Consider the following 576,716-nt stretch of genomic DNA (forward strand, 5'->3'; position numbering starts at 1 on the left):
GGAGCAGAGTGACACAGACAGAGTGGGAGCAGAGTGACACAGAGTGGGAGCAGAGTGACACAGAGTGTGAGCAGAGTGACACAGAGTGGGAGCAGAGAGACAGAGTGGGAGCAGAGAGACAGAGTGGGAGCAGTGTGGGAACAGAGAGACCCAGAGTGGGAGCAGAGTGGGAGCAGAGTGACACAGAGTGGTAGCAGAGTGGGAGCAGGGTGACACAGAGTGGGAGCAGAGTGACACAGAGTGGGAGCAGAGTGACACAGAGTGGGAGCAGAGTGACACAGAGTGGGAGCAGAGTGACACACAGTGGGAGCACAGTGACACACAGTGGGAGCACAGTGGGAGCAGAGTGACACAGAGTGGGAGCAGAGAGACACAGAGTGGGAGCAGAGTGGGAGCAGAGTGACACAGAGTGGGAGCAGAGTGACACAGAATGGGAGCAGAGTGACACGGAGTGGGAGCAGAGTGACACAGAGTGGGAGCAGAGTGGGAGCAGAGTGACACAGAGTGGGTGCAGAGTGACACAGAGTGGGAGCAGAGTGACACAGAGTGGGAGCAGAGTGACACAGAGTGGGAGCAGAGTGACACAGACAGAGTGGGAGCAGAGTGACGCAGAGTGGGAGCAGAGTGACACAGAGTGGGAGCAGAGTGACACAGAGTGGGAGCAGAGTGGGAGCAGAGTGACACAGAGTGGGAGCAGATTGACACACAGAGGGAATAGAGAGACCCAGAGAGGGAGCAGAGTGGGAGCAGAGTGACACAGAGTGGGTGCAGAGTGACACAGAGTGGGAGCAGAGTGACACAGAGTGGGAGCAGAGTGACACAGAGTGGGAGCAGAGTGGGAGCAGAGTGACACAGAGTGGGAGCAGAGTGACACACAGTGGGAATAGAGAGACCCAGAGTGGGAGCAGAGTGGGAGCAGAGTGACACAGAGTGGGTGCAGAGTGACACAGAGTGGGAGCAGAGTGACACAGAGTGGGAGCAGTGTGGGAGCAGAGAGACACTGAGTGGGAGCAGAGTGACACAGAGTGGGAGCAGAGTGACACACAGTGGGAATAGAGAGACCCAGAGTGGGAGCAGAGTGGGAGCAGAGTGACACAGAGTGGGTGCAGAGTGACACCGACTGGGAGCAGAGAGACACAGAGTGGGAGCAGAGTGACACAGAGTGGGAGCAGAGTGACTCAGAGTGGGAGCAGAGTGGGAGCAGAGTGACACGGAGTGGGTGCAGAGTGGGAGCAGAGTGACACAGAGTGGGAGCAGAGAGACCCAGAGTGGGAGCAGAGTTTGAGCAGAGTGACACCGAGTGGGAGCAGAGGGACACTGAGTGGGAGCAGAGTGACACACAGTGGGAATAGAGAGACCCTGAGTGGGAGCAGAGTGGGAGCAGAGTGACACAGAGTGGGTGCAGAGTGACACAGAGTGGGAGCAGAGTGACACAGAGTGGGAGCAGAGTGGGAGCAGAGTGACACAGAGTGGGAGAAAAGTGACACACAGTGGGAATAGAGAGACCCAGAGTGGGTGCAGAGTGGGAGCAGAGTGACACAGAGTGGGTGCAGAGTGACACAGAGAGGGAGCAGAGTGTGAGCAGAGTGACACAGAGTGTGAGCAGAGTGACACAGAGTGGGAGAAGAGAGACAGAGTGGGAGCAGTGTGGGAATAGAGAGACCCTGAGTGGGAGCAGACTGGGAGCAGAGTGATACAGAGTGGGAGCAGAGTGGGAGCAGAGTGACACAGAGTGGGAGCAGAGTGGGAGCAGAGTGACACAGAGTGGGAGCAGAGTGACACAGAGTGGGAGCAGAGTGGGAGCAGAGTGACACAGAGTGGGAGCAGAGTGACACAGAGTGGGGGCACAGTGGGAGCAGAATGAAACACAGTGGGAGCAGAGTGGGAGCAGAGAGACACAGAGTGGGAGCAGAGTGGGAGCAGAGTGACACAGAGTGGGAGCAGAGTGACACAGAGTGGGAGCAGAGTGACACGGAGTGGGAGCTGAGTGACACAGGGTGGGAGCAGAGTGGGAGCAGAGTGACACAGAGTGGGAGCAGAGTGGGAGCAGAGTGACACAGAGTGGGTGCAGAGTGACACAGAGTGGGAGCAGAGTGACACAGAGTGGGAGCAGAGTGACACAGAGTGGGAGCAGAGTGACACAGAGTGGGAGCAGAGTGGGAGCAGAGTGACACAGAGTGGGAGCAGAGTGGGAGCAGAGTGACACAGAGTGGGAGCAGAGTGGGAGCAGAGTGACACGGAGTGGGAACAGAGTGGGAGCAGAGTGATACAGAGTGGGAGCAGAGTGACACAGAGTTGGAGAAGTGTGGGAGCAGAGTGATATAGAGTGGGAGCAGAGAATGGGCAGTGACACAGAGTGGGAGAAGAGTGGGAGCAGAGTGACACAGAGTGGGTGCAGAGTGACACAGAGTGGGAGCAGAGTGACAATGAGTGGGAGCAGAGTGGGAGCAGAGTAACACAGAGTGGGAGCAGAGTGACACAGAGTGGGAGCAGAGTGACACAGAGCGGGAGCAGAGTGGGAGCAGAGTGACACAGAGTGGGAGCAGAGTGACACACAGTGGGAATAGAGAGACCCAGAGTGGGAGCAGAGTGGGAGCAGAAAGACACAGAGTGGGTGCAGAGTGACACAGAGTGGGAGCAGAGTGACACAGAGTGGGAGCAGAGTGACACCGAGTGGGAGCAGAGTGACACAGAGTGGGAGCAGAGTGACACAGAGTGGGAGCAGAGTGACACACAGTGGGAATAGAGAGACCCAGAGTGGGAGCAGAGTGGGAGCAGAGTGACACAGAGTGGGTGCAGAGTGACACAGAATGGGAGCAGAGTGACCCCGAGTGGGAGCAGAGTGACACAGAGTGGGAGCAGAGTGACACAGAGTGGGAGCAGAGTGACACACAGTGGGAGCGGAGGGGGAGCAGAGTGACATGGAGTGGGTGCAGAGTGGGAGCAGAGTGACACAGAGTGGGAGCAGAGAGACACACAGTGGGAGCAGAGTGGGAGCAGAGTGACACAGAGTGGGAGCAGAGTGGGAGCAGAGTGACCCACAGTGGGAATAGAGAGACCCAGAGTGGGAGCAGAGTGGGAGCAGTGTGACACAGAGTGGGTGCAGAGTGACACAGAGTGGGAGCAGAGTGACACAGAGTGGGAGCAGAGTGACACAGAATGGGAGCAGAGTGACCCCGAGTGGGAGCAGAGTGACACAGAGTGGGAGCAGAGTGACACAGAGTGGGAGCAGAGTGACACACAGTGGGAGCGGAGGGGGAGCAGAGTGACATGGAGTGGGTGCAGAGTGGGAGCAGAGTGACACAGAGTGGGAGCAGAGAGACACACAGTGGGAGCAGAGTGGGAGCAGAGTGACACAGAGTGGGAGCAGAGTGGGAGCAGAGTGACCCACAGTGGGAATAGAGAGACCCAGAGTGGGAGCAGAGTGGGAGCAGTGTGACACAGAGTGGGTGCAGAGTGACACAGAGTGGGAGCAGAGTGACACAGAGTGGGAGCAGAGTGACACAGAGTGGGAGCAGAGAGACAGAGTGGGAGCAGAGAGACAGAGTGGGAGCAGAGTGACACACAGTGGGAATAGAGAGACCCAGAGTGGGAGCAGAGTGGGAGCAGAGTGACACAGAGTGGGTGCAGAGTGACACAGAGTGGGAGCAGAGTGACACAGAGTGGGAGCAGAGTGACACCGAGTGGGAGCAGAGTGACACAGAGTGGGAGCAGTGTGGGAGCAGAGTGACACTGAGTGGGAGCAGAGTGACACAGAGTGGGAGCAGAGTGACACAGAGTGGGAGCAGAGTGACACACAGTGGGAATAGAGAGACCCAGAGTGGGAGCAGAGTGGGAGCAGAGTGACACAGAGTGGGTGCAGAGTGACACAGAGTGGGAGTAGAGTGACACCGAGTGGGAGCAGAGTGACACAGAGTGGGAGCAGAGTGACACAGAGTGGGAGCAGAGTGACACAGAGTGGGAGCAGGGTGGGAGCAGAGTGACACGGAGTGGGTGCAGAGTGGGAGCAGAGTGACACAGTGTGGGAGCAGAGAGACACACAGTGGGAATAGAGAGACCCAGAGTGGGAGCAGAGTGGGAGCAGAGTGACACCGAGTGGGAGCAGAGTGACACAGAGTGGGAGCAGAGTGACACACAGTGGGAATAGAGAGACCCAGAGTGAGAGCAGAGTGGGAGCAGAGTGACACAGAGTGGGTGCAGAGTGACACAGAGTGGGAGCAGAGTGACACAGGGTGGGAGCAGAGTGGGAGCAGAGTGACACAGAGTGGGAGCAGAGTGACACACAGTGGGAGCAGAGTGACACAGAGTGGGAGCAGAATGACACAGACAGAGTGGGAGCAGAGAGACAAAGAGTGGTAGCAGAGTGACACAGAGAGGGAGCAGAGTGTGAGCAGAGTGACACAGAGTGTGAGCAGAGTGACACAGAGTGGGAGCAGAGAGACAGAGTGGGAGCAGTGTGGGAGCAGAGTGACACAGAGTGGGAGCAGAGTGACACACAGTGGGAATAAAGAGACCCAGAGTGGGAGCAGAGTGGGAGCAGAGTGACACAGAGTGGGTGCAGAGTGACACAGAGTGCGAGCAGAGTGACACAGAGTGGGAGCAGAGTGACACCGAGTGGGAGCAGAGTGACACAGAGTGGGAGCAGAGTGACACAGAGTGGGAGCAGAGTGACACACAGTGGGAATAGAGAGACCCAGAATGGGAGCAGAGTGGGAGCAGCGTGACACAGAGTGGGAGCAGAGTGACACAGAGTGGGAGCAGAGTGGGAGCAGAGTGACACAGAGTGGGAGCAGAGTGACACAGAGTGGGGGCACAGTGGGAGCAGAATGAAACACAGTGGGAGCAGAGTGGGAGCAGAGAGACACAGAGTGGGAGCAGAGTGGGAGCAGAGTGACACAGAGTGGGAGCAGAGTGACACAGAGTGGGAGCAGAGTGACACGGAGTGGGAGCTGAGTGACACAGGGTGGGAGCAGAGTGGGAGCAGAGTGACACAGAGTGGGAGCAGAGTGGGAGCAGAGTGACACAGAGTGGGTGCAGAGTGACACAGAGTGGGAGCAGAGTGACACAGAGTGGGAGCAGAGTGACACAGAGTGGGAGCAGAGTGACACAGAGTGGGAGCAGAGTGGGAGCAGAGTGACACAGAGTGGGAGCAGAGTGGGAGCAGAGTGACACAGAGTGGGAGCAGAGTGGGAGCAGAGTGACACGGAGTGGGAACAGAGTGGGAGCAGAGTGATACAGAATGGGAGCAGAGTGACACAGAGTTGGAGAAGTGTGGGAGCAGAGTGATATAGAGTGGGAGCAGAGAATGGGCAGTGACACAGAGTGGGAGAAGAGTGGGAGCAGAGTGACACAGAGTGGGTGCAGAGTGACACAGAGTGGGAGCAGAGTGACAATGAGTGGGAGCAGAGTGGGAGCAGAGTAACACAGAGTGGGAGCAGAGTGACACAGAGTGGGAGCAGAGTGACACAGAGCGGGAGCAGAGTGGGAGCAGAGTGACACAGAGTGGGAGCAGAGTGACACACAGTGGGAATAGAGAGACCCAGAGTGGGAGCAGAGTGGGAGCAGAAAGACACAGAGTGGGTGCAGAGTGACACAGAGTGGGAGCAGAGTGACACAGAGTGGGAGCAGAGTGACACCGAGTGGGAGCAGAGTGACACAGAGTGGGAGCAGAGTGACACAGAGTGGGAGCAGAGTGACACACAGTGGGAATAGAGAGACCCAGAGTGGGAGCAGAGTGGGAGCAGAGTGACACAGAGTGGGTGCAGAGTGACACAGAATGGGAGCAGAGTGACCCCGAGTGGGAGCAGAGTGACACAGAGTGGGAGCAGAGTGACACAGAGTGGGAGCAGAGTGACACACAGTGGGAGCGGAGGGGGAGCAGAGTGACATGGAGTGGGTGCAGAGTGGGAGCAGAGTGACACAGAGTGGGAGCAGAGAGACACACAGTGGGAGCAGAGTGGGAGCAGAGTGACACAGAGTGGGAGCAGAGTGGGAGCAGAGTGACCCACAGTGGGAATAGAGAGACCCAGAGTGGGAGCAGAGTGGGAGCAGTGTGACACAGAGTGGGTGCAGAGTGACACAGAGTGGGAGCAGAGTGACACAGAGTGGGAGCAGAGTGACACAGAGTGGGAGCAGAGTGACACAGAGTGTGAGCAGAGTGACACAGAGTGGGAGCAGAGAGACAGAGTGGGAGCAGAGAGACAGAGTGGGAGCAGAGTGACACACAGTGGGAATAGAGAGACCCAGAGTGGGAGCAGAGTGGGAGCAGAGTGACACAGAGTGGGTGCAGAGTGACACAGAGTGGGAGCAGAGTGGGAGCAGAGTGATATAGGGTGGGAGCAGAGAATGGGCAGTGACACAGAGTGGGAGCAGAGTGACACAGAGTGGTAGCAGAGTGGGAGCAGAGTGATATAGAGTGGGAGCAGAGAATGGGCAGTGACACAGAGTGGGAGCAGAGGGGGAGCAGAGTGACACACAGTGGGTGCAGAGTGACACAGAGTGGGAGCAGAGTGACACCGAGTGGGAGCAGAGTGGGAGCAGAGTGACACAGAGTGGGAGCAGAGTGACACAGAGTGGGAGCAGAGTGTCACAGCGTGGGAGCAGAGTGGGAGCAGAGTGACACAGAGTGGGAGCAGAGTGACACAGAGTGTGAGCAGAGTGGGAGCAGAGTGACACAGAGTGGGAGCAGAGTGACGCAGAGTGGGAGCAGAGTGACACAGAGTGGGAGCAGAGGGGGAGCAGAGTGACACAGAGTGCGAGCAGAGTGACACAGAGTGGTAGCAGAGTGACACGGAGTGGGAGCAGAGTGACACAAAGTGGGAGCAGAGTGGGAGCAGAGTGACACAGCGTGGGAGCAGAGTGGGAGCAGAGTGACACAGAGTGGGAGCAGAGTGACACAGAGTGGGAGCAGAGTGACACAGAGTGGGAGCAGGGTGGGAGCAGAGTGACACAGAGTGGGAGCAGAGTGACGCAGAGTGGGAGCAGAGTGACACAGAGTGGGAGCAGAGTGACACAGAGTGGGAGCAGAGTGGGAGCAGAGTGACACAGAGTGGGAGCAGAGTGGGAGCAGAGTGACACAGAGTCGGAGCAGAGTGACACGGAGTGGGAACAGAGTGGGAGCAGAGTGATACAGAGTAGGAGCAGAGTGACACAGAGTGTGAGCAGAGTGACACAGAGTGGGAGCAGAGTGACACAGAGTGGGCGCAGAGTGACACAGAGTGGGACCATAGTGACACAGAGTGGGAGCAGAGTGACACAGAGTGGGAGCAGAGTGGGAGCAGAGTGACACAGAGTGGGAGCAGAGTGGGAACAGAGTGACACAGAGTGGGAGCAGAGTGGGAGCAGAGTGATGCAGAGTGGGAGCAGAGTGACACAGAGTGTGAGCAGAGTGGGAGCAGAGTAATATAGAGTGGGAGCAGAGAATGGGCAGTGACACAGAGTGGGAGCAGAGTGGGAGCAGAGTGACACACAGTGGGTGCAGAGTGACACAGAGTGGGAGCAGAGTGACACCGAGTGGGAGCAGAGTGGGAGCAGAGTGACACAGAGTGGGAGCAGAGTGACACAGAGTGGGAGCAGAGTGGGAGCAGAGTGATATAGGGTGGGAGCAGAGAATGGGCAGTGACACAGAGTGGGAGCAGAGTGACACAGAGTGGTAGCAGAGTGGGAGCAGAGTGATATAGAGTGGGAGCAGAGAATGGGCAGTGACACAGAGTGGGAGCAGAGGGGGAGCAGAGTGACACACAGTGGGTGCAGAGTGACACAGAGTGGGAGCAGAGTGACACCGAGTGGGAGCAGAGTGGGAGCAGAGTGACACAGAGTGGGAGCAGAGTGACACAGAGTGGGAGCAGAGTGACACACAGTGGGAATAGAGAGATCAGAGTGGGAGCAGAGTGGGAGCAGAGTGACACAGAGTGGGAGCAGAGTGGGAGCAGAGTGACACAGAGGGGGAGCAGAGCGACACAGAGTGGGAGCAGAGTGGCACAGAGTGGGAGCAGAGTGACACAGAGTGGGAGCAGAGTGGGAGCAGAGTGACACAGAGTGGGAGCAAAGTGACACCGAGTGGGAGCAGAGTGACACAGAGTGGGAGCAGAGTGACACAGAGTGGGAGTAGAGTGACACACAGTGGGAATAGAGAGACCCAGAATGGGAGCAGAGTGGGAGCAGAGTGACACAGAGTGGGTGCAGAGTGACACAGAGTGGGAGCAGAGTGACACCGAGTGGGAGCAGAGTGACACAGAGTGGGAGCAGAGTGGGAGCAGAGTGACACAGAGTGGGAGCAGAGTGACACAGAGTGGGAGCAGAATGACATGGAGTGGGTGCAGAGTGGGAGCAGAGTGACACAGAGTTGGAGTAGAGAGAGACACAGTGGGAGCAGAGTGGGAGCAGAGTGACACCGAGTGGGAGCAGAGTGACACAGAGTGGGAGCAGAGTGGGAGCAGTGTGACACAGAGTGGGTGCAGAGTGACACAGAGTGGGAGCAGAGTGGGAGCAGAGTGGGAGCAGAGTGACACAGACAGAGTGGGAGCAGAGTGACACAGAGTGGGAGCAGAGTGACACAGAGTGTGAGCAGAGTGACACAGAGTGGGAGCAGAGAGACAGAGTGGGAGCAGAGAGACAGAGTGGGAGCAGTGTGGGAACAGAGAGACCCAGAGTGGGAGCAGAGTGGGAGCAGAGTGACACAGAGTGGTAGCAGAGTGGGAGCAGGGTGACACAGAGTGGGAGCAGAGTGACACAGAGTGGGAGCAGAGTGACACAGAGTGGGAGCAGAGTGACACAGAGTGGGAGCAGAGTGACACACAGTGGGAGCACAGTGACACACAGTGGGAGCACAGTGGGAGCAGAGTGACACAGAGTGGGAGCAGAGAGACACAGAGTGGGAGCAGAGTGGGAGCAGAGTGACACAGAGTGGGAGCAGAGTGACACAGAATGGGAGCAGAGTGACACGGAGTGGGAGCAGAGTGACACAGAGTGGGAGCAGAGTGGGAGCAGAGTGACACAGAGTGGGTGCAGAGTGACACAGAGTGGGAGCAGAGTGACACAGAGTGGGAGCAGAGTGACACAGAGTGGGAGCAGAGTGACACAGACAGAGTGGGAGCAGAGTGACGCAGAGTGGGAGCAGAGTGACACAGAGTGGGAGCAGAGTGACACAGAGTGGGAGCAGAGTGGGAGCAGAGTGACACAGAGTGGGAGCAGATTGACACACAGAGGGAATAGAGAGACCCAGAGAGGGAGCAGAGTGGGAGCAGAGTGACACAGAGTGGGTGCAGAGTGACACAGAGTGGGAGCAGAGTGACACAGAGTGGGAGCAGAGTGACACAGAGTGGGAGCAGAGTGGGAGCAGAGAGACACAGAGTGGGAGCAGAGTGACACACAGTGGGAATAGAGAGACCCAGAGTGGGAGCAGAGTGGGAGCAGAGTGACACAGAGTGGGTGCAGAGTGACACAGAGTGGGAGCAGAGTGACACAGAGTGGGAGCAGTGTGGGAGCAGAGAGACACTGAGTGGGAGCAGAGTGACACAGAGTGGGAGCAGAGTGACACACAGTGGGAATAGAGAGACCCAGAGTGGGAGCAGAGTGGGAGCAGAGTGACACAGAGTGGGTGCAGAGTGACACCGACTGGGAGCAGAGAGACACAGAGTGGGAGCAGAGTGACACAGAGTGGGAGCAGAGTGACTCAGAGTGGGAGCAGAGTGGGAGCAGAGTGACACGGAGTGGGTGCAGAGTGGGAGCAGAGTGACACAGAGTGGGAGCAGAGAGACCCAGAGTGGGAGCAGAGTTTGAGCAGAGTGACACCGAGTGGGAGCAGAGGGACACTGAGTGGGAGCAGAGTGACACACAGTGGGAATAGAGAGACCCTGAGTGGGAGCAGAGTGGGAGCAGAGTGACACAGAGTGGGTGCAGAGTGACACAGAGTGGGAGCAGAGTGACACAGAGTGGGAGCAGAGTGGGAGCAGAGTGACACAGAGTGGGAGAAAAGTGACACACAGTGGGAATAGAGAGACCCAGAGTGGGTGCAGAGTGGGAGCAGAGTGACACAGAGTGGGTGCAGAGTGACACAGAGAGGGAGCAGAGTGTGAGCAGAGTGACACAGAGTGTGAGCAGAGTGACACAGAGTGGGAGAAGAGAGACAGAGTGGGAGCAGTGTGGGAATAGAGAGACCCTGAGTGGGAGCAGACTGGGAGCAGAGTGATACAGAGTGGGAGCAGAGTGGGAGCAGAGTGACACAGAGTGGGAGCAGAGTGGGAGCAGAGTGACACAGAGTGGGAGCAGAGTGACACAGAGTGGGAGCAGAGTGGGAGCAGAGTGACACAGAGTGGGAGCAGAGTGACACAGAGTGGGGGCACAGTGGGAGCAGAATGAAACACAGTGGGAGCAGAGTGGGAGCAGAGAGACACAGAGTGGGAGCAGAGTGGGAGCAGAGTGACACAGAGTGGGAGCAGAGTGACACAGAGTGGGAGCAGAGTGACACGGAGTGGGAGCTGAGTGACACAGGGTGGGAGCAGAGTGGGAGCAGAGTGACACAGAGTGGGAGCAGAGTGGGAGCAGAGTGACACAGAGTGGGTGCAGAGTGACACAGAGTGGGAGCAGAGTGACACAGAGTGGGAGCAGAGTGACACAGAGTGGGAGCAGAGTGACACAGAGTGGGAGCAGAGTGGGAGCAGAGTGACACAGAGTGGGAGCAGAGTGGGAGCAGAGTGACACAGAGTGGGAGCAGAGTGGGAGCAGAGTGACACGGAGTGGGAACAGAGTGGGAGCAGAGTGATACAGAGTGGGAGCAGAGTGACACAGAGTTGGAGAAGTGTGGGAGCAGAGTGATATAGAGTGGGAGCAGAGAATGGGCAGTGACACAGAGTGGGAGAAGAGTGGGAGCAGAGTGACACAGAGTGGGTGCAGAGTGACACAGAGTGGGAGCAGAGTGACAATGAGTGGGAGCAGAGTGGGAGCAGAGTAACACAGAGTGGGAGCAGAGTGACACAGAGTGGGAGCAGAGTGACACAGAGCGGGAGCAGAGTGGGAGCAGAGTGACACAGAGTGGGAGCAGAGTGACACACAGTGGGAATAGAGAGACCCAGAGTGGGAGCAGAGTGGGAGCAGAAAGACACAGAGTGGGTGCAGAGTGACACAGAGTGGGAGCAGAGTGACACAGAGTGGGAGCAGAGTGACACCGAGTGGGAGCAGAGTGACACAGAGTGGGAGCAGAGTGACACAGAGTGGGAGCAGAGTGACACACAGTGGGAATAGAGAGACCCAGAGTGGGAGCAGAGTGGGAGCAGAGTGACACAGAGTGGGTGCAGAGTGACACAGAATGGGAGCAGAGTGACCCCGAGTGGGAGCAGAGTGACACAGAGTGGGAGCAGAGTGACACAGAGTGGGAGCAGAGTGACACACAGTGGGAGCGGAGGGGGAGCAGAGTGACATGGAGTGGGTGCAGAGTGGGAGCAGAGTGACACAGAGTGGGAGCAGAGAGACACACAGTGGGAGCAGAGTGGGAGCAGAGTGACACAGAGTGGGAGCAGAGTGGGAGCAGAGTGACCCACAGTGGGAATAGAGAGACCCAGAGTGGGAGCAGAGTGGGAGCAGTGTGACACAGAGTGGGTGCAGAGTGACACAGAGTGGGAGCAGAGTGACACAGAGTGGGAGCAGAGTGACACAGAGTGGGAGCAGAGTGACACAGAGTGTGAGCAGAGTGACACAGAGTGGGAGCAGAGAGACAGAGTGGGAGCAGAGAGACAGAGTGGGAGCAGAGTGACACACAGTGGGAATAGAGAGACCCAGAGTGGGAGCAGAGTGGGAGCAGAGTGACACAGAGTGGGTGCAGAGTGACACAGAGTGGGAGCAGAGTGACACAGAGTGGGAGCAGAGTGACACCGAGTGGGAGCAGAGTGACACAGAGTGGGAGCAGTGTGGGAGCAGAGTGACACTGAGTGGGAGCAGAGTGACACAGAGTGGGAGCAGAGTGACACAGAGTGGGAGCAGAGTGACACACAGTGGGAATAGAGAGACCCAGAGTGGGAGCAGAGTGGGAGCAGAGTGACACAGAGTGGGTGCAGAGTGACACAGAGTGGGAGTAGAGTGACACCGAGTGGGAGCAGAGTGACACAGAGTGGGAGCAGAGTGACACAGAGTGGGAGCAGAGTGACACAGAGTGGGAGCAGGGTGGGAGCAGAGTGACACGGAGTGGGTGCAGAGTGGGAGCAGAGTGACACAGTGTGGGAGCAGAGAGACACACAGTGGGAATAGAGAGACCCAGAGTGGGAGCAGAGTGGGAGCAGAGTGACACCGAGTGGGAGCAGAGTGACACAGAGTGGGAGCAGAGTGACACACAGTGGGAATAGAGAGACCCAGAGTGAGAGCAGAGTGGGAGCAGAGTGACACAGAGTGGGTGCAGAGTGACACAGAGTGGGAGCAGAGTGACACAGGGTGGGAGCAGAGTGGGAGCAGAGTGACACAGAGTGGGAGCAGAGTGACACACAGTGGGAGCAGAGTGACACAGAGTGGGAGCAGAATGACACAGACAGAGTGGGAGCAGAGAGACAAAGAGTGGTAGCAGAGTGACACAGAGAGGGAGCAGAGTGTGAGCAGAGTGACACAGAGTGTGAGCAGAGTGACACAGAGTGGGAGCAGAGAGACAGAGTGGGAGCAGTGTGGGAGCAGAGTAACACAGAGTGGGAGCAGAGTGACACACAGTGGGAATAAAGAGACCCAGAGTGGGAGCAGAGTGGGAGCAGAGTGACACAGAGTGGGTGCAGAGTGACACAGAGTGCGAGCAGAGTGACACAGAGTGGGAGCAGAGTGACACCGAGTGGGAGCAGAGTGACACAGAGTGGGAGCAGAGTGACACAGAGTGGGAGCAGAGTGACACACAGTGGGAATAGAGAGACCCAGAATGGGAGCAGAGTGGGAGCAGCGTGACACAGAGTGGGAGCAGAGTGACACAGAGTGGGAGCAGAGTGGGAGCAGAGTGACACAGAGTGGGAGCAGAGTGACACAGAGTGGGGGCACAGTGGGAGCAGAATGAAACACAGTGGGAGCAGAGTGGGAGCAGAGAGACACAGAGTGGGAGCAGAGTGGGAGCAGAGTGACACAGAGTGGGAGCAGAGTGACACAGAGTGGGAGCAGAGTGACACGGAGTGGGAGCTGAGTGACACAGGGTGGGAGCAGAGTGGGAGCAGAGTGACACAGAGTGGGAGCAGAGTGGGAGCAGAGTGACACAGAGTGGGTGCAGAGTGACACAGAGTGGGAGCAGAGTGACACAGAGTGGGAGCAGAGTGACACAGAGTGGGAGCAGAGTGACACAGAGTGGGAGCAGAGTGGGAGCAGAGTGACACAGAGTGGGAGCAGAGTGGGAGCAGAGTGACACAGAGTGGGAGCAGAGTGGGAGCAGAGTGACACGGAGTGGGAACAGAGTGGGAGCAGAGTGATACAGAGTGGGAGCAGAGTGACACAGAGTTGGAGAAGTGTGGGAGCAGAGTGATATAGAGTGGGAGCAGAGAATGGGCAGTGACACAGAGTGGGAGAAGAGTGGGAGCAGAGTGACACAGAGTGGGTGCAGAGTGACACAGAGTGGGAGCAGAGTGACAATGAGTGGGAGCAGAGTGGGAGCAGAGTAACACAGAGTGGGAGCAGAGTGACACAGAGTGGGAGCAGAGTGACACAGAGCGGGAGCAGAGTGGGAGCAGAGTGACACAGAGTGGGAGCAGAGTGACACACAGTGGGAATAGAGAGACCCAGAGTGGGAGCAGAGTGGGAGCAGAAAGACACAGAGTGGGTGCAGAGTGACACAGAGTGGGAGCAGAGTGACACAGAGTGGGAGCAGAGTGACACCGAGTGGGAGCAGAGTGACACAGAGTGGGAGCAGAGTGACACAGAGTGGGAGCAGAGTGACACACAGTGGGAATAGAGAGACCCAGAGTGGGAGCAGAGTGGGAGCAGAGTGACACAGAGTGGGTGCAGAGTGACACAGAATGGGAGCAGAGTGACCCCGAGTGGGAGCAGAGTGACACAGAGTGGGAGCAGAGTGACACAGAGTGGGAGCAGAGTGACACACAGTGGGAGCGGAGGGGGAGCAGAGTGACATGGAGTGGGTGCAGAGTGGGAGCAGAGTGACACAGAGTGGGAGCAGAGAGACACACAGTGGGAGCAGAGTGGGAGCAGAGTGACACAGAGTGGGAGCAGAGTGGGAGCAGAGTGACCCACAGTGGGAATAGAGAGACCCAGAGTGGGAGCAGAGTGGGAGCAGTGTGACACAGAGTGGGTGCAGAGTGACACAGAGTGGGAGCAGAGTGACACAGAGTGGGAGCAGAGTGACACAGAGTGGGAGCAGAGTGACACAGAGTGTGAGCAGAGTGACACAGAGTGGGAGCAGAGAGACAGAGTGGGAGCAGAGAGACAGAGTGGGAGCAGAGTGACACACAGTGGGAATAGAGAGACCCAGAGTGGGAGCAGAGTGGGAGCAGAGTGACACAGAGTGGGTGCAGAGTGACACAGAGTGGGAGCAGAGTGACACAGAGTGGGAGCAGAGTGACACCGAGTGGGAGCAGAGTGACACAGAGTGGGAGCAGTGTGGGAGCAGAGTGACACTGAGTGGGAGCAGAGTGACACAGAGTGGGAGCAGAGTGACACAGAGTGGGAGCAGAGTGACACACAGTGGGAATAGAGAGACCCAGAGTGGGAGCAGAGTGGGAGCAGAGTGACACAGAGTGGGTGCAGAGTGACACAGAGTGGGAGTAGAGTGACACCGAGTGGGAGCAGAGTGACACAGAGTGGGAGCAGAGTGACACAGAGTGGGAGCAGAGTGACACAGAGTGGAAGCAGGGTGGGAGCAGAGTGACACGGAGTGGGTGCAGAGTGGGAGCAGAGTGACACAGTGTGGGAGCAGAGAGACACACAGTGGGAATAGAGAGACCCAGAGTGGGAGCAGAGTGGGAGCAGAGTGACACCGAGTGGGAGCAGAGTGACACAGAGTGGGAGCAGAGTGACACACAGTGGGAATAGAGAGACCCAGAGTGAGAGCAGAGTGGGAGCAGAGTGACACAGAGTGGGTGCAGAGTGACACAGAGTGGGAGCAGAGTGACACAGGGTGGGAGCAGAGTGGGAGCAGAGTGACACAGAGTGGGAGCAGAGTGACACACAGTGGGAGCAGAGTGACACAGAGTGGGAGCAGAATGACACAGACAGAGTGGGAGCAGAGAGACAAAGAGTGGTAGCAGAGTGACACAGAGAGGGAGCAGAGTGTGAGCAGAGTGACACAGATTGTGAGCAGAGTGACACAGAGTGGGAGCAGAGAGACAGAGTGGGAGCAGTGTGGGAGCAGAGTGACACAGAGTGGGAGCAGAGTGACACACAGTGGGAATAAAGAGACCCAGAGTGGGAGCAGAGTGGGAGCAGAGTGACACAGAGTGGGTGCAGAGTGACACAGAGTGCGAGCAGAGTGACACAGAGTGGGAGCAGAGTGACACCGAGTGGGAGCAGAGTGACACAGAGTGGGAGCAGAGTGACACAGAGTGGGAGCAGAGTGACACACAGTGGGAATAGAGAGACCCAGAATGGGAGCAGAGTGGGAGCAGCGTGACACAGAGTGGGTGCAGAGTGACACAGAGTGGGAGCAGAGTGACCCCGAGTGGGAGCAGAGTGACACAGAGTGGGAGCAGAGTGACACAGAGTGGGAGCAGAGTGACACAGAGTGGGAGCGGAGAGGGAGCAGAGTGACATGGAGTGGGTGCAGAGTGGGAGCAGAGTGACACAGAGTGGGAGCAGAGAGACACACAGTGGGAGCAGAGTGGGAGCAGAGTGACACAGAGTGGGAGCAGAGTGGGAGCAGAGTGACACAGAGTGGGAGCAGAGTGACCCACAGTGGGAATAGAGAGACACAGAGTGGGAGCAGAGTGACACAGAGTGGGAGCAGAGTGACACAGAGTGGGAGCAGAGTGTGAGCAGAGTGACACAGAGTGGGAGCAGAGAGACAGAGTGGGAGCAGAGAGACAGAGTGGGAGCAGTGTGGGAATAGAGAGACCCAGAGTTGGAGCAGACTGGGAGCAGAGTGATACAGAGTGGGAGCAGAGTGGGAGCAGAGTGACACAGAGTGGGAGCAGAGTGACACAGAGTTGGAGCAGAGTGGGAGCAGAGTGACACAGAGTGGGAGCAGAGTGACACAGAGTGGGAGCACAGTGGGAGCAGAGTGACACAGAGTGGGAGCAGAGAGACACAGAGTGATACAGAGTGGGAGCAGAGTGGGAGCAGAGTGACACAGAATGGGAGCAGAGTGACACAGAGTGGGAGCAAAGTGACACGGAGTGGGAGCAAAGTGACACAGAGTGGGAGCAGAGTGGGAGCAGTGTGACACAGAGTGGGTGCAGAGTGACACAGAGTGGGAGCAGAGTGACACAGAGTGGGAGCAGAGTGACACAGAGTGGGAGCAGAGTGACACAGAGTGTGAGCAGAGTGACACAGAGTGGGAGCAGAGAGACAGAGTGGGAGCAGAGAGACAGAGTGGGAGCAGAGTGACACACAGTGGGAATAGAGAGACCCAGAGTGGGAGCAGAGTGGGAGCAGAGTGACACAGAGTGGGTGCAGAGTGACACAGAGTGGGAGCAGAGTGACACCGAGTGGGAGCAGAGTGACACAGAGTGGGAGCAGTGTGGGAGCAGAGTGACACTGAGTGGGAGCAGAGTGACACAGAGTGGGAGCAGAGTGACACAGAGTGGGAGCAGAGTGACACACAGTGGGAATAGAGAGACCCAGAGTGGGAGCAGAGTGGGAGCAGAGTGACACAGAGTGGGTGCAGAGTGACACAGAGTGGGAGTAGAGTGACACCGAGTGGGAGCAGAGTGACACAGAGTGGGAGCAGAGTGACACAGAGTGGGAGCAGAGTGACACCGAGTGGGAGCAGGGTGGGAGCAGAGTGACACGGAGTGGGTGCAGAGTGGGAGCAGAGTGACACAGTGTGGGAGCAGAGAGACACACAGTGGGAATAGAGAGACCCAGAGTGGGAGCAGAGTGGGAGCAGAGTGACACCGAGTGGGAGCAGAGTGACACAGAGTGGGAGCAGAGTGACACACAGTGGGAATAGAGAGACCCAGAGTGAGAGCAGAGTGGGAGCAGAGTGACACAGAGTGGGTGCAGAGTGACACAGAGTGGGAGCAGAGTGACACAGGGTGGGAGCAGAGTGGGAGCAGAGTGACACAGAGTGGGAGCAGAGTGACACACAGTGGGAGCAGAGTGACACAGAGTGGGAGCAGAATGACACAGACAGAGTGGGAGCAGAGAGACAAAGAGTGGTAGCAGAGTGACACAGAGAGGGAGCAGAGTGACACACAGTGGGAATAAAGAGACCCAGAGTGGGAGCAGAGTGACACAGAGTGGGAGCAGAGTGACACACAGTGGGAATAGAGAGACCCAGAATGGGAGCAGAGTGGGAGCAGCGTGACACAGAGTGGGTGCAGAGTGACACAGAGTGGGAGCAGAGTGACCCCGAGTGGGAGCAGAGTGACACAGAGTGGGAGCAGAGTGACACAGAGTGGGAGCAGAGTGACACAGAGTAGGAGCGGAGAGGGAGCAGAGTGACATGGAGTGGGTGCAGAGTGGGAGCAGAGTGACACAGAGTGGGAGCAGAGAGACACACAGTGGGAGCAGAGTGGGAGCAGAGTGACACAGAGTGGGAGCAGAGTGGGAGCAGAGTGACACAGAGTGGGAGCAGAGTGACCCACAGTGGGAATAGAGAGACCCAGAGTGGGAGCAGAGTGACACAGAGTGGGAGCAGAGTGACACAGAGTGGGAGCAGAGTGACACAGAGTGTGAGCAGAGTGACACAGAGTGGGAGCAGAGAGACAGAGTGGGAGCAGAGAGACAGAGTGGGAGCAGTGTGGGAATAGAGAGAACCAGAGTTGGAGCAGACTGGGAGCAGAGTGATACAGAGTGGGAGCAGAGTGGGAGCAGAGTGACACAGAGTGGGAGCAGGGTGACACAGAGTTGGAGCAGAGTGGGAGCAGAGTGACACAGTGTGGGAGCAGAGTGACACAGAGTGGGAGCAGAGTGTCACAGAGTGGGAGCACAGTGGGAGCAGAGTGACACAGAGTGGGAGCAGAGAGACACAGAGTGGGAGCAGAGTGGGAGCAGAGTGACACAGAATGGGAGCAGAGTGACACAGAGTGGGAGCAAAGTGACACGGAGTGGGAGCAAAGTGACACAGAGTGGGAGCAGAGTGGGAGCAGAGTGACACAGAGTGGGAGCAGAGTGGGTGCAGAGGGACACAGAGTGGGAGCAGAGTGACACAGAGTGGGAGCAGAGTGACACAGAGTGGGAGCAGAGTGGGAGCAGAGTGACACAGAGTGGGAGCAGAGTGGGAGCAGTGTGACACAGAGTGGGAGCAGAGTGACATAGAGTGGGAGCAGAGTGGGAGCAGAATGACACAGAGTGGGAGCAGAGTGACACCGAGTGGGAGCAGAGTGACACAGAGTGGGAGCAGAGTGACACACAGTGGGAATAGAGAGACCCAGAGTGAGAGCAGAGTGGGAGCAGAGTGACACAGAGTGGGTGCAGAGTGACACAGAGTGGGAGCAGAGTGACACAGGGTGGGAGCAGAGTGGGAGCAGAGTGACACAGAGTGGGAGCAGAGTGACACACAGTGGGAGCAGAGTGACACAGAGTGGGAGCAGAATGACACAGACAGAGTGGGAGCAGAGAGACAAAGAGTGGTAGCAGAGTGACACAGAGAGGGAGCAGAGTGTGAGCAGAGTGACACAGAGTGTGAGCAGAGTGACACAGAGTGGGAGCAGAGAGACAGAGTGGGAGCAGTGTGGGAGCAGAGTGACACAGAGTGGGAGCAGAGTGACACACAGTGGGAATAAAGAGACCCAGAGTGGGAGCAGAGTGGGAGCAGAGTGACACAGAGTGGGTGCAGAGTGACACAGAGTGGGAGCAGAGTGACACAGAGTGGGAGCAGAGTGACACACAGTGGGAATAGAGAGACCCAGAATGGGAGCAGAGTGGGAGCAGCGTGACACAGAGTGGGTGCAGAGTGACACAGAGTGGGAGCAGAGTGACCCCGAGTGGGAGCAGAGTGACACAGAGTGGGAGCAGAGTGACACAGAGTGGGAGCAGAGTGACACAGAGTGGGAGCAGAGTGACACACAGTGGGAATAGAGAGACCCAGAATGGGAGCAGAGTGGGAGCAGCGTGACACAGAGTGGGTGCAGAGTGACACAGAGTGGGAGCAGAGTGACCCCGAGTGGGAGCAGAGTGACACAGAGTGGGAGCAGAGTGACCCCGAGTGGGAGCAGAGTGACACAGAGTGGGAGCAGCGTGACACAGAGTGGGTGCAGAGTGACACAGAGTGGGAGCAGAGTGACCCCGAGTGGGAGCAGAGTGACACAGAGTGGGAGCAGAGTGACACAGAGTGGGTGCAGAGTGACACCGAGTGGGAGCAGAGTGACACAGAGTGACACAGAGTGGGAGCAGAGTGACACCGAGTGGGAGCAGAGTGACACAGAGTGGGAGCAGAGTGACACAGAGTGGGAGCAGAGTGACACACAGTGGGAATAGAGAGACCCAGAATGGGAGCAGAGTGGGAGCAGCGTGACACAGAGTGGGTGCAGAGTGACACAGAGTGGGAGCAGAGTGACCCCGAGTGGGAGCAGAGTGACACAGAGTGGGAGCAGAGTGACACAGAGTGGGAGCAGAGTGACACAGAGTAGGAGCGGAGAGGGAGCAGAGTGACATGGAGTGGGTGCAGAGTGGGAGCAGAGTGACACAGAGTGGGAGCAGAGAGACACACAGTGGGAGCAGAGTGGGAGCAGAGTGACACAGAGTGGGAGCAGAGTGGGAGCAGAGTGACACAGAGTGGGAGCAGAGTGACCCACAGTGGGAATAGAGAGACCCAGAGTGGGAGCAGAGTGACACAGAGTGGGAGCAGAGTGACACAGAGTGGGAGCAGAGAGACAGAGTGGGAGCAGAGAGACAGAGTGGGAGCAGTGTGGGAATAGAGAGACCCAGAGTTGGAGCAGACTGGGAGCAGAGTGATACAGAGTGGGAGCAGAGTGGGAGCAGAGTGACACAGAGTGGGAGCAGAGTGACACAGAGTTGGAGCAGAGTGGGAGCAGAGTGACACAGTGTGGGAGCAGAGTGACACAGAGTGGGAGCAGAGTGACACAGAGTGGGAGCACAGTGGGAGCAGAGTGACACAGAGTGGGAGCAGAGAGACACAGAGTGGGAGCAGAGTGGGAGCAGAGTGACACAGAATGGGAGCAGAGTGACACAGAGTGGGAGCAAAGTGACACGGAGTGGGAGCAAAGTGACACAGAGTGGGAGCAGAGTGGGAGCAGAGTGACACAGAGTGGGAGCAGAGTGGGTGCAGAGTGACACAGAGTGGGAGCAGAGTGACGCAGAGTGGGAGCAGAGTGACACAGAGTGGGAGCAGAGTGGGAGCAGAGTGACACAGAGTGGGAGCAGAGTGGGAGCAGTGTGACACAGAGTGGGAGCAGAGTGACATAGAGTGGGAGCAGAGTGGGAGCAGAATGACACAGAGTGGGAGCAGAGTGGGAGCAGAGTGACACAGAGTGGGAGCAGAGTGACACCGAGTGGGAGCAGAGTGACACAGAGTGGGAGCAGTGTGGGAGCAGAGTGACACTGAGTGGGAGCAGAGTGACACAGAGTGGGAGCAGAGTGACACAGAGTGGGAGCAGAGTGACACACAGTGGGAATAGAGAGACCCAGAGTGGGAGCAGAGTGGGAGCAGAGTGACACAGAGTGGGTGCAGAGTGACACAGATTGGGAGTAGAGTGACACCGAGTGGGAGCAGAGTGACACAGAGTGGGAGCAGAGTGACACAGAGTGGGAGCAGAGTGACACAGAGTGGGAGCAGGGTGGGAGCAGAGTGACACGGAGTGGGTGCAGAGTGGGAGCAGAGTGACACAGTGTGGGAGCAGAGAGACACACAGTGGGAATAGAGAGACCCAGAGTGGGAGCCGAGTGGGAGCAGAGTGACACCGAGTGGGAGCAGAGTGACACCGAGTGGGAGCAGAGTGACACACAGTGGGAATAGAGAGACCCAGAGTGAGAGCAGAGTGGGAGCAGAGTGACACAGAGTGGGTGCAGAGTGACACAGAGTGGGAGCAGAGTGACACAGGGTGGGAGCAGAGTGGGAGCAGAGTGACACAGAGTGGGAGCAGAGTGACACACAGTGGGAGCAGAGTGACACAGAGTGGGAGCAGAATGACACAGACAGAGTGGGAGCAGAGAGACAAAGAGTGGTAGCAGAGTGACACAGAGAGGGAGCAGAGTGTGAGCAGAGTGACACAGAGTGTGAGCAGAGTGACACAGAGTGGGAGCAGAGAGACAGAGTGGGAGCAGTGTGGGAGCAGAGTGACACAGAGTGGGAGCAGAGTGACACACAGTGGGAATAAAGAGACCCAGAGTGGGAGCAGAGTGGGAGCAGAGTGACACAGAGTGGGTGCAGAGTGACACAGAGTGCGAGCAGAGTGACACAGAGTGGGAGCAGAGTGACACCGAGTGGGAGCAGAGTGACACAGAGTGGGAGCAGAGTGACAGAGAGTGGGAGCAGAGTGACACACAGTGGGAATAGAGAGACCCAGAATGGGAGCAGAGTGGGAGCAGCGTGACACAGAGTGGGTGCAGAGTGACACAGAGTGGGAGCAGAGTGACCCCGAGTGGGAGCAGAGTGACACAGAGTGGGAGCAGAGTGACACAGAGTGGGAGCAGAGTGACACAGAGTGGGAGCGGAGAGGGAGCAGAGTGACATGGAGTGGGTGCAGAGTGGGAGCAGAGTGACACAGAGTGGGAGCAGAGAGACACACAGTGGGAGCAGAGTGGGAGCAGAGTGACACAGAGTGGGAGCAGAGTGGGAGCAGAGTGACACAGAGTGGGAGCAGAGTGACCCACAGTGGGAATAGAGAGACCCAGAGTGGGAGCAGAGTGACACAGAGTGGGAGCAGAGTGACACAGAGTGGGAGCAGAGTGACACAGAGTGTGAGCAGAGTGACACAGAGTGGGAGCAGAGAGACAGAGTGGGAGCAGAGAGACAGAGTGGGAGCAGTGTGGGAATAGAGAGACCCAGAGTTGGAGCAGACTGGGAGCAGAGTGATACAGAGTGGGAGCAGAGTGGGAGCAGAGTGACACAGAGTGGGAGCAGAGTGACACAGAGTTGGAGCAGAGTGGGAGCAGAGTGACACAGTGTGGGAGCAGAGTGACACAGAGTGGGAGCAGAGTGACACAGAGTGGGAGCACAGTGGGAGCAGAGTGACACAGAGTGGGAGCAGAGAGACACAGAGTGGGAGCAGAGTGGGAGCAGAGTGACACAGAATGGGAGCAGAGTGACACAGAGTGGGAGCAAAGTGACACGGAGTGGGAGCAAAGTGACACAGAGTGGGAGCAGAGTGGGAGCAGAGTGACACAGAGTGGGAGCAGAGTGGGTGCAGAGTGACACAGAGTGGGAGCAGAGTGACACAGAGTGGGAGCAGAGTGACACAGAGTGGGAGCAGAGTGGGAGCAGAGTGACACAGAGTGGGAGCAGAGTGGGTGCAGTGTGACACAGAGTGGGAGCAGAGTGACACAGAGTGGGAGCAGAGTGGGAGCAGAATGACACAGAGTGGGAGCAGAGTGGGAGCAGAGTGACACAGAGTGGGAGCAGAGTGACACCGAGTGGGAGCAGAGTGACACAGAGTGGGAGCAGATTGGGAGCAGAGTGACACGGAGTGGGAACAGAGTGGGAGCAGAGTGACACAGAGTGGGAGCAGAGTGACACAGACAGAGTGGGAGCAGAGTGACACAGAGTGGGAGCAGAGAGACACAGAGTGGGAGCAGAGTGACACAGAGTGGGAGCAGAGTGACACGGAGTGGGAGCAGAGTGACACAGAGTGGGAGCGGATTGGGAGCAGAGTGACACGGAGTGAGAACAGAGTTGGAGCAGAGTGACACAGAGTGGGAGCAGAGTGACACAGACAGAGTGGGAGCAGAGTGACACAGCGTGGGAGCAGAGAGACACAGAGTGGGAGCAGAGTGACACAGAGTGGGAGCAGAGAGTCACAGAGTAGGAGCAGAGTGACACAGAGTGGGAGCAGAGAGTCACAGAGTGGGCGCAGAGTGACACAGACAGAGTGGGAGCAGAGTGACACAGAGTGGGAGCAGAGGGGGAGCAGAGTGACACGGAGTGGGAGCAGAGTGGGAGCAGAGGGGGAGCAGTGAGATACAGAGTGGGAGCAGAGGGGGAGCAGAGTGACACGGAGTGGGAGCAGGGGGGGAGCAGAGAGACCCAGAGTGTGAACAGAGTGGGAGCAGAGTGGGAGTGGATTATATTTTGATCTGAGAGTCTGATCTGAACAGGAGAATTGAAAAGGAAATCGAAACTGAAAGTGATATCACATGGCAACGAGTCGGTAGGGGTGAATACACGTGTAAGCTTTCAGTTAATTTGAATTATTCAGACACAAAATAAGACTTGATCAATTAATGAATATAAAAACTAAAAATTAAAGGCAATCTGATGATATTACATAATTCAAAGCCGTACTCCATTAATCCATCAGATTGAGGGGCTAAATTCCTTAATAGGAGATATTCAAACGAAAGGTGACTGAATTTTTCTGTAGTTGAAATCTAAAGTTCATAGATAATAAGTTAATTAAAAAATAATTTCAGTTAACTACTCTGTAAAATAAAGAAACATCAGTACAGGAACAGCAGCTGATTAGTGAGTAAAAGTTTTTTATTTTTTAGTAAGTGTAATAGTCCAATAAATAAAGGCATTGCAGCACATCTCATACCTGTGGAGTGAACACCCTGTTCCGTATGAGAACTCCAGGACACTTCATGGGTCCTGGACAACTGCATGTAGAGCAAGCGTTGTTAGCTGGGCGAGCTCAGGATTCTGTCCTCGGGGCTTAGCAGCAGCTTGTGTCACTGCAGTGTCTCTGCAAGAATTACATTTTGGTGGATAGCACGTTTATCGTTGTGGTTTTCAGGGTATGCAGGCAGAATGAATGGGCATCCGCCCGACAGTCAAGAATGATCAGGCAAGGAGACAGGTGACCTCTGGGTGCATCTCACGCTCCAACCAGTATTTTGCTCTGAATACTGCTGGGAGCGACAGTTCCTCTGAGGTGTGCAGCCAGGGCCTTGTCCTTGGCACCCCGGCTGGCTGAACAGTACAGGGATTAGAAGGCAGGCTGGAAAAACATTAAAGATAGGAGATTTGAGAGCGGCATGTGGCGCAGTGGTTAGCACTGGGACTACGGCACTGAGGACCTGGGTTCAAATCCCGGCCGTGGGTCACTGTCCGTGTGAAGTTTGCACATTCTCCCCATGTTGCGTGGGTTTCATCCACACAACCAAAGGATGTGGACATTAGGTGGATTGGCCACGCTAAATTGCCCCTTAATTGGAGAAAAAATTATTGGGTACTCTAAATTAAAAAAAAAGAAAGATATGAGATTTGATAGTTAGAGGAAGAGACAGACATTTCTGCAGTCACAGGCACAAATCCAGGGTGGTATATTTCCTCTCTGTTGTCATGGTCAAGAATGTCACGGTGCAGCTCCAGAGGACTTTAGTGGGTGGATGAAACATCAGTGGCCATGGTCCATATTGGTACAATGACATAGATAGAAAGAGGGAAGGGGTCCTGCAGGCAAAGTTTAGTCAGCTAGGGAAGAAACTCTGGAGACATTTGCCTGAAAGTTAGGGGTCGGGATTCTCCGACCCTGCGCCGGGTCGGAGAATCCCCGGGGGGCGGGAGAATCGCACCACGCTGCCCCAACGCCAGCTCGCCGATTCTCCGGCGCCTGCGGAATCGCCGCGCGCCAGTCGGGGCCGTTGAAAGCGGCCCCCCGGTGATTCTCCGGCCCTCGACAGGCCCAGTGCCCGCCGGGTTCGGCGGAGTCCCACCGGCGTGGGTTACTCTGGTCCCACTTCCAGGCGGGACCTGGAAGTTCTGTCTGCGGGGGCCATCCTGGAGGGGGGGGGATCCAACCTGGGGGGGGGGGGAGCCTCCACGGTGGCCTGGCCCGCGATCGGGGCCTAGGGATCGGCGGGTAGGCTGGTCCCGTGTGGGCCTATGTTCCTCCGCTCTGGGCCCCTGTCGGGCTCCGCCATATTGCCCGGGGGCCAGCGCGGAGACGGGAATCCATGCACATGCGCGAACTCGTGCCGGTCGCGGTGTGCATGCGCGAACTTGCGCCGGCCGTAGAGTGCATGCGCGGACTCGCGCCGGCTGTGCCGCGCCGGCTGGAGCAGCGGAGACCACTCCGGCACCGACCTAGCCCCCTAGGAACGGGTGAATATCTGATAATCAAGGACTGTTGATACCGGAGTGGTTCGCGCCGCTTTTCACGCCAGCGTCAGAACTTGGCTACGGGATTGGAGAGTCCCGGCTAGAATATCTGGACTACTCCCAGTACCACGTTCTAGAAATAGGAGGAGAGACCGGGTGGAGGCAAGGCTGGAGTATGATCCAGGAGGGAGGGCTTTACCATGAGGTAAAATTAAAGAGGATGATGCACAGAGAATTAGGAAAGACAGATGACACTAGAGTAGAAAATAACAAGAGTGCATGTAATAAGATGTAAATTAAGTTTACTGTGCATGTATGTGAATGCATAGAGTATGGCTAGTAAGGCTGGTGAGTTGCAGGTGCAAATTGCCTCATAGATATTTGATGTCAAAGTATTAGTAGAGGCCTGGCTCAAAAAAGGGCAGCACTTGCTGTTAAATATCCCTGGAAACAAGATGTTCAGGAAAGCTAGGGCAAAAAAAAAAAGTGGTAGCAATATTGATTTGGAAGAACGTTATAGTGCTGGAGGGAGAGGATATTCTAGAGGAGCCAAGGACAGAGTCTATTTGGTTAGAGCTAAAAAACAACAGTGGTACCATTACGCTACAGGGTGCATTCTAAAGGGAAAGATATAGAGGAATTAATTTGCAAAGAAATTAGAGAAAAGAGCAACAATTATTTTGTAATTACAGAGTGGTAGACTTCATTAGCCTTATATAGACTGGAATTGTAATAGTGCAAAGAGTAGAGAGGAGGAAAGCGTCCCAGAGTATGTTCAGAAGAACTTTCTAAGTCAGTATGTTTCCAGTCCAAAGAGGAAAAAAGCATTACTGGATCTGGTTTGAGGGAATAAGGTGGATCAGGTGGCTGTGCCTGTATGGAAACCTGAAGGAGTCAATGATCGTAATATCATAAGGTTTAAGTAGGGATTTGAAAAGGATAAAGAGCAATCCACCATAAAAAGAAGAGGACCAACCCCAATGGGGTGGGAATGGATCTGGACCAGGTAGATTGGAACCAAAGACTGGCAGGCACAACTGTCATGGAATAATGGGTTGGCTTTCATGAGGGATTGGTTCATGTACCATCAAGGTACATTCCCATATGGGGGAAAGGCTGGGTAAACAAATCCAGAACTCCATGGATGATAAGAGAGATAGTAAGATGAAGCAGAAAAGGGTGCATATTACAGGTGAGAACGACGCTGTATATAGAAGCTTCAGAGGGGAAGTGAAATAAACAATAAGAGAAACAAATGGAGAGTATGAGAAGAAACTGGCAGCTAACATAAAAAGAAATCGGAAAGTCTTCTTTAGGCAAATGAATAGTGTAAAGATTGTAAAAGGAGTAGTAGAGGTGATGAGAAACCATAATCTTACAAACCTTCTTAGATACATGGATGGAACCAAATGACTGGAGAATTGCAAATATTACACACTTGTTTAAGAAAGGGCATCAAGATAAATCCAGTAACTACTGGCCAGTCAGTTTTACCTCAGTGGAAGGTAAGATTTTAGAAATGATAATTCAGGACAAAATTCATGGACAAACGTGGATTAATTAATGAAAGCCAACATGGATTTGTTGAGGGCAGATTGTGTTTAACCAACTTGATTTTTTGATGAGATAATGTTGAGGGTTGATAAGATTGGATTGGATTTGTTTATTGTCATGTGTACCGAGGTACAGTGAAAATTATTTTTCTGCGAGCAGCTCAACAGATCATTAAATACATGGGAAGAAAAGGGAAGAAAAGAAAATACATAATAGGGCAACACAACATATACAATGTAACTACATAAGCACTGGCATCGGATGAAGCACACAGGGTGTAGTGTTAATGAGGTCAGTCCATAAGAGGGTCATTTAGGAGTCTGGTGACAGTGGGGAAGAAGCTGTTTTTGAGTCTGTTCGTGCGTGTTCTCAGACTTCTGTATCTCCTGCCCGATGGAAGAAGTTGGAAGAGTGAGTAAACCGGGTGGGAGGGATCTTTGATTATGCTGCCCGCTTTCCCCAGGCAGCGGGAGATGTAGATGGAGTCAATGGATGGGAGGCAGTTTCGTGTGATGGACTGGGTGGTGTTCACAACTCTCTGAAGTTTCTTGCGGTCCTGGGCCAAGCAGTTGCCATACCAGGCTATGATGCAGCCCGATAGGATGTTTTCTATGGTGCATCTGTAAACGTTGGTAAGGGTTAATGTGGACCTGCCGAATTTCCTTCGTTTCCTGAGGAAGTATAGGCGCTGTTGTGCTTTCTTGGTGGTAGCGTCGACGTGGGTGGATCAGGACAGATTTTTGGAGATGTGAAACTGTAATGTGTAAGAGTAATGTGGTGTACATGGACTTCCAAAAGGCATTTGATAAAGTGCCACATAACAGGCTTGTCAGAAAAATTAGAGCCCATGGAATAAAAAGGTCAGTATCAGCAAGGATGCAAAATTAGTTTTTTTTAAAAAAATATATTTTATTGGAAATTTTTTCCCCAAACGACAATTTTTCCCCTCTTACAAAGCAAACGTAACAATAAAGAAATTTTTAACAATACACAAATAACAAAACCCCATTATCTTTTGACATAAACTAAACTAACCCCCCCCCCCCCCACTGCCCCCTCCCCCCCCCCCTCCCCCCTGGGTTGCTGCTGCTGGTCATCTGTCTTCCCTCTAATGTTCCCCTAGGTAGTCGAGAAATGGCTGCCACCTCCTGGTGAACCCTTGAGCCGACCCTCTCAGGGCAAACTTTATCTGCTCCAATTTAATGAACCCCGCCATATCATTTACCCAAGCCTCCAGTCCGGGGGGTTTCGCCTCCTTCCACATGAGTAGGATCCTGCGCCGGGCTACTAGGGAAGCAAAGGCCACAACGTCAGCCTCTTTCGCCTCCTGCACTCCCGGCTCATCCGCAACTCCAAATAGAGCTAACCCCCAGCCTGGTTTGACCCGGGCCTTCACCACCTTCGAAATCACTCCCGTCACTCCCTTCCAATACCCTTCTAGTGCCGGGCACGCCCAAAACATATGTGCGTGGTTTGCCGGGCTCCCGCCACACCTCCCACATCTGTCCTCCACTCCAAAGAACCTGCTCAGTCTTGCTCCCGTTATGTGTGCTCTATGTAGCACCTTAAATTGAATCAGGCTAAGCCTGGTGCATGAGGAAGAGGAATTTACCCTGCTTAGGGCATCAGCCCACATACCCTCCTCTATCTCCTCCCCTAGTTCTTCTTCCCACTTTCCTTTTAGTTCGCCCACCGACTCCTCCCCCTCTTCCCTCATCCCTCGGTATATCTCTGACACCTTGCCCTCTCCGACCCACACCCGTGAAAGCACTCTGTCCTGAATCCCCTGTGTCGGGAGCAACGGAAATTCCCTCACCTGTTGTCTAGTAAACGCCCTCACCTGCATATATCTCAAGAAATTTCCCCGGGGCAACCCATACTTTTCCTCCAATGCTCCCAAGCTCGCAAAAGTTCCATCTATAAACAAATCTCCCACCCTCCTAATTCCCAACTGGTGCCAGCTCTGAAATCCTCCATCCATTCTTCCTGGGACAAACCTATGGTTGTTCCTGATAAGGGACCCCACCAGGGCTCCCCACACCCCTCTCTGTCACCTCCACTGTCCCCAGATATTCAATGTTGCCGCCACCACCGGATTCGTGGTAAACTTTTTAGGTGAGAACGGTAGCGGCGCCGTCACCAGCGCCTCTAAACTCATCCCTTTACAGGACTTTCTCTCCAGTCTTTTCCACGCCGCTCCTCACCCTCCATCATCCATTTACATATCATTGCCACATTGGCGGCCCAATAGTAATCGCCCAAGTTCGGTAGTGCCAATCCTCCTCTGTCCCTACTACGCTGAAGGAACCCCCTCCTTACTCTCGGAACTTTCCCTGCCCACACGAAGCTCGTTATGCTCCTGTCTATTTTATTAAAAAAGGTCTTAGTGATTAGTATAGGGAGACATTGAAATACAAATATGAACCTCGGGAGGACCATCATCTTGATTGCTTGCACCCTGCCCGCCAGCGACAGAGGCTGCATGTCCCACCTCTTGAAGTCCTCCTCCATTTGTTCTACCAGCCGTGTCAGATTAAGTCTGTGCAAGGTTCCCCAGCTCCTAGCGATCTGAATCCCCAGGTATCGGAAGTTTCTTTCCACTTTCCTTAGAGGCAAGCCTTCTATCTCTCTACTCTGGTCCCCTGGGCAAAATTAGTTAAGTAACAAGAAACAGAAAGTGGTGAAAAGTTTTCAAACTGGGCTTCCCAGAGATCAGCGCTAGGACCTCTGCTTTTACTGATATATATTAAGACCTTGACATGGGTAGAGGGTACAATTTCAAAATTTGCAGACAACACAAAACTTGGGAGCATTGTGAACTGTGAGGAGAATAGTATTACAGTTCAAGAGGTTATAGCCAGGCTGCTGGACTGGGCGGACAAGTGGCAAATTAAATTTAGTGCAGAGAAGTGTAATGTGACTTATTTTGGTAAGGCAATATAAAATAAAGGTACAATTCTAAAGGGGGGAGACAGGAGCAGAAGGATCTGTGGGGAGATTATATGTGTACAAACCATTAAAGGTGGAAGAACAGGTTTAGAGAGTGGATAATAAAGCATACGACATCCTGGGCTTTATAAATAAGGGCACAGTTTGCAAAAGCAAGGCAGTTATGATAAACCTGTATCATAACCTGGTTCGGCCTCAACTGTGTCCAGTTCTGGGCATCACACTTTCAGAAGGATATGAAGACATTACTTAGAGAGGGTGCAGAGAAGATTCACCAGATTGGTTCCAGGGATGAGGAATGTCCGTTAGATAGATAGATTGGAGATGCTGGTACTGGTCTCCTTGGGAAGAGAAGACTAAGAGGAAATTTGATGGAGGTGTTCAAAATTATGAGGGGTCTGGATAGAGTAGATAGGGAGAAACTGTTCCCATATTTGCAGCAGAATTGATAACAAGAGGGCATTGATTTATTGGGTGGCAAAAGAAGCAAAGGTGACATAGGGGGGGTGGAAACATTTTTACACACTGAGTGGTTAGGATCTGTGATGCACTTCCTGAGAATATGGTGGAGGCCAGGCCAATCATGGCTTAGAAAAGATAATTGGACAATTACCTGAATAGAAAGGAAATTGCAGGACAAGGTAAAAAAGCAAGTGAGTGGAATTAGTTGAGTTGCTCTTGTAGAGAATCGGCATAACACAATGGGCAAAATAGCCTACTTCTGTACTGGAACCACTCTAGGATTCTAGTCAGCCATTTCAAAGCTATTTATAAGACCTTCACTGTGTGCAATTGAAAAATGCACTTGCCTAAAAAACAATAGTAACTGCACTCTTAAAGTAAATTGTTTGCTTAGGAAGTGGTTCAGGACAGCCTGATAAGAAACTACAACTTCCAAGTTTTGTGCAGCAGCCTGTCTGCATTGCAGAGACCTGCTACAAACTCCACATTGTGACATGTGAGGACCCACTATCATTCCATGTGAACTGGTGCTATGCATTAGAGAGGAGGCAACACGTTTGAATAAAACTAATTACCTTCAAGTAAGCTTTAAAATACAATTGTGCAAAGTATATATAAAACCTCTCGGGAGCAATTGTACGAAGAAATGTTTCAAATGGGAATGAATCCATTGTGAATGAACAAGTCAAATTCAGATTTACGCCTGTCTTCTCGATAGGCGTTCAAACTCATCAAAACCAATCTCAGTGGCCGTATGAAAATACAGCATGCTAATCGTGTATGCAGGTTATGCGTATATCATAGAAAGCAATGTTTGAATTCTACTTGTCTCCTCTCTACAATTAGTTCCTCTGCTGGGGGCCATGCAATTGTTATAGTGACCTTTCCATTTCACTGATTTCATGCTGATTTGCACTTTGCCCTCTTATCCATCCCAGTGGACCATGAGCAAGCATTTTTCCATCGAGATTGATTACTTTAAAATTTAACCATGGAGTTGAATGTGCTGTGCACTCCATCAGGAACATAATCGTGGTATCTTTGATGTGCATTGAATGTGGTATTGGACTATTTGTTTCAACTATTTGAGATCAGTGCTGCTTTTAAACGGCAATTGAATTATTTTACTTTTGTTGAGGTCAGGAGCCGAATTCCCGGGACTACCCTGGACATGGTCCTTGATGTGTCAAAAGATCAATAGGTCATTACACTTCAAAGTGTCTCTCGTGAAAAAACTACTGATCAGCTCAAATTGCTCATTGGCAAACGTGTGGAGATATTAAAAAGATGTATTTTCATTGGTCAGAGAGATAAGAAAGCTACCACTCAGAAATGAACAAGTGTCGCAAAGCAACCAGTGATACTATTCATAAAATAAAAGCAGAAATCACTGGAAATAGTCAGCATGTCCTGCAATATTTTATTGGGCAACTTTTCTGACAATTTTTCAAAGTGTCGGTACCAGCCAGAAAACCGAGATCCCCACCGGCGACGTCAGGAATGTCGCTGTATATACAGCCTCTTTAAAAATGATTGTTTTCCACGAGCTACACGCCGCGCACGTGGGGGTCTGCCTCTGATTCACCCGCCCCACCTTGACTTAATGGCTTCAATCAGTAGGCCTCACCAGTGCTTGTTCCAAGTCCAATCGGGGGGTGGCTGCGAGAAAGACTGCACTATGCTTCACCATGGGAGCCCTCAGCAAACCTCCCAATGGGGTCCAGCAGAGGTGGGAGACCCTCCGCACTCAAATCAGGCCGATGTCCTGCCAGCAATATCACCAACCCCACCTGTGGCCGTGATTGTGGGTGCCAGCTCACTCCATAAGAACATAAGAACATAAGAATTAGGAACAGGAGTAGGCCATCTGGCCCCTCGAGCCTGCGCCGCCATTTAATGAGATCATGGCTGATCTTTGTGGACTCAGCTCCACTCTCCGGCCCGAACACCATATCCCCGAATCCCTTTATTCTTTAGAAAGGCATCTATCTTTTCCTTAAAAATGTTTAAAGAAGGAGCCTCAACTGCTTCACTGGGCAAGGAATTCCATAGATTCACAACCCTTTGGGTGAAGAAGTTCCTCCTAGACTCCGTCCTAAATCTACCTCCCCTTATTTTGAGGCTATGCCCCCTAGTTCTGCTTTCCCCGACCAGTGGAAACAACCTGCCCGCACCTATCCTATCTATTCCCTTCATAATTTTATATGTCTCAATAAGATCCCCCCGCATCCTTCTAAACTCCAATGAGTACAGTCCCAGTCTACTCAACCTCTCGTCATAATCTAATCCCCTCAACTCTGGGATCAACCTAGTGAATCTCCTCTGCACTCCCTCCAGTGCCAATATGTCCTTTCTCAGGTAAGGAGACTAAAACTGAACACAATACTCCAGATGTGGCCTCACCAACACCTTATACAATTACAGCATAACCTCACTAGTCTTGAACTCCATCCCTCTAGCAATGAAAGACAAAACTCGATTAGCCTTCTTAATCACCTGTTGCACCAACTTTTTGCGACTCGAGCACGGGGCTGCAGTGCCGTAAGGAGATGAATGACCTTCTTCGTGCAGGCTGAGTAAGTCGACCTTCTCTCATGTCTGGCAGAAATCATAACAACATAAAATGTAATATTGTGTGCTATGGAAATGAAATAGGTGTCCAGAACAGATTAGAAAATAAGACAAGGGGCTGAATTCTCTGTTCCTGAGGCTAAGTGTTGACGCTGTCGTGGAAACGCGAGAGTTTCACAACGGCGTCAACGGGTCCACAGGTGGAGCGATTCAACCGCTCCCAAGGGGCTACCACGGGTGGATGGTGAAACACCCGTCGGACCGGCGGTTCTGTGATTGACGTGACGATGCGGCTGAACTTAATCATTCACCCCAGCTCACACACAGCATCGCAGGCAAGATGGCCGCAAGGCGAGCAACGCTGCGATTCCGGGACGGCAAACGGGAGACCCTCCTGGACGCCTCCTGGAGGAGAGGAGGCTGGTGTTGTACCCCGGGCTGGGACGGAGTTCAGCAGGCGCCATCGTTCACCGTGCCTGGGCAGAGGTGGCAGACGCCGTCAGCGCCTTCAGCGAGGTGGCCCGGACTGCAGACCAGTGCAGGAAAAAGCAGCACAACCTCCTCAGGGCAGCCAGGGTGAGTACCCAGCGCTGTGCTCCTGGCATCAACCACTTCACCCCCCACACTCACATGTGACCCCCCTACCCCCAGGGGCACGGTCAGACTCCCACCCTGACCCATATGACTGTACCCACCTATGCCAGCCGCAATGGCCGTGTGCCCTATGCACCAATGCCATCAGAGACCCAAGCCCTGGGTTGCATGCGCGAACTGTCTAATACGTATGTGTTTCCCCCCACTCCAGGAGACGTCCGCGCATAACTGCCGGGAGCGGGACAGGACTGGAGGGGGACCACCAGACCTGCATCCCCTCACTGTGCCCGAGGAGAGGGAGGTCACCGATGCCGAGATCAGAAAGCTACCACTCAGAAATGAGCAAGTGTCGCAAAGCAACCAGTGATACTATTCATAGAATAAAAGCAGAAATCACTGGAAATAGTCAGCATGTCCTTCAGTATTTGTGGAGAGAGGAACAGCCCTGTCCCATGGAGAAGCCTGGGGGCCATCGGGCTCCCAGAGGAAGGTGGAGGTGCTCGGGCCTGTGCCAGTGACTCCTGCAGGGGAGGTTCCAGAACATCACAGCACCTCGGACTTCCCCCCCTCCTGTCGCTGTAGCATCTGGTGGGCAGTCAGCAAAACAGGGCGGCACCACGCCAGCCGGGACACCTGAGGGGCAATCGGGCCCAGCCAGGCCGGGCCGCCCCAGGAGGCGTGCACCAATGGGGACCCTAGTCGCAGGGCAGGAGTCTCAGCAATCCGCCTCCACTCCTGCTGTACCGTCTGGGGAACCACAAAGACGTAGTGTTAGGGCCTGTAAGGCCAGAAAGTTAGACACCAGTTAAGTTGGCACGGGTGTAGGGCACAGTTTAGTTATAGGGGCTAGGGCACAGACTGTATATACCTCTTCACATTAAATACCTGTGAAAACCACTGAAACTGCCTCTGTCTGATGAATGTGGGGGTGGGTAGGCAGTGAAGGCCACTTGGAGTGAGGGGTGGTGGACGAGTGAGGCCCAGTGGGTGGAACGTGCAGCCACTCCCCTCCACCCTCCCCCAACCGTCCCCATCACCCTGTCCCCAGCGATTCAACGGGATCGTGTGATGGACTGGCCAGCTCGCATGCGATGGTCACCCAGGTGGAAGGTATTACTGTGGGCATGAGTCAGACATTGTTTAACGATGTGGAGCATGGAGCTCATCGCATAGCGGGCTGTCATCATCCTCCATCCCATGGACCAAACCCGCTGTCACCGCCAACTCAGTGCCCCCGGCTCTTGGTGCCGCAGGTATATATAATGGAGGGAGGTGTGCGTGCGGGTGTTTCGGTGGTGTGGGAGGTGAGGGTGGTCGGTGGTGTGGGTGGTGAGGGTGGTCGGTGGTGTGGGAGATGAGGGTGGTCGGTGGTGTGGGTGGTGAGGGTGGTCGGGGGTGTGGGAGGTGAGGATGGTCGGTGGTGAGGGTGGTCGGTGGTGTGGGAGGTGAGGGTGTCTGGTGGTGTGGGAGGTGAGGATGATCGGTGGTGAGGGTGTCTGGTGGTGTGGGTGGTGAGGCTGGTCGGTGGTGTGGGTGGTGAGGGTGGTCGGTGGTGTGGGGAGGTGAGGGTGTCTGGTGGTGTGGGAGGTGAGGATGGTCGGTGCTGAGGGTGGTCGGTGGTGTGGGAGGTGAGGGTGTCTGGTGGTGTGGGGTGTGAGGATGATCGGTGGTGTGGGGGGTGAGGATGGTCGGTGGTGTGGGGGGTGAGGATGGTCGGTGGTGTGGGTGGGTGAGGGTGGTCGGTGGTGTGGGTGGTGAGGGTGTCTGGTGGTGTGGGAGGTGAGGATGGTCGGTGGTGTGGGGGGTGAGGGTGTCTGGTGGTGTGGGTGGTGAGGGTGGTCGGTGGTGTGGGAGGTGAGGGTGGTCGGTGGTGTGGGAGGTGAGGATGGTCGGTGGTGGGGGAGGTGAGGGTGTCATGTGGTGTGGGTGCTGAGGGTGGTCGGTGGTGTGGGAGGTGAGGGTGTCTGGTGGTGTGGGTGGTGAGGGTGGTGTGGGTGGTGAGGGTGTCTGGTGGTGTGGGAGGTGAGGGTGGTCGGTGGTGTGGGAGGTGAGGATGGTCGGTGGTGTGGGAGGTGAGGGTGGTCGGTGGTGTGGGAGGTGAGGGTGTCTGGTGGTGTGGGGGGTGAGGATGGTCGGTGGTGTGGGAGGTGAGGGTGGTCGGTGGTGTGGGTGGTGAGGATGGTCGGTGGTGTGGGAGGTGAGGGTGGTCGGTGGTGTGGGGGGTGAGGATGGTCGGTGGTGTGGGAGGTGAGGGTGGTCGGTGGTGTGGGGGGTGAGGATGGTCGGTGGTGTGGGAGGTGAGGGTGGTGGGTGGTGTGGGAGGTGAGGGTGGTGGGTGGTGTGGGAGGTGAGGGTGGTTGGTGGTGTGGGGGGGTGAGGATGGAAGGTGGTGTGGGGGGCGAGGATGGTCGGTGATGAGGGTGTGTGGTATTGTCGCATCCGTGCCCCTGCCGAGCAACCCCCCTCCCCCCTAGTTGGTGAATCGTGTGTCGACTAATGTGTCCTGTGCTCGCTGGCCCTGCCAATAGCATAGTGCGACCTCCCGTGCCTTGCCAGCCCCCATTGTCCCCCTCACCCTCATCCTCCTCGTCTGGTGAGGCCTGCCCTTGCTCCTCATCCTTCTCCAGCATATCGGCCCCTCTGCTGGACTATATTGTGGAGGACGCAGCAGACCACAACGATGCGGCCGGCACTCTTTGCCTCGCACTGGAGGGTCCCTCCAGAGCGGTCCAGGCACCTCACCTCCCACACCACCAGACACCCTTCAGGACCCCGAAGCACCTCTCGCCCACATCCTTGGTCGCTGTATGGGCATCATTGTGTCAGGTCTCCGCGTTGGTCTGTGGCCTCCATATAGGTGTCATCAGCCACGACCGCAACGGGTAACCCCTGTCGCCCAGCAACCAGCCCCGCAGCCGGGGCGGGGGAGGGAAGGGGAGGGGGGTCCCTCAAACATGCCGGGGATCACAGATTGTACCAGTATGAAGGAGTCATGCATACTGCCCGGGTATCGGGTGCAGACGTGCACAAACCTCATCTGATGGTCACAGACCACCTGAATGTTCATGGAGTGGTAGCCCTTCCTGTTGGTGAACAGTGGCCTGTTATCCACCGGTGGCCGCAGGGCGACATGCACCCCATCGTTTACCCCCTGGACCTGGGGCATCCCAAATGGCAGCGAACCCTGCTGCCCGACCATCTTGGTGGGCCCGGCCCACAGGGAACTGGATGTATCGGTCCGCCAGGGCATACAGGGCGTCGGTGACGGCACAGATGCACCTGTGCGCCGATGCCTGGGAAATTCCAGGCAGGTCCCCACTCGCCGACTGGGAATACCCCATTGCGTAAAAGTTCAGGGCGACCTTGACGGTCCCCGGGAGCGGGTATCCCCCCCAATTCCCATACGGTTCCAGGTGAGTCATCATGTGGCAGATATGTCCGACAGTCGCCCTGCTCATCTGCAGTCTCCTCCTGCATGCCCAGTCCAGGAGTTCCTCAAAGGGCTTGTGGTGCCGGTACACACGGGCCTCACCCGGCGCCTCCTTTGCACCACCTCCTCCTCCTCCTCAGCCTGTCAGGCCCTCCATCCTGACCAGCTGCCACCTTCCCCTCTGCAGCCTGCTCCTCTGCTGCAGCCTCCGCCTCTCCGCTGACGTCGCCATAGGGCTGCATACAGGACGGCGGCCAACATTGCTGGTGGTGACCAAACATGATAATCTACAGGGAGTGAGGGGAAAACATGTCACCACGGCACATACACCCGTACACAACCAGGCCATGGGCTACATGGTGGCCCCGGTTGGCACCGCGCACCCCAGCGATGCATACCCCCCACCTCCGCCCCGTTGGTGCCCCAACTCCTGGTGCCCGACTCTGCTGCCAGGGCCACCGTTTGATGGCACTGCCCTCACTGGGGGCTGCCGTCAGTGTGGCCCTGGGTGGTCCTACAATTGGGTGGGGTGGCCGGGGAGGGGGAGGAGGCAGGCACCTACCTATACGGCTGTTAACCCTGCGTTCACCCAGGGGCCGGGGTGGGTGACCAACAAGATGGTCGGCGTAATGGAGCTTGGTGTGTGGGCACCGCCCTGTCATGTCGGGGGCTCCCTGACTGCTTGGCCTCTTAACCCCCCCCCCAACTTCCCTCCCCTCCCCCGGCTCTGGCAGGGTCCCCTCAACCCTCTCAACCCCGCAGAAAGCACGGCCGGTGTCCAATACGGGAGCCCGCAGTCCCCCCCATGCCAACTCCTACGTCCTCTTGCAGCCGCCACAACCACCACGCCAGCTCCACGATTTTTAAAAGGTGGTTAGAACCACAGCGTCGGGAAATCCGCCCATCTAGGCCGCAGAATCGCTGAGGCCCCGGAGAATTCGTTGTCAGGGCAGATAATGATATGCACACTGTACTTCCGGGATTTCGTCGACTTGGGGGGTCCAGAGAATCCAAAATCGGCCCAAAACCGTCATCAAACCTGATTTCGGCATCGGAGCTTTTAGAATTTAGAATTTACAATGCAGAAGGAGGCCTTTCGGCCCATCGAGTCTTCACCGGCTCTTGGAAAGAGCACCCTACCCAAGGTCAACACCTCCACCTTACCTCCATAACCCAGTAACCCCACCCAACACTGAGGGCAATTTTGGACGCTAAGGGCAATTTATCATGGCCAATCCACCTAACCCACACATCTTTCGACTGTGGGAGGAAACCGGAGCACCCGGAGGAAACCCACGCACACACAGGGAGGATGTGCAGACTCCGCACAGACAGTGACCCAAGCCGGAAACGAACCTGGGACCCTGGAGCTGATCCTCCGTCCGATCGTGTTTCGCGATTTCGGCGCAAAGTCACGAAGAATCCAGCCCTCGATGTTCAATTGATCTTCAGATAATTGGAAAATAAGATTATTGACTGAACGTAATACATATACATAATATAAGACATATATTAATGTATGGAATATATGTGGAATATTCTCCACTTGCCTGGATGAGTGCAGTTCCAACAATTCTCAAGAAGCTTGACCCCATCCAGGACAAACGAAGCCCGCTTGACTGGCACCACTTCCACAAACATTCAATCCCTCCATCACTGACGAACAGTGGCAGCCGTGTGTACCATCTACAAGATGCACTGCAGGAACTCGCCAAGGTTCCTTAGGCAGCACCTTCCAAACCCACGACCACTACAATCTAAAAGGACAAGAGTAGTAGATATCTGGGAATCCCACCACCAGGAGGCTCCCCTCTGAGTCACAAACCACGCCAACTTGGAAATATATCGTCCCTTCACTGTCGTTGGGGCAAATCCCTGGAACTCCCGCCCTAACAGTACTGTGGGTATACCCCTACACCTCAGGGACTGCAGGGATTCAAGAAGGCAACTCACCACCGCCTTTTCAAGGGCAACTAGGGATGGGAAATAAATGCTGGCCTAGCCAGTGACACCCACATCCCATAAATGAATTAAAAAACGAATATTATATTACATATATATTAATACATATTAACATATATATATATGCACACAGAGATGGATTGAGAACAGAGCTTCAGGGAAATTATGAAATACATAATTAATTGGAATATTGCTTGACTACTACTAATCAGCTGGAAGAATCAATACCATGGCAGCACAATGCATGAGAAACTTGGGGAGCGGGAGGGATGGTATATTAGGGCAATTCTAAGCTTTATCACAGGTGAAAAATGCTAAACCATTCTCCAGCCACGGTCCCAGGTTCGATTCTCGGCTTGGGTCACTGTCTGTGCGGAGTCTGCACATTCTCCCTGTGTCTGCGTGGGTTTCCTCCGGGTGCTCTGGTTTCCTCCCACAAGTCCCGAAAGATGTGCTGTTAGGTGAATTGGACATTCTGAATTCTCCCTCTGTGTACCCGAACAGGCGCCGGAGTGTGGCCACTAGGAGATTTTCGCAGTGACTTAATTTCAGTGTTAATGTAAGCCTACTTGTGACAATAATAAAGATTATGATTATTATTATGATCATATAGAATTTACAGTGCCATTGTCGCAGCGAGATTTGCAGATGGTTTAATAAGCAGGATTGCGGTGGTAAAATACATGGCATCTTATTAAAACAATGACATTCAAAAATACATTGTAGTCTGGGGCCACATGTCCATGAAGTAAAACATTTAATGTGAAAAAGACAACTTCCTCTTTGACTAAAAATCAACATAAAGGAATGTGGTGAAACTAAGGTTTTGTTGTAGAGCTGGGAAAGTCTGTGAGAGCTCCTTCATTAATTTGAAGATTGCTCATGCCAATGAACGCTATGTTTGTTTCCTGCTGTAAAGCAGAGTTAGTGAGAGCTTGTGGGAATTTCTGCTGTAATTATGACAAGTTTGTCCCAAGTCAGGTTCTGTGAGCAGGAATAAAATGGTTTGCTTGAAGAGTTCTTCGGAGAGTTTCAGAAAACCTTAAAAAGAAACATTGACAAAATGATGATTACCATCAGCGGTTAGAACAGAGCTAGCTACATCTAAAAAAGGCATTTAATCTATAGTATTTAGTCGATTGGTTCTGCTCATTAATCTATCATATTCTCCAGGGGAGATGCCTTTAATGCTTTTTAAATTCATCAATTTAATAAATGGGCTTTGCAATTGGAACAATACCGTATGATTTCTCAAAGGGCCCACAAGCCACAGTATGCACTCAATATTTCTCGAATTTTGAATAAAGGAATGATCTACTGACTAATGACTGCAATGAATGGTCCATCATGCTTGGTTCTGGATTGAGTGGCTTTGGGCTAATTAATACACTCCAATGTACTTTGTGCCCTAATCAGCTCTCCGACGAATAATACATTGCTTTGCAGTGTTTACATTTCCTTTGTCTTCCTAACATGACAGTAATTAGGAGCTAGGTTAATCCTAATCAGAGAACATCATGAATATTTATTTGAAATTTATGATAAGATATAGCGATCAACAATTTCCATCACAATATGGACTTTATTTGCTCAGTCTGGATATTTAAAGACATATCTCACTGCTTTGGTCAGGTCTGCTTGCTGCATTGCTTCTCGGCCTTTTGGCTAAGATCAAGTGTAGGCCTGCTTGCTGCATGCAAGTTACTTCCAGTTAGCCAGATTGGGGTGCAAATGGAATCCTTCAACCTTTTGAAATTGTGAATTTAATGGTGTCCATTTGAGAAATCTTGAAAATAGGAGGTGATCAGAATAAATGGGCACAGTTCTGGTAACAGAAGGGAATAGAAGAAAAATAACATTCATATAGCACCTTTCATGACCTCAAAATGCTTTGCAGCCAATTAAGCATTCTTGAAGTGCAGTCAATTTGGTAACGTGAAGATATCATTAACACATACAGGGAGCAGTAAAGCATCCTCTACATTGCAATTGTCATTAAAATTAATTAAACAACACTGAATTAAAAATCGCTTAATTATTCTGCTAAAAGGACTAGAACTACTCTAAGAACTGAAAACTGAGGGCTTTAACATCAATATATTTAATTTTCAAAGAAACCTCCTTGATTATCTCAATCAACTTGAGTGACAATCATATGAGCAGAGTTCTTTCAGCTCTTCCAGCAATGAGCACCTCACGGAGCCTTGTTGGCAACTCTGAAGATGAAATTGCAACACCTAGATGTGTCATGTCATTCGCTTAGTCAAGTCAGCAGCTTCTCAAATCTTTGCTAAGAATCATAGAATTTACAGTGCAGAAGGAGGCCATTCAACCCATCGGGTCTGCACTGGCCCTTGGAAAGAGCACCCTATTTAAGCACACACCTCCACCCTATCCCTGTAACCCAGTCACCCCACCTAACCTTTTTTGGACACTAAGGGAAATTTAGCATGGCCAATCCACCTAACCTGCACATGTTTGGACTGTGGGAGCAAACCGGAGCACCCGGAGGAAACCCACGCACACACAGGGAGAACGTGCAAACTCCGCACAGACAGTCACCCAAGCCTGGAATCGAACCTGGGATCCTGAAGCTGTGAAGCAACTGTGCTACCGTGCCGCCCAAAAGGGTAACACAGACATATCCCTGATTGAACCAGCTCCAGGACTATTGTCTTGAAGCTTGCTTTCTGCCTCTGGTAAGTAATGTTTTGTTTATATGAACCTTCATGCCTTCATCAGTGTTCGTCTTTCTCGTTCCCACCGTTCAATCAGATACCGACTCCATTTTGAGCTCACATTTAAGGTCATTCCTCTTACAAATACGCAATCAGCATCAAGGAGTAGAAGAAGGCTAACAGTGAATTTAACTTAAATAAAAACAGAAAATACTGGAAAAACTCAGCCTGTCTGGCAGCATCTGTGCATCTGTGGAGAGAGAAACAGAATTAACATTTGGAGTCCAATATGACTTTTCTTCAAGAATGTCAGCGATACTTGAGCAGATCCATAACCGATTGGAGGAGTCCCAGAGGCTACGGGCACAGGAGATGCCGCTGACAATGTGTGGCACCAAAGCCAACGCTGCTAGGGTGGCGACCACAATGGAGAGCCTGGCGCACGGTGTCAGCAACATAGTGAAGGTGTCCAAGGCGTCGCGCAGTCGGTGATGGCCATGGCTGACGGTCTCGACAGAATGTCCAACTCGCTGGGGGATGTCACCCTGTACCAAGCTGACCTTGATGAGGTGCTGGACATGCGCGGCTCTCAGATGGGAATGGCCGAGGCGATGCGGAGTTTGGCCCAGTCTCAGGTGGGCAATGCCGAGGCGCTGTAGAGCATGGCCCAATCACAGAAGAGCATCGACATGATGTTGCAGGCATCGGAGTGCCACCAAGGCTGGCAGAGCCTGATGATGCAGGGGCTCGAACCAGCTGTCCCTCCGCCCCAAGGTGAAACCCAGGGCCCTATGGGCACTGAGTGGGAGGAGCGGGTGCTGGGTGCCAACCCAGACGCGTCCCATGAAGTGGCAACGGTGGCCACCAGCTATCCCGAGTTCCACCCCTCTGATGAGGCCACATCTCGCAGCCAGCCGATGGGACAGGGCGGCGCGGCTGTGCATGTGCCACAGACAAGTGCCACCCTCCGGCCCCAGAGATGCCCGCCACGGGCATTGAAGGCCATGGGTTGAGGTAAGCAGCTGTCTGTCTCCACCTCTGATGTGCATCCTGGGGAGACAACTTGACATCGCGGTAGAGCTAGGAGAGCCAAGCACATCGAGGATCATTGAGGGCACCGGGGCAGGGGAGAGTGGGGTGGCCACAAGGGCCTTGTTGTACCAGATCTTGGCTTCAGTCTCCAGCCCCCATACTGGCGTCAGTAGCCAGGTTCTCAGCGCATACCCCTAATCCTCCAAGAGCCAGCCGCCCATCCTGGGGTGCTCCTCGAAGCGGCCGCGGATGACCGACTTTGTATTGAGTAATGCCAATGCTGTTAACTATAGATAAATTTTAATTGAGATATTTTTAAAAATCTATTTATTTTCTGTTCCCTTTCACTTCCTGATGCTTTGGTGCACCATGCACCTACCCTTGCTGAGAGGATGGAGGCCTCATCCAGACCTTTGCCGTGTTATAGTAACCTGCTAGGAGGCTCTCCACTATTATGTTTTCCAGTCCTTCTTGTAAGGAACCATTTGATATTGACTGGTATTCTGTGACAGTAAAACGTGCATGGTTAGGAACATGAATTTGTATTCCATAACCCCATATTGCAACATATGAATCTGCTCCTTCAAATTACTACACTGATGAATTACAGGTAATATTTTTAAAGTGAACATTTACCTCAGGCTGACCCATTAGAGCCCAGATTGCATCAATTATGATGAATAAAGAAAAGTATAATCAGAGAAAATCAACTTTTCCGTTCCCTCGGGAATGATTCTTCAAACAGTTTACATCCTAGATAGCCAATGTTCTGTGGGAAGCACTGAAATAACTAACTCACATGTTTTCATAGAATGTACAGTGCAGAAGGAGGCCATTCGGCCCATCGAGTCTGCACCGGCTCTTTGAAAGAGTGGAAAGCCCCACTATTAGAGATCCACATTTTTAATTGCTGAGGGTACGATCAATGTACCATTAATATTTAGTTTTCTATTAGACACCTCGGACCCGATGTAATTGTCAGAAGTGATACAATACAGGTCCTTCAAGTCATAAACGCTATTATCTTATTCTGATTATAATACCAGATCCCAATGAAAGTTTATCAATTTGAGCTGTTGGCTTTGTGTCTCGCTCCACAAATGCTGCGTATTTTCAGTATTTTCCACTTTCCAGATTTCCAGTATTTGACCCTTCCGCCACTGGATGGCAGCACAAACAAAGTTGTTTTCTTGAAGTCGCACCAAACATTGAAATTTCTCTCTTCAGCCTCAGAAATCCTTCAGTAATTTGAAAATTATTCAGCACTCTAATTGCACAGAGACCACACAGTAGCAACTTTCTCTCTCCCTTCCCTGTTTCAGCTGCAGCCTAGTTGTTCTGTTGCTTTAAATCATTGAGGTGGAAAAGTTATGATATATCTTCTAAATAATTGTTATTTGTTTCATGGCCGAGGCTGACTGAGGCCTGAATTTTTTCACAGGAACGGAGAGGCTGTCTGATGCAGCCAAAGTGGCGCTTGAACCACAATTCCGGAAATCCTGCCCCTGAACCTAGCACCTGCCGTTTTCAACAGGCGTAACGGGTTGGGCTTAGTTTGCACAATCTTGGCTCACGGAGGAAGCTGCACATGTAACAATGCAGCTGCCTTTAAACAGATCCAATGTTCGCTAGCAGGATGTCTAAAACATGACATGGAGACTTTAGACTCTTCAGGGGAAGGTCAAACCTACTGGAGTTTTTCAGAGAGGTAGGGTATCCTTTTGGGTAGGAAAAGGGACATCATTGGGAAAGGTCAAGTTCTCTTTGGGATTGTTTTAAGTAGACAGGAGTGTGCATAATAAGTGGATCAACTCATTCTAACTGTCAAACTGTCAAGCCATTTAAATATTCTGCCCTTTATGTTTTTAAAACAAAGCAGTCTGCAGTTTAGAAATAATCCACCCTTGCTAGTTCACTCTATCTGTTGACATAAGCCTGAAGGTTGTCGTTATAGAATTTGAGCTGCATAATTAATTTCATAATCTATCATTATCACAATGTGGTGTCTGTCAGTTCACAGTTTGATTGACCACTCCACGAGGTTACAAAGTCTTTGCTATGGGGCTATGAATCCAAATTATTGTTTCCATAAGAGACTAGACACTTAAAGTAAATGATTTATAAGGGATTATGTAGTTGAAGGAATTTAAATGTGGTGTATCAATTAGAGTTTTAAAAATAATTATGTAATTAATAGACACATAGAACATGAGATTATTTCATTTAATCTCATCTTGGGTGCTGAGGTTTGCCCATGGTGACTACTTGGTGAATTATTATGGATGGTGTAAGGGCAAAGGGTGAAGGGTGCTGATGGCATGAACTGTTACAAAGGTGGCATAGGGCTAAAATGGATGGTGGGTAGAGGGGCATAGGTTGGCATGGAGAATATGAGGGCCATAGGGGGTTTGGGAGAGGGACATCGATTGGCATAGACGGCATGAAGTGCCACAAGGGCATGAAGTGACATGCATTAGCATGGATGGGGCATGGGGAGTGTTTAGGGTTGCTGAATGAGTGCGAAGGGTGAGTGCTGGAGGGCTGCATTTTGTTTTATTATTTTTCTTGCATGTTCTGGAGCACCGAGACGGGCCTTTCACACAGCCCGCCTTCACATCCAGCAGCCACTGTGGCTTTCTCTGCATTGTTTGCCATTGTAACTGGTTGTTCACGACAGATGTGCCTCCAGTAATCAATCATTCCATTCTGCAGCTTATCTACCAGTTCCCTTAACTCTTTGCACTTCTTACTCAGTCGATAGGCACACCGAAGTGCACTGTAGAATAACTTATACCGGACTTTCTCCAACTGACTGTTTCCGTTCTGAAGCTCTTCAGAAAACCTATCTAGGATACACCCGCAATCTCCGTCACATTCGTCTCGAGCTCCCAGGGCATCGTTTGCTCCTGATGCTCCTATCTCTGTTTTTAAACCATCTATCAGTCAAATTCTAGTATATGTCAAAGAAATTATTAATCTTTTCTTTCATTACAATCTGGGGTGTAGTCCTGCTATAAACCTGGTGATGGAGCCCTCAGCTTCCCATTCAAAGTTCATGGTACTCTCTTCTTTGTTTCCTGACATCATTCTATCACTGCCTGTTTCTGTGCAGTTTGCTATTAAACCTGCGCGGTCCTTATCAACTTGTTTACATGCTGCTCACTGTCCTGAGAGCTGTTTCCCACCCTGGCTGAGACTCAGCCATTTCTCAGTTAATCAACACAATAATTAACAGGCTGGCAGTGCTGAGGTGCCCAGATGCCAGGGGGAATGCCAGGGGACTATTCTTCCCTGTCTCCAACCACCTGGGGGTTTCTAATGGCCTGCAAGACCGCTTGAGGTGTCATAATTTTATTCTCTATTTTATCTTCTATTTTCATTATTTTTTAAATAATTCATTTTAAAAGCTTATTTTTTAAAATTAAAAATAAATAAATTTAGAGTGCCCAATTAATTTTTTCCAATTAATGGGCAATTTGCCTAGCCTTTACATCTTTAGCTTGTGGGTGTGAAACCCACGCAAACACGGGGAGAATGTGCAAACTCCACATGGACAGTGATCCAGAGCTGGGATTGAACCTGGGACCTCGGGGCTGTGAGACAACAGTGCTAACCACTGCACCACCTTGCTGCCCAAAAACTTGTTTATGGTGTTTTATCTTCTATTTTAATCCAATTCTCATAATTTATTTTGAAATCTGAAATATTTAAATGAAAAGGTATTTGGTACTTTAACTTCCTGGTTTGCTGTCTGTGAGAATACCACAATGTCATTGACTGTTTAACTTGCGTTTATTTTTCATTTGTTCATGGGATGTGGGCATCGCTGGCTGGGTCAGCATTTATAGCCCATCTCTGAGGGCATTGAAGAGTCAGTTACATTGCTGTAGGTCTGGAATCACATGTATGCCAGATCAGGTAAGGATGACAATTTGTGAACCAGATGAGTTTTTATGCAATCGACAATGGTTTCACGGTCATCATGAAACTTTTAATTCCAGATTTTTACTGAATTCAATTTTACAATCTGCCCTGGTGGGATTTGAGCCTGGGTCCCCAGAGGATAAACCTGGGTCCCTGGATTACTAGTTCAGTGACAATACCACTATGTCACTGCGTGTTGGCAATACTGCTGCCGTTTGCCTGGTGATCCCCCTGGCACAAGATTTAAATTGCCATTGGGAAGTGGGGGGAGTTCTTTCACAGAGATCACTCGATCTTTCTGGGTAATTTTCGTCAAGGTCAATGCCCCCCAAATCCAGCTCATAATCTTTTTACTACACCACTGAATATGCAACAATGTTAGGATTAATATTATAAAATAGATGATAAAGTAGTATCAGCAAATATACATGGAGTTTTGCTTTTAACAATCTGACCTGAATATGCGCTTGGTTTAAAAATAACACCTGAACGTAACTAAAAAAAAATTTAAACCCAAATTAAAGAATTGACACATTTTCAGGCATTCAAAGGTAATATAAATAGTTCAATATTTTGCCTGGTATAAGTGCAGGAAACTTTAACAACCTATACCAGAAACCGGCGACAAGACTGTGCAATTCTATAATGGAGAAAATAATATTCACTGTGCCAAAAATATGTAGCAAGTAATGGAATCGGAGATTGTGAGTGAACACTAGAGGGCCCAGAGACTTACTCACATTCAAACTTCCATTTACTACATTATTAAAAATGGTTAAGTCGTTCATGACAGTACTGTGCATTTAAATATTATATTGCATTTAAATTATTAGGTTTTTCCCATGCAAATGACCTCAGATGTATCTACCAATATAATTCAGATATTACTACCAATATAATATTCTCACGATACTGTCCAAGACATTGAGAAGAGGATACAACACTGACTTGACACACAACACAGAGACGGTATCTGTAATTCTCATGCAATGGCACAGCCCGTTGATCCGATCTCTTCCCACCCTGTAGTTTCCCCACTCTCCTGCCTCGCTGAGGAGACCCACCTTTAACCCCTCAACCTACCTACCTGGCTCGCATGTTAGGTCATATTCTTTGTCATTCTCTCTTCTCAGGTACTGTTCCCCTCCCCTCTCCTTCAATTCTGCCATCATCGCACTTCTCCTCAAAATATCAACCAATGCTTCTACTGTCCTTGCAAATTACTATCCCATTTCCAACCCACCTTTCTTCTCAGCTTGTTGTTGTCGTCCATGTCCGTGCCCATTTCTGATCCCCTGCAACTAGGATTCCACCATGTCGTCAGTTCTGAAACAGCCCTTACCAAAGTCACAAGCAACATCTTACTTGAATGAGGTAAAGCTTAACCTATTTTTCCGCACTCTTCTCATCTATCTGCTGCATTTGGTATGCTCAACCACAAAATCCTCCTCTAATGCCTTCCCACCATTATCTGACTGGATGGTGCTGCCCTCACCCTCGTCCTATTATCTACTCTGTCACAGCCACATAATTGCCAGCAATGTTTTTTTACTCCTGCTGCTCCGCGGATACCTCTGGTATCCCCTAAGAACCTCTCCACTACTCCCCCCCCCCCCCCCCCCCCCCCATCCTCCTGTTTCTCACCTACGTGCTGTCCCTTGGCAACATTCTCTGAAAGATGTTCCACATATACACGTACCTAGCCTGACCCTACCACCCCCATTCTTGACCCCATCCACTGTCACTCTTTGTCTGACATCCAGTACTGGGTGAGCAGAAATTTCTCCCAAACTAGATAGAGGGAAGAGTGAGGCCATTGTCTTCAGTCCCTGTCACAAACTCCATTCCAAAAAACTGAGGGTGGGATTCTCCCTCACCGACGGCGAAATCGTGAATCCTGATCGGGCGGAGAAAACTGGCATCAGTCGAAAATCGAGGTTGACGCCGGGCAAGCGGAACGCCATGCTCCGGCGCCTCGATAGTGGCATGAATGCGATCCATGCCACACGCTGGCACATGCATGCAAATTGTACAGAAACGTCCTTTAGCATCTCAGTAACGGGCCTGGCCCGGTAGTCGCTGGCCTCCCCGGATGCTCCATCACAGCCAGGCAGAAGTAACAATGGTGAGGTTCACTTGTGGTATTTAAAAATGGGGACCGGGCACCTCGGCTGCTGAGGGAGAGAGAGGAGGTAAGTAAAATGACCAGGGTGCAACAGTGGGCTGCCCGTTGTGCCGCTGGGGGGGAGGGCATCCACCAGGGTCTGGGAGGAGTAGCAGGGGGGGCGACCAATAGAAGGGCCGTGGGGTCAGGGTGTCCCCCTGGGAATGGAGTGGCCAGGAATGAGGCATGGACCACCATTGCTGCAACCTCCAAGGCAACCATCTGGCTGCTCACCACACTGATTTCCCATCCCACTGATTTCCCACCCCACTGACTGCCCACCCGACTGTCTTCCCATCCCACTGACTGCCCACCCCACTGACTGCCCACCCCACTGACTGCCCACCCCACTGACTGCCCACCCCACTGACTGCCCACCCCACTGACTGCCCGCCCACTGACTTCCCACCCCACTGACTTCCCACCCCACTGACTGCCCACCCCACTGACTGCCCACCCCACTGACTGCCCGCCCACTGACTGCCCACCCCACTGACTTCCCACCCCACTTACTTCCCACCCCACTGACTTCCCACCCCACTGACTTCCCACCCCACTGACTTCCCAACCCACTGACTGCCCACCCCACTGACTGCCCACCCCACTGACTTCCCACCCCACTGACTGCCCACCCCACTGACTGCCCACCCCACTGACTGCCCACCCCACTGACTGCCCGCCCACTGACTTCCCAACCCACTGACTGCCCACCCCACTGACTGCCCACCCCACTGACTGCCCACCCCACTGACTTCCCACCCCACTGACTTCCCACCCCACTGACTTCCCACCCCACTGACTTCCCACCCCACTGACTTCCCACCCCACTGACTGCCCACCTCACTGACTGCCCACCTCACTTACTGCCCACCCCACTGACTGCCCACCCCACTGACTTCCCACCCCACTGACTTCCCACCTCACTGACTGCCCACCCCACTGACTGCCCGCCCACTGACTTCCCATCCCACTGACTTCCCATCCCACTGACTGCCCACCCCACTGACTGCCCGCCCACTGACTTCCCACCCCACTGACTTCCCATCCCACTGACTGCCCACCCTACTGACTTCCCACCCCACTGACTTCCCACCCCACTGACTTCCCATCCCACTGACTTTCCACCCCACTGACTGCCCGCCCACTGACTTCCCACCCCACTGACTTCCCACCCCACTGACTTCCCACCCCACTGACTTCCCATCCCACTGACTGCCCACCCCACTGACTGCCCGCCCACTGACTTCCCACCCCACTGACTTCCCATCCCACTGACTGCCCACCCTACTGACTTCCCACCCCACTGACTTCCCACCCCACTGACTTCCCATCCCACTGACTTTCCACCCCACTGACTGCCCGCCCACTGACTGCCCACCCCACTGACTGCCCGCCCCACTGACTTCCCACCCCACTGACTTCCAATCCCACTGACTTCCCACCCCACTGACTGCCCGCCCACTGACTTCCCACCCCACTGACTTCCCATCCCACTGACTTCCCACCCCACTGACTGCCCGCCCACTGACTTCCCACCCCACTGACTTCCCACCCCACTGACTTCCCACCTCACTGACTGCCCACCCCACTGACTTCCCACCCCACTGACTTCCCACCCCACTGACTTCCCACCCCACTGACTTCCCACCCCACTGACTGCCCGCCCCACTGACTGCCCACCCCACTGTCTTCCAATCCCACTGACTTCCCACCCCACTGACTTCCCACCCCACTGACTTCCCACCCCACTGACTTCCCACCTCACTGACTGCCCACCCCACTGACTGCCCGCCCACTGTCTTCCAATCCCACTGACTTCCCACCCCACTGACTGCCCACCCCACTGTCTTCCAATCCCACTGACTGCCCGTCCCACTGACTTCCCATCCCACTGACTTCCCATCCCACTGTCTTCCCATCCCACTGACTTCCCATCCCACTGTCTTCCCACCCCACTGACTGCCCATCCCACTGACTTCCCATCCCACTGACTTCCCATCCCACTGACTTCCCATCCCACTGACTGCCCATCCCACTGACTTCCCATCCCACTGACTTCCCATCCCACTGACTGCCCATCCCACTGACTGCCCATCCCACTGACTTCCCATCCCACTGACTGCCCATCCCACTGACTTCCCATCCCACTGACTTCCCATCCCACTGACTTCCCATCCCACTGTCTTCCCACCCCACTGACTGCCCATCCCACTGACTTCCCATCCCACTGACTTCCCATCCCACTGACTGCCCATCCCACTGACTGCCCATCCCACTGACTTCCCATCCCATTGACTGCCCATCCCACTGACTTCCCATCCCACTGACTTCCCATCCCACTGACTTCCCATCCCACTGTCTTCCCACCCCACTGACTGCCCATCCCACTGACTTCCCATCCCACTGACTGCCCAACCCACTGACTGCCCAACCCACTGACTTCCCACCCCACTGACTTCCCACCCCACTGACTTCCCATCCCACTGACTGCCCACCCCACTGACTGCCCATCCCACTGACTTTCCACCCCACTGACTGCCCAACCCACTGACTGCCCACCCCACTGACTTCCCATCCCACTGACTTCCCATCCCACTGACTTCCCATCCCACTGTCTTCCCACCCCACTGACTGCCCATCCCACTGACTTCCCATCCCACTGACTGCCCAACCCACTGACTGCCCAACCCACTGACTGCCCACCCCACTGACTTCCCACCCCACTGACTTCCCATCCCACTGACTTCCCATCCCACTGACTTCCCATCCCACTGACTTCCCATCCCACTGACTGCCACCCCACTGACTGCCCATCCCACTGACTGCCCACCCCACTGACTTCCCACCCCACTGACTGCCCACCCCACTGACTTCCCATCCCACTGACTTCCCATCCCACTGACTGCCCAACCCACTGACTGCCCATCCCACTGACTGCCCACCCCACTGACTTCCCACCCCACTGACTGCCCACCCCACTGACTTCCCATCCCACTGACTTCCCATCCCACTGACTGTCCAACCCACTGACTGCCCATCCCACTGACTGCCCACCCCACTGACTGCCCACCCCACTGACTTCCCATCCCACTGACTGCCCACCCCACTGACTTCCCATCCCACTGACTTCCCATCCCACTGACTTCCCATCCCACTGACTTCCCATCTCACTGGCTGCCCACCCCACCGACTTCCCATCCCACTGACTTCCCATCCCACTGACTGCCCAACCCACTGACTGCCCACCCCACTGACTGCCCACCCCACTGACTGCCCACCCCACTGACTGCCCATCCCACTGACTTCCCATCCCACTGACTTCCCATCCCACTGACTGCCCATCCCACTGACTTCCCACCCCACTGACTGCCCACCCCACTGACTTCCCATCCCACTGACTTCCCATCCCACTGACTTTCCACCCCACTGACTCCCCGTCCCACTGACTTCCCACCCCACTGACTTCCCATCCCACTGACTGCCCAACCCACTGACTTTCCACCCCACTGACTGCCCACCCACTGACTTCCCATCTCACTGACTTCCCATCCCACTGACTGCCCTTCCCACTGACTGCCCAACCCACTGACTTCCCATCCCACTGACTTCCCACCCCACTGACTGCCCACCCCACTGACTTCCCATCCCACTGACTGCCCACCCCACTGACTGCCCACCCCACTGACTTCCCACCCCACTGACTGCCCATCCCACTGACTGCCCACCCCACTGACTTTCCACCCCACTGACTGCCCACCCCACTGACTTCCCACCCCACTGACTTCCCATCCCACTGACTGCCCACCCCACTGACTGCCCACCCACTGACATCCCACCCCACCGACATCCCACCCCACTGACTTCCCATCCCACTGACTGCCCACCCCACTGACTGCCCACCCCACTGACTGCCCACCCCACTGACTGCCCATCCCACTGACTTCCCATCCCACTGACTTCCCACCCCACTGACTGCCCACCCCACTGACTTCCCACCCCACTGACTGCCCACCCCACTGACTGCCCACCCCACTGACTGTCCACCCCACTGACTTTCCACCCCACTGACTTCCCACCCCACTGACTATCCATCCCACTGACTTTCCACCCCACTGACTTCCCACCCCATTGACTTCCCACCCCACTGACTTCCCACCTCACTGACTTCCCGTCCCACTGACTTCCCATCCCACTGACTGCCCACCCCACTGACTGCCCACCCCACTGACTGCCCATCCCACTGACTGCCCATCCCACTGACTGCCCACCCCACTGACTTTCCACCCCACTGACTCCCACCCCACTGACTTTCCACCCCACTGACTGCTCATCCCACTGACTTTCCATCCCACTGACTTTCCACCCCACTGACTGCCCACCCCACTGACTGCCCACCCCACCGGCTTCCCACCCCACCGGCTTCCCACCCCACTGACTGCCCATTCCATTGACTTCCCACCCCACTGACTGCCCACCCCACTGACTGCCCATCCCACTGACTTCCCATCCCACTGACTTCCCATCCCACTGACTGCCCATCCCACTGACTTCCCACCCCACTGACTGCCCACCCCACTGACTTCCCATCCCACTGACTTCCCATCCCACTGACTTCCCACCCCACTGACTCCCCGTCCCACTGACTTCCCACCCCACTGACTTCCCATCCCACTGACTGCCCAACCCACTGACTGCCCACCCCACTGACTTCCCACCCCACTGACTTCCCATCCCACTGACTGCCCACCCCACTGACTGCCCACCCCACTGACTTCCCATCTCACTGACTTCCCATCCCACTGACTGCCCTTCCCACTGACTGCCCAACCCACTGACTTCCCATCCCACTGACTGCCCACCCCATTGACTGCCCACCCCACCAGCATCCCACCCCACTGACCTCCCTCCCCACTGACTTTCCACCCCACTGACTGCCCACCCACTGACATCCCACCCCATTGACATCCCACCCCACTGACCTCCCTCCCCACTGACTTTCCACCCCACTGGCTGCCCACCCACTGACATCCCACCCCACTGACATCCCACCCCACTGACTTCCCATCCCACTGACTGCCCACCCCACTGACTGCCCACCCCACTGACTTCCCACCCCACTGACTGCCCACCCCACTGACTTCCCATCCCACTGACTGCCCACCCCACTGACTGCCCACCCCACTGACTTCCCACCCCACTGACTTTCCACCCCACTGACTGCCCACCCCACTGACTTTCCACCCCACTGACTTCCCATCCCACTGACTGCCCACCCCACTGACTGCCCACCCACTGACATCCCACCCCACCGACATCCCACCCCACTGACTTCCCATCCCACTGACTGCCCACCCCACTGACTGCCCACCCCACTGACTTCCCACCCCACTGACTGCCCACCCCACTGACTGCCCACCCCACTGACTGTCCACCCCACTGACTTTCCACCCCACTGACTTCCCACCCCACTGACTTCCCACCCCACTGACTTCCCACCTCACTGACTTCCCGTCCCACTGACTTCCCATCCCACTGACTGCCCACCCCACTGACTGCCCACCCCACTGACTGCCCATCCCACTGACTGCCCACCCCACTGACTGCCCACCCCACTGACTTTCCACCCCACTGACTGCTCATCCCACTGACTTTCCATCCCACTGACTTTCCACCCCACTGACTGCCCACCCCACTGACTGCCCACCCCACCGGCTTCCCACCCCACCGGCTTCCCACCCCACTGACTGCCCATTCCATTGACTTCCCATTCCACTGACTTCCCACCCCACTGACTGCCCACCCCACTGACTGCCCACCCCACCGGCTTCCCACCCCACCGGCTTCCCACCCCACTGACTGCCCATTCCACTGACTTCCCATCCCACTGACTTCCCATCCCACTGATTTCCCCCCACTGACTGCCCACCCCACTGACTGCCCACCCCACTGACTGCCCATCCCACTGACTGCCCACCCCACTGACATCCCACCCCACTGACTGCCCATCGCACTGACTGCCCACCCCACCGGCTTCCCACCCCACCGGCTTCCCACCCCACTGACTGCCCATTCCACTGACTTCCCATTCCACTGACTTCCCACCCCACTGACTTCCCATTCCACTGACTTCCCACCCCACTGACTTCCCATCCCACTGACTTCCCACCCCACTGACTGCCCACCCCACTGACTTCCCATCCCACTGACTGCCCATCCCACTGACTGCCCACCCCACTGACTTCCCACCCCACTGACTGCCCACCCCACTGACTGCCCACCCCACTGACTGCCCACCCCACTGACTTCCCATCTCACTGACTGCCCACCCCACTGACTTCCCACCCCACTGACAGCCCATCCCACTGACTGCCCACCCCACTGACTTCCCACCCCACTGACTGCCCACCCCACTGACTGCCCACCCCACTGACTGCCCACCCCACTGACTGCCCACCCCATTGACTGCCCAACCCACTGATTTCCCACCCCACTGACTTCCCACCCCACTGACTTCCCACCCCACTGACTGCCCACCCCACTGACTGCCCACCCCACTGGCTGCCCACCCCACTGACTTCCCATCTCACTGACTGCCCGCCCCATTGACTGCCCACCCCACTGACTTCCCACCCCACTGACTGCCCACCCCACTGACTGCCCACCCCACTGACTTCCCATCTCACTGACTGCCCACCCCATTGCCTGCCCAACCCACTGATTTCCCACCCCACTGACTTCCCACCCCACTGACTGCCCACCCCACTGACTGCCCACCCCACTGACTTCCCACCCCACTGACTGCCCACCCCACTGACTGCCCACCCCACTGACTGCCCACCCCACTGACTGCCCAACCCACTGACTTCCCACCCCACTGACTGCCCACCCCACTGACTGCCCACCCCACTGACTGCCCAACCCACTGACTTCCCATCCCACTGACTTCCCATCCCAACGACTTCCCACCCCACCGGCTTCCCACCCCACTGACTGCCCATTCCACTGACTTCCCATTCCACTGACTTCCCACCCCACTGACTTCAGACCCCACTGACTTCCCATCCCACTGACTTCCCATCCCACTGATTTCCCCCCACTGACTGCCCACCCCACTGACTGCCCATCCCACTGACATCCCACCCCACTGACTTCCCACCCCACTGACTTCCCACCCCACTGACTGCCCACCCCACTGACTGCCCAACCCACTGACTTCCCACCCCACTGACTGCCCACCCCACTGACTGCCCACCCCACTGACTGCCCACCTCACTGACTGCCCAACCCACTGACTTCCCACCCCACTGACTGCCCACCCCACTGACTTCCCACCCCACTGACTGCCCACCCCACTGACTGCCCACCCCACTGACTGCCCACCCCACTGACTGCCCAACCCACTGACTTCCCATCTCACTGACTGCCCGCCCCATTGACTGCCCAACCCACTGACTTCCCATCCCACTGACTTCCCATCCCACTGACTGCCCAACCCACTGACTTCCCATCTCACTGACTGCCCGCCCCATTGACTGCCCAACCCACTGACTTCCCATCCCACTGACTTCCCACCCCACTGACTGCCCACCCCACTGACTGCCCAACCCACTGACTTCCCATCCCACTGACTGCCCACCCCACTGACTGCCCACCCCACTGACTGCCCAACCCACTGACTTCCCACCCCACTGACTTCCCATCCCACTGACTGCCCACCCCACTGACTGCCCAACCCACTGACTTCCCACCCCACTGACTTCCCACCCCACTGACTGCCCACCCCACTGACTTCCCATCCCACTGACTTCCCATCTCACTGACTGCCCGCCCCACTGACTGCCCAACCCACTGACTTCCCATCCCACTGACTTCCCACCCCACTGACTGCCCACCCCACTGACTGCCCAACGCACTGACTTCCCATCCCACTGACTGCCCACCCCACTGACTGCCATCCCCACTGACTGCCTACCCACTGACTTCCCACCCCACTGACTTCCCATCCCACTGACTGCCCACCCCACTGACTGCCCAACCCACTGACTTCCCACCCCACTGACTTCCCACCCCACTGACTGCCCACCCCACTGACTTCCCACCCCACTGACTTCCCATCCCACTGACTGCCCACCCGACTGACTGCCCAACCCACTGACTTCCCACCCCACTGACTTCCCATCCCACTGACTGCCCACCCCACTGACTGCCCAACCCACTGACTTCCCACCCCACTGACTGCCCACCCCACTGACTGCCCACCCCACTGACTTCCCACCCCACTGACTTCCCACCCCACTGACTGCCCACCCCACTGACGTCCCATCTCACTGAATGCCTGCCCCATTGACTGCCCAACCCACTGACTTCCCATCTCACTGACTGCCCGCCCCATTGACTGCCCAACCCACTGACTTCCCATCCCACTGACTTCCCACCCCACTGACTGCCCACCCCACTGACTGCCCAACCCATTGACTTCCCATCCCACTGACTGCCCACCCCACTGACTGCCCACCCCACTGACTGCCCAACCCACTGACTTCCCATCCCACTGACTTCCCATCTCACTGACTGCCCACCCCACTGACTGCCCACCCCACTGACTTCCCACCCCACTGACTGCCCACCCCACTGACTTCCCATCCGACTGACTTCCCATCCCACTGACTGCCCAACCCACTGATTTCCCACCCCACTGACTTCCCATCCCACTGACTTCCCACCCCATTGACTGCCCGCCCACTGACTGCCCACCCCACTGACTGCCCACCCCACTGACTGCCCACCCCACCGACTGCCCACTCCACTGACTGCCCACCCCACTGACTGCCCATCCCACTGACTTCCCATCCCACTGACTTCCCATCCCACTGACTGCCCATCCCACTGACTGCCCATCCCACTGACTTCCCATCCCACTGACTGCCCATCCCACTGACTTCCCATCCCACTGACTTCCCATCCCACTGACTTCCCATCCCACTGTCTTCCCACCCCACTGACTGCCCATCCCACTGACTTCCCATCCCACTGACTTCCCATCCCACTGACTGCCCATCCCACTGACTGCCCATCCCACTGACTTCCCATCCCATTGACTGCCCATCCCACTGACTTCCCATCCCACTGACTTCCCATCCCACTGACTTCCCATCCCACTGTCTTCCCACCCCACTGACTGCCCATCCCACTGACTTCCCATCCCACTGACTGCCCAACCCACTGACTGCCCAACCCACTGACTTCCCACCCCACTGACTTCCCACCCCACTGACTTCCCATCCCACTGACTGCCCACCCCACTGACTGCCCATCCCACTGACTTTCCACCCCACTGACTGCCCAACCCACTGACTGCCCACCCCACTGACTTCCCATCCCACTGACTTCCCATCCCACTGACTTTCCATCCCACTGTCTTCCCACCCCACTGACTGCCCATCCCACTGACTTCCCATCCCACTGACTGCCCAACCCACTGACTGCCCAACCCACTGACTGCCCACCCCACTGACTTCCCACCCCACTGACTTCCCATCCCACTGACTTCCCATCCCACTGACTTCCCATCCCACTGACTTCCCATCCCACTGACTGCCACCCCACTGACTGCCCATCCCACTGACTGCCCACCCCACTGACTTCCCACCCCACTGACTGCCCACCCCACTGACTTCCCATCCCACTGACTTCCCATCCCACTGACTGCCCAACCCACTGACTGCCCATCCCACTGACTGCCCACCCCACTGACTTCCCACCCCACTGACTGCCCATCCCACTGACTTCCCATCCCACTGACTTCCCATCCCACTGACTGCCCAACCCACTGACTGCCCATCCCACTGACTGCCCACCCCACTGACTGCCCACCCCACTGACTTCCCATCCCACTGACTGCCCACCCCACTGACTTCCCATCCCACTGACTTCCCATCCCACTGACTTCCCATCCCACTGACTTCCCATCCCACTGGCTGCCCACCCCACTGACTTCCCATCCCACTGACTTCCCATCCCACTGACTGCCCAACCCACTGACTGCCCACCCCACTGACTGCCCACCCCACTGACTGCCCACCCCACTGACTGCCCATCCCACTGACTTCCCATCCCACTGACTTCCCATCCCACTGACTGCCCATCCCACTGACTTCCCACCCCACTGACTGCCCACCCCACTGACTTCCCATCCCACTGACTTCCCATCCCACTGACTTCCCACCCCACTGACTCCCCGTCCCACTGACTTCCCACCCCACTGACTTCCCATCCCACTGACTGCCCAACCCACTGACTGCCCACCCCACTGACTGCCCACCCCACTGACTTCCCATCTCACTGACTTCCCATCCCACTGACTGCCCTTCCCACTGACTGCCCAACCCACTGACTTCCCATCCCACTGACTGCCCACCCCATTGACTGCCCACCCCACCAGCATCCCACCCCACTGACCTCCCTCCCCACTGACTTTCCACCCCACTGACTGCCCACCCACTGACATCCCACCCCATTGACATCCCACCCCACTGACCTCCCTCCCCACTGACTTTCCACCCCACTGACTGCCCACCCACTGACATCCCACCCCACTGACATCCCACCCCACTGACTTCCCATCCCACTGACTGCCCACCCCACTGACTGCCCACCCCACTGACTTCCCACCCCACTGACTGCCCACCCCACTGACTTCCCATCCCACTGACTGCCCACCCCACTGACTGCCCACCCCACTGACTTCCCACCCCACTGACTGCCCATCCCACTGACTGCCCACCCCACTGACTTTCCACCCCACTGACTGCCCACCCCACTGACTTTCCACCCCACTGACTTCCCATCCCACTGACTGCCCACCCCACTGACTGCCCACCCACTGACATCCCACCCCACCGACATCCCACCCCACTGACTTCCCATCCCACTGACTGCCCACCCCACTGACTGCCCACCCCACTGACTTCCCACCCCACTGACTGCCCACCCCACTGACTGCCCACCCCACTGACTGTCCACCCCACTGACTTTCCACCCCACTGACTTCCCACCCCACTGACTATCCATCCCACTGACTTTCCACCCCACTGACTTCCCACCCCACTGACTTCCCACCCCACTGACTTCCCACCTCACTGACTTCCCGTCCCACTGACTTCCCATCCCACTGACTGCCCACCCCACTGACTGCCCACCCCACTGACTGCCCATCCCACTGACTGCCCACCCCACTGACTGCCCATCCCACTGACTGCCCACCCCACTGACTGCCCACCCCACTGACTTTCCACCCCACTGACTGCCCACCCCACTGACTTTCCACCCCACTGACTGCTCATCCCACTGACTTTCCATCCCACTGACTTTCCACCCCACTGACTGCCCACCCCACTGACTGCCCACCCCACCGGCTTCCCACCCCACCGGCTTCCCACCCCACTGACTGCCCATTCCACTGACTTCCCATTCCACTGACTTCCCACCCCACTGACTGCCCACCCCACTGACTGCCCACCCCACCGGCGTCCCACCCCACCGGCTTCCCACCCCACTGACTGCCCATTCCACTGACTTCCCATCCCACTGACTTCCCATCCCACTGATTTCCCCCCACTGACTGCCCACCCCACTGACTGCCCACCCCACTGACTGCCCATCCCACTGACTGCCCACCCCACTGACATCCCACCCCACTGACTGCCCATCGCACTGACTGCCCACCCCACCGGCTTCCCACCCCACCGGCTTCCCACCCCACTGACTGCCCATTCCACTGACTTCCCATTCCACTGACTTCCCACCCCACTGACTTCCCATTCCACTGACTTCCCACCCCACTGACTTCCCATCCCACTGACTTCCCACCCCACTGACTGCCCACCCCACTGACTTCCCATCCCACTGACTGCCCATCCCACTGACTGCCCACCCCACTGACTTCCCACCCCACTGACTGCCCACCCCACTGACTGCCCACCCCACTGACTGCCCACCCCACTGACTTCCCATCTCACTGACTGCCCACCCCACTAACTTCCCACCCCACTGACAGCCCATCCCACTGACTGCCCACCCCACTGACTTCCCACCCCACTGACTGCCCACCCCACTGACTGCCCACCCCACTGACTGCCCACCCCACTGACTGCCCACCCCATTGACTGCCCAACCCACTGATTTCCCACCCCACTGACTTCCCACCCCACTGACTTCCCACCCCACTGACTGCCCACCCCACTGACTGCCCACCCCACTGGCTGCCCACCCCACTGACTTCCCATCTCACTGACTGCCCGCCCCATTGACTGCCCACCCCACTGACTTCCCACCCTACTGACTGCCCACCCCACTGACTGCCCACCCCACTGACTTCCCATCTCACTGACTGCCCACCCCATTGCCTGCCCAACCCACTGATTTCCCACCCCACTGACTTCCCACCCCACTGACTGCCCACCCCACTGACTGCCCACCCCACTGACTTCCCACCCCACTGACTGCCCACCCCACTGACTGCCCACCCCACTGACTGCCCACCCCACTGACTGCCCAACCCACTGACTTCCCACCCCACTGACTGCCCACCCCACTGACTGCCCACCCCACTGACTGCCCAACCCACTGACTTCCCATCCCACTGACTTCCCATCCCACCGGCTTCCCACCCCACCGGCTTCCCACCCCACTGACTGCCCATTCCACTGACTTCCCATTCCACTGACTTCCCACCCCACTGACTTCCCACCCCACTGACTTCCCATCCCACTGACTTCCCATCCCACTGATTTCCCCCCACTGACTGCCCACCCCACTGACTGCCCACCCCACTGACTGCCCATCCCACTGACATCCCACCCCACTGACTTCCCACCCCACTGACTTCCCACCCCACTGACTGCCCACCCCACTGACTGCCCAACCCACTGACTTCCCACCCCACTGACTGCCCACCCCACTGACTGCCCACCCCACTGACTGCCCACCTCACTGACTGCCCAACCCACTGACTGCCCACCCCACTGACTGCCCACCCCACTGACTTTCCACCCCACTGACTGCCCACCCCACTGACTTTCCACCCCACTGACTGCTCATCCCACTGACTTTCCATCCCACTGACTTTCCACCCCACTGACTGCCCACCCCACTGACTGCCCACCCCACCGGCTTCCCACCCCACCGGCTTCCCACCCCACTGACTGCCCATTCCACTGACTTCCCATTCCACTGACTTCCCACCCCACTGACTGCCCACCCCACTGACTGCCCACCCCACCGGCTTCCCACCCCACCGGCTTCCCACCCCACTGACTGCCCATTCCACTGACTTCCCATCCCACTGACTTCCCATCCCACTGATTTCCCCCCACTGACAGCCCACCCCACTGACTGCCCACCCCACTGACTGCCCATCCCACTGACTGCCCACCCCACTGACATCCTACCCCACTGACTGCCCATCGCACTGACTGCCCACCCCACCGGCTTCCCACCCCACCGGCTTCCCACCCCACTGACTGCCCATTCCACTGACTTCCCATTCCACTGACTTCCCACCCCACTGACTTCCCATTCCACTGACTTCCCACCCCACTGACTTCCCATCCCACTGACTTCCCACCCCACTGACTGCCCACCCCACTGACTTCCCATCCCACTGACTGCCCATCCCACTGACTGCCCACCCCACTGACTTCCCACCCCACTGACTGCCCACCCCACTGACTGCCCACCCCACTGACTGCCCACCCCACTGACTTCCCATCTCACTGTCTGCCCACCCCACTGACTTCCCACCCCACTGACAGCCCATCCCACTGACTGCCCACCCCACTGACTTCCCACCCCACTGACTGCCCACCCCACTGACTGCCCACCCCACTGACTGCCCACCCCACTGACTGCCCACCCCATTGACTGCCCAACCCACTGATTTCCCACCCCACTGACTTCCCACCCCACTGACTTCCCACCCCACTGACTGCCCACCCCACTGACTGCCCACCCCACTGGCTGCCCACCCCACTGACTTCCCATCTCACTGACTGCCCGCCCCATTGACTGCCCACCCCACTGACTTCCCACCCCACTGACTGCCCACCCCACTGACTGCCCACCCCACTGACTTCCCATCTCACTGACTGCCCACCCCATTGCCTGCCCAACCCACTGATTTCCCACCCCACTGACTTCCCACCCCACTGACTGCCCACCCCACTGACTGCCCACCCCACTGACTTCCCACCCCACTGACTGCCCACCCCACTGACTGCCCACCCCACTGACTGCCCACCCCACTGACTGCCCAACCCACTGACTTCCCACCCCACTGACTGCCCACCTCACTGACTGCCCACCCCACTGACTGCCCAACCCACTGACTTCCCATCCCACTGACTTCCCATCCCACCGGCTTCCCACCCCACCGGCTTCCCACCCCACTGACTGCCCATTCCACTGACTTCCCATTCCACTGACTTCCCACCCCACTGACTTCCCACCCCACTGACTTCCCATCCCACTGACTTCCCATCCCACTGATTTCCCCCCACTGACTGCCCACCCCACTGACTGCCCATCCCACTGACATCCCACCCCACTGACTTCCCACCCCACTGACTTCCCACCCCACTGACTGCCCACCCCACTGACTGCCCAACCCACTGACTTCCCACCCCACTGACTGCCCACCCCACTGACTGCCCACCCCACTGACTGCCCACCTCACTGACTGCCCAACCCACTGACTTCCCACCCCACTGACTGCCCACCCCACTGACTTCCCACCCCACTGACTGCCCACCCCACTGACTGCCCACCCCACTGACTGCCCACCCCACTGACTGCCCAACCCACTGACTTCCCACCCCACCGACTGCCCACTCCACTGACTGCCCACCCCACTGACTGCCCAACCCACTGACTGCCCAACCCACTGACTTCCCACCCCACCGACTGCCCACCCCACTGACTTCCCACCCCACTGACTGCCCACCCCACTGACTGCCCACCCCACTGACTGCCCAACCCACTGACTTCCCATCCCACTGACTGTCCACCCCACTGACTGCCCAACCCACTGACTGCCCACCCCACTGACTGCCCACCCCACTGACTGCCCACCCCACTGACTGCCCAACCCACTGACTTCCCATCCCACTGACTGCCCACCCCACTGACTGCCCACCCCACTGACTGCCCAACCCACTGACTTCCCACCCCACTGACTTCCCACCCCACTGACTGCCCACCCCACTGACTTCCCATCCCACTGACTTCCCATCCCACTGACTGCCCAACCCACTGACTTCCCATCTCACTGACTGCCCGCCCCATTGACTGCCCAACCCACTGACTTCCCATCCCACTGACTTCCCACTCCACTGACTGCCCACCCCACTGACTGCCCAACCCACTGACTTCCCATCCCACTGACTGCCCACCCCACTGACTGCCCACCCCACTGACTGCCCAACCCACTGACTTCCCACCCCACTGACTTCCCATCCCACTGACTGCCCACCCCACTGACTGCCCAACCCACTGACTTCCCACCCCACTGACTTCCCACCCCACTGACTGCCCACCCCACTGACTTCCCATCCCACTGACTTCCCATCTCACTGACTGCCCGCCCCACTGACTGCCCAACCCACTGACTTCCCATCCCACTGACTTCCCACCCCACTGACTGCCCACCCCACTGACTGCCCAACGCACTGACTTCCCATCCCACTGACTGCCCACCCCACTGACTGCCCACCCCACTGACTGCCCAACCCACTGACTTCCCACCCCACTGACTTCCCATCCCACTGACTGCCCACCCCACTGACTGCCCAACCCACTGACTTCCCACCCCACTGACTTCCCACCCCACTGACTGCCCACCCCACTGACTTCCCACCCCACTGACTTACCATCCCACTGACTGCCCACCCGACTGACTGCCCAACCCACTGACTTCCCACCCCACTGACTTGCCATCCCACTGACTGCCCACCCCACTGACTGCCCAACCCACTGACTTCCCACCCCACTGACTGCCCACCCCACTGACTGCCCACCCCACTGACTTCCCACCCCACTGACTTCCCACCCCACTGACTGCCCACCCCACTGACGTCCCATCTCACTGACTGCCTGCCCCATTGACTGCCCAACCCACTGACTTCCCATCTCACTGACTGCCCGCCCCATTGACTGCCCAACCCACTGACTTCCCATCCCACTGACTTCCCACCCCACTGACTGCCCACCCCACTGACTGCCCAACCCACTGACTTCCCATCCCACTGACTGCCCACCCCACTGACTGCCCACCCCACTGACTGCCCAACCCACTGACTTCCCATCCCACTGACTTCCCATCTCACTGACTGCCCACCCCACTGACTGCCCACCCCACTGACTTCCCACCCCACTGACTGCCCACCCCACTGACTTCCCATCCCACTGACTTCCCATCCCACTGACTGCCCAACCCACTGATTTCCCACCCCACTGACTTCCCATCCCACTGACTTCCCACCCCATTGACTGCCCGCCCACTGACTGCCCACCCCACTGACTGCCCACCCCACTGACTGCCCACCCCACCGACTGCCCACTCCACTGACTGCCCACCCCACTGACTGCCCATCCCACTGACTTCCCATCCCACTGACTTCCCATCCCACTGACTGCCCATCCCACTGACTGCCCATCCCACTGACTTCCCATCCCACTGACTGCCCATCCCACTGACTTCCCATCCCACTGACTTCCCATCCCACTGACTTCCCATCCCACTGTCTTCCCACCCCACTGACTGCCCATCCCACTGACTTCCCATCCCACTGACTTCCCATCCCACTGACTGCCCATCCCACTGACTGCCCATCCCACTGACTTCCCATCCCATTGACTGCCCATCCCACTGACTTCCCATCCCACTGACTTCCCATCCCACTGACTTCCCATCCCACTGTCTTCCCACCCCACTGACTGCCCATCCCACTGACTTCCCATCCCACTGACTGCCCAACCCACTGACTGCCCAACCCACTGACTTCCCACCCCACTGACTTCCCACCCCACTGACTTCCCATCCCACTGACTGCCCACCCCACTGACTGCCCATCCCACTGACTTTCCACCCCACTGACTGCCCAACCCACTGACTGCCCACCCCACTGACTTCCCATCCCACTGACTTCCCATCCCACTGACTTCCCATCCCACTGTCTTCCCACCCCACTGACTGCCCATCCCACTGACTTCCCATCCCACTGACTGCCCAACCCACTGACTGCCCAACCCACTGACTGCCCACCCCACTGACTTCCCACCCCACTGACTTCCCATCCCACTGACTTCCCATCCCACTGACTTCCCATCCCACTGACATCCCATCCCACTGACTGCCACCCCACTGACTGCCCATCCCACTGACTGCCCACCCCACTGACTTCCCACCCCACTGACTGCCCACCCCACTGACTTCCCATCCCACTGACTTCCCATCCCACTGACTGCCCAACCCACTGACTGCCCATCCCACTGACTGCCCACCCCACTGACTTCCCACCCCACTGACTGCCCACACCACTGACTTCCCATCCCACTGACTTCCCATCCCACTGACTGCCCAACCCACTGACTGCCCATCCCACTGACTGCCCACCCCACTGACTGCCCACCCCACTGACTTCCCATCCCACTGACTGCCCACCCCACTGACTTCCCATCCCACTGACTTCCCATCCCACTGACTTCCCATCCCACTGACTTCCCATCCCACTGGCTGCCCACCCCACTGACTTCCCATCCCACTGACTTCCCATCCCACTGACTGCCCAACCCACTGACTGCCCACCCCACTGACTGCCGACCCCACTGACTGCCCACCCCACTGACTGCCCATCCCACTGACTTCCCATCCCACTGACTTCCCATCCCACTGACTGCCCATCCCACTGACTTCCCACCCCACTGACTGCCCACCCCACTGACTTCCCATCCCACTGACATCCCATCCCACTGACTTCCCACCCCACTGACTCCCCGTCCCACTGACTTCCCACCCCACTGACTGCCCAACCCACTGACTGCCCACCCCACTGACTGCCCACCCCACTGACTTCCCATCTCACTGACTTCCCATCCCACTGACTGCCCTTCCCACTGACTGCCCAACCCACTGACTTCCCATCCCACTGACTGCCCACCCCATTGACTGCCCACCCCACCAGCATCCCACCCCACTGACCTCCCTCCCCACTGACTTTCCACCCCACTGACTGCCCACCCACTGACATCCCACCCCATTGACATCCCACCCCACTGACCTCCCTCCCCACTGACTTTCCACCCCACTGACTGCCCACCCACTGACATCCCACCCCACTGACATCCCACCCCACTGACTTCCCATCCCACTGACTGCCCACCCCACTGACTGCCCACCCCACTGACTTCCCACCCCACTGACTGCCCACCCCACTGACTTCCCATCCCACTGACTGCCCACCCCACTGACTGCCCACCCCACTGACTTCCCACCCCACTGACTGCCCATCCCACTGACTGCCCACCCCACTGACTTTCCACCCCACTGACTGCCCACCCCACTGACTTTCCACCCCACTGACTTCCCATCCCACTGACTGCCCACCCCACTGACTGCCCACCCACTGACATCCCACCCCACCGACATCCCACCCCACTGACTTCCCATCCCACTGACTGCCCACCCCACTGACTGCCCACCCCACTGACTTCCCACCCCACTGACTGCCCACCCCACTGACTGCCCACCCCACTGACTGTCCACCCCACTGACTTCCCACCCCACTGACTATCCATCCCACTGACTTTCCACCCCACTGACTTCCCACCCCACTGACTTCCCACCCCACTGACTTCCCACCTCACTGACTTCCCGTCCCACTGACTTCCCATCCCACTGACTGCCCACCCCACTGACTGCCCACCCCACTGACTGCCCATCCCACTGACTGCCCACCCCACTGACTGCCCACCCCACTGACTTTCCACCCCACTGACTGCCCACCCCACTGACTTTCCACCCCACTGACTGCTCATCCCACTGACTTTCCATCCCACTGACTTTCCACCCCACTGACTGCCCACCCCACTGACTGCCCACCCCACCGGCTTCCCACCCCACCGGCTTCCCACCCCACTGACTGCCCATTCCACTGACTTCCCATTCCACTGACTTCCCACCCCACTGACTGCCCACCCCACTGACTGCCCACCCCACCGGCTTCCCACCCCACCGGCTTCCCACCCCACTGACTGCCCATTCCACTGACTTCCCATCCCACTGACTTCCCATCCCACTGATTTCCCCCCACTGACTGCCCACCCCACTGACTGCCCACCCCACTGACTGCCCATCCCACTGACTGCCCACCCCACTGACATCCCACCCCACTGACTGCCCATCGCACTGACTGCCCACCCCACCGGCTTCCCACCCCACCGGCTTCCCACCCCACTGACTGCCCATTCCACTGACTTCCCATTCCACTGACTTCCCACCCCACTGACTTCCCATTCCACTGACTTCCCACCCCACTGACTTCCCATCCCACTGACTTCCCACCCCACTGACTGCCCACCCCACTGACTTCCCATCCCACTGACTGCCCATCCCACTGACTGCCCACCCCACTGACTTCCCACCCCACTGACTGCCCACCCCACTGACTGCCCACCCCACTGACTGCCCACCCCACTGACTTCCCAACTCACTGACTGCCCACCCCACTGACTTCCCACCCCACTGACAGCCCATCCCACTGACTGCCCACCCCACTGACTTCCCACCCCACTGACTGCCCACCCCACTGACTGCCCACCCCACTGACTGCCCACCCCACTGACTGCCCACCCCATTGACTGCCCAACCCACTGATTTCCCACCCCACTGACTTCCCACCCCACTGACTTCCCACCCCACTGACTGCCCACCCCACTGACTGCCCACCCCACTGGCTGCCCACCCCACTGACTTCCCATCTCACTGACTGCCCGCCCCATTGACTGCCCACCCCACTGACTTCCCACCCCACTGACTGCCCACCCCACTGACTGCCCACCCCACTGACTTCCCATCTCACTGACTGCCCACCCCATTGCCTGCCCAACCCACTGATTTCCCACCCCACTGACTTCCCACCCCACTGACTGCCCACCCCACTGACTGCCCACCCCACTGACTTCCCACCCCACTGACTGCCCACCCCACTGACTGCCCACCCCACTGACTGCCCACCCCACTGACTGCCCAACCCACTGACTTCCCACCCCACTGACTGCCCACCCCACTGACTGCCCACCCCACTGACTGCCCAACCCACTGACTTCCCATCCCACTGACTTCCCATCCCACCGGCTTCCCACCCCACCGGCTTCCCACCCCACTGACTGCCCATTCCACTGACTTCCCATTCCACTGACTTCCCACCCCACTGACTTCCCACCCCACTGACTTCCCATCCCACTGACTTCCCATCCCACTGATTTCCCCCCACTGACTGCCCACCCCACTGACTGCCCATCCCACTGACATCCCACCCCACTGACTTCCCACCCCACTGACTTCCCACCCCACTGACTGCCCACCCCACTGACTGCCCAACCCACTGACTTCCCACCCCACTGACTGCCCACCCCACTGACTGCCCACCCCACTGACTGCCCACCTCACTGACTGCCCAACCCACTGACTTCCCACCCCACTGACTGCCCACCCCACTGACTTCCCACCCCACTGACTGCCCACCCCACTGACTGCCCACCCCACTGACTGCCCACCCCACTGACTGCCCAACCCACTGACTTCCCATCTCACTGACTGCCCGCCCCATTGACTGCCCAACCCACTGACTTCCCATCCCACTGACTTCCCATCCCACCGGCTTCCCACCCCACCGGCTTCCCACCCCACTGACTGCCCATTCCACTGACTTCCCATTCCACTGACTTCCCACCCCACTGACTTCCCACCCCACTGACTTCCCATCCCACTGACTTCCCATCCCACTGATTTCCCCCCACTGACTGCCCACCCCACTGACTGCCCATCCCACTGACATCCCACCCCACTGACTTCCCACCCCACTGACTTCCCACCCCACTGACTGCCCACCCCACTGACTGCCCAACCCACTGACTTCCCACCCCACTGACTGCCCACCCCACTGACTGCCCACCCCACTGACTGCCCACCTCACTGACTGCCCAACCCACTGACTTCCCACCCCACTGACTGCCCACCCCACTGACTTCCCACCCCACTGACTGCCCACCCCACTGACTGCCCACCCCACTGACTGCCCACCCCACTGACTGCCCAACCCACTGACTTCCCATCTCACTGACTGCCCGCCCCATTGACTGCCCATCCCACTGACTTCCCATCCCACTGACTTCCCATCCCACTGACTGCCCAACCCACTGACTTCCCATCTCACTGACTGCCCGCCCCATTGACTGCCCAACCCACTGACTTCCCATCCCACTGACTTCCCACCCCACTGACTGCCCACCCCACTGACTGCCCAACCCACTGACTTCCCATCCCACTGACTGCCCACCCCACTGACTGCCCACCCCACTGACTGCCCAACCCACTGACTTCCCACCCCACTGACTTCCCATCCCACTGACTGCCCACCCCACTGACTGCCCAACCCACTGACTTCCCACCCCACTGACTTCCCACCCCACTGACTGCCCACCCCACTGACTTCCCATCCCACTGACTTCCCATCTCACTGACTGCCCGCCCCACTGACTGCCCAACCCACTGACTTCCCATCCCACTGACTTCCCACCCCACTGACTGCCCACCCCACTGACTGCCCAACGCACTGACTTCCCATCCCACTGACTGCCCACCCCACTGACTGCCCACCCCACTGACTGCCCAACCCACTGACTTCCCACCCCACTGACTTCCCATCCCACTGACTGCCCACCCCACTGACTGCCCAACCCACTGACTTCCCACCCCACTGACTTCCCACCCCACTGACTGCCCACCCCACTGACTTCCCACCCCACTGACTTCCCATCCCACTGACTGCCCACCCGACTGACTGCCCAACCCACTGACTTCCCACCCCACTGACTTCCCATCCCACTGACTGCCCACCCCACTGACTGCCCAACCCACTGACTTCCCACCCCACTGACTGCCCACCCCACTGACTGCCCACCCCACTGACTTCCCACCCCACTGACTTCCCACCCCACTGACTGCCCACCCCACTGACGTCCCATCTCACTGACTGCCTGCCCCATTGACTGCCCAACCCACTGACTTCCCATCTCACTGACTGCCCGCCCCATTGACTGCCCAACCCACTGACTTCCCATCCCACTGACTTCCCACCCCACTGACTGCCCACCCCACTGACTGCCCAACCCACTGACTTCCCATCCCACTGACTGCCCACCCCACTGACTGCCCACCCCACTGACTGCCCAACCCACTGACTTCCCATCCCACTGACTTCCCATCTCACTGACTGCCCACCCCACTGACTGCCCACCCCACTGACTTCCCACCCCACTGACTGCCCACCCCACTGACTTCCCATCCCACTGACTTCCCATCCCACTGACTGCCCAACCCACTGATTTCCCACCCCACTGACTTCCCATCCCACTGACTTCCCACCCCATTGACTGCCCGCCCACTGACTGCCCACCCCACTGACTGCCCACCCCACTGACTGCCCACCCCACCGACTGCCCACTCCACTGACTGCCCACCCCACTGACTGCCCAACCCACTGACTTCCCATCCCACTGACTTCCCATCCCACTGATTGCCCACCCCACTGACTGCCCAACCCACTGACTTCCCACCCCACCGACTGCCCACCCCACTGACTTCCCACCCCACTGACTGCCCACCCCACTGACTGCCCACCCCACTGACTGCCCAACCCACTGACTTCCCATCCCACTGACTGTCCACCCCACTGACTGCCCAACCCACTGACTGCCCACCCCACTGACTGCCCACCCCACTGACTGCCCACCCCACTGACTGCCCAACCCACTGACTTCCCATCCCACTGACTGCCCACCCCACTGACTGCCCACCCCACTGACTGCCCAACCCACTGACTTCCCACCCCACTGACTTCCCACCCCACTGACTGCCCACCCCACTGACTTCCCATCCCACTGACTTCCCATCCCACTGACTGCCCAACCCACTGACTTCCCATCTCACTGACTGCCCGCCCCATTGACTGCCCAACCCACTGACTTCCCATCCCACTGACTTCCCACTCCACTGACTGCCCACCCCACTGACTGCCCAACCCACTGACTTCCCATCCCACTGACTGCCCACCCCACTGACTGCCCACCCCACTGACTGCCCAACCCACTGACTTCCCACCCCACTGACTTCCCATCCCACTGACTGCCCACCCCACTGACTGCCCAACCCACTGACTTCCCACCCCACTGACTTCCCACCCCACTGACTGCCCACCCCACTGACTTCCCATCCCACTGACTTCCCATCTCACTGACTGCCCGCCCCACTGACTGCCCAACCCACTGACTTCCCATCCCACTGACTTCCCACCCCACTGACTGCCCACCCCACTGACTGCCCAACGCACTGACTTCCCATCCCACTGACTGCCCACCCCACTGACTGCCCACCCCACTGACTGCCCAACCCACTGACTTCCCACCCCACTGACTTCCCATCCCACTGACTGCCCACCCCACTGACTGCCCAACCCACTGACTTCCCACCCCACTGACTTCCCACCCCACTGACTGCCCACCCCACTGACTTCCCACCCCACTGACTTACCATCCCACTGACTGCCCACCCGACTGACTGCCCAACCCACTGACTTCCCACCCCACTGACTTCCCATCCCACTGACTGCCCACCCCACTGACTGCCCAACCCACTGACTTCCCACCCCACTGACTGCCCACCCCACTGACTGCCCACCCCACTGACTTCCCACCCCACTGACTTCCCACCCCACTGACTGCCCACCCCACTGACGTCCCATCTCACTGACTGCCTGCCCCATTGACTGCCCAACCCACTGACTTCCCATCTCACTGACTGCCCGCCCCATTGACTGCCCAACCCACTGACTTCCCATCCCACTGACTTCCCACCCCACTGACTGCCCACCCCACTGACTGCCCAACCCACTGACTTCCCATCCCACTGACTGCCCACCCCACTGACTGCCCACCCCACTGACTGCCCAACCCACTGACTTCCCATCCCACTGACTTCCCATCTCACTGACTGCCCACCCCACTGACTGCCCACCCCACTGACTTCCCACCCCACTGACTGCCCACCCCACTGACTTCCCATCCCACTGACTTCCCATCCCACTGACTGCCCAACCCACTGATTTCCCACCCCACTGACTTCCCATCCCACTGACTTCCCACCCCATTGACTGCCCGCCCACTGACTGCCCACCCCACTGACTGCCCACCCCACTGACTGCCCACCCCACCGACTGCCCACTCCACTGACTGCCCACCCCACTGACTGCCCATCCCACTGACTTCCCATCCCACTGACTTCCCATCCCACTGACTGCCCATCCCACTGACTGCCCATCCCACTGACTTCCCATCCCACTGACTGCCCATCCCACTGACTTCCCATCCCACTGACTTCCCATCCCACTGACTTCCCATCCCACTGTCTTCCCACCCCACTGACTGCCCATCCCACTGACTTCCCATCCCACTGACTTCCCATCCCACTGACTGCCCATCCCACTGACTGCCCATCCCACTGACTTCCCATCCCATTGACTGCCCATCCCACTGACTTCCCATCCCACTGACTTCCCATCCCACTGACTTCCCATCCCACTGTCTTCCCACCCCAATGACTGCCCATCCCACTGACTTCCCATCCCACTGACTGCCCAACCCACTGACTGCCCAACCCACTGACTTCCCACCCCACTGACTTCCCACCCCACTGACTTCCCATCCCACTGACTGCCCACCCCACTGACTGCCCATCCCACTGACTTTCCACCCCACTGACTGCCCAACCCACTGACTGCACACCCCACTGACTTCCCATCCCACTGACTTCCCATCCCACTGACTTCCCATCCCACTGTCTTCCCACCCCACTGACTGCCCATCCCACTGACTTCCCATCCCACTGACTGCCCAACCCACTGACTGCCCAACCCACTGACTGCCCACCCCACTGACTTCCCACCCCACTGACTTCCCATCCCACTGACTTCCCATCCCACTGACTTCCCATCCCACTGACATCCCATCCCACTGACTGCCACCCCACTGACTGCCCATCCCACTGACTGCCCACCCCACTGACTTCCCACCCCACTGACTGCCCACCCCACTGACTTCCCATCCCACTGACTTCCCATCCCAGTGACTGCCCAACCCACTGACTGCCCATCCCACTGACTGCCCACCCCACTGACTTCCCACCCCACTGACTGCCCACCCCACTGACTTCCCATCCCACTGACTTCCCATCCCACTGACTGCCCAACCCACTGACTGCCCATCCCACTGACTGCCCACCCCACTGACTGCCCACCCCACTGACTTCCCATCCCACTGACTGCCCACCCCACTGACTTCCCATCCCACTGACTTCCCATCCCACTGACTTCCCATCCCACTGACTTCCCATCCCACTGGCTGCCCACCCCACTGACTTCCCATCCCACTGACTTCCCATCCCACTGACTGCCCAACCCACTGACTGCCCACCCCACTGACTGCCGACCCCACTGACTGCCCACCCCACTGACTGCCCATCCCACTGACTTCCCATCCCACTGACTTCCCATCCCACTGACTGCCCATCCCACTGACTTCCCACCCCACTGACTGCCCACCCCACTGACTTCCCATCCCACTGACATCCCATCCCACTGACTTCCCACCCCACTGACTCCCCGTCCCACTGACTTCCCACCCCACTGACTGCCCAACCCACTGACTGCCCACCCCACTGACTGCCCACCCCACTGACTTCCCATCTCACTGACTTCCCATCCCACTGACTGCCCTTCCCACTGACTGCCCAACCCACTGACTTCCCATCCCACTGACTGCCCACCCCATTGACTGCCCACCCCACCAGCATCCCACCCCACTGACCTCCCTCCCCACTGACTTTCCACCCCACTGACTGCCCACCCACTGACATCCCACCCCATTGACATCCCACCCCACTGACCTCCCTCCCCACTGACTTTCCACCCCACTGACTGCCCACCCACTGACATCCCACCCCACTGACATCCCACCCCACTGACTTCCCATCCCACTGACTGCCCACCCCACTGACTGCCCACCCCACTGACTTCCCACCCCACTGACTGCCCACCCCACTGACTTCCCATCCCACTGACTGCCCACCCCACTGACTGCCCACCCCACTGACTTCCCACCCCACTGACTGCCCATCCCACTGACTGCCCACCCCACTGAGTTTCCACCCCACTGACTTCCCATCCCACTGACTGCCCACCCCACTGACTGCCCACCCACTGACATCCCACCCCACCGACATCCCACCCCACTGACTTCCCATCCCACTGACTGCCCACCCCACTGACTGCCCACCCCACTGACTTCCCACCCCACTGACTGCCCACCCCACTGACTGCCCACCCCACTGACTGTCCACCCCACTGACTTTCCACCCCACTGACTTCCCACCCCACTGACTATCCATCCCACTGACTTTCCACCCCACTGACTTCCCACCCCACTGACTTCCCACCCCACTGACTTCCCACCTCACTGACTTCCCGTCCCACTGACTTCCCATCCCACTGACTGCCCACCCCACTGACTGCCCACCCCACTGACTGCCCATCCCACTGACTGCCCACCCCACTGACTGCCCACCCCACTGACTTTCCACCCCACTGACTGCCCACCCCACTGACTTTCCACCCCACTGACTGCCCACCCCACTGACTGCCCACCCCACCGGCTTCCCACCCCACCGGCTTCCCACCCCACTGACTGCCCATTCCACTGACTTCCCATTCCACTGACTTCCCACCCCACTGACTGCCCACCCCACTGACTGCCCACCCCACCGGCTTCCCACCCCACCGGCTTCCCACCCCACTGACTGCCCATTCCACTGACTTCCCATCCCACTGACTTCCCATCCCACTGATTTCCCCCCACTGACTGCCCACCCCACTGACTGCCCACCCCACTGACTGCCCATCCCACTGACTGCCCACCCCACTGACATCCCACCCCACTGACTGCCCATCGCACTGACTGCCCACCCCACCGGCTTCCCACCCCACCGGCTTCCCACCCCACTGACTGCCCATTCCACTGACTTCCCATTCCACTGACTTCCCACCCCACTGACTTCCCATTCCACTGACTTCCCACCCCACTGACTTCCCATCCCACTGACTTCCCACCCCACTGACTGCCCACCCCACTGACTTCCCATCCCACTGACTGCCCATCCCACTGACTGCCCACCCCACTGACTTCCCACCCCACTGACTGCCCACCCCACTGACTGCCCACCCCACTGACTGCCCACCCCACTGACTTCCCAACTCACTGACTGCCCACCCCACTGACTTCCCACCCCACTGACAGCCCATCCCACTGACTGCCCACCCCACTGACTTCCCACCCCACTGACTGCCCACCCCACTGACTGCCCACCCCACTGACTGCCCACCCCACTGACTGCCCACCCCATTGACTGCCCAACCCACTGATTTCCCACCCCACTGACTTCCCACCCCACTGACTTCCCACCCCACTGACTGCCCACCCCACTGACTGCCCACCCCACTGGCTGCCCACCCCACTGACTTCCCATCTCACTGACTGCCCGCCCCATTGACTGCCCACCCCACTGACTTCCCACCCCACTGACTGCCCACCCCACTGACTGCCCACCCCACTGACTTCCCATCTCACTGACTGCCCACCCCATTGCCTGCCCAACCCACTGATTTCCCACCCCACTGACTTCCCACCCCACTGACTGCCCACCCCACTGACTGCCCACCCCACTGACTTCCCACCCCACTGACTGCCCACCCCACTGACTGCCCACCCCACTGACTGCCCACCCCACTGACTGCCCAACCCACTGACTTCCCACCCCACTGACTGCCCACCCCACTGACTGCCCACCCCACTGACTGCCCAACCCACTGACTTCCCATCCCACTGACTTCCCATCCCACCGGCTTCCCACCCCACCGGCTTCCCACCCCACTGACTGCCCATTCCACTGACTTCCCATTCCACTGACTTCCCACCCCACTGACTTCCCACCCCACTGACTTCCCATCCCACTGACTTCCCATCCCACTGATTTCCCCCCACTGACTGCCCACCCCACTGACTGCCCATCCCACTGACATCCCACCCCACTGACTTCCCACCCCACTGACTTCCCACCCCACTGACTGCCCACCCCACTGACTGCCCAACCCACTGACTTCCCACCCCACTGACTGCCCACCCCACTGACTGCCCACCCCACTGACTGCCCACCTCACTGACTGCCCAACCCACTGACTTCCCACCCCACTGACTGCCCACCCCACTGACTTCCCACCCCACTGACTGCCCACCCCACTGACTGCCCACCCCACTGACTGCCCACCCCACTGACTGCCCAACCCACTGACTTCCCATCTCACTGACTGCCCGCCCCATTGACTGCCCAACCCACTGACTTCCCATCCCACTGACTTCCCATCCCACTGACTGCCCAACCCACTGACTTCCCATCTCACTGACTGCCCGCCCCATTGACTGCCCAACCCACTGACTTCCCATCCCACTGACTTCCCACCCCACTGACTGCCCACCCCACTGACTGCCCAACCCACTGACTTCCCATCCCACTGACTGCCCACCCCACTGACTGCCCACCCCACTGACTGCCCAACCCACTGACTTCCCACCCCACTGACTTCCCATCCCACTGACTGCCCACCCCACTGACTGCCCAACCCACTGACTTCCCACCCCACTGACTTCCCACCCCACTGACTGCCCACCCCACTGACTTCCCATCCCACTGACTTCCCATCTCACTGACTGCCCGCCCCACTGACTGCCCAACCCACTGACTTCCCATCCCACTGACTTCCCACCCCACTGACTGCCCACCCCACTGACTGCCCAACGCACTGACTTCCCATCCCACTGACTGCCCACCCCACTGACTGCCCACCCCACTGACTGACCAACCCACTGACTTCCCACCCCACTGACTTCCCATCCCACTGACTGCCCACCCCACTGACTGCCCAACCCACTGACTTCCCACCCCACTGACTTCCCACCCCACTGACTGCCCACCCCACTGACTTCCCACCCCACTGACTTCCCATCCCACTGACTGCCCACCCGACTGACTGCCCAACCCACTGACTTCCCACCCCACTGACTTCCCATCCCACTGACTGCCCACCCCACTGACTGCCCAACCCACTGACTTCCCACCCCACTGACTGCCCACCCCACTGACTTCCGACCCCACTGACTTCCCACCCCACTGACTGCCCACCCCACTGACGTCCCATCTCACTGACTGCCTGCCCCATTGACTGCCCAACCCACTGACTTCCCATCTCACTGACTGCCCGCCCCATTGACTGCCCAACCCACTGACTTCCCATCCCACTGACTTCCCACCCCACTGACTGCCCACCCCACTGACTGCCCAACCCACTGACTTCCCATCCCACTGACTGCCCACCCCACTGACTGCCCACCCCACTGACTGCCCAACCCACTGACTTCCCATCCCACTGACTTCCCATCTCACTGACTGCCCACCCCACTGACTGCCCACCCCACTGACTTCCCACCCCACTGACTGCCCACCCCACTGACTTCCCATCCCACTGACTTCCCATCCCACTGACTGCCCAACCCACTGATTTCCCACCCCACTGACTTCCCATCCCACTGACTTCCCACCCCATTGACTGCCCGCCCACTGACTGCCCACCCCACTGACTGCCCACCCCACTGACTGCCCACCCCACCGACTGCCCACTCCACTGACTGCCCACCCCACTGACTGCCCAACCCACTGACTTCCCATCCCACTGACTTCCCATCCCACTGATTGCCCACCCCACTGACTGCCCAACCCACTGACTTCCCACCCCACCGACTGCCCACCCCACTGACTTCCCACCCCACTGACTGCCCACCCCACTGACTGCCCACCCCACTGACTGCCCAACCCACTGACTTCCCATCCCACTGACTGCCCACCCCACTGACTGCCCAACCCACTGACTGCCCACCCCACTGACTGCCCACCCCACTGACTGCCCACCCCACTGACTGCCCAACCCACTGACTTCCCATCCCACTGACTGCCCACCCCACTGACTTCCCATCCCACTGACTGCCCATCCCACTGACTTCCCATCCCACTGACTTCCCATCCCACTGACTTCCCACCCCACTGACTTCCCACCCCACTGACTTCCCACCCCACTGACTTCCCACCCCACTGACTGCCCACTGCCCACCCCACTGACTGCCCACCCCACTGACTTCCCATCCCACTGACTTCCCATCCCACTGACTGCCCACCCCACTGACTTCCCATCCCACTGACTGCCCATCCCACTGACTGCCCAACCCACTGACTGCCCATCCCACTGACTGCCCACCTCACTGACTTCCCATCCCACTGACTGCCGATCCCACTGACTGCCCACCCCACTGACTTCCCATCCCACTGACTGCCCATCCCACTGAATTCCCACCCCACTGACTGCCCACCCCACTGACTTCCCATCCCACTGACTGCCCATCCCACTGACTGCCAAACCCACTGACTGCCCACCCCACTGACTGCCCACCCCACTGACTTCCCATCTCACTGACTTCCCATCCCACTTACTTCCCACCCCACTGACTGCCCACCCCACTGACTTCCCATCTCACTGACTTCCCATCTCACTGACTTCCCATCCCACTGACTGCCCACCCCACTGACTTCCCACCCCACTGACTGCCCACCCCACTGACTTCCCATCTCACTGACTTCCCATCTCACTGACTTCCCATCTCACTGACTTCCCATCCCAGTGACTGCCCACCCCACTGACTTCCCACCCCACTGACTGCCCATCCCACTGACTTCCCATCCCACTGACTGCCCACCCCACTGACTTCCCATCCCACTGACTTCCCATCCCACTGACTTCCCATCCCACTGACTGCCCATCCCACTGACTGCCCACCCCACTGACTTCCCATCCCACTGACTTCCCATCTCACTGACTTCCCACCCCCACTGACTGCCCATCCCACTGACTTCCCATCCCACTGACTGCCCACCCCACTGACTTCCCACCCCACTGACTTCCCATCCCACTGACTGCCCATCCCACTGACTGCCCACCCCACTGACTTCCCATCCCACTGACTTCCCATCTCACTGACTTCCCACCCCACTGACTGCCCATCCCACTGACTTCCCATCCCACTGACTGCCCACCCCACTGACTGCCCACCCCACTGACTTCCCATCCCACTGACTGCCCCACCCCACTGACTTCCCATCCCACTGATTTCCCCCCACTGACTGCCCACCCCACTGACTTCCCCATCTCACTGACTTCCCATCTCACTGACTTCCCATCTCACTGACTTCCCATCTCACTGACTTCCCATCCCAGTGACTGCCCACCCCACTGACTTCCCACCCCACTGACTGCCCACCCCAAAGACTGCCCATCCCACTGACTTCTCACCCCACGGACTGCCCACTGCCCATCCCACTGACTTCCCACCCCACTTATTTCCCATCCCACTGACTGCCCCACCCCACTGACTGCCCACCCCACTGACTGCCCACCCCACTGACATCCCATCCCACTGACTGCCCACCCCACTGACTGCCCACCCCACTGACTGCCCACCGTGTCCCCTGAATTTGCAGAGTGCCTCCGGCCGTATGGATGCCCCCTCCCCCTGAACTCCCAGGTCACCCTCCCGGAACTCCCAGACTCCAGCCACCCCCATTAACAGGACATGTGTGGCCACCAGGCGTTGGTAACCCTCAGTGCACCCACCCACAGTGCTGCCCCACAGCAGAGGATGCAGGTGGAGGTTGGGAGTGTGCCAAGCAGCGGTCGCATGCACCATTGCCCTTGCTATAAACCCTGGCACACTGTACCCACAGAGTGGGTGCCCCACCAGTGGCACTACCAGCCAGCCCACCCCGCAGAAACACCGGCCATCACCTAGCTCTGCCTACTGCGCCCCTGCTACCATCCACCCTGCCTTCGGACGGATTGGCACAACCCGTGCGTCGCACAGAGGACCAACGGCACCACAGCCATGGTCTCATCAGTTGCCCAATTCGCCTGCCCCAGTCCTGTCCATGGTCCCTGCCACCACGCCGGCAGCACAGTCCACCCCCCCCCCCCCCCCCCTCCCCCACGGTTAGGTGGCATCCTGCTGGCGGGGGTAGCACAGGGCCTACCCATCCACAGTAGACCCCACAGAGGACACAGGACAGAGGCTGCAGAGCGTGATGCTGGCAAGGTTGGGCGGCAGGGCAGGAGGCACCCCGGTGACAGGCATCGGCAGAACCAGTGGGGCATTGCGGAGGGAAGTGTGTTGTGGGGAACAGCCGAGGTTGGGGGGGGGGGCGTTGGGCCAGGATCAGGAAAGGGACATGCCGGGACATGGACAGTGCAGCCCGTTGGACCTCGGTGGGCAGGGGAGTACTCACCATGCTAACATGGTGAGCGTGTCGTATACCCCCTGCAGAAAATGGAGTTGGAGGTATAGCCGAGTTGTGGTTGGCATCTCCCTGACCACCGCAGCCCTGGAGGATGCACAGAAGCTGCAAGAGCAGGGCCTGCTCTGGGTGGGTCTGCAAAACAGGAGCCTGCCCCAGAGGAACAGGAGCCAGCTGGTGAGAATGGAGATCCAGTCGTCCAGCAGGCCGAGGAGGAGGTGGGGAGGAGGCGTCGCATCAGGCCTCATGTATATCGACAGCGCCTGATGTACGAAGACCTGCTGGACTGGGTGTGTCCCTGCCAACTGTGGCTGAGCAGAGAGACCATGCAACATCTGTGCATGGGAGACCATGTGCATCTGGAAGTGGGGGGTATGGGAGAGGTCACACACTCCCAGTGGCCGTCAAGGTGAAGGTCGCCCTGAAAATTAATGCCAGGCGCCGAGCGAGAAAGGCCCAACCTCTCCAGTAAGTCCACGATTCTGGCCATCTTCCCAATGGGTCTGACATGAACAACAACATGTCATTGGCATACAAAGACACCTGGTGCTCCCAGCCCCCCACCCCCACAAACCCTGCTCGCTCAACTGAAGCCTGAACTGCCATCGCCAAGGACTCAATCAGCAACACAAACAACAACCAAACCCACACCAGCAACCTTGGCGCGAACACAAACCTCCCCAGAATCTCAAACAAATACCTCCACTCTACCCTATCAAAGGCCTTCTCCACATCCATGGACACTATCACCTCTGGCACCTGACGTGATCATAATTACATTCAGCAACCATTTAGCCTGTGGACATTCCACCGGAGGCTTCTGCCTCCCCATCCCCCTCGAGTCTGCTATCATCACTCTTATGCTCCGCCCCCATCCCCACTTTGAATCGGGCCCATCCAAGATGGCCACCACCCTGTCCATAACAAACCTCATCCTCCATAACTGCCTCATCACCCTTCTTCCCCCTCAAACTGGCTAATCACCGCAGCCACCCGCCACTTCACTTCCGTTCACTAACATTCCTTGCTAGCGTGGCGATTCCTACCCGAAGGCCCCCTAGAACTCTCCACACCCCCCGTTCCTATCCGAATTGCACCCCCCCCCAATCCTTCTCTCCAAACCTCATCCCTGCACCTTCCCATACCCCACACCCAACCCAAAACTAGAACCCTCATCCCAACATGGCATCCCTACAGAGCATTCTCAAACCTCCCCACCCCAATCCCCATCAATGCACAGAGCATAACCAACAGAGTGTTTTAAAGCTAAACACTATACCACCCCCCCCCCCCCCCCAACGCCTCCGAACCAAGCAGCAATCAAACTTCAGTTCAAAAATACCAAAATACAAGAAATACAAGTACCAACTATACAAAAGATATAAAAAACACAAAACCACAAAAAAGGTGGTAAGGTGGTTGGGGGGGGCGGGGGGGGGGGGGGGGGGGGCGGGGGAGGGGGGGGGGTTTGCAAACGCCCCCATTATAACTTTACCCCATCAGCAAACAGAAACAAATAAACTTTTGCAGAGACAACACCCAAGATCTCCCTTCAGCCCTTCCCCAGCTTACGTTCCTGAATAAAGTCATTTGCCTCCTGCAGCGCCCCAAAGTAATACTCCCGGCCCTCGAACGTTACCCAAACACTGGCCGGGTACAACATCCCAAACTGAATCTGGTGCCGATACAGCACTGCCTTGGCCTTGTTGAACTCCTGGTCAGCTCCACTCCAATGCCTTGATAGATTGGGATTTGTTTTTTTCCCACTCACAATCCTGCTCCACCGGGCCTACCTCAGAATCTTTTCCTTGTCCTGGAACTTGTGCAACAATCACCACCGGTGGCGGTTTCCCCTCTCTTGGCCTCTATCTCAGGGGCCTATGGGCCCGATCCACCTCTGGGGCCTTGTCCAGCACCTTCTCTTCCACCAACCTGGCCAGCATCCTCACGACATAGCCTATTGCACTCGTACCCCCCACTCCAACTGGTCAATCCGCAGATTGACTGGACCTATTTTCCTGGTCCTCCACCTTTGCTCGCGTCTTACACATGTCCCCCAGGATCGCCATCTCCTCAAGCGACACAACCCAATCACTCCGGCCCGACATCATCGTTGCCCCCTGCACCTTGAAGCTCTTCTCCGCCCATTCCAAAGTCCTACGAGGAGGAATCGACAATGGGACAGTTTATAGATGAGTCGACTTTTCCGGAGGTGGAGCACGATAGAAGGCAGGAGTTGGAGGCGTCAATTGGGCAGATTTGGAGTTGTATTCGTCTAATGCAGATGGGTAAGGCAGTGGTGTGAATGGATTTCCTGTCGAGTTTTATAAACAGTTTGCTGGGATACTGGTTCCATTTATGTTGGAGATATTTAACGATTCCTTGTCTCAGGAATGTTGCTGGCCACGCTGGCACAGGTATCGATCTCCTTGAACTTGAAAAAGGACAAGAATCCAGCAGAGTGAGGGCTGTACCGACTTATTTCTTTATTAACTGTTGGCTAAGGTGCTGGCAACTCGTTTGGAGACTTGTCTGCAGGGGGTAGTTTCAGAGGGGCAGACAGGGTTTGTTAAGGGCCGACAGCTGCCAACCAACATTAGGAGATTCTGGAATGTGGGGCGTAATTCTCCGACCCCCCGCCGTGTCGGAGAATCGCCGGGGGCTGGCGTGAATCCCGCCCCTGCTGGTTGCCGAAGTCTCCGGAACCGGATATTCGGCGGGGGCGGGAATCGGGCCGCGCCGGTTGGCGGGCCACCCCCCGCGATTCTCCAGCCCAGATAGGCCGAAGTCCCGCCGATAAATTGCCTGTCCCGCCGGCGTGGATTAAACCACCTTTTGAACGGCGGCGCGGGCGGGCTCCGGGGTCCTGGGGGGGGCGCGGGGCGATCTGGCCCCGGGGGGTGCCCCCACGGTGGCCTGGCCCGCGATCGGGGCCCACCGATCCGCGGTCGGGCCTGTGCTGTGGGGGCACTCTTTCCCTTCCGCCTCCGCCACGGTCTCCACCATGGCGGAGGCGGAAGAGACTCCCTCCACTGCGCATGCGTGGGAAACTGTCAGCGGCTGCTGACGCTCCCGCGCTTGCGCCGCCCCGAGATGTCATTTCCGCGCCAGCTGGCGGGCAACAAAGGCCGTTTCTGCCAGCTGGCGGTGCGGAAATTCCTCCGGCGTCGGCCTAGCCCCTCAATGTTGCGGCTCGGCCCCCAAAGATGCGGAGCATTCCGCACCTTTGGGGCGGCGCGATGCCCGTCTGATTGGCGCCGTTTTGGGCGCCAGTCAACGGACATCGTGCCGTTTCGGGAGAATTTCACCCGTGGTGCTGTTGCACTCCTCAGTGACCAAACCAGAGGTGGTTATCTCGATGAATGGGGAGAAATCATTTGATCGGGTTGAGTGGGGGTAACTTTTTGAGGTAATGGAGCAATTTGGTTTTGGGCCAAAATTTATATACTAGGTTAGGCTTTTGTAAAGGGCTCCCACTGCGAGAATCCGTACCAAGGCCCTGAGCTTGGAGTACTTTGGATTGAACAGGGGTATAAGGCAGGGGTACCCATCATCCCTGCTGTTGTTTGCGTTAGTAAAGAAACTGCTGGCCATTGCACTTAGATCATCTTTAAGTGGAGGAGGATAGAGCGAGGAGGGAAGGAGCATAGGTTATCCTTATATGCGGACGATTTGTTGTTGTACGTTACGGACTTTCTCTCCAATGTGGAGGCGATAATGGAGTTGCCAGGATGTTTGGTTCCTTCTCGGGGTATAACTTAAAACTTGGCAAAAGTGAATGTTTTCCAGAAAACCCCAGGAGCTGATCTGGGAAGGCTACATTTTGCCCAGCCAGGACTAGTTTCTGGTACCTGGTGTTTCGTGTGGCTTATGATTGGGCCTCGCTCCATAAACATAACTTTGCCAGTATGGTTGATGGGGTGAAGGCTGATTTGAAGATGTGGGTTGTCCTTCCTTTGACTTGGACAGGAAGAGCATAGGTTATCCTTATATGCGGACGATTTGTTGTTGTACATTACGGACTTTCTCTCCAATGTGGAGGCGATAATGGAGTTGCCAGGATGTTTGGTTCCTTCTCGGGGTATAACTTAAAACTTGGCAAAAGTGAATGTTTTCCAGAAAACCCCAGGAGCTGATCTGGGAAGGCTACATTTTGCCCAGCCAGGACTAGTTTCTGGTACCTGGTGTTTCGTGTGGCTTATGATTGGGCCTCGCTCCATAAACATAACTTTGCCAGTATGGTTGATGGGGTGAAGGCTGATTTGAAGATGTGGGTTGTCCTTCCTTTGACTTGGGCAGGAAGAGTCCAGACAGTGCAAATGAATATTCTTCCAAGGCTTTTGTTTAAATTCCAGTGTCTCCTAGTCTTTCTTTCTGAGGCTTTCTTTGGTAGGATCAATAAGTTAATATCTTCCTTTGTTTGGGCAGACAAGACCCCTTGGGTGCGTAGGGCTGTTTTTTATAGAGGGATAGACAGTCGGGGGAGGGGGGGGGAAGGAGTTTGGCACTATCTGATCTGCTGTGTTATTACTGGGAAGCAAACACTGATAAGGGGGTGGCTTAAGGATCCAGACTCTATATGGGGGCGGATGGAGGAGGCTACTTGTGTAAGATCACGCTTGAGGGCACTTGTTACCACCTCTCTCCTATTCTCTCCAGTAAAATTTTTGTCGAGCCTAGTGGTAATAGTTTCTTTGAGAATTTGGAACCAATTTTAATTAGGCACTATGTCTCTGTTGATGCAAATCTGAATAAATTGGTTTATGCCACCTGGTCTTGATTCAACATACAGGACATGGGAGAGGGAGGGGTTATAGAGGTTCAGAGACCTGGGGCGTGATTCTCCGACCCCCCGCCGGGTCGGAGAAACGCTGGGGAGTGTCGTGAATCCCGCCCCCGCCAGCCGCCGAATTCTCCGGCACCGGAGATTCGCCGACCGGCGCGCCCCTCCTAGCGATTCTCTGGCCCATGATGGGCCGAAGTCCCGCTGCTGTAATGCCGGTCCTGCCGGCGTGAATTAAACCACCTCCCTTACCGGCGGGACCAGGCGGCGAGAGCGGGCACCAGGGTCCTGGGGGGGGGGTACGATCTGGCCCCGGGGGGTGCCCCCACGGTGGCCTGGTCCACGATCGGGGCCCACCGATGCGCGGGCGGGCCTGTGCCGTGGGGGCACTCTTTCCCCTCCGTGTCGGCCATCGCCTCTGTGATGGCCAACGCGGAGGTGACCTCCCCTGCGCATGCACAGGGATGACGTCAGCAACCGCTGACATTCCCGCGCGTGCGCGGACTTCCACCAGCTGGCGGAGTCCCTTCGGCCCCGGCTAGCGTGGCGTCAAAGGCCTTCCACACCAGCCGGCGGGGTGGCAACCACTCCGGTGCGGGCCTAGCCCCTAAAGGTGAGGGCTTGGCCCCTAAAGGTGCGGAGAAATCCGCACCTTTGGGGCGGCCCGCTGCCGGAGTGGTTCACGCCACTCCATCCCGCCGGGACCCCCCGCCTCGCCGGGTAGGGGAGAATCCTGCCCCTGTTTTTCGAGGGTAGATTTGCAGGGTTAGAAGATATTTCAGAGAAGTTCCAGCTTCTGAGAGGAAATGTATTTAGATATCTGCAGGTGCGGTACTATTGTGCGTAAAGAGCTTTTTTCATTTCCCCCTCGCTGTTGGATAAGGTTCTGTTTTTGGATGAGCTAGGGAGGGAAGGATCTCAAACATTTCTGTACAGCTGTTGGCGATGGAGAGGGCTTCTTTGGAAGAAGTGAAAAGGAAGTGGGAAGACGAATTGGGGGTGGTGTTGAAGGGGAGGGGGTGAAACGAAGCTGTGCATAGGATCAACTCCATCTCCTCTTGTGCAAGGTTAAGTTTCATAAGGTTTAAGCTGGTGCACAGGACGCACTTGACTAAGGCGCGAACAAGTCGGTTCTTCTGGGAGGTGGAGGATAGGTGTGAGAGATGTTCTAGGCACTGGATAGCCATAAACACATGTTTTGTTTGATGATGCTACCAAGCATCTTTTATTATGTTAAAGATACTATAAAAATGCCAATTGTTCTTATCAGTGGCCAGTCCAAATTAATGTTATGTTCTATTTTGATTCTGGGCTGATAAAATGACATTCCAAAGTAGTCCAATGTTACTGGGACACACCTAATAAAGAAAGGCAGCAAACCCACCCAACTCTTGACTACTTACAATCTCGCGCCCACCCCACCTCTACCCACCACGACCGACAAACCTGCTAGTCAATCCAGCACACGGCAACGGCTTACAGTACGAGCGATACATGTCATTTTCCATGAGAAGTTTGCGTGAACCTACCAGATCAAAAGTCAATCCATCCCATGGGGAGATTTGGGATCTACACTATTCAACAGGTGGCTGGCCTGCAGGCTGACCGTGACTTTTCAGATTGGGAAGATGCTACACCATTAAAATCCAAATGAACAAACAACAGCTGCACGGCTCTGCCAAGTTGGCAACTGCAAGACATACACTTATTTAAAATAGGAACCACGTGAGCTGGTATCTGAACTCCTTTCCATTTGTGACAATTCATCGTGGGTGAGTCAGAGTAAAATTACATCTCACCAGCCGGAGGAAGGATAAGAGTATCAACCTTCACCAGGGACTACATTGTCATGTGAAAATCGTGCACTGTCAGCAGCAAGTAGAACATAGAACATAGAAAACATGACTGTGTTCTTTTGCTTTCAAATCTGCAGCCTGCATGGCTCCCAGAACGAACCATCGGAGGGTAAAATGACAACTTCACTGCCTTGCTAATGTGCTGCGCAGAGGGTTGTTCAATTTTCAGGTACCCAGGTGACAAGCAGCAGCCGACTTGCTAATGTTAGCTCCAGCCAGAGTTAGTATTGGTTCATGAAGCCAAACAAAGGATTGACAGAATAACACTAAATCAGTCAAACACAATCCAGTGAGCCAATTTTCCCTGTTGCTCGAAGCTGGAATCAGTCAATTGATTCTTGCTGATCTTTCTGACCTCCTGCTTCCCAACCACCAATCCCCCCCCCCCCCCCACACACACACACCTCCAATCCCCTCACCCCCACTGCTCTTTCAGTGACAGTTGCTAAATTGATAGATGGTGCGAGTCAGCATAAAAAATGGCATGGTTATCAGCAGCAACCTGTGTAATCAAATGGTGGAACGTGATATTATTTAACTGTCTGCAGTATGCTAGGAGCTAAAGCTGGGGTCACAAGTTTCATCCACTTGACTCTGGTCATTGTGTTTTTCCATTGGCACTTTCAGATACACCAAACCTGAATTCAATATCTTTGTGGGGATTTCACACTGGGATGTGCTCACTGTCTCTGTTAACATTGTAGACATAGATATCGAAATACGATTAGTACTGCATAAATAGTGTGGTTCTATACTTCTCAATACCAAACAAAGGTGCAGTTTTGTGTTGAACAACATTTCATCTTTATCTCACTTCATCTTTAAAATAATCAGCTTTATGAATAAGCAGTAAACTGCTTATGACTTGAAGACCATTTGCAGTAACCATTAAAATTAAAAAATATGTAATCTTAATATGTTTTGATTTTTAGTACATAAATAGCAGTATGAGCTTGGCTCTTGTGCCAAAGACAGTTATAGGTTTCAACCTCACTTCAAGGACTGGATTTTTGCAGAGTCGGGAAGATTCCATGGACCTTTCAAGATGGGGGTGGATCAGTGCCAAATCAGGCTGGTTACAAGACTCGCCTTTGTTCTATGAGGCTTTGTTTTGGAAGCTGTTAGCCCTCACACCCCACACACCCATGCCCTTCATACCTTTCATGACCCCTCTATGATTTCCGACAGATTCCATTTTTGATGGCAGTGGGAAGGCATCAATCATTCAGGTGGGAAACCTTAATCTTAATAATCTTTATTGTCACACGTAGGCTTACATTAACACTGCAATGAAGTTACTGCGAAAAAACCCTAGTCGCCGCACTCCGGCATCTGTTTGGGTACACAGAGGGAAAATTCGGAATGTCCAATTCACCTAATAGCACGTCTATCAGGACTTGAGGGAGAAAACCGGACCACGCGGAGAAAACCCACGCAGACACTGGGAGAACGTGCAGACTCAGCACAGACAGTGACCCAAGCCGGGACCCTGGTGCTGTGAAGCAACTGTGCTAACCACTGTGCTACCATGTTGCCAATTGAACTCAGTAGGACCATTTGAACCTCGTGCTGAGTCCAAGCAGACTCCATTTTGGCTGGTCCAAGGGTCTTAACCTGCAGTGTGGGTGTCAATAATTGATGGAGTATACATAAACACTCTTGAAGAACAGATAAAGTCTGTTTAACTGTCACAATATGAAGTTTTAAAAAAACAACCCTGCTCTTTAAACTTGAGCTTAAGCAGTTAGCAAGAATTAAAAAAAACACCTTTTGCTGAACTGCAGTGAGTGACAGGACATCTGGTGTAAATTAGAAAAACAAAATAACTTTGTGTAGTTTCATTGGAGCTCCCTACTGACCTTTCCCAATGGCTATTGTTAAGTCATCATGAATGCTTGGCTGATTTTCAAAAGCTACATTTATATCAGCAGGGGATTCCAAGGTCACAGATTGGCAGTTTAAAGAAGCCTTTAAAGGATTAACTGTCTTTGCTGTGGAGCATGAGTAAACAACTTTATAAACAATCAAACACTTTAGGAAATTTAACATTTTGAATGGTTTTCAGAAATGGGAGTTTTTTCAGTGTCTACTGTGTTAGAGCATTGTTCAAAGTTTATTGTTTTCATCTCCACATGGTCCCTGAGATCTGTCCATGATGAATATTGGGTGAGTGGCTATGAAGGTGGCATAGAGGTATGAATGGGCATGCATGTGGGGCATCTGTTGGAATAGAGGGCTCATGGAATGATGAAGGAGCATGGGTATGTGGGGTGTGAGGGCTAACAGCTTCCAAAACAAAGTTCCATAGAACAAAGGTGAATCTTCTAACCAGCCTGATTTGGCACTGATCCATCTCCATGACCACATAAGACCTGCTTCTGGGTTTGGTGGACCTGACTCATTTTCACCCTTACCTCCTCATAGCAATGGTCTGATCTAATGTGGGTCTGCCAATTTGGGAAATTTCCTGATGTGAGGTATCCACCTCAGTAGTGAAATTCTAACCCCTAGAATTCAGCATATAATCTTCAATTACAGAGGAAACGTTCAGCTCAGGCTCCAGTCAAGTAAATGGACTGGAATAAGTTCATGGCATTTTTCAAAAGGGAATTACTGGTGGCCTGGCCAACATCCATCCCCACACTCACACCGCTTGCTTGCAGAGGTTTTGTACACCCTAACAATGGTAATCCAATAGCCAGGAAGCACATTGAGATGTCTCAAGGGCATAAAAAGCACTGTCTAAATGTATGTTTTATTTCATGCAAATGCTTCTATATCCTTCAGATCTACCAAATGATGGTAGGACTGGGCATTTATACATGACATTATCTTTACAAACCGAACAGCAAAAGGCTCTCTGAAAATCCCCAAAGATTAATTCCTCTCTGGTGGATACGAATGCCAAAAATTTCATTTCATATGACAACAGAAAAATGGTTTTAAGCACATTTCCTCAATTATCCGCAGTCTTTCCACTGCAACGTTTGGGGGAGTCTGTACAAGAAACAATTGCATTAAGTTACTGTTTTCTGGTCCTGAAAACTATTTGTGCTTTGGCCCCATTCCTCAGTCCTCTGATTTATATCTACTGACATGTGGCACAGTTCCATTTTGCACATTTAGAATTGAGGTGGTTTGGAGATTATAGAGGTGACAACGTTTATTTACTTGATGGGATTTAGGTGTAAAAAGGGGTCATTTCATTTTCAATCGACCAGGCATTGGGATGTGTCAACCTCTCATGAATTATCAGTAGTTCCTGCAGATTTCAAATTGACTTTGCTGATCTATTCCCTGTAATTGAATCTATAAGGTAGATATTTCTTGGCCTGACATTTCTTCTCTGCATTTTCAAGAGTTGATTTTGCAAATAATCTTTACAGAAATATAAACGCTTGGGAGTCCCGAGAAGGTAAGTTTAACAGTATTTAATTAGTCAACATAAAATAAAGACCACAATGCGGTTTACAGCTCAAAACCCTAATCCTAGTCCAACCCAACCGAGACTAAAGAACACGTCGGTCCCAGTCCGGGCCGGCTTTTATAACGTGAATTTACGAGCCTGAGTTGGTGGGCGTCTGCCTGCTAGTAGGGGAGTTTGTATTCCATGAGTCCCATTAAGGTGTCCCTGTGGGTCTCATGAGGGTTACTATCAGGAAGTTGAGACGGAAATGGAAGTGCCCCAGTTAAGGGAAGTGATTTTGAGCCATCCTACATGCTTTGAACATTTGGAAGAGAATGACTTACTGGATCGGTGATTGTTTTGTTTCATAGGATACAACACGTGGGAAAAGAAAACCCTGAAAAGATTTCAACACCCTGATTTCTTTTCTGCCTGCTTACTGCCAGGGTACTGCCATCCTGGGTACTTTTGTAACACATTTATTAACTAACAATAAATGAAATGTTGAATGAAAGATTATACTTTTAAAATGTCAGTAATTGCAAGAGGTTAAAGTGGTAACTGTGATCCATAATTATATTAACGAAGAAATTGGATCTATCTCAATTTGTGCAATTATATGTGAAATTTCACAAAGTCACTTAGGTGAAAAAAATTACAATAATCGTAATAGTGAGGAAAAATTAATCATTTGATTGGCAGGAGCTCTCCTATCTGATTTACAGGAGGGTGTCTGTCATTTTGCTTCACATGCTCTTCGCATGATTTTTATTGAGTGATGCTTGATGAGATTCTTATTTATGCTTTACCGTATTACACTAGAGTTAAAGCAAGAAGGTGCCACTATATTGAGACAGAGGAGTCTCTGTAAATCTGCACTTTGCCATGTGGACAGATTCAGAAATTGTGGTGCCTTTTTTGCTCCGTTTGAATATAGCCTAGAGACAGTTTTATGATTAAAATGATATATTCACTTATTAAATCGTAAAATAAAAAATGCAATCTTTCCGTCTTTTTCTACCAATAAAAACTAAACAAAATTGTCATCTCCCTTAGCTCTTTCCATGGCAATAACTCTGGTCAATCAATTCACGTTACCTTGGAATTCACTGCTACTGTTGAAAAAAAGAGACATGTTGAATCTTTTCATCGTGCACTCATCAGGGAACTTCACAAGAATACTAGTATAAGGGGAAAACAACAATTTATACTGTATGAGAAGAGAGTGCTGATTAGTTGGCTATGGACTCTGATTGGCAGAGGGGTTGACATAGAAAATGCACCAGTTGATAGCTACCAAGGATTGTTTGAAATTTAAACCAGGCAGCTTAACTCTGATTGGTCAAAGGATTGCATGGGGAATGAATCAACAAATGGCTGTCACTTATTTTGTTTAACTGAAACAGGCACAAATGTGTGTACATGTTCTTTCTGTAGCTTACAGCACATGCAAGTGCACCGCACTGTGAGCTCTACTGACAATCTCAAGTTGGTTGTCAGCATGATTCTTAGCACACTGAGGATTATTGGCGAAAAAATTAATTTTGTCAAAGCTTTTATTTTGCACTCACCAGGACAATCGCAAGGATGCCAATGTCAAAGGAACAGCTGATTGGTTGGCAAGTGGACTTAGATCAATAGAGATGCTGCCATGGAGATGATATAATAATAATAATAGCTTATTATCACAAGTAGGCTTCAATGAAGTTACTGTGAAAAGCCCCTAGTTGCCACATTCCAGCACCTGTTCGGGGAGGCCGATACGGAAATTGAACCCACGCTGCTGGCATTACAAGCCAGCTGTTTACCCACTGTGCTAAACCAGCCCACTAATACATCAAGAAAGCTAAGTTTATTTGACTGGTCCATTTCAAATGTGAAGTTGAGCCCAGGATGAGCCCATTAAGACAGCTAAGGAAATTAGTGCATGTTGCTGCAGATTTAAGTATAGCAAACGTATCATCCACTTATTGTAAATATGCTAGGGATAGGGAGTTAGATGTCATTTCATTGAAGACACGTTTCTCGTGGAACACAATAAAGATGTTTGTGAGGGCTTGGCCTAAAGGAGGTCCCATGGCAACAACATCCACACATAGTGTCATTAAAATTGAATTTAACTGCAAATTGCCAATTTCAAAAGTTGAATGAGTATTGATGTTGATGGGTCTGGGGTGCGATGATATGGTACTGCAGTACAAATATATATGGCTTCCTTCAGTGGAACATTGGTGAATAGGCCAGCAATGTCAAATGAGCATATAGACACAGCATTGCTATTGATTTGCAAACCTCAATACACAGTATCCAATATTAGATGTGATTCTGCAATTAAACAACATTTACTATACCCTCAATGTGCTAAAATTATGCAGACAATGATGGCCAGTCAGGCTCACAGTCTGATGTATTTGCATGTTTTGGAAGTTACATATATTACATATATTGTTCTTTGCAGACAGAAAGAACATGTACACTGCACTTGTTTCAGCTAAATAAAATAAATGACAGCCATTTGCTGATTCATTCCCCAATGCCTTGATCATCAGAGTCAAGTGGCCTGGTTTAAATTTCAAACAGTTCTTGGCAGTTATCTGTCCGTCACGATCAACTTGTGCATTCTCCATGCAATGCCTCTACCAATCAGAGTACACTTGGCAACCAATCAGCATTCTATTATCATACATTATAAATTGTTTTTTCCCCTTAATTCTTGCGAATTGTCCTGACAATTTTGCAAGACAAAAAGCTTCAATGTGTCCCTTTAACCCAATAATACTCAAGTTCTATTCCATCAGGCGAATTCACTGTAACATTTATTAATTGTGAATCTGCAGAACCCACACTATAACACTAACTGCTTGCTGCTATAAAATGTTCCCTTAATCACAGATAAATATTTTATAATTTTGTTAAATTCATGTTATGTCCATGGGGGTAATGTACACGTCATTTATAAATGTTCCATTCATGTGAAATTGCACCATTATGATGCATAAAATGAAAAGGTTCAATGTAGACAACAATAGTTAGTCAATTGAAATTAACCAGCAGTTCATGCTAGATTTGTACCAGCATAGAGGCTGGAATACTATGTGTTAATCTTTCAAGGATTGCCAACATCATGTTAGATTTCAGATTACCTTTGCTGATATATTTTCCACCCTCAGTCATTCAATCTTTTTAAATGGGTCCCCTGAAGTCTAGTTCATTGCAAGTCTGGATGGCTCATTAATCACAGGAATAAGACCATGTATCTTTTACAAATAAAGTACAATTGATCCCTTTCAGTTTGGTACCCCAGCTATTTTGTCTTTGTTGAGGTGAGGAATTATTTCAGATTTTAACCCAAACAGTTCCAAAAAATTAAAACAGTTGATTAGCACATCAGTGCTGGAGCAATTATATACTTAATACAACTCCAGTGATAGGTTATTATAATGATTTCTGTTAAAATGAGTCTTTGTAATTAAATCCAGTATCCCAGTGCAGTACAAATTCACATAGCCACTGATGTAGTGAAACTTCTCCTTTTCATGGAATTTTGCCATAGCCAGTAGTGTTTCAGAGTAAAAGGGTTCCACTATACTCAATTAGATAGAGGGATAATTGTCATAAACGGTATTCCAGGCAAGGTTATTCAAGGTCCTTTGTTACAATTTTTGTGCAGTTGCTCCTCTAATCGAACGTGCAACCTTTAACTTTGAACTGAACAAATTGAGTGCAATTCAAAGTCTGAGAATTGGATTATTATTTGAATAAAGGAGTGATGATTAAGAAAGAAAATTGCCATTTGGTAGTACAGAACTTGAGTATACTGGAAAAAGAGAAATAATATTGAAGCTTTTCATTTTGCAGTTAGATGTCCCTGGCGCATTATCCATGCCATGCCTTTACGATCAGAGTCCACTTATCAACCAATCAGCACTCTCTTCTCATGCAGTAGTGTGGCCAGGGTGTGCACTAGCTGTCCATTTAAGGACAGAGGGCGAGCTCCAAAGGTTCAAGGGCTAAAGGATACCCTCCAGCACTGAAATATCACCACCAAAGGTGGGTGCTGACAATGTAAACATGTGAGAGAGGGCGGTACTTTCTCGAGAGGTTTAATACATTTTTAAGTTCAAACAGGCTAAAGCTGCCAAGTTGTCAACCTGAAGTGGTCATACAACTGTGCGCAATGGCTATGGTAGTTGCGGAGCATTTCCTAGCAGGCTGGAGTATTGGCACTGATGCCCACTTCCACATCGTGGTTCCCCCTCTCCCTCCATTTCCCCACTGGTGTGCCTCCGAGAGGCCGACTTTGTCGATCTGCCATGTTTTGACCTTAATGGGCAGCTGTACGCCAATTGGAAAATTCAAGCTGGCAAGTGCAGAGTATATGTCCATTAATTGGCCTAATGGCCCTACCCACTTGTGGGCAGGTAGTTGTCACCCACTCCACCGATCTTCTGCAATAATAATAACTTTGGCGTGGGTGATTTGCACGCCGGTTGGTCAAGGGACATTCCAGGCCCACCACCTCAGAAAAAATAAAAATTCTGTCCCTTGTGTCTCATTGATTTCCTGCCGGGGAGGTAAAATTCCCTCTTCAGGAATCGACTTGAGGACTCCACTCTGCGCTGCCTCTAGTCCTCCAATTGGATATAGTATATAGAAATAGTATATATTTCTATATACTCAGAAATATACCTTAAGACCTACCGATGCAATAGAATAACTAGATTGATGTCTAAGTGATCAGAACTACACAGGGTTCAAGGAGTGGTCTGAATACAGCAAGGTACAATTTAATTGAGTCTTTCTCGGATTTCTTTTCTGCCTGTTCTGACTATATAGTTCAGCATTTCATGAAGCACATGTTTTGTATTTTACCAGTATGACATCCCTATCATTGTGCAGGTTGGTTTAATCTTTTTGAAGTCAATGAAAAATTGTTGGAATCATATTAATATATCTCATATCACTGTGCTGTTCATTTTTAGGATTTTAAGACTCGCAGCTTATGCAAAACTGATTTGGAATATTTGTGTGTCTTCTTGTTTAGGGTTTTGTAAACCCATGAAATGTTTAAAACCGACATCTTGGGCATTACTTCATTGTGCCACCTTAAATGTACTGACACACTAAACCAGTGAGTGGCAGCATGTGATTTACCATTCATAGCCAGTGTGGCTGGGGAGAAAAGATAGATGGAGCTTCAGAGGAAGGAAAAGAGGGAGAGAGTAAACAAGTAAATGGGAAGCAGCCTCAATGCTGTATATTAGGTTCAAAGTAGCTTCTCTAAGACGGTGCATGTCATAGGATGAATTTCAGTTGGAGAAAAAAAGGAAGGTTTACGTTTTCTTACTCTTCAAACAATGGTTCATTTGGTTTACGGACAGCAGATATTATTTTGACTTAAGACCCTCTAGGAATAATTTTGAATACACACATGAATTGTACAAATTGTGGAAAATATTTTGTCTGCAGCCGGTGCTTACTTTTGAGAAAAAAGGCATGAATTGTACTCAAAGCGAATGCAAATTTCATCTGACCAGCAACCTTTTGCAATCACAATTGCCTCATCATTACTATATTTACTTTTGAGGCCTGGAAGACAGATACTGCAGATTGTGCACTTTATTACAATTTTCAGCGACATGGGTGATTGGCTGCATAGATAAACTGCAGATTTATTCCCGAGTAAATTAAGTTAAATCCCTATTTGATCAGTTAGACATTTGCATTCATTTTAGAGGAAATGGTGTGCAAGGCAAATATCATTTACCAGGTAGTTATTTTCCTAGATCAGATTTATTGTTAAACATGCGCTTTATTATTTTGTTTTCACTACATCTGATTTTCTGATAATAACTTACAGGCAGGAAAATATAATAGAATTCGATGCCGGCAGAAATATATCTTATGACCTACCGATGCAATAGAATAACTAGATTGGTTTATAACTTCATTTTATTATACCTTGAAGTGTGTGGATTGTACTGTATATCTCTGCATATATAAAAGGTGTATTTTCTCTAGAGTTTTAATTCTGTTGTATATTCTTTAACATTATAATTATCATAGAAAATAAACTCCATTCTGAGTATTTGCTCAGATATTCCTAAATAGGACCATGCGGGTAAGCATCCATGATAGCATTAAAATGAGACTCAAAGTGGATAAAATCTGTGATAAGACCTAGGTTTGCATACAGTTATGACACTGCTGTCTGAGTCTCAGAGGTTCTTTAGTTGTCAAAGAGAAAAATGGTGTTAAAATAGCTGTGGAGTGGGAAATGAGTGGTAAGCGTTACATGCACACATTCAATCTTAACAGCCATCCCGTCCTGTGTCTTCTAGGCAGAAGGAATTAAAATTCCCCTTCTGGCATCAGAAGCCTGCATTCTGAGGATGGATCAAAGAAACATGTGGTTTACAACCTTGAAGAGAAACGGCTGAGAGGTGATTTTAGCTAAGGTGGTTAAAGGCATGGAAAAAGAAAATGTGCAAAATGGCCTCAGTGTAACTGCATGAATGATACAGGCTTGGGTTAGTAAAGGGAAGATTTAGAGTTGATATCAGGAATTTCATCTCACAAAAATGATCAATGTGTGCAATGGACTATCAGATAGAGTGGAAAAGATGAAAACCACGGAATCATTTAAGAGCTAATTTCATGTCACAATATGGAAACTTTAGGATATTCTGGATACATTAATTAAAATGGGTTGAATGACTCCCTCATCTGTAATTATCTTGTGATAAATCACAAACTTGTTTTTTTAGTATCTGGTATAAATCACACTGGTGAACAATTACTCGGTTGTATAAATTGTTCCATTGCACTTAACTGGAGTAAAACACACATCAGCCATGAAATTGAATAACAGATGTTAAGATTTAATGGCTGTATTTAATGCAAGAATTTCCAAGATATTTTTTTTATTTTGTCATATTTGTACCTTGATATAAAAAAGTGAATTTTGTTTCTGCTCCCTTGATCGGTCAGGGAGAGAGTGAAATGCTCTTTCCCTGTCCTGCACATTCCTATCATCCTATCCTCCTTGTAATGGGAGTGATATGGATTTATGAGGAAGCAACTTGTTTTGAGTAACAATTTACCCTTCCAAGGATAATATATTGCAAAGTAATTACTGGTTAGACCTGAGCTACAAGGATGTAGTCAGTTCTGAATCACAGAAAGACCTGTGCAATTGGGTGAACATATGTTTATCTGTCGTACATTTCTTCAGCATTTATTTTGTATGTACTACACATTCTTCTTCTTGTAAAGGTCAGCCAGTGTTGCACCAGAGTGGACTAATACAGATATGAAGATTTTTTGTAGTGAACAATGCATTTGATGTTATTGGTACCAGCAAACACCTGATGCCACCTGAAGTGCAAACGACAGGAAAACCATTTGCACATTTTAACAGAAACAGGTCTTTCAGGAAGCATGGAGCCAATAGTTTTTGTGTATGTTTGGTGGACAATGGGCTGGATTCTCCGCACCCTGACGCAGAAATTGTGTCCAGCGCCGGGGCGGAGAATCCAGTTCCAAGCATGGAATCGGCGGCGGTTCCTCGATTCTCTGACCCCAGAAAGCAGCGTACTCGGGGAGTATGCCATGTATCCCCCAACTGTGGCCATTGCCAGAGGCCCGCCCCACTATTCTCCGCCCTCGATCGGCCGAAGTCCCGATGGCATGGATTTAATCTGGTTCTGCTGTTCTGGATATTCATGTGGCGGCTGCGGACTCAGTCCGGGGCTACCATGGTCGCGGGTGGGCCGATCGGAGGGCCGGGGGCCTCATACGGGACTGGGGTATTTTTGAGTGGGCGGTCTGGGTCGGGCGCACGGCTGATTGGGGCACTATTTCCACAATCCAGCTCCACGGTCTGAGTCCGACATGGAGCACTGCGTGGCCACTGACACGGAAGTGCGGGGGCCGTATCTGTAGCTGAAGCTGCGAGCTTCACGACGGCTCCCTGCTAGCCCCCTGCAGGACTGTGAATATGTGGCCTTTTGACGCCAGTTTTTCTGGTGTAAAAGGCCACAGTATTTACGACGGCGTCGGGACATAGTCCATGAAACAGAGAATCCAGACCAATGTTCTTGAGCTTTATTCTATCTGATAATTAACTTGCATGTTCTTATTTAGTCGCCTCTTATTCCACTTATGCCACAAAGTTAAAAGTTACTTATAGCAAACTCAGGCTCACTGACTCTCCAATGAAATGTTTGATTGCCATGACTTGCAATGCAATTTACTTCCCATAGAATCCCTACAGTGCAGAAGTCCCTACATTCAACACATCGAGTCTGCGAAAGAACACCCTACCTAGGCCCACTCCCACACCCTATCCCCATAACCCCATCTAATCTGCACATCTTTGGACTTATTACAATAAAATCATTAACTGTTTATCATGAAAAATATCAGTGCTAATAATCCATGGTTTAATACATCAGGATTAAGGAAGTGTTTCTCAAGATATCCAATGCTAAAGCCTTTAATCTCTATTCAGGCAATGGCTGAATCCTCTGAAATTCACATTTGAAAGTATTAATTTCAATTCATTTTTAGAAGAAAGTCAGTGTTCAGATTACATTCATTCTTACATAAAGTGTGCAGGCTAGTAACTTGAAAAGCCATAGGAGTGCAGCTTTCTTTTTGAGATTAGAAAGGAGACAAGTTCAAATTGGCTTGACTTTGCTCAAACCGATCTCCGCTTTCATCAATCAGAATGTATATTTGTGCAGAATGATTGCCTCCTCCTCATTTTCAAACCAGAGAACACAAAACAAGAAGACCTCATTAAAAAGGGTACCATATCATTCACAGCCTTTCCCCAAGAAAGCAGGAGATTTGGCATCAATATATACTGACCAGTCCCTGCACTATCACATGGAGCATGGAAGACTAGAAACCTGGATGTCATAAGCCAGACAAAAATGGAATAGCAAAATGGAAGAGGAGAGAAACAAGTGCCACTGAAATATCCAGGATAGGTAAAGGGTATAATTGAGTCATGGGCAGGTGAAGATGAACGTGCTTCCCAGAATGCCAAATGCATGATACAAAATTCCTAACAGGCACCAAAGTTTCTTGTCTTTAATATTTTATTTTTCATTTGTTCTCAGGATGTGTGCGATGCTATTCAGCCTGCCATTCACTGCCCATCAAACATTGTCCTGAGAATATAGAGGTGGAGTCTTCTCCTTGAATTGCCACAGCCCTTGTGATGATTGTAGTCCCACAATAGTATTAAAATGATCTGTTGCTGATAACATAACCCATTTTTCTTTTTATTGAACATTGTGGTGATTTTTTGCAACTGGGTAAATTTCGAAATAGTTTCAGAGGGCGCTAGGAGTCAATGACATGATGACTGGGTCTCATGTCAAATGTAGGCTATCAGTATGGATGGCAGACTACCTTCCCTGAAGCACCTTAGTGAACTAGTTGAGTTTTTGTAATAGCCTGTCAGTTTCATGGTTATTTTTATGTCACTGACCCACAAATTACAAGATTTATTGAATACAGTTTCACAAGAGTGGGATTGCAACACACTGGTGTACTAGTTCAGTACTATAATCACTGGGCAATCATGAGCATATAAAGTATTCAATAAAAAACAATGATCTGACTGTAGCAAATCTACAGGCCATGATTGTAGTTAAATTAACCATCTGTTTGGAATCGATAATTGCAGGCCATAGAACCATGCCAAACAAAGGAGGCCATTCAGTCCATTGTGCATATGCCAGCTCTTTGAAAGAGATGACATCCAAATAATCTCACTACCTCAACGGACATCTCAAAGTATTGTACAGCCAGTGAAATATTTTTGAAGTGAAGTTACTGTTGTAATAAAGGAAACACAGCAGCCAAATTGCACACCATAAACTCCCACAAACAATAATCACCAGAAAATCTATTTTAATGATGTTATTTTGGAGATAAATATTGGCCATAATACTGGGGAGAATAAGAACATAAGAACTAGGAGCAAGAGTAGGTAATTCAGCCCCTCGAGCCCGCTCCGCCATTCAATACAATCATAGTCGATTTAATCTCGCCCTCAGCTCAACTTTCCTCCCCGTTCTCTGGGGCTGGTTTAGCACAGTTGGCTAAACAGCTGGCTTGTAAAGCAGAACACGGCCAGCAGCGCGGGTTCAATTCCCGTAGTAGCCTCCCCGAACAGGTGCCGGAATGTGGTGACTAGGGGCTTTTCACAGTGACTTCATTTGAAGCCTACTTGTGACAATAAGCCATTTTAATTTCATTTCTCCATAACTCTTCAACCCATTACTAATTCAAAATCTGTCTGTCTACTCCTTAAATTTACTCAATGTCCCAGTATCCACTGCACTCTGGGGTAGTGAATTCCACAGATTCTCAACCTTTGAGTCTGGAGAAGGGTGTGTAGATAGCCTGGGTCACATTGAGATCCAAAAAGATGAGGTGTTGGGCGTCTTGAAAAAATATTAAGGTAGATAAGTCCCCAGAGCCTGATGGGATCTACCCCAGAATGCTGAAGGAGGCTAGAGAGGAAATTGCTGAGGCCTTGACAGAAATCTTTGGATCCTCACTGTCTTCAGGTGATGTCCCGGAGGACTGGAGAATAGCCAATGTTGTTCCTTTGTTTAAGAAGGGTAGCAAGGATAATCCAGGGAACCTTACGTCAGTGGTAGGGAAATTACTGGAGAGAATTCTTCGAGACAGGATCTACTCCCATTTGGAAGCAAATGGACGTATTAGTGAGAGGCAGCATGGTTTTGTGAATGGTTTTGTGAATGGGAGGTCGTGTCTCACTAACGTGATAGAGTTTTTCGAAGAGGTCACAAAGATGATTGATGCAGGTAGGGCAGTGGATGTTGTCTATATGGACTTCAGTAAGGCCTTTGACAAGGTCCCTCATGGTAGACTGGTACAAAAGGTGAAGACACATGGGATCAGAGGTGAGCTGGCAAGGTGGATACAGAACTGGCTAGGTCACAGAAGGTTGAGAGTAGCAATGGAAGGGTGCTTTTCTAATTGGAGGGCTGTGGCTAGTGGTGTTCCGCAGGGATCAGTGCTGGGACCTTTGCTGTTCGTAGTATATATAAATGATTTGGAGGAAAATGTAACTGGTCTGATTAGTAAGTTTGCAGACGACACAAAGGTTGGTGGAATTGCAGACAGCAATGAGGACTGGCAGAGGATACAGCAGAATTTAGATCGTTTGGAGACTTGGACGGAGAGATGGCAAATGGAGTTTAATCTGGACAAATGTGAGCTAATGCATTTTGGAAGGTCTAATGCAAGTAGGGAATATACAGTGAATGGTAGAACCCTCAAGAGTATTGAAAGTCAGAGAGATCCTGGTGTACAGGTTCACAGGTCACTGAAAGGGGCAACACAGGTGGAGAAGGTAGTCAAGAAGGCATACAGCATGCTTGCCTTCATTGGCCGGGGCATTGAGTATAAGAATTGGCAAGTCATTTGTAGCTGTTTAGAACCTTAGTTCAGCCACACTTGGAGTATAGTGTTCAATTCTGGTCGCCACATTACCAGAAGGATGTGGAGGCTTTAGAGAGGGTGCAGAAGAGATTTACCAGGATATTGCCTGGCATGGAGGGCATTAGCTATGAGGAGCGGTTGAATAAACTCGGTTTGTTCTCACTGGAACGACGGAGGTTGAGGGGCGACCTGATAGAAGTCTACTAAATTATGAGGGGCATAGACAGAGTGGATAGTCAGAGGCTTTTCACCAGGGTAGAGGGGTCAATTACTAGGGGGCATAGGTTTAAGGTGCGAGGGGCAAGGTTTAGAGGAGATGTACGAGGCAAGTTTTTTACACAGAGGGTAGTGGTGCCTGGAACTCGCTGCCGGAGGAGGTAGTGGAAGCAGGGACGATAGTGACATTTAAGGGGCATCTTGACAAATGCATGAATAGGATAGGAATAGAGGGATACGGACGCAGGAAGTGTAGAAGATTTTAGTTCAGACGGGCAGCATGTTCGGCATGGGCTTGGAGAGCCGAAGGGCCTGTTCCTGTGCTGTACTTTTCTTTGTTCTTTGTTCTTTAAGAGAATTAATTTCTCCTCATCTCTGTTATAAATCTGCTACCCCTTGTCCTAAAACTATGACCTCTTGGTCTAGATTTTCTCACAAGAGGAAACATCCATTCCATGTCTACTTTTTCAGTACTGTTTATCATCTTGTATACCTCAATTTGATCTCCCCTCATTTTTCTAAACTCGAGAAAGTATAGGTCTAAACTGTTCAATCTCACTTCATAAAACAAACGCCTCATCTCTAAAATCAATCTGGTAAACCTCCTCTGAACTGCCTCTAATGCAATTACATCCCTCCTCAAATAAGGGGGCCAAAATTGTATACCGTGCTCCAGGTGCGGTCTCACCTGTGCCTTGTTCAGTTGCACCAACATTTCCGTACTTTCTACTCTATTCCTTTAGCCATAAATGCCAAAGTTCCATTTGCCTTCCTTATTACTTGCTGTATCTGCAGACTAGTTTTCTGTGATTCATGCACAAGGACACCCAAATCCCTCTGCACTGAAGCACTCAAGTTTCTCTCCTTTAGACAATAAGTTGCCATTAATTTTTCCCACCAAAATGGAGAACCTCATATGTCAAACTCCATCTGCCAAATTTTGGCTCTGCTCTTCTTTGAAAGAGTGCCATGGGATCTTTTATGCCCATCTGAGAATTTAACATCTCATCCAAAGGACAGCACCTCTGACAGTGCTGCACTCTCTCAATAGGGCATTGGAGAGTCAGCTTTGATATTTGTGCTCAAGTCGTGGAGTGGGACTTGAACCCAAACCCTTAGGGTTGGTAAATGTTCAGACAGCATGTGGCACTTGATCCACAAGGTCACTGGAAATCTTTTAATCCTAACTTTATATTGGGAATGAGTTATACTGCACTCCTACCAAAGTGATGTGAAAAGGCAGCCTGGAAGGTGCTGATTATTTTTGGCTTTAGTTTGCTCAAGGATCAGAACAGGACCTTTACTTGTAGTTCGTCCTGCCTTTTGCCTGTCAATCTGGCCTTAATCCATTTCACATCAACAGGGGGAGTGGCAGAATAAACTGGACATTTTCTGAGATGGTCATTCAGCTGTTTGAGTTTGCTGCACCATTTAATCAGATTAGGGCTGATCTGTGCTTCTATTCTTGCTTTTGTTCCATAAACCCCAGCTAAACAAAAATATATCCACCTAAATCTAGAAAGTTCCAGTTACCCTAGAATCCATAAGGTTTTAGAGGAAATAATTTCTGAATCCTGCTATGGTGTGAAAAAGTATAGAATCCCTACAATGCAGAAGGAGGCCATTCAGCCCATCGAGTGTCCACTGACCCTCTGAAAGGGCACTCTACCCAGGTCCAAACCCCAATTTCAATACTCTTTTCCCTTTGTTCTGGATTCCCCCCATTAGAGGCAATAGTTCTATATCTAGCTTAAATATTTTAAACATCTTGATCAGCTCAACCATCAAACGTCAATGCCCTGGGGAATACAGTCGTCCTGTTTGGTGGCTAGCACTGCTGCCTTACAGCTCCAGGGTCCCAGGGTCAATTCCGGCCTCAGGTGGCTGTGTGGAGTTTGTACTTTCTCCCCTTGTGTGCATGGGTTTCCTCCGAGACCTCCGATTTCCTCTCAAAGTCCAAAGATGTGCAGACTAGGTGGAGTGGCCAGGCTAAATTGCCCAATAGTGTCCAAAAAGGTTAGGTGGGGTTACTGGGTTACATGGATAGTGTGGAGGCGTGGGTTTAAGTAGTGTACTCTTTTCAAGGGCCCGAGCAGACTCGATAGGCTGAATGGCCTCCTTCTGCACTGTAATTTCTATGATCCATGATCTTTATTGAATCCGTTAAACTCGGGGACCATTCTGGGCAACGGAGTGTTGACAATAATACCGTTTCTAACCCCCCACCCCCAACCTTGTATCATTATATCAGATGTGTTCTCATTTGATCACATAGTGCTTCTAAAGTCAGCTCTGCTGTAAAGCGCACAGATCACCACAAATGTAGTTCATTTGGAAACAACCTGTGAGGTATAAAAAACCCTAAAGTAATCTCATAAAGCAGGAATTCAGTTCTGCCTCTATTCTGTGGTGGGCGGCCATCTCTGCTGGCTGTATGTGTGTTTGGTGTGACGAAATGAGAAGGGGGTATTATTCCAGGGAATAAAATGGGATTCTAACGCCGAGATTCCCTTGTTAATCTCGTTGCTGAGTATTCTGGCTCCAGGGGCTGGATCAGAGGCACTCAGTGCTGCCTCGCACATTTGGAAGGATTCTTCGCGCACTTGCTGGGCGCGGGAGATTTTAGCTCCTGTGAGGAAGCCACCAGGGAATGGGATAGCGCTGAACTGCCAGTTGTTTTTGTTGTAATTGAACAGTGTCTCCCGCCAGCGCTGGTACAGCAAGTCTCCCCAGAGACTGGCACAGAACAGCTTCCCTCATTCATCCTCCAGCGAGTCACCGTCCCGGCTCCGAGACAGCGATCGGACCATCAAACTCCCAGCCAGCACTCCGGACCCGGGGCTCACCCGACTGCAAGCTGGGTTTGGCGCGGATGCTGTGAAGCCGGAGCCTTGGTGTGTGCGATGTGCTGGGGACCGGCTGGCTGCGGATGGTCGGCAGTGTCTCTCTCTCCTTCGGCCTGATCCGCGGCGCCACTTCAAACCCAACCCAACCCGCCCCCACCACTTTCTTTTTTGGAGGCAACCCTTTAATCCGAGGTGAAGGCGCCGGGATATTATGGACTAGGGAGTTTGGTTTCCCCTTCCCTCTCTCCACGATGGCATTCGCGATCTTCAGGACTGTCCTCGCACTTTTTCACATCACGCAAGGTAAAACGTCGCCCCATTTCCCCGGCTTTTAACAGCTTGTAGAACAAGGTGGGTTTGGTCGTGGGGTATGGGCGGTGGGTGCGGATGGAAAAGGGACTCAGCACCCTATAGATAGAGAAGGCGGTTAACACCCTGTAGATGGACAGAGCTTTTATAGCTACAGCCACACACAAAAAGCAGCTATAGATGCAGCAGGGGTTTTGACCAGCTGTAGGTGGACACGCTCCATATGGACGAGCAAAGGGCTTACGCATGGTATAGATTAACAATCATTTAACATGTATATGACCAAGGGCTGTAATATCCTGTCGATGAATCAAAACCCCAGCGTTTGCTAGTTAATCAAATTGAAGAGTAGACTTTTACTTGCGGGGGGTGGGGGGAGATTAGAAGGTTGGAAATGAGACAATGTGAGGTGGCTGATTGGGATTCCGAGTTTAATGCATGAACAATATAAACAAGATTTATTGAGTTGCAGTCGCTTCCTTTGCGCTCCTGAGATTGTTGGAACATGAAACGTGAATTTAAAAAAGCAGATTAAAAGAGGAGTTGTCACTTAAAAGCAGATAACAATAATAGAGTGTAACTTGAATCGCCAACTTGCTTTTGATTGAGTGGAGATGACTGTAAGTCTGGTAACATCTGGTTGATATCAGTTCTAGGATTCGGCGTCGATCCGGCCCTGGAAATTGACGTTTTCTCTGCATTGCAACTGAGTGATTCGACTGAGGGAATTGCCCAGGTCCAAGGGTTCCACAATGGAAGCAGAGCCTTTCTGTTCCAAGGTAAAAACACATCCCCTCTGCCTTCACCCCTTGAACATGTCCGGGCTGAATTCGGGGACCGTGCAGTAAGTCAGGGCTCTGGTAGAGGTACAGGGAGCAGGATAAGTGGTCCGACCCCCCCCCCCCCCCAGTGTGAATGGGACATGATTGAGAGTGCTGCTTTGCGTGGCGTGATTTCCACCACCAGTGACCAGTCTGCGTGTTTTAACACTGAGCTTCTTACAAGACAGGGCCACACCACCCCCCCCCCCCCCCGCCACTCTGCTCCGAGAGGAGCTACATGAATGAATGATTAATGGAAACTTTACTCAACGGGCAGTTAAACTAACCCGAGCGATAAGCCTGCTGGCTGGATAAAATGTAAACCAGGGCTGGTGGAAAAGGTTAAAAAGGATGACCGAGATCATCTGTCGCATTTTATCTCCCCAACAAAAGCTCAATGAACTGACAATCAGAGGATATACTGATTGGAAATAATTTCTAAAAACCCCATCTCTGCCCAGTATGTGACAGGAGCCGTTGCATCGCTGATACGGGGCTGCTGTAACCTTCCTGATGAATAGCTGGGGAGATCCAGAAGATTGAGTGTGAGGCGCTTCCTTTAGTGTTTAGAATGCAGTGGAGATACCGCCACGCAGCTCCGCTTGACTGAGGGCTACTTAAAATATGTGGCGTTGGCAATCCCTCCCCTGAGCGATGGTGCAGGATTTATTATGGGTCTTTTTTTTGCTTTAATGTTTGGAGCTTTGCGTTTCACATGTCGCGTGAAGGCAAACAAACCATGCTTCACAGAGATTTGTAACACAGACAGCTTTTGTTAGAAAAACCCGACTTCTGTAAACCTTGCTGTGTGCAAATTGGCTTCTGTGTTTCCTACATAACAACAGTGACAGCACTTCAGATGTACTGTCTGATGGTTTTAGGATAGAACCAGAGAATCACCGAAATGTTAAGCTGCAGAAGGAAGCCATTCAGTCCGTCGTGTTTGCCACCGCCACAAAAAAAACTAGCCGTTAATTTTAATCCCATTTTCCAGCACCCGGGCCTTCGCCTTCTGGGTGACACTACTTCAGATGCAGATCCAGGCACCTTTTACACGAATTGCGTGTTTCAGCCTCAACCACCAACTTAGGCAGTGAATTCCTGACACCCACCATCCTCATGTCCCCTCTAATCCTTCTACCAATCACCTTAAATCTATGCCCCCTGATAATTAACCCTTCACTAGGGGAAACGTCTTTCCTGCCTACCCTTATAGTATTGTACACCTCTATAGGTCACCCCTTAGCCTATCAATCTGTCCTCATGGCTGCAATTTTCACGCCCTGGCAACATTCTTCTACGTCTCTGCATCCTTCCGGAGCAATTCTGTGCTTCTCGTAATGTCATGAGGATGTGAAAGTTCTAACACCAATGCAAGCTCTTCATTTATTAAGCACTATGTTAGAGTAAGACTAACGCGTGTTGCTGTCCAGATGTCGGCCATCTAAACTCTATATACATTCTGGAGACTTCAGCAATTATTTCACATAAATTAACATTTAGAGCTATACTTGCCACAAGTGCCATAAAAATACAAGTTGTTGTTGCAGTTCGCCAGATTTAAATTAAAATGGTGGACCAGTGCGCTTTTGCTAAACAGGAACTAGTACAAACTCATTCTTGGGAGTGTGAACATCGCTGTCAAGGCCGGCATTTATCTCACATCACTGGTTGCCCATGAGAGAATGATGGGGGGGGGGGGGGGGTGGATAATAGGGGGGAGGAAATGGGCTGTATAATTCAGGCAGGATGATAGTGATGGTTGGGAAAGTGGCACTGAGCAGAGGTGAGGATAGTGAGAAGCAGGGAGTGCGGTGGAATGGGGGTAGAATAATGATGGTGATCTGGGGGATGGTAGCAGCGACCCAAGGAGAGCTATGGCCAGTTGCAGCTCACATGAAGCAGTCCTCCATTTCCCATTTCAGTAAGTACATTTTCCATTTTGGATGCAGCCTTCAGTTGCTTCTTTAAGGACAGGCTGATAGATCACATCTGGACCTGTTTTTGTTCCTGATGCAGCCAGTTCAGGTTAAACTGATATTGCAGAAGAAGCTGAAAACTGATCTATGTTCTCTTAATTGCACATGTAAAGGAACTAACACCTGTTTCAAGCACGGGCTTGGATGCAGGTATTTTATTTTAACCTTTAACAGGATGAGTGTGCACTGCCTGCGACTATTGTGGAAGCTGAAAAGTCCAGTTAGCTTAGAGAAATGGGCGATGCATGGTTTCATTTCTAGGCCACAGTCTTTGCGCTGTAATGATCCAAAAAGGAGTTGCTATTGTTCAATTGATGTCATTACATCATGTAAACATAGAAGTCCTTACTTTCTTATCAAATCTCACCATATCAGATTCTGTTAAAGAACAAAAGGCATATAGATTTGTGCCAGTTACCACATCTTCATGATTTTTAAATCATGAATTGTGGCGGCTATTATGTAGGTAGACGCCAGCATTTATTAAGACTTCACAGATAAAGTTGCAAAATCTAAATAACATTCAACCTTGGGCTGATAATTGGCAAGTAATGTCCGCACCACCCAAATGCACAGCATCGACCTTCACCAACAGGCGAGAGTGTAAACACTCCCGGTGACATTCATTGACATTACCATCATCAAAATCTCCACCATCAGCATCCTGGGAAGCTTAACATTGATCAGAAACTTCAATGGATCAACTACATAGTTACTGCGGCCACAAGAGCCGATAAGAAGCCGAGAGTTCTGCAGCAAATAACTCAACTCATTTCCTGGCTCCCCAATGCCTTCCCACCATCTACAAGGCACAATTCTGGAGTGCGGTAGAATTCTCTTCACTTGTCTGGATAAGTGCACGTTTAAGAAGCTCAACCATCCAAGATAAAGCAGCATGCATTGCTGCCGACCCCCAGTAGCCTTCCACCCCCTTGTTAATCAAGAATCTCTCTGCTCTAAAAATATTCAAAGACTCTGCTTCCACTGCCTTTTGGGGAAGAGAGTTTTACAGATTTACAACCCTCAGAGAGAAAACAATTTCTCCTCATCTGTCTTAAATAATTGACCACTTTATTTTAATTAGTGACCCTCAGTTCTAGATTCTCCAACAAGAGGAAACATTCTCTCCACATCCATCATGTCAAGATCCCTCAACCAAGTCACTTCTTATTCTTCTAAATTCTAGTGGATAAAAACCTAACCTCTCCAATTTTTCCTCATAAGGCAACCAATCCATTCCTGGTATGAGTCTAGTAAACCTCTGAATTGCTTTTAACAAATTTAAAACTTTCCTTAAATGAGGAGACCAGTGTTGGGGGAGTACACTGCACTCCAGATGTGGTTTCACCAATGCCCTGTATAACTGAAGCAAAACATTTCTATTTTTGTAGTCACCACATTAAAAATTCAGCATTGGCTGAAAGTGACAGCAGTGTGTACCATCTCCAAGATACATTGAAGGAAATTGCCTTCAACATTACCTCACAAACTTGCAACCTCTGTTATCCAGATGGACAAGGACAGCAGGCACTTGGGAACGCCACCACCTGTAAGTTCCTCTCCAAGTCACTCACCATCCTGACTTGGAGCTATATCGCCATTCCTTCACTGTCACTGGGTCAAAATCCTGAAACCTCTCTCTAACTGCACTGTTGGTGACTGCAGTTGTTCAAGAAGACAGCTCATCACCACCTTCTCAAGGGTAATTTGAGATGGGCAGTAAATGCTGGCGTAGCCAGTGACCAATAAAAGAATATAAAAAGCAAGATTCCACAATCAGCCATCTGAAAAATGATTAATTAAACTATGCTTTGCGTTGTTTGTTGAAGGAGGACTGTTGGTCACAGCATTTGGTGAATTCTGCCCTTCACTGAATACGCCTATAATGATCATGTGAATCAATAGACAGATGGGTCTCTTGAAGGACTGGGCATCCAACAATGCTGTATCCCTTCACTACTGACTGTTTAGCATTTATATTTAAGCTCTTGTGTGTGCCTTGAAGTATAATCTCATAATTTGAGAATATCACCAACTGAACCAAATTGACACTATGTTTAGTTGAAGGTATGAGTTAGACTAGGCCAGGTATTTATAGTTTGCCCTCTTGCACTCTCTCTCTCTTCTCCCCGCCCCCCCCCCCCCAATTATTAAGGGTGTTATGGAAAAATAGGAAATGCATGATCTTGCCAAAATTATGTTATCAGTTGATTAAGACAGAAAGCTCTGGGGGTGATTTTCAGCTACCATCAGCCCATTTCTCGTTTATCGCTGGAATAACAAGCAGCCAACAACTGAAAATTGGAGCTGGGCATCTCAGCAGCCTCATTGTTGCTCAAGACATTCCCAATGCAATTTTCAGGCTTACCTATAAGTTACCGAACAACCCAATCACCTGAAAAAAACTGAAGAATGGGGCTGCTAAAATATGCAAACTGGGGCCATGAAACCTGAAAAATAGACACTGCGTGTGTTCCTCATGTCCAGTTTAACCTAAGTCCAGGAAACTTGCAATTTCAAAAAAAGAGATCCTCCTAGATTTCCTAAAAAAATAAGACCACACTCCCTGTCCACTATTGGCTGCTTCTGGGTTAACTTCAGTGCCTAACCTGTACTAGAGTGGGAGATGGCCAATTTCCTGCCCTCCTGGCACCAATGTGTGGAGTTCAGTTGGTACCTGAAGCTTAATGGCCGCATGTTAATATGGACCAGGGCATCAAAATGGTTCAGAATTCATGTCGGCACTGAAATTGGTGGAGCCGCAACTCCACTGACCTTGTGTTTGCGACTAAAATTTCACTCCCCCTGCCTCATCCCCACATTTCATAATTATTTCATTGGAAAAGGTTATTACTCCCCAAACTGCTGGGGCTACGTCTAACATCTCTTAATATTCAGTTTCTGGGATGCACCATCAAAATGAAACTGCATTGCTGACTATTAGAATGGACTGTAACAGCAGCATGATTCTTTGTCTATGAAGTCTTTAAAGCAAATTGACTGCTTCTGTTTGTCAGAATGATTTGTAGAAATGGTGTTTTATTCAATAACCACTGATTATATAAGACGGAAAAAATATACTTCAGTATACAATTCAGTTTTCAATAAATGACTTATGAATATTGTACCAGCCAAGTTCCATAGAGACAGCTTTTAGGAGGCTTTGAATTCTGTTGCCAAGCCTCTGATATTCAGCTAAATTTGTTCTAGTGAATTAGGCCGAATTTAACCTTTCCCTTCGAAAAGAAATGCAGTTCTTCAGTTGTTATGGTCCCCATAGAGACTGATAACTGTTTTGCAAAGAACGCAATCCCCACGATGCCAATGGAAAGAAAACTGCAAGACAAGTTTAACTTTTTAAAACCCTTATTGTAACAAACCAACTAAAATCCACATAAAGTCAAACATTAATTGATAGGTGCAGGATATTTCAAAGAAAGAGGTAGATACAACAAAGTTACAACTCACAGAGTTACAGACACTTGCATTACTTCCCACATAAATGTGCAACCACCTGCACCTTACTCTTTCCAACTCAGTTTCTGCCATGTAAGTTCTCTCATTGCCCACTCAATCATTTCAGCCCTTGAGTTGCATTCACTAGCAGATCTTCCTCTTCAAATGTGGCAGATCTGGAGAGCCACCAAGGAAATCCACCCCTCATTATCACTAACAACATAAAACATACATTATTCAAGTCTTGTTTTGGTTTTGATTTTAACGTATTAGTGTACAATATTTATAAACCCTATCAGTGAAAATATTTCTCCCCTGTTAGACAGACAACATTAAGATGCAGATTCTAAATGCCCTGTGAATATTAATCATGATTCTAAGACCAGTGAACAACTATAAAAGTGGTAAATTCTGGATCCAGGCCTGGCATCATCTGTGGAGGGAGAAACAGAGTTCATGCTTCGAGTCCAATATGAGTCTTCTTAAGAACTCTGCAAGTTATTTGTTTTAAGCACTTTCCAGTGCAATTTTGTCTGCACCCTCTCCAAGACCTTGGCCTCCTTAAAATATGGTGCCTAGAACTGGCTGCAATATTCCAGTCATTATCATATCGGCTGGTGCTGGCATTTTCAGGCCCACCTGTTCCATGCCCGCTTGGCAGCGCAGGCACTGGGGTGCCTTATTGATGCTTTTAATCACATTTCCGTTTGATGTTAATTTTCATTTGTGCTTTATTTTTGTTTAAGGCAGTACCCATTTCAGGGGCTGCCCCTTTTAATTTGTCCCTCAGTTCTTTTAATTTAGTTTCATTGGTTTTACATAAAATAATTCAGCTGCCCTCCGTCTCCATGCCCGATCTCTGGGTTGTGGGTGGGGGAAGGAAACCTGAAAATTTAGCCCTGCAGCTTTGTTTCGAAAACCACTAATCTTTTTCACAGCCTTCTCAGCGAATCATCTCACCTTCAAAGACTTTTTCACATACATTCCCAGGTCTCCGCTCCTGCACCACTTTTAAAATAGTACCATCGGCGGGATTCTCCGTTGGCTGATGCTGAAATCGTGAAACACGATTGGGCAGAGAATAGGTTCCGACGCAAAAATCGCGCCAATTTGATGCCAAATCGCAATTCTCCATCACTTCGACAGTGGCGTCAGTGCAGTCCAGAACACATCTACAGTAAACACCATTTGCATGTCATTAGTGGGCCCAACGTGGTATTCTCTGGGGCCCCCGTGAAGCTCCGCCTCCGATGGACCCGGTTCCCGATGGTGCGGTTCATTTGTGCTTTTAAAAATTGTGAAACCAGCATCATGGTTGTTGAGGGAGAGAGAAAGGGTATGGAAAGTATCCAACATCGCCATAGTTTGCTGGCAGTTCTGCAGCTGGCCGGCGGGGACTTCTGCCAGGGCCGCGGGGAGTAGAGGGGGGGTGGCCAGGAGGTGGGCTGTGGGGTTGGGGTGGATGGGCATGGAACACCATTGCCGCAGCCGGCAAGGCAACCATGCAGCTGTACATGCCGCTAACAGCCCAATGTGAACTTAGGGCCACGGGTCGTATAGGTGTCCACCCAGGCCACCCCTTAGGAACCCTCTGGCCCAGCCGACCCATCAGCTGTCTGGGTGCGCTCCAGCACAGCCAGTGCCATCTTGCTGGCTGGAATGAGTGTGTGTGGGGATTGCAATGTGTATGTGCGGCTGCAGTTTGTCAGCCTCCCGAGTGTCATTCACAGACCTGGGGAATCCCACACCGGTTTCATTGGAATCGATTGTGTTCCACGTGGAGCCGGTGCTAGCCCCTCCACAGTTGCTGAATCGATCTAGGTTCGGTGGTAGTTTTGCTGTCGTGAAAGTCCACGAATTCTGCGTCGGCGTCAACAGTCACAGAAACGGAGAGTCCCGCCCCATTTCTTTTATATTACCACTCCTCGCTCTCCCTACCAAAATGAATCGCATCACACTTCTCTGTGCTACATTTCACCTGTCATGTGTCTGTGATTTCATCATGTTTGTGCCCCTCTGAATTTGTGTACATTATCAAGGGTAGTACACTTGCTGCCAGTCTGAGAAACAGCTGTTCACCACTACTCTGCCTTCTGGCTCCTAGTTAATTTCATATCCATGCAGTCGCTAATCCCAGGAGTTTCAATTTCGCTGAGAAGTTGATTATCTGAAAAGCCTTTTGAAAGTCCGTACATATATTTTTCCAGCATCCTCTGTTCTTGTTTATCATGTCTCCTTTTTTTCATTTTTAATCTCTATCTGTTTCCCAATCCTTGGAGTACAAGCTTTAGATGTACTTTCTTTCAGATCGTGGAATCTGTTTGGTCTGTACCTAAACTGCATCCTCTTTGAAGGCCTCCTTTTCATTTCACCTAGGCCAGATCCCTTAACAACTCACTGAAATTAGTCCTACTTCAGTTGAGTTTTTTCAAATCTAATTTTTACTTGTCCTTTTCCATAACTACCTCAAATCTAATGATTTTGTGATCACTGTTTCTTTAAAACTGTCCCACTAAAACATGGTTCACTTGCCTCATTCCATTCCCCAGAAAAAGATCCAGTGTTGTTTCCACCCTCATTTTGGCTGGAATCAAGGAAATACACTTGGGCACATTTCATGAATTCCTTCTTATCTTTGCTCTTTACACCATCATCTTTTCAGTCTCTATTAGGATAATGGAAGCCTCCATTATCACTGATCTAATGTTGTTGCATCTTTCTGCAATTTGCCTGCAAATTTTCCCTCTCTTCTTCCCATTATTAGGTGGCCTATACTCTATACCCTGCTCTGTAATAGCTTCACCATTGTTCCTCAATTCTGACCAAATAGATTTTGTCTTTGAACTCTCAAATCCCTTTCTAGTGCATAACAATATCTTTGATCAATGCTGCCATTTGCCATCCTCCTCCTCAGACTTTAAAAAAATTTCCTGCATTCCACGAAGCGGCGACAGTTAGCATAGTTGGCTAGATGGCCAGCATGTGCTTCAGAATAATGGCAGCATTATGGTTTGATTCCCATTCCGGCTGAGGTTGTTTGGGATCTCCCTTCCCGCCCTGCTGCTGAGAGTAGAAGTCAATGACAAACCACCACTGTCAAAAACTGCCAAGAACACTGCTCAGGATGAAACCTTAGCAGACAATGAGCCAAGGAACTGAATGAATGATCTTACATGAATATATTTTGGCCAGGAATATTCCTCTGCTAGCTTGAATATGGTCTCAGTCACTGTAACATGATGAAAATAAAGGTAGTTTAAAGGGATTTATATTTGCATTGATAAACATTAGAAATAAGATATAGTTTTAAGCGCATTTAATTTAATGTTTTTGTGCTTGGAAGGGTGAAAACTATAGTTAAATTCATGTTGGACAGTGGTGTTCTTTGTGGGGGTTAGTTTCAATTCCAACTGTAATTCTATTGTGCTTAGAGAGGGTTACGGGTGATGAGTAAATAAACCAGCAGTGGTTGATTAGCAACTGGGGCCTTGTCGGGGAGAGAGGCTTTTAAGTTTTACTTTCGATATTTTGATTGAAGTTGGAGATAGGCAGTGAGAGAAAAGACAGTTCTCACAGCTCTCCTAGAAGCAGTTGGTTTTATAATGTTAAAGAGGGAACATATCTTTCAGCCTTGCTAGAAGAAAAGCCATACTATAGAGAGTGCCCTGAGACTGCGATGGCGCAGGTGGTGGAGTGGGGGCAGTAGCTCTGGTGTCTTTAAGCAAGGTGAGAGTGAGAGTGGATCATCTGATGCCTGCAAGGGGGTTAGGGAATGGAGGGGGTCACCCGATGCCTGCAAGGGGGAGTGGGGGTAAGTGGGCATAGATCATAGAATTTACAGTGTAGAAGGAGGCCATTCAGCCCATCGAGTCTGCACCGGCCATTGGAAAGAGTACCCTACTTAAGCCCACACCACCACCTTATCCTCATAACTCAGTAACCCCACCTAACCTTTTGGACACTAAAGAGCAATTTAACACAGCCAATCCAACTAATCTGCACATCTTTACACTGTGGGAGGAAACCGGAGCACCCAGAGGAAACCCACACAGACACAGGGAAAAAGTGCAAACTCCACACAGACAGACACCCGAGGCTGGAATTGAACCCGGGGACCTGGGGCTGTAAGGCAGCAGTGCCTACCAATGTACCACCTGATGGCTGAAAGGGTGGTGTCGGTGAGAAGCGGCCTACCGATGCCTGCGAAGGGAGAGAGGGTGTCACAATATTGGCTTTGTGGGGATGGTGAGGGGGTTGGGGGGGGTTGGGGAAGAGCACCTTGTCGCGTTTGCTGTGTTGGGGAAGAGCCATGATGCTTGAAGGGGTCCTAACATTTATGTGGGGGTGAGTACTGGGGCCTGTTCAGTTTGTGCGCTGACCAAGGTGCCTTCCTGGCTCTTCGGCTCTATCAGGCCTCACCCGTCCAGACTGATGGCTCAAACCATGCCCACACATTGGGCAGGATTCTCCAATCCCGTGGCCAAGTTCTGACGCCGGCATGAAAAGCCGCGCCAACCACTCCGGCGTCAACGATCCCCGATTTTGAGGAATGCTCCCCTTCCTAGGGGGCTAGGTTGGCGCCAGAGTGGTCCCCGCAGCTCCAGCCGGCGAGTTTGCGCATGCACAGAATGGCTGACGTGATTTCGCGGCGTGGGTTCCTGTTTCCGCGCCGGCCTCTGGGCAATATGGCGGAGCCCTAAAGGGGTTTGGCGCGGAGGAACATAGTTCCCCACGGAACCAGCCCGCCCACCGATCGGTAGGCCCCGATCCCGGGCCAGGCCACCGTGGGGGGCCCCCCCCCTCCGGGGACGGATCCCCCCGCACACCCCCCCCCCCCCCCCCCCACCAGGACGGTCTCCACAGACACACGTTCCAGCTCCCGCCGTGTGGGACCTGAGTAACCCACGCCGGCGGGACTCGGCTGAACCCGGCCCGTCGGGGCCCAGAGAATCATCGGGGGGCAGGGGACGCTTTCAACGCGGCAGCGATCCCGCGGGCGCCCGAGAATTGGTGCCGGAGAATATGTAAGCTGGCGGCGGGGTGCGCCAGGGATCCTCCGACCCAGCGCGGGGTTGGAGAATCCCAGCCATTGTTTTTTTTACTCAGGGAGGCTCAAGGTCTGGAATGAAAACTGGCCTGCAGCTGGAGAGCTACGTGCTGGTTTTCAGTCAGAGTTTGACACTTGGAAAAAATATGATAAGTTTCACTGGAGTTAACAGAATAGAGAAACCTGGGAACCAGAACAGATTACTGTTCAGTAAAATCACAGATTAAAAAGACATTGGACTGTGAGAAGGCAGAAAGATATCTGCAGTAGTGCTTAGGTTTGTGAGCAATTACTACAGCTTGGGAGATGTTATTTGAAATAATTGTGGGAATCGGTGGCTGGATCTTGGAGTTTGTGTAAAAACCTTGAAGACAAAGGAAACCTGAAAGGAGAGGTGTAAAGCCTGAAAGTGAAACCTGGATTGGAGCAGCGAAGGGAAAGCATGATTAAAAAAAAAATTTGAAAGTGTGACTTTTGAAAGCGGCATTTGAAATCACTCGTGTGGAAACCAGAGTTCAGTGAGACAACGTATAAGAATCACCTAGGGGGACATAAGGGAAAATCCACAGACATTCACTTGGGTTAGAGTGGAGTGTGTCTTACCACAATCATCTTGAGTGCTTACAAGGGACTTTGTGCGTTGATGAGGCCATTGTAGCTTGAGACGTACTTTGTAATCCATGTTAACCTTAAAATCTGTGTGTAGTTGTGAAGATAGTGGAGGAGCAAAGGAGTATTGTATTATAATCCAATATTTTTACATTTAATAATTTTTTCTTCCTTGTTGGTAAAACTAATTAATGGAGCTGTGACTCTGTTCCTCCACGTTTTATAAAAATAAATAAAAGCTACGTTTTTTGAGCCAGGGTTCCATTCTGGAATCTTCTTATCCAGCTGTAACATCAACTGGAATCATAACAATACTGATATCATAATCTTATGTGACTATTTGTGCCTGCACCACACCAATCATCCATGCTCCATGCATTTTTGCACAATCAACCTAAATCTGTCTTAACCTGCCTTCCATCTGATCCAGGCTATTTCTGGACTATTCATCATTCTAATGATGTTTGGCTCTGTCAGTCCTCTGTGCACCTTGTACCTCCTCTATAATGACTCATCTTAGTGTTTTCCCCCCACCAAATTAGATTAAACCATTTCCTACAGTTCTAGTTAACCTCCCGGTGAGTTTGTTGAGGTGTGACCTGTTCATTTTGTATAGGCCTGACACAGATATGGTCTCATTGAATGCTCCAATGCTTTCGGTGGGATACTGCTAGTGCAGAGTGGCTGGTGAATTTGCCAACATCAGTGACGGCATTCCAAAAGAAATTAATTGGAGGTCGTTTTCACACCCTTGCTGGGACAGAGAAGGATCAGTAGCTGATCAATCATCAGTTATAAACCCTATTTTATGTTCATTCACTTTATGTTCAATCAATGGAAAACTAAGTTGGGCAGGATAATGACAACTGCCCCCATTGTGTAAAGCCCTTTGGGACTTTCCAACCTTGCAATAAGGCACTCAATGAATGCGAATCATTTGTGATAAGGCACTCTCTGAATATAAATCGTTTTCTTTCTCTGTGGAGGCCTTTGCTTAATTCTGCTGCCAAAAAACTTTGTGTTCTCTTTGCTTGTGGTGCTTGTGGTGTCTTTCCCTTTAAGACAATGTAGCCGAAAATGGTCATCTGACTTGAGGGGCCAATGGGAACCAAGAGTGAGTGATCACTCAAGAGGGTGGTGTCCTTGGGCAGAATACGTCTAGCAGCCATGTAGTAAGCATGGAAGGCTGTGCTCCAAGGCAACTTAGTGCTGCAAAATGCCCTGTACCAAGTTGCTCTTTGTTGATAAACACCATTTTATTCCTGACAAAATCTATTCCTAACAACTTTGTTAGAAATGGGATTTACTCTATTTAAAAAGATGGTGGTGTCTGGGGCTTTTGGATTGCCTGGATAAAGAAAATACAGGAATTTCAGGAAAGGTGGAGCACGTTCCTCCAATGGGCCTTGCTCAATTTTTCCGTCCATTAATTTAAATTTGCAGGGCCATGGGGAAAGAGACAGAGTATGGACCTATTGGATAAATAGTTGAGCCGTCACAGGCACAATGGACTGCATGGCCTCCTTCTGTGCTAAAAGATTCAATGATTCTGTGCTCCTTGCTGAGTGATTTCCCTGCATTTGCAGCACCCACTCAATCTTATAGCTAAGGACGCCGGAAGAGGAAATTCCCCCCACGTTCTTATTGAACTGCTCAAAATGTCTTTGGCTGCTCCTGTGTGGATACCAATATTTGTCAATGTTATAGAACTGGCACTGAAACTCCAGCAACAGAAGGGGTTATTGTCTTTTGCACTGGGTAACACTTCTGTACTTGAATTCAATCCAAGCCATGTGAGAAAAGAGCAAGACACTTGTATGTCTTGACTCAAATGGTTCTTCTGTTTAAGAATGAATATATGAGCATACAATATATTTTAAGAAAAATTTCCAATTAAGGAACAATTTATTTATTTCCAATTAAGGGGCAATTATCCACCTAACCTGCACATCTTTTGTTTGTGGGGATGACCCATGCAGACACGTGGAGAATGTGCAAATCCACATGGACAGTGACCTGGGGCAGGGATCACACCGGGTCCTCAACACTATGAGGCAGTGGTGCTAACCATTGTGCCACCATGGAGCCCCCATTAAGGGAAGATTTAGCGTGGCCAATCCACCTAACCAGAACATCTTTGGGTTGTGGGGGTGAGACACACGCAGACACGGGGGGAATGTAAAAACTCCACACGGACAGTGACCCGGGGCCGGGATCGAACCTGGGTCCTCGGCGTCGTGAGGCAGCAATGCTAACCACTGCACCACCGTGCCGCCAGAGCATACAAGATATAACATGGAAATGGGAATTTGACATGTGCAAATGATTATTCTTCTAAATGATGTATCTCTTCACAAGTAGATACTGTGCAATAATGATAAGGGGTGGTGGAGGTCAAATATACAAAACAGAAATTGGAAAGGGGAGGACAGTGAAGGCAGAAAATGAACACATTTTATGTGAAATTATTTACTTTGGAGCATCAGCAGGCACTACCATAAATCCCAAGAGGCTGTCTTTCTCTGGGGATGCATATTTTGCACATCAGTGACAGTGACAGAGAAAGAGATCGGGAGAGGATAAATAAAAGTAGAAAGTGGATATATGCAGTCCTTTAAAATATGAAAAAAAATAGAGAAGGGAAACTGTACTGCATTTCAACACCATGGGCAACTTTGCATTCGCAAAAGACAACAAATAAGAAATAGAAGACAGGGAGAAATTCCTTGTAAAGGGAACAAAGGAAATTGGGTGTGGATTAACCACATTAATATTTATAAACGCCAAAGCAATATTGTTTGAATTTTATTATTGATGTTACAATTTGGCAACAGGCAAATCAGAGCCACTGAGGTAATTGGATTTTTGAGGGCAGTCCTCCCTAGCTCAGTTCAAAGCATGTTATAAAGAATTCTGAAAGCTGATTAAAGTGAATTAAGGTAGTGTGAAGCTGGCGGGATGTATGTGTGTGTGTGTGTGGGGGGGGGGGGGGGGTGAAATGAAATTAAAGCTGAGAGAACCTAACCTTCAAAGAAGGCTAATACATTTAAACTGTGGCGTGCAATGTTAAGAACAAATGATTTTGCGAATTCATGTGAAATTCCTTTGTTAAAATAGTGAACAGAGAACTGACGACGGACATTGCTGAGCTCATTTTCAACCCTTTAGGTGAAGCTTATTAGCTGGCAAAAGATTAATATTCACTTGTTGGAAAAGCAGCGAAATAGGGTTTAAGTCAGTCAGAATAATAAGGGTAATATTGAGTAATGTAAAATAATAGACAACATTTCTCAAGAACATAAGCATAATTATTCCTATTTTCATCATCTATGAACATGCTTTTAAAGCAGAAATGTATTTTAATATATTTGCAATTTGCTTACTATTGTGACATGTAAATTGACTTTCTCAACCATTATGAAGCATTTTGTTTACCAAAGGAGCATCATAACTTAGGCTACGTTTGTTCAAATAGATACGTTTACAACTCAACAACTAGCAATCAGCCGCATTTGTTTAGAATACATATGTAAAGAAACTCAGCATCCTTAAACATTGAAGAATGAAGAGTGAGGAAACACTCTTGCTACTTTGCCACGGCCATCAAGTGACATCTAGCCGAGTCACAGGGATCGTGGCTGCATTTTTCTGCTCACTTTTGTTCAAGGAAGGCTTACTTGCTGCATCTATCATTACATCGGTCCTGAGAGAGCACAGTGACCACTCAGAGGGGCAGGCTGGAGTACAAAGCGTCCGAGCAGTCATAAAATTAAATTCTGTGGGTTAGCCCTGCAGCCTCACGGCGCTGAGGTCCCAGGTTCGATCCCGGCTCTGGATTACTGTCCATGTGGAGTTTGCACATTCTCCCCGTGTTTGCGTGGGTTTCGCCCCCACAACCCAAAGATGTGCAGGCTAGGTGGATTGGCCATGACAAATTGCCCCTTAATTGGAAAAAATGAATTGGGTACACTAAATTTATTTTAAAAAATTTAATTAAAAAAAATTCAATTAAATTCTGACGTAAATGAAAGATGCAACTTCCCATAATTTTTTTTGTGCTTTTGTTCAAAAACGCGGAATATTAAGATTTGGCAGAGTGCTGGAATTCTGCACATACAAAATAAGTTGCTGATTTATCTGGCCATTCATTGGTCTAGAAATACAGGCAAAAATCATGTTCGGCCTCTCACACATTTCACAGCTGGCTCAGCTATAGCATTGTCACAGGCCCGTAAGCGCATTGTCTGCTTCGCGCACTCGGCTGGGGAATCACTTCTTGTTAGGGAAGGAGAAGCACCTGAGAAGAGATGAGAAAAGCAATATTTAAAAAAAAAATTCATCTTTTAAAAAAAATTTAGAACGCCCAATGCATTTTTTCCAATTAAGGGGCAATTTTGCGTGGCCAACCCACCTAGCCTGCACATCTTTGGATTGTGGGGGCGAAACCCACACAAACATGGGGAGAACTCCACATGGACAGTGACCCAGAGCCGTGATTGAACCTGGGACGTGTGAGGCAGCAGTGCTAACCACTGAGCCACCATGCTGCCCCTTGAAAATAAATTAATCTTTAAATGGATTGATTTTATTAAAAGGAACATTTGAGCCTTGTGGATTATTATCCAACATGAAAATCCCCAATGAACGGAAGCTGCCCTGTTGTCATCCCTTTCCTTTCTGACCAATGGGCCTTCATTGTTCTTGAATTTGAAGCATTTCCTGATTGAAACACCTTGACATACAGCATCTTGTGTCATAGTATTCAGCACAAACGCAATGGCTGGGAGGTGAACACTTTGATATGATTGCTTCTGAACTGCTTCATCATTTATCGATGATTCTATTAAAGTACCTCGTGTGTTTGAATCATCTAAAAGACTTGCGCAGGCACTGCCAAGGAATGAATTAATATCCGCTCAGTGAAAATGCACAGTTGACTGTTACTATTGCAGCACATCTAAATAATGATCTGCCCGAGGAAAGATATGGGGTAGAAATGGGTCTGAGTTTGTGCTTGGGCCCACGCTTAGTAGTGAGGAATTAGTGTGATCCTGAAGCAGGAAGCTCAAAGGTCAATAGAAATCGTCCCATGGGTCTCATTGGTGTAGTTGGGATGAGTTTTCAGTGCTGGTCTTGTCCCATAGGCGGAGCAAACAATTTTTTGGCTGCCTATATTGCGAGCAGTTTAGGGACCCTTAATTAAGTTCTGAGGGAAGAACTGGAACAATTAGGTGTGGGCCTTGATGACAACTTGTTTGGAGTTGGGGCTGGATTTCGGCTTCTTTTGGTACGATAAGATAGCACTTTTATTAAAAATAAATCATAAAGTTGCCTTAGGTTGGGGGCCACGCAGAGGCTGAAGAATCCTGAAGGCCCAATACCTGCTCTGGTCACTGTATGACCAATTTGCCAAATAGCTTCTTTAGCAAGCATTTAGGCCTCAAATTTACATATTCAAGAGATCTAGGGTATAATCTACCCGAACTGGGACAAAGAACCGTAGCACGTGAGATTAGCCAGATGTTTCTCGGTGCTCGGCAAAATAGACACCAATGGTGAAGGCAATTTGAAGCATGAGCACTAGTGCACGGGTGTATCGGGGCCTCAGCGGGGAACTCCTGGACACGGCCGCACTTAGCCTAGCAAGTGGAGTTCCTCAGTGCAGCAAGAGATTGGGCTGCCACGCTACGACCCATAAACTCCTCCTCCAAGCCCCAACTCACTATAAGGGGGTCCTACACCTCCCTGCAACCCCCCCCCCCCCCCACACCTGTGCAGAGCACTCCCTGGCCCGATCACTGCCGTGCAGAAAATGCCAGCTTGGTACCCTGACAGTGCCCCTGCCAGCTGGCAGTGCCAAACGAGCACCTCAGTAGTGCCAGGCTGGCACCCAGGTGGCACTGCCAGGGTGCCACTGTCAGTGTGCCAGGCTGGGAGTGGCAGGGTTCTCAGGTGGCACCTGCAGTGTCAGAGTACCACACTGCCCAGAGGGCATGCACCTGGGGGCCTCGAATTGCTTGAGAGATCCCCATGAGTGCCATTCGATCTGGTGCCCGTTTGTGGAGACCAGCACTGAATAGTGCTTGCCCGAGGTCTCCAAAGCGAGGGGGGTTAGATCCCACACCTAGGTTATATCTCGGCGGCAATGCATATTAGAGTGAGACCAGCTGTCTCGTGATCTCGCCCACATTGGGTGGGATTCATATTGCGACGTATTGCGAGATTGCGTTGGGTGGCATGATGACGCAGTGGCTAGCACTGTTACCTACAGCGCTGAGGACCCAGGTTCGATCCCGGCCCCTGGTCTCTGTCCGAGTGGAGATTGCACATTCTCCCCGTGTCTGCGTGGGTTTCACCCCCATAACCCAAATATGTGGAAGGTAGGTGGATTGGGCCACACTAAATTACTCCTTAGTTGGAAAAAAAATGATTGGGTACTCGTGAAGCATGGTGAGCGGGATAGATCCTGGAAATGGGACCTCTTGACATCTACTGGTCGCATCGCGCCATGCTGCTTTTCAGGTGCAATGTGACTGGTAGATCCTGCCCCAAATGCTTAGTTGTTAGGTTTTGTACAGTTATTTTAACCCCTTCTGCCCTATTTCTGCTGGATGGACTGAGATCAAATGAGCTCCATAAAATCTGGCTGCATTCTGCTCTTAATTCCACATGATCTGATTTTAGCTATTTGTTAACTTCTTTGTTCACCATAAAATACTGTTTCAGGTCATTTGAGGATTTGTTACCTTTTAGGATTTGCGGTTATTCAGTTTTCCTTCTGCCCTTTGATTAATTGTTTTCTCTGACTATGCATCATTGGTTTTATCTGTTACGGAGCTAATGTTTCACTGAGGCTCTATGACCTTGATTTTTAGGTTTAAACCGTGGGATTTTGGATTAAGCGACAAAAATTCTCCATTCAGAAAAAAACGTCCCAAAAATTTACACAGGCAGTTAATTTAAGCTGTTTGTTGTCAAAGAGCTGGACATCATTATTGCATTCAACATCAAGCGTCAATAATGCTAACAGAACGTTTTAGTGATATGATGGCACTTTTGAGGCGTGAATTTCCATTACATATTTACAGACAATCAAAAATATTTTAAACAATTTTGCAATGTTAATAAATCCCCTTCTCAACACTGAATCGTCCATCTTGTTGCTTGCAGATATTTGAAGTGACTTTATTCTGTCTGGTGTTTGTGCAGCATATTAGACATGGGGGTCAGCTGTACACAGCCTTTTAAGTGACCTTTAGTCAATAAGGTCAAACCACAACTAAGTTGTAGTTTGACCTTGTCAAGGAGAAGCCTGTTCGTTCCGTGGAACTTAACAATTCCGCTTGTGACAGAAAGAATCCAATAAGGCTGGGAATTCAGAAGAGGTGCACAAAAGCTTTTGTAAGGAAAACAATCCGCAGAAAAGCAGATGCTTAGTTACTCTGTTTGATGATGTGTTAATGGCAAAATAGTTTAAAATTAAAAGTGTCCTGGATGCTCAATGTAATTTCTCGATTCAAATGTCCTAACATATTTTCACAATTAGTGAACTTGCTGTGGTAATTTTCTCCTTCACCACTTAATTGGCAATCTGGTGGAGGAGATCATCTGCCTGTCCACTGAAAAATCACTGGAAATGAAAATTGGGCTGGGTGCCAACACACGGGTAATCCCAATCCATTATCAACCGAGTGCTGAAAACAAAATGATCTCCTGTTTTCGTTCTGTCGCCATGTTGTTGCTTTGCTCTACTCTTTATGTGCTGTTCTGTTTCTGCCTCCTCCTCTCTCTGCCTTCCTCCATCGCTCTGCTTCATCACATAATAATCACCGGGCGCCAGCATGACATCATGCCAGCATCATTTACAACTCTACATAACCATGCACCTGGCAGCTTAATCTCTGAGGGGAATATTGGAGGTGAGCGCTCAGACACCCGTAATTCTCCAGGCTCTTCACAGCTCAGGGTGTACGGGATAGGATGTGGGAGACACAGATAAGTTCAACTCCAGTCCGGGACTGGAGGTCACTCACTCATTCTTTTCAGGAATGGTCGCTGGCAGGCCTTACCATCCATTCACTTCGGAGTGCCGTGCTTTAAAGGGGTCTGGATCCTGGCAAGCAGGCATCGCTTCCTGTATCCTCCTTGCTGGGCTTCTGCTCAATATTGAAGGAGTGCCCGTTCTGGGAGCTGGAAATTGGGTGGCAGGAGGTGAATACTGAGGGTCACCACTGGGGCAACTGTGAGGTAACGGGGTGGGGTTCCATTAGAGGCCAGGCGGAAAGGGCAGAGAGGGTTTTTCAGGAATGGGTTGCTTCCCTGCGTCATGAGGAATGAAGACCCTCTCACTTGGAGAGGCACAACTGAACTGTGAGTACAACCCCACACTCAGGCACAAATCTGCTTACCACGGGGTTGGACCCTCTTGACCTCTGGGGTTTGAATGGTCTGCATACTCAATGGCTGAAGTTACAAATTATCTCTCATACCTCCTGCGGGCAAATGAAGATGTAAATGACATAAACGAAGAACAGGATTTTCCACACACCCCTGCAGTGCGTTTTGTGGTGATGGAGGGGGCCTGCATTGGCCAGTGGCGGGATCTTGCCATTCCGCCGCTGTCAATGGGGTTTCCTCCTGTTCACATCCTCTACCTCAGGGGACCCGCAGCGGGGTGTTGTCGTTGGTGGAAAGAGAAGATCCCGCCAGCAGTAATGGCTGGAAAATTCCGGCCAAAGCTATGATTGACTCAAAGATAAAACTGTGACCAGTACTTAGTGCAGGTATGCTCCTTTAGATTACTCTGTTTTAATGCTAAAAACACGACTGGCAAAATTAACATCACTGGACCCAGTGGCACTGCCAGGGTGCCAGGCTCTCAGTGTCAAGGTGCCAGGGTGGCATCATCAGTGCCAGGGTACCACCCTGCCCAGAGGCCAACCATCCTGCCCAGATGCCACCCACCGGCCTCCAATCGCCTGGCAGACCGCCTGGGAGACCCTCCGAAATGCCTTTCCGCCTGTTCGCCATTTGTGGAGACCAGTGCTAAATGGCAGCTGGCTGGGAGCTCCTCGGTGAGGGGATTCGATCTCAGGCACTGGTTAAATCCAGCGAGTGCATATTCAAGTGTGCCTAACTGCACACTTATATATGCAAATTTAGGTCCCGCACATTGTGGGTGGGATCCAGTTCGCAATGTCACACGAGATCCCGTGAGATCTTGCGAGGTATAGCGATCTGGGTAAATCTCGCGAGAGGCTTCTTGCGAGATTTATCGGCTGTGCTGTGTCAGGTCCCGAGGCAGGCGGTTAGATTTCACTCAAAGTCTCTAAACAGCCTAGTCTTCTTCAGTGTTATGATAATACTCCTTTATTGTCACAAGTAGGCTTACATTAACACTGTATCGAAGTTAGAGTGAAAAGCCATGAGTCGCCACATTCCGGCACCTGTTCAGGTACACTGAGGGAAAATTCACGATGTCCAAATGACCTAACAGCACGTTTTCCAGGATGGGAGGAAACCGGAGCATCCGGAGGAAACCCATGCAGACACGGGGAGAACGTGCAGACTCCACACAGACGTGACCCAAGCCAGGAATCGCACCTGGGAGCCTGGCGCTGTGAAGCCACAGTGCTAACCACTGTGCTACCGTGCTGCCCACGGCACGGTAATTCCTAATCATTTAAACACCACGATAAACCAATAGGTCTTGGGCTGGATTCTCCGTGGGGGATCCTCCGTTTCACTGGCCTGCGGATTTCCGACGGCGTGAGGGTGCCCACAATAGGAAACACCATTGGCCAGCTACCGGGTGGGGGGCGGGCCGCACCAGAAAATGGGTGTGGCGGGAGGGAGAATCCCACCCCTTTTAAAATGAATTCTTTGAAGGTTTTTGATTATAAATCCTTTGGATTTCATGAGCTCTGTTAGCAGTCTAGCCAGTTGACCATTTTACTTTTCTCAGCACGGGTACAGGACCTTAAAGGGAACCATCATAATAAAGTTAGTATTGTAACCTCCTAGGGGCTGCTAACCTCAGTGCTGAGATCTGTAAAATTACAAAAACCACCTTAAAAGAGTACCAATTAGTTATTGATACAATACAACAGTTAGTTATTGACTAAGCCTGAGCCCATACCAAAAATATTTCTAAGTGTCACTTTGGGCGATTTTGGCAGGGTGTTTGTCCCCGGCCTTTTGGGTGAGATCCACACTGCTATTCAACTACACATCGCTGTCTCCCTCTAATATGCAGATTTGCTAAAATGTGAGCCATCCACTATGGGTGGGATTCACATTGCGACGTCTCACAAGGTTGCATTAGATCTCACGAGGCGTGGCAAGCCGGGTCGAGGATTCACCTAGCATCTACCGGCTATGCCATTCTGTCTTTTGGGCATAACACGGCCGGTATACTGCGCCCATAGTCATTTTTTGGGGCCTAGGGAAATTTCTACCTGGTTAAGCCCACACTTCGAATTTCTTTCAGCTCTGGGGATCTGAACTTGCTGGTGAGAACTTCTCCTCAGAGATCGGGCTGCTGTTTTGAAAGGGAGCCCCGGTTTCTAAGTGAGAATGTAGGTCCTCCACATCCCCCACCCATGAGCAATGCCCCCCCCCCCCGCACACATGGGCATTACCCTACATGCCCCCAAGTGAGGACACCACTCTATGCGGCCGCAGAGGGCCCCCTTTGCAGGCCTCCCCAACAACCTTTTGGGCCCCCCCTTTTCAGGACCCCCACCCTTGATGCCCAACCTTTACAAGGCCTCTTCATATCTGCCCTTTGTCCCCTACCCTTTATACCCCCCTCACACCCCCTTTCATGTGTATGGCTCCCTCAGGCCCTGAGCCTCGACAGTGCCACCCTGGCAATGCCACCGATGGCCATGTCCTTGACAGCCTGGTTGTGCCACCTGGGCACTTTAGCAATGGCAGGATTCAGTGCCAAAATGTCAGGCTGGCAGCACCAAGGTTCCCAGGTGCCAGAGGGAGAGCCAAGGTGCCACTCTGCCCTTTCCCCAACCACCCAGGGGTGCCCAATGGCATGGGAACCCCCACCCCCCCAACAGGTGCTATTGGGCCTGGTTCACGGTTTTGTGGACCACTACTAAACAGTATCTTGTCCAGGCCTCGCTGGGGAGGCCGCCAGTTCCTGGGCGCTGGTCGAATCTGGCGATGAGCTGTAAATATGTTGATCTGGATCTCACCCAGCGCGGATGAGATCCAGATCTCAAGGTTTTCGATACATTTCGTGAGATATTTCAGGGGTCGCGGATCTCATAAGAGGCCTTTTGTGGGATTCACCGGCCTCATCGCGTCACCAAGTCGGGTGCAATGGGGCCGGTAAATTGCGCCCAGAGTATTTACAGAATGTGGTGAGGCAAAGAAAAAGTTAACTTGGTTAAGAAACACATTATGATGGCTGCCTTGCCATGAAGTTTATAAGAAAGAGCAGGATTAAAGACATTACATCAGGCCCTGTGATGATGTACATGGTGCTCATTAGCATATCACATGATTAGAATTAACCCATCATACTACATTTCCCTCAAGTCTTTGATTTTGCCCAGTATAGTAAATCTACTCCCAAGCCTCTGACTTTCATTTATTTTTGGAATCATTTTGTGGCGATTTCACTAGTCTATCCAAATGGGTCCTCTGATCTTTTGGAGGAGATTATGGATTTGAGTCCTGTAGGTGACCTCTCAGACTCCGCTGGGCCGAAGGAGGATTAATGGATGAATCAGGTTCATCAGTCGGGCAAGTCATCTGAATCAGTAGGTGAATGAAGCATCTCTGGTTATATCTTGTAGATGTCTGATTTTATCTTCTAGATGTTTGCTTCTCTATGGCAACTCGTGTACATCTGTTCTCACAGTAATATTATCTATTAGGATGAGGTAAGGACTGTGGATGTGGTGCCTGTTCAATCACTTGTCCATAGTGAGCTTAATAACGGCTAAAGCAGGCATTGTCAAATTCGGGGGGCACGACCCGCGGGTGGGTTGCGGGTGGCCGTCGGGAAAGATGCGGAGGCGTCTGTCGCGACGCTCCTGATCACGCAAATCCACGCGCAACAGCCGGCTTTTAACTATACCGGCTGCAAGCGGCCTTCAAATATGCTGCGACCATATAAAAAAACTTTGGCTGCACTGCGCATGCGTGCCTGAATATCAGAGAAAATGGTGGGTCGTACAAGTCAGCCGGCGTGGGTCGTGAAGGTCGGCTGGCGTGGGCCGCGAAGGTCGGCTGGCGTTGGTCGCGAAGGTCGGCCGGCGTGGGTCGTGAAGGTCGGCCGGCGTGGGCCGCGAAGGTCGGCTGGCGTTGGTCGCGAAGGTCGGCCGGCGTGGGCCGCGAAGGTCGGCTGGCGTTGGTCGCGAAGGTCGGCCGGCGTGGGTCGTGAAGGTCGGCCGGCGTGGGCCACGAAGGTCGGCCGGCGTGGGTTGTGAAGGTCGGCCGGCTTGGGCCGCGAAGGTCGGCCGGCGTTGGTCGCGAAGGTCGGCTGGCGTAGGTCGCGAAGGTCGGCCGGGTTCGGTTGCGAAGGTTGGCCAGTTGGTAAAAATGGGAAAAAAAGTTTGAAAAACACTGAGCTAAAGGGCGTGAACCTGATCGTGTCATCGAGGAGGGCTCAGGAACATTGCACTCGGAAATCTCACTGGCTCAAATCCCGTTATGGCCCTCCTGAAAATCTTACCCTTGGTCTCTGTGGCAGGACAATTTTTGTGCTTAGGTTTTTCCCGCCACACCACTTACAGTTAGCTGGGGGTGGCTCATAGATGTTCTTCCTGCCTCTCCTTTTCTACGGTTACCTCTCTGCTTTTAAAATTAATTTACTCACTGAGTCAATTGTTTTTGGGATATGGCTCTCCCTGACACCCTGAATCACGAATCAATTCTTCGCCTTGACCTCAGTCTGTTTGCTCAGTTAAATACCTTTTTTGAGGTTAAATTACCTCTTGACTTCAAATGGCTATCCAAGATTTACTTCATCCAAGACTTAAACAACAATTCTGTCCCTGATTAGTTCATATTTCAAGTTGCCATATTCACATAACAACTATAAAGATTGTTGATGAATGTTTAATACTTTCCCCTTTTACTGAGTGTACTTGTTAAATATAGCCCGCTCGACAATTGTATTCTTTTGCAGATTGAAGCAGATACCACGAGTGGAATTCTCCGTTCCAACGGCTAAGTGCTGGAGTCAATGGAGAATCCGCAGGTGGTTCACGATGGGAAAATCGGCGCGAACCCCTCACCGATTCTGGTGAACCACCCGCAGATCATGTGGAAAACGGCTGGAGAATCGGCACATCCCGGGCCACGCATGCGCAGGGCTGATGGCCTGCCTTGGGAGCGCCGGAAAACATGATGCAGGCTGTGCTGAAATCCTAACTCTCCCATCCTGACCCCACAGCCCACCCCCTGTCCACCTCCCACCATTCCCCCAGCCCTAGCAGAAGCATCCAAGCTAGTGGCACGGATCCCGGATGCGTGTGGCTGTTCGCAGCTGGTTCCCGACCACTGAGACCACACGTAGCCCACGCTGTCGGGAACCAGGCCCATTGGGAGCGGGGCATCACAGGCCGGCCGATGACACACCAACGGCGTAGGTCGCGAAGGTTGGCCGGGTTGGGTCCCGAAGGTTGGCCGGTTGGTAAAAATGGGTCCCCGGAAAAAAAGTTTGAGAAACATTGAGCTAAAGGGGGTGAACCTGATCGTGTCATCGAGGAGGGCTCAGGAACATTGCACTTGGAAATCTCACCGGCACAAATCCCGTTATGGCCCTCTTGAAAATATTACCCTTGGTCTCTGTGGCAGGACACTGTGTGTGGAGCGCGTCACGGTGATACCGACCTGGAAGGGGCAGAGCATTGCGAACCGGCGTCAAACCGGCGCCTGCCCGAATCTGGCGTCAGAAGCCATTCTCTGCCCAACCTCCGACCCCGATTTTGGCGTCGGGCTACGGAGAATTCCACCCCACATTTTCTTATTACTTCATTGCATGCAGCTTTTCCTTCATTCATCCCCTGCCTGACTAGAATATTGTCCGCACAACCACCCTTCGCATGTAACAATGCTCATTGCTCAATTTCACAATGAGACCAGATGCAGTGTGATATCGCAGAATCTTTGGTGCCAATTTGGCCATGCTTGTAATTGATTGAGGCCTGTGATCTGGTTGAAGCTTTCCAGTAATGGCAGAGGCATTTGCATATTGTTCTTTCACTCGCTGCCATCGTATATTATTATTATTATTGTGTTATTATTATTTTTATTATTATTATTATATTCCTGGTCTCGTTATGCTAAAACAGAGTATTTACAGTGTCTGCTGACATAAGGAAAACGTTAACTTTATTAAAAAACACATCTTAATTTGATTTCCTTGTGGTCAGGTCGACCAGAGAGAGAGCAGGATTATGAGACGTTGCATTAATTCCTACGAAGGTGTATGCCATGTATCATTAGCATATCACATAGTTAGAACATTTTGAAGGTGGGTCTTTTTATTTTGTTTTTGATTTGTTTTTTGGTATCTCCCTGCCTGAATTTGCCTTTCGGTCAATCTCTCTCTGCATGCTTGTTTCTTTATTCTGTAATCAACAGTTATAGCGAATAGCTTAATTGGATATTTATATGAAAGAATGATTCTCTGACACCCTAGCTCAATCCGAATCCTCAATCCGAATGGTGAGTTCCATTTTGATATCAGCGAGCTAAATAAAACAAAGCTTTTCAACAGCTGTAACTTGCATTTAAATAGCACCTTTAACAGAGTAAACTGTCCCAAGGAGCTTCACAGGAGCATTATCAAACAAAACTTGGCACAGAGCCACATAAGAAGTTAACAGGTTGGCACAGTAGTTAGCACTGCTGCCTCACAACACCAGGGACCCCAGTTCAATTCTGGCCTTGGGTGACTGTCTGTGTGGAGTTTCACTTTCTCCCCATGTGCAGGTTAGGTGGATTGGCCGTTCTAAATTGCTCCTTAGTGTCCAAAAGATTGGATGGGGTTACTGGGTTATGGGGATAGGGTCGGGGCGTGGACCTAGGTAGGGTGCTCTTTCAGAGGGTCAGTGCAGACTTGATGGGTGGAATGGCCTCCTTCTGCACTGTAGACATTCTATGATTCTATGACCAAAAGGTGGGAAGGATGAGCGATAGAGATTGAAAGGTTTAAGAGGGGAATTTCAGAGTCTCGTCAGCCAATGGTGTAATGATTAAGAGTGTAGAATTGAAACATCCGTATGCTTAATTGCAAAGTGTACAGCAGCCAGCCATAACACCAGACTGCCAATCAGATTAGTGTTTTAATAGTCTGCTTTTATGGCTATTCATTGCTGTTCTTTTGGAACAAAGCATGTATCACCATATTAACAATGTAAATCAAAGAAATTTTACTATATAAACCTTTCCCATGCACATGAAACAACATTTAAAAAAATGCTTTGATACCCACGTATTTCCTGTAACTCACAATGTTCAGTACTTTGTATCTTTTATGGACCAGCACAGCTTTCCGCTTTACACACCGACTCGTCTATTACTTACGTCAGACTGTGTTTTATGTTGTTCAATTTTTTTGACACACCGTTTTCCTGCACGAAGTTCGAGAAGCAACTTTTTGACTAGTTCCTATTCTTTCAGCTTTTAATATTGTGTCTCTGGGAACATTAGTCGATAATGAACTCCAGCTTCCTGCAGAGTTTTGATAGAAAGGTTTCAGCGACCAGCAGATCCACAGCTGACAAGCACTGAGCTGCGGCAGCTCACTCTCTGCTTGCTGTTTGCTTTTAACTACACACAAGAAGCTCCCTGGGCGTGCGACAAAGGCTCAGCAAAATCATAGCAGCTGTTGGCGGGGGGTGGTGGTGGTGCAGGGGACGCGGTGATGTGAAATGACATAACCAGGCTATGAGCGCGATATATTACAGGTTATGAATATTGACAAGCTCAGGATTGGAATTTTGCAGGGCTACTGAGCTTTCTCACAGTTCTATATGCGTCCACTAATATTAATAAAGTAGGTCAGTCACTCCAGATTCATCCAAAACACTGTAACATAAAGTATTTAATAAGAATGTTGTCTGTTAGGTTATTTCTATGAATTCTATTAGCATGTGTGAAAGAATTTATAGCAGACATAATTTTAAAAATAAATTTAGAGTACCCAATTCATTTTTTCCAATTAAGAGGCAATTTAGCGTGGCCAATCCACCTACCCTGCACATCTTTGGGTTGTGGGGGCGAAACCCACGCAAACACAGGGAGAATGTGCAAACTCCACATGGACAGTGACCCAGAGCCGGGATCGAACTTGGGACCTCGGCGCCGAGAGGCAGCAGGGCTAACCCACTGTGCCATCGTGCTGCCCGAATAGCTTACATAAATAAATCTTCGGGATTTCGCAGCATGTTTTTAAATCCTAATTTATTTTTCTTTGAAGTGAAATGTTTCTCAAAACGTGAGTCATAATTGTACAATTTTATATGTTGATAACAAAATGTCTCAAGCCATTGTAATACTTATATACATTCTTTGACAGAGTAGGATTCAGTGTACATTGATGTAAATCAGCTGATGTGACACCCTGCAGTTTACGATTGTACAACGTTTGAATCAGCTAAGCATTTTTAACATGCCTTAATGTTTAAATATCTTCAGGAAAATAAATTCAGAAGCCTTGCAATTAAATGGCGTGATATTAGGTTACAATTGCGTTTTGTGCCTTTGTGAAATTCCTATTTTAACAGAGAATATGACTGAAAATAGGGCTGGTTTAGCACAGTGGGCTAAATAGCTGGCTTGTAAAGCAGACCAAGGCCAGCAGCGCGGGTACAATTCCTGTACCAGCCTCCCCGAACAGGCGCCGGAATGTGGCGACTAGGGGCTTTTCACAGTAACTTCATTTGAAGCCTACCTGTGACAATAAGCGATTTTCGTTTCATTTCATTTCATTGTTTACCTCAATTCAAATGACACTGAAAGGAATTTACAATTGTGATAAATGTTCAGGCATGACCATATTGTATTGCAATAAAAAGACCATAATTATACGGTACAAATTCACTTAATAAAATCAGATTGCTCGAAATTAGCTTCCTCAAAAATAAAACAAGAAATGGGAACTCACGAGCACTTGTAGATCGTGAGAGCAAACGGAGCAAAAGCGGTATGAGAGAAACATTTTCCACACAGCGAGTGGTTAAGGTCTGGAATTCGCTACTTGAGGATTTGGTGGAGGCAGGTTCAATCAGAAGCATTCAGAAGGGAATTGGACTGTCATCTGCAAAGGAAGAATGTGCAGGGTTATGGCGAGAAGGCTGGAGAATGGCACAAAGTGAGTTGCTAATTCGGAGAACTAGTGCAGACATGATGGGCTCCTTCTATGCTGTGACAATTCTGTAATTCTGTAAAAGCTTTTATTAAACATGAGTATTGTTTTGTAAAATATTGCAGCTGTTAAAACATAACAGAGGAAGAATTGATCTTGTTAACATTCAGCTGTTAGTCAACCATTTTTCCTCTGGTTCATATTGTTTTGAGTTAGTACAAGACATCTGTTGGCGCACTAAATGAAGCAGACTTTAGTCAATCTAGTGTCGGTGATTGACCTAAGTAAATACAGAGGACGATATTTAATACAGATGGAGGGTTGACCATTGTGCGTGTCACCTCCCCTGGGAAAGGACTGTCAGTATTAATTGCCGGCACTTAAGTGGTTAGTGGAGGGCTTTTCCTGGGATCATGGATCCGGGGGCAGAATTCCCACCTCTGAGAGCTGCTTGCCAGTCAGAGGCTGGCAGCTGTCCATTGCAGGCAGCACCAGCAGAAGCGTTGGCAGTGTTGTCAATGCATCCAAGGAGAGGCTTAGAATCACCAAGTCACCCAGGCAACAGATGAAGGAGAGTGAGATGGAGTTTGGGTGGAGATTGCGGGAGGGAGTTAATTTGGTTGCATGGGAAGAGCATCGCTCGCTGTGCCCACCCCCACCACCGCCTTCCTTACGTTCAGTCCCTTGATCAGGCATTGAGTGCCTTTGTACGAGGATATCCCTGACCCTGCTCCTGGCCAGGAACCTGCTAGCAAACAGGACAGGGTTAAATACCAGCGATGCTGGGACATGACAATTAAGTGGGTATTAATTGGCAAGAAGGTGGCAGGGTCCCCACCCAGCACTCTTCCACCCGATTAAATGCCCCCCTGCCTAACTCGCCTAGGGGAAGCGCACTAAATTTCATGCAGAGAGCGACTGGTTTAGCACACTGGGCTAAATCACTGGCTTTTAAAGCAGACCAAGGCAGGCCAGCAGCACGGTTCAATTCCCGTACCAGCCTCCCCGAACAGGCGCCGGAATGTGGCGACTAGGGGCTTTTCACAGTAACTTCATTTGAAGCCTACTTGTGACAATAAGCGATTTTCATTTTCATTTCATTTTCATTTCATTTTCACTTTCAGTTCCGCTGGAGGGATTCTCCATCCATTAACAGCAGCGAGATTCTCTGGTCCCACTGCAGATTCGGTTGAGCGCCAAATTCTCTTTCCTCGCCAGCAGCGGTAGCTGGGAGGACTCGCAATGGAGAATACCGGCCTCTACCTCAAAGAACTGTTGAAAACCATGCTCCCTCATACAACATATTTTGCCTGCATTAAAAGATCACAGATAAGGGCCGGGATTCTCCGTGATCGCGGCAATGACCTGAGGCCGGCGTCAAAAGTGATGCGAGCCACTCCGGCGTCGGGCCGACCGGAAGTTCTGGAATTCTCCATGCTGGAAGGGTCTAGCAGCGGCGTCATGCCAAGCTCCTCAGAAGACGCCCACCGGCGGAGAGACCCCCCAGCAACTTTGGAAGATGGCCGCACCGAGGTTCTGGATGCAGTGCAGCAGAGGAGGGAGGCCCTGTATCCCGGCCACGGCCGCAGGGTCGCACCAAATATCAGCAGGCGCCTGTGGAGGGAGGTGGCAAAGGCCGTCAGCGCTGTGGCCGTAACAGCCAGCATAGGCAGCCAGTGCCACAAGGAGGTCAATAACCTAGTCAGGGCAGCCAGGGTGAGTACCCCCCGCTGTGCCCATTGCACCAACCCCACCAACCCCCCATATATGTGGCAGCCCCCCCCCCCCTCCCCCCCAGGATGGGGCGGAACAGCCCTAGCTGAGACCTACATGACTGCACCCACCCATGCAAGCTGCATTGGCAGGATGGGCTGTGAACCTCTGCCAACATACACACAACCGCTGGTATGCAAGTATATCTAACACTGTTGACCTTTATCTCTGCCTCCCCTCTGACCCCCCCCCCCTTCCCGAGGAGCGTGCCCATAACAAAAGAACAAAGAACAAAGAAATGTACAGCACAGGAACAGACCCTTCGGCCCTCCAAGCCCGTGCCGACCATGCTGCCCGACTAAACTACAATCTTCTACACTTCCTGGGTCCGTATCCCTCTATTCCCATCCTATTCATGTATTTGTCAAGATGCCCCTTAAATGTCACTATCGTCCCTGCTTCCACCACCTCCTCCGGTAGCGAGTTCCAGGCACCCACTACCCTCTGCGTAAAAAACTTGCCTTGTACATGTACTCTAAACCTTGCCCCTCTCACCTTAAACCTATGCCCCCTAGTAATTGACCCCTCTACCCTGGGGAAAAGCCTCTGACTATCCACTCTGTCTATGCCCCTCATAATTTTGTATACCTCTATCAGGTCTCCCCTCAACCTCCTTCGTTCCAGTGAGAACAAACCGAGTTTATTCAACCGCTCCTCATAGCTAATGCCCTCCATACCAGGCAACATTCTGGTAAATCTCTTCTGCACCCTCTCTAAAGCCTCCACATCCTTCTGGTAGTGTTGCGACCAGAATTGAACACTATACTCCAAGTGTGGCCTAACTAAGGTTCTATACAGCTGCAACATGACTTGCCAATTCTTATACTCAATGCCCCGGCCAATGAAGGCAAGCATGCCGTATGCCTTCTTGACTACCTTCTCCACCTGTGTTGCCCCTTTCAATGACCTGTGGACCTGTACTCCTAGATCTCTTTGACTTTCAATACTCTTGAGGGTTCTACCATTCACTGTATATTCCCTACCTGCATTAGACCTTCCAAAATGCATTACCTCACATTTGTCCGGATTAAACTCCATCTGCCATCTCTCCGCCCAAGTCTCCAAACAATCTAAATCCTGCTGTATCCTCCGACAGTCCTCATCGCTATCCGCAATTCCACCAACCTTTGTGTCGTCTGCAACCTTACTAATCAGACCAGTTACATTTTCCTCCAAATCATTTATATATACTACAAAGAGCAAAGGTCCCAGCACTGATCCCTGTGGAACACCACTGGTCACAGCCCTCCAATTAGAAAAGCATCCTTCCATTGCTACTCTCTGCCTTCTATGGCCTAGCCAGTTCTGTATCCACCTTGCCAGCTCACCCCTGATCCCGTGTGACTTCACCTTTTGCACTAGTCTACCATGAGGGACCTTGTCAAAGGCCTTACTGAAGTCCATATAGACAACATCCACTGCCCTACCTGCATCAATCATCTTAATGACCTCCTCGAAAAACTCTATCAAGTTAGTGAGACACGACCTTCCCTTCACAAAACCGTGCTGCCTCTCACTAATACGTCCATTTGCTTCCAAATGGGAGTAGATCCTGTCTCGAAGAATTCTCTCCAGTAATTTCCCTACCACTGAAGTAAGGCTCACCGGCCTGTAGTTCCCGGGATTATCCTTGCTACCCTTCTTAAACAGAGGAACAACATTGGCTATTCTCCAGTCCTCCGGGACATCCCCTGAAGACAGCGAGGATCCAAAGATTTCTGTCAAGGCCTCAGCAATTTCCTCTCCAGCCTCCTTCAGTATTCTGGGGTAGATCCCATCAGGCCCTGGGGACTTATCTACCTCAATATTTTTTAAGACACCCAACACCTCGTCTTTTTGGATCTCAATGTGACCCAGGCTATCTACACACCCTTCTCCAGACTCAACATCTACCAATTTCTTCTCTTTGGTGAATACTGATGCAAAGTATTCATTTAGTACCTCGCCCATTTCCTCTGTCTCCACACATAGATTCCCTTGCCTATCCTTCAGTGGGCCAACCCTTTCCCTGGCTACCCTCTTGCTTTTTATGTACGTGTAAAAAGCCTTGGGATTTTCCTTAACCCTATTTGCCAATGACTTTTCGTGACCCCTTCTAGCCCTCCTGACTCCTTGCTTAAGTTCCTTCCTACTTTCCTTATATTCCACGCAGGCTTCGTCTGTTCCCAGCCTTTTAGCCCTGACAAATGCCTCCTTTTTCTTTTTGACGAGGCCTACAATATCTCTCGTCATCCAAGGTTCCCAAAATTGCCGTATTTATCCTTCTTCCTCACAGGAACATGCCGGTCCTGAATTCCTTTCAACTGCCACTTGAAAGCCTCCCACATGTCAGATGTTGATTTGCCCTCAAACATCCGCCCCCCAATCTATGTTCTTCAGTTCCCGCCTAATATTGTTATAATTAGCCTTCCCCCAATTTAGCACATTCATCCTAGGACCACTCTTATCCTTGTCCACCAGTACTTTAAAACTTACTGAATTGTGGTCACTGTTACCGAAATGTTCCCCTACTGAAACATCTACCACCTGGCCGGGCTCATTCCCCAATACCAGGTCCAGTACCGCCCCTTCCCTAGTTGGACTGTCTACATATTGTTTTAAGAAGCCCGCCTGGATGCTCCTTACAAACTCCGCCCCGTCTAAGCCCCTGGCACTAAGTGAGTCCCAGTCAATATTGGGGAAGTTGAAGTCTCCCATCACCACAACCCTGTTGTTTTTACTCTTTTCCAAAATCTGTCTACCTATCTGCTCCTCTATCTCCCGCCGGCTGTTGGGAGGCCTGTTGTAAACCCCCAACATTGTGACTGCACCCTTCTTATTCCTGATCTCTACCCATATAGCCTCACTGCCCTCTGAGGTGTCCTCCCGCAGTACAGCTGTGATATTCTTCCGAACCAGTAGCGCAACTCCGCCTCCCCTTTTACATCCCCCTCTATCCCGCCTGAAACATCTAAATCCTGGAACGTTTAGCTGCCAATCCTGCCCTTCCCTCAACCAGGTGTCTGTAATGGCAACAACATCATAGTTCCAAGTACTAATCCAAGCTCTAAGTTCATCTGCCTTACCCGTAATACTTCTTGCATTAAAACATATGCACTTCAGGCCACCAGACCCGCTGTGTTCAGCAACTTCTCCTTGTCTGCTCTGCCTCAGAGCCACACTGTCCCTATTCCCTAGTTCTCCCTCAATGCTCTCACCTTCTGACCTATTGCTCCCGTGCCCACTCCCCTGCCATACTAGTTTAAACCCTCCCGTGTGACACTAGCAAACCTCGCGGCCAGGATATTTATGCCTCTCCGGTTTAGATGCAACCCGTCCTTCTTATACAGGTCACACCTGCCCCGGAAGAGCTCCCAGTGGTCCAGATAATGGAAACCCTCCCTCCTACACCAGCTGTTTAGCCACGTGTTTAGCTGCTCTATCTTCCTATTTCTAGCCTCACTGGCACGTGGCACAGGGAGTAATCCCGAGATTACAACCCTCGAGGTCCTGTCTTTTAACTTTCTGCCTAGCTCCCTGAACTCCTGCTGCAGGACCTCATGCCCCTTCCTGCCTATGTCGTTAGTACCAATATGTACAACGACCTCTGCCTGTTTGCCCTCCCCCTTCAGGATGACCTCTACCCGTTCGGAGACATCCTGGACCCTGGCACTAGGGAGGCAACATACCATCCTGGAGTCTCTTTCACGTCCACAGAAGCGCCTATCTGTGCCCCTGACTATAGAGTCCCCTATTACTATTGCTCTTTTGCGCTTTGACCCTCCCTTCTGAACATCAGAGCCAGCCGTGGTGCCACTGCTCTGGCTGCTGCTGTTTTCCCCTGATAGGCTATCCCCCCCAACAGTATCCAAAGGGGTATACCTGTTCGAGAGGGGGACAACCACAGGGGATTCCTGCACTGACTGCCTGCCCTTTCTGGTGGTCACCCATTTCTCTGCCTGCACCTTGGGTGTGACCACATTTACATAACTGTGATCTATGACGCTTTCCGCCACCTGCATGCTCCTAAGTGCATCCAATTGCTGCTCCAACTGAACCATGCGGTCTGTGAGGAGCTCCAGTTGGGTGCACTTTCTGCAGATGAAGCCATCTGGGACGCTGGAAGCCTCCCGGACCTGCCACATCTCACAGTCAGAGCACTGCACCCCTCTAACTGACATTGCGTCAATTAATTAAAATTAAAATTAAATTTTTTTTTTTAATTAAAATTTTTTTTCAAAGTTACTGTTAACTATAACCGGGAGCATGGCAGGACTGGAGGGCGCCCACATGAATTGCGCCCCCTCACTGTTGATGAAGAGAGGGCCCTGGACTTTGTAGGCGGTCGCGGATGCAGAGATCGGGGGCGCACCACAAAATGGGACCCCCACTGCCTGCGCCCCTCCACCCCCTCCTCTGATCCACCCTCCCATTACCCCCTTCCCAAACCCCCTTCTCCCCATCCCCCTTCCCCCCCCCCCCTCCCTCATCCCCCCCATGGCTGCAAACTTCTAGACCCTTGTTGATACCTGGGCAGGCCTCCAGGCCTGGCAGTGCCAGGTGCTGGGGGTGACTCGGGTGCTGGATCCGTTCGCATCCTGACCCGTGGAGAGCCCCGGGGACCATCGGGCACCCCGCGGGAGGAGGAGGTGCTGGGCCTCCGCAACCTGGTGCCATGGCCGGCATGGTCGTCACTGCTGCCTGCTGGCACCTAGCCAGGCCACTCCCCCGGTCCCCACCTCACCATTATCCCCCCCGGCACCCCCGTCCCCTCGTCCCCACCTCCCCGGCACCCCCCGGTCCCCACCTCCCCGGCACCCCCGGTCCCTACCTCCCCGGCACCCCCGGTCTCCTCCCCGGTCCCCACCTCCCCAGCACCCCCGGTCCCCACCTCCCCGGCACCCCTGGTCCCCTCCCCGGTCCCCACCTCCCTGGCATCCCCGGTTCCCACCTCCCCGGCACCCCGTCCCACCCCACCACCCTCCACCCCGGCACCGCCCGTCCCCACCTCCCCGGCACCCCTGGTCCCCTCCCCGGTCCCCACCTCCCCGGGTCCCCCGGTCCCCACCTCCCTGGCACCCTCGGTTCCCACCTCCCCGGCACCCCCGGTTCCCACCTCCCTGGCACCACGGTCCCACCCCACCACCCTCCACCCCGGCATCGCTCGTCCTCACCTCCCCGGCACCCCTGGTCCCCTCCCCGGTCCCCACCACCCAGCACCCGCGGTCCCCTCCCCGGTCCCCACCCCCCGGCACCCGCGGTCCCCTCCCCGGTCCCCACCACCTTGGCACCCAACGGTCCCCTCCCCGGTCCCCACCACCTTGGCACTCACCGGTCCCATCCCCTGTTCCCACCTCCCCGGCACCGCCCCCCCCTCGCACCCACCCTGACACCGCCACGCACCCCCGGCCCTGGGGGACATCCGCCACCGACAGCCGCAACCCCGCCTCTCCCAGCCACCGCCGTGCCGTCTCTTCTGTGGTTGCACCCCACCCCTCCCCCCCCACGCCGACCCCTACCTCCTCATTCGCCAGCGTCAGCCAGCACGACTGACGCCGTTAAAAACCTACTTTGATTTACGCCGGCGTGACCTGTGGTCATGTCGGCAGGATTTTGGCTCATCTTGGCCGGAGATTTACAGGAGGGCCAAGGCCAGCATGCACCGTCGTCCGGTGATTCTCCGATCCGGCAGGGGGTCGGAAATTCCCGCCCACACAGTCGTGAGGTATATGTTCCTGAATCTCTGGTAAAAATATTTACAGTTGTAGATGTTTTTCAAAAGCATCTATTTTTTTTAACTAAATTTGCTTGAATTCTTTGATGAACAGGCTTTATTAACCATTACTGTTATACTATACCTCCACTTTTATCTATTACTCTAACCAGTAAAGTTATATCTTAATCAGTCATGCTGACTGATGTGTTGGGTGTTCTGGATCACAAACAGGTCACCAACACTGGAAGTGGTGCAACTCTATTTTATTATAAGGTTAACTATATTAACATACTTGAACTGTGGGTAAATGCAATACCAGCTTTACCTGTTGACCCGTGCCTAGTCCTAACCAGGTGATGCACTCAGCACATGGTGAATGTCTGTGTTGCAGGCTGTGAGCTCTGTGCTCCGAGCTGGCTGCTACTAGAATGAGCGGGAACTCTCCTGTCCCCTGTCTTTATAGTGCAGGGAAATGAGCTCTCACTGGTGATTGGCTGCGGTGTTGTGTATGCTGATTGGTCCCACTGCATGTCCATCAGTGTGTGTGTGTGTCTGCACCATGATATACTGGTGTATATTATGACACTGACATCATTATTGTCACTTTATATTTCCTTGAACACTTTTGAGTGCAACATTCAAGACACTAAAAGCAGAAGACATACATTCCTCTTATGAGACTACAAAATTATCCTGTTTATATTGAAATATCTGTTTCTCCAAGATACAAACATTGGGGGCAAGATACTCTCAGCCACGCCGGGCTGGAGAATTGGCGGGCCGGGCGCACATCATGCGATGCCGCCCCGACCCTGGCCATTGGCACCGGCGCGGTCGGTGCGGCGCTGGTCGGGGGCCGCTCTACGCGGCCCTCCCTGCCGATTCTCCACCCGGGATGGGCCGAGTGGCCGCATAAAAAATCTGAGTCCCGCCGGCGCCGTCCACGTGTGGTCTTACCTGGCAGGACCTCGGCGTGCATCCATCCGAGGGCGGCCTGGGGGGGAGGGTTCCGACCCCGGGGGGGGGGGGGGGGGGGGGGCGGTGGTGGGGGGGGGGGCGGGTGGCCTCTGCTGTGGCCTGCCCCACGATCAGGGCCTACCGATCGGCGGGCTGGCCTCTCAGGCTAGGGGCCTCTTTTGCTCCGCGCCGGCCCCTGTAGCCCTACGCTATGTTGCGTCGGGGCCGGTGCGGAGAAGGGAGCCACCGCGCGTGCGCGCAATGGAGCCGGTTGCACTGCGCATGCGCAGACCCGCGGCGCCCATTTGATGCCGGTGATGGCGTGGGTCGCTTCAGTGCCGTGCTGGCCCCCTGTAGTGGAATCGCTGCGCCTGGGGGCATGTTCACGCTTTCGTGAAACGCGACAGTGTTTACGACGGCGTCAATACTTAGCCTCAGGATCAGAGAATCCTGCCCTTAGTCTCTCCATGATGTCTAGCGTACAATTCTCCAGGATGACACACACCTCTTGTGTCCATTTCTGGGTGAAAAACTTGGGTAACCAATACCAATTTCATGGATGAATTTCCATGACCCATAGGAGCAAAGGAACATGGGACTTAGGAGTAAGCCATTCGGCCCTTTGTGCCTCCTCCACCATTCAATAAGATAATGGCTGATCCGGTTGTGATCTTGACTCTACTTTCCTGTATCTCGGCCCCCCCCCCCCCCCCCCCCCCCCCCCCACCCCCACCCCTGATGACAGGTGACTCCCAGGAATGGTTGAAATGTGTCCAGCTCATATATACTCAAATGATTTTATACAATTCTCTGGTAGCCACCTATAACAGTCCTTTGTACTCATTGTTATAACAGGTCCCCAGGCAAGGTTCCCCAATTCGATCCGGATGGGATATATCCCAGTTTTATGCCCCAGGTGAGGAGCGATGAACTGGCTCCCTTTCTTTATTCAACCCCCTCGGATTAATTGTAAAAGATTAATTTAAAAAGAATTCCTTCCCTTGTGGATACCTTTTCCCAGCCCAATATATTTATGTTTCATAAGGGGCTGACATTCTCAGGTTGAGTGAGTGGATTAGCTACTAAATGTGAGAAAATGATGAAACACATGCATATACGTGCACACAGATTAGAAATTAGAATTGTGTCCAAAAGTAAGTTTACAACAATGTATACAAAGCAGTCTTTGACTTGTCCATGAGGAGCAACGTGGAACGTTGATGATTCCAGTAGCGCTGACTTCAGCAGGTGAGATTGTGGTGGTCTGTGGTTTAGCTGAGATCTTTCCTCCTGTTTCACAAGCTGAAACACCCAGCACTAGTCGACATTGACCAGGTTTTGCAGCTGGCTTTTATCCCAATCTTTGTATATCCCTGGAAGGTGGAAATCCACAAACTGGGGCGGGAATCGCCGGGGGCTGGCGTGAATCCCGCCCCCGCCGGTTGCCGAATTCTCCTGCACTGGATATTCGGCGGGAGTGGGAATCGCGCCGCGCCGGTTGGCGGGCCCCCCCTGTGATTCTCCGGCCCGCGATGGGCCGAAGTCCCGCCGCTGTCAACCCACGCCAGCCGGCGTGGATTGAACCACCTTTGGGACGGCGGGACACGGCGGCGCAGGCGGGCTCCGGGGGGGGGGGCGCGGGGCGATCTGGCCCCCGGGGGGTGCTCCCACGGTGGCCTGGCCCGCGATCGGGGCCCACCGATCCGCGGGCGGGCCTGTGCCGTGGGGGCACTCTTTTCCTTCCGCCTTCGCCATGATCTCCACCATGGCGGAGGCGGAAGAGACCCCCTCCACTGCGCATGCGTGGAAATGCCGTGAGCGGCCGCTGACGCTCCCGTGCTTGCGCCGCCCCGCAAAGTCAGTTTCGCGCCAGCTGGCGGGGCACCAAAGGCCTTTCCCACCAGCTGGCGGGGCGGAAATCAGTCCGGCTCGGGCCTAGCCCCTCAAGGTGAGGGCTCGGCCGCTCAAGATGCGGAGGCTTCCGCACCTTTGGGGCGGTGCGATGCCGGACTGATTAGTGCCGTTTTTGGCGCCGGCCGGCGGACATCGCACCGATTGCGGAGAATCCCGCCCCAGGTCTGGGACATTGCTTACACGATATCATTCCTGCTGAGGTGATAATCAGCTCCCTTTATCACCACAGGAGATGGTACTGAGTTTCTGTATGGCTTTCGTGCTTTTGATGTATCCTTGCCTGGGTGTGATTCCATTGTCTCTCTCTTAGTATCACCCACCTGCAATTCAGTCAGTGAATGAATTTACATTCTCAGCCATCCTTGGTTTGTATGACCATTTTTAAAACTACAGGTCTGATGTAAAGTTCATTATTTCCGTACGTAATTCGGGGTTTTCCTCGATCATCGTGACAATATTAATGAGACGTGTGAGAGTCCCTTTGTCAATTTGGGTTACCCCAAATGGAGCGTGAGGAGGACCTGCTCAGCTCAGGTTTTATTCAGTTAGTGTCCTTACTGTGGTTAGAGGACCCTCCTGCTTTCATTTGTTATCCCAGCAACTAAAGTTTTCCTTAATCAGTCAGCTGGCCAAAGCACCAAACAGGAAAATAAAAATATATTCCTGACATCTGGGCCGAGATTCGCCGACCCCGCGCCGGGTCGGAGAATCCCTTGCGTTCCGCCGCCGCCTTACCTATACTCCGGTGTCGGTTCTCGGGCGCCTGTGGGATTGCCGCCCCGCCGGTCGGGGGCCGTTAAAAGCGCCCCCCCCCCACGGCGATTCTCCATGGGCCGACGGGCCAAGTGGCCGCCGAATTCATCCGAGTCCCGCCAGCGTGGGTTACTCAGGTGCCACATGGCGGGACCTGGAAGGTGTGTCTGGGGGGGCTGTCCTGGTTTCGGGGGGGCGCGGAATCACATCGGCCGTACCGCGTATGTGCGAACCTGCGCCGGCTGTTCCGTGCCAGCTGGAGCTGCGGGGAGCAATCCAGCACCGACCTAGCCCCCTAGAAAAAGGAGCATTCCTCAATATCGGGGACCGTTGACGCCGGAGTGGTTGGCGTCAGAACCTGGCCGCGGGATTGGAGAATCCCAGACCTGATGTGGAGCTAAGGAGACCAGGAATGCAAAAGAAGTTGCTCTCTGGTGATCACCGCGACCCCCTCTGTCATTGGCCTTCACCATCTTCTCCCAACAAGGTGGTTGACCCAAAATCAGTTCCTTGGAAATGAGTGATTTGCCTCTGGAGGCATGACAAGGAGCTGGACGCGAACAATTTCAGAACAACTTCAAGCTTTCAGATTTGGCATGAAAACAACCCGTAACTAATTTTTAGAGTCATAGAGTCATAGATGTCTACAGTATGGAAACAGGCCCTTCGGCGCAGCTTGTCCATGCCACCGAGTTTCTATCACTAAGCTAGCCCCACTTGCCCCTATTTGGCACATATCTCTCTATACCCACCCTGCCCGTGTAACTGTCTAACTTATTTTTAAAGGAAATAGAGTTTCCCCAGCATTTCCTGCTGATGAACGTGCAGGTAAAAATTACTGGAAATACTCAATAGTTTAGGCAACATCTGTGGAGAGAGAGAAGCAGAATGAATGGGCTGAATTACACAATGTGCTGGATTTCACCCCTCCCTCCACCACCGCTGCCCCGGTTAAATAATTGGCAAGTTTCCAGTTGAGTGCTGTTAATGAGCTGGAGGCTAGTCTCTGCCCCTCTGGATCAGGAATTCCCACCTCTGAGAGCCAATCAGAGGCTGGCAGCTCTGTGCATTTCAGGCCAGAGGCAAATTGGATTTGTGGATATGTTTGGGGGGTCTCAGTGAGTGATGGTGGGCCGAGGGAGGCCAGGTAAGGAGAGATGCCCCCCTGTCCTCCAGCTGCCTGTGTATGCAAACCTGCCAGGCTGGCTGGTTGGCATGGGCCTCTCCCACCATCGGCTAAATCCCAGTGGGATTCGGCCCTTAAGTGGGCATTGTTCATTGCCTCAGTCGGTCCACTGATGGGTGAGCCAACCCCCGCCACTGTATTAATTGTGATGGGGTCAGGGGCAGGTGGAAAGACAGCGGGCAACCTACCCGCTGGATTTAACGAGCCACCCTGTTGATCTTCAAACCTATCAGTTATGGAGCATTAAATCCAGCCCAATGCTTCATGTTGATGATCTTTCATCAGAACTATAGGAGCTAGAGATATACCAGGTTTTAAGCAAATACAGAGCCAACAGAGGATAAGGGAAGATCTGTAATAGGGTGGTGGGCAAGAGAATTAAATGACAAAAGGGTTAATGTCACAAGGCAAAAGGATCTTGTTTGTTTATTCACAGCTATGGGATGGGCATTCGTTTCAAGTCATCTAGTTTCTGCATCAGCCAATTATCAGTCTATTACAAGGGGCAGGATTGTCGAAGGCTGATGGGGTACTGGACTGGAGGTGGGCAGACAAGAGCTTTGTTCTGCTGGCCGGTTTTCCCAACACTCATTCCACCCCTGAACCATTTTATAGAAGGCTTAATGGTCCGGATACAGTTACGGTATATTGCCTTAAAAGGGAAAGGTAGGGCAAACAAATCCAGAGCTCCCTGAATGAAAAGGGAGATCAAAATTAAGATAAAGAAGTAAAAGTGTACTTAAGACAGGTGTCAGATAGAAAATACAGTTGAGAACCAAGAGGAATACAGAAATATCAGAGGGGAAGTGAAAACCACATTAGAGAAATGATGATGGATTATGAAAAAAGACTGGTATATTGTCATGTTCGCGACTTCCTGTAAGGTTTTTCCTTTCTTTCCTTTGGCATCACCTTCTTCCTTGATGAAGAAGATTCTGTCCCTGGCTCAGCCTGGCAAGGGGTCTTTTTCGGACCCATAGGCCATGTTCTCTCGTCGGATTCCTCTGCTACGCGGTGTGAGGGCGAGATGGGAAAGCCCTATACTTGCTAGTGAGGTTTGGAGAGAGGCTGCACCGATCCTCCGTCTGGTGGGGAGCTAGCAGGCACGCAGCGTAAAGTCCCCGGCTTTACTTACGGACACGGCCTGAGAATTGGCAGGTCCGTGACCGCGCATGTGCACGGCGGCGGCCTACAGTGACCGCGCCGTGCAACATGGCGCCAGCCGAGCGTGGACCTGGCATGCCACATACTTTCCCCCAGTAACCCCCCTCACCATCCCCACCAATGCCCCCCCTACCCGCGGACCGGCTCCCTCCTGACTGTGGCGGCGCTGGACTCAGTCCGCAACCGCTACGCCGGGTTCACGGTGTGGTAGTATGCATTAGGGGTCATGTGGGACTGTGAAGCCGTGATGTCATTGGCTGACAGATCCTGGGTCCTGGTTGGCTGTTGATCTCTAGCTCCGCCCTGAAGGCGGAGTATAAGAACCAGGAATTCTCCCCGCAGCTCCAGTCTGTTGCTGAACTGCGGGGAACGAGTCACGCTTAATAAAGCCTCATCGTCTTCACCTCTATTCGTCTCTCGGGAGTCTTTGTGCGCTACAATTTATTAAGCATGCTTAAAGGACTATGGAGCTCAGGATCGTCCCGGAATGCCTGAGGATGAGCCCCCACGCAGTGAACTCAGCAGCAGTTTTTAAACACTGGCAGACCTGTTTCGAAGCCTACCTCCGAACGGCCCCCGGCCGGGTCACAGAAGACCAGAAACTACAGGTCCTGCACTCGAGGGTAAGCCCGGAAATTTACCCTCTCATAGAAGACGCAGAGGATTTCCAGACGGCGTTCGCAGCACTAAAGAGCATCTATGTTCGCCCAGTGAACCAGATCTACACACGCTACCAACTCGCAACGAGACGGCAAAGTCCCGGAGAATCGCTAGACGAATTCAACGCCGCGCTGCTAATTTTGGGACGGGCCTGCAGCTGCCCGTCGGTAAACGCGATTGAACACACGGACATGTTAATTCGCGATGCGTTTGTGGCTGGTATGAACTCTCCCAAATCCGCCAAAGACTTTTAGAAAAAGAGTCGCTAGGACTCTCAGAGGCACGGGCCCTTGCAGCTTCCCGAGATGTGGCCGCGCAAAACGCCCGCGCGGACGGCCCCGACCGCGCGGCAGCCCCTTGGGCTCCGTGGACCCCCGTCGCGACAAACCCCCTCCCCCCCCACAGGCTTGCGCGGTTCAGACGCCAAGTCGTCCCGGGGGAGCCCGCTGCTATTTCTGCGGCCAGGCGAAACACCCCCGGCAGCGCTGCCCGGCCCGCGCAGCGATTTGCAAGAGCTGCGGGAAAAAGGGCCATTTCGTGGCTGTGTGCCGGTCCCGGGGGGTCACCGCTGTCCCCGGAGAAGAAGGAGTCCTGCCCGTTCCAAACGCTCCCCAAACCCCCCAGCGCCCCATGTGCGACCCGCAGGCGCCGCCATTTTGGGTCCCGGCCACCACGAGGGGAGGAGGGCGCCGCCATCTTGGGACCCCCCAGCCCTGCGCGACGCATGGGGGTGGCCATTTTGTCCACCCCTGCCGCCATCTTGTGACCCCCCAGCCATGTGCGATGCATGGGGGCGGTCATTTTGTTCACCCCCGCCGCCATCTTGGACGGCAACAATGGACCCCAGCATCGACGGCTCCACGGGGTTCGAGGAAGGCGCTGAAGCACTACGACCACGTCTGGCCTCAATGACGCTGGACCAAGCACGGCCCCGGACGCTCCAGACGACGACAACAACGGTGCTGATCAACGGACACGAGACACCATGCCTGGCCGACTCCGGGAGCACAGAAAGCTTCATCCACCCCGACACGGTAAGACGCTGTTTTTTGACCATCCGTCCCAGTGCGCAAAAGATTTCCCTAGCTGCAGGATCCCACTCCGTACAGATCAAAGGCTTCTGCATAGTGACCCTAACGGTGCAAGGGAGGGAGTTTAAAAACTACAGGCTCTACGTCCTTCCCCAACTCTGCGCGCCCACATTACTGGGATTAGACTTCCAGTGCAATCTGCAGAGCCTAACTTTCCAATTCGGCGGCCCAATACCCCCACTCACTATCTGCGGCCTCGCAACCCTCAAGGTTGAGCCCCCATCCTTGTTTGCAAACCTCACCCCGGATTGCAAACCCGTCACCACTAGGAGCAGACGGTACAACGCCCAGGACGGGACATTTATTCGGTCCGAAGTCCAGCGGCTACTGAAGGAAGGCATAATCCAGGCCAGCAATAGTCCCTGGAGAGCGCAGGTGGTAGTAGTAAAGACAGGGGAGAAGCAAAGGATGGTCATAGACTATAGCCAGACCATCAACTGGTACACACAGCTAGATGCGTACCCTCTCCCCCGCATATCCGACATGGTCAATCGGATTGCCCAATATAAGGTCTTCTCCACCGTGGACCTCAAGACCGCCTACCATCAGCTCCCCATCCGCCCAAGTGACCGCAAGTACACAGCCTTCGAGGCAGACGGGCGATTATACCACTTCCTAAGGGTCCCATTTGGCGTCACAAACGGGGTCTCGGTCTTCCAACGGGAGATGGACCGAATGGTTGATCAACACGGGTTGCAGGCCACGTTCCCGTATCTCGACAACGTAACCATCTGCGGCCACGATCAGCAGGACCACGACGCCAATCTCCAAAAATTCCTCCAGACCGCTAAAGCCTTGAACCTCACATACAACGAGGACAAGTGCGTTTTTAGCACAAACCGGCTAGCCATCTTGGGATATGTAGTGCGCAATGGGATAATAGGCCCCGACCCTGAACGTATGCGCCCCCTCATGGAATTTCCCCTCCCTCACTGCTCAAAAGCCCTAAAACGCTGCCTGGGGTTCTTTTCATATTACGCCCAGTGGGTCCCCCAGTACGCAGACAAGGCCCGCCCCCTAATACAGACCACGACCTTCCCTCTGTCGACAGAGGCTTGCCAGGCCTTCAGCCGCATCAAAGTGGATATCGCAAAGGCCACGATGCGCGCCATCGACGAGTCCCTCCCCTTCCAGGTCGAGAGCGACGCCTCCGATGTAGCTCTAGCGGCCACCCTTAACCAAGCGGGCAGACCCGTGGCCTTTTTCTCCCGAACCCTCCACGCCTCAGAAATCTGCCACTCCTCAGTGGAAAAGGAAGCCCAAGCCATAGTGGAAGCTGTGCGACATTGGAGGCATTACCTGGCCGGCAGGAGATTCACTCTCCTCACTGACCAACGGTCGGTAGCTTTCATGTTCGATAATGCACAGCGGGGCAAAATTAAAAATGACAAGGTCTTAAGGTGGAGGATCGAGCTCTCCACCTTCAACTATGAGATCTTGTACCGTCCCGGAAAGCTGAACGAGCCGTCCGATGCCCTATCCCGCGGCACATGTGCATCACAAAAGCGGTGCTGCCCCCCGATTTCGGCGCAACTTGGGATTCTCCGGCCAATCGCCGAACTCGATTTCGGGGTTGGCAACCGGAGAATCCCGGCCATGTTTTCTTTCTGATCCATTTGTTTCTGTCTATCACTTCTTTGTGCTATTTCTCTGCTTCTGAAAGTGCACAATTGACCTCCCTGAAGTCCTATGTTGTACTGTCTTTAAGCTGGTGAATTAGCACCTCGTGAGAATGGTATTTACTTGTGAAATCTTGGGAAGGGTTTTCCACATGGTCTTCAGAACCCCGATATCAGAAGCCTGTGCTGTATGGAAAATAGTCCTCTGGTTTGATTTTCCCCAAATTGCCCAATTGATGGCCAGAGGGCGAGCTCATCATACACTATTCAAGGACAGGCCGAGTTTCTTGTATGTAGAATGGAAGAGGTTGAGAGTGACTTGCAAATATTGGGCGAAATTCTCCAGAAACGGCACGATGTCCGCCGACTGGCGCCCAAAACGGCGCAAATCAGACGGGCATCGCGTCACCCCAAAGTTGCGGAATGCTCCGCATCTTTGGGGGCCGAGCCCCAACCTTAAGGGGCTAGGTCGGCGCCGGACGAATTTCCGCCCCGCCAGCTGGCGGAAAAGGCCTTTGGTGCCCCGCCAGCTGGCGCGGAAATGACATCTCCGGGCGGCGCATGCGCGGGAGCGTCAGCGGCCGCTGACGGCATTCCCGTGCATGCGCAGTGGAGGGAGTCTCTTCCGCCTCCGACATGGTGGAGGCGGAAGGGCAAGAGTGCCCCCACGGCACAGGCCCGCCCGCGGATCGGTGGGCCCCGTTCGCGGGCCAGGCCGCCGTGGGGGCATCCCCCGGGGCCAGATCGCCCCGCGCCCCCCCCCCAGGACCCTGGAGCCCGCCCACGCCGCCCTGTCCCGCCGGTAAGGTAGGTGGTTTAATTTACGCCGGCGGGACAGGCATTTTAGCGGCGGGACTTCGGCCCATCCGGGCCGGAGAATCGCGCGGGGGGGCCCGCCAACCGGCGCGGCGCGATTCCCACCCCCGCCGAATATCCGGTGCCGGAGACTTCGGCAACCGGCGGGGGCGGGATTCACGCCAGCCCCCGGCGATTCTCCGACCTGGCAGGGGGTCGGAGAATCTCGCCCATTGTACAAATTGGATGATGACACTGCGGTGATCCATAAACTGGATCATGTATGTCTATGGTCAGTAACGTTTTGGCATGGATGTGATTGAGGTTAAAGCGTTTTACATCCAGGCATTTTTCAATACTTGTACCAGAGGGCTGTTGATCCTTAATGAGGTGATCCGGTAGATTTTGAATGGTATGGGGTTTATCATACAGCCTTGCTTGACCCCGGTCTGGATTTTGAAGACATCTGTTTTAGATCTCCCACTCCGTGATATCTTTGGGAAGCAAGTGCAGGATTGTGATAAAGTATCTTGGACATTCGGTTATGACTCCCTCAAAGGTCACGGAGTGTGCACCATCCGTTTCCCCGTGTCCACCTTGCAATATGAACTTCCCCGATGAACAGGGCAGAACTTCCCCCTTTACAAGGGGAATCTCTCAGTATATAAACTTCGACCTGTGCGCAGGTCGATGAGGAGGAACCTTTGGGGAGTGGAGAGATTCCTGGATTAGAAATAAACCTGTGTTAATGTGATGAACGGTTACTGTATTACTGTACCCTTATCATCATGTAAGGTGATGTCCCCTTTAAGACCGGGCTTTGAACCCTGGGGGTCTCCGCCTCTGGCTCCGCCCACCTGGGAGTCGTATATAAGGGGCCGCCTTGTGGGCGGCACCCAGTTAGCACCCGTCTCGGCACCAGGCTAGTTCTTAACTTATTAAAGCCTTCTTTACTGTTTACTCTCTAAGCGTTGTTATTGAGGGTACAACAATTTAATAAGCTAAACTGCATCAGGATGGACGCTGGCCTAAAACCAGAGAAGCTCAATCTGGAAGCACGGACACCGGAGGCAAAAGAAAATGTTAACTACTGGCTCTGATGTTTCGAGGCCTACCTTGACTCCTCAGAGACTCCCATCCTGGGGCCACGCAAACTGCGCCTACTCCACGCCCGAGTGAGTCACAGAATTTCCGCCACGCTCGAAAAGGCGACTACCTATGAAGTGGCGGTTGTGGTGAACCACTGTAATAGGAGATGTAAGGTAGGACCTGCACTACAGGTTCGCCGATTGCTCGCTGGCTCCGCCCACGGAGAACTGTATAAATATGCATGACCTCCAGTGCCCTGCCATTTCACCAGCTGCAGCAGGAGGCCACGCATCTAACTGTAATAAAGCCACAGTTGTACCCAACTTTAGTCTTTGTGCAATTGATCGTGCATCAATTTAATACAGTCAGATGCGTGGCATCTGCAGCTGGATCCGCACTCGCCCGACGCCAGGAAAGACTTTACTCACTGGCTAGCATGTTTCGAGGCTTACCCCGCGCCAACGGAGGCTCAGAAGATAAACATCCTGTACTCCAGACTGAGCCCCGGCGTGTTCCCGTTGATCCAAGATGCCACGACTTACACAAAAGCAATGGAATTCCTCAAAGAACACTACGCGCAGAATGCGAACACGCTCTTCGCCAGGCATGTACTTGCCACCCGCTCGCAACTACCTGGTGAGTCCATCGAGGACTTCTGGCAGGCCCTAATTCCACTCGTCTGGGACTGTGACTGTCAGGCCGTCACGGCCGCCGAACACGCAAATCTCCTCATGCGCGATGCCTTTGTGACGGGGATTGCGTCGGACCGCATCCGTGAACGATTGCTGGAAGGGGCCACGCTCGAATTGGCGGAGACGCAAACCTTGGCGCTCTCCACGACGGTCGCATCCCGTAACGTACAATCGTACCTCTCCCGCCGTGCTGTCCACCCTTCCTACCCCTCCTGGACCCCGATGACGACCTCCTCAGCCGGGGCCCTGCCTTCGCAATATGCCTGCGCCGCACGCCAATCCGAGCACCCCGGGGGTCCCCGCTGCTACTTCTGCGGTCAGCAGAAGCACCCCCGCCAACACTGCCCGGCCTGCACCGCAGATTTTTAAAGCCTGCAGTAAAAAGGGCCACTTCGCGGCTGTGTGCCAGGCCCGCGCAGTCGCTGCGATCGAGCCCGCTATTGCCCCCTCCCACACGCCAGACGCACAATGGGAGCCGCCATCTTCTCCTCCCGGGTCCATGTGCGACCAATGGGTGCCGCCATCTTGTCCAGACTCCGCAGTGTGCGCACCATGGGCGCCGCCATCTTGTTCCCCACAGGGTCCCCGGACATCCCGACATCGGAACCACACATGCTCGCCACCCGAAGCATCCGATGGCTACCCGCAGCTCGCTTCGATGACGCTGAACCAATCTCGCCCACACAACCTGGCCACCGCGTCGACGATGGTTAAAATCAACGGCCACGCGACCTCATGCATGCTGGACTCCGGGAGCACCGAAAGCTTCGTTCACCCAGATACGGTAAGGCGCTGCTCCCTCGCGGTCCACCCTGCCAATCACAGGATCTCCCTAGCCTCCGGATCCCACTGCACCCCGATCCGAGGCTTTTGTACAGTCACCCTCACGGTCCAGGGCATAGAATTCAGTAACCTCCGCCTCTATGTCCTTCCTAATCTCTGTGCTGCACTCCTGTTGGGCCTGGACTTCCAGTGCAACCTCCAGAGCCGCACCCTCAAATGCAGACAAGGCCCGCCCACTCATCCAGTCCACCCAATTCCCCCTCGCGGCCGAGGCACAACACGCTTTCACCCGCATCAGAGCACACATCGCCAAGTAGTGTCGATGAGTACTCCAGATTCCCCTTCGCCATCCCATGCCCCGATATGACGTCTGCCACCGTCATCAAGGCCCTCAGCACCATCTTCGCTCTGTTCGGTTTCCCCGCCTACATCCACAGTGACAGGGGATCCTCATTCATGAGCGATGAGCTGCGTCAGTTCCTGCTCAGCAGGGGTATAGCCTCCAGCAGAATGACCAGCTACAACCCCCGGGGGAACGGGCAAGTAGAACGGGAGAATGGGACGGTTTGGAGGGCCGTTCAGCTGGCCCTACGGTCCAGGAACCTCCCATCCTCTCACTGGCAGGAGGTCCTCCCTGACGCTCTACACTCCATCCGGTCACTATTGTGCACCGCCACTAATAACACACCCCATGAACGTGTTTATACCTTCTCCAGGAAGTCCACATCCGGGGTATCTCTCCCGACTTGGCTCGCTGCTCCAGGACCACTCCTTCTCCGTAGGCACGTCCGACTCCACAAGGCAGACCCCTTGGTGGACAGTGTTCACTTGCTCGACGCCAACCCTCAATATGCCTACGTTGAGTTCCCCGACGGCCGGCAAGATACTGTCTCACTCGGGGACCTGGCACCGTCCCACCTCCCACCGCGCCACCAATATTGACCCCACCAGACCCCCCCCCCCTCCCCTTTACTGCACAAGAGGACGAAGAGGACGTCTGCACGCTCCCGTAGTTCCCCGAGGAGTGGCCAGCATCAGCACCGCCACCACCGCCATCGGTGACACCTCCGCCACCGCCAGCACCGACTTCGCCGCCACCGTTACGCCGCTCCCAACGAAGCACCAAAGCACCGGACCGGCTGAACCTTTGACGGACTCCAGACCGTCAACATGGACTTTTCTTTCCCTACCACTGTACATAATTGCACTAATTGTATAAAGTTTCACGTCACCCCCGTCGGACTCATTTTTAACAGGGGGGGAATGTGATGAACCACTGTAATAGAGATGTAAGGTAGGACCTGCACTACAGGCTCGCTGGTAGCTCCTGCCGGCTGGCTCCGCCCACGGAGAACTGTATAAATATGTATGACCTCCAGTGCCCTGCCATTTCGCCAGCTGCAGTAGGAGGCCACGCATCTGACTGTAATAAAACCACATTTGTACCCAACTTTAGTCTTTGTGCAATTGATCGTGCATCAGCGGTCGAGTTACTCCACAAGCGGTTTGTCAAATCCATCAATGAGGTACATCCCAGGCACCTGCTCTCTACCTGCCGGCAGCCCTCGGGGGAATCACTAGACAAATTCGTTGAAAAACTCACCGCGCCTGCCAGGGACTGTGACCATCAGGATGTGACAGGGGAAACCCATATGAACCTGCACATCAGCGAGGCGTTCGTGTCCGGCATCCGCTCGACCTACATCCGGCAGCGGCTACTCGAAAACGGGGCAAAGGACCTCTAGGACACGCTAACGCTCGTGTCCTCGCTGGAGGTGGCCCGACATAATTTGGGCATGTACCCCGCGGACTCTGCGAGCCCCCCTCGGACTTCCTCAGACTCAGCCACGTTACGGGCCTGCGCCGCGTGGCGACACGCTCAGACTGGGGGACACCGTGTTACTTCTGCGGGCAGGGCCAGCATCCACGCCCACGCTGCCCAGCCCGCTCCGCTATCTGCAGCGACTGCGGGAAGAAGGGGCATTTTGCGAGGGTTTGCCTGGCCAGGCCCAGGGGCCAGAAACACAAAGTACAGCAGGCCCGAAAATCAGGCTAACAGGCGCGCAGGCCTCGCAATGCGGTTGCGCATCGACGTGACACGCCCCCTTCTGACGGGTCATCCACCTCATGCGAATCATGGGAGCGGCCATCTTGTCGGCGGCCATCTTCTCGACCCTACACGTGCGACCGAAGGCGGCGGCCATTTTACGAGTCTGATTCGGCTGAGGACTCGGACTACCTGTGATTGGGAGCGATCACCCACGACCAAACTCAGCCAAAACATCTGCAGAACTCGATGATGAAGGTCCAAGTCAACGGGCGCGACACTTCATGCCTCTTCGACTCCGGGAGCACGGAGAGCTTTATTCATCCAGAAATGGTAAGGCGCTGCTCCTTGCGCAACCATCCCGCATCCCAAACCATAGCCCTCACATCCGGGTCCCACTCGGTACAAATCAAGGGGTACTGTATCGCGGATCTCTCAATCCAGGGCGCCAAATACACCCGTTTCAAACTTTATATCCTCCCTCACCTCTGCGCCCCCCTGCTGCTCGGACTGGATTTCCAGTGCAGCCACCGAAGCCTGACACTGAGGTTCGGCGGACCCTTGCCCCCCGCCCTCCCGGTATGCAGCCTTGCAACACTGAAAGTCGCATCCCCCTCTCTATTTGCGAACCTCACTCTCGACTGTAAGCCCGTCGCCACCAGGAGCCGGCGCTACAGTGCCCAAGACATGACTTTTATCAGAGGTCCAGTGTTTACTGGGAGAGGGGGTCATCGAGGCTAGCAACAGCCCCTAGAGAGCACAAGTGGTGGTAGTCCGGTCCGGGGATAAGAAACGGATGGTCGTGGATTATAGCCAGACCATAAACCGCTTCACGCAGCTCGATGCGTATCCCCTTCCTCGCATAGCAGAAACGGTAAATCGGATCGCCCAATACCGAGTATTTTCCACGGTAGATCTCAAATCCGCCTACCACCAGCTCCCCATCCGACTGAAAGACCGCCCCCATACTGCCTTCGAAGCAGCCGGCCGGCTCTCCCACTTCCTCAAGGTTCCCTTCGGCGTCACAAAAGGGGTCTCCATCTTCCAAAGGGCGATGGACCAAATGGTGGACCAGTACGGTTTGCGGGCTACATACCCCTACTTGGACAATGTCACCATCTGCGGCCATAACCAGCAGGACCATGACGCAAACCTCGAAAAGTTCCCCCAGACCGCCCGAGCCCCCTACCTGACCTATAACGAGGAAAAATGCGTTTTCCACACAACCCGGCTAGCCATCCTCGGCTGTGTCGTGGAAAACGGGATCCTAGGTCCCGGCCCCGACCGCATGCGCCCCCTAAAGGAACTCCCCCTTCCCCGCAGCCTAAGGCCCTCAAACGGTGCTTGCGGCTCTTCTCCTATTACGCCCAGTAGGTCCCCAAATATGCGGACAAAGCCTGACCACTCATAAAGACCACGATATTTCCCCCTTCGGCTGAAGCTCGATTGGTCTTCAACCACATCAAGGCCGATATCACCAAGGACGCAATGCGCGTGGTGGACATCGCCCTGGCTGCTACCCTCAACCAGGCAGGCAGACCAGTAGCGTTCTTCTCCCGGACTCTCACCGCCTCCGTGATTCGGCACTCTGCAGTCGAGAAGGAGGAACAAGCCATTGTGGAGGATGTACGGCACTGGAGGCACTACGTAGCCGGTAGGAGGTTCACCCTCGTCACCGACCAACGGTCGGTCGCCTTTATGTTCGATAACGCACAACGGGGCAAAATAAAAAACGATAATATTTTGAGGTGGAGGATCGAACTCCCCACTTACACGTACAATATCAAGTATCGTCCAGGGGAGCTCAACGAGCCCCCAGATACCCTGTCCTGCAGCACGTACGCTAACGCACAGGAGGACCGCCTGCAAGCCATCCACAATGGCCTCTGCCACCCGGGGGTTACCCGGCTCATCCACTTTATCAAGTCCCGCAACCTACCTTACTCAATCAAGGAGGTCAAGGCCATGATCAGGGCCTGCCAGATCTGTGCGGAGTGCAAACCGCACTTCTACCGGCCAGACAAGGCTCGGCTCGTGAAGGCCTCGGGGCCCTTTGAGCGACTAAGCGTGGACTTCAAGAGCCCCCTCCTGTCTACCAACCGCAATGCCTATTTCCTCACCATTATCGATGAGTTCTCCCGCTTCCCATTCGCCATTCCCTGCCCCGACATGACCTCTGCCACCGTGATAAAGGCACTGCACAGCATCTTCACCCTGTTTGGTTTCCCCGCTTATATCCACAGCGACCAGGGTACATCGTTCATGAGCGATGAACTGCGTCAGTATCTGCTCAGCAAAGGCATTGCCTCGAGCAGAACGACCAGTTATAACCCGTGGGGAAACGGGCAGGTGGAGAGGGAGAACGCAACATTTTGGAAGGCTGTCCTTCTGGCCCTACGGTCGAGAAGTCTCCCAACTACCCGCTGGCAGGAGGTCCTACGCCGGCACCACTACCCCCAGCCCCAACTATTCCCCCTGCCCCGACCCGGACGTACCCTCAACTAAGACGCCCGAGACCGCCGCCCCACCGCCTGAGCTGAGGCGGTTGATAAGGACGATCAGGCCGCCGAGACAAATGGACTTATGATGGCACTTCACCCCCCACTGGACTTATTTTTTTAAAAAGGGGTGAATGTGATGAACGGTTACTGTATTACTGTACCCTTATCATCATGTAAGGTGATGGCCCCTTTAAGACCGGGCTTGGAACCCTGGGGGACTCCCCCTCCGGCACCGCCCACCTGGGAGTCGGATATAAGGGGTCGACTTGTGGGCGGCACCCAGTAAGCACCCGTCTCGGCTCCAGGCTAGTTCTTAGCTTATTAAAGCCTTCTTTACCGTTTACTCTCTAAGCGTTGTTATTGAGGGTACAACAGTTAGTATTGTATCCAAGTGTGAGTTCATGTGTGGTCACTTCATCGGATTCTACAATCCAAATTATTAGAGCACAATCCACACAACCTTGTGCTTTACCGAGTCAAATGTTTTGGCCAGGTAGCTGAATGCAATGTAGAGTTCCTCTTGGAACTCTAAGGCAACAAAGACTATTTTGCAGGTTCACCTTGAAGGTTTGAAACTACACTGTGCCTCTCCCAGGATTTCTTCAGCCACAGGAAGCACAGGATTTTCCCTGCTTATGGGCATGAGGGAAATAGCTCAGCTGATTGCTTGGGGAAGCCTCGGGCGACGGGTGTCCAGGTTATCTGTCTGGGTACTGCTCCTCCTCCTGACCCACAAGGAACCATTGTAAAATATAAAAGTTTAACTTACCTGGATCACCGACTGGTGACTTTGAGATTTTGTGGCCTTTAGTCATGCCCACATTTAAAATAGTGCGCACATCCTGATGACACCTTTTATGTTCGGGCCTTACTCCCCTGATATGGGCAGTCTTCCCATGTGTGAATTCATGCATTTCAAAATTGGGGGCCTGGAAACATATCAGAAACATGATGGAATGCCCTTCCCCACACCCGCTGTCTCATGCCTACCTGCCAAAACATTTTCACTAAGCTGAGAAGAGGGGGGTGTGGCGAGAGGAGGGAATAAAATCAAGCCTTAAAACGAGCTGTAAGTGAGATCAGTGACAAGGAAATCAATATTACATTTGGAACAGTTTATACATCTTTTCCCAGTAAGAAATTGTTTGTATTTTGCTTGCTTGATTGGAAAACGATGTGTTGTAAGAAAAGAATCAATTTAAATTGTAACTGGCAGCTCAGACTGATTTTCCAGTGTGTGGGAATGCTAGAGGAACTACACTGCAATAAGTGTAAATTACACAAGTCAATTACTCACAGTAAAAGATCCAGTATAGGCACTCCCATTGATGTATAATATTGTGAGAAGGCACAGAGTTCACATGGAGCTGGAAGAGGGAGGAGGTGGAGGAGAAAGGCTTTCAACAAGAAGCAATCTCTGACTAGTGTGTTCAGGGACTAATTCCCTGACATGATTCTCAGTGAAGAACAATGGGAACTCCCTGTGGTGAGTTAAGTGGTGTGGTAGCACCTAATCGGGCATGAGGACGGTGGGTGGAGGTTGCCACAATCTACCAACTTCCATTCTGATTACATTCATCGCAGGAAGGCCTATGGGTGTTCTTCCCATCTCACTACAAACTACAGCCCTTAAGGGGACAATTTTAGTGTCCATTTACGAATCTCATCCCAACACCGCTGGGATTATCCCATCTTTGGCGACATCACCAAAGGGGATAGGGTGGAGGGGAATGTGACAAGCAAATCTTTGAGGAAACCAGCATCGGGAAACGGGTGGCTCACTGAGAGCCATCCCCTGCCCTTGTCACCGACCCATTTTATCCCACCCCCCACGAATCCCACCACTCAAAGCCTCACCCGCCATCGCATACCTGTCCACCTCAAACTATCCGCAGCCCTCGGCCTCAGGTGGGTGTTGTACCAGCAGCAGCCACCAACCACCCTTGTGGCACTGCCATTCAATAGAGCTGCTGGCCTCTAATTGGCAAGGAACTCTTGGTAGGCAAGACATCCACTGCCTTGATTCCGCTCTTGGTCTGTCAAGTGCCTGAATGGGACTTGATGTGGCAGCCCATGCCTAAAAGTGATCCCTCTCACATGCATTAAATCCAGCACAGTATGTGAGAGAGTTGGGCTTGAGTAAGGACGTTCTCACTGAACTCTACCTCTATTGGAGCAATAACTGTAAGCTCAAGGCTACCTCCTGATCCTTTCTGGCTGGAACTGGAGATATTTGTAACATCTGATAGTCTGCTGTTCACTGTTGTCTAAGGGAGTCCACTGAGGTTCTCTATTCAAAGACAGTTAATTACATTTCATTTTCATTCTCTCTGGCCAGGAACAAACAGCGGAGCAAACACACAGTTTCATTAGGATTTCAGTTTTCCCCATTGTTCAAGGTGCCATTGACTGTATGCACATCGGGCGCAATTCTCCCATCGGGAGTCTAAGTGCCGACACCGGAGTGAAAACCGGAGTGTTTCACTCCGGCGTCGGAGCCCGCTCCCAGCACCCTATTCTCCTGCCCCCTGGGGGATAAGAGCGGCGCCGCGTCATTTACACGCGCTGGGCCTTGGCGCCACGTAAAGGCGGCACCGCGTAAATGACGTGGCCGGCGCCGCGTAAATGACGTCACCCACGCATGAGCTCCCCGAGGCCGCCCCGCAAGAAGATGTCAGATGGATCTTGCGGTGCGGCGGAGGAAAGGAGGTCCTGCTTCAGAGAGGCCGTCCCGCCAATCGGTGGGCACCAATCGCGGGCCAGACCCCATTTGAGGCCCCCCCCCCTGGTGCAGGAACCCCCTCCCTCCCCCCCACAGGCCACCGCCCAGCGTTCCCACGCTGTTTCCGCCGGCTGCGACCAGGGGCGTCATTCTCCGACCCCCCAGCGGGTCGGAGAATGGCAGTTGGCCGCCGTGAATCCCGCCCCCGCCGGTTGCCGAAGTCTCCGAAGGGAGAAAAGTCGGCGGGGCGTTAATGGCGCCGCAGACGTCGGAGAATGGCACGGGTCTGCGCAAGGCAGCCGATTTTGGGCCTGCCGATATTCTCCCTTCCGGATGGGCCGAAGTCCCGTCGACGTGATGACCGTTCACGTCGACGTAAATCAAACCTCCTTTTCATCGGCGTGAACCTGTGCTCCAGGTTCACGCCGACCAGCGTGGAGGTGAATGACGGCCTGGGGGGTTGGCCGCTGGGCAGGCGATGACGTGGCCGCTGTCTGGATGTGTGGGGTGAGGTGTGTCTCGGGTTGTGTGTGTGTGCGCGGCGGGGGGGGTGGTTAGAGTGGGCTGGGCTCTGGGGGAGTGCCGGGAGGGGGGTCCGTGCCGGGGAGGAGGATGGGGGGTCCGTGCCGGGGAGGGGGATGGGGGGGCCCGTGCCGGGGAGGGGGATGGGGGGTCCGTGCCGGGGAGGAGGATAGGGGGTCCGTGCCGGGGAGGGGGATGGGGGGTCCGTGCCGGGGAGGGGGATGGGGGGTCCGTGCCGGGGAGGAGGATAGGGGGTCCGTGCCGGGGGGGGGATGGGGGGTCCGTGCCGGGGAGGAGGATAGGGGGTCCGTGCCGGGGAGGAGGATGGGGGGGTCCGTGCCGGGGAGGGGGATGGGGGGGGAGGGGATCCGTGCCGGGGAGGAAGATGGGGGGTCCGTGCCGGGGACGAGGTTGGGGTCCGTGCCGGGGAGGGGGATGGGGGTGGGGGGGTCCGTGCCGGGGAGGGGGATGCGGGGTCCGTGCCGGGGAGGAGGTTGGGGTCCGTGCCGGGGAGGGGGATGGGGGGCGTGGGGGGGTCCGTGCCGGGGAGGAGGATGGGGAGTCCGTGCCGGGGAGGAGGATAGGGGGTCCGTGCCGGGGAGGAGGATGGGGGGGGTCCTTGCCGGGGAGGTTGATGGGGGGGGGGTCCGTTCCGGGGAGGGGGATGGGGGGTCCGTGCCGGGGAGGAGGATGGGGGGTCCGTGCCGGGGAGGAGGATGGGGAGGTCCGTGCCGGGAGGAGGATGGGGGGGTCCTTGCCGGGGAGGTTGATGGGGGGGGGTCCGTGCCGGGGAGGGGGATGGGGGGTCCGTGCCGGGGAGGAGGATGGGGGGTCCGTGCCGGGGAGGAGGATGGGGAGGTCCGTGCCGGGAGGAGGATGGGGGGGGGGGGCCCGTGCCGGGGATGGGGATGGGGGGGGGGGGGTCCGTGCCGGGGAGGGGGATGGGGGGGCAAGTGAGTTGGTCCACCTGGCCAGGTGCCAGCCTCCAACAGTTGGACCCATGCGGTCCATGCCACCTGGCTGTGGGGAAGGAGGGGATATGGGCAATGATGACATGTCGTCGTTCCCCCCCCCCCCAACCAGGCCGTCATGTTTTCCGATCATCCAGCGATGTTGGCCGCCGTGGCGGCAGCCGCTAATGTCCATGTTGCCTTGGAGGAGGAGGAGCGTGCCAGAGAGGCGGCGCAGGCTGCCGCAGAGGGGCAGGCGGCAGCCGCCAAGGCTGGAGGGACACCTGACCGACAGGACGAGGAGGGGGAGGAGGACGTCGCGGCCCCACGGCAACGGAGGCACCCGAGGGTGCCCCGTGTGTACCGGCCCCGGCAGTCATACCAGGACCTCACGGACCGGGAATGCAGGAGGAGACTCCGGATGAGGCGGGAAACCGTGGCACACATCTGCCACCTGCTGGCACACCTGTCACCGCCTGGCACTGGCGGGGGACACCCTCTCCCCGTGTCCGTCAAGGTTACGGTTGCCCTGAACTTTTATGCAACGGGGTCATTCCAGGCACCGAGTGGGGACCTGTCCGGCATATCGCAGACATCGGTGCATCGGTGCATCCGGGCAGTGACAGATGCCCTACATGCCATGGCGCACCGCTACATCCGCTTCCCTGTGGACCGGGCCAGCCAAGGTGCCCGGTCCATGGGCTTCTCTGCCGTGGCCGGGTTCCCCATGATCCAGGGCGCGATCGATGGGATGCTCGTCGCCGTGCGGCCACCTGCAGATAACAGGGCCGTGTTCATCAATAGGAAGGGGACCTATTCGATGAACATACAGGTGGTCTGCGACCACTGCATGATGATCCTGCAAGTCTGCGCCCGTTACCCAGGCAGTGTACACGACTCATACATGTTGTCGCGGTCATCCATCACCGGCATGTACGAGGGACGCCATCCCCGGCTGAGGGGCTGGTTGCTGGGCGACAGGGGCTACCCATTGTGATCGTGGCTGATGACGCCTGTACGGAGGCCACGCAATGAGGCGGAGAACTGCTACAATGATGCCCATGTAGCGACAAGGGGAGTGATAGAGAGGTGCTTTGGCGTGCTGAAGATGCGTTTCAGGTGCCTGGACCTCTCTGGGGGCACCCTCCAGTATAGGTCAGATAGGGACGGATGCATCATTGTGGTGTGCTGCGTCCTGCACAACATAGCCCAGCAGAGGGGCGATGTGCCGCAGGCAGAGGAGGGCGGAGTGGAGGAGCAGCAGGAAGAGGCGCAGGCCTCCCCAGATGAGGGAGATGGGGGCAATGGTCAGGGCAGACGGGCTAGACACAGGCGGGTGGCTGTCCACCGTTACCGGCTGGCCCAGCGGGCACGGGACAGACTGATAGCCGCCCGCTTCACTGACTAGATGGGCGTGGGAATCGGGTAGTATGGCCACAGACCGCACACCATGGCAACACCCGACCACCCACACCCCCCACCCATCCACCCACCCAGCACCCTCACCCCCCTCCCCAACCCCACCCACCCCACCCGCATGCACTCCACCCCCCCATTGCCGATCCACCTGCGGCACAACGGGCCGGGCTCACACAGTTGCGGGTGGACGAGTGTCTATTGCAGGCCATGGAGGATGATGACAACCCGCCCTGCGGTGAGCTCCTGGCTCCACATCGTTGGACTATGTCTGACCCATGGCCACAGTACCACCATCCACCCGGACCATCCCTGCATGCGGCTGTGACACTGCAGCGCACGGTCCCGTCCTCTGCCCGGGGAGATGTTGATTGCGGCCCAGGGGGAAGGGGGCAGACTCACCTGGGGCTGAGGTAAGACCACCCCTCACACACACACTTGCGCTCAACGTACATGACACCCCCGCACACTTTGGACAGAGCACAAAGGCAGCTTCGGCAGGTGTAACATTGACTTTAATAACCAAAGGAGTTCATGCACGTGCCCTAGCCCCTAAAATTCATCTGTGCCCTGCACCCGTGCCAACTTACTCAGTGTCTAATTGTTTGGCCTTACGGGCCCTTTGACTACGTCTACGTGGTTCCCCAGACGGTACAGCAGAACTGGAGGTGGACTCCTGTGATTCCTGCCCTCTGACACTGGATCCGTTTGGCGGCCGTTTCCTGGGGCGTCCTGGCCTCGATGGGCCAGGCTGCGGCCCGGGCGACTGGGATGGCGAGCTGTCAGCCTGTCCTGCCCGTTGCCCACCCGATGCACCTGGGACGGAAGGGGGGGAGTCCGAGGTGTCGCGGTGTTCCCGGACCTCCCCTACAGGGGGACCCGGGATGGACCACACCACCTCCTCCTCCCTCGGGGTGCCCGATGGCCCCCAGGCCTCTACAGGGGTGGGGGATGCGAACGGACTGGCCATCCGACGCCCCCCCCGGCATCTGGCGCTGCCAGTCCTGGAGGCCCGTGCTGGTATCGACAGGGGTCTGCAGGTTTGCAGCCATGGAGCCCAGGGGGTTGGCAAACCCTGTCTGTGACGGTGCGACGCCGGATCGCACATGGCCACTGGCGCCGATGCCCTCAGCGATGGCCTGCAGAGACTGGACCATGGCCTGCTGAGACTGGGCTATGGCCTGCTGAGACTGGGCCATGGCCTGCTGAGACTGGGCTATGGCCTGCTGAGACTGGGCTATGGTGTTGAGCGCCTCTGCCATCTGGCGCTGGCTCATGGCCTCCTGTGAGAGGGCAGCCATGTCCTGGGCCACAGACGCCGCCTGCACGGAAAGCCCCAGGCCTCGCAAACCGTTCCCCATGTCTGACACCGTCGCACCCATTGCCTCCACCGCGGACGCCACCCGTGCGGTGTTGGCCTGGGTGGCACGCATGACCGGCACCACTTCCAGCTCCTGGACGCGGGTGGACTGCTCCACCTGCGACTGCAGCCGCCGCAAGCCGGCCGTCACCCTCTTCGCTCGTCTCCGGGTCGGTGGTTGCATCGGATCTATGTGTGGGTGTGGAAACTCCAGGAACCCGGGATCCATCTGGGCGGCAGATGTTCGCTTGGGCTGGGCTGCCCTCCGACCGCCCGGCCCCTCTGCTGCTCCTACCTCCACCTGCTGTACCGGGATGGCTGTGTTGTGCGCACCAGTGAGTGTACCAGACGCCTCATCACTAAAGTGCCCAACCGAGGTGAGTGTTTCTGCGATGGTGGAGGGTGTTGGTGACAGCAGTGGTGTTGTGTCGTGCTCTTCGTCCCACTCTGAGTCCATGGCACTTTGGGGTGGGGGTTCGTCTCCACCCATCCACTCTGAGTCACTGTCCGGTATTTCGTCTTCCTGGGTAGTGCTGTCCCGGGTAGGGGTGTCCTGGGTAGTGCTGTCCCGGGTAGGGGTGTCCTGGGTAGTAGTGTCCTGGGTAGGGGTGTCCTGGCTCGGATGTGACGGGGGCCTGTGGCTGCCCCTCTCGTCGCTGGGTGGCACACGCCTGCGTCGTCGCTCCCGCACGTGACGGGGGTGTCGTCTCCCTGTTGCTCCTGGTCTCTCCGTCTCCCGTGGTGTGCGAGGGGCATCCTGCGGGCGTCGCATGCCAGAGGGTCCGGGTCTCGCCGTCTCCCGTGGTGTGCGAGGGGCATCCTGCGGGCGTCGCATGCCGGAGGGTCCGGGTCTCTCCGCCTCCCATGGTGTGCGAGGGGCATCCTGCGGGCGTCGCATGCCGGTGGGTCCGGGTCTCTCCGTCTCCCGTGGCCTCCGAGGGGCATCCTGCAGGCGGTCTGCATCTGCGGGGATGGGTGCCTCGACGTTTGCTCCTGCGATACACAATGAAGCATGCATGGTTAGACACGCAGGCGGTGATCAGGTGATATGAGGAGGGGGGATATGGGGGAGGGGAGATATGGGGACGGGCTGTCGGTGGCTCACTTGCTAGTACGCCCCCGACCTCTGCATCAGCAACCTCCCGGTCGTCATGTCCGCCAGCCAGTTCCAGGGCCCTTTCCTCGTGTTCGGTCAGTGGCCTCTCATCACCGGGGCCTCCTCCAGTCCTCACATGCTCCCTATTGTTGTGTGCGCGCTTCTCCTGTGGCGGGGGGGTGGGTGGGGGTGGTGGCAGGGGTAAAAGGCAACAGTGTTAGGCAGGTATATGAATGCACACCATCGGTTGCGTGTGCATTGCAGAGGTTAAGGTTAGGGTTGGATTCACTTGGGGATATGGGGGATATGGGGGAGGGGGGATATTGGGGAAGGGGGGGTATGGGGGAGGGGGGATATGGGGAGGGGGATATGGAGAGGGGGGATATGGGGAGGGGGGATATGGGGAGGGGGGATATGGGGAGGGGCGATATGGGGGATATGGGGAGGGGGGATATGGGGAGGGGGGATATGGGGGAGGGGGGATATGGCGGAGGGGGTATGGGGGATATGGGGGAGGGGGGATATGGGGGAGGAGGGATATGGGGAGGGGGGGTTATGGGGAGAGGGGGATATGGGGATATGGGGGAGGGGGGTATGGGGGGATATGGGGGAGGGGGGATATGGGGAGGGGGAATATGGGGGAGGGGGGTATGGGGGAGAGGGGGATATGGGGGAGGGGAGTTATGGGCGATATGGGGGAGGGGGATATGGGGAGGGGGGATATGGGGGAGGGGGATATGGGGGAGGGGGGATATGGGGGAGGGGGGATATGGGGGATATGGGAGAGGGGGATATGGGAAATGGGGGATATGGGGGAGGGGGGATATGGGGAGGGGGATATGGGGGAGGGGTGATATGGGGGAGGGGGGATATGGGGGATATGGGGAGGGGGATATGGGGGAGGGGGGATATGGGGAGGGGGGATATGGGGGGGAGATATGGGTGATATGGGGAGGGGGGATATGGGGGATGGGGTATATGGGGGAGGGGGGATATGGGGGAGGGGGGATATGGGGAGGGGGATATGGGGGAGGGGGGATATGGGGGATATGGGGCAGGGGGATATGGGGGAGGGGGGATATGGGGAGGGGGATATGGGGGAGGGTGATATGGGGGATGGGGGATATGGATATCAGGCAGGGGGGGGAGGCTCACCCTACCTGCTCTGACGAGGTTGTTCACCTTCTTGTGGCACTGGGTGCCTGTCCGTGGTGTCAGGGCCGCAGCGGTGATGGCCTCTGCCACCTCCCTCCACAGACGCCGGCTGTGGCGTGGGACAACTCTGCGGCCGTGCCCGGGATACAGGGCGCCCCTCCTCTGCTCCACTGCATCCAGGAGCGCCTCCACATCCCGTGACTGGAACCTCGGGGCTGAGCGGCGGCCAGCCATCCAGTCAGGTGTTCCGGCCGGGTGGGGGTGAGCAGCGCGGCCTTATGAGCCGTCACGCCGTGCGGCGTGTATGACGCTGCGCAAGCGCGGATCCCGTCACGTCGCTGCTAGCCCATTTCGGGCCGGAGACTTTTGAACCATTTTCCCGGCGTGACGCAAGTCAGATTTGCGCCGTTTTTTGCGCCGATCGGCGGACTTTGCGCCGATAACGGAGAATTTCGCCCCAGGTGTGGATGGCGCCGGCGGGAACCTGTCATGTTGCGTAGGTTTTGTAAGGGCCACGAAGAATCCAGCACGAGTTTTAAGGATACAAAGTAATAACATTTATTTACTATAACATATATACATAACAGTAGCAGTAACTTCCCTTGCTACACACTTCTTCCTGCTGGTTCCTGAACTGGCCAGCTTTATTTATACTAGGAGTTGACTAGTGGTTTCTCCGCCCCCCCTCATTGGGGAAGCTCATACTCCCACAGGATTGTGGGATAGTCATTAGTCCCCAGCCAATGGTAAGTAGGCAGGTTATAACATCCCTCCCCTCCAAAGTCCAAGGAATCCACCGAAGACCCTGGCGAAGGAGGGCGTCAGACTCGTTTGGCCGCAGGCCGGACACCATTTGCACGTGGCGCTGGATCAGGCGGCGTGTAACGAGACGGAGACCGGCGCTTCCGTGATGAACGGCGCGGTTGTACATCCATGGCCCGTGGACCCGAGGATTCCCCCTCTGATGCATCCCGTGTCTCCATCTCGGAGTCAGAGTCTGCTGCCTCCGTCATGTCAGCGTCTCTATCTCCATTCGGTCCCGTAACGACCTGCGCAGGCTTCGAGTGAGGCACCAGTGGAAGATTGTGAGGACTACCTTCCCTTGTCTCTGGTCTCTACGGCTGTTGAAGTGAGCCCCGGGGGCGGGGAATCTTTTGAGGGGATGGTCTTCTGGACCGAACATGGTCTACATGCGTTCGCTGGAGATGGCCCTGGGCTTGCACTTGGTAAGGCATAGGGCCCGTTTGGTGAAAAATTACACCAGGAACCCATTGGGCACCACCAGCAAAATTCCGAACGAACACTGGGTCACCGGGCGCAAACTGCAGAATCGGCCGATGCCGAGAAAATCCCTGTCCCTGCCGTTCTTGTGTGCGGCGCACTTTTGCGCCAATGTCCGGGAAAACCATACTAAGGCGGGTGCGAAGTCTCTGGCCCATTAGGAGTTCTGCGGGAGCTACCCCAGTCACTGCATGGGGGGTGGTCCTGTACGTAAACAAAAAGCGAGCCAGTCTCGTGTCCATTGATCCGGAAGACTGCTTCTTTAGGCCTCTTCTGAATGTCTGCACTGCGCGCTCTGCCAACCCATTTGAAGCCGGGTGGTAAGGGGCAGTGCGAATATGGCGGATGCCGTTCATCTTCGTGAACCTTGCAAACTCCTCACTCGTGAATGGAGTGCCGTTATCCGTGACCAGCACCTCGGGGAGGCCATGCGTACTAAACGATAAACGCATCTTTTCAATTGTTGCGCAGGACGTTGTCCCCTGCATCTTATGCACCTCTAGCCGTTTGGACTGGGCGTCAATTAGTAGAAGGAACATGGATCCTTGAAAAGGGCCTGCGAAATCTGCATGCAAGCATGCCCAAGGCCGCCCTGGCCATTCCCAGTGATGTAGGGGCGCGGCCGGCGGAAGCTTCTTATACTGCTGGCAAATGGAGCAGTTTTGGGCCATCTTCTCAATGTCGGTGTCGAGGCCTGGCCACCAGACATAACTCCGGGCCAACATTTTCATTTTGGTCACGCTTGGATGCCCATTGTGCAAGTCTGATAGTGTCAGCTCCTGGCCTTTTTCCGGGACAATCACACGCTTCCCCCACAAGAGGATGCCGTCTTCCACGCTGAATTCTGACAGCTTGGAGGAAAATGCCCGCAACTCCCTTGGGAGCTGTCTATGCTGCCCACCATACAGGACTATGTGCCGAACCTTTGACAGGACTGGCTCCGTCTGGGTCCACTCACGGATCTGTGATGCCTTGACAGGCAAGGTGTCCATAAAATTTAAGGTTGCAACCACCTCACCGGTCGTGGGGGTCGACATGGGGCCGGTCGATAAAGGCAATCGGCTCAGTGCGTCAGCATTTGCTATCTGCGTTCCTGGTTTGTGCTCCAGAGAATACTCATATGCAGCAAGCAACAAAGCCCAGCGCTGGATCCGTGTGGAAGCAATGGGCGGTATTGGCTTATCCTCTCTGAAAAGTCCCAGCAGCGGCTTATGATCAGTCACGATAGTGAAATGGCGGCCGTACACGTACTGGTGGAAGCGTTTCACCGCAAAAACCATTGCCAGGCCCTCCTTCTCGATCTGCGCGTACTTTTTCTCCGCTGCAGTCAATGTGCGGGAGGCGAAAGCTATCGGTCGTTCAGCCCCGTTCTCCATCTTGTGGGACAGGACGGCCCCAATACCATACGGGGATGCATCACATGTGACGAGCAAAGGCTTCCCAGGATCATAGTGGGTAGTAAACCAGACGACGACAATTGTTGCTTTACCCGCCGGAAAGCGGTTTCTTGCGGCTGACCCCAAACCCAAGTGTGATTTTTCTTTAGCAGAAGGTGCAACGGGCCAGCGTAGTTGCCAGATTGGGGAGGAACTAATAGTAATAGTTTACGAGACCGAGAAAAGAACTAAGGTGCGAAGTGTCAGTCGGGGCGGGGGCATGTTGAATTGCACGCACCTTCTCTGCGACGGGGTGCAGACCTTCGCGGTCCACCCGATAACCTAGGTAGACTACTTCTTTTGCCTGAAATACGCACTTTGTGCGACGTAAACGGACTCCAGCCTCCGAAAGGCGTCTAAGGACAGCCTCCAGATTTTCCAAATGTTCCTGCTCCGACGTCCCTGTAATCAAAACGTCATCTAGGTAGACAGCCACACGTGGTAAACCTCTCAAAATGCCCTCCATAACACGTTGAAAAATTGCGCAGGCAGAGGATACTCCAAAGGGCAACCGTGTATATTCATACAGGCCCCGGTGTGTATTAATCGTTACATATGGTCGGGAGGCAGGGTCCAGCTCCAACTGCAGGTAGGCGTGACTCATATCTAATTTTGTGAACGAGAGTCCACCTGCAAGTTTCGCGTAGAGATCCTCTATGCGAGGCATTGGATATCGGTCGAGTCGGGAAACCGTATTCACTGTAAGTTTATAGTCGCCACACAAGCGAACTGTGGCATCTGGCTTCATTACAGGTACAATTGGTGCTGCCCAGTCAGCAAAACGGACGGGCCTGATAATACCCAAACTCTCCAAACGAGTGAGCTTCCCTTCTACCTTCTTGAGCAAGGCGTAAGGCACTGGGCGCGCCCGGAAATAGCTCCTGGTTCAACTTGGATACGGGCTACGGCCCCTTTTATTTTCCCCAAACCAGGCTGGAATACATCTGGGTATCGTCCTAGCATCTCAGTCAACCCTTCAGAAACTGTTTGGAGGATGTGCTGCCATTGCAATCGCAAATGGCGCAACCAGTCCCGACCCAACAGGCTGGGCCCATGGCCGCGCACCACGATAAGTGGGAAATGCCCCTCCTGGTGTCCATAGACAACAGGGGTCATTGTAGTTCCTGCAATGTCCAGTGGTTCCCCCATGTAGGTGGCCAACCTGGCCTGCGAGTCGGTTAATGTAAGGGTCTGTATACCCTGCTTGATGCGGTCGAATGTCCTCTGGGCGATCACGGAGACCGCTGCGCCAGTATCCAACTCCATCTCAAGCGGGTGGCCATTGATCCATACTGTCACCTTAATGGGGGCCACACGGGGAGCTGCCACACAATGCAGCTGCAGGCAGTCGTCCTCCGTCTCCACGTCCTCAGGAGTAGTCGCCGCAGGTTCATCCACATGGAAGATACGGCCTCTGGGCTGGTCCCAGTTACGGCCCCTGGGCTGGTCCCAGTTTCGGTCGGAACGACGGCGCCCCCAGGTCCGCCGTCTGCGACAGGGTCGGCCCCTACAAGTCTGACACGGACATGGCTCCTCATCCATTGGCTCTGGAGAAGGCTCCCTTCGGGGAGGAATGTCCGACGGCCACTGGCGTCGGTCCGGACGTTGCCTCGCCCAAGGTGCCGCAGGAGTGCGGGGGGACGTTTTCGGACGGAAGGGGTTGCGCCCCAAGGCATGCACTTCCATTCCCTGTAGCTCCTGTACTCCTCGCTCTGCGCTCTCTTGGGGCAATACTATTTGAATGGCCTGTTGAAAAGTCAATGTTGGCTCCGCTAACAACTTTCTCTGGGTGGCCGCATTGTTAATACCGCAAACCAAACGGTCGCGTAACATTTCTGACAAGGTCTCACCATAGTCACAGTACTCCGCAATCCTGCGTAGCCTGGATAGAAAATCGTCAAGGGATTCTCCAGGGGTCCTCTCAGCGGTATTAAACCGGTAACGCTGGACTATCGTGGACGGGGTTGGGTTAAAATGTTGCCCCACTATTCACAAGTTCATCAAACGTTTTGGTGTCCGGCGCAGCTGGGTACGTAAGGCTCCTAATCACCCCAAACGTATGTGGGCCGCAGGCGGTGAGCAATATGACCACCTGGCGCTCGTTTTCGGTGATATTGTTTGCCCGGAAATAGTAACGCATCCGTTGTGTGTACTGGTTCCAGCTTTCCAGCGCAGCATCAAAAACATCCAAACGTCCGTACAGAGGCATGGTATAATAGAAAACAACTTCCAACCTGTATCCAACAAAAATCCAGGGAGGTGGCTTCAGCAGTGTAGACAGCTATTCACTTTAACCCTCGTTGCCAGTTTTGTAAGGGCCACGAAGAATCCAGCATGAGTTTTAAGGATACAAAGTAATAACATTTATTTACTATAACATATGTACATAACAGTAGCAGTAACTTCCCTTGCTACATACTCCTTCCTGCTGGTTCCTGAACTGACCAGCTTTATTTATACTAGGAGTTTACTAGTGGTTTCTCCGCCCCCCTCATTGGGTAAGCTCATACTCCCACAGGATTGTGGGATAGTCATTAGTCCCCAGCCAATGGTAAGTAGGCAGGTTATAACAGTAGGCCGCTAGGCCCATCCGGGCCGGAGAAAATCGCCGCTCGCCCGTTGCAAACGGCGAGCAGCAATTCTCCGAGCGGCCAGCCGTGATTCTCACCGCGCCGGTTTGGTGGGGGTGGGAGAATCGGGTGCGGGCGTCGGGACAGCGTGGCGGGAGACGCGCGGCGCCCTGGCTATTCTCCAACCCAGCGTGGGGGGGCGAGAATTCCGCCCGTTATTTTGTAGGCACTGCATGTCAATTCTCTATTCTATATTGGAACTGGGTAGGATATAGCATTTGAAGATGCATTCACTGACCTTGTCTACTTGTGAGGGTTCAGTGAATGTCTTGTGGCACTACATCCAGACCCCCAGAACTTGAATCATTGCCTTCTGAGTTACTCTGTGATTTGATTTACCTTCCTCAAAGCATTCTCTGAGTCTAAGTGGCTGATTGATTTAGAATTGGTGAATTCAGGTTGAATAACTATAATTTGGAACAAACTTGTGACTGAAACATAAGTGGAGATTAATGTAACTTTCTCTTCAAATCGAAAATGGATATAAATGACATTCACTCATAGTTGGTTAAAACCTGTGCCCTGTTTTACGTCACATACAACACTTGCAGTATTGTGTTTTTTTACATGACTGATATGAGGAAATATTTTAGATAGCATAATTCTGTTTTCAGAGGTCCCCAGTTATCTAATTTTTAAAGCAAATCTATCACAGTGGGTATGACCATATGAGGAGGGGATATTTACTCCCCTAATTTACCACTCTAGGTCTGGCTGTAACAGGGGGTGGGATTTTCCAGCCTCCCGGCCACGTGTTTCTCGGTGCCCGCCGATCGCTGGCGGCGGGATTCTCTGCTCCCGTCATTGACAATGGGATTTCCCATTGAAATCCTCCTGTGCTGCCGGGACCAGAGAATCCCACCACCAGCGAACAGGCGGAGAACTCGGCCAGGGTTTGCGAAGGATTTAGGAGGATGATGGAATTGTCTCAAAATCTGTGTTTAACCATTTATGTGCTGATTGCAAAGAAATGAGTCTGGCAGGCTTTCTTGGACTTTTAAGACAAAAAGGGGTTTGTTTTTATCGAATTAAAAACCCACCCAGATGATGAAAGCAAAATATTTTAAAATATTTTAAAAGGTAAACCTGCGCTTCTTGCATTTTCGTGACCCACATTCACATACACACACACACACACAGGTGCACACACATCTTTCCAAGTTTTATTGGAGGTAGCTACATTCTTAGCCAGATTAAAAGTCAATACTGAAGGCAAGAAAATAAGAGTTCACGGTTTATGAGTTTTTTCCAGATTCCTCTAGATTCCAGGGGTTGAGTTGAAGTCCACGTAAAACTGCAACTGCCGCAGACTGTCCCCCTTTTAATCTGTAACCTGTCTTTTCCAGAAATCAGTGTGTTTTGCTTCTTAGATTCCTTTTGATGAAACTCACTGGCCGGGATTCTCCGATCCCGCACCTGGTCGGATAATCGGCGGGGTCGCGCAAATCCCGCCACGCCGCTCCGACGCCGGGCCGCCAATTCTCCGTTCGCCAATCGCACCGGGGCGCCGGTCAGGGGCCATTGAGAGCGACCCCCCCCCCGGTGATTCTCTGCGCTCGATGGGCCAAGTGCCTGCTGAGTTGCGCCGAGTCCCGCCGGCGTCGTTCGCATATGGTCTTACCCGGCGAGATCTCGGCGTTCTGGCTGCAGGGGTCGTCCTGGTCAGGGGGTGGGGGGAACCGACTCCGAGGGGGAGGGCCTCTACAGCCGCCAGGCCCGCAATCGGGGGCTACCGATGGGCAGGCACGCTCATTCCATGGGGGGGGGGGCCTATGTTCCTCCGTGCCGGGCCCCTGTAGGGCTCCGCCATATTGCCCGGGGGCCGACGCGGAGACGGCGCTGGCGTGCATGCGCAGACCCGGTCAGCTGTGACGCCCGCATGCGCAGATCCGCTCCAGCCGTGTAGGGCAGGCTTTCGCCATCGGAGCAGCGCACAGCACTTCGGTGCCGTTCCAGCCACCGAGGAAGGGGTGAATGTCTGGGCCTGGGGGCCCGTTAATGCCGGCGTCGTTTGCGTCCGTTTTGACACCGGCGTCAACACTTGGCCATGATTTCGGAGAATCCCGTCCCTGGGCTTTCCTTAAGAAAGTTCTGAGTGATTCTCCTATCTGCAGGGGGCTGGCAGGGCCCCGGAGTGGTTCTCGCAGCTCTGGCTGCGGATATGGGTGCCGCACTTCCGGTCGGGAATCCGCGCATGCGCACGGCGGCGGCCTACAGCGGCCGCCCCCTGCGACATGGCGGACACGGACCGCGGAGCGGCACCAAAAATGTAGGCCCCCCCCTTCCGAGATCGTGCACACCTGTGGGTCTACGATGCCCGATTGCTCCCCTGGCTGTCCATGAGGTCCCCGCCCCGTGAACGATCCTCCCCCACCCCCCGCACCAGGGTGGCTGCGGACTCAGTCCACAGCTGGTACCTGACGATCCCGATGGCCGATAGATGGTTAGAACCACGCCGTCGGGAACTCGGCCAGTTGCGCGCGGAGAATCGTGGGGGTGTCAAAGGCCTCTGTCAAAGGCCCCCTACCCGCGCCACGTAGTTCGCGCACGCGAGATTCTCGAGCTATGCTCCCGGGACCGGAGAATCGCGGGAGCGGCGCCGGTTCGAATTTCCGGCTTGACAAACATTCTCCGCCCCCGTGCCGAATGCGATTTTGGCGCGGAGGCTCGGAGAATCCAGCCCTGGGTTTTAACTTGAGGAAGAAGAGAGAAGGGAGTACCTTACTGCTCCTTTGGTAGCTTTTCCTGACTACAGCTTTGCTTCTGTGTTTAGTAGTTGTTTAAGGAGAATCCAAAGATAGTTATAGTCATATGACCTCCTACCCCTATAATGATGTCAGAAAGGGTTTGTTTATTGGAGGCCATGCAGTCGGGCATGGCCCGGGACCGGACAGCTAGCCAGTGGAATTTTACAAGATGTTCTCTGGGATGCTGGGCCCGCTGCTGGTGAGGGTATTTAATGAGGCAAGGAAGTGGGGTGTTCTTCCCCCAACAATGTCTTGATTTCACTGATTCTGAAGTGGGAGAAGGACCCAGAACATTGTGGGTCATACAGACCAATCTCCCTATTAAATGTGAATGTCAATTTGCTGGCCAAAGTCCTGGCTTCGAGGATAGGGGACTAAGTTCTAGGGGTGGAGAGAAGTTCTAGAGAATGTCGCCCCATGTGACTTGTGGCAGCCATTTTTGGTCAGTGTATTTTGTTGTCTTGAAAGAGTCCATGTTAAACAGTTCAATATATGTTTGCTCAGCCAATGAAATTTCAGGGTGATATTACTCATGCACAAATCCTGTCATCATGGCACAGTAAACAAAGCATCAAAATTATTTCCTGAATGAGCATTGACAACATTAGTTAGTATTGAAGGACTGTGAGTAAGCCAATGTGGGAAGGGTTGGCCTGTTCAAGGATTCTGAACTGTTGGTTTCCACCAGTTGTGTAAAATAATGGTAAATTGGTACTACCAGATTTCAAAAGAGAAATTCTTACCCTGCTATTGAAGGTTTGGAGAAAATAATTGTGTCTCATCGCTGGTTCACATTTTCCTCCTTGTACTCTCCAGATTCCACAAGAAGTCTAAAAGCATCTGCTTCTGCTGTTGAACACATTTCTCAGAAGCTGAGACACACACGCGAGTTTACTATTCTGATTACGTTGAAGCAAGTCCACTATAATTCAGGAGTCTTCCTGTCGATTCATCACTCAGAAAAGAGGTCAGTGACTTCCCTCTTTTTTCACACAAAGGCTGTTCATTCTGTCCCTCCAGCAAAACACAGGGCAAAATTTATCCACAGCTGCAGTTTAATTTCCAACTAAAGCAGCATTAGGAAAGAAATACAGAATGTCTTTTACCAATTTGGCACATTATGTATTTATTTGTCAAAATAGAGCACTGCACGATGCAATAACAAGAGATCAGTTGGCTTCAGAACTTTGAGAGGTGAGAGAGTCTGTCAGCGATGGTATCTGGATTCAGAGGAAGCATGTTGAAAGCTGCAAAGCCCTTAGTTGCAGTTTGTGTTCTTCAAGTTGACGCTATAATTTTATCTTCCAATTTTTCTCCTACCTTAAAGATGGTGGACATGATTCAGCGGACAAATTTAAACTTGCTTTTGGGCACATTGGGCGGGGTTTTTTCAGTGGTTGCAGCGCTGAGAATCACCCCACTATTCAACGCCACTTTGTCGTTATTTTTTTGTCTTGGGGAGTTTCTCCCTGCTGAAGCCACATTCAGAGAGATTTCATGCTGGTGAGCTGCTCATAGATTGGGGTGCCATTCTGAACAAAAGCCCCGATTCCCCCCCCCCTTTCAATGCCACACCACTTTTTTTTTAACAAACAATTTTATTGAGGTATTTTTTGGCATTGTAAACAGTTACAGATAACAGAAATGTGCAAACATCAATATAAAACCAATACTTCAATCAAACCATACTGCACATGCCCGCTCCTCTCCCCTAGACACTACCCGCCTATTGATCCCTGCTACTCTACTCAAATCTCCCCCCGCCCCCCTCCCCCCCACCTGCTGACGTTCACTCTCCCGCGAAGAAGTCGATGAATGGTTGCTACCTTCGGACGAACCCCAGTACAGATCCCCTCAAGGCAAACTTAATTTTTTTCCATACCCAGAAAACTTGACATGTCCGAAAGCCATAGTTCGGTCTTCGGGGGTTTTGAGTCCCTCCATGCCAGCAGTATCCACCGCCGGGCTATTAGGGAAGCGAAGGCCAGAACATCTGCCTCTTTCTCCCCCTGGAGTCCCGGGTCTTCCGAAACCCCGAAAATTGCCACCCCTGGACTCATCACCACCCTTGTTTTCAGCACCTGGGACATGACCCCCGCAAATCCCTCCCAGTACCCCCTAAGCTTAGGACGTGCCCAAACCATGTGAACATGGTTCGCTGGTCCTCCCGCGCATCTAGCGCACTTATCCTCTACCCCAAAGAATTTGCTCATCCGAGCTACCGTCTTGTGGGCCCGGTGAACGACCTTAAATTGAAACAGGTCGAGCCTGGCACATGTTGCGGTTGAGTTTACCCTACTCAGGGCTTCCGCCCACAGCCCGTCCTCCATCTCCCCGCCAAACTCCTCCTCCCATTTGAGTTTCAGTTCCTCTGTCTAGGACTCTTCCCCCTTCATGAGCACCTTGTAGATATCCGAGACTCTACCCTCTCCTCCTTCTCCTCGGGAGACTATTCTGTCCTGGATCCCTATTGGCGGGAGGCACGGGAAGGATGGGACATGTCTGTGTACAAAGTCCCGCATCTGTAAGTACCTAAAGTCATTTCCCCTTACCAGCCCAAATTTCTCCTCCAAGCCCCTCAAACTCGCAAAGCTCCCCTCCAGGAACATATCGCCCACCCCCGCCCGCCGCCATGTTCGAAACCCTCCTTCCATGTTCCCAGGGGCGAATCGATGGTTATCAAATATTGGAGCCCAGACAGATGCACCCCCCCCCCCCTCCACATGCCTCCTCCACTGGCCCCATATCCGCAGGCCGCCCCCACCACCGGGCTGGTAGGGTACCTGGCCTGCGACAGCGGTAGGGGAGCCGTGACCAGGGCTGCCAAACTGATGCCCCTGCACGAAGCCGCCTCCATTCGCTCCCAGATAGACCCCGTACCCACCATCCACTTCCTTATCATGACTATGTTAGCCGCCCAGTAGTAGTTGATCAGACTCGGCAATGCCAGTCCCCCCTCGCTGCGGCTCTTTTCAAGCATCGCCTTCTTCACCCGCAGGGATTTTCCCGCCCAGACAAAGCTCATGATGATTTTGCCAGTCCTTTTGAAGAAGGACCGTGGGATAAAGATTGGGAGGCACTGGAAGATGAACAGAAATCTAGGGAGGATTGTCATCTTTACAGTCTGCACCCTCCCTGCCAGTGACAGCGGGAGTGCATCCCATCTCCGAAACTCCCTCTTCATTTGTTCCACCACCCTAGTCAAATTTAACTTATGCAACCTGCCCCAGTCTCGTGCCACCTGTATCCCCAAGTACCGGAAACTTTCCTCCACCAGCCGAAATGGCAGCTCCTTCAGTCTATTCTCCTGGCCCCTTGCCTGCACCACAAACATCTCACTCTTGGCCATATTTAATTTGTACCCTGAGAACCGGCCGAACTTCCTCAATGTTTCCAGTATATTTTCCATCCCGGCCAGTGGGTCCGACACGTACAGGAGCTGATCGTCCGCATAGAGAGAGACCCTATGTTCCACCCCCTCCCCATGTCATTCCCTTCCACCCCTTTGCAGCTATCAACACCATCGCCAACGGCTCTATGGCCAGTGCGAACAGCAACGGGGAGAGTGGGCACCCCTGTCTGGTCCCGCGATGTAGTCTGAAATAATCTGACATTATCCTGTTCGTCCTAACGCTAGCTTTTGGGGCCTGGTACAAGTCTGACCCAATTAACCAGTCACTCCCCGAACCCAAACCGTCCAAGCACCTCCCAGAAATATCCCCACTCCACCCGGTCGAAGGCCTTCTCAGCGTCCATTGCCACCACTACCTCCACCTCCTTGCCCGTCGGGGGCATCATGATTACATGAAGCAATCTTCTCAAGTTAGCTGTCAGCTGCCTGCCTTTCACAAACCCTGTCTGATCGTCTCCAATCACCTCCGGTACGCAGTCCTCAATTCTAATCGCCAGGATCTTGGCCAGGAGCTTGGCATCCACATTGATCAGGGAGATTGGCCTGTATGACCCGCAGGATTCCGGGTCCTTGTCCCGCTTCAGTATCAGCGAGATGGTGGCTTGCGACATCGTCGGTGACAGGGTCCCTCTGTCCCTTGCCTCATTAAAATCCCTGTCAGGACCGGTCCCACTATCTCCGAGAACTTCTTGTAAAACTCTACTGGGTATCCATCCGGTCCCGGGGCTTTCGCCGACTGCATGGCCTTTAGGCCCCCCAATACCTCCTCCGCTCTAATCGGGGCCCCCAGCCTGTCCACTGGTCCCCTGCCTACTTTTGGGAAGGTTAGACCATCCAGTAACCTTTTCATCTCCTCCGGCTCTTCTGGGGGTTCTGAAGTGTACAGCTTACTATAGAAGTCCCGAAATACCTTATTCAGTACTGCCGGGTCCTCCACTCTGCTCCCCTCCCCATCAACCACTCTACTTATTTCCCTGGCCGCCTCCCTCTTCCTGAGTTGCTGCGCTAGCAATCTACTGGCTTTCTCCCCATGCTCATACACCACTCCCCTCGCCTTCCTAAGTTGTTCCACGGCCCTACTCGTGGATAGCACCCCCAGTTCCGCCTGCAATCTCCGTCTCTCCCTGAGTAGGTCCTCCCCGGGGATCCCGCATGCTCCTCGTCTATCCGGTGAATTTCTCTAACCAATCTGTCCATTTCTGCTCTGTCCGCCCTGACCCTGTGAGCCCGAATTGAGATCAGCTCCCCCCTCACTACTGCCTTCAGCGCCTCCCACAGGGTTGCTGCAGAAACCTCCCCCGTATCGTTCACCTGCAAGTAATTTTGCATACACCTCCGAAGTCTCTCACATATCCCCTCCTCCGACAACAGTCCTACGTCTAACCTCCATTGCGGGCATTGGTAATTCCCCCCCCCCCCCAACCTGCAGGTCCACCCAGTGCAGGGCATGGTCTGAGATAGTGATTGCCGAGTAATCCGTATTCTTTACTTCCCCGACACAGTCCTTGCTCAAGATTAAAAAATCAATCCTGGAATATACTTTATGAACATGCGAATAAAACAAGTAGCCCCTTCCCGTCGGCTGTCTGGCTCTCCATGGGTCCACAGCCCCCATTTGCTCCATGAACCCTTTCAGCTCCCTTGCATTGCTGGGAGTCTGCCCGTGCTGGGACATGACTGGTCCAGCAACGGGTCAAGGACCGTATTAAAGTCCCCCTCCCCATTATCAACTTACGTGAGTCTAGGTCCGGGATCTTCCCCAGCACTCTTTTGATAAAGTTAACATCGTCCCAGTTCGGCGCATATATGTTCACCAGCACCACTCTTCTCCCCTCCAGCTTGCCCCTTACCATAAGGAATCTGCCCCCGCCGTCTGCGACTACGCCCTCCGCCTCAAACTGAACCCGCTTATTGATCATAATTGCTACCCCCCCTGGACTTAGAATCCAAGTCCGAGTGGAAGACTTGGCTGATCCAGCCCTTCCTTAGCCTAGTCTGGTAAGACCCCCCCCCCCCCCCCCCCCCACCCCGGTCAGCCATAACCTTTCTTGGGCCTTCCCCCGGCCCATGCGCTGTGCCATTCCTGGCTCGCCTCTTGGCTGCCTCAACCCCCGACCTCCTTTCCATTACCTACTTCAGATCCCCCCCACGTCAGCAAAATAACTCCCCCCCCCCCCCCCCCAGCAACATCCCCTAATAACCCCACCCCTGCCATTCACATGGCTGTATTCCCCCCCCCCGCCCCACCTGACTCCCCTGACTAGCCAATCTGCTAGCCCGGTGACTCATCGCTCCGGCGCCCCCTTGTTTCACTCCCATTGTTTCCCCGACCTCATCTCCCCACTCCCCAGCACACCATCCCCCACTCCGACCCACTGGAGCAGTCTCACTAAGATGGGAAAGATCAAACAAGATGTAAACATCAAACAGCAACGCGAGGCTGCTCCAGGCACAACACAGTCCCAGCTGTCTACAAAGAAAAGTGTTAACCCACGTCCCTTTCTGAGCACCAAACACCGCAATAACCCAGTACCCGTACATCCCCCATCCGAAACAAACATAAAAACCATAGACATAAATTAAATAAAAGCCCCAACCAACATCTTTAATCCCCATTGCTGACCGGCCACCCTTTTGTTACAATACAGGCCCCAGCGCACTCAGAGAGCCCAACGAAAGGTACCCACCACAACAGAAGAAAAAAAGGAGAGAAAAAAAACAACAGAAAAAAGGAAAAGACCATTCGAAAGGGGGGGGGGGGGGGGGGGGGGGGGGGGGGGGGGGGGGGGGGGGATACCCTCCCCCCAAATCCCCTGCAGGCAAAAACTGCCCACAAAAAATACACCACAAGGCACCTTTAAAGCAGTAAACAGTCGACCTGCAGTCCAGGCACAGTAGGCTTCCCTTCAAACAGTAATTCTCGGACCCTAGCTTGCATCCGTGGGTCCTTTTTTCGAGACCAGCCCCTGATCCCTCACAAAGTCCATCGCTTCTTTGGGCTCGGAGAAGTAGTGGTGTTGGCCCTGATGCGTAACCCAAAGACGGGCCGGGAAGAGCAGACCAAACTTCACGTCCTTTTTGAACAACACCTCCTTAACTTGTTTAAAGGCTGCTCGCCGCCTGGCCACCTCCTGGCTTAGGTCCTGGTAAATGCGAAGGACGCTGTTATTCCACGTGCTGCTCCTAGCGCTCTTTGCCCACTGCAGCACCCGCTCCTTCTCCACAAACCTGTGGAACCTAACCACCATCGGACGGGGCGGCCCCCCCGGACTCACCTGTCTCGCCTGTACTCTGTTCTCCCCTCCAGCTCCGGCGATCGCGGACAGGCTTCAGCCCCCATCAGCTGCATCAACAAGTCCGCCACGAACGCTGTGGCATCAGCTCCCTCCGCCCCCTCCGGGAGGCCAATGATCCTCAGATTTTGTCTACGGGCTCTATTTTCCAGCTCCTCTACTCTGTCCAGCAGTCGTCTCTGTCTCTCCTTCAACCCGTCGACTTCTCGCGCAGCAATCGTCTGCGCATCCGCCTGCCCCTCCACCGCCTCCCCCAGCTCCTTAACGTTTTTGTCCTGGGCATCTAGTCTCTGGTTCAGCTGATCCACTGCCTTCTGAAGTGGGTCCAAGTTATCCCGCTTCAACGACTCAAAACTGCTCTTTATCACCTGCAGCATGTTTTCCAGCGCCTGCTGGATCGCCGGGTCCGAGGTCCACAGGTCCGCCATCTTTGCTCCCGGGTCAGCTTCCCCTGCACCTTGCCTTTATCCCTTCCTCTCCTGTTTGCGCTGCTTTCTGCTCTCCCGCAGTTCCATGCAGCTCTGCTCGCTCCTTAGCCCCCCCGTGGCCGTCCTTTCAGCGCTCCACAGTCCCGCAAAACCGGGGAACCAGGTCCTCAAATCCCACCGGAGTGAGAGCCCCCGAATGTGCGGCTCACCCAGTCATTGCCGCCACCGGAAGTCCCTCGCCCCACCACTTTATTGACCCCCCCTTACCCCACCAACATTGTTGAGGATCTTGGAAACTGTCCCTCACTCCCTCCTCCAATTGGCAAGGCCCCCTTGGCCCAAACCCTGACAGCATGGAACCCTGGCAGTGTCAACAACCAGGCACTAGCAGGATGTCACTGCCAGGGTGACCGGGTGGTACCGCCAGGGTGACTGGCTGGCAATGCCAGGGTGACTGGGTAGCACTGCCAGGGTGACTGGCTGGCAATGCCCGGGTGCCAAGCGGTGTGCCAGGGTACACCCTGCCCTGTCCCCAATCACCTGGGGGACTCTAATGACCTACGAGACCCCCCTGAGGTGCGTTGTGCTTGATCCACATTTGTGTAGAGCAGTGCTTAAATGGCACCCTGGCGAGGTCTTGCAGACACAGCCATTGACTCACGCCCATCAGGTGAATCTGGCGTGCGGTTATTTACATGAGCCTAATGGCTCAATTAAATATGCTGACCAGTATCTTGCCCAGTGAGGGCAAGGTCTAGATCACGCCAAGTTGAGTGAGTTGGGTGACTCGCAACTGGCCTGGTAGTCGGCGCAGGGCCCGATTTAGATCGCTCCCAGGATAAACCCGGCAATCCCACATCCGTGCTGGGTGCAACCTGGTCACTGAATCGCACGTGGGGTGTCAGACACTGATGTATAATTAGCAGCAGAGGTGGATTGACAGTTCATCGGGCCCCACGCTTTAGCACAGGGCTAAATTGTGGGCTTTGAAAGCAGACCAAGGCAGGCCAGCAGCACGGTTCAATTCCCATGCCAGCCTCCCCGAACAGGTGCTGGAATGTGGCGACGAGGGGCTTTTCACAGTAACTTCATTTGAAGCCTGCTGTTGACAATAAGCGATTTTCATTTCGGGGCTGTTTAGCACAGGGCTAAATCGCTGGCTTTGAAGGCAGGCCAGCAGCACGGTTCGATTCCCGTAACAGCCTCCCCGAACAGGCGCTGGAATGTGGCGACTAGGGGCTTTTCACAGTAACTTCATTTTAAGCCTACTTGTGACAATAAGCGATTTTCATTTCATCTCTGGACCCCCTTCCCAACATCACGTTTCCCCCCCCCCCCCGACCAAACCACTCTGGCCCCACAGAACGCCAAGGCTGAGGCCACAAAAATACACAAATTGTTCACTGTTTTTTAAAATTGTAAAAGTACTCCTGTTTGAATAATTGCTGAAAATCTCTGTAAATAAGAAGCCTCACGACATGTAAATACCAGGTGCACCATAGGTTGACTTGTAAAAACTGAAAAATGCCAATTTAAATATTTTTTTACAAAAGGACAGACTGAGACAGTCCAGTGCAGAAGCAACTCCAATCAACAAGATGCATACACTGCCAGTCAGTATATTTCACAGAATCTCATTCAGTTTCCAAAATAAAATCCTCTCACAAAATCTAAGGAGTTATTGCCATAAGTTCATGTGAGTGGTGTGTCCAGTGAATCCAAGTTCAATATCGGGTGGCTTTGTCTGGCAGGATTCCGTTCTATGCCCTAGGCACTTTCTGAAGGCCAGTCTCGAGAGCGATGGTGGGTTGAACTACCATCTGATATAATGCAGCCATTATACCAGACCAGCAGTGTCCATTTTGAAAAACAGAGGGCGGGATTCTCCACTCCCGGGACTAAGTGCCCGCACCGTCGTGAACGCGTCGCGTTTCACGACGGCGCGAACAGGGCCCGGGCACAACCTATTCTGGCCCCCACAGGGGGCAATCACGGCGCTGGAGCGGTTCATACGCTCCAGCCTCCTTACGCGACGCCAAATGGGTGCCGCGCCAACCCGCGCATGCGTAGTTGGGGCAGCTCATTCCTGCGCATGCGCAGTTGGGTCGTGCCATCTTGCGCATGCGCGGGGGACTCCTTACGCGCACCGGCCCCTCACCAACATGGCGCGGGGTTCTGCGGCCGGCCACGGAAGGAGGTAGGCCCGGGGGGGGGAGAGGCCGGCTGGCCGATCGGTGGGCCCCGATTGCGGGCCAGACCCCATCGGAGGCCCCCCCCCCCCAACCCCCCCGGTGAAGGGGCCCCCTCCCCCCCCACAGGCCGCCCCCCCCAGCGTTCCTGCACAGTTCCCACCGGCAGCTACCAGGGGTGAACGGCATGGTGGGACTGTCATTTTTTTTGCCGGCCTGTGGGCCGGAGAAACCGTTTGTGGCGATTCTCCGAACGGCCCGGCGTGATTCTCGCGGCGCTCGTTTCGGGGGGTAGGGGGGAATCGCGTGCGGGTGTCGGGGCAGCGTGGCACGACACGCGCAGCGCCCCGGCGATTCTCCCACCCGGCGTTGGGGGGGGGGGAATACCGCCCAGAATTTAAGCAAGTTGGCATGGCAATTTAGATAGCTTTTTTTCTTCACTTTTTCTTTCCAAAATCTTCAATTGCACCATTGTAGGTGATATCTTGTAAAGATGCATTTTCAATCAATATTGCTGAACTTGTCAAATGTCCCTGACTCACCGTACTTCACAAATCATTTTTAATCCTTCAATACAGAAAAAGAATGTTCACCGGAAGCATTTGTGACAAGTATTGTCAACAATATTTTCAGAATAGTTTCACATTTGGAAAGATTGCCTGCAAATCATCACGTACAAGTCTATACAAATTAGCTGGTGAACTTGAAGCACAGGACTCATCATTATCGATGAAATTAATGAATTGTTTGACTTCATCATCAAAAAGATTGTACTTTGAAACTTATCTGATAACGTTCTCCTCATGTCTGCGTGGGCTTCCTCCTGGTGCTCTGGTTTCCTCCCACAGGTGGATTGGCCTTGTTAAAATTCCTCCTAGTGTCCAATAGGTGGGGTTATGGCGATAGGTGGGGGAGTGGGCCTAGATAGGATACTCTTTCAGAGGGTCGGTGGATACCCTTTCAGAGGGTTGGTGCAGACTCAATGGGCAGAATGACCTCCTTCTGCACTGTAGGGATTCGATGATTCTATGATTTTGCTTCAGATTTCCAATGTTGACAGTCCACTTCTTATTCAAGCTTTTCAGGAGATGTGGAAATCGGAATGTGTAAGTCATCAGATAATTCATGAGGAGGATGACTGTGCAGTTTATGCACTGTTCATTACTTTGAACTTGACAAGCTGTCCTTTTGCTTGCTTGGCCGCTGACCGAGTGGCTAGATTCGGTGGTTGCGCCTCGCGCTCCAATGCGGGCCTGGGCCTGCTCAGCTGGCGCCGGGCACAAAGTGCTGCCATCTCCAGCTCCTCCAAGACCGAGTTAGGGAACTGGAGCTGGAGTTGGAAGAACTTTGGATCATTCGGGAGGCAGAAGGGGTCATAGATAGCAGCTTCAGGGAATTAGTTACACCAAAGATTGGAGATAGGTGGGTAACTGTAAGAGGGACTGGGAAAAAGCAGTCAGTGCAGGGATCCCCTGCGGTCGTTCCCCTGAGAAACAAGTATACCGCTTTGGATACTTGTGGGGGGGACGACTTACCAGGGGTAAGCCATGGGGTACGGGCCTCTGGCACGGAGTCTGTCCCTGTTGCTCAGAAGGGAAGGGGGGAGAGGAGCAGAGCATTAGTAATTGGGGACTCTATAGTCAGGGGCACAGATAGGAGATTTTGTGGGAGCGTGAGAGACTCACGTTTGGTATGTTGCCTCCCAGGTGCAAGGGTACGTGATGTCTCGGATCGTGTTTTCCGAGTCCTTAGGTGGGAGGGGGAGCAGCCCCAAGTCGTGGTCCACATTGGCACTAACGACATAGGTAGGAAAGGGGACAAGGATGTCAGGCAGGCTTTCAGGGAGCTAGGATGGAAGCTCAGAACTAGAACAAACAGAGTTGTTATCTCTGGGTTGTTGCCCGTGCCACGTGATAGTGAGATGAGGAATAGGGAGAGAGAGCATTTAAACACGTGGCTACAGGGATGGTGCAGGCGGGAGGGATTCAGATTTCTGGATAACTGGGGCTCTTTCTGGGGAAGGTGGGACCTCTACAGACAGGATGGTCTACATCTGAACCTGCGGGGCACAAATATCCTGGGGGGGAGATTTGTTAGTGCTCTTTGGGGGGGTTTAAACTAATGCAGCAGGGGCATGGGAACCTGGATTGTAGTTTTAGGGTAAGGGAGAATGAGAGTATAGAGGTCAGGAGCACAGATTTGACGTCGCAGGAGGGGGCCAGTGTTCAGGTAGGTGGTTTGAAGTGTGTCTACTTCAATGCCAGGAGTATACGAAACAAGGTAGGGGAACTGGCAGCATGGGTTGGTACCTGGGACTTCGATGTTGTGGCCATTTCGGAGACATGGATAGAGCAGGGATAGGAATGGAGTTGCAGGTTCCGGGGTTTCGGTGTTTTAGTAAGCTCAGAGAAGGAGGCAAAAGAGGGGGAGGTGTGGCGCTGCTAGTCAAGAGCAGTATTACGGTGGCGGAGAGGATGCTAGATGGGGACTCTTCTTCCGAGGTAGTATGGGCTGAAGTTAGAAACAGGAAAGGAGAGGTCACCCTGTTGGGAGTTTTTTATAGGCCTCCTAATAGTTCTAGGGATGTAGAGGAAAGGATGGCGAAGATGATTCTGGATAAGAGCGAAAGTAACAGGGTAGTTATTATGGGAGACTTTAACTTTCCAAATATTGACTGGAAAAGATATAGTTCGAGTACAATAGTTGGGTCGTTTTTTGTACAGTGTGTGCAGGAGGGTTTCCTGAAACAATATGTTGACAGGCCAACAAGAGGCGAGGCCACGTTGGATTTGGTTTTGGGTAATGAACCAGGCCAGGTGTTGGATTTGGAGGTAGGAGAGCACTTTGGGGACAGTGACCACAATTCGGTGACGTTTACGTTAATGATGGAAAGGGATAAGTATACACCGCAGGGCAAGAGTTATAGCTGGGGGAAGGGCAATTATGATGCCATTAGACGTGACTTGGGGGGGATAAGGTGGAGAAGTAGGCTGCAAGTGTTGGGCACACTGGATAAGTGGGGCTTGTTCAAGGATCAGCTACTGCGTGTTCTTTATAAGTATGTACCGGTCAGACAGGGAGGAAGGCGTCGAGCGAGGGAACCGTGGTTTACCAAGGAAGTGGAATCTCTTGTTAAGAGGAAGAAGGAGGCCTATGTGAAGATGAGGTGTGAAGTTTCGGTTGGGGCGATGGATAGTTACAAGGTAGCGAGGAAGGATCTAAAGAGAGAGCTAAGACGAGCAAGGAGGGGACATGAGAAGTATTTGGCAGGAAGGATCAAGGAAAACCCAAAAGCTTTCTATAGGTATGTCAGGAATAAGCGAATGACTAGGGAAAGAGTAGGACCAGTCAAGGATAGGGATGGGGAATTGTGTGTGGAGTCTGAAGAGATAGGCGAGATACTAAATGAATATTTTTCATCAGTATTCACTCAGGAAAAAGATAATGTTGTGGAGGAGAATGCTGAGCCCCAGGCTAATAGAATAGATGGCATTGAGGTACGTAGGGAAGAGGTGTTGGCAATTCTGGACAGGCTGAAAATAGATAAGTCCCCAGGACCTGATGGGATTTATCCTAGGATTCTCTGGGAGGCCAGGGAAGAGATTGCTGGACCTTTGGCTTTGATTTTTATGTCATCATTGGCTACAGGAATAGTGCCAGAGGACTGGAGGACAGCAAATGTGGTCCCTTTGTTCAAAAAGGGGAGCAGAGACAACCCCGGCAACTATAGACCGGTGAGCCTCACGTCTGTAGTGGGTAAAGTCTTGGAGGGGATTATAAGAGACAAGATTTATAATCATCTAGATAGGAATAATATGATCAGGGATAGTCAGCATGGCTTTGTGAAGGGTAGGTCATGCCTCACAAACCTTATTGAGTTCTTTGAGAAGGTGACTGAACAGGTAGACGAGGGTAGAGCAGTTGATGTGGTGTATATGGATTTCAGCAAAGCGTTTGATAAGGTTCCCCACGGTAGGCTATTGCAAAAAATACGGAGGCTGGGGATTGAGGGTGATTTAGAGATGTGGATCAGAAATTGGCTAGCTGAAAGAAGACAGAGGGTGGTGGTTGATGGGAAATGTTCAGAATGGAGTACAGTCACAAGTGGAGTACCACAAGGATCTGTTCTGGGGCTGTTGCTGTTTGTCATTTTTATCAATGACCTAGAGGAAGGCGCAGAAGGGTGGGTGAGTAAATTTGCAGACGATACTAAAGTCGGTGGTGTTGTCGATAGTGTGGAAGGATGTAGCAGGTTACAGAGGGATATAGATAAGCTGCAGAGCTGGGCTGAGAGGTGGCAAATGGAGTTTAATGTAGAGAAGTGTGAGGTGATTCACTTTGGAAGGAATAACAGGAATGCAGAATATTTGGCTAATGGTAAAGTTCTTGAAAGTGTGGATGAGCAGAGGGATCTCGGTGTCCATGTACATAGATCCCTGAAAGTTGCCACCCAGGTTGATAGGGTTGTGAAGAAGGCCTATGGAGTGTTGGCCTTTATTGGTAGAGGGATTGAGTTCCGGAGTCGGGAGGTCATGTTGCAGCTGTACAGAACTCTGGTACGGCCGCATTTGGAGTATTGCGTATAGTTCTGGTCACCGCATTATAGGAAGGACGTGGAGGCTTTGGAGCGGGTGCAGAGGAGATTTACCAGGATGTTGCCTGGTATGGAGGGAAAATCTTATGAGGAAAGGCTGATGGACTTGAGGTTGTTTTCGTTGGAGAGAAGAAGGTTAAGAGGAGACTTAATAGAGGCATACAAAATGATCAGGGGGTTGGATAGGGTGGACAGTGAGAGCCTTCTCCCGCGGATGGAAATGGCTGGCACGAGGGGACATAACTTTAAACTGAGGGGTAATAGATATAGGACAGAGGTCAGAGGTAGGTTTTTTACGCAAAGAGTAGCGAGGCCGTGGAATGCCCTACCTGCTACAGTAGTGAACTCGCCAACATTGAGGGCATTTAAAAGTTTATTGGATAAACATATGGATGATAATGGCATAGTGTAGGTTAGATGGCTTTTGTTTCGGTGCAACATCGTGGGCCGAAGGGCCTGTACTGCGCTGTATTGGTCTATAAATCTGTTTAACCTCTTGATTCACAATCCTCAGCAGCCTCTCCTTCGCCTCTCCTTGTGGTCACGTGGGCGTGCACCTCAAATTGACTGTTCGTTACCAGTTTTTACACTCTTTCAGACTCACCAATCAGTCTGATTTTACTCTGCATTTACTATCAGTCTATCAGCAAATGCAAAGTGATCAGCTTCTGGTTAGATGTCCAGTACACCTGCCCAGTGTGGGGGTGGGTGGGCATTGTTTGGAGCCCTGTGCCTAAGCACGGTGTTTCATTGTAAATCCGCTTCTGATTCACAGGGGGTGTCAGTCCTGTAGCATCTGACTCAATTGGCCATTCTTCACATGTCAAATAGGAGGACAGTGAGCATTAACAGGCTTTTGATTGTGGAGGAAACATTCTATGTCACTTAACATCCACACATGCACCTTGTATCTGTAATACCAGATAACCATTGAAAAGGGTAATTTCTGGCTATGTTTTTGCACTCTTTCTAATCTGTGACCTATTGCGGCTAAATATAATATCGCCAACATTATGGAGCTTGGTACGAACTGATAAATACATTTGGTATCCTGATGCAAAATGTATTTTTTAATTGAATGGGAAAGGGTAAGAGTTCACAGTTACTTTTGTTTCCCATGCAGGTAAACATGAATATTTAATCAATTGCCTCAAGCCTATTTATATGACATTACTCTTGTACATTCTAATATCTCATTAATTCAATGGCATAAACTTTTACAAGGCTATTTGATAGTACGTTTATGCTGCTATGATGGTAGCATAATCTAATGCTGTAAATACATAGAGGAGTCAATGTGTAACATAAATTAAAACTGACATCAGTGTTCTTGTAAGGGATTACATCAAAAAAGATCACATGAACTCAATCAAAATTTTCCTCCAGTTAAAATGATGAACGATCAGTGGATTATGCTAACCAGTCAGTTAGTTGCTCAACCGTTGCGACCAATTGTAAAAACACGTTAGATATTTTTGACAAAGGTGTCACCATGAAGTGTGTAGGACTTTCGCTGTGAATAGAGACACAGATTTCTCAAATCTGTCTCTTTATATGATCTACAAAATATATATTAAAATAAAGCCAATACACAATAGTGAACATTACAGAAACCAGTAATAAATTAAATTTCAAGAATAAATTCATCCCCAAGCCATGCGTTCACCATTTGAGTTTTATGAACTCTTTTTAATCTTCATTATCCAATCTCAATTATTTTTTTTCAGCTATTCAGATAATGGGAACAGCAAATGGTTTCTTAACATGTTCTTGAAATCCTTCTTTTCAAATAATTACCTTTTCAAATGTTACCATCTTTCAGACCAGTAAGATCTTTTCTTAATAAGCCTTAAGCCTTCCATGTGCAAGATGTCACTGAACAAGTTATTTAATGGATATGAACATGTTTTAAACAACACAATCAAATATGACAATTTCCTCGCAAAACCTCAGTTTCCTGATACTTCCACAACAGATCCCTTGATTTTCTTCAAATATTCCATAACGGCTCAAAAAATAATTCCATTGTTTAAAATAATTATGGTTCATGCTACTTTTGTTGAAGTTGAACATTAAAAGATGACACTTCTCTAATCTTGCATTATAAAGATAATCTTCTTAGAGATGGGGACTAGTTATAATAGAAGGCCATCTCGACACATTTAATTCCAATGTTGCAACTGATAGAAACTAAGGCTACAGTGCGACAGGCATGTCATTAATTGAATTCAATATTATGCAGTTCAGTTTCTGATACAAAAAATGTGAAATCTCTAAAATGGATTAATTTAAATAATAAGACAAATCTGGGAATGATTATAAAGAGAACAGTGGATACCTAGGATTGATTGGATAGACAATATTGGATACCTATGAGTGATTGTATGGAAAATAATGGAAATCGAAAAGCCATTACATCGAGAATAATGGATATCTGGGATCGATCCCATGGAGAATAATGGATGCCTTGACTCACTTACATATACAACAATGAATGCCTAGAATTGATTGCATATGGAATAATGGATATCTTGTAGAGATTATTACATATAAAAGAATGGAAATCCAAGAGTGATTACCTAAAGTATAATGGAAGCTCGAGAGTGATTACAGGGGGATAATGGAAATAAAAAATTGATTTCACAGAGGATGTCAGAAATCTGGCTGTAGTTACTTCAGGGTAGAAATTCCATTCCACTGAAAATGGGGGAATTGCTTCTTTTTTCCTAGAAAAAATGGCCTACTAATTTCAATTGCAGAAATCACACATTTCAAAGCCACATGTTTCTCCAATTTCACTCGTAGTCTTTTAATTATGGAGAAGAGAATGATTCTCTGATTTTTCACTGGAAGAGGAATTTTTCCCAATTTGGGATGAAAGTATACCTGGATGTAATTGCACTGCGGGAATCTCATGGTGACTTCCATAATAAATCATTTGATGGTTTGTAACTCATCTGGGATTAAGTTACTGCCTTGTAATCACTCTAGTGTGTCAATTATATTTAAAATGAATGCTCTATGGGGGAAGGGTTATTCAGCGGAATGTGTTCTGTACTGTATTGTTGGTGTTTCGCACTGAAGATTTAATGACCTCTCTACAGAAAGGTTATTGAGAATAGATTTGCAGTTCATTAAGGAATTTTTAGGAACTGTATTCTGAGAATGTGATATTTAGTAAGAGTCATAAATTAGTATGAAACCTTCTAAAAATTCTAAGTGTGCACTGTAGCTTGAGCCTGCAGTCTTAATCGCTTTAATAAACGTGTGGGATCAGATGTAAGGATTAGTCTGGGTGGTAGTGAGATTTACAACTGATTCATCCCCTATACATTAGAGTGAAGACACGGAGCAGCCTGGGGTTAAATGTGCTTCATGACTTTCATGTCCCTCCTGACACAATACATTGTTATTTTAGACTTTACGTTGCGAGGAAGAATCTCAAAGGATTTACCAGATGACTTTTTTGCTGGTTGAAATCCCAGAGTGTAGAGTCTGTTGTTTCGGCTAGTTGTGTGATGTTTTTCCACCACAACAGCTATGTTGCCAGAGATTAAGTTGGCACAATAGTAGGGCTATTCCAGCATTATTTGTTATGTATATTAACATTTCAGATAGAAGACTAAAAATATTAAGGTGATGTCAGTGCATTAAAATACATTTTGTTTCCATGTGGACCAGGAGGAGCAGGAGTGGACACCCAACCTATCTCCACCCCTCACCCCACCCCTCCCAATCCCCGACATACACTCCCCCACCCCCTTCCCACTTAAAGCACTGCATAAACCATCCATTTGAGACTCCAGTGGTTGATTCCCAAGGCCTTGGTCCTTCCCACTGGCCAGATACAGCATACCACCATCTTTATACTGGATACTATTGGAACAAGAGTAGCTCATTTAATGGCTCATGCCTCCTCTGCCATTCATTATGACCTATCTCCAAAGCACTTAGATTTTTGCGAACCAAAGATATTATCAGTCTCATATTTTAAATTTAAAAATAACCTAGCCATTTGCGGAATAGACTTCCAAACTTCTTGCTTTGTAGAGGTGCTACCTAATTTCACTCCAGAAAGGCCATAGTCTAATGTTTAGGCCATGGCCCTGAGTCTTAGATGCTCCAATCAGCCAAAATAGATTCTCTCTCGATTCACTACACCAGTCTTCTTAATATCTTGGAAACTTCAAATCACACCTTAATTTTCTAAACTCTGGGGAATGCAATGCTAGTTTATGCAATCTCTCCACCTAATTTAGTGCTTAGTGACCAAATGTCATTCTGATAAATCTACACTGCACTCCCTCCAAGGCCTTTCTTCCTCAGGTATGGAACTCAGAATGGATCTCAGCACTCCAGATCTGCCTCGGGCTTAAATGAGAATTTGAAATTCGAGGTGCTGAGAGCAGTGGCGGACCTACATTTTTGGGGCCCTGAAGCTTGAACTGTTATGGGGGCCCCTTCGCAACCAGCAACGAGGTCTGGGTAACCACTGTTATCTTCTTCAATGGGGTTGTTCCACGACAGATCATCACAAATTTTTTAAAAATGTAACCACTACATCGCAGATTTTGATTAAAATTGCTGTACTGGATTATCTCACATGTCAAAGTCACTGGTGTGAATAAAAATTTCCTATGACTTATAGTTTTCGAGTTATGGGGGATGAAAATTAGGGAAATGTTATATACATGCATGATGCATCATAGAATGATGAAATAAAACATAGAAAAGACCACAGTCAATATAATCTTTTATTTTAGACACCTATGAGAATACATACTATATGAAGCACATTTTACAAAATACTCTTTCTTCTTTTTTTTCTAGCAACATATTCACGTACAGTTTTGTCATATGAGAGCTTCCTTGCAATGTAATTTTCTAGAGACAATATGCATAAAGAATTTAAGCGCTCTTCAGTCATGGTAGACCGAAATTTGTTCTTTATAAAGGATAGCTTTGAAAAATTCCTTTCTGCTTCACAGCTCGTGATAGGCATTGTCAAGTACAGCTTAAGCGCAGTAGTAATATTGGGGAATTCTTCAATTAGGTGTTGCTCACAAATAAGCTGAAGAACTTCTGCGCATAGCATTTTAGATAGCGTGTTTTCTTCTATGTTCTGGGATTTCCTACGGTGCAAATATTCTTTGAACTGATAACACTCGTTTACTAATTTGTGGTCACTGTCATCTTTGTAATACGATATTATAAGTTTAATACTGTCCTCATCAATTTCAGAATTGTTCACCAATTCTGAGAGGAACTTGAACCTTTTCACAATCTGCTCATCTGGATCAATTCTCTTCCGTAACTGGATTATCAAGCAGTCATAGAGTTGATATAGAACTTCTGTCCTAAATTTGTCAGCTCCTCCCAAAGAAGCAATACCACTTGTTCCATCTGAAAATTACCTTGTAACAATGCGTTTGGAAGCTTCAGAATAACTTGAGGTGATAGCTTCACACAAACCTTTTGCTTCTGATTCATAGTGTGCAATCCTATCGGCTGAATTTTCTCTGAGTTCTTTAACAAACGAAAGTAAAGATGATGGCAGAAGATTAACTTCAAATACATCAAAACCAGGGGTTTGGAGTTTCTTACTTGTTTTGTTGAAACGCTCCAGCACTTCTCCCCAAACGACTGTTTAAATAGCATATTCCAGCTTTACCAACTTGTGGTATAAATTCTTTGCATCTCGTTTACATTCAGGCTTCTCTTCTGAGTCTTCAAAAATATTTTTGAGAGTTTGTTTATTACCCATTTATCCATTTTTAATTGCCTGGACTGCTTCATAGTGTGCAGACCATCTAGTTACACTTAAGCTCTTTAGAGAAAAATGTAGATTGCCCTATGCGTTTAAAATCCCCCATCTTCGTGGCGATCCAGAAAAGAAAACATACAGCTCCTGCAAAATGCCAAAATAGTCAACAACTTCAGGTACAGTAGACACTGCCTTTTCTCCAACAAGGTTAAGTGAATGGGCTGCACATGGTACATAGTCTGCGTACCTGTTAATGTTTTTAAAGAGTGCTTGCAGCCCTTTCTCCGAGCCCTTCATGTTAGATGCATTATCGTAATACTGACCACGGATATTTTCAATTGAAAGCTTATGTTCACCCAGAACATAGAACGATACAGCGCACGTGTTGTATTTTGTTGTACAAGGTCGTGGATGAATGGTTTTCTATCGGTAAAAATGTTAAAAATCTCTCACAGGGTTTTCCATTATAGCAGTATCGAACCACAATTACAAGCTGGTCAACATGTGTCAGGTCAGGCGTAGAGTCACCAAAATAGAGCAGTATTTGGTGTCTAGGTTGTTGATTTGATTCACAATTTCACCTTGCACATGTTTTCCCATAATTTCTATCAATTCTTCATACACGGGTTTGGATAGGTAAGTAGCATTTACTTTTTCATTTTTATATTTCTCGAGATATTCATGTAAAAATGGGTCGAACTCTGCAGTAAGTTCAATGGCCCCCATGAAGTTTCCATTATTTGGTGAGCCCCACTTCTCCTCATGACCTCTAAATGCCAAACCTCTTTCACTTAAAAACTTTATAACAGCTACATCTCTTTTCAGTACTTCAAAATAGTACTGTATGGTTTTTCTCATCTGTTCTTCAAGTTGCTGATCCAAGGTACTTTTATTTGGCTTTCTTGTTATCCAACACAACATCGCCCTCTTATGTTCCATGCTGTCTTCATGATTCTCCAGAGTTCTGAGTACATTCATCCAGTCAGAAAACCCACCTGTTGTAAGTGATGTTTGGCATTTAGAAAAGAGTTTGCAAACAAAACAACCTTTGCTCTTTGGGTAAACTAACCAGGATCTCATCACAGTCTGGCCATTTTTCAATCTTTTTCCAAAATATTTGTTTGAGAAACTTCTGTTTTGCTCCTTGTAAAGCCTGCTTGATTCGGTATATACACCATCTCGTTTTTATTTTGAAAAAAACCTATGTCTTGCATTAAACAATTCTGTATGAAATCATTATCAACTGTTATGGGCCAGTTTTTGAGGTCACGGTATTCTTTGAAATCACTGAATTAGCTTCCTGTTTCATGTTTCTGCTCAGTCTCTGCTTGTTCCGTGGTACTTTCATGTTGACCACTGTGATCGTCATCTGTATCAAAAGCATCGACAGTGGGTTGAATATTGCTAGAAAAAGCTCCCACGGTTTGTGCACTATCACTGGCTTCAATGGTGTTTGCTTGGCTTGTTTCAACTGTAGTGTTGACAAACTTGTCATTGCAAAATAGTTTGTTCGTTTTAGACATTTAAAAATTTCGTCAGATCGCTTTTCATTGAGTTTGCGTTTTTGGTATCCACTTAAGTACTTTCGTGAACTCATTGTTATTCCTCTAGGGTCTTGATCTCTGTTGAAAAGGGAAAAAAATTACATTAGCCACAGCAGAACAGCCAACTTACCGCGACACTCCACCTTTACAACATCTGTGCTACTGACTCTCAAACTTTGGGATTGTTGAAATATATACAACAAAAAATTAATCAATTTGAGTCGTGCGACTATTGTCGCATGTTTTGAAAGCAAAAAATTTTAGGTCTACTTTCTGAGAAAGGTTTTTTTTAAAAACTCCTGCTCAGAAAGTAAAGCGCCATTTTTAAAGATTTATAATAAATAAGCTAAATAGACTAAACTAGGTTATGTTCAAGCTAGCGTAGTACGCTAGGCTAGACTAAGTTAGGCAAGACTAGGCCACCAAAACTCATAGGCTAAGGTAATGTAACACAATTTTACCATTATTTAAACACTTTTCACAATAAACACCTGTAATTTAACACAAATTCACCCCTTTATTACTTTTTCATAAATACTTGTAACTATATTATTAGCCTAGGCTATGAGGTCGTAGCCTACCTTCCGTTCACCTCCTCATAAAAACAATAGGCTTAGGCTATTCTAACACTATTTCACCTTTATTACTTACGTTACTTTTCTAAATATAACTTTATTTCTGAGTAGGGATAATTAAAATATTGTATCCTTATGAACACTTTATTGAAAAAATTCTTGTCTCGATCGCTATCACGAGTGCTATCACGTTGAAAATTCACATTAGCATTGTGATTGCCTTTTCAACGGCTCCCCTTTTTTGTTACAACACGTCATCTACTGTTTGTATTTCTGTCATAAATGTTAATAGTGTTTTAAATTATATATAATTATTTTATATTAAATATATTTAGAATGAAACATCCTTAATTTGAATGTTTTTCGTTTACGGCTAACCTACATGATACTTTAATAACCTTTAAATTTTTATTTTAACTATTATTTTGTATTGAATTACACTATATTATTAATATATATATTTTTTTTAAAAACCCTTCTCATACAGTAGACCCAAAATTTTTAAGCAATGTGGACTAAAGTCGCTTCTGGGGCTCCTCCGGGATTAGGGGCCCTGAAGCTTAAGCTTCATTAGTTTCATAGTAGATCCGTCCCTGGCTGAGAGTCTAAGAGTCAACATAGGTCAACAAGCACAGAGGGAATTGGCACGCAGGGCTTAATGAGGGATAGGACACAGGAATTAGGAGAGTGCTAGGCGGGTGTTGGATCTCTGTGTCTATTCATATATCAGTAACGCCGTACATTATACCAAATAACAGAGATTCAAGATTAGCTTCTTGGGTTAAAGGCAATTTGCCACCTTTATTTTTGTCAGCTTTTAGTGTCTATTGGTAAGTTTCAATTTTCACACAAGTACAGAATTTAGGACGTTCCGACTAGCTCTGCAGTAAGCTAATCAAAGTGATTCAGCGGGATTCCCCACAATCGGCGCGATGGCCCGACGCCATCGTCAAAAACAACGTGAACCACTCCGGCGTCAAACCGACAAGAAGTAGCGGAATTCTCCACACTTCCGGGGGCTAGGTGGACACCGGAGGGGTTGGCGCTGCACCAGCCAGCGGCAAAGGGATTCCACGGGTCTGCGCATGCGCCAAAGGGCCGGCGTGATCCAGCGCATGCGCGGAACTGTTGGCCTATTCGGGCGCTTGTGCACGGGGGGGTGTCTTCTCCGCGCCGGCCATGGCGGAGCCCTACAGGAGCCGGTGCGGATGGAAGAAGTTCCCCCATGGCACAGGCCCGCCTGCTGATTGGTGGGCCCCGATCGCGGGCCAGGCTACCATATCGGATCCACCCGCGACACCCCCCCGCCCCCTCCCCCCCCCGAGGACTGCCCCAGCCGACTTACCTGCCAGCTCCCGCTGTGTGGGACCATGTCTAACCCACGCTGGCGGGACTGGCCAGAAACCAACGGCCGCTTGGCCCATCAGGTCCCAGAAAATTGCCAATGGCACCCGACCGATGTGGCATGAATCCCGCACGAAAACCAGCGCCGGAGAATACGGCTGCCGGAGAATACGGCGGAGCGGGATTCGTGCCGCTCCCCCGGGGATTCTCCGACCCGGCAGGGGATTGGAGCATCCCGCCCATTGTCTTTTACAAATACAGATTGTCGAATTCAAAATACAATGACAGCTCAAAGGAATTTCTTCAAGTCACAATACAGAGTACATAAGGACTGCGCAGTTTAAAATAGAATAAAATAGCGATTTGCAAAGCAAAAGGATAGAACAGATTTTAGAGAAGAGGTTGAATTGATTCTAGAATGACTTTCTCGTCCTGATACCTAAACTTTTAAGAAGATTACTATCTATAAAGTATCGTCCCCTCTACAGCAATGATTGGTCTTGACTAATCTATAATTCTTTTAATTCGACTAATGTGTCTGTCTGTTACATTAAGAAATGAAACATTTCAGTAAATTTCCACTTTAAGAAAAGCTTACTCAGCAAAAAATCCTTTCCATGGGGTGATTCTGTGGTCACTGCGGACATGGAACTGGATCCTAGCCCATCTCTCTAACACAATGAGTCTTTCTGTCAGTTTGGCCTTGCAAACATTTGCAGTTTCCTTATCGGATCTTTTTACAAGCTCTCAGCATTTTCTGCTGTCATGGTTAATCTATGACTTTTAAGATCTTCGTTGTTATGATTTCTTCTTTAAAAATATTTTTTTATTCTCCTCCTTTTTCACATTTTCTCCCAAATTTACACCCAACAATAAACAATAATCAGTAATGAATGTAATTTCAATCCCCATATCAATAACAACAATCCCATCCTCCCACCAAATCGCCAACATTAGCTATTATGATTTATTTTAATAATTTCTTCCTTTAACCCCTTTTACCTATAATAAAAGGTTAGTTTCTATCAGCGGGTTAAAGTTTATGGGACATGAGAGGCTGACCAGAATGTCATTGGGATAATTGAATGTGTAGGTTACAGTTTCAGTGACAGCTGAGGTGAGGTAAGGCATGATGCAGACAATGTTATATAGTTGGAAGTAGGTGATGTAACATATATGGGATCAGAAACCATAACATAGCTCTAGCTGCTGCATAACTTTTACCCCTTGTTTTTTAGTCCTCCAGATATAAAAGCCAGCTTCCATTTACCTTTTTGGTTATTTTCAGTACCCATCAAGGCCTAATGGCGGCCAGATAGTTTACTGCTACTTTGGAACGCAATCCGTACAAATCACGCCAGGTGTTGCACAACCTGAACTTAGCTCTTTGGCCCCTTCCACCATTTTCGTACTTTTGTCACTCATTCCATCCTTCTCCGGAGTCACTGTTTTGGGCTGATGCAGATTGTTCACGACCTCAGTATCCTGTTCAATCCTGAGGCTCTGGGTCACTTTCATTGTGGAGTTTGCACATTCTCCCCATGTTTGCGTGGGTTTCGCCCCCACAACCCAAAGATGTGCAGCGCAGGTGGATTGGCCACATTAAATTGCCGCTCAATTGGAAAAATTAATTGGGTACTCTAAAATTTTAAAAAAAGAATTAATTCCTGATTAACTATTCTCCCTTCCACTATTTTTAGCCTTAGTCTTAACCTGTTCTTCAACTGGCTTCTCAATAATAACAAAAATAAGGAAGGATTAATAAAATGTTTGTTGCATACTTTCCCCATGTTTCTATTGCTACATAACTGGCACTAATAAAATGTAACAATGCCAGAAACCTGTACTAATAACGTGTCTTTAACACAAAGAAAGCCGAAAGATGCTTCAGCTCTAAACTGCAATTGTCTATAGAGCCTCAGAGAGGCAGCATCTGCAGTATTGTGTGGGGTTTTGGTTTCCTTACCTCAGGAAGGATACGCTTACCACAGAGGGAGTGCAATAAAGGTTCACTGACTGATTCCGGGGATGGATTGACTGCCGGGTGAGGAGAGATTGAGGGGTGTGGACCTGTATTCTCTAGAGTTTGGAAACTGAGAGGCAATTTTATTGAAACGTAAAATTCATACAGGGTTCAACCTGCCAGACATAAGAAGGAGGTTTCCACTGGCTGGGTGAGGGTGGGGGAATACTAAGTAGGCCCTTATGCAGCGGGTGGTAAATCTTTAGAATTGTCTACCCCAGAGGCTGTGGCAGCTCAGTCATTGAGTGTGCTCAAGACTGAGATCACTGGATTTCTACATAGTAAAGACATCAAGGGATAGTGCGAGAAAGTGGTGTTGAGGTAGACCATCCATGATGTAACTGAATGGTGAAGCAGGCTCGACGGGCCAAATGGCCTACTCCTGCTCCTATTTCCTATGTCCACAGGTGTATTAGGTAAATCAGATGAGTCAAAGAAGGAAATACTGAGTGGAGTAACTAAAAACCTGGCTGCAGGTACATTAAAGAGGGCCCGAAAGGAGAAGTGAATAGGCGAAGCAGAGGGATTGTGGGAGAGAATTTCAGATGTTGGGGCCCAGTGACTAAAGGCCACCTAAAGTAGCAAGAGAAAGGATCACAAGAGGCCGGAGTCAGAGGATTAGGGAATTCAGAGAGCTAGTATGAATAAGAAAGTTACGGGGATAGGGAGGGAGAAAATCATTGATGGGTTTTAGATTGAATTGTAAATTTGAGATATTGAGAGACTAAGGCCGGGGTTCTCTAACAACGCGGCTAAGTGTTGACGCCAGCATTAGGACCGGAGTGTTTCACGCCGGCATCAACAGGCCTTTTGGCCCAGTGATTCTGTAGCCCGTAGGGGGCCAACATGGCACCGCAGTGCTTCGCGCTGCTCCAGCTGCCGTATGCGGCCCTGCACTGCTCACCGCAGGTCCGCGCATGCGTGCAGTGGCCGTTTCCGCACCGGCACCGCGCAACATGGCAGAGCCACACAGCGGGCCGGGCAGAAGAAGGTAGGCCTCCCTAGATTGCACACGCCCGCCGATCGGTGGCCCTTGATCGCGGGTCTGGCCGTTGTGGAGGCCCTTCCGGAGAGTGATCCCCTGCCCCCACCTAGGACGGCCACCGCAGTCGCGACGCCGAGCCTCCACCAGGTGGAACCATATGTGAACCATGCCGGTGGGAACTCTGTTGTATTGTCCGGCGCCGGAGTTTTGGCAGGGACGGGAATCGTGCCGCGTCAGTCGGCGGCCGCTGGCAGCGGCCCCCATGCGATTCTCCGGCCCGCGATGGGCCGAGAGGCTGCCCGTTTTTGGCGTCTCCCGTCGGCATAAATCACAACAGGTCCTTACCGGCGAGACCTGGCTGCACGGGCGGCCTGCAGAATCCTCGGGCGGGCGCGAGGGGATTTGGCCCTGGGGGTGCCTCCAAGGTGGCCTGGCCCGCGATCGTGGCCCACCGATCCGTGGGCTGGCTTGTGCCGTGGGGACACTCTTTCCCTACGCACCGGCCGGTGTCAACCTCCACCATGGCTGGTGCGGAGAAGAACCCCACTGCGCATGTGCTGGGATGACCCCAGCACAAGCTGGCGCACCCGCGTATGCGCCAATTCGCGCCGGCCGGCCGGCGGAGGCCCTTCGGCGCTGGTTGGCATGCCGCCAAACACTATGGCACCGGCCTAGCCCCTGGTGCGGAGGATCCCGCACCTTCGGGGTGGCCCAACGCCGGAGTCGTTCACGCCACTCCTTCGTGCCGGAGTGGCCCGCCCCGCCGGTTCGCGGAGAATCCCGCTCAAGGACTTTTACAAAATAAAACACTGAGGCAGATAAGGCATCTTGGTAAAGAATAAGGGATGTTGAGGCAATTCCTGATTTTAACATCATGAATAATCTTACAGGCTTTACAATAAGGATGCTTTCTTTTGTAGGTACCTGGAGGTGGAGAGTAGTGGCCATCGGAATGAAGTGCGTTTTCACTATCGATCTGGCAGCCATCAGTCGTACACAGAGGTGTTTCCCTACGCTTTGGCTGATGGACAGTGGCATCGGATTGCCTTGGTCATTAGTGCATCCCACTTGATTTTATATGTGGACTGTAACAAGTAAGTAAATGAGGAAAGTGTGTTTACAAACAAGGGAAAAGCCAATAAAAAGATTTTTTTTATTTTTAAATGAGGAAAGTGGATATAGATGGAATGCTCATTCTGCGATTGCGCAATGAGTTGTAGATATCTGTGCTGCACCAAACCCAAGAGTAATAGCCATTGGTGGCAAATGGGTAATTTGATCAACTTTATAACCTATTTTGCTGTCGTTGATTAAGCATGTACATTATTATTACAGATTATTCATTTTCCCCTAAAATGGACAATTCCACATTGAAATAGGACAGAAAGCACCAGTTCAAATGATCCCATAACCAGTTGACTTACAGCAGGCAGCCCCATCTCCATGATGTATACTAAAGCAACTATCAAAGAGTCAGCTTAATAAGCCTGTGAAGGATATCCCACTGGAGGGAAAGGACCTCCTTATAGCTTACTTTTGTTTAAATTTGAGTTGCAGAATGTGGCCTAATTTGTGATCCATCCTTAGCTGCCCTGAGAAGCTTGCAGGAGGACCTCTCCTCAGCCTCTGCTGTCTTTGTGTTGATAAGGTGGCCATGGTGGTGTTAGGACTTTGAGCCAGGAATAGCAGTCCATGCCTATGCCAGGTTGGTATGTGACTTGGAACACACAATGGTCACTTTTTTTTAAAGGGGCAATTTAGTGTGGCCAATCCACCTACTCTGCATATCTTTGGGTTATGGAGGTGAGACCCATGCAGAGAGGGCAAATTTGTGCAAACTCCACACGGATAGTGACCCAGGGCTGGGATTGAACCTGGGTTCTCGGTGCCGTGAGGCAGCATTGCGAATCGCTGCACCACCGTGCCGCCCCCACAATTGATCATCCTGTTGAGCCTTTTCCTCCTTCGTGGTAGAGTTTTGGGGCTGAGATGGTCTTTTTGAAGTGAGCTTGATGAATTAGCTCAATGATTATAACCAGATTTAAATTATTAAAAGCATTCTAAAATGTATGAAAAATTAAACTGTAGCCTGCCTCCAGAATTCTCAATTTTTATAAAAAGCTTTTCATCTTTTTCATCATTTAAAATTCTGCCAAAGCCGCTAACCAGCTAGTTCCTGTCATCTGTAATATTTTGTCTGATTTAACAGCTCAGAAATAGTGAGACATTCTAAAATTTAGGAGTTCTTAGAATATTGTAATATTGAAAAAGGGCTTGAAAATGTGGTCTTTTTCATATGAAACAAAGAAGAATCAAACAGCATCTAATAGAGTTTTTAAATTTTTACAATAATGAAAGCCTTTGGGGAGGGTAAAAGGTGACTTTTCTCTCACTGTTTGGAGAATCAGGATTAATTGGCGCTAAACTTACGGGCGGGATTGGGGGTCGGAGAATCGCCGGGGGCTGGCGTGAATCCTGCCCCCGCCAGTTGCCGAATTCTCCGGCACCGGATATTCGGTGGGGCGGGAATCTCGCCGTGCCGGTCGGCGGGCCCCTCCCCCGGCGATTCTCTGGCCCGCGATGGGCCGAAGTCCCGCTGCTGGAATGCCTGTCAAGCCACCTCTCTTACCGGCGGGACTAGGCGGCGCGGACGGGCTCCGGGGTCCTGCGCAGTGCGATCTGGCCCCGGGGGGGTGTCCCCACGGTGGCCTGGCCCGCGATCGGGGCACACCGATCCGCGGGCGGGCCTGTGCCGTGGGGGCACTCTTTTCCCCCCGCCTCGGCCACAGACTTCACCATGGCTGACGCGTAAGAGACACGCCCCCCTGCGCATGCGTAGGGATGACATCAGCAGCCGCTGACGCTCCCGCGCATGCGCGGACGTTCGCCGGCCGGCGAAGTCCTTTCAGCCCCGGCCTTCCACGCCAGCCGGTGGAGCGGAAACCACTCCGGCGCGCGCCTAGCCCCTCACGGTGAGGGCTTGGCACCTAAAGGTGCGGAGCAATCTGCACCTTTGGGGCGGCCCGATGCTGGAGTGGTTCCCACCACTCCATCCCACCGGGACCCCCCGCCCCGCCTCGTAGGGGGGGAGTCCCGGCCAAGGTGGCTGAACCTCCTCAGAAGAATTCCTCTTCTGCTGCAGTGGAAACCCTATAGACGGGTTTTCACTAAACCTCCCTTGAATTTATGGTGTTAATGGGAAAAACCCCAAAGAAACCTAAACCCTACCCCCAACCCCCACACACCCACTCCTGAATATTAACATTGACCAATAAGTACAAGACATTTTTCACAAAGCGTGTACGTTAACGTGGAGGGACAAACTGCCATCTTCACAACACATGCAGTAATGTTATTGGATTAGAAATCCAGCAAGTCCAATTAATATTCCGCAGACACTGATCAAATCCCACTATGGCAACTGAAGGAATTTATATTTAGTGAATTAATAAAACTAGAACAAAATGCTTGTCTCATTAATAATGATGATGGTGCTTTGATGTGCCTGCTGTAGGTTGTCCAAGCCTTTGACGTGTTTAGGAATGTGGGGATCACTGCTGCCCAGTCAGCCATGACCTCAGTCTTGGGTTTGAGATCCTTCAAATACTCTTTTCTTCATAAGGAATTATGCAATTGTATAAGGCTTTGGTGAGACAATACCTGAAGTACTATTATATGTAACCACATATCAGATCAGCCATGATCTTATCAACTGGTGGAGCAGGATGAAGGGCCAAATAGCCTACTCCTGATTCTGTGTCCTAGGTTCTTATGAACTATTGGATGGTTGTAAAAACTCACCTGGTTTACAAATGTCCTTCAGTGGAGGAAATCCTATATCCTGATCTGGTCTGGCATCTAAGTGACCCCACAGCAATGTGGCTGACACTTATGCCCCCTGAAATAGCCCAGCCTAGTTAACCTCTGGTAAGTCACTCAGTTTAAGGGCAATTAGGCATGGGCAGTAAATGCTGGCCTTGCCAGAGATGCTCATATCCCAAAAATGTATAAGAAAATAGTAATGGATCGCTCCCGTGTTATAGAATCTGCTTGGGACGTGATTTACCAGCCTCATCGCGCCCGTTTTGGTGAAGCAACAAGGCCGTTGATTCTCGCAAGATTCGCGATGTTTGAGACGTCTCGCGAGATTCAACTGAACCTCGCGAGATATCACGATCTGGATTTTGCCCGTGCCTAGCGAGATCCAGATTAACATATTTAAATGAGTCAGCATCCCCAGCGAAGCCTCAACCGCGTGCCATTTAGTACTGGTCCACACAAACGTGGACCAGGTGTAACAGCACCTGAGGGGTTTCCCAGGCACCTGGATTGTCACGGACAATGCAGGATGGCCCTCTGGCTTTCCCTCTGGCACCTGGGCACCTTGGCATCGCCAGCTTGGCATCTTGGCCAAGTGCCAAAGTGCCCCAGTTCAAATGCCAGGCAGGAAGGGGCACTGGCACAGGGTGCCTGGGTGGCAGTGCCAAGTTGCCCAGCAGCCCAGGTGGCACTGCCAAGGGGACCATGCCCATGAAATGGGGGATGAGGAAGGTTTGAAGGGTGGATGAAGGGGCCTAATAAAGGTTGTGGGGGTTTAGGGTGGGGGTCCTGAAAGGGGGGGCCCAAATGATAGGGAGGGGAGGCCTGAAAATGGGGGCCCTTAGCAAATCCATCGAGGGATGTCCTCACATGGGGGCTGTGGGATAATGCTCATGTGTGTGGGAGGTGACATTGCTCATGGGTGGGGGTTGTGGGAACCCTCAAGCTCACTCAGAGATCGGGGAACCCTTTCAAAATGGTGGCCCGATAGCTGAGGAGCCGGTATTGGGGTTCTGCTCCCCAATGATGGGCTTGACCAGGGAGAAACTCCCCAAGGCTCAAAAGAATGACTGATGGCTTGATCTAAGCACACATAATCAGAGTCCGTTCTGGGCGGGATTAGCGAAGTCGTTCCTGGCATGTAGCACTGCAATGGTGCCAGTGTACCAGGCTGGCAGTGCCAAGGTTCCTGCATGGCACTAGCAATACTAGGGTGCTACCCTGCCCGGAGGCCGGCCGCCTGGGGGTCTCTGACCGCCTGGGAGAACCCCCCCAACTGCTGTTCCGCCTGGTCCCCATTTGTGGGCACCATTGCTGAATGGCGCTCGGCTGGGGTCTCCTCAGCGAGGCCGATACATGACGGTGGCCGTTCCATCTGGGGCGTGCATAGTTAAAAATGCTTCTAGGAGCGGCATGTGGTGCAGTGGTTAGCACTGGGACTGCGGCGCTGAGGACCCGGGTTCGAACCCCAGCCCTGGGTCATTCTCCCCTTGCCTGCGTGGGTTTCACCCCCACAACCCAAAGATGTGCAGGTTAGGTGGATTGGCCACGCTAAATTGCCCTTTAAATGGGAAAAAAATAATAAATAGGTACTTTAAATTTATAAAAAGCCGGCGAGAAACATCCCACCAAACCGGTACAAAATTACACTGTGGGCTAATTTCACTGCCGGCGAGATTCTCTGTCACCCATGTCCACGGGTTTCCCGGTGGTGTGGGGTGGCTACAATGGGAAATCCCATTGGCAGGTAGCGGGAATGGAGAATCCCGCTGACGGCGAAGGAGCGCCGCCGAGGAAAACAGGGCTGGTGGGACAGAGTCTGCCCTTCAAATTTTTCGGTTGAATTCCGCCCTTGATTTTTATTCCATTGATTTTCAAATAATAGAAGCCCAACAGGTTCTGTAGCAGGTGGGCGATTTACTCCATCAGATGAATGAATGCTTCATTTGAAGAATTTTTGGAAGCAGAGAATAACTTTGGAGTTGGACAAATGTTCATAAAGGAAAAAACATAAAAGGTTATGGGGAAACGGTGGAGAAATTTGATTACCGTTAGCAGCTTCATGTGAAGATGTAGCAGATACAAGCCTGATCTGTTAGGTGTTTCCATCCATTATTGCATGTTTTACGCTTCTGAGTCGCTGGTGGTAGTTGTGAACTATTTATTGTGTTTAGCAGGTTATTTTGGTGAAAACAGGTACTAAGTGGATGCTGCTCCAATAAGACAATGTCTGTTTGGAAATCTGACTTCAGCACTCAATTCTGGCCTTAATTACTGACTACCATAATTTACATTTTTCTAAGATCGCTAAAATGGACTCCTGCGGCACCCAAGTGCTGTTCAGGAATGGAGCAGCGTCAGTGGGCTGCACGCACCGGCATCCATTGAAGGCATGCAGTGCATTGGCTGACACATACAACACAATTCAGGGTGGCTCCAGGACTGAAGGAGAAAGTGCACAGGTTCTTGGGTGCAGCACTGGAGGTCCTAGTGGAGGAGGTCCAGAGGAGGTGGGATGTGATGTATCTACATAGTAGTGAAAGGAGTCCACCTCACTTTCCTGACCTTCCTTCTGCAGTCGCTGGTGCCACTCTGACTAGTTTTATGTCCTTCTCCCATTTCCCATCCAGGCCAAAGGGGAAAATGGACAAAACGCCCCTAACCAAGCATTTTCTTTCTTCAGGTGACTCCTATGAGTTGTCCGATAAGTACAAAGCAAAGCACTTTGACTTTTTAGGTAATGTCCTCAGAGAATTTCTGGACTAAACGCTGATAGGGTGTGGGTGAAATCTTGGCAAAGTGTCCGTGAATGACTCCTGATGTGTTTCAAAAGTTGTTTTCAAACCTCCAACAGCAAGGAATAAACCTTTCAAGTAGCACTCAAAATGCCCAGCAACATCTTGATCACACCTGTTCAGCTGGCTGTTGTGAGGAGAGGGCATATTCAACTGCTCGTCACTAAAATGCCAGATCAGCGCTTTAATGAGTGCTGATAGACAACTTAGTTGACAAGCAGCCCCTTAATGGTTCCTTTGAGTGGTTGTTCCTAACCTGTGCTTTAACTCCTTTACCAAGATGGCACCATGAGCTAAACTGGCTTTTCAGCTTAAGCCGCCATCTTGACCATATTGTAGGCTTTACAGTGTCCAAGTTATCTGGGGAAAATCACCCCCCTAATGAATGTTATGAATGAACATCCATTCGCTTAGCTCACTCGGATTCACAAATCACTCTAGTAATGTATTATATTTAGATATTGTGTCTTTTCTATTCGTAGGATTTATGAACGAGTTATCGAAAGGCCGAGTATGGACATTCCAACTGGCTCAACATTTTGGTTAGGACAAAGGAACAATGTTCATGGTCTTTTCAAGGCAAGTTTGTGTCATAATATTACCACTGCTATATTCTTAAATTTTAATGGGGTATGAAAACACATTTTTATTAATGGATAGGAATCTATTGTTTGAAATTTTTTATCACTATTATGAAGATATTGACCTTGAAAGCTGTTAACACTGTATGCTTTTGTCTTGTTCTCAAAAACACTGCTTCAGAACTAGCGTCAACAATCTACATGGTTCATCACACAATCAGCCAGAAATCTAAGTTGCATTTACACTGCAGCTACTATTCCAGGCAGAGCTGTGTTTCCATTGCTTTCTCTTCTTGTCTGACACTCTGGTGCCCAGAAAGATCTGGATATCAGATTTGATATCTGCCTATCAGATACATAGATAGGCAGAACACCTTAGAAATATTTAGACACACATACCTCTAGGCATCTTGGATTCCCTGCTCTTGGTGCATTTTATGTGAGGCCTGGATGGTTCAATAAAAAGTTCAACAGGTCTCCTGAGCACTGAACTGAATTTATACCTCACGTGGTAACTCAAAGCAGTGTAAGATCCATGCTTCTGGGAAGGCTCACCCTACTATGCCAAGGTGCCACATCAGGCATCAACTCAAGACTTTTATTTCAAAGTTTAGCATTAGTGCAAAGGTAAAATATTATTGCAGCTTCAGGCTAACTTGCAAGGCACTTGGCTTGAAAACAAGATTTTATTTTGCTAAGATGGGAGCTGAATGCTTTACTTTGTCAATAATGAGTAAATAGGAACTTAATGGGATTTGTTTAACGTCATTGATCTGGATACCTAAATTAAGAGTGGTCATAGCATTTACAGTGCAGAAGGAGGCCATTCGGCCCATCGAGTCTGCATCGGCTCTTGGAAAGAGCATCCTACCCAAGGTCAACACCTCCACCCTGTCCCCATAACCCAGTAACCCCACCCAACACTAAGGGCAATTTTGGACACTAAGGGCAATTTATCATGGCCAATCCACCTAACCTGCACATCTTTGGGCTGTGGGAGGAAACCGGAGCACCCGGAGGAAACCCACGCACTCACGGGGAGGATGTGCAGACTCCGCACAGACAGTGACCCAAGCCGGAATCGAACTTGGGACCCTGGAGCTGTGAAGCAATTGTGCTATCCACAATGCTACTGTGCTGCCCCTTGAGTGGTATTCCCATCCTCAATGTAATGACATAGTGGGCTAGATTCTCCGGTTACCCAGTCGTGTGTTTCTCAGCGGCACGGCGTCCGCTGTGTGCGGGATTCTGTCTTCCCGTCGCTTGTCAATGGGATTTCCCAGTTAAGCCACCCCACTGAGGCACGCACTTTATCGGGAAACCCATGGAAAAGGGAGAGCAGCATTATTGAACCATTCCTGGCAGCATTTGGATCATCTCCGATGTGGCCAGTTTGTTTGAATATCGGAGAAAATGCATCTCAGGTTTTCGGATGCAAAGCAAGTGATCCAAAAATTCCAGGGGCGGGATTCTCCGCAATCAGCACGATGTCCGCCGACCGGCGCCAAAAACGGCGCGAATCAGTCCAGCATCGTGCCGCCCCAAAGGTGCGGAATTCTCCGCATCTTGAGGGGCTGAGCCCTCACCTTGAGGGGCTAGGCCTGCGCTGGACTGATTTCCGCCCCGCCAGCTGGCGGGAAAGGCCTTTGGTGCCATGCCAGCTGGTGCGGAAATTACTTTGCCATGTGGCGCATGCACGGGAGCGTCAGCGGCCGCTCACGGCATCCCCGCGCATGCGCAGGGGAGGGGGTCTCTTCCGCCTCCGCCATAGTGAAGACCATGGCGAAGGCGGAAGGAAAAGAGTGCCCCCATGGCACAGGCCCGCCCGCGAATCGGTGGGCCCCGATCGCGGGCCAGGCCACCGTGGGGGCACCCCCCGGGTCAAGATCGCCCCGCAGGACCCCGGAGCCCTCCCGCGCCGCCTTGTCCCGCCGGTAAGAGAGGTGGTTTGATTCTCGCCGGCGGGACAGGCATTCCAGCAGCGGGACTTTGGCCCATCGCGGGACGGAGAATCGCCGGGGGGGGAGGGGCCCGCCAACCGGCGCGGCGCGATTCCCACCCCCGCTGAATATCCGGTGCCGGAGAATTCGGCAACCGGCGGAGGCGGGATTCACGCCAGCCCCGGGCGATGCTCCGACCCGGCGGGGGGTCGGAGAATCCCGCCCTAGATTCTAGATTTTTAAAACTCATTCATTCACAGGATGTGGGCGTCGCTGGCGAGGCCAGCATTCATTGCCCATCCCTAATTACGCTTGAGAAGGTGGTGGTAAGTTGTCTTGTTGAACCACTGCTGGCTGTGTGCTGTGAGCACACCCACAGTGCAGTTAGGGAGGGATTTCAAGGATTTTGACCCTGCAACAGTGAAGGAATGGCGATATAGTTCCAAGTCAGGATTGTGTGTGGCTTGGAGGTGAAAGGAGTTTTGGTGATTTACTGGAGTACATTTTGTCAATGGTACAAAATGCTGCTACTGTGTGTCAGTGGTGGAGGGCATGAATGTTTAGGTGGTGGATGAGGTGCCAATCAAGTGGCCTGCTTTGTGCTGTATGGTGTTGATTATCTTTTTTGGAGCTGTGCTGATCCAGGCACGTGCAAAGTATTTCATTACATTCCTGATTTGTGCATTGTAGATGGTGGACAGGCTTCAGGGAGTCATTGAGTTACTCTTTGCAGAATTCCCAGCCTCTTTCCTGCTCTTGTGGCCACAGCATTTATATGACTAGTCCAGTTGAAATTTTGGTTAATGGTAACCCCCAGGATGTTGATAGTGAGGGATTCAGCGATGGTAATGCCTTTGAATATCAAGGAGCGGTGGTATGATTCTCTCTTGTTAAAGACGGTCACTGCTTGACATTAGTGAGGTGTGAATGTTACTTGCCACTTGTCAGCCCAAGGATGGGCTGAGGGTGCTAACCTGAGAAACTCATGCACTGACGTCTTGGGACTGAGATGATTGATGTACAACAACCAATGCCTGAAAGGGTGGTAGAGGCAGGAACCCTCACAACATTTAAGAAGCATTTAGATGAGCACTTGAAATGTCATCGCAAACAAGGCTACGGACGATGTGCTGAAAAATGTGATTAGAATAGATAGGTACTTAATGGCCACCGCAGACACAATGGGTCGAAGGGCCTCTTTTTGTGTTCTAAAACTCTGACAACCCCTCTTCCTTTGTGCTAGGTATGACTCCAACCAGTGGAGGCTTTCCTCCTGATTCCCATTTACTTCACTTTTCTCGAGCTCCTGGATGCCATAACCCGGTCAAATGATGCTGCCTTCATATAAAGGTCAGTCTCACCTCACTTCTTGAGTTCAGTTCTTTTGTCCATGTTTGGACCAAGTCTGAAACAAGGTGGAGATCTGAGTGACCCAGGCAGGATCTAAACTGAACATCAATGAGCAGGCTATTGCTGAGTAAGTGGCAATGGATCGCACTATTGACAGCACCTTCCACCGCTTTGCTAATGATTGAGAATAGACTGATGGAGCATTTTGCATTGAAGTTAAGGAATGTATATTTCTGTACAATTGAAGGGCAATGGGAACAATTCTAGACTGGCTCTGTAACTGAAGGATGCACTAATATAGAGAATTATATTTGAGTCCACTGCATTGATGACTTATTCTGGAAATTGTTTGTTCTCCACAGGGTGTGATGCAGGATGTGCAGATTCTTGTGATGCCACAGGGATATATTACCCAATGCCCGGACCTCAATCGAAGTATGTTTCATGATTATATTAGCTGTGTGTGTATGGCCGTATATAAAAAACAATGCGAAAATGTAGAGATGAAGGTGTCATCAGAACTAAGGCATCAGTGCTACGAACCTGGCCATTCTTTGTTTATCCATTAGTTCCAGGCTTTATAAAACAAAGAATGTAATTTGATTAATAACAACCATCAGACCGTTATGTGGTTGGGAAGATTCAGCAATATCAAATGTTACCTTAAAAGCATTATGAATTGGCAAGTACGCACCTTCTGCAGGGGGCGTAGAAGCAGAAGATGCTGGAAACACTCAACACTCCACTCCATGGAGAGAGAAACAGAGGTAATAATGAGTTGGATATTCGGTGCCCAGTGAACATGAGGTTGGAGGCGGGCAGGAGAAAATAGGGAGCAGCCATGTCCGGACAGCTTCCCGAGGCATTCTTGCTACCCGTGACGTTTTCCAGTGGCAAATGTGTACATGATTGGCCGCCACACCAAGAAAGTGGGCAGTCAGTTCTTAGAATCATAGAACCATCGAATCCCTACAGTGCATTCGGCCCACCGAGTCCGCACCGACCCTTCGAAAGACCACCCAATCCCCTCGCTCTATTCCTGCAACCCCACCCTCAGGGACAATTTAATTAGTTAATCAGTTAATCTTTATTGGCAAACCACCTAACCTGCACATCTTTGGACTGTGGGAGAAAATTGGAGCACCAGAACATGCAAACTTCACACACAGTCCCCCAGGTTGGAATTGAACCGGGGTCCCCGGAGCTGTGAGGCAGCAGTGCTAAGATGATTAAAGCTTGAATAAGGGGCAATTATTGGTCTCACCAGTATTTTGGAACTGGCGGGCCAGACTCCCTGTCATGTGTGGAGGCTGCCATTTCATGCTCCAATCAGGAAGTTGCAGCCCACACCTGTAGTCCACACAATTCCTTTGGAGGGGTTCCCACTCTGATGAGAGGACCCACTACCTTCAGCACTCACCACTTTTGATCTTCATTAATACCTCCGTGTTGAGACGGCCACCAGTGTTCGCCGACCTCCGCTGGTGGAGCTGCCGAGGTACCAGACCAGCCAGCCCTCTGATTGACAGGATGACAAAGGCAATTAGGAGATTAGGCAGCCAAATAAGGAGCTCAGCTCTGGAGACGGGAAGTGACGGTTCAGGATCCCCAATTAATGCCCAACGTCGGGGCTTTAAGTGCCGCGATAAAATCCAGCCCATCTTTCAGATTAATGATTGTTCATCAGAGCACGAATTCTGTTCTCACCAGAGATGTTCCCTGATTTGCTGTGATTTTCCGGCATTTTCTGCTTTTAATTCAGATTTGCGGCACTGGTGACATTGAGAGACAGATTTGTGCAGTGAGCAACACTCCTCTTCAGAACTGGTGCCATAGAGTCGCAGTTAAAATGTTAACCTTTCCCTCTCAAATTCTGATCAACCGTCTATATATTTCCATCATTTTTGTCTTTTATTTCAGATTTCCAGTATTCCTGTTTTCTCTATTATTATCTCTGTCTTGAATTGCATAATCTTCTTATAAAAACTCAATCTCTATCATTCCAGCCTGTCCAACATGCAATGATTTCCACGGACTTGTACAGAAGATTATGGAGCTGCAAGATATTTTAGCCAAGACATCAGCAAAGGTCATTGTTTTTATGAAAAGACGTTTAGATCATCAATAGTTAATTGCTTAAAAAATGGCTGAATACCTTATTCGGCCTCTCTGGACACCTTAATGTGCTGCACGTTGAATGCGGTAATGTAAGCAAATAGAACAGTTACTTTGCACACTACAGATTTTTGCCTGTGGTAAATGCGGGCGTAAATGGCAATGTGGACGCTAAATTCTAAAAGAGAAAGAAAAAGAGAATCTCGCCAGGGAGATTTTGTTTTCAGATTCCTCCCCCCCCCCCACCCCCACTAGTGACGTAGTGGGCAAAAGCCTCATTTAAATATATTATAATGTTATTAAAGGGCTTCCCCATCATACGTTCACCCTCACATTGAGATTTACCCCATGCCAACATGGAACCAAGCGGAGGGAACTTGTTGGGGGCATACCAGTAAATATATCCCCTGGGGGAAGAGGAGAAGCCCGGACAGTACCCTGGTCCTGTTCCCTGGCACTGCCCCCTGTCAGGACGTATTTTCTGTGAGCATAGGTGGCTCATCTTTCGATGGTGGCGGAATCTTCCGGTCTCGCCGATGTCCAGGGGGATTTGCGTGCCCCACTCCCTCTGCACCTGGGGAACCTGCTTTGGGGAGGGGTCGGCGTGAGTGGTACCAGAGGGCCCAATCGGCAAGAAAGGCTAAAAACCTTTGGCCTTGATAAGGTGTTTGTTGACTGTAGTACAGTCATCGTGGCTGCTTCTGAAGAATGCTAATGATGTGACACTCTTTTGGGTTTCAATCGCTTTCCGTTTAGTCCTCTTACAGTAAATAATTCAGTTATCATGGTGTTCATGGTAAATTGTTCTGAAGTTATATTTGGCACCAATTAAAACAAAATAAATTATAAAACTCTATGAAGCTTGACTGAAGCCTCCAATTTCCCATGCTGATCAGTTTAAAATGTATCAGAAATATGAAATAATCCTTTCTGTAGTGTGGAACCACTCCTGAAATAGTTTTGAGCCTGATATCAGTTATATTGCTCCAACCTCAATAAATTGTACTGCTCACTGTAATTATAAGTGAGACTTGAGATGTTCTTTTTTAATTAATTCACAGGATGTGGGCATCACTGGCTAGGCCAGCATTTAGGCAGGGTGGCATAGTTGTTAGCACTGCTGCCTCACAGCTCCAGGGTTCCAGGTTCAATTTCGGCCTCAGGTTACTGTCCGTGTGGAATCTGCACTTTCTCCCCGCGTCTGCGTGAGTTTCCTCCGGGTGCTCCGGTTTCCTCCCACTGTCCAAAGAAGTGCAGGTTAGGTGGATTGGCCATGCTAAATTGCCCTTAGTGTCCAAAAGGATAGGTGGGGTTACTGTATTACGGGGATAGGGTGGAGATGTAGGCTTATGTAGGGTGCTCTTTCCAAGGGCTGGTGCAGACTCGATGGGCCAAATGGCACTGAAAATTCTATGATTCTACTGCCCATCCTTAATTGCCCTTGGGAAGGTGGTGGTGAACTACCTTCCTGAATACAACTGAAAGGCTTGCTGGGCCATTGCATGGAGCAATTAAGAGTCAACTGTATTGCTTTTTAAAAAATATATTTTTATTGCAGTTTATCATTTTACACACACGCCAGTAGAAAAGAGTATGTGCATCGGGTACAATATACAAGAAACTTCCATTGGTATCGACCCACCCTGCACCCCCTCCCCTCCCCCCTTGGTCCCCCCCCTGCCACTCCTTTTTGTTGCTTTAAGATATTTTCTTAGGTCTCATTTCATACATTGGTAATTGTCATCTATTTACATTTTCCTTCCCCTTCCTCCTCCTTTGTCAATTGGCCCAGCCCCCTCTTTCTTCTCCGCCCCCCCCCCCCCCCGTCCCCCCACCCCGTCCCCCCTCAACCCACATTGCTGGGGGTCTGAAGTGATGTATAGGCCAGACAGGATGAGAACAGCATGTTTCCTTTCCGAAAGGGCTTAAGTGAACCAGATTGGTTTTTCGGACTATCCATAGCTCCTCGGTCATCAATATGGATACTATTAATTTATTCCAGATTTATGTAGTTGATTGAACTTAAATTCCCCTGGATTACTAGTCCAGTATGCTACTGAAAGCATAACTGCTGCCCCCACCCCACCCCCACTCAACACTTCAGATGTGAATTAAAAGCGCGTTGTAGAAATATTAAAACAACTTTTTTCAGCCCTCCCTGCTGGTGGAATGTTCCAGTCTTGCTGAATAATAATAATAATCTTTATTAGCGTCACAAGTAGGCTTACATTAACACTGCAATGAGGTTACTGTGAAAATCCCCTAGACGTCACACTCCGGCGTCTGTTAGGAAAATTCAAAATGTCCAATTCACCTAACCAGCATGTCTTTCGGGACTTGTGGGAGGAAATGGAGCACCCGGAGGAAACTCACGAAGGCACCCCACCCCCCCCCCACCCCCGGTAGGACAGGCAGACCACGCAAAATGCCGTAGGCATCAGCAGGATTGGAAGATCACGCTCCGCCACTATAAAACTATTTGAAGTTACTATAATTAATGTCAGGACTAATGATAACAATGATTTCATCACACCCACTTGCACTTACAACAGACGGGTGTTTTTACGAGACATTTGCTCTTTAATTAGCTGAAAAGAGAGACATGTTGCTGAAGCTTTTTGTGATAGGCAGTATACAAACCCACACTCAACCAGCCCGTGCTTGCAAACGCGAAAAAAAAGTCAACTACTATATGTGATTTTCCACGATTGGGCAGCACTTACTGAACAATTCTGAGAGCACTAATAGTTACATATCAAATAGAATAAGATAATAAGTCAAGTCAGTTATCTTTGCTAGAAGCAACCTACATTCATAAGGAAGGATCCACCTTTTGCAAACAAAAGCAACGTTTGGGATTCTTTGGGTTCAAAACTAAATGCTCCCTCCAGTGGAAAATTAGGATTGTATTCTGCTGCCGCAAGGAACATCGGCGAGGTGGGATTCTCATTTCTATAATATGCTAAATTATGCACAGCGGTGAACATGCCGGTCTCTCTACACTTACTGGTCTCGGGTCACCATTTTGAACTGGCACCCTGATTCCAGTGTCCAGAGATAGTCGCCCTCCTCCTCACAATGCAAATGTTGACCTCTCCGCTGACAAGGGGAGCACCCCCAGCCCTTCATCAAGGAGAGGTACCCTCCCCTCACCACGGGACTAATGGGTCACCCCCCACACACCATGCATGCATGAAGGTGACCCGACCTCCTCAGTCACCCCCACCCTCAACACAGCCCCCCCCCATGTTCAGCCCGCTCCACTATGCCCACATTTTCAGCCATCCCCTTCAGGCCCCACCTCCTGGCGTTGCCAATGGTCAACTGCCCCCTGGTACCATGGCACTGATACCATGGCAGTGACAGTCTGGCCTGGTGTGCTGCATCTCGAGGGAGGTCAAGAAGGTTAGTTCATTGCTCATGTGCCCCACTGCTGCACCCAAGCTACAGAGGAAGGTTCTCCCAAGGGTTCTCAGGGTTGGATGGCTCGGACTATGGGTAAGGGGTTGACCCTTGAACCCCCCCTGGGGTGGAGTCCCGTATCTGGACTGCATCTTCCAGCCATGGGCAACCTGATGATCACTGTTGGCATGGTTATTTATTGCAGCCCTTTGATCAAGATCTTCACCCTGGGCTGACCGGTTAAACTTTGAAGTGGCCTTCTCACTCTGAGCTACTCTGGCGACAGCTGATGAGCAGATCACAAGTTCATTGACAGCTTAATCATTTAAACACAGTAGGCATGTGGTTTGCTTGTTTATCTTTCCCTTTGAGCTTAAATGCATCTGAAGTACCCTCGATTGATCATAACCGCGATGTTTATAAACATCCTTGTTCTGATTGATAGCTGCTGACCACTTCATAAACACTAAGTGCTTCCACTTCCTCTTTTCTAACCGCAGAAAGCACTGAGCATTGCTGAAGTAGCCAGCAGCGGAGAATTCGATCAACATTTTTAAGCCTTGAGCATTCTTTGAATTGCCCAGGAGCTTGGGGAGCATGTAGTTCACTGCTGCTTTACCCATGGCAATGCCTCAGGCAATCAGAGTCGACTTGCCAACCAATCAGCACCCTTTTTCTCCAGTTGTACAAATTGTTGTGATCAATTAAAATTTGACATTCTTACATCTGACATCCCCGGCTGAAGCAGTGGCGGGGGTCCTGCCAGCGACTGCAAGGTACATATAGGCCCCAAGTGGAGAGGTTAATGTCTGGGCACTGCCTCCTGGTACAGGTTGACACTGCCAACTGGGCAATGTCAACCTGTGCCAGGCCGGGGACAGTGCCAGGGGCTGGCCCTCTGGACCGTTTATTTGGGTGGGGGGAATTCCCATTATGTGTGGTGGGGGTGGGGGTGGGGGGTGGGGAGGAGAATGCTGAGGCCTTTGAAGGTTCGCACTTGGCATGATGGGGGGAGCAGGTATTGAGGGGAGAAAACCTGACATTTTGTGGGGAGGGACGGGACCTTGTAATGAGGGAGAGACTCTGGAATTGATGGGGGGTGAGTGGGCATCAAGAAGGAAGACCTGGCATTGAGGGGGGGGGGGGGGGGGAAGCGGTGGCGATACTGTCGTGGTGGTAGTGCGGGGAAGGGGAGAGCCCCCAATAATTGTGCTATGGTATGGGCAGTGTTATGGGCCAGGGTTTAGAGTACTCCAAAGTGTATCATGGAGTTCACCTGACCCACAACTTTTAATAGATTGTGGTTATGGGGAACACACGGGCCTACTTTATAGGTGTGATGCAATAGAGATCTACAGTACTTTAAATTAAAACAATGGGCGAGATTCTCCGACCTGGATCCCGCCCCCGCCGGTTGCCAAATTCTCTGGCACCGGATATTCAGCGGGGGCGGGAATCGCGCTGCGCTGGTTGGTGGGCCCCCCCCCCCGCTGTGATTCTCCGGCCCGGATGGGCCGAAGTCCCGCCGCTAAAATGCCTGTCCCGCCGGCGTAGATTAAACCACCTACCTTACCGGCGGGACAAGGTGGCACGGGCAGGCTCCGGGGTCCTGGGGGGGGGGGGGGGGCACGGGGCGATCTGGCCCTGGGTGGTGCCCCCACGGTGGCCTGGCCCGCGATCGAGGCCCACCGATCCACGGGTGGGCCTGTGCCATGGGGGCACTCTTTCCCTTCCGCCTTCGCCACGGTCTCCACCATGGCGGAGGCGGAAGAGACTCCCTCCACTGCGCATGCACGGGAATGCCGTCAGCGGCCGCTAACGCTCCCGCGCATGCGCCGCCCGGAGATGTCATTTCCGCGCCAGCTGGCGGGGCACCAAAGGCCTTTTCCGCCAGCTGGCGGGGCGGAAATTCGTCCGGCGCGGGCCTAGCCCCCCAAGCTTTTTACAGAAAGACATCAGGTTTAACTTCACTACTGAGAGCAGTTATCACTTTGAAACTAGCAAGTGATTTGAAGACATTCCTTTCCTGCAGAAAGAAACAGAATTACACCTGGTTTTGCTGGATGCAGCTTCCAAGCTGCAAAACGAAACTAAACACACCCTGTAGCTGCAAGTCCAAAGTGAAAGTAAGAGCAGACAGGCACTCTGACATCACTGAGAAACACCCATTTCTTAAAGGTACTCTCACATGACAGCAGGGGAAAGTCCCCGTTGTGCTGGTGGGTGCTGGGGGGATCTCGCGAGATGTTGTGACATGAATCCCACCCACAATGGGCGGGGTCACCTTTTTGGCAAATATCCATTTGGCGCGAGGCAGTAAGTCTTACTCAATGTGCAGATTCCAGAGGTACCTGAGGCTTTGGGATTCAATCCCTTTGCCTTAGAGACCTCGGGCGAGCAGTGTTCAGCACTGGTCCTCACAAACGGGGATCAGATGGAACGGCACTCATGGGTGTCCTCCAAGGGATCGGAAACCCCCAGCTGCATGCCCTTTGGGCAGCGTGATGCCCTGGTATGGCTGTTGCCAGCTGGGTACCCTGGCAGTGCCAGCCTGGCACCCTGGCCGTGAAAGCCTGGCAGCTTGGCAGTGCCACCTAGGTGCCAGGTTGCTAGGTTGGCACTGCCACGCTGGCATTTTGTTTGTGTGCGTGATCGGGCTGGGGTTGCCTGGCGTGTGTTTGTGGCGGGGTGTGCCAGCCGGTGACCCTCACAAAGCGTGTTCGGGCTGGGGGGAGGTGGGGGATTTAAAAATGGTTCCCGATCTCTCGCTACAATGGGGAGTTTCGGCGAGCAGAGCTCCCACTGTATGAAACGGGGCCACGTGTGGCCTTGGCAGCATATTCCCCGTCTAGGGCCCTTATTCAACACGAGTTGCATTAAATAGTCATGTGTTTCTCAGCACTGCGAGCGCTGGGAAACACCCGGCTAAACACCCTCGCTAGGGGACTTTGTTCCCTTTTGGGAGAACGTGCCCCTGAAAGCCTAGCCGTGCAACTGGAGAGATACACACTGGTCTTCAGTCAAAGTCTGATACTCTGACAAATGATGGTAAAATTCCACTCAAAGTCTGAGTATCTCAAACTCCAGGAAGCAGCCTCCCTCACAGCAGTCAAAGTCTTTCTATTTTTAAAATACCAAGGTACTTATTTGCAAAATAAAGGTTATATAAGATTATAATGACTCAATGTGAATTGAAATGTTCAAACAGCTATCTTACGCTGAGGAGAAGATGAACAGTTTGGATCATTGTTACTGTGAGAAGAGCTGTAAGGTGAAAGACAGGATCTACAGAGAATCGGTGTACTGGACAGATGGCTGTAAGAACTGCACTTGCAAGGTACCCTTCAACATCATCTCTTTTACCAGATATAAACTGTCTTTCACAGTATAAACTGTGAAGTCATGCCCCCTCCCTCCTTTATCTATCTAAACAGAAGGGAATTTTATGAAGAAGAAATACAAAACAGTCGGACTTCTACCAGTTAGATTTTACAATTGTACATTCCTTTGCAATACTATCAGTTCCTCAGAGCTCAAAACACAAGAGATACACAGAAAGCTTGGTCTGTACAAATGGGTTAGGAATCATTCTAATGGTTAATAATGCATCGATGTTGATGTCTAACAAAGAGAGTCTTTAAATAGCATCTCAATGTTTTCCCCAGAATGGAACAGTCCAGTGCAAGAGGCTGATCTGTCCCCCAGAGACTTGTCCTCCGGGTAACGCTCCAGTCTATGTGGAAGGCAAATGCTGCAAGGAATGTCAGCGTGAGTACCTTCTGATTTTATCCAAACTTTGATTAATATTTGATTATTTCTTGAAGGGATGAAAATCAAGTCGCTGGAGCAATTCACACTTTTCTACATGACAAATTTTTATCTTTCCCCCCCCGATTTTGATCCAATGTGAAATCACTGTCCTGAGACAGCTGACAATGTCACTTCATAAACAGCAACCACTAGTGGTACATAAGCAGTAAGAGTCTTATTTTTCCAATTGCTCACTGGAGAATTGCAGATTTTTCCACTTACTGCCATTCCTCAATTTGAGCTATTTGTGAATCTAGAATGTTATTGTGCTGATGAACATTTAGTGGTACAATGTGGTGGTCTACTGCTAACTATTATTTTCACAGTAACTTTATTGTTGTGTTAATGTAAGCCTACTTGTGACACAAATAAAGATTATTATAAGGAGTATTATTATTAATGATCGCAGATGTGTCTATGGTTTAAGACAGACCCAGTCCCAAAATTGACCTCCAAAGTGCCTGTGACCTTGGGAGAGCAGGACTCTCTCTCCTACTTCCTGTGTTGCATTTGTGGCCCCAGTTTGCTTTCCCCAATCCTTGAGTGACATCAATGGTACTTGTGGTCTTCCTTGTGTTGCTAAATTCAAGATGGTTGGCGTAGTGTGCACAAAGACCACAAATATCTTTTAAATTGAATGAAGCTATGAATGTATTAACACTACTTAATTGGATTCGACACTTACTTCTATATAATACACAGTTGATAATAACATCTTGGGCGGGATTCTCCGAGGGTCGGAGAATCGCCGGCGGGGAGGGGGGGGGGGCGTGAATCCCGCCGGCTGCCGAATTTTCCGCGCCGGGGATTTGGCGGGGGCAGGAATCGCACCGCGCCGCCCGGCGATTCTCTGGCCCGCGATGGGCCGAGTGGCCGCCCGTTTTTTTTTTGCCGGTCCCGCCGGCGTAAATTAGAGTAGGTCCTTACTGGCAGGACCTGGCGGCGCGGGCGGCCTCCGGGGTCCTCGGGGGGGGGGGCGGGGGGGATCTAGCCCCGGGAGGTGACCCACAGTGGCCTGGCCCGCGATCGGGGCCCACCAATCTGTGGGCGGGTCTGTGCCATGGGGGCACTCTACTCTTCCGCATCGGCCGCTGTGGTCCTCCGCCATGGCCGACGCGAAGAAGATCCCCCTGCGCATGCGCTGGGATGATGCCAGCCCACGCTGGCACTCCCGCGCATGCATCAACTCGCGCCGGCCGGCAGAGGCCCTTTGGCGCCGGTTGGCATGGCGCCAAGCCCCTTCCCCGCCGGCCGGCGCGGCGCAAACCACTCCGACACCGGCCTAGCCCCTGAAGGTGCGGAGGATTCTGCACCTTTGGGGCGGCCCGATGCCGGAGTGGTTCACGCCATTCCTTCCCACCGGAGGTGTCCGCCCCACTGATTCCTGCAGAATCCCACCCCTTATCTACACTCACCTACTACTAATCTCTGCACTATGATCTGTACTCACTCACACTATCTTTCTCTCAGTCTGTGCTCTAGTTTTCTCCTCAACCTCTCACCCACAAGGGGCTGGATTCTCCGCAGCCCCGTGCCGTTTGGCGCGGGGGTGGAGAATTGACATTTACGCCTGAATCGGGCCCGGCGCCGCTCCTGCGATTCTCCGGTCCCGACCGACCGGCTGAATTCCTGACGCCGTGGTTCTAACCACGTCTGGCTGGTCGGGACTCTCGCGTGGTGGGGGGGCGGGAGGATGAAGCACCGGGGGGGCCTTATGGGAGGCTGGGGTGGCAATCGGGCGGGTCATATGAAGCGGCGCAGATCGGTGGGACCTTGTTTGTTGGTCCAGGTCTGCCGGCTGAATCCGCCAGCGCATTCGGCATGGCCGCTGGAGGCCGCCGCTGTGCACATGCATGGACTCGGAACCGGAGGAGCGGGGGCCCGTATTCGCAGCAAAAGCTGCGTCAAGCTCCCCGGATCCCTGCTATCCCACTGCAGGTAAGTGAATTAGTCTTTTTTTTTAGGAAAGTCTGGCGTGAAACACCAGCGTTTCTACGGCGTCGTGGGGACATAGCCCCATTTTTGGAGACTCCAACCCATGGCTTAGCATCGATGCCTTATATAATTGTCCACCTAGAGCCCTCTAGTTGGTTGATTTAGACATTACATTAACCCTTCCAGTTTTTTACATTTCTGATAATGTCACAGTACGGCAGCGGGATTCTCCCGAATGCCCGCGATGGCCCGACGACGATGTAAAAAACGGCGCGAACCACTCCGCCGACGGGCTTCCTGGAGCTAGAATGGTGCTGGAGAGGTTGGCGCCACGCCAACCGGTGCAGAAGGGCCAGCGCGAGTTAGTGCTAGCGCAGAACCGCTGCTGGGGTACCGCGCATGCACAGACCAGCCGGCGTATTCTAGCGTATGCGCAGGGGGGTGTCTTCTCTGCGCCGGCATGGCGGAGCCCTACAGAGGCCGGCATGGAAGGAAGGAGTGCCCCCACGGCCCATGCCCGCCCGTAGATCGGTGCGCCCCGATCGCGGGCCAGGCCACCATGGGGGCCCCCTACGGCCGGATCCCCCCGCACCACCCCCCGGCGACCGCACCAGCTGGCCTACCAACTGGCCTAGAAACCGACGGCCGCTCGGCCCATCGGGACCCAGAGAATTACTGGTAGGGCCGCTGCCAATGGCCCCTGACCGGCGCAGCGTGATCCCCACTCCCGCCCGAAAACCGGCGCCGGAGAGTATGCTGGGGCGGGATTCACGCTGTCTCCCGGGAATGCTCCGACTTGGCGGGGGATCGGAGAATCCCGCCCCTAATCTTCATCCTTCTGCTTTCTGTGTTCTATTTCTGATCCTCAAACTGCTCTCTGAGAGTAGTGACTCTTTCCTATTGTCCCCCTGCATAGAGATTTTCCAGCCATATCCACATCCTAGCCCTATCTTCTTCTCTTCTGGCATCAGTAATGCTGCAAGAGGCAGAGCAACCAGGAGTAAAATGTCGCAAGGTGTTTTACCAGCAGCATTGATGTTGTTTCTGTGGGAATGAAGCTCCAGGACATTATCAAAATTGGGTTGCGGGCAGAAAAAGGATGGTGGTGAAGTTGTGCAGAAATGTATTTTGGTCCAAGACAGTTCACGCCTGACCAGGAACCAAGTTATAACTGAAGCTGAGAAACCATGTAGCCCAGTCACAGACACGGCAGCTAACAGTGACAGTGAGGAATGGGCTATAAACTGAGCAATGTTACTTTAAAATCGAAACCATTGGGCAACAGATCAGAGACACAGGCCGGAACTTCTGACTGTTTGCAGTCCCACCGATAGCGCACTCACCAGGTTTCCCGCTGGTGAGGAGTGCATTCAACGGGAAACCCCCCTGACAATGATGACCCAGAAGATCTTGCCGTCGGCCAATGGCGGGTCACCTCTGCTGCTACAAAACACACGGTGGGTTGTGCAGAACATCCCGCCCACAGTAACTGAGTCTTACGGTGCAATCCAATGCAGAAGGCAAGGGTGGAATTTTCCCATCCCGGATTAAATCCCCGGCAGGGGTGGGGATGGAGAGTGTTTCCGGCTGCAGAGGCAGCTGGAAAATCCATGCCGTAACCTCTGTCCCTGGAGTGATTAACTATGTATCCGGGGGTTTTGCATGCCTTCCGTGGTGGGCGGGCTCGATAGTGCATGCCCCACCTTCATACTGGTGCTATGTCGAAGAAAAGAAGAAGGACTTCCAGGAACACACTGAGGCTGGAAGATAGGCCTCCTTGAAGACACTGAAGCTGGAAGATCCACTTGATAGATGTCCCCCTCTACCCACTGATGTGGTGTCCCAGGGTCTACGGTTGCTGGAGGCCTTCATCCTGGACTCCATGACTTCTTCAGGTCTCGACTTTTACATACCACATTGGTCCAGGCGTGTTTTGGACTGGCGTGTTTTTCTGCTGGGAGCACAGTGAGTCTGGCATGGGGGTGGGGGCACCTTCAGCTGCATCGTATTGTCGTAAAAACACATCTGGAAGGTGGCACGTTGGTGCAATGGTTAGCCCTGCTGCCTCACAGCACCAAGGACCAGTGTCCGTGTCTGTGGGGGTCTCAACCCTGCAACCCAAAGAAATGCAGGTTAGGTGGATTGGCCGTGCTAAATTGCCCCTTAATTGGAAAAATTTAAAAATTAAAAAAAACATCTGGTTCACTAATGTCCTTCAGGGAAGAAAATCTGCCATTCTTACCTGGTCTGGCCTACATGTGACTCCAGAGCCCACACAGCAATGCGGCTGGCTCTAAATTGCACCCCACTGAAATGCAGTTCAATATAGATTTCAATCAACTAGCAAGCCACTCAGTTCAAGGGCAATTAGGAATGGACAACAAATGCTGGCCAGGCAACAACGTCAACATTCCAAGAACACATTCTTAAAAAGTGAAGTCCAAAAAAAACCCAGCAGTGAGACATGATGTGTTGGGTACTCTGAGACACAGACGAACCAACACGGTTGCGATTGGTACAATGCAGTTTTATTTCTTTTAACTATTTATATAACAAACTCTGGTACTCAGCACATGGTGACTGTCTGAGTGTCTGGCTTGGAGGTCCTTGCCCTGAGCCGTCTCCTGCTGGACTGCCCAGGAAGTGTCGTGTTCCTTGTTTTGTACTGTGTATGCTCTTGTCTGTGATTGGCTGTCGTGTTGTGTGTGCTAATTGGTCCGTTGATCTGTCCATCACTATGTATGTGTGTATGTGCTGTGATGTTCACTTGAATATCATGACAAGACATTGATCTGTTAACCTGCTTTAATGATGTTACTTGAGGAATACCCTATTCTCCTCTGTAATTATGTTTTTACTTTCACCTGAAAATGTAGGTGGAGCACTGTCAAAGTTAACTGTTTCAAAGTGTTCTCCATTTGCACATCAGCAAACTGTCTTGTGTTTGAGGTACTGGCAGATTAAAGCGTGAATTCTACATTCCAGTGTTGTATTTTGTTTCTCTCAAAAGTAAAACTCTTCTCATCTGATACTGGCCCCGTCATAGTGACAATGATGATCATCCAGAGCTGATTCTCTGAAATCTTCACCGATGATTTGCTATGGTTATGCACAAGGAATAATGGATACATTAATAGAATTTAATCAGAAAACACAGTTTGTTGACAGGAGTCTTTAAATATAGATTTCAATCAACTGCAGCTGCAATACTTGATAGCTATTTCTCCTCTCTCACCTGGGGTACGCTGCACAATCAGTGACTTGCCGTCCTGCAGCATCCATTATTGTCAGAGTAATATTAAAGCAAAGTCATTTGTCAATACAATCTGCAGACTGCATCTCTGCCAAAATTGATTGGGGTGCATCAGCCATCAATGTTTAGGTTTAGTCTGTTCCCGCTTGACATAACATTATTTCATAATTTGCAGGTACTTGTGAAAATAATGTAAATCATTTTTACAACTCATATCTGGGTTCACTTATGAGTGAACCTTCACTGGGAACGTTTCGCTATCCTCCATGCTTCAAGGAGAATCTTTCTCATTTCGTAGAATAACATAGAATCCCTGCAGTGGAGAAAGAGGCCATCGAGTCCGCACCAACCCTTTGAATGAGCACTACCTATGTCCACTCCCCTATCCACCCCGCCCTATCCCCGTAACCCCATAACCTAAACTGGACACTAAGGGGCAATTTATCAGAGCCAATCCACATATCCTGCATATCTTTGAAATGTGGGAGGAAACCGGTGCACCCGGAGGAAACCCATGCAGACACGGGGAGAATGTACAAACTCCACACAGTAAGTCACCAAGGGCCAGAATTGAACCCGGGTTCCTGGTGCTGTGAGGCAGCAGTGCTAACCACTGTGCAACCATGTCGCCTGATTCTTGTGACTATTTTGTTTTATTAGTAAGACTGTATATTAGGAATCAGGGGCGTCATTCTCCGACCCCCCGCCGGGTCGGAGAATGGCCGTTGGCCGCCGTGAATCCCGCCCCCGCCGAAGTCTCCGCTCCCGGAGATTGGGCGGGGGCGGGAATCCAGCCGCGCCGGTTGGCGGGACCCCCCGCTGGATTCTCCGGCCCGGATGGGCCGAAGTCCCGCCCAGGAATTGCCTGTCCCGCCGACGTAAATCAAACCTGGTATTTACCGGCGGGACCAGGCAGCGTGGGCGGGCTCCGGGGTCCTGGGGGGGGGCGCGGGGCGATCTGACCCCGGGGGGTGCCCCCACGGTGGCCTGGCCCGCGATCGGGGCCCACCGATCCGCGGGCGGGCCTGGGCCGTGGGGGCACTCTTTCCCTTCCGCCTCCGCTACGGCCTCCACCATGGCGGAGGCGGAAGAGACTCTCCCCACTGCGCATGCGCGGGAAACCTTCGGCGGCCGCTGACGCTCCCGCGCATGCGCGGGGAAACTGACAGCGGCCGCTGACGCTCCCGCGCATGCGCCGCATTTCCGCGCCAGCTGGCGGGGCAACAAACGCCATTTCCGCCAGCTGGCGGGGCGGAAATCCCTCCGGCATCGGCCTAGCCCCTCAATGTTGGGGCTAGGCCGCCAAAGATGCGGAGACTTCCGCACCTTTTTGCCGGCGCGATGCCCGTCTGATTTGCGCCGGCTTTGGCGCCAGTCGGCGGGCATCCCGCCGTTGGGGGAGAATTTCGCCCAATGTTCTTAAAAAAAAAAGCTTTTGAAGATTTATGTTTTGATTCCATTGCACTAAATTACATTTGCATTGCCATTCGTGCATGTAAATAAAGAGTTGTGTTGTCAGATGTTTGGAACATTTGACTGGGAAAGGTGGCCAACATTAGCTTGGTACCCGAATTGCCTGCATTGTCGATTTTCCTATACTTTAGGCAGTACATCAGCTACTTTAGGCAGAACAACAGCCCCACACCCCATTCACTTGTATATTACCTGGCTGCAATGTACAAGTTCCAATTCCAATTCCAGCACCTAGCCGTGCATTAAGGCAGACTTTTTTTCTGTTCTCATAGTTCGTCATTCCCGGAACAGGTCGCTAGTCTGTCGCCAGGGGCTTATAGCTTGAGGGTCACAACTTCATATAATAATAATCTTTATTGTCACAAGTATTAACATTGCAATGAAGTTACTGTGAAAACCCCCTAGTCACCACATTCCTGCGCCTGTTCGGGTACACGGAAGGAGAATTCCGAATGTCCAAGTTACTTAACAGCACATCTTTCGGGACTTGTGGGAGGAAACTGGAGCACCCGGACGAAACCCACACAGGCACAGTGAGAACGTGCAGGCTCCACACAGACATTGACCCTACCCGGAATCGAACCTGGGACCCTAGAGCTGTGAAGCAACAGTGCTAACCACTGTGCTACCGTGCCGCCCATATCAAGCGTGGCTGACCAGGAGTCTCTCTCACTTACTGCCAGCCTTTTGCGTGTTTGGGAGGATTAGTAGGTTGACACACTCAACCTGTTTGACCATATTATGAACACACCTTACTTGGGCATCAAGCCCTGGGCTGGGAATCAAACTTGGAGCCTCTAGCTCAGTGACAGGGACACTTACCGATTGTACCACGGGACCTCCTATGTGACATACAAGTAGTAGAATTAAACTAAAGTTCTACATTATTACTTCTAAAACAAAGAATTCGACTATCATTAACTGATATCATTAAGGGGCTGCAATCTATTTTCAAATTATCGCAGCAGATTTTCTCAAGTGTACTCTCAAGCAGGCGCTGTAACCTCGGTGGAAATTGCCATTTAACCATTTACCCAGGATTTCCGCAAATCTTACAGCTATGGAAATCCCAAAGGAAATTTCCCGGCATATGAATTTTGAGTCACTTTCAAGTTAAAGCAGGAAACATCTGGTCACTTTAGATTTCATACCCTGCGTGAAGTTGACTTATTGATCTCGCAACAGAGCCAAAGCAGAAGTGGACTGGTGAGGGTGTTGAAATGATTAAAGAATCAGTAGTTTGGCAGTACAGTGTGTGTTCAGTATCATCAATTACAACCTGGTTTCACATCAAGATGATAGAACGGTACCTTGTGTTCCCAGTGAAACTTAAGTGATGCATTCTAAACATAGAAATGATAAAAGTTTTACTCAGAGGAATTCATAAGCTTTTCTTATGCTTCTAAATTTTGAACTTTTAGATCTTCTCAATGGGTACCACCTCCGTAGTAACTGTTTTTCTGAAGATTATTTATTTTAATGAACAGCTGTTTAAGAAGAGTGTTTCATGTAACATTCATGTATACTGATCAACCTTCCGTGGCATTGCTCAGTTAGGCTGGGGATGCGACGCGATGGAATTTGACTTTTAGTACCCGTTCTTGCTGTTGTAAGGGCTGAGATGTGGGTGGTTAGTGTTTGAAACAATCCGGAAAAGATGTTAGTGGCAACCTTGCGTTCTGTAACAGCCCGCTCGTTAGGGAGGGTAAGAAACCAATTGGTTGATTTGGAACTGCCGAGGGGAAGGTGATTCCAGTGGGGTCCCAAGAATAGTCTAGCAGCACGCCAGAACAATTTTGTGTGGCCAGCAGGAACATTCCTGCTCATTCTGGCTACTCAGATATTAAGAAAAAAGTTTATGGGTCATGTTTTGCTCACCCTGTATGATTCCTTTAAGGATCTTTGTCAATGCCTGAAACAAATTGGCAGATTTTTCGAGCACGCTCCGCTCATTTGTACATCAGAATTGTAATTCGGGTCCAATATATGTTATCAATTCCCGATTTGCATGTTATGTGACCTTTTGTTTGAAACAGGCAGGCACACTCACCACCCATCTAAAGGCACCTACCAAAATGGCAGTGTAAATGAGGCAATAAGTGATTCGATGCTGCCCTCTTTACACTGGGTGAACAGAGTTGGAGTGATCTTGGTACGTGTTTTAACAGGCTGAGGGAAGCTCCCAACATCGCTTCTGGAAGTAGAAAAAGTAATTTCAATGTGCAGTTTGGGTGGTGAGATGGCAGAGTGGGTTGCCCACCTGTGTTCGAACCAGCTCAATTTCCACTCAATTGAAATCAAATATAAATGGCTCTGTAAGTGATGAGTGGCAGGTGATTCACTCCATCACTTTTCTACCCAAGTATTGAGTCATAAAAATATCCCACCCCGCTCCATAATTTTTTCTGCAGAGAGATTACAGTTCCATCCTCTGGAGAAACCTGGATCAAATGCATTACCGTTATGGTCATAATTCATTAATTTCATTTCCAGCATTACCATCTTGAATGGCCTGATCACAAAAATATTTCTAGGCTAGTTAGTTTTTATATTCAGTATATATAAAGGCATCTTTTGACTTTTTGGTTTAGATAAAACAAGTCAAATTAATTATGCCAGGTATCAAAGGTGAGCACTTACACTTTTCACTTTTCAGTTAACGCATTGCAGAGCCATCGGGTGTCTACAAGACTGAATATCCATTCATAATTTTGCCATCAAATATCAAAGTTGACTACTACCTTTTCCCAAATTAAAGCAATGATGGCTTGAATAAGTGAAGCTCACCAACATTCAAGAAGCTTGATATTATTCAGCACAAAGCAGCCCACTAGATTGACAGCCAATCTACCACCTTAAACATTCACTCCCTCCATCACCAGTGCATAGTGGCAGCAGTGGGCACTGCCGCACCTTATGAAGGCTCCTTTGATAGCACCTTACAAACCTGCGACCTCTACCACCTAGAAGGACAAGAGAAGTAGATGCATGGGGATAACATGTGCTGCAAGTTCTTGTCTAAGTCACACCTCATTCTACTTGAAACTATATCACCATTCCTTCACTGTCACCGGTCAAAATTCTGGAACCCTCACCCTAACAGCACTGTGGGAGTACCTGCACCACATGAACTGCAATGATTCAAGAAGGTGTCTCACCACCACCTTCTCAAGGGCAATTAGGGATGGGCAAATAATGGCAGTCTTGTCCACATCCCATGAATGGATAAAAAAAGTTTTAGTTTTGAAGCCTTTTAGATGTCCATAGGTTTGTGAAAAGTGCTGTATAAATGCAACGTCTTCCTTCATCCTATTGCTGATGGTTTGAAAAGAGATTACCACAATGAACAGCTGGCCAGGACATTTTTCTGTTTGTAAAGTTCTTGCATTCAACGCCACTTCAATGGCACATCTGTAAACACTGAGGTTTGCCAATAAAGCTGTTCATCGTGCACTAGATATTCATTTTAACGTGTTAGTCATTATTTTGTGCTAATTTTGAGCACCTTGTTACAGAATCAAGCTCACCCATATTTATTGTGTACAAGTTAAATAAAGTGTCAAGCTCCTTCCACTCTGTCCCCACAAGGTTCATGGTCTCAATCTCTGAAACCTTTGAATGCATTGCTTTGCTCTCCTCACTGGGAAACTGCTCCCTGATGGCATTCCTGGCACCAGCCATTTTTCCAAAGGCAGCGAGTAACGATATAGGCTCATGAATCACCTAATTAAAGACAATTAAAGGACGAAGACAGGGAATTTCCAGATTCCCACATGCGTCTGGGCCAATTCAGCTGTGTTGAGATGGGCACCCAGCAGCAAGTTGGGAGGAGGCAGGGGAACGCAGCACTCCAAGCAAGCTAAGTGGTCAGGCCAGCATGCCTGGGTGCAGGTTCAACCACAGGCCACAATATGGAAGGATTGTGTCTCCCCCACTGCACGTACCTCTCCCATTGCAGTTGGTACGTTGGAAAGAGAGTGCCTCCATGTTGAAGCATGATCTCTCTCTTCCTCACCATCCATTGCAGCCTGCTCCTTCTCTCAAAATGCAAAGTCTCTGATTTGCTCCTCTGGCTTCCATAGCCCCTCTCCCACGTCCCTTAATTGGACAGGTGACCTGTCTCTGTGCCAATTGAGGAGGTGCGCCCAAGAAAATCTCAGGTCAGTGACTGCCGCCCCTCTGGCTGGCTTCAAGACTCAGAAATAGTCCCGACTCCTGTTTTCCATTCCTGGAGGGAGAATCCAGCCCCGATTTCATGTGGGACTTATATATCACTTTTTTATTTAACTTAGAAAGTACTGAGTGACTGCATGATGCATTGTGTTAGCACAGTATTGTTTCATAGAGTCAAATAAAGCTTTACAGCATAAAAGGAGGCCCCATGGACCATCGTACCTCCACCGGCCATCAAGCACCTGTTTATTTTAATCCCGTTTCCAGCACTTGGTCTGCCACATTTTATGCTATGACATTGCAACTGCTCATCTAAACGCTTCCTAAATGTTTCAGGCAGTGAGTTCCAGATTCGCACCACCCTCTAGGGGAAAAGGTTTTTCTTAAAATCTCCTCTAAAACACCTGACCCTTTCCTTAAATCCATGTTCCTCTGGTTATGGACCCCTTTACTAAGGGGAAAGGTTTCTTCCTATCTATGTCTCGCATAACTTTGTACACCTCAATCAGGTCCCCCCCCCTCAACCTTCGCTACTCCAAGGAAAACAACCTTAGCCTAACCAGTCACTATTCATAGTTGAAATTCACCAGCCCTGGCACCATCCTGGTGAATCTCCTTTGCACCCTCTCTAGTGCAATCACATAATTCCTATAATGTGGTGACTAGAACTGCACACAGTACTTTAGCTGTGGCCTAATGGGTGTTTTATACAGCTCCATCATAACCTCCCTGCTCTTATATTCTATGCCTCGGCTAATAAAGGCAAGTAATGAAAAATGAAAATCGCTTATTGTCACAAGTAGGCTTCAATTAAGTTACTGTGAAAAGCCCCTAGTCGCCACATTCCGGTGCCTGTTCGGGGAGGCTGGTACGGGAATTGAACCGTGCTGCTGGCCTGCCTTGGTCTGCTTTAAAAGACAGATATTTATCCCTGTGTTAAACCAGCCCAGTATCCTAAGTGACTCCTTAATCTACCTGATCTGCTGCCTTCAGGGATCTTTGGACTTGCACCCCAAGGTCCCTCTGGTCCTCGGTACTTCCTAGCGTCCTACTGTTCATTATGTATTCCCTTGCTTTGTTAGCCCTCCCAAAATGCATAAACTCACCATTTTCAGGGTTAAATTCCATTGGCCACTGTTCTACTCATCTGACCAGCCCATCTACATCATCCTGCAATCTCACGTCTCCTCCTCTCTATTTACCCCAACACCAATTTCCATGTCATCTGCGAACTTACTGATCATACATACCGCGTTCACAACTAGATCATCAATTTTTACTACAAACAACAATGGTCTGAGCACCGATCCCTGTGGCACACTACTGGATACAGGATTCCTGTCACAAAAACAACCTTCAACCATCACCCTCTGCCTCCTGCCACTAAGCCAATTTTCGATCCAATTTGCCAAGCTGCCCTGGATTCCATGGGCTCTTATCTTCTTGCGCAACCTACCATATGGGAAATTGTCAACAGTCTCACTGAAGTCTATGTAGACTACATCAACTACACTGCCTCATCTACACGCCTTGTCATCTCTTAAAATTCAGTCAAATTTGTTGGACATGATCTCCCCCCGACAGTTATGCTGACTATCCTTGATTAATCCTTGCCTCTCCGAGTGGAGATTGGTTCTGCCTCTCAGAATGTTTTTCCAATAATTTCCCTACCACTGATGTTAAACTCACTGGCCTGTAATTAATTGTTTTTTTCGCTGCTTCCCTTCTTGAATAATGGTACACATTAGCTCGCCGCAATGTTTGACACCTGACTTTGAATCCAATCTAGACTGAAATTCTTTCTTGTACAGCCTTTAGGGAACACTTTTACATTTATCTCTCTATATTTCAGTCAGTGAGAGGTGAATATGTGAATCTATAAATCTGCTGTAAAGACTGTTAAAGTGGAGGGGTCAGTATAGGGAAATTTATGTCCCAAAATAGTACAAACATTTTAAGCATTAAATTAGATAAAGTTGGTCGGGAGGGTGTCTTGTAGCACACTGGGTAATGTCCCTGCCTCTGAGACAGAAGCTCCGGGTTCAAGTTCGACTCTAGGACTGACTGGCCAAGGAAGATGTGTTCATAATGTGACATAGGAACTTAGGAAATAGGAGCAGAAGTAGGCAATTCAGCCTTTCGAGCCTGCTTCACCATTCAGTCAGATCATGGCTGATCTCTTCCTGGTCTCAAATCCACTGCCCTGCCTGTTCCTCATACCCCGTTAACCCATGACAAACAGATCGAGGATCAACTTGTAAATCTTTCCAACATAAATCAATGGCAGACGGTAAAAGTGGGAGAGATTGCTGTTCAGCTGCTTGAAGGAAAGAAACTGGAGCCTCTACCAACACTATTCATTACTCCAGGTCGTGTTTTTATAATGATGTAAAGGCACCAATCACATAGGGATTGTGCAAACTCGGTATATGTTCATTTATTAATTTGAGGGACATGTGAACAGATATACAGATATCCTTGAAGACTGTAGTGCGCAGTGTTTCTTCTCATTTACTGTCTGTTTCTTTTCATTCTGTGTGATCTGCTGAAAAAAAACTAAAACTGGATTGCATGCCATACTTCCTTCTAATGCTATCATGCTGCAATCTCTTTTAGGCATATTACAACATAACATACATGTTAGTGCGTATGGTGACCCAGCAGCTTGGAGTCCGTGCTGGTTGGCTCAATGACTTGTGTGGATCAGATTGGTACCAATGGCACAGGGTTCAATCCCCATTCCTGCTGTGGTGGATTGGGGACCTCCTTGGCCTGTCCATTTTGGAGGCCATGACGCTGTGGGTCAGACCTGCCTTTGGGCAGAGAGCTCAATAAGTAGTTGTTGGTAGGTAAAGGAGTCTGGGGATTTCAACCCCATTACGCAGTAATTGAAGTCAAGTGGCATCAAAGCAGTTTCACTAAGGCGGAAATAGAACGACTGGCGAAGGAGAACAATAGTTAGCATTGGCATAATAGATAGGATCCTGCAGTGAAGCTTGGGTTATCACAGGAAAAAAGTTTTCAATTGTACTCTATTATTTATAGCTTCATATGTTGCCTGTCCAGCCTCTCGTCAGGACTAAACAAAATTGGGGCGTTTGATGGTATTTATGTTTACATCCCAAATATGTTTTGCTGTCAGTGTTATTGTGAATTTTCACAATATTATTTTTATAATGTTAAAGCCATTATGCTCAGACACGAAGATGGCCTTTTGGACACAGTATTGGTGGATTGCTGTAGCCTAGATTGGGTCTGAACATTTCGGGGAAACGGGTAAAGAAACGTTTTAACAAACACCTTTCCAGCAGGTTTGTAACTGTGTGGTGCTGATTGATTGATCGGACATCAGATGGAACCCAATTAAAGTTCTTTATTTTTCCAACTTTCTTACTGAGAAAGATTGACTGCTTTGTTGAACAGAAATAAAAACTGAAATAATGTGTTTTTGTTATCAGCTGTATGTGTCCTTGGCAACAAACTTTACTACAATGGGCAGAAGGTGACAGAATGGAAAGCATCAGGAGAGTGTTATCTCTTGGTGTGTAAGGTAAGAATTGTTCAAATGTCATACAAAGCTACTTCATTCTAAATGTAAGCTTTGGGGTATAAATGCAAGTGTTTTGTTATTTGCAAGTTATTAGCTATATTTAGTTTGTTTTCAGTATGTGGGTAAAATGGCTGCTTTTATTGTTGATTCCTATTGCCCTGAGAGGTTGGTGTGAGCCACTGCAGTCATTCTAGTGACAGTGTTAAGCAAACATTTCCAGGATGTTGACAGAGAAGGATCAGTTGTAAATGTCCAGGTCAGATTCAGAAGACACGAGGGGCGTGAATCCCGCCCCCGCTGGTTGCCGAATTCTCCGACACTGGATATTCGGCGGGGGCAGGAATCGCGCCGCGCCGGTTGGCAGCCCCCCCCCCTCCGGCGATTCTCCGGCCTGGATGGGCCAAAGTCCCGCTGCTAGGATGCCTGTCCCGCCGATGCGGATTAAACCACCTCTCTTACCGGCGGGACAAGGCGGCGCGGGCGGGCTCCGGGGTCCTGGGGGGGGGGGGGGGGGCGCGGGGCGATCTGGCCCCGGGGGGTGCCCCCACGGTGGCCTGGCCCGCGATCGGGTCTCCACCATGGCGGAGGCGGAAGAGACCCCCTCCACTGCACATGCGCGGGGATGCCGTGAGCGGCCGCTGACGCTCCCGCGCATGGGCCGCACGGCAAAGTCAGTTTCGCGCCAACTGGCGGGGCACCAAAGGCCTTCCCCGCCAGCTGGCGGGGCGGAAATCAGTCCGGCGCGGGCCTAGCCCCTCAAGGTTAGGGCTCGGCCACTCAAGATGTGGAGGATTCTGCACCTTTGGGGCGGCGCGATGCCGGACTGATTCGCGCCGTTTTTGGCGCCGGCCGGCGAACATCGCGCCAATTGCAGAGAATTCCGCCCCGGTCCTTAACGGCGCGCTGCGATCTGCTGCTCTTGCCCTCCTCATTTGTAGAGGTCACCGGACTCCATTCAGAACTGAAATTCTTGGGCCGGAATTTTCCGGTTGTTGTGATTCAATTTTCCCACCAGCAGCGCAGCCCTGCCAGCAGGTTTCGCCGCAGCGTGGGGTGGCTACAATGGGAAATCCCATCAACATCCGGCGGGAAGAATGAATCCCGCCACCAGCGAATGGCACATGGCCAAGGAATACAGGGCCGGCGGACTGGAGAATCCTGTCCATGATTTATTTTCTCACTGGTTGTCAATTTTACCAAGCCAAAAGTGGACAAGGCTAGGGGAGTGGAGCAAGTTGTTTTACCAATCACAAACTGCAGCCAAAAAAACATATCCAGCATGAGGAATGTGGTCATTAATTTCAACGCTTTTAGTCTTAGTTAGGCAAACACAAAATCTGTTGTGCCCAGGGTTCACTTGCTGACAGATGGGTAACTTGTACAAGTGGTACATAATGGATTGGATTCATAACTCTGGGTACTATTTCTCTCTATTTTTTTGAATATGAAGCAAGGTGTCTGCTCTTTCACAGTGCTTGCTGAAGTTCCGCTTGCCCTTCATCCAAGTGCAAAGTTGAGTCACAAATCGCACTGGAATTTAAACAAAAGTGTATTAATTTTAAATCTTTCCCATTCTCCCAGTGCCCAGAAAATTTCAAAGGACTAGATTAGAAATTGGATTATCCTTGATTCTAATAAGCCCAGCTGCCCCACAAGAGAAGTTCCTTTTTTTCAGATAATTTGGCTGCTCAAACAGAAAAAATGCCAGGTAGAAAATGCTATTTGCTGGCATTACAATTTCCACTCCTGAGTCTGTAGCCCCTCCTTAAATGGTTCACTTATGGAGTAATGAAGTAATGATGCAAATTCTAGAATTATGCTGCAGGATCTAGCTGCCTGAAGGGTTGCCCAAAAGAAAAGCTGGCTGTTTCAGAAGAACTGAGGGTGGCATGGTGGCACAGCGGTTAGCACAGCTGCCAGGGACCCGGTTCAATTCCTGCCTTAGTTGACTGTGGAGTTTGCACTTTCTCCCGTGTCTGCATGAGTTTCCCTCGGGTGCCTCGCTTTCCTCCCCCACAGTCCAAAAATGTGCAGGTTAAGTGGATTGGCCATGCTAAATTGCCCCTTAGTATCCAACGGTTAGATGGGGTTCCGGGGATAGAGTGGGAACGTGCTCTTTCAGAGGGTCGGCACAGACACGATGGGCTGAATGGCTTCCTTCTGCACTGTAGGGATTCTACGATTCTCTACACACTGGCTGTGAAAGTAATGTTCTATTTTCTAAATTGGAATGGGAATGTCTAACATCATATGGGGGTGGGGAGAGGGGTGAAGAACACAAAAGGTATTCTTGTAATTCAAGTCAAGAAAAGTCTTACCTCACTTTTCAGCCAAACTGACACTAATTGGCAGTATGCTGAGAGAAACCACAATGTTGGCACAGGGAGTCACATGGTCTAATGTTGTTAAAATGACATAGAAACATTTTCCGGTCTTGAGTGCTGATTTTTATTTTATTCTGGCTTAACTTCCAAAAATAAAGATAACAGGTGCGCAACTGATACTCTGCAACTTCCGAATGTGAATGAGAATTAAGGGAAGAGATGTTCCAAATGCTTGAGGAGTAAGAGTTAAATTTGTTTAGTAAATTAAAAGCTCAAGCTCAATATCTGTTAAAATGTATATTTGTGAACAGTAGCAAACAGGGCAAAAATTAAATGGTCACCTTTCGTAATAAAAATAATGAACGATTCTGTTCAAAGTGAGTCTGCTTTAAAGAGTAATGATTATTTTAAACAATTAAAGCTCTAATGTGACAAAGTGGTGATTCTTAAATGAGTTTACTTAACGTCTTCTGCCTCACTTGACAGGACAAATCGATGCAGCGTGTTCTATATCCAAGCTGCCCTTCGCTGCCTTGCACACGATCAAACCAAATCTCCTTAACAAACAGCTGCTGTAAGGTTTGCAGAGGTAATCGACACAAAGCTTAAGAGTCTTCATTGAAGTTATGTTCTGAATCAGGATCACTGTAGCACGTTCCATTTTAGGAATTGGATCAAACATTCCCAGTTAAATGTTTCACTTACAATCTAGTGAATCTGAACAATTGCTCTGAATAAAATTAGCATTTATTTTCTTTGAAATGACACAGTGTAATTATTATCTGTTCTGTTACTGTGTGGTACAATGTTTCTGAGGGCTAATGTTCTCTGTTCCTTGTGCATGAAAAAAATAATAGAAAGACACCTGTCCATTTGCAAATTCCTCATGCTCCTGTAACATGCTATGACGTGGAGCAGAAGGTCATGGGTCATGTCCATAGCTCTCCACTTGGAGTGTTCCCTTTCTGACCCGGGTCAGCTAGAGATCTGTGTAGGTTGGAGGCCGAGGAAGGAATTACCAAAGACCTCTGCTGATCTGACCTCTCGCTGATAACTCGTGGGCTAAAGAGTACCACTGAAAAAGATCCGCGAGGAGATTACACACATTTTCCAGCCAAGGAATGAAAGATTTTGGCAAGAGTGCGAACATTAATATAGGAAGAAAGACAGCCTCTCGTCCAAGAAAAAAAAAATCTCACAGGGGACTGGGCCCAACTCTTTATTATGCATAAAACAACAAATAATGGGCCAGATGTTTCACAATCGCAATGAATTCAATGGGGAGCCTCACAGCGAGAAAGAAACTGCTTTTGGCTAATGGTGGACTGGTGCAAATCATCCAGCAATATTCAAAGGATCGGAACTCGTGTCATCTCTCTTTTACTCAACAAATCACTGGATATGTTGTTATGAATTTATAATGGCGAGTGATGTTAATGCATCATTCTAATGCTGTGAATGCCCGTGAAATGTCTGGCCCATTATTTCTGCATAATAGAAATGTTTAGTAGTGGATGTTGATAATATCAATGAGGGGAGCTGCAAGGAGAAGTATTTCTGCAGCAAATTGCCACTCCGCCCACCGGTCTCCAAAAATGCTATCTTTTCGGCAAAGTCCAGCCTCTCCTCATTTATTGCAAGACAGTGACAGGTGGCGCACCAATTGCTGTTCTACTTCAAGCTCAATTTGTCATTGTCAACCATTGACAGGGGTTGTCTGTTTCACTCAAAAGAGCTTCCAAGGAAAATTAAGGAACTTACAATAAATAAATAGTCTGATGAACAGGCTAATACAATATTGGAGCCAACTTGAAATCATGAAAATTATAGCAGTCTTTATCTCTGGATGTGACTCAATGCATGTTTATTTGCTTTTAGAGATTTTCAAGTTTACCTCTGAGCTATGAGGAGAGACTAGATAGGCTTGGATTGTTATCTTTAGAGCAGAGAAGGCTGAGGGGGGGATATGATTGAAGTGTATAAGATTATGAGGGGTCTGGACAGGGTAAATAGGAAGCAGCTGTTCCCCTTGGTTGAGGGGTTAATCACAAGGGGGCATAGTTTTAGGGTGAAGATTCCAAGGGGATTTGAGTAAATAAAAATCACTCAGACAGTGGTGAGAATCTGGAATGAACTGCCTGGGAAGGAAGTGGAAGCTGGAAACCTCACAACCTTTGAAAAGCACTTGGATGAACACGTTAAACACCATCACATTCAAGGATATCGGACAAGTGCTGGCAAATTGGATTTGCGCGAGATTAGGGGTAGTTATTGTCGGTGCAGACTCGATGGGCTGAAGGGCCTTCTCTGCGCTGTACGACTCTATGACTCCCGGATGCATGAATTTAGATCAATAGGAATGATTAGATTGAGGAGACATGGGCAATGGGTCCTTTCCTGGTGTACCCACTAAATAGAATCAGAAATACAAATGTCAGATTGAATGAGGAAGAGCCCAGATCTAATTGTCTCTGTTCTGTACCAAAGTATTGCATGCCATTCCTATTAGACGACAAGGAAGGCTTCCTCAATAAAATCATTCCAATCATTCTTTCTCATCACAGACAATGACTTTTGCGCCGAGGGCCCCAAATGCATCGAGAATTCTGAATGTATGAACTTGAAAGTTGGTGCAATCTGCAAGTGCAAAACTGGCTTTATGCCTCTCCGTGACGATGAAGCCTACTGTGAAGGTTAGTGTGCGCCCAGTTAGCAGCAGCGCCTCTATTTCATGTGCCCATCTTTCTCTTTTCTAATGATGGAAAAGGAACGTAGAGACAGGAGTTGGCCATTCAGCTCCTGTGGCTTGTCTGCCTTCTGTCAAATCTTGGCTGATTTTGCATCACAACTCCAGTTAGCTCCATTTATTCCATATCCCTCGATACCCATATCTAACAAAATTCTATGCATCTTAATTGTGAAAACTCCAATTGCCCCAATTCTGAAGACTTTTAGTGAAGAGAGTTGCAAATTTCTCTTATCTCGAAAATGCATTTCTGCTACAGTACGAGCATTCATAGTGAGATTTATGTACAAGTGTAACATTTATGCACACATTTATTTTTAAGCTGTCACTTAATGGTGAAAGTTTTCATGCTACACATATTAGGATATATTTTAAACCTACTGCCACAAGATAAAACGGGTGTTATTTTTTATTTGTTCATGGGATGTGGGTGTCACTGGCAAGGCCGGCATTTGTTTCCCATCCCTAATTGGCCTTGAACTGAATGGCTTGCTCGGCCATATCAGAGAGCAGTTAAAAGTCAGCCGCATTGCTGTGAATCTGGAGTCACATGTTGGCCAGATGGACATTAGTGAACCAGATGTGTTTTTACAAAAATTGACAATGGTCAGCATTAGGCTTTTAATTCCAGATTTTTATTTCATTCAAATTTCGACAAATGCCATGGTGGGATTCGAACCCAGATCCCCAGCGCATTACCTGACGATTCTGGATTACTAGTCCAGTGACAATACCACTATGCCATTGTGGAAAAGGCCTAACTTATATTTCCATGCAAATCAATACAAATTAAAAATCAGCAAATTTCAATGAAAAGTGGATATTCCACAATCATAGAATCCCTACAGTGCACAATGGGGCCATTCGGCCCATCAGGTCTGCACTGACCCTCTGAAAGAGCACCTTGCCAGGCCCACTCCCCTTCCCTATCCCGTAACCTCACCTAACCTAACTTTTAGACACTAAGGGACAATGTAGCCAATCCACATAACCTGCATTTCTTTGGACTGTGGGAGAAAACCGGAGCACCCGGAGGAAACCCACATGGACACGGGAGAATGTGCAGGCTCCACACAGGGTCACCCAGGGTCGGAATCGAACCCAATAACCATGGTGCCACCGTGCCGCCCTCCATGACCATGAAACAATGCTAACTTTATATCTGAGTGGGAAGTTGAACATCCACCAATGCCCCTGATAGTTTTTGTGGTAGTGAGATACTGCAATAATAATCTGTTAGGACTCTGATTTCACAATAAAACATATCCTATTGTCTCAGATAAGAGTAGAACAATAATTGGAGGAGACATCTTGGAAATTCATGTGATCGGATCTACGTTTCTATAAGTGAGTCAATCGTAAAACTCGAAATGGACAAGTTGCAAGTGAGTTACTGTCAATCTCATGTTGATAGTAAATCAATTAAAACATCAACCACCACATTTTCTACTTGCAATATTTGCAACATTGATTTTTTAAAATATTGACTATCTGGGACTGACAGATCGGTAATAAATAATTTAGTGATGTTCTGCTTTACTGTGGAGATGTGAATTTCATTCCTACAGTTCAGAGAGTGCGTATATGTTTTAAGTGAAGGAAAATTTGCTTTGCCTTTTAGTGTACTGTATTCGGGAGCAGTAGATCAAGGCTCACATTCACCCAACTCAGTTTGCACTGAGTGCTGAATTTGGTGATTTTTGAGTGCGATAGTGAGAGTTTGGTGACTGAGGGAGTTAGGTGAGGAGGGAGTAAGGTGCTCCTTTCATTTTGTTTCCGACATTTCCGCAAAGAGTGCGAAGAGAGCCAGGAGTTTACAGGAAGTGTAGCTGACTGGGAGCAGAGTCGGAGGGCGGAGATCTAGTTAGTCCACACAGCAGCTATATTCTGTAAGGTAAGAGGGGATGGAGGCTAGGCCAGTTACATGCTCCTCCTGTAGGATGTGGGTGGTGAGGGATACCACCGGTGTCCCCACTGACTATACCTGCGGGAAGTGCACCCAACTTCAGCTCCTCAAAGACCGTGTTAGGGAACTGGAGCTGAAGCTGGATGAACTTCGGATCATCCGGGAGGCAGAGGGGGTGATTGAGAAGAGTTACAGGGAGGTAACCACACCCAAGGTACAGGACAAGAATAGCTGGGTTACAGTCAGGGGGAAAAAAACAAACAGGCAGACAGTGCAGGGATCCCTCGTGGCCGTTCCCCTTCAAAACAAGTATACCGTTTTGGATGCTGTTGGGGGGGATGACCTACCGGGGGAAGGCCCTAGCGACCAGGTCTCTGGCACTGAGTCTGGCTCTGGGGCTCAGAAGGGAAGGGGGGAGAATAGAAAAGCAATAGTTGTAGGAGATTCAATGGTTAGGGGAATAGATAGGAGATTCTGTGGTCGCGAGCGAGACTCCCGGAAGGTATGTTGCCTCCCGGGTGCCAGGGCCAGGGATGTCTCGGATCGTGTCTTCAGGATCCTTAAGGGGGAGGGGGAGCAGCCAGAAGTCGTGGTGCACATTGGTACCAACGACATAGGTAGGAAAAGGGGTGTGGAGGTAATAAACAAGTTTAGGGAGTTAGGCTGGAAGTTGAAAGCCAGGACAGACAGAGTTGTCATCTCTGGTTTGTTGCCGGTGCCACGTGATAGCGAGGCTAGGAATAGAGAGAGAGTGCAGTTAAACACGTGGCTGCAGGAATGGTGTAGGAGGGAGGGCTTCAGCTATTTGGATAATTGGAGCGCATTCTGGGGAAGGTGGGACCTGTACAAGCAGGACGGGTTGCACCTGAACCAGAGGGGCACCAATATCCTGGGAGGGAGGTTTGCTAGTACTCTTCGGGAGGGTTTAAACTAATTTGGCAGGGGAATGGGAATCGGATTTTTGGTCCAGCAACTAAGGTAGCCGATATTCAGGACGCCAAAGCTTGTAATGAGGCAGTGGGGAAGGGAACACTGACAAAGGAGAGTATTTGCAGGCACGGAGATGGGTTGAAGTGTGTATACTTCAACGCAAGAAGCATCAGGAATAAGGTGGGTGAACTTAAGGCATGGATCGGTACTTGGGACTACGATGTGGTGGCCATAACGGAAACTTGGATAGAAGAGGGGCAGAAATGGTTGTTGGAGGTCCCTGGTTATAGATGTTTCAATAAGATTAGGGAGGGTGGTAAAAGAGGTGGGGGGGTGGCATTATTAATTAGAGATAGTATAACAGCTGCAGAAAGGCAGTTCGAGGAGTATCACCCTATTGAGGTAGTATGGGTTGAAGTCAGAAATAGGAAAGGAGCAGTCACCTTGAGTTTTCTATAGGCCCCCCAATAGTAGCAGAGATGTGGAGGAACAGATTGGGAAACAGATTTTGGAAAGGTGCAGAAGTCATAGGGTAGTAGTCATGGGCGACTTTAACTTCCCAAATATTGAGTGGAAACTCTTTAGATCAAATAGTTTGGATGGGGTGGTGTTTGTGCAGTGTGTCCAGGAAGCTTTTCTAACACAGTATGTAGATTGTCCAACCAGAGGAGGGGCAATATTGGATTTAGTACTGGGTAATGAACCAGGGCAAGTGATAGATTTGTTAATGGGGGAGCATTTTGGAGATAGTGACCACAATTCTGTGACTTTCACTTTAGTAATGGAGAGGGATAGGTACGTGCAACAGGGCAAGGTTTACAATTGGGGGAAGGGTAAATACGATGTTGTCAGACAAGAATTGAAGTGCATAAGTTGGGAACATAGGCTGGCAGGGAAGGACACAAGTGAAATGTGGAACTTGTTCAAGGAACAGGTGCTACGTGTCCTTGATATGTATGTCCCTGTCAGGCAGGGAAGAGATGGTCGAGTGAGGGAACCATGGTTGACAAGAGAGCTTGAATGTCTTGTTAAGAGGAAAAAGGTGACTTATGTAAGGCTGAGGAAACAAGGTTCAGACAGGGCATTGGAGGGATACAAGATAGCCAGGAGGGAACTGAAGAAAGGGATTAGGAGAGCTAAGAGAGGGCATGAACAATCTTTGGCGGGTAGGATCAAGGAAAACCCCAAGGCCTTTTACACATATGTGAGAAATATGAGAATGACTAGAGCGAGGGTAGGTCCGATCAAGGACGGTAGCGGGAGATTGTGTATTGAGTCTGAAGAGATAGGAGAGGTCTTGAATGAGTACTTTTCTTCTGTATTTACAAATGAGAGGGGCGATATTGTTGGAGAGGACAGTGTGAAACAGATTGGTAAGCTCGAGGAAATACTTGTTAGGAAGGAAGATGTGTTGGGCATTTTGAAAAACTTGAGGATAGACAAGTCCCCCGGGCCTGACGGGATATATCCAAGGATTCTATGGGAAGCAAGAGATGAAATTGCAGAGCCGTTGGCAATTATCTTTTCGTCCTCACTGTCAACAGGGGTGGTACCAGGGGATTGGAGAGTGGCGAATGTCGTGCCCCTGTTCAAAAAAGGAACTAGGGATAACCCTGGGAATTACAGGCCAGTTAGTCTTACTTCGGTGGTAGGCAAAGTAATGGAAAGGGTACTGAAGGATAGGATTTCTGAGCATCTGGAAAGACACTGCTTGATTAGGGATAGTCAGCACGGATTTGTGAGGGGTAGGTCTTGCCTTACAAATCTTATTGAATTCTTTGAGGAGGTGACCAAGCATGTGGATGAAGGTAAAGCAGTGGATGTAGTGTACATGGATTTTAGTAAGGCATTTGATAAAGTTCCCCATGGTAGGCTTCTGCACAAAGTAAGGAGGCATGGGATAGTGGGAAATTTGGCCAGTTGGATAACGAACTGGCTAACCGATAGAAGTCAGAGAGTGGTGGTGGATGGCAAATATTCAGCCTGGATCCCAGTTACCAGTGGTGTACCGCAGGGATCAGTTCTGGGTCCTCTGCTGTTTGTGATTTTCATTAATGACTTGGATGAGGGAGTTGAAGGGTGGGTCAGTAAATTTGCAGACGATACGAAGATTGGTGGAGTTGTGGATAGTAAGGAGGGCTGTTGTCGGCTGCAAAGAGACATAGATAGGATGCAGAGCTGGGCTGAGAAGTGGCAGATGGAGTTTAACCCTGAAAAGTGTGAGGTTGTCCATTTTGGAAGGACAAATATGAATGCGGAATACAGGGTTAACGGTAGAGTTCTTGGCATTGTGGAGGAGCAGAGAGACCTTGGGGTCTATGTTCATACATCTTTGAAAGTTGCCACTCAAGTGGATAGAGCTGTGAAGAAGGCCTATGGTGTGCTCGCGTTCATTAACAGAGGGATTGAATTTAAGAGCCATGAGGTAATGATGCAGCTGTACAAAACCTTGGTAAGGCCACATTTGGAGTACTGTGTACAGTTCTGGTCGCCTCATTTTAGGAAGGATGTGGAAGCTCTGGAAAAGGTGCAAAGAAGATTTACCAGGATGTTGCCTGGAATGGAGAGTAGGTCTTACGAGGAAAGGTTGAGGGTGCTAGGCCTTTTCTCATTAGAGCGGAGAAGGATGAGGGGCGACTTGATAGAGGTTTATAAGATGATCAGGGGAATAGATAGAGTAGACAGTCAGAGACTTTTTCCCCAGGTGGAACACACCATTACAAGGGGACATAAATTTAAGGTGAAAGGTGGAAGATATAGGAGGGATATCAGAGGTAGGTTCTTTACCCAGAGAGTAGTGGGGGCATGGAATGCACTGCCTGTGGAAGTAGTTGAGTCGGAAACATTAGGGACCTTCAAGCAGCTGTTGGATAGGTACATGGATTACGGGAAAATGATATAGTGTAGATTTATTTGTTCTTAAGGGCAGCACGGTAGCATTGTGGATAGCACAATTGCTTCACAGATCCATGGTCCCAGGTTCGATTCCAGCTTGGGTCATTGTCTGTGCGGAGTCTGCACGTCCTCCCCGTGTCTGCGTGGGTTTCCTCCGGGTGCTCCGGTTTCCTCCCACAGTCCAAAGATGTGCGGGTTAGGTGAATTGGCCAATGATAAATTGCCCTTAATGTCCAAATTGCCCTTGGTGTTGGGTGGAGGTGTTGAGTTTGGGTAGGGTGCTCTTTCCAAGAGCTGGTGCAGACTCAAGGGGCCGAATGGCCTCCTTCTGCACTGTAAATTCAATGATAATCTATGATTAATCTAGGACAAAGGTTCGGCACAACATCGTGGGCCGAAGGGCCTGTTCTGTGCTGTATTTTCTATGTTCTATGTTCAGTTCATTCTTTACCAAGCCACAGGGGAAGCTATCAAAGGGAGTTGAGGCATTTTCCAGAAGGAGGGAGAAAGAAGGATGAGATTGAATTAAGTGCAGCACGGCCCCATCAAAGTATGCAGTACTTCCTGTGCTTGCAAATTGACATTGGCATTTATTGTGGGGGAAATCTTCCCAAAAGGGAACAAGCCCCCTAGCAAGCGCATTTAGCCGTGTGTTTCCCAGCACTCTCAGTGCCGAGAAACACATGGGTATTCAATGCGTCTTGCTTTGAATAAGGGGCCTGAACGCACGGGGAACGCACGGCCGAGGACGCACACAAACCCGTTTTTTTACAATGGGGAGCTCCACTCACCAGAGGTCCCCGTTGTAGCGAGAGATCAAAACGCCATGTTCTCAGAGGCCCCGAAAAGAATCCTCAAAATCCTCCCAGCCCAATCGCAACATGGGAGGGTTCCCCCGGCACCTTGGCAGTGCCAAACTGGCAGTGACCCTGCCAGTGCTATTTAAGCACCGTGGCAATGCCAGGCTGGCTTCCAGGCTGCCACTGCCAGGATGCCAGGCTGGTACTGCCAGGGTACTCAGGTGGCACCAGCAGTTCAAGGCTGCTATCAACGCAAGCTGCTTTTCCAGTACAGCGGTCATAGGATTGCAACCATTGTCTTTGTATATGCTAGCTAGGCCAGCATTTATTGTGTGTGTATATGCTAGCTGGGCCAGCATTTATTGTGTATGTGTATGTTCGCTAGGCCAGCATTTATTGTGTGTGTATGCTAGCTAGGCCAGCATTTATTGTGTGTATACGCTAGCTGGGCCAGCATTTATTGTGTGTTTGTATGCTTGCTAGGCCAGCATTTATTGTGTGTGTGTATGCTAGCTAGGCCAGTATTTATTGTGTGTGTGTATGCTAGCTAGGCCAGCATTTATTGTGTGTGTATGTTAGCTGGGCCAGCATTTATTGTGTGTGTATGTTAACTGGGCCAGCATTTATTGTGTGTGTGTATGCTAGCTGGACCAGTATTTAATGTCTGTGTTTGTGTTAGCTGGGCCAACATTTAATGTCTGTGTGTATGCTAGCTGGACCAGTATTTTTTGTGTGTGTATATGTTAACTGGGCCAGTGTTTATTGTGTGTGTGTATGCTAGCTGGGCCAGTATTTAATGTCTGTGTTTGTGTTAGCTGGGCCAGCATTTAATGCCTGTGTATATGTGTATGCTAGCTGGGCCAGCATTTATTGTGTGTGTGTATGTTAACTGGGCCAGCATTTATTGTGTGTGTATGCTAGCTGGGACAGCATTTATTGTATGTGTATGCTAGCTAAGCCAACATTTATTGTGTGTGTGTGCTAGCTAAGCCAGCATTTATTGTGTGTGTGTGTGTTTGCTGGGCCAGCATTTATTGTGTGCGTGTGTATGTTAGCTGGGCCAGCATTTATGTGTGTGTGTGTATGTTAGCTGGGCCAGCATTTATTGTGTGTGTATGCTAGCTGGACCAGTATTTATTGTGTGTGTGTATGCTAGCTGGGCCAGCATTTATTGTGTGTGTGTATGTTAGCTCGGCCAGCATTTATTGTGTGTGTATGTTAGCTGGACCAGTATTTATTGTGTGTATGTATGCTAGCTGGACCAGTATTTAATGTCTGTGTTTGTGTTAGCTGGGCCAGCATTTAATGCCTGTGTATATGTGTATGCTAGCTGGGCCAGCATTTAATGTCTGTGTGTATGTTAGCTGGGCCAGCATTTATTGTGTGTGTGTATGTTAACTGGGCCAGCATTTATTGTGTGTGTATATGCTAGCTGGACCAGTATTTAATGTCTGTGTTTGTGTTAGCTGGGCCAACATTTAATGTCTGTGTGTATGCTAGCTGGACCAGTATTTATTGTGTGTGTATATGTTAACTGGGCCAGTGTTTATTGTGTGTGTGTATGCTAGCTGGACCAATATTTAATGTCTGTGTATGTTAGCTGGGCCAGTGTTTATTGTGTGTATGTATGCTAGCTGGGCCAGTATTTAATGTCTGTGTTTGTGTTAGCTGGGCCAGCATTTAATGCCTATGTATATGTGTATGCTAGCTGGGCCAGCATTTAATGTCTGTGTGTATATTAGCTGGGCCAGCATTTATTGTGTGTGTGTATGTTAACTGGGCCAGCATTTATTGTGTGTGTGTATGCTAGCTGGACCAGTATTTAATGTCTGTGTTTGTGCTAGCTGGGCCAGCATTTAATGTCTGTGTGTATGCTAGCTGGACCAGTATTTAATGTCTGTGTCTGTGTTAGCTGGGCCAGCATTTAATATCTGTGTGTATGTGCATGCTAGCTGGGCCAGCATTTAATGTCTGTGTGTATGTTAGCTGGGCCAGCATTTATTGTGTGTGTGTATGTTAGCTGGACCAGTATTTATTGTGTGTGTGTATTTGAGCTGGGCCAGCATTTATTGTGTGTCTGTGTCTGTGTGTATGCTAGCTGGGCCAGTATTTATTGTGTGTGTGTATGTTAGCTGGGCCAGCATTTATTGTGTGCGTGTATGTTAGCTGGACCAGTATTTATTGTGTGTGTGTATTTGAGCTGGGCCAGCATTTATTGTGCGTGTGTGTCTGTGTGTATGCTAGCTGGGCCAGCATTTATTTGTGTGTGTGTGTGTGTGTCTATGCTAGCTGGGGCAGCATTTATTGTGTGTGTATGTTAGTTCGGTCAGCATTTACTGTGTGTGTATGCTAGCTAGGCCAGCATTTATTGTGTGTATATGCTAGATGGGCCTGCATTTATTGTGTGTTTGTATGCTCGCTAGGCCAGCATTTGTTGTGTGTGTGTATTCTAGCTAGGCCACCATTTATTGTGTGTGTATGTTACCTAGGCGAGCATTTATTGTGTGTGTGAATGCTAGCTGGGCCAGCATTTATTGTGTGTATGTTAGCTGGGCCAGCATTTATTGTGCCTGTGTGTGCTTGCTAGGCCAGCATTTATTGTGTGTTTATGCTAGCTAGTCCAGCATTTATTGTGTGTGTATATGTTAGCTGGGCCAGAACTTATTGTGTATGTGTATGCTAGCTAGGCCAGCATTTTATTGTGTGTGCGTGTATGCTAGATAGGCCAGCATTTATTGTGTGTGTGTATGTTAGCTGGGCCAGCATTTATTGTGTGTGTGTGTATGCTGGCTGGGCCAGCATTTATTGTACATGTGTATGCTAGCTGGGCCAGCATTTATTGAGTGTTGCATATGTTAGCTCAGCCAGCATTTAATGTCTATGAGTATGTTAGCTGGGCCAGCGTTTATTGTGTGTGTGTATGCTGGCTGGGCCAGTATTTAATGTCTGTTTGTGTTAGCTGGACCAGCATTTAATGCCTGTGTATATGTATATGCTAGCTGGGCCAGCATTTAATGTCTGTGTGTATGCTAGCTGGACCAGTATTTATTGTGTGTGTGTGTATGTTAGCTGGGCCAGCGATTATTGTGTGTGTGTATGCTAGCTGGACCATTATTTAATGTCTGTGTTTGTGTTAGCTGGGCCAGCATTTAATGTCTGTGTGTATGTGTATGCTAGCTGGGCTAGCATTTAATGTCTGTGTGTATGTTAGCTGAGCCAGCATTTATTGTGTGTGTGTATGTTAGCTGGGCCAGCATTTATTGAGTGTGTGAACGTTAGCTGGACCAGTATTTTGTGTGTGTGTGTGTGTGTGTGTGTGTGAATGCTAGCTGGGCCAGCATTTATTGTGTGTGTGTGTGTGTGTGTGTATGCTAGCTGGGCCAGCATTTATTGTGTGTGTGTATGTTAGCTCGGTCAGCATTTATTGTGTGTGTATGTTAGCTGGGTCAGCATTTACTGTGTGTGTGTATGCTAGCTGGGCCAGCATTTAATGCCTGTGTTTGTGTTAGCTGGGCCAGCATTTATTGTGTGTGTGTATGTTAGCTGGGCCAGCATTTATTGTGTGTGTGTGTATGCTGGCTGGGCCAGCATTTATTGTACATGTGTATGCTAGCTGGGCCAGCATTTATTGTGTGTTGCATATGTTAGCTCAGCCAGCATTTAATGTCTATGAGTATGTTAGCTGGGCCAGCGTTTATTGTGTGTGTGTATGCTGGCTGGGCCAGTATTTAATGTCTGTGTTTGTGTTAGCTGGACCAACATTTAATGCCTGTGTATATGTATATGCTAGCTGGGCCAGCATTTAATGTCTGTGTGTATGTTAGCTGGGCCAGCATTTATTGTGTGTGTGTATGCTAGCTGGACCAGTATTTAATGTCTGTGTTTGTGTTAGCTAGGCCAGCATTTAATGTCTGTGTGTATGCTAGCTGGACCAGTATTTATTGTGTGTGTGTGTATGTTAGCTGGGCCAGCGATTATTGTGTGTGTGTATGTTAGCTGGGCCAGCATTTATTGTGTGTGTGAACGTTAGCTGGACCAGTATTTAGTGTGTGTGTGTGTGTGAATGCTAGCTGGGCCAGCATTTATTGTGTGTGTGTGTGTGTGTACTAGCTGGGCCAGCATTTATTGTGTGTGTGTATGTTAGCTCGGTCAGCATTTATTGTGTGTGTATGTTAGCTGGGTCAGCATTTACTGTGTGTGTGTATGCTAGCTGGGCCAGCATTTAATGCCTGTGTTTGTGTTAGCTGGGCCAGCATTTAATGTCTGTGTGTATGTTAGCTGGGCCAGCATTTATTGTATGTATGTGTATGCTGGCTGGGCCAACATTTATTGTGTGTGTTGTGTGTGTGTGTGTATATCTGTAAGCATCTCTCGCAAGCTGCAGCAAGGTATTTCAAGAGCACAGAAGAATGAAGATTCAAAAAGGATTCAGGCACAAGTGGGTTGTGATAGTCAATTATATGAGTGAACACTACCTGGAATTCAGTCATGAATAAGACATCCTATTAATTATGTGGAGACGTAACTCCTGTGGGAATTTAATACTGTTCTTTAAGTTTCATTGTGGAACTCAGCGCACAATTGTTGCTCACATTTGAGAAGGAAAATAGGATTTATACAGAACAGTAGTCATCCCATGAGAATCAAATGACTGGCAGAGTTTAAATAAAAGCCAGTACAAAGGTTGCTTGGAAAGTTACAGTAATCTACTTTGCTCAGTGAGCAAAAAATACATTGGATTCTACTATATGTAGTAAGCAGCAGAAAGCTGCAGTCTGAAGATGTACAGGTTAGGAGGATTGGCCATGCTAAATTGTCCCTTAGTGTCTAAAGATCTGCAGGTTAGGTGGATTGGCCATGCCAAATTGTCCCTCAGTGACCAAAGATGTATAGGTTAGGTGGATTGGTCATGCCAAATTGTCCCTTAGTGACCAAAGATGTATAGGTTAGGTGGATTGGTCATGCCAAATTGTCCCTTAGTGACCAAAGATGTACAGGTTAGGTGGATTGGCCATGCCAAATTGTCCCTCAGTGACCAAAGATGTATAGGTTAGGTGGATTGGCCATGCCAAATTGTCCCTCAGTGACCAAAGATGTATAGGTTAGGTGGATTGGTCATGCCAAATTGTCCCTTAGTGACCAAAGATGTACAGGTTAGGTGGATTGGCAACAATCAATGCGTGGGGTTACAGGGACTGGGCAAGGGAGTGGGTCTAGGTAGAGTACTCTTTCAGAGGGTCGGTGCCGACTCAATGGGCTGAATGGCCTTCTGCACTGTAGGGATTCTATGGACTGTGAGGATTGCCAGTATACAGCCAGGTTCTGTCCTCCTCAGTAAAAACAGCCATTACCATTTGATTCCAAACCATCCAGAGATCTCAGGCGCAATTCTCCCAGCGGGAGACTAAGTGCCGACGCCGGAGTGAAAAACGGAGTGTTTCACTCCGGCGTCGGAGGCCGTTCCCAGCCCCCTATTCTCCCGCCCCCGGGGGGCTAGGAGCGGCGCCGCGTCATTTACGCACGCCGGGCCTTGGCGCCGCGTAAAAGCGGCGCCGTGTAAATGACACGGCCGGCGCCGCGTAAATGACGTCATCCGCGCATGCGCAGGTTGACCGGCGCCAACCCGCGCATGCGCGGTTGCCATCCTCCCCGCGCATGCGCGGTTGCCATCCTCCCCGCAGCTGCCCAGCAAGAAGATGTCGGATGGATCTTGCAGGGCAACGGACGAAAGGAGGTCCTCCTTCAGAGAGGCCGACCCGCCGATCGGTGGGCACCGATCGCGGGTCAGACCAATTTTGAGTCCCCCCCGGTGCAGGAACCCCCCTGTTTCCCCCACAGGCTGTCCCCCAGCGTTCCCGCGCTGTTCCCGGCGGCAACGACCAGGTGTGGACGGCGCCGGTGGGAACCTGTTGTGTTGGGCAGGCCGCTCGGCCCATCCGGGCCGGAGAATCGGCGCTCGCCCGTTACAAACAGCGGCCGGCGATTCTCCGAGCGGCCAGCCGTGATTCTCGCCGCGCCGGTTTTGGGTGGGGGTGGGGGGGGGAGAAACGCGTGCAGGTGCCGGGGCGGCGTGGCGGGACTCGCGCGGCGCCCCGGCGATTCTCCCACCCGGCATGGGGGGGGGGGGCGAGAATTCCACCCCTCATATGTAACAGAGACAAATGTGTCTAGGGGCAAAGAAATCTACCTCTTTTCGAAAAGCAAAGCTGTGTATTTGGCCTACATGAGAGAAAAGCTCATGCAAATTACTGATGACGTGGAAGATAAACACTAATACGGAGCAGGTATGACACCAGTCACGCTTTGTGAAGTCAGAGTTATCCCATATTTGTATACACATGTCAGAACCTATTAATAACAATCAGTATCCCATATTGTACGATATATGCAGAGCTGGCATTTAATGTGATAGATGTACAACTTAAAACCCAAATGAACAATAATTCAAAGTGGGTAAAATTTTAGGGGATTTTTAGGCAAACTCCAATTAGTTTAGAGTGCTTAAGTTCATTTCATTCACAGGTAAACTCGCTCATTGGTTCTAGGGATGTACATTTGATTAATTAGAATATGGTAAAGGCTGCAGTGCTGGAACATACTTCAATCGCAAATCAGTGAAGACAACGGATTCATGCGTATGATTCTTTCCATGGTGAGGTCCTGAGCTGGATCCTGTCAAAGAAAAGGCACTGAAATTAGTTTGGGTTCTTCCCCTGCAGGGAGCAATCAGGAGTGAAATCTCATACATCTTTCTTACAAAAGCAAAATATTGTGAATGCTGGAACTCTGCAATAAAAAAGAAAATGCTAGAAATGCTCCACAGGTTTGGTAGCAACAGGGAAGTGAGAGACGGAGGTAAGGGGGAGGGATTTTCTCAGGAAGCTGGAGATGGTGCTGGAAGCATGTGGGCCTGTATATTTTGTACTAGAGGATGGTGTGTTGGCCCCACCCATCATTATTTCTCTGGAGGTGGCTTCGCAGAGATTACTATTTCCTTCCTGGCTGTGATGGGAATGCAGTCAACCCAATTAAGGAGCCGCTTGTCAGCGCTAAATGAAGCAGCAAAGCGATTTTGCTGGAGTCACACAGTTTCCCCCCCTGTGTTTCATCCAAGCAAATAAATGGAGGTGACTGTACAGTGGGAGGTGGAGGTTGCATTGCAGGTGAAGAAAATAGCAAGGTTGCTGTCTTCCCACCTCACAGCTTTGCCAATGAATGTGGAATTCTTGGAGATGGATGTCTGTTTGTCACATGTCTAATGAGATCTCAGTATGTCTCCTAACACCAATGGTGGCTCCAGTGGATTTGATGCTGCTTGGACCTGGGAAGGCAGTGACGTAGTGGTATTGTCATTGGACTAGTAATGCAGAGACCCAGGGTAATGCTCTGGGAACATGGGTTCGAATCCCACCAGGGTAGATGATGGAGTTTGAATTAAATTTAAAAATCTGGAATTAAAGTTGTAATGACGACCATGAAACCATTGTCGATTGTTGTAAAAACACATCTGGTCCTTTAGGGAAGGAAATCTGTCATCTTTGCGCTGTCTGGCCTCCAAGTAACTCCAGACCCAGAGCAATGTGGTTGACTCTTAAATGCCCTTGGGGATCGGCAACAAATGTTGGCCCGGCCAACGACACCCACATCCCATGAACGAATAAAGAAAATAGCACATCGACTGGCCGCACAATGGAGTATAGTGGCTCCCCTTTTTTTCATTCATTTGCGGAAAGTGGACATCACTGGCTATTCCAACATTGATTGCTTTTGTAATGGGCCGCACTGAGCTCCTGCTTTTGAAATCCACCCGCTGTACATAATTCCACCAGTTGGCAATACGACGTCAAGTGGGCTTGGGACAGGGAAAAGGTCTTGACATGAGTGTTCCAACACTTGTAGCAAAACTCCAGCCCTACATTTCCAGTGGATGGCCTTTCTTTAGCAATGGGGAAATGTCATCGACCTAAAACATTAGCTGAGTTTCTCTCTCCCGGATGCTGCCAGACCTGCTGAGTCTCACACCTTTCTTGGTGGCCCATGCTAAAATGTCCTAAGAACAGGCTGGAGAGCTGTTCTCTAAGCATCCTGCTGAACAATGCATGGCAGAGGAAATGAGTTAAAGAATTATGTATTCAGGTTTTTAAGCATAACGGCTCATTAATTAGTGCATAATTTAACAAGTTAAAACTTACAAAAAAAAGGCATTTCAACATCTGGTTTGAGAGAGTTTGGTATAACTTGCATATTGCTATTCCAAACTTGATCAACCTGATTGATTAATGAGACAAATGGCTTTGTTTCTTGTTAGGCATTTGTGGTAATGACGATTTGTGTTTGTCTAATGATGATTGTGGAGGGAGCATGTAATCCAGAGCTGGAAATGAAATGAAGACTGCAGGAAACTATCAAGCACAATACAATTTAATATGATATTAGATTTGAGAGAGAGAGAAAGGAGTCACAACCCAAGGTTTTAAGTCTAACTAAGGCAAACTTTGGTGGGATTAGAAATGTATTAACTGCAGAAAACTATGCTGAACTACATGGACTTCCAAAATACTTTTGATAAGGTTCAGCAAAGTGGTAATTAGCAAAAATAAGAGCAGATAGAATGAAATGTAACTATGTTATTTTACACTGGTTTGTAAGTACGAGACAGAATAGGGATGTGCTCCTCTATCCCACCTTGCTTCCTCATAAGCTCCATGCCTATTCACCCAGTATCCATTATCGACAGAACACATGAGCCTGATAATGACATTGGGAAGTCTTTGCTCAGGAAACTGTCAAAATAAACAGCCACGCAAAAACCTTTTCAAAATAATTTAACCCCAATAACTGCTCATAAAACTGTCAATCAAAACAAAAGTCACAGTCCTCTTGACAGCTGTATCAACAACCCCTGCTAAGATGAATTCATAGTGGGATTTTCAACATAGTCGAACATTCATAATGGAAATCCAAAGCACAACTTTGTCTACAAAGCCTCTAGAGCTGAATATACTGAAACCTTTTGTACCAGTGGGGTTGCTTAAACCTTTGGACCAGTGGGTTGAAAGCCATCTGCTCCACTTTTCCAAAAGGCAAGTCAGATGACTGGCCTGTCCAACAAAGAAAATATTAAATCACAGGATGAAATTGAAATCTTACTGTCAATACACTTGAATGCAGAAAATCACATTTTTCATTGGATACAGCATTCTTACGTATCTGGACATTTGTTTTCACATTGCTGGTCAGTTTAATGGCTGCTTGCTTTTTAAGAGCAAACCCCTATCATTAAAACATATATACGTTATCTTACACCATTACCTTATGAGAAGTTGTCAATACGTTTTGAATTTACTTGTCAAAAGGTTTCTCAACTCCATACTCCGTTTTCATCATAGTTCACATCGCCTCTGAGGTGCTGTGGGACACGTCTCCTCACAAAATGGGTCTGCCTCCATGGAAATAGTACAGGATCTAAAATATCCACCTGTACTGGAGTAAGCCAGGTCGGGAATTTCTGCGTGTGACCTCACTACGTGCATCTCTATCCTTGGACCACAAAAATCCCACATGGCTGGAATGAGGGAAAAATAGCATCCTCTGGTCCTTGCTGCAAATTTAAAATCCTGCCCACCTCCGTTCTGACATGGGCAGAGTGCGAACTCTAACTCCAATGATTCCAAAGTGCTTCAATTGATTTCTATCCATTATCACTTGGCTAGGCCTGAGCAAAACACAGCTTTTTCTTTGGGTGACAGCCACCAAATGAAAATTGCAGCATGAGGGCAGCCTTTTTTTTCAATTTTAATTATTCCAGAAAAAGGAACACTTGGCAGGAAGTGAAAACAGTCCTATCATCCATCATGTCTTATTCCTCCTTGTAATTGGGACACGGCCAAGGATAGCTGGCTCGTATTTCCTGGGCATTATTGAAGTCCTGCCATCCGTCAGTTAAATGACTCTCAGAGGTGTTTAAAAAAAAACATTTTCTTAAAGCATAGGTGGAAAACTGTTGCAAATTTTTACGTTGCATTTTGACAAGCGAGACACACTGAAAGCCTTCCAGTCAAGAATGCTTGGGATGAAGTCACTTCCTGATTTCAGAATTTTCTGGATTATAGAATTATTATTTTCTTTATTTTTCTTTAACCTTTATTTAGCCAGGGGAATCAGTTGAAGACCAATTCTCATTTTAACAATGACCTGGCCAAGAGGCTAACATCGCAGCAACAGAAATGACACAATACAATTCATTTAAACAATTAAAAACAATAAAGAGAATTGACAGTTTAGCAAGTACAAGTTTCAGCCACCAGAGTCTTAACCCTTCGGGGAAAGGCATCCGCGTTAATAAAGTTAGTTTGCTTTAGCTTTAGTTGTACCTCATTCCAGCCATTGGCAGTCACAAACTGAAATGAATTACGACCAAAGGGACACCCACACAAGTGTTCCCAGGTAAAGATTGCCGGAGAAGTGCAAATGTTTGATGCGCAGTTGTCCTGTACTAGGAACTGTGGTGTTGGGTGTTCTGACACACAGATGAGCCAACACGGTTGTATATGGTACAACGCTATTTTATTCAAACTTACTATGTACAGTTTTGTCTTGACACTCTGCACGTGGGGGTTCCCTGCTTGTGATTTTGTAACAGCTCTTCTCTGTGTCTTTGTCCCCAGACCTACTGAACACCAGGTGTCGTGCTTTTTATGTGGTTGGTGTTCTTGTCTGTGATTGGTTGTGGTGTTGTGTGCTCTGATTTGCCTGTTGGTGTGTCCATCATGATGTGTGTGTTTGAATATCATGACATCCCCCCTTTTTACAAAGATATGTGCCTACGTGGTAATAAATATGATCGTGTCGTGAGTGCATCTAAGAGTGTGTGTGTGTCGTGTGCAGCATGTGCATATGACGGAACTATGTACATGGGGCGATGTCGGGTGCGTCACATGAACCAAGTTGTACCATAACATAACATAAATGCGAACGAGAGAAGAAAAAAAACTTGAACAGTTGTCCAGTCAGACGACATCTGGAACGATAAACAACAACAGGTTATCATGTAAAATTGTGCAACTTGTTAGACATATGAACGGTGTTATAAGTCCAGTCTAATGGGCGTGCGACGAGTTCGGGTTGACCGCCTCAAGGGTGGATCAAGAACCACCGGCTGCTGTGCAGGCATGGCCATGGGTGGCGATGGAAAGGGCGTGATGTGCGGCAGCTCCACAAAGTCATCCTCGGAAGCCTGTTGAGGATCTGGCGTGTGCGTACTGTGTGGCTGTGAGCGTGGAAGTCGGCGAAGGGCGCGCCGATTGCGGCGACGCACTGAACCATCCGGCATGCGAACCAGGAACGAGCGGGGAGCCACTTGTCGGAGGACTTCGGCCGGTGCTGACCAGCCACCATACGGTTGATGGACGCATACTTTGTCTCCGGAGGACAGGGGGGGCAGGTCCGTCACTCGTGTGTCGTACCGACTTTTCTGGCGATCACGCTGCATTTGCATGTTCCGAAGAACCGTCTCATGGTCTGTTGTTGGTGCCAGGATGGAAGGTACCGTCGTCCTGAGGGAGCGACCCATTAGTAGCTGCGCTGGCGAGAGACCCGTGGATAGCGGGGCCGATCGATAGGCCAGCAAGGCGAGGTTAAAGTCCGATCCGGCAGCAGCCGCCTTGCACAGGAGCCGCTTGGCGATGTGGACACCCTTTTCAGCCTTCCCGTTCGATTGTGGATGTAGAGGGCTGGATGTCACATGAGTGAAACCATATGCTGCGGCAAAGGACGACCATTCACGGCTGGCGAAGCAGGGTCCATTGTCTGACATGACAGTCCTTGGAATGCCATAGCGAGCAAATGTTTCCTTGCAGGCCCCAATGACTGCGGACGACGTCAGATCATGGAGAGGCATGACTTCCGGGTAGTTTGAGAAGTAGTCTATAATAACGATGTAATCTCTGCCGAGCGCGTGAAATAGGTCAACACCCACCTTCGCCCAGGGGGACGTCACCATCTCGTGTGGTAGAAGTGTCTCCGGAGGTTGCGCCGGCTGAAACCTCTGACAGGTTGTGCAGTTGAGCACCATGTTGGCTATGTCTTCATTAATACCCGGCCAATATACCGCCTCCCGGGCCCTTCGTCTGCATTTTTCGACGCCCAAGTGGCCTTCGTGTAGTTGATGAAGAATCATCTGGCGCACGCTGTGCGGAATAACGATCCTGTCTGATTTCATAAGGACCCCGTCTATGTTGGTAAGATCATCTCGCACATTATAAAACTGGGGGCACTGCCCTTTGAGCCACCCTTCCGTCATGTGGCGCATCACTCGCTGCAGAAGGGGGTCAGTCGCCGTCTCTGCGCGTATGTGGGCCAGACTAGGATCATCAGCTGGCAGATTTGCTGCTGTCAGAGTTACGTGTGCCTCAATTTGACGCACGAACCCCTCCGCATCTGGTGGTGTGCTCACTGCTCGGGAGAGAGTGTCCGCCACGATGAGATCCTTCCCCGGAGTGTAGATCAGTTCGAAATCGTACCTCCTGAGTTTAAGTAAGATGCGCTGGAGGCGAGGAGTCATGTCGTTCAGGTCTTTGTTAATGATGTTGACCAGGGGGCGGTGGTCAGTTTCGACCGTAAATCGTGGCAGGCCATACACATAGTCGTGGAACTTGTCCAGTCCAGTTAACAAGCCCAGGCATTCTTTTTCTATTTGCGCGTAGCGCTGTTCGGTAGGGGTCATGGCTCGTGAGGCATATGCAACCGGGGCCCATGACGACGTGCTGTCTTTTTGCAGGAGTACCGCTCCAATACCAGATTGGCTGGCGTCTGTTGAGATCTTTGTAGGGCGAGTCGTGTCAAAGAACGCCAGCACTGGTGCCGTGACCAGTTTGTGCTTGAGCTCCTCCCATTCCCGCTGATGCGATTGGTGCCAGTTGAATTCTGTCGATTTTTTTACGAGATGGCGCATATTTGTTGTATGAGAAGCCAGGTTGGGAATGAACTTCCCAAGGAAGTTGACCATGCCCAGGAATCTTAGGACAGCCTTCTTGTCAGCCGGTCGTGGCATGGCTGTGATGGCGCTAACTTTGTCTGCATCGGGACGGACCCCTGACCTTGAGATGTGGTCCCCGAGGAATTTCAGCTCCGTCTGGCCGAAGGCACACTTCGCACGGTTGAGACGCAGGCCATTTTGTCGTATGCGGGTGAAGACACGTCGTAGACGATGCATGTGTTCCTGCGGAGTGGTGGACCAAATGATGATATCGTCCACATATACACGTACCCCTTCGATGCCTTCCATCATCTGCTCCATAATGCGGTGGAAAACTTCAGATGCTGAAATGATGCCGAATGGCATCCGGTTGTAGCAGAATCTGCCAAAAGGGGTGTTGAATGTGCATAGTCTTTGGCTGGCCGGGTCCAGTTGGATCTGCCAAAATCCTTTGGACGCATCCAATTTGGTGAATATTTTGGCTCGCGCCATCTCGCTGGTGAGGTCCTCTCGTTTCGGGATGGGATAGTGTTCCCGCATGATGTTGTTATTCAGATCTTTAGGATCTATACATATACGGAGCTCGCCAGAGGGCTTCTTTACACAGACCATGGAGCTGACCCATGGCGTGGGCTCCGTGACCCTGGATAGGACCCCTTGGTCCTGAAGAACCTGCAGTTGTACCTTGAGGCGGTCTTTGAGTGGCGCAGGAACCCTGCGAGGTGCGTGAACGACAGGGATGGCGTCCGGTTTGAGTCGAATCTTGTACGTGTATGGCAATGTCCCCATGCCTTCAAAAACCTCCTGGTTGTGAGCAAGGAGGGAATGGAGATTTGCGTGGAACTCAGCATCCGGGAAGTCGGATATCTCATCTGGAGAGAGAGACATAATGCGCTGTACCAGGTGAAGGACCTTACACGCCTGTGCGCCCAGTAACGAGTCCTTTGATGAGCCGACAACTTCGAAGGGGAGTGTGGCCGTGTGCATCTTGTGAGTTACCTGTAGCTGGCAAGATCCTATGGACGGGATGACGTTCCCGTTATAGTCAACCATCTTGAGCCGGGATGGCGTGATGGGTGGTTTGACCTTCATGGCCTGGACTGCAGAATATGCAATCAGGTTGGCGGATGCGCCGGTGTCCAGACGGAAGGTGACGCGCGATCGGTTGACCGTCAGGGTGGCACACCACTCATCGGCTGGATTGATGGCATTGACCTTGTTGACATCGATGACGGAAACGCGGAAGGCATCCTGGTCATCTGCATCACTTAACTGGAAGTCTTGATGCGTGGGCTGGACGGTCCTGACTTGTCTGCGAGATTGTCGAGGATGTGCCGGATCCATGGGTTGAGCCGAACGACAGTGGGCAGCGTAGTGGCCCATCTTGCCACATCTGAGGCACTGTCGGTTTTTTGCAGGACATTGCCCTTTTAAATGTAGAGCTCCACAATTGCCGCACGTCATGACGTCACGGCGTTCGTTGCGCCACTGCGCATGCGCAGTGCGATCTTGCGGTGGGCGCGCCTGCGCAGTGCGTCCCTCGTTGTGGCCGTTATTTTTGGCGCGCACCTGCGCGGGAGACCGCGAAAAGCGCGGGAAGCGGCCGCTGTCGTCCGGGCCGTGGGTCGGGAAGTAATCGACGGCCTGGATGCGTTCGACGTCGTGGGCGGCCTGGCTTGCCGATTCGACGGCTGGGGACCCCCTCCGTGCCAACTCGGACGCCTGAAATCGGGCAAAACGGCAGGTAGCATTTTCGTGGAGGACACAGGCTTCCACAGCAGACGCTAAGGTGAGGCTTTTTATTTTAAGAAGCTGCTGGCGTAGGCCACTAGAGGCAACGCCAAAAACAATCTGGTCCCTGATCATGGACTCTGTGGTGGTGCCGTAACCGCAGGACTGCGCTAGAATCCGGAGGTGCGTCAAGAAGGGTTGAAAAAGCTCCTCCTTACCTTGCAGGCGTTGCTGAAAGAGGTATCTTTCAAAACTTTCATTTACTTCAACTTTAAAGTGCTGGTCCAGTTTGAGGATGACCGTGTCATATTTGGATTGGTTTTCGCCTTCTTCGAACACCAGTGAGTTGAAGACGTCGACGGCGTGCTGACCTGAGTAGAAGAGGAGCATTGCAATCTTCGTTTCATCCGAGGCACTCTGTTTTTCGGTGGCACGGATGTACAGGTCAAATCGCTGCCTGAAGAGCTTCCAATTGGTACCTAGGTTCCCCGCGACTTGCAACGGCTGCGGTTTGTCGGTGCGGTCCATGTCCAGAATGGCAGGTTAGTAGGCAGGTATCGATCCACTCCTGTACCATGTGGTGTTGGGTGTTCTGACACACAGATGAGCCAACACGGTTGTATATGGTACAACGCTATTTTATTCAAACTTACTATGTACAGTTTTGTCTTGACACTCTGCACGTGGGGGTTCCCTGCTTGTGATTTTGTAACAGCTCTTCTCTGTGTCTTTGTCCCCAGACCTACTGAACACCAGGTGTCGTGCTCGTGTTTTTTATGTGGTTGGTGTTCTTGTCTGTGATTGTTTGTGGTGTTGTGTACTCTGATTTGCCTGTTGGTGTGTCCATCATGATGTGTGTGTTTGAATATCATGACAGGAACCATCTGAAAACGTGATTTAACTCGCAAGCTTCTGACTGTCTTACACCAATAGTTACCCACAAAAAGTTTGAAGAATTAAAACCAATTTTAACTTCTAGGTAACAATTGTTACAACCCCGACTAGCAACCTACTTCACACGGGGACTTCTCCCAAGGGATTCCCCCCAAACCCCCCAAACCCCTGGCATGGGGACTCTCCCCAGGCCTGACCCAGTACCCGCCCCTCCCCCCCCCCCCCCCCCCACCGAGGTCTGACCCGACCCCCGCTTCCCACAATTCCCTCCCCAAAACCTTTCCTCTTATCTTCTCTCTGGCCGTTCCGGACTTTTAACCTACCTGGTATATGGCAGCAGTGGCCTCCTTACGTCCGACTTTGCAGCACATGAGCACATGTCTGATGGCCTCTTGATCGCATTGCACTGCACAGATGTCACCCGGCTTGAGACAGAAGGTCAGGCGAGAAAGGAGCAAACAAAATTTCAGATAAGAAAGTAGGATCTGACTCTGCCACTCCGCGTTCGCTCTGGCCTAAATATTTGCCTGAAGCATTGAACAGTAATAAAATATTACAAAGCAATGATAAAAATAGTTTCACTCATCCAATTACTGTATCATCCATGTTTCCACTCACAAAGTATGGTACTAAAATCATGCTGATGAGATCAGGAGTCTGCCCAAAACCTCCCAGACAGCCCTGGTATTTCTGAACAATACAATTCCGACTAGAGAAGTTTCCATGCAATAAATTTCTAATCACAGAAATCTGCCCGTCTTTTAAATTAATACAGGTCACCTCATGACCTATTAGTTTTTTTTAAAACCAAATTGTTCTTTACAATGCTGTTATCGAGAAAACACCACGCATTTCCAGTGTGGTTAATGTAAAGAATATCAGTTGAATGCTGTTGAGGTGTTCTTGTTGAGATCAGAGACACTTTGACCTGAAACAACTGTACAGTGCTCTGATCTCCCACCTCCCTCAAAGTGCTCAATTTGATACTGTTCCAAAGTAGGTAATGGGGAGCCAACAGCAATGAATTGTAATATAAATTCAACTTCACGCTCTTGCTAAAATGTGTACTTTAAATATTTATTAACTGTCTGAATTAAGTAAAATGTGGCTTCCACAGCTGACACTATCTTAGGGGGCTTCCCCCTGTATGCAAAGAGCACCCCTTGAAGATAGTACCTCCCTCTTCCGTCCCACCTTTAAAAAAAACTTGGCCGGGATTCTCCGACCCTGCGCCGGATCGGAGAATCCTTGGGGGGAGGCACGACTCCCGCCCCGCCGTCCCGACGCCGGCTGCTCTATTCTCCGGCGATGTTTTTCGAGGGCCGGCGAGATTCCCGCCACGCCGGTCGGGGGACGTTGACAGCAGCCCCCCCCCGGCGATTCTCCGGGCACCGATGGGCCGAGTGGCCGTAATGTTTTGCCCAGTCCTGCTGGCGTGAATTACTCATCTCACACACGGCGGGACCTGGCAGGTAAGTGTGCGGGTGCGGTCGTTGGGGGGGGGGGCTGGGGTGTCCGAACCAGGGGAGGTCGCCGCGGTGGCCCTACCGATCTGCGGGCGGGCTGGTTCCGTGGGGAGCCTTGTTTCCTCCGCGCCGGGCCCCTTTAAGGCTCCGCCATATTGCCCGGGGACCAGCGCGGAGAGGGCACCCCCCGTTCTGCGCATGCGCGTAAATACGACGGCCGGTCCGTGCATGTGCGAACTCGCGCCGGCCCTTCAGCACCGGCTGGGGCAGCGGGGATGACTCCGGCAGCAACCTAGCCCCCGAGAAAGGTGAGAATTATTCACTTTTGGGGGGCCATTGACGCCGGAGTCGTTGGTGCCGGTTTTCCCACCAGCATGGGGGCGTAGCCCCATTTTTAGAGAATCCCTCCCCGTGTGTCCACTCCCGCCTGCCAATCACACCAACTGTATTACGGCACAGGGAACAACTTGTGAATTGGCTTGTAACCAAGCACAGTTGACCTCTGCCCCATGCTATGCGGGTGAGTGGGATGGTGATCGGGTGGGCACCTGCTCTACTTTAAATCCCTGGAGGGGGATTGTAAAATCCAGCGAGTTCTATATTTGCATATTCAGGTAGAAACTCTGCTCAGTCCAATTTTCAACAGCTTATGCTCCCACCAAGAAGCCTGAGGTGGGCCGAAAATTGGTCTCCAGGTATGGTTAACAATTTATGCATGAACTGACAGCAGCTACTTCTCCACTGAAGCATTGAAAAATATCACATGTCACGTTGCTTGCCTTGCCTGCTGCAAAGAGGGAATTGGGGACAGTTGTGGTGACTTTGAATCAAGAGAAATATTCCTGTTGGCTCCATGGAAAGTTTTTATTTAAAAATAAACTGTGAGCATTTAAGAAAACGTACCTTTCGTTGGCAGCTATAAGCACCACTGATGATTTCTCTGTGAGGTTATGTGCTCCATTATTGTAAACAAGTTTTAAAATGTTTTAAACAAGAGTCTGGATCCTTGCATGTATGAACCGGGGTTTAACAATATTTTGACATGTCCAATACTGGATGAGCTGAGACTCGCTCCAATTAAATATTTGGGAGACTGAAGCTGTTGTTATCACTTTCTGCTCCAAACCCCTGCTGCATTTGCCTACACATTTCACAGTAAATCATTGCATTTGTTTATGATAATTCAGTGCAATGATAATGTGATTTATAAATACAACCTTTTCTGACTATTTATTATTCTAACCTCTATTCACTGTGCAAGCCTCAGCAGAGATCAAGACCAGATTTATTAAAAGCATTGAACATGCGCTCGTCACTGAAACAAATACTAATATTACTGCGATACGCAAATGCTAAAAGTGGCTTTTTTCTAGAAGACAATTTAAAATGTATAAATGTATATTGCCATGGCAAAATAATTAAGCAAACTTTAAAATTTAAGCATTAAAGTCCAAGGGGCAGGATTCTCTGATCCTGAGGCTAAGTGTTGACGCCGTCGTAAACTCCGTCGCGATTCCCGACAGCGTCAACATGGCCTCAGGATCAGCAATTCTGGCCCATACAGTGCGCCAGCACGGCACTGGAGCGACCCACGGCGCTCTAGCTGCTGATCCCGGTGTCAGATGGGTGCCGCAGGATCCGCGCATGCGCAGTGGCACTGGCGCCAACGCGCGCATGCGCAGTGGGACTGGCACAATTTCCGCACATGCGCGGTGTCTCCCATTCTCCGCGCCGGCTCTGACGCAACATGGCATAGGGCTGCAGGGGCCGTCGCGGAACAAAGGAGGCCCCCAGCCCAAGAGGCCGGTTAGTGGGCTCAGATTGTGGGCCAGGCCACAGCGGAGGCCCCCCCCCCCCCCCCCGGGTCGGAACCCCCCCCCACAGGCTACCCCCAGACCCTTCCACGCCGAGGTCTTGCCGGGTAAGACCAGGTTAGAACAGCGCCGGCGGGACTCGGGGTTTTTGGTACGGCTGTTCAGCCCAACCCGGGCGGAGAATTGCCGATCGTGCCGGCGCCAATGGTGCCAATTCTCCGCTCTGCGGAGAATCGCATCCCGGCGTCGGGGCGGCGTGGTGCGATTTGGGCCAGTCGCGGTGATTCTCCGGCCCGGCCACGTGCTGAGAGAATCCCGCCCAAGGTTACCCGTTAAGACAAAAATGGAGCTTGTGCACCTTGTTTGAACTGTACAAAGCGTGTTAAACAATCGGAATCCAACAAAAGTTGGTGGTGTTGAATATCATTAGCTTGATGACCTTAACCTTGAAGTAATGATTCATTTGCAATCAGCTTCAGCCAGAAGTGCCGAATGGATGATTCATCTCGGTCTCTTCCGGAGGTCCCAAGCATCACAGATGCCAACCTTCAGTCAATTCGATTCACTCCACATGATATCAAGAAATGCCTGAAGGCACTGGATACGTAAAGGCTTTGGGCCCTGACAACATTCTGGCATTAGTACTGAAGACCTTTCTCCAGAACTAACTGCACCCCTAGCCAAGCTGTTCCAGCGCAATTATAACACTTGACATCAACCCAGCAATGTAGAAAATTGACCAGATATGTACTATCCACAACAGGACAAATCCAACCCGGCCAATTACCGCTTCATGGGTCTACTCTCCACCTTCAGCAAAGCAATGGAAGGTGTCATTGGCAACACTATCAGGCAGCACTTACTCAGAAATAACCTGCTCACTGATGCTCAGTTTCATTACAGCCTCTGGATCTGCTGTAGATTAACTGATAGAGATTGATTGCTATGATAAATAAACAACTCCATTATTATTGTCTCATGCAGCCACCAGGATTGTAAAAGACAAACTAGATGGGTCTTGTTTCTTTTTTTTAAATCATCATAGCAACTGCTATGTTCCAAATTATCAGTGTATAGAGAAACTCCTTTCTATCAATCATAATCCACTGTTAATTAAAGATGTGGAGAGGAAGGAGATTATGCTCTCTCTCTCACATCCACACCAATCTAGAGTTGCATTTTTCAGTAACAATGTGCACCAACTCATTCATCATTATTAATCAGCTCCTCAGAGATCCTGAGCAATGATTATTTTGTTTAGTACTAGCCAAGATGCAGTTGCTCATTTGTTAGTTATCCTGGGGCTTTATTTATTGTGGATGCTTAGTTATATTCTTGGTGCAAAATATGTTAGAATAATGGGACATAAGAAAGCTTCTTAATTACAAACCTTTTCAATCTTGAATCTGACTAGAAGAACAGTGACACATGCAATAACTGATTACTTTATCACATCTGGTTATTTGTCACCGATGATTGAAGGTACTTTCAGCTATTAACTCTAACAGCCAATCACTGTCAGTGGGAATATCAGATTATAGTCACATAGATAAGGAAACGTCAGTAACTTAACATTTAGTATTAATGTAATTTGGAAATTTAAAACTGTTGATTTGTATCATGAGTCATTTAGTAATAAGATAAAGATTTATGGCGAAATTCTCCCCAAACGGCGCGATGTCCGCCGACTGGCGCCCAAAACGGCGCCAATTAGACGGGCATCGCGCTGCCCCAAAGGTGCAGAATGCTCCGCATCTTTGGGGGCTGAGGCCCAACATTGAGGGGAATGACGCCCAAGGTTTTTGAAACTCATTCTCGCTGGTACATTTGATTGAAGTGGTCCTGCATCATGCAGAGATGGTGAAATGAACCCTTAAAAAAAATATATTACTTCCTAAATGGAACCCCAAAGGAATAAACTATTTTGTAGCCTCCTTACCTAAATTTTAGAATAATCATTTTACTTTATTTGGTATTTTCTCTGGACATAAGGGTACCTTTTATTAAAATCCAACAGGTAAAATCATATATTTTTTAGTAGAAGCTGTTGATTTCACAATAAGCTTTGCAATGGCATGCCATAAAAGCTAGCACAACAATTGCTGTAGCCTGTTGCCCTAGAAACAAGACTGAGCTTGTTTGGGGTCTAACTGGCGATGTACGACTTGTACGTGCCTGGTCTGAGATGCCACAAAGGAGCAATAGAAATTTGCCTTCGAGCCTCATCCACATATCTGCTGCTGGGTGTGCCTTCACAGGCAGTTTGCCCTGGCATATACATCAAGGTCAGGCTGCCTGCCTCACCTATGACAGACATAGCAAGTCTCAGAAGGATAGAAGGCGCAGATCATAAGTTGGTGTGGGGAGTGCAGTGGGGGATGGAGAGGCTATGCATGGGACTCGGGGTAAGTAAGGAGGGTGGGGGAGGCGAGCAAATGGTTCTGCCTGCAGCCATGCTCGTCACCAACTAACTTTGTTCATTATTTAACAAGTGTGCTGAGCACCTAATTTACTTATCGAGGGGACTGGTACCTATTCTGTGTTGGTGCAGGCCGCCTAGAAAAAGGGTCCCACGGATTGAGCAGTGGTTCCAAAGCTTTTCTTGACGTGCTTTTCACTAATTTTGCAATCAAAAACAAGTGCAACACAAGGCAATTTCTAGCCCAATGAATTGTAACACAAGAATGTTTTGTATTATTTAGCTACAAGCATTATAGTATTTTGAATATTCTTCATCTATCACTGGGGAAAGGGAGAAGTCCAGTTTGCACACGCGTATTAAATGTTAACTCTGCCCATCTGCTCTTGGCCATTCTTACAAACACAGCGAGGACATTACCACATCACAAATGTACTAGAGAACTAATTTTCAGTGTGAAGTAAAATATACTCAGGACTTTTCCATGCATTCTAAAATGTTTTTGCATGCATTTACATTTCAAATGTAAAAATGGTACAAAGCAGTTTTGGCTTTATAACCAAAACTAAACTTGGAGCATGAGTCCGTTATGAAGGTATGAATTGATTCCAAAGCAAAATGGAGTGAACTCATTTTTACTCCAACATCAGTTTGGTTTCAGGCTCCAGACTCAGGCTGCACTTCCAATATAACTGCAATGTTGATGTGGAACCAAACTGCACAGCATAGATTCTACAATTTTTATGTATATTTACCCCGTTTACTGATAAAAAAAACATTTCAGTGTACCCTCCAAATATTTTATCCAGCAATAGCAATTCCTGAGGAATCATGAATTGTTTGAAAATTTGTAAAAATGGGCTAAATTACCATTTTAGTTATTGCTCTTGTGGTTCAGCTAATCAACTTCTGAAGTTGCAGTGGGAGATTGGGACACTCACTGCCAAAATTCAGGGTCTGCTATCTAGCTACAACCAAATGAATTCAGCAGCAGACAATGATAGTTTCCATTTTGCTTGCAATTTACTCCCCTTCCTGAATCTTCTTTACCGTTACCATTCCCTTAAGGACCTCACCACTATGCCCATTCTTCACCTCTGAGTGAGTGTCACTCTCAATGGGTTACATTGTAGCTATGCCCAATCCATGCCTATTTTGTACCATGAATAAGGTAGGAGTACCAAGGCCAATTGTAGTGTCCCAAAGATCCCAAACGGAGAGCAGAAACTCAGCACAGACCAGAAATAGACTATCGGAACTCCCTGGTTTGTGTGGCTCACTTTAATGAGCCATTTGATGGCAGTGTTAGTGCCTGTAATGACTGGAAGACAAGGAATATTAGATTCTAAGTATCGGGCAAGTTAAGGGTCAAATGGGGCTAGAGTGTGTTTGACCGCAGTGGTCATGTTGGTTTAAAAATAATTTTGTTTTGAGGGCTTGCGTATTTTTAGCAGCCAGAAGGTGAAATTGACAAAGGAATATGGTTTGATTGCATTGTGTCTGCAGAGATTATTTTTTTTTAGCTCAGGACAGATGAGGTCATTGCTCAGGAAAGCTAAGGAATGCAGAGAGACATTTTGCAAAGCTTTAGCGAGACCGTTTTTGATGAACCTTTTAAAGGTTGAATTCAGATCTGCCTGAATAACCCCAGGTTTTAACCCTTAAATTGCCCAATACTTAAAATCATAGAATTTACAGTGCAGCAGGAGGCCATTCGACTCATCAGGTCTGCACCAGTCCTTGGAAAGAGCACCCCACTCAAGCCCACTCCATCAGCCTATCCCCGTAACCCCACCTAACCTTTTGGACACATAGGGTCAATTTATCATGGCCAATCCACCTAACCTGTACATCTTTGGACTGTGGGAGGAAACCGGAGCACCTGAAGGAAACCCACACAGAATCCAATATTTCTAAAGTCTTTCAGTCATCACATGCCTCTCTGTAACAATGCACAAGGATGATCGATATTGGAATGTATGTTTATAGAGACCACAAAGTGTCCTTTTGTTCACAGTTCTTTTAATACGTCTGTGTGAATTCTGTATGGATTCCAATGAAAGTTTAATAAAGAGGGTCAAAGAGATTGGTAGCAACCTTCTTCCAACTACCTGGGGTGGCATGGTAGCACAGTGGTTAGCACTGGCGCTTCACAGCGCCAGGGTCCCAGCTTGGGTCATTGTCTGTGTGGAGTCTGCACATTCTCCCTTTGTCTGCATGGATTTCCTGCAGATGCTCCAGTTTCCTCCCATCGACGTGCTGTTAGGTGAATGAGATATTCTGATTTCTCCCTCTGTGTACCCGAACAGGCGCCGGAATGTGGCGACTGGGGGCTTTTCGCAGTAACGTCATTGCAGTGTTAATGTAAGCCTACTTGTGACAATATCGATTATTATTATTCTTGGTTTTTGTACTGGCCTCTTTGTTAATGGGGAAAGATTTAAATAGTTGGACTAATCGCAATAAACACTAACCCAATTTTTTTTCCTGTGTATTCGATTGTCAAAGCAACAATATCATCCGTTGTTTCAGTGTGCTGGAAGAGCTGATTTCACTGATTCTCTTTATTAAATTGTTTCGATTCATAGATATTGATGAGTGCGCCCAAAACAAACACTACTGTCGAGAGAATGCCATCTGTGTGAACGGTGCTGGGTCCTACATCTGTATCTGTAAAACAGGTTATATTAAGGTTGACGACTACTCCTGTACGGGTAAGAATTATATTAATAAATTCAATAATCCAGCAGTTTGAAATTCCATTTTAAAGCACATCGACTGCTTAACATTTTGACTTGGTTATTGCTCATGACAATAACACGCTGCCTAAACTTTTGAACACTTTGCATTGTCATTGATTAGAGCCACAGAATGATACAGCGCACAAGGTTATCATTCAGGTCATTATGACTGTGCCCGCTCTTTGTAAGTGCTCTTCCAATCAATCCCATATGATGGACCAGATCTGATATTTCAAAAGGGGTATATGCTGACAAGAGGTGCAAGGGTCACCACTATATCAACAATTGCAATGTTTTAAATCATTTATTGATTGCTGACAACTGAGGTAATTTTCACATTCGGTGCGAGCAGAAAACTGGTCATTACAGATCAGTTTCACATTTTGCATCTCAATGGCATTACTGAAATCTTTAACAATACGCAGTCACTTCACATGGCAGCTACATGGGAACAAAACATTTACCAGCAATTACCAGACCTTCCCTAATGGGAAAGTATACAACTTTTTTCAGTGAAAAAATTAGAAATGCGTCTGAGAGCCGACATGCAAGATTGATTCCTGGAGAAGAGAATCAATAAATAATAAACTTTTCTCACCCACTCCAGGCAGACAGACAAGGAAATTTGTTCCCCTCTCAAATGCGAGTTTAATCATTTTTGCTGTGCGTGTAAGTGGGAGAGGGATGGCTCAGGGTCACATGATTTGATAATTAATTTGTTCAGTAGATTGGTATCAGGGATGGGGCAAAACCACTTTATGCTCACCTGCTATTCACATTCCCAGAGAATGTAGCAGGAAATAGGAAATTCAAACACCGACACCTGAGCCTGTGTGCTGGGTTTAACAGAAAATTAGAGTAATGTTCCAGGCAAAAAATGAGCAAAGTGACTGGATCTGGGCAAGGGATTCTGAGGGGAGTCGAAAGATCGTGGCAGCATTTAAAGATAAAAGTAACGTAAGTGCAGCCTTGGCCGGGCTTTCCTTGCTGAGGAAAAGAAGCAGAATCCCGTTTGATAGCCCAGTCGTTCTTGGCACTGCAGGCCCCGAGAAACACCCCGCCATACACGCCCAAAATGACACTTAGAAATGTTTTGGTTGAATTTTGCCTCTGTATCTTTCATGAGAGTCTCCAGTCTTCATCTTTGAAGGTCTAACCTTGGAATTCCCTCGACAAGTTGCTCCAACTTGGATGGCATGAACAATGGCCAGGATTTCAATCTCTTCCCCTTAGGTTCCATTCCCCTAGATTCCTGAGTAGGCACTTAAGCACAATTTCAGATTTGGCAATGCCAAGCTGAATATGACTGCTCCAAAGGAGCACTTTCATCCCAATGGTCCCCATCTTGGAGTCAGCAACCTTTTGGTGCCTTGTTGGCTCTTCGAGGCTACCCTGGATCCCCTTTGATTTCCCAGGCTTCTCCTGAGGCCTTGTCACTTAAAGTTTGATAACTGCAGACTTTACCTGCTCTTTAACTGAACTGGGACCCCTTCCTGTCCCTCCCTGGGACCTTACTTTTGGGAACTCTCACTGTCCCCTTTCACTTTGGGATCTTTCCCTATAATTTCTCCCTGACCCTGCCTGGGACATTCAACTTCAATAGCACTCCACTCCTGGTCACATGACCTGGGTTTTGTGCTGTTTTTCCTCCTACACAGGCATGTTGGGACCAAAGAAATAAAAAATCGTAGAAATATGTGGCTTGTTCCTGGTATGCGCATGTGCAAATGTTCTGAGGTTTGTCAGGAGTTGAAGTTCCTGACCTCCGCTCTCTAATGAGGCAAGTGAAATAGTTCTCATATGTCCTCTTGCAGAAGGATTCTCCACCTGTAAGTGGCAATTGTCCCTCGAGGTTCCACCTGTTCTGCCAAAATCAGCGAAAATTCACTCTTGCCACTATTTGTCATGGTTCATGGGGAGGCAATGGTGTAGTGGTATGGTCACTGGACTAGTGAAAACCCAGGGTAATGCTCTGGGGACCCAGGTTTGAATCCTGTCACAGCAGATAGCAAAATTGGAATTCAATAAAAATCTGAAATTAAAAGTATAATGATCATGAAAACATTAATTGTTGTAAAAGCCCATTTGGTGCGCTAAGATCCTTACCTGGTCATGTGACTCCAGCCCCAAAACAATGTGGCTGACTCCTAAATTCCCTCTGAAATAGCCTAGGAAACCAATCAGTACAACAGCAATTAGGAATGGGCAACAAATACTGACCCAGTCAGTGACTTCCATATCCCATGAAAGAATTAATACAAAACCTTAGCTGGGCCTTGGGTGACCTGCCAAAGGACAAGGATGACCATCCCCTGAGGTTTCAAAAGACTGTGCTACCCTCCCAAAATGTGTCGGAAGTTCAAAGAACATCATTTGAAATGCTATTTAGGAGTTTGGTGACCAAACTTTATCTTTGACAATAGACTATTTATAAAAAATATTCCAGTTGTTAACAGTAAGTTATGCAGTAAAATAAACAAAGGGTGCGATCTTCTGGCTTTTTATACCAATGGGATCTTCCGGTCACACCAAAGACGCACCTCTGCTGTGGGTGGATGAGGTGGATTCAATGGGAAATCCCATTGATAGCGGGAGAAGAAGATCCCGCCACTGGCCAATGGCAGGCCACCTCCCATCGCTGAGAAACACACCATGCGGAGGGAGGCCAGAGAATCATGCCCAATACATTGTGTAGCGCGCCGTGTAAAATATAGCTGATTGCCCATACATGGCTCCAAGACAAAAACAATTCTTCTCTCTTTCTGTACTGTGTTTTCACTCATTGACTATTTGTGCTGCTCTCTGTGTCTCTGTCTGATCATAGAATCCCTACAGTGTAGAAGGAGGCCTTTCAGCCAATCAAGACTACACTGACCCTCTGAAAGAGCACTCTAACATTGGCCCACTCCCCGTAACCCCACCGAACAATTGCACGTTCAGGGGCACCTTAGCATGGCCAATCCACCTAACCTGCACATCATTGGGCTGTGGGAGGAAACTGCAGATACTGGGAGAATGTGCACACACCACACAGACAGTCACCCAAGGCAGTAATCAAACCCAGGGCTCTGGCACTGTGAAGCAGTAGTGGTAACCACTGTACCACCATGCCACCCTGATTTTCCATTCTTTCTCTCTCTATATGACTGTTAGATGCAGTATCAGAATCTCTTTGTCCAATGTTTTGGTAAGCGTTTCTCTACCCTGTTTCTCCTATGCTCTTTATAGTTCAGTATCACCACCCAGTTCCACATCTGCTCCACCATTTCTTGTTTAAATTCTCCCATTCCTGTTCTGACCACAGAATTGAGCCCTGTGCCCCTTGCCCAGTCACCAATGATATCCTTAATGATTATGGTTGTGATTTATTATCCCCCCCTTTCCCATCGTCAACCGACTGAAGGCTTTTGACCTAATTTGTCCTCTGCTGTCCAAATGTGTTGGATCCTCTTCCTTCACTCTTACCACTCCTCACATCCAAATGGTTTTCCTGCTTTGTATTTTCAAATGCTGCACTTTCGTGATGCGGATGGAGGGAAGTGGTTGTGGGCAGCAACTCAGTGTTTCTCAGGAACTATCTGACCAACACTTCAAACTTAAGAAACACATGAATAGCACTCAAGGAATACAGCCTCCATCACTCACACTGCTCCAGTTTATTCCAGGCAGCCACCTGTATCTGGCTAGTGAAGCTATTTTCCATTATCATTAGTGTTAATTACAAAGACAGAGTTTATACCATATTAAGCGAGCCAGCTATTTCAGGCAGTTCAGCAGCTGTTTGTACCTCGTTAAAGTGCGATTACCTGTCATTAAGTTCTGTGATGGTTGTATTGCTGCATTTATCTGTCATGGTTTGATCTATTCAAACCTGAAGCATTGCATGCAAGGCAGCAAGCATGTTTAAGAGCTTTGTTCTTTGTAATTGGATTTGCTAATGATTCTGGCGCACAGGATCAGACTATTGAACTTTCTGCAACGGATTGATCTTCGTGAAACTTGTAATACTTTCTCTCTCTCGCGCTGGCACTACTTATCAAATTTCCCAGGGACAAAAATACAGTCAGGAATTTATGGATCGTTATTCAAGCTTTGTCAATGGTGCACCTAGTACCTGCTGTTTCTGGGAAGTTTTTGATGCAACGTTGAATTGTGCCAAAAGTGGTGTCCTACAATTACTGGGAAGATTTAATGCCCACAATAATGGCGTGCCATCAATGTTCAAGTTTTCCAATAAATTCAGACTATTAAGATACATCATGACTTGGAATGTCCAGAATGGGCTGGCTGATTTATACCCCACCTCCCACCCACATTTGCTTTGCACAAACAGCATCTCACCCTTTGCCTCGCAGTTATTTTTAGGAACTAATGAGTTTGCTCATTAATTTGCCAATAAAATCATCGCAGAAATGTCTTACGGTGTTATGGTCTTATGGAAAGTTAAGGCTAGTAATTAACGACACAAGCTTCCTTTTATCAACGTGATAATTGTGCCCGTTGTCCTCTCTTGCCCAGAAATGTACAATTTAAATCAGGATTTTAAATTTTTCCAGGTGGTGAATAGTTCATTGGGATTTTTGATAACGCCAAACTTTAATTTTCTTACTTATCCTTTGCCTATTTTTCTCTCTCACTCAATCTAACCTTTCTGTTTCGGATCGTGATTTTTATTTTCACGGGACGTGTGTGTCACTGGCAAGGCCAACATTTGTTGGCCATTGGGTCAGGAGTCACATGTGGATATGACTAGGAATGGATGCAGATTTCCTTTCCAAAAAGGCATCAGTGAACCAGATGGATTTTTATAACAATCCATGATAGTTTTTTAAATAAGGACACTGGGAGTCCATACGGAGTAAAATATGAACAAATGATACATACACTACCTGGTAGATCTCTACTGGGTTCCTCTCTGGTCTGTGCCTTATTAGCTGACCTTATATACATTGTTTAATTGAGATACCCCACCCCTAGTTCTCCGCAAGGAGCATGGGGAAGACTAGCATTCCCACCCCGTAGATCCCGTGCTGAATATTACAGTGTTATGGTCACTGAGACTAACTTTCAATTCCAGATTATATGAATTGAATTTAAATTCCACTATTTGAACCCCTGTCTCCACGACATTCCCCTGGAGCCCTGGATTACAAGTCCAGTGGCATTGCCACTATGCCAACGTTTGCCCGTAAATTTGATTTGACTCTGATCCATCGTCCTCTTTAGTCAGTCCTCTGCTTCTTTTTCAATCCATGAACCTCATCGACGAAGGAGATAGGACACAATTCAACAGCCTCATCGCACCTGAGTTGCTGGCGTGACGAGCGGCCTCTTGCGAGATTTGCGATGCTTGCGATGTCTTATGAGATTCATCCGAACCTTGCGAGACATTGTGATCTGGATTTCGCCTGCGCTGGGCAAGATCCAGATCAGACATATTTAAATGAGCCATTAAGCTAATTTAAATATGCCTGTGCCGGATTCTCTCAGCCTCCCCAGCGAGGCCAGTGTGGCACTGCCAAGTGTCTGAGCCTAAGAGGGTCATGGCCATGAAAGGGGGGGGGGGGATAAGGGTGAGTATGAAGGATGGGGAGGGTGAGGGGTGGGTATAATGAGGCCTCATGAAGGTTTGGGGGGGATAAGGGTGGGGGTCCTGAAAGGAGTGGGGCTAGAATGGGGGATGGGAAGGCCTGAAAAGGAGGGCCCTCAGCGACCCCATGGTGGAGTGTCCTCACTTGGGTGGTGTGGGGTATTGCCCATGTGTGTGGTGTTGTGTTCTGTGGTTTCCCGATGATGAAGCCACACACAGAACATATATGTGTTCTAGCAGAATGATGATTTATTGTCAAACACATGTAAAGATAACTAGCAGATCTATAATCAAACAAAGTTACTTAAGTTCCTAGGGAGCTACTGTAAGTGCGACTGTCCTACTGTATGTCCTACTACCAACTGCTGAGTCACGTCAGTCACGTGATGCATTTTGGCGCCACCCGCTGGTAGGAGGTCATACCTATGATTACATATACTAATAAACAACTTTATACACTAATGCAGCTGTATACATTTATACATGTATGCATATCACCACATGTGGGGGGTGAGGGGGTGACATTGCCCATGGGTAGGAGGTGATTGGGACCATCAAACTCACTTAGAGATCGGGGAACCCTTTCAAAATGGCGGCCCGATCTCTGAGGAGTGGATCTCGCCGACGAGTCCATCACCTGACTGCTGAAAAAGTGTGGTGGGCTTGACCTGGGAGAAACTCCCCAAGGCCCAAAAAATGCCAAAGGGCACGATTTAACGTACAAATTAACAAGTTTCATTTTAGGCCGATTGGCGGTGTGCATAAACTGAGGAGCACCAGAGCTTACCTCACAGCGAGTTATATTTACTCTCCTGTCTTGTATACTGACCTGCTAACAGTAACAACACAGGCTCATCACTCTGGCGTGATGTTATACAGGTTCTAGGGGAGTGGAACAGGGTAGTCCGGGCGGGAGGAAGGGGGAGGGTGTGGTTGAGGGTTGGAGAATGGAGAGTGGACGGGGGCAGAGGAAGGTGGGGAATGGGGAGGAAGGAGGGGGATGGGGAGGAACAAGGGAAATGGGGTGGGGTTACCCAGGGGTCCTCCCAGTAATGTTGAATCGGGAACACTGGAGGATTATGGACGGCTTTGGGTCATAATAGTTCTTTACTAGGTCCACAAGCTTGTTGAACGTTTTAATGTGGGGGGCTTCAGGATAAGTTAACCTCTTAATAATGGTGAACGTCGGGACCCCGCATGCTGTCAATAGGATCACTCTATGCCTATCATCCTCTTCTATGCCATTTTGTGTGTGTATTCGGCATACCGGGACCAGTCCTCCAGATCCACATCATAAGGCATTAGCTTTCCAAACAAGAGCATTTCCAGATTGCTCATTTTGCTTTGTTTCTTACCGGAGTTGTCGCCTGCGAGTTTAGGTAAGGATGCTCAGAATCAGGGGTGGGATTCTCTAAAAATGGGGCTACGTCCCCACACCGGCGGGAAAACCAGCGTCAACGACCCCGGCGCCAACGGCCCCCGAAAGTGAGGAATTCTCACCTTTCTAGGGGGCTAGGTTGCCACCGGAGTCGTCCCTGCAGCTCCAGCCGGCGCCGGAGGGCCTGTGCGAGTTCGCGCATGTGCGGAACGGCCGGTGTGATCTCACGCATGCACGGACCAGCCAGCGTATTTCCGCGCATGCGCAGAATGGCCGACTTATTTCCACACATGCGCGGGGGTTCCCCTCTCCGCGCCAGTCCCAGGGCAATATGCCGGATTCCTACAGGGTCCGGGCGCGGAGGAAAGAAGCCCCCCCCCCCCCCCCCACGTAACCAGACGGTAGGCCCCGATCGCTGGGCAGGCCACCGTAGGGGCCCCCTCCAGGGGTCGGATCCCCCTGCCCCCACCCCCAGGACCGCCCCCGCACACTTACCTGCCAGGTCCCGCCGTGTGTGAGGTGAGTAATTCACGCCGGCGGGACTGGGCATACCTTTACGGCCACTCAGCCCATCGGGGCCAGGAGAATCGCCGGGGGGGGGGGGCGCTGTCATGGCCCCCAACTGGCATGGCAGGAATCCCGCCGGCCCCCAGAAAACGGCGCCAGAGAATAGGGCAGCCGGCGTCGGGGCGACAGGGCGGGATTCGGGCCTCCCCCCCGGGGATTCGCCGACCGTACGCAGGGTCGGAAAATCCCTGTCCCTGTGTTTGATCCTTGTCGCCAATGTAAAACTTCCAGGAGGTGCATGGTGAAGGGCCAAACTGGTTTATATTAAACGGAAAATAAAGCCGCTGCTGCGCACACAAAACAAATGTCCCAGCCCAGGACGATAGAAAACTGCGGGTCCGGTATCATTTAAAGGTCCAAAACTGACAAGCCCAAGCTGGGAGGGCCTCCGCCCGTTCACTACAGGAACCCGTATTCTACAAAGCCCACAGGGAGATCAATCAATGATTCTCTGTGGTCCTCGTGGGGGTTAATCACAGAGACCAAAACCAAGATACAGTTTCACTCGGACCTTGTGTAGCTGTAGCAACATTTCCCTGTTTTTATACTTGATTCCTCTCATGATAAACACTAACATTCTATTTGCTTTCCTGATGACTTGCTTTATCTGCATAATAACGTTTGGGTAGAACATGGTCCTACTCGATATCTGCCCCTCTAGGAGCCTACAAAGTATCTCCCTACACTGAGCAAATATCAAAAGAGGTGGGACTCGTGCAATGATGCCGCCGGTTAGAAATGCTGATGGCAGTCGATTGCACAGTGATCTCTTGCTGTTCAAAGAGGAGCCATTCTGAACACTGACAATTTTCATTACAGCATCTACAAACATCAAAAAGTCCCCCTTGATTTAAATGAGAGCATATTCTCATTATGAAGCATTGTCATAAATACTGTTAACTTTAAAAATAAAATCACTAAATTGCAAATAGAGATGTCAAAATGTTCTTCGGCACGGGGCATGATAGAGACTTGCCCAATCTCCTGACTATTGACGAACTGCTCTGCTGAACATGCATCGTGTCCACTAGTGACTAGCTGTCATTCTGTTGCATCAGGATCAGTATCCTTCACAAGCTCTGGATACCGACCTTGGCATCTCAATGCCATCATATAACTATTACCAGCTGCGAAGTGGCATGCCGTGTAGATCCTTTCCTTGGCATCTGTTGTGAACACATATGGCTTCAACCACAATACACTCTGTTGACAGGTTCATCTGTTTTTTATAGTATTTGCAGGTGCGCAAGCTTGGCACTGTTGAAAAATTAATCCTCATCAAATAAGACATCATTGATGCAAATGGGAATAGAACATAAAGATGCTCAGTATGAAATGTTGCAGCAAAAATTAATCTACCGTTTTGCCTATTCTTATTTTTCTGGATGCGATCTCCAACTCGACTCTTTTGCAATTCACTGAACTCTTCTATTATCACAAGACATTGTTGGGTTTTAATACATGAAATGCTAATTTGCTTGCCCTTTACCTTCAACCTATTTTCAATTATTTAATAATGTGACTTCGCAAAGACAAACTAGTTTTCAAATCTCTGAAGACTGCTGTGGGCTAAGTTATCAAATATGATTAAAAGGTCAGGCTTATACAAATACTCCTCGCAATTCAGGATTGGACTTGTAAAAGTAGACTGCAAATTAAAATTATTATTTTTTAAAATATTTTTATTCAGGACATTTTCCAATTTACAATATAAACAACAATCACTCACCTTCATACAATTTTAAAAATAAACAATCAACCGATGCCACATTCCCCTCTTTTGTGCAAACTCTGCCAACTGCCCCCTCCCCTTTTGCTGACGGCTACCAGTTCTTAAAGAAGGAGGTAAACAGCCTCCACCTTGAATAGAACCCCTCCTCCGACCCCCTACTGGTATACTTAATTTTCTCCCGATGCAAAAGCTCCGATAGGTTCCCCACCCAACACGACGCCCTCGGCAGCTATTCCGCCAGCCGAGCAGAATCCTCCTTCGGGCTATCAGAGAGGCAAAGGCCAATAGATCAGCCCTTTTCCCCTCCTGCAGCTCTGGTTCACCTGACACCCCAAATATCGCCACCCACGGGCACGGCGCCACGTTTACCCCTAAAAAGGACACCCACAACTTCCCTAATTTAGGGCAGGAACAAAACATGTGGGAGTGGTGTGGTGAATGGAACTACTGTTAATTCACCAGTGCACTGTGATATCATATTACTGCTGTATGGTGTTACGTTATTTGTTTAACCCTGTGGGCTCCACCTATGGGCCATTGTACGGCTTCACCCACAGGGGGATATGTCGGGGCATGTATGGGCTCGCCCATGGCTCCACCCCTTACAGGAAGTATAAAGGCAGCTGACCTGCGGGGCCGCATTCATTGTTGTACCGGTCACAGGCAGGCTCAGTTGTAAGCTGATTAAAACCACGGTTTACTTCTCAGTGTCTCTCAGTGAATTGATGGTTGCATCAATTTGATCAGCTCAAAATACTACTGTGGAATCAGCCCTCAAATCTGATAGACTGGAACTCGATCCACAGGCTGTGGAGGCGAGATAAATTTTTTCGCACTCGCTTCGATGCTTCAAGGCCTATCTCGCCGCATCGTCTACGCCATCCGTCACGGACGAACAGAAACGGAGTCTTCTCCACGCACGGGTGAGCCATCGTATTTCTGTCCAACTTGACGGCGCCGCGTCCTATACAGAGGCCCTCGCACTACTCGAACGCATATATGTACGGCCCGTGAACCGAGGTCTACGCGCGACACATCTTCACCACTCGCCGCCAGCGCCCCGGGGAGTCGCTAGATGACTACCTACGCGACCTCAAAGCCCTCGCGCGCAACTGTAACCACCAGGCCGTTGCGGCCCCTCAGCATATGGAGCTCGCTATCCGAGACGTTTACGTGGCGGGGGTCTGATCGAACAATGTAAGACAGTGCCTGCTCGAAAAAGGGGCCGAGGACCTGGAGGACACGGTAAAACTAGCTACCTCTATGGAGGTCGCGTTTCAGAGCCTTACTGCGTTCCCCGCCGACCACGCGACCCCCTCGTGGGCCCCCGACCAGAGACTATCCCAGGCTTGTGCCGCGCGGCCGCCCGCCCATCATGGGGGCTGCCCTGCTATTTTTGCGGCCAGTCCTAACAACCCCGACAGCACTGCCCGGCCCGCAATGCGAACAGTAGGAACTGCGGGCGAAAAGGACACTTCGCCAAGGTCTGCCTGGCCAGGTCTAAAAACTCGAACTCACAGACACGATCCACAGGCCCGCAGATCCCGCAAAGTGGCAGCATGTCTGCCGACTGCGCCTCCGCATAACACGTGCGACTCATGGGGGCCGCTATCTTGGCCATCCTCCCCCACGCGGCCTGCCACGTGCGATCCGTGGGGGCCGCCATCTTGGACACCATCGTCCTCACCGCCTGCCACGCTTGACCAACGGGGGCCGCCATCTTGGCCGCCACCTGCTACACCGCCCGAGATGTACGAACGACATGGACCGCAGCCATCACGGGGCCGCCCCAGCACCTTCGACCACGCCACCGGCTATCCCCAGCTCAGCACGGTCACCCTGGACCAGTCGCGACCAAAGCACCTCCGGAGCTCCATGATGGCCGTCCGGGAAATCGGGTACGAGACACCTTGCCTTGGTAAGACGTTGTTCACTCCCAATATTCCCGACGCGACAAACTATCTCCCTCGCCTCTGGGTCGCACTCGGTGCAAATCCAAGGGTGCACCACTGCAACCCTAGCAATCCAGGGCGCTGAGTACGCTAACTTTAAACTATATGTGCTCCCAGACCTCTGCGCTCCTCTCCTCTTAGGACTCGATTTTCAGTGCAACCTCAGGAGCCTAACTCTTAAATTCGGGGGGCCCCTGCCCCCGCTCACCATATGCAGCCTCGCAACCATAAAACGACCCTCCCCCCCTCTTTGCGAACCTCACCGCCGATTGTAAGCCAATAGCCACCAGAAGCAGATGGTATAGTTTACAGGACAGGACGTTCATTAGGTCCGAGGTCCAGATTTTTTTGCGGGAAGGGGACATAGAGGCCAGCAATAGCCCCTGGAGAGCTCAGGTGGTGGTCGTCAAGACCGGGGAAAAGTTCCGGATGGCGGTTGATTACAGCCAGACCATTAACCGTTTTACGCAACTTGATGCGTACCCCCTTCCCTGGATTGCAGACATGGTAAATCAGATCGTGCACTACCGCGTGTTCTCTACAGTAGATCTGAAGTCTGCATATCACCAGCTCCCAATCCACCAGGAGGACCGCCTATACACGGCATTTGAGGCAGATGGCCGCCTTTTCCATTTTCTCCGGGTCCCCTTTGGCGTCACAAGCGGGGTTTTGGTGTTCCAATGAGCAATGGACCGAATGGTGGACCAGTACAGGCTGCGGGCCACGTTTCCGTACTTGGACAATGTAACCATCTGCGGCCCTGATCAGCCGGACCACGACGCCAACCTCCACCGATTTCTCCAAACCGCCCAAAAACTCAACCTCACGTACAAGGAGAAATGCGTTTTCCGCACAACCAGGCTAGCCATCCTCGTCTACGTCGTAGAAAATGGGGTTCTAGGGCCCGACCCTGACCGTATGCACCCCGTCCTCCAATTTCCTCTCCCTCACTGCCCCAAGGCCCTGAAGAGGTGCCTTGGACTTTTCTCCTATTACGCCCAGTGGGTCCCCCAGTATGCGGACAAAGCCCGCCCACTATTTAAGGCCACCATTTTTCCACTGGCAGCCGACGCTCGCCAGGCCTTCAACTGCATCAAGGCGGACATCGACAAAGCTGCAAAGCGTGCGGTGGACGGGTCCGCCCCCTTCCAGTTGGAGAGCGATGCCTCAGAGGTCGCTTTCGCCGCCACTCTCAACCAAGCAGGCAGACCGGAACGTTCTTTTCCCGCACTCTCACCACCTCTGAAATTTGACACTCCTCAGTCGAAAAAGAAGCCAAGCCATCATGGAAGCTGTACGGCACTGGAGGCACTACCTCGCTGGTAGGAGGTTAACCCTCATCACCGACCAACGATCTGTTGCCTTTATGTTTGACAATATGCAGCGGGGCAAGATCAAGAATGACAAGATCTTGAGGTGGAGGATCGAACTCTCCACCTATAACTACGATATAGTATATCGTCCTGGGAAGCTCAACGAGCCCCCAGATGCCCTGTCCCGCGGCACATGCGCCAGCGCGCAAGATGACCGATTACGTGCTATCCACGATATCCTCTGCCATCCGGGGGTCACCCAGCTCACCCACTACATCAAGGCCCGCAACCTGCCCTACTCCATCGAGAAGGTCAAAGCTGTAACCAGGGACTGCCAAATCTGTGCGGAGTGTAAACCGCACTTCTATCGACCAGATAAGGCCCACCTGGTAAAGGCGTCCCGGCCCTTTGAACGCCTTCGTATCGATTTCAAAGGGCCCCTCCCCTCCAATAATCGCAACACGTACTTCCGGAACATCATAGACGAGTTCTCCCGTTTTCCGTTCGCCATTCCCTGCCCCGATATGACCACTCCCACAGTCATCAAAGCCCTGCATAGTGTCTTCACCCTGTTCGGTTTCCCCAGCTATGTCCACAGCGACAGGGGCTCGTCGTTCATGAGCGATGAACTGCGTCAGTACCTGCTCAGTAAGGGCATCGCCTCGAGCAGGACTACCAGCTATAACCCCAGGGGAAACGGGCAGGTGGAGAGGGAGAACGCGACGGTCTGGAAGACCGTCCTACTATGGTCCAGGAATCTCCCGGTTTCTCTCTGGCAGGAGGTCCTCCCCGATGCGCTCCACTCTATTAGGTCCCTCCTTTGCAAGGCCACAAACCAGACCCCTCATGACCGCTTGTTTTTTTTCCCTAGGGGAGCTACCTCAGGGGCCTCACTTCCGCCCTGGCTGATGACACCGGGTCCCGTCCTCCTCCGAAAACATGTTCGGAGCCTTAAGACCGACCCCCTGGTAGAGAGGGTCCAGCTCCTGCACTCCAACCTACACTATGCGTATATCAGACACCCCAATGGCCGGCAGGATACCGTCTCCCTCTGGGACCTGGCGCCCACAGGCTCCGACACCACGACCACTACTGCATCCCCCACACTAGGTCACATCCAACCTCCCATGTTCGGCGCCCCTACCCCTATCCAACCTCCCATGTTCAGCGCCCCTACCCCGATATGGTTCTCGCGCTCCATCCCACCCGCTGCATAGGTCCACAGGAATGAAGCTCCGGAAGAGCCGCTCCAGGAGTCCACGCCTGTGCCTGCTCCGGATCCAGCTCCACAACCACCCGAAACGGCTGCAACACCAGTACTTCGGCGGTCGCAACGTACGATCCGGGCACCAGACCGACTGAATCTGTAAACCTGTCACCCCCGCCGGACTTCATTTTTTTAAACAGGGGGTGAATGTGGTGAATGGAACTACTGTTAATTCACCAGTGCACTGTGATATATTACTGCTGTATCGTGTTACGTTATGTGTTTTACCCTGTGGGCTCCACCTATGGGCCATTGTACGGCTTCACCCACAGGGGGATATGTCGGGGCATGTACGGGCTCGCCCATGGCTCCACCCCTTACAGGAAGTATAAATGATGTGGAGATGCCGGCGTTGGACTGGGGTGAGCACAGTAAGAAGTCTTACAACACCAGGTTAAAGTCCAACAGATTTGTTTCAATGTCACTAGCTTTCGGAGCGCTGCTCCTTCCTCAGGTGAAGTATACTTCCTCAGGAAGTATAAAGGCAGCTGACCTGCGGGGCCGCATTCATTGTTGTACCGGTCACAGGCAGGCTCAGTTGTAAGCTGATTAAAACCACGGTTTACTTCTCAACGTGTCTCTCAGTGAATTGATGGTCGCATCAAGTGGTTCGTCAGCCCGCTTGAACAACTCCCGCAACGGTCCTCCACCTCTGGAAAGAACCCACTCATGCGTGTTTTAGTCATGTGCGCTCTGTGTGGTACTTTAAACTGGATCAAGTTCAGTCTCACACATAAGGAAGTAGAATTTAACCTATGTAGAGCCTCACTCCACATCTCCCCCTCAAATGCATAAGCCATCTCTTCCTTCCATTTTCCCTTCATGTCCTCCAGCGAAGCCCTCCCCATCTCAACTGGCCATAAACATCTGAAATCTTCCCTTCCCCTACCCAAAGACACTACACTTCCAAACAAAACATCTGACCGCCCCCGCTATAATATACACATCAGCATATGATGGTGCAGAGACACACACTGACTGACACACTGCAAGACCAATCAACACACAACACAGCAGCCAATCACCAGTTAGGACACGGTCACTATAAAGACAGAGGGCACTAGTTTTCCCGCTCATTCGGGATGCAGCCTCTGAGACAGACAGAGCCCGCAGTCAGTAGCACAAACATCCACCACGTGCTAGCAGTATAGGCTGGTCAAGTTAGGCATAGGTCTTCAGTCAAACTAACATAGTGTCGACCCACAGTACAAGTATGTTTAACAGCTCTTAGTTAAATAAAATAAAGTTGTACTATTACAAGTGTTGGTAGCCTGTCTATGTTACTGCTAAGGTAAACGTAGTCTCCACAGTACCCAACACATCATGGTACCAGTATGTGATGTTAGAGTTTAATAGACCTACCTTCAAGTGATCTGCCTTCGACCAGCAATCAGCCATCCGGTAGTATGGACAACGTCCGCCCTCCCCCGCCGCTCCGCATCACCGGCAACCTCGGTGCGAACTGGAAAATCTTTAAACAACGATTCCAGCTATACCTCAAAGCTACAGACCTGGAAGCTGCCTCAGACGCCAGGAAGATTGCTCTCTTCCTTTCCACGGCCGGGGACCAGGCCATCCATATCTTCAACTCTCTCACTTTCGCTGAAGGTGAAGACAAGTCCAAGTTCAAGACAGTCCTGCTCAAATTCGACAGTCACTGTGACATCGAGGTAAATGAAAGTTTTGAGCGCTATGTCTTTCAACAGCGTCTGCAGGGTAAGGATGAACCTTTTCAATCTTTCCTCACCCACCTCCGCATCCTCGCGCAGTCCTGTAATTACGGCACCACCTCCAACTCGATGATCCGTGACCAGATCATTTTCGGTGTGCAATCGGACCCCCTACGCCAGCAGCTCCTCGAGGTTAAACAGCTCACCTTTGCGATACCCATCGAGACCTGTGTGAACACTCTACTAACCGATACTCACATATTCAAGCAGCTGAAACGGCGCGGCAAGGTCCCCACGAGGCAGAGCGGGTGCAAGCCATTAAACAACTCCAGGGCCTAAGCCTGGATGAGGGCAGCCATTTTGGGCGCTTTTCGCGGGCTCCCACGCATGCGCGCACTGATCGAGGGGACAGCGAGGCCGAAGACCGCACTGCGCAGGCGCGCACTATGTATGACCGCACCGCGCATGGCGTACCGAACGTTCTGACGTCACGACGTGCAGCAACTGTGGCTCCGCCCACTTAAAGCGGCAATGTCCTGCAAAATCCCGACACTGTCTCCAATGTGGCAAGCTTAGCCACTATGCAGCCCTATGCAGGTCTGCTCAACCTACTACCTCTTGTCGCTCCAACCAGCCACGCAGGGATGTCCGAACCATCCAGCCACCGGTCAGCGATTCCGACTTGATTCCGGACCTTGACACCGAGGACCCTAAGGCATCATTTCGGGTGGGCATCATCACCAAACACAAGATGCTCCAGAAGACAAAAGCCAAGTCTCTCCCAATATTCAGCATTGATCCGGACGACGAGTGGTGTGCCACCCTCACGGTCAACCGATCCCCCATCCGATTCCGCCTGGACACCGGCGCTTCAGCCAACCTCATTACGCGGTCTGACCTCGAAAGCCTCCATGTCAAGCCTGCCATCCACCTGCCAGCTTCTGGACTATAATGGCAATGTACGAAGTCTTACAACACCAGGTTAAAGTCCAACAGGTTTGTTTCGATGTCACTAGCTTTCGGAGCGCTGCTCCTTCCTCAGGTGAATGAAGAGGTCTGTTCCAGAAACACATATATAGACAAATTCAAAGATGCCAAACAATGCTAGGAATGCGACCATTAGCAGGTGATTAAATCCTTACAGATCCAGAGATGGGGTAACCCCAGGTTAAAGAGGTGTGAATTGTATCAAGCCAGGACAGTTGGTAGGATTTCGCAGGCCAGATGGTGGGGGATGAATGTAATGCGACATGAATCCCAGGTCCCGGTTGAGGCCGCACTCCTGTGTGCGGAACTTGGCTATAAGTTTCTGCTCGGCGATTCTGCGTTGTCGCGGGTCCTGAAGGCCGCCTTGGAGAACACTTACCCGGAGATCAGAGGCTGAATGCCCTTGACTGCTGAAGTGTTCCCCGACTGGAAGGGAACATTCCTGCCTGGTGATTGTTGCGCGATGTCCGTTCATTCGTTGTCGCAGCGTCTGCATGGTCTCGCCAATGTACCACGCTTCGGGACATCCTTTCCTGCAGCGTATGAGGTAGACAACGTTGGCCGAGTCGCACGAGTATGTACCACGTACCTGGTGGGTGGTGTTCTCACGTGTAATAGTGGTATCCATGTCGATGATCTGGCACGTCTTGCAGTGATTGCCATGACAGGGTTGTGTGCTGTCGTGGTCACTGTTCTGAAGACTGGGTAGTTTGCTGCAAACAATGGTTCGTTTGAGGTTGCGCGGTTGTTTGAAGGCAAGTAGTGGGGGTGTGGGGATGACCTTGGCAAGATGTTCATCGTCATCAATGACGTGTTGAAGGCTGTGAAGAAGATGACGGAGTTTCTCCGCTCCGGGGAAGTACTGGACGACGAAGGGTATTCTGTCGGTTGTGTCCCATGTTTGTCTTCTGAGGAGGTCGGTCCGGTTTTTCGCTGTGGCGCGTTGGAACTGTCGATCGATGAGTCGAGTGCCATATCCCGTTCGTACGAGGGCATCTTTCAACGCCTGTAGATGTCTGTTACGCTCCTCCTCGTCTGAGCAGATCCTGTGTATACGGAGCGCTTGTCCATAGGGGATGGCTTCTTTAATGTGTTTAGGGTGGAAGCTGGAGAAGTGGAGCATCATGAGGTTATCCGTGGGTTTGCGCTAAAGCGAAGTGCTGAGGTGACCGTCCTTGATGGAGACGAGTGTGTCCAAGAATGCAACTGATTTTGGAGAGTAGTCCATGGTGAGTCTGATGGTTGGATGGAACTTATTAATGTCATTGTGTAGTCGTTTCAATGATTCTTCGCCGTGGGTCCAAAGGAAAAAAATGTCATCGATGTATCTGGTGTATAACGTCGGTTGAAGGTCCTGTGCGGTGAGTAGGTCCTGTTCAAACTTGTGCATGAAGATGTTGGCGTATTGGGGTGCGAATTTGGTCCCCATGGCTGTTCCGTGCGTCTGGATGAAGAACTTGTTGTCCACACAATGGACGTCTCGGCACTCTACACCAGCATCCCCCATGACGACGGCATTGCTGCAACAGCCTCAGTACTCAACACCGACAACTGCCAATCTCCAGACGCAATTCTGCAACTCATCCGCTTCATTCTGGATCACAACGTCTTCACCTTCGACAACAAGTTCTTCATCCAGATGCACGGAACAGCCATGGGGACCAAGACGTGCCAGATCATCGACATGGATACCACTATTACACGTGAGAACACCACCCACCAGGTACGCGGTACATACTCGTGCGACTCGGCCAACGTTGTCTCCCTCATACGCTGCAGGAAAGGATGTCCCGAAGCGTGGTACATTGGCGAGACCATGCAGACGCTGCGACAACGAATGAACGGACATCGCGCAACAATCACCAGGCAGGAATGTTCCCTTCCAGTCGGGGAACACTTCAGCAGTCAAAGGCATTCAGCCTCTGATCTCCGGGTAAGCGTTCTCCAAGGCGGCCTTCAGGACCCGCGACAACGCAGAATCGCCGAGCAGAAACTTATAGCCAAGTTCCGCACACAGGAGTGCGGCCTCAACCGGGACCTGGGATTCATGTCGCATTACATTCATCCCCCACCATCTGGCCTGCGAAATCCTACCAACTGTCCTGGCTTGATACAATTCACACCTCTTTAACCTGGGGTTACCCCATCTCTGGATCTGTAAGGATTTAATCACCTGCTAATGGTCGCATTCCTAGCATTGTTTGGCATCTTTGAATTTGTCTATATATGTGTTTCTGGAACAGACCTCTTCATTCACCTGAGGAAGGAGCAGCGCTCCGAAAGCTAGTGACATCGAAACAAACCTGTTGGACTTTAACCTGGTGTTGTAAGACTTCGTACTGTGCTCACCCCAGTCCAACGCCGGCATCTCCATATAATGGCAATGCCACTGCTGCCAGTAGCTCTTGCCAGCTTGAAGTGTCGCACCGGTCATTAAAGGCTAACCTACCATTCAAAATAGTGGGATCCACTAAAGCCTACCTGCTTGGTGCTCAGGCGTGCAAACGTCTGAACCTTGTCCAAAGGGTTCACTCCCTGTCACCCGTGACGCTTCCGCATCTCAGGATGCTGACTTTCGGACACAGCTGAACGCCATCATCACCCGATACCACGGTGCAATAGCCAGCGGTTCAGTTGCCAGCCCAAAAAGTAATAGGGAAAGTGGACACCCCTGCCTTGTTCCCCTATACAGCCGAAGTTACCCCGAGCTTAGTGCTTTGGTATGGACACTTGCTGTGGGATCTGTATACAAAAATCTGATCCAAGAGATGAACTTAGGTCCAAACCCAAATCACCCCAGTACTTCACAGATACTTCCACTTTACCGGGTCAAACCCTTTCTCCGCGTCCATGCAGATTATTACCTCTAGCTTCGAACCCGATGGGGACGAGATTACCACATTCAGAAGTCTCCTTATATTGGCCGACAAATGTCGGCCCTTCATAAACCCCATAAGATCCTCAGCTACTAGCCCTGGCAAACATTCCTCCAAGTGAGATTCCAGCACTTTCACCAATAACTTTGCATCGGCATTCAACAGAGATATGGGCCGATATGACCCACACTCCTCTGGATCCTTATACTTCTTCAGGATTAGAGAGATAGAAGCCTGTGACAATGTGGTCAGCAGCACCCCTCCAGGATAACAAATCATTCAACATCCCCAGTAGATGTGACCACAGCTCCATCGCAAATGTTTAATAAAATTCCACTGGGAATCCGCCCGGGCCTGGAGCCTTCCCAGACTGCATAGAACCAATGCACCTCATAATTTCTTCCAGCCCGAGCGGAGCCTCCAGCCCCTGTACTTTCTCCCTCGCCACCTTTGGGAAGTCCAAACCATCCAAGAATTGTATTATATCAAAACCACCCACCAGGGGCTCCGACCTGTGCAACCCCCAGTAAAAGGTCTCAAACACCCTATTTAGCCATCCTGGATCAGAAACCACTCCTCCCCCCGGGTGCTCCAGAGAGGCTACCTGCTGTCTCAACTGGTGAGTCAGTAACCTACTTTCCTTCTCCCCATGATCATAGAACGTCCCTTGTACATGACAAAGCCGGCCAACCTCTTTCCTTGTCGATACCAATTCAAACTCCATCTGGAGCTCTTTTCTCGCCGTCAACAACTCCTCCTTTGGCATAGCTGAGCATTGCCTGTCCACTGCCAAATGGCCTCAATCAACCTCTACCTCTATCCTTCCCGTCTTATCCCTATGAGCTTTAATCGAGATCAGCTCCCCCTAATTACCGCCTCTAACGATTCCCAGAACTTGGAAGGTGAGCCCTCCTTGTTCTTATTAAGCTCCACGTACATCCCGATAGCAGCAGCTACCCACTCACATGCCTCCTTATTTACCAACAATGCCACATCCAACCTCCACGGGGGTCGCTGGGCACAACTCTCCAAACACAAATCCACATAGTGCGGAGCGTGGTCAAATATGACAATTACCAAATATTCAGACCCTACACCCCATGAGGCAGCGCCTTATCCACTTCGGAAAATCAATGCTAGGGAGTAAACCTGATGCACATGTGAGAAAAAGGAGAACTCCTCCCTCAGGTATGGCCACAAATCCTCACCCTCCTTTCTGCTCCATGAACCCAAGCAGCTCCTTTGTCACTTCGGATTTCTTAAGTGATTTGGGGCATGACCTATCCAGTCTGGGGTCAAGCACACAATGAAAGACCTCCCTCCTCCTCATAATCAGGCGATGAGAATCCAGATCTGGGAAGGCCGCCAACACCCTCTTGATAAAATCCGTATCCTCACAGTTCTGTGAGTACATGTTCACCAACCTCCCACTCACCATCACGTATCTTGCCCCTGGATCCACCACTATGTTACCCACCGCGAAGGCCACCCTCTTATTGATAAGCACCCCAGTTTCCCTCGTCTTCGCATTGAAATGAGAATGGAACACTTGACCCACCCACACTTTCCTCAACCTCTTGATCCCTAATCCTCAGGTGCGTCTCCTGAAAATCACATCCGCTTTCAAGCCCTTTAAATGGACGAACACCTGAGCTCTTTTAACCAGTCCATTCAATCCCCTCATGTCCCATGTGATCAATCTGCCCCCCCCCCACCCTGATCAGCCATACCCTACCTGTGAGGGAAATCAACAGGACCGTCCCTCGTCCAGATTCCAGGCCCACCCAAGATGGCCCCCACGACCTTCCTCCACCCAGTAACTCAATAATTACCATCAGTAGCCCACCCCCCACCCCCACTAACCCTATCCCTTTCAAAACCCTCCCACCCCCACCCCGTACATCAAACCAACTGTCCTTCCCCCACCAACCCTGGGCTTGTTATCTCAACCAACAAAGAAAACAACCCCCATCCCCCCCACCCAAATAACCAGCTGTCCTTTCTCCCCCACTCCACATCCGCTGACCAGAATCTCTGCTAGAATGGCCCCCACCTGGGGAGAAATTCCACACACAACCTCCGTTACCCAAACCTGATTTTAATCTTGTACACCAAACCAATCCGTCCTCAGACCCACCCCCCCCCCCACCCCCGTCCCCCCCACATTCCCAACCATTCCCAACAATTGCTGTAAAACATCCGAAACCCCAAACACAGGGTAACAGATATTACAGGCATATACAAAATATAACAGGAAAACCCAGTGAGAACAAAACAAAACACACATCCAAAATTTCACCACACGGGTAAAACCACCCATAACATTCAAATGAGCCCCAGTCTATGCTGCTTGATAAAGTTGTTTGCCTCCTCCGGCGTGTCGAAATGATGGTCTCTGCCCCCATACGTGACCCACAGGCAGGCCGGGTACTCCATTCCGAATTTTACCTTGCTCCTAAAATGGCTGACTTGGCTTTATTAAATCCAGCCCTCCTTTCCGCCAGTTCTGCTCCCAAGTCCAGGTAAATTCTAATGGCGTGGCCTTCCTATTTGCACTCGTGCCTCTTTCGCCCATCTCAGGATCTTTTCTTTGTCTACGTACGGGAGCTGTGGTGGCTCTCCGGACCTGGGCTTCTTTCTCAGCGACCAAATGGGCTGGGTCCACTTCAGGAGGGCATGCAAAGACTCCCTCCCCCACCATCTTCCCGACATCTTTGCCACAAACTCTGCGGCCTTCGCTCCTTCTATGCCCCCGGGCAGCCTAACGATCCTCAGACTTTGTCGTCTGGACCGATTCTCGATGTCTTTGATCTTGGCCTTAATTATTTTTTGCCCCTCCGCCATCATCATCACTTCTGCCTCCAAGGAGTCAATCCAATCCGCATGATCTGAGACCGTCTCCTCCACCTTCTAGATCGATGAATTCTGCGCCTCCAATTGCTGTTCCACCCTTTCCAGAGCTGCCCGGAGTGGCTCAGTCACTTTCGCCAAATCGTCCGTGACCGCCTGCCTCTGCTTTCTAAATTTTCCGGTCAGAAACTCCACCAACTTCTCAGTTGTCCACTGAGTAGGCAACAACGCCACAGGTCCCTCTGCCATGTTTCCCCCTCCTGCACCACAAGTGTCTTCTGAGTCCGAAGAGAGCCCTTTACTCGACACACTCCTCATTTGGTCACCTTTAGACATCCCACACAGAAGGAGGAATTCTAACTCTTCCGCTATATCACTTTTCACCTGCACAACTCCCGCTAAACGGGCAAAAAGGGGCAAAAATAAAGCCCTCAGGCAGGAGCCACCTCAGATGCGACCTCTCACATCATGACCGCCACTGGAAGTCTTAAAATTTTATTAATGATAACATTCTTCCAATTCCTTTTGTTTTGGTAAACTATAAGGTGCCCTTTTACAATTTAGTTACCTTTTGTTTAGAAACATTTGACTTAATGCACTCCTTGCTCTTCATCCTTAGCCTCAAATTAGGATGGTTTCAATAATATGATAGGAGGAGGAGCATATTAAAAATGCTAGCCAATGAGGGTGGATTATCATTCGATTCAAAGACCTTTGAAAAGGAGTGCTACTGATTATCAAACAGCATAAAAGCATGTTTGTTTCTTTTGCCTCATTCTAACTATTTTGCAAAGTACACACGAGCTTATGCCAGACAGTGTTCAGTAAACTTGAAGTTCGAACGGAATCATACAGACTCGAAACGTTGACTCTATTTCTCTCTCACAGGTGCTGCCAGACCTGCTGAGTTTAACCAATGTTTTCTATTTTTATTTCAGATTTCCAGCACCCATTTTGCTTTTATTTAAGAATTGAATGTCATTTATATCTTATTAATGATATTTCATCACAGTTATGATTATAAACATGATAAAGGTAGCTCAACAAATGAAACTAAAAAGGGTCTCCTATCAGTAATAGTCCAGGCAAGTGGAATTTGGTCCTGCAATTAGGTCCTCCTTGAGTATTGCTGAGGAATTAAATATTGCCTTCTCAACCAGCAACCTCTGCTTCAGTTTTAGTGTGTTAGGTATTGTGTAACTGCAGTTTGACAGATTGACAGTGGCTTTGAAGGTCGATTGTTTGCAATTTTCATTAAGGTCTGTCATAGCCTTATGTGTTGCAAGTTTGGCGATGGCTTTAGGTATGTTCACCTCTTTGAGAGATTGTGGGAAAATTTACATTTCTGCTTTAAAATATTTTTAAAAACAAGAGATCAGAAGGGGTAAAACTAGAGAATTGACAGCACTTTCCTCTACTATGACAAAGTAAATTGTGATCTGTTGGCTATGAAGGAACAAGTAGGATCAATTATTAATCCTGCCACTTCTGTTTGGGTACCAGCTGTGTGCTTCTGCTGTGGGCGACATGAAACAAATGGTGGCTTAACAAAGGGTTGCTAGGGTTCAGTAACTAACTCAAAGTAGCTGACAGGAAGGTATTGGCCCTTTAATTCTGACCTCAAAGAGCACTCATACTCCATCAGCGATATTTCCGTTCCAACCATTCTTGTCATCCCTACAAATGGGATTGCTCAAGTAATCTTATTTAGTGCCAGACTAAACTCCTGGGCTTGTATGCAAGGAATGTGAATGGAGAGTGTTTAAAATCTTAAATTGTATTCCAAAACTTGGCACAGGCTGTGTTTGGCAATGCTCTGATGCTCAATTGTAAATGGAAGCTCTTTCCTTGATTTAATGGGACTAGTTTTGACAGTTTGGCTTTGGTTACATGCACTTGCTGATTGAAAGGGAGTGTATTTACAACTCCAATGGCACCTTATTTACATTTGCCCCCTGTCGTGATGGCTGATATGCAAGCTGAACACGTAGATCTTGGGAAGCAGCTCAATATTTCAACAACACAGGGTGGCTTTTTATTTCTGGAGAGGTATGTTTCAGTGCTGCAGTAGAGATATGGAGTACAAATATTCCAATAGCTGTTAACAACTATAATTGTTGGTATGATTAAAAATAGTGAAAAGGCTTATCTAGTATTATGGGCTGCTGATCTAACATTCAAAAGAAGTGCCAAAGTGATATATAAAGCAAGAAGGAAAGTGACCTTTTGCATTTTAGTAACTGATGTTTTTGGCCACGTTTGCAGCTGATACTAGGTTAAAATGAAACCTGTTTACTAGATTTATTTTGTGCATTTAATTATCAGAATGTTGCTGATAAGGGAGACATTCTGGTGAAGCTTTTTGTCTTGTACTCATTAGGAGAACCATAAGAATACCACATTTTAAACAATCACGATAACTTATATTGCATGAGGATGTGCTGATCGGTTGGCAAGTCAATTCTGATTTTTTACCCCATGGCATGCCTAGCCAATCAGAGGGCCGGCCGCTCAGCAGCACCACTGTGAGCAGTGGCCACTGCTGGGGCTGCACCTGGAGAATGAGGGTGCATCAACGGCATTTCAGGCAGGCCCTGATGAGCCGTCGGGAGGAGGGGGGGGGGTTACTTTTTTTCCCAATTAAGGAGCAATTTAGCGTGGCCAATCCACCTAACCTGCACATCTTTGGGTTGTGGGGGTGAGACCCACACAGACACGGGGAGAATGTGCAAACTCCACACGGAGAGTGACCCAGGGCCGGGATCCGAACCCGGGTGCTCAGCGCCACAGTCCCAGTGCTAACCACTGTGCCATGTGCCGCCCTAACACACAGCAACACTTAAGCACACTAGATGACTGTAGACAAATATACTCTCCACTCCTACAGTGCAGTGAATGTCTGTGAATGTCTCCCCAGAATCCCCCCCAGTCCAGATTTTCTAAATGGCATTTTTAAACAAAGCTTCTGCTTCAGTTTTGTCAGCGAATCCAGTCCAGGATTTTACGCCAACCCCTTTAGGATTTCTTTGTCTTGACTGCTGTGCAAATTGTTCACAATTGCTTTACCTCTTGATTCCCAGATTGTAAATTAAATGGCATCAAACGTTTCAACTACCTTTGATGATGGTTGTCCTACCTTAAATCTGGTTACTGCAATTGCCTCTTTAACTCAGAACACTCTGTTTCCTCATCTTTGAATTCTACTGAACAATACCTTGGTGTCTGTTCACTTAACTTCATGTATCTTAACTATTCTTTCTGTTCAAATCTCCTGCTTATCTGGATTGTATCTTGTTCCTTAGGATGTTTGCATCTTTGCAACTCCCTTGTCCTGTTCAGCTTCTCTTGGCAGAGTTGAGAGCTGTACATTTCAAAATGTCTAGTCTCCAACTGCTTTGACCCCCAACTGAAACTAAGAACAAAAGACTACCCTTCCCTCTGGAAAGTGACCTCCTATTGCTAAGCACCGACTTACTTCTATTCACTCTTTACACTATAACCTTCTCTAAGTACACAATAGAAACACAGTGGAACTTAACCAACTCCCACACATACAAATACCTTTGTCCAGCATGCATCTAACTATAGGTTTTACCCTTGCAGGCACAGAAACATTATGTTCAATCCACTTAAAACTAAACCTTATTTATAATGCTTTCTAATACAAATATATATTCCTTAAAACTACCTTTGTTTTCATAACATGCACCAATGTCTGCTGCTCAGATTTACCACCAGTCCTTATATCTGGGTCGACATTACCCAAACAGCTAGATCGGAGAGTTACCTGGCAGAGCTAGATTAGAGCAATCCCACAATGTGGTATTTCTGTATAAGTAATGCAGAGATGGTGGTATCTCTCACCAAAGTGCTGCTTATCTCATCTTTATTATATTTGGATTAATGATATACACTATAGAGTTTATCGCAAGGTGTGAGTCCTCATCAAATAGCATTTTTTAGACCCTCACTGGGATGTGTCACTTCAGCCAATTGTGCATGCGGTGCTAAAGAAAGGCATTCATTTGTATCAGTTTATAGAGCTCAGAATCATCGCAGATTTCTTGTTCAATGAGTCACATGGTGGTTGTTCCAGGGGAAAAGGCTAATTTGTACACAGCAAGATCCCATAAAGAACAATTGAGATAATTTTTTGTTTGGCTGTGGTGTTTTGGACCTTCTGCATCCTCCTCTCCCAGGCCCTAGTCTCCCCATCTAGCACAGGACCCTCACTGTTCTGGTCAAATGCTAGCGGAGGCAGAAACAGGTCCTTAATTGGACACTTGAGCTCTGGGCAGACGAGTTACATGATCTTTCCCACCATGTGCAAGATGAGATGGTAATAGGACAAAGACACCAACCACTATGTTAGCTGCTCCATCTTACCAGCCTTCCTGCTTCCCAGCCAGTCCGCCAAAGGGCTGAGAAAATCTAGCCTAACGTTTCAGACTGATGAACTTTTGGCTGAACCAGTTTATTTGGATATTCAGCATCTGTTAAGAAACATCATAAAGAAGAAGAATTAAGAGATGAGAGTCTGTTTAAAAATAGGTTTTGTTTTGCATTAACGTGAAGAAAATTTTAAGAATCAAGAGTCTGTATAAGGCCCAGCTGGTGGTTGCGATCACTGGGAAGTGCTCATTAATCCACCGTCTGAACGATTTAACTGTCAGAGGAACAAAGATCACCTGTTGATGGAAAAGGCAATCGGCTGATGGTGGCAGAAATTACACGTATCACGGAGCAATGTTACAGCTCAGGAATGCCATTGAGCAGGTGCATCAGTCCTTAGAGTACTGTGTGTATTCTGGTTGCCATAACATAAGAAGATATAGAGGGGCTGATGAGGGTGTAGAGGAGATTTACAAGAATAATACCAGAAAAATATTGGATATATATATATATCAGGGAAGGATGGTTCTCTAATTTCTTGATAGATGATAGCTAATGTGACCTGATAGAGGTCCTTGAAACTATGAAAGGAATTGATAGCGGCACGGTAACACAGTAGAACATAAGAACATAAGAACTAGGAGCAGGAGTAGGCCATCTGGCCCCTCGAGCCTGCTCCGTCATTCAATGAGATCATGGCTGATCTTTTGTGGACTCAGCTCCACTTTCCGGCCCGAACACCATAACCCTTAATCCCTTAATTCTTCAAAAAAAGTATCTACCTTTATCTTAAAAACATTTAATGAAAGAGCCTCAACTGCTTCACTGGGCAAGGAATTCCATAGATTCACAACCCTTTGAGTGAAGAAGTTCCTCCTAAGTTCAGCCCTAAATCTACTTCCCCTTATTTTGAGGCTATGCCCCCTAGTTCTGCTTTCAACCGCCAGTGGAAGCAACCTGCCCGCATCTATCCTATCTATTCCCTTCATAATTTTATATGTTTCTATAAGATCCCCCCGCATCCTTCTAAATTCCAACAAGTACAGTCCCAGTCTACTCAACCTCTCCTCGTAATCCAACCCCTTCAGCTCTGGGATTAACCTAGTGAATCTCCTCTGCACACCCTCCAGTGCCAGTACGTCCTTTCTCAAGTAAGGAGACCAAAACTGAACACAATACTCAGGTGTGGCCTCACTAACACCTTATTCAATTGCAGCATAACCTCCATAGTCTTAAACTCCATCCCCCTCGCAATGAAGGACAAAACTCCATTTGCCTTCTTAATCACCTGTTGCACCTGTAAACCAACTTTTTGCGACTCATACACGAGCACACCCAGGTCTCTCTGCACAGCAGCATGTTTTAATATTTTATCATTTAAATAATAATCCCTTTTGCTGTTATTCCGACCAAACTGGATAACCTCACATTTGTCAACATTGTATTCCATCTGCCAGACCCTAGCCCATTCACTTAACCTATCCAAATCCCTCTGCAGACTTCCGGTATCCTCTGCACGTTTTGCTTTACCACTCATCTTAGTGTCATCTGCAAACTTGGACACATTGCACTTGGTCCCCAACTCCAAATCATCTATGTAAATTGTGAACAATTGTGGCCCTGAGGGACACCACTAGCTACTGATTTCCAACCAGAGAAACACCCATTAATCCCCACTCTTTGCTTTATATTAATTAACCAATCCTCTATCCATGCTACTACTTTACCCTTAATGCCATGCATCTTTATCTTATGCAGCAACCTTTTGTGTGGCACCTTGTAAAAAGCTTTCTGGAAATCCCGATATACCACATCCATTGGCTTCCCATTATCTACCGCACTGGTAATGTCCTCAAAAAATTCCACTAAATTAGTTAAGCAGGACCTGCCCTTTATGAACTCATGCTGCATATGCCCAATGGGACAATTTTCATCCAGATGCCTCGCTATTTCTTCCTTGATGATAGATTCCAGCATCTTCCCTACTACCAAAGTCAAGCTAACTGGCCTATAATTACCCGCTTTCTGCCTACCTCCTTTTTTAAACAGTGGTGTTACGTTTGCTAATTTCCAATCCGCCGGGACCACCCCAGAGTCTAGTGAATTTTGGTAAATTGTCACTAGTGCATTTGCAATTTCCCTAGCCATCTCTTTTAGCACTCTGGGATGCATTCCATCAGGGCCAGGAGACTTGTCTACTTTTAGCCCCATTAGCTTGCCCATCACTTCCCCTTAGTGATAACAATCATCTCAAGGTCCTCACCTGTCATAGCCTCATTTCCATCAGTCACTGGCATGTTATTTGTGTCTTCCACTGTGAAGACCGACCCACAAAACCTGTTCAGTTCCTCAGCCATTTCCTCATCTCCCATTATTAAATCTCCCTTCATATCCTCTAAAGGACCAATATTTACCTTAGCCACTCTTTTTTGTTTTATATATTTGTAGAAACTTTTACTATCTGTTTTTATATTCTGAGCAAGTTTACTCTCATAATCTATCTTACTCTTTATTGCTTTTTTAGTAGCTTTCTGTTGCCCCCTAAAGATTTCCCAGTCCTCTAGTCTCCCACTAATCTTTGCCACTTTGTATGCTTTTTCCTTCAATTTGATACTCTCTCTTATTTCCTAAGATATCCACGGTCGATTTTCCCTCTTTCTACCATCCTTCCTTTTGTTGGTATAAACCTTTGCTGAGCACTGTGAAAAATCGCTTGGAATGTTCTCCACTGTTCCTCAGCTGTTTCACCATAAAGTCTTTGCTCCCAGTCTACCTTAGCTAGTTCTTCTCTCATCCCATTGTAATCTCCTTTGTTTAAGCACAAAACACTAGTGTTTGATTTTACCTTCACACTCTCCATCTGTATTTTAAATTCCACCATATTGTGATCGCTCCTTCTGAGAGGATCCCTAACTATGAGATCATTAATCAATCCTGTCTCATTACATAGGACCAAATCTAGGATCGCTTGTTCCCTCGTAGGTTCCATTACATCAGTTCTAGGAAACAATTGTGGATACATTCTATGAACTCCTCCTCAAGGATGCCTTGACGAACCTGTTAAACCAATCGACATGTAGATTAAAATCCTCCATAATAACTGCTGTAAAATTTCTACATGCATCACTTATTTCTTTGTTTATTGCCTGCCCACCATAATGTCACTATTTGGTGGCCTATAGACTACTCCTATCAGTGACTTTTTCGCCTTACTATTCCTGATTTCCACCCAAATGGATTCAACCTTATCCTCCATAGCACCGATATCATCCCTTACTATTGCCCGGATGTCATCCTTAAATAACAGAGCTACACCACCTCCCTTACCATCTACTCTGTCCTTTGGAATAGTTTGATACCCTTGGATATTTAACTCCCAGCCGTGACCATCCTTTAACCATGTTTCAGTAATGGCCACTAAATCATAGTCATTCATGATGATATGCGCCATCAATGCATTTACTTTATTTTGAATACTACGAGCATTCAGGCAAAGTACACGTATGTAGGCTTTTATACCTCTGTAGGTAGCCCTGCTGCTTCACAGCTCCAGGGTCCCAGGTTTGATTCCCGGCTTGGGTCACTGTCTGCATGTTCTCCCTGTGTCTGCGTGGGTTTTCTCGCACAAGTCCCGAAAGACATGCTTGTTAGGTGAATTGGACATTCTGAATTCTCCCTCTGTGTACCCGAGCAGGCGTCGGAATGTGGCGACAAGGGGCTTTTCACAGTAACTTCATTGCAGTGTTAATGTCAGCCTACTTGTGACAATAAAGATTATTATTATTATTATTAGAATGGAAAGAGAGAGAATGTTTCCACTTGTAGGGCTGAACATAGCTAGAGGCTATCAATGTATGATAGTCAACAAGAAATCCAGTAGAGAATTCATGGGAAGTTGCTACCCACAAATTGGTGAGAATGTGGAACTTGTAGCCACATGGAATGGTGGAAGCAAAGAATATAGATGCACTTAAGGGAATGCTAGACAAACATATGAGGGAGAAGGGAAAAGAGAATTACCCTGATAGATTTAGATAAGGAGGAAAGAAGGATAGAGGCTTGAGTGGAGTATAAACACTAGTATCGACTGGTTGGGCTGAATGGACTGTTCCTGCACTATTAACTCCTGCAAATCCTTTGTAAACCCTTACTCACTTATTCGCATTCAATGTACTCAATTAAATGCATTAAATGAAACAATGGGTGCAATCTAACTGAATGGGAACATAGTGCCGTAACAAGGACTTTTAGCCAGGTGTTTCCCGGCGCTCGCAGCACCGAGAAATACCATGCTGTCTACCGGGACTCTGGTTCTATTATGGGCCTCAGCGGGGCACTCCCCACCGAGACTGCACTTAGTCACGTTTCCTGCATTGAGGAGCCCCGCTTGCCAGACCTCCTCAGTGCAGGGATCTCTCGACCCCCGATGCACCCCTGAACCCCCCGAAAGACCCAACTGACCTATAAGGTCCTTGGAGGCCCCCCAACTCCTCCGCACCCGCGCAGGGCACCCTCGGGACCGATCCCTGTCACAAGAAAAATACCAGCTTGGCACCTTGGCACTGCCAGCCTGGCACTCGGCCTGTGGCCCTGCCAGCCTGGCATTGTCACCTGGCCACCTTGCTGGTGCCAGGCTGGCAGTGCCATGGTGCCAGACTAATAGTGCCAAAAGTGCCCAGGTGGAACTGACAGTGCCACCCTGCCCAGAGAACAAGCATCTGAGGGCCTCCGATCCCCTGGGAGACCCTCACAAGTGCCATTCTGACTGGTCCTCATTTGTGGAGACCAGCACTGGGTGCTGACCCAAGGTCTCCGAGGCAAAGGGGATCGATCCTGGGGCCTCAGAAGAGCATGGGAGAACATATTAGAGTAAGGCTAGTGATCTCACTAGAATATGCAAAATAGACATCCTGCTACAATGAGCGGGATTTAGATCGCAATGTCTCACGAGATTGCATTAGATCTCGGGATGCGTGACCTGCCAGGTAGATCCTGGAAGAGGGATCTCCCGGCATCTACCAGCCGTGCTGTGCTACCTTTGGGCGCAACAGTTGAGTAACTCGCTCCCAATATTTAAGCTCATCATGTTGTTTTATGTAGTGCCTGCATGGCTAAAGTTCCTGGTTACACTATGCATTTTGGCATCAGAACAACATTAATCTTCTAACTGTAGCTTTAGCAGCTAGAAACCTTCAAGCATAACTTTTGGCACTTGATAATGGTGAACACCACTGAACGGTAACAGCCATACAAACAATTACAATCCAGAATATGACAGTCTGTAATTAAAGGCTTTGATATGACAAATCATTCAATCTAGACAGAAAACTATTCACTTGTATTATGAGCCTCGTTGATGTTCAATGAGAGGGCATTCCAAATCCCAGACGGGAAACTTGGAATGCTGGTTCTTAACTGGTTATTTTTGTGAATTGGAAAAAATGTGAGAAAAGAGATGAAACCTCATGAGGAAATTGTTGCAAATTATTCAATTAACAAAATGTTTATTAAATTTTAAAACGCACAACAAGAAAGGCAACAGTAAAGAACAACATTTACAATTTATGACAATACTGGCTACCCAGACAATATACTTAAATGACTCACCTATCCAAATCTATCTACTTTCTTAAACTCTGAGAATACACCTTTCCCAAAACAACATCCCATAAGTTTTAACACCGTGTGTCAATCGGCAAATAATTACCATGTGGGACCTTTCTTTTGGGAACCATTCTTCTAGTTTAGAGTACAATTTATGGGGTCTGATACAGACAGACTTCTGCTGCTTTCTTCTGCACAACAGTTTAATTGTTTCTGTGAGAGAGCCCTGCTTTACAACAGTGAGTGGCTATGATCTAGGTCCCTAGACCGTTAGTCTCCACTTTGCTAAACAAAGCATCCGTTTCACCCTGCTACTAGCCTAATCTATACCTCACAAGTTTTCAGTACAGCTAAATGCCGATCATTCCTTTTTTAGCCAATTTTTTACTTTTCATTTCATTCCAACTTTGTAGTGCTTGCCATAAATTTTAACACATAAATAACTTTGGATAACAGAAGGGAATGTACAATAAAATCAATATTTTTTCCAATGTTTTTTGTTTGGTAAAAAGAAATGTTCCCTAATTAAATTTCCATGCCAGTGCACTGATTTGTAAATACAACTAATTGAGCTTGTAAAGCAATAATATAGTCCCAGATGCTTCATAGAGATGTAATCAGACAAATAACAGAAAACTACAGCATACCTACAGAACGTGTGTGCTGCAAAAGATATTTTTGGCATAATATGTGGCAAAATAATTAGGCAGAATGGGAACAATGTTAAAACTATCATTGTTAATCCAAGTGGTTGCTCAGGCCACAGGGAAATGGAGAGGCTGGTATATCAAAGAGGATTTCACAGCTTTTCCAACACCTAATGTATGCTTGAGTAACACATCTTCAGTAACCCGTGGTTAGCTCCACGTTTAAATGCCTACATCCAAGGTACAGAATTTCAGATAGCAACAGTATGTGGGAGAATTACATAGTCAAGAGGAATTATGTGTGACACTTCACCATTATCGGTGTATGTGGGTGTTTCAAATTAATACAAAATGTCAAAGTACAGCTACAGCAGCTCTCGTGTTCCTGACATAAACTGAGAACTCTGATTTAATTGTGAACAACCTTCATGGTGCTGCTCAGCTTGGCGTCATCATTACTGTGAGCAGTGGTCCCTGGGATAGTCAGCCAAACAGTGCAAGTTCAGAACTCTGCAACCTGTCTGGATATGGAATTGAAAATCTAGCGGTAATGAAGGACTGGATATTCCCAGACTGTTCTTTCTGACCTAGGTCTTGTTCTTATGATTGACAACCACAATAGAGAATCAAAATGGAAACAGAATAAAGAGTGGATTTATTTACCTCTTGGGCGTCTTTTGTAGATTAATACAAAATGGCCTATTAAAAAAAAAAACTTTGCTTGCCCTCAGCTTCAATGAGTCCAGGATAGGAGGAAGACATTTGTTTCTTCATCTGTTGCCAATGTAAAGACGGTTATAATTATTCATCACCGAGCTGATGTTGATCTTGTCGAAAGCTAAATTCAAAGAATGTTAAGTTCAGGTGATTTTTCTTGAGGATTTCTGCTCTGATAGTTATTTTGGCCACTTTCATCGTTTCTTTGCCCCAGCGTGGATCAGACGTGATTTCTAAGATAACAAAAGTAAAACTTATAACTGAAAAGCCTCTTTCAATGAGGCTGAGAGGCCAACGTTCACATTCAACCTAGCACTGAACCATTGGTTCTGTGCTATGGGTGAGACGCTTAACCCAAAACTCCAGCTGTTCTCAGGTGGGTACAAAGGATCACATGGCACTATTCAAAACAAAAATATGAGGAGCTTGCCTTGTGCACTGGCTAACATTTATTTCTTAACTGATGCCATTACACCAGATAATTGCTTGCATACCTCATAGTTGTTTGTGGAATTTTGCTATCCGCAATTAGATTCTGCATTTCCACTGCATTACAAAAGTAACCATGCCTCACAAGTACTTGATTGACGGAGGTATTTTTTTTGTTTTTTAAAAATAATTTTTATTGAAGTTTTCACAAAATATCAACAACAAAAATGAAAAAGGAACCCAATAGAATTAAATACAAAACAAGATAAACAACCCCATACTCCCCTCCCCTATACATAAATAATAAATTAACACCCCGAATTAACACATAGCAAACATAGCAAATATATACATCCCCTCAGATCCCCCAGTGTAGACAAACAAAAATAAAATAGAACCCCCCCCTCCCCCCCCCCGGGTTGCTGCTGCTGCTGGCCATTGTCTACCGTTCTGCCAGGAAGTCCAAGAACGGTTGCCACCGCCTGAAAAACCCTTGCACCGATCCCCTTAAGGCAAATTTCACCCTCTCCAATTTAATAAACCCCGCCATATCGTTGATCCAGGATTCCACGGTTAGGGGCCTTGTATCCTTCCACTGAAGAAGAATCCTTCGCCGGGCTACCAGGGACGCAAAGGCCAGAGTACCGGCCTCTTTCGCCTCCTGCACTCCCGGCTCCCCTGCAACCCCAAATATTGCGAGCCTCCAGCCCGGTTTGACCCTGGATCCTACCACCCTCGACACCGTCCTTGCTACGCCCTTCCAAAACTCCTCCAGCACTGGGCATGCCCAGAACATATGGGTGTGGTTTGCTGGGCTCCCTGAGCACCTAACACACCTGTCCTCACCCCCAAAAAACCGGCTCATCCTTGTCCCGGTCATGTGTGCCCTGCAGCACCTTAAACTGTATGAGGCTGAGCCTCGCGCACGAAGAATAAGAGTTCGCCCTCCCAAGGGCATCTGCCCACGTCCCCTCCTCGATCTCCTCCCCCAACTCCTTCTCCCACTTAACTTTCAGCTCCACCACCGAGGCCTCCTTCTCCTCCTGCATCACCTGGTAAGTTGCCGAGATCTTCCCCTCTCCAACCCACCCCCCCCGAGAGCACCCTGTCCTGTACCGAGCGTGGCGGCAGCAGCGGGAATTCCACCACTTGCCGCCTGGCAAACGCCCTTACCTTTAGATACCTAAAGGTGTTCCCCGGGGGGATGTGGCCATACATCTCCTCCAGCTCACCCAGGCTCGCGAATTTCCCATTCACAAACAGGTCCCCCAACCTTCTTATCCCTGCCCTGTGCCACCCCGAAAAGCCTCCATCTCGTCTCCCTGGGACAAACCGGTGGTTCCCCAGTATTGGGGTCCACACCGAGGCCCCCACTTCCCCCCTGTGCCACCTCCGCTGCCCCCAGATTTTGAGGGTAGCCGCCACCACCGGGCTTGTAGTATACCTCATTGGAGGGAGCGGCAGCGACGCCGTTGCCAGCGCCCTCAGACTCGTACCCTCACAAGACGCCGTCTCCAGCCTCTTCCATGCAGCCCCCTCCCCCTCCGTCACCCACTTGCCCACCATCGGCACATTGGCGGCCCAGTAGTACCCACAGAGGTTTGGCAGTGCCAGCCCCCCCCCCCCCCCCCCCATCCCTACTCTGCTCCAGGAACACCCTTCTCACCCTCAGAGTCCCTCGCGCCCACACAAACCCCGTTTTGCTCCTGTTGACCCGCCTAAAGAAGGCCTTTGAGATAAGAATGGGGAGGCACTGGAACAGGAACAAAATCCTTGGGAGCACCGTCATCTTAACTGACTGCACTCTACCCGCCAGGGACAGCAGCAACGCGTCCCACCTCTTAAACTCCTCCTCCATTTGCTCCACTAGCCTCATGAAATTAAGCCTATGCAGGGCCCCCCAGCTCCTGGCCACCTGGACCCCCAAATACCTGAAGCTCCTCTTCGCCCTTTTTAGTGGGAGCTCGCCAATCCCCCTCTCCTGGTCCCCTGTGTGAACCACGAACAACTCGCTCTTCCCCATGTTGAGCTTGTACCCTGAGAAATCCCCGAACTCCTTGAGGATCCTCATTACCTCCGGCATTCCTCCCATCAGGTCCGCCACATATAGCAGCAAGTCGTCCGCATAGAGCGACACGCTGTGCTCCTCCCCACCCCGCACCAACCCCCTCCAGTTCCTCGACTCCCTCAGTGCCATAGCCAGGGGTTCAATCGCCAGTGCGAAGAGCAGGGGGGACAGGGGACACACCTGCCTTGTCTCTCGATGCAACTGAAAGTACTCAGACCTCCTCTTGTTCGTGGCCACACTCGCCATCGGGACCTCGTACAACAGCCTAACCCACCTGACGAACCCCTCCCCAAACCTGAACCTCTTCAGCACCTCCCACAAGTACCCCCACTCTACCCTATCGAAGGCCTTCTCAGCATCCATCGTCACCACTATCTCCACCTCCCCCTCCCTCGCCGGCATCATAATAACGTTCAGGAGCCTCCGCACATTCGCGTTCAACTGCCTCCCCTTCACGAACTCCGTCTGGTCTTCGTGGATCAACTGCGGCACCCAGTCCTCAATTCTCGTGGCTAAGACCTTCGCCAGCACCTTGGCATCTACATTTAACAACAAAAGCGGCCTGTAAGACCCACACTGCAGGGGATCCTTGTCCCGCTTCAGGATCAAGGAGATCAATGCCCGGGACATCGTCGGGGGCAAAGCCCCCCCCTCTCTTGCCTCATTGAAGGTTCTAAGCAGCAACGGGCCCAACAGGTCCACATATGTTTTGTAGAATTCGACCGGGAAACCGACTGGCCCCGGTGCCTTCCCCGCCTGCATGCTCCCTATCCCTTTGCCAGCTCCTCCAGCCCAATCGGGGCCCCTAATCCCGCCACCAGTCCCTCCTCCTCCTTCGGGAACCTCAATTGGTCCAGAAAGTGGCCCATCCCTCCCTACTCCAGTGGGGGCTCGGACCGATACAGTTCCTCATAAAAGTCCCTGAAGACCCCATTGATGTCAACCCCACTCCGCACCACACTCCCTCCCCTATCCTTAACTCCCCCGATCTCCCTAGCTGCGTCCCGCTTCTGAAGCTGATGCGCCAGCATCCGGCTTGCCTTTTCCCCATATTCATAAACCGCCACCTGGGCTTTCCTCCACTGCGCCTCCGCCTTCCTGGTGGTCAACAGGTCGAATTCGGCCTGGAGGCTACGCCTTTCCCTCAGCAGTCCCTCCTCCGGCACCTCTGCGTACCTCCTGTCTACCCTCAGCATCTCCCCCACCAGCCTCTCCCTCTCCCTCTGCTCTCTCCTCTCCTTGTGGGCCCTAATGGAGATCAGCTCTCCCCTCACCACCGCCTTCAGCGCCTCCCAGACCATCCCCACTCGGACCTCCCCGTTATTGTTGGCCTCCAGGTATCTCTCTATGCTTCCTCGGACCCGCTCACTCACCTCCTCATCCGCCAACAGCTCCACCTCCAAGCACCACAACGGGCGCTGGTCCCTCTCCTCCCCCAGCTCTAGGTCTACCCAATGCGGGCCGTGATCCGAAATGGCTATCGCCGAGTACTCGGTATCCTCGACTCTCGCTATCAGTGCCCTGCTCATAATAAAAAAGTCGATCCGGGAATAGGCCTTATGAACGTGCGAGAAGAATGAAAATTCCCTGGCCCCCGGCATTGCAAATCTCCAAGGGTCCACCCCTCCCATTTGGTCCATAAACCCCCTCAGCACTTGAGCCGCCGCCGGCCTCCTACCCGTCCTAGACTTGGAACGATCCAGTGCCGGATCCAACACCGTGTTAAAGTCCCCCCCCCATTATCAGGCCCCCCACTCCCAAGTCCGGGATCAGACCCAACATGCGCCGCATAAAACCCACATCGTCCCAGTTTGGGGCGTACACGTTGACCAGCACCACCCTCTCCCCTTGCAGCTTACCACTTACCATTACATACCTGCCGCCATTGTCTGTCACAATGCTCGATGCCTCGAACAACACCCTCTTTCCCACCAAGATCGCCACCCCCCGATTTTTGGCATCCAGCCCCGAATGAAACACCTGACCTACCCACCATTTCCTCAATCTTACCTGGTCTGCCGCCTTCTGGTATGCTCCTGGAGCATGACCACATCCGCCTTCAGCCCCTTGAGGTGCGCGAATACCCGGGCCCGCTTGACCGGCCCGTTCAGTCCCCTTCCGTTCCAGGTTATCAGCTGGATCAGGGGGCTACCCGCCCCCCTCCCCCGCCGACTAGCCATAACCCCTCCTCGGCTAGCCATGCGCCCACACCCCACGCCTGGCCCATTCCCCACGGCAGCAGACCCGTGTCCCAACCCCCTCTACTCCCTCCCGCTCCCCCTTGACCATACCAACAGCAACCCCCCCAGCTAGGACCCCTCCTAGCTGCTTTGCTCCCCCAATTGCACTCCCGCAAGTCAGCTGACTCCTGCTGACCCCGGCCACTCCCGCCTCTCCTTCGACTCCTCCCATTGTGGGACATCCCCTCCTCCTCCATTACCCATCAGCAGGCTCTCCGCCTCCCCCTTCGATCCCAAGCGCGGGACACTCAATATCTCAATGTGAGGTACCCTCAATAATGATGCTTAGAGATTTAGCTGTAAAGAAGGCTTTATTAGGCAAATAACTATGCTACAGATTTGGACGAGAGCTGACTGCTATACAGACCATGAGGCAGGCCTTTATGTATGGCTCCCAGATGGGCGGAGCCAGAGGCGGAGTCCCCAGGGTTCCAAGCCTGGTCTTAAAGGGGACATCACCTTACATGATGATAAGGCAGTAACCGTTCATCACACAATGTATAAAATAACTCTTGTATAAAGGAATTAGGAAGCAGTAGGGAACTAGATTTTTACTCTAGATCTTGACAGACTATTGTGTTAAGTTAGAAGTGTTTGATCTTTTTTAATGTACAGTAAAGTTTATTTTTGCTTGAATACATGAAATCTTGTTGGGTAATTTATTTGAGTTGGAAAATGGGTGTTTAAATTTCTATTTAAACATGAACAGTCATTATAAAGAAACTAAAAAAAGGAATTGTTCGTAAGTCCATCATCAGACTCTCCCAAATGAAACCCCAGTTCCCTGTTGTACAACAGTTCACCTACTTACCACCCCTGTGTGACGATCAGCATAGCATCCTCTTGGCCACAATGCTAATATAAAAGCAATCATTAAAAACTATTTCATACAGTTACGGACAGGAGGAAAGTAAGTTCTAATAGCTTTAATGTTTCCTCTTACCACCCATCTGTAATCAGAAAGATGTTTTGATTTGTTTTCCTTTTTAATAAGTGCATCGTATTGCCCAACCACTCGGCTTTTGTCTGACCCAATTCCTACTAATAACCCACAGCAAACCCGAGGTAGGATGAACTTGGTATGATCCCTTTTATTAGAGAGTGTTAATGTTTAAAGATGAATTTGAACACCCAGGGATGCGGTTACATAATGGTATTGTAACAGGACTAGTAAACCAGAGACCCAGAGTAATGCTCTGAGGACCCAGACTCAAATCCCACCACTGCAGATGGTGAAATCTGAATTCAATAAAAATCTGGAATTGGAAGTCTAATTGAAAGTCTAGTGATGACCATGAAACCATTGTCGATTGTCCTAAAAATCCACCTGGTTCACTATGTCCTTTAGGGAAGGAAATCTGTCATTATGTGACTCCAGATCCACAGTAACATGGTTGACTCTTAACTGTTCAAGGGCAATAAATGCTGGTCCAGCCTGCGTGCCTATGTCCCATGAATGAATTTTTAAAAAACTGTTTTAATTGAAAGAAATTGGTCAAGGCAATCAGAGTTAAATTGCCTGGTATAAATTTTGAAAATGCTTGGCAGCTAACTGTCAGTCACCATTAGCTGGTACATTCCTCATGGCAATGCCTCTACAAATCAGAGTCCACTTGCCAACCAATCAGCACTCTCTTCTCATACAACATAAAATTTCTGTTTTCCTGGACATTAGTTTCTTTGCGATTGGCCTGATGAGTAAAAAATAAAAAGCTTTGACAAAATGTCTTTTTTCAGCAATAATTAAGGAATAACATTTTTTATGCAGAAACACCATCCACTTCTAAATATTAACTGAATCTTAATACTGAAGCTTAGATCTGAGATGTCTTTTCCCTCAATCAAACACCCACCGCAAAAGGTTTAATCACAAGGTATATGTTTCCAAAATGCACTGTAACGCTGAACTGTCAGAATAAATAATGCGAGTTATTTATGTTGCTAATTATGTTTCAGCAAGTAAGTGGGAAGTCTGCCAGTTGCCTCATCTCCCTAAGTTATTGATTTCATTTACCTTTAATGATTCTAGCAGTAACCATTACTGCTGGGTAGAATGACTGGAGACCAGCAGTAAATCAGCCACTAGTGATTATGCTACTTACAAAGTTTTACCATTATTATTGGAGCACCACTATGCTACTGCCAATTAGAAATTCAATTGTGAGAGTTATGTTTAACAATCCTGCGTAGAATATTCTCATTTTTAAATTCAGTGACAACTTAGGCGGGAAAAGCGGTGTGTTGCCCATCAGCTCCACTGCTGAATTTTCCCGCTATTTCTTTTGAAACTTAGTTTAAAAAAAAGTGCTCGCGGAGGGCCTCACATCATGTCACTTCTATTGTTGTGGCACTCCCTTGGTGCTGCATCAAAGTGTCAGCCTAGATTTCATAACTCACGCCTCTGAAGTCGGACGTGAACCAAGAGAGCCTCTGACTCAAAAGCAAGAGAGTGTGTTACTCACCAGGGCAGAGTCCCACTAAGATGGTGAGCAACCCGTGATCCCAAGCGCGCTTGGCAGGAGCCACTGTCAAGAGGTGGAGTCACCTTGCTTTTCTCCACCAAAACATTTATTTGCAGAACAGCCCTTGAGGATTTGTAGAGAGATTAGGAGTAACTCTATGAGGATGGATGCCAGTGCATGTACGTGACTGAGGTGACCTCCTGAAGCAAAACAATTCAATAACTACATTTTTAAAACTGGTGAAGCTTAAAAAAAGAAGCAACATTTACCTTGTGTCTTCTGGAGCAAAAGCATCAGTTAGACGCCAAGGGAATGCATGATTTATGTCAAATATTTATTCACCACCCTGCATTGCTAAATTGGAACCACAGGGTTCACTGGATCTGCTCCCAGGGTTGCTCATGGCCTAGTGCTCAGTTAATAATACCACACACTCCAGGGAAATTAGAAGTTGCCTGGAAGTTATTACTGATACTTTCACAGTTCAGTTGGAACACAGTTTTCATCCCTACCTCTGATAAGGGGTGTGAAAACCTGTTTGATTACAATGAGCATGAAACATTCCTACCAGAACAGGCTTATAATAATGGTTTATAGAGTCATTGATACAATATTTCTCCAATTAATGTTTTTATCTGTAGTCCTGCAGGACATTTTGATATTCTGTATTAGTGTCAAAAGATATATTGGGCTGGATTCTCTGCTTAGCGATGCCAGGAGCGAGAATTGTGATCGGATGGAGAATTATGAGAGATGGGAAAAATCCATTTTGCGTCCGATACCGATTCTGACGCCATGTTCCGGTCCATTGCTGACAGCAATATCGAAGTATGCGCCATAGCCGCGGAGGGGAAGCGGGACGCTAACAAAACTCTGAAAAAACCTAAAAGATTGTCAGGCCTGTTGGGGGGTGGTTGCCTGGGCCAGGGGTAGTAGCGGGGAACAGCTTGGTGCCAAGTCCCTGGACTCAGAGTGTCCCTCTCGGGATGAGGGTAGCCTGGCGCATATCACTGTTGCTGCAGTATGTGTTTAGCACACCACTCTGGTGCTACTTACAAGCTCCTGACTGCTGATTGCTCACAGTGTCCTTTGAATGCTCAGAGAGCCTCTGGTCATCTCAACCTCTCTGAACAACCCACACCCCAGTTGTTTCATCAAGGTAATGGGCGTGGCCAAGCACAAACAGGGCCCACCAGCTATTGACACTCCTCAGAAGCTCTGCCCCACTATAGAGGAAGCAGAGGATCATCAGAGCTCACCACATCCAGGGGACACCTGCACCGTGGCTCTTGGAGACTTCCCTGGTTCTCTGCCCCTCTCAGGGCAGAGGCCTCACCAGTGACCCCCACCCCTCGGGATCACAAGCTGGTTCCTCCTCCTGGGGAGGCTGGCAGCGCTGACTCTCTCTGCCACCACCTCCCAAGCACTGATCAGAAGGGCAGACTTGAGCCTGCGGCCCACCCTGGGGAAGAGGGTATCCCTCCTCCCCTCACTGGCATGGAGCTGTGGGTCCACCTCCCATACTCGGGGGTCAGGTCTTCTTTTAGCCATCCTGGTGTTTGTAGTGAGTGTGGTAAGTGGAGTGCTTAAAAACAGTTCCAGCTGTCAGTCTCTTTAGCACTAACTCTGGCCCCAATGATTACACTGCCAGCTGGGTCGGAAATCGCACCGGCAGAGAGCTGGCACATTTGCACGTCTTCACTCGCTTACCGAATAATGTCCCTAATAGAAGTGCGAATCACACGCTATTCAGTCCCGGTGTAAACACTTACGGTGCGATTGAATGGCCTCGTCGCACCCGACTTGGTGATGCGACGCGATTCACGATGTTTGGAACGACTCGGGTGATCTAACGAGACGTCGCAATTTGGATCTCGCTCGCCCTGGGCGAGATCCATTTTAACATATTTAAATGAGCCTTTAACTGAGCTCATCAGTGCCAGAAATGAGGTAAATGCGGCCTCGGTGGGGGCTTCCCCATAGAGACCAAGAAAAATGGCAGAGTCCCATTAGATAATTCTCGGCGCTCCTGGCATCCATTTTTTTAAATCAGCAGTGATGTAAATAATAATGAGATGTGGTGCATAATATTGGGTTCTCTTGTGCTCGAAACAGTGTCAGGAGAGCTCTTGTTTGCCCTCTGGCACAGAGCATAAAGATGGAATTAATATTGAGAGCTGGCCCACAAAATACAGTCAGAAGTGAATTGCACACTGAAAACTGATTACAAAAATTACACCAGAACCCAATTCTTTGTGCATAATGGCTCCTGCAATATAAATCTAATTCCTAGTCTTAAGTACCTTATGATACTCAAACTTTACTCTTGGACAGCACCCCGCCCCTCTCTCTTCTGTCAAATGGATTAGGGCCCCCAGGCCATTTTGAGCTTGGGCTTCATTTAAACCTCACTGGTAAACTACATGCCCAGTGGTCTACCATGGGGTGGTTCATCACTATAGTAGGTAGTGGATGGGGAAAGTCAGGTGAGCCCAGTTCTAAGAGCAAACAGCAGTATTTATGTGGAGGCAGGTTGAGCACTGTTGCTTCATCTAGTTCCACAGATTAAAAACTCAGTATTCTTCCTTAAGGACCGAGCAGCATTGTCTTGGGGAACAATTGGCTGGTTAGGCTGATGAATACCAGGTACATAGGTGGAGCTTGCACAGTGCAAACTGAAAATTGCAATCAGGACCCAAACTACATTGCAGCAACCTGACCTGCATTGCAAACGAGCCTGCTTTCAGAAATAGGCAGCGGTCACTTAAGGGTGAACTTTCTCAAATGGAAGCTGCCAGAGAATCAGTGTTAACAGGGTAGTTGTTATGTTCTTTGTTGTAGCTGCAAAGAGAAAGAATCAGAGGTGCCACACGTCGAGTTGGTAGAACATTGTGCAAGAGATTTATTTGTAAGGTGCTGCTCAAACAGGGTACACTGGTGAACTCTACAAAAGCATGCGAAATGCTCTGATGATGCCATTCGTAACACGTGATATTATACCAGCCAATGGTGTTATGCTGATAAATAACACCCCTCCCTCTTTACTCCTGATCCCGGCATTTTTACTTAATGAAATACTTTAATACAGATCCAACACATTGGCCCATAACTTCCAGATTCCTCAGCGTCACATTTAGAGGGTATCCCAATGATGCGCTTGGAATCCCTCTCAGAAGTTCCCACGTAAGAGTTTACCAGGCATTTGCCCAGAAGTGCTAACTTCCTCTGGACAAGTGCGCTACAATCCTCAGATGTGATTTAAATTGCTAACTACGGATGGTTCTGCCAGTTTGACCCTGATAGTTACTCTGAGTGTTAGAAGGAAAAGAAATACTTCTAACTCCAGATTAACTATTTAAACACCAAGACTCAGCCTCAAACGGGGCACCCCACACAAACACGACTCCACAGGGGACCCACCAAACTATCCCCACACCCGACCCAACACATTCCTCCCTCCCCCTGATGTGACCTGAAACCACCTCTTCCCCCCACCCCCAGCCCTGCTCCCAGACTGACAGCTCTCCAGAACCGAGATCCTCCTGGACTCTCCCCCTCCCGACCAGACTAAACCCTCTGCCTCCCCCTGATCATCCTCTCATCCAATACAACCCCTCCACCAGGTCTGACCCGCCCCTACAAATGGGTCCCCCCACCGCACCAAACCAAACTCCTCCCATTCTGACCTGATCCCCCGCCCCCACATTCCCTAAACCTTATAACTTAGCTGCTCCCTGTAAATTGTTCCTTTAAACCTTCCCTTTATGGCAGCTACCGCCCCAGTTGTAGAATGATAGAATCCTAGAATCATCGAAAGGTTACAGAAACGAGGCCATTTGGCCCGTCTTGCTCATGCCCGAGGACATCCAGGTGCCCTTTCAAAACCAGGTAATCCCATAGTTATTCCACTACGATCCGGCCGGGGGCGCGCTTCGCTGCTTCTGTTTCACCCAGCCTGAGTGGGGAAGGTTGGGTGAGACAGGGGCTTTAGAATCTCAGTGTGAGTAAGTCTGGTGAAAGTGGCAATCTGCCGGAGATTGCAACTCTGAGGGAGTGACGGGATGCAAACTAACATTGTATGTTATGTGCCTCATTAAGAGGGACTCTTGGGTGGACGTCTGTGTCGTTTTGGCAGGACACGACGTTCAGGAATTTGGTTCTTTGCGATACTAGGAGTTTCTTCCTGGTCAGTGTTATATCTGGCAAAATCAACTCAGGAACTCTCTCTGATTGTGTGAATGATTCTGTCGTAACAGATTCCGTAATTTCAGCAGTTGTAGTCCTCAAATCGGGAATGTCACTCTTCATACTCTCTGTGGTGAAAACATCTGGTCCAGATTCTGTACTCTCACTACGTGAAGCAATAATTGGTCAGTGTGCCGACAGCAAATTCGTTCATTGTCAGATTGAACTGTGTATGAAATTGGACCTGTTTTGGTTAATAAAATTGCTGTAGTCCATTTTCCCCCTGAGGTGTAATTTCTCACAAGAACACGTTTCCCATGGCCAAAGACTCTGCTTTTGGAATGCTGTTCCCTTCTAGCCATCTGTCTGATATTGTTGCCTGACTATCTCTGAAGATGAAGTGGGAGTCAAAAGGTCGAAATTTTCTAATTTCCTTTTTAATGTCGGTATAGCCGATGAGCTTTGTGTTGTTAAATGCGCAGTGTTTTTGTCATTAGAAAGCGTTTGGCACATTTAGGTAGAGAGCCTTTATCCCTCAAAACCTTCAGCTAATCCATTGTTAGTTGGATCGTAGAGGGCAGATTTGGTGGATACCTTCAGGTAGCCCTGAAATTCAGCTGATGTGAACTGAGTAACGTTGTCGCTCCCAAGTTGTTCAGGTCGCCCGAATCTTGCAAATACCTTATCGAGCCTTTCTATGGTCTGTTCTGTAGTTGTCAATTTCATGTGACAACCTCCGGCCACTTTGAATGCTTGTCAACCATGAGGAAAACCATGTATCCTTCGACTGGTCCCTCATAATCGACGTGGATACTTTGCCATAGGCCATTCCCTTGGATGCAAACGTTCTAGTGGAGGAACATTTCTCAACATAGTGCAGGATTCGCATAACCCCACCTTCTCTTCTATTTAGGCATCCAAACGCGCCACCAGAAGTAGCTTCTTGCCAACTCCTTCATGCTAACTACGCTGGGATGGCTCTCGTGCAGTTGTTCCAGGATTTTACTTTGTAGACACAGCGGAATGATTACTCTAAAACCCCACTACAATACTCCATTTTAAATTGTCAACTCAAGATGCCTGGCACGATAGGGTTTAAGGTCTGAATTCTTCCTGAGCTCTTGTGTAAGAGTGCCTTTTTGAATCAGGATGTGGAGATGCCGGCATTGGACTGGGGTGAGCACAGTAACAAGTCTTACAACACCAGGTTAAAGTCCAACAGGTTTGTTTCATATCACTAGCTTTCGGAGCACTGCTCCTTCCTCAGGTGAATGAAGAGGTAGGTTCCAGAAACATAGATATAGACAAAGTCAAAGATGCAAGACAATGCTTTGAATGCGAGCATTTGCAGGTAATTAAGTCTTTACAGATCCAGAGAGAGGGGTAACCCCAGGTTAAAGAGGTGTGAATTGTCTCAAGCCAGGACAGTTGGTAGGATTTCGCAAGCCCAAGCCAGATGGTGGGGGTGGGGGGTGAATGTAATGCGACATGAATCCAAGGTCCCGGTTGAGGCCGTACTCATGTGTGCGGAACTTGGTTATAAATTTCTGCTCGCCGATTCTGCGTTGTTGCGCATCCTGGAGGCTGCCTTGGAGATCAGAGGCTGAATGCCCTCGACTGCTGAAGTGTTCCCTGACTGGAAGGGAACATTCCTACCTGCCGATTGTCGTGCAATGTCCATTCATCCGTTGTTGCAGCATCTACATGGTCTTGCCAATGTACCACACTTCGGGACATCCTTTCCTGCAGCGTATGAGGTAGACAATGTTAGCCGAGTCGCACGAGTATGTACCACGTACCTGGTGGGTGGTGTTCTCACCTGTAATGGTGGTACCCATGTCGATGATCTGGCACGTCTTGCAGAGATTGCCATGGCAGGGTTGTGTGGTGTGATGATCGCTGTTCTGAAGGCTGGGTAGTTTGCTGCAAACATTGGTTTGTTTAAGGTTGCGCGGTAGTTTGAAATATATGTTTCTGGAACCTACTTCTTCATTCATCTGAGGAAGGAGCAGTGCTCCAAAAGCTAGTCATTTGAAACAAACCTGTTGGATTTTAACCTGGTGTTGTAAGACTATTTTTGAATCATGTCCAATGCCTTCCCCATCACCAGATCTATTGGGATAAATTTCCTCACCTGAGAAAATTTTACCTGAACATTTTCCACATGAGACAAATAGAATATGTCGTTGAAGTGTTTATCAGATTTGTGCTTATCGTTTTGTCTTGCTGATCTTACAGCAGCAGTCTAGACAAACATCTGCATTCGCTGTTTAGACCGACGATTTTTGATGACATAATTGTGTGCCGACAAATTAACGCCCAATGTTGCAATCGACTAGCAGCGAGCGAATGGATCCCCTTAAGCAGTCCAAAAATTGTTAAGCGATGATGGTCAGCCAATCGAGTAAATTGATGCCAAATAAACAATGGTGGAACCTTCAAATATCAAAAATAATGCTGAGAGCTTCTTTCTCAAGTTGAACATAGTTGAACTCAGAGCTAGTAAACATCCTGGAAGCAAATGCTATTGGTCGCTCTTCTCCTGAAGATATATGCAACTTTTCCAACCCCTAAAGGTGATGTGTCACCCACCTGCTCCAACCACATGGAGTAATGCGTCACAGCTTCAGGTTTGGGTTATAATGGACAAATAACTGCTGTAATTCAGACTGTGAACTCTCTCCTCCACCTTCAACCCATTTTTATTTCAATCCCTTTGTTTTATTTCTTCCATTGATCTGTTTTCCCCTCACCATTGTTCCCCCTTCCCCCACCCCACTTGGGCCATCTGTTCCTAGTTGCCCTTTGACACACAGCTTACCTTTGTTCTGCCATTCACGCATTCTAATCTCTTTATGTATCACCATCAGCACCATTCTTAGCCTTAATCACCTCCATTTACATTCCCTTTGTCTTTCTGTCCATGACATCTTTGTCAATCTCCACCTATCGCTGGCCCCCACACGCCTCCTGATGCACGATCAATGACCACTAAAGTGAGGTTGTAGTCCAACTGAAGGTTGTAATAAGCTAGATGTTTCCTCCAGCAGCTCAGGTGCAGAATGAAGGCTGCTGGGGCGGCACTGGTTCTTATACCCCGCCTTGCAGGGCGGAGCGATCATACATTCTAACCAATAGAAAGCATACAGATTCCACCAATGGTGCTTTAGCCCATCAGGTACCGTAATACCTATAATACCACATTCACCCCCTATTAAAAAAGAGTGGTATAATTAGTTATGGAGGTACCGTAAGACTGTCGTACAGTGTTTAGTAACTATTTACAATTCTGATAGCTATGTACATTTGATGGTTTATATTTACGGTTTACAATTAAAATGAAGCAATCAGTTGATCAGGGGCCCTGGTCGTCCTCTGTGATCGTCGGAGCTTCGGTGGTGACTCCGGTGGAGGCTCGGGCGTATGTGGCTCCGGGAGCGTGGCTTCGATCTCCACAGCAGCTTCGGCATCCCTAGACGGCGCTGGTGGGGAAAACAGTTGACCTGGGAAGGGAGCGCCTGCGGGGGACGTCGGTGGGTGGGGGGGCCTAGACGGGGCCGGCGGAAGGACCGATCCTCCTGTAAGGTGCTGCAGTGGAGGGGAGGGTGGGACTGGTGGTTGGGATGTGCGTGGGGTTCCGGCGGGCGCCAGGTCCCGTAGGGAGACCGTATCTTGTCGGCCGTTGGGGTACGCCACGTAGGCGTACTGGAGGTTAGCATGGAACAGATGGACCCTCTCGGCCAGCGAGTCCGACTTGTGCGCCCGCACGTATTTTCGGAGCAGGATGGGTCCGGGAGCTGCCAGCCAGGTCGGGAGCGAGGTCCCAGAAGAGGACTTCCTAGGGAAAACAAGGAGACGTTCGTGAGGTGTCTGATTGGTGGTCGTACAAAGCAGTGACCGGATGGAGTGGAGGGCATCCGGGAGTACTTCTTGCCAGCGGGAGACTGGGAGGTTCCTGGACCGTAGAGCCAGTAGGACGGTCTTCTAGACCGTTCCGTTCTCCTTCTCTACCTGTCTGTTACCCCGGAGGTTGTAACTGGCCGTCTTGCTCGAGTCGATGCCCTTGCTGAGCAGGAATTGACGCAGTTCGTCGCTCATAAAGAAGGACCCATATCACGTTCAGGCAGTACGTGTTGCGGTCGGTGAAGGGGAGAGAGCCTTTGAGGTCCATGCTGAGGCGTTCAAAGGGATGGGAAGCCTTTATCAAGTGCGCGTTCTCTGGTCGGTAGAAGTGCGGTTTGCACTCCACGCAGATTTGGCAGTCCCTGGTGGCTGTCCTGACCTCCTCGATGGAGTAGGGCGGGTTGCGGGTCTTGACAAAATGGAAAAAGTGAGTGACCCCCGGGTGGCAGAGGTCCTCGTGGAGGGCTCGGAGGCGGTCTACCTGTGCGGTGGCACATGTGCCACGGGACAGGGCGGCAGGAGGCTCGTTTAGCTTCCCGGGACGATACAAGAACTCGTAGTTGTAGGTGGAGAGTTCTATCCTCCACCACAAGATCTTGTCGTTTTTTATCTTGCCCCGCTGTGCATTATCAAACATGAAAGCAACCGACCGTTGGTCCGTGAGGAGAGTGAATCTACTGCCGGCCAGGTAATGCCTCCAATGTCGCGCAGCTTCTACTATGGCCTGGGCCTCCTTTTCGACTGAGGAGTGGAGGATTTCGGAAGCATGGAGGGTACGAGAGAAGAAGGCCACGGGTCTACCCGCTTGGTTGAGGGTGGCCGCCAGAGCTACGTCGGACGCATCGCTCTCGACCTGGAAGTGGAGGGACTCGTCGATGGCGTGCATCATGGCCTTTGCAATGTCTGCTTTGATGCGGCTGAAGGCCTGGTGGGCCTCTATCGACAGGGGAAAAACTGTGGATTGGATCAGGGGATGGGCCTTGTCCGCGTAGTTGGGGACCCACTGCGGTAGTAGCTAAAAAACCATAGGCAACGTTTCAGGGCCTTGGAGCAGTGAGGGAGGGGGAACTCCATAAGGGGGCGCTTGCGTTCAGGGTCGGGGCCTATAACTCCATTTCGCACTACGTAGCCGAGGATGGCTAGGCGGTCGGTGCGAAACACGCATTTATCCTCGTTGTATGTTAGGTTAAGGATTTTAGCGGTCTGGAGAAATTTTCGGAGGTTGGTGTCGTGGTCCTGCTGGTCATGGCCGCAGATGGTGACATTATCGAGATACGGGGATGTTACCCGGAAGCCATACCGATCAACCATTCTGTCCATCTCGCGCTGGAAGACCGAGACCCCATTGGTGACACCTGTGGGGCCCCTGGGGGTTGCCAGGCCGTCTTGCAGAGCAGGCCTGTGGGGGAAGTCTCGGGGTCGGCCGCGGAGGCGTTCCACGCTGCCCAGGGGGCTGCCGTGCGGTCGGGAACAGAAGCGCGGGCGTTCCTGGAGGCCACGTCCAGGGAGCCTGCAAGGGCCCGTGCCTCCCTGAGACCCATGGTGTCCTTTTCTAACAGACACTGGCGGATTTGTGAAGATAGCATACCTGCCACGAAAGCGTTCCGGACTAAGAGTTCCGTGTGTTCGCTCGCCGAAACTTGCAGGCAGCTGCAGCTTCTTCCCAACACCAGGAGTGCACGGTAGAATTCCTCCAGCGATTCCCCAGGGGTTTGTCGCCTTGTTGCAAGCAGGTGCCGGGCGTAGACCTAGTTTACCGGGCGAATATAGTGTCCTTTTAGCAGCTCTATTTATTTTTCATAGAATTTACAGTGCAGAAGGAGGCCATTCGGCCCATCGAGTCTGCACCGGCTCTTGGAAAGAGCACCCTACCCAAGGTCAGCACCTCCACCCTATCCCCATGACCCAGTAACCCCACCCAACGCTAAGGACAATTTTGGACACTAAGGGCAATTTATCATGGCCAATCCACCTAACCTACACATCTTTGGACTGTGGGAGGAAACCGGAGCACCCGGAGGAAACCCATGCACACACGGGGAGGATGTGCAGACTCCGCACAGACAGTGACCCATGCCGGAATCGAACCTGGGACCCTGGAGCTGTGAAGCAATTGTGCTAACCACAATGCTACCATGCTACCACATTTGCTGATGAAGTCTGTGACGGTGGTGGCATACTCATTTAAGTTGGTCGCTGAGTTCTTACATATGGACCAGTCCACTGTCTCTAAGCAGTCATGTAAGAGCTCTTCTGTTTCCTCGGACCAGCACTGCATGACCTTCTTAGCTGGATTCTCCCGCTTGAGTTTCTGCTTGTATGACGGAAGAAGGAGCGCCGTCTTATGGTCTGATTTCCCAAAGTGCGGTCGGGGGATGGAACGATAGGCGCCCTTGATTTTTGAGTAGCAGTGGTCAAGAGTGTTGTCGCCCCTGATGGGACAGGAGATGTGCTCGTGGAATTTTGGCAGTACACTCTTGAGGTTGGCCTTGTTGAAGTCTCCGGCCACGATGACCAAGAGCTCTGGGTATTCTGTTTCATAGTTGTTTTTAACTGTGTACAGTTCGTCCAGCGCCTTCCTCACTTCTGACTGGGGTGGGATGTAGACTGCTGTGATAATGGCTGAAGTGAACTCATGTGGAAGATAGAATGGGTGGCACTTCACGGTCAGGTATTCCAGCTCCGGGGAGCAGTAGGTCACCAGGGTCGCCACATCCAAGCACCAGGAGGAGTTGATGAGGATGCACACCACTCCACCCTTTGCTTTGCCTGATGACGTGGTGTGGTCCGCCCGGTAAATTGAGAAGCCTTCAGGTTGTATGGCACATTCCGGTGAGGCGGGGGTGAGCCGTGTCTCTGTGAAACAGAGCACATAGCAGTCTCTTACTTCCTTCTGAGAGGGAGGTCTGGCCTTAAGTTCATCCAGTTTGTTTTCGATCGCTTGGACGTTTGCCAGGAGTATGCTGGGGAGAGGGGTCTTGAAACAGCATTGCTTCAGTCTAACCTGCAGACCGCCGCGTTTCCCTTGCTTCCTCAGTCGGCGGCTGCGGCTGGATGATCTTGGGATCCGATCAGAGAAGTCTGACCTTGTGGAAGGTAGGTGGTTGCATCTGGCGGGGTCCAGGGCGCTGGCCGGGACCAGGGCGCTAGTTACGTTTCCGGGCTCGCTTCTGGCAGGGTCCCGAATGCTGGTTGCAGCGCGTTCGGTTCCTAGTGCGGGGTCTTCGCCATTTTGGGGGCCCTAGGTCGTGGGCAGGGGCTTCCTGAGGCAGGTTGGGCTGAGTAACGTGGTCTGTTCCCTCCCTGGGCGCTCCTGGTGTCGGGTCTTGAAGTAGGCCCGGTTGGGCCTCCACATGGATTTTTCTTTCTTCCATCTCCAGGTAGGTCAGGTCGCTGGGCGGGTCTCTCGGGGTCGTGTTGGGCCGGGTCTTGTCGGGGGTCGGGTCGGGAGCTCCGGGGACTGGTCCGGGCGATCCGGGGGCTAACGTCGGTTGTTAGGCCGGGTTGGAAGCTCTGAGATCCAGGTCGGCTCCAAATCAAGATCGGGGCTTCACTTCCGGTTTGGGCCCGATCCACTTCCAGGTCGTGGAGGTCAGGTCGGGTCAGGTCAAAAGGTCTGCAAGGAAAGATAAAAGAGCGAGGTTAGTAATAATGTTAGTCTTAGGATTACATTTTAAAAGATTAAAACGAGTATAAGTTAAGTATAAAGTGGATCTGTTGGGGAGAGCTTGCAGAGAGTCGCCTCGCTCCGGCACCATCTTCACGAGAGAAAAGGATGTGGACATCGCTGGCTATAACAACATTTATTGCCCATCCCTAAGTGCCCTACATCGCCACCTTCTTGAACCACTGTCGTCCACATGGTGCAGGTACACCCACAGTGCTGTTACAAGGGAATTCCAGATATTTGACCCAGTGACAATAAAGGAAAGGTAGGGGGGGAAGGGGGTGGTGGAATCGCAGGTGGTGGTGTTCCGGTGCATTTGTGTTGCAGGGTTGAAAGTTGCTGTTGAAGGAGAGTTGGCGAGTAACTGCAGTGCATCTTGTAGATGCTGTACACGGCTGCCACTGTGCATCGGTGGTGGAGGGAGTGAATGTTGAAGATGGTGGATGGGGTTCCAAGATAGTGGGCTGCGTTGTCCTGGATGGTGTCAAGTTTCTTCAGTGTTGTTGGAGCTGCACTCATCCAAGCAAGTGGAGATCATTACATTACACTTCTGAATTGTGTCTTGTAGATAGTGGACAAGCTTTGGAGAGACTGGAAGTGAGTTACTTCCCGCAGGATTCCTAGCCTTTGACTTGCTCTTGTAGGTACAGTAGTTATATGGCTAGTCCAGTTCGATTTCTGGTCAATGGTCACCCCCAGGATGTTGTAAGTGGAGTTTTAAGTATGTTAAGAGGCGATAGTTAGATTCTCCATTGTTGGAGATAATCACTTCTTGGCACTTGATTTGTTTTATTGTCACATTTTACTGATTTATTTATTTTGAAAATAGTGATGTGCTACCAGTTTGCTTTCCAAACGAATGCCCGGACACTGGCAATGGTGGTGGAAGCGACCGTATCCAGCTACATTCCGTGTTTTCCTATTTCAGAAGTTGCATGGCTGTCTGGGGCTTTTAATTATATAATTCCAGACATACCTAGCAGAGAACATTTTGTTATGGAAAGAAAGTGGCCATTAACTTGGTAAGCTCCTTGGTTAAAATGTAGGTGGTTATCAAGTTCGAACACATGCTACAGCTGGAAGAATGGCTGAGGTAATGACCTTGAAAGGAAACACTTTCTTTTACATTTTAGTCAGAATCCAATTACACTCAAATGTGCGCAGACGTTGCAAACTTTGTAATTGTCCTTCTGCACATGTGCACACACATTATTTTCAAAGGGCATGTCATTCTGAAAATGGGTTTTCATAGTATTTGAATGTTGGACTGATTTAAGATGGAGAATTGCTTTTACCCTCATTTCTGTAGAAATGTGCAACAGTCATTTTAAGATATCAGCAGAATGTTGCTACAAATATTTTAAGTTCCTCCGTAACTAACTGAATTGACTGATCAGTTTGTGATATTGAGAGCTGGCGGCCCTAACAGCAACAGTTAATCAATGTCTATGTGAGGACTGCTGACAGCAATAGAGACCTGTGGATGAAGATGGAATTGACAACGTAGGCACTGTCAAACCCATCAAACAATCACTGGGAGGGGCGGGGGAGAGAGGGAGATACTGTCAGAGGCAGTAATTAAATCAGGTAATTGGTGTCATTTACCTTGTCACAGCCCACTGAATGTGACTAACGCAGGGCATTTGAGCTGTCACACACTGTTAGCTTTGAGGTGCCAGTACTTTAGGAATTGCATGAGGTCTCAGTCATTCTGAGAAAAAAATGCACGCAGCAAAATGAGTTTCTGAAATGTTTTTAAAAAGTGTCTAAAGAAAAGTTAATTTGATTAAAAAGAAAGGTAGTTAGTTTCACGTGCAGTGGAAAGCTTAGATTTTGTTCCAAGTATTAACCCTTCATTGCCGAGGATACATGATTCGGTTAAGCAAACCCTAGAGGTTTATTAGCGCTGTGTCCATTTTCCAGGTACAAAATGTATGCCCAAACATCCAATATGATGGATGCTCATTATGACCCAAGAGACCAACCGAAAAGTGGAGTCCACGGCATGTTATCGATGTTGGAGTAAATGCAATGGGTGTCTCTCATCTCCCTGAGGGTTCTCAGCCCTTTGCAAAATTGGGTTGTCCTGAGTGTTATCATATGCCTTTAAGGGATGCCATCCTAAGAACATGTAATCCAGTCTCAGATTCACTTTGACCTACAAGCATTTCTGATGGCTCCAAACCTTCTACTTTTGGAGAGCTGTTCTTATATGGCTTGTGCAAGTAAATGAACCCACGCACTTAACAAATTCCTTCTAAGTGATTGGTGCTTTTATAGCATTAGAAAAACACAACGCGGTAGCACAGTGGTTATCACTGTTGTTTCACACCTCCAGGGTCCCGGGTTCGATTCCCAGCTTAGGTCACTGTCTGTGCGGAGTCTGCACGTCCTCCCCATGTCTTTTTAAAAAATAAATTTAGAGTACCCAATTAATTTTTTCCAATTAAGGAGCAATTTAGCGTGGTCAATCCACCTAGCCTGCACATCTTTGGGTTGTGGGGGTGAAACCCACGCAAACACGGGGAGAATGTGCAAATTCCACATGGACAGTGACCCAGAACCAGGATCAAACCTGGGACCTCGGCGCCGTGACACAGCTGTGCTACTCACTGCGCCACCATGCTGCTCCACGTTCTCCCCATGTCTGCATGGGTTTCCTCCAGGTGCTCTGGTTTCCTCCCGTAAGTCCCAAAAGACGTGCCTGTTAGGTGAATTGGACATTCTGAAATCTCCCTCTGTGTACCCAAACAGGCACCGGAGTATGGCGACCAGGGGATTTTCACCGTAACTTCATTGCAGTGTTCATGTAAGCCTACTTGTGACCCTAATAAAGATTATTTATAATTTATTTTACATGATGTTCAGTGATGGTCAAACAGTGTGGCAGCAGGATTAAGTACAGGTACAATATGGTGAATAGCCTTAGATCGTGCTGTATGGTCTGGTCAGATTGCAATGAGTTTGTACCATCGGAGAGTGTTGAAATTGCAGCATGGTGATTGCTCAACAAAAGAGCTGGTAAGCAGATTTCAGTGCATATCCTGTTAGTTCTATGAATGGGACAGCGCATCAAGAGGATCAGCACTGGGTTACTTCAGTCGAGAACGGCAAGTGACCAGGGTGTGGACTGGATCGAAAGTGAGTGAGGGAGTATAAAACAAAAAAAAAATAAAGCCATTGTAAAAATTAGGCCAGAGAAGGTTGCAATTATAATGGGTGGCTCCAGGAGTTTCTGAACAATAAATTGAATAAAAAAAGGAGGAAGGTCAAAGGGATAATGTCCACAAAATTCCCAAATTTGAAATGGGACACAGCTGACCTACTGTCTGAGTTCAATCTTTAAATCGTGTACAGAGCTATGATTTCTTGATTCAGATGTATCTGAACCTGGCAAGCAAGCCACAAAAAATTTGCCTAGCAAATGGAAATAAAGATCTACCCAGGCTGAACATGTAAGTTTAATAGCAGAAGAGACAAAGGATCCTCAAAAGATATGGATTACATTTTATGGAATCAAGTTAAACTTCCGTATTCATCGGCGGTCGGCGTGACGCCGGTCGGGGGCCATTGAAAAAGGCCCCCACGGCGATTCATCGAGTGCAGCTGGCCGAGTTCCCACCGGTGTGGTTCTCTCATGGTTCCACCCGGCGGGAACTCGGCTTGGCGGCTGCGGACTCAGTCCATGGCTGCCCTGGTGTGGGGCGGGAGGATCATTCACTGTGGGGGAGGGCGACCCCTCCAGGACGGCCAGGCTACCGATCGGGGGGGCGCGCGATCTGGGGGGGGGGCCTATGTTTTTGGTGCCGGCCTGCGGTGTGGGTCGGCCATGTCGCGCGCGGCGGCCGACACAGGACGCTGCCATGCGCATGTGCAGACCCCCAACCGGATGTTCAGGGCCCCGTATCGGCAGCCGGACCTGTGCGGACTACTGCGGGGCCCTGTTAGCCCCCTGCAAATCGGAGAACCACCCTGGACTTTCTCCAGGTAAGTCCAGAGTGACTTGTGCGCGTTTTTTCCCGTGCGTGGGGACATAGCCCCATTATTGGAGAATCCCACCCATTGTCTTTACAAATTACACATGTTAGAAGAGTTAAATCCAAGATTTGCAGGTGCAACAGTCTTATTGAAGCTGGATGCCAAGCACAGCATCTGGTTAATACCTTTCGCAGAAAAGTCCCAAAATCACATTTCATACATGTTCGGGCAACACCTTCAGCAACTTCCTTTTGGGCTGTTAGACAGGAACTCTTTCAAGCTCACATGCACTGCATTACATGCACTGTGGCAGGATGCATGTACCGCTGATGCTATTGCTGCTGTGGGAAGAACAAGGCAAGAACATGACCATAACATGCACTTGTTGATGCAAGCAGCAGAAGGATTGGCGTTCAACAATCTTAAATGTGCCATCAGCGTGTGAAGATCAATTTCTTTGGTTCTATTTATTCCAGTGCTGGAATATGTCCTGAACCATGTAAAATGGAGGATATTAAGGCCATGCCAACTCCACAAGATAAGGAGGATCTTCAAAGATGTTTAGGTCCCTTTAATTTCTTGTCTCCATACATTTCTAATATCGTTCAAAAATCTTCATCAATACGGGAATTGATGAGAAAGGATGTGACTTTCCTGTGGTACAAAGACCACCATCACCTCATTCAAGCACTGAAACAGTCATTATCAGATACATCAACATTACAATTTTACGATCCGAGTGAGAAAACTATTCTGGAGAACCCCAGAAAGGCGGAGGCGCATGCATACTATAACAAGGCTAATTGATTGCACGTGCTTCAAAATCATACATAACTCTTTGACAAAACATTTATGATAGAGATGGACCACAAGCCATTCGAGATGATTTGGCAAAAACACCAATGCCCAGGACACACCAAGGTTGCAACATCTCTCCAACGATTCAAGGTTATGACTTTGATATTATGTACTAGCCAGGTAACTCGATGGTCACATCAAATACACTTAGAAGATTTCCTAACCCAGCAAAAAACAGAAGATATATCTTTGGCTCTACAAGTTGACTTCATTGACATTGAACTTGAAGATGTTCTCCAAATTGATCTGGTATATTTTATGCAACGTAAGTGCCAGCCGCTACAAGGAAAAATGGTGAAAGACTCTACACTATAGAAACTGTGAAAATCTATCATTGAAAGGTGGCCTAATTAAATTCAGCATGTCCATGAGCACAAAGACCACTTTGACTGTACCAGAATGAGCTAGGCATCTCCTGGGGAGCTTTTTGAAAGGCAGACATGTCATCGTACCAGAATCCTGGAAACCTATTTATCAACAACTTAATTCACTCATAAATGAGCATAGATCAGCTGAAGATACTTGCAAGATTGGCAGTCTACTGTCTGGGTATGAACAGTAACCTTGAAGCCATCATCAAGAAGTGCGAGGCATGTCAAGCGCATGCAAACATACGAAATAGGAGCAGAAGTAAGCCATTTGACCCCTGAAACACACCTCTATCCTATAAGGGCGACCCCTAATTTTAAAACAGTGCCCCTTGGGTCTGGACTCACCCATCAGAGGAAATGTTTACCTTGTCAGTACCGTTTAGGATCTTTTATACTTCAATCGCTAAGTCAGCACAAAGAACCACTGATTCCACATGAAGTTCTGATCCACCCTTGGTCTAAAATCGTATCCGACCTCTTTCATGTCCGTGACACTGACTTCATCGTCATCATTGAGTACTTAACCAGATATCCCATTATTCTAAAGCTGCACAATATGTCGAGCACAAATGTTGAGCAGATGCTAAGTGCTATTTTCAGTTTTTATCGTTTGCCCAGAGAGATCATTACAGATAACGATCCACAATTTAATAGTAAGTCATTTCAGGATGTGTGCGAGAAGTGGAATATCAATCACACTACTATTTCTCCTCATTACTATAAATCTGGTGGCATAGCTAAATAAATGATTTGCATGGCAAAATCCCAAATTCTCCAATGTAGACAGACCAAGCAAGATCTATAGGTTGCAATGCTACAGCTGAGAGCGACATCTTTATGTGCAACTATTATATCACAGGCAAAGCTCATGATTGACAGATGAGTGTGTACCAATTTACCTTCCTTTACCTGTTCCACTCTCCCAGAAAGCAGAGAGCAACTTTTAAAACTGCATGTGAAGGTGACCAACAGCATGATAAGAATGAGGGTACACAATTGCCAAGTTTACAGTTGGGACAAGTTCACATCCAGGATCTCACAGAAGGATTTGTTCAGAACCAAGATCCTACAGAGTCATTACACACAAAGGCACAATGGTGAGGCATAACCAAGGACAAATTAGATCCATTCCAGCTCCTCAACCACTGTACAGTCCTATTACATCTAGGGCAAGGTCCTGAATGAAACCAGGAACAACATCCAAGAATGACAATCCCCCCGATCACTGTGAGCAATTAAATGAACTTCCAGTCAAGGTTACCATCACAAGATTTGGGTGTACCAGCAGATTACCGTTACATTTTAGAGATTCATGGATTCATCAGTTCTAAGCACTCCTGTACTGGTAACAAAACATGTATTATAAACAGTTCTACTTCTTTGGAAGAGGGGGGGGGGGGTGAGTGTCTTTAAAAATAAAGGAGAATGTGTCTTTAAGTGTTAGCTGCATGACATTACTAGAGGGCAAGTGTATCGTGTGATCCAATCTCAGTTTCATTTTGGCCTGTGAGCAGAACACAGTGCACACATCCCTGCTGCCTATATCTTCAATCTTTCTACCTTTGTAAAATGATTCTTTTGCACCTTGTCTTAATAAATGACCCACAATGTCTTTCCCCAATCCCTTCTGAATGATTGGTGCCTTTATATCATTATAAAAACATGACAGTGAATGGAGGAGAGCAAGGACAGCTGCTTTCAGGAAATGTGGTTTGCGGATGGCCTAACAAGCTGTCTTTGGAAGGACAAATGGAAGTAGCCACTGAAAATGTTAAGTTTAAGAAAAAGCTTATCTGTATATGGAAACAGAAGCAAGAATATCAGGTGAGCCTTGAGCACATTGTTTTGGTACAGGCTTGCACAAACCAATTTCCAAACCAATGTCTCATGCTAACTTGGTTAACTCTACCCGTTAATTGAAGGGATTCAAGCTATTTAATTAAATGCTACAGTGACACATTTTCAGATCATAAAATTCAAGCGCAAAGATATGCTTAAACTACAGCGTCACATTGGTACTGTGGTGAGCACTGCTGCCTCACAGCGCCAGGGGCCCGGGTTCAGTTCCGGCCTTGGGTGACTGTGTGCAGTTTGCACGTTTTCCCTTTATCTGCGTGGGTTTCCTCTGGGTGCTCCGCTTTCCACCCACAGGCAAAGAAGTTCAGGTTAGATGGATTGACCATGCTAAATTGCTCCTTAGTGTCCAGGGATGTGCAGGCTAGGTTACTGGGATTGAACGGGTGAGTGGAGCTGGCTAAAGTGTTCTTTCATAGATACAGAGAAGATAGGAGCTGGAGGAGGCCTTTTGGCCCTTCGAGCCTGCTCCACCATTCATCACGATCATGGCTGATCAGCCAACTCAATAGCTTAATCCTGCTTTCTCCCCATAGCCTTTGATCTCATTCTCCTCAAGTGCTATATCCAGCCGCCTCTTGAATATATTCAAAGTTTTAGCATCAACTACTTCCTGTGGTAATGAATTCCACAGGCTCACCACTCTTTGTGTGAAGAAATGTCTCCATATCTCTGTCGGAAATGGTTTACCCTGAATCCTCAGACTGTGACCCCTGGTTCTGGACACACCCATCATTGGTAACATCTTCCCTGCATCTATCCTGTGTAGTCCTGTTAGAATTTTATAAGTCTCTATGAGATCCCCCCTCATTCTTCTGAACTCCAGCGAGAACAATCCCAACCTAGTCCTTGTACAATTGCAGCAACACATCCCTGCTTCTATACTCGAAACCTCTTGCAATGAAAGCCAACATATCATTAGCCTTCTTTACCACCTGCTGCACCTGCATGCTTACCTTCAGCGAATGGTGCACAAGGACACCCAGGTCCCTCTGCACACTCCCCTCTCCCAATTTACAACCATTCAGATAGTAATCTGCCTTCCTGTTTTTACTTCCAAAATGAATAACCTCACACTTATCCAAATTATACTGCATCTGCCATTGGTTTGCCCACTCGCCCATCCTGTCCAGATCTTGCTGTAGGATCCCTGCATCCTCGTCACAATTCACCCTCCCACCTAATTTGGTATCATCTGCAAACTTTGAGATATTACATTTTGTTCCCTCATCCAAATCATTAATATATATTGTGAATAGCTGGGGTTCCAGCACCGATCCCGGTGGTACCCCGCTAGTTACTGCCTGTCAATTTGAAAAAGACTCATTAATCCCTACTCTTTGTTTCTCCCTGCCAAACAGTTTTCTATTCACCTCAATACATTTCCCCCAATCCCATGTGCTTTAATTTTGCACAATAATCTCTTATGCGGGACTTTTTCAAATGCCTTCTGAAAGCCAAATATGCCACATCGACTGGCTCCCCCTTGTCGACTGTACTGGTTACCTCTTCAAAGAATTCCAACAGATTTGGCAAGCATGATTTTCCCTTCATAAATCCATGCTGACTGACTGATTCTGCCACTGCTTTCTAAATGTTCCGCTATAAAGTCCTTGATAATGGATTCAAGCATTTTCCCCACGACCGATGTTAGGCTTACTGGTCTATAATTCCCTGCTTTCTCTCTACCTCCCTTTTTGAATATCGGAGTGACGTGAGCTACCCTCCAATCTGCAGGGACAGTTCCAGAGTCTATAGAATCCCGGAAGATGACCACCAATGCATCCACTATTTCCAGAGCCACCTTCTTAAGCGCTCTGGGATGCAGATTCTCAGGCCCTGAGGATATCCGCCTTCAATCCCATCAATTTTCCCAGCACCATTTCTCTAGTGGTGTTGATCACCCTCAGTTCTTCCCTCTCACTAAACCTTTCATTCTCCAACATTTCTGGGATCTGGGGCGTCATTCTCCGACCCCCCGCCGGGTCGGAGAATGGCCGTTGGCCGCCGTGAATCCCGCCCCCGCCCCCGCCGAAGTCTCCGAAGGGAGAAAAGTCGGCGGGGCGTTAATGGCGCCGCTGCCGCGGAGAATGTCACGGGTCTGCGCAAGGCAGCCGATTTTCGGCCTGCCGATATTCTCCCTTCCGGATGGGCCGAAGTCCCGTCGACGTGATGACCGTTCACGTCGACGTGAATCAAACCTCCTTTTCATCGGCGTGACCCGGTGCTCCAGGCTCACGCCGACCAGCGAGGAGGTGAGTGACGGCCTGGGGGGTTGGCTCTGGGCAGGAAATGGCGTGGCCGCAGACTGATTGCCTGAGGAGAGGTGTGTCTCGGCTTGTGTGTGTGTGTGTGCGGCCGTGGGGGGGGGGGGGGGGGGGAGGGGGGGGTGGTTAGAGTAGGTTGGGCTCCGGGGGAGTGCCGGGAGGGGGTCCGTGCCGGGGTGGAGGTTGGGGGGGGGGGGGGTCCGTGCCGGGGTGGAGGTTGGGGGTTGGGGGGGGGGTCCGTGCTGGGGTGGAGGTTGGGGAGGGGGTCCGTGCCGGGATGGAGGTTGGGGGTTGGGGGGGGGGTCCGTGCTGGGGTGGAGGTTGGGGAGGGGGTCCGTGCCGGGATGGAGGTTGGGGGTTGGGGGGGGGGTCCGTGCTGGGGTGGAGGTTGGGGAGGGGGTCCGTGCCGGGATGGAGGTTGGGGGTTGGGGGGGTCCGTGCTGGGGTGGAGGTTGGGGAGGGGGTCCGTGCCGGGGTGGAGGTTGGGGGTTGGGGGGGGTCCGTGCTGGGGTGGAGGTTGGGGAGGGGGTCCGTGCCGGGATGGAGGTTGGGGGTTGGGGGGGGGTCCGTGCTGGGGTGGAGGTTGGGGAGGGGGTCCGTGCCGGGATGGAGGTTGGGGGTTGGGGGGGGGGTCCGTGCTGGGGTGGAGGTTGGGGAGGGGGTCCGTGCCGGGATGGAGGTTGGGGGTTGGGGGGGGTCCGTGCTGGGGTGGAGGTTGGGGAGGGGGTCCGTGCCGGGGTGGAGGTTGGGGGTTGGGGGGGGTCCGTGCTGGGGTGGAGGTTGGGGAGGGGGTCCGTGCCGGGATGGAGGTTGGGGGTTGGGGGGGGGTCCGTGCTGGGGTGGAGGTTGGGGAGGGGGTCCGTGCCGGGGTGGAGGTTGGGGAGGGGGTCCGTGCCGGGGTGGAGGTTGGGGGGGGGCGTGCCGGGGTGGAGGTTGGGGAGGGGGTCCGTGCCGGGGTGGAGGTTGGGGGGGGGGGGGTCCGTGCCGGGGTGGAGGTTGGGGGGGGGGGTTCCGTGCCGGGGTGGAGGTTGGGGGGGGGGGGTCCGTGCCGGGGTGGAGGTTGGGGGTTGGGGAGGGGATCCGTGCCGGGGTGGAGGTTGGGGAGGGGGTCCGTGCCGGGATGGAGGTTGGGGGTTGGGGGGGGGGGGTCCGTGCTGGGGGAGGAGGTTGGGGAGGGGGTCCGTGCCGGGGTGGAGGTTGGGGGTTGGTCCGTGCTGGGGTGGGTGATGGGAGGGCAAATGAGTTGGTCCACCTGGCCAGGTGCCAGCCTCCAACAGTTGGACCCATGCGGTCCATGCCACCTGGCTGGGGGGAGGAGGGGATATGGGCAATGATGACATGTCGTCGTTCCCCTCCCCCCCACCAGGCCGTCATGTTTTCAGACCATCCAGCGATGTTGGCCGCCGTGGTGGCAGCTGCTCATGTCTATGTTGCCCTGGATGAGGAGGAGGAGGAGGAGGAGCGTGCCAGAGAGGCGGCGCAGGCTGCCGCAGAGGGGCAGGCGGCAGCCGCCCAGGCTGGAGGGACACCTGACCGACAGGACGAGGAGGGGGAGGAGGACGTCGCGGCCCCACGGCAACGGAGGCACCCGAGGGCGCCCCGTGTGTACCGGCCCCGGCAGTCATACCAGGACCTCACGGACCGGGAATGCAGGAGGAGACTCCGGACGAGCCGGGAAACCGTGGCACACGTCTGCCACCTGCTGGCACACCTGTCACCGCGTGGCACTGGCGGGGGACACCCTCTCCCCGTGTCCGTCAAGGTTACGGTGGCCCTGAACTTTTATGCAACGGGGTCATTCCAGGCACCGAGTGGGGACCTGTCCGGCATATCGCAGACATCGGTGCATCGGTGCATCCGGGCAGTGACAGATGCCCTTTATGCCATGGCGCACCGCTACATCCGCTTCCCCGTGGACCGGGCCAGCCAAGATGCCCGGGCCGTGGGCTTCTCTGCCATTGCCGGGTTCCCCATGGTCCAGGGCGCGATCGATGGGATGCACGTCGCCGTGCGGCCACCTGCAGATAACAGGGCCGTGTTCACTAATAGGAAGGGGACCTATTCGATGAACGTACAGGTGGTCTGCGACCACCGCATGATGATCCTGCACGTCTGCGCCCGTCACCCAGGCAGTGTACACGACTCATTCGTGTTGTCGCGGTCATCCATCCCCGGCATGTACGAGGGACGCCATCCCCGGCTGAGGGGCTGGTTGCTGGGCGACAGGGGCTACCCATTGCGATCGTGGCTGATGACGCCTATACGGAGGCCACGCAATGAGGCGGAGAACCGCTACAATGATGCCCATGTAGCGACAAGGGGAGTGATCGAGAGGTGCTTTGGCGTGCTGAAGATGCGTTTCAGGTGCCTGGACCTCTCTGGGGGCGCCCTCCAGTATCGGTCAGATAGGGTCGGCCGCATCATTGTGGTGTGCTGCGTCCTGCACAACATAGCCCAGCAGAGGGGCGATGTGCCGCAGGCAGAGGAGGGCGGAGTGGAGGAGCAGCAGGAAGAGGCCCAGTCCTCCCCAGATGAGGGGGATGGGGGCAATGGTCAGGGCAGACGGGGTAGACACAGACGGGTGGCTGTCCACCGTTACCGGCTGGCCCAGCGGGCACGGGACAGACTGATAGCCGCCCACTTCACTGACTAGATGGGCGTGGGAATCGGGTAGTATGGCCACAGACCGCACACCATGACAACAGCCGACCACCCACACCCCCCACCCATCCACCCACCCAGCACCCTCGCCCCCCTCCCCAACCCCACACACCCCACCCGCATGCACACCACCCCCCCACCCCCAATTGCCGATCCACCGGCGGCACAACGGGCTGGGCTCACCCAGTTGCGGGTGGACGCGTGTCTATTGCAGGCCATGGAGAATGATGACAACCCGCCTCCGATGAGCTCCTGGCTCTACATCGTTGGACTATGTCTGACCCATGGCCACAGTACCACCATCCACCCGGACCATCCCTGCATGCGGCTGTGACACTGCAGCGCACGGTCCCGTCCTCTGCCCGGGGGATGTTGATGGCGGCCCAGGGGGAAGGGGGCAGACTCACCTGGGGCTGAGGTAAGACCACCCCTCACACACACACTTGCGCTCAACGTACATGACACCCCCCGCACACTTTGGACAGAGCACAAAGGCAGCTTCGGTAGGTGTAACATTGACTTTAATAACCAAAGGCGTTCATGCACGTGCCCTAGCGCCTAAAACTCATCTGTGCCCTGCACCCGTGCCAACTTACTCAGTGTCTAATTGTTTGGCCTTACGGGCCCTTTGACTACGTCTACGTGGTTCCCCAGACGGTACAGCAGAACTGGAGGTGGACTCCTGTGATTCCTGCCCTCTGACACTGGATCCCTTTGGCGGCCGTTTCCTGGGGCGTCCTGGCCTAGATGGGCCAGGCTGCGGCCCGGGCGACTGGGATGGCGAGCTGCCAGCCTGTCCTGCCCGTTGCCCACCCGATGCACCTGGGACGGAAGGGGGGGAGTCCGAGGTGTCGCGGTGTACCGGGACCTCCCCTACAGAGGGAGCCGGGACGGACCACACCACCTCCTCCTCCCTCGGGGTGCCCGATGGCCCCCAGGCCTCTACATGGGTGGGGGATGCGAACGGACTGGCCATCCGACGCGCCCCCGACATCTGGCGCTGCCAGTCCTGGAGGCCCGTGCTGGTATCGACAGGGGTCTGCAGGTTTGCAGCCATGGAGCCCAGGGGGTTGTCGAACCCTGTCTGCGACAGTGCGACGCCAGCTCGCACATGGCCACTGGCGCCGATGCCCTCAGCGATGGTCTGCAGAGACTGGGCCATGGCCTGCAGAGACTGGGCTATGGCCTGCTGAGACTGGGCCATGGCCTGCTGAGACTGGGCCATGGCCTGCTGAGACTGGGCTATGGCGTGCTGAGACTGGGCTATGGCGTTGAGCGCCTCTGCCATCTGGCGCTGGCACTGGCTCATGGCCTCCTGTGAGAGGGCAGCCATTTCCTGGGCCACAGACGCCGCCTGCACGGAAGGCCCCAGGCCTCGCAAACCGTTCCCCATGTCTGACACCGTCGCACCCATTGCCTCCACCGCGGACGCCACCCGTGCGGTGTCAGCCTGGGTGGCACGCATGACCGGGACCACTCCCAGCTCCTGGACGCGGGTGGACTCCTCCACCTGTGACCGCAGCCGCCGCAAGCCACCCGTCACCCTATTCGCTCGTCTCCGTGTCAGTGGTTGCATCGGATCTATGTGTGGGTGTGGTAACTGCAGGAACCCGGGATCCATCTGGGCGGCAGATGTTCGCTTGGCCTGGGCTGCCCTCCGACCGCCCGGTCCCTCTGCTGCTCCTACCTCCACCTGCTGTACCGGGACGGCTGTGTTGTGCGCACCAGTGAGTGTACCAGACGCCTCATCACTAAAGTGCCCAACCGTGGTGAGTGTTTCTGCGATGGTGGAGGGTGTTGGTGACAGCAGTGGCGTTGTGTCGTGCTCTTCGTCCCACTCTGAGTCCATGGCACTTTGGGGTGGGGGTTCGTCTCCACCCATCCACTCTGAGTCACTGTCCGGTATTTCGTCTTCCCGGGTAGGGGTGTCCTGGGTAGTGCTGTCCCGGGTAGTGCTGTCCCGGGTAGTGCTGTCCCGGGTAGGGGTGTCCTGGGTAGTGGTGTCCCGGGTAGGGGTGTCCTGGATAGTGGTGTCCTGGGTAGTGGTGTCCTGGCTCGGGTGTGACGGGGGCCTGTGGCTGCCCCCCTCATCGCTGGGTGGTCGCTCCCGCACGTGACGGGGGTGTCGTCTCCCTGTTGCTCCAGGTCTCTCCGTCTCCCGTGGTGTGCGAGGGGCATCCTGCGGGCGTCGCATGCTGGAGGGTGCGGGTCTCTCCGTCTCCCGTGGTCTCCGAGGGGCATCCTGCGGGCGTCGCATGCTGGAGGGTGCGGGTCTCTCCGTCTCCCGTGGTCTCCGAGGGGCATCCTGCGGGCGTCGCATGCTGGAGGGTGCGGGTCTCTCCGTCTCCTGTGGTCTCCGAGGGGCATCCTGCGGCGGTCTGCATCTGCGGGGATGGGTGCCTGGACGTTTGGTCCTGCGATACACAATGAAGCATGCATGGTTAGACATCAGGCAGTGATCAGGTGATACGGGAGAGGGGGATATAGGGGAGGGGGGATATGGGGACGGGCTGTTGGTGGCTCACTTGCTCGTGGGGCCCCGACCTCTGCATCAGCAACCTCCCGGTCCTCAGGTCCGCCAGCCAGTTCCAGGGCCCTTTCCTCGTGTACGGTCAGTGGCCTCTCATCAGCGGGCCCTCCTCCAGTCCTCACATGCTCCCTATTGTTGTGTGCGCGCTTCTCCTGGGGGGGGGGGGGGGGTGGTGGCAGGGGTAAAAGGCAACAGTGTTAGGCAGGTATATGAATGCACGCCATCGGTTGCGCGTGCATTGCAGAGGTTAAGGTTAGGGCTGGATTCACTTGGGGATATGGGGAGGGGGGATATGGGGGAGGGGGGATATGGGGAGGGGGGATATGGGGAGGGGGGATATGGGGGATATGGGGAGGGGGGATATGGGGAATATGGGGGAGGGGGGATATGGGGGAGGGGGGGATATGGGGGATATGGGGGAGGGGGGATATGGGGGTTATGGGGAGGGGGGATATGGGGGAGGGGGGAATATGGGGGATATGGGGGAGGGGGGATATGGGGGAGGGGGGAATATGGGGGATATGGGGGAGGGGGGATATGGGGGAGGTGGGATATGGGGGAGGGAGGAATATGGGGGATATGGGGAGGGGGGATATGGGGGATATGGGGGAGGGGGGATATGGGAGATATGGGGGAGGGGGATATGGGGGAGGGGGGAATATGGGGGATATGGGGGAGGGGGGATATGGGAGATATGGGGGAGGGGGGATATGGGGGAGGGGGGGATATGGGGGAGGGGGGATATGGGGGATATGGGGGAGGGGGGATATGGGGGAGGGGGGAATATGGGGGATATGGGGGAGGGGGGATATGGGAGATATGGGGGAGGGGGATATGGGGGAGGGGGGAATATGGGGGATATGGGGAGGGGGGATATGGGAGATATGGGGGAGGGGGGATATGGGGGAGGGGGGGATATGGGGGATATGGGGGATATGGGGGAGGGGGGATATGGGGGAGGGGGGGATATGGGGGAGGGGGGGATTTGGGGGAGAGGGGATATGGGGGATATGGGGGAGGCTCACCCTGCCTGCTCTGACGAGGTCGTTCACCTTCTTGTGGCACTGGGTGCCTGTCCGTGGTGTTAGGGCCACAGCGGTGATGGCCTCAGCCACCTCCCTCCACAGACGCCGGCTGTGGCGTGGGGCAACTCTGCGGCCGTGCCCGGGATACAGGGCGTCCCTCCTCTGCTCCACCGCATCCAGGAGCGCCTTCACATCGCGTGACTCGAACCTCGGGGCTGAGCGACGGCCAGCCATCAAGTCGGGTGTTGCGGTCGGCTGTTCCGGTCGGGTGGGGGGGAGCTGCGCGGCCTTATGAGCCGTCACGCCGTGCAGCGCGTATGATGCTGCATGGCGTGAACCACTGCGCAAGCGCGGATCCCGTTACGTCGCTGCTAGCCCATTTCGGGCCGCAGACTATCGGCCCATTTTTATGACGTGACGCAAGTGGGATTTGCGCCGTTTTTTGCGCCGATCGGTGGAGTTTCCGCCGATAACGGAGAATTTCGCCCCTGATTTGTGTCCTCTGTTGCGAAACAGAACCAAAGTATGTATTCAATTGCTCAGCCATTTCTTTGTCCCTTAATATGCACTCCCCTGTTTCTGTCTGTAGGGGGCCTACATATTTCTTTAAAAAAATCTCTTTCTCTTCACACATCTGTAGAAATACAGGGCGCGATTCCCCCATGCCGCGCCCTATGGGAGAATCGCCGTTCGCGCCAATTTTTCCCGCGGCGCCGGTCAGACACCAGCAGGCGATTCTCCGAGGAGCGGAGAATTGGCGGCATTTGCACTGGCGCGTTTGGCGCGTCGCGGGCCGCTGTCCGCGGCCGGGCCGCTGATTCTCCGGCCTTGATGGGCCGTGCGGAAACGGCAGACCCGTTCGCACCTCGCAGCCGGCGGGAACTCCGCGCATAGGGTCAGGGGGCGGCCTGTGGGACGGGAAAAAGTGCTCCTTCACCAGGCGGGGGCTCCGATGGGGTCTGGCCCGCGATCGAGGCTCACCGATCGGCGGGCTGGCCTCTCCAGCCCCTGCCCTATTTTATTACGTGAACGGCCCCTGAACCCCCACGCCATGTTGCCTGGGGGCCGGCGCGTTGAGGAAGTCCCCCGCTCATTCGCGGGTTGGCGCGGCCCAACTGCGCATGTGCAGGTTGGCATGGCGCACAGTTGCCGCCGGGAAGGGAGGCTGGAGTGGCGTGAACCGCTCCAGTGCCATGCTGGCTCCCTGTGGGGGCCAGAATCGCTAGTACCCACGCGACGGCGTTCACAACGGCGCAAACACTCTGTCTCCATTTCGGAGAATCGTGCCCTTAGTGTCAGTTTTTATGTTCCCTGCGAGCTTCCTTTCGTACTGTACTTAATCAATCCCTTCTCCTTTGCTGCGTCGGAGTGTCGGTGCAGACACGATTGTCCAAATGGCCTCCTTCTGCACTGTAGGAATTCTATGATTCTCATTCTACGATGCTAAAGCACCACCTTCATAGTTTGCAAAGATTTTGTAGACTTTAAAGTGAATTCTTGCTTTGATGAGAAAATATTTTCTCTGTGTTCAGGTGGTGTGAAGTCGAATATATTTTGAGTATTTAGAAAGAGCCTTGTCCGCTGTCAGTAAATTTATTTCTTAGAAGACACTTCACCTTTTGCAATCGATGGGGGTTTGCGCAGTGAGTTTCAAATCAAAATTGTGTGATAAATTGAACGAGAGAAATGATGATTAGAATCAAGTAACTACAAAAAGTCAATGAAAAGGTGACAGTTCAGCATGCTGCATCAAGGAAATTCTGAGAGGATTTGGAAGAAGGTCTTTTAAGTTAAAATCAGGCAATAAAAGGCATCAGAGAACAATACCTGAAAGCATTAAATTGAATGAAAAAGTAAAATATAAGAATGGGCAGACAGAAAAACATGAAAATATACATCAATTCATTTTCAATAATCCTGTTAATAGCCTGAATATCACCATGACAGTGGAAAATCTAATGGCCCTTGAACACCCATTAGCTTGCCTGATTCAATTTTCACATGGGTCTTTTAATAAACAGCCAGCATTCCTGTCCAAAACAAACTCAGGGTCCATGCCAGCTGTAGGATGCCAATTCCAAATTTAAACTTTGGCGAATGGGGCCTGCACCATGCAGGTCAGCCTCACTTGTACTGGGCATTGAGTGATCGAGGGCGTGATCTACTGGCTGTGTCCCGCTGGAACCGGAGCATGACGCGACTGGTAGATCCTGGGAGAGGCCTGCGACCATAATTCCATAAGATTTCGGGTAGTCATGGATAAGGACAAGAGTGCTTAATTGGGCGAAGGCCAATTACATCCAAATTAGACAGGAACTGGGGAATGTGGATTGGGTGCGGCTATTTGAGGGCAAATTCACATCTGACATGTGGGAGGCTTTTAAAGGCTAGTTGATTGAAGTGCAGGACTGGCATGTCCCGGCAAAAATGAAGGATAGAAATGGCAGAATTCGGGAATCATATCGATGACAAGGGAAATTGTAAGCTTAGTCCAAAGGAAAAAGGAAGCATATGATAGGTCTAGGCATCTAAAAACTCACAAAGCCCTTGAGGAGAACAGTGAAAGTAGGAAGGAACTTACATGTGGAATTAGGGGAGCTAAAAGGGGCCATGAAATTACTTTAGCAAACATGGCCAAGGAGAATCCCAAGACTTTTTATGCATATATTAGGAGCAAGTGGGTAGCAAGAGAAAGAGTAGGCCCACTCAAGGACAATGGAGGGAAGTTATGTATGGAACCACAGGAAATGGGTGAAATGCTTAATGAGTGCTTTGTATCAGTATTCACCAGGGAGAAGGACATGACGGATGTTGAGGTCAGGGATAGGTGTGTGAACTCTCTTGGGAATGTCAATATACCAAAGGAGGAAGTGTTGAGTATCCCAAATTGCATTAAGGTAGACATGTCTCTGGGGCCGGATGGCATCTATCCCAGTTTACTGCGGGAGGCAAGGGGAGAAATAGCTGGGGCCTTAACAGATATCTTCACATCCTCTTTGACCTTGCGAGGTTCCAGACGACTGGAGAATAGCCAATGTTGTTGCCTTGTTTGAGAAAGAAAGCAAGGATAACCCAGCAAATTATAGGCCGGTGAGGTTGACATCAGTGGTGGGGAAGCTTATGGAAAAGGTACTGAGAGACAGGATATATGCACATTTGGAGAAAAATGAACTAGTTAATGACAGGCAGAATGGTTTTGAATGGGGAAAGTCATGTCTTACCAACTTGATGGAGTTTTTTGAAGAGGTGACAAAGAAAATTGATGAGGGAAGGGCTGTGGATGTAGTTTATATGGACCTTAGTAAGGCATTTAACAAGGTCCCACACGGCAGACTGGTACAAAAACTAAAATCGCATGCTATTTAGGGTGGGCTGGCGAGATGGACACAGAACTGGCTCAGTTATAGAAGACGGAGAGTAGGGGTGGAAGGGTGTTTTTCAGAATCAACATCTGTAGCTCGTTGTGTTCTGCAGGGATCAGAAGGACATGGAAGCTTTGGACAGAGTGCAAAAAAAGTTCATCAGGATGTTGCCTGGACTCGAGGGTGTTGGCTATGAGGAGAGGTTGAATAAACTGATAGAGGTCTACAAAATTATGAGAGGCATTGACAGGATGGATAGTCAGAAGCTTTTCCAAGGGTGTAAGTGTCAATTATAATGGGGCACAGGTTCAAGGTGAAAGGGGGAAAGTTTAAGGGAGATGTGCGGGGTAAGTTTTTCATGCAGAGAGTGGTGGGTGCCTGGAACACGCTGCCAGAGGATGTGGTGGAAGCAGGCGCAATAGCAACATTTAAGAGGCATCTGGATGGATACATGAATAGGGAGGAAACTGAGGTATATGGACCAAGTAAAGATAGGTTATTTTATTTAGATAGGCCATCATGATCGGCTTGAAGGGCCGAAGGGCCTTTTCCTGTGCTGTACTTTTCTCTGTTCTTTGTTCCCCCAGAATCCCCGACGGCCGTTACGCCTCGTGAGATCTAACCAGATCTTGCGAGATGTCACATGGCTAAGTGAGTTGAAGAACCCACTTGGCTGTGCTCGGGCTGGACACCCGGCATCTACCGGCCTCGCTGAGGAGACCCTAGCTGGGTGCCATTCAGTACTAGTCCTCACAAATGGGAACCAAGCAGAATGGTACCTGGGGGGTGTTTCCCAGACGATCGGAAAACCCCGGCAGTGTGGCACCCTGGCGCTGCTGGTGCCACCCAGTCTGCTTGGCACTGCCAACCTGGAACCCTGGCACCCCCCCAGGCACTAAAAAAAAAACAAAGAGCCGAGCGCCGGCAATGACCCCGCTAATCCCATTCAGAATTGACTCTATTTTCTTTTAGTTAGATGGCTTCCCTAACCAACAATCCTTACTTAAAAGGGACAATGAGAGGATGCTCAGGAAAAGGGAATCTTATAGGTTCTATTTTCAATTAAAGTTTTTTTGTAGAGCCGGAGGGAAGTGGCCTGTTATCAGCATGCCCCCACTCTGGTAGGCCTGTGCTGGAATCCATGGTTTCAAAGCCTGCTTCTTTTTCTTTAGACAGACTCTAATTGAAACAAAACGAAGCAGAAACAGGAAACAGAGCCTTCCAGTTTCTAAGGAAACTCGGACTTAAACTGAGATTGCCAGGCTGGAGGAGGTTACAAAGATGAGGGAGAAAGAGTTCTATCAGAGCCCCTGACTTACAGGCAGCTGAAGAAGATGCTAAATCCAGGAGCTGAGAATATGCAAATACACATTTGTGTGTCTGTTTGTCACATGAAGGGAACATTGGTGGATTTATGCCATCCTGACCCAGTTGAGGAGGTTCTGCAGACTTGTGCTAGTTTTAGTGAAGACTTACCCATGGAACTGGAGTTGAGTGTGCGCAGCTGTCAGATGGGTTTATATCCCAGAAGAAGAGGAGCAAAAATTCTTCATGAGGAAGACAGAGTTTTGGAGGTATTTGTGATGGAGATTGATGAAATATACTGAGTGGACTGAGTTAATTTGTGAGATCTATGGCAGGACTGTTCAGCCCTCTCTGCTGACACCATCCTCTGGTGCCGCTGAAGGCAACAACCTATGGCAGGTTCCCCCAGCGAGATGACAGGTGAACCACGTAAACTGCCCTAGGCATCAGTGGGACTGGTTGATCCCTCCGGCAGCGAATGGAAAGCCACATCTGCTACTGGAAAACATGTGGTGCGGGGGCTGGAAAATCCCACCCCGAGTCTTAGTTTTACCTACCATTTAATTTGTAATTTATTCTATTATCGCCTCACAATTTGCCTGCTATTTCATGTTCAACTGATGCTGATTCCGGGTTTTAGGGTCTAGGTGGTTACCCAAGATAGTATTTAATGTTTGTTTGACTCTTGTACAGTAAACATTATTTTGTTTTAAACTGTCAAATCATGTGGCTTAATTCTTTCAGTAAATAACTGGGATTTTGGATTCCTTAAAAAAATGTTACTGGTCTCGGCCGCGGCCGTAGCAGGCTTTAGATGCTATAAGGTTCACCACAGAAACTAGATGCAGATCTGGTGTCAGTCCAACTCAGATGATGGCTGAGCCTTTTGACGTGTTGACAATTTTTTGCTCATCTGGTTTTACTTGCAACTCTTATTCTTCCTGTAGACATGTAGTTTTCTGATTTTTTAAAATAAAGCATTTTCCAATCGGGTGTTCCTTCACGCCATTTATCTTGTTCCCGTGTAAAAAAAATAAAAACTGGAGTAGGAAGCATAGATTAGTCATACCAGAATAACACACTACATAATCCGCCAGGATTTTGTTTACTGAACATATTCCCCCAGTAGATTGAGAACTGCATTTTCTTTTTAAAAAGCCATCTGTGATTGACAACTTTCAAGTTTTACTGGTTAATGAAAGGTATCTGAGAGTACAGGAGGTTGTATTTGAAAATAGGTTGCTTGAGTGAAGGCTGCTAGTGAAGGTCAGGTCTATTGGTCTGGTTGCTCTTTCAAATGGAAAACTGCAAATTTGTTACATTTCATATTTTTGCACTGTTAAACTACATTAAAAAAAATTTAAAATAAAATTCCCTGACGTCTGGGAGCTTTGATAGAACTCATTCTCCATCATCTTTGTCACCTCCTCCACCCTGACAATGCTCTGAGACCTCTACGATCCTCCATTTCTGGTCCCTTGCGCATCCTCTATTTTCATTTCTCCAATGATAGTGGTTATGCCTTCAGCTGCCTCCATCCCATGCTCCAAATCCCACTCCCTAAACCTCTCAACCTCTCTCTCTCTTCAGTTAAGGCTCTCCTTAAACTTACCTCTTCAATCAAAATTTTGATCACTCGTCCTAAGATCTCCTTTTGCAGCTCAGTGTCAGATTTTGTTTGTTCACTCACCCATGAGGTTCCTTGGGGTGTCTTACTATGTTGACGCATCTTGGTATTGTTGAGAAGCTTAACTGGAATAAAAAAGTAACAAATTAATAAAACTTTTTTCTAGGTTATATTATTAGACAAGGCTCTGCTCCTGGGTTTTATCAACTGGCGTCAAAATTTCAATCTTTAATTTATAACTTGTTTTGACATGCAGGTAGCGCAGAATTTCATTTCTGCCGCTGGTGCAATGTTACTACAATAATGAAACGAGATTGAGAACCCAACCATCACCACCCAATATCAAACACATATTATATTCCAATGTTCAAAAAGGCAGCGAATTATTTTCTAAAGTATGACTACCATCCAGCGTCTAAAACAAGAAGCAAGAGACCAGGAAGCAAATACAAGATCAAATCCGTCACCTTGCTCTGGGGCCCTGCAATCCTTGTATTGTTCGTAGTAACATGTATTGTATTGTATGCCTTGTATTAGGTGAAAATATCATAACATCCAATCACCTGTGACTTTTAAACTGAGGAACCAAATAATAAAACATCAACTTCAGTTGCACATGGTTCACAGAAAAGCTGTGCTCAAACACTGTAAAATGCTAATTTAGTTTGGTTATTGAGCAACATTAAATATATATATAATACATAATAGACTCAGACATATATAAATACACAGGCAAGCAATCCCCCCTTAAAATGCTCCCTTCAGACTTTCTATTCTGTCCACGTGCTGCCTTACTTCCAAGCTTTTTGTTTTCTATTGTTCTAGAATGTAGTCTGTGCCAACCTTTTTAGTTAGAATTCTTTCAACCTGGCTCCGGTTCTGTTGATGGCACTGCATCCTGGTCAGAATAATCAATAGTACGCAGTGTGACTTTCTGTGTCCTTGGCCGCTCCACACTCCTGTTCTGTAACACTCTGTTCTTGGTTCAAGTCCAACAATATGCACAACATCCCGAGGAGTGGTGTGCCTGAATTTCAACTCCAGCGTACCCCAAGATTCCACCTTTAGTCATTATCCACAAGCATTGTGTGAGGGAGGTTGGGTGAAGGTGGTGATGATGATGGAGGGAGGGAGTCAGCTCTCGTATCTATGCTGTTGGTACCTAGCCTACTCCACTCGATTCCATAGTGTGACTGTGTTATTAAAGCAAGCAAGATAATGAAGGTCAGACTTAAAAGGATTGGCAGAATTGTATATATGTCTGTGAATAATCGCATTTATTTAAGGATTAAAGAAATAATTAGGTTTACCGATGGTACAGCAGTTGGAGCTGAGACGTGCTGTGCAACATAAAACTATCACTCGAGTTTACTTCTCAATGTCCCACATTATAATTCAGGTCAGGCACATCATTTGCGAAGCCCAAGAAAATCTAAATAAAAGTTATCCAAGGCCCTTAAATCCAGTTGTGAATTGAATTGAATAACTGTGGTATTTTGTGAGCTGACACCAGGAAATGTTGTCAGGTTGTCATGCAAACGCACAAGGTTCATTAAAGGTTCTTCAGGACTTTCTGTCCCCAACCTCAGCCGACTTAAATGTGGCTTTGTCTCACATGGTGTAGTTAACTCTTAGTGTCCTCTAAAGGAAGCTAGAAAGTCACACTGTTGTAGCAACCGAATATAGGTAATAAATATAACCCCATATCCTGAGAAGCAACAGCAAAAAAATAAGGAGGTCAATTTAAATAATCAATACAAGATTGATACTTGAGCCTATCCTCTGAAGTATCTGGTTCTGCCTACATATTAACTAATTACATGCAAGATTTGAGCGTCCCCACACAACCTCTTTGCACCTTGTTGGAAACCTTAACAGATCACAACTGAGCAATTTCTTGCTTTTAACGTTTATTGAAGTAATAAGGAAGGGAGATGACAATCTAACAAAACTTTCATCTACAGAAACAATTCTTCATCAACCTCGATACAACATCCTCACGTGGAACTATACATAGTGACCTTGAGGAGGGTCAGGTCAGGCTAGCAGATAAATATTAAGTCCATGGGGGGCCAGCTAGTGTGTTTTAACACACAAATTTTTAAAAATCTTGCAAAAAAATATGAGTAGATATTTTTATTCTTCTTGAGGAACAACAGATGGTAAACCAGAATATTTCAAAATTGATTGCTTATGCTGTCATTTGGAATTCTTCACCATGTGGCCAAAGTAAAAGGGAAAATTTAAAAATATTAATTTTTTATGAGAAATTTGGAAATGCTCTTTGATCATAATTGAACTTATTGTGATGCATGTGACTGTTTCCTTTCAGATCATGATGAATGCAGCACAATGCAGCACAGCTGTGATGAGAATGCTTTGTGTTTCAATACTGTCGGGGGTCACAACTGCATCTGTAAACCGGGATATACTGGCAATGGCACTCATTGCAAGGGTAAGTGAAGATTTCTCTGGTTGAAACTTCTAAAACTTTCCAAGAAACTTGAATGAAATGGTTTGGTGGATTTTCTTTCCTGCACTGTCCAAGCACTGTGGTGCAGTGCTTATTAAAGCACATTACTGTTCCTTGCCTTCCTAGCGACCAAAACAAAACCTGTCAAAGGAACACATCAGACTCAAATTGCAACCCCATCAATATCTCATCCACGCCCCAAGTTCCCAATTTGCAGCAATTCGAAAACACTCAAGTCCACTGGCCACAGTGTGTTTCGGTCCGATTAATATATTTGTGCTGCAACAGTCAGAAGAATATACCTATAATCTCACAGAAAGTACACATTTCTAAACCAAAACTAAATGATTCTACACTTTTAACAGTCCCAGTAATATTCAGCCGAATCTTTTCATTCCAAAATCACCTCGCTGATCAAAATCAGCCATTGCCAGGAGATGTGGCTACACCACCAAAAAAATGGCTTTGGAAATGAAGGTTAATCTTGGCTTTCTCCTTCACATGCGCAAGGTTATTGTGATGCACGGAAAGCTGCTTCATTGAATTTAGACTCACCGTGTTAACCTTGGGCATGCACAGTACTGTTAGTTACAAAGGGGGTGAAATGATCTATGCCCGCAGCATAAAATGGGCTGGGGTAATGGGTTCGCAACTGAGTTGTCATCGCACCAGGTTTCATTTTCCTTTGCCCCCCCCCTCCATCATGAAGGCAGAGGCAACATGCCAAATCGCAACCAGCTGTACAAACCTGAACCATTTGTGGTGTGAGAATTTCTGGAATATGTAACGGTAATTTTATCATCCAAGTGAATGATGTGTCAAGGCTTGGGCCACCAAATTTCTGTAGCTAGTCACAATCATATAATTTACCCACAACAAGAAGGACCATTCTACACATAAGCATAAAAATGCTTCAATGGTGAAACTGGTATTTTCAGGTTCCCACAGCCAGCTATGTATATAAAATATATTACTCAAAGCCTTGAGAAAATTTTCCAACAATCAACATTCAGTATGATTAATATAAAGCAGTGTTTCTCAAACTTCTTTCTTGCGACCCACTTTTACCATCAGGACCCATGCTAACCTTGGAGGCTCACGCCGGCCGACCTTCACGACTCAGGCCGGTGAACCTTCGCGACCCACCATTATTGCTTACTTTTAATGCGACAGTTGAGCCTGCTTGGTCCTCACATGCTGTTTCATTCCATGTTACATTTCTGCTAAGGACTTCAGTTGATGATTTAAGTCCTTACTTGAAGTTAAAAACTCACCACTATTCTTAGAATTCCCCCTTTACCAAAAAGGGTCGACATTCTAAATGGTGAACAGAGATTCTCACTCCCTGACTCCTATGCAAGCTTCAGTGGGTGCTATTCAGGTCAAACTATATTTTCAAGTTATCCCCCGGTATAACCCATACCTTCACAGAAGATTTCATCTACTTACCACTTAGAAGCATCGATCCTGGGTCCCGCGTTGCTAAGTAAGTAAAGTAGACTTTGTAATAACCACTGTTTCAGGTTAAAACTTTTAAGTTATTTTATTATTATATTTTTTCTTTTAAAAGATGCAATAACTGTCTTTACAGAAAAGTTAAAAATCTTGCTTCCGGATTCTCCTGGTTGGTTGAAGAGACCTTCAGGTCCACCTTGATAATCACTCTTCTTTAGCATTTGGTCTTCCTCAGATGTATTCGCTGTTCTGCTCGGTTGCTATGCTCTATTTTCCCATGTACCGAGCTATGAGAGCTGACTCTCTCTCTCTCTTCTTTAGCTTTTGGTCTTTCTCAGATGTATTAGCTGTTTTAGCTCGGCTGCTTTGCTCTGTCCCTTTCCCATGACCGAGCTATGAGAGCTGACTCTGAGCTGACTATGATTCCTTCTCTGCTTCTTTGCTGGCTGTCCCCTTTCTTAGGGTTTATATCTCCTTCTAACAGTTATTAAGTTTTTATGACTTTATTGTAAAGTAACTTTTATTTCACTTGGATTGTAAAAGGTACCTTTAATCTAAATTTTTCAAACACGATTAAGTATTCATTTTGAGCATGACCTCATCTCATAGATCTCTGATTACATTGTATCCTTTGTGATGTTCATAGAACATAGAAAACATAGAAAATACAGCACAGACCAGGCCCTTCGGCCCACGATGTTGTGCTGAACCTTTGTCCTAGATTAATCATAGATTATCATTGAATTTACAGTGCAGAAGGAGGCCATTCGGCCCTTTGAGTCTGCACCGGCTCTTGGAAAGAGCACCCTACCCAAATTCAACACCTTCACCCAACACCAAGGGCAATTTGGACATTAAGGGCAATTTATCATTGGCCAATTCACCTAACCCGCACATCTTTGGATTGTGGGAGGAAACCGGAGCACCCGGAGGAAACCCACGCAGACACGGGGAGGACGTGCAGACTCCGCACAGTCAGTGACCAAAGCCGGAATCGAACCTGGGACCCTGGAGCTGTGAAGCAATTGTGCTATCCACAATGCTACCGTGCTGCCCTTAAGAACAAATAAATCTACACTATATCATTTAACCGTAATCCATGTACCTATCCAATAGCTGCTTGAAGGTCCCTAATGTTTCCGACTCAACTACTTCCACAGGCAGTGCATTCCATGCCCCCACTACTCTCTGGGTAAAGAACCTACCTCTGATATCCCTCCTATATCTTCCACCTTTCACCTTAAATTTATGTCCCCTTGTAATGGTTTGTTCCACCTGGGGAAAAAGTCTCTGACTGTCTACTCTATCTATTCCCCTGATCATCTTATAAACCTCTATCAAGTCGCCCCTCATCCTTCTCCGTTCTAATGAGAAAAGGCCTAGCACCCTCAACCTTTCCTCGTAAGACCTACTCTCCATTCCAGGCAACATCCTGGTAAATCTTCTTTGCACCTTTTCCAAAGCTTCCACATCCTTCCTAAAATTAGGCGACCAGAACTGTATACAGTACTCCAAATGTGGCCTTACCAAAGTTTTGTACAGCTGCATCATCACCTCACGGCTCTTAAATTCAATCCCTCTGTTAATGAACGCGAGCACACCATAGGCCTTCTTCACAGCTCTATCCACTTGAGTGGCAACTTTCAAAGATGTATGAACATAGACCCCAAGATCTCTCTGCTCCTCCACATTGCCAAGAACTCTACCGTTAACCCTGTATTCCGCATTCATATTTGTCCTTCCAAAATGGACAACCTCACACTTTTCAGGGTTAAACTCCATCTGCCACTTCTCAGCCCAGCTCTGCATCCTATCTATGTCTCTTTGCAGCCGACAAAAGCCCTCCTCACTATCCACAACTCCACCAATCTTCGTATCGTCTGCAAATTTACTGACCCACCCTTCAACTCCCTCATCCAAGTCATTAATGAAAATCACAAACAGCAGAGGACCCAGAACTGATCCCTGCGGTACGCCACTGGTAACTGGGATCCAGGCTGAATATTTGCCATCCACCACCACTCTCTGACTTCTATCGGTTAACCAGTTCGTTATCCAACTGGCCAAATTTCCCACTATCCCATGCCTCCTTACTTTCTGCATAAGCCTACCATGGGGAACTTTATCAAATGCCTTACTAAAATCCATGTACACTACATCCACTGCTTTACCTTCATCCACATGCTTGGTCACCTCCTCAAAGAATTCAATAAGATTTGTAAGGCAAGACCTACCCCTCACAAATCCGTGCTGACTATCCCTAATCAAGCAGTGTCTTTCCAGATGCTCGGAAATCCTATCCTTCAGTACCCTTTCCATTACTTTGCCTACCACCGAAGTAAGACTAACTGGCCTGTAATTCCCAGGGTTATCCCTAGTCCCTTTTTTGAACAGGGGCACGACATTCGCCACTCTCCAATCCCCTGGTACCACCCCTGTTGACAGTGAGGACGAAAAGATCATTGCCAACGGCTCTGCAATTTCATCTCTTGCTTCCCATAGAATCCTTGGATATATCCCGTCAGGCCCAGGGGACTTGTCTATCCTCAAGTTTTTCAAAATGCCCAACACATCTTCCTTCCTAACAAGTATTTCCTCGAGCTTATCAATCTGTTTCACACTGTCCTCTCCAACAATATCGCCCCTCTCATTTGTAAATACAGAAGAAAAGTACTCGTTCAAGACCTCTCCTATCTCTTCAGACTCAATACACAATCTCCCGCTACTGTCCTTGATCGGACCTACCCTCGCTCTAGTCATTCTCATATTTCTCACATATGTGTAAAAGGCCTTGGGGTTTTCCTTGATCCTACCCGCCAAAGATTGTTCATGCCCTCTCTTAGCTCTCCTAATCCCTTTCTTCAGTTCCCTCCTGGCTATCTTGTATCCCTCCAATGCCCTGTCTGAACCTTGTTTCCTCAGCCTTACATAAGTCACCTTTTTCCTCTTAACAAGACATTCAACCTCTCTTGTCAACCATGGTGTGACTTTTGATTCCTATCATTTCTATAGTTTTATTATTATCAAATTGAGTCCCCAGCTCATAATTTTGACTTTGATTTGGGTCTAACGTGTGTTCCCGTAGACACGTCATCCCCAGCTTCCCATATTCACCTGGTGCCAGCAAAATTTCACCTCTAAACATTTGTCACCTAATTCAACTGAAAACCTCATCCATTCTTTTCCATCTGCTTCCTTAACTTAAATGAAGGTGTGAAATATTGCTTTCAGCTTTATACTAAAGATTCAATTGGTGGTGAGTTAAAAGACTTGCCTCACATTTAAACATTTGTCACCTTACTCAGCTGAAAACCTTATCCATTCTTTTCCATCTGCTTACCTAACTTCAATGAAGGTGCGAAACATTGCTTTTAGCTGTATACTAAAATTCACTGATTGTGTCTTGAAAGACCTGCCTGCTTGACAAAGGCTATCTGCATTTCACAGCCCTCTCCTGCAGCTGCTGTTAACCTTTCGTGGGATATTTCTCCAGCCCGGATGGGCCGAGTGGCCGGGCGGAAAAAGCAGAGTCCCGCTGGCTCTCCGTTTACCCTTGGTCGCTGCCAGCGGGAACTCTGCGCAAAGGGTCAGGGGGTGGCCTGGGGGGGGGCTCCGTTCTCAGGGGTGGGCCTCCGATGGGGTCTGGCCCGCGATCGAGGCCCACCGATCGGCGGGCCGGCCTCTCCCCCCCGGGCCTACTTTGTTGCATGGCCGGCTCCTGAACCCCCACGCCATGTTGCGTAGGGACCGGCGCGCAGACGAAGTCCCCCGCGCATGCGCAGGTTGGTGCAGCACCCATTTGGCACCGGGATGGGAGGCTGGAGCGGCATGAACCGCTCCAGCGCCGTGCTGGCCCCCTATTGGGGCCAGGATCGGTTGTCCCCGCACCCATTTCGCGCCATCGTGAAACGCGACGGCATTCATGACGGCGCAAACACTTAGTCTTCATTTTGGAGAATCGCGCCCATAGGCTTTACATTAGCAAAATGAACAATGCCGCACCTCAAGAAATCATCTTTCTCCTGCGTTGTTCCCAATTCCAGTTTCTTCTTAATTGTTTGTTCACCACAAGCCCTGGAACTCTGGATACAGCTCACACCAGCACTGCTTTGTCCTGCCGTGGACTCTCCTGCGAAGCTCTCTCCAGCAGATACAATTGTGAGATCTTGGCCTGTTTGTATCTCTGGCCCTCTCTTCTTTCATTACAAAAGGATTCATCTTCAGTTCTTCACATAGTCATGTTGCTTGCTGGCACTACAAAATGGAGGAATCTCTCCTCCGTGATTTCGTGCCCAGAGCATGTGATGTCAGTAACCTACTCTCTGCCGCCGCTTCTGGCAGGAAGGCCCCATCAACTTAAAAAAAATCTGGTCCTGGGACAGCGCGCTGACGTCCCGGGGAGGCGGTCTGTCCCACTGGGCTCCAGGTCTACGCATCGCTACATCCGGCTCACATGTGCAGGATGGCCGGCATTTTTAAAAGCTGGTTGCGGGCGTTGGGCACTTCTTCCCATGATTGGGAATAGCCCAACCGATCGTTCCGCAACCTCCCCAAAGCCAGCCCACGACCCACCCACAGGTCGCGATCCTGAGTTTGAAAATGACTGATATGGAGATCCCTTGCAACTTATTGTTATGATTCCGTATAGCTAACGTGATGCTGGTGGAACTGTATTATTGTAATCGTTTGACTAACATGGGATATTGAAATGAGATATTTAAGCATCTCATCCATAGAAGACAATATAAGCACTTCTGCTTCCTGACTTTGTGCATACAAACTGCATTATATCAAAGCATGCAAAAGCATCGCACAGGCACAATTTGACTGTGAACTGGTTGAAATTGTAAGTTTAGAAGGAACACTGCTGAAGATTTGTATACTGATGTTCATTTGTGGTATTAGAAGCTCACAGACAGAATTAAACATCTCCACTCGCCAGAACCTCTCAGTGCAGGAGCTTGAGACACCGTCTTTAAATGGCGCCCCGATCTCTCGACTCTCCCTCCCCCACTCGACCCCCGGATCCCCAAAGCCCCAGCTCACTTATAAGGGGGTCCTCAGGCCCTCCCCCGCATCCTACCTCACACGGGCAGGGCACCCCTAGGCCCGATCCCCAGCATGGGCACAATGCCAACATGGCACATTCTGGCAGTGCTGCCTGGGCAGTGTCAGGCTGGCACCCAGGTGGCACTGTTAATGTGGCAAAGCCAGGCTGGCAGTATCAAGGTGCCCAGGTGGCATCAGCCGTGCCAGGGTGCCACCCTGTCCGGAGGCCAACCACCCTGGGGCCTCCGATCTCCTGGGAGACCCCCCAAGTGCCATTCCACCTGGTCCCAATTTGCGGGGACCAGTTCTGAACGATGCTTGTTTAAGGTCTCTGAGGCAAATGGGTTAGATCCCAATGAGACTAGCTACTCACTCTAATATGCAGATTTGCAGGGATCCATATCATGACACCTCGCGAGATCCTGTTAGGGAAATCCCAGAAGAAGCCTCTCCCAGCATCTACCGGCGGCCTTGCGCCGCTGTTCGCCTGGATGGGGGAGCGGGGTGGCTGGTAAATCACATCCCAAATCTTTTCCATTCACCTAAGAATCAGTTTGGCCTTGACTGAAAACTTCATCTGAAAGGCAGCACTTCTGACAGTGCAGCATTCCTTCAACCTTGATTAGTTTTTGTGCTCAAGTCTTGGAGTAGGTCTTGAACCCACTACTTTCTGTCTCAGAGATAAGAGTGATACCAACCGAGCCATAGGTGACATCTTGTTTGAACCATCTTGCTGATATTCGGCAGCATGGTAGCACAAGTGGCTAGCACTATGGCTTCACAGCGCCAGGGTCCCAGGTTCGATTCCCTGCTGGGTCACTGTCTGTATAGAGTGTCTGCACGTTCTCCCTGTGTCTGCATGGGTTTCCTCCGGTTTCCTCCCACAGTCCAAAGATGCACAGGTTAGGTGGATTGGTTCTTAATGACCAAACACTGTTAGGAGGAGTTATTGGGTTACAGGGATAGGGTGGAAGTGAGGGCTTAAGTGGGTTGGTGCGGACTCGATGGGCCGAATGGCCTCCTTCTGCACTGTATATTCTATGTTCTATGAATACTTTAATCTTGTCCTACGTAACACAGCACAAATGCTCTTGATCTTTTTCCCTTCTAGAAAAGGCGAGACACCATTATACATCTTCTGTGTCCGGACTCTGTTACCTAATCAAGAAAGACACGGAACCAAATAAATTAAAATAAAGAATCAAAACGCCTGAACTTAAGTCAAGGCTCAATTTGAAACCTGTCCCACATCCTCAATGATTTCTAAATTAATAAACTGATTTTTAGGGGAAAAAGAATCAAAGTTCAAGGTTTTGCATGCGTTCTGAGCCATACTCAAATGAATGCACACAACATAGAATCATAGAATTTACAGTGCAGAAGGAGGCCATTCGTCCCATCGAGTCTGCACCGGCTCTTGGAAAGAGCACCCTACCGAGGCCCACATCACCCAATCCCCATAACCCAGTAACCCCATTCAACCAACCGTAAGGCCAATTTTGGACACTAAGGGCAATTTAACATGGCCAATCCACCTAACCTGCACATCTTTGGACTGTGGGAGGAAACCGGAGCACCCGGAGGAAACCCACGCACACACGGGGAGGATGTGCAGACTCCGCACAGACAGTGACCCAAGCCAGAATCGAACCTGGGACCCTGGAGCTGTGAAGCAATTATGCTAACCACTAACGGTAGAGTTCTTGGCATTGTGGAGGAGCAGAGAGACCTTGGGGTCTATGTTCATACATCTTTGAAAGTTGCCACTCAAGTGGATAGAGCTGTGAAGAAGGCCTATGGTGTGCTCACGTTCATTAACAGAGGGATTGAATTTAAGAGCCGTGAGGTGATGATGCAGCTGTACAAAACTTTGGTAAGGCCACATTTGGAGTACTGTGTACAGTTCTGGTCGCCTCATTTTAGGAAGGATGTGGAAGCTCTGGAAAAGGTGCAAAGAAGATTTACCAGGATGTTGCCTGGAATGGAGAGTAGGTCTTACGAGGAAAGGTTGAGGGTGCTAGGCCTTTTCTCATTAGAGCGGAGAAGGATGAGGGGCGACTTGATAGAGGTTTATAAGATGATCAGGGGAATAGATAGAGTAGACAGTCAGAGACTTTTTCCCCAGGTGGAACACACCATTACAAGGGGACATAAATTTAAGGTGAAAGGTGGAAGATATAGGAGGGATATCAGAGGTAGGTTCTTTACCCAGAGAGTAGTGGGGGCATGGAATGCACTGCCTGTGCAAGTAGTTGAGTCGGAAACATTAGTGACCTTCAAGCAGCTGTTGGATAGGTACATGGATTACGGGAAAATGATATAGTGTAGATTTATTTGTTCTTAAGGGCAGCACGGTAGCATTGTGGATAGCACAATTGCTTCACAGATCCATGGTCCCAGGTTCGATTTCGGCTTGGGTCATTGTCTGTGCGGAGTCTGCACGTCCTCCCCGTGTCTGCGTGGGTTTCCTCCGGGTGCTCCGGTTTCCTCCCACAGTCCAAAGATGTGCAGGTTAGGTGAATTGGCCAATGATAAATTGCCCTTAATGTCCAAAATTGCCCTTGGTGTTGGGTGGAGGTGTTGAGTTTGGGTAGGGTGCTCTTTCCAAGAGCTGGTGCAGACTCAGGGGGCCGAATGGCCTCCTTCTGCACTGTAGATTCAATGATAATCTATGATTAATCTAGGACAAAGGTTCGGCACAACATCGTGGGCCGAAGGGCCTGTTCTGTGCTGTATTTTCTATGTTCTATGTTCTATGCTACCATGCTGCACAGAATGTGACTTCCACATTGAACTCCATTCCTCAATAGATAAGCTTTCACAAGTCAATGAAAGTGTTTTTGTAGGATGAATGTTGATCGATCACAAAGGGTATAATTTTAAACTTAACCCACCCAGCTGGAAACTGATAGGATTAGATCAATTTATACCCAGTTTACACCCAATTTTACTTTCAGTTCAAGTCAGTGAAAAAATAAAGATCAGTCTTGGTATTAAACTGGCAGCTGGTCTGTTTCAGTGAACCAGGAGAATTAGATTAAAATGACACTTTAAGTGGTGTAAAACCGGTACTGCCAGTTTTTTGGATGGTCTCACTATGTTAGTTATGAGTGAGGACCTACCAATTGAACTGGATGCCTGCCCAACAATAGTCCCTGTACAAAGATTGGTGTCTAAAATGAGTGTTTGCGTTAACATGGCCATTCTGCACAGCTACCAATGAAAATTTTTAAAATATATATATTTTGAGAATGCCAGTGCTTTCAAATATTGAAACATTTAGCAGCTGGGGCTACGGTTTTACTCAGGCCCTCGGAATGAAATTTCTAATCAGACACCAGGACAAACATTGCATTCCACAACCACTGATGCGCAATCAATTACACTCAAGACGAAGTGATTTCGTAACTGAAGGCTTTAATCGGCTAGAACCTTTTTTCCAGCAGCTTCGATACAGAAAGTGAAGGCTGCTGGGATGGCACCATCTCTTATATCCCGCCTTCAGGGCGGAGCTACGTAACAACAGCCAATGGTGGACTCCTGTGTCTAACCAATTGTCATCAACCTCTCAGGTACTGCAATACCTGGTACTACCACAACCACCAACCTCAGATCAAATTGTATATCAATCAGAGGCGGACTTACATTTTTAGGGGCCCTGCACCTCCCTTCTCTGCGGGGGTTCCACATCACGCCCTGATCCCTGATGACATGGCAATTCGCCCACAATGACGTTGAGCCCCTCCCTGAATGATGGCTTGACTGCTGCTCACTTCTCAGCTCTTGCACAAGTGGCTGGGCCTCAAATCTTGACCCTCACTTATGCTCCTGGCTGGCTTTCTGGCCATCTGGCCTGGCCTCTGCTCTCTCTTGACCTTGTTGCCAAGTCCATTTGCTGCCCAGCCCAGCCCTCTTACTCTCAGCCCTGCTGCCTGGCAGTCTCTGGTCGAGCCGCCCCACTCCCACCGGCCGCTGCTCCCCAATCCCCAATGCCACCACGCGCTTGGCCTTCTTTGCGTCTCCCGATTGCTGCTGAGCTCCCCTCACACTCGGGTGGCCAAGCCTCAACCCTTGAAAACTGTGTGTGCTCCTGGCTGGCTGTTACTGCTGGCTATCTGGCCTGGTCACCTCTGTTCTTTCTAGTTGGCTGCTCGGATGGCCTCATTCCTGGCCTGGAGGCCGAGTCATTCCGCTGCTCTCCTAGCTGTTGGTCAGCGCCACCTCAATGAAGGCTTCACAGGCTCGCAGATGTTAGATTGTCGACCTCACCTTTACTTCAGGCTGCCTGCCAGGCCGAATGCCAGAAACCTGGCTGCTGCTTTGCACCTTTACACAATGAAAGTTTAGAAACTTCACAATAATTCAGGAGATCCGTGTCTGAACTGCTCTGAGTCGCCACCACCTCACCACATCTGGCAAACAGTTTTCCTGCTCTAAAAGGAAGCCCACCAATCAGAGCCCGATATTCTGTAGTGCCTGCTGAGAGACTCAAGAAATTCGGATGAGCCCATCAGCAAATTTAGAGCTACCAAGGCTTTGATTGGTGTGCCCACCACAACAGTCTCCTCTCTATATGTGGGCCCCCCATTGAACTGGAACCCGCACTGCAGCCCTGTGTGTTTCACTGAAAGTCTGCCTCTGATATATTAACATCTGTCTCTGTCTCCCCCCCCCCCTCCCCCCCTCGCCCCCACTAAACAAAATTCCTCCCAGAAAACTAAGAAGGCCAAAGCACTCTGATATTTCTTCTTGAGTTTGTTATATAAAAAATAAATACATAAAATGACTGAAATACAAAGCAGGTCAGGCAGCTTGGGAAACAAATCAGAACTAAATTTATGGGTAAATTTTCATCCGCTGTGGGAATCACCCCCGACAAGGCGGACAATTTAATGGACCATTGAAAGGTCTGTTGACCTCGGATGAGAATTTCTGGTCTCGGGACAGGCTCAACCAGTAGTCCCTGATTTTATTTTACATCCTTTATCACGACTACCATTATTTAGCCTTGCTAAAAACAGTGGATCCAGTGTGTGAAAATATAGGTAAGAAAATTTCAAAACAATTTATCAAATAGAGGTGTGTGTCAGAGTCAATTTTCCACATGTGTGCACCTTGCTAAACCTAACATAGAAGAGTTGGCTGAAGTGATTGCTCAAACAGATAACTGTCATTGACTGTATAATGTTCATGATTCCATTAGAGATATCTATCGAAGAGCTACATGCAGTTCATTCCCTGAAGAAGAAGTTGTTAAATGCATGAATAGTCAAGTGCAATAACGGTGTGATCATTTTAGAAGTTCTTTTGAGAAGTGGCTGGTGGGGGGGGGGGGGGGGCGCAATAGTGCGGCAGAGGACATATGGAGGAAGAGTGTGAAGACAAATGTGTTTCAATAGAGTTAATAAATGTTATCGTCGATTTTGCATCATCACCCGATGACACGAAAATCACTTGCATTGTGCACATGAAAAAACCTCAAGCCAGCCTAGCAGATGAACATGCTTTCCTGGCCTATTTGCTCACCCAGTTTTGAGTAGGCAAACTGGCTTTTTAACTTTATTTCTGAAGAGGATTTCTCAGTATGGTACAGAGGTTCTGTTCACAGCAGACCCACCAATTAGATTTCTCCCACTTAGCTTTTATACAGAATATGGAAGATCCCAGTTTTGTGCATGAAGTTAATGAATGCCTTTCCAGCTTGTCACTGACATAATGAGTCTCCCGCACTGAGAATAAACCGGCAGACTGAGAATGATAGAATTGTCTAGCACAGAGGTGACCAGTCAGCCCATCATGCCAATGTCAGCTCTCTGAAAGAGCTCTACAATTAATCCTCCGCGTTTCCCATTTTCCTTTTCAAGCATTTTTCCAATTGCCTTTTTAAAGTTATCCATTTTCCATCACTTTTTCCAGGCAGTGCATTCCACATGGTAGCAACTCATTGCATAAAACAATTTCTCCGATTCTTTGGGGAAAGATTAAAATTTGTCTCCTCTGCTTACTGACCCTTCTGCCAGTGGAAGCACTTCAATCAAAACCCTTCTTAATTTTGAACATTCATTCTTTCTTTAGCACTTGTGCTCCCTGAGATTTTTTAAAAGATTGAATTTCCAGGAACCAACAGTACATTCAGCCAGGGGTTCGCAATCAAGGGTCTTCAAGAATGTTTTTTTTTAAGAAGTCCACCAAAGTTCAGGAATGTGTTGGAAGCAGATTCTTCGCATTCTTTCCATGCATCCCCCTCTCTCTCGCGCTCTTTCTCTCTCTCTGTCTAATTAATTTGTTTAAACTTGCTCGATTGCCACAATCATTCAATTCAGCCATTGGCCAGTAACCAAACTTTACTATTCAGGCTTAAGGTGGGTTGCAACTACAACACATCCCTGAACGTCAGTCTGATGTCCAGCACCAGCAACAAGCTTCACATTAATGATAAATATTTATGTTTCATTGTATGACTAATTGTAGACAAAAAACTTATTTTGTGTTACATGGGGTCCATGGAAATCTTTATGAATGGGGTTGGGGTGGATGGGCTTAAGAAGCAAAAAGGTTGCGGATGCTTACATTAAGTTATGTTACACTCTCTCTTCTGCCACCTGCCCGCCTTTGAAAATAAAATTATTTAAATTATTTGTGAGGTTTGCATTCTTCCATTTTTACTTTGACAATGGGTGGAATCATCCCAAAATGTGTCAGAGTGTCAGCTTCAGTCTGAAAATTGACACGCAGCTCTCCATCTGATAGCCGAGTTTTCTCTCCAGATTCTCAGGTACACTGCAAGGAAAGTCTGGGGGTGTGGATTGCGGTGTCACTCTGGTGGGGTGGGGCCTGATAGCAGTGGAGCCCGGAACCCCCCCCCCACAGGTATCGGGGTGACTCCCCTCCCAACAGGTATCCAGGTGACCACCACTCACAGACAGGGGGCACAGCCGCCCTCCGGGCATCAGCCCCCTTCCAGTCACAGGCACCAGACCATGTTTGCCCTCGCAGAGAGTGGGAAACCCTCACCCTCACAGGCACCAGGAAGCAACCCCCCCCCCCCCCCCACTACACATAATTGGGCTCCCCAGAGGGCTGCCCCTAGCACTGCCACCCTGGCACTGGCAGATTGGCATGACCCCTCACCACGGGCGGCTATACTTACCTGTGCATCCCCTGTGTGGTCATCATGGTTGGTTTTCATTTTTTGGAACCAGTCGTAATTCCCGCTGGCGTGACGGCTGGTTGGGTCGGAAAATTCCAGCCAAAATCTTTCGACAATCACCGATATACAGTCCCAGCAGTAAACCCACTACCACTAATCCAACTATTCCCATGGTGAGCTGGCAAATATGCCAGGCTTTATGTGAGGCAGTAACATCTTATGGGCAGCCATGGCTGGTATTAAGTATTTGATCTGTCCTCGCAGTGCAAAGGTAGCTCAAGGCAATTCATTCTCAGGCTTGCCCTGTCTGTCATTTGGGGAATTATCCAGGCTTTGGTTTATACATTCCCCTGATAATATAACCAAAATTGCAAATTTGGCTTCTGAGAAATCATATCCTTCTTGCCTGTGTTGTGTTTGATGATACAGGATATTAGTGTGTTTGTTTCAAAAATCTCTAATCATGTGGTCATGGGTGTAGCAAGCCTCTATCCCGGGGCGAGATTCTCCGACCCCCTGCCAGGTCGGAGAATCGCCGGGGGCTGGTGTGAATCTCCGGCACCGGATATTCGGCGGGGGCAGGAATCGCGCCGCGCCGGTTGGCGGGCCCCCCCCCCCCGCGATTCTCCGGCCCAGATGGGCCGAAGTCCCGCTGCTAAAATGCCTGTCCCGCCGGCGTAGATTAAACCACCTACCTTACCGGCGGGACAAGGCGGCGTGGGTGGGCTCCGGGGTCCTGAGGGGAGTGCGGGGCGATCTGCTTTGAGACTGAACTCTTCCGCCTCCACCATGGCGGAGGCGGAAGAGACTCCCTCCACTGCGCATGCCCGGGAATGCTGTCAGCGGCCGCTAATGCTCCCGCCCATGCGCCGCCCGGAAATGTCATTTCCGTGCCAGCTGGCGGGGCACCAAAGGCCTTTTCCACCAGCTGGCGGGGCGGAAATTAGTCCGGTGCGGGCCTAGCCCCTTAAGGTTGGGGCTCGGCCCCCCATGATGCGGAGCATTCCGCACCTTTGGGGCGGAGCATTCCGCACCTTTGGGGCGGCGCGATGCCCGACTGATTTACGCCGTTTTGGGCACCAGTCGGCGGACATCGCGTCGATACCAGAGAATTTCGCCCCTGGTCTCTGCTAATAATTGCCCTGAGGGAAAATAGTTTTGCTCCCCCTATCTTTTCTTCTGCTTGGGCTTCACACATCAATGAATTTGAGATTAAGGGGCGTCATTCTCCGACCCCACGCCGGGTCGGAGAATGGCCGTTGGCCGCCGTGAATCCCCCCCCCGCCCCCGCCGAAGTCTCCGGTACCGGAGATTGGGCGGGGGCAGGAATTGGGCCGCGCCAGTTGGCGGGACCCCCCGCTCAATTCTCCGGCCCGGATGGGCCGAAGTCCCGCCCAGAAATTGCCTGTCCCGCCGGCGTAAATCAAAGCTGGTATTTACCGGCGGGACCAGGCGGCGTGGGCAGGCTCCGGGGTCCTGGGGGGGGCGCGGGGCGATCTGACCCCGGGGGTGCCCCCGCGGTGGCCTGGCCCGCGATCGGGGCCCACCGATCCGCGGGCGGGTCTGTGCCGTGGGGGCACTCTTTCCCTTCCGCCTCCGCCACGGTCTCCACCATGGCGGAGGCGGAAGTGACTCTCCCCACTGCGCATGTGCGGGAAACTTTCAGCGGCCGCTGACGCTCCCGCGCATGCGCCGGGAAACTGTCAGCGGCCACTGACGCTTCCGCGCATGCGCCGCATTTCCGCGCCAGCTGGCGGGGCAACGAACGCCATTTCCGCCAGCTGGCTGGGCGGAAATCCCTCCGCCACCGGCCTAGCCCCTCAATGTTGGGGCTCGACCCCCAAAGATGCGGAGCATTCCGCACCTTTGGGCCGGCGTGATGCCTGTCTGATTGGCGCCGTTTTTGGCGCCAGTCGGCGGACATCGCGCCGTTGGGGGAGAATTTCGCCCACGAACTCAGCTGCACAAGAAAGTATATCTGTGTTCCCTGAATCATAGTGCCCTCAAATAATGCTTGGCCATATTGTTTTATGAAAAATGGAAAGAAGACCCCTAACTAAGCGAGAACATTAACACTGATCAATTCTCCATAGATTCTGCAGAATGAAAGAACTGGATGAATTAGGAGAATCTTCATTATTCTCAGAGTCTATTTCCAGGAAATTCTTGAAAGAAAAATCTTCAAAGGCAGCAGAGTGGCGCAGTGGTTAGAAATGCAGCGTCACCGCGCCGAGGTCCCAGGTTCAATCCCGGCCCTGGGTAACTATCCGTGTGGAGTTTGCACATTCTCCCCGTGTTTGCATGGGTTTCGCCCCCACAACCCAAAGATGTGCAGGGTAGGTGGATTGACCGCGCTAAATTGCCCCTTAATTGGAAAAATTAATTGGGTACTCTAAATTTATTTAAAAAAAGAAAAGTCTTTAGGAAGTGTTCACACAGATGTCCTTACTCAATGTTACAGCAGGTTCCCTCAACAAAATAAATGGGGATACAACTATTTGAATATCTGAAAAGACATTAAAAAAAAACACATTTAATGACAGAATTCTCCTGTAAAATTACTTACCCCTATTTAATAGTAATCCATTAGTATCCATTTTTAAGTGCAGAAATGTCAACGCAATCAAGGTTTGGAGTTTGGTCCCTCTACTAGGTTCTCCGGTTATTTCATTCCATCTCACATTTCAACTCATCCATGAGACCAACCTCCGACTCCCTCAACTCCATTCTCTCTCCTTCTGGTCATCATACTGGCTAAGATGATAAATAGTTTCCTAGCCTCAAGCAATATCTCTCTTCATTTCTAAATGACCATCAAAACCCCAACCTGAAAAATAGAACCATGGTTGATAATTCTGTCCTAGCTGATCAGCATCCCATCTTCAACTGCCCCGTCCCCGCCAAGGTCTTTGAAAGTAGTTGTCCCAAAAATCTGTAACTCTCTTCACCACAACTCCCTGTTTGAATTTCCACAATTAGATTTCTGACTATCCCACACCAGAACAGCCTTAACTCAATGTCATTCTTGACTCCCAGTGATATACATTATACCTCCTCAAACATTTCACAACCATTGACACGGGGTGAACACATTATTGTACTATATGGTGACATCAATGAATGTCCCAATGCACTTCACAGAAGCTTTATAAAACAAAGTTTGAGACTGAACTAGCTTGTTCAAAGACGTAGGTTTTAAGGAGTGTCTTAAAAGAGGAAATAGATGTGGAGATGTTTAGGAGGAAATTCCAGATCTTAGGGTCTAGGCAACAGAAGGTACAGCCAATAATGGCAGATTGATTAAAATCAGGGATACTTGAGGCCAGCATTCGCGGAGTGCAATTATATTGTAGGGTTGTGGAGATTACAGGGATCCAGAGGGATAAAGCTATAGAGGGACCTGAAAACAAGGTTAAGAATTTCTGCATCAAGTCATCACTTTAACAGGAGCCAATGGCTGTCAATGAGGTCAGGACTTCGTGTGAGTGAAGACAGCAGACTTTCACATTACTTCACGATTAAGGAAAGTGGAATGAAGAAGGCTGGCATTGAGTGCACTTGAATAATCCAGTTCTGGAGTCATAAAGGCATGGATGGTGGTTTCAGCAGCAGAGGAACTGAGGCAGGGGCAGTCATGTGAAGTTAGGAGGTACAAATATGTGGACTTAGTAATGGAACAGACACCTGGGGCGTCATTCTCCGACCCCCCGCCGGGTCGGAGAATCGCCGGGGGCTGGCGTGAATCCCGCCCCCGCCGGTTGCCGAAGTCTCCGGCACCAGATATTCGGCGGGGACGGGAATCGAGCTGCGCCGGTTGGCGGGCCCCGGCGCTGGATTCTCCGGACCGGATGGGCCGATGTCCCGCCGATAAATTGCCTGTCCCGCCGGCGTGGATTAAACCACCTTTTGAACGGCGGGACAAGGCGGCGTGGGCGGGCTCCGGGGTCCTGGGGGGTGCGCGGGGCGATCTGGCCCCAGGGGGTGCCCCCACGGTGGCCTGGCCCACGATCGGGGCCCACCGATCCGCGGGCGGGCCTGTGCCGTGGGGACACTCTTTCCCTTCCGCCTCCGTCACGGTCTCCACCATGGCGGAGGCGGAAGAGACTCCCTCCACTGCGCATGCGTGGGAAACTGTCAGCGGCCGCTGACGCTCCCGCGCATGCGCCGCCCGGCGATGTCATTTCCGCGCCAGCTGGCGGGGCAACAAAGGCCGTTTCCGCCAGCTGGCGGGGCGGAAATTCCTCCGGCTCGGCCTAGCCCCTCAATGTTGGGGCTCGGCCCCCAAAGATGCGGAGCATTCTGCACCTTTGGGGCGGCGCAGTGCCCGTCTGATTGGCGCCGTTTTGGGTGCCAGTCGGCGGACATCGCGCCGTTTCGGGAGAATTTCGCCCCTGGTCAGAAGCTAATTTCAGGGTCAGATATGACCCTAAGATTACCAGTGCAGCTTCAGACAGTTGCTGGGGAGATGAATGGAGAGTTTTCAATGGGGATCGCTTTGGTCTTCTCGATATTTAATTGGAGGAATAAATTTCTGTTCACCCACCACGTGTCAGACAAACAGTCTGCTAATTCAGGAGCAGGGTAGATGAAGACATTAAAACTGGGTGTCATCAGTGTATGTGAAAACTGGTACTGCACGTTTAGTTGACACTGCTGAGGAGCACCATGTAAATGAGTCATGGGGAACAGGAGGAGGATACCAGACTCAATGGTGCAGCAGTGGCAAGAGAAGCCTTCAATTTTTTAATTACAATTGGATATTGGTGTCAACTACCGACCGTGCTCCGCCAGAACTGGGGCGCGGCGCGATAGGTAGATCCCGGGAGAAGTCTCCCGCGGGATTCCCGACAGACATTACGCCTCGTGAGAGCTAACCATTGTGGACAGGATCCAGCCTGGCATGACAAGTGAGTTTAAGAACCCACTTAGCTGTGCTCATGCCGGATCTAATGGCTACCTGACATATATCTGCCTCGCCGAGGAGACACAGCCGGGCACCATTCAGCACTGGTCCTCATAAATGGGGACCAGGTGGAACAGTACCTGGGGGATCTCCCAGGCGATCGGAGGCCCCCAGGTGGTCAACAGGATGGTAGGATGGCAGTCTGGCACTGCTGGACACCTTACCAATGCCACCCTGGTAGTGCCACCCTGGCATCCTGGCACTTTTCTTGGCCTCCGGGAGATCCCCCCCATCTGAGCCACTTGTTATAAACTACTGAATAGCTATGGAAATGATATGAGCAAGTCATTGACTTATGCTTATATCAAATGTGTTTATCATGTCCTGACAGTAAATTATGGATTGCACACTCTTTTGCCAGTCTGTCAGCTTGTCCATGTGCAGTTTGCTTGACAAATTGCACAAGTGAACGAGTTTCATAAGAAATTATGTCGCACATGCCTTCAAAAATGCATTTGTAATCGTACTTTGAAGAAGATAAATGAAAGGACCAGATAGAATATTGACAGTGAGCTATCTGCCCTTGTACAGTTTTTACCCTTGATTTATTTTCTTTTAAAAATTGTGCTCCAGACCCGGTGCTCCAGTATTAGCGCCCTGCTCAGAACAAAAAAGTCGATGCGTGAGTATACCTTAAGGACATGTGAAAAAAAGGAAAACTCCTTTGTCCTCAGCCGTGCAAACCTCCATGGGTCTACTCCCCCCATCTGTTCCATAAAACCCTTCAATTCCTTTGCCGCAGCCGACCTCCTCCCTGTCCTGGATTTTGACCAGTCCAATTCCGGATTAATGACTGTGTTGAAGTCCCCTCCCATGATCAGGTTATGTGACTCTAAGTCTGGGATCTTACCTAACAGCCGCCTCATAAATTCCACGCCGTCCCAATTCGGAGCATATATGTTCACAAGTACCACTCGCACCCTCTCCTGCTTCCCACTCACCATAATGTACCTATCCCCCTTGTCTGACACGATTCTCCCTGCCTCGAATGCCACTTGTTTGCTGATCAGGATCGCTACACCCCTGGTCTCCGAGTCCAGTCCTGAGTGGAACACTTGGCTAACTCACCCCTTTCTCAATCTCGTCTGGTCTGTAACCTTTAGGTGTGTCTCTCTAGCATTGCCATGTCCGCCTTCAGTTCCCTCAAATGTGCGAACACGCGAGCCCTCTTGACCGGCCCATTCAGGCCTCTCACGTTCCATGTGATCAGCCAGGACGGGGGCTTCGAACCCCCCCCACCCCCCCCTGTCGACTAGCCATCACCCTTTTTAGGCCAGCCTCGAGCTCGCGCCCTCCGCTTCCTCGAGTCCCCACTCAGGCTGTCGCCGTTCCCGACCTCCCATTTGTCCCCGAGTAACAGTTCCTCCCCTGTCAGCAAAGTAGTTCCCCCCCCTCCCCCCCTAGCAACAACACTAAAAACCCAATCCCCCAAGTCAAGCTCCAGCTTAACACCTGTCCACCCCCCACTGCGCTTCCGAGAGTCCGCTGACCCATGCTGACTCATAGCTCCCGCCCCTGGCGCCAAGCATTCTGACTCCCTATTGTACTCTCCTCTCTGCCCCCCACATGAATAAGCATTTTTAAAGCATCACATTCCCCAGTAAACAAACAACAGAAAAAAAGGTGAAGAAACAATCACTTTAGAAAAATAGTCATCCAAAAAGCAGAACTAAATTCAAAGCCCATCCCCCCCTCTAACAAGGCCCCTGCAAGACAGATCAACCTTTAACCATCCACACAGCCCATTATTTCACATAGAGCTACTTAAATCTTTACAATCCAGCACCACAAATCGCTGCCACAGTACTTCTCCAAGCCTTAAGTGTCTTTTAATTCGCCTCCAGCATAGTTTCTTTAATAAAAGGTCCATACTTCGTCTGGCGTTTCAAAGTAGAAGTCCCGTTCCTCATGTGTGACCCACAGGTGGGCTGGGTACAGCATCCCGAACTTCTCTCCCTTTTTAAAGAGGGTCATTTTTGCCCGATTGAATCTTGGCCAAATCGGCTCCCAGGTCCTGATAAATGCGCAACTCACAGTTCTCCCAATTGCTGCTCCGTTCTTTCTTGGCCCACCGAAAAACGTGTTCCTTGTCCATGAAACGGTGAAAACGTACCACCCCGGCCCTCGGCGGCTCGTTCGTTTTGGGCTTCCTTGCGAGGGCTCTGTGCGCTCTGTCCAATTCCAGGGACCGAGGGAACGCCCCAGCAACTTCTCCAACATGTCCGTCACATAGGCCCTCGCATCCGATCCTTCACTGCCTTCAGGGAGGCCAACAATTCTGGGATTTTGCCTCCTGGACCTATTTTCCAGATCCTCCAGCATTCTTTTCTGGTGGTCGTTCATCATCCCCACCTTGCTTTCCAGCATGGTTATATTATTCTCGTGCTCGGCCAACTTTTGTTCGACCTGCTGGATCGCTCTCCCATGGATTTCCTGATTCTGAACCACTTGATCAATCGAAGCCTTAATCGGGTCCAGCGTGTCCTTCTTCAGCTTGGTGAAGCAATCCTCAAAAAACTTCACCAGCTGCTCCGTCGACCACTGTGCCGTCTCCCCGCGGCCCTTGCCCTCCGCCATGCTGTCCGTGTTACCAGCTCTGCTTGCGTCTCCCTTATAGGACTTTGTCGTCTCACACGGCCACTTCTGGTCCAATTCTCCATACACCGGAGGGGCATTTCTCCTTACTGTCTCACTCTTCACTGCTTCATCCCATAAAATCCGGAAAAAAAACAGAGGAAAAAGGTCCAAACGTCCGTTACAGACGGGAGCTATCAAATGTGCGACCTACCCCTCCATGGCCGCCACCGGAAGTCCCCCACGTTCAGTAAGACTTAGACAACAGTCGGGTTTGGGCTGATAGGTTGCAGGTTGCAAGTAACATTTATGTCAGGTAAGTGCCTGGCAATGGCCATCTCCAAAAATAGAGGGAGTCCATCCCCTCCCCTTAACATTCAATGGCATTAGCTTCAATAAACCCCCTGACAAAAACATCCCAGAGGGGGCGTCACCATTGATCAGAATCTTAACAGGACCAGCCACAAACATACTGTGGTCACAACAACAGGTCAGAGGCTGGTATCCTGTGGTGGCCGTCTCACCTTCTGACTCCCCAGTTCCTATCCCCATCTGCAAGGCACAGATCAGGAGTATGATGGAGCACTCTCCTGTTTGATTGCAACTCCAACAGTATTCAACTTGACTTTTTCAACAGCAGCTACCAAAGCTGTGATGTCTCCCATCTAGATGAACAAGGGCATCAGATACATGGGCACATGATCGACTTCCTGTTCCCCTCCAAGTCACACAACCCTGACTTGGAAATGTATCGCTGCAACAATGCAAGAAGGCGGCTCGTCACCATCGTCTCAAGAGTAATTGGAGGTGGCCAATAAATACTGGCCTTGTCAGTGATGTCCATGTTTGGTGACCGAATAAATAGAAAAAGCTCTGAAAGAGTTTGCTAAATAAATCTGATTGAATGCTAAACTTCTCCGACAAGGGAACTTGGCTGAATGATCCTGAAGAAACAAATGCTTATCTTTTTGCATCCCCGAAGTTTACATTTCTTGAAATTGACTGCTGAATGTTTAAACTAAATATAAACTATTTTGGAAGTAGTAGGTACTCATGGAGTATGGTTTAAGCAGGGAGCAGGTCAGCTTATTTTCAATAGTTTATCTGTCGTATTTGCCTTGATTTTGGTTTCATGTCCTCTGCAGGATATTTATTGCTGAAATATTTTATTCTGCTTTATGGCATTTTGTGCAAATAAAGAACAAAGAACATTACAGCACAGGAACAGGCCCTTTGCCCACCAAGCCCGTGCCGAACCAGTTTCCTTATCTAGACCTATTACTTATTGCCCAAACAATCTGTATCCCTCCATTCCCCGCTTGCTCATATGTTTTAAACGTTGCTATCATGCCTGCCTCCGCCACCTTCACTGGCAACGTGTTCCAGGCACCAACCACCCTCTGTGTGAAAAACTTTCCCTGCACATCTCCCCTAAACCTTCCCCTCTTACCTTGAACCTGTGCCCCCTTGTAATTGAGTTGTCCATTCTGGGGAAAAAGCTTCTGACTATTCACCCTGTCAGTACCTCTCGTAGCTTTGTCGACCTCAATCAGCTCTCCCCTCAGCCTCTGTCTTTTCCACAATAACAATCCGAGTTTATTCAAACTCTCCTCACAGCTAACACCCTCCAGACCAGGCAACATCCTGGTCAACCTTCTTTGCACTCTCTCCAAAGCATCCACATACTTCTGGTAGTGTGACCAGAACTGCACACAATATTCCAAATGTGGCCGAACTTAAGTTTTATATAACTGTAACATGACCTGCCAAATCTTGTACTCAATGCCCCGGCCAATGAAGGCAAGCATGTGTATGCCTTCTTGACCACCTTATCCACCTGCATTGCCATTTTTATGGAACTGTGGACCTGAACACCCAGATCCCTCCGTATGTCAATGCTCCTGAGCGTTCTGCCATTTACTGTATAATTTGCACCTGAATTTGATCTTTCAAAATGCATCACTTCGCATTTATCGCTAAATCGCTGGCTTTGAAAGCAGACCAAGGCAGGCCAGCAGCACGGTTCGATTCCCGTAACAGCCTCCCCGAACAGGCGCCGGAATGTGGTGACTAGGGGCTTTTCACAGTAACTTCATTTGAAGCCTACTTGTGACAATAAGCGATTTTCATTTCATTTCATTTCATTTTCATTTTCATTTATCAGGATTGAACTCCATCTGCCAATTTTCTGCTCAACTCTCCAATCTATCTATATTCTGCGGTATTCTCTGACAGTTCCCTTTACTATCTGCAGCTCCACCTATCTTAGTGTCAACGGCAAACTTGCTAATCAGACCATCTACATTTAGCTCCAGATCATTTGTATATATTACAAACAACAGTGATCCCAGCACTGATCCTTGTGGAACACCACAAGTTACAGATCTCCATTCTGAAAAACTCCCTTCCACTGTTACTCTCTGTCTCCTGTTGCCAAGCCAGTTCTTTATCCGTCCAGCTGACACACCACAAATCCCATATGACTTTACCTTCTGTACCAGTCTGTCATGGAGTACCTCATCAAGTGCCCTGTTAAAGTCCATGTAGACGACATCCACAGCCTTTCCCTCATCAGTTATTTTTTTCACCTGCTCAAAAAACTCTACCAAGTTGGTGAGACATGATCGTCCCCGCACAACACCATGTTGCCTATCACTAACAAGTCCATTCCATTTGCTTCCAAATGTGAATTAATCCTGTACCTCAGTATCTTCTCCAATAGCTTCCCACCACTGACATTAGGCTCACTGGCCTCTAATTACCTGGATTATCCCTGATTCCCTTTCTAAACAAAAGGATGACATTGGCTATTCTCTAGTCCTCTGGAAACTGAGGCGCGATTCTCCTGAATCCGCGTGATGGCCCGACTCAGGCATAAAAAACGGCGCAAACCACTCCGGCGTCGGGCCGACCGGAAGTTGCGGAATTCTCCGCACTTCCGGGGCTAGGCTGGTAGCGGAGGGGTCGGCGCCGAACCAGCCGGCACCAAAGGGACTGCGTGAGTTAGCGCGTATGCAGAACCGCCGGCGTGGTTCAGCACATGCGCAGACTGGCCGGCGTATTCTGGCGCATGAGCAGGGGGGTCTTCTCCGCGCCGGCCATGGCGGAGCCCTACAGGGGCAGCCGCGGAAGGAAGGAGTGCCCCCACGGCACAGGCCCGCCCGCAGATCGGTGGGCCCCGATCGCGGGCCAGGCCACCGTGCCCCCCCCCCCCCCCCCCCCCCCCCGGGGTCGGATCCCCCTGCGCCCCTTCGAGGACCGCACCAGCCAACTTACCTGCCAGGTCCCGCTGTGTGGCACCAGGTCCCATCCACGCCGGCGGGACTGGCCAGAAACCAACAGCCGCTCGGCCCATCGGGGCCCGGAGAATTGTCGGGGGCGGGCCGCTGCCAACAGCCCCCGACCGGCGCGACGTGATCCCCACACCTGCCCAAAAACCGGCGCCGCAGAATACGGCAGCCGGCGTCGGAGCGGGATTCACACTGCCCCCCCCCGGCACCTTTGGGGCGGCGCGATGCTTGTCTGATTTGCGCCGTTTTGGGCGGCAGTCGGCGGACATCGCACCGTTTCCGGAGAATTTTGCCCGTGGTGTCAATGTATAGGAACGGCAGGTCATTTGCAGGGTGGGGTGGGGCGGTGGAGGAGGGAGGAGGGGGGGGGGGGGGGGGAGAGAGAACAGCATTGCATATAACATTTTCAATTATTTGCAGCTATGTTTAGAAATCTCCACTTTGCTCCCCTCAGTGCAGCTCACTGGTGAGCCATCACTTTGGGACTGCTCAGTGTATGTTAAGTGCTGGTGCTGTCACGGAATGTCACCGTGGTCAACTTGAGATGGAGGCTGGTCTCAGGCTTTCAGCTCTGTAAATAATTATTGCCAGCCAAGCACTGTTATATATTTGATAGGCCACAGCTTCCATCCCCCCTCCCCCGAGCCCCCACCCTCACCATCTTTCATTTTATCCCTTTAATGTGAGGATTCCCCATTATCTTTTGTACTTGCCTTAATTTTGGTTCTCCATCCTCTGCAGGATATTAATTTTATTGCTGAAAGGTTTTCCCCCTGCTTTATGGTTGTTTGTGCAAATATTAGCATTCTCTTCAATTTCCCCAATTAGCATTCTCCCAATTTCAAACGATCGTTTTAAACGTGTCTAGCTCATCTCAGTAGAAATTGTGGAGCTCGCTGTACATTGAACCCTGAGTGTTTGGCTCATAAAAGGGACTAATATTGTAGAATACACATTTGTAGGCAGCAGGTTTATACCTTCCAAGTAGTTTCTTTCTCTTACTTAATCCCTTAGTTTTCAGCTTCCTCCCTTCATCTACTGCTTCTCTCAGTCCTCAATTTGAAAGATATTTGAGGCAAATTTCCCTCAGGTTATGGAATTATTTTATTCTCCATTTCACTTTCTGCCCTAGGGTGAAATTTTCCATTCATAGTAAGTCCAGTGGTGCGTGCTATTCCTACTGGGAGTGTGGGATGACTCAGCATGCGCAATCTTCCACTGGTCAGCTCATTAATTATGCACCTGTGAGGATCTCAGCATATCTCGTGGTGGGTTGGGCAGGATGTCATCTAACCTGCTATTACCTCATGGGTCAAAGGCCCTAGTGCCATTTTTAGAGTGTTCCTGTTCAGACATTCACTCAATGCAGACTGGAAGCTCTACATGACTCCTCCAGAGTTGTTGGGGCCACAGAGCATGCTGGCAAAACTCACAGATGTAAGCCACCAGATCCTGGGACATATGAAGGTTCCTCTGGCAAAGGCTCTTGCTCATGTCCAGATAAGAGCACCTCCAGCAATACACCATTGTCTGTCCAATGCTCACCGTTGTAGTGGTCCATGTCCGCCAGTATCTTAACTTCCTAGAGACCTTCTGCACCTTGCTGCTCATGCCCTTGCTTCTCGTGGCCCTTTGTCAATCAGTGGCGGGCCCTCCTTCTCCTTGTCTGGATCAATATCCCTACCAAAGCAGGGTTAGCCGCAGCCTGCAAAATCAACGGCTCACATTGGTTGTGTGAACAGATTGAAGCGACACATTTAGTCCTTTACCTTTAGACCCCTGCACAATATGACGGAGCCACACAGCTGGTGCGGAAGAAGATAGGCCCCTCCCGGATCGCACGGGCCCGCCAAACGGTAGCCCCTGATCGCGGGCCTGGCCGTTGTGGAGGCCCCCCTGGAGTCTGACCTCCCCCGCCCCCCCCCCCCCCCCCCCCCCACCAGGTGGGCCAGCGCGGCCACGAGTCCGAGCTCCCGCCGGGTGGAACCATACGGCGGAACTCGGCGGGAACTCAGCCGGTCGATCGCGGAGAATCTGGGGGCCTCTTTCAACGGCCTTTGACCGGCGCCGCGCGGCGCGGGGGCTCGGAGAATCCCGGCCAGTGTGTCACCTTTGAAACTCAGACCATCATCTTCTGCCGTCTCACTGTCACCCATCAATTCCTTCCCTCCCCCATCTCCATCATCCTTGACCCACCCAATATCAGTATTCTTCACCCCTCTGTCACCCGTCAACCTCCCCCATTACCCTGAACCCTGTTCCCATCCACCCTCACATGCTTTCCCTCCACTCAGACTCTCACCAATTACCATCCCCATGTCTATTCTGACCCTGCCTTCTCCAGTTGGCTGAGCCACCTGTCTAGTTCCACCCCGTAACCACCCCCCCCCCCAGTTCCCACCAATGAGAACAACACCTACCAGACCTACAGCGTGGACCTACCACCCTCCACTGCCACCTTCCCCAGACTTCTCCCCAACCTCCCCTGACATTCTTTCCACCTCCCCTCTTCCACCACCACCTTTCCCTATCCAACCTTCACTCCATCTATCCATCCTACTCCTACCCCACTTCCAGCTTTCACCTGCCTCCTGTTTCCAGCCTTGTCGCAGCTTTCACTGCCAGCACTAAAGGTCTTCAAAGAGAAAGCAAAATTGTGGAAGCGATGAAGCTCAACAGGCGCACGCCACTTACATGCAGCCATAAAACTGAATGTATTAAATTCTGGCAAAAGAATATCTTAATTTGGAGGACGAACGTAATTCTAGCAAGGTGGCCATTTTAATTTGTATACGTGAGATATTAATGAATGTGAATGCGGTTCCTGGCATTGCTCCTGGTTTATCCCACAATTGGGAAACGCCATCTCCCCTCACGATTCCCGGCACAGCCGGGAATGGAAAATTCTGGCCGAATGTCAGTCGCGGACCAGGTGGTAGCACCTTGCGTCTGAATCAAAAGGTTTGGGGTTCAGGTCCCAGAGCTTTAGCACAAAATCAAGTGCAGTACTGAGGGAGCGCTGCACTGTCAGAGGTGCTGTCTTGCTGCTGACATGTTAAACTTAAGCACAATCTGCCTGCTAGGGTGGATGCAAAAGATCTCATGGCGCAATTTCGAAGAAGAGCAGGGGAGTTGTCCCTGGTGTCCAGGGTAATATTTGTCCTTCAATTAAATCACAAAATACAGATTATTTGCTCATTATCACAATGCTGTTTGTGGGAGATTGCTGAGTGCAAATTAGCTGTCGCTTTTCCCTCGTTACCACAGTGACTACTCTTCAAAAGTACTTCACTGGCTGTAAAGCACTGCAGGATGTCAGCAGGTCATGGAAAGTGTTATATAAATACAAGTCCTTTTTATTTCAATGAATCAAAATTCCTCTGAGACATTTATTTATCAATTCAACTTTTCCAGGGTTTCCAATTTTGACTTTAAGCTCCAAGTTATTTGTGTTTATGTTTACACCACACTTGAGTTTTGTCCATTGAATAAATCCAGACATTAAAAAGAGCATTATTAACTGAAAATGTCTTTTTAATCAGAAGATCTCTAATTAGCATTCTTATACCCGAGCCTTACATCAAAGTTCTATTGCATATTGTAATTTAAGATACTTCAAATACCGTGGCAACCCAGTTGATTACTTGATAGAAGCAGCTCCTGCTGATCAAATTTAATGATCGTTACTGGTCAGAGGTCATTTGGTTGCTGATTTAAAAACATTTCCATTACTTCCTTGTTATTTTATTAAAATGTTTAACTTTCAAGCTGCCATCAGGTTCTAGAAGCTCTACTTCCCTGTATATTATTGTCCGTGGGTTTCCTCCGGGTGCTCCGGTTTCCTCCCACCTCCAAAGATGTGCAGGTTAGGTGGATTGGCCAAGCTAAATTGCCCTTAGTGTCCAAAATTGCCCTTAGTGTTGGGTGGGGTTACTGGGTTATGGGGATAGGGTGAAAGTGTGGACCTTGGGTAGGGTGCTCGTTCCAAGAGCCGGTGCAGACTCGATGGGCCAAATGGCCTCCTTCTGCACTGTAAATTCTATGATTCGATGATCATAATAATGCTATTCAAAAATTAGGAGCTGGAATCTCCGCATGGGTGACTGTTCTCCCGTCAGAACTGAATCACTTCTGGTTTGCGCTGGCACGAGGAGTGGCGCCCAGAAGCTCAAACTCTTCTGGGATTCTCAGGTCACCAGGCGAACGTGGCCGGAGAATCCCGCCCCATATCACAAGGCTTTAAAACCCCTTAGATCCTTTGATCTGCAAGGCTTCTATTCACTTGCAAAGAGAAAAAGCTTTTTCCGAGGTCAATGGATTTTTCCATTGTCGGTATTCTTGCTGTGGCTGGGGCAGGAGAATCCAGCCCATGGTTTTGGCTTTCTATGAAGTAACAGTTGCTGCTTTGTACACCTCTGTCTGAGGCAGCAGGTGTAAGGGACAAGTGAGTGTGAAAGCAATGAGTTTTCACTGTTCCTCCTGGACTGCTCTTTAGCTTTCAGGCAGGGGTGAGTGATGGTGGGTGTGTCTCTGATATAGGGGTCTCTGATATGGGGGATGAGCAGGTCTCTGATATGGGAGCCCCTGATATAGGGTCTGATGGGGGTCTATGATAGGGGGTCTATGATAGGGGGGGTCTGATGGGGGTTCAGGTGTGAGACTTTCCTGAAGAAAGTCCAGAGTGATTCTCCTACCTGAAGGGGGCTAGCAGGGCCCCGGAACAGTCCTCGCAGCTCCGGCTGCCGATATGAGGCCCTGCACTTCCGGTCGGGGGTCCACGCATGCACACGGCGGCCCACGCGACATGGCGCACCATCACCAAGAACCCTCCGAGATTGTGGCCGCCCGCGGATAGTGCCGCCCGATCGATAGCCTGGCCGTCTGTGAGCCCCCCCCCCCACCCCCCCGGTGAAGGATCCCCCCCACCACGCACCAGGGCGGCCGCAGACTGAGTCCGCAGCCGTCATGCCGAGTTCCCGACGGGTGAGACTAAGAGAGACCCACGCCGTTGGGAACTCAGCCAGTTACTCTTGGAGAATCGCTGAGGGGGCCTCTGTCAACGGCCCCCTACCCGCGCCGCGTAGAACGCGCATGCGCGATTCGCGCCGCTTCTCCGGGGACTGGAGAATTGGGGGAGCGGCATTGTGCCGGATTCCAGCGTCAACGCCCATTCTCCACCCCTGCGCTGATTGCCATTTTGCCACACATACTCTTAATTTCGGTGCCAACACATACACTTAATTGTTGGAAGTGTAATTGAGGGTCTGCCATTTAATTGAAAAATTAATTCTCAGTCCTCATCCATGCCAACACCTTACTGGGTGAGATCGTTCTGTGGTTTGTTGTGGGGATAATTACTGGAAATGTCATGCTAAAAGTTCTTTGTTCTCTTCACCAGCATTCTGTGAAGATGGCTGCAGGAATGGAGGCACCTGTATTGCTCCCAAAGTCTGTGCATGTCCACAAGGATTCACAGGACAACTGTGTGAAACAGGTAAGCAGAGGATCTGCTTTTCACAAGGACATGATAAGTATCGTTACACAAGTGCATTTTACTCTAGCTCTGCAAGGGATTAAATAGTGGTTGCACTGGTGCATATGTCTAGTCCCTCCAGGTTAGTAATCCTGCATCGAAACATGGCTTATAGATTTGATGTTACACCTTACAGTTCAGTTTATGATGGGAAGTTGCACCGCAATACCAACACAACAATCAGGATGGTTTAGCCTGAAGATTTACGGGAGGGATTTTAGTGCCAAAAATTACTTGAAACAGGGCTAATCTGTCAATCACCTCATTACTATGATATCCATTGATTTAACCAGCCACTGAAATGTACTTGCGACTGACTGGTAATAGAGTACTGCCAGAGTACAGCCTGATTATACTGCCAGCTCTGAGACAAACTGAATGTGATTCCTCCGAAATTTATACCGAGCTTTGGCTATGCTGGTACTGCAGGAGTTATTAAACGACCTGCCTGCTCTATCCACTGACAGCTTCCCCCAGGCTGCATTTGGTTAGAGATTCTCCTCGTGTAGCATGACACGGATTTGGATTTCTGCAGCTCAGATCTACATTGGGGTCAACAGGTTAGAGGCTTTAATCCACCAAGAAGTCAGTGTAAATCCCTTTACATTGTTCAGACTTCACTTTTTGGTGCAGCTCTGATGGAACGACACAAGAAATGAACGTCAGAGTCTGTGAACAGGGCTTTAGGGATCCTTCTGCTTAATACACTGAAAGCAGTCAGGAGCCACAGAAAAATAAAGCTCCATCGTCAAGGTCGATCGGAGTTCTAATATTTATTTTACTTGGGATGTTTCATCATTATTGACTATAAGAATCTCACTGTCAACCTGAGCAAACATAGCATTCATAACATAAAAGGTGATCAAAATGCTATACCTTTTGCAGTAACTTTCTACCACAAATAAAATAAGCCATCAGCTAATTCCACTGCAAAATCTAAACATTCCCAACAATGGTGTTAAATTAATTACCTCTGATAAGCATACCTCCGCGAACGATCAGACGATTATGAACAACTGTGTTCAACGTTCTGTTCCATTTGTGCAAAGAAAGCAGTTGTAGAAAGCCTCAAGAAACATGCTCAGTCGTTTATTTGCTTATTTTCTTCAGTTAAAAAAATATAACTACCTACTTTATAACATTTAAATAAAACTTAATTAGGCCCTATTAAATTAAGTAAGCAGAGTTTTCTTTACAATTGAGCTAGAGTCAATTATCGACAATTGTGCAATTTCCACTTCACTGAATTATTGAATCGCTGCACAGAAGGATTCAGGCTAAGGTTGAACCAATTGATCTGATGGAGGTCTCTTTCGGTAGCTTCAACTCAGTCTGAATTCTTTTGCCATATTAATGCAATCCAAATATTTTTTCCTGCATGTTTATTTTTAAAGTTCTCCTTTCCAATCACTCCAACCATAAGAGTACGAGTGGGAGATTTTTCTTCAGGTCTGCTTAAAAAGGTTGCGAAAGTGGCTCATGACAAGAGAGCTTTAATTTGCCCTTCCCTGCCCCCAACTTCCTCCACCCGCAACCCCCACTCCCACCATCCCTGCCAGAAGCAGCCAGCTATTGTTTACCATGCAGAAAGTATATGGTGGACCAACAATTTGAACTTAATTGGGGTCTACCATAATCACATGTAGCATTTCCTACATTACGACTATACATGAACAAGTATTTCAATGGTTGAATAGCACTTCAGGATGCCCCGAGCAAGATCATGAAAGAGCCCAACTCATGCAAACCTTCATTTTATCGGTTTTGTAAAATAAATAAATATAATATGCTAAAACTTGTTATTTTTAATTTTTGTTTTGGGCCACACCATCCTAAAACTAATCTGAAGGAACACAATGACTGGCCTAAACACATCAGAGGAGATATTAGCAGTTTTAAATGACGAAAGATCAATATTGTATACTGGAACAAATCATAATTAGTGTTAATTCCCTCCAAGTATCTTACTATACTAATTGAAGAGATGGTATTAGAAAAATAATAACATGAAATCTTAAGTAAAATTTATATAATACAGCAAATCCAGTAATTAGCCAATTTTGAAGCAATATTTGAAAAGAATAGAGGAATTAGATTAATATAAATGTAATTGGTAGATGATCTGCATTATGCATCTCGAAAGCAATGATGATCCTCCACAACACGTCTGTTATTGAAGTGAAGTGTGAGGGAAAGAAAGAAAATAGTCCAGACTGAAAATGAATTAGCTAGCTAATTGGAACCAAGGTCATTTTATCAATTCCAGTCGTCCAACTTGAGCAGCTGTCAGCAGTGATCCCAGGGGATTGGTCAGGGACGGTTATGTTCACTATATTTATTAATGACCTTGCTGATGTGAAGAAAGAGATATGGTTCAAAGCGACCTACAGTGACTGAACAATTGCTGATGGTATTTACAGGTGTTCCATATCTTGATTTAGCATTATTGCTACTAGAATCACTAGTATTATCACAGAAAAATGTCTTCTATTTTTAAAAAAATCAAGTGGAATATCACACCTGCCTTGCCAGGGCTGTCATTTTGCATATGGGCAGCTGAGTGGGAGGGAGCTTTTATTGCTGCACTCCTGCTGGTCGCTTCCATTTTCGAGGCAGCATGTTGTACAATGACAGATATAGCAAGCTCACTGTCATCTCTGTCATTTCAGCTGACCTTCAGCCAAGATGGAAGGAGGGAAGATTAAAATGACTGATCCCTAAATTATTGAAAGACTAAATTAATTGTTAAAACTCCTTCATGGTGTATCAAGGTACACATATGTAAAGAATCAAACAAAGGGCAAAATTCTCTGTTTGGGAGACAAAAGTGTTGATGCCGGGACTGAATTGCATGCAGTTCCCATTCCCGTTGGGAGCGCTATTTGGGAAATAATTCAGGACATGATAATAGGCCAGCACTCTGCTGGCACAAGTTCGAGCAATCCCTGGCTCAGCGGGTGTTCTAACGGTGGAGATAGAGCTAAAGAAACAGCTGGAACTGTTTTTAAGCGCTCCACTTACCACAAACTCACTGCAGCCACCAACATGGCTCAGAGGAAGACCTGCTCCCTGAGTTTGGGAGTCCGAGGTGGATGCACAGCTCCATGCCAGTGATGAGCGGAGGGACACCCTCTTCCACGGCATGGGCTGCAGACTCGAGCTGCCCTCCTGAACACTGCCTGGGAAGTGCGGAACAGAGGCAATCAGCGCTGCCAGTCCCACCAGGAGACGACAGCTGGTAATCCTGAGGGGTGAGGTTCAATACTTGTAATTCATGGCCGTGAGGCTTCCACCTGAGAGGGGTGGAGAATCACGGAGGCCCAGAGAATTCTGGGTCAAACTGCTAATGACATTTAAATGAATGCAAATACCGGTTTTGTATGCTGCTGCCGGCGCGGGGCGTGAACTCGTTATCGCCACCAGCGAGGGACCGGAGGGTGGTGTCCAATTCAGTGTCAGGAGCAGATCTCGATTTTGGTCAGATACCCAGGGCGGGATTCTCCAAGCCCGCAGCAGGTCAGAGAATCGCCGAGCGGGTGCGCGAATCCCGCCACGCTGTGCCGCCGATTCTCCGACGACCAGCGGTTAGGCGGCATTCGCGCCGGCGGGGCCACCACGGCGCCGGTCAAAAGCGGCCCCTACGGCGATTCTCTGCGCTCGACGGGCCGAGTGCCCGCCGAGTCCCGCCGGCGTGGTCCTCATGTGGTCCTAACCGGCGGGACCTCAGCGTCCTGGCTGCGGGGACCGTCCACGGTGGCCAGGCCCACGATCGGGGGCAACCGATCGGCGGTAGCGCTCATTCCTGGGAGGGCCTATGTTCCTCCGCGCCGGGCCCCTGTAGGGCTCCGCCATGTTGCCTGGGGGCTGGCACGGAGACGGCCGTGGCGCGCATGCACGGACCTGCGCCGGCCATGGTGCGCATGCGCAGACCCACGCCACCGAGGTAGGGTTGACTCTCGGCGCCGGAGCAGCGCACAGCACTCCGGCGCTGTGCTAGCCCCCTAGTAAGGGGAGAATGACTGGGCCTGGAGGCCCATTGATGCCGGCGTTGCTCACGCCGGTTTTGACGCCAGCGTCAACATTTGGCCGGGATATCGGAGAATCCCGGCCCAGGTTCTCCGCCACACATTTGTGGCGTCATGAGGCAGAGAATGTCGCGCAAAATATTTGGGTTGCGATTGTGAGCTAACCAGGAAAATGGAGCCGCATTATTGTGTTAGATGCTGCCAGATAAAACTGAAAAGGTGGAAGAAGCTGGAGTTAGAGTTCTGGGCACTGATGAAAAGGCAGATATTTGAGTACCTCATGGAAAGAAAAGTGTGATGATTCCAGTTCCCACTCTTGATGTAGGAAGAATCTGCAAAAACAAATTGAATAATAGCAACAGCAATACACAAACTGCATTTATCTAGCACTTTAATATGGTAAGATATCTAAGACGTTTCACATGAGGGCCATGTTTTAAGGGGGGAGATAAATGTCGAGATTGAGGGAGCAAATTCGAGAGCTGTGTGGGTGGCTGTCAATCATGGGAGGGCCGAGGGATGGTGGGTGGAAGAAGGTTGGGATGCATGGGAATCCGGAATTTGAGGGTTCTTGAAGTGTTGTAGGGCTGCAGTAGATAGAGAGGGGCGTGTCCACGGAGGGATTTAAACACCAGCGTTAAAATTCAAAAGGTGTCCGTGCACTGGGAGCCAATAAGACATGGAATGATAGATGAATGAAGCTGCCAGTATGAATGAGGGTTTTGGTAATAAATGCCCTGAGGCAAGAATGGACTAAAGTAATGTTACAGGAGGTGAAAATAGGTCCAAAATTGGATTGGCCATGCTAAATTGCCCCTTAGTGTCCAAAGATGTGCAAGTCACGGTTATAGAACAGAGGAGTGAGTTTGTGTTGGTGTTCTTTCAGAGTGATGATGCACTCTTTCAGAAGGTCAGTGCACTCGAGAGGCCAAATGGCCTCCTTCTGCACTGCAGAAATTCTATGGTTCAATCGGTAGTCTTGGTGATGAGAAGTGAAGAAATATGTACTTCACATACAAAAATTCCTAACCGAAAGGGTAGGCTATCACCCGCTAGCTGAGTAAATGTAGATACCATTGTGGAACAGGACAAGAAAAGAGCCAGAAGATACAACTGGTTTGGCCTCACATCAGGCCAGTATCCTGTCAAATGAAGGATACCAAATTCAAGAAAAATAGGTATCAGCCTCACCAAGGGAAGAACAGTGAAGGCCTGGACCACCGTAAGGGGGCGGGATTCTTCGTCCCGCACGGTGCGCACTCACTGGCAGCGGGACCAGCCGGCCAATGGGGTTTCCCATTGTGGGCAGCCCAACGCCATCGGGAAATACCCAGGTGTGGGTGCGCGGCCGGCGAATCCCGACAGCGGAGAATCCAGCCCAGGATTTTTAAAATAAGTCATGTTTTTCTTCTCTTGCACTGATGTTTTGCATCATGTGGGCAAGAAAACCTCGACAGTGCAAGAAGCCTTTTAAATGATGATTGTCAATCAACCTCGCTAAAAAATAACCATTGCAAGTTTCGAGCCTCTTGCTTCAGGTTTTGAATTTTACAGGGAGATATAAAAGTCATCTTTTTGTAAAAAAAAATCCTTACATTTCCTGTCTTATTTTTCTCTCTCAGAATTGAACTCCTCATCCGTGTACCTAATTGGTATTGAATGCACTCTCTTTCTCAGTCCTTCCTTTTGTTTATTTCCCAATCCTTTAGAGCTGAAGGGGGGGGTAGGGGCAGGGGCAAGTCTACCAAATGCCTGGCATCAAATTAGATGCCCCTGCTGCAGCAAATTCTGGCCCAAAGGGTTCATTTGTTTCAACACAGAAACTTCAGAAACTTCCTGCTGAACCTTTGTTGATGTTTGAAGGAAGCAGACACTTCCACTGCACTTTCAAAACATAAAATATTTAGCAGCCAAGGACTTTGTATATTTGCAAGCAAGCAGGCCTGTCTGAAATATAACAGCTGTCGAGAGACTGTGGCACACTAACTCAATCTTACCACAGTTGCATAATTAGGTAATACCTGTAACTTGGGTTTTGAATTCAATACCGTGCTTTAACATTGTAGTGTAATTCTTCAATAACGACCAGTGATAAATTGATTTGATGGTACGAGCATGTATTTTGTAATATCAGAATTGGTGCTTCTCTTACAACAGAAATTGTATTTAAAATTTCAATCTCAGTTTTAATGCGTGAAAATCAAATTTTAAACTTGGATCAAATATGCCTTGGTTTTGATTGATGGTATTCTGATGAAATTTTAGATCCAAAAACAATCTTCACAGTTCCTTGGAGGCCATTTTTCATTAAATGCACGTGAAACTTTCCACAGAGTGTATAAAACTGAGACCTATAATTAAATGAAAAACTCCCAACATATTACCGGTTTACCAACTGACAGCATTTTTAAATGAAAAATTTATTGTCAAAAATAATGAAAAAACACATTTGCAGTTTTCAATATTTAGAAGTGTCTTTACTTGGTATACCATCTGGGTTCCAGCGTAAGTAAGCTTTGAACAAATCTAGTTAATTCGGGTCTTATAAATCATGACTAGTACTTGCACATCAACTGGAGTGTGGCTTTGTTGGCAGATCTTGGGCGAGATTCTCCGACCCCCCGCCGGGTAGGAGAATCGCCGGGGGCTGGTGTGAATCCCGCTCCCGCCGGTTGCCAAATTCTCCGGCACCGGAGATTCGGTGGGGGCGGGAATCGCGCCTCGCCGGTTGGCGCCCCCCCCCCCCCCCCGCCGCGATTCTCCGGCCCGGCTGGGCCGAAGTCCCGCTGCTAAAATGCCTGTCCCACCGGCGTGGATTAAACCACCTCTCTTACCGGTGGGACAAGGTGGCGCGGGCGGGCTCCGGGGTCCTGGGGGGACACGGGCGATCTGGCCCCGGGGGGTGCCCCCACGGTGGCCTGGCCCGCGATCGGGGCCCACCGATCCACGGGCGGGCCTGTGCCGTGGGGGCACTCTTTTCCTTCCACCTTCGCCACGGTCCCCACCATGGCGGAGGCGGAAGAGACTCCCTCCACAGCGCATGCGCGGGGATGCCGTGAGCGGCCGCTAACGCTCCCGCGCATGCGCCGCCCGGCAATGTAATTTTCACGCCAGCTGGCGGGGCGGAAATCAGTCCGGCGCGGGCCCTCAAGGTTAGGACTCGGCCGGTCAAGGGGCGGAGGATTCCGCACCTTTGGGGCGGCGCGATGCCGGACTGATTTGCGTCGTTTTTGGCGCCGGTCGGCGGACATCGCGCCGATACCGGAGAACTTCGCCCCTTTGCATGAAACTTCTTACTATGCATTTAGTAAATGGTAGAAATGGATGATGATTCAGATTCGTTAAACTGTGCTGCGGTTTATGCATTATATGTGGATGTTCAATATGCACAGTCATCATTATCCTTGTCCCCATTCCATGAATCATTTTAGAGTACCTTTGTTTTGGGTATCTCAAAAATCAAGTATACTGCTTCCCTTTCCTCTGAGGATATGGGTGGCACGGTGGCTAGCACTGCTGCCTCACAGCGCCAGGGACCAGGTTCGATTCCGACCTTGGGTGACTGCCTGTGTGGAGATTGTACATTCTCCCAGTGTCAGCATGGGTTTCCTGAGCCACGGTTTCCTTCCACAGTCCAAAGATGTGCAGGTTAGATGGGTTGGCCGTGCTAAATTGCCTCTTAGTGTCCAATGGTTAGGTGGGATCATGGGGATATGGCGGGGATGTGGGGCAAGGTAGGGTGCTCTTTCGGTGCAGACTTAATGGGCTGAATGGCCTTCTTCTGCACTGTGGCGGTTCCATGATCACATGGGATTCCCTCTATGCACACTAACTGAACTCTGAAAATAATTATTGGTTTTTCTCGGCTTCAGCCGATTCGGCAGTTTGCGCCCGGTGACCCAGTGTTCGTTCGGAATTTTGCTGGTGGTGCCCAGTGGGTCCCTGGCGTAATCTTTCGTCAAACGGGCTCTTTCGCCAAACGGGCCCTATCTCTTCCCAGGTGCAAGCCCAGGGTCGTCTCCAGCGCAAGCATGTAGACCACGTTCAGTCCAGAAGACCATCCCTTCCAAAGATTCCCCACCCCCGGAGCTCATTTCTACAGTCACAGAGACCAGACATAGTGGAAAGTATTCCTCACAATCTTCCTCTGGTGTCGCACTCAAAGCCTGCGCAGGCCATTGCAGAACCGTGTGGAGATAGAGACGCCGAGATGACGGAGGCAGTGGACTCCGACTCTGACACAGGACGCCTCAGAGGGGGAATCCTCGGGCCCACGGGCTGTGGATGTACAACCGTTACGCCGTTCATCACGGAAGCGCCGTTCTCTGTCTCGTGACATGCCGCCCGATCCAGCGCCTCGTGCAATGGTTGTGTATATATATGTTATTGTAAATAAATGTTATTTCTTTCTATCCTTCAACACGTGCTGGATTCTTCGTGGCCCTCACAAAAAGACCCTATGATTTTCTTTTGGGCTGAGAAATAGGTAAACTATTTTAACAATTCAGTGATGTCATGATGTGCCCCCACCCCCCAAAAGCCTGTCCACCATCTACAAGGCACTAGTCAGGAATATTATGGAATACTCTCCTCTTGCCTGGATGAGTGCAGATCCAACAACATGGCAGCACGGTGGCACATTGGTTTCCACTGCTGCCTCACAGCGCCAATGACCCGGGTTTGATTCGGACCTTCGGTGACTGACTCTGTGGAGTTTGCATGTTCTCTCTATGTCTGCGTGGGTTTCCTCCCGGGGCTCCAGACCAAAGATGTACAAGGTAGATCAATTGACCATGCTAAATTTCCCCTTAGTATCCGAAGATGTGCAGGTTAGATGGGATTACAGGGATGGGGTGGGGGACTGGGCCTCGGTAGCGTGCTCTTTTGCGAGATCGATGCAGACCCGATGGGCCAAATGGCCTCCTACTGTCTTGTAGGGATTCTACAAGAATCCCGTTTGAATACTATCCTTCCACAAACATTCATACCTCCACCACTGACGAACAGTGGGAGTTGTGTGTACGATCTACAAGATGCACTACAGGAACTCACCAAGGCTCCTTAGGCAGCACCTTCCAATCCCACGACCACTACCATTGAGAATGAAAGGAGCTGCAGAACCTGGGAACACCACCATCTGGAGGTTCCCCTCCAAGCCACTGACCATCCTGACTTGGAAATATATCTCCTCTCCTTCACTGTCACAGGGTCAGCACTGTGGGTGTACCTACACCCCATGGACTGCAGTGGTTCAAGAAGGCAGCTCACCACCACCTTCTGAAGGGCAACTAGGGATCGGCAAATGCTGGCCTAGACTGCAACACCCAAAATCACAAAATGAATATTTAAAAAAAACCTTCTCAGGGGCATTTAGGAAAGAACAGTTATCTAGAGAGAATCTGCTTGTTCACATTTTTGGTTAAAACAAATGATTGGAGCAGTCATTTGATAATACATTTGAGTTCTTTCTCCCACTCCACCCTTTAGGGTAATGGAGCTTGCTGAATACAATTAATTTCCCTCTGTCAATAGGTCTATTTGCATGATTTCAAATGATTCAAAGATTCACCACCTACCTATTTGACAGTAGCATAATCATAGAATCATAGAATTTACAGTGCAGAAGGAGGCCATTTGGCCCATCGAGTCTGCACCAGCCCTTGGAAAGAGCATCCTACCCAAGCTCACACCTCCACCCTATCCCCGTAACCCAGTGACCCCATCTAACCTTTTTGGACACTAAGGGCAATTTAGTATGGCCAATCCAGCTAACCTGCACATTTTTGGACTGTGGGAGGAAACCGGAGCACCCGGAGGAAACCCACGCAGACAAGGGGAGAACGTGCAGACTCCACACAGACAGTGACCCAAGCCGGAATCGAACCTGGGACCCTGGAGCTGTGAAGCAACTGTGCTAACCAATTTGCTACTGTGCTGCCCGTTATGAATGGAACAAGTCATGAGATAAATAAATTGCAAGGCTTTGGGGCTATTCACAAGCCCTGGTTTATGCTTTTATCAGGGCTTGTGGCCTACTTTTGACGAGTCACAGCTTTGCAATGAGTTACATGTGGACATGTGCAGAACGTAGATGAAAACTGTCTCTAATGAGAGTATCGTTCAAGTCATGGATCATTACTCTACACCTGTGGTAATAACTACATTGAGGGTGTGTTTTTTCTTCTTTCTGAACTGCCTTTATAAGATTAGCCCCGTAATTTTGTATTGCCCATTGTAATCTATCAATTATGGCACAAGTATCTGAAACTACATGGATATAAGCTGCTACAACATCATAGAGTAATAGGTTTTTACTAGACCCATATAATATATTAAAAGTCAGAGGAATTAAGAATCTGTCCACATAACAGCCAGTCTAAAGTAAGAGTGGGAGAAAGGACGGAGGTTATTGTACACTGAGTTGGCTGAAAGGAAACGGAAAAATGATGAAGGGGAGGCAGTGGCCAGGTGGTAATGTCACTGCCCTAATAATCCAGAGGCCCAGGTTAATTCTCTGCAGAGACAGGTTCAAATCCCACCATTAATGTTTGATTTGAAATTCCATCTTCAGTAGGTCAGCAATTCTTATGGTAATTTTACATCTCTTCCTTTGAAATGGAGAGGGACAGTTATCAACACGTGGGCAAGATTGTTTGGATCTTAATGGCTTTGCAGGGACATTTTCAGGAATTAGGTAATCCTTCTCCTTATAAAAGCCACAAAAGAAGACACCTGACCCCCTGGACTCCTTTTTGTCAAGGTAAATTGTCCATTTCATGCCACCTTTTCAAAAGTAAGGTGCCCATCTTATTAATTTGTTGCATGGGCAGATAATGCAACCTCACTGATGCTCCCATTGGTTTTCTTGGAGTATCCTTGAAGGCCTACAAATGAGCACAATTAGCATAAAATCCCAAGGGTGATTAATTTAGCCTTGTGGTTTGGTCATTTTGTGGGGGGAGCTAGCTTTTAGTACAGTGTTTTTAAAACCAGCACAGAAGATCATGAAGACTCAAACCGCACTGGATTCAATTTCCATTTAAGATTCCACAATCCTTTGCCAATAATCCAGGGCGTTGTGCTAAGACACCAACATAACTAAAGCAGATACCCCGGGCTCCCGTGCATGATCTGAGACCACAAATTTATTGCCAAAATAAAAACAAGTTGATGTGCACGACTTAAGTGTCACTGTTAAGTTAGTTTTAAAAATCGACTTGCACCTGGCAAAATTGACGACCAAGAGACAAAACTAATTTCTGGTTGGGCAAGGTGGTACTATGGTTTGCTGTTCAACCATTGAGTATGTCGTGTTAGGTACACTGGTCTAACACTGGCTGCAACTGGATGCAGCTTAGATCAGAAAGATACTCCAGACCTTGAAGTTAGTTCCATCAGGTTTATTGAACTAATAGCACAGTTAGCACAGTTCTCTGAGTTCGACTCTCTGCTAACTTAAGTGTGGTTACTCTGTCTGACTGAACCAGACTAGCTCTTAGCTACGTGGTGGAGGTGTGTGATTGTAACAACACCCTTGACTGACTCTCCAGATGTTCATCAGTGGCAAGAGGCGGAGTGTGAGTGCCTCGTGTCTTTTATAAACAGATCCCACCCCTGAGTAGCCTGCCTGCTTATTGGTCATGTCCTGTTCTCTGTGCCCATTAGCTGCTTGTCTGTATATCATTATGTGTGTATCTGCATATCATGACAAAGTAGATGGGGAAGTTGCATCAAAGATGTTTCCTTTGTCACTCAGGCAGGGTATCAGCTCAATTGAATCTGTTGACAGTACTGCAGACAGAAAAAATGAGGAACATTGAGTTTCCTGTTGAAAGCAGTTAGAGACCAGTGGTGATGTAAAATATGGTAAGTTGTAGCTAGGCAGCGAACAAAATGCTGATACATACAATGTGGTCTTGATCACTGGCATCAGCAATTTGCATTTGCATCAGACCATTTATACAGGGGCAGGTCACTGGAACAGAGGGAATGAAACATTTATTTTAAAAATTAATAAGTCCAAAAAGGATTTTTTTAAATGAAAAGAAGCAAAGGATTTTGAATATAACCTCCCATCAGACAGCCAGAACCACTTCTGACCTCGCTGCATATCAGACTGTGGCTCAAACAGTGGATGCGTATGCTTTAGCTATCTCTTTAGCTCAGTGGGCTAGACAGCTGGTTTGTGATGCAGAACAAGGCCAGCAGGGTCGGTTCAATTCCCGTACCAGCTGAGAATTCTGAATTCTCCCTCTGTGTACCCGTACAGGCACTGGAATGTGGCGACTAGGGGCTTTTCACAGTAACTTCATTGCAGTGTTAATGTAAGCCTACTTGTGACAATAAAAATTATTTCATTTAATATCATTTTAACTTAAATGTATATGTACTTCGAGATTATGGTGGATCCCTGGACAGCTGGAGAGACAGGTACAATTATTCTGTACTTCAGCATTTTTTTGTGCAGGAGCCGAGGAGCCCCGACAATTTCATCGCATTGACCCAATTTCAATCCCAGACTGCACAACTCCTTTTTGATGTGATTTGAATAGCCACATGTATTGAATATTAGTTGGCACATTGTGCAATCACACTATGGTAGTCAAGAAAGGTTTATTTCCAACCCTTGGTTTAGGAATTGGATATCGAAACACCAACCCAAGTCCCATTCTGAAACCCCAGCTCCTGTCTGGGCTGGATTTTATCCAGCAGAATTATCGAGCCCGTTGAAGGGCCTGCACCCCTCAGCGGGAGAGCTGTACTCCCCAAGGCTCACGGGGAGATTAATCGGGTCGTCCCTGTAGGGGTTATAACAAATACATAGCTTGTAAATTCTGGCAATTGATCTTTGTATTAAAACAAACCAAATTTCAATGTTGCAATGGAAGATTTGTTTGAAAATTATGGCTGTTTAAATAGTTGAGGATGTTCCTGGTTAGATGAGTTTACAATTTGAAAGCATATAATTCATAACACAAATTTACAAACTGGAATGCAAACTGGGGCTTTTCACAGTGACTTCATTTCAAGCCTACTTGTGACAATAAGCGATTTTCATTCCATTTTCATTTCAGTTATCTCCGAAAAATAAATCCCCCCAAATAATTTTGCAGAGGATTGTCCTAAATTGCCTAGAAATGTAACTGCAATATAACCAAAATAAAAACAGTACAGCAAGGGATGTTCTACAGATCAGGTAATGTTCATTGGGAAAACAGGAGACTATTGATATTTCAGTAGAATATCTTTCCACATAAATGAATGCAAGTGACTTCACTAATGCTATTCCTAGTCACACAGGGTATCAGTTCAGCTGGATAACATTCATGAAGAGGTTCACCCATAATAATAGTAACTGTTTTCTCCACAAAGTTGTTTACTAAGGTTAACATGATTTAAACTTTTTTTTAAACCCAAGACTAGGGATCCGATCACATTGATTATTTAATTTAATTATAGAGTGCCATCCAGGAATATGAGGGGGACACTTTATTATATTCTAAAACCTGTAACATACTTTAAACCAAAAAAAAATCAGTTTGAGTCATTCACGTATTAGTTCCTGAAGGGGGTTTGGTTTTAATAAATCCAAAAATGGGTATCCCATTGGATTACAATGACATTCGTCATAGACGTGCAATTTCTCCACAAGTGAATTGAGAAAAATCAAATTATAAACTTGAAGTAATGCAAGTTGACTTTTTAAATTAAAAAAAAAATCTACTTTGTGATGTAATAGATGAGTGTTCATTTCCACTGCTGACTGGTTTCCAGTCTATGAGTTTATAAATATATTTATTTTGTAGCTGGAATGAGAAAAGTGTCATACGGATTCAATTACTGGTCAAACAGGAATGTGCATTCACATATTGGAAACCTATTTAGGGACTATATTGGTCTTTATTATATTCTAGGGATGGTTGTGCACCACTTGTTTGCGATGGATTAGCTGCATTTGCATATACAACCAACCCCTGGTTGCTACCTCCAGTTTGTCTGTAGACTTACATTTTGTGGACCAATTCAATCTAATTATCTCCAAAACTAAAAATTGTAATGTCTTCATGTTTTTAATATTTGTTTGGCCTTCTGGGTGATTAGGGGAATTTTAAACATGGCACCTGGGCAGTAACGTGGCAGAACCTGTTGTCGTTATGGCCCGATATTCATCCCAGTGAAATTAATGGGACGAAAATCTGGAGATTCTACAATCACTATTGGTTCAGGTAACCAGCCCTGCCTGGTTAGTGCCCAGGCAGGTAAGTTCAAAATGGCTCCATTAATAACTCACCTCAAAAACAATTAATTGCAACTGCCTCAATTGACGTCTATGCCAATATGCAAGGCTTGGCACGTATCAGGAACATGCAAATTTGTTGGATACCTTCCAAACCCACGGTCACTAGTATCTAGAAGGACAAGAGCAACTGATACATGGGAACCCCACCACCTGAAAGTTCCCCTCCCAGTCACCTACCATCCTGATTCAGAAATATATCACCATTCCTTCACTGTCGCTGTGTCAAAACCCTGGAACTCCCTCCCCAAAAGCACTGTGGGTGTACCTATGCTTCGGGGACTGCAGCAGTTGAATAAGTCAGCTTACCACCACCTTCGCAAAGGAAACTAGGGATGGGCAATAAATGCCGGTCTAGCCAGTGACACCCATATCCCATGAATAAATAATAAAAAACTTGACCTTGATCATTCATTTCATACTCTTTGTAATGAAGATAATATTGTGCATTTACTTTGATTATACATCACATGTGCTTTGTAAACGTGACAAAGTCCTAATGAGAAATGATCTCAGTAACAAACTGCAATCATTTTTGTTGCATTGTGTGTAGATTAATTAGCAAGCAACACAAGCTTGCTAAAATTGGTCAGGGAAAGAAATACTGTAGGCCATTGAAATCCCACAAACTCCTGCTTTTGAGCATCTGATGCTAATTGGGAACAGCTGCTTTTGCTTATGTTTATAATATATATGAGGTTTGCCTGTGAGCGGTGTACAAATTTCAACTCCATGTCTCTGGAGGTTTTCTCCTTGCTTTTTGAAATTATGCAAACTGCAGTGCATTTGGTTCCAATTTATAAACCCCAACACCTGCAGTTTCTACATTTGCCAAACAGTACACTCTCTGAATTGTACTATCGCATTAAATGGCAATAAAACTTCCCAATCCATTATTCAACTCTGTAACGGGTAAACCTGTGCATCTTTACCTTCTCTTGTCAATATTGCACTTATCAATGCAAGCACTGGAGAATAGATCCCTTTCCATTTTGACTCTCCAGCATCAGTATCAAAACATTCTCAGGCCAGGTGGAATACATTGAAGATAAAAGCAAATTACTGTGGATTCTGGAATCTGAAACAAGAACAGAAAATACTGGACAATCACAGAAGGTCTTGTCATGATATTCAGGTAAACATCATGGTGCAAACACACATACATACTGATGGGCAGATCAACGGACCAATCAATACTCACACAACACCACAGGCAAGAGCATACACACTAAAACGGGGAACACGACACTTCCCGCGCATTCCAGCAGGAGACAGTTCAGGGCACAGAGCTCACAACAAGTCCACCATGTGCTGAGTGCAACTCCAAGATAGTGTTAGGGATAGGTCCACAGATTCAAGGGTTATGATCGAACCACAATAACCAGTTTACCATTGTAAATACATGTTAGTAATAAAACTGAGTTGTACCACCCCCAACCATGTTGGTTCGTCTGTGTAGCAGAGCACCCAACACAACAGGTCTGACAGCATATGAGGAGAGAGAAGGGAGCTTATGTTTTGAGTCTGGATGACTTTGTCAAAGCTCATTTAAATGCAGGCATAAGCTCCTCCTATTCAGTTCAAATAAGAGCAGCTCTAGCATCCAAACTTCACCTTCATTTCCCTCTGAACCCTGATACCCCAGCTCACTGAAGCTCAGAAACACAACCTGTGTATTTATTCTCTGCTTATTTTGATGTGATGGGCATGGACGTTTTGAGAATGGCTATTGCCTCATTGGAGTAAAGGAGTAAATCTACTTTGCACCTTCTCCATATCATTGTCATATCTTTCAGAACACAATGCAGAAATTCCCTACTTTGAATAAATTGTGTACTTTCTAAATGGTCAGGTATCAATGAAGCACAAATTATTTGGTGCCGCATATACATCTTCAAAATATCTGACCATCAATGCCACAATTTATAGAATTGAAGCATTACATGAGGAATTGGAATATAATAATAATAATCTTTATTGTCACAAGTAGGCTTACATTAACACTGCAATGAAGTTACTGTGAAAAGCTCCTAGTCGCCACATTCCGGCACCTGTTCGGGTACACAGAGGGAGAATTCAGAATATCCAATTCACCTAACAGCACATCTTTCGGGACTTGTGGGAGGAAACTGGAGCACCCAGAGGAAACCCATGCAGACATACAGAGAACGTGCAGACTCCGGACAGGCAGTGACCCAAGCCGGGAATCGAACCTGGGACCCTGGAGTTGTGAAGTAACTGTGCTACCCACTGTGCTACCATGTCAATATTGCATCAGCTCTAATAGATTCTATTCTCCAATTTCCTCATGGCTGGACAAATCCTAGGTCAGAGCACCGAGATCTATCAGTATTAGGAGGTTAATCTACTTGAAGCGTTACATAGAAAATAGGAGCAGGAGGATGCCATTCGGCCCTTTGAGCCTGCTCTACCATTATTATGACCTTAGCTGATCATCCATTTGAATAGCCTAATACCGCATTCTACCCATATCCTTTGATCCACTTCGCTATATCTAACTGCTTCTTGATAACATACAATGTTTTGGCCTCTACTACTTCCTGTGATAACGAATTACACAGGCTCCCCACTCTCTTGGTGAAGACATTTCTCCTCATCTCTGTCCTAAATCGGTGTTTTTCAAACTTTTGTCCTGGCGACCCACTTTTACCAAATGGCTGTCTCTCCCGACCCACGCCACATTCACTTACTATTCAGGAGAGCCTGTCCTTATTTTTATGCATTCAAAATTAATATGATTGATCTTCCTCATTTATGATGGTAAATTGCATTCATTTCTGCATACTTAAAGCCAAGATGTTGCATGGCAACAAAATAATTCCACCTTGTATTTTGCAAATTTAACTTACAAACAGTTTTACATCCCCGGCACTGAAATCTCTGGTTTTGTCCAATCGGACATTTCCAACTCAAAACCGCGATTTAACTCTGGGCTCCGAAGTACCTGAAGGCTGCTTAATGATCTGAGGATTTGATATGCCGTGTGCCATCCCACCTACATGATCACATTCTCTGATCTGGTAGCACTGTATCTATGTGAGTTCAGCTATAAAGAAATCAATCTTATTCCTCTCGTCAACATTTAAATTCAAAATAAATGTGCGACAGCAGACAATACACTCATTTACAGTGCATCAGCCATCCACGTTTTTCAGACGTCATCTCATTTTGAAATTGATTCAACAGTAAAATATTTCAATGCACAAAGGGAGAAATGATGAGTTGGATTGTGAGATAATGGCATTGCTCATCAAATTCTGATGCCATCATGGCGGGAAATTTGAGACTTGGGCAGAGTCCACCGGCCAGGCAAGCTGCAATACTGCTACAGTCGAAATCTAAACAGGACTCACTGTACATTTAAAAATACACCTACCTTTTCCTTTCATAAAGTGCACATAACTTGAATTGTGTGAGGTAGTACTAAGCTTTTCCTCCACATCAAAAGACGTCATGCTGGCTCTGTCATCGTCTGAGAGGTCTTCATTGTAAAACTGCCTTCTACAAAATGCACGCTATAAACAGAATAGACCCAGACCTAAGACACACCAGTGTTGATCTCACAGCCATTCCAAATATTAGGTTTCATAATGAAGACATTGTATTTGTGTATTGGTAAGGTATTAAATTTAGCCTTATGAATGTGCTCTTCCTTTTTGAACAGGACCACATTAGGCCAGCAAAACTTTACCCCGAGAGAAAACGGAAAGAAAGATCAGGTGATCTTTGGGGATCATTTTTGGCGACCCATTTTTCAATACCCATGACACACTCACGGGTCACGCCCCCCACTTTGAAAAACACTGTCCTAAATGGTGTACGCCGTATCCTCAGATTGTGACCCCTGGGGCGTCATTCTCCGACCCCCCCGCCGGGTCGGAGAATGGCCGTTGGCCACCGTGAATCTCGCCCCCGCCCCCGCCGAAGTCTCCGGTACCGGAGATTGGGCGGGGGCGGGAATCGGGCCGCGCCGGTTGGCAGGACCCCCCCGCTCAATTCTCCGGCCCGGATGGGCCGAAGTCCCGCCCAGAAATTGCCTGTCCCGCCGGCGTAAATCAAAGCTAGTATTTACCGGCGGGACCAGGCGGCGTGGGCGGGCTCCGGGGTCCTGGGGGGGGGCGCGGGGCGATCTGACCCCGGGGGCTGCCCCCACGGTGGCCTGGCCCGCGATCGGGGCCCACCGATCCGCGGGCGGGCCTGTGCCGTGGGGGCACTCCTTCCCTTCCGCCTCCGCAACGGCCTCCACCATGGCGGAGGCGGAAGAGACTCTCCCCACTGCGCATGTGCGGGAAACTGTCGGCGGCCGCTGACGCTCCGCGCATGCGCCGCATTTCCGCGCCACCTGGCGGGGCAACAAATGCCATTTCCGTCAGCTGGCGGGGCGGAAATCCCTCCGGCGCCGGCCTATCCCCTCAATGTTGGGGCTCGGCCCCCAAAGATGCGGAGCATTCCGCACCTTTGGGCCGGCGCGATGCCCGTCTGATTGGCGCCGTTTTTGGCACCAGTCGGCGGACATCGCGCCGTTGGGGGAGAATTTCGCCCCTGGTTCTGGACACGCCCATCATTGGGAACATCCTTCCTGCATCTACCCTGTCTAGTCCTATTAGAATTTTATAGGTTTCTGTGAGATCCCCCCATATTCTTCTGAACTCCAGCGAATACAATCCCAACTGATTCAATCTCTCCATAAAGTTAATTCCGCCATCCCAGGAATCAGTCTGGTAAACCTTTGCTACAGTCCCTCTAGAGCAAGAACATCCTTCATCAGATAAGGAGACTGCACACAATATTACAGGTGTGGCCTCACCGAGACCCTGACATCCCTGCTCATGTACTCGACTCTTGCAATGAAGGACAACATACCATTTGCCTTCTTTACCACCTGGTGTACCTGCATACTTACCTTCAGCAACTGGTGTACAAGGACATGCAGGTCTCATTGCATCTTCCCCTCTCCTAATTTATGGCCATTCAGATTATAGACTACCTTCTCGATTTTGCCTACCAAAGTGGATAACCTCACATTTCTCCAAATTATACTGCATCTGCCATTCATTTGCCCACTCACTCTACTTCTCCAAATTACATTGAAGGATCTCTGCATCCTCCTCACAGCTCACCCTCCCACCCAACTTGGTGTCATCTGCAAATTTGGAGATATTACATTTTGTTCCCTCATCTAAATCATTAATACATATTGTGAACAGCTGGGGTCCTAGCACTGATCCCTGTGGTACCCCACTAGTCACTGCCCATTGAAAAAGATCCATTAATTCCAACTCTTTGTTTCCTGTCTGCCAACCAGTTTTCTATCCATCTCAATACACTACCTCTAATCCCATGCACTTTAATTTCACACGCTAATCTCCTATGCGGGACTTTGTTAAAAACCTTCTGAATGTCTGAATATATCACATCCACTGGCTCCCCCCAGTCAACTCTACTAGTTACACGTTTAGAATGATCAAAACAGTTTGCAAGATAGATAGAGAGAAACTACATCCTCGTGTGGGACAGAACATCACTTTAGTATTAGAGCTAGTCTGCTTAGGGTGATGTTGGAAGAACTTCATCACAAAAAAGGTAGTGGAAATCTGAACCTCTCTCCCTCCCCATAAAGCTTTGGAGGCCAAGTCATATGAAAATTGCAAATTCATATCAATAGATTTCATTATTCTAAGAAGAACCAAGTAGGGGGAGTTAAGATACCGTTCAACCATGATCGAATTGGGGCAGCACGGTGGCGCAGTGGTTAGCATTGCTACCTCACGGCGCTGAGGTCCCAGGTTCGATCCCGGCTCTGGGTTACTGTCCGTGTGGAGTTTGCACATTCTCCCTGTGTTTGAGTGGGTTTCACCCCCACAACTCAAAGATGTGCAGGGTAGGTGGATTGGCCATACTAAATTTCCCCTTAATTAGAAAAATGAATTGGGTACTCTAAATCTATTGAAAAAAACATGATCGAATTAAATGGCATAACATTCGAGTAAATCTCCTTTGCACCCTCTCCAAGCTCTGATGGAAATGTTTTTTCATACGTAAAGTTCACTACATAAAGCTTATTAGTCAAGGAAGGGATTTTCTGAATACTGTAATAAAGATACAACTATAAGTTGTGCATTTTCAAAATGAACGTGTATTGGTGAAGCAAGAATTATTTGGTATAAACACAGCCCATATAACCTTTATTAGTGTCAGAAGTAGGTTTGCATTATCACCGCAATGAAGTTACTGTGAAAATACCCTATTCGCCACATTCCAGCGCCTGTTCGGGTACACCGAGGGAGAATTCAGAATGTTCAATTCACCGAACAGCGCATCTTCCTGGATTTGTGGGAGGAATCCGAAGTGCTTGGAGGAAACCCACGCAGACACGGGGAAAACATGCAGACTCTGCATAGACAGTGACCCAAGCTGGGAATCGAACCTGGGACGCTGGCGCTGTGAAGCAACAGTGCTAACCACTGTACTACCGTGCACAATGGGCTGAATTTGCTGCTTCCTGCCCCTCGCATCAAGAATTGAGATCAGGCGAAAATAGCACGCATTGGAAAAATCGTGATTTGCGCCCTGCACCGATTCCAACACTTTGGCCCCTCATTGGCGATGTTATTGAAGTTTGCGGCCCTTCATTTGCATGGATTTATATTTCATTAGTGGGTTAGACAATTCATGCTCCACCCTTCCGCGTTGCTCCACCCCTCTTAGGGGGCCACCTTGCGGGAGCGAATTGGTGCAAGTATATACAAGCAGGGCAGAGGTGCCATGGCTGGTGAAGGGATGTGGGAGGCTAAACAAAATCTCAGAAGCCCTCAAACGTTGTTGGGCTTGCTGGGGTGGCTGCCCCGGCAGGGCAGTATTGTTGCCAATTCTGTGGACTTGGGGGTATCTCCCTCGGGATCAGGGTTGCCTGGCTCAGACTGCCATTGTGGCAGTATGTGGATTTAAACGCACCCCTTTGGTGCTATAGAACATAGAACATAGAACAATACAGCGCAGTACAGGCCCTTCGGCCCACGATGTTGCACCGAAACAAAAGCCATCTAACCTACACTATACCATTATCATCCATATGTTTATCCAATAAACTTTTAAATGCCCTCAATGTTGGCGAGTTCACTACTGTAGCAGGTAGGGCATTCCACGGCCTCACTACTCTTTGCGTAAAGAACCTACCTCTGACCTCTGTCCTATATCTATTACCCCTCAGTTTAAGGCTATGTCCCCTCGTGCTAGCCATTTCCATCCGCGGGGGAAGGTCTCTCACTGTCCACCCTATCTAACCCTCTGATCATTTTGTATGCCTCTATTAAGTCTCCTCTTAACCTTCTTCTCTCTAACGAAAACAACCTCAAGTCCATCAGCCTTTCCTCATAAGATTTTCCCTCCATACCAGGCAACATCCTGGTAAATCTCCTCTGCACCCGTTCCAAAGCCTCCACGTCCTTCCTATAATGCGGTGACCAGAACTGTACGCAATACTCCAAATGCGGCCGTACCAGAGTTCTGTACAGCTGCAACATGACCTCCTGACTCCGGAACTCAATCCCTCTACCAATAAAGGCCAACACTCCATAGGCCTTCTTCACCACCCTATCAACCTGGGTGGCAACTTTCAGGGATCTATGTACATGGACACCTAGATCCCTCTGCTCATCCACACTTTCAAGAACTTTTCCATTAGCCAAATATTCCACATTCCTGTTATTCCTTCCAAAGTGAATCACCTCACACTTCTCTACATTAAACTCCATTTGCCACCTCTCAGCCCAGCACTGCAGCTTATCTATATCCCTCTGAAACCTGCTACTTCCTTCCACACTGTCGACAACACCACCGACTTTAGTATCGTCTGCAAATTTACTCACCCACCCTTCTGCGCCTTCCTCTAGGTCATTGATAAAAATGACAAACAGCAACGGCCCCAGAATAGATCCTTGTGGTACTCCACTTGTGACAGAACTCCATTCTGAACATTTCCCATCAACCACCACCCTCTGTCTTCTTTCAGCTAGCCAATTTCTGATCCACATCTCTAAATCACCCTCAATCCCCAGCCTCCGTATTTTCTGCAATAGCCTACCGTGGGGAACCTTATCAAACGCTTTGCTGAAATCCATATACACCACATCAACTGCTCTACCCTCGTCTACCTGTTCAGTCACCTTCTCAAAGAACTCGATAAGGTTTGTGAGGCATGACCTACCCTTCACAAAGCCATGCTGACTATCCCTGATCATATTATTCCTATCTAGATGATTATAAATCTTGTCTCTTATAATCCCCTCCAAGACTTTACCCACTACAGACGTGAGGCTCACCGGTCTATAGTTGCCGGGGTTGTCTCTGCTCCCCTTTTTGAACAAAGGGACCACATTTGCTGTCCTCCAGTCCTCTGGCACTATTCCTGTATCCAATGATGACATAAAAATCAAAGCCAATGGTCCAGCAATCTCTTCCCTGGCCTCCCAGAGAATCCTAGGATAAATCCCATCAGGTCCCGGGGACTTATCTATTTTCAGCCTGTCCAGAATTGCCAACACCTCTTCCCTACGTACCTCAGTGCCATCTAATCTATTTACCTGGAGCTCAGCATTCTCCTCCACAACATTATCTTTTTCCTGAGTGAATACTGACGAAAAATATTCATTTAGTATCTCGCCTATCTCTTCAGACTCTACACACAACTTCCCATCCCTGTCCTTGACTGGTCCTACTCTTTCCCTAGTCATTCGCTTATTCCTGACATACCTGTAGAAAGCTTTTGGGTTTTCCTTGATCCTTCCTGCCAAATACTTCTCATGTCCCCTCCTTGCTCGTCTTAGCTCTCTCTTTAGATCCTTCCTCGCTACCTTGTAACTATCCATCGCCCCAACCGAAACTTCACACTTCATCTTCACATAGGCCTCCTTCTTCCTCTTAACAAGAGATTCCACTTCTTTGGTAAACCACGGTTCCCTCGCTCGGCACCTTCCTCCCTGCCTGACCGGTACATACTTATCAAGAACACGCAGTAGCTGATCCTTGAACAAGCTCCACTTATCCAGTGTGTCCAACACTTGCAGCCTACTTCTCCACCTTATCCCCCCAAGTCACGTCTAATGGCATCATAATTTCCCTTCCCCCAGCTATAACTCTTGCCCTGCGATGCATACTTATCCCTTTCCATCCTTAACGTAAACGTCACCGAATTGTGGTCACTGTCCCCAAAGTGCTCACCTACCTCCAAATCCAACACCTGGCCTGGTTCATTATCCAAAACCAAATCCAATGTGGCCTCGCCTCTTGTTGGCCTGTCAACAAACTGTGTCAGGAAACCCTCCTGCACACACTGTACAAAAAACGACCCATCTAATGTACTCGAACTATATCTTTTCCAGTCAATATTTGGAAAGTTAAAGTCTCCCATAATAACTACCCTGTTACTTTCGCTCTTATCCAGGATCATCCTCGCCATCCTTTCCTCTACATCCCTAGAACTATTTGGAGGCCTATAGAAGACTCCCAACAGCGTGACCTCTCCTTTCATGTTTCTAACCTCAGCCCATACTACCTCGGAAGATGAGTCCCCATCTAGCATCCTCTCCGCCACCGTAATACTGCTCTTGACTAGCAGCGCCACACCTCCCCCTCTTTTGCCTCCTTCTCTGAGCTTACTAAAACACCTAAACCCCGGAACCTGCAACATCCATTCCTGTCCCTGCTCTATCCATGTCTCCGAAATGGCCACAACATCGAAGTCCCAGGTACCAACCCATGCTGCCAGTTCCCCTACCTTATTTCGTATACTCCTGGCATTGAAGGAGACACACTTCAAACCACCTACCTGAACACTGGCCCCCTCCTGCGACCTCAAATCTGAGCTCCTGACCTCTATACTCTCATTCTCCCTTACCCTAAAACTACAATCCAGGTTCCCATGCCCCTGCTGCATTAGTTTAACCCCCCCCAAAGAGCACTAACAAATCTCCCCCCCAGGATATTTGTGCCCCGCAGGTTCAGATGTAGACCATCCTGTCTGTAGAGGTCCCACCTTCCCCAGAAAGAGCCCCAGTTATCTAGAAATCTGAATCCCTCCCGCCTGCACCATCCCTGTAGCCACGTGTTTAATTGCTCTCTCTCCCTATTCCTCATCTCACTATCACGTGGCACGGGCAACAACCCAGAGATAACAACTCGGTTTGTTCTAGTTCTGAGCTTCCATCCTAGCTCCCTGAAAGCCTGCCTGACATCCTTATCCCCTTTCCTACCTATGTCGTTAGTGCCAATGTGGACCACGACTTGGGGCTGCTCCCCCTCCCCCTTAAGGACCCGGAAAACACGATCCGAGACATCACGTACCCTTGCACCTGGGAGGCAACATACCAAACGTGAGTCTCTCACGCTCGCACAAAATCTCCTATCTGTGCCCCTGACTATAGAGTCCCCAATTACTAATGCTCTGCTCCTCTCCCCCTTCCCTTCTGAGCAACAGGGACAGACTCCGTGCCAGAGGCCCGTACCCCATGGCTTACCCCTGGTAAGTCCCCCCCCCCACAAGAATCCAAAGCGGTATACTTGTTTCTCTATTTACAGGCTCCTAGTTGTTCACACTGCTCACTGTATCCTGTAAATGTTCAGAGAGCCTCTGGTGGTGTGGGAGCCCAACCAGGCGACCCCTCTGGAAACCCAAGGGGATAGGTGTGGTGAAGCTCAATCAGTGAATGACCATGTTCGCACTTCTCAGAAATGCTGCCCCCTACAGAAGAAGCAGGGGATTAGAACATAGAACATAGAACATTACAGCGCAGTACAGGCCCTTCGGCCCTCGATGTTGCGCCGACCTGTGAAACCACTCTAAAGCCCATCAACACTATTCCCTTATCATCCATGTGTCTATCCAATGACCATTTGAATACCCTTTGTGTTGGCGAGTCCACTACTGTTGCAGGCAGGGCATTCCATGGCCTTACTACTCTCTGAGTAAAGAACCTACCTCTGACATCTGTCTTATATCTATCTCCCCTCAATTTAAAGCTATGTCCCCTCATGCTAGACATCACCATCCAAGGAAGAAGGCTCTCAATGTCTACCCTATCCAATCCTCTGATCATCTTGTATGCCTCAATTAAGTCACCTCTTAACCTTCTTCTCTCTAACGAAAACAGCCTCAAGTCCTTCAGCCTTTCCTCATAAGATCTTCCCTCCATACCAGGCAACATTCTGGTAAATCTCCTCTGCACCCTTTCCAATGCTTCCACATCCTTCCTATAATGTGGCGACCAGAATTGCACGCAATACTCCAAATGCGGCCGCACCCAGAGTTTTGTGCAGCTGCAACATGACCTCATGGCTCTGAAACTCAATCCCTCTACCAATAAAAGCTAACACACCATTCGCCTTTTTAAAAAGATATGTTTATTCAAAGTTTTTCAACAAAAATTTTCAACCATTTAACCCCCCCCCCCCCGGCGTAACAGAAAAGAAAAAGAGAAGGAACAGAACAAAACATAAACATATCAATCCAACATAATACAGAACTTGTACAATGGGTTCCTCCCGCACATATTGACTCTCCCATATGTTTATGTTTTTCCTTTTTCAAGTGCCCCTAGGAAAACCCCCTTCCCCACCAACCCATATACCCCCCCCCCGAAAGAGACCCCCCCTCTCTCTCTCTCCCCCCCCCACCCCCCCACCCTCCCTGGGTTGCTGCTGCTGACCGACCTCCATCTAACGCTCCGCGAGATAGTCTAGGAACGGTTGCCACCGCCTGAAGAACCCCTGCACAGACCCTCTCAAGGCAAACTTTATCCTCTCCAGCTTGATGAACCCTGCCATGTCGCTTATCCAGGCTTCCACACTGGGGGGCTTCGCGTCTTTCCATAATAGCAAGATCCTCCGCCGGGCTACCAGGTACGCAAAGGCCAGAATACCGGCCTCTTTCGCCTCCTGCACTCCCGGCTCGTCCGCCACCCCAAATAGTGCCAGCCCCCAACTTGGCTTGACCTGGACTTTCACCACCTTAGACATAGTCCTCGCGACACCCCTCCAGAACCCATCTAGTGCCGGGCACGACCAGAACATATGAGCGTGATTCGCTGGGCTTCCTGAGCACGTCCCACATCTGTCCTCCACCCCAAAGAACCTACTCAGCCTCGCCCCTGTCATATGCGCTCTGTGAATAACCTTAAACTGTATCAGTCTAAGCCTGGCACACGAGGAAGAGGAATTAATCCTACTCAGGGCATCAGCCCACAGACCCTCTTCAATCTCCTCTCCCCACTCCTCTTCCCATTTGCCCTTCAGCTCCTCTACCAAAGCCTCCTCCTCTTCTTTCATCTCCTGATATATTGCCAAAACCTTGCCCTCTCCGACCCATACACCCAAAATCACCCTGTCCTGAATCCCCTGTGCCGGGAGCAACGGGAATTCCCTCACCTGCCACCTCACAAACGCCCTCTCCTGCATGTACCTGAACGCATTTCCCGGGGGTATCCCAAACTTCTCCTCCAGCGCCCCTAGGCTCGCAAACGTCCCATCTATAAACAGGTCCCCCATCCTCCTGGTCCCTGCCCAATGCCAGCTCTGAAACCCCCCGTCCATCCTTCCTGGGACAAACCGATGGTTATCTCTGATCGGGGACCACACCGAGGCTCCCATCGTACCCCTGTGTCGTCTCCACTGCCCCCAGATCTTTAGCGTTGCCACCACCACCGGACTCCTTGTTGGCGAGAGAGGCAGCGGTGCCGTCACCAGCGCCCTCAGGCTCGTTCCTTTGCAGGACGCCATCTCCAACCTCTTCCATGCCACCCCCTCTCCCTCCATCACCCACTTACGGATCATCGCCACGTTGGCTGCCCAATAGCAGCCACCCAGATTCGGCAACGCCAGCCCTCCTCTGTCCCTAGTACGCTCCAGAAACCCTCTCCTTACCCTCGGGGTCTTGTTTGCCCACACAAAACCCATGAGGCTCCGACCTACCCTCTTAAAAAAGGCCTTGGTAACCATAATAGGAAGGCACTGGAACACAAAAAGAAACCTCGGGAAGACCATCATTTTAATCGACTGTACCCTGCCCGCTAGCGAGAGTGGCAACATATCCCATCATTTGAAGTCCTCCTCCATCTGCTCCACCAGCCGCGTCAAATTAAGTTTGTGCAGGGCCCCCCAACTCCTAGCTACCGGGATCCCTAAGTACCGAAAGCTCCTTTCCGCCCTCCTCAACGGTAGGTCTTATATCCCTCTTCCCTGGTCCCCTGGATGCACCACAAAGAGCTCACTTTTCCCTACATTGAGCTTATAGCCCGAGAAGTCCCCAAACTCCCTTAGGATCTGCATGACCTCCACCATCCCCTCCACTGGATCTGCCACATACAGCAACAGGTCGTCCGCAAACAGCGACACCCGATGCTCCTCTCCCCCTCGGACCACCCCCCTCCATTTCCTGGACTCCGTTAATGCCATGGCCAAAGGCTCAATTGCTAATGCAAACAACAGGGGGGTCAGGGGGCACCCCTGCCTCGTCCCTCGATACAGCCGAAAATACTCCGACCTCCGCCGATTCGTAACCACACTCGCCACCGGGGCTCTATATAGGAGCTTAACCCAACTGATAAACCCCTCCCCAAACCCAAACCTCCGCAACACTTCCCAAAGATACTCCCACTCCACCCGGTCAAAGGCCTTCTCCGCGTCCATAGCTGCCACTATCTCCGCCTCTCCCTCCACCGATGGCATCATAATCACGTTTAGGAGCCTCCGCACATTGGTGTTCAGCTGCCTGCCCTTTACAAATCCTGTCTGGTCCTCGTGAATCACCCCCGGGACACAGTCCTCAATCCTCGTAGCCAGCACTTTTGCCAGCAACTTAGCGTCCACATTAAGGAGCAAAATAGGCCTATACGACCCACATTGCAGTGGGTCCTTGTCCCGCTTCAGGATCAAAGAAATCATCGCCCCGGACATTGTCGGGGACAGGGTCCCCCCTCCCTTGCCTCATTGAAAGTCCTCACCAGCAACAGGGCTAACAGGTCCGCATACTTCCTGTAAAACTCAACCGGGAACCCATCTGGTCCCGGGGCCTTCCCCGCCTGCATGCTCCCCAATCCTTTAATCAGCTCCTCCAACCCAATTGGCGCCCCCAAACCAGCGACCTCCTGCTCCTCCACCCTCGGGAACCTCAGTTGATCCAGAAATCGTCGCATCCCCTCTTCCCCCGCTGGGGGCTGAGATCTGTACAGCTCCTCATAAAAGGCCTCAAATGCCTCATTTACTTTCACCGCACTCTGCACCATAGTTCCCCTGCCATCCTTGACTCCACCTATCTCCCTCGCTGCCATCCTCTTACGGAGCTGATGTGCCAGCATCCGACTCGCCTTCTCCCCATACTCGTACATCGCCTCCTGTGCTCTCCTCCACTGTGCCTCTGCCTTCCCTGTGGTCAACAGGTCGAATTCCGTCTGGAGACTTTGCCTCTCCCTAAGTAGTCCCTCTTCAGGGGCCTCTGCATATCTCCTGTCCACCCTTAAGATCTCCCCCACTAACCTCTCCCTTTCCCTGCCGTCTCTCTTCTCCCTGTGAGCCCTGATGGAGATGAACTCTCCCCTGACCACCGCCTTCAGCGCCTCCCATACTACCCCCACCTGCACCTCCCCGTTGTCGTTGGCCTCCAAATACCTTTCAATACACCCCCGTACCCTCCCGCACACCTCCTCATCTGCCAGTAATCCCACATCCAAACGCCACAGTGGGCGTTGGTCCCTCTCCTCTCCCAACTCCAGTTCCACCCACTGCGGTGCGTGGTCTGAGATGGCTATGGCCGAATACTCCGTTCCCTCCACTTTCAGGATCAGCGCCCTGCTCGGAACAAAAAAATGTATCCGGGAGTAGGCTTTGTGTACTTTGGAGAAAAAAGAAAATTCCCTGGCCAGGGGCCTGGCAAATCTCCACAGATCCACTCCCCCCATCTGGTCCATAAACCCCCTAAACACCTTGGCAGCAGCCGACCTCTTCCCCGTCCTAGATCTGGAATGATCTAATGCTGGATCCAACATCGTGTTGAAATCCCCCCTCATTATCAAGCTTCCTACCTCCAGGTCCTGAATGCGCCCCAAAATACACTTCATAAATCCAGCATCGTCCCAGTTCAGGACGTATACGTTTACTAATACCACCCACGCCCGCTGCAGCCTCCCGCTCACCATCACGTATCGACCTCCATTGTCCACTACTATCTTCTTGGCCTCAAACGACACCCACTTCCCCACCAGAATTGCCACCCCTCTATTCTTCGCATCCAGCCCCGAATGGAATACCTGTCCTACCCATCCCTTTCTTACCCTGACCTGGTCTGCCACCTTCAAATGTGTCTCCTGGAGCATGACCACGTCTGCCTTCAGTCCCTTTAAGTGCGCGAACACTCGGGCCCTCTTAACTGGCCCATTCAGGCCCCTCACATTCCATGTTATCAGCCGGATTGCCCCCCCCCCCCCCCCCCCCCCCCCCGGCCGACTAGCCATCTCCTTTTCTAGGCCAGTCCCGCGCCTCCCGCACCCTCCAGTCCCCCAGACGGGGGACCCCCGCCCCGACCACCTCTTCTGTTTTCAGTTCCCCCTCGGCAAATGCAGCAGCAACCCTATTTCCCCCCGCCTCTCCCCCCCCTTCCCCCTCCCCCCGCTAGATCCATATCTAGCTCTTTTGCTCCCCCCATAACACTCCTGTAAGTCAGCTGACACCTGCTCACCCCGGCTTCCCCTGCCTTCCCGTTGACCCCCCCCCCCCCCCGGTGTGGAAATTCCCCCTCCCCCTCCTCCCCAGCAATCGGTGTGCGCTCCTCCATCCCCCCCCTCCGTCCTTCCCTAACGCGGGAAAAAGCCGGTGCTTTCCTGAGCCAGCCCCGCCCCCTCTGGCTCAGCTCCTGTTGCGGCCTTATCCCGATTCCCCCATCCCCGGGCCTCCCCTCCCTACAGCACCGGGGCCCACATTCCCTCACAGTCTCCCCATCAGATCTCTTCCCCCATCCCCATCCATCGCCCAACCCGTGGAACATTCCTTACGTGTAGTTAAAACCCTGTATACAACCGACATCCCCCCCCACAACCACAGACCCTCAGTTTGAGTCCAGCTTTTCGGTTTGTTTTAAGGTCCAAGCCTTTTCAGGCGTTTCAAAGTAGTGGTGTCGATCCTGAAATGTGACCCACAATCGCGCTGGCTGCAGCATTCCGAATCTCACCCCCTTCCTATGCAGCACCGCCTTGGCCCGATTAAAACCAGCTCTCTTCTTTGCCACCTCCGTACTCCAGTCCAGATAGATTCGGATCACCGTATTCTCCCACCTGCTGCTCCGCTCTTTCTTGGCTCATCTCAGGACACACTCTCTGTCCACAAAACTATGAAACCTCACCACTACCACCCTTGGCGGCTCTTTGGCCTTGGGTCTCCTCGCCAGGACCCGATGAGCCCCATCTAGCTCCAGGGGACTCGGAGAGGCCTCCGCACCCATCAGCGAATGGAGCATCGTGCTCACATATGCCCCGGCACGGCCCCCTCCACCGCTTCAGGGAGACCCAGAATCCAAAGATTCGTCCTCCTCGACCTGTTCTCCAGGTCCTCGAAACTTTCGGCCCACCTCTTGTGCAACGCCTCGTGCGCCTCCATCTTCACCGCCAGGCCCAAGATCTCGTCCTCGTTCTCGGCGGCTTTTTCCCGCACCTCTCGGATCTCTACCCCATGGGCCTTCTGGGTCTCCTTTAGCCCCTCGATCGCCGTCAGCAGTGGCGCCAGCACCTCTTTCTTAAGCTCCTCCACGCAGCGCCTGAGAAACTCCTGCTGCTCCGGCCCCCATGCCGCTCAATCTCCGCCCTCCGCCATCTTGTTTTTTCTCCCTCGCTTCTTTCGCTGCTCCAAAACCGCTTTTTTGACCGCTCCACTTCTGGTCCACTCCATATACTATGGAAGGGGGACCTTGCTCTCACCTTCCCACACGGGATGTCGTCGAATAATTTCCGTTGGGGCTCCTCTAGACAGCCCAAAAGTCCGTTCTCGCGGGAGCCGCCGAAATGTGCGGCTTAGCTCCGCATCACCGCAATCGGAAGTCCGCCCAAGCCCCGGAAGTCCGCCCAAGCCCACCGTACGCCTTCTTAACAACCCTCCCAACCTGGGTGGCAACTTTTAGGGATCTGTGTACATGGACACCGAGATCTCTCTGCTCATCCACACTGCCAAGAATCTTACCATTAGCCCAGTACTCTGTCTTCCAGTTATTCCTTCCAAAATGAATCACCTCACACTTTTCTGCATTAAACTCCATTTGCCACCTCTCAGCCCAGCGCTGCAGCTTATCTATGTCCCTCTGTAACTTGTGACATGATTAGCAGAGCTCACCCCAAACAAAGGACACCTGCACCATGGCCTTTGGAACTTTCCCTGGTTCTCTACCTCTCTCAGGACAGAGGCCTCACTTGTGACCACACGACCCAGAATCACAATCTGTCTCCTCATTGTGAGGCTAATAGCACCAACTGCCTCTGCCACCTCCTCCCAAGCATTGATTAGAAGGGCCCACTTGAGTCTGCGGCCCACCCTGGGGAAAAGGGTATCCCACCTCTCCTCTTGGTTTTGAGCAGTGAGTCCACTTCAGACTCCCGAAATCGGGGGGAAGGGAGGGTGGGGGGGTGGGGGGGGGGGGGGAGCATGACGGCAGGTCTGAGCCATCTTCCTTTAGATCTTGGGAACTGTTTCGAGCATTGCAAATCTCGATAGAGACCTCTCGCGAGATTCAACGGCCTCTTCCCGACACAAGTTGGGCACGACGAGACCGCTGAGACGAGGCCGCTGCATCGCGCCGTTTGTCTCCCACACATAGAATCCTGGCCAATATATCTTCAAAATAAAAATTATTTATGTACAGAATTGAAGCATTAACTGAGTAATTGGGAGATTACATCAACTCTAATAGATTCGGCGGCGCAGTGGTTAGCACTGCAGCCTCACAGCACTGAGGACCCGTGTTCGATACCGGCCCTAGGTCACTGTCCGTGTGGGATGTGCACATTCTGCCTGTGTTTGCGTGGGTCTCACCCCACAACCCAAAGATGTGTAGGGTAGGTGGATTGGCCATGCTAAATTGCCTCTTAATTGGAAATTAAAAAAAAAAAATTCTAGTAGATTCTGTCCTCCAATTTAGAAAAATATGAATGGTCATTGAATGTTAAACATCATATGATTACTAAGTCTAAATTAATGCTAGAAAATTGTTGCAGGTTGCTGGCATTTCTGCGTGCTGAAGTGTGAATACAATTCATCATGGTTAATTAGTTCTGCTGAATTATTATCTCCAATTGTTTTGAATGCCATTTTGCAGAAGTACAGCCTACTTCTGAAGAGGCTGCACGCTGATAAACTGGTGTGTGTCGCCATTGCTAGCAGTGTTTTAGGAAACACCTCAAGTCATGAACTCTCCATGTAGACATTTAAAAAAAAAAAATCAAGCATTTCTCCAACGAGCACTGTTCAGCATTTAGTCAATGTTGCATTAACCCATGACCTAAATGCAACCCTGGATTGGCATTTCCTCAGAGACACATAAAAACAAATGACAAAACCATGATACTAGAATTTTAAACAGTTGTACTTCATTATCAGTCACCATGTATTAGTTAATCACTTCTATCCTATCTTAGGAACGTTACACATTACAGTGCAGTTTATACATCAGGACCAGAGCAGACCAACATTGTTGATATGATTTTATCTTCATTTTCTTTGTCTGGGGTGGTTCCAAGATTTAAAGAACCTACCCTCCAATCATTCATTTCCTCTGGGGAGACGGGCCAAAAACAAAGGTGCCTAACTTAACATTATTTTTTCATAGAATTTACAATGCAGAAGGAGGCAATTCGGCCCATCGAGCCTGCACTGGCTCTTGGAAAGAGCACCCTACCCAAGCCCACACCTCCAGCCTATCCCCATAACCCAGTAACCCCACCCAACACTGAGGGCAATTTTGGACACTAAGGGCAATTTAGCATGGCCAATCCACCTAACCTGCACATCTTTGGACTGTGGGAGGAAACCGGAGCACCCAGAGGAAACCCACACACACACACGGGGAGAACGTGCAGACTCCGCACAGACAGTGACCCAAGCCGGGAATCGAACCTGGGACCCTGGAGCTGTGAAGCGATTGTGCTAACCACCATGCTACCGTGCTGCCCTTAATCCTACAGTTGTTCAGAGGTGAAATCAGGGAGCACTTTTTTAGGTAAAAAAGTAGTGGAAACGTGGAACCACATCCCCCAAAATGTGCCGAGGTGAGAAAATTGTACAGTTCAGAAATGATTGGTAATAAGTAATGCACTTGAGGGATGATGGAGTCAAATGATAAATGGAGCTCGGATACAGATCAGCCATGATCAACTTGAATTTGAGTTTTCTATAGGCCCCCCAATAGTAGCAGAGATGTGGAGGAACAGATTGGGAAACAGATTTTGGAAAGGTGCAGAAGTCACAGGGTAGTAGTCATGGGTGACTTTAACTTCCCAAACATTGAGTGGAAACTCTTTAGATCAAATAGTTTGGATGGGGTGGTGTTTGTGCAGTGTGTCCAGGAAGCTTTTCTAACACAGTATGTAGATTGTCCGACCAGAGGAGGGGCAATATTGGATTTAGTACTTGGTAATGAACCAGGGCAAGTGATAGATTTGTTAGTGGGGGAGCATTTTGGAGATAGTGACCACAATTCTGTGACTTTCACTTTAGTAATGAAGAGGGATAGGTGCATGCAACAGGGCAAGGTTTACAATTGGGGGAAGGGTAAATACGATGTTGTCAGACAAGAATTGAAGTGCATAAGTTGGGAACATAGGCTGTCAAGGACGGACACAAGTGAAATGTGGAACTTGTTCAAGGAACAGGTACTACATGTCCTTGATATGTATGTCCCTGTCAGGCAGGGAAGAGATGGTCGAGTGAGGGAACCATGGTTGACAAGAGAGGAAAAAGGAGACTTATGTAAGGCTGAGGAATGTAGGTTCAGACAGAGCGTTGGAGGGATACAAGATAGCCAGGAGGGAACTGAAGAAAGGGATTAGGAGAGCTAAGAGAGGGCATGAACAATCTTTGGCGGGTAGGATCAAGGAAAACCCCAAGGCCTTTTACACATATGTGAGAAATATGAGAATGACTAGAGCGAGGGTAGGTCCGATCAAGGACAGTAGCGGGAGATTGTGTATTGAGTCTGAAGAGATAGGAGAGGTCTTGAACGAGTACTTTTCTTCTGTATTTACAAATGAGAGGGGCGATATTGTTGGAGAGGATAGTGTGAAACAGACTGGTAAGCTCGAGGAAATACTTGTTAGGAAGGAAGATGTGCTGGGCATTTTGAAAAACTTGAGGATAGACAAGTCCCCCGGGCCTGACGGGATATATCCAAGGATTCTATGGGAAGCAAGAGATGACATTGCAGAGCCGTTGGCAATGATCTTTTTGTCCTCACTGTCAACAGGGGTGGTACCAGGGGATTGGAGAGTGGCGAATGTTGTGCCCCTGTTCAAAAAAGGGAATAGGAATAACCCTGGGAATTACAGGCCAGTTAGTCTTACTTCGGTGGTAGGCAAAGTTATGGAAAGGGTACTGAAGGATAGGATTTCTGAGCATCTGGAAAGACACTGCTTGATTAGGGATAGTCAGCACGGATTTGTGAGGGGTAGGTCTTGCCTTACAAGTCTTATTGAATTCTTTGAGGAGGTGACCAAGCATGTGGATGAAGGTAAAGCAGTGGATGTAGTGTACATGGATTTTAGTAAGGCATTTGATAAGGTTCCCCATTGTAGGCTTCTGCAGAAAGTAAGGAAGCATGGGATAGTGGGAAATCGGGCCAGTTGGATAACGAACTGGCTAACCGATAGAAGTCAGAGAGTGGTGGTGGATGGCAAATATTCAGCCTGGATCCCAATTACCAGTGGCGTACCGCAGGGATCAGTTCTGGGTCCTCTGCTGTTTGTGTGATTTTCATTAATGACTTGGATGAGGGAGTTGAAGGGTGGGTCAGTAAATTTGCAGACGATACGAAGATTGGTGGAGTTGTGGATAGTGAGGAGGGCTGTTGTCGGCTGCAAAGAGACATAGATAGGATGCAGAGCTGGGCTGAGAAGTGGCAGGTGGAGTTTAACCCTGAAAAGTGTGAGGTTGTCCATTTTGGAAGGACAAATATGAATGCGGAATATAGGGTTAACGGTAGAGTTCTTGGCAATGTGGAGGAGCAGAGAGATCTTGGGGTCTATGTTCATACAGCTTTGAAAGTTGCCACTCAAATGGATAGAGCTGTGAAGAAGGCCTATGGTGTGCTAGCGTTCATTAGCAGAGGGATTGAATTTAAGAGCCGTGAGGTGATGATGCAGCTGTACAAAACTTTGGTAAGGCCACATTTGGAGTACTGTGTGCAGTTCTGGTCACCTCATTTTAGGAAGGATTTGGAAGTTTTGGAAAAGGTGCAAAGGAGATTTACCAGGATGTTGCCTGGAATGGAGAGTAGGTCTTACGAGGAAAGGTTGAGGGTGCTAGGCCTTTTCTCATTAGACCGGAGAAGGATGAGGGGCGACTTGATAGAGGTTTATAAGATGATCAGGGGAATAGATAGACAGTCAGAGATTTTTTCCCCCGGGTGGAATAAACCATTACAAGGGGACATAAATTTAAGGTGAATGGTGGAAGATATAGGGGGGATGTCAGAGGTAGGTTCTTTACCCAGAGAGTAGTGGGGGCATGGAATGCCTGCCTGTGGAAGTAGTTGAGTCGGAAACATTAGGGACCTTCAAGCAGCTATTGGATAGGTACATAGATTACGGTAAAATTATATAGTGTAGATTTATTTGTTCTTAAGGGCAGCACGGTAGCATTGTGGATAGCACAATTGCTTCACAGCTCCAGGGTCCTAGGTTCGATTCCGGCTTGGGTCACTGTCTGTGCGGAGTCTGCACATCCTCCCCGTGTCTGCGTGGGTTTCCTCCGGGTGCTCCGGTTTCCTCCCACAGTCCAAAGATGGGTAGGTTAGGTGGATTGGCCATGATAAATTGCCCTTAGTGTCCAAATTTGGCCTTAGTGTTGGGTGGAGGTGTTGACCTTGGGTAGGGTGCTCTTTCCAAGAGCCGGTGCAGACTCAATGGGCCGAATGGCCTCCTTCTGCACTGTAAATTCAATGATAATCTACGATTAATCTAGGACAAAGGGCCGAAGGGCCTGTTCTGTGCTGTATTTTTCTATGTTCTATGAATCAGGCTCGAGGGGCTGAGTGGCCTATTCCTGTTCCTATAGTTGTGGGATAAGTCAGTGTGTTGGATCAGGTGAGCAAAGCTGTGTGAAACTCACCGGCTTCACGGACACATTTTCAAACCTGATTTAACAGCACTCTGTGCTGGCGAGGATCACTCTGTGCTGGCGAGGGGCAAAGCTGGCATTCTGAGATCGTGGCACTGCCTGAGAACACTGCCAGGATGCCGGGGTAATGCCCATCCTTGTCCCTTAACCCCCAGGGCTTATCGGCACCTCCACCCCCATGGCCTGGTCATCACGTCTAGTTTTCGCTTTTGAAAACCAGTAGTAGTTCGCGTCGGTGTGATGTCACGTTGCCAGGGCGAAGGATGAGTTGTGGGAAGGTGCACTTTACATTAATGGTCCTTCCACCTCATACTTTTGATCAGGGTTTTTCAAAGTGTGGATTTTGGGTTGCTGGCGGGTGTCAGGAGGGACACGGAGCAATCGGTCACACCGTTCCCACGGTGATCCCGATCACAGGAGAAGTGCCGAATGACCACTACCTGCTTTTAAATTGAGAATTGCTGACGCTGCCACCTTCAAATGAAAAGAAATTAGTCTGTGTGCAGTCTTGCAGAAGCAACAGCAGTGAGTAGGTCACATGCCCAGTGTGTAAGCCTGATGTCAAGCGCCCTCCATGTACATGCTTTTGGCGCCAAATCACGGGGCAGAGCTACTTCCAGTATCCAGCTACTGGCAAGAGGACTGTGAAGATGGATCGTTTTCTTAAAAAAGACAGCCAGAGATGCAAATATGCAGTGGGAACTACTGGACAGGATTTCACAATATAACCTTCTAGAGATAGCTGCTCAGGAAAGAGAAGTGTTAGTGTTAGCTCTGTACAGAGCTCCAGGGCTTCTGGTTAACAGCATACAAGTAAAAAACTTAACTCAGGAACAAAGCAGTATAAAGGTGATTTTTATGGGGGAGTGGTTTTGTCAATTGTGCCAATGTAAATAAGGATGCAATGCCCATGTGTGTTATTTGTAGGGATGTACTGGCAAATGAGAAGAGAAGTTTCAGATTTTTGAAAGAGAAGTGGTAGGTGAAAAATTCCTTTCGATGGTGAGACTCCGTGGTCAGTTATTAACTTGCAGCTGACTCGAAATTAAAAGACTACGCTGCTGCATCTGACCTGTGATACCACATTAAAAACATGCCGAAAGCTCATGAGGCGGCCAGCATTCTGGAGTAGCGTCTCCCAGAAGTATCCAGTGCTGAGTAAAACAAGCATTTTGTTAGTATTGCCCTTCATGATGACCTACATATGCGAGGTTGGATTTTCCATTTTCATAAAGATGAAGACGGCACAAAGGAACTGGATGAAGTCTGCACCTGATATGCGCATTGCCCTCTCCTCCTTTAAACCTGATTGGAATGAGACCGTGAGGATCAAGCAACCTGCCCTTACACATTAAAGGTAAGCGAATGTGTGTCGCGAAGGTCAGCCAGCATGGGTCGTGAAGGCCGGCTGTTGGCATAAGTGGGTCGCGGGAAAAAAAAAACACTAGTTCACATGCATTTTTTGTATTTTTGAAGTGAAGCTATTCAACTAATTTAAAGCAAAAGAGACAATTAACTGTGGTATTTTTCTTGCTGTGAAATAGTTACTTTTTAACCTTGTCACTGCAGACGTATAAACACAGTGCGATGTTTATTACATGTTAAATCGCGCCACATAAAAATGCCTTGTATATTACAGTGTTTGGAGCTAAGTATTTGCTCAGTATATTTCAGCACACTGCTCATCTGCAAAAATATCAACTAAATTAGATTTATGGTTCAATTGGATCTCATAAAACATGGAAATGACACCTTCATTAGGTTTTGTGCAAATGTGTTGAAGAATTCACCTCATCACATCTCGAGTTAAAATTGTGGTGTGAGGCGAAGCAAATTTAAATGCAGATATCAGCAGATTATGGCTTCCTTTACAAATATACTGTTCATAAGCATTAAAAGCATATCACTGAAGTGATTATTGATCCTTGGCGCAAGCGATGTAACTTCAGTAATTAATTACATTGATCAAAGAATAACTGACATTTAATGACAGCTTAATTTAGAGTGCATGTAAAGTGCATCTACCATTAGGTCATACATAATTTTGATGGTGTGTGAAAATACTACAGCAGCAAAAAATAGTTCTCATTAAAATGCAAATGGCTTGAGCTGACAAAATCATTATTTTCGATATTATTTGTAATAAAGACCGAATACACACATTTTGCAATTTTAATGGTAGAACAATCCAGACTTATTTTTAGGATGTCTCTCCACAGCAATGGGGTCAAAAAAGGTTATAGAGGGATATAGATAGAAAACAAAATTCTTTGTATTCAGTGGCAGATATTTATAAAAATGCATGGCCTGAATTGGCAGCCAAGAAAAGATCCGTGGCTGGAATCTCCGTTGGGAGTCTGCCCCGCTACCGCTGTGAGCAAATTTGGCTGCGCAGTTCGCTGGCGGCAGGATTCTCTAATCCCACCGCTTGTCAGTGAGATTTCCCGGTGAAGCCAGCCCATGCCGCCGGGAAACCCGTGGGCGAGGGTGTGCTGCCAACGGGAACAGAGAGTCCTGCTGCCAGCGAATGGGTGGAGAATTGCGGCCCTGGTCTCACAAGCCAGAGTTTGATATTGGCAACTTGTCCAAATAAAATACTTGGGCCAATTCTAACCTAACTCTCCCCTGCCGGAAAATGAATGGGGATCGGTGCAATGATGGTTTTATACCTTGTCCAATTTTCTTTCCAATCAAGAAATTAGTGCTCCGCAGAAAAGAAATGTTCCGCAGAATACCCTGAGTTTCCAACCAGATGGTTAGGTTAGAATTATTCCTCACTGTCTGTGCAGAGTCTGCACATTCTCCCCGTGTGTGCGTGGGTTTCCTCCGGGTGCTCCGGTTTCCTCCCACAGTCCAAAGATGTGCGGGTCAGTGGATTGGCCACCTCTTAGTGCCATTTTGTTCCATTGACAAAACATAGTTTGTTGATTTTTTTGCTAAATCTCACCCAAGCTCTAAATTCTTTTGATAATTGAGACAAATACCAAGGACAGTACTATAAGCACTAGTCGAGCTAAATCACTACCAGCTGTGGCCAGGATTCTCAGTTCCGGAGTTAGTGCTCCGGCAGCGGAGGATTGGGACTGGTCCCCGCTGGCTCTAGGAGTGATGCCCAGGTGCAAATCACAGTCCTTTGCCACGCAAATATATGCAGAGTGGCAAGTGCGTCAGATTCCCATCACTGTCAGGCTCGGGCCACCTGAACCTGGATGCCCTGAACCCAAAGTCAAGTGGCAGGCCCCCCAACCCGCTACAGCGCAAATGTTGACCCCCTACTGACAAGGGGAGCATCCATAACCCCTCATCAAGGAGAGGCTTCTTCCCACTCTCACATGGGAATAACGGGTAACACCCACCCCCCTCCCCCACACCATGCAAGACCGAAGTGTTTTCTGCTATTGCAAAAGAGGAAACCACTTAGCTGCTTTGAAGTGGTCAGGAGCTGTCAATCATGAGTGTTTATAAACATTAATGGCTAGGATCAATGGAGTGTACTTGAGTTGCTTTCAAGTGTGAATGGAAAGACAAATAAGCAAACCCCAGCAGCTATGTATGAACTATTAAGCTGTCAATCACAGGCTAGTAAAAGGTGCTGCTCTGTGAAATTGAAGATGCTTAGCATTTCAAAGGATCTCAGTGGATTTTAAGTGTTGAGAGCTTTCTAGGAAAGCGCCAACACTTGAAACAGCTGCAGTTTCAAAGGAATAGAGCTCAGAGTGCACATATTAGCAGAGGAAAAGTGTTACTGCATTGATTTTTCAGTGAAATGCCTGGATTGCTCATCAGCAGTCAGGCAGAGCAGTTCAGGGAGAGGAGTTCACTGCAAAGTTTAAAACGTCTGACCAGGATGATGCTGTTGAACAGAGTGTGGTGATCCATTGTAATAGGAGATGTAAGGTAGGACCTGCACTACAGGTTCGCCGGTAGCTCCTGCCGGCTGGCTCCACCCAGGGAGAACTGTATAAATATGCATGACCTCCAGTGCCCTGCCATTTCGCCAGCTGCAGCAGGAGGCCACGCATCTGACTGTAATAAAGCCACAGTTATACACAACTTTAGTCATTGTGCAATTGATCGTGCATCAATTTATTACAGTCAGATTTTCCACAGAATGGATATCAGAATTAAGCCCGATCGCCTGCAGCTGGATCCGCACTCGCCCGACGCCAGGAAAGACTTTACTCACTGGCGAGCATGTTTCGAGGCTTACATCAACGCGGCGGACCCCGCGCCAACGGAGGCTCAGAAGATAAACGTCCTGTACTCCAGACTGAGCTCCAGCATGTTCCCATTGATCCAAGACGCCACGACTTACACAAAAGCAATGGAACTCCTCAAAGAACACGACACACAGAAGGCAAACACGCTCTTTGCCAGGCATGTACTCGCCACTCGCTCACTACCTGGTGAGTCCATCGAAGACTTCTGGCGGGCCCTAATTCCACTTGTCCGGGACTGTGACTGTCAGGCCGTCACGGCCGCCGAACACGCGAATCTCCTCATGCGCGATGCCTTCGTGACAGAGATTGCGTCGGACCGCATCCGAGAACGATTAGTGGAAGGGGCCACGCTTGAACTGGCGGAGACAAAAACCTTGGCGCTCTCCATGACGGTCGCATCCCGTAACGTACAATCGTACCTCTCCTGCCGCGCTGCCCACCCTTCTACCCCTTCCTACCCCTCCTGGATCCCGCCGATGACCCCCTCAGCCGGGGCCCTACCTTCGCAATACGCCTGCGCCACACGCCGATCCGCGCACCCAGAGGGTCCCCGCTGCTACTTCTGCGGTCAGCACCCCCGCCAACACTGCCCGGCCCACACTGCAGTTTGTAAAGCCTGCAGTAAAAAGGGCCTCTTCGCGGCTGTGTGCCAGGCCCGTGCAGTCGCTGCGATCGTGCCCACTATCACTCCCTCCCCCACGCCAGGTGCACAATGGGAGCTGCCATCTTCTCCTCCCGGGTCCATGTGCGACTAATGGGCGGCGGCATCTTGTCCCGACCCCACAATGTGCGCACCATGGGCGCCGCCATCTTGTCCCAACCCCGCAATGTGTGCACCATGGGCGCCGCCATCTTGTCCCGACCCTGCAATGTGCGCACCATGGGCGCCGCCATCTTGTTCCCCACAGGGTCCCCGGACATCTCGACATCGGAACCGCACCCGCTCACCACCCGAAGCATCCGATGGCTACCCGCAGCTCGCTTCGATGACGCTGGACCAATCTCGCCCGCACAATCTAGCCACCGTGTCGACGACGGTTAAAATCAACGGCCACGCGACCTCGTGCCTGCTGGACCCCAGGAGCACCGAAAGCTTCGTTCACCTGGATACGGTAAGGCGCTGCTCCCTCGCGGTCCACCCGGCCAATCAAAGGATCTCCCTAGCCTCCGGATCCCACTCCGTCCCGATCCGAGGCTTTTGTACAGTCACCCTCATGGTCCAGGGCATAGAATTTAGTAACTTCCGCCTCTATGTCCTTCCTAATCTCTGCGCTGCACTCCTGTTGGGCCTGGACTTCCAGTGCAACCTCCAGAGCCTCGCCCTCAAATTCGGCGGCCCTTACCCCCCTCAAGGTATCGTTGAAGCTGTGCGGCATTGGAGGCATTACCTGGCCGGTAAGAGATTCACTGTCCTTACGGACCAACGGTCGGTAGCCTTCATGTTCAATAACACACAGTGGGGCAAGATCAAAAATGATAAAATCTTGAGGTGGAGAATCGAGCTCGCCACCTATAATTATGAGATCTTGTATCGCCCCGGTAAACTCAACGAGCCCCCAGACGCCCTCTCCCAAGGTACATGTGCCAGCGCAGAAGTGGACCAACTCCGGGCCCTACACGACAGCCTTTGTCACCCGGGGGTCACCCGATTGTACCATCTGGTCAAAGCTCGCAATTTGCACTACTCCGTCGAGGAAGTAAGGACAGTCACCAGGGACTGCCAGGTCTGTGCCGAGTGCAAGCCGCACTTCTACCGGCCAGACCGTGCGCGCCTGGTGAAGGCTTCCCACCCCTTTGAACGCCTCAGCGTGGATTTCAAAGGGCCCCTTCCCTCCACCGACCATAACACGTATATCCTCAGTGTGGTCGATGAGTACTCCAGCTTCCCCCTCGCCATCCCATGCCCCGATATGACGTCTGTCACCGTCATCAAGGCCCTCAGCACCATCTTCGCTCTGTTTGGTTTCCCCGCCTACATCCACAGTAACAGGGGATCCTCATTCATGAGCGATGAGCTGCGTCAGTTCCTGCTCAGCAGGGGTATAGCCTCCAGCAGGACGACCAGCTATAACCCCCAGGGAAACAGGCAAGTAGAACGGGAGAATGGGACGGTTTGGAGGGCCGTCCAGCTGGCCCTACGGTCCAGGAACCTCCCAGCCTCTCACTGGCAGGAGGTCCTCCCTGACGCTCTGCACTCCATCCGGTCACTATTGTGCACCGCCACTAATAATACACCCCATGAACGTGTTTTTACCTTCCCCAGGAAGTCCACATCCGGTGTGTCGCTCGCGACTTGGCTCGCTGCTCCAGGACCGGTCCTTCTCCGTAGGCACGTCCGACTCCACAAGGCGGACCCCTTGGTGAACAGGGTTCACCTGCTCCACGCCAACCCTCAATATGCGTACATTGAGTTCCCCGACAGCCGCCAAGATACTGTCTCACTACAGGTTCGCCGGTAGCTCCTGCCAGCTGGCTCCGCCCACGGAGAACTGTATAAATATGCATGACCTCCAATTCGCCAGCTGCAGCAGGAGGCCACGCACCTGACTGTAATAAAGCCACAGTTGTACCCAACTTTATTCTTTGTGCAATTGATCGTGCATCACAGAGTGCTACCTGAGATCACCATGCCAGACCTGACACAGGAGGGTCATCCTGGGGGAGGGTCCCGGGGTTAAGCCCTCACCCATGGTCTTCATCCACTGAACCCCCAGGACCCTTGGGGAACCCCCTCTGCAGCTTTTCAGTGGAAATGGGATGACCCTTTTAACACCCTTGGGGTCCACCGTGCCAGGGCTGCACTTGGTCATACTTGCACCCAATGCCCGCCCGGTAGACCTCCTGCTGCGGGCATTGGAACAACACGCGGGGTACAGAATTGGGCTCCACCCATTAATTACATTCTTTAATCATGTAAGTGCAGATCAGCACTTACATGTTTCCGCAGCTGCTGGGCGGGGAGCCCACTTCGAGCGGCAACCAGTAGCAGAGACTGGGGACGGGTCTGTCACCCAGCGCTGATCCCATTTTCCGGCCGACACTCCGGCCAGTCTACCCAATCGGGATTCCTCATCGCAGCATTGGAGAACCGAGAATCCAAGTGTATGATTCCAATCTTAAGTCTTGTATGTAGAACATAGAACATACAGTGCAGAAGGAGGCCATTCGGCCCATTGAGTCTGCACTGACCCACTTAAGCCCTCACTTCCACCCTAACCCCGTAACCCAATAACCCCATCGAACCTTTTTGGTCACTAAGGGCAATTTATCATGGGCAATTCACCTAACCTGCACGTCTTTGGACTGTGGGAGGAAACCGGAGCACCCGGAGAAAACCCACGCGCACACAGGGAGAACGTGCAGACTCCGGGCAGACAGTGACCCAGCTGGGAATCGAACCTGGGACCCTGGCGCCGTGAAGCCACAGTGCTAGCCACTTGTGCTACCATGCTGCCCCATGTAGCATGTCACATTTCAACATGACTGCATCTCAAAAATGTGTCACAATTTTCAAGGAACACTTTCAAAAAACACTTCGATATTCACTTATCTCAACACACCTCAGACAATATTTTACTATGAATCCTGTTGCACCATTAGCATAGGTGTAATCTTTGTGTTTTATAATTAATTTCATGAATCTGCCATACAGTTCACAAACAAATAGATAATTACTAAGTCAGGAAGCACTGCTTGGAGTGAATGAGCCATATTGATCATCTGAAAATGCTGATGTTGCAACTACATAATTCTACAATATCACATATTACAAACGTACCATCCAAGAATCATGAAGAATACAGAGATTAAGGGCTGAAAGCATGATTGGGAAGGGAAGTATTAATTGGCAATTATCCCACATCACTGTTGTGTTGGGTGTTCTGATGTACAAACGATCCAACACAGCTGGAGATGGTGTAACTCAATTTTATTAACTACTTAACTGTAACAGCACACTGCTAACTTGGGTACGTGCATTACCAGCTAATCTGTGGACGCTGTCCTATCACTATCTGGGTGAGGCACTCAGCACATGGTGAATGTCTGAGTGGCAGGCTCTAAGCTCGGTGCTCTGAGCTGGCTGCTGCTGGAATGAGCGGGAACTGTAGTGTCCCCTGTTTTTATGGTGCGTGTGCTCTAACTGGTGATTGGCTGCAATGTTATGTGTGTGTTGGTTGGTCCTACTGCATGTCCATCAGTGTGTGTTTGATTGCACCATGATATGCTGATCTAAATATCATGACAATCACTGCATTTAACTAGCGTGTTTCTATCAACCTGAACTGGCTTATATATGAGAAATAGCCTACATTTGATCTGGTGTTTGTCCAGATATAAAATCCCCACCTTAAGTGTATCTGGATCAGCTGAAACAAACTTTGTTACAAATGATAAAATAAGGTATCAGTCGATAAATTAAAGAAAACAGACAACGACAAAAGAGATATACAGAATTATAACATTCCCGAATAATTGCTTCAAGTGATAAGCATTTTAAATCTTCTGAAAGCTAACAAAGTTAAATCTGGCATAGAATTTGAACAAAATGTCCAAGCTCGTCAATTATACCTGACATCATGTTGTAACCTGTTAATTGAAGTCACGATAAAGATTCTCAAACTTACAGATTCAGACTCTTTTATATTGCCTTAATTATTTCAGATGCATAAAGAAATGACAATAAAATCAAACACTTACTAAACTTTGCAATGATCTTCAGTTACCTTGAATATATTTTACCTCAATACATCAGCAATAACCCCTCATATCTGCATTCAGAAAATGAATGTTTGGTTTCCTGAAGATTTAGGGATACTAGTGATTGGTTCTGTAGTTTATCACTTAGTTCCAATTTCTTATATGTGTGGTCCGCTGGTTGTACTTGACTTGCTGTTTAGAAAATGACCACCTGTCGTTATTTCTCGCTTCAGCACTCATTTAAATATTCTCTGTTTCTCTTTCTTTAATTTTTAAGCAGTTTTCTATTGATGGAATAGAAACACTCAACCATTGCCTCATTTTACTTGCAACAACACATTGCAATGACATAACACACAACACTGCTAAGGTTGCACTGCAAAGCCGGCAGGAGCATTGCCAGCGTGGCAGTGCCAGGGTGGCATGGCCAAGGTTCAGGGCCTGAGAGGGGCATGTTCATGAAAGGAGGGATAGGGGGGGTATGGAGGGTGAGGGGGTGATGGGCGGAAATGAAGTGGCCTCTGGAAGGTTCGGCGGTGAAGGGTGGGGGTCCTGGAAGGGGGCGCCCAAAAGGGGGAATGGGAAAGCCTGAAAGGGGCTGTCAACGACCCCATTGCAGAGTGGCATAATTTGGGGGGTGGGGGATGGGGGGTAATGCCCATGTTTGTGGGGGCAACGTTGCCCATGGGTGAGACATGTGGGTGACCCTCTATCTCATCTAGAGTTCAGGGCACCCTTTCAAAACAGTGGCCCGATCTCTGTGGAGCTGGTTTGGCCAGTGAGTTCAACTCCCCAGTGATGAAAATAATTCAAAGTGTGGGCTAGCCCGGAGAGAAACACTCCAGGGCCTAGAAAAATGTGAGCACAGTAAGAAGTCTTACAACACCAGGTTAAAGTCCAACAGGTGTGTTTCAAATCACTAGCTTTCGGAGCACAGCTCCTTCCTCAGGAAACAAACCTGTTGGACTTTAACCTGGTGTAAGACTTCTTACTGTGCTCACCGCAGTCCAAATCCGGCATCTCCACATCACAGAAAAGTATGGTTAGATAGCGGTGGCGAACTCGCCAACAGAGCCGGGGAGAAACTCGCAGCAAACCCCATCACATATGACACTTAGAAACTTTTCAGTTAGATCGTGCACAATGTGTCGCATACTTATTTACCACATAGGTGTGGTTCATACAATATGTACCTTCCAAAGACGACTCAGATTCTTGGCATGGCTAAATAAATCTGATATAAGTTGGTTTGGTTCATTAGTCATCCTCTCACTTCTGAGTCAAAAACTGTGGTCGCGATTTAACTAAATGGAAGCAAAGTCCCATTGCGAGCGCATTTAGCCACGTGTTTCCTGGAGCTTGCAGTGCTAAAAAAACACATCTGCTACTTAATGCGTCCCCAGTTAGTTCTGGGGCCTCAGCAGGGAACGCACGGCCGAGGCCGCACATAGCCCTGTTTTCTGCACTGAGAAGTTCCATTCGCCAGAATGTGTAGCGAGAGATCGGGTTGTCATTTAAAAACGGCATCCCGATCTCTGGAGCCCCCGAATCACCCAAGACCCAACACACTGAGGGGGTCTCTGGTTCCCCCCAACAACCCCCAGCACCCTCACAGGGCATCCCTGTCCCGATCCCTGCCATGTGAAAAATGCCAGCTTCGCAATGCTAACCTGGTAGTGCTCTTGTCAGCTGGCAGTGCCACTTGGCACCTTGGCAGTATCAGGTTTTCATCCAGGTGGCAGTGCCAGGCTGGCAGCGCCATGATGCCCAGGTGGCACCAGCCCAGAGGGCAAGCACCTGGGCGCCTCCAATCCCTTGGGAGACTCCCACGAATGACGTTTGTGGGGACCAGTGCTGAACGGCACTCACCCAAGGTCTCCATGGCGAAGGGGATAGATGCCAACGCCTCGGGTGCCTCGAGAAACTGCATATTAAAGTAAGACTAGCTCTCTCGCTCTAATATGCAGATTTGCCAAAACGTGATCCAGCCCACAATGGGCAGGATTTACAGGGCAAGGTCTTGTGAGATCGCATGAGATTTTGTAGGCACTGTGAGCCAGGTAGATCCTGGGAAAGGGGTCTCCTTCCCGGCTTCTATCGGCCACATTATGCCACGGCGCGCTGTATTTCAGGCTCAACGTGGCTGTTTCATCACGCCCGGTGGATTTAAGGCTTTGGAGATGAGTCCATAATCCGGATTGATATCTCAGCACAGAATGGATGGAGTGTTGCATTTTGGAAAGTGCCATCTTTTGGGTGAGATATTATTGTGGTACTATTCAAAGAATAAAAGGGGGTTCCCCCAGATTCATGGCCATCATTTATCCCTTAATCATTGCTGTCAAAAAAGATTATTTGTTCCTGCTGTTATATTGCTGTTTATGAGATCTTGCTATACACAAATTAGCTATCATTATTTTTCAATGCTTCAAAGGTAATTGATTGAAGTGTTTGGAATATCCTGTGGAAATAAAAGGCTCTATATGATGCAAGCTATTGTTCTCCAAGGGTTGAATGACGTGCCTACTCCCATTTATCCTAGTTCATATTAGAATATGATTTTTCCATACTAAGGTTATTTAAACCTGCCTGAACATTGCAACATAACATGCTTGAGGCAGTGTATGAATATTTTTCATAGATAATCTGCTAAATTTTCACCAAAGACATCTTTCCATCTGTTATTTATAATTAATTACAAAGAAAGGCTGGCTGTAAATTCAACTGGAACCATGACATAGATACTCTAGCCATTCTTTCCTGTGTTGCGAAGGGCATAAGAATATGTGTAAATTAATCAAACAGAATGGGAAAGTTAGATAGTAAGCAAAAGAGAAAATAAATGAAGATTAATTCAAATAATGGACTGCATTTTACATGCCCATGCAGGGTGTGTTTTTGGCAAGGCGAGGCGGTGGTGTGTGTGTGTGGGGGGGGGGGGGGGGGCACCACCATTTTCCCACGCACCCCGGAGCTTACCCCCATACCACGGGGTCAGTGGGGTGGCAAGCAGGTGCCAAAATCAGCAGCCTGCCTGCCATATTTAAATAACTAATCAAGGTCAATTAGGCTTGGCACCAAGCCAATTGACTCTGGTGAAATGCTGCCCACTCCATAAAACTTTTGGCAAGGATGGGTGTTGAAGCCCGATTTTAAAAAAATTATCTTTTCAAAGGATGGGCAGGAAAGGGCGTGTGTCCTAGGGCGTCACACTGGTGCAGTGGTTAGCACTGCTCCCTCATGGCGTTGAGGACCCAGGTTTGTTCCCGGCCCCGGGTCACTGTCCGTGTGGAATTTGCACATTCTCCCCGTGTCTGTGTGGGTCTCACCCCCACAACCCAAAGATGTGCAGAGTAGGTGAACTGGCCATGCTAAATTGCCCCTTAATTGGGAAAAAAGGAATTGGGTATTCAAAATTTATTTTAAAAAAAGGAAACGTGTTCTTTCTCCGGTCGCTGCCCCTGGCCAATTGAAAAAATGAAATGAAATGAAATGAAAATCGCTTATTGTCACAAGTAGACTTCAAATGAAGTTACTGTGAAAAGCTCCTAGTCGCCACATTCCGGCGCCTGTTCGGGGAGGCTGGTACAAGAATTGAACCGTGCTCTTGGCCTTCCTTGGTCTGCTTTAAAAGCCAGCTCTTTAGCCTCTGCTAAACCAGCCCCCCAATTGGCGGGAGGGGAGGCACCCCTGCTAAAATAGAATCCCTCCCCCTTTTTTATTGTCCATTTCCAGTCTTACCTTCCCCCCTCTCTGACCTGCCCAAACACTGCCTGTCCAAGACCCCAGACTTGCCTGCCTCCAGTGATCCATGGGCTGCCTTCCTTTCCTATTTCAGTCCCGGCAGCACTCGCAGGCGCACTCTAGGTACTCCCAGGACTGATGGAGCTTCTGGACGACCGGATGATTATGGTTATTAATTTTGATTATAATTAAGGATTTAATATAGCAGTTTGCCAAATTTATAGATTGCAATAGCACTGAATAATAAAGCATAACACAAAGAATCAGAAAGCACCCACAACGTTTGTTGTAGTTTCACATTAGACTTTAAAGAAAAGTTTGTCTGACATTCCAAGCGATAAGAATCCATTTTGACTTGCTATAAAAGTTTAATGTTGAGTGCTACAGTCTTCAGGAAATAATATCGGAAGATGGTGGACGATTGAGCAATTGCCATCTGGGTCATGTGCACATTGATGTCAGGTGCTGTAATGTGGAATATTGCTCGTAGTGTGTTCATTGAACTGATTAACCAAAAGACCAGTAACCACTGCAAGTGAAGGAATTGTGAAGCATTGTCCCTCAAGTTATAGAAATGACTCCTTCAAAATATCAGTTGAAGTGTATGGGTTGGGGGTTACAAACATTGTAACAGAAAGATGATAATTTAAGGAAACTGACTGAGTATGCTAACAGGAAACAATGTGGGTCTTGGACCTGGTAAGATGCAGGTTTTCCGAGTGCACCTCTGTGACTCTTTCAGCTACTAAATAGTAAAGTCTCTGAGGTCAAGAAAAATATTGCTGATGCTGGAAATTCGAAATAAAAACAGAAAATGCTGAAAATACTCAGCAGGTCTCACAGCATTTGGGGAGAGAGAGACCAAGAGCGGGATTCTCCAACCCCCCAGCCGCGTGTTTCTTGGCAGCGGCGTTCGCAGGTGGCAGAATTCTACGCTCCCACTGCTTGTCATTGGGATTTCCCATTCAAGCCACCCCATGCTGCCGGGGAACCCATGGGCGGGGGTACGCTGCCCATGCGAACAGGAATTCCCAACGGCTGGAGAATTCTGTCCCATTTCAGTTGGATGACCCTTAGTCAGATCCCAATTTCTGGTTTTAGGTAAGATGTCTAGGGGAATAGACTCTCCTTCGTTTTTGGTTGACTTTGTCCTTCATTCTAAAACAGATCAGCTGTACCAAATAAACTAATGCGTGGGGCTAACTATTATACTGGGGTGGGGAGCGGGCTGACTCCACATCCTCCACACCAACCCACCGCTCAGCCATAAAGCACTGCGGGCTGGCTAAACGAGAGCCTAATGGGACTTCTGCCACTCACTGGGGAGGAAGTCCTGCCTTCTGGAGCTGGCCGCCAATCGGAGTAGCCAGCATCTCCAACATTCCCGGTAGTGCCACGAGTGCATCAGTGGCTGTTTTCGAGACTGCAGGAGGAGATGGAAGAAGGTCTATGGATCCCTGGAGCAGGTAAGTCCAGGATCTTGAGCAGGGACGGTTTGGGCAGGTCAGGGCAGGGGTGGGGATTGCAGGGGCTGGGGGTGCGTGTACGGCTGCAGGTGGGTAAGAAGGAAGGGGCCATTCGATCTTAGGGGGGGCACACAGCAATCGGCAAAGGGCAGCCCCCAAACCTCGACTCCCCCCTTCCTACCTGCCCTTTGAAGAACTTTGTTAAAAAATTGGACTTCCTGCTCCAACCTGCTGCCCCCTTTTCATGGCATAGGAGCATATTATCCGGGCCAGTCGGCTTGGTAACAAGCCTTATTGACCCTTGATTGCTTATTTGAATGTGGCAGATGCACTTCTGATTTTGGCAGCCTCCACATCGACCTGAAGGAGGAGTTGGCATTGTTGTTCTTTTCACAGTTCACACTTTCCAATGATACGATGGTGGGCATTTGTATCCAGGGATGAATATGAATGGAGTTTTTAAGAAGTTTGCCAGTTCTCTTTCATGCTAGAACTACACAGTATTTACAGCACAACTAAAGGCCATTTGGGTGGCCCAGCCAGGCCATGTTAGTGGATTGGATTGGATTGGTTTATTGTCACGTGTACCGAGGTACAGTGAAAAGTATTTTTCTGCGAGCAGCTCAACAGATCATTAAGTACATGAAAAGAAAAGGGAATAAAAGAAAATACATAATAGGGCAACACAACATATACAATGTAACTGCATAAGCACTGGCATCGGATGAAGCATACAGGGTGTAGTGTTAATGAAATCAGTCCGTAAGAGGGTCATTTAGGAGTCTGGCGACAGTGGGGAAGAAGCTGTTTTTGAGTCTGTTTGTGCGTGTTCTCATACTTCTGTATCTCCTGCCCGATGGAAGAAGTTGGAAGAGTGAGTAAGTCGGGTGGGAGGGATCTTTGATTATAGTGTTTACGCTCCATATAACCCTACTCCCATTCTATTTACTTAGAATGTTAAAAAATTGGACTTCTATCTTGGCCCATCAATAAAATTGTTCCTCTTTCGTGTATACCCAGCTTCCCCTTAACTGAATCTGGGTGATTTTCCTCAAATACTCCATGTGGTCGCAATGCTTATCGTGAGTACTTTGTCTAGTCTCTCCAGTACCCTCTTCCCACTATAGGTCCCAAGAAATATAATAACGCACGACCACAAATGACATTGAATGCTTTAATAAATTCACAGCAGTAAAAGATTGCCATTCTTATCGGAGTTAAGTAAATAGATGCAAAGCAAACAGCATTTTCTTACCTTGCGAGAATGTCATGGTGATTGTTAAATGGGAAGAGGGAAAAGGAGGGAGACTTTTCAGAATTCTGGTCTGTTTTTGGGGGGGGGGGGAAGCGTAAATGGTGCATGGCATAGCAACTGTTCAATTGTACTGTATGATAATCCCCCATTTAAAGCACTTTCTAATATGCTTTCATACTAGTGCAGTTTTCATAAAAGGGAACTTTTTTGAATAGGGCTACCTCAATTTTGGTATAATACCATTGCTAAGCTTCAAGAAACCAAATGGATTCCTCCTGTTATTATGAATCTATGCTCCAGCCTGTCTTGGTTGGACAACTTGCCCTGGTGAAAGGTGACTTATCCCTGTAGCCTCTTCTGTATAGGGCTCGAGAGATTCTTCATTTAACAAGAGTGTGGGTGAAAGGTTATTGGGGGTCAGCAGGAATGTGGCGTTGAGGATACAATCAGATCAGCCACGATCTTATTAAATGGTGGAGCAGGCTTGAGGGGCCAAGTGGCCTACTCCTAGTAATTCGTAAGTTCGTATGATGGGACAGAGCCGGAGTGGGCCAGCTCACAGCTTAACCTAAAAATTACTTGTTTTCTTGAGGGAAAATTATTTTTGGTCAGCACGTTTTCATTTAGCATGCCGCTTTTCGGGAACACATTAGACGCGCTAAATAAGGGATAGCTATATTCAGAATCGGCTGAAATCTCGCCAGACTTTCAAACCCGTTTCCTTATGAACTGGATAGAAAACATCTGGTAGGTCCGATATAGCATTTCTCCTCAGATAATATTGTCTGATTGCCAAGCCTCATTCAATACTGGTTGAAAACAATGGAATTCAGGAGCCCAACTCTTCGACGTTACTATCCATCAATTTAATGAACTGGACTTCAGGCCGTGTCATCCATCAGTGAAGGATAACAAGAGATCCACCAATTCCAAAGGGAGCTAAAATCTGTCAGCTTTTTCTGCAAGTGTCTCATTTCTCTGCACGTTTTCCAAAACCACTGTCAGCTGTCAGCATCAAAAGCAGTACATTTAGAGACTGATTAAAATCAAATCTACATTTACAATCGTACGGTTATCATATTTTTACAGATCAAATAGATTCTTCTCTTGAACCATGACCAAAACGTCAGTGAAGGAATGGTATGTAGATTAGATATTTGTTCTCATTTCATATCCCGATCTTCTGAAATTGGATCTGCAACCCTCAGCAAAACAAAATAAAAATGGACAAGTTTGCGAGGGGCTGATAATGGTGAGTCTTCCCAGGCAGCTGGGGAAACATTCGCTGAAGATAATTATTCAGAACTGCCAAGCTTCCACTAATCCTGGAAGACCATGCCAGGAAACTGGTAATTTGAAGAAATCCTAATATTCAGGCTGAGGGATCAATGGGCACCTCAGATCGACAATTTATTTTGCCTTGAACAGAAATCAGGTAGATAGGATAGACAAAACTCCGATTAAATTAAAACGGTTATCTGTCCCGCCATTCAGCTGATCATGCAAAAGCCTAATTTGTGTAACGCTTCTCCCATGTACCCTGGCATCGTGCTTGTGCAATATACCCCTGAATTTATTAACAGTGTGCCTGCATAAAACCATAATCTGCAAAGCGTAAAGCTCATCAGAACCAAATACGCTGAAATGGAAACTCAGAAAATAGGGGAAATGCCCAGCAGGTCCGGCAACACCTGTGAAGAGAGAAACCAGATTAACCTATCTTCACAACAGTCTTTGAGCTGGAATCTGAATTCTACTTCTCTCTCTAAAGATGTTGGCTTGAGTTGCTGAGTATTTCCAGCATTCTCTGTTCTTACAGATTTCTAGGATCCGCAGTATTTTGCATTCATATCCTAATAATGGAGACACTCCAGTAGTATTTAATGGAAGGGACAGGGGTTTCACCTACCGATTGGCGAGCCAGAGGGAGTGTATTTTAGGAAAAGCCCATGGCTTTATGTGGAACTCAGGCACTTAACTGGAAAGCAATGGGCCTTCCCTGGGAACAAGAACCCTGGGAATGGAACTCCTACCTGCGAGAGCTCAGGCCAATCAAACGCAGGCAAATCTATTGAATGGCAAGACCACCAAAGAGGGGAGTGACTGCTGCTGACTCCGTACCCACTCGAGACCTCGGATCACCGATCCGGCCTAGATGCTGGTGAGTGATGGCGGGAGGGGTGTCATGCGGGGGGTGGGGAGGATGGTGGTCGGCAACTAAGCCAGCGGGTGGCTCTCAGTGAGTCCACCCTGCCTGATGTTGGGCCCCTCAATCAGTAACTGTGTACCTTTGAATGAGAGATGCCTACCTATCCCTGCCCTCCGCTGGAGTGAAATCTCCGGTGCCAGGATGAGATCCTTAAGTGGGTATCAATTGGCATGGACTTAACTCAGGTGGAGGCAGGAAGGTGGCGAGGTCCCCATTTGCCACCCTCCCAGATGATCCAAAGCCCTCCCTTGCCACCAAACCTGCCATGAGTTGAGGACATTAAATCCTGCCCTGAGATTCAGAATGAATCTAACTCAGTCCAATTCGGATTAAACCCGTTTTGAACTCCGTTTCAAGTTCACCCATAGTATTCTGCATGCCGGATAGATTTGGGATGTGGTGTGATTTCAGTGAAAGGTGGATAGAACCTACACAAAGTTGAAATAAATTGGCATAAGTCTGAATTGACATAGAATTCTGCAGCATAAAAAATGTCGGGCGAGATTCTCTGATCCTAAGGCTAAATGTAGAGGCCGTCGTAAACACCATCGCGTTTCTCGACGGCGTCACCATGGCCTCAGGAGCAGCGATTCTGACCCCTACAGGGGGCCAGCACGACCCACGCCGCTCCAGCTACAGATCCCGACATCAGATGGGCACCTCAGGTCTGCGCATGCGCAGTGGGGCCGGCGCCAACGCGCGTATGCGCAGTGGGACCGGCGCGATTGCCGCACATCCGTGGTGGCTCCCTGCTCCGCGCCGGCCCCGACGCAACATGGCGTAGGGCTACAGGGGCCGGCACGGAACAAAAGAGGCCCCCAGCCCGAGAGGCCGGCCCGCCGATCGGTAGGCCCCGATCGTGGGGCAGGCCACAGCGGAGGCCCCCATGGACGGACCCCCCCCCCCCCCCACCAGGCTGCCCCCGGATCCATTCACGCCCAGGTCCCGCCGGGTAAGACCAGGTGTGAACGGCGCTGGCGGGACTCGGGGTTTTTTTGTACAGTCGCTCGGCCCATCCTGGGCCGAGGGACCCCGTAGAGCGGCGCCGTGCCTACCGCGCCGGCGCCAATGGTGTCGATTCTCCGCTCTCCGGAGAATCGGTGGACTGGCGTCAGGGCAGCGTCGCGCGATTTGTGCCCGTCCCACCGATTCTCTGGCCCGGCCTGGGCTGAGAGAATCCCACCCGCTATTCTTCCTCCAAGAAAGAGCAATTCAAGAAATCCCATTCTCCTGTACTACTTTTCCCATAGCTCTAAAATTTTGCTTTCCAAAGGAGATGATTGGACATAACTGGCAATTAAAACACTCGAAGCCCATTTAAAATTACAAAAACTGTTACATTATTTCACAAAAACTTAAAGGATGATAGTTTCATTTTTTAATATACCTTTTTGAAAGGTTTAGTGTTTTCAATCGTTGATTTCAATGCCAAATCTTCCACATACATGTTCTTCTCAAGTTTCATGAATGACACATGTGTGCTCACACCTATGTTTGGAAAAAAAAACACTTAAGCGTTCATCTAAAATTAATACATGAAACTGAAAAGGTTCAGAGCAACGTCAGAATTTTTTTCCCATAATAGCCATTAGCTCAGAGACAATTGCATGAAGAGGTTTAAATATTTTAGCTATTGCTAAACTATCCGAAAAATAAAATGTTAGTTGGAGGAAGTGGGAGGATTTAAAAACTGCAAACCAATTACATGAATCATCAAAAATCTATAAACCGCTTGAACCTCATTTTGATGATGAGTCACAGAGTTACACAATTATTACAGTCCATCAGGAGGCTATTCAGCCCATTGAGTCTGCACCGACCCTCCGTGAGAAATCCACCTTGTGCCATTCTCCCGCCTTCTCCCTGTAATCCTGCACATTCTTCCTTTTCAGATAACAGCCTAATTCCATTCTGAATGCTTTGAATGGACCTGCCTCCACCACACTCTCAGGCAGCGTTTCCGATCCAAACCACTCGCTGCGAGAATGTTATTCCTCATTTTGCTTTTCCTTCTTTCGCCAATTATTTCAAATCTGTACCCTCTCGTTCTTGATCCTTTCATGAGTGCGAAGAGTTTTTTCCTATTTACTTTGTCCAGATCCCTCAGGATTTTGAATACTTCTATCAAATGAATCAACAGAAAAATGGAAAGGTGAGAAAGCATGGGTAGTGTTACTTATTTAGTTATAATTTCAGGATGTCATTTGACTTTTCTTGGCTTGTTCTCACCTTACTCTTGGGGCCGGATTTTGCCATTGCAAAAGTCAATCACGGACCAATCCAACTTAGAAATGGCCACCTCACAACGATAGCCCGTGAGGGGTGGAACCTCAACCCTCAGCAGAATCAGACCATCTGATTGGCTGGCAGCTCTAACAGTCCCAGCAGCTCCAAATCTCAGTAGTGGCCACTGCTGGGATTGCAAACAGGCCTCTGAAGAGCATTGATGATGTCCAGACCCAGGTAAGTCCCGAACCTTTAGGCAGAGTGGGGCTATTCATTCTCGGGGGAGAGGTGTGGGGGTTGGGTTTTGGAGGCCAGGCGTGGAGGCAGAAAGGCGGAATGGGAGGACTCATCTTATAAAGTAGGCGGCACGGTAGCACAGTGATTAGCACTGTTGCTTCACAGCGCCAGGATCCCAGGTTCGAATCCCGGCTTGGGTCACTTTCTGTGTGGAGTCTGCACGTTCTCCCTATGTCTGCGTGGGTTTCCTCCGGGTGCTCCAGTTTCCTCCCACAAGACTCAAAAGACGTGATTGTTAGGTGAATTGGACATTCTGCATTCTCCCTCAGTGTACCCAAACAGGCGCTGGAATGTGGCGACTAGGGGCTTTTCACAGTAACTTCATTGCACTGTTAATGTAAGCCTACTTGTGACAATGAAGATTATTATTATTATAATGTGGGCTGCTCCTGATGCACACAGAATACTCACCAAAACATGCAGACCCTTTCATTCCCTCTTTTTCAGCTCAGATGGTCAGAAAGCAAACTCCCCACTCTTGTCCGTCTGCCTACACGAATACCATTATGGCATGGGCAGCGAAGTATGCAGATCAATTGGCATGTGAACAAGTTCAATTGCGCATTTAATGATTTTTTTTCTGAAATGACGGGCAGGTTGAGACATCCAACCTCCTGCTGAATTACGGGAAACAGGCATGTCAGCTTTGTGACCTCCACGTCATCACCCTGGATTTTACACACATGTAACATAAGATCTCAGTCCCGATCCATGAACTACAATGTGTTCTCAATCTTTGAAATAACTAAAGCCCGGGTATGAGTTAATGGCTACATTGATGCAGACAACAGGCGCGATTTAATGGAAATGTTTCTAAGTTTGATAGCGAACGGGAACTGCCTCTGGCTTCCTGATGCTCGGCCCAGCGAGGCCGTCACTGCTGTAAAATGTTAATTGGTCCACTTAACGAGGCCCCACGGGCTTCATGCCGCAAATATCGACCCGCCGACTGATTCGCCAGGACTGCCGGCTAACAAGGGAGAGCAGCACTTAAACCGCTTCTGCACAGCCAACCCCACGCAGCTCGCAGCCGTGCCACCGAGAAGACTAGCCCCACGATTCGGGGATCCCGCTGGGCAGATCATTGGACGCTGTCGAGGCCAGACGGGATGCCCTGTTCCCCCGAGGGTCTGGAGGGTCAGCCACAGGACAGCCAGTGCCACCTGCGAGGAAATGACATTACATCCTTTCTGTAATGAGGTGACCAGAACTGCACACAGCACTCAAGAACAGGTGCCGGAATGTGGCGACTAGGGGCTTTTCACAGTAACTTCATTTGAAGCCTACTTGTGACAATAAGCGATTTTCATTATCAAGTTGTGGCCGAATGATTTATATAGTTCCAGCATATCCTCTGTGCTCTGATATTCTATACCACGGCTAATAAATGAAAGGATTCCATATGTCTTCCTAACCACATTATTAACTGTCCAGCTACCTTCAGGGACCTGTGGACTTTCACTCCAAGGTGCCTCTGGTTCTCTCTGCCTCTCAGTATCCTCCCATTTATTGTGTAATTATTTGCCTTGTTTGACCTTACCAAATGCAACACCTCACACTTCTCTGGGTTGGATTCCATTGGCCATTTTTCTGCCCACCTGACCAGCCCACAGCACGACATGTGAGGGAGTGGGGAATCACTAACAGCAACATCTGGATTTTCGTATTTAACTGCATCGGCTTGGATTCTAGAAGTTGCTGTCAGTGTTAAAGAGAGGAACAATGCCAGTTGCAATCATTGCGCCCGCAAAAATCCAGTCTAATCTTGAATCTGTCTCAGCTATTCTTTCAGGCAGCGTGTTCCAGATCAAAGCAGCTCGCTGCATCTCAAGGCAATTTATAAAGCAAATGCTGGTGAGGGCGACAGGGTCTTTTAGGGACCTGCGACAACTGATTTGAAATGAGAAACTTAGAGAAATAACTGACTTGTGTAGTATTCAATCCTCTGCAGCTGTCAGTTCACAGAGCGTGTGCATACGGGAAGCAATCAGACTAGGAACCGAGTGAACAGACCATACATTTGGTAAAAGCAAATTACTGCGGATGCTGGAATCTGAAACAAAACCAGAAAATACTGGACAACCTCAGCAGGTCTGACAGCATCTGTGGAGAGAAAAGGGAGCTCCCTTATCTCTCCACAGATGCTGTCAGACCTACTTAGATTGTCCAGTATTTTCTGTTTTAGTTCGTAGACCATACATTTGTCCTTGTATGAGAATCACCATCAAACCCCTTTGAGCATTACATCGCTGAAGAACAAAGTGAAGCAACCAATATGGGTTGAGTTTAAAATTTGATAAGGTTTTCAGAATGCATGTTCCCAGAAGTGATTGTAGCTGCTCACCTGCCAGTAGGTTGCTAGGAGCTGTGCGAATACTGTTCATAGATGTAGTGCCAGACTGAATGCGCAGAATTACTGCACAGTGTACATTAATGTTTAACAGCTTGGCCTTTAGTAATGATAAAATACAAACAACTTTGGTTGCCGTTTTGCTACAGCACTTCAATCACCCAAATGTTCGCACGTATGGCTGGTAATTACAGAAGTATTGCCATGAAATATTACTGAAGATTAATATGTTATTTGCTTCCAGTGAAATGGCAGTAACATGGCTTTAGATTTTGCGCACTGAGAAAACAAACGCGAAAGAATATTAATAAACAGGATAATACCGCAGAGACTGAAAATCTGAAACAAAATCAAAGGATGCTGAAAACCCTCAGCATGTCAGGCAGCATCTGTGGAAAGAATCACAGTTAACATTTCAAATATTGTTCTCATTCTTTGATGGGATGCAGGTATCGCTGGCAGGGCCAGTATTTGTTGCCCATCCTTAATTGCCCTTGAGTGTCTTGGTCGGCCATTTCAGAAGGTAGGTAAGGGTCAGTCACATTGCTGTGGATCTGGAGCCATAAGTAGGCCTGACCAGGTGAGGATGGCAGATTTCTTCCCCTGCACAACATTAGTGAACCAGATGAGTTTTTGACAAAAATCGCTTATCGTTTCATGGTCACCATTACTGACTAGATTTATTACTTGAATTCAATTCCTGAGACAGGAGGCATGAGAGAATTCTAAGCTATGGAAGATGAGGCATCTCCTCCAGGGCCCCAAACACTCCTTCCAGGAGCGATTACAATTTGAGAGTATTTCCTCTAACTTGTCACTGCTATTTCCTGCACATCATGCAGTCTCTTTGACATTGGAGAGTGGGCTTTGGTGAAAACCTCCTTTCAGTCTTCAAGTCCTACCTTCAGCTCTCTGTTGCTTGCCTCTACAATTCTCTCGGCCACTTTCAAGCGTGCCAGTCCCTCCAAACTTTCTGTGAGGAATGAGAATTTGAAATAAACATTAAGACTCACCCATGAGCCATAAAACTCAGAATATTTGACATCAATTACCGACAACTCATTACAGTCCTTCAGTGTATGTGCCTGGACTTCGGAGAAGAGGAAACCAGGTAATTGGCCTGGCAAAAAATGTTTCTTTGCAGATCCTGGAACCGGAGTGATACTGCTTTGCCCTGCCTTGATCCCAGGCACAGCGAACACAGTCCGATCCCAGGCTGGAAGCATAGTTTTTCTAGTTCCATTCAGAGTGTGAAAGGGTGATAATACGGCGCAAGTCCAAAAATCCGCTTTACGCTGGTATGAATTTCCCACAGGATCTTCTGCTGGTGCCCACCATGGCAGATCTGGAAACCTGCTGGATACCGGCGTGAAACTGATTTTCATCCCGCTAATAGGTTGTAGATGAAGGCCCAACCAGAATCTTCCACCCAAGCCCGATGCTTCTAAACACTAGCGGGAAAATACGCTGGTCCAAAACACATCTGGAACAACGTGGCATGCAGATGTCAGGACTTAACTGAAGAATGCCTGCGGCTGCCTCCAGGATGGAGGCCACCAGCAACCCTGGACCATAACAGTGGGTTAGGGAGCATCTACAGATGGTTCTTCCAGATTCAGTATCATGAGGCGACCCACTTACCAGCCTCAGTGTGTTCCTGGAGACCTATAATTTTCAGGAGGTCCATTTTCTTTCCCCAATGGTGGGTCAGCAATGTTGGCCACCTTTTAAATATGGCATCCAGATATGATGGCGGGATGTGTGCCATCATGCCCACCCCACCACGGAATATGGCGCTAAAGCCCTGGGTGCATAATTAATGTGGTTGGGGCGGGAAGGTATGGCATGGTTCCCCATTAACCTCCGCAATGGGAAACACTCCCCATTCCCGCCCCCGCCAGGTGACATAGTCCCATCGGGGAGAATTTGGCCGAGAATGTCAGCCCCATTATCCCAACTTCCGACAGGTGACTGGCAGTTTTCTCGTTGTAGGTCTGAGGCAAATTTGAAAACTGTCATGATGCATAACCCAGAGCGCTTGTAGACTTAGTTAAAGGACCCTAATATTTCTGATACGCAAACCAGAAAATTCTGTTTGCCAGATGCTGTAGCCCTGAGCACAGGTGCGAGTTTGAACAAAGATTTTGGAACAGCTTGAATCTGCCACTTTAGTTTCAAATCAATTGTTTCAAATGTTTTTGGTTTCAAATGTTTTTGATTGCATTCCCATTTCTAGACAACCTCATTTTGCCGATGTGAAATTGGACATAAAAACTATCTCAACATCTTTTTGCTTTGACAGGATAAAGGAGATGATTATCTGGACTGGATTATGATTTAAATTATACCCTACTGTGATCAAATACAAACATGCACGGCACGGACAGGCGCAGAGTAAACTGTACTCTGTTCGATGTCAACATTCCTTAGCTTGAACTTGAGAAAATAATTTCTTGCTGCATCACTATGAATTTCATTGCTTTCCCGCTGAGTGAGATTGATGATTGTTGCGAATGTTGCGGATTTTATGCTGTATCCTATATTCATTCGGAGGCTGAATTACTCCTGGCTGTAAATGAGCCTTGCACCAAAAAGCAGAAACCTTTGTTCTGTTTGGTGGTGACGTCATTGACCAATACATGACGTTAAAATGCCTAATGGTTTTTACATGAGAGAGTTATTTCACCACCTCATTTTATTTTGTCGCCAGCCCATCACGTCACTATTATTCTATAACTCTGTGCCCAAGCCACAGATTTGGATGAATAAAGCCTATTGCAATGTCAGGTGTTTTTGTTTTGCAGTTCTCCCCGACATAATTTGAAAAGTTTATTCAGCACATCACTGTGCTTTACTCAAATACTAGGAGTAAACCAGAATGCAGTTGTGTGAAAACGTCACATATCCACCATGACAATGCTGAAAGTGTGGTTATAAACACTTTGTCTGATCTAATTTAAATCCTTTTTATACACATGAAAGGACTTTGCAAATTGATTGCGTTATTCTATTTCGGATGATGGATTCAGTTTCTGTATCACTTTTTAGGGATTCCACAAAGACAATGTTGTTGTTAATGAAATGGTAACAATTTTTAAGTCCAATCTTGTGCAGGAGAAAAACTCTAGATGGGATTCTCCAGCCTCCCACCGCATGTTGTTTGGCAGCAGGAGGTGGCACGCCATTCGCTGGAGGTGGGTTTCTCGGCTCCTGTTGCTGTCAGTAGGATTTCCCACTGAAGCCACCTTGTGCCAACAGGAAATCCCCAGATGGGGGCCCACTCCTGGCGGGACCTGAGAATCCTGCCACCAGCGACCAGCCGGAGAACTCCGGCCCCTGTCTAAATTGGACTTGTGCACACTGTGGGCTGGTTTTTTTGATCCCCCAGCCACATATTTCTTGGCGGCTGGCTGTTCGCTGGGGGCGGGATTCTTTACTCCCGCCGCTTCTCAATGGGATTTCCCATTGAAGCTACCTCATGCCGCTGGGAAACCCAAGGTTGGAGGTGCGTTGCTGGCAGGACCATGGAATCCCAACGGTTGAAGAATTCCGGCCTATGTAATAGCCATTATGTTGACTCCTATTTTTGGAATTGCAGTACTACTGAACAGTTTCTGTCCTCAGATAAAACTTCGAAAATAATGAAAGAAAGGGAGCAACATCCTGCCTACATTTTTGATATTTCTAAATTGACGTGGAGTTTGGTGTCTCCGATAAAAGTATCGTTAAAACATTTGAATAACTTACTCAAACATTTGGATATAAATTCAGTTTGCATGGAGATAAAAATAATGAAGGAAAGAAGTCACTGGTAGAGTGGTTTTTCAACCCCCTGACAGGAACTACTTTTTCAATCAAGAAATAATGGCGGCTTGTCAGAAAAATATTGCAAGAATTGTGGGCGATTTTAATCTTCATAGAGATTGGACAAATAGAATGTCAAAAGTACTCTGCAGGGTGAGTTCATAGAGTGTATTTAGAGCAGTTATATTCAGGCCTTCTACAAATCCTCTGAGCACAGCCCAACAAACCATAATGACTACCTCCCCAACCCACCAGAAGTAATCTTTTAAAGCAGAAATCTGGTTGCCTTTAACTCTGGGAAGTGACATGATGCTGTGACATCACTTCCAAGTCCTTTGAGAGCTATTTAAATGCTTCACCTGGTTCAGGTGTTTGGGGGGGGCGGGGGGATGGGGATTTGCCCACACATGCTCATTTGGCACAAGATTTGGCAGAGACCCAGGACTGAGCATTGACAGGAAGCAGGAGTCTGGACTATTTCTGGGTCCCCAACCCACCCCTGGGAGAACAGTTAGTCTTCGGGATTTTAATTAGCATGGAGAAAGGTTGCCTGTCCATTCAAAAGCAGTGGTGGGATCGCAAAGCTGGAGGATCAATCAGAGGCTTCTTGGAGGAGCAGTCTGCAATGAATGGTAACTAACTGAGAAGGAGCTGCAAAATGGAAGCGGACTTTCACCAAATTGTTGCAAAATGTAAACAGAAATCAGAAAAAGTACCCCAGAGTGGGTTGGGGGTGGGGGGTGGGGGGGGGGGGGGGGGGTAGTTGTTGGTGGGGGTTCAGTTGGGTAGGAGGTGGAATCCCTTTACATGATGGCCAAGGGCTTTACTCCCAACTGGGGATACAGGGAGGGTCTACAGGCCTGCCTGGAGTGCTGATACCCCAGCTTGACCCTGGGCATCTACCTCCAGGCAGCTAAACTGCCCCCACCTCACCATTGTGTTGGGTAATAGGAGGCCAACTGAAAAATCCCAGTCAGCTCCCTTTTCCAATGCTTAACAAGTCTCTTACTGGGCTTAATTGGCTACTGGTAGCTCTCGCAAGCACTCCTTGGCCAAAATGGCCAGCACCAGGAACGGAGTCGGGAAACCAACATGACGGTTAGTGCCGGACCTTCACGTCCTGTCCAATTTCTCAATGGGGTCCGAAAATTGGGCTTTCAGAGATGATTTCCTGCCCATAGCACCCTGGGAACTGGCTCACACTGGATGTGAAGGGCATATGAATTGGACGCTTGGTATCTAATTGGCTATTACTGACCAAAAGCCTTGAGCTGTAATTTTGTTTCAAAAAAGGCAAAGTAAGTTTAGTGCATTTTAAATGAAACTCCGGTGCCCCTTTGTATAGACTCAGCAATCCATATCTGGAAGTCATATCTCAAATTATATCAGTGCTGTCATATTACAGCATACCTGTTATATTTTATCACAAGAAGAAAAGAAATGTATTCAACAATTACACATACTTTTCTCGCAGTGTGCAGTATTGGGAGAAAATAATGTGTGGAGTCCATCATTTTTGACATTCTTCAAGGCTGTAACATTGCGTTTATCAGCATATTTCACGGCATTAGACTTTTGCCTGACAGAATATTGTTCCTCCTTTTTGCAGCATCGACGAATGACTTAAATTTAAAGCTGAGTCGACTTTGAGATTCATCATTATATTAGTTGGTTGGTTTGACAGCATTTCATTCGAAAATTAGCCATTTGCTTGCATTGAAATAAAATATAGGGGAGTAGAATCATCTCTAGACATTAAGATTGTCGTTTTTTGTTATTCATTTCATTTTTGACACCCGTGTTACTGGAGCGTACAGGAGGACCAAAAGAAAGATGGTGATGTGCATGGGCAAGTTCCAGAATGGACATATCAGCAATGCTGATTCATTTTCGAAGACCATATGGTTTTCTTAATGAGTCACATTTCAATAGTTTGTGAATAAGATCGAAAGGAGTGTTTCCTTTATGAATGTACAGGGTTGGCTCCCTGGTAGAGCATTCGGGTGGAGCGCAGACAGTCATATAGACTACCTTGGTCACAGGAATTGCAAATCCTGAGCCAGAGCTTTATTTGCCTCTCATTTAAATGGAGGAAACATCATAGGATATAATCCCATGATCTCTTGATTAGACATTCCGAATAATCGCAAGCAAGTATAAGAGGAGAATTAGACTTTTTTTTAATCAAACCCATGTTTTGTTTCCAGGTGGAATGGTGAATAGTGATGAAAACCTGGAGGTATCATGTTATGCAAATAATTTGTCGAACGGTTCCAATAAAATGCTACCTCATTTTACAGAAGACATTTACCCTTCTTGCACAATAGTCAATAGATCTCATCTGGGACAGTGAGATTACGGAGCCATGAATAAGATAACACGTTTTTAAATACATTTAGCGTACCCAATTCTTTTTCTTCCAATTAAGGAGAAATTTAGCCTGGCCAATCCACCTACCCTGCACATCTTTGGGTTGTGGGCGTGAGACCCACGCAGATACGGGAAGAATGTGCAAACTCCACACGGACAGTGACCCTGGTCCAGGATCGAACCCGGGTCTTCAGCGTTGTGAGGGAGCAGTGCTAACCACTGCTCTACCATGCCGTCCTTGAATGAGATAACACTTACTGCAAAAAGTACATTTCTTCCAAATAGCTCAAGCTACACTGATTAATATCAAGGAGTAAATTTTAGTCTTCATTGCCTGGACAGTATTCTGGCGTGACAAACACCAGTCCATGAGAAGACCAATGCAAATTCTATTCTGGAAAAAAATTCAACAAGTCAGGCAACATCTGTGGAGAGAAACACTCGTTAACATTTCAGGACAATGAACTTTCTTCAGAGCTCAGCTCATCAACCTTAGATATTGGGCACAATCGAATAGTCATGCTGTCCCAGAAAAGCAGTGCGCCACGGCGCAACGTGGCTAATAGAAGGCGGGAGACCCCGCTCTTGGAATATAGCCGGCTTGAAACGCCTTGCGAACTATAACGTATGGGCGGAATCACTTTTTGGCATATTTGCATGTTTGAGCTTCTCACTCTAATATGCAGTTTCCCAAGGCACCTGAGGCATCGGGATCTATCCACCATGCCTCAGAGACCTCAGCGAGTGGTCTCCACAAACGGAGACCAGACAGAATGGCACTTGTGGGCATTGGGGAGCCTCCAAGTGCTTGCCTTCTGGGATGGTGGTACCCTTGCACTGCTGGTGCCAGCTTGGCACTGCCAAGTGGCACTGGCAGGAGCACTGCCACGGTACCAGGTTGGCACTGCCAAGGTGCCAAGCTGGCATTTTTCATGCTACGGCAATCGGGCCAGGGGTGCCCTCTGCAGGTGTTGGGAGGAGGGGGGGGCTGCTGTGGGAGCCAAGGAACCCCCTCATATTGAGTTGGGGCTTATGGGGAGGTCGGGGGTTGTGTCGGGGGCTGCAGAGATCGGGCAAGCAAAACTCAGTGCAGAAAACGTGGCTATGTGTGACCTCGGCCTCTTATTCCCTTTCCCTGCTGAGGCCCTCTATCTGACATGAAGAACGTTTGATAGTTCTGTACTTCTCGACGCTGACAGACATACAACTAAACGAGCACGCTATGGGACTTTGTTCCCCTTTGAGTAAGTCACGCTCGTTAACTTTGTTTCCCTGCACAGATCCTGCCTGCTCTGTTGAGTCTTTCCAACTTTTTGTTTTATTCTGATTTCTGATTTCCAGTAACCGCAGCCTTTTGCTTTTGTATTACAATTTTCATTCTTTCGAAATCAGTAGTTCTGGGACTTGGTTGACTGAAAAATTGCCACATGAAACAGCTTGCCAGCCAATGGCACAGCTCATAAATATATACATCAGCTTAAGTTTCATTTGCTTTGAGTCTATTTAGTTGGTGAATTGAGCAGTCAACCGTAAGAGCCAAGAGCTCATTTTTACAACATATTTTTAATGACATTAGTCTATGTTCCATTTTTAAACCTATTTAGAAGAATATTATTTGATTATTTTCATTAAAAAAATTAATTGAATTATTAGTATTGCTGACGCTATCTGAAAAATGCATTTGAAGCATTACTGATACCATGTAAACACTGAACACATTAGTGTCGCCTCACTTTGTCCTCGATTTAACGGAGTCATTAACTCATTTAAATTAAGATGACTAATATCTCTATGAAAACAGAGGAGAATGGAAATTCAAGAAATGCACTAAATCTTTGCACAATATATATTACTCGATATTTTTCAGGCTAAATGGGAATTTCTCTGTTCGGCCAAACTCCTTCTGAAGTTACACCAAGATATTGGGATAAATCATGCAGGAAAATCATTTTGTTCGGGGAGGGGAGCTGATCTGAGGAGGCAACTGTTTCGTGTGGCCAGGACTAGCTTCCGGTATTTGGGAATGTGGGTGGCCCATGACTGGGTCTCGCTCCATAAGCTTAACTTTTCTAGTCTGGTGGATAGGGTGAAGGCCAATCTGAAAAGGTGGGATGCCCTCCCACTGAACTTAGCGGGAAGGATACAGATGGTAAAGATGAATATTCTCCCGAGGTTTTTGTTTTTGTCTCTTTCTTTCCAAGACTTTCTTTTGCAGGGTTAATAAATTGACATTTGCTTTTGATTGGGCTGGTAAGACTCCTAGGGTTCGTAGGATGTTTTTGCAAATGGATAGGCAGTTGTGGGGGAGGGGGGGGGGGGGTGCGCGGGTTGGCACTACCTAACCCGGTATGTTACTAATGGGCGGCAAATATCGATAAGGTGTGGCGGTGGTTCAAGGAACTGGACTCTATATGGGGGCAGATGAAGGATGTTTTGTGCATAGGGTCAGGCCTGAGGGCCCAGACTGCACTCCCGTTTTCCCCTGCTAAATTCTCTTCGAGCCCAGTGGTGATAGCCACTTTGGAATCTGTTTAGGCAGCTCTTTAAATTGGGTTCCATGTCACTGCTGGCTCTGATCTGCAGGAATCAGAGGGTTGTGCTGTCTGGCTTATTTTCATCTTTTAGGGCATGGGAGAGGGAGGGGTTGGTGTGGTTGAGGGATATGTCTGGAGGGTAGGATTGCCGGCCTAGACGAGTTGTTAGAGAAGTTCCAGCTCCTGCAAGGGAATGTATTCAGGTACTTTCAGGTAATTTTTTTACGCAGGGAGCTTCCTTAATTTCTTCTGGTACTGTTGCCTTTGCTTATGGACGGGGTCCTGTTCTTGGCCAAGTTAGGGAGAGTAAGAGTTTGGATGTCTATGGGAAGATTTGGTGATGGAGCATGCATCGCTTGAGGAAGTAAAGAGGGAGTGGGAGGATGAACTAGGTTATAATAATAATCTTTATTGTCACAAGTAGGCTTACATCTACACTGCAATGAAGTTACTGTAAAAAGCCCCGAGTCGCCACATTCCGGCGCCTGTTCCTGTACACTGAGGGAGAATTCAGAATGTCCAAATTACCTAACGGTCTTTTAGGGTGGAGCGTTGAGTGAGGCTCTTCACAGAATCAACGTCATCTCCTCATGTGCGAGGTTAAGCCTAATCCAGTTCAAATGGCTTCTTGTCAGGGGTGGAGGATGGGTGTGAGCAATGTTCAAGGTGCCGGCAAATCACAGGCACATGTTTTGGTCTTACTCCAAGCTTATCTGTTTCTGGGTCTCCTTTTTTGATACAATGTCAGGGATTTTGGGTGTTCAGCTGGAGCCATGCCCGTTGGTGGCCATTTTTCGAGTATGAACTCGCTGGCGCTGCTGATGGGGACGCGGGCAGATGCCCTAGCCTTCACCTCACTAATAGCTCGGAGGCGAGTTCTGCCTATGTGCAGCCTATGGCCTCGGCTTGTGGCAACCCTTGACCTTCACCTCCTTTTTCAGGAAACTCATTACCGTCAGCTGTTTGTCATATTTTTTTTATTAAGGATCTGTTTTTTTTATGGGGAGTGAGGGGGACTGGGGGATTGGGTGAGTTTACATTTGGTATCGCACAAGGTTGCATTTTTTTGTTATAATGAAAATCTTGTTTGAATAAAAATATATTTTTAAAATTGTAACATTACTTCTGAAGAATTTGAAATTTCAGACCACAAGATATTTCTTTAGATTAGTTTGTGGCGTTAAGTACAGAAATGCTCATTGCATATGGTACAAAGTTGAACTTACACTTCTAGGGACAGTCTGCAGGTTGATTGCAGAACACAATACTCTTTATTTTGGCTCCGGCTACAGAATTTACGTTGACTGTATTGCATATCCAGTGTGTAAAACTTCTAGTGACAATGTTTTCCTTTTCGGCTCTGTACAGACATTGATGAATGTGCGGAGGGTTTTGTTCAGTGTGACAGCCGCGCTAATTGCATCAACCTTCCTGGATGGTACCATTGTGAATGCAGGGATGGCTACCATGACAATGGCCTCTTTGCAGCAAATGGGGAGACATGTGAAGGTCAGTGTCTTTGAAAAAGAAAGCTTCTAATTTTATCTGTTCTCACCAGAGAACTACCACCATCCATTAAGTTGAAATAAACGGTGCAGTTTTTAATGGACAGAATTCGGCAGCCTTTGGTGGCAGTGCGTGTCTCTGCGATATTTCATTATCATTGTTAAAAGGTAATCATTCAATTTAGCAGCTGAATCAGGCATAGAGGGACATCTGACACTCACAAAACATTGCTGTGTGGACAAAATGTGTTGGATGGATGTCAGTTTACAATTTTCTTCATTGTACTGCAATGAACTGTAATTATATTAAAGTGTAATTATAATAACAGGGAGTGACTGTTGCCCTTAAAAACATTAATATAATGTGTAAGATTTCACTATCTCAGAATGTTCATCAATTACAGATTCTTTGGGGGATTGGGGGATTGAACATTATAGGGTGAATTAATTTTAAGTTTGCAAGTTTTTATGAGAGAGAATTATTTATGTCATCTGCAGAGGAAACATTATGTTAATTGAATATATGCACTGAAAAATAAATTTACATGTGTAATCTCACAGACATTGATGAATGCAGGACCAAGAGACACAGTTGCACCAACGACACCGTTTGCTTTAACCTCGAAGGAGGTTATGATTGTAGATGTCCTCATGGGAAAAACTGTACTGGGGACTGTGTCCACGAAGGTAAAATAAAGCACAACGGACAGATTTGGGTATTAGAAAATGACAAGTGCTCAGTCTGTTCGTGCCAGGTGAGTTCCTACTTTAAATATTTTGGCAGCTTCTGCTCTTGTCAGTGAAATACATTCTCCTTTTTCATAGAATCATAGAATTTACAGTGCAGGTGTCAGCCGTAGATCAGTTGGCAGCGGCATCACCTCAAAGTCAGAAGGTTGTGGGTTCAAATCCCACAGCACGAGCGGAACAATAAAAGATTTAAGTTGACGCTGATGTGCAGCATGGAAACAGTGCTGCATTGTCAGAGGTGCTCTCTTCTGTCTGAGACTTCTTAGGTGGTCATATAGATCCTATGGTGCTATTTGAAAGAACAACAGGGAAGTTACCCCAGTGTCCTGGTCAATATTAACATCATAAAAACAGATTACCAGATCAACGTCACATTACTGTTGTGGGAGCTCGCTGTTATGGACCCTGCATTACAACAATGACTACACTTCACCGGCTGGAAAATGTTTTGAGGCATCCTGAGGTTTTTTGTAAATTAATTTACAGGTTGTGGGGGTCGCTAGTTAGGCCAGCATTTATTGCCGATCCCTAATTGCTCTTCAGAAGGTGGTAGTGAGTTGCCTTCTTGAAACGCTGCAGTCCTTGGTGTGTAGGTACGCCCACAGTGCTGTTAGGGAGGGAGTTCCAGGATTCACTAGGTAAATCCCAGAGTTGAGGGGGTTGGATTACGAGGAGAGGTTGAGTAGACTGGGACTGTACTCGTTGGAATTTAGAGGGATGCAGGGAGAATCTTATAGAAACATATAAAATTATGAAGGGAATAGATAGATGCAGGGAGGTTGTTTCCACTGCCGGGTGAAAGCAGAACTAGGGGGCATAGCCTCAAAATAAGAAGCAGATTTAGGACTGAGCTCAGGAGGAACTTCTTCACCCAAAGGGTTGTGAATCTATGGAATTCCATGCCCAGTGAAGCAGTTGAGGCTCCTTCATTGAATGTTTTCAAGATAGAGATAGATAGTTTTTTTTGAAGAATAAAGGAATAAAGGGTTATGGTGCTCGGGCGGGAAAGTGGAGCTGAGTCCACAAAACATCAGCCGTGATCTCATTGAATGACGGAGCAGGCTCGAAGGGCCAGGTGGCCTACTCCTGCTCCTAATTCTTATGTTCTTACGTATTTTGACTCAGCGACAGTGAAGGAATTGTCGGGGTAGTGAGTGACTTAGACGGGAACCTCCAGGTGGTGGGGTTCCCAGGTATCCGTTGCTCTTGTCCTTCTAGATGGTAGTGGTCGTGGATTTGGTGAAAGCTGTCTAAGGAACCTTGCTGATTTCCTGCAGTGCATCTTGTAGATGGTACACACGGCTGCCACTGTTCACCGGTGGTGGAGAGTTTGAATGTTTGTGGAAGGGGGGACAATTAAGCGGGCATTGTCCTAGATGGTGTCGAGCTTCTTGAGTGCTGTTGGAGCTGCACTCATCCAGGCATGTGGAGAGTATTCCATTATACTCCTGACTCATGCATTGTAGATGGTGGACAGGCTTTTGGGGATTGGGAGATGAGTTACTCACCATAGGATTCCTAGCCTTTGACCTGCTCTGATAGTCACTATTAATATGGCTAGTCTAGTTCAGTTTCTGATCAGTGGTAACCCCCAGGATGTTGATTGTGGGGGATTCAGTGATAGTAATGCTGTTGAATGTCAGTGTTATGAAAAGTGCTACATAAATGGGGGTTTCTTTGTTTTGCTTTTGCCTCATCAATATGCACACACACACACACCACAGGGGTGGGGCTCATTGTGTGTGCCCCTCCATCCCCCGCTATTAAACTATTGGCTGCAAACCAACCAACTTTTTTTAAAAAGTGGTTAGCACTGCTGCCTCACAGCGCCAGACCTAGGTTCCATTCCGGCCTTAGGTGCCTGTGTGGAATTTGTACGTTCTTCCAGTGTCTGCGTGGGTTTCCTCCGAATGATCTGCTTTCCTCCCACAGTCCAAAGATGTGCAAGTGAGGTGGATTGGCCATGCTAAATTACACCTAAGTGTCCAAGGATTTGTAGGTTAGGTGGGGTTACAGTGAAAGGGGAGGGGAGTGGGCGTAGGTAGGGTGCTCTTTCAGACGGTCATTGCAAACCCGATGGGATGAATGGCTTCCTTCTGCACTGTAGGTCTATTGCGATAACATGCCGAGGGTGGTCTTAACAAGCAGAGAGTGGGACTCCCATGCCTTGGTGGAAGGATGTTCTGGCCTCAAGAGCTGCCACCCAATCAGCTCTTGCATTCCCAGCAGCTCCAGAACTCAGTAGTGGTTGTTGCTGAGATTGCACGCAGTCCCATGAAGAGGTGTCATGGACACCTAACCCGGGCATGGCCTGAGCTTTTCGGGTGGGCAAATGGGAACATGGAAATTAGGAGCAGAAGTAGGCAATTTAGCCCTTCGAGCCTGTTCTGCCATTCAATCAGATCATGGCCGATCTCTGCCTGGTCTCAAATCCACCTCCCATCCTGTTCCCCACATTCCTTTAACCCTCTGTGAGAAGTAATTCCCCCTCATCTCAGTTTTAAATCTACTGCCTCTCAACCTATATCTGTGACCTCTCGTCCTAGGGGAAGGATTGGGAACCCTTAGGAGGAGGCAAGGAGCAGGTTTTGTAGGCCAGATCAGGAGTCAAAAAGGGCGGGAACAATTTTAGGGTGAGGGAAGTGTCACCGATGCACACAGTGCACCGCCCCAAAGAAAGTACCCCTCCTTCCTTCCCACCCTTTCACCAACTTTGGTGGAAAAAAATATCCTTCCCACTCTCACCCACTTATTGCATTATTTATTTTCTAGTGATCGCCCCGTAATAACTGTTAGCCGCACAGAAGATTTCTTCCTCATCTCTTCTATCCCTGGGAGATGGAGTGAGGTCCTTGAGTAGTCATTATTTGACCACTTAAATGTTTCAATAGGTCACAAGGCAAGTGGGCTAGTGAGTGCCTTACCCTTGTCCTCACCTCATGTTATGGGGACCGGGTTTGCGGTGGGCAGGAAACCAGTGGGCAAACCATTCATCGTATTTTACATGCCAACCTCCCACCCCCAAATATATGCCTGGTAGGTGGGGTCAGGGACATAAAATCCAGCCCATCAACCCACACACACATATACAGAAATATACACCGCACAACCTCTCCCGTCATTGTACTGTCCACTACTAAGGATTCTAATCAGTGTCATTCTCCATAACAGACCCTGGTCCTGGATGATGGGAGAGAGGTTTATACGGCAGCAATAAATTGAGATTTACCAAGTGGCATTTCACTGTAGCAATATAATGAATTTTCTCACCCTTGTTATTCTCTGAACCACATGTAACTTCAGGTGAACACATCAAATGCCTCTCGATGGCCTTGATGGAAGTGATGCAGTGTAGCTTAACCATTCATGAGTAGCATTGCCTCTCCAAACAGAATTAATCCAGGCAAAATGAATGGTTTCCATATTATACATCAGATGGACAGCCTAAAATTCCAGCCTAAAAGGATTCCACAAGCAATACATCCCCAGGGATAGAAAAGATGAGGAAGAAATCTTCTGTGCGGCTAACAGTTATTACGGGGCGATCACTAGAAAATAAATAATGCAATAAGTAACCAGTTGATTGAACACATACTAATGTGGTACACCTAAGCCCTCAAAAAGGCGCAGGACTATATTGTGAAGAAGAATGGAAGGAATAAATGGGCTGGATTCTCCGCATCCCAACGCCAAAATTGCGGCCGGCGAGTGGGAGCAGAATCCATTTTTCCGCAAGGATTCGGGACCAGTGTCAGTTCCACGATTCTACGGGCCCCGAAAAGCAGCATATTTGGGGAGTATGCCACGCCGCCTAGGACCTACCTGGGGCCATTGCCGGAGGCCCGCTCCGCCATTCTCCGCCCCCGACCGGTCGAAGTCCCGATGGCGTGGGACTAATGTGGTCCAGCCGGTCGGGATACTCGCCTGGCGGCTGCGGACTTAGCCCGCGGCCACCCTGGTTGGGGACGGGCCGATCGGAGGGCGGGGGGGGGCCTTATAAGCAGCCGGAAAATGTTTGTGCAGGCGGACAGGGTCAGGCGCGCGGCTGATCGGGGGTTGTATTTTTGGGTCCAGCTCCACGGTTCGAGTCCGCCATGGAGCACAGTACGGCCGTTGGAGGCCGCCGCCGTGCGCATGCGCAGCCTCCGACCCAGAATTGCGGGGGCACGTATCTGCAGCAAAAGCTGCTAGATCTAGGCCGGGTCCCTGCTAGCCCCCTGTAGGGCTAGGAATTTGTGCCCCACAGTTTTGACGCCGGCGTGGGGACATAGTCCCAATAACGGAGAATCCAGCCCCATAGCATCGATTATAGGAATTTTAACAGAATGTCGAAGAGAAACCAAATGATGTAGATACATAGGGGCCAAAATTTAACAGTGCCATTAATAGGTGCAAAATGATTGGTACACTGAACCCGCACATCTGAAGAGAGAAAGCCTTAGGCCTTAGGTATATTCAAGGTCCAGACCCAACATGCTTCATCCCACTTGGTCAGCAGAGGGCTGATCAGAAAGCGAGTGCAGGTGGCAGAAGCCCACAGTATTAACGTGAAGACAGGAAGAGGCAGTATAAACTAAAAAGAAAACCTTCGGGCAGAAATTTCTGGAAAACTTGCACAAGGCCCTCGTTTTAATATTGATATGAGGCCTGAGCTCATTGTAGGTGGACACCAAGCCCAGAAAATATAGCATCAACCTGAACACCCACGCAAATTGGGTTTGACTATTGCTCTACTAACTTAATCATTTCTGTGTCAATTTGCTGGCTGTAAAACAAATTTAACAGTACTGGATTTAGGTCCCAGCTATCTTTACAGCTGGGTGTGTGTTATAAAAATAAATGGGATTTTATACAGTTGGACATTGGCTAGAAAAGCAATTATACTTAATTCACACAAGGCATTGGTTAGAGAAAATTCATTAAAATAATACCATGAATGAGAGGTTATAGTTATTTAAAAAAGACTGAAACATTTGACTTTTCACTGGACTATTGATAGTTTAACATAGATTAACATAGAATTTACAGTGCAGAAGGAGGCCATTTGGCCCATCGAGACTGCACCGGCTCTTTGAAAGAGCACCCTACCCAAGCAACACCTCCACCCGATCCCCATAACCCAGTAACCCCACCCAACACTAAGGGCAATTTTGGACACTAAGGGCAATTCATCATGGCCAATCCACCTAACCTGCACATCTTTGGACTGTGGGAGGAAACTGGAGCACCCGGAGGAAACCCACGCACACACGGGGAGGATGTGCAGACTCCGCACAGACAGTGACCCAAGCCGGAATCGAACATGGAACCCTGGAGCTGTGAAGCAAATTGTGCTATCCACAATGCTACCGTGCTGCCCCTTTTTTTTATTTTTTAAAAATTTACTCCACATTCAGTGCACATTTATTCTTTGGTTTACTACAAACAAATAATTTGCACAAGTATAAAAGTTAGTCCAGAGTTGCAATAACAGTCATAAGAACTTTGCTAAGGGAGAGTCTACTTGTGATTTTCAAAATTATGTAAGGCTTGAAGAGTGTGAATGGTAGTGTGTCTGTTGGTAAATCAATAGCAAGAGGATGACTTTGAATTATCATTGGAAAATGAAGGTGGAACTTAAAGGGCTGGATTCTTCCTTTCAGCAGCTAAGTGCCGTCTTGGACGGAGAATTCCCGGGCCTTTTACGATGCCAAAATTAGGCGGAACCCTCACTGATTCCGGAACCGGTGATGGGCTTGCATCAGTGCCGGGTAAAACTCCCGGCTCCCGCGACAAAAAAAGGCCTGAGAATGGCCGGGTCCGTAGCCGCGCATGCGCATGGCAACGGCCTGCAGCGGTTGCGCCGTACAACGTAAATACGGCCCCACAGGCCATCCCCTGGCTACCCCTCACCACCACCCCCGGGCCAGCGGCACGGCTCCTGGCCGACTGTGGCGGCGCTGAACACATTCCGCGGCCGCCATGCTGATTTGCCAACCACTCCAAGCACACGTCAACTGTGTGGCCGAGAACTTGGCCCATTGGGGGACAGACAATTTTAGGGGGTGGACCTTCCGATGACGCACCAACACCGTTCCAACGGTGTGCGGCGCGTGACACGATTACACCATTTTGGAGTCGGCGGAGACTCGAAAACCGGCGCCGCCCCCATTTGGACGTCGGAAGGGATTCTCCGCCCAATTGCCGATCACAATAACAGCGTCGGGCAGCGGAGAATCCCACCCATTATCTTTTTCACAAGTGGATTATCAGTTAACTGCAATACTGACTGATGCGAGGAACTAAAAAGCATAATGTCAGATATACTGCCCATGACTGAAATATGAATATAATGTAATACTTTATCATAAGTGAGTGAATGGAAACTTCATCAATATTAAGTAATTGCCTTGCGGAAAAATTGTCAGAGTTGTGGGAGGAGAGGGATGATTTCCTAATTCCACTTCGACATTTGTGAACATACCACTGCTTCCATTTCTGTTCTGTTGAGAGGCTCCCAACGTGAAACGGGACCACTGTTTTTCTCTCTCATGTCTGACATGCTGCTTCTCACAGTAACTTCATACTTGTGACAATAAAAGGTTATTATTCTTATTATGCTGAGTATTTTCACCATCTTCGGTTCTCATCCAGGTGCTCCATTGCAAAGCCCTCATTGATTTCTGTGGTTGTTACAATATAGCGGCACACTTCTATTATCCATGTCCAATTATACATTCTCTTAATTAACCACTAGATCTTCCACTCAGCAAAGTATTTTGTGAGGCATCACCTCATCACACAGTCCCCTCCAACTATCCCCTCAAGAACAAGTTAAATCACCCCTGAGACTAAGAGAGAGATTCACATTCAATCTAAGTTATTGGTGCTGTACTTGTCTATATTCCCCATGCCTTGATTATATTAGTATTTATGGTTGTGTATCTTATTGCAAATTTCAGTATTTTTGTGAATGCGTAAAGTAAAATGTGAGTTTGTCCTCCTGCTCCACCATTCTTTTTGGTCCTTCGTCCATGCACTAGCTTTTCATGACCTTTAAAGTTTAAGGGCTGTTTTGCGGGCTGATGTCGCCGATTTAAGTTTTATTAGTGGAATTCAGGAAGGGAAAGCTGCTAAAGGAGAATCATGGAGCAGAGTGGATCTAGATTTCAACAGAATCGTGACAGAGCGACAATGGGGTTTGAGCCAAAGGCCAGCAAGAGAACGGGGGGGGGGAAATTTGCCCAGACTTGAGCGAGGAAAACAGTGTTTTGCAGCAGTAAAAGCGGCCTGCCATTGGCCGGGGGTGGGATCTCCTGGTCACACCACTGTCAATGGAGTTTCCCGTTGTTCGCACCCTCTCCCGGCAGTGGGGGTGGGGGAAGGGGGGGGATGCTGTCCTCGCATAGGCTGGAAGACCCCACCGATTGGAAGGGACAGAAGATCCCGCACAATGATTTCAATCAGGGAGGACAGAATGGAGAATACTGAAGTGGAGGGGAAACTGGGGATTGGTGATGTGAACTGATTGTCATCAATTTCCTTTCGCCAATATATATTCCATTTTAAGAAAAGACCAATGAAGGTCTTTTCTTAAAATGGAATATATATTGGGTAAAAGTCCTGGACTTGTTTTCCAGATTTAAATGCCATTCAAATGAAAGAAAGACTTGCATTTATATAAAACCTTTCTCGACCATCTGAGATCTAAAAATGCTTAACAGCCAATGAAATACTTTTTGAAATGTGCCCACTGTGGTATAATAGGAAATCTGGCAGGCAATATGTGTTCAACAAATTCCTACAAATAGCAATGCGATAATGACAAGATAATCTGTTGTTGGCGATGTCGATTGAGGGATAAATATTCGTCAGTACCTCAGTAATAACTTCCCCCTGCTCCTCTTTCAAATTGTGCCAGGGGATCTTTTATACCTAGCCAAGGATGATGGGGCCTTGTTTTAACTGATCATCTGAAAGACTGGACCTCCAACAGTGCAGTTCTCCCTCAGTACTACTGCACTGGAATGTCAGCCTTGATTTATATGTTTGAGACCTCTAATGGGACTTGATTCTGGAACCTTGAGATTCAGAGACAAGCAGACTACGATCTGAGCAACATAAGGGATGTAAGATCTCACTTTTGACAGCTGAAGATGATGGTGACTACCCAACGCCTTTGCTGCACAAAATCAAATTGAATCTCCCTACAACAAGTTATATTTATATTGCATCTTTAATGCAATAAACAGGTGTTTCGCAGGAGCATTATGCCTCTCGTTACCAAGAGACTTGATTGCAACCCACTTGTGGCTGGTCTCCACATTCTTTCCTCTACAAACTTGAGGTCATTCAAATTAAGCTGCCCGTATCTTAACTTGCGACAAAACCCAATTCCCCAATCATCACTATGCTTGCTACCTTACGTAGACATTGGAATCAAGCGACGTCTTGAGTTGAGAATTCCCATCTTTGGTTTCAAATCCCTGACCCTGCAACCTCCTCCAGCCCCACAATCTTCCCAGATATCTGCGCTCCTCCGATTCTGGAAACTTCACAGAATAATAGTGCAGAAGAGGCCCTTCGGCCCATCGAGTCTGCACCGACGCACGAAAAACACCTGATCTACCAACCTAATCCCATTTGCCAGCACTTGGCCCATAGCTTTGAATGTTAAAGGATGTGAGGCAACCCGCCTCTACAACCCTTCCAGGCAGTGCATTAAAGACTGTCACCGCCCTCTGGGTGAAAATGTTTTTCCTCAAATCCTCCTTAAATCTCCTCTGTGAAATTGTGTCCCCTTGACCTTTCAACTAAGGGGAACAGCTGCTCCCTATCCACCTCTGTCCATGCCCCTCATAATCTTGTCCACCTCGATCAGGTCGCTCCTCAGTCTTCTCTGCTCCAGCAAAAACAATCCAAGCCTATCCAACCTTTCTTCATAATTAAGTGTTCCATCCTAGACAACATCCTGATGAATTGCCTCTGCACCTGCTCCAGTGCAATCACGGGCGGGATTCTGCGCAAATGGTCGGGGCGGGAAAACACGGCGCAAACCCTGGCGGGAACCACTCCGGAGTTGAACCGCCCCGAAGGTGCGGAATCCTCTGCACCTTCGGGGGCTAGGACGGCGGGGGAGTGGTTTGCGCCGCGCCAGCCCGGCGGAAGCGATTTGGCGCCAAGCCAACCGGCGCCGAAGGGCCTCTGCCGGCCGGCGCGAGTTGGCACATGCGCGGGAGCGCCAGCGTCTTCTGCCGTCATCCCAGCGCATGCGCAGTGGAGGTTCATCTCCGCGTTGGCCATCGCGGATGGGTACAAGGCTGACGTGGAGGAATAGAGTGCCCCTAAGGCACAGGCCCGCCCGTAGATCGGTGGGCCCCGATCGCGGGCCAGCCACCGTGGAGGCACCCCCCCGGGGCCAGATCGGCCCGCGCACCCCTCCCCCCCCCCCCACAAAGGATCCCGGAGGCCGCCCACGGATCTGGGTCCCTCCGGTAGGAACAAATCTTGATTTACGCCGACGGGACCCTCGTTAAACGGGCGGGACTTTGGCCCATCGCGGCCCGGAGAATTTGGGCGGCCTCGGGGCCCATTGCGTCGCGCCGGTCTCCGCCATTCTCTGAGTCTGGGCGATTTTTGGGGGGCCGGAGAATCCGGAGGACAGCGGGAGCGGGATTCATGCCAGCCCCCGTCGATTCTTCGACCCAGTGGGGGGTCGGAGAATCCCGCCCCACATCTTTCCTATAATGTGGTGACCAAAATTGAACACAATACTCCAGCCGTGGCTTCACCAACGTTCTGTACAACTCCAACATGACCACCCTGCTTTTGTAATTTATGCCTTGATTGATAAAGACAAGTGTCCTATATCTCTTTTTCACCACCCTATTAACCTGCCCTTTTGTCTTCAGAGATCTATGGACAAACATGCCAGGGTCCCTTTGTTCCTTGGAACTTCCCAGTGTCATGTCAGAATAATAATAATCTTTATTGTCACAAGTAGGCTTACATTATCACTGCAATGAAGTTACTGTGCAAATCCCCTAGTTCGGGTACACTGAGGGAGAATTCAGAATGTCCAATTCACCTAACAAGTACATCTTTCGGGACGTTTGGGAGGAAACCGGAGGATATCCACCCAGACATAGGGAGAACGTGCATACTACTCACAGACAGTGACCCAAGCTCGGAATCGATCCGGGTCCCTGGCGCTGTGAAGCAACAGTGCTAACCACTGTGCTACCCACAAAAGTCAACCACTGATACATACTGAAGATACTTAAATTTTCCAGTTTGGTAGCTTTTACCATTCATGTTGTGCCATGGAGCTTTGAATTGATGTAATTAACAGTCTAATAACTTGTGTCCTGAAAACAACAGATTGCAACTTTTATTGAATCTGAGCTCATTTTGGCACGTATTTAAAAGAGTTTTAACACTCTTACTGTTTATCACAGATTGGTAGAAGATTATGCATTCAGCAGATGTTACAATCTAATTAGGAAAGGACAATAATACGGGCTTTTCTTTTCAACTGAATAACAGATTCATTGGTAATAATCGTACTGCATTCATGGATTGTCCTGGAATTCAGAGTGCAATTTAAAACTTGCAGGGGATGCATTTTATTTTCAATTATTTTCATAATTTTCAAAGGCATACTCATACTTTCAGATTTAGAAATTATTTTGGTTTATAATAAAGAGAGAAGCAGTTTATCCGACCCTACCTGTTACTTTTGACATTTTTGGAGCACAGAGTCCAAGGAGAAGAAAAGCTGGTTGCCAAGGGCAATAATTTTCCATTTTCTACGTGAGAAGTTTGAGGGGTAATCTAATTGAAATGTTTAAAATTTTAAATGGATTAGAGGGCAACAGAGAAACTATTTCCTCTTATCGGGGATTCTGGATCAAGGAAATATATGGGGGTGATTCTCCCAAAAAGTAACAAAGTCCCCTAGCGAGCGCGTTTAGCCGCATGTTTCCCGGAGCTTGCGGTGCCAAGAAATGCATGGCTATTCAACGCGGCTCACATTGAATAAGGGACCGGAAAGGGGAATGCACAGCCAAGGCTGCACATAGCGCCGTATTGTACAATGGGGAGCTCCACTTGGCGGAACGCCCCATTGTAGTGAGAGATCGGAATGCCATTTGAAAATGGTGTCACCATCTCCGAGGCCCCCGAAACAATCTCCAACTCCGCCCCCCCCCCCCCCCCCCCCCCCCAGCCCGAACATACTATGAGAGATTCCAAGCCGTACCTCCCCCCAACACACCGGGCAAACCCAGCCCGGTTGCGCATGCAAACAAATGCCAGATTGGCACCTTGGCAGTGCCAACCTGTCATCACACATGTCAGCCGGCAGTGCCATCTGGGCACCTTGGCAGTGCCAGGCTGACAGCCAAGGTGACGGTCTGGGACTGCCAGGGTACCCAACTGGCACTGCCAAGGCGCGAGGCTGGCATTGACAGAGTGTCCAGATGCCACCAGCAGTGCCAGGGCACCACCCTGCCCAACGGGCTTGCAGCTTGGGGCCTGCAATCCCCTGGGAGACCCCCATGAGTGCCATTCCATCTGGTCCTCGCTTGTAGGGACCAGTGTTGAATGGCACTTACCCGAGGGCTCTAAGGCAAAGCAGTTGAATGTTGAACAAAACTTGGAGGAAGCACTGAGGGTGGCAAGGGTGTAGAATGTACTCTGGTGGGGACTGCAATGTCCATCACCAAGAGTGGCTTGGTAGCACCACTACTGATCGAGCTGGCCAAGTCCTAACGAGCATAACTGCTAGACTGGGACTGTGGCAGGTGATGATGGAACCAACAAAAGGTAAAAACATACTTGACTTCATCCTCACCAACCTTCCTGCCACAGGTGCATCTGTTCATGATAGTATCGGTAGGAGTGACCACCACACAGTCCTTGTGGAAAACAAAGTTCCATCTTCACATTGAGGATACCCTCCATCGTGTTGTGTGACACTACCATCATGCTAAATGGGATAGACTTCAAACAGATCTAGCAGCTCAAACCTTGGCACCCATGAGGCGCTGTGGGCCATCAGCAGCAGCAGAATTGTACTCAGCCGCAAGCTGTAACCTCATGGCCCGGCATATCCCTCACTCTACCATTACCGTCAAACCAGGGGATCAACCCTGGTTCAAGAGTGCAGGAGAGCATGTCAGGAGAAACACCATGGATACCTAAAAATGAGTATTAGGCTGGTGAAGCTGCATGGCAACCAGCATAAGAAGCAAGTAATAGGCAGAGCTAAGTGATCCCACAGCAAACGTATCAGATCTAAGTTCTTCAGTCCTGTCACATCTAACCGTGAGCGGTGGTGGACAATTAAACAACTCACTAGAGGAGAAGGCTCCACTATTATCCCCATCCTCAAAGATCGAAGAGCTCAGCACATCTGTGTAAAAGATGAGGCTGACGATTTTGCAACAATCTTCAGCAAGAAGCTCAGTTTAGTTTCTGCCAGGGTCACTTAAATTCTGACCTCATTACAGCCTTTGTTCAAGCATGGACAAAAGAGCTGAATGCCAGAGGTGAGAGTGACTGCCCTTGACATCAAGGCGGCATTTGACTGGGTGTGGCAGCAAGGAGCACCAACTGAACATCCACTGCTTGGAGTCATAAGTTGCACAAAAGAAGCTCGTTGTGGTGATTCGAGGTTAATCATCTCAGCTCCAGGACATCACTGCAGAGTTCATCTGGGTAGTGTCCCAGGCCCAACTATCTTCAGTTGCTTCGTCAATGATCTTCCTTCCATCATAAGGTCAGATGTGGGGATTTTCGCGAATGACCGCACAATGTTCAGTATCATTTTTGATTCCTCAGAGACTGAAGCAATCCATGTCCAAATACAGCCAGACCTGGACAATACCCAGGCTTGGGATGACAAGTGGCAAGTAATATTCATGCTGCCAATGTGCCAGGCAATGACCATACCCAACAAAAGAGGATTTAACCATCGCCACTTGACATTCAATGGCATTGCTGAATCCCCTATTATCAACATCCTGGGTGTCACCATTGACCAGAAACTGAACTGAACTAACCATATAAATACTGTGGTTACCAGAGCCAGTCAGAGGCTAGGAATCCTACGATGTGTAACTCACCTCCTGACTCCTCAAAGCTTGCCCACGATCTACAAGGCACAAGTCGGGAGTGTGATCAATACTCTCCACTTGCCTGGATGAGTGCAGTTTCAGCAACACTGAAGAAGCGCAACACCATCCAGGACAAAGCAGCCCGCTTGTTTGGCACCCCTTCCACAAACATTCAGTTTCTCCACCAGCGACAAACAGTGGCGGCCGTGTGCACCATCTACAAGATGCACTGCAGGAACTCAGCAGTGTTCCTTAGGTGGCACCTTCCAAACCCACAGACACTACCATCTAGAAGAACAAGAGCAGCAGATGCATGGGAACCCCACCACCTGGAGGCTCCCCTCAAAGTGACTCATCATCCTGAGTTGAAACATGTCATTGTTCATTCACTGTCACTGGCTCAAAATCTTAGAACGGCCCCCTCAATGGCACAGTGGGTGGACCTACAGCCCGGGGACTGCGGGGTTCAAAAATGCAACTCACTACCACCTTCTGAAGGGCAATTAGGGATGGGCAATAAATGTTGGTCTAGCCAGCAATGCCCACATCCCATAAATGAATAAAAAAGTCTTCTCCACCTCAACGAGCTTCCAAGACCTCTGAGGCCAATTCTGGCCTCCTGCACATTCCTGAATTTAATCACTCCATTATTGATGGACATGCCCTTAACTGCTAAGAACCTAAACTTTGAAATTCCTCCACGAACCTCTCCAAAACACAAACTTGCCCTCCACCTTTAGAATATTCCTTAAAAGCTGAATCTTTGACAAAGCTTTTGGTCATCTATCCTAGCATTGCCTAAAGTGGCATCAAATGTTGATAACATTTCTCTGAAGTGCTTTGGGCTATGTTAAAGGCACTCTAAAAATGTAATCTCTTTTTGTTGGTCTGGAGCTCAAGCAGGCAAATGGTCCTGAGGTAGAGATCAACTATGATCTAACTGAATAGGAAGGGGCTTAAAGATCTGACTGCCCTACACTTGTCCTTGACTTCCCAAGGAAGTGACTGATAGGCAACAGTTAGTTCTATCAGTTGGGATGTCTTGTACAAGCAAAATAACATTGAGAAAGCAATCATTCTTATGCAGCAAAAATCTCATTTCCTGGATGTTGGTTGTTGTTGAAGAAACCTGTGTCGCTTTATTATACCTGTGCCCTATGTACCTACATTTTCCCATTCAAAATGAGTATGAATGGCAGTGACCAGGCAAGCCGTAGAGAAATGATTGGGCAATAGAGAGGTGGGAGCAGAATTAATTATACATTGAAAAAAAGATAATTCAGGGGTCTATTTAATGTTATACGTACAAGAGTGGTAATTGTAGAAGTTTAGAGATGGAAGCCAATATCAATTTCTCTTCAAACTCCCCTATTGCAATTGGACTAGCTGTGCTGGTTCTCAGTTTGTCTGCCGCCTCCAGCACTAGAGGCCGCTTAAGGATCTTTTTTTGAGGGAAAATGATGGCAGAACCACTGCTTTGGCACTGGTGTGCATTACTTGTTGGACAATATCATAGAGGCACCGGGAGAGACTGGAGAAACGTGTGATCCACCCGTTCTAGTTCTGCTGATCTGAAAAAGGGGGGGAAAATAATTTAAGAATTAATGTTAAATGATGCGAAGACTGTAAGGAAGGTGCCCATGAAATCATGCCTTCTAATTGAATTTGATAAACCATAATATCAATAATAATAACAATATCTGCTCCACCAACTTATTGTTTTCATTCCGTAATAGACTGGCTTGGTGTTGTGTCGAAGAATGGTCTGTGACTGTGAAAACCCAACCGTGGATCTTTTCTGTTGTCCTGAGTGTGACCCACGGCTAACCAGTCAATGCTTGAATCAAAAAGGAGATGTGACCTATAAAAGCGGAGACACTTGGGTGCAAGACTGCCAACAGTGCCACTGTGTGGTAAGACATGATTTGTTAAGACGGGTCACTTGGTCCACTTCATCGTAAATATACAGTCAATCCCATTAAATGTAACACAATGATATATCAGGTTTGCACACAGCCCAAAGGAAGCAAGTACGTGCAAACTATTGCCAAATACTGTGTAGAAAATCAACTAAATTCATAAATCATTGAAAAGGGTAACTTGAATAGTGTATGACAAATAGGAGAAAGCAGCTGATATTGCACAAAGTTAAGTGATGCGATACCTTTTGCAATCTTCTTTAAAAATATAATAGACATTAGAAGTCATGCTTTCACAATACTTTTGTGCACTTGCCTAAACATTTTCCCCATCGCTGTTTATCAAAGTCATTATTACAAAAACATACAAACAAGGTTATAATTTTGCTTTCAACACAAAGTTGAGACATAATGGTCTGAAAGCAGTGCCCAAAGGACATGAATTGGCAGTTTAGAAACACCTACAATGCTGACACCTTCTTCTGAAGCCTCAGTTGTAAATATTTCTGGATTTGGCACGCGCTGACTAAGATTCCTTTCCTCCGAAGCTGAATGTGAGATGGCTGTCAGAATATCCATCAGACATCACAAGCTGATTTTATTGTTGGAGTTGACTGGGGTGGGGGTTACAGGGGTGGGACAATTTTTTAAACACCGACCCGCCGCAACAATGAGTGTAAGCCTACTGTTGGGGTTCATTCCCTCTTCTCCATCTTTATCGTGTAAAGTTACTGTGAGGGCTTGATGAAGGAGTAACCAATGTAAAAGAGGATCGATCGTTGGAACCACTAATTGTCACCAGTACCAACTTTATTCCTCAGTATAAGCTGTGGCATGTAAAGCAAAGCTAGTCTTGTATTTTCTTTGTGTTTGTTGGTTCCTCAAACAGTTTGCACCTGAATCCTGTATTCAGCCACATATCTAATTCTAAGCAATGAAATCCGAGAAAAAGAGAAAGAAAATATTTTAAGAATCCACCATAATGTGTATTGGTCAGGCATTCTTAAGACATTGGCGTGAGGGGGCAATTTAATTTGACATGTTTTCCGGTAAGTATCAAACTATCAAATCGAAAAACCCGTCTACAGTGCTTGGTAGCATCATTGGATGAAAATTGGAATAGAACCATTTTTGTTGCTGACCTTGGAAAGTGATATACTGAGAAGCAAGAGTTGTACGCTTCACTGATGTAATAAACAATCTGCATGTTATCAGAGGACATAGCTCCTGTGGCACAGTGGTTAGCACTGATGCCTCACGGCACTGAGGTCCCAGATTCAATCCCGGCTCTGGGTCACTGTCCGTGTGGAGTTTTCACGTTCTCCCCGTGTCTGCGTGAGTCTCACCCCCACAACCCAAAAGATGTGCAGGGTAGGTGGATCAGCCACGCTAAATTGCCCCTTAATTGGAAAAAATAAATAATTGGATACTCCAAATTTATATTTTGAAAAATCAGAGGAAATAGCAGCCTGGACATTCCCGATGAGAACAAGTCTAACATTCGACCATCATTTTCAGACACAGTCTGTTGAAGTCCACATATTAGAAATGCCAACCATTTGGGGATGGGATATTTTGTGTTCTTGCAGGATTTAACCAGCTGAATCAATTTGAAGGGGAAAGGAACGGGATTGGGAAAAGAATGGCTGAGAGTGAATGCAGAATGGCTGCCAGGGAGACTCCTCCTTTATTCTCAGATGGACTATAGGAAATATTGCTACAGGAATTTAGACAATGAAGAACAACACTGCAAATTGCTGCAAGACCTCAAGGAGAATTGCCCAAAGACCGTGGCAGAATATTGGCAGCTAGGGCAGCACACTTGAGTCCCCTGCGGAACCTGTGGTAGAAAGGGTACCAGATTAGGCTGCTTACAGCAGCAAAAGAGTTTATCTTGCAGTAGGTACAGTGCAGTGCTAACCATTGTGCCACTGTACCACCCCAAAACCTGGGTTAAGATCCATACATACAGCATGACTGCTAGAGCTGTGGTTAAGGTGTTGTAAAACTGAGATAATCATTGATTTGCAGACAAAGTGTTCTGCTAATAGATTTTGAGAACCATTTATTTGTTTACAGATAACTAGCTAATGGACTATTGTTTATGTTTGAAGGACTCCTGGTGTGCATATAATTTATGAGGGGTATTGTGTTTAGTCCTGGCTGAACAGGTCATGGGATAGTTTGTGCAAGGACACAGAAGAATGCCTTATGCTTTGGGTACAGATGATGTAATTAAGGGGAGGAGCCGGGTCTGTCTGAAATGTTAGTTCTTCCTAGGATTTTAATCTGAACAGAGGTGTTTCAGTTTTGGTCGTCTCTAGAAAAAGCCTGCACTGAGAAAAGCAAGTAAAAACCTGGTTGTTAACTTTATTCTTGAATGGTATTTGAACTATATTGCTTTGCTTAATTGGAATATAGTGGCAGGTTTAGGAAATAAGTTAAAATTTCTTCTTTAAGAACTGTTGCAATTGTTAACTATACAGCTATTCAGCTGTTGTTAATATAATAAATTCTGTGTTCAAGTTATAGCTTATTTTAACATAAAAGATACCTATTGGTTTATCACTCTTGTGGTGCAGTAACATTTCCTCACAGTTTTACAAATTGCAAATAGTCAGGTACTCATCCGGAATCCTAAATGTATCTTTAAACAAAGAAGAACTCTAGGAGCTGCTGTAGAATTCATGAGCAGAGTAGACTAAACGCATGCACTCTCAGCCAACTAATTTATCAACAGGGTCCTTCAACAAGCATTACCCTTTAAATGTATGCATTAGAACCCCTAACACCTATTTTAGGAATCCACCAGGGATGTCTTAAAAAAAAACACCCGGCAAATTTAGCCATGAGTCCAACATCTACCCAGATGAACTTTGATCATTCAGTTGTTGAACAGAAATATTTGGTGCAGGTTTTATGCCCGAAAAGCAGGTGCATAAATCCAAATTTCTACCCCAGAGACACTTTTAATTCCTAAAATCTGTGTAAAAAGCTATCAATAGGCAGCATGCATGATTCCTCATTTTTAACATAAACTTCATCAATCCAAATGGAGCAAAACATTTAAACCAACTAAATCACATACAATATGTAAATACATTGATTCCTGTCTGTGTCTATACTTGTTGGACGTTGCAGCATCACTTATCAGTGAGGGTGTTTTTTTCATTGATTACATTTAAGATATATAATTCCAGTTCAGTTCTATCATAAGCCACACATTTCCAATATGTTTCACATGCTCATGAGATGTGACCGAAGGCACTAAATGTTGAATATGTAAAGCAGTGATGTGTATACGTTTCAAAGTGTTGCTTCATATTTACTCTGCTTGCTCGTACAGTGACTTAGATTCTTGCTCTTTGTCATTTGCTTTTTCAGCAAGGTGAGGTTGACTGCTGGCCTCTGCTGTGCCCAGAAGCTGACTGTGAATTTAGCATGATCCTTGAGGGTGAATGCTGCCCGCAGTGCATTGCAGATCCTTGCCAAGCCAACAAAATCCGCAATGATATCACCAAGACTTGCACAGATGAGCTTAATTTGGTCCGCTTTACAGGATCATCATGGATAAAGCATGGCACAGAATGTACTCTCTGCCAGTGCAAGGTAAGGATCAGCTGTATCTCTGGCTCCAGAAGTGTAATATTCCACTGAAGAGGCAGCACGATGGCACAGTGGGTTAGCCCTGTTTCCTCACAGCGCCGAGGTCCCAGGTTCGATCCCGGCTCTGGGTCACTGACAGTGTGGAGTTTGCACATTCTCCCCGTGCTTGCGTGGGTTTTGCCTCCACAACCCAAAAAGATGTGCAGGTTCGGTGGATTGGCCACGCTAAATTGCCCCTTAATTGGAAAAAATGAATTGGGTACTCTAAAAGATTTTTTTAAAAAAATATTCTACTGAAGGGAAAGACGTGTATTTATTTATTTTTAAATTATTTTTTAAATTAAGGGGCAATTTAGTATGGCCAATCCACCTAGCCTGCACATCTTTGGATTGTGGGGGACACAGGGGGAATGTGCAAACTCCACACGGACAGTGACCCGGGTCCTCAATGCCATGAGGCAGCAGTGCTAACCACTGCACCATCGTGTCACCCATGACTTGTATTTGTATAGCTTGTTTCATAAACCACTGTATGCCTAATTATCATAGAATCCCTACAGTGCAGAAGGAGGCCATCCGTCCCATCAAGTCTTCACTGACCTTCTGAAAGATTACCTTACCAAGGCCCACCCCCCTGTCCTATCCCCGTAACCCCACTTAACCTGCACATCTTTGGACCATGGGAGGAAACCGGAGCATGCGGAGGAATTTCACACAGCCAAGGGGAGAAAGTGAAAATTCCACATAGTCACCCAAGGCTGGAATTGAACGAAGGTCCCTGGCACTATGAAGCAGCAGTGCTAACCACTGTGCCACCATGCGGTAACACAGTGGTTAGCACTGTTACTTCACAGAACCAGTGTCCCAGGTTTGTATCCCGGATTGGGTCACTGTCTGTCCGAAGTCTGCTCGTTCTCCCCGTATCTGCGTGGGTTTCCTCCGGATGCTCCAGTTTCCTTCCACAAGTCCCGAAAGAAGTGCTGTTAGGTAATTTCGACATTCTGAATTCTCCCTCTGTGTACCCGAACAGGCGCTGGAATGTGGTGACTACGGGCTTTTCACAGTAACTTCCTTGCAGTGTTAATGTAAGCCTACTTGTGACAATAAAGATTATTATATTGTATGAATGCCCATCTGAAGCCCAAATCATTGTTGTAATGTAGGATTTGCAGCCATTTTGCGCATAGCAAGCTCCCACAAACAATGACGAAATATTGCTAGAATGTTTTTATTCATCGAATGTGGATGTCGGTGGCTGGGCCAGCCCAACATTTGTTGCCCCTCCCTAATTACCCTTGAACTGAGGGCATTTATGGATCTGCAGCAATATGGATCAATGTAGGCCAGACCAGGTAAGGGCAGCAGATTTCTTTCCCTAAAGGACATTCATGAATCAGATGGGTTCTTTATCGCAATAGTTTCATGGTCATCATTAATTCCAGATTTTTATTGAATTCAAATTTCATCATCTGTTATGATGGCATTACCTGGGGTAATTATTCGTCCGCTGACAACACCACTATGCTACCGCCTTCCCCGATCGCCTGGCTTTAGTGACATTGGTTGAGGGATAAATATTGGCTCAGTTACAAGGGGGAGGATTACTCAGCTCTTTTCAAAATAGTGCCAAACAAGGGGCGTCATTCTCCGACCCCCCGCCGGGTTGGAGAATGGCCGTTGGCCGCCGTGAATCCCACCCCCGCCCCCGCCGAAGTCTCCGCTCCCGGAGATTGGGCGGGGGCGGGAATCCGGCCGCGCCGGTTGGCGGGACCCCCCGCTGGATTCTCCAGCCCGGATGGGCCGAAGTCCCACCCAGGAATTGCCTGTCCCGCCGGCGTAAATCAAACCTGGTATTTACCGGCGGGACCAGGCGGCGTGGGCGGGCTCCGGGGTCCTGGGGGGGGGCGCGGGGCGATCTGACCCCGGGGGGTGCCCCCACGGTGGCCTGGCCCGCGATCGGGGCCCACCGATCCGCGGGCGGGCCTGTGCCGTGGGGGCACGCTTTCCCTTCCGCCTCCGCCACGGTCTCCACCATGGCGGAGGCGGAAGTGACTCTCCCCACTGCGCATGCGCGGGAAACTGACAGCGGCCGCTGACGCTCCCGCGCATGCGCTGGGAAACTGACAGCGGCCGCTGACGCTCCCGCGCATGCGCCGCATTTCCGCGCCAGCTGGCGGGGCAACAAACGCCATTTCCGCCAGCTGGCGGGGCGGAAATCCCTCCGGCGTCGGCCTAGCCCCTCAATGTTGGGGCTAGGCCGCCAAAGATGCGGAGACTTCCGCACCTTTTTGCCGGCGCGATGCCCGTCTGATTTGCGCCGGCTTTGGCGCCAGTCGGCGGGCATCCCGCCGTTGGGGGAGAATTTCGCCCAAGGTCTCAGTTTAACGTTGCACCCAAAAGGTGGAAAATAAAGAGAAAGGTTGTCGTCTTAAATACAACCAGGAAACTACAATAGATCCCTCAGTATTTCAAAAGACAATACTTCATATGCAAAACACAGCCTTTAGAAGGCAAAGTACATTTTCCAGTCATGTTTTACTAATCTGACATATCCCAAGGCATTTGTCAACAGATAGACCAATATCTCCTTGTAACCCAATCAAACATAGATCAAATCAGACTCTTAGCTGATACATGCAAGATGAAATTATTTTAATTTTACTGAGCCACCGAGATGTGAATACAGAATAATGGTTAGTCAGGACTAATTACAAGATAGCATTCTTTGAGGCCAGGGCTCTGGCAGGTTATGAGTAGCAGCTCGTAACTACCACCTGAACAATGGATTATATTACCGGCTTCAAATCACTTCCAATTGTCAACTGATTTGCATAATATACAGTATGAAGAGCATGGAGGCAGACAGCAGTTCTATTCTCTTTTTGCTACTAATAGGCTGCATGGCAGAACAATATATGTCATTCTTCTGTAATGATATCCTCACTATACTTATTGAAGAATTTTCAAAAAAAGTGATCAATGATTACTAAAAAATAACACCAATAGTTTGTGTTCTAAATAGAAAAAAGCTCTCAACAGTTTTTAGATCAGTCTAACGATTATTTTTCCTCAGCAATATTCTTCTTCAATTTAGTAGTTTTAATTTAGAGCATAGCTTTACTTTCAGGCCCTGCAGATTAATAGGTTGCAATTGATTACTTAGTTACACAAATGTAATTAACTATTTATGGACTTGTAATTGAGTCGGTGAGTAAGGGCATGATGTAGTTCTATGGATGTAGTATGCTTGTTTTCTCTGTCCATATGATAGGTAAACTGTGAGGATGGATTTCTTTCTCCCAGTTTGTTAGTTAAATGATGAGACCTGAAATTCCTTCAGTGTGATGCAACTATAATTTAGAACAATACATTAAAACACAGAATTAACTAGGCCATTACATCATTTGCAATAATTTAATGTTTCGGAATATATAATTAATAATCTCTTTAATTGACAGGAATATCTGTTTGTAAGCTAATTGACTGGCACATATATATCTGAGTGTGCTTAATAAATGACAGTTAAAATGATTTAGAGATAAACAAATCATTTTTCTCGTTATCAGATACATGGAATTGACTCCCCCAGAAAATCAGCTAGTGCTGTTCTCATTACTTCTGAAAGAAGCTGATAAGTATCTTATTAGGAGTAAGATTGACAGTTACAGCAACAAGAAAAGAAAGGGACTGTCAAATACACAATAAAATACAATGGTTTTTGGTACTGTTGGGACCATGGAAATGTCAGGCCTGAAATAAAAACAGCCAAAGTTGAATAATGAAGGTGTACGGCTCAGTTGCCTTGAGGGTTCCAGGGAAAAACTATGCAGAACTTTGTCAGCAGATTAAATAAGTGGAACAGAGTCAATGATAGAGCATCTTGTATGGTTTGCAAAAGGACTAAGCCTGATTTCTTATCAATGTGTTAAAACAATACCATGTTGTAATCACTAGTGACTGGTGGCGGAGGTTTTCCACACTGAATACGGACATGAAATACTCAGTAATACAACTCTTAAGGCATGGTATTTAAGAATTTCCTAATATTCATCCAATAACTAATTTGCACCAGAGAAAATTTTTATTCTATATTTAGGACACAACTCTGTTCAAACTTAGCAAAGATTTTTGATAGCACTGATAATTTATTGGCCCGATTCACAGCCTTGTTGTTGTATTTGACACTGAGATAAGCTTCTGTTTACATAGTTACCCCTGCCCAGCTCATCTGCTCATCTCTCCCTTGGTTACCTCTAGACTTGACTATTTCAAACTTCTCTTGGCCAGAATCCCATCTTCCACCCTACATCTGTGCGGCCCAATTCCTAACTCGCAGGACGAGCTATTCGACATGATTGACCCTTGGTTCCAGCATTTCCTCAATTTGCAAATTTTTATCTTGATTTTCAAAACTTTCCTTGGCCTCACTCCCCTCTATCTCTATAATCTCTCCAGCCCTACAACACTCTAAGATATCAGCACTGTTCCAATTCTGCCCTCTTCAGTGCTTTTAATCAACCTGTCATAATTGATTGCCATGTCTGCAGCTCCATCCTTAAAGGCCCTAATCTCTTGAATGCCTTCCCTATACCTCTCTGCACCTCTAACATTGTCTCCTCCTTTAAGATGCACCTGAAAATCTACCCCTTCGACAAAACCTTTGGTCTGTCTCCTGACGTAGCTCGCTATCAGAGTTTGTCTGGTGTGAAGTGCCTATCATTTCACAACATTAAAGGCACCATATAAATACAATTTCTTGTTGTTCCTATCCCTGAGTTTAATTCTGTTTAAGATTGCTGAATTCATGGGCAACACAGTGGCGCAGTGGGTAGCACTGCTGCCTCACGGCACTTGAGGTCCCAGGTTCGATCCTGGCTCTGGATCACTGTCCGTGAGGAGTTTGCACATTCTCCCCGTGTTGGCATGGGTTTCGCCCCCACAACCCAAAGATGTGCAGGGTAGGTGAATTGGCCACACTAAATTGCCCCTTAATTGGAAAAAAAATTGGGTACTCTAAATTTATTTTAAAAAAGCTAGATGAATTTATATAATTCTGTATTATAACTTTGAAATGAACCTTAGGGCTTTAAATGTGGCAATCTGAAAGGATGTTGGAACATTGTGACTTTTACTCCATCTCGATCTTACCTACTTCTCTCTTCCTCCTCCAGAATGGTCATGTCTGCTGTTTAGTGGACCCTCAGTGCCTTCAGCAACTCTAAACCATAAAGCGCTCTACATAACATTTTGTTGTGCCATTTGTATGGAATTCCTGTTTATTCTGCAGGACAAGAGTTAACATCAGTACAAAGCTCACTTCAAGAACAACTTTCCTATCAGAAACCAAATTTATACCAAATACAGATTTACGTTCAACCAAAACAGAAGCTGGTACCGTCAAGAGAAAATCACAGTCTAGCAAGGACTGGGAGTGCTGGAGCTAAATCACATGTGGCCACTTTACAACCAGAGAAGCCGTTTGGAAGCAAGTGCAAACTTGTTAGATTGTATGTGACAAAAAATATTTCAACAACAAGTTTAGAAAGAATATATGTACAAGCATGACTAGAGAGCAAGGATCTCAATGCAAGGGAAGTCATGTGATGTATTTTTTCTGTTATTTGTTTGGATTGTTGTTTGCCAGTTCCAATGATTGCTGACTTGCAAATACGTCGAATTTAAATTAAAACAATTTTCATTCAATTTCAAAATTACTTCTCTCTTTTCTTCAATTTAACACGATAATAACACTTTAACTTTGAGAAATTGGTGCAGGCTGATGGTCCTTGGCTGAAATTTTGTCAACACGGAGAGGGCCCAGATAACAGGCCAGAAAAGCTGGGGTAACACTGCTTCAGCCATTTGTGGGTCACTGGGCCACATTTCTCAGCCGTCTGACCAATAGCACCTAACCCTTGCCCATCCCCATTGAGTTGCCAGTCAGTCAGAGGACTGGCAGCTCAGCAGTGCCATCAGAAGTGCTAGTACCTAACAGCAACATCACCATGAGGGCAGGCCGTCCTCGCAACCAGTAAAGGCTTCTGAGGTTGCCAGAGCCAGAGAAGCAGGCTGCGGTGAGGGGAAGGGGGAGTGTGACAGGCATTGGTGATGGTGGGATGGGGTGGGTGGCGACTGCTGCTGGGAGGCCCCACCTTAGGCCAAAGACTGTTCGATAAGGAACAGGGTGGCCACTGGAAAGACAATGGCAGAAAACAGGTGGGCACACCACTAATTCCACACCTCTCACCATCCAGACTTGGAATTAGATTACCATTCCCTCATTGTCGCTCGGACAAAATCCTGAAGTAACTCCCTCCCTAATCACACAGTGGGAATGCCTATACACCACATGCTGCACCTGTTCAAGAAGGAGTCAAGGAGTCTCACCACCATCTTTTGAAGAGCAATTAGAAATAGGCAATAAATGCTGATTTTTGCAGTGATCCCAACACCCAATAAAAATGATTAATAAAATTCTAGCATTGCATATAACAGAAGGGGGCCAATCGTCACATTGTTCCAGTGTTGGATCTTTTAAAGAGATATTCAATTCGCCCCAATTCTTCACTCTTTCCCAAATCCTTTGCTCTTCCCCGATAACCCTGTGAAAGTTTCCATTTCAAATAGGTACACAACTCCCTCCTGACGTCTCTTGTTGAATTTGATTCCACTACCCTTTCAGCAGTGCATTGTAGATCTCTGCATAAATTAATTCTCGTCTCCCCTCTAGTCCTTCCTTAATTATTTTAAATATCTGTCCTCATATTACCCCCTTCCTTTAAGTGGAGGTATTTTCTCATCTGCTCCTTGTGATTGTGAGCCTGTTTTCACTCGGATGAACGAAGAATAATCACAGCTTTTCCAGTCTCTCCACATAACTGGAATCCTTTGTTTCTGGTATCATTCTAGCGTACCTCCTCTGATCCCTCTCCATAGCTTAAATATCCTTCGTAAAGTGTGGTGCCCCGAATGTGACAAAATAATCCAGCTGATTAACCAATGAGGAGTGCCTGGGAATAAGCAATAACTGGTCTTACATGCTTTTCTGCATTAGATTTCATCAGTCCAAACTTTGCAATAGAGTCTAAAATGCTTTCAACATCTCTTCTGCAATACATTTTGTTGTGAAAGTCAAGAGATATTTGCAACCAGTGAAGGGTTCTGTTAATAATTTGCAAATGGGAGTTCTACCAAGTCTTTTAACATGTTGATAAAATACGCTTCTTTTTTTCTGATCAGTTAGTCGTGTGTGAACATGGCATGCCATGTGTAATCAGAAACTATTGTTACAATCAGGTGAGGAGGGGCCTCATGGTTTCCCTCTTTTCCATCTTCTTTTATGACCGCAATATGTTTTCTTTGTTTGAAAAGGATATATTTGCCAATTCAGTGAGTACTTAACTGTTTAGCTTAACTGTAATCATAAAAGAAGCGACAGGACAGATTTTCTTGAGCTGACAAAGAAAGCGGTCATTCCACTGAAACTGCTGTTAAGTAAAATGAATAAAAAACACTCAATTTTCACGCGCGCACACACAATTTAGATTACAGAGTGGGAAAAGGTAGATTGGCCAAATTAGAGTCCAGAAAAAGTAAAAGGAATATACAGTCTGTAGTTTGTGACTCGTTGGCATCAGGCTGAATTTGATGGTCTTGATGCCTCTGAGTTAATGATGTAGACGAATGAGTTGTTTGTTCTTTGGGAGACGGTAGTTCAGGGGTGAACTCTTCTAAAAAAATCCCTGATCACAGTCAGTGTCATGATATGCAGACTGCAGATAATGATACACAGACAGGCAGCTAATGAACACAGAGAACAGGACATAACCAATGAGCTGGCAGGACACTCAGAGGTGGTATCTCACTATAAAAGGCACGAGGCACTCACACTCCACCTCTTTCCACTGATGAACATCTACAGAGTGGGTCAGGGTGTATTTACAGTATCACACCTCCAGCACATGGCTAAGAGATAGTCTGGTTCAGTCAGACCGAGTAACCACACTTAGGTTAGCAGAGAGTCAAACTCACAGAGAACTGTGCTACTGATTCAATAAATCAGATTGAACTAACTTCAAGGTCTGGAGTATCCTTTGGTTAAAGCTGCATCCAGTTGCAGCCTGTGTTATCCCAGAGTACATAACACATCATGGTACCAGGAGTGGGGTTTTTGGCTGTCTCCTCGCAGATACGAACCACCTTCTCATCAGATGCCGGGAGGGTGTAGCACACAGCTACACCTGTGATTCAATCTGCCGGATGATTTCCAGCGGTTCAATAGGAAATTTGATGGAGTGGGACAATGCATCAGCGATGATGAGCTCCTTGCCAGGTGTGTACACAAAGCCAAAGTTGTACCTTCTGAGTTTGAGGAGGATGCGCTACAACCGAGGCGTCATGACTTCAGGTCCTTGTGGATAATGTGGACCAGAGGCCCATGATCCGTCTCGACAGTGAATGTCGGCTGGCCGTAGACATAGTCGTGCTTACCCGGTGGGTTGGAAAGAGGGAGGCAGGGGGTCCGCCACTTGGGTCTTCTCTCTAAACTGCTGCTCCTCAACTCTCCTGAGAAAGCATGTGCCTAAAAAAGGTTTGGCTTGTCAGTAACCGTGCTTCTCCAACTGCCAGGGATCCAAAAATGGATATTGTCTGGGTATTCCAAGGAATACTTGATTAGGTCATGTCTGGAAAGGCATCTTAGCCAGAGTTTCATTGTCTCAGCGAATAGTCTCAATGGCTCATCTCCAACAGTTGAATGCCTCAGGTGATTGCAATAGATGCCTTGCTAATGAGACAGGATATGCCAGTCCTTCACACTGTTCTCAAGACATTGGGTGCACTTTTCTCCCCTCCACACACGTTACAATGAGTTTTGAGGCGGTGGAAGCAATTCGCCATTGGCCGGCAGCGGGGTCTTGATGGAATTGCCGGATAAGTTCAGCCATTAGCTTTGTTGCATTTTCTAGACAGACTGTCTCCACTATAATAAACTGGAATGTAGAACATATAGTAATGCACGCTGGCTTGAATTTCCCACTGGTGCCCGCCATGGTGAATCAGGAGGCCAGCTTGAAACTTATTTGCATCCTGCTAATGGGATGCAGATGAAGGCCTGACCAGATTCCCTGTGATACCAGTGGGAAAACATGTCGGTGAAACATATTTGGAACAACGTGCCGTGCAGATGTTGGAACTCACCTGAACAAGGCCCAGGGCTGCCTCTGGCATTCAGGATAGAGGTTGCTGACAACCCTGAAACCCCACAGCAGTGGGTGGGGAAGCATCCTCCAATCTTAGAATGTTCCTGGAGATCCATGTTCTTTCTCAGAGGTTCCATCTTCTGGCTTCAAGAGTGCTCCCAGAGATTCATCTTCATTTTCAGGAGATCCGCCTTATTTCTTTAATAGTGCGTCAACAATGTTGGGCACCTTTTCAAGATGGCGCCCAGAATGGAAGGCAGACTACACGCCATAAGAACTGCCCCGCCACGAATCCAGCATGAACACCCTTGGTCAGAAGATTTGGCATGTTTCCCGCCTGCCTCTTAAGCGGGAAACACTTCACATTCCCGCTTCGCCACAGGACATAGTCCTGGAATGGGAGAATTCGTCCCTGTGAGTGATCAAACTGTGTTGTACTGCCTATTAACTCAGGTTAAAAGATCAGAGATTAGAGGCATTTCTGAGGAATCTCAATCTTGCTTAGCAAAGGCTTGCTAAACTAACCAAACCTGCAAGATTCAATCCCTGGTATGCTCTGCATTAGATGCCTTGCTAATGTTAGAGGTGCTACAAGTCACCTCAGAGAATAGAAGGAGAAGCTCATCACCCTCTCAATTCTGAGTATTATCCAGTGATCCCTGCTGGAAGTGTTTATCTGTTGGTGACAGGACAATGTTTTACTTCGTCATGATGCTGAATAGACTGTGAATGTTGAACGCTAAGGTTCAAATATGGATAAATAATCCATGGTTCCAGAGGGCCTCAGGCCTTATGTCCCCAAAGAAACTGCGGGCACGATCTACCCAAATAGGAACAGGGTTCTATAGCACGCGCAATTAGCCGGGTGTTTCCTGGCGCTCGGAGCACCGAGAAACGGCATGCTCTCAAACATCCATTTGGGTAAATTGGAGCCTCAGTGGGGAACGCGCAGCTAAGGCTCCACTTCGGCCTGTTTTCTGCACTATCAATTACTACGAGACGAGAGTAGAGAATAATCGAGGCTTTATTAGGCAGAGATGTCTGGCCTCCTGCAGCTGCTACCAGAATGGAAGCAACTCGGGTGTACACACACATTTATACTCCGCCTACTGGGCAGAGCCAGCAGGCCGGGATTTAACCCCCGTACCTATAATACAGGAGCCTTACCGTATTACCTCTAATAATCATCATTACAATTACTATACAATACAATGGTGACTACCACACACATGGTGGGGCGGAGAAACTGGGAGAATGGAATACAGATTTTGGTATCTGTGACCATAGATTTGTTTAGTAAGATTGTTCCCTAAACTATCATTCATTGATCATTTAAAAAAAAAAATTTAGAATACCCATTTCATTTTTTCCAATTCAGGGGCAATATAGCGTGGCCAATCCACCTACCCTGCACATCTTTAGTTCTCGGGGCGAAACCCACGCAAACACGGGGTGAATGTGCAAACTCCCCACGGACAGTGACCCAGAGCCGGGATCGAACCTGGGACCTCGGCGCCGTGAGGCAGCAGCACTAACCACTGCGCCACCGTGCTGCCCTCATTGATTATTTTTATCCAGGCCCCTAAAGAAAATAATTATTTTGTAGCTTCTACTTTTAATGTTTTGTGCTCTAAATATGGAAATCAGTCGCGATGAAGGAAATATTTCTTCAGTTTGCGAGTTCATGTCAGCAAAGTGTCATTCCAGGTCAGGTACAATATCACAGGTGCAGAATTGGGTCTCTTCAACTGCCTCCCAAAATTTACTTCAACCCCAGCTTCAAGCAGTGGCCCCCTACTGCACCAATCTTCCTATCAACAATTGATAAAAGCTCTGAAAGTGAATTTGTTAATTTAAGCATAATTAGCGGGCAATTTTTAAAGAAATCAAACTTGGGATAACGTTAAATGCAAGTTCCATAGCTAAAAAGATAGTGTGCTAACCCACTGCACCATCCTGTCCTCACACTTTTGTTAATGTAAACGTGCAGCAAGTACTAGAAGCAATGATTAAATATGGCTGTCTCTTGACATTGCAGCTATTCAAAGACTCACTTTAATAGAATTACATAATGTTATGAAGAATGAAGCAGGTGGCAATAATTGCTGAAAATTCTATATCACGTATACTAAATTAGTAGCAGAATATCTTAATAGTGAATAGATTTTTCTGACTATGATTATACATAATTCTCAAAGAAATGGTTTGTGAGAATTTGGTTTTAAGCCAATCTATAAAGCAGTTATGTATTTATCAAAGTCAGCATTTATTGCCTACTTCTCTTTAAGGTTCTTATACCGCTGCAAGCTATGTGGTGAAGGTACTCCCACAGCACTGTTAGATAAGGAGTTCCAAGATTTTAACCCAGCAACAATGAAATAATGCAATGTATTTTTAAGTCAGGACTGTGTAATTTGGAGGAGAGCTTGTTCCCCTGCACCTGCTGCCCTTGTTCTTTAAGTTGTTGGGCTTGAGAAGTCCTGTAAAAGAATCTTTGATGATTTGCTGTAGTGCTTCCTGTAGATAGTACACACTGCAGCCAATTTACGGTGGTGACAGAGGGAATGCAGGCTGCTCATTGTTCTGGATGGCATTAACCTTTTACACTTCTTTTGGAGTTGCAACAATCCAGGGAAGTGGAGAATATTCTATCACATGACTGACTTGTGCCTTGTAGATGGTAGACAACCTTTCGGAAGTCAGGAGATATTGTTCGCTGCAGAATTCCCAGGGTGCAATTCAGCGGATATATTTCTAAATGTCATCTTGAGTGAGTTTGGCGAGGTGTTTCGCGTGTGTCACATTGGCGAGATCGTGGCCTGTATTCAATCGCCCTTAGTCCTAAAAATGAGACCGCACGTGAATCTCGACATAACTAGGTCCCTCGCCGTCTGATTCACCCGACTCACGCCTCAGCTGTTCGCCACTAACAAGGATAAGCTATTTTTAAACGCTCCCTCACCACTCATTCCCAGTCAACACACGGGGATGACAGTGTGCAGACCTAGCCAGGCTTTGCAACACCGCCGAGGGGGTCAGAGAACCAACAGTGGGGTCAGCAATATTGCCTGTGAGGCAGTGACCACTGCAGTCAGTGTTGGCAGCATGACCAGGAAGACAACCGTCCAATATCGTAAGAAGACAAATGACCTGCAATGGGCTGCAAGAGTAAGTTGCCACCTCTCTCCCCTGCCATCTGTTCCACCTGCCACCCCTCAATTTCCCCCCAAAAAATATCCTCCCCCCCCCCCCTCCCCCATCCACTGTCGGGCAATCGCACTCTCCCAACATCCAACCTTCAAGCTTGTTTCTCAGAGCTCTCTGGCTCCCACCAGCACAACCCTTTCATGTCCAGGTACAGTGCCCAAACCTGCTATAGACCCCTCCTGACCCATCAAGTGTGCTGCACACAATGCCCTCTCTTTGTCCCCATAGGAGAAGGTAGCCCATAATAAGAGTGAAAGGGTGAAGACGGGGTAGGATTCTCAGAGATCCGAGTCCTCATCCCCTATGAGAAACATGCCCTGGAGATGGCGAGGTTGCCAGAGGAGAGACCAGTGGCCGACAGTGGGTTGATCTGTGCCAGAGAAGTGAGGATCCACTGTCCCTTCATCCAGATGACCTGTCAAGTAAGTTGTTGATGTCTCGTAAAACTATCCTTCCCTTTCACTGACCACATATCCATTGTCTTGCAGGATCACCATCTGATGAGGACGGGCCATCCGGAGTCATATACCCCCTGCCTGCCACCAAAGAGAACGCCACAGAGAAGAGCTCCGAGGATAACTTGGGTGATGCATCACAGCTATCACCCGTAGCTCCACCAGTGCAGAGATACACACCTCAGTGAGTGACATGCATGGACAGGTTACGGGGCACTCTGGTGAGCACCACAGAGCTGCTGATGCACATCAGGTGAAGGCAAGATCATCCAAAGGATACAACAGTCGGAGGTCTGCTGGATACCAGGAAACATCTGGGTCCCAGTCAGATGTTGAGATTCAGGAGGGAGTGTCAGTGACATCCCAGCGACTGCAAGACCGATTGGAGGAGTCCCAAAACTTTCAGGTGCAGGAGATGGTGCTGGCAATGTGTGGCACCCAGGCCAACACTGCTAAGGTGGCGACTGCATTGGGAAACCTGGAGCACGACGTCAGCGGCTTGAGTGGTGGTGTCCAAGACATGGCTCAGTCTGTGACCACCATGCTGAGGGCCTCAACATCATGTTCCACCTGGGGGACTGCCACAAAAGGAGCTGATGGAGAGCTCCAGTTTTCCGAATCCCCACTTCCTGACACTGATGCATCTCAAGGGCAGCAAGCATAGCAGGGTGGCACGGCAATGTCTATGACACCAGTAAGTTGACCAGGGCTCTGGCTCCAGGCTCTCAGAGGTCGTCCGCCAAGGGAATCAAAGGCCTCAGGGTGCAGCAGGCAGCTGGTCACCTCTACCTCAGATGTGCATCCTGCGGGCACACCGAGATGTAGCACTAGACCAGGGAGGTTCAAGGAGATTGAGGAGCACTGAGTGGGCACTGGTGAGGTCGCTATCTGTAGCTAAGGGAAATATAAATCTGTCACAAAATGTTCACCATTAAAACACCTCCCACCCTCAGCACAGTGGTGCAAGAACAAAAGCCCCCGATACAGACTCTGTCATAAGGATGGGTGTGAGCATGCTGTCAGTAGAAAGACGTAGACAAACTTTATCAAATCCTGAGGAGCACTCGACCTACCTCACAGTGAGTGATCATTCCTTGTATAGTGACCCACTGACAGGCCCAACACAGGCCCATTATCCTGGAATGATATTACACAGACCCTTGAATCATGGAACAGGGTGGTTGGGGAGGGGGCAGTGTGATGGGGGAAATTGGGAGAGGGGGTGATGCGGGGGTGGTGTTAACGACACAGCATCGTCCTAGGGCAATCTGGAGATGATGAGGACCCCCCTGGAATCTCGGAACCCCGCAGCAGCCCATCCTCCATCCTCTGGCTCCTCCTTGGGCTCGACCTCCAGCCCCTCCCGGTCCATGTCCTCTTCCTCCTCAGACAAGGCTGCATGTACCTCGGCCTTCTCTTCCTTCTCCTCCAGTATGTCGCTCCACTGCTGTGCCAGATTGTGGAAGGCACAAAGGGCCACCATAAAGCAGGATGCCTTATGGGGGTTGTGATGCAGGGCACCGCCAGAGCGGTCCAGGCATCAGAACCACATTTTCAGCAGCCCGATGCACTGCTCAATGACAGCACGGGTGGCAATGTGGGCCTCATTGTATCGGTTCTCCGCCTTGGTCTCAGGCCTCCGCATCGACATCATCAGCCATGTCCTCAGCGGGTATCCGTTGCTCCCATGAGCCAACCCATCATCCTGGGGTGGCCCTCAAAGACACCAGATATCTACAAGCGCCCCAGTATGTAACTGTCATGCAGTCTCTCTGGATAGTGGGCAAACACGTGCATGATTCTGAAGAGGCGGTTGCATGCAATTTGAGCATTCAGCGAGTGGACCCCTTCCTGTTAATACAGGGCACTCCCTGATGCCCCGGTGCTTGTAGGGTGACATGCGTGCCTTCGATTCCCCCTGGGCCTGGGGGTCGTAGTGATGGCAGTTAATCCTGCAGCCCGGGCATCTTGGTGGGTCTGATCAAGATCGAAGGTGATATAGTCTGATGCCCGGGAATACTGAGCATCCGTCACCTCCCAGATGCAGCAGTGGGCTGGATTATGATATGCCACACTGGTCCCTGCTCGAGCCCTGGAATTACCCAGTGGCATAGAGGCTTACGTCTGCAGTGACCTTCACGGCCACTGGGAGCAGGTGTCCCCCTTCTCCACAGGATACCGGGTCTGTGAGGACATGGAACAGGTGCCACACTGTCTCTGCTGAGACAGAGTCTTTTGAAGCACATGCTCTCTATCAGCTCATGGAAGGACCAATGACACCTTGGGCCGTTGCTGCCCTCCCCGTCTGGCTCCCTCCTCAGCCTGATGGGTGGCCGGAACTTCAGGGTGTGTCCAGCCCCTGCACATGTGGTGCCGCCTCCAGCCTGCGTTGACATTGCTGCCTTCTGCCTGCCTTGGCTTCCACTAGCACAGTAAGGGCAACCTCCGTGGGATCTACACAAGAAAACATTTTTGTTCCTGGAAGGAATTGGAAGAGAGAGAGAGACCAACAATCAATTAGAGCTTCCATCTCGGGACCCTGAAATCGCTCAGGCCCCCCTATCCTTACCATGACTGCCCGCCTTCTCTCAGAGTGCCATCCAGCGAGCCAGTTGTGCTGGAAAACCTTGCTCTGCACAGTCACCCCCGGCAATATCAGAAACACATAGACACAGATCTCTGCCAGCAACATAGGGGAGACCACGTTCAGCTGCTCTACAATCATCCAGTTATCCATTAGCCACAAGAGGATACTCAGCAGTGAAACCCTACTCTTTATTGTTTGATTGTTGACAGCTGCCTCTATGTACTGCCGCTATGCTGCCTCGATGGGCTTAAGTGGGGCGCTCTTGAGCCGGTGCAGAGTCGATGAGCTGAATGGTCTCCTTCTGCACTGTAAATTCTATGATTCTATGACACTCCTAGAACTCAGCCATACTGTTCAGGCATCAGAGATTGCTGGACATGCAGTTCACTAATCATCCTCTGAGACATGGCAACTGTGTCTTTGAGGAGGCACATGAGAAGTGCTCTCACAACTAAGGCTAATTCCTTCTTTCAAATAGCCTTCAGCTGTGAAGCTAGAAGCTGCTCACAGTCAAAGGGGTGAAATTGACTTTCATGAGAGAAGCTGCAGCAGGGCTCTGTCCTGGAGAGTTTGGTGGGACAGACAGGCTGCCGTGTAGCTCTGTCCTGGAGAGTTTGGTAGGATCGACAGGCTACAGCTGTGGTTGCCTTTTATGTGTCTCCACAATATTTAAAGATGGCTTGAAGGCCTCACAGACCCAAAGGCCCTCACCTCCCCAGCCCAGGGGCAACCCCTGACCTCGAACGCTCCAGCCCCTGACCAAGTCTAGCTCTTGAAGGGTCCCCTACCCCCCTTGAGCACCGGGGCAGCAGCTCCAGTGCCCTTGAGCTGCATGCCGGTAAATGGAAGGAGTTGCTCACCTCCTCAGCTCCCCTCGTTAGCCATTGCGCTAGCTTCACGTTTTTGTAGAGGAGTACAAAATGACGGCCACATGACTTCTCGCTGGGGAGTAACTCCCAGAAACTCTCTCGTTAATGAGATTGGAATGAATGCAAATTAGTTTAAATGATATTCTTGTCATTTTGGGGCGCGATCTGGAACTCTCCGTTGGAATCGGGCCGGGTGAATTACAAAATAGTTTGTGGCCAGCGCAAATCTCGATTTTGCCCTCGCCCGCTATTCACCCGACGTGCAAGGATCCACGCCAGGTACAACATGGTGGCTGAATCGCGCCCCCAGTCTCTGACCTGTTTTTGTGGCCATTGCATTTATTGAGTTGTTCCAGTTAAGTGTCGGATAATGGTGATGATCAGGATCACAGAATTGCTACGGTACATGAGGCCATTTGGCCCATTGTGTCTGCACTGGCTCTCCAAATGAGCATCATGACTTCGTACTATTCCCCTGTCTTTTCCCCGTCCCTCTGCACATTGTTTCTATTCAAGTAATCATCCAATTCCCTCTTTAATGCCTCGATTGAGCCTGGCTTCAGACCCGAAGCACTCGTGTGAAAAAACTTTTTCTCAAATCACATTTGCTTCTTTTGAAAATGATTTAAATCAGTACCTTCTTGTTCTTGATCCATTTAAAAGCGGGAGCAGTTTCTCCCTATCTACTCTGTCGAGCCTCCTCATGATTTTGAACATCTCGATCAAATCTCTTCTTAGCCTTCTGCCCTTCAAGGAGAACATTCCCAACCTCCCCAATCTATCCTCATAATCGAAGGATGTTGACAGTGGGGCCCCAACTAAGGAAGGTGGTTTGATCCTCACTGGGGAATGGTCATTGATGCACAAATGTTACTTGCTATGTATTAACCCAAGTTAGGAAATGTCTGGGGAAATCAATCTGAAAAAGATTTTTGACTAATTTAGGAACTAAAGGTAAAGATAAATCTCTATTTGATACAACTAGATCTTGCCTCATCCATTTTCCTCAGACAGGCATGATATAAGGGTGAAAGCAATTTTTCAAGACAGTCACTATATTTCTTCAGTACCTGAAGCTTTTATTGAAGTTAATACATTTAAAGGCTACAATTCCTTTCTTTGCTCATTTTAACAACAAAGATTAAACATAAGTAAAAATATCTGAAATTAATAGCTTCAAATGAACTAGTCTATATTTCTCTCTAGGCAGTTTAGTATTGAATCTCTTGTATCATAAGGGCCGCTACCTTTTACTGGTCTATTTTATGGTTACAAAGAAGAGACAGGTTTGGGGTAAAGTAAAACACACCCACTAACTAAAGTGATTGCTATTTCACAGTTCCCTCGTATCAAAGAGTCGGAGCCTTTAAGCTTCCAGCAAATGTAATTAATTTTTCTCCAATGTAAATAGAGGTCACTGGCAGCAGAGAGTAAAAAAGCATCCAAAATATCTGCTTTAGTGAACTGTGAAATAAACTGCATTCTCCATGGATGTGAACTTGATTTGGAATTCTAATTCATTTCAACAATCATAACACGAGAGCACATTGATTAGAAGCCATCTATGGCCGCTCTGTATAACACCATTTAAACTAAAATTCATTTCAAAACAATAACAGAATTATTCATGGCCGGAATTCTCCAGCTGTTGAGAATCTCGGGGTGGGATTCTCTGATCCTAAGGCTAAGTGTTGATGCCGTCGGAAATGCCGTCGCGTTTTTCGATGGCGTCAACATGGCCTCAGAATCAGCAATTCTGACCCCTACAAGAGCCAGCACGGCACTGGAGCGGCCCACGCCACTCCAGCTGCTGATTCCGGCGTCAACTGGGCGGCGCGGGGTCCGCGCATGCGCAGTGGTACCGGTGCCAAAGTTCGCATGCGTAGTGGGACCGGCACCAATGTGCACATGCGCGGTGGCTCCCTTCTCCGCGCCGGCCCGACGCAATATGGCGCAGGGCTACAGCGGCCGGCACAGAAGAAAGGAGGCCCCCAGCCCGAGAGGCCAGCCCGCCGAGGTCACGCCGGCTGAGAGCAGATTAGAACGGCGCCGGCGGGACTCGGGTTTTTTGCTGCGGCCGCTCGGCCCATCCCTCGCTGAGAATCGGCGTGGGGGCCGCGTAGAACGGCCCCCGACCAGTGCTGCGCCAACCACGCTTGCGGAGAATCGCATCTCGGCTTCGGAGCGGCGTGGCGCGATTTGCGCTGGTCACGGGGATTCTCCGTCCCGGCCTCGGGCTGAGAGAATCCTGCCCCGTGTTCCCAGTGCCCCCACCCACAGATTTGCTGGCGGCGTTTCAATGAGAAATCCCCTTGACAAGCAGTGTGAGTAGAGAATCCTGCCTCCAACGAATGCAGCATCGCCAGGAAACACATAGCTATGGAACAGAGAACCCTGTCCCATACTTCATATTTAAAACCATTCTAATCTAACAATTAACAGTTACCAGGACACCAAAATTTCTTGGGTTCAGCCTTGAACACTCAAGTTCACATTCCTCAGGGCTTGTTGAATACATCAATTTTCTTGGTGCATTTAATGCAATAACCATTTGTGATTCATGTACATGTAGTCATCTGGGATGGCCACTTGCAATAAGAAACATGGACGGTTGCAAAGCATAATGGGGAATATGGACAATGCAAGGTTCAGGCAGGCTCAGAGCCTGCATGTATATTTGTGAGCGAAGGATCCAGACAGTATCGAAATCCCCAACCGATTAGCATTTTGATGGCCCATCTCCATAAGACAAAAGACTGATACTTGAGTAACTGATACAATCCCAGACATTTCGGCGCCATTCAGGGTCAATGACCGCTTAGGACACACCCGGCCATCAAGGCATCTGCCCCTTTATTGGCTCAAATCAATTCCAGTGATCAAGAACTACCCAATTAATGGGGTCCAAACCGAAGGACCGCCCAAAAGAGCGCAAAACTCCCCAAGGATAAAGAGAGAGACCACCATGTGTTCGAGCTCTCTTGGACCTGGTGCTCCGGCAACGTCCATCTCCAATTGCAGCACCACCAGAAGCAAGTTCAAGTTCAACGCCCGCTACCAGATGGATGAGCCCAGCTGAGCAGCAGTTACTTCTCCAGACTCAGTAGATCCAGATTCGAACGATGGCCACTGTTCCTCTGACCTAAGCCGTGTGCCTGAAGTTAAGTACAGGTTGTCATAGTAGATAGGTGTAGTTTAACTAGTAGGGTTTATGTTGCATGATAATTGTGTGTGTAAATAAAGTACCATTCATCTTGACTAACTAACTGGTGTTTGGCTCTTTGATCGATATCCGGTTCAACCTTGTGGTGGTATCATTTGATATCTGGTGACTCTGAGCAATATAATATCAATATCTAAAGAAAAAAGGGCAACCTTGTTGACGGCCTTATTTGCAGGTTAAAAAAAAAGGCAACAACAAGGACACCCAGCAGCTCCCTCTGTACCACAGCCTTCTGCAGGTTCTTTCCATTTAAATAATATTCTGTTTTTCTATTCTTCCAGCCAAAGTAAACAATTTCACATTTCCCACGTTATATTTCCTCTGCAAATGTTTTGCCCTCGCAATTAACTTTCTGTATTCCTTTGCAGACTTTTTCTGTTCACCTTACAACTTGCCTTCCTTCCTTTGTGCCATCAGCTAATTTGCTACAATACAACAGGTCCCTTTATCCAAGTCATTAATATGACCTATTTATCTCAACTCTGTTTCCTGTTAGTTAACCAGTCCTCTATCCATGCTTAAAATATTACCCACAAGCTTTTACCTTGCATAGTGACCTTTTATGTGGCACATTATAGAATGCCTTTTGGAAACCCAAATACACTATGCCCACTGGTCTCCCTTGTCCAATCTGCCTGTTACATCCTCAAAGAACTGATAGATTTGTCCCCTTTCTCAAACCCATGTTGACTCTGCTTGATTTTATTATTATTTTCTAAATGTCCTGTTATTATTTCCTCAATAATGGATTCCAGCATTTTCTGAATGACAGGTGTAAGGCTATATTTTTTTGCTTTATGTCTCCCTCCTTTCTTGACTGGAGGTGTTACGTTTGAGGCTTTACAATCCACCGGTGCCGTTCCAGAATCTAAACAATTTTGGAAGATTACAATCTTCTGCAGCCATGTCTTTTAAGACCTTAGGATGCAAGCCATCAGGTCCAGCTGACTTGTCAACATTAGTTTGTCCCTTAGTTTTTCTAGTACTTTTTCTGCGGCGATGGTGAGTTTTTAAGTTCCTTCCTCCATTTAACCCCTTGGTTTTCTACTATTAGCATTGAGAAGCTTTTGTGTTTTCTATTGTGTAGCCAGATTTAAGGGGCGGGATTCTCCCCTAACCGGCGGGGCGGGGGGTTCCGGCGGGATGGAGTGGCGGGAACCACTCCGGCGTCGGGCCGCCCCAAAGGTGCGGATTTCTCCACACATTTAGGGGCCAAGCCCTCACCTTGAGGGGCTAGCCCCTCGCCGGAGTGGTTGGCGGGCCGCCAGCCAGCGGGAAAGGCCTTTGGCGCCACGCCAGCCGGGGCCGAAAGGACTTCGCCGGGCGGTGGAAATTCCGCATGCGCGGGGGCATCAGCGGCTGCTGATGTCATCCCCGTGCATGCGCAGGAGGGGTGTCTCTTACGCGTCGGCCATGGTGAAGACTGTGGCCGAGGCGGAGGGAAAAGAGTTCCCCCACAGCACATGCCTGCCTGCGGATTGGTGGGCTCGGACCTCGGGCCAGGCCACCGTGGGGGCACCCCCCCGGGGCCAGATCGGCCCACGCCCCCCCGGGGACCCTGGAGCCCGCCCACGCCGCCTAATCCCGCCAGGAAGAGAGGTGATTTGCCGGCGGGACAGGCATTCCAGCAGCGGGACTTCGGCCCATCGTGAGCCGGAGAATCGCTGTGGGGGGGGGGGGGGTGGGCCTCGCCAACCGGCGTGGCGCGATTCCCGCCCCCGCTGAATATCCGGTGGCGGAGAATTCGGCAACCAGGGGGGCCGGATTCACGCCAGCGCCCGGCGTTTCTCTGACCCGGTGGGGGGTCTGAGAATCCCGGGCAAGTTATTTATTCACAACCTCTGTCATTTCCTCATTTCCCATTATTAATTCCTCAGTCTCATTCTTTAAAGGACCACCTCTCTGTTCAGCTACTCTCTTCCTTTTTATTTACTTGTAGAAAGTCTGTTTTTATGTTTCCTGCTAATTTGCACTTATATTCTATATTTTAATGTATTTTGATTGAAGTTTTCAAGTTTTTACAATTACTGCATCAAAAGAAAAACAAAAGAGGAAAAAAAATAGGTGTCAATGCAAAATAGGTATGGCACATATCAGAAGCCATTACAAGCATAGGAATAAATAAGACCTAATGAGTCGGGAACAACATCCCCAAAACGTTCCTTTCACGAATACAAGATCCGTTTGCACCAAAACAGGATACAGTCAACAACACAGAGTTACATCATACCCATAGCTTCAATGAAAAAATAACAGAGAAATAAAAAACCTGCAAAAACCAGAACTAAGGAGGAATTACATTGATATCCACAATGCTAAAGGCCTGAGGTTAAGAAGGATATCGTAAGATCCCAGACGGAAAGGGGGGAATCCCGTGCCAGAGAATTGGGGGCGATCAGGGCACCTCGTGAAGGGGAGGGACCCTGGGAGGAAGGGCCAGACCCCCTCCTCCCATTGCCAGAGCACCCACCCCAACATCTAGGACTACTCAGGAAAAAAGGGTAAGGCTACCTAAGAAAAACAAGCACGGATACTCTGAATCCAAATTAAAAGAAAGTAATAAGACAAAACAAAACAAAACTGGTTAGCTCTAATTGGGGGGATCTATCTCGATCACAGTGAGGTGAAACTAACCCTATCAACTCCAACTCTCCACCCCTCACCCCACTCCGACTCCACTCATCTTCCTTCTAAGCGAGACAAGGAGGGAGACAACAAAAAGCACCCCTCTCCCTCCACCACATGGATTGTCAGACAACATAAGGCCCAAATACATACAGGATAAAGATAATACAAGCCCCACATTCAATATTCAACTTAACATGCTATGAATTTGTTAAATCAGGATAAAAAATGGGACAGACTATCACAACAACATTATTCACTTCCCTGTAAACGGAAACAATTGACAACATAACATAACAACGTAATCAACAGAGGGCAAAGTCCAGGATATCAAACATGATGCAGAAATGCAAGGCAGTCCTCAGGATAAAGACCTCTTTACTATTGCACGACAAAGTTAAAAGCAAGGATGGGGCAGGATCAGAATCAATGAACACTCTTCAGGATCTCTCAAGAACTCAAACGATCGAAGCATGAGACACCATCATTCCACCATCCTGTCTCACGAGAACCTAGGCAGTTAACAACTTAGCGTCCGGCTGCGGGGGGGGGGGGGGGGGGGGGGGGGGGGGGCGGGGGGATGACCCAACTGGTTCGGCCACACCCAACCCCTCACAACCGACATCTGAACCAGGACAACACTAAACACGTGGTCGGAAGGCCATTTCAGCCCCAGGCCTCGAAGAGAGGATTAGATATGCTCCATCAAATTTCTCGAGTGCAAAAACCTCCTTGTGCACCTCCATTGCCTCCAAAACGCACCACACAACTCTTGGAATTGCACCTTGACGACCTGTACCTCAGAGCCAAGATTTTCTGCCAAGGTTTATATATCCTTATCTTCTGACCCACCCAAATCTTTGCAGAATTGTATGCCTTTCTTTCAGTTGATATCTTCCTTAACTAGCCATGGATGGTGTATCCTTCTTGTAAAATCTTTCTTTCTCCATGGGTTATATCTTCGTTGAGATACATGAAATATCTCCTTAAATGTATGCTTAGCAATCGTCTTACCCTTTAACCCACTTTCCCATTCCACTGCACCTTCATACCTTGCAAATTACCTTTAAGTTTAAAACACAATTTTAGACCAACGTTCCTCACCCTGCAACTGAATGTGAAGTACTATTGTGCTGTAATCACTCTTACTTAGAGAATCCTACTTCATTATTCCTGTTCTGTATTCTTTCCAATTCTCCCTCTCTAGGAACATTTATTTGACATTAAAGGTCAATATAAATACAATCAAGGCAGCACGGTGGCGCAGTGGTTAGCGCTGCAGTCTCACGATGCTGAGGCTCCAGGTTCGATCCCAGCTCTGGATCACTGTCCATGTGGAGTTTGCACATTCTCCCCGTGTTTGCGTGGGTTTTGCCCCCACAACCCAAAAAGATGTGGAGGGTAGGTGGATTGGCCACGCTAAATTGTCCATTAATTGGAAAAATGAATTGGGTACTCTAAATTCATTTTTTTTTAATTAAAAAAATATATATAAATACAATCAGCTGGATTCTCCGTCAGCGGGTCCTCCGTTTTCCGGTAGCGCACTCACACCCGTGAATTTCCCGACGGTGTGGGGGTGCCTACAATGGAGGACCCCGCCGATGGAGAATCCAGCTGATTGTATTTATATTGACATTTAATGTCAGATAAATGTTCCAAAAGAGGGAGAATTGGAAAGAATAAAGAACAGGAATGGTGAAGTAGGACCCTGTAAGTGGAATCCGTTGGCCGGCTGCCAGGACGGGGAATCCCGCTGCCGGCAGTGGTGCGCCGCACCCACAAACGGGTGCGACGGGACGGGGAATCCCACCCTATTTGTCTTTGTTGTAAATCCCTGCATAAAGTGCTGGGACTGGGCGGCACGGTGGCGCAGTGATTAGCACTGTTGCCTCACGGCGCTGAGGATGCGGGTTCGATCCTGGCTCTGGGTCACTGTCCGCGCGGAGTTTGCATATTCTCCCCGTGTCTTCATGGGTTTCACCCACACAACCCAAATGATATGCAGGGTAGGTGGATTGACCAAGCTAAATTGCCCCTTAATTGGAAAAAAATAATTGGATACTCTAAATTTGTTTTTAAAATAAAGTGCTGGGGCACATAGGTCAGAATGCTCCTAAACTTTGTTATCATAGGTCAGGCAGCAGTACAGGTGCTACAATTGGCCTTAAAATCCCAGGGTTGGAAAGAGATAGAAAAAAGGCTCAGGATTTCTGCTCCTACTTGCTAACCAATAACACCTCCTGGAAAATGAAAACAAACAGGTTGAAAATCAAATCCAGCTCAGGTATGACGTTAAATATCCAGTAACACTCAAGGTGTAACTGACACATGAACTTGGTCAGGTTAGCAGCACAGAGAATCACAGAATGAGGGTACGGCCATTGGAAGACATCGAGAGCAAATCTGGGGGAAGATGTGTAACAAGAGGGAAACACATGTTGCCATAAAAGCCATTTTGGTAACAGCACATATAATTGCTGTCAACTCAGAAAGGAGGCAAGACTGCTCTACTAGTTCAGGCAACTTTCTATGTATGGGATCACGTTGGGAGATGGTAAAATCGCTAGGGAAGATTGAATGAAGCCTGAGTGCCTGTCACCTTTCCAACCACTCCACCAATTAAATCAGGGATGGGACGGTCAAGGATGCCTTTTCCACCTGGAGGCCATTAAGCGTTGGCCATTCAAAGGTCTCATCCAGCCCCCACTGGGACTCTTCCACTGACATGAAATGCTATGTGCCATATGGAGCCACACCAGTGGGGGGGTGGGGGGGGGGGTTCCTCCTGATTAGGCCGCCCTGTAGCCCACGGAAGACACCGCCCCACCCCAAGGCAAGCGCTTCCCCAATGAAAGAACCCTCTGCCCTCCATAATGACGCTGCCTCACCGACAAAATTGCCAAACTTGTGTGCATGGTAAGGCCTTCACTTAATTTAACTTTCATTCTAGTACAACAGGGAAATCCAACATATGACACTAACTCATACAAACTAGCTGGCTAGTGTAGGTTCCAGAGCTCCAGGATTAGGGAACAAAAATCTCCTTGATCCTGAAATTGCTGTTCCATAGACTCCAGGTGAAGAGAGGATAGAGTTTACCTGTGATGGCCTCTGTGAATGAATACCCTACTAACAGACCCACACATGACTTCACAATGGGACGAAGAAGAAAATTCCCGAAAAGCAAGACTTTATAAAATTACTGGGTATTGTAGAAGTATTTGAAAGGAGTGATATTAAGAGAGATTTGCCAGTTATCAAACCAGTAGGACAGGAAAGAAAAAGGCATGGGGGGGTGGGGGTGGGGGGGGGTGAATTGTTTGGAGGAGGGGGGGGTCACAGCCTGGATCTCTAATCCATATCCATGGAGGTGGAGAGAGAGGGAGGGAAGGAGAGAAAGAAGGAAGGAAGGAAAATTGTGCTTAAATTACATTTTCTATGTCCTTGGGAGATTAAAAAGCAGTTTAGAGGCAATTAACACAGCAACCAATTTAGGTAAAGCAAGGTTGCATGAACTGTATGGTGATGAATGACTAAAGCATTTTGTTTGTGTTGGTTAAGAGATTAAATATTTTTTATTTACCCTGATATATAGTGATAGAATTTACAGTCTGATTGGTTACTATCATCAAAACTCATCAATTTCAAAAACTCTTCTGCGGCATTAAGTAATCTTGATTGAATGCTTTTTAAAAATGTTATTTTTTTATTCTTTTTTTTTAATGGGATGTGGGCTTCGCTGGCTAGGCCAGCATTTATTGCCCATCCCTAATTACCCTTGAGAGGGTAGTAGTGAGCTGCCTTCTTGAATTGAGGAGGGAGTTCAAGGATTTTGACCCAGCGACAGTAATGGAATGGCGATATATTTCCAAGTCAGGATGGTGAGTGATTTGGAGGGGAACCTTTGTCAGTTACAATGCTGCACAAAGTGGACAGGGCAAGTCTTTAATCCATCTCCATCCTTGCTCCAAACCAAATTCAAATTGAGTCCAATTTGTGGTTCCTACATAAGGAATATACAGGATCCAAGCTGACAAGAACAGGCATTTCACCTGATCCCAGAGTCTGCTGCCCTCTCATGAATATTGCCGAGCTGTCAGAAATCAAACTATTCTTCTGAAACCTGCAGAGGACAAAACACAAACCAGACTTCTGGGCGCGATTCAACTAATTGGGAACAAAGTCCCATAGCGAGCATTGTATAAGAGGCTTGTTGTTGAAAACTCACCACTATTCTTAGAAGTCCCCCTATACCAAAAAGGGCTGACATTCTAAATGGTGAACAGGGATTCTCACTCCCTGACTCCTGTGCAGACTTAGGTGGGTGCTATTCAGGTCAAACTATATTTTCAAGTTATCCCCCAGTATAACCCATATCTTCATAGAAGAATTTTACCTACTTACCACTTAGTAGCATTGATGTCCTGGGTCCGGCATTACTATGTAAGTAAAGTAGGCTTAGGAATAATCACTGTTTCAGGTTAAAACTTTTAAGTTATTTTATTATTATATTTTTTCTTTTAAAAGCTGCAATCACTGTCTTTACAGAAAGGTAAAAGGATCTTGCTTCTGGACCCTCCTGGTTGGTTGAAGGGACCTTCAGGCCCACCTTGACAATCAATCTTCTTTAAAGTCTGGTCTTCTTTAGATGTATTCGTTGGTTAGCTCGGTTGCTGTGTCCTATCTTTCCCATGTATCGAGCTGTGAGAGCTGGCTCTGCTGGCTGTCTCTGAGCAGACTCTGCCTCCTCTTTAAATTCTGGTCTTCCTCAGATGTATTAGCTGTTTTAGCTCGGCTGCTTTGCTTTGTCCCTTTCCCATGACCGGGCTGACTGTAAGCTGACTCTGCTTGCTTCTCTTGTTCCTTCTCTGCTTTTCTGCTTCTCTGCCCCTTTCTCAGGTTTTATATATTTTTCTAACAGTTATTAAGTTTTTATGACTTTATTGTAAAGTAACTTTTATTTCACTTGGATTGTAAAAGGTACCTTTAATCTGAATTTTTCTAACACGACTAAGTATTCATTTTGAGATCTGATTACATTGTGTCCTTTGTGATGTTCAAAATGCATTGATTTCAATAGGGGTGTGAATTTTGGTGCCTGTCATTTCTATACTTTTACTATCGAATTGTGTTCCCAGCTCATAATTTTGACTTTGATTTGGGTCTAATTTGTGTTCTCATAGGCACAGTGTCTCCAACTTTCCATATTCACCTGGTGTCAGCAAACTTTCACACCTAGAATTGTCACCTAATTCAACTGAACCGCATCCATTCCTTTCCAGCTGCTTACTTAACTTCAATGAAGGTGTGAAATATTGCTTTTAGCTTTATACTAAAATTCACTCGATTGTGACTTGAAAGACCTGCTGTTTTGTTTGCTAAGCCTGTTTGACCAAGGCTATCTGCATTTTACAATCCTCTCCTGGCAGCTGCTGTTAGCCCTTCGTGGGATTTTTCCCTACATTCCCTCATGTTTCTTAGATCAGGTATTGCCAGACTTCCATGTTTCAAATGACATATCTTTCCAGATTTTCAATTACAGGCTTCAGTGGGGGAACGCACAGCCCAGGCCGCACATGGCCCTGTTTTGTACACTGGGGAGCTCCACTCGCCGGAACTCCCTCCGCAGTGTAGCGAGAGATTGGGATGTCAAAAAAGTGGCATCCTAATCTCCGAGGTCCCCGAAATGACCAACCCCCAGCCCAAATGCATTATGGGAGTGTACCCAACCCCCCCCCTCCACCTCCACACAGGGCACCCCAGCCCAATCACATGCACACAAGAAATGCCAGCTTGGCAATGCCAATCTGGCACCCTGGCAGTGCCTATGCCAAGTGGCAGTGCCACCCAGGCAGCACCCAGATGGCACTACCAGTGTACCCAGGTGGCACTAGCAGTGCCAGGGCATCACCCTGCCCAAAAGGCATGCAGCTTGGGGCCTCCAATCCCCTGGGTGACCCCCACAAGTGCCATTCCATTGTCCCCATTTGTGGGGACCAGTACTGAACAGTGCTTGCCAGAGGTTGTCCGAGGCAAAGGGGATGAATCCCAAAGCCTCAGGTACCTGGGGAATCTGCACATTAGAGTCAGACTAGCTGTCTGACTCTAATACGCAGATTTGCCAAAAAGTGATCCCGCCCACAATGGGAAGTATTTACATCGCAATGTCTCACAAGATCACGTTAGACCTCGCGAAGCCACTGCGAGCTGGGTAGATCCTGGGAGCGGGATCTCCTGGCTTTTATTGGCCACGCTGCACCACGGCGAGCTGCTTTCCAGGTGCAGCATGGCCATTGGATCGCGTCCACGGTAGCACGGTAGCACAGTAGTTAGCACAGTTGCTTCACAGTTCCAGGGTCCTAGGTTCGATTGCCGGCTTGGGTCACTATCTGTACGGAGTTTGCACGTTCTCCTCGTGTCTGCATGGGTTTCCTCCGGGTGCTCTGGTTTCCTCCCACATTCCAAAGATGTGCAGGTTAGGTGGATTGGCCATGCTAAATTGCCCTTAGTGTCCAAAAAAAGATTAGGTGGGGTTACTGAGTTACGGGAGTAGGGTGGCGGCGTGGGCCTAAGTAGGGTGCTCTTTCCAAGAGCCGGTGGAGACTCGATGAGCCGGATGGCCTCTTTCTGCACTGGAAATTCTATGTTCTATGTTGTATTAACAGCATTTTTCGTCCACAGGTGCTGCTTGACCTGCGAGTATTTCCATATATTTTATTTGTATTTCAGATTTCCAACATCCCCAGAATTTCACCTCATGTATTAGATGATAATAAATCAATTAATTAGAATGAAAAGCATGACCGTTTTTGGTCAGACTTCCATAGTGGGAGGCAGGTTCCAGAGTGATAAAATTACATCGCCCTTCAAACCCGCTGAATGAAATGTGTCCCTTCTTTCGGATGAAACTGCTTGAAGCAGAACTAAGCCGGATTATTTTCTTTACGCTCCAAAAACTTTGCAGCACCGCTTGACATATGCTGGGTGAGACGCTTGAGCTGAGATTACACATACAACGATTATCGACTAGTATTGTTACAAAAAGCCTGTCGAAGCCATCGTGTTCCAACCCTCATAAAGTTAATTTGGTGATGAATTGTCCAATGCATTTCTCAATGTTGGATTTCTCCAACAGCCAAATTATATCATTGTTTTCCAATCATGTTTTTTAGTGCTAACGTCATGATATTGCTGTGCTTTCTAACCCTGCTGTCAGGGATTGGAGACATAGAATCCCTACAGCGCAAAGGAAGCCATTCAGCCATCGCGTCTGCACTGATGAGCACTCTACCCTTGTCTACTCCCCCATCCACCCTCCCCTAAACCCATAATCTAACCTGTACATCCCTGGGCACTAAGGGGCAATTTACCGTGGCCAATCCACCTAACCTGCACATCTTTGGACTGGGCGGAAACTGGAACACCCGAAGGAAACCCACGCAGACACGGGGAGAATGCACAAACTCCACACAGACAGTGACCCAAGGCCAAAATTGAACCTGGGTTCCTGGTGCAGTGGAACAGCCACTGCGCCATTGTGCCACCCACCGGCATCCAGCTGCCTCTATGTCCCATCGCAGAAATGCAGAAGTTCAGAAACATTGAAATGTGAGATTTTGAGAACTATTTCATGAATCCTCATCTAATTTTATGGGCACACACTCAAAGTAATCAACTTCTTTCCCATGGAAGCTGGGTTTGGTTTGATAAAGATTAGGTGGCCAGCTGGAAATTTGATAGAATATGTGTGGGAGGGTGAAAAGGTTGGCGGGGGTGGGGTGGTGGTGGGTGGGGGGGTATTGAAAGAGGGGTGAGGGGGCTCAATGAATGCTCCAGCTGTTAGGTCATCTCTTCACTTGCAGAAAGTGAGATATCTCGGGCAGGAGATACAAAAGTCTGAGAACACGCACGAACAGACTCAAAAACAGCTTCTTCCCCGCTGTTACCAGACTCCTAAACGGCCCTCTTATGGACTGACCTGATTAACACTACACTCCTGTATGCTTCACCCGTTATGTAGTTACATTGTGTACCTTGTGTTGCCCTATTATGAATTTTCTTTTCCTTTCTTTTCAAGTACTTAATTTGATTTGATTTGATTTATTGTCACATGTACCAAAGTACAGTGAAAAGTATTTTTCTGCGGCCGAGGGAACGTACTGTAGCCACCTGGGATGGCCACTTCCCGACTTAAAATGGAGAACCGCAAAGGCTGAAGGGAAATTCAGCCAACACAGGCAAAGACTAGCAAGTACAGAAATCATGTGTATTGAAACCTGTAAAAAACCAGACAGCACTGAAACCAGCAGCCATCTGTATAGTAATGAGCGATTCCAAGGCACAATTGCAACAGTTAAGGTGAATAAAGCCAAGCCAGATTCCTCGGCGCCAGCAGGAGCCATGACAAAGGAAGGCCAACGGACATTTAGGGACCGCCCAGCGATCAGGGAACAACTCCAGTATTGGAGAAATCGATCCAAGTGATCGGAACGCAGTCCAATCACTTGGAACCAGGCATGGGGTCCACCCCGAAGGGCGGGAAGCCCCTAGGGACTATAAAATAAAGCCCCCAGTTCAAATCGTCCTTCTTGGGCAGGGTCACTCAGCAACGCGAAACAACCCCTGAGAGTGAACTGTCCAGCGGCCACACCAATCAAGTAAGTCTCAAGTCAATGCTCACTATGAGATAGGCGCTCCTAGCTACCAGTCCATACCAGCTTTTTAATCCTGCAGACTCAGGACCTGAAGGAAAGGCCATTTGTTCCCCTGACCTGGTGGGCCAGTCCGAAGCTAAGTATAGGCCTTTTAGTGATAGGAATAGTCTAGAAAGTAGAGTTTATGCATGAGTAATGATTTACTGTGTATAATAAATGTGTTTTGATTTGAATCTTACTAATTGGTGTATTGAGTTATTGATCAGTACTTGTACTTGGACCTCATGGCGGTATCATAAAGATACCTGGTGACTCTAGAGCAAAGGTTAAACAAACAGAATTAAGAGCCAACCAAAAGTTAGCAACAGTACACAGTATTCACATAGTGGACAAAAGAATAATCAACAGAGAACATTGACAAATGGTCTGTTGAGCTGCTCGCAGAAAAATATTTTTCACTATACCTCGGAACACGTGACAATAAACAAATCCAATCCACTTGGCTAGCATCAGAAACAAAACTTGTAAATCACAATTGATGCTCAATAAGATTGCTCAATAAAATTGCAAATGATTCAAATCACAAATTTTACAAGCGTAGTTTTCTGCTCAAGCACCTAGTGCAAAACACTGATAAGAAACGATACTGTCTTATATCTGAAGCTGCTCGAAGAAATCAGCTCGTCAGATTTCCAATTTGGTGAGTATAGCTGGTTGCAGTAAAATGCACAAGCTCAGTGGCACAAACTGAGCTCGCAGTATCTGCAGCGTTCATATAACACCAGGAACTGACACTGAAATATCATTGCAGGCACCATGATAATTAAACTGTAATTAACAGGTTTCAAAATCACGTTATACCTGTCAGTTTCAAGGGGTGATATTGTGGAGGGGGAAACATTTGAAGTCTCAAAGGTTTGTATAAACAGAGCACAATGATGTAATCAGCGGCACTCCGACACCATCACTGATTGCATCCGCTGCTCCTTATTCAAAGACAAACCTGCCCACTGCCTTTCTCTTTAAAACCAAACTCTTCAAGAAGATGGTTTCTACCTCATTCTTTAGCCTTCCACTCATTTTTCTTTCTGCCTCCGTGATTGTTTTGATGTTAAAGGTGATGGTTAATTGCAAGTTCTTGCTTTTATTGATGTGGCTTAGTGTATAAGGCTGGACTTTCATCATTGAGGCTTGAGGGTAGCAGGAGTTGGGAAATTTCACAGCTTGGTGCATCCACCTGGGGAGGAAGGATTTCCATTCTGGGGTGGCTGGGTGGGTGGGGTGCAGGCGCTAACAGGAGTCAGGCCCAATGTGGCGCCTGGAAACAGTTCAGAAGCAACCACAGGAGTTGTCAAGTGCGGACGCAGCATGACCTCAGTGATTTGGGGCTTTGTCCCAGCTGTAATAAAAAGGCCCTCTAACCCTCGGCCCTCAATCTCCCTCACCCACTTACAATTGATGCCCCGTCCATGCCAGCTCATTTCCTCTACCCACCCCACATGGCCTTTATATCCTTCATGTCAAGTTGTGCCCTTCCATCCAGCCCCCATGGCCCCACACACTCTCAATGACAAGCTATGGCACTTTTGCCCTATACAATATGCCATACCTGCATGTATGTTGGCACACACAACCATATCAGCATGGACTGGATGATTGAAATCTCAGCATTACACAGGTCGGCAGCTTTGGGACTTCATTTACAGACAGTGGTGTTCATGTGAGGTCATGAAGGCCTTCTTCCAATGAGTGTTTGCAATATATTGAGGCCAATGGTTCTTATACATTGAGTGAGTGGATGGACTTCAGCTGAAGAAAATGTCCCAATGTTGAATTGGAGTCATGATGACATGGCTGCAGTAATGACACCCTGCCCCTGAGGGAATCTTGGTACTTGGGCAAAGGCCATGGCTTTCTGTGGTTGGCATGTCAAATCTGCAGGGAAACTAATTTGATCCACACACATGAGCAAACAGAGCATTAGTTGCAGCTTTAATGCAGTTCAATGCTGCTGATTGGGATATAAAAGACAGGCCTCCTGATGATCACTGGAGACTGAGGCATAAAAATTGAAAGTCATCATTACCTTTACAACCACTGGCAGCATGCGGAGTTTGACAGAATGTGACTTAAATTGCTGCTGGACCATGTCACATATTTTGGTGACCACTTCACAGCTTAATGAATGAATGAAAATCACTTATTGTCACAAGTAGGCTTCAAATGAAGTTACTGTGAAAAGCCCCTAGTCGCCACATTCCGTCGCCTGTTCGGGGAGGCTGGTACGGGAATTGAACCGTGCTGCTGGCCTACCGTCGTCTGCTTTCAAAGCCAGCGATTTAGCCCAGTGTGCTAAACAACCTCAATTACATTTGGCAGTGGTTCGTTGATATATTGAGGAGTGATTTCCAAGGTCGATACACCCCTGCACTGGGGAATACCTGTTTACTCTCCTTTCCTGCTGAGTATTCCTTCTGACCTTGTGCCCTCCCTCTGGCATCCTCCTGCTCATATTGACTTGCTTCTTTGTTGCCTATGAGCGAGGGTGCTGTGCTCACCTTGCGTCTTCCTCGGTACAAAGCACAATGTGCCCGTCTCAAGCAACATATTCTTTCTGCCTCCTGGGTGCAAGAGTGAGTAGGGGCCACTATGTTAATGTTCACTCTATTTTGCTGTGTTAGGATTATTACTATTTATTATGAAAAACTTTACAAAACTTTAATTTAAAAAAATATTTTTTTTGAAAGAGTGAGTAGGGGCAAAGAACATTGATCAGCCAAGTCCAGCAGCCCCACCATCCTGCTCCCTTGGGTTAGCGAAACACTGCGATGAAATATTTGTCATTTCTGGGGCAGTTAATACAACTTTATAGAGAAAATTACAAAGGGATTTTTGCACCTCTCCAAAAAGGTTCACAAGCTAAGCAACAAATTCCACAAAAAGTCAGACCTTTTCATAGCGGGCCTAACCTTGCCCACATCGTGTTTCACACACTTAGATCTCCAGAATGATATATGAGTGGAGGCAGTTGCTGATTTATGTTTTCATAGGTCCCTCTGCGAAATGTGACCCGCTCCCGTAAAAATGATAGGTGCCATTTTCGGGACGGAACTTTTGGATTTCAGCGTCCTCCACCATTTTCTCAATGACGGAGAGGCTCTCTATCATTACAAAAATCCAGACCTTAGAATAATGATATTGTTGGTATACAGGACAATAAGTGCATCGCCAAATGTCTAACTTCGAAGACTTCTATTGATTTTGCATGGGCCATGTCGTGTTGGGTGTTCTGGTCTACAAACAGGTCAACACGGCTGGAGATGATGTAACTCTATTTTATTAACAACTCAACTGTAATAACATATTGTAACTTTGGGTACGTGCATTGCCAGCTTATCTGTGGACCCTGTCCTATCACTTTCTAGGTGAGGCACTCAGCACATGGTGAATGTCTGAGAGGCAGGCTGTGAACTCTGTGCTCTGAGCTGGCTGCTGCTAGGAAGGGCTGACCTCAGGTGTCCCCTGTCGTTATAGTGATTGTGCTCTCACTGGTGATTGGCTGCGATGTTGTGTATGCTGGTTGGTCCGACTGTATGTCCATTAGTGTGTCAGTGTGCGTGTGATTGCACCATGATATGCTAATGTATATCATTTCAGGCCAGTAAACAGAGATCCCGTGGCACATCTTCAGGGTATGTTCCTGACCATCCAGAGGTCGGACGATTTCAGCCAATGCATCAAATAAATATATGTTTGTGTGTAAATGTATGCATGTGGACAACACAGTTCAAAACTATTTCTCTTCAAAGTGTCCTTCATCTATTTGCCACCCTGTGCAAAAACAGCATTTCAATAATAATCCTAAAAGGTTTATGGTTGACAAAGCACGTCTTAACCTGAACAAATTTAATGAGTCTTATGGCAACAGCTTGCAGATGGAGCAGAACCATGGGCATCAAGAGCTAATGCTTGAGTAGTTCCTTTTCGATGTGCTATTGATTAACTTTTATAGCTACACTGTAGCAGTGTCCTTCACTATCAATCACAAAAGCAGAAGCACTGTAAGGTACAGTTAAAGCAACAGTAAAAACCTATTACTGAGTCTTTGCATGGCATATAATTACCTGAACTGATTTACGCTACAAGCTTTTTGTCATATAATTCAGAAACTACTTTTAAAGCATTCTGTCCTCTCTACCAATAAATTGCCTGTTGTTTAATCGGCGAGGAAGGGCAGAAGAAGATAGAGTCGTGATTGCAAGTGCTAACATTGTTATCTCACTAAAGGGAGCGAATAAGTTTTATTTCTTCAGGATTTTGCAAAATAACAACAATAAAAGGGCAGAGTGAAATGTGGATATTGAAGATGAGTACGACAAAAATAATGTCAGATAAAAAAAAATAAGTATGGTTTGTTTCCCTATCATTAGACTTGATCGCTGTGTGTGAGCTCTGTAATCATCAACCATTGGCTTGTTTCTCAGCATAGTCTTTTGACGTTTACTTCTATTTAAATGTTAATGCTTGGATGAAAATCCTCGCGAGCATCTTTTGCCACAAAGGCAATCGTGAATTAAAGTTGCAGTTTATATGTGGATGTGAAAACTTTGAAAAATTCTTGGTTTGCTTTGCTATCACAAATATGTTAATCCTGTGTTATTGCCCAAATAAAAGGCCACAAAATTCCTTTTAAAAAGAAGTTGCCGATTTGTGAGGTGCTTCAGCATTGTATTTCATCATGGAGAGGTCAGGATTGCCTGGATTTTTCCTGGAATGCGCAAGTCCATTAGCGGGCAGGGTATATGGCATTACACCTACTGACCGCAATGGTGGCTTTTTGTGCCGAATCATAAGACCATAAGACACAGAAGCAGAATTAGGGCATTCGGCCCATCGAGTCTGCTCCACCTATTGACCATGGCTGATATATTTCTCATCCCCATTCTCCTGCCTTCTCCCCCTAACCCCTGATTCCCTTATTAATCAAGAACCTTTCTATCTCTGTCTTAAAGACACTCAGTGACTTGGGCTCCACAGCCTTCTGCGGCAATGAGTTCCACAGATTCACCACCCTCTGGCTGAAGAAATTCCTCCTCATCTCAGCTTGAAAGGATCGGCCCTTCAGTCTGAGGCTGTGTGCTCGGGTTCTAGTTTCTCCTATGTGGAAACTTCTTCTCCACGTTCACTGTCATAATATACACACAAGTATATGATGGTGCACAGACAGACAGTGAGTGACACAAAGGATGACCAATGAACACAAAGAACACAGCAGCCAATCACCAGACAGGACATGGCCACTATATAACCTGGGGGCACTAGTTTTCCCGCTCTCTTGGGATGCAGCCTCTGAGACAGTCAGAGCCTGTGAGCAACAACTAGAACATTCACCATGTGGTAGTAAGATAGTCTGGACAGGTTAACCTCAGGTCTCCAGTCAAGTCAGCATAGTGTCAACCCACAGTTCAAGCATGTTTAATAGTTAAGCGTTTAATAAAATAGAGTTGCATTTCTTCAAGTGTTGGAAGCCTGTCTCTCTCTCTGCTTCAGTAAACGCAGTCCTCGCAGACCTAGCTTACCCAACACATCACACTCTATCCAGGTCTCTCAATATTCTGTAAGTTTCAATGCGATCCCCTCATCCTTCTAAATTCCATCGAGTACAGACACGTCCTCCGCCGCTCGTCATATGACAAACCCTTCCTTCCATAGAACATTCTTGCGAACCTCCCTGGACCCTCTCCAAGGCCAGCATATTCTTCCTTAAATAGGGGGCCCAGAACTACTAACAATATTCCAAATAGGGTCTGACCAGATCCCTATACAGCCTCAACAGTACATCCCTGCTCTTGTATTCTAACCCTCTCGACATGAATGCTAACATTGTATTTGCCTTCCTAACTGTCAACTGAACCTGCATGTTAACCTTAAATCCTGAACTAGGATTTCTAAGTCCCTTTGTGCTTCAGATTTCCGAAGCTTTTCCCATTTAGAAAATAATCTATGCCTCCATTCTTCCCATAAAAGTACATAATCTCACACTTTTCCACATTGCATTCCATCTGCCACTTCTTTGCCCACTCTCCTAGCCTGTCCAAGTCCTTCTGCAGTCTCCCCACTTCCTCAACACCATCTGTCCCTCAACATATCTTTGTATTTTTTGCAAATTTAGCGACAATGCCCTCAGTCCTTCTTCCAGATCATGAATGTATATAGTGAATAGTTGTGGTCCCAACACTGACCCCTGAGGAACACCACTTGTCACCGGACGCCATCCTGTAAAAAAACCTTTATCCCCACTCTCTGCCTCTGCCAATCAGCCAATCCTTTATCTATGCCAATACCTTGCCAATAACACCATGAGCGCTTATCTTATTTAGCAGCCTCCTGTACGGCATCTTGTCAAAGACCTTCTGGAAATCCAAATAGATCACATCCACTGGCTCTCCTTTGTCTAACTTCCCCATTACCTCCTTAAAGAATTCTAACAGATTTGTCAGGCATGATCTCCCCTTGATGAAGCCGTGCCGACTCAGTCCTATTTTATCATGCATTTCCAAGTACTCCGCAATCTCATTCTTAATAAGGGATTCTAAAATCTTACCAATGACCAAATTCAGGCTAACCGGCCTATAATTTCCCATCGTCTGCCTCCCTCCCTTCTTAAAGAGAGGTGTTACATTAGCCATTTACCAGTCTTCTGGGATCCTCCCTGACTCCAGTGATTCCTGAAAGATCACCACCAATGTCTCCACAATCTCCTCAGCCATCTCCTACAGAACCCTGGGATGTAGTCCATCAGGTCCAGGTGATTTATCCAGACCTTTCAGTTTCCACAGCACTTTTTCCTTAGTGATGGCCACATTCAACTCTGCCCTGATTCTCCTGAGATTCAGGCATCCCACTGGCGTCTTCCACTGTGAAGACTGATGCAATTCAGTTCCTCTGCCATTTCTTTGTTTCCTACTTCTCCAACCTCATTTTCCAGTGGTCCATGGTATATTTTTGCCTCTCTCTTACCTTTTATATATTGAAAATACTCTTGCAATCTTCTTTTATATTACTTGCTAGTTTACATTCATATTTCACCTGCTCCCCCCTTATTGTTTTTTCAGTTGTCCTCTGCTTGCTTTTAAAGGCTTCCAAATCCTCTGGCTCCCCACTAAAGCTCGCCACATTGTATGCTTTTCTTTGGCTTTTATGCTGTCCTTGACTTCCCTTGTTAGCCATGGTTGCGTGGTCCGCCCTTAGCATTTTCCTCCTCCTTGGGATGAATTTCTGTGCGCCTCTTTAATAACCCCCGAAAACACCTGTCATTGCCGTTCCACTGTCTTCCCTGCTAGGCTCCCCTTCCAAATAACTCCGTCAAGCTCCTCCCTCATGCCTTTGTAGTTACCTTTACTCAATTGCAATATTGTTACATCTGATTCCAGCTTCTCCTTCTCAAACTGCACGGTGAATTGTGGTCACAGCCCCCCAAGGGTTCCTTCACTTTAAATTCTGCCTCATTACACATCACCATATCCAGAATTGCTTGTTCCCTAGTGGGCTCCACCACAAGCTGCTCTGAAAAAATGTCTCTTGACATTCCACAAATTTTTTTTCTTAGGATGCACTACCAACCTGATTTTCCCAGTCTACCTGCATATTGAAGTCTCCCATGATTATTGCACCATTGCCTTTCTTATATGCCTTTTCTATCTGACTTGTTTTCTACCCCACATCCTGACGACTGAATAACTCCCATCATGGTCTTTTCTCCTTTGCAATTCATCAACACTACCCACACAGATTCTATGCCTTCTGACACTATATTGCTTCTTGCTATCAATTTAATTTTGTTTCTTAGTACAATGCACTCTGCCCCCTCTGCCTCTCCTTTCAATGGGACATATATCATTGGATATTTAGATCCAAGTCCTGATCCCCTTGCAGTCACGTCTCTACAAACATTACCCACGAATACAAAACACACTTATCTCAACCACAGACCATTTCTTTGCATGAACGCTTCAATCTCCTCCGGAGTCTCAAAGTAATAGGGAGGTCTATCGGCCATGTTGCGCCTGAAAAGCAACGCAGCTGGTAGATGCCGGGAGATCCATCTTCCGGGATCTATGCACTTCGCCATGCCTCATGTTATCTAACATGATCTTGTGAGAGGTTCTGATGTGAATCACGCCCATTGTGGGCAGGATCACTTTCTGGCAAATCTGCATATTAGGGTGAGACAGCTAGCCCCATTCTAATATGCATTCCCAAGATCTAAGCAAAGAGTGGGATTTAACCCATGCCTTGGAGACCTCGGATGAGCACTGTTCAGTGCTGGCCTCTACAAATGGGGACCAGAAAGACTGGCACTTGTGGGTGTCTCCCAGTGGTTTGGAGGCCCCAAGGTGCTTGCCCTCTGGGCAGGGTAGCACCCTGGCAGTGCCACCCAGGTGCCAGCTTGGCACTGCCAGCTGGTAGGTGCACTGCCAGGCAGGAATTTGTCACGCAACGGGGATCAGGGTTGGAGGTGTCCTGTGCCGGTGCAATGGGGCAGAGGACCCCATTATAGGTGAGTTGGGGCTTGGAGATGTTCGGGGGTCACATTGGGGGGGGGGGGGGGGGGGGGGGTCGTGAGATCGGGATACTATTTAAAGATGGCATCCTAATCTCTCCCTGCATTGAGGAGTTCTGGTGTGTAGAGCTCCTCAGTGCAGCATTTCGCGCTGAGGGCCCCGATCTACTCGAATGGCCATTGACAGCATGATGTTTCTCGGCGGTCTGGGCACGTGGAAATGCCCGTCTAACAACAAGTTCTATGGGACTGTGTCCCCATTCGGGTAGATCGCGCCCATAGTCTCGATTTTCGTGGGGATGTGCAGGGTAAACCACACAGAATAAAACCTTATTATGATACATCACGACCTTGGGCTTGTGAAATGCTGCTCACCTCTTGGCCAGCTCCGCTCCAATATCTTGATTTGTTCTAACCACATGGCCCTCCCATCTGTAATCGCGATGGTTCATTGCTCACCGTAAAACTCTTTCTTTGTCCTAGAAGCGCACAATAATAGTACCCAGTGGCTCATCTTCATGGGGCTTCTGCCTCAACAACCTGTGGGCTCGATCCAACTCGGGAGGGGTCTTCATTTCCCTCTCCCCCACCATCTTCCAAAACAACTGCGACAAGAACTTTGTCGGACTCAACCACCCTCAAGTTCTGTCTTCTGGACCGATTTTCCAAGTCGTCCACCTTGACCCTTGCTATTTTGTTATCAGCCACCACCCCTGCTATCTCCATTTCCAAGAAGATGATCTGATTACTCTGCTTAGACAGAGCTACCCCCACGTCTTTCAGCTCCATGTTCTGCACCTTCACAACCTTGTTCACCTTAGCCAAGGCCACTCGAATCGAGTATATCGCTGCTTCAATCGCTTTCTCATGGTCCTCCGAAACCTCGCGGCATAATTTCTGAAGCTCCACCACCTGGATGCAGTTAGCGGAGTGGATCCTGATACCGCAGAAGTCTCCGCCATTTGTTTCCAGACAGAGCTCTCAAACTTCCAAGTTTGTCAGTAATTCCTTCTTTTTCTGCAGCCTGGTCCTGTATCTTCATAGATCATAGAATTTACAGTGCAGAAGGAGGCCATTCAGCCCATCGAGTCTACACCAGCCCTTGAAAGAGCACCCTTATTAAGCCCACCCTCTCCCCGCAACCTAATAACCCCACCTAACCTATCTATTGGGCATTCCCTAATGTGGGACACTTAACCCATCAATATGAACTAACTTCAGCCCAAATTTCCTCCAAATATCAGGCAAAAATGGCTTAAATAAAGTTCTCCGGCAGAAGCCACCTCATGTGTGATTGCTCCCCTACATGTCACCACTGGAAGTCCCCCACTGTAGATTTATTTTGCGTGTTTTTTCACAGTGGTTTGGATGAAAATGCTAAAAGCACTGCAGTGAGAAATTAAGTGGATTCTACAGGGAGGACATAAACATGAATCCTTTTGAAGATGAAGTGAAACAATTCATCCATTCCATCAATAATGATGAGCTCTGTGCTCCGAGATCACCAGCTGATTTGTACAGACTTGTATGTGATGGTTTGCAGGCAATCTTTCCAATTGTGGAAACCATACTGGAGATAGGTGAATGTTGTTTTACTGTATTGAAAAAGAGTTAAACTTACTTGTGAAGTATGATGAGACAGGAACAGTTGATAAATTCAGCAAAAATTGACTATCGAAAGTGCGGCTTTGCAAGATTTCACCTACGATGATATAATTGATGTTTTTGTAAAGAATAAGTGTAGCAAAAAAGCTATCACCATCACTCTCGAGACTGGCCTTCAGAAAGTCTCTAGTGACAAAGAACGGAATCCTGACATTTAAAGCCACCCGATATTGGACTTGGATTCATTGGACACTCCACTCACTGGACACTCCACTCACGTGAATTTACGGCAATAACTTCTTTGATTGTATGAGAGGAAGTAAGGAAGTTAACTTCCATTTTTGAACTGAATGACACTCAGAATGGCAGCGTCTGCATCTTGTTGATTGGTGTACTTGCTCCTGCACTGGACTGGCTCATTCTGTCCAGCACTGGCCTGTGCTGCAGCGATGTCATCGGCTGTTTTTTTCCATCTCGTTGCTCATCAGCAAGTTCCACGTTTTCTCGCCTCAAAACACATCACGATATTGACCATCTTTACCGCCATTCTGACAAGAGATAAGCTTGGATTTCAGTCCAACAATTATTCATACAGACGTGTTTTTACAAGTGAAAAAGCAGTGATCAATTTGTGTATTTTTGTGGCTTCTGCCTTTGCGGTCCGTGGAGCGAGGAGGGGGGTCAGAAATGAAGGTGACTGCATGGCCCCACTAAGTGGAGATCCGCCTCTGTCCCTTTCCATTGAACTCCCTGGTGGGTAGTGGCGACCTGCAAACTCATTTCCGATATCCGCTTCGGAGGTGAGGTTGCCAATCATGGTTTTGTACATCAGCTGTAAACCATGCCAGCGTGATGTCACGTTGGCACCGTTTGAATATTCAATGAGGGGGGAAGTGAATACGGGATGGCTTGCTAATATCATAATTTATTAAATTACGTCACAGGCGAGGGCCGTGAAAAATCGGGAAACGAGGACTCTTGCAACATTTTGCGCCTGCATCGCTAAGATCATCATTATCTACACTCCCACACGGTTTGGACTAAACATGAAGGTAAATGTTCAGTGAGTACATGAGATTAATTCAGGGGGTTAACCATTGCCACCTTGAGGGATCAGTGTTGAATGAAAGCCTTATTGCTTCACTTTACTGACTTCTTGCATGCCAATTGAACAGCTCCTAACCTGCCTCAGCTGTGCCTCTGTCTTCATTTTGGAATGATCATTTCAGTTGGCCTTTTATTGCCCAACCCTCCAGTCATGTATCTCAATGCAACCTTCCCCACTCATTGTCCCAGTGAAACCCTTGCCTGGCAGCCCCTTCCCTTCCCTCTGTCCTTCCTGGTCCCTTCCCCAGTGGAACACTTGCTCTGCAGCACAGTAAAAGCCGTAACCCTGGTGTGGTGGCTGTCAAGACCCCCTTGAACCAATGCGGTGCAGACTGTGAAGTCTGGCACTAATGCGTGATGCAAGGTAGACAAACTCACCTCGAGATCAGGAGCGGAATGCAGATCACCTCATTTCAATCCTGTTGTTCTTGGAAGTTGTGCTTGGAGTCCGAGGAGATAGGAGAGCTGCTAAATGAATATTTTTCGTCAGTATTCACACAGGAAAAAGACAATGTTGTCGAGGAGAATACTGAGATTCAGGAGACTAGACTAGAAGGGCTTGAGGTTCATAAGGAGGAGGTGTTAGCAATTCTGGAAAGTGTGAAAATAGATAAATCCCCTGGGCAGGATGGAATTTATCCTAGGATTCTCTGGGAAGCTAGGGAGGAGATTGCTGAGCCTTTGGCTTTGATCTTTAAGTCATCTACAGGAATAGTGCCAGAAGACTGGAGGATAGCAAATGTTGTCCCCTTGTTCAAGAAGGGGAGTAGAGACAACCCCGGTAACTATAGACCAGTGAGCCTTACTTCTGTTTTGGGCAAAATCTTGGAAAGGTTTATAAGAGATAGGATGTATAATCATCTGGAAAGGAATAATTTGATTAGAATAGTCAACACGGTTTTGTGAAGGGTAGGTCGTGCCTCACAAACCTTATTGAGTTCTTTCAGAAGGTGACCAAACAGGTGGATGAGGGTAAAGCAGTTGATGTGGTGTATATGGATTTCAGTAAAGCGTTTGATAAGGTTCCCCACAGTAGGCTACTGCAGAAAATACAGAGGCATGGGATTCAGGGTGATTTAGCAGTTTGGATCAGAAATTGGCTAGCTGAAAGAAAACAAAGGGTGGTGGTTGATGGGAAATGTTCAGACTGGAGTCCAGTTACTAGTGGTGTACCACAAGGATCTGTTTTGGGGCCACTGCTGTTTGTTAATTTTATAAATGACCTGGAGGAGGGCGTAGAAGGATGGGTGAGTACATTTGCAGATGACACTAAAGTCGGTGGAGTTGTGGACAGTGCAGAAGGATGTTACAAGTTACAGAGGGACATAGATAAGCTGCAGCGCTGGGCTGAGAGGTGGCAAATGGAGTTTAATGCAGAAAAGTGTGAGGTGATTCATTTTGGAAGGAATAACAGGAAGACAGAGTATTGGGCTAATAGTAAGATTCTTGGCAGTGTGGATGAGCAGAGAGATCTCGGTGTCCATGCACATAGATCCCTGAAAGTTGCCACCCAGGTTGAGAGGGTTGTTAAGAAGGCGTACGGTGTGTTAGCTTTTATTGGTAGAGGGATTAAGTTTCGGAGCCATGAGGTCATGTTGCAGCTGTACAAAACTCTGGTGCGGTCGCATTTGGAGTATTGCGTGCAATTCTGGTCGCCGCCTTATAGGAAGGATGTGGAAGCATTGGAAAGGGTGCAGAGGAAATTTACCAGAATGTTGCCTGGTATGGAGAGAAGAACTTATGAGGAAAGGCTGAGGGACTTGAGGCTGTTTTCATTAGAGAGAAGAAGGTTAAGAGGTGACTTAATTGAGGCATACAAGATGATCAGAGGATTGGATAGGGTGGACAGTGAGAGCCTTTTTCCTCGGATGGTGATGTCTAGCGCGAGGGGACATAACTTTAAATTGAGGGGAGATAGATATAGGACAGATGTAAGAGGTAGGTTCTTTACTCAGAGAGTAGAGGGGGCGTGGAATGCCCTGCCTGCAACAGTAGTGGACTCGCCAACACTAAGGGCATTCAAATGGTCATTGGATAGACATATGGACGATAAGGGAATAGTGTAGATGGGCTTTAGAGTGGTTTCACAGGTCGGTGCAACATCGAGGGCCGAAGGGCCTGTACTGCGCTGTAATGTTCTATGTTCTAAACCGGATTAAACTGAGCCTAGCTCATGATGAGGAGGAATTGACCCTACTTAGGGCTTCCGCCCACAGACCCGGCTCTAACTCTCCTCCAAACTCCTCCTCTCATTTGCCCATAAGTTCCTCCACCAGGGTTTCCTCCGCTTCCAGCAGTTCCTGGTAGATGTCCGGCCCCTTGCCCTCCCCCACCCAGTTACCGGAATCTACTCTATCCTGTATCCCCCGTGGCGGCAGAAGCGGGAAGGCCACACTTGTAAATATCTAAAGCCGTTCCCTGGCGGCAGTTTAAATTTGTCCTCCAGCGCCTGCAGGCTGGAAAAGCTCCCGTCGATAAACAGGTCACCCAATCTTTTGATACCTGCCCTCTGCCAGCTCTGGAACCCGCCATCCATCCTGCCTGGTAGAAACCTGTGGTTATTACATATCGGGTCCAGACCGACGCGCCTTCCACCCTCTTGTGTCTCCTCCACTGACCCCAGATCTTCAGTGCCGCCACCGGACTTGTGGAGTAGTGGGCCGGCGCGAACTGCAGAGGTGCCGTTACCAGCGCTCCCAAACTGGTGCACTTACATGACGCCGCCTCCAACTGCTCTCATGCCGACCCATCCCCCAATACCCACTTCCTAATCATGGCTATGTTGGCCGCCCAGTAGTAGTTGCAGAAGTTTGGCAACGCCAGCCCACCCTCCGCCCGACTGCGTTCCAGCAGCACTCTTATTCGCGGGGTCTTATTCGCCCACACAAATCCCGAGATGATCTTATTCACCCGCTTGAAAAAGGCCTTCTGGATGAAGGTGGGAAGGCACTGGAATACAAATAGAAATCTGGGGAGGACCAGATCATTTTCACGGTCTGTACCCTCCCTGCCAGTGACAGCGGGGGCATGTCCCATCTTTTAAAGTCCCCTTCCATTTGTTCCACCAGCTGGGTCAAATTAAGTTTATGCAACGAATCCCACTTCCGAGCCACCTGTATTCCTTCTCTACCCTCCTCAGCGGCAGCTCACTCAGTCTATTCTCCTGCCCTTTAGCCTGGATCACAAACAGCTCGCTCTTCCCCCAATCCTGTTGTTCTATTTGCACACCAGCATGGACTCTTAATCCAGCCTGGAGGGATTATTCATGCAAGCAGGTGGAATAATGAGATGCTGATTTATGATAATGATATTCGCAACATTCGTCAGCGGGAAACGCGGTCCACCCTGGATAGTTAAAGCACACAATCGCTACCTCGCTTCACCACATTGTAAAACTGGCTTTGGGCTTTCTCGCGAGTTTAGTTCTCACACCCGATATTACGCCCGTCGCAATCAGGAGTGGAAAATACCAGCCTAAGATTTCTTTACTTTTTCTTTTTTGCAAAACATTTGATTGCAAAGAACAAATTATGTTCTGAGTACATCTTGTTGTCAATTCACAATGTCAACCTCACAATTACTTATTGCCATGAGTGGCATTGACATTTGATCAGAATGTAACTAAGCTGACGGACAAAAGAAAATTACTGCGAATGCTGGAATCTGAAGCAAAAACAGAAAATACTGGATAATCTCAGCAGGTCTGACAGCATCTGTGGGGAGAGAACAGAGCTAATGTTTCGAGTCTGGATGACTCTTTGTCAAAGATAGATATGCATCTGTGAAGCCAAACATTTTCTGTTTTTGGGGTTGTTTGCAGGTATATGCAGCGCAAATTATATTGGATCAATAGGGACTTATCAAAGCAAGTGTGCTCTTAAAGCTTGTGTGATTTATGTTTTCCATTGCTTGTGCTACTTAACAATATTGATCCACTTTAAAGTGCTCATGGAGACATTTTTCTGTAGGCAAACATGATGAGCAGTGTATTATCAAAATGTAACAACCCAGGAGTAATGTTCACCTTCACAACTTGGGCGTTAAACTGGCTGAGCGAATTGTTCGCCCGTTATAAGGCTTCTCAGATTTTCATTCCATTGATTTCAACAAGGTAAAAAAATTCAACTGCGTTTCACAACAGTTAATCTACTCCCTCAAATTATTGCACGAGCAGTAATGGTGAAAATTACCCCCAATGTGCCCACTGTCCTTGGCTTTGGGTGACCTCATCTCATGACAAGTAGTCAAGTAGTGATTAATTGAATGGTTGTAACACAATAAGCTATTTTCTTTGCCAGAATTGGTAAGTTGCTCCTTGTAACATCTGCAAAAAGGAAATATTTTTTATAATTTGTGCTTTTGTACTGACTACAGCGAGGGAGCAAATAAATGCTTTTTGATAAGCCAACATTACCCACCATCACAAGTTAGATCAAATAATTATTCAAATACAATGGGAAGCACAAAAGAGGATTTTCTTTGCTGCCACTAGCACCAATATGAAAACAGCTTTAAATTAAATGTGACATCCTCCTGTTCTAATTGATATTTATGTATATCATTTTGATGATTGAAGGTTGGTAATACAGTTAATACACTGATGATGTGATACCTTCATCAAAGAGTAAACTATTCGATAAGATGGCTGTTTTATTCCCTGATGGTGACATTTGATTCCTATTCGGCGTGTATTTTGAAGTTGTGTTTTGTTCGAGTAGCGAAGTGTTTTACCAGCCCTCTAAACTAATGTTTTGATGAATAAACCTTTAAAATATAATAGTGAATATGATATACGAGACACAAACCACTTTGGTTGGAAGTTCCTGTTTTTAACGGCAATGTGTTATACCAGAGTCCTGTGAATATACCAAACCACTTCAGTGACTTATACAGTAAATCAGTTCTATGAAAATATTAATCACTTCCTTGCTTCCAGTTGGTGCTAATGCTTAGTTTCAATAAATTTACTCAATCTCAATCTTCATGGGGTGAACATTACAGGCTGTCTGAAGCTGGGAAAGCGTGTGCGTAGACCAGATAATTAGGGCACCAAACCATCAGCAGCATGCCCGCCACCAGCCCACTGCCCCCTCCAACACCACAATTTTACAAGTGGTGAGGGTGACATAGGGTGGGTTGTCTGCCCATGGCCCATTTGAGTCTTGACTGGGAAATTATTGCCCCATATTGATGGTGGTTGAAGCAGCCCGATGCTCAATGTGTAGCTCATCAGGTGTAACCCTGCAAGCTGCTGGCCAGTTAAAGGGGAAAGAGTGTCTCTCGCTGGATCCCCTGGTGCCAAGCAGAGGCCCCTATCGACATATTTTGTCTCCATACTTCCAATGCCCCTGTCCAGTCCAACATGCCCCTCACATCCCCTCACCTGCATGCTAGCCAAAAGGAGACAGGACCGCCCTGGACACAATTGCAGTCGGGTGCAGAGGCAGGGACAGGAGAAGTTATCATGTAGAATATGATTAAGAATATGCAAATTGCATACCAGAAATATGGGTAACCAAGGAGCTAATAGAAATCAGGAAGGTAATATAATTAATTGTTGGTGGAATTCTCCGTTGCCGAGACTAAGTCATGATGGCGGGCCAGGATTCATGAACTTCCACGACAGCAAAACTGGACTGATTCCGCTACCGTTGAGGGGCTAGCACCAATGCCACATGGAACACAATCAATTCCAATGAGAAACAGTGAGGGATTTGCCGAATTTGCGATTGACACTCAGGAGGTTGACAAACTGCATATACACACTTCACTCCCCACACACACCATCCCAGCAAACAAGATGGCAGCACAGAGAGCGAACACGAGATTCACAGATGCCGAGCTTGAGACCCTTCTTGACGCTGTGGAGGAGAGGCAGGCCACCCCGTACCCCAGCTTGGGAAGGAGGCTGCCAGCCACCGCTGTTCGGCGTGCCTGGGTGCAGGTGGCAGAGGCAGTAAGGGCCACGAGCAACACCATCGAGGCCGGCCTGCAATGGCGTAAAAAACTGCTCAACCTCCTCAGGGCGGCCAGGGGGAGTAGACAGCATTGTGCCCCAAATACCAACCCCTACATGAGGGGCTGTTGGTGTGCACCAGCACCTGCAGGTGTCGATGGAGGAGTCCAACCATGTGCAACAGCAGGAGATGGTGCAGGCCATCCATAACACCCAGGCCAACACCGCCAAAACCGATCGGGGCCTATGCCATGGGGGCACTCTTTTTCTTCCACCTTCGCCATGGTCTTCACTATGGCGGAGGCAGAAGAGACCCCCTCCCCTGCGCATGCGCGGACCCGCGTCGCCCGGCGAAGACCTTTCGGCCCCAGCTGGCCTGGCGCCAAAGGCCTTTCCCACCAGCCGGTGGAGTGGAAACCGCTCCGGCGCGGGCCTAGCCCCTCAATGTGAGGGTTTGGCCCCTGACGGTGCGGAGACTTCCGCACCTTTGGGCGGCCCGACGCCGGAGTGGTTCCCGCCACTCCATCACGCCGGAACCCCCCGCCCCGCCGGGTAGGGGAGAATCCCGCCCCTTAGTTCAATTTCTTTCTTTTTATCTTTTCCTGCATTTCTAATTGTTTCATTTGTAATTTAAATTTAGACAGTTCCATTGATTCAGACTGTGACCCTGGCAAACTCAAATGCTTAGCTATCACTTTATTTATCTCCACCTTCCTCACCCATTCAGGTAAATTCAACTGTAGCTTTTCCACCAAATCCACAAGCTTTGTTTGAACTACCCTTTGTAAACCACCCAGTATGACCTTTCCTACACCCACATAACTCTTAGCCATCAAGAGTCATTTCACAAGTCACTCCCTATTTAAGCTGGCAGAATCTCAACACCTGAAAGAAAGCGCCAGCCCTTCACACTTCCTGGGTGGAATTCTCCGAGTGGCCACCGAGATAGGCCGAATCCCGCCAGCGCCTTTCACGTGTGGTCCTACCTGGCGGGACCTTGGCGTTCATCCTGCGGGGGGGGCGGCCTGGTGAGGGGGAGGGGGGATCCGACCCCAGGGGGTCCTCCACAGTGGCCTACCCCGCGATCGGGGCCTATCGATTGGCGGGCCAGCTTCTCCTGGTGGGGATCTATTTACTCTGCGCCAGCCCCTGTAGCTGTCCGCCATGTTGCGCCGGGACGGCAGGGAAAAGGCAATTAGCGCGCATGCGCGGGTTCGCGCCGGTCGTAACGCACATGCGCGAATTCGCGCTGGCCTAAGTGTGCATGCGCAGATCTGCGAAGCCCGTTTGACGCTGGTATCGGTTGCTGCAGCTGCATGAGTCGCTCCAGTGCTGTGCTGGCACCCTGTGAGGCGCAGGATCGCCGATCCTGGGGGCCTGTTGACGCCATCATAAAGCGCGATGGTGTTTTCGACGGCATCAACACTTAGCCTCAGGATCAGAAAATCCCACCCCCTGTCTTTAAATTCATTAATCCCAAAACAAATTAGGGATTATATTTTTTAATCACAGACGAATCCCCAGTTTTTGTTGGGATACTGGGCCAGATCCCAGCTTTTGTTCGGATACCAGTCGGGAAACCCCAAATGCTTTGCAACTTGTAAAATTGTGAGGAAAGGACACTTCACCCCAGGAATTATGACTCTGACTAATAGGTATTTTATGTTAAAATAAATTTAATTTAAACACAGAATTAATGACGTTAGCAATTCACAGTAATATAGTTCTTAAATCAAAGGAAAAACTTTAACTCACTATCTACACCTGCCACGATATATATTCCAACGAAGCAACCCAGCACAGTTTAAAATCTATTCAGAAATAAAGTTAGCAGTCAGGGTTACTTGCTGTTCTCTCTGCAGACGTTTGGAGAGAGATCCTTGCAGGAATTAGCTGAAAATCCTTCCGTCTTGTCAGACTCAAATCCTGGGGCAAAACTTCCAAAACTACAGACAGACCTGGCCCCTCCCACTAAGTATACCATCTATATCCCACAAACATGTCCCATGACCTGCTTAGCTAGGACTGTACACCAGTCCCTCATAAATTATCTACACCCCAGGGAATCTCCTTTTTATAAACTATATTCATTCACCATCTATATACAAGTAAATGGTTAGAATCAATGATTACCTCCATGTTTGACCCTTTAATCACAGATTTAGCAGTCACACTGCCTGTATGTCTTTTGAACTAGGTTTATTTTTTAATAATATTACCGCAAAAATATAAAATATAATATATAACAATTCCTTACATTCATCCCAAAAGCATGGTTAGATTTAGGCTTGTGTAGGGTAGGATTCAGTCCAATATACATGACAATGAAACCTGACTCAGTGACTCCTACAGATGATTGAAGTACCAATTGTGTCACTCATCTTCCCTTTTAAAGAATTTTGCAGTAACTATTCTCCCAATAGAATTGTCAAAAAAATTAATAATAATATTCCAATAATTATATTGTGTTAAACAGCTTTAAATTAATCAAAAAATGCAAAACAGCATCTTTTAACATGTTTTGAATACTGCTTTTGGTATTCTGGAAGGCGTTGAGTCATTTATTTGAGATATATTTACTATGATCTTCCAAAAAGGTACTTACAATGCTCAGCTAATCAACTACAACAAAAGGGCAGCTTTGTATTGACCTGGAACTTGAATAATTATCTTGCACTGTTCTGCAGCTAGTGGACTCCCACTGTTAGTAATGCATGACTGCTGAGTGATGCGGTAAGCACCAGAGGTTAACAAAGCCACATATTGGGTGTTCACACGAAGATATGTTAGCCATTTTATTGTCCTCCAATGAATTGCACAATCATAAAGCCAAGTGGTCTCTTAATGCAAAAATGTGCCACACAACATAAAGTCAATCTTTTTAATATATGAATGTGGCCTCTGTACATCTGAGGGGAGTAGTCGTAATGTCACTGGGCTAGTAATCCAGAGACTTTCCCATTCCTTCCCTACTGCAATTTATATTAGAGGAGGTAAGGTCACCCCACTACCTTCCCCCCACCCACCCCTACCACGCCCCTGGATCCCCAACAACAGCCCTGCCTTCCTTGTTGTTTTGATCAGCAAATTAGCAAATTACTGAGACCTGGCTGTTAAATCATGTCAGCCTTCTGCCTCGCCCCAACAGGCAACTGCTCTTTGCCGCATTTCAGCCCAGGAGTTCGAAATTAAGCCCAACATATCAAATCTTTCCACAGCTTTACAATCTCCTTTTGTCTTATTTGACTTCAGTGCCATTTTCATGTCTGCTCAGAATATTGTTTCTTCCCTGGCTTTTCTTCACTGATTGCAAAGTGGAAAAATCAATAGCTCATTTTTCACATCAGTAAGACTCATGAACCTGGCAAAAGCTTCAGCCAGGAACTGCTGCGAGAAAAAGAAAACATGTTTTTCCCCATCTCCAGACCCACAGTTTACAAGATGCTATCGACCACTTTGTGGTACTTGTTCCAGGTGATATCCATCATGTTAATACTTTTGTTTCGGACTCAATCGTTCTGCCTTCGTCATAGCCCTAAACACCAAACTCACTAAACAGGAGTATAAATCCACTATCATAAGTATTATTACTGCATTACTGGCCATGAAGTATCAATTTAGATTTGGATTTGGAATATGGATCAAGGGGATTCAACAGAGCTGGAATTAGTAATAACTCGTGCTTTTTGAAAACTTCCTTCGCTTGGTATATAATCCAACATGATCCTTTCATTTGATTTCTGAACACACTTGGCTTTGTTTTCCAGTTGTTTTGTGCATGCTGATATCCATCCTTTGTATCTGCTATCTAATAGCAATGCTGATAGCTTTTCTATAGGTACCATGTGTCCAGTATTACTGTCACATTATAGCTCCTCATCCAGCATGTGGTTCCACTAGGATTTACTGCAACCATCAAATTATCAACGTGTCTGGATATCCAGGCAAACCAATAAAACTTTACAAAGGCAGGTTTGTCTCGACAATGTAACATTTATGAATTTGTTAGACTGTAAAATGTTTATATCAGAAAAGGATCTGCTGCCTTGACAATTTTGTTTTTCCTCTCTGATGCAATATTTTGGTCATCTGGCCTGTCTGACTTACTTAATAAACTATGAGGCTGAGGGACAAGGTCCAGGATCTCCCAGCACTGGGAACTTAACCGTTGCACACAGTAGATAATGACAGTTTTCAGGCAAGCGTCTACAGGGCCTTGGTGACACCACACCTGGAGTTTTGGTCTCCTTATCTAAGGAAGGATATAATTGTTTTGGTGACAGCATAATGAAATTTACTAGATTAATGCCTAGGAGGAGAGGGTTGTCCAATGATGGGAGGTCTAGATTAGGCTTATACTCTCTGAAATTTAGAAGGAATAGATCTCATCAAAACAAACATCTCCAGAATCAGAGGAGCTTGGCAGGCTGATGCTGTAGATTGGTTCCCCATGGCTAGGTAGTCTCGAACTCGGGAACAGAGGTTGGAATCTTACATTCTGGAGTTAAAGTTCAGTGGCAGGGGCAGAAGTGCGAGTTATTTCCACTGGGAGATGGGGTGGCTGATCACCAGTGAACTTGCTCTAGTCAGCTTATTAAATATACATCCGTCAGGAGCTTGCCGATTCTCATGGCAGGGCAGCCAGCCAGTCACTGTATCTAACGTTACGTCATGGGTCAAAGGTACAGGTGTCATATTTAAAGGGCACCCGCACAGCCTGCACCGTCCCTTTCTCCTTTGCTAATCAGTGCTACACCTTTGCCTGTTGACCATTCCTTGCTCATTCTTAGAATCCCTGCAGTGCAGCAAGGAGGCTATTCGGCTCATTGAGTCTGCATTGACCCTCTGAAAGAGGCCCACTCCTCCACCCTATCCCTGTAACCCCAACTAACCTGCATATCTTTGGACACTAAGGGGCAATTTAGCATAGTCAATCCACCTAACCTGCACGACCTTGGACTGTGGGAGGTTAATCTATGCTCCGGTTCCTCCCACAGTCCAAAGATGTGCAGGTCAGGTTTGGTGCCTAAAAAGGTTAGACTGGGTTACGGGGATATGATGGGGGGCTTGGGCCTAGGTAGGGTGCTCTTTCAGAGGATAGGTGCAGACTCGCTGGGGCAAATGGCCTCTTCTGTACTGTAGGCATTCTATGTTTAAAGTGAATGCATAGAGTTCGAAGAGTTTAATGAGCACTTGCAAAAGAATCAAAATTCTGAACTGTCTTGCGTAGGGAAAAGTACAAATACAAGAATATTGATCAGGGATGTATAAATTCATTTAATCTGTTCTCTCCAATCCTGATGCACAAAAGATCTTGATAAAAACTATTTTGCTTGATTATACAAAATGGCATTCGGAACCCATAAATGAGATTTTAAAAATCACTACTTTGACATCCTACATTTGTGGTTTAATTAATGGTAAACATTTATCGGCAACTCTGTTCTGATTATAAACTGCTGCTGTGCTTTTCTCAAGATATATTACTGTAATGGGAATTTTAATTCTGAGACTTGTGGATATTAAAACCAATGGTAAAAGACTGGATCTGTTGTCTACCCAAAAGTTGAAGAAAATCTGATTTAATTATGAGTGCCAGTCAATTACTATGCTAAATCCTTCGGGCCCAGATTTAAAAGCAGCCTAGGGTAAAGCGATGAAAGTCATCTTTTACTAACAGCATTAAAGGTCACAGTTAATAGAGTTCCTGCAATCTCAGCTGAATCTTCGTTGGACACAAATCCAGAACATAAATCTGTCTCATAATTAGCGATAATTTAATTCAGCATCAGTCATGCAGTCTCACTTCCAAGAGTGTGAGAAGGCATTGGTAAGGGTGGAGTCGGGAATATTTTGGCGGAGTAAAGAGAGGAGGGCACAGATTCTAAGGAAATTGTTCAGCTGAGTACTAATTTCCCTCAGTACGGAACATGAAAACATTGTGATCTCGCACCTCGGTAAGAAATGAACCAGTCTTAAACTGTAAAAAATGAAAATCCTACCAGAGAAAAGGAACTTTGTTGATGTGAAGCTAACAGTTCTTTCTTCATATTTAGACCCCGTGTGAATCACTTCACAAAGCAGCTCATAATTACTGCTTTTCCTTTCACAAATAAAGTAGGTGTTATGTGTACATATGTTTCCATGCGCCCAACTGATAATCTTTGAGCACTGGTGCTTCTTTTAAAATGGCTTTGTGTTTCTATTACAGTGATACATCAGAAACATAGTTGGGATAATAGCTCCTTCTAAAGATACTTGCCAATCATTTCCTTAGGTCATCAGTCTTTATCTAAATAATCCTGTTAAATAAAGTCTCAAATTGGAATATGAAGGCCACATTGCCAGAAGGATCACAATTAATGGTCCACAATCATTAGCATTCACTGCCCATTAACCTTTCCTCTTACAGGCTGACCTGGATATATTGTTCTTCAAGAGATTATCAGAAGCAAAAAGGAACTTACCGCATCAATTGTAATTCCTGATAAAGTTCATTCATGCACCAGAAAAATAATACGACTTTACTGCCGATTTGCAACTTGGTGGTTTAATTTGGTTGTTAGCCATCCTGTAATCTAGTTTACATTTTCTCACCAGTCTTACCTAGGAGCAAAAATTCCTCATAATAATCTTTATTAGTGTCAGAAGTAGGCTTACATAAATGCAATGAAGTTACTGTAAAATTCCCCATGTCGCCACAGTTCGGCGCCTGTTTGGGTACACAGAGGGAGAATTCAGGTATCCAATTCACCTAACAAGCACATGTTTCGGGACTTGTGGGAGGAAACCAGAGCACCCGGAGCTAACCCACGCAGGCTCGGGGAGAACGTGCAGACAAAGAACAAGAACAAAGAAAAATTACAGCACAGAAACAGGCCCTCCAAGCCTTCCGATCCAGATCCTCTATCTAAAACTGTCGCCTATATTCTAAGGATCTGTATTCCTCTGCTCTCTACCCATTCATGTATCTGTCTAGATACATCTTAAATGACGTTATCGTGCCCGCCTCTACCACCTCCACCGGCAATGCGTTCCAGGCACCCACCACCCTCTGCGTAAAGAACTTTCCACGCACATCTCCCATCAACTTTTCCCCTCTCACCTTGAACTCGTGACCCCTAGTAATTGAATCCCCCACTCTGGGAAAAAGCGTCTTGCTATCCACCCTGTCTATACCTCTCATAATTTTGTAGACCTCAATGAGGTCCCCCCCTCAACCTCCGTCTTTCTAATGAAAATAATCCTAATCTACTCAACCTCTCTTCATAGCTAGCACCCTCCATACCAGGCAACATCCTGGTGAACCTCCTCTGCACCTTCTCAAAGCATCCACATCCTTTTGGTAATGTGGCGACCAGAACTGTACGCAGTATTCCAAATGTGGCCCAACCAAAGTCTTATACAACTGTAACATGACCTGCCAACTCTTGTACACAATAGCCCTTCCGATGAAGGAAAGCATGCTGTATGCCTTCTTGACCACTCTATCGACCTGCGCAGCCACCTTCAGGGTACAATGGATCTGAACACCCAGATCTCTCTGTACATCAGTTTTCCCCAGGGCTTTTTCATTTACCGTATAGTTCGCTCTTGAATTGGATCTTCCAAAATGCATCACCTTGCATTTGCCCGGATTGAACTCCATCTGCCATTTATCCGCCCAACTCGCCAATCTATCTATATTCTGCTGTATTCTCTGGCAGTTCCCTTCACTATCTGCTACTCCACCAATCTTAGTGTCATCTGCAAACTTGCTAATCAGACCACCTATACCTTTCTCCAGATCATTTATGTATATCACAAAGAACAGTGGTCCCAGCACGGATCCCTATGGAACACCATTGGTCACAGTTCTCCATTTTGAGAAACTCCCTTCCACAACTACTCTCTGTCTCCTGTTGCCCAGCCAGTTCTTTATCCATCTAGCTAGTACACCCTGGACCCCATGAGACTTCACTTTCTCCATCAGCCTACCATGGGGAACCTTATCAAATGCCTTACTGAAGTCCATGTATATGACATCTACAGCCCTTCCCTCATCAATCAACTTTGGCACTTCCTCAAAGAATTCTATTAAGTTAGTAAGACATGACCTTCCCTGCACAAAACCATGTTGCCTATCACTGATAAGCCCATTTTCTTCCAAATGGGAATATCCCTCAGTATCTTCTCCAGCAGCTTCCCTACCACTGATGCCAGGCTCACTGGTCTATAATTACCTGGATTATCCCTGCTACCCTAATTAAACAAGGGGACAACATTAACAATTCTCCAGTCCTCCGGTACCTCACCCGTGTTCAAGGATGCTGCAAAGTTATCTGTTAAGGCCCCAGCTATTTCCTCTCTCACTTCCCTCAGTAACCTGGGTTAGATCCCATTCGGACCTGCGACTTGTCCACCTTAATGCCTTTTAGAATACCCAACATACCCTCCCTCCTTATGCCGACTTGACCTAGAGTAATCAAACACCTATCCCTAACCTCAACATCCGTCATGTCCCTCTCCTCGGTGAATACCGATGCAAAGTACTCATTAAGAATCTCACCCATTTTCTTTGACTCCACGCATAATTTTCCTCCTTTGTCCTTGAGTGGGCCAACCCTTTCTCTAGTTACCCTCTTGCTCCTTATATATGAATAAAAGGCTTTGGGATTTTCCTTTACCCTGTTTGCTAAAGATATTTCTTGACCCCTTTTAGCCCTCTTGATTCCTCGTTTCAGATTGGTCCTACATTCCCGATATTCTTCTAAAGCTTCGTCTGTCGTCAGTCGCCTAGACCTTATGTACGCTTCCTTTTTCCTCTTAGCTAGTCTCACAATTTCACCTGTCATCTATGGTTCCCTAATCTTGCCATTTCTATCCATCATTTTCACAGGGACATATTTGTCCTGCACTCTAATCAACTTCTCTTTAAAAGCCTCCCACATATCAAATGTGGATTTACCTTCAAACAACTGCTCCCAATCCACATTCCCCAGCTCCTGCCGAATTTTGGTATAATTGGCCTTCCCCCAATTTAGCACTCTTCCTTTAGGTCCACTCTCGTCTTTGTCCATGAGTATTCTAAAACTTACGGAATTGTGATCACTATTCCCAAAGTAATCCCTTCAACCACCTGGCCGGGCTCATTCCCCAACATCAGGTCCAGTATGGCCCCTTCCCGAGTTGGACTATTTACATACTGCTCTAGAAAACCCTCCTGGATGCTCCTTACAAATGCTGCTCCATCTAGACCTCTGACACTAAGTGTATCCCAGTCAATGTTGGGAAAATTAAAATCTCCTATCACCACCACCCTGTTGCTCCTACATCTTTCCATAATCTGTTTACATATTTGTACCGCTATCTCACGCTCGCTGTTGGGAGGTCTGTAGTACAGCCCCAACATTGTTATCACACTCTTCCTATTTCTGAGCTCTGCCCATATCGCCTCACTGCTCGAGTCTTCCATCGTGCCCTCCTTCAGCACGGCTGTGATATCCTCTCTGACCAGTAATGCAACTCCTCCACCCCTTTTACCTCCCTCTCTATTCCGCCTGAAGCACCGATATCCTGGGATATTTAGTTGCCAATCATGCCCTTCCCTCAACCAAGTCTCAGTAATAGCAATAACATCATACTCCCAGGTACTAATCCAAGCCCTAAGTTCATCTGCCTTACCTACTACACTTCTTGAATTAAAACAAATGCACCTCAGACCACCAGTCCCTTTGCGTTCATCATCTGCTCCCTGCCTACTCTTCCCCTTAGTCACGCTGACTTCATGATCTAGTTCCTTACAGTCTTTAGTTACTACCTCCTTACTGTCCACTAACCTCCTCATTTGGTCCCCATCCACCTGCCACATTAGTTTAAACCCTCCCCAACAGCGTTAGCAAAAGCACCCCCAAGGACATTGGTTCCAGTCCGTCCCCGGTGTAGACTGTCCAATTTGTAGTAGTCCCACCTCCCCAGAACCGGTCCCAATGTCCCAAAAATCTAACCCCTCCCTCCTGCACCATCTCTCAAGCCACGCATTCATCCTGCCTATTCGTTCATTTCTACTCTGACTACCACGTGGCACTGGTAGCAATCCTGAGATTACTACCTCTGAGGTCCGCCTTTTTAACTCGGCTCCTAACTCCCTAAATTCTGCTTGTAGGACTTCATCCTGTTTTGTACCTATATCATTGGTGCCTATATGCACCACGACAACTGGCTGTTCACCCTCCCCCTTCAAAATGTTCTGCAGCCGATCTGAGACATCCCTGACCCGAGCACCTGGGAGGCAACATACCATTCGGGAGTCTCGTTTTCGACCACAGAACCGCCTAACTACTCCCCTTACAATTGAATACCCTATGACTATAGCCCTTCCATTCTTTTCCCGCCCTTCTGTACATTAGAGTCAGCCACAGTGCCATGAACCTGGCTACTGCTGCCTTCCCCTGGTGAGCCATCGCCCCCAACAGTATCCAAAACGGTATACCTGTGTCAGAGGGAGATGACCGCAGAGGACACCTCCACTGCCTTCCTGCTTTTTCTCTGCCTTTTGGTCATCCATTCCCTTTCTCCCCAGCAATCCTAATCTGTGGTGTGACCAATTTGTTAAACGTGCTATCCTTGACCTCCTCAGCATCGCGGATGCTCCAAAGTGAGTCCATCCGCAGCTCCAGAGCCGTCATGCGGTCTAACAAGAGCTGCAGCTCGACACACTTCCTGCACGTGAAGGAGCCAGGGACATCAGCCACGTCCCTGAGCTCCCAAGTTGAGCAAGAGGAGCATAAACTCTGCACACACAGTGACCCAAGCTGGGATTCAAACCTGGGACCCTGGCACTGTGAAGCAACAGTGCTAACCACTGTGCTACCGTCAACGAGGGATGACTGTAAGTTTGTAAAATCTAGGATTGATTAGACATCTGGCGAAATTTTCCTGGAAATTGGCAAAGGCTGATGTCAGGCAACAAAAATGGTGTTGAAGCCACCAAAGCCAATGGCGGCTTTCTCTACCATATCATCTGGGCCTTTGAAAAAAAAAACTTCAAGGGTTGGATTCCACAACATATCGCTGGCAGGGCGTCCTCTGATTCTCCTGTCCCAAAAGCAACTTAGTCAGCCGAGGATTGGGACGCCATTTTTAAAGACCTGCCCAGCACAGAGAGAGCAAAGGAGTTCAGTCTGAACCCCCCCCCCTCCCCCACACCGCGCACTCCCCGGGAGCATTGCCTGAGTGGTGCCAAGGAGGAACGTCAGGGGTCAGTGACAGTGCCGGGAGGCAGTGCCCAGTCGGTTGCAGGGGCCAGTGCCCAGATAGTGCCCAGGCACCTGCCCCAAGCGCTAGACTCGCATGAGCTCCCCTGGGACGTCTGCTTGCCAGGTGCACACCTTGGGAGACCAGTCATGATTCATGCCGTTCTGCCAGGTAGGGACAGAGATGGGGATTGCGGTGGGGGACGATTCAGGCGTAGGGGTCTCATAATTAAATGATAATATATTTAATTTGTGTTCCAGATATTGAATGTTGGGGAAACCTGCCCCATCACTGATAGAAGGGGACAATCGCATCACGTGTTTACATTGACGTAAAATGCACCTTTGCAGTTCCCATGATAGTTTCTGTTCTCTTCGCCGAATCTGCCCGACGAGATTGTGAGCAGAATTATCAACCAACTGAGGCACGATCAATTGAACAAAGACTAGCGTTGGATACAACTGAGGCTTTATTGCTCTAAGACGTGTGACCTCCCACAGCAGCTGGCGAAATGGCTGCTGAATGGAGGACACGCATATTTATATTCCGTCTACTGGGCGGAGCCAGCAGGCAGGGACTACCGGCGAACCTGTAGTACAGGTCCGACCTTACATCACCTAATACAGGTGTAACAGTGGTTTACCACATTCACCCCCTGTTAAAATTGAGTCCGGCGGGGGTGGTGGAGAACTATATACAGCAATGAATCTATACAGTATTTGAGCAGAAAAAAATGTCTTTTGAAGTCTGGCGGACCAGTTAGAGGTTTAACCGGTGCCTTGATGTTCAGCTGGGAGCGACATAGTGGTGGCGGCAATGTCGATGCTGACCCGATGTTCGGTGACTCCGGGAGCGTGTCGAAATCCTCTTCAACTTCAGGGGAAGGACGGATGCTCCTGCTGGGGTTAATGCAGGGAGCGCCGGGGGAGGGGAGGGTGGTTCTGGGCCAGATGGGTGTGTGTGTGTGGAACTGCTGGTGCCAGGTCCCTGAGGAAGACCGTATCCTTGCGCCCGTTGGGGTACGCCACGTAGGCATACTGGGGGTCTGCATGGAGCAATTGTACCCTCTCCACCAACGGGTCCGCCTTGCGGAGACGGACGTGCCTACGGAGCAGGACTGGTCCTGGAGCTGCGAGCCAAGTCGGGAGCGATACCCCGGATATGGACTTCCTGCGGAAGGTAAAAACACGTTCATGGGGTGTGTTGTTAGTGGCGGTGCACAGCAGTGACCGAATGGAGTGGAGTGCATCAGGGAGGACCTCCTGCCAGCGAGAGACTGGGAGGTTCCTGGACCGTAGGGCCAGTTGGACGGCCCTCCATACCGTCCCGTTCTCCCTCTCTACCTGCCCGTTTCCCCAGGGGCTATAGCTGGTCGTCCTGCTGGAGGCGATACCCCTGCTGAGCAGGAACTGACGCAGCTCATCGCTCATGAACGAGGATCCCCTGTCACTGTGGATGTAGGCGGGGAAACCGAACAGAGCGAAGATAGTGTTTAGGGCTTTGATGATGGTGGCAGACGTCATATCAGGGCATGGGATGGCGAAGGGGAATCTGGAGTACTCATTGACCACAACTGAGACTATACGTGTTTCGTCGGTGAAGGGCAGGGGCCCTTTGAAATCCACGCTGAGGTGTTCAAAGGGGCGGGATGCCTTCACCAGGCGTCCACGGTCCGGCCGGTAGAAGAGCGCTTGCACTCCACACAGACCTGGCAGTCCCTGGTGATTGTCCGTACTTCCTCGATGGAGTAGGGCAGATTGCGAGCCTTGACAAAATGGTACAACCGTGTGACTCCCAGGTGACAAAGACTATCCTGCAGGGCCCGGAGTTGGTCTACTTGTGCGCTGGCATATGTACATTCGGATAGGGCGCCTGGAGGCTCGTTGAGTTTGCCGGGGCGATACAAAATCTCGCAATTATAGGCGGAGAGCTCGATCCTCAACCTCAAGATTTTATCATTTTTGATCTTGCCCCGCTGTGTGTTATTGAACATGAAGGCTACCGACCGTTGGTCAGTGACGAGGGTGAATCACCTGCCGGCCAGGTAATGCCTCCAATGCCGCACAGCCTCAACAATAGCTTGGGCCTCTTTTTCGACGGATGAGTGTCGAATTTCTGAAGCATGAAGTGTGCGGGGAGGAGTGCCATGGGGGTCTGCCTGCCTGATTGAGGGTGGTGGCTAGGGTGACGTCCGATGCGTCGCTCTCGACTTGAAAGGGCAGTGTCTCGTCTACTGCATGTATCCCGACCTTGGTGATATCAGCTCTGATACGGGCGAAGGCCTGTTGTGCCTTGGCCTCTATGGCCAGGGGAGTGTGTGTGGACTGTATGAGTGGGTGGGCCTTGCCGCATCGTTTGGGACCCACAGGGCGTAGTATAAGAAGAACCCCAGGCAGCGTTTGAGGGCTTTGAGGCAGTGAGGAAGGGGGAGCTCCGTGAGGGGGCGCATGCGGTCGGGATCGGGCCCCAGAACTCCATTCTGGACCAAATAGCCAAGTATGGCTAAGCGGGTCGTGGTAAATACGCACTTTTGGGGATCTGGCGGTAGGTGGTAGGCGGATTTCAGGTCTACCGTTGAGAAGACCCGGTACTGTGCAATCTGATTGACCATATCAGATATGTGTGGGAGAAAGTACGCGTCGAGCTGTGTGTACCGATTGATGGTCTGGCTGTAGTCCACGACCATTCTGTGTTTCTCCCCAGTTTTAATGACCACCACTTGTGCTCTCCAGGAGCTGTTGATGGCCTCGATGATGCCTTCCTGAAGCAACCGCTGGACCTCGGGCCTGATGAAGGTCCTGCCCTGGGTACTGTACCGTTTGCTCCTGGTGGTGACGGGTTTGCAATCAGGGGTTAGATTTGCGAAGAGAGAAGGCAGATCGACCTTGAGGGTCGCGAGGCCGCACACAGTGAGGGGTGGTAGGGGCCCGCCGAATTTGAGGGTTAGGCTCTGGAGATCGCACTGGAAGTCCAGGCCTAGTAGTAGAGCAGCGCAGAGGTTAGGGAGGACGTAGAGGCGGAAGCCGCTGAATTCTACATCCTGGACCATGAGTGTGACCGTACAGTACCCCCGGATCACGATGGAATGGGATCCGGAGGCCAGGGAGATTCTTTGGTTGGCGGGGTGTACCGCGAGGGAGCAGTGCCTTACCGTATCCGGGTGTATGAAGCTTTCGGTGCTCCCGGAGTCCAGCAGGCAAGAGGTCACGTGGCTGTTGATTTTCACGCTGGTCGATGCGGTGGCCAGGTTGTGCGGACGAAACTGGTCGATTGTCACTGAGGCGAGTCGTGGACGGTCGTCGCTGGCGTTGGATGATGGGGAGCCTGGGGGGCTCAGGTCCTGGAATGCTGTCGGTGTCCATGCCCCATGGGGGAGACAAGATGGCGGCGCCTGAAGGTCTTGCGGGGTCAAAATGGTGGCACCCATGGGCCGCACGTTGCGGGGGTTAGTCAAGATGGCGGCGCCCATGGGCCGCACGTTGACTGAGGGGGATAAGATGGCGGCGCCCATTGTATGTAGACTAGGGAGGTGGGGGCGATGGCGGTGAATTCGCCGGCCTGGATCACCGCAGCGAGGTGGCCCTTTTTGCTGCAAGCCTTGCAAAGGGCCGCGCGGGCCGGGCAGCATTGGCGAAGGAGTTTCTGCTGGCCGCAGAAGGAACATCGGGGACCTCCGGGGTGCATGGGCTGGCGTGTGGCGCAGGCGTACTGGCTGGGTAAGGCCCCCGCTGGGGCGGCCGTCTGTGGGGTCCACGATGCGTAGGAGGGGTGGGCTGCGCGGCTGGGGCGGTAGGTCTGACTGTTGTGCGAGGCGACCATCATAGAGAACGCTAGCTTCTTTGTCACAGCGTGATAGCGCGAGGCCCCGTCTAACAGTCTTTGGCGTATGTGGTCCGACCCAATCCCTGTAACGAACGCGTCCCGCATAAGGAGGTTCGAATGTTCAGTGGCCGTAATGGCCTGACAGTCACAGTCCCAGACGAGTGGGATTAGGGCCCGCCAAAAGTCTTCTATGGACTCACCAGGGAGTTGAGAGCGAGTGGCGAGTACGTGCCTGGCGAAGAGCGTATTCGTCTTCTGTCCGTAGTTTTCTTTAAGAAGCGCCATGGCATCGTTGTAGTTCGGGACGTCCTGGATCAGCGGAAACACGTTGGAGCTCAACCTTGAGTACAGGATCTGTATCTTCTGAGCCTCCGGAACAGGGGTAGAACATAGAACATTGCAACGCAGTACAGGCCCTTCGGCCCTCGATGTTGCGCCGCCCTGTGAAACCACTCTAAAGCCCATCTACACTATTTCCTTATCGTCCGTATGTCTATCCAATGACCATTTGAATGCCCTTAGTGTTGGCGAGTCCACTACTGTTACAGGCAGGGCATTCCACGCCCTTACTACTCTCTGAGTAAATAACCTACCTCTGACATCTGTCTTATATCTATCTCCCCTCAATTTAAAGCTATGTCCCCTCTTGCTAGACATCACCATGTGAGGAAAAAGGCTCTCATTGTCCACCCTATCCAATCCTCTGATCATCTTGTATGCCTCAATTAAGTCACCTCTTAACCTTCTTCTCTCTAACAAAATCAGCCTCAAGTCCCTCAGCCTTTCCTCATAAGATCTTCCCTCCATACCAGGCAACATTCTGGTAAATCTCCTCTGCACCCTTTCCAATGCTTCCACATCCTTCCTATAATGCGGTGACCAGAATTGCACGCAATACTCCAAATGCGGCCGCACCAGAGTTTTGTACAGCTGCAACATGACCTCATGGCTCCGAAACTCAATCCCTCTACCAATAAAAGCTAACACACCGTACGCCTTCTTAACAACCCTCTCAACCTGGGTGGCAACTTTCAGGGATCTATGTACATGGACACCGAGGTCTATCTGTTCATCCACTCTACCACAAATCTTACCATTAGCCCAGTACTTTGTATTCCTGTTACTCCTTCCAAAATGAATCACCTCACACTTTTCTGCATTAAACTCCATTTGCCACCTCTCAGCCCAGTGCTGCAGCTTATCTATGTCCCTCTGTAACTTGTAACATCCTTCCGCACTGTCCACAACTCCACCAACTTTAGTGTCATCTGCAAATTTACTCACCCATCCTTCTACGCCCTCCTCCAGGTCATTTATCAAAATGACAAACAGCAGTGGCCCCAAAACAGATCCTTGTGGTACACCGCTAGTAACTGGACTCCGGTCTGAACATTTCCCATCAACCACCACCCTTTGTCTTCTTCCAGCTAGCCAATTTCTGATCCAAACTGCTAAATCACCCTGAATCCCATGCCTCCATATTTTCTGCAGTAGCCTACCGTGGGGAACTTAATCAAACGCTTTACTGAAATCCATATACACCTCATTCACCTGTTTGGTCACCTTCTCAAAGAACTCAATAAGGTTTGTGAGGCCCGACCTACCCTTCACAAAACCGTGTTGACTATCTCTAATCAAATTATTCCCTTCCAGATGATTTTACATCCAATCTCTTATGAACCTTTCCAAGATTTTGCCCACAACAGAAGGAAGGCTCACTGGTCTATAGTTACCGGTATTATCTCTACTCCCCTTCTTGAACAAGGGGACAACATTTGCTATCCTCCAGTCTTTTGGCACTATTCCTGTAGACAAAGATGACTTAAAGATCAAAGCCAAAGGCTCAGCAATCTCCACCCTAGCATTCCCAGATAATCCTAGGATAAATCCCATCCGGACCAGGGGACTTATCTATTTTCACACTTTCCAGAATTGCTAACACCTCCTCCATATGAACCTCAAGCCCTACTAGTCTAGTAGCCTGAATCTCAGTATTCTCCTCGACAACATTGTCTTTTTACTGTGTGAATACTGACGAAAAATATTCATTTAGCACCTCTCCTATCTCCTCGGACTCCACGCACAACTTCCCACTACTTTGGTTTTGCACTGAGTGCTGAATTTGGTGCATTTGAGTGCAATAGTGAGAGTTTGGTGACTGAGGGAGTTAGGTGAGGAGGGAGTAAGGTGCTCCTTTCATTTCGTTTCCTACATTTCTGTAAAGAGCGAGAAGGGAGCCAGGAGTTTACAGAGAGTGCAGCTGACTGGGAGCAGAGTCGGAGGGCGGAGGTCCAGTTGGTCCACAGGGCAGTTATATTCTGTAAGGTAAGAGGGGCTGGAGGCTAGGCCAGTTGCATGCTCCTCCTGTAGGATGTGGGTGGTGAGGGATACCACCGGTGTCCTCATTGACTATACCTGCGGGAAGTGCACCCAACTCCAGCTCCTCAGAGACCGGGTTAGGGAGCTGGAGCTGGATCAACTTCGGATCATCCGGGAGGCAGAGGGAGTGATAGAGAGGAGTTACAGAGAGGTAACCACACCCAGGTACAGGACAAGAGTAGCTGGGTTACAGTCAGGGGAAAGAAAACAAACAGGCAGACAGGTTGTCATCTCTGGTTTGTTGCCGGTGCCACGTGATAGCGAGGCTAGGAATAGGGAGAGAGTGCAGTTGAACACGTGGCTGCAGGAATGGTGTAGGAGGGAGGGCTTCAGGTATTTGGATAATTGGAGCGCATTCTGGGGAAGGTGGGACCCGTACAAGCGGGACGGGTTGCATCTGAACCAGAGGGGCACCAATATCCTGGGAGGGAGGTTTTCTAGTACTCTTCGGGAGGGTTTAAACTAATTTGGCAGGGGAATGGGAACCGGATTTGTAGTCCAGCAACTAAGGTAGCCGATATTCAGGATGCCAAAGCGTGTAGTGAGGCAGTGGGGAAGGGAACACTGACAAAGGAGAGTACTTGCAGGCACGGAGATGGGTTGAAGTGTGTATACTTCAACGCAAGAAGCATCAGGAATAAGGTGGGTGAACTTAAGTCATGGATCCGTACTTGGGACTATGATGTGGTGGCCATCACGGAAACTTGGATAGAAGAGGGGCAGAAATGGTTGTTGGAAGTCCCTGGTTTAGATGTTTCAACAAGATTAGGGAGGGTGGTAAAAGAGGTGGGGGGGGGGGTGGCACTGTTAATTAGAGATAGTATAACAGCTGCAGAAAGGCAGTTCGAGGAGTATCAGCCTACTGAGGTAGTATGGGTTGAAGTCAGAAATAGGAAAGGAACAGTCACCTTGTTAGGAGTTTTCTATAGGCCCCCCAAGAGTAGCAGAGATGTGGAGGAACAGATAAGAGGAAGAAGGAGACTTATGTAAGGCTGAGGACACAAGGTTCAGACAGGGTGCTGGAGGGATACAAGATAGCCAGGAGGGAACTGAAGAAAGGGATTAGGAGAGCTAAGAGAAGGCATGAACAATCTTTGATGGGTAGGATCAAGGAAAACCCCAAGGCCTTTTACACATATGTGAGAAACATGAGACTGACGAGAGCCAGGGTAGGTCCGATCAAGGACCGTAGCGAGAGATTGTGTATTGAGTCTGAAGAGATAGGAGAGGTCTTGAACGAGTACTTTTCTTCTGTATTTACAAATGAGAGGGGCCATATTGTTGGAGAGGACCGTGTGAAACAGACTGGTAAGCTCGAGGAAATACTTGTTAGGAAGGAAGATGTGTTGGGCATTTTGAAAAACTTGAGGATAGACAAGTCCCCCGGCCTGATGGGATATATCCAAGGATTCTATGGGAAGCAAGAGATGAAATTGCAGAGCCGTTGGCAATAATCTTTTTGTCCTCACTGTCAACAGGGGTGGTACCAGGGGATTGGAGAGTGGCGAATGTCGTGCCCCTGTTCAAAAAAGGGAATTGGGATAACCCTGGGAATTACAGGCCAGGTAGTCTTACTTTGGTGGTAGGCAAAGTAATGGAAAGGGTACTGAAGGATAGGATTTCTGAGCCTCTGTAAAGACACTGCTTGATTAGGGGTAGTCAGCACGGATTTGTGAGGGGTAGGTCTTGCCTTACAAGTCTTATTGAATTCTTTGAGGAGGTGACCAAGCATGAGGATGAAGGTAAAGCAGTGGATGTAGTGTACATGGATTTTAGTAAGGCATTTGATAAGGTTCCCCATGGTAGGCTTGTGCAGAAAGTAAGGAGGCATGGGATAGTGGGAAATTTGGCCAGTTGGATAACGAACTGGCTAACCGATAGAAGTCAGAGAGTGGTGGTGAATGGCAAATATTCAGCCTGGAACCCAGTTATCAGTGGCGTACCGCAGGGATCAGTTCTGGGTCCTCTGCTGTTTGTGATTTTCATTAATGACTTGGATGAGAGAGTTGAAGGGTAGGTCAGTAAATTTGCAGACAATACGAAGATTGGTGGAGTTGTGGATAGTGAGGAGGGCTGTTGTCGGTTGCAAAGAGACATAGATAGGATGTAGAGCTGGGCTGAGAAGTGGCAGATGGAGTTTAACCCTGAAAAGTGTGAGGTTGTCCATTTTGGAAGGACAAATGTGAATGCGGAATACAGGGTTAACGGTAGAGTTCTTGGCAATGTGGAGGAGCAGAGAGATCTTGGGGTCTATGTTCATACATCTTTGAAACTTGCCACTCAAGTGGATAGAGCTGTGAAGAAGGCCTATGGTGTGCTAGCGTTCATTAACAGAGGGATTGAATTTAAGAGCCGTGAGGTAATGATGCAGCTGTACAAAACTTTGGTAAGGCCACATTTGGAGTACTGTGTACAGTTCTGGTCGCCTCATTTTAGGAAGGATGTGGAAGCTTTGGAAAAGGTGCAAAGGAGATTTACCAGGATGTTGCCTGGAATGGAGAGTAGGTCTTACGAGGAAAGGTTGAGGGTGCTTGGCCTTTTCTCATTAGAACGGAGAAGGATGAGGGGCGACTTGATAGAGGTTTATAAGATGATCAGGGGAATAGATAGAGTAGACAGTCAGAGACTTTTTCCCCGGGTGGAACAAACCATTACAAGGGGACATAAATTTAAGGTGAATGGTGGAAGATATAGGAGGGATGTCAGAGGTAGGTTCTTTACCCAGAGAGTAGTGGGGGCATGGAATGCACTGCCTGTGGAAGTAGTTGAGTTGGAAACATTAGGGACCTTCAAGCAGCTATTGGATAGGTACATGGATTATGGTAGAATGATATAGTGTAGATTAAGTTGTTCTTAAGGGCAGCACGGTAGCATTGTGGATAGCACAATTGCTTCACAGCTCCAGGGTCCCAGGTTCGATTCCGGATTGGGTCACTGTCTGTGCGGAGTCTTCACGTCCTCCCCGTGTGTGCATGGGTTTCCTCCGGGTGCTCCGATTTCCTCCCACAATCCAAAGATGTGCAGGTTAGGTGGATTGCCCGTGATAAACTGCCCTTAGTGTCCAAAATTGCCCTTAGTGTTGGGTGGGGTTGCTGGGTTGTGGGGATAGGGTGGAGGTGCTGACCTTGAGTAGGGTGCTCTTTCCAGGAGCTGCTGCAGACTCGATGGGCCAAATGGCCTCCTTCTGCACTGTAAATGTTATGATAATCTATGATTAATCTGGACAAAGGTTCGGCACAACATCGTGGGTCGAAGGGCCTGTTCTGTGCTGTATTTTTCTATGTTCTATGTTCTATGTCCTTGACTGGCCCTTCTCTTACCCTAGTCATTCTTTTATTCCTGACATATCTATAGAAAGCCTTAGGGTTATCCTTGATCCTACCTGCCAAAGACTTCTCATGTCCCCTCCTGGCTTTTCTTAGCTCTCTCTTTAGGTCCTTTCTAGCTAATTTGTAACTCTTGAGCACCCTGACTGAATCTTCATGTCTCATCTTTACATAGGCCTCCTTCTTCCTCTTGACAAGTGTTTCGACTGCTTTAGTAAACCACGGTTCCCTTGCTCGACCACTTCCTCCCTGCCTGATATCAAGGACACGCAGTAGCTGTTTCTTGAACAAGCTCCACATTTCCATTGTGCCCATCCCATGCAGTTTTCCTCTCCATCCGATGCATCCTAAGTCTTGCCTCATCGCGTCATAATTGCCTTTCCCCCAGATATAACTCTTACCCTGCGGTATATACCTATCCCTTTCCATCACTAAAGTAAACGTAATTGAATTGTGGTCACTATCGCCAAAGTGCTCACCAACCTCCAAATCTGACACCTGTCCTGGTTCATTACCCAGTACCAAATCCAATATGGCCTCGCCTCTCATTGGCCTATCTACATACTGTGTCAGGAAACCCTCCTGCACACATTGGACAAAAACGGACCCATCTAAAGTACTCGAACTATAGCGTTTCCAGTCAATATTTGGAAAGTTAAAGTCCCCCATAACAACTACCCTGTTTCGCTCCTATCCAGAATCATCTTTGCAATCCTTTCCTCTACATCTCTGGAACTTTTTGGAGGCCTGTAGAAAACCCCTAACAGGGTGACCTCTCCTTTCCTGTTTCTAACCTCAGCCCATACTACCTCAGTAGACGAGTCCTCATCAAACGTCCTTTCTGCCACCGTAATACTGTCTTTGACTAACAATGCCACCCCTCCCCCTCCTTTACCGCCTTCCCTGAGCTTACTGAAATATCTAAACCCCGGCACCTGCAACAACCATTCCTGTCCCTGCTCTATCCATGTCTCCGAAATGGCCACAACATCGAAGTCCCAGGAACCAACCCATGCCGCAAGTTCACCCACCTTATTACGGATGCTCCTGGCATGAAGAAGACCCACTTTAAACCACCTTCCTGCCTGCCGGTACACTCCTGCAACTTTGAAACCTTACTCATGAGCTCACTACTCTCAACCTCCTGTATATTGGAGCGACAATTCAGGTTCCCAAGCCCCTGCTGAACTAGTTTAGTTATGTCGATTGGCCATGATAAATTGCCCTTAGTGTCCAAAATTGCCCTTAGTGTTGGGTGGGGTTACTGGGTTATGGGGATAGGGTGGAGGTGTTGACCTTGGGTAGGGTGCTCTTTCCAAGAGCCGGTGCAGACTCGATGGGCCGAATGACCCACTGCTGCACTGTAAATTCTATGATAATCTATGACAGTGACCTAGAGCCGGGATCGAACCTGGGACCTCGGCACCATGAGGCAGCAGTGCTAGCCACTTCACCACCATGCTGACTTTACATTTAGCATTTAAGTTTATTCATGAAATAACTAAATCATAGAAGAACTTTTAAAATCAGAACATTTTCCATGAGATTCAATGGCAGGAATGGAATATTTGGAAAGGCTGCCAAAGGTCCAAAAAATCCCGCCCAATGACTGTGGCCTCATTATTTTCCCGAGAATAAGTCTGTATTTACTCATTTCTCATATTACAGATACATTTGCGAGTGTTTCATGTTTCTGTGCCAGATGAAGGAATTTCCCTCCTTATTTTGACACAATATGATTAATACTGCATATTGTTGGTGTGGTAAATCACTGTTACACCTGTATTAGGTGATGTAAGGTAGGACCTGTACTACAGGTTCGCCGGTAGTCCCTGCCTGCTGGCTCCGCCCAGTAGGCGGAGTGTAAATATGCGTGTCCTCCATTCAGCAGCCATTTCAGCACACATCTTAGAGCAATAAAGCCTCAGTTGTATCCAATTCTAGTCTTTGTTCAATCGATCGTGCCTCAATTTATTGCTCTAAGTTTTCTAAAAGATGGATCTCCATATCAAGCCAGATCGCCTGCAACTGGATCCGCAATCAAGCGACACCAAAAAGGACTTTAATCACTGGCTAGCTTGCTTCGAGGCGTACATCAACTCAGCGACCACCCCTGTTCCGGAGGCTCAGAAGATACAGATCCTGTACTCAAGGTTGAGCTCCAACGTGTTTCCGCTGATCCAGGACGTCCCGAACTACGACGATGCCATGGCGCTTCTTTAAAGAAAACTACGGACAGAAGACGAACACGCTCTTCGCTAGGCACGTACTCGCCACTCGCTCTCAACTCCCTGGTGAGTCCATAGAAGACTTCTGGCGGGCCCTAATCCCACTCGTCTGGGACTGTGACTGTCAGGCCATTACGGCCACTGAACATTCGAACCTCCTTATGCGGGACGCGTTCGTTACAGGGATTGGGTCGGACCACATACGCCAAAGACTGTTAGATGGGGCCACGCGCTATCACGCTGTGACAAAGAAGCTAGCGTTCTCTATGATGGTCGCCTCGCACAACAGTCAGGCCTACCGCCCCAGCCGCGCGGCCCACCACTCCTATGCATCGTGGACCCCACAGACAGCTGCCCCAGCGGGGGCCTTACCGAGCCAGTACGCCTGCGCCACGCGCCAGCCTGCAAACCCCGGGGGTCCCCGATGTTACTTCTGTGGCCAGCAGAAGCACCCTCGCCAATGTTGCCCGGCCTGCGCGGCCCTTTGCAAGGCTTGCGGCAAAAAGGGCCACTTCGCCGCGGTGTGCCAGGCCCGCGCAGTCACCGCTATCGCCCCCACCTCCCTAGTCTACACACAATGGGCGCCGCCATCTTAATTTCCCCGGATCACGCGTGGCCAGTGGGCGCCGCCATCTTCTCCCCCTCAGTCCACGTGCGGCCCATGGATGCCGCCATATTGTCCAACCCCCGCAACGTGCGGCCCATGGGCGTCGCCATTTTGTCCCCCGCAGGATCTTCAGGCGCCGCCAGCTTGTCACCCCCACGGGTCATGGACACCGACTGCATTCCAGGACCTGAGCCCCCCAGGCTCCCCATCATCCGACGCCAGCGACGACCAACCACGACTCGCCTCAGTGACGATCGGCCAGTCTTGTCTGCACAACCTGGCCACTGCATAGACCAGCGTGAAAATCAACAGCCATGTGACCTCTTGCCTGCTGGACTCCGGGAGTACCGAAAGCTTCATACACCCGGATACGGTAAGGCACTGCCCCCTCGCGGTACACCCCACTAACCAAAGAATCTCCCTGGCCTCCGGATCCCATTCCGTCGTGATCCGTTGCACTGTACGGTCACACTCATGGTCCAGGGTGTAGAATTCAGCGGCGTCCGCTTCTACGTCCTCCCTAACCTCTGCGCTGCTCTACTGCTAGGCCTGGACTTCCAGTGCAATCTCCAGAGCCTAACCCTCAAATTCGGCTGGCCCCTTCCACCCCTCACTGTGTGCGGCCTCGCAACCCTCAAGGTCGATCCGCCTTCTCTCTTCGCAAATCTAACCCCGGATTGCAAACCCGCCGCCACCAGGAGCAGACGGTACAGCACCCAGGGCAGGACCTTCATCAGGTCCAAGGTCTAGCGGTTGCTTCAGGAGGGCATTATTGAGGCCAGCAACAGCCCCTGGAGAGCCCAAGTGGTAGTCATTAAAACTGGGGAGAAACACAGAATGGTCATCGACTACAGCCAGATCATAAATCGGTACACACAGCCCGACGCGTACCCCCTCCCATGCATATCTGATATGGTCAATCAGATTGCACAGTACCGGGTCTTCTCAACGGTAGACCTGACATCCCCCTACCACCAGCTCCCCTTTCGTAAATCGGACAGTCCATACACTGCTTTCGAGGCGGACGGTCGTCTCTATCACTTCCTCAGGGATCCCTTCGGCGTCACTCACGGGGTCTCGGTCTTCCAAAGGGAGATGGACCGAATGGTCGACCGGTACAGTTTGCGGGCCACCTTCCCATACCTATACAACCTTGCCAAATTTCTCCACACTGCCACTCTCCTCAACCTCACCTACAACAAGGAGAAGTGCTTATTTAGCACACCCCGCTTAGCCATACTTGGCTATGTGGTCCAGAGCGGAGTTCCGGGGCCCGATCCCGACCGCATGCGCCTGTTGGAATCTTGTATTTGAAAGAATGTTAACTCCTGCCTGACTCGCCAATGTTGGAATCTTGTATTTGAAAGAATGTTAACTCCTGGCTGGCTCGCCAATTGTTGAGAATCTTTAATTTGAAGGGATCTTAACCTGCCGAACTACGCCAAGTTTGGGGGAAGCTTAGTTGATGAATCAAAGTCCTGGCGCAATACGACAAGTTGTAAGATTTGTAATATTTCTGGACTATGCCAAGTTGTTGGATTCCTTGTATTATTCGACTGTGTAAAGTTGAAGGAATTTATATCATTTCTGCTATTCGGTTACCAGTAGCACTTTGCGATTACTGGGACTCAGCAGAAACTTCAGTTAAAACTTCTCAGGTGCCAAAAAGAATTGTTTTTTTGTAGTCGCTTGATTACAATTTGAAAGTCATTTAAAAGGCAATTCGTAGACAATTCGAAGCTTTCAGAGAATTACAAACATTATCTTTTTGCTTAGGCAGACAGCTCGAAAGTAACTTTTAAAAGGTCAAAGTCTGGCAATGAAACATGGAGAGAGAGAGAGAGAGATAATCTTCAGCTAAACTCAAACTCAAAGTCAAAATAGACCAACAGACTGACAGAATCAAAGACAGAACCCCAAAAGACAAAACTGACTAAACTAACAGAAAGACAACACAACACAAAGACACTACAGAAAGACTCAGAGAATTAAAGACAGCAATTAAGGACAGACAACACAGCACAACACTAAAATGGCGGGCGGAAACTTTTCAGTTATACACTTTCATATCTGTCTTAAGTCATCTAATCACACCCCAATATAATCCTAATTGGTTAGGGTTAGACTCAAACACATTTGATTTTGATGGCAAGCCGTCCATCTTCAATGTGCAACATTAGCTTTTCTGACTTAGCTGTTATCTGCATTGTGAACAATGGTGCTTTCATGTTGCTATGGTATTCAGTCCTTGTCCTTGACAATTAGCACAAGCAGTGTCAAATTGTCTTGCAACTGTGCTGTTTTAATGTCACACTGACTTTGAAAATATGCATTTGCCAGAACAACGGGCCTCAGTAAAAGTGAATTATGCTGTATAAATGGGTATTTAAAACCGGGGCTTAATATTAATGCTTAAACAGTTATCTTTTACCTATACTAGTTGTATTCGAAATACCTGGCTTCTACAGCGCCCCCTCATGGAGCTCCCCCTTCCCCACTGCCTCAAGGCCCTCAAACGCTGCCTGGGGTTCTTCTCATACTACACCCTGTGGGTCCCAAACTATGCGGACAAGGCCCGCCCAATCATACAGTCCACACACTTTCCCCTGGCGGCCGAGGCACAACAGGCCGTCGCCCGTATCAGAGCCGATATCGCCAAGGCCGGGATGCATGCAGTAGACGAGAAACTGCCCTTTCAAGTAGAGAGCGACGCATTGGACATCACCCTAGCCGCCACCCTCAATCAGGCAGGCAGACCCGTGGCATTCCTTCCCCGCACACTTCATACCTCAGAGATTCGACACTCATCCATCGAAAAAGAGGCCCAAGCTATTGTTGAGGCTGTGCGGCATTGGAGGCATTACCTGGCCGGCAGGAGATTCACCCTCGTCACTGACCAACGGTCGGTAGCCTTCATGTTCAATAACACACAGTGGGGCAAGATCAAAAACGATAAAATCTTGAGGTGGAGGATCGAGCTCTCCACCTATAATTACGAGATTTTGTATCGCCCCGGCAAACTCAACGAGGCCCCAGACGCCCTATTCCGAGGTACATGTGCCAGCGCACAAGTAGACCAACTCCGGGCCCTGCACGACAGTCTTCGTCACCCGGGAGTCACACGGTTGTACCATTTTGTCAAGGCTCGCAATCTGCCTTACTCCGTCGAGGAAGTACAGACAATCACCAGGGACTGCCAGGTCTGTGCGGAGTGCAAGCCGCACTTCTACCGGCCGGACCATGGACGCCTGGTGAAGGCGCCTCAGCGTGGATTTCAAAGGGCCCCTCCCCTCCACCGACCGAAACACGTATATTCTCAGTTGTGGTCAATGGGTACACCAGATTCCCCTTCGCCATCCCATGCCCTGATATGACGTCTGCCACCATCATCAAAGCCCTAAACACTATCTTCGCTCTGTTCGGTTTCCCCGCCTAACAGTGACAGGGGATCCTCGTTCATGAGCGATGAGCTGCGTCAGTACCTGCTCAGCAGGGGTATCGCCTCCAGCAGGACGACCAGCTATAAGTTCTCAATTTTAACAGGGGATGAATGTGGAAAACCACTGTTACACCTGTGTTAGGTGATGTAAGGTAGGACCTGTACTACAGGTTCGCCGGTAGTCCCTGCCTGCTGGCTCCGCCCAGTAGGCGGAGTATAAATATGCGTGTCCTCCATTCAGCAGCCATTTCAGCACACATCTTAGAGCAACCAAGTCTCAGTTGTATCCAATTCTAGTCTTTGTTCAATTGATCGTGCCTGAATTTATTGCTCTAAGATTTTCTAAAAGATGGACCTCCGAATCAAGCCAGATCACCTGCAGCTGGATCCGCAATCAAGCGACACCAAAAAGGACTTTAATCACTGGCTAGCTTGCTTCGAAGCGTACATCTACTCAGCGACCACCGTGTGGTGTTTGCGCATTCTCCCCATGTTTGCGTGGGTTTCGCCCCCACAACCCAAAGATGTGCAGGGTAGGTGGATTGGCCACGCGAAATTGCCCCTTAATTGGGAAAAAAAATTGGGTACTCTAAATTTATAAAAAAATAAGAAAAGAAAAATGCTAAATGTAAAAAGAGTCAACTGGAGAAAAATAAATAATTTCATCCAGATATTGGCCTCTTGGCTCTGTGTGATATTTAATGTAATGTTTGATTATAGAATCATAGAATACCTACAGTGCAGAAGGAGGCCCAGTGAGGGCGAGATCCAGATTTACATATTTAAGTGAGCAGCTGGGCGGCCAATGCTCCTGAGGCCCGGGAACGAACGGCTGTGCCGGGGAGACCACATCATGACGCCCGTTTAGCAGTGGTCCACACAAACGTAGACCAGGTGTAATGGCACCTTGGAGGGTCTCCCAGGCCATCGGAGGCCCCTGTATGGTCAGACTCTGGGCAGGGTGGTACCCTGGCACTCCTTCTGCCACCTGGGCACCTTGGCATTGCCAGCCTGGCACCTTGGCACTGCCAACAGGGCACCCTGACAGTAGCACCCTGGGTGTCTGGGTGACACTGCCAGGCTGGCAGCGGCACTGCTAGGGTGCCAGGCTGGCAGTCCCAAGGTGCCCAGATGCCAGGTTACCCATGCTAGGGATCAGGCCTGTGGGTGCCCTGCCCAAGAGGTAAGTCCTGGGATAGCGGGACAGATGTATGAAGAGAGATTGAGTCAGTTAGGATTATATTCACTGGCATTAAGTAGAATGAGGGTGGGGGGAGGAGGGGGGCGGGTGGGGGTAATCTGATAGAAACTTATAAAATTCTAACAGGACTAGACAGGGTAGATGTAGGAAGGATGTTCCCGATAGTGCGGGAGTCCACAACCAGGGATCGCAGTCTAAGGATATGGTTAAACCATTTAGGATTGAATTGAGGAGAAATGTCTCCATCCAGAGAATGTTGAATATGTGGAATTCAACACCACAGAAAGTAATTGAGGCCAAAATATTATGGACGGTATTCTCCAATCTCATTTGTCCCACCAAAATTGCATTGACTGCAGCAGGACCGGAGAATCCCAGCTGCGGGCGAAATCAGAGGATTCATGTTTTCAAGGTGGAGTTAGATATAGCTCTTGAGGTTAAAGGGTTCAAAGGATATGGGGGATTGCCGGGGGGGGGGGGGGGGGTGGGGGGGAGCGGGAACAGGTTACTGAGTTGGGTGACTAGCCATGATCATCATAATGAATGGCGGGGCAGGCTCGAATGGCCTACTCCTGCTCCTATTTTCTGTTTCCATGTTTCCCTAGATTTTCAGCAACATTGGAAGACACAGGATAGACACACCAACTGTTCCTCCTCAAAGAAAAGCTTCCATGTGTAAAATGTCCAAATTGACATTTGTACTTTGTGGTTCTTGCCATGTCCTTTATCACTAGGAAGACAAGGAGGCAAGAGATTTAAGAGATTTATAGTAACAACTTACAATGGTCTAACCTATTATTAACAGTGAAGGCACCATCCATCCTGGCAATAGACTGCCAAGCTATTGCAATCTTTTCAGTAATAATACCTTACAATAGTAGTTTAGACATGATTGTTGTGCAAAGCTTCTCTATTTACAAATATAATGTAACGGAAAAGATAATGGGGGCTTGCATTTCAGGTTGCCAGATAGCATTAAGCGGGTAATTTCTTTACTGTCAGGAATGGAGGGCAGAAGGGCAGCACAGTGGTGCACTGGTAGCACTGCAGTCTCACGGCGCCGAGGTCCCGGGTTCGATCCCGGCTCTGGGTCACTGTCCGTGTGGAGTTTGCACATTCTCCCCGTGTTTGCATGGGTTTCGCCCCCACAACCCAAAGATGTGCAAGGTAGGTGGATTGAACACGCTGAATTGCCCCTTAATTGGAAAAAATGAATTGGGTACTCTAAATTTATTTTAAAAAAGGAATGGAGGGCAGAAAACACTGATGGCAATAAATAATGAACAGAAAACGGTAATAATTAATTCTTGTGTCTTTAATTTGTATGTGTCCAATAACAGAGGAAATTTCTATTTGTTCTATATAGTTCTACATACTAACATTGACAGAAATAACTGGATTCAGTGTGTATTGGAAATGTAAGACAGTAATATCATCCTCAAGGTTATTCAATGCTAATTTAAATCAAGAGTCCATATCTATTTGCTATGCAACAACTAAGAGCCATTATTTCTTTATTTCACTTCTCCTTCGGTATATTTCATTCCTCATCCATCCCATCTTCACTGAACGCAGCAGAAGTTATTTCCTTTGGATCTGATTGTATTTTTAATATCTCCGTTTATTTTGCAGCATTCTGATAACAGAATCACAGTGATCGACAAGTACCGAGTACTCTCTTTATCTGCTGATAAGTACTGGTCAATTCCAAATGTGTCGGGGATCAGCGACAAATCTAATTGAATTCAATTAAATTGAAATTGATCTCAGATTATAATAATGGGAAAATTCAAGGTTTCCAGATTTAGAGTTTCAGAAAGGGTTTTATATTTCGTTGTTTCTTATTCTAATAGTGATGTCACAAACAAAAGCTGGTATTTGGAAAATTGGCCAGGTGGGGAGATGGCAATTTAATATAAATTCTTAAACTTCCGCAGGATGCCATTCAGAGTTGGATTACCATTCCGCTCCTACTTCCTCAACTTGAAATATTTTTTTAATCCTTCCAATTTAGGCCGGGCGAGAACTGTGCAGGGCAGCGTGCTCCTGAGGCCTTCAATCAAGTTGCTGAATTGGATGGAAGGAGATCATGCCCCCTTTTTTACAGCACCGGCTTCCACACATCAATTGACCTTAAAGGTCAGGAAACTTTCCGGCCAGAGAAAAGGTAGGTTTATCAGGAAAGTGGTTAGAACTTGGGGTGGGGTGTCAGCCAGTTGGGATGGGAGTGGGGGGTGGGGGGGGGGGGGGGTGGGGGGCAGTCAGAGGAGGGGTTCGGGTTGGGTCAGGCCTGGGGGCTGGTTGGAGGCGTCCCATGCAGGAAAGGTGGGGGAGTCCCATGGAGCGGAGCAGTCAGGTTTTGGGGGCAGGGGAAGTCTCCTAGGTGTTCGGGATGTGGGTGGGGCCCTGTGCAGGGGTTGATATCAGGCTGTATAGTAGGTACCCGAAACTGAAAGTGATTTCAGTTCTTATTTTTTCTGGATGTCACGACTCCTAGTGCGCAATCGATTCCAGCCCCATTTGTCCCGCAGTTGCAGCACAAGTAAAATTAGATGTTATTTTAAAATACCTGAGGACCTTGGCTGAGCCCAAAAATCTGCAGTCACCAGGTTTGTAAATTTTATACACAAATTGCCTTTTATTATGTAATAGTAACATAATTAAACTGACAAAAATGTAACTGACTACCTCATACCCCTTTCCAAACATCCCCCTTTCCAACCCGGGGAGATGGTAGTGTAGTATTAATGTCACTGGACTAATAATCCAGGGGCCCAGGCTAATGTTCTAGTCCCAAGGGTTCAAATCCCACCATGGCACTGGTGTAGTTTAAATTCAATTAATAAAAGCTGGAACTGAAAAGCTAGTCTCAATAATGTTGGTCATGAAATCATTGTTGATTGTCATAAAAAACACTCTGGTTCACTAATGTACTTTAGGGAAGGGAACCTGCCGTCCTTACCTGGTCTGACCTACATATGACTCCAGATCCACAGCAATGTGGTTGCTTCGTAATCGCCCTCTGAAATGGCCGAGCAAGTCACTAAGTTTAGGGCAATTAGGGTGGGCAACAAGGGCAGTCGGTAACGGCAGTAAGCCTTACACCTAATGTGCAGATTTCCAAGGAACCTGAGGCTTTGGAATTCATTCCCTTCCCCTCGGAAGAGGGCCGTTTGGTACTGGTCCCCACAAACAGGGACCAGACAGAATGGCCTTGTGGGGTTAGTCAAGGGGTTCAGAGGCCCCCACCTGAGTACCCTTTGGACAGGGTGGTACCCTGGCATGGCTGGTGCCACCTGGGTACCCTGTCAGTGCCAGTCTGGCACCCTGGCACTGCCACCTGGTTGCCATCTTGGCTCTGCCAAGGTGGCATTGCCAGCTGGCAGGGGCACTGCCATCATGCCAGGTTGGCACTGCCAAGGTGCTAAGCTGCCATTTTTTGCACGCGCACGATTTGACCGCGGTTGCCCACCGTGGATGTAAAAATGGCGTTCCGATCTCTCGCTATAATGGGCAGATCCGGTGAGCGGATCTCCCCATTGTAAAAAACGGGATTATGCGCGGCCTCGCCCCCACGTTTCCCGTTCAGGGCCCTTATTCCGTAGCACAGTGGGTAGCACTGTTGCTTCACAGCTCCAGGGTCCAAGGTTCAATTCCCGGCTTGGGTCACTGTCTGTGTGGAGTCTGCACGTTCTCCCTGTGTCTGCGTGGGTTTCATCCGGGTGCTCCGGTTTCCTCCCACAAGTCCCGAAAGACATGCTGTTAGGTAATTTGGACATTCTGAATTCTCCCTCAGTGTACCTGAACAGGTGCCAGAATGTGGCGAATAGGGGATGTTTACAGTAACTTCATTGAACTGTAAATGTAAGCCTACTTATGACAATAAAGATTATTATCATTCAACTTGAATAGCATTGAGTAGCCATGCATTTCTCAGCACTACGAGTGCGTGGGCAACACACAGCTAAACGCGCTCGCTGGGGACTTTGTTCCCTTTTGAGAAGATCGCTCCTCGACTGTCCTGACTAGCAAGCTGCTTCACCTATGGGTCAATGCACCAAAGAAAAAACAATAAAAATAAAATAAAATAAATGGAAACAAAGGGAAATCAAAAGGAAGACTCTCCCACGGGTAACTACTGATGTAACACAGTTGGAGCTATCCGAAGTTTGCAATTTAAATCACAATTTTCTAATGGTTCCCTATGCAGGCCAGTTGTCCATGGGAAGTTTGCACTTCCCGGGAAATTGCTGTGCAATCCTTACCTGGGAACCTCCGTGAGTTGTTCCACAGCCATGAATACTTATGAGGCATTATGTACCTCATAGCCCAGGCATCCTTTTAGTTTGCTGAAACATCCGTGCCCCAGAGAAAACATTGCTTGATTGCCAGTTCAAGTTCTCTGATCCCTGCTGTCAATTTCACAATATTTAAGAGGTTTGGAGGGTTTCTGTTTTTTGTTATTGATACTCTGGATTATTGACACTTCTATTCACTTTTAATGAAAATACATTTTGTTCAACATAGGACAAAGTTATGAAGAAATTACTATTGTCACTGCAGCGTTCATTGGTTCCAGACAATAGTGGGCATAGAAGTGTCACAGCTTGGGGTAGTGGACATGTGGGTCCATAGGGTGTGGGTGAAAGGGTAGAGCTTGCCACAAGGAGGGGCATACAGGGTAGATGTGGAGCATGCGATGGCATGGATGGGGAATGGGGAGTGTTTGGAAGCTGAGCATGTGAGCTGAGGACCGGAGGACTTGTGTGTCTACATTTTAACTGGGACAAAATCTCATACACCCAGACAGGCCTTTTGGACAACCCTGCGGCTTTCTCCAAACCTCTTCCCGGATCAGCTGGCCCAATTCCAACCCACACCCGCCCTCCAGCATTGAACATCTTGCCTTTGTGGGCACTTCTTCCTGAGGGCGGGGAATTTTTCCATCTCCGACAACCTGCCACGAGTATGAAAATCCAAGCTTGTGCGGCCAACGTTAGGAGTTCAAAATGAATGTGACTGAAACTGGTGACCCCTAACTTTCCTTTTCAAAATGCTGTCACAAATAATAGGACAATACCACTTTTGTTAAAACAAACTCAGTCAAGGAAACACAGAAGTAAAAGACTAAAAATTAAATCATGAAATATGATGTGTTAGGCAAAGCTGTTGGAAGATGAAACAAGGAAAACCGGAATTGCAGGGGTAATGGGAAGACTGAGCAACTTGGGGTCACTTATGAAGCTTGGGTTAGATATAGAAGTTTTACATTTTGGTCACCGTCAAAATTTGGATAGAATGGGACAAATCACATAGCCTTAAGTAAGACATGAAGATTAATATACTGCATTGGTAAAATAGATATCCAATACTGTGCACATTCTAATAGGGAATGGTTATCTGCTTTGTCTGCTTCTGAAATAGAAAGGAAAGATTTGACTACAAAATATTAATTGTGCTGGTTTGTCAGTGACTAGAAAAAAAGAATTAAACATTTCAAAATAATATTTATCAATTGGCAAAATCTGTGGCTGAAAGAGAATTTCCATATTAGAGAGTTTTGAGTTTAAATCCCATCTTGACTGACATTTAAACTCCGTCACCTCGTTGCCTTTTTATTCCCACCAATTCGTAGCCAATTATTCTTTTTCAGAGTAGGTGCTTTGGTCTAACAAGAGACGGAGATAACTGCGACAAGGACAAATCTCTCCTGAACCTGAATGTGGAGGCTGCTAGGAACACAAACACAGAAGGGATTGTGTTGTAAGGCACCAAAGGGCAGACTCAGAGCTGCATAATAAATATTCCAGCAGTACTGGTGCAGTACTGATTGTTAACTCGGCACTTGAATATCCGCATATAAAACTACAGGAGTTTCTGCTCATGCTTCAATTTGAGGGAAATGTCTACAGGCATACATCGCATCTCTATTGATGTTTTATAATTATACTTATTGGATTGATGCAGAATTCCTGTTTTAACTGAAGCCTGAGCTTGGGCAGGAGTCTGACTCTGTAATTTGCATGTGTAGTAACCATGCCTGACATACCTCTGTTATGGGCCAGGGTTAAGAGAACCCCAAAGTGTATCATGGCGTTCACCTGACTCACAACTTTTAATAGATTGTGGTTATGGGGAGCACACGGGCTCACTCTGCAGGTGTGATGCAACAGAACTCTACAGTACTTTTAAATTAAAACAATGTTTTTTTATGAAACCAGTTAACACTTTATTAACCCACAGTAAACATCTTAACAACTGTCAACACCAATAAATCCCCAAAGAATAGAGTACGCTATAAGTAACAGCTTAATCTTTTCTTGCAACATCCATAAGACACAAAAAGAATCCTTTTTACAGAAAGACATCAGGTTTAACTTCTCTACTGAGAACAGTTACCACTTTGGAATCACCAAATGAACATTCCCCAGCCTGCAGAGATTCACACATATCCTGCTCTGACTGCAGCTTCTCCAAAACTAAAACAAAACCAAACACACCCTGTAGCAAAAAGCCTAAAGCGAAAGTAAAATCAGACGGACAGCCCAGCTCCACCCACACTCTGACATCACTGCTAAACACCCATTTCTTAAAGGCACATCCACTACAGCTATTTTTGTAAACACCCATTTCCTAAAGGTACTCTCACATGGCACCTAGGACCCCAATACCGAATACCATTTTAACTGCTGATTGGGTGGGATACGCATTAGAAGGAAAAGCAGGGGCCTGAGAGGTGTTCCTTTGGGCTCCACAAGAATAATTTGGGCTGTTAACATATCAGTTCACAATCCATTGCCCCACTCCACAATCATACCCATCCCCCAATGAACCCAGGGAAGTTCTTCCTGAACTTCCCTTTTCCTTGTCTGGTTGAACTTCAGGCTGCCCGGTATTTCACCAGCCTGGAACTGATGAGCTGCATTGGGGTGTCCTGCAGCCAACTGCATGGATGTGAATCAGGCCTGGGCCTCAAAATGCATCAGGGACTGGATTCACCTTTTTTGAGCCTAAGTGCGGAGGATCTGTGGCATTTTATGTCAAAAACATTGGTGCCGGCCACTCGCCGATCCTGCGACCGGTGAGGGGCTAGCAGCCATGGCACGTAAAACTCCCGGCTCCCACAGTAAAAACAGCCGGAGAATGGCTGGGTCCGCGGCCATGCATGCACACGGCACCGACTCCAGCGGTCGCACTGTAAAACATGGCGCTGGCCGTGCGCAAACCCGTCCTGCCACATGGTATCCCCATGGCCACCCCCTGGCCACCTCCTACCAGTCCCCCCAATCCTCACAGAAGGCCCCCCCCCCCCCCGTCCAGCAGCACGACTCCCGCCTGATTGTGGTGGCGCTGGACACAGTCCTCAGCCGCCACGCCGGGTTCCCGATCGCTGAGACCACACCCGATTTTGGCGTCAGAAGGGATTCTCCGCCTGATCGCCGGTTACGAAATCGGCATCGGGAAACGGAGAATCCCGCCCCCAACTTCTCAACAGCGCTATGGGCTGACTAGCGTTGCCAAGTCGTTAAATATTGCATCCCAGGATAATTACAGAGAAAAGCAAATTCCAAAGAACAATTTTTAAACATTCATTAAACTTGCACTCTCTCCCCTTGAAATAACTTTATAATATCCCTTTGATGAATTTAAAGGAACAACTTAGACATCCAGACAAAATAAGAGACATCGGGCTAGATTTTTATCCATGCTCATCTTTTTCCACAGGGAACGCAATTTGGGACATCCACTCAGAAGTCTCGGAGATTTCCCGCTCCTTCAAATCCCCTCTTTGCCTTAGACACCTTCAACCCTGTCCGCTATTACCTCAACGGAAGCAGCTGGCCCACAGCAGGACAGCCAAAGCAAGTGAGGACCCTCCAGGCCTCGACTCTCCTGAGGACAGCTGCAAAGGTCATCCAAGGCAACAGGGAAAACTGGTCATCAGGCTGACTCCACCCCTGCTGTGGATGTTAGAAGAGCCTTGAGAAGAAGTGGTAGGGAAAGGAAAAGCCTTTGGCCTTCATACTCTTGTGTCCCAGGTCCCTAACATTGTGAAAAGTACATACTAGCGGTCTCTTCAGCTGCCCACCCATGCAGCATCTCGAGGTCTCCAGCACGAAGTTACTCATAGTTACAACCAGTCCAGCCATGGCGGTTGTGACGTTCTATCTTAGGTCCAACACTTTTTCCCTTCCTCCAGTCACCCACAACCTATCCCCCATAATCATTGCTTCCCCCATCCAGTATAACTTTCAACCTCCTCCCTGTTGCCCATGGAGCCTCCACCATCACCTTTGACAATTTACAGATTAATGTTCCCTTCCATCCCAAGAGTCCTACCGCTATTACCATTGACTTATCCACCCTCATCCCCCCCCGCCCCGCGTATCAGTTCCATCTCCATGTCCCCACTAATAATCCTATCCTACCAGTTCCCTATTTCTTTTTAACTCTCAACATACCCACCTACAAAGTTTACCCTCAATTTGCAACCCAGTAGTCCACCATTGACTCTACCGACACCTCCCTATGAACCCCTTTAGAACTCAGCATGCCCCCATCACCCGTTAGCCCTCTGTACCCACCTATCTCCCTTCAGACCTCTATACCCACCTATCACCCTTCAGACATTTGCATCCCATCGCCCGTCAGCCCTTGCATGCCCCCATCACCCGTCAGACCTCTGCATGCCCCCACCATACATCTTCAGCGCCCCCCCCCCCCCCCCAATACAACTTCAGATTTGTACAAGACCTCTCCCCTCCCACAACCCACCTTGGCCCTACCCACCCTCATGCTCCATTCCAGCTAACCTATTAACCCCCCCCTTTATGATTCCCTCTTATCCTAGCACCCCGAATCCTTCCCCCCCCCACCCCCCCCCCCACCCCCCTCAACTAGGCCTGAACCCTTAATTTATGTCCGACCATTCTTTCAAAACGTGCCCCAACAGACCCTAGCTGCCCAAGAGGTGGGGGCTCTCCAATTCCGGTAAATCCTTCATCTGCATCCCATTAGTAGGATGTAAATCAATTTCACGCTGACCTCGGGAGAGTCTTGCAGCTCACCATGGCAGCTGTTAGCAAAAGATCCCCCAGTTATTTTGCACCAGTGTGCAGCTGATTTCCCGACCTCCCGACGACTGTTTCCAACCTGTCCATCATTAAACCTGTCGACAGGGCCATAGAGAGGTCCGCCCTCAGGGTTCCAGGGCCATGCACCAAAAAAGCTTAGATAAGTTTTATTAGCATAAGTATAATTAACCAAAAATAACCTTCACATGTTCAGTTACAGCTGAGACCAGCAATTTATTTCCTGAAAGTGCTTGAGGAAAGATTGACCTGATCTATTCGACAGTGAAGCACCTTCTATCAGCTGATTATTGAGATACATTGTTGGCAGAGAAACCCCTGAACGAGGCCAACAGGGCAAAGAAAGAATTAAGCTGTATTGTGACACCAGTAGAGCCATCAAGCAATATATAATTAATTTTGGAAATATTAATTGAGCCACTAAGATAAATCATTAGACCAGTAAGCCCATACAACAGATGGATCAGTCAAGACAGCATTGAGCCTTCCAAACAGTGATCGAAAAATGTATCCACTGTCTGCTGGCAGTATAATCTCATATAATATGAATTTGGGCAGTCGTAATCCAATTCCAAATAGGTAGGTGCCAACAACCAAAAACTGCATTAACCAGCAGAAGGCACCGAGATGTCTGATCATAGAAAGAATAGGAGCTTTTATTCTATTTCTGGTTGTGTTGTACCTGACCTAGAAAGCTGGACAGCGTTCTATTTCATTACAGTAGGAAAATGGCAGCATTGTCCCATCCCAGGTCAGACAGAGCATGGGGCAAGTAGAGAGAGTAAACATCAAATACATTCATATGGCTTAATTTCTGTTCTTACACTAGCCGTACCTGCAGTCAATCCAAATAAACGTGTTCTTTTTATGCTCTATTATTGTGGTGATATGCCTATGGGCCATAACATAGTTAAATGGCATGAGACCTCCAACCAGCAGATGGCGGTACAGACCCACCATGTGGTCTCCAGACCTGGCCATGTGACCTGAGACCTGGATATAAAGAGAGGCACATCCGGCAATCTTCAGAACAAGGTATAGAGGATAATAAGACATATATTGGGCAGCACAAGGTGTAAGTTCCAGAGGAGTAGCAAGACTCCATGATAACGTGCTCTGTATCAGAATGCCATCCTACCGCACGAGACACAATAAAAGGATCTTGGTTTGGACAGATCGAAGTGTTTGGTGAGTTCTTCATAATAATACAAGGGACCAAGCACAACTTGGTGTGCTGCACTTTGAGGTTGGCAATGGCAGTGATAACGTGAGGCATTCGGCTTGAAGATGGGTCTGGTGAACTGCAATCTGAGGTGACCCAATGCGTAAAAATGCTGACGCTCGAGATGGACAGACTGAGGGCCCCCCACCAGCTTCAGACCATCTGGTAATACAGGTGAGAACTGGCGGCTGTTCAGAAGCAGTTCGAACTTTATGTTTCAGCCGTGGGCCTGCAGGCCCAGCCTGATGAAAGGCGACTCGTGTTGCTGTTAACATTGGCAGGCACACAAGCGCTCAAACTATATAACTCATGTGTCTTTGAAAGTGAGGGGGATCAGAAGAACTTTGATGAAGTGATGAAGTGCTTCGATAAGCATTGTTCCCCCAAGAAGAATGAAACGTTTGAGCGCTATATATGTTTTGTATGCGTACCCAGAGACCTGCCGAATCTTTTGATAGTTTTGGCACAAACCCGAGTCTTAAGACAGAGTTGTGCAACTTCGGTCACTTAAAATCTTCATTATTCCGTGACCAAATTGTCTATGGTGTGCTTGATGACAAGCTGTGAGCGATACTATTGCGTGAGGAAGATTTGGTGCTCGAAAAGGCAGTGAAGATTTGCCAGGCGAGCGAGATTGCTGCACAAAGAATAGGCGCACTCTGCTCAAAATGTTTTGCCACCAACATGGATGAAGAAGGCAGTGCCATTAGTGCTGTGACGCATGCCATAAAAAAATGTGGTCCCAGTGCGGGTGGCCATTTTAAGCGGCTGGCAGGGGCTGCCGCCGCCATCTTGTGCCAAAAATGTGGCACTTGACATCCCCCATGGCAATGCCTGGCCTACGGAAAAGCCTGTTCCAGGTGTGGCTTTGTGGGCCACTTTGCAAAGCAATGCTTTGCGCGTTCCACCATAGATCATGCACAAGTGGTGCATGCTATAGATGAAATCAATACAGAAGAACAATTTTACATTGATCTCATTGCGCCGAGACACCACGTGGTGAACAGAAACATAAATGGAAGCACAATCAGAACAAGACATGAAATGAAATGAAAATCGCTTATTGTCACCAGTAGGCTTCAAATGAAGTTACTGTGAAAAGCCCCTAGTCGCCACATTCCGGCGCCTGTTCAGGGAGGCTGGTACAGGAATTGAACCGTGCTGCTGGCCTGCCTTGGTCTGCTTTAAAAGCCAGCGATTTAGCCCAGTGTGCTAAACCAGCCCCAGACAATCAGAATGTTCCGAATAATTTCACGTCCGTACTCAAATCAAAGGTAATGCTCAAGGATACTTTCATTGGATGTGACTTTGACCTTAAAGCGACAGCCAACCTAGTAAGTCGACATGTTCTGCAGCAGCTAAATGTGAAGTGAGACTTTGCGAATCGGTCAGGAATCATGACAGACTTCGGCACAAGAACACTAGAGGCTTTTGATGTTTGTGAATTAGTGCTCTCAGTGACAGGCATAAAGCATACTCTTTCATATTGTAGATATGGATGTGGACTTAGTAATTGGTATAAAACTGTGTGAATCCTTGAATCTAGCCAAGCTGTTAAATCTCCTAGGAAATAGCTGGTCTCCTGAAGACAGTGAATAACCGCACAGGATTACAGTATGCACGGAGTATGAGGATTTAGAAGACATTCTCGTGGGGAAGACGACAAATCAGGCATAGGGACGGAACTGCCAGCGAGCATTCCACAATTCTAGCTAACAGTCTTGAAGAACGTGCATAGACTCAAGGGCATGAATCGAGAACATGATGAACCACAGGTATTAAAGCATCTGTGAGATGTGAGTGTTAAATGGACAGAGAATGAAAAGCCAAGGATCTTCACTCTGGAGATTACATTCGGGCCTAATGAGTATTTCACGAATGAGGTGATCCCGAAAGTGTATCCGTTGGACTCACAGCCGCTGGAATCGTGCACGGATGAGCCACAAGTCATCAGCTCCACAATCAACTGGAGGGAAGGCAAAAATGCAACAGTCCAAAAAATCGAACAAACCAACCTATAGGGGTTGAAGCAATCCAGAAACAGCGACAAGAATCACATCCAAGGAATCATTCTTCAACTTTTTCAGTCCCGCTCCAGTCCCACAGAGTGGAATTTTAAGCCCAGCGATGGCGGCCAAACAAAAGGCTAATTTTGAACTTGGCACCCTGTTTCGAAAACATGTAACTCCGTGTGCAAAATTATATTTTTCAGGTAAAAAGACTGACCATCATGTTGAATCCGAGACTGAAGGCCATGAAAATCTGTTTGAGGTGACTGACGATGATGAAGGTGAGACAGGTGATGAACATTATGGGCTGCTTATAGATCTCTTCTCCGGCAGCACACGAGGCTCTGGAAACAAGCCTCCGGTGGTTTGCAAGCGATCACAAGGTGGTCACGGGGCACACCCAGGCTGCGCTGGACTCTGTGGAGACCGATGGCGCATGCAGAATTCAAGGCTGCTGATATTACTGATGATTAGCCATTGAGATCATAGATCATAAATCATAGGATTTACAGTGCAGAAGGAGGCCATTCAGCCCATCCCGTCTGCACCAGCTCTTTCAAAAAGCACCCCACTTAAGTCCACACCTCCATCCCATCCCTGTAACCTAACCTAACCTTTTTGGACACTGAGGGCAATTTAGCATGGCCAAACCGCCTAACCTGCACATCTTTGGACTGTGTGAGGAAGCCGGAGGCCTAAACCTCTTCCAACACCTCACCACATAATGGCAACTAGCGCCAAGACAGAGCCCACTGCCAAAAGGACAACCAAGAGACACACTAGAGCACGTCACCGTGTCCAGAAAATAAAAAAGAAGAAAAGGCTGGGAGAACCGCCACATCCCACCAGCCAACCAGTACCGAAAGTACTTGCAGGTAACAAGCAAAAACGTTCCAGAAAACGAAAGCGAAAGCGGCTGTTGTCACAGATATGGCTGTCTAGGACAAAGACCTTTCAACGATACTGGGCGAAGCATAAGACAAGCAAGAAGTCGGCAAGTGAGCCAGACTCTGCAGAAGTAGACACCGAGCTGAAGCAATGATTTCTGCACAGAATGCAAATGGACACTTTTTGTAAAACCTGCTCACTGTATCAGTGATATGGAATATAGAATTTACAGTACAGAAGGAGGCCATTTGGCCCATCGAGTCTGTACCGGCCCTTGGAAAGAATACCCCACTTAATCCCACCCCATTCCTGTAACCCAGTAAGCCCACCCATCCTTTTGGATGCTGAGGGCAAGATAAATTGACCTTAGTGTCCAAAATGGTTAGGTGGGGTTACGGGGATCGGGTGGTGATGTGGCCTTGGGTGCTCTTTCCAAGAGCTGGTGCAGACTCGATGGGCCGAATGGCCTCTTTCTGCACTGTAAATTCTACGTTAAGGACAATTTAGCATGGCCAATCCACCTTACCTGCACATTTTTGGACTGTGGGAGAAAACCGGAGCACCCGGAGGAAACCCACGCAGACACAGGAGAACGTGCAGACTCCGCACAGACAGTGAACCAAGCCGGGAATCGAACCTGGGACTCTGGAGCTGTGAAGCAACTGTGCTAACCACTGTGCTACCATGCTGCCCCATATGCCATATCTGCATAAAATGTAATGTGTAATGTTGCCTGTAAAAAGAATTTTATATTGCGGTTTTGTGAGGAAGGGGGTTGTGGTGATATGCCGATGGGCCATATCATAGTTGGATGGTATGAAACCTCCAACCAGCAGGTGGTGGTAGAGACCGACCATGCAGTCTCCAGACCAAGGTCATATAACCTGAGACCTGACTATAAAGAGAGACATATCCGGCCATCTCCAGAACAAGGTATAGAGGGTAAAAAGATATAAATGTAATTGGTCAGCACAAGGTGTAAGTTCCAGAGGAGTAGCAAGACTCCATGATAACGTGCTCTGTATTAGATTGCCATCCTACTGCACAAGACACAATAAAAGGATCTTGGTTTGGACAGATCAAAGTGTTTGGTGAGTTCTTCATAATACTACAAGGGACCAATCATAACAATTATATTTAGAAATCAAATCTGTTAGTCTCATTGCCTTAATTATTACAAACTGGAGTGTTATTCTCATGTTTAAGTGCTATCATGTTAACAGGTACTATAGCTTCAAACACACAGATATACAATACATTTAATGATTTTGTTCATGATTTTCCATAGGAAGGCTTGTTAAAAACTATACACAGAATCTTGACATGAGATAACAATTAAACAATTTACCTATTCAACTGCCCTGAGTGCACTTTGGTGAGTGGGATTTTCCGGCCAAGCCCACCTGCGGGATTTTCCAGTCCCGGTTGGAGGTGACCCATCTCCCCAAGTTTCCCAGTGGTAGATGATTCGAACAACAAGTAACCCCACTGGAAGATCCTGCTCTGCCACAAAACACATAGCTTCGGGGGGATATCTTACGGCACTGCAGATGGAGAGTCAAAGACTAACTGCAGTCTTCAGGAAGGTTAGAAGGAGAGACATTACTGCACCGCAACATACAAACGTAAATTCAGCGCTGAAATTTACTTTACATGATACACCATCAATAACACACGACAAGTGATGAACATGACTAAGGCTTTAATACACTAAATAGCAAGCCTCCTGGCTCTGGACCCGAACTGGGTCCGGAGGTGGAGACTTGCCACTTTTATACAGAAGCCCGAGGGGAGGATCCACAGGCGGAGCCAGCCTGGACAAGCCCAGGCATGCACAATACAATACAATACATATAATGCAATAACGTGGTTTACCACATTCACCCCCTGTGATCGCCTCAGTCCCGGCTGTGGTGTGGGCACCGGCGTCGAAACCTGCGCGTCTGGGAGCATGTTGTCTTCTTCTTCTTCACCCAGATGTTGAGTCGGCGAAAGGGTGGTGGTGCCTGTCGCCAGTGGGCCTGCGGGTGTCAGTTCGTGAGGGAGGTGAGCAGTGGTGGGGGAAGACAGTGGGGGGTGGTGGTGATGGTCGCCGGGGAGCCTGCAGGAGCCAAATCCCGAAGGGAGACCGTGTCCTGCCGCCCATCCTGCTGTGCCACGTTGGCATATTGTGGGTTTGCATGGAGCAGCAGGACCTTCTCGACGAGAAGGTCGGTTTTGTGGCTCCTCGCATGCTTCCGGAGAAGTACGGGCCCCGGGACTGTCAGCCAGGACGGAAGCGAGACCCCGGAGGTGGACTTCCTGGGTAAAGCAAACATACGTTCATGAGGAGTCTGGTTAGTGGCTGTACATAGGAGCGACCGGATGGAGTGAAGCGCATCGTGGAGGACCTCCTGCCAGTGGGAGACTGGGAGACTTTTCGACCTTAGGGCCAGAAGGACGGCCTTCCAGACCGTCGCGTTCTCCCTCTCCACCTGTCTGTTTCCCCGGGGGTTGTAGCTGGTCGTCCTGCTGGTGGCGATGCCTTTGCTGAGCAGGAACTAACGCAACTCGTCGCTCATAAAGGAGGAGCCCTGATCACTGTGGATGTTGGCGGGGAACCCGAACAGGGTGAAAAGACTGTGCAGGGCCTTGATAACGGAGGCAAAGGTCATGTCAGAGCAGGGGATGGCGAACGGGAATCCGGAGTACTCGTCAACGATGTTGAGGAAGTACACGTTACGGTCAGTGGAGGGGAGGGGCCCTTTGAAGTCCATGCTGAGACGCTCAAAGGGGCGGGAGGCTTTACCAGATGTTCTCTGGCCAATAGAAGTGTGGTTTGCACTCCGCGCAGACCTGGCAGTCCCTGGTCACGGACCTGACCTCGATGGAGTAGGGCAGGTTGCGAGCCTTGATGAAGTGGAAAAAAACGGGTGACCCCCGGGTGACAGAGGTCGTTGTGGAGGGCCCGGAGTCGGTCTACTTGTGCGCTGGCACATGTACCGCGGGAGAAGCCATCTGGGGGCTCATTGAGCTTCTCGGGTCGATACAAGATATAGCTGTAGGTGGAGAGCTCGACCACCTCAGGATCTTGTCATTCTTGATCTTGCCCCGCTGTGTGTTATTGAACATGAAGGCAACCGACCGTTGGTCAGTGAGGAGAATGAATCACCTGCCAGCCAGGTAATGCCTCCAATGTCGCACAGCTTCTACGCTGGCTTGGGCTTCTTTTTCGACGGAGGAGTGTTGCATTTCGGAGGCATGGAGGGTACAGGAGAAGAAAGCCACGGGCCTGCCCGCCTGGTTGAGTGTAGCGGCCAGAGCAAAGCCCAACGCATCACTCTCCACTTGGAATGGGATGGACTCGTCCACAGCATGCATCGCGGCTTTGGCAATATTTGCTTTGATGCGATTGAAGGCCAGTCGGGCCTCAGCCATCAGGGGAAAAATGGTGGATTTGATCAGTGGACGGGCCTTGTCCGCATAGTTGGGGGCCCACTGGGCTTAGTAAGAGAAGAACCCCAGGCATCTCTTCAGGACCTTGGGGCAGTGGGGGAGGGGGTGTTCCAGGAGGGGGCGCATGCGGTCAGGGTTGGGCCATAAGACTCCGTGTTCCACGACGTAGCCGAGGATGGCTAGGCAGGTTGTGCGGAAGACGCATTTCTCTCTTATAGGTTAGGTTCAGGAGTTTAGCGGTGTGGAGGCAGCGCCGGAGGTTCTCGTCATGGTCCTGCTGGTCACGGTCGCAGATGATGACATTATCTAAGTACGGGAACGTGGCCCGCAGCCCGTACTGGTCAACCATTCGGTCCATTTCCCTTTGGAAGACCGAGATCCCGTTGGTGACGCCGAAGGGAACCCTGAGGAAGTGATAGAGGCGGCCATCTGCCTCGAAGGCAGTGTATTGGTGGTCCTCCGGGCGGATAGGGAGCTGCTGGTACGCAGACTTCAAGTCCACTGTAGAGAAGACTCGATACTGCGAAATCTGATTGACCATGTCAGATATGCAGGGAAGGGGGTACGCAATGAGCTGCGTGTACCGGTTAATGGTTTGGCTATAATCGATGACCATCTGGTGCTTCTCCCCAGTCTCCCTCCAGAACCACTTGGGCTCTCCAGGGGCTGTTACTAGCCTCAATGATCCCCTCTCCAGGGTGAGGTTTGCAAAGAGGGAGGGTGGGGCACCCTTAAGAGTCGCGAGGCTACAGACGGAGAGGGAGGGGGCAGGGGTCCGTCGAACTTTAAGGTAAGGCTCTGGAGATGGCACTGGAAGTCAAGCCCCAGTAATAGGGCCGTGCAGAGATGGAGGAGGACATAGAGCCTAAAGTTGGTGTACTCTACGCCTTGTACAATAAGGGTCGCGACATAGAACCCCCGGGTTTCTACTGCGTGGGATCCAAAAGCCAGGGAGATTTTCTGGGTCACAGTTAGGATTGGGAGGGAGCAGCGCCTTACCGTATCTGGGTGTATGAAGCTGTCTGTGCTCCCGGAGTCGAAAAGGCAGGCCGTCTCGTGCCCATTGATCCGGACGGTCACCGTGGACTTCGCAAGGTGTTGTGGCCGGGACTGGTCGAGTGTGACGGAGGCGAGTGTTGGAAGGCGGTCGGTAGGTCGGTCGGAGGTAGTGGCGGCCAGCGTATGGTCGGGTGAGCTGGGCGTCTGGGAGGCTGCGGAGTGGTCCCAAGATGGCAGCGCCCATGCGTTGCGCATGGTGGGTGGCACCTGCGATGGCGGCCCCCATGGCTTGCGCGTGGCGGGTGTCAGCGGCGATGGCGTCCAAGATGGCGGCCCCCGTGGGTCGCACGTGTCGGCCAAAATGAAAATGGCGGCGCCCACGGGTCGCACATGGAGGGTGGCGCGGCAGCTGGGGGCGGCCACGACAGGCAGCAGGCAGCGCTGCTGGGCCTAGAGGATTTAGGGGTGGATTGGGCCTGGCAGACTTTTGTGAAGTGGCCCTTCTTCCCGCAGCCAATACAAGTTGCGTTCTGTGCCGGGCAGCGTTGTCAAGGGGGATTACTCTGGCCGCAGAAGTAGCACCTCGGGCCTCCGGCGTTGGCGGGCCGCTGCGCAGCGCAGGCTTGTGTTGCACCCGGTCCGGTTGATGGCTGCGCCCACGAGGCCCACGAGGGTCCCGCGCGGTCGGAGGTGTAGGCCCCCATGTTCTGGGAGGCCACCTCCAGCGAGTTGGAGAGTTGTACTGTCACTGGTAGGCCAAGTGTCCCCCCTACTAGTAGACGCTGGTGGATATAGTTAGAGTTCATGCCCGCGACATAAGCGTCCCTGATCCGCAGCTCCGCGTGCTGGGTAGCCGATATCGCCCGGCAGTCACAGTTCCAGCAGAGGGTGCGCAAGGCGTACAGGAATTCTGCGAGTGATTCCCCAGGGCGCTGCCGTCTCGTGGCAAGGAGGTGCCTAGCACATACCTGGTTAACGGATTTCATGTATTGTCCTTTTAGCAGCGTTACTGCTTCCGCATACGAGGGGGCGTCCCTGATGAGGGGAAAGACCCTTGGGCTCACCCATGTGTGGAGGACCTGCTTCTTCTGGAGGTCTGTGAGGTCTTCGTTGAAGGATGCGAGGTATGCCTCGAAGCAGCTTAGCCAGTGTTCAAACGTTTCGGTAGCGTCGGCTGCTTGTGGGTCCATTTCCAAGCGATCAGGCTTGAGTGATGAGTTCATCTTGAGGAGTTTAGTGTATTAAATTGATACACCATCAATAACACACGAGGAATGATGAACGTGACTGAGGCTTTAATACACTAAACAGCAAGCCTCCTGTCTCTGGACCCGAACTGGGGTGGAGGTGGAGACATACCACTTTTATACAGAAGCCCAAGGGAAGGAGCCACAGGCAGAGCCAGCCTGGACAAGCACAGGCATGCACAATACATGTAATGCAATGACGTGGTTTACCACATTACATATAACCAATTGCCCAACCATCAGGCCTGCCTCGCCATGGAATACAGCATAAACCCCGGTTTCATAATTACTAAGGTCAGGATCGGAAGATCTGGCACAGTTTTCTGCAGGATTCCACAGCGGGAAATACCCCCGTCCACCATTGCCACAGGGCTTAGTCCCCAGTTAGGAAAATTCCACCCAATGTTTCAAACTGAAAGATAGGAGTCAGCCCATAACCAAATGATTTGATTCATACAGAAATTAGGCAAGATAAAGATTCTTTATTCCAGATGCAAACTGTATTGTAAGGTGATTCTGAATTAACTCCGACAATGTCCAATGAATTTTGTATGAATCTCCTGTGCAGTAATCCCAACATACTGTGCCCCTGAACACAAGTTCACATTGCGTAAGGCTCAGGGTTTCTCCTCCAATTGGTTTTGGTGCAAGAGCAGTGGATCCCAGTGAGAATTAGAATTTGTGGTGTCTGCCGAAATTAGATTTTAAATGCCTACAAAACAGACAAATCCTAACGTTGCTTGTCAAAGGATCTGTTGTTCCCCAAAGAATACTGAAATTGTTTCATTAACCTTCAATGAACTGATTCAAGTTCTGTTATTAAGTACAGTGCTGAATTAGCACCATGCGGTATCATTTAATTTATTTATGTTAACTTCACTGATAATTAAATCGGAACTACCAGTTTTACCCTCCAACAGTCTGGTGGCAGGTGATAGAAAAATGTAGAGTTTCCTTGTTAAACCCTAGCTTCACGAGTAATTTAAACATCAAATGAGACCATCAACCATGACATATATTTAGAATATTTGTTAATGGATATGTAAAGATAATCAGGTTAGCAGTACATGAACACAGACTGTGCTGAACATGGCAATACAAAATCAGAGACAAATACCAGTGATGGATGGAGATGCGAAATGTTCAAATATTATACATATTATAGGTATATTTATAAAATAAAGTTTTCAAAGTTTGGCTGATTTCTCCACATTGTTTTTTTAAAAAATATGTTTATTCAGAATTTTTCAACAAACATTTTCAACCATTCAAACCCCCCCCCCCCCCCGTAACAAAATGAAAAATAAAAGTTGCATAGCAAGACATAAACATATTAATTCAACATAATACAGAACTTTCCTTACTCAAGTGCCCCTAGGAACAGAAACCTTCCCCGCCCACCCTTCTACCGCCCCCCCCCCCCCCGCCCGGGTTTCTGCTGACCGACCTTCCTCTAACGCTCCGCGAGAAAGTCTAGGAACGGTTGCCACCGCCTGGAGAACCCCTGCGCAGACCCTCTCAAGGCGAACTTTATCCTCTCCAGCTTGATGAACCCTGCCATGTCATTTATCCAGGCTTCCACACTGGGGGGGGGGGGCTTTGTTTCTTTCCACAATAGCAAGATCCTCCGCCGGGCTACCAGGGACGCAAAGGCCAGGATACCGGCCTCTTTCGCCTCCTGCACTCCCGGCTCGTCTGTCACTCCAAATAGTGCTAGCCCCCAACTCGGCTTGACCTGGTCTTTCACCACCTTAGACATAGTCCTCGCAACACCCCTCCAGAACCCATCCAGTGCCGGGCACGACCAGAACATATGGGCGTGGTTTGCCGGGCTTCCTGAGCACCTCCCACATCTGTCCTCCACCCCAAAGAACCTACTCAGCCTCACCCCTGTCATATGCGCTCTGTGAATCACCTTAAACTGTATCAGAGTAAGCCTGGCACACGAGGAAGAGGAATTGACCCTACTCAGGGCATCAGCCCACAGACCCTCTTCAATCTCCTCCCCCAGCTCCTCCTCCCATTTACCCTTCAGCTCCTCTACCAAAGCCTCCTCCTCTTCTTTCATCTCCTGGTATACCGCCGATACCTTGCCCTCTCCGACCCATACACCCGAAATCACCCTGTCCTGAATCCCCTGTGCCGGGAGCAACGGGAACTCCCTGACCTGTCGCCTCACAAACGCCCTCACTTGCATGTACCTGAAAGCATTTCCCGGGGGTAACCCAAACTTCTCCTCCAGCGCCCCTCGGCTCGCAAACGTCCCCATCTATGAACAGGTCCTCCATTCTTCTAATCCCTGCCCGATGCCAGCTCTGAAACCCCCCGTCCATCCTTCCTGGGACAAACCGATGGTTATCTCTGATCGGGGACCACACCGAGGCTCCCACCACACCCTTGTGTCATCTCCACTGACCCCAGATCTTCAGCGTTGCCGCCACCACCGGACTCTTGGTGTACCTTGTCGGCGAGAGCGGCAGCGGTGCCGTCACCAGCGCCCTCAGGCTCGTTACTTTGTAGGACGCCATTTCCAACCTTTTCCATGCTGCCCCCTCTCCCTCCATCACCCATTTACGGATCATCGCCACGTTGGCTGCCCAGTAGTAGCCACCCAGATTCGGCAACGCCAGCCCTCCTCTATCTCTACTACGCTCCAGAAACCCCCTCCTTACCCTCGGGGTCTTGTTCACCCACACAAAAGCCATAATGCTCCTGCCTACCCTCTTAAAAAAGGCCTTGGTGATCACAATTGGCAGACACTGGAACACAAAAAGAAACCTCGGGAGGACCATCATTTTAATCGACTGCACTCTGCCCGCTAGCGAGAGTGGCAACATGTCCCATCGTTTGCAGTCCTCCTCCATCTGCTCCACCTGCCGAGTCAAATTAAGTTTTTGCAGGGCCCCCCAACTCCTAGCTACCTGGATCCCCAAGTACCGAAAGCTCCTTTCCGCCCTCCTCAACGGTAGGTCGTCTATCCATCTTCCCTGGTCCCCTGGATGCACCACGAAGAACTCACTTTTCCCTACATTGAGCTTATAGCCCGAGAAGTCCCCAAACTCCCTTAGGATCTGCATAACCTCCACCATCACCTCCACTGGATCCGCCACATACAGCAACAGGTTGTCTGCGTACAGCGACACTCGATGCTCCTCTCCCCCTCGGACCACCCCCCCCTATTTCCTGGACTCCCTTAATGCCATGGCCAAAGGTTCAATTGCTAATGCAAACAACAGGGGGGTCAGGGGGCACCCCTGCCTCATCCCTCGATACAGCCGAAAATAATCCGACCTCTGCCGATTCGTAACCACACTCGCCACCGGGGCTCTATATAGGAGTTTAACCCAACTGATAAACCTCTCCCCAAACCCAAACCTCCGCAACACCTCCCAGAGATACTCCCACTCCACTCGGTCAAACGCCTTCTCCGCGTCCATAGCTGCCACTATCTCCGCCTCTCCCTCCACCGGTGGCATCATAATCACGTTTAGGAGCCTCCGCACATTGGTGTTTAGCTGCATGCCCTTTACAAATCCCGTCTGGTCCTCGTGAATCATCCCCGGGACACAGTCCTCGATCCTCTAGCCAGCACTTTTGCCAGCAACTTAGCATCCACGTTAAGGAGCGAAATCGGCCTATACGACCCACATTGCAGTGGGTCCTTATCCTGCTTCAGGATCAAAGAGATCATCGCCTCAGACATTGTCGGGGGCAGGGTCCCCTCCTCTCTTGCCTCATTGAAAGTCCTCACCAGCAACGGGGCTAACAGGTCCGCATACTTCCTGTAGAACTTAACCGGGAACCTATCTGGTCCCGGGGTCTTCCCGCCTGCATGCTCCCCAGTCCCTTAATCAGCTCCTCCAACCCAATTGGTGCCCCCAAACCAGCCACCTCCTGCTCCTCCATCCTCGGGAACCTCAGTTGGTCCAGAAAACGTCGCATCCCCTCTTCCCCCGCTGGGGACTGGGATCTATACAGCTCCTCATAGAAGGCCTTAAATGCCTCATTTACTTTCACCACACTCCGCACCGTTGTTCCCCTCCCATCCTTGACTCCACCTATCTCCCTCGCTGCCATCCTCTTACGGAGCTGATGTGCCAGCATCCGGCTCACCTTCTCCCCATACTCATACGTCGCCCCCTGTGCTTTCCTCCACTGTGCCTCTGCCTTCCCTGTGGTCAACAGGTCGAACTCCGTCTGGAGGCTTCGCCTCTCCCTCAGTAGTCCCTCTTCGGGGGGCCTCTGCATATCTCCTGTCCACCCTTAAAATCTCCCCCACTAACCTCTCCCTTTCCCTGCCCTCTCTCTTCTCCCTGTGAGCCCTGATGGAGAATAATCCGCCTTCAGCGCCTCCCATACTACCCCCACCTGCACCTCCCCTTTGTCGTTGGCCTCCAAATACCTTTCAATGCACCCCCGCACCCTCCCGCACACCTCCTTATCTGCCAGTAGATCCACATCCAGATGCCACAACGGGCGTTGGTCCCTCTCCTCTCCCAACTCCAGTTCCACCCAGTGCGGGGCGTGGTCTGAGATGGCTATGGCTGAATACTCCGTTCCCTCCACTTTCGGAATCAGCGCCCTGCTCAGAACAAAAAAATCTATCCGGGAGTAGGCTTTGTGAACGTGGGAGAAAAAAGAAAATTCTCTGGCCAGAGGCCTGGCAAATCTCCACGGATCCACTCCTCCCATCTGGTCCATAAACCCCCTAAGCACCTTGGCCGCAGCCGGCCTCTTCCCGGTCCTAGGTCTGGAACGATCTAATGCTGGGTCCAACACCGTGTTAAACCCCCCCCCCATTATCAAGCTCCCTTCCTCCAGGTCCGGAATGCGCCCCAACATCTGCTTCATAAATCCAGCATCGTCCCAGTTCGGGGCGTATACATTTACCAATACCACCCACGTCCCCTGCAACCTACCGCTCACCATCACGTACCGACCCCCATTGTCCACTACTGTGTTCTTGGCCTCAAACGACACCCACTTCCCCACCAGTATTGCCACCCCTCTATTCTTCGCATCCAGCCCCGAATGGAATACCTGTCCGACCCATCCCTTTCTTAACCTGACCTGGTCTGCCACCTTCAAATGTGTCTCCTGAGCATGACCACGTCTGCCTTCAGTTCCTTCAAGTGCGCGAACACTCGGGCCCTCTTAACCGGCCAATTCAGGCCCCTCACGTTCCACGCTATCAGCCGGATTGGGGGGCTTCCCTGCCCCCGCTGCCGACTAGCCATCTCCTGTTTTAGGCCAGTCCCGTGCCCGCGCCTCCCGCACCCTCCAGTCCCCCAGACGGGGAACCCCCGCCCCGACCACCTCTTCCATTTTCAGTTCCTCCTCGGCCAATGCAGCAGCAACCCTATTTCCCCCCCCCCTCTCCCCCCTCCCCCCCGCTAGATCCAAATCTAGCTCTTTTGCTCCCCCCCCCCCATAATACTTCCGTAAGTCAGCTGACACCTGCTGACCTCCACATTGTTTTTTAATGGAAGTCTGTTTTTTATAATGGGAATTCAGATGACTGTCTGCACTTTAACTAAAATAAATGCTCACTTCCCCAATCTATATTTAGACTGAGCAGAATTTTCTTGACACTTGGAGGCTAGCATTCCCAGAAAAACCATGGGGAGTGGTGCAGGATGGCTCCCCGATGCATTCCCACTGCATGGGAAGTTCCCAGATTTGGGCAGGAATGCTGATCGGCTGCCTGCATCACAGAGATAGGCAACCTAGTTATCTAATTAAAGCGATTAGAGGTGATTTTCCAGCCTCAACAACATGTTGATGCCATGAAAGCACCCCAGCCCACATCCCCCGCCGTATGTGGAGGCCACCAACCTAATGAAGACAGACCCCTAGCCTTTGGAGCCTCCCCGAACAGGTGCCGGAATGTGGCGACTAGGAACTTTTCACAGTAACTTCATTTGAAGTCTACTTGTGACAATAAGTGATTTTCATTTCGTTTTTTTCATTTAATTTATCTAACCTGCTGCTTGCTGGATCGGAACAAAGCTGCCAGTCACCACAGATGTTAGCTTGGTCCAAAGGAAAATTGAGACGGACCAAGAGTCTAGAAGGACACAAAATTAATACCTTTCAGAGATATGGGTCTGGATTCTCCGTTCCTGAACTAAGGGCGCGAATCTCCGGCCGCGTTTGGGCTCTCGCTTGAGCGTAATGAGGTCAGAGAATGCCGGGAAAGGCGTCCAGTGAGTCTCCTGACAGGCTCCGTGCCTCCCGGGATTCACCGACGTCCCGCGAGACGTCGGAGTCAGAGCCCTCCCCAAATGGGCAGGACCGAATGACGCTCGCGGAAGTAAGTTGTAAACCCACTTGCAACCGACTCACTCGGGTTCCAGCGGCCTCCCTCGATTCACTGGCCTCCCCAGGGAGGCTGCAACATACCATTTGCCTTCTTTACGGCCTACTGCACCTGCATGCTTACCTTCAGTGACTGGTGTACGAGGATACCCAGGTCTCGTTGCACATTCCCCTCTCCTAATTTGTGGCCATTCAGATAATAATCTGCTGACTCGTTTTTGCTACCAAAGTGAATAATCTCACACGCATCCAAATTATGCATCCGCCATTCATTTGTCCAATCACTCAACTTGTCGAAATCACACTCTGCATCCTCATCACAGCTCCCACCCAACTTAGTGTTATCTGCAAATTTGGAGATATTACATTTTGTTCCCTCATCTAAATCATTAATATACATTCTAAGTAGCTGGGGTCCCAGCACTGATCCCTGCAGTACCCCACTAGTCACTGCCTGCCAGCTTGAAAAAGACCCGTTAATTCCTATTCTTCGTTTCCTGTCTGGTAACCAGCTTTCTATCCATCTCAATATACTAACCCTAATACCATACGCTTTAATTTTACATGCTAATTTCTTATGCGGGACTGTGTCACAGGCATTCTAAAAGTCCAAATAAACAACATCCACTCTCTTCAACTCTATTAGTTGCATCCTCCAAGAATTCAGTAGATTTGTCAAGCATGATTTCCCCTTTATAAATTCATGCTGACTCTGTCCGATCCTGTCATAGTTATCTAAATGCTCTGCTATAAAATCTTTGATAATGGATTCTGGAATTTTCCCACTATCGCTTGCTGATCTATAGTTCCCTGTTTTCTCTCTACCTATCTTTTTAAATAGTGGAATTATATTAGCTACCCTCCAATCTGGAGGAATTGGTGCAGAGTCTATAGAATCCTGGAAGGTGACCACCAATGCATCTACTATTTCTAGAGTCACCTCCTTAGGTACTCTGGGATGCAAATTATCAGTCCCTGGGGATTTATCAGATTCAATCCCATCAACTTCCCCAACACATTTCTCTACTGATATCGATCTTCTTTCGTCCCTCCCTCTGACTAAACCCTGCGTTCCCCAACATTTCTGGTCTGTGATTTGTGTCCTCATTTGTGAAGACAGAATCAAAGTATGTATTTGGTTTCTCAGCCATTTCTTTGTCTCCTATTATACATTCCCCTGATTCTGACTGTAAGGGACCTATATTTGTCTTCACCAATCTTTTTCTCTTCACGTACCGATAGAAACTTTTACAGCCAATTTTTATGTTCCCTGCACCTTATTCTCGTACTCTATTTTCCCCTTCTTAATGAATCCCTTGGTATCAGATAAGAATAAATAATTGTTGCAGTTCCCCCATACGCTCCTTAAATGTTTGCCATTGCCTATTCACTGTTGCCCCTTTAAGTAATGCACCCCAATTGATCAAAGCCAATTCACGCCTCATATCATCGTAGTTTCCTTTGTAAGATTTAGGACCCAAGTCTCAGAATCAACTGCTTCACATTCCACCTTGATGAAAAATTCTATTATATTATGGTCGTTCATCCCCTAGAGGTCGCACACAACTAGATTGCCAATGACTCCGTTCTCATTACACAGTACCCAGTGGAGGGTGGCCTGTTCTCTAGTTGGTTCCTCAACGTATTGGTCCAGAAACCAGGGGTGCGGGAATGGGAGAGGGGAAATATGTGGGGGCAGAGCCCGCAGTACCAACCAGGGGCACTGTGTACCCTGTTTGACCTGGGGTATGCACCATGCAAACATGTCAGCCTTTCACCCCCTGCATACAATGAATATTGGAATTCAACCAGCAATGGTGGCCTTCCTGCTAGTTGCCGCAGCCCTGGGGGATGTCCTCCAGCTGTACGAATTTGAGCTGCTCGAGTAGGAGCAGCGGAGCAGGCAGCAGCGGAGCATGCTGCAGAGGAACAGGTGGCTGCCGCCCAAGATGAAGTGCCAGCTGCCCAATAGGCCTAGGAGGAGGAGGTGCCGCATTAGGCCTCATGTGTACCGGGAGTGCCCGTCATTCGAGGACCTGCTTGACCGGGCATGCCGAGGAAGACTGAAGTAAAGCAGAGAGAGACAGTGCGACTTATCTGCCAAATCATGGCACACCTGGCACCACGGGGGTATGGGGTAGGACACCCCCTCCCGGCGGTCGTCAAGGTGATGGTCGCCCTGAACATTTACTCGACGTGCTCCTTCCAGGCGCCATGTGGGCACCTGTCCGGGATCTCAGCGACCTCGATGCACAGTTGCACCCACACCATCACAGAGACCTATCTGCCCAGGTGGTTTAATACATCCATTTTGATGTGGACTGATCCCACCAGGATGCCTGGGCAGCAAGGTTCGACGCCATCGACAGTTTGCCCTGGGTCCAGGGGGTGATTGCCGGGATCCCCCCACAAGAACCTGCAGATGACAGGCCATTCTACACAAACTGAAAAGGGTTCCAGTCGATGAACGTGCAGCTGATATGTGACCATCAGGTGCGCATCATACACGTCTGTGCCCGATACCCGGGTAGTGTGCATGACGCCTTCATTCTGGCAAACTCTACAGTTCCTGACATGTTCGAGATGCCCTCCGGCTGGGGAGTTGGCTCCTGGGCGACAGGGGTTATCCACTGCGGTCATGGCTGATGATGCCAGCAGCATGGTGGCGCAGTGGTTAGCACTGGGACTACGGCGCCGAGGACCCGGGTTCGAATCCTGGCCCTGGGTTACTGTCCAGGTGGAGTTTGCACGTTCTCCCAGTGTCTGCGTGGATTTCACCCCCACAACCCAAAGACGTGCAGGTTAGGTGGATTGGCCACGCTAAATTGCCCCTCAATTGGAAAAATATATAATTCAGTACTATAGATTTCAGAAACAAAAAATAAAAATAAGATGGCTGGTGATGCCTATCTGGAGGCCACAGACCAACGTGGAGACCCGCTGCAACGAAGCCCAAACAGCAAGCAGGTCCATGATTGAGCGGTGCTTCGGGTTCAGGTGCCTGGATCGCTCTGGAGGGGCCCTCCAGTATGATGAGGCCTGCTGCGTCCTCCACAACATCGCGCAGCAGAGGGGCGGCGTGCTGGAGGAGGTTTGCTAGGCCCTTGTCCGGCGAGGAGGATGCGGGGGAGTGTGGGATGGACAGGACATGGGGCCCAGACAGGCAAAGGAGGCCGCATGATGATGTGCACCTGGGCCAACGCGCACGGGACGCTCTGATTGCCTCCAGGTTCACCAACTGGGAAAGGGGGAGAGGGGAAGGGGGGATATACTGACCAGGGACACGGACACCGCATCCCACACCCACACCACACCCCCCTCGCCTGCAAGCCCCTCTGTGATACATGCCTGCCGCACCACGGGGTGGGGGCTCCGGGCAGGCCTTAACACCGGGTTTGGTCCATGGGACGGGGGATGATGACAACCTGCTCTGCGATGAGCTCTGTTGCTCCGCATCGTATGACAATGTCTGACTCCTGCCCATGGTAGCGCTTTCCACCGTCCACTTGGGTGATCTGTGCGTGCGAGCTGACCATTCAATCACACGGACCCATCAAATCCCTGAGGTGACGGTGGTGGAGATGGTCAGGTGGGGAGCATGGGCCACCCACAATGTCCAACCATTCCCTCCCCACAACCCCTCTCTCATCAGCCACCCCTCACACCCATCTGACAGAGCACTGAGGTAGGTTGTAACAGTGGTAACAGGTGTTTAATGTGCACAAATATATATATATATACTTGCCCTAACCCCTGTAACTGAACTGTGCCCTGTACCCATACCAACTTAACTGGTGTCTAACTTTCTGGCCTTACGGCCCCTAACACTATGTCGAGGTGGTTCCCCAGACGGTACGGTAGAAGTGGAGGGGGTCTGCTGTGACTCCTGCCTTGCGACAAGGATCCCCGTTGGCGCGCGTCTCCTGGGGTGACCCAGCCTGGATGGGCCCAGCTGCTGCTCAGATGTCCCAGGTGGCGTGGTGCCTCCCTGTTCTACTTGCAGCCCACCAGATGCACCAGGGGCAGGGGGGGGGGGGGGGGGTTCAGGGGAGAGGGAGGGGGTTGAGTCCAAAGTGCTGCAGTGTTCCTGAACCTCCCCTCCAGGCCCCATCACATCCTCCTCCCCCGGAGTGCCCATGGCCGCTGGCTACTCCATGGGATAGGGGTGCGAGCAGAGGTATCCCCTGAGGCTCCCCCACCACCTGATGCTGCCGGCCTGCTCTGGTCTCGTCCAGGGTCTGCATGCTCGCAGCCATGGAGCACAGGGAGCGACCACCTCCGTCTGGGACTGCGCCACGTCATGTTGCGACTTTGCCACCACCTTCTGTGTTTATGTCACATCAGTGACTGCGCCATCTCCCTCTGGGTCTGGGCCACCTCCCTCTGTGTCTGCGCCATGTCGGCCAACGTCTGGGAAATGCCGCCAACGTTCCCAGCCATGGCCCGCTGAGACTGGGCCACGCTCGGGAGCGCCGTTGCTTTTCCAGGTAGCTTTGGCACATGGTTGCCTGTGAGGCGGCAATCCTGTCCTGGGCCTCGGCCAGTGCACAGAATGCCCCAGACTTTGGACACGCTGATCCATAGCCAAAACCCTCACCTCCAATGACTCCACCGTGGACGCCACCCGTGCAGTGTTGGCCTGGGTGGCACACATCGTCGGCATCACCTCCTGCTCCTGCATGCGGTTGGACTCCTCCGACTGCACCTGCAGTTGCTGGATCCTCGCCAACAGCCCCTCATGTAGGCCCTGGCTCTGTGACTGCATCCCCACGATCGATGGGACTGTCTGTTCCAGAATCCCGCGACCCGTCTGGATGCCAGCTAGACCCTGGGGCCGTCTGCCCCTTTGGCAGTTCTTACCTCCACCTGCTGTACCGGAGCAGCTGCATGGTGCACCATATAGTGTCCCAGGAGCCTCTCTCTAAAGTGACCAACCGAGGTGAGTGTCTCTGGGGTGGTGGAGGGTGTTGGAGACAGCTATGAGGGGAAATCCATGTCTTCCTCTGACTCAAACTCCGGGATCTCCTGAGTCTCGGGCGGAGGGGTGCCGCCCGAGCTGCTCTCGTCGCTGCTCGGTGCTCCGGATGTGGCACTGGCTGGGGGCGAGGGACACCGGATGGACCCGCCCATCTCCATCTCCAGCAGCTCCTGCACTACACATAACAAACTGCATGATTAGACCAAGAGGTAGTGGGGGTGAGCGTTTGGGTGGCAATGGGGGGTGGTGTAGGGTGAGGAGGAGGAGGTGGTGTAGGGTGAGGAGGTGGGGGTGGTGTAGGGTGAGGAGGTGGAGGTGGTGTAGGGTGAGGAGGTGGGGGTGGTGTAGGGTGAGGAGGTGGGGGTGGTGTAGGGTGAGGAGGTGGGGGTGGTGTAGGGTGAGGAGGTCGGGGTGGTGTAGGGTGAGGAGGTGGGGGTGGTGTTGGGTGAGGAGGTGGGGGTGGTGTAGGGTGAGGTGGTGGGGGTGGTGTAGGGTGAGGAGGTGGGGGTGGTGTTGGGTGAGGAGGTGGGGGTGGTGTTGGGTGAGGAGGTGGGGGTGGTGTAGGGTGAGGAGGTGGGGGTGGTGTAGGGTGAGGAGGTGGGGGTGGTGTTGGGTGAGGAGGTGGGGGTGGTGTAGAGTGAGGTGGTGGGGGTGGTGTTGGGTGAGGAGGTGGGGGTGGTGTAGGGTGAGGAGGTGGGGGTGGTGTTGGGTGAGGAGGTGGGGGTGGTGTTGGGTGAGGAGGTGGGGGTGGTGTAGAGTGAGGTGGTGGGGGTGGTGTAGGGTGAGGAGGTGGGGGTGGTGTTGGGTGAGGAGGTGGGGGTGGTGTAGGGTGAGGAGGTGGGGGTGGTGTTGGGTGAGGAGGTGGGGGTGGTGTTGGGTGAGGAGGTGGGGGTGGTGTAGAGTGAGGTGGTGGGGGTGGTGTAGGGTGAGGAAGTGGGGGTGGTGTTGGGTGAGGAGGTGGGGGTGGTGTAGGGTGAGGAGGTGGGGTGGTGTTGGGTGAGGAGGTGGGGGTGGTGTAGGGTGAGGAGGTGGGGGTGGTGTAGGGTGAGGAGGTGGGGG

The 576,716-nt window shown here is 49.5% G+C and overlaps 1 protein-coding gene and 2 long non-coding RNA genes across 3 annotated transcripts; 1 reads left to right on the forward strand and 2 right to left on the reverse strand.

Moving 5' to 3' along the window:
- Window positions 1-39,439: 39,439 nt before the first annotated feature.
- Window positions 39,440-107,083, reverse strand: LOC140396439 (uncharacterized). Its single transcript, XR_011936535.1, has 2 exons — window positions 106,931-107,083; window positions 39,440-39,842 (listed from the first exon to the last, which is right to left on the reverse strand). It is a non-coding gene; the product is annotated as an uncharacterized lncRNA (long non-coding RNA).
- On the forward strand, window positions 105,700-474,889 carry LOC140396438 (protein kinase C-binding protein NELL2-like). Its single transcript, XM_072485066.1, has 20 exons — window positions 105,700-106,326; window positions 106,983-107,111; window positions 178,436-178,586; window positions 204,691-204,864; window positions 210,867-210,963; window positions 214,618-214,690; window positions 216,262-216,344; window positions 222,981-223,109; window positions 223,438-223,540; window positions 237,875-237,966; window positions 240,777-240,879; window positions 242,855-242,983; window positions 273,456-273,581; window positions 350,275-350,397; window positions 380,295-380,390; window positions 449,670-449,810; window positions 450,368-450,561; window positions 465,390-465,566; window positions 468,957-469,181; window positions 474,350-474,889. Exons 1-20 carry the CDS (start codon window positions 106,107-106,109, stop codon window positions 474,398-474,400), a joined length of 2,616 nt encoding a protein of 871 aa, XP_072341167.1. The 5' UTR covers window positions 105,700-106,106; the 3' UTR covers window positions 474,401-474,889.
- On the reverse strand, window positions 255,942-265,632 carry LOC140395934 (uncharacterized). Its single transcript, XR_011936405.1, has 2 exons — window positions 265,492-265,632; window positions 255,942-256,239 (listed from the first exon to the last, which is right to left on the reverse strand). It is a non-coding gene; the product is annotated as an uncharacterized lncRNA (long non-coding RNA).
- Window positions 474,890-576,716: the final 101,827 nt, after the last annotated feature.

The sequence above is a fragment of the Scyliorhinus torazame genome, chromosome 19 (genome assembly GCF_047496885.1).
Source record: "Scyliorhinus torazame isolate Kashiwa2021f chromosome 19, sScyTor2.1, whole genome shotgun sequence".
In the NCBI taxonomy this organism is placed as follows: domain Eukaryota; kingdom Metazoa; phylum Chordata; class Chondrichthyes; order Carcharhiniformes; family Scyliorhinidae; genus Scyliorhinus; species Scyliorhinus torazame.

Excerpts from the sequence above, each read along its gene's own strand:
- LOC140396438 (XM_072485066.1), top strand. The coding sequence starts at position 106,107 with ATGGTCGGCAGTGTCTCTCTCTCCTTCGGCCTGATCCGCGGCGCCACT. Across the intron at positions 237,967-240,776 it reads GTTATCTCTTGGTGTGTAAG|GACAAATCGATGCAGCGTGT; the intron begins GTAAGAATTGTT and ends CTCACTTGACAG. Across the intron at positions 469,182-474,349 it reads GTACTCTCTGCCAGTGCAAG|AATGGTCATGTCTGCTGTTT; the intron begins GTAAGGATCAGC and ends TTCCTCCTCCAG.